We start from the raw sequence: 438,285 nt of genomic DNA, 5'->3' as shown, positions 1-438,285 counted from the left end.
GGCCCACCCTCCCAGACGGAGGACAATGCTCCGCCCTCTCTGGCCCCGCCCCCAGTCACCGCCTTTTCCGGAAGCTGCTGCAGCGAATCCTGGCACCCTAGCAACAGCGCCTTTCAGGCTGTCCAGTCCGCGTGCGCAGCTCCTAGGACGAGCCAATAGTGAGGGGCACCGGGAGCGAGGTGCAGGGGGCGGGGCTCGGCCTGGCCGCAGCCATTTTGGTGCGAGAGAAACAATAGGACGGAAACGCCGAGGAACCCGGCTGAGGCGGCAGGTAAAGCTCGCGTCCTATGGCCCTAGTGCCCGAGGAGCTTTGAGGGAGATTTTTTCAGGCTACTGGGAAACGGGATCTCTGATCATTGGAGTCTCCCAGGTTATTTGGGAAAGACTTCTTCCGTGGTCATTGTGGGGGAAATCTCCCGGGGTCCCTGTGGATTCGATTTCCCTGGGTCATTTGGGAGGAGGGTTTTTCTTCTGATCATTGGGGGAGGGATTTCCGTGGTTTTGGGGGTCCAGCATCCTCCCCGGTCATTGGAGGGGGTCTCCCGGGTTTGGGGGAGGGCAGGATCTTTCCTGGTCATTGAGATCTCCCCGGGTCTTGGGAAGCGCAAGATCTACGGTGTCATTGAGGGGTCTCCCCAGGTCATTGGCGGCCACGATCTCCCCAGATATTTGGCGGGTGGAGGGGTCTTCCCGGATCTTTGGATAGGGAGTCAGCTCAGCGCCTCAGGTACTGTTACCTGGGGTCGGCAGATGTGCAGCCATTTTGAGTGTTGAATGCCATTTGGGCCCGTCAGATGGTGTTCGATGAGGGAATCTACACACTTAACCTTATTATAGAAAAAATGCCTTTAAATGGATAAGAGGACACCTTTATAGTGATATTTCCACTCTTTACGTTTGATTACAGACCGCTTTTGTCTTTTGCATCCTAATGGCTTATTTCATTTTAGGATTGTATTCGTTCTCATATATCAACTAAGCTACACTAGCAGAAAAGTGAGTGAAAATAAAATGTAGAAACCAGTAAAATCCAGTGCTCTTAAATACCAGGGAAAACAGAACTAGTCACTGCTTGGAATTAAACATTTCCGTAGCAGAATGTACACAGAACAAAAAATCATCTTGAATAGTTTTAAGAAAAAGTACTGGCACTTTGGAACGTGGTAACAAAAATGTTGTAGATCATCGGTTCTATGATATTTTTAATAGAGGACCATGATTACAGTAATTTTGTTGAATTCTAGTGTTTAAAATGTTTGCTGTATTTGCAGTTGTAGCCAGGTAATATTTTAAGTGAACTAAGATGCTTATTTATATAGGTTGTTGCTGTGGGGTTTGTATAATTGCATCGTGTAACTTGGGTGTTAAGTATTTAAAGAGAAGCTTCAGGGTGTTGTTTTAACTTTAGCCACTATCAGAGTTAGAAAGGGCCAAATGAATACTTTATCACATTTGACATAATAGGCAAATTGATGGCCTAGTAACTTTTTTTTTTTTTGAGAAAAAGTTAAACTGTTAACTGTCATTTAAAATTTTTTTTCTATTTTCTGTGGTCTTGTCTGACATTGTCATTTCGATAGATTTACCTGCTTTGTGACTTTAGAATTCACAGGCATTGTTAGAAATCAAATGGAGAATCACTTGAGCCCAGCAGTTCAAGATCAACCTGGGCAACATAGCAACACCCTGTCTCTACAAAAAAAAAAAAAAAAAGAGAGAGAGAGAAAGAAATGAAATGGATAAGAACACTGACTAGAGTTAATACAATTGTAGAAACTAGCTTTTTGTTTGTTTGGTTTGTTTTTTATGCAGGGCCTGGGTAGGGAGGGAGCAAGGCAGGGACCTGGGAGATCTAGAAATCAGTGTAACAGATATAATAGATTTCTTTTGTGTTTCAAAGCTTCCTAGGTGACAGACAGGTACACTGTATGCTAGCCCTGTATCTGTCTGAGCAGTGGAATGTGCCAGGAAAGAAGGAGCAACCACTGACTGATGAACCTTTGCCAGTCTCCCTTCCAAGAGGGATGCCAGAGCCTTCTGTAAGCTCCTGAGATGTCACTGGTATCTAGGCAACAGGGATGAGCCTGAACCTCCCTGAGGCCAGCTTACTGAGGTGAAAATTTTCCATTGTTTGGCTCATAAAGAGGATGCACTGGGGAAGAATTTTCCCTTTAAGTGAAGTTATTTCACCTAGTGGGATAATCTTGGGTAACAAATTGAACACACTCTTATACATTAGAAAGTAAGCAGATGATTATTCTCATGTTATTACATTTTAAAGCATGTTTTTGTTTTTTTAAATTATGTTTTTGCCTATTTGTGTACCATATAATAAAAGTAATAAGAAGTAGTTGTGTTTTACAGTATATTCTGGTGGCAAGGAAATGTCCTTCTCTCCAAAAATTGAGTTTAGAGCCCACTTCAGGATTTGGAGAAGTCAATTTGCCGAGATGATGCACAGTTGATTTGGGTCTGTCATCCATAACCAGCTTCAGTAGTTACTAATTCCTGGCCAATCTTGTTTCATCTACACTGTGCCTATCCCCATCACTGCCCTACTTTTTTTTTTTTTTTTTTTTTGAGACGGAGTCTCTCTCTGTCGCCCAGGCTGAAGTGCAGTGGTGCGATCTCGGCTCACTGCAAGCTCCGCCTTCCGGGTTCACGCCATTCTCCTGCCTCAGCCTGCCTCAGCCTCCGCGCCTGGCCTGCCCTACCTTTTAAAGAAAGAAAGGGCCAGGGCCAGGCTTGGTGGCTCATGCATGTAATCCCAGCACTTTGGGAGGCCAAGGCGGTTGGATCATGAGGTCAGGAGTTCAAGACCAGCCTGGCCAACCTGGTGAAACCCCGTCTCTACTAAAAATACAAAAACTAGCCAGCCTCTGTGGCAGGTGCCTGGAATCCCAGCTACTCAGGAGGCTGAAGCAAGAGAATCGTTTGAACCCAGGGGGTGGAGATTGCAGTGAGCCAAAATCACACCACTGCACTCCCGCCTGGGCGACAGAGTGAGACTCCATCTCAAAAAAACACACACACACACACACAAAAAAAAGGAAAAAGAAAGGGCCGAGCGTGGTGGCTCACGCCAGTAACACCAACGCTTCGGGAGGCCGAGGTGGGCAGATCACTTGAGGTCAGGAGTTTGAGACCAGTCTGGCCAACATGGTGAAACCCTGTCTCTACTAAAAATACAAAAATTAGCTGGGTGTGGTGGCAGGATCCTCTGTCTCAAAAAAACAAAACTAAACAAATTTCTGGGATATGCTCCCTTTAAGATTCAGGGGTTTTTTGTTTTGTTTTGTTTTGTTTTTAATGAGACGGAGTCTCGCTCTGTCACCCAGGCTGGAGTGCAGTGGCCAGATCTCAGCTCACTACAACCTTCGCCTCTCAGGTTCAACCGATTCTCCTGCCTCAGCCTCCCTAGTAGCTGGGACTACAGGCATGTGCCACCGCACCTGGCTAATTTTTGTATTTTTAGTAGAGACGGGGTTTCACCATGTTGGCCAGGCTGGCCTCGAACTCCTGACCTTAGGTGATCCACCCACCTCGGCCTCCCAAAGTGTTGGGATTACAGGCGTGAGCCACTGCACCGCACCTGGCCTTTTTCTTTCTTTTTTGTATTACTATTTTTTTTTTTTTTTTGAAAAAATGTCACTCTGTCACCCAGGCTGGAGTGCAGTGGTGTGATCTCGGCTCACTGCAACCTCAGCCTCCCGAGTAGCTGGGATTACAGGCGCGTGGCACCACGCCCGGCTAATTAATGTTGTTTGCTTTCTCTATGTATCCACCTATCTTACTTGAGACACTCCTATGTGTTTTCGAAATTGAGTGTCTAATCCCAAACCTAAGGAAGAGTAAAACTTCTTTTAATGGAATAAAACATGTTAGTTACCAAGAAGCAGACATCTGGCTCTAGTGTTGCTTTTGCACTTAGTTTGTGAGAATGTGCCCAGTTGGAACCTGGGCTAGATCTCCTAAGTCTGGGTTTGTGGAAGGCTGCCACGTTGCCTGCTCTGGCCCTGGGGTGCTGTGGCCCAAGTTCCCCAGGCCATATTACTCTACCTTAAAACCCTACCTGTTAGAAGAGCCCACCTGTTATGGCTCCTTGCCTTGAACCTTGTCTTGCTCTTTTAGTTGGGGCTGCTTCGGGGCCAACAGGCCTTCGTAACTGAAGCTGCACACTCAAATGAGATGCCCCATGGGCCGTGTGAGCTTGTCTCAGCTTTCATGGGGATTGCAAAAATCTCGCATCCCCCTTCAGTATTTGTTTTATAAGAATAGTAGGTTATTTTTGCTTTGCAAGTATGAAACTAACATTGGATATGGCTTTTTGGTATAACTACTCACCTGCCCATTCAGATTTTTATGTGCCCTAGTGTCTTAGATTTATATATTTATTATTATTATTGTTGTTTTTGGAGACGGAGTCTCACTCTGTTGCCCAGGTTGGAGTGCAGTGGCGCGATCTCGGCTCATTGCAACCTCTGCCTCCTGGGTTTAAGCGATTGTCTTGCCTCAGCCTCCTAAGTAGCTGGGCCTACAGGCATCTGCCACCACGCCTGGGTAATTGTATTTTTGTAGTGATGGGTTTTCACCATGTTGTCCAGGCTGGTCTCGAACTCCTGACCTCAAGTGATCCGCCCACTCTGGCCTTCCAAAGTGCTGGGATTACAGGTGTGAGCCACTGCGCCCGGCCTGCACATACAAATTTTAAATAAAGACAGTCTCACTCAGTTGCCCAGGCTGGAAGGCAGTGCAGCGATCATAGCTCGCTATGGCCTCAACCTCTTGGGGCCATAAGTGATCCTCTTGCCTCAGGCTCCCAAGCAGTTGGGGCTACAGGCACATGTCACTGGGCGCAGCTCATTTTAAAAATTTTATTGTAGGCCGGGCATGGTGGCTCATGCCTGTAATCCCAGCACTTTGGGAGGTGAAGGCAGGCGGATCATGAGGTCAGGAGATTGAGACCATCCTGGCTAACACGGTGAAACCCTGTCTCTACTAAAAAAAAATACAAAAAATTAGCCGGGTGTGGTGGTGGGTGCCTGTAGTCCCAGCTACTCGGGAGGCTGAGGCAGGAGAATGGTGTGAACCTGGGAAGCGGAGCTTGCAGTGAGCCGAGATCGCGCCACTGCACTCTAGCCTGGGAGACAGAGCAAGACTCTGTCTCAAAAAAAAAAAAAAAAAATTTTTTTTTTGTAGAGACAGGGTCTCGCTTTTTTTTACCCAGGCTGGTCTTGAACTCCTGGCATTAAGCAATCCTCCTGCTTCAGCATCCACAAGCGCCAGGATTACAGGTGTGAGCCACTGCATTTGGCAAAGATCCCTTTTCTACATGGTATTGCTGAGGCTGCAGCCACATTTGTTTGGGGATTAACCTAACTCCAAGCCTGCCCACTTTCACTCTGATGCCCATTTGTTTAGATGTGCTTTAAACTTGGTGTCTGTGGACTGTGCCATGGTTCCTTCCTCCTCATCAGCAGGGGGTGGTGGTAAGTTCAGTTTGCGTGCTTTTATGGGGTGCCCTGTGGAGTTATATGCTTGGCTCTGGTGCTGAAGAGTCATCATATTTCTTGAGAACTTGCCTAGTTACTCAAGGAAGAAAGAGGAGGGCTGATTGTAGTATACTTGACCGAGGAATGTATGTTTTTATGAGCTTGAACAACCTGACAAGAAAAACAATAACAAATAACTTGTTAAACCATCTTTTTGCACGTTGCTGAGATTATGATCTTCCTAAATTAGTTAATTCTTATTAAACATTTTCAATTTTTCATCTATTATGAATGGAAGTTTTACCTGTAAGGCAGTAAAAGGTGTCATTCCTTGAACAGTATCTGTTCTTCCAGGCAAGTGCCTCTAAAGGAGAGAGAGCCCAGTTGATTACAAACCCACTACTGAAGGGCTTGGGTTTTTCTTGCTTTGTGTTTGTATCTGAGCATGAGGATAAAAGTGTCTGTCTCTTCCTCAGGTCTTTGGGCTGCCTCTGCCCTTCGTAGATTCTCTGCTGGGCCTTTGGAACTAACACAGCAACTTCCAGGGTCTCATGTTGAAGACTTTATGGGTTAGTCAGAATGCTGCATTTACACTGGGAAGGCCAGAGGAGGACTGTAAATCCAGGATACAAGGTCCTGGGGGATTTGGGAGGGTAGAATTTACAGGGGTGCCAGTTGGCAGCTGACAGGTTTAGATTCTGGGGCTTAAAAACTAATAGATGTGTGGCCTGGTTCAGTGGTTCATGCCCGTAATCCTGGCACTTCAGGAGGCTGAGGTAGGCGGATCATTTAATCCCAGGAGTTCGACACCAGCCTGGGCAACGTGGCGAAACCTTGTCTCTACTAAAAATAACAAAAAATTAGCTCGACATGGTGGCATGTGCCTGTAGTCCCAGCTACTTGGGAGGCTGAGATGGGAGAATTACTTGAACCCAGGAAGGCAAGGCTGCAGTGAGCTGTGATTACACCAACTGCGCTTCAGCCTGGGAGACGTGAGTGAGACCCTGTGTTAAAAAAACAAAAACAAGGCCAGATGCGGTGGCTCACGCCTGTAATCCCAGCACTTTGGGCGGCCGAGGCGGATGGATCACGAGGTCAGGAGATCGAGACCATCCTGGCTAACACGGTGAAACCCTGTCTCTACTAAAAATACAAAAAATTAGCCGGGCGTGGTGGTGGCCACCTGTAGTCCCAGCTGCTCGGAAGGCTGAGGCAAGAGAATGGCGTGAACCCGGGAGGCAGAGCTTGCAGTGAGCCGAGATCCCGCCACTGCACTCCAGCCTGGGCGACAGAGTGAGACTCCGTCTCAAAAAAAAAACTAAACTAATGAACATGAACAGCAGGACTGGGGCAGGTGAGGCCTGGGAAAGGTAAGGGACAGGACCCCTAGGATGATTTATCTCACGCTCAAAGACCGTTTTTACTTTGGAAAATAACTTAAGCTCCTTGTAATGAGCGAGAGAAGAGTAAGATGTTAAAACTGGAAGTACCTTGTTGACCTTCACTGCTGGTCCTGAAATGCAATCTTATTTTTACTTTTTTTAGAGACAGGGTCTCACTCTGTCACCCAGGCTAGAGTGCAGTGGCACAATCTCATAGCTCACAGTAACCTCAACCTTCTGGGCTAAAGTGATCCTCCTGCCTCAGCCTTCTGAGTAGCTAGGACTACAGGCGCATGCCACCAAGCCTGGCTAATTTTTAAAACATTTTTTGTGAAGACAGGGTCTCACTGTGTTGCCCAGGCTGGTCTCAAACTTCTGAGCTCTAGCAATCCTCCCGCCTCAGCTTCCCAAACTGCTGAGATTATAGGTGTGAGCCTCCGTGCCTGGCCTCAAATGCGTGCGATCTTGATTGACTGAATCCACTGCTTTCCTCACAAACTGGGTGATTCTGAAGAGATCAGTGTGACCTTTGCTTTGGAACTGTGAATGCAATTGAACTTGATTTCTGTAACAAAAATTTTAAAATATTTTTCTGGATCTTATTTTGGAGAGCTAACTCAGGACTTCTGAAGCATAATTGGCAGGTGTCTCTTTATTAGGACATAGTGCTGTGACTGGTGCAGTCTTTTTTTTTTAATTAATTAATTTTTTTTTTTTGAGATGGAGTCTCGCTCTCTTGCCCAGGCTGGAGTGCAGTGGTGCGATCTCGGCTCACTGCAAGCTCCGCCTCCTAGGTTCAAGTGATTCTCCTGCCTCAGCCTCCCCAGTAGCTGAGACTACAGGCACCTGCCACCACGCCCGGCTAATTTTTTTATTTTTAGTAGAGACGGGGTTTCACCATGTTAGCCAGGATGGTCTCGATCTCCTGACCTCGTGATCTGCCTGCCTTGGCCTCCCAAAGTGCTGGGATTACAGGCGTGAGCCACCGCGCCCAGCCTGACTGGTGTAGTCTTAAGACTTTTCTCAGAATCGTATCTCATTTTTTTCTGGGCTGGTCTGGAAGAACACTGACTGCACTCAGGCCAAGTGGGTTGGGTGATACAAGCTGCCAGATTGCTGCCACGAACCTGGAGTAGTTTGCAGACCCTTGCGAGGAGTATTTGTCTAAGCGAGATGTTGAAAGGACCCAGAGGAAATTGTCAGAGTTCCCTTGGTCGCAGGAACTAGTGCTGCATAGGGTACACTTTTGTTCCTGCTCCAGCAAATGCAGCACTCAGGTGCTTGCCTGGGCAGGTCCGGGATGCCCTGCCTCTGTGGCTGCCCATTGGGACTGAATCACTGTTGGCATCCCTTATTTCAGAGGATGAATTCATGTGTCATTTGGGTTTGGCAGTGAGCTAAGAGCTAAATGGGGTAAACATTGCCCACTGGCAGGAAACATATAATCTTGTCTGAAGCTAATGGACCGTTACTTTTTTGGTTGTTTGAGACAGTGTCTCGCTCTGTCACCGGGCTGGAGTATGGTGGTACAATCTCTGCTCACTATAACCTTGAGCTTTGCAGCCTCAAGTGATCCCTCCACCTCTGCCTCCCGAGTAGCTGGGACAACAGGCATGTACCACCACACCTGGCTGGTTATTTTTTGTAGAGACAAGGTCTCACTATTTTGCCAGGATTGTTCTCAAACTCCTGGGCTCAAACAGTCATCCTGCCTTGGCCTCCAAAGTGCTAGGATTACACGTGTGTGAGCCACCACACGGGCCCTATGGAACCATTACTTATTGGCATATGAAAGAACCATGACTCAAGGATTGCAAAAATCCCTCATAGATTGAGACCTGTAAGCAATTTTGGCTTTAGTCTGAGAGAGTTGCTTCTCTGTGTTCCTGTTGAGTTAGTTTCTTACAATGTGGTGGGAGACTGGAGACTGAGAATTGTTCTTGAAAAAGGGGTAACTGGCTTTTACAACAGAACTGAAAATTCCTGGTATGTGTATAGAATACATTCAGCTATTTGTAAGAAAATTTGGCCAGTTGACTCATGCCTTGTAATCCTAGCACTTGGAGAGACTAAGGCGGAAGGATCACTTGAGGCCAGGAGTTTGAGGCCAGCCTGGGCAACATAGTGAGCCCCCATCTCAAAATAAAGTTTGATATATTGATAAAGGGGACATATGAGACCTTAGAATCAATCATTGTTTTAGCGAGAAGCTTTTAAAATTGCTTAAATTCTTTATAATTCTAGCAGGTTATTCTGATAAACATATTTCTTTTTTATTATTTATTTATGTATTATTATTATTATTTTTTGAGACAGGGTCTCGCTCTGTCACCCAGGCTGGAGTACAGTCATGTGATCACGGCTCACTGCAGCCTTGACCTCCCAGGCTCCAGTGACCCTTCCATCTCAGCCTCCCAAGTAGCTGGGACCACAGGTATGCGCCATTGCACCTGGCTATTTTTTTTTAATTTTTATTTGGTAGAGACAGGGTGTCCCCATCTTGCCCAGGCTGGTGATACACATATTTCTCGGTAGACTGAAAGTTCCTTCTTCCTGTTCCCTTTACCTTGGAGCCCTCTAGTCTGTCATTCCAGAAACCTGGTCAGACGAGGCAGAGAGATAGGGCAGCTAGTTGTGCTGGTGGTTCTAGAAAGGAGAAGCAGCTGAGAGGCTACTGTGTCCCTTATGGAAAACCTGAGATTTGTCCAGATTTTTGGAACAATCTGCTGTTTTGGGGGAAGAAGCTACATTATTGTATGACTTTCATGTAATCACTCCAGTTAAAATCTGTGGTTTCTTCATTAAAACCAGAATGAGCCTGGGTGCAGTGGCTCACACCTGTAATCCCAGCACTTTGGGAGGCCAAGGGGGGCGGATCACCTGAGGCTGGGAGTTTGAGACCAGCCTGTCCAACATGGAAAAACGCTGTCTTTACTAAAAAATATATAAAAATTAGCCGGGCGTGGTGGCGCATGCCTGTAATCCCAGCTACTTGGAAGTCTGAGGCAGGAGAATCCCTTGAACCTGGGAGGCAGAGGTTGTGGTGAGCCGAGATCAGGCCATTGCACTCCAGCCTGGGCAACAAGAGCGAAACTCCATCTCAAAAGATAAAATAAAACCAGAATGAGATGCTATTGAGGGCTCTGACCTTCTAGCACCTTGTATACATCTTAAGGACAGTGCGTGTTGTGGTGTTGTGGTTGTTATTCTCACTTGGAGTGAAGCTCTGAGTACGAAGGGTGGGCCGGATCAGTGTTTGTTTCTAGGTGGATTTAAAACCATCAAGAGCCAGGCAGCCATCTGTGTTTTCCTGTTTCAATCTTGAATCCTCCTCTTCCCCCAGTATTTTCTCTCTCAGTTATAAAGGTAATGTGTGCTCAGAGTTGGAGGATATTATAAGTTTGAAACATTCAGAAAACTGAAAAGCGGGCAATCATGATCTTACCACCTAGTATAGGGCAGGTTTTGTGGTGTCTGAAGCTTATATAAAATAATATAAATATATGTAACATAAATACATAATTTGTAATTATACATGTAATTATAAATGCCATCTTTAAACAAAATAATGTACAATTATGATAACAAAATTAGGTAAGAAAGTGAATGTTTGTTTAGATTGAAAAAAATCACAAAAAGTTACACATTTAAAAATGCAGAAGAAAGTTCTATAGTACTTACCTCCCTACATTTTGGGGCAGCATTTTGACCACCGCTTTCTTTCTTTTTTATTTTTTTGGGGACAGGGTCTCATTTTGTCACCCAGGTTCACTGCAGCCTCAGCCTCCCAGGTTCAAGCTATTCTCCTGCTTCAGCCCCCCAAGTAGCTGGGACTATGGGCCCGTGCCACTACGCCCAGCTAGTTTTTGTATTTTTAGTGGAGATGGGGTTTTGCCATGTTGCTCAGGCTGGTCTTGAACTCTTGAGCTTAAGTGATCTGCCTCCCAAAGTGCTACTTTTACAAGCCTGAGCCACCGCACCTGGCCTGACCACCTCTTTCTATAATAGCAATATTACAACTGTCTGTAGAGAGAACAGAAGGGTCGCCATAGTCACTCCTCAAGGGTAATTGATCCTATCTTTTATTTCTTTATTTGGTTGTTTGACATAGGATCTCACTCAGTCATGCAGGCTGAAGCTCAGTGGTATGATTAGAGATCACTGCAGCCTCAGACTCCTGGGCTCAAGAGATCCTCCTGCCTCAGCCTCCTGAGTAGCTAGGGCTACAGATGTGCACTACCACAACTTGCTAATTTTTTTGTAGAGATAGGGTCTTGCTGTGTTGCCGAGGCTGGTCTTGAACTTTTGGCCTCAAGTGATCCTACTGTCTTGGCCTCTTTTTTTTTGAGATGGAGTTTCACTCTTGTAGCTCAGGCTGGAGTGCAATGGCGTAGTCTCGGCTCACTGCAACCTCCGCCTCCCGGGTTCAAGTGATTCTCCTGCCTCAGCCTCCAGAGTAGCTTGGAATATAGGCGCCCACCACCATGCACGGCTAATTTTTTGTATTTTTAGTAGAGACAGGGTTTCACCATGTTGGGCAGTGTGGTCTCAAACTCCTGACTTCAGGTGATCCACCTGCCTTGGCCTCCCAAAGTGCTGGGATTACAGGCGTGAGCCACTATGCCTGTCCTTCTGTTTTTTTTTATTTTATTTTATTTTATTATTTTTTATTTTTTTATTTTTTTTATTTTTTATTTTTTATTTTTATTTTTTGGTAGAGAGGGGTTTTTGCCATGTTGCCTAGGCTGGTCTCGAACTCCTGGGCTCAATCGATCCACCTACCTCAGCCTCTCAAAATGTTGGGATAACAGGCGTGAGCCACCACGCTTGGCCAAGCTGTAGTATATCCTTGAATAATTCTTTTAGAGAAGGCTTGTGAATAGCCTTTTTTTTTTTTTTAATAGACAGTGTCCTGCTCTGTCATCCAGGCTGGAGTGCAGTGGCATGATCATACCTCACAGAATTCTGGAACTCCTGCACTCCAGTGATCCTCCCACCTCAGTCTCCCCACCATGCCTGACTAATTAAAAAATTATTTAGAGACTGGCTGTCACTGTGCAGCTTGCCCAGTCTGGTCTCGATCTCTTGACCTCGTGATCCGCCCGCCTCGGCCTCCCAAAGTGCTGGGATTACAGATGTGAGCCACCGCGCCCGGCCCCATCTTCCTTCTTATAACTTAAAAGTTTATCAAAAGTGAGGCCTGGTGCAGTGGCTCATGCCTGTAATCCCAGCACTTTGGGAGGCTGACGCGGGCAGATCACTTGAGGCCAGTAGTTTGAGACCATCTTGACCAACACACTGAACCCAGTCTCTACTGGGTGGGGTGATTCACGCCTGTAATCCCAGCACTTTGGGAGGCTGAGGCAGCGGATCACGAGGTCAAGAGATTGAGACCATCCTGGCTAACACGGTGAAACCGCATCTCTACTAAAAAAATACAAAAAATTAGCCGGGTGTGGTGGCAGACGCCTGTAGACCCAGCTACTCGGGAGGCTGAGGCAGGAGAATGGCGTGAACCTGGGAGGCGGAGCTTGCAGTGAGCTGAGAATGCGCCACTGCACTCCAGCCTGGGCGACAGAGTGAGACTCCGTCTCAAAAAAAAAAATTAGAAAAATTAGCCGGGCACAGTGGCGCGTGCTTGTAATCTCAGCTACTCGGGAGGCTGAGGCATGAGAATCACTTGAACCTGGGAGGCAGAGGTTGCCGTGAGGTGAGATCATGCACTCTAGCCTGGGCAACAGAGCAAGACTCTCAGAGAAAAAAAAAAAGTGTATCATAAACGGCCCGGTGCGGTGGCACACGCCTCTAATCCCAGCACTTTGGGAGGCCAAGGCAGGAGGATCACTTGAACTCAAGAGTTCAAGACCAGCCTGAGCAACATAGCAAAACCCCGTCTCTACACAGAAATACAAAAATTAGCCAGATATGGTGGCGTGTGCCTATAGCTGTCCCAGCAACTTGGGAAGCTGAGGTGGGAGGATCACTTGAGCCTGGGTGGACAAGGCTGTGGTGAGCTGAGATTACGCCACTGCACTGCAGCCTTAACAATGGAGACCCTGTCTCAAAAAAAAAAAAAAGTGTATCATAAGCATTTTCTCCTGGTTAAAAAATATAAAATTGGTAAGAAAGCTCTTCATGCTATCCTAATAGTCCGTCATACAATTGAATGAAAAAAATATTTTTGTTTCATTCATCTCCTATTGCTGGATGTGGAGGCGAATGTGTTCATCATCAAGGATGATAGATGTCCTGATTTTATGGAGCAGTGGACTTGATTTTTATGGAGTTTTCCTGAGGTTGATGGTAGTTTGATGCCATGTACCCAGACAGGTCAATTTGGTGTTCCCCACAAGACATCCTTTCAGAGTCAGACATTGACTGTTTCCTTCCTGGCTTTATTTTACTAAAAATGCTTTTTAGTTTTTTATTGTTTGTTTTTTTCTTTTCTTTTCTTTTCTTTTTTGAGATAGAGTCTCACTCTGTTGCCAGGCTAGAGTGCAGTGGCGCAATCTCCGGTCACTGCAGCCTCTGCCTCCTGGGTTCAAGCAATTCTCCTACCTCAGCCTCCCAAGTAGCTGGGATCACAGGCATGTGCCACCATGCCTGGCTAATTTTTGTATTTTTTAGTAGAGACCGGGTTTCACCACGTTGGCTAGGCTGGTCTTGAACTCCTGGCCTCAAGTGATCTGCCCGCCTCTGCCTCCCAAAGTGCTGGGATTACAGGCATGAGCCACTGCTCCTGGCTGATAGTTTTTATTTTAAAAAATATTTTTATATTTATTTCCTCATCTCCATGGTTAGCAAGAGATATTTTTGTTTTGTTTTGTTTTGTTTTTTGAGACAGAGTCTAGCTCTGTGTCCCAGGCTGGAGTGCAGTGGTGCAATCTTGGCTCACTGCAAGCTCTGCTTCCCGGGTTCACGCCATTCTCCTGCCTCAGCCTCCTGAGTTGCTGGGACTATAGGCCCCTGCCACCATGCCTGGCTAATTTTTTTTTTTTTTTTTTTGTATTTTTAGTAGAGATGGGGTTTCACCGTGTTAGCCAGGTTGGTCTTGATCTCCTGACCTCGTGATCCACCCGCCTGGGCCTCCCAAAGTGCTGGGATTACAGGCGTGAGCCACCGTGCCTGGCCGAGATAATTATTTTTTAGTGACGATTTAGCAACCTGAAAACCTTGGGTCTTTGGGATATGACCTCAGTATCAACACAGAATATTTGAATGCTGGTTAATATATTTGTTTTAAACTGTGATAGAATTGAAATCTTGTAGCCACATTTTGAAAGTTTATTCTTCATTAACTAGTCTTTTCTCACCTGATTTTCTACAAGAGAGAATTTTCCAAAAGGTTAGTTGTCGTTACATTAAGAACTTGGGTTTTGTTTGACATGAAATGTTTCTACACCAGCAGGTCTCAGATGAATGTTCAGGCGTGGGTCCTTAATTTATACTCCCCAGTTAATGCAGACTTATAAGGTGGAAAATAATAAATGCAAAGTAAACTAATATTAGCCAGTGCTTGGAATGCATTTTGTAAAGTGTGCAGCAGGCCACATTTTAATAATTGTACTCACCATATGATTGGTGTGGATTTGGATGATGATTGCAGTGGGTGCCTTATGAGTTCTCTGCTGATCTGTATGCGTTAGGTATTCATGACACAGTAGTGATTTGAGGCACATTTTGTGGAGTGCCTACTTTATGCTGGTGCTCTTGTAGATCCTGGAGATTCAGCAGTGAATACTGCAGTCAAAAATCTGACCTTATGGAACTTGTTTTCAAGTGGAAATTGGGTGGGAGGAGACAATTAACAAGACAAGTAAGAAACGTAGAGTATGTCAGACGGTGATAAGTGCTGAGGAGAAAATAAAGCAGGGGTGCCCCAGGGAGTGGCACTCACTTTTAGATAGAGTGGCTGAAGATCCCATTAAAGAGATGACATTTGCTTAGCTAGCTGTGGTGGTGCACGCCTGTAGTCAGAGCTGCTCAGGAGGCTGAGGTGAGAGGATCACTTGAGCCCAGGAGTTTGAGGCTGCAGTGAGCCGTGATTACGCCACTGCACTTTTAGCCTGGGCAACAGAGCAAGACTCTATCTCAAAAAAAAAAAGGGGGGGTGACATTTGCACAAAGGGCTGAAGGAGGTTGAGAGAGTGAGCCAAGGGGGATATCTGGGGGAAGAACATATCAAGCAAAGGGAATAGCAAGTACAAAGGCCCTGAGGTACATGTGTATCAGGCATATTTGAGAAATAAGGAAGCCAGTATAATTGGGCCACATTTGATGTTGATATTTTTTCCTCTATGGATGCTTTATTTTATTTTTTTTTGACATGGAGTCTCGCTCTTTTGCCCAGGCTGGAGTACAGTGGTGCAGTCTTGGTTCACTGCAACCTCTGCCTCCTGGGTTCAAGCAATTCTCCTGCCTCAGCTTCCCAAGTAGCTGGGATTACAGGTGTCCACCACCATGTCCAGCTCATTTTTTAAAAATTTATTTATTTTAGTAGAGGTCAAGGCTGACCTTAGCATGAGTGATTCAAGATACTCAAAGTGAGGCAGATGAGTCCAAATAGAATGGATGCAAAAGGAAATTTCAGCCAATGAGTTTGTATGTAGAAACTATTGGACAATGAGTAGGATTTATTTTTATTTATTTATTTTTTTAGACGAAGTCTCGCTCTGTTGCCCAGGCTGGAGTACAGTAGTGCGATCTCAGCTCACTGCAACCTCCGCCTCCCGTGCTCAAGCGATTCTTGTGCCTCAGCCTCCCAAGCAGGTGGGACTACAGGCGCCTGCCACCACGCCTAGCTAATTTTTTGTATTATTAGTAGAGACGGGGTTTCATCATGTTGGCCAGGCTAGTCTCGAACTCCTGACCTCAAGTGATCACCTGCCTCGGCCTCCCAAAGTGCTGGAATTACAGGTATGAGTCAGCGCACCCAGCAGGATCTTTTTAAGTATAATCTTTTTTTTTTTTTTTTTTTTTTTTTTTTGAGACGGAGTCTTGCTCTTGTCGCCCAGGCTGGAGTGCACTGGCACGATCTCGGCTCACTGTAGCCTCCACCTCCTGGGTTCAAGTGATTCTCCTGCCTCAGCCTCCCGAGTAGCTGGGATTACAGGCGCCTGCCACCACGCCCAGCTACTTTTTGTATTTTTAGTAGAGACAGGGTTTCGCCATGTTGGTCAGGCTGGCCTCGAACTTCTGAGCTCAGGCAATCCGCCCGCCTCAGCCTCCCAGGGTGCTAGGACTATAGGCATGAGCCACCACTCCTGGCCAGCATAATCTTTTCTGATTATTAAAATAATACATACTTATGGGCCAGGCGCAGTGGCCTGTAATTTTTTGTATTGTTAGTAGAGATGGGGTTTCACCATGTTGACCAGGCTGGTTTCAAACTCCTGACCTCAAGTAATCCACCCGCCTCGGCCTCCCAAAGTGCCAGGACTACAGGCGTGAGCCACCGCGCCCAGCCACGTTGTCATTCCACTTAGTTAAACACCTAGGAGTGGGATTGCTATGTATATAATAAGTATATGTTTAACTTTATAAGAAACTGCCAGACTGTTTTCCAAAGTGGCTTTGCATTGCTACCAGCAATGTATGAGGCATTGCATAATTAACCCTGGCTTGTATATGAATGTGTACCAGGCAGATGCTGGGTGGTGGCTCTGGAACACACAGGAGGTATGGGTGGTAAGGGTTGTTTTTCCACCATCAGTATAGTGTGCCTTATGCCACCCCTCTGTGACTGCCTGACCCTGGGGCTTTTCTTAAGCCAGAGTAAGTAGCCCCAGTGGATCCCATTTTGTAGCCTCTTTAACTAAATTCTGGATGAGTGAACTAAGGACCCAGGGGCTTTCATGAGTCATAGCCATTTTATTTGCATTACTTTAAAAGTTAAGAATATTAAGGCATTGTTTCCAACAGATCCTTAAACCAATTTGATAGATTTGGGGGAGGGACTGAGTGGGAAAACTGTATGCTGTGCTAGGATGGATGTTCTGTGTTTCTTACCTGTTCATAGTTTCATGGACAAATGTGAGGCAATGTGGAAAGCTAAAATAGATGCTAAATCTGAAGCCAGTATTTTGCAGTTATTTCCTGTCTTTCTAGGTACTGGGCCCACACATTGCATGGGCTTTATCGTAACCATTAATTTTCCAGCCTTCCAGGGAAACAGCTTTAGACCTTAGAGATCACACTGCTCAAAAAGAGAGAGAGAGAAACAGGTGACATGGAGATTGGTGCTTTGGGGCTTTTCTTTCTTCTGGTGTAGTTGAGGCTCCTAGGGAGGAAGCTGATTTGCTTTGTAATCTTTGGAAAATTGATCCTTCATTTCCTTGCAGAGATAGGGGCTGTGAGGGACCCTAGAACAGAAGTGCCACTTCTTTGCAACTCCAAATGTGAGAAGTATGTTTTACAGTAAAACCATACTTATGTTCATATTGAGAGATTGAACATAATTAAAACAAAAGGATCAAAAAGCAAGACTTACTATGTGCAATGCATTGATATTTTGTTTATTATTATTTTATAGAGTTGAGGTCTCACTACATAGCCCAGGCTAGTCTCGAATTCCTGAACTCAAGCAATCTTCCCATCTTGGCCTCCCAAAGTGCTAGGATTACAAGGAGTGAGCCACTGTACCCAGCCATATTTTGTTGTATTCTGTTTAATTTTTTTAAAAAACTACTAGTTACCACTCACTAACTTGCTTACACAACCCACAGAGTAGAGATCTACTCTAAGCCTCTCTTTTCCCATTTTACAGACCGTAAAACGAACCCAAAGGGAGCCATGGACTTGGAGTCTTTCTCCACGCTATTGAGTAGCAGAACTGGTACTAAAATGTGGCTCCACCTCACTACAGGATGGTCAATTGTTTCCCTAATTCTGCCTCACATTTGGAAGTTTCTTATCAGACTTGGCTCAGGCAAGGATGAGCCTGATTTTTCCTATCTTTCTACCCAAAATGATGATGATTTTCCCAAGAGCAGCAACCTATGGACCGCCAGAGATGGATGCAAGAGGAAGGGTGATAAGGTGGCACATCATGCCCAGCAGCTAATTAACACTCTGGAGAAGAGAAGTTGGAGACCCTCACTGGGCCTTTTGGCCTCCAGCTACGTTTTTTTTGTTGTTGTTTTTTGTTTTTTTTTTGAGATGGAGTTTTGCTCTTGTTGCCCAGGCTGGAGTGCAGTGGCTCACTGTAACCTCTGCCCCCCAGATTCAAGCGATTCTCCTGCCTCAGCCTCCCGAGTAGCTGGGATTACAGGCATGCGCCACCACACCCAGCTGATTTTGTATTTTTAGTAGAGACAGCATTTCTCTATGTTGGTCAGGCTGGTCTCGAACTCCAGACCTCAGGTGATTCCACCCGCTTAGGCCTCCCAGAGTGCTGGAATTATAGGTGTGAGCCACCACGCCCGGCCCCAGCTATGCTCTTGAGCCACACTCTAGAGACGCCATGAAGGACTGTTTTTGTTTATTTTCGTTGGAGGTGGGGATGGGTAAGACATACCTACACAGAGTTATTTTTCTACGTAACTGAGTACATTTAAGGAATCCTGAGCAGAGTTGATAAGGGATTTGCATTGTTGTTAGCATTGCTGTGATAGCAAAAGACAGGGTCTTACTCTGTCACCCAGTCTGGAGTGCAGTGGCTCAGTCATGGCTCACTGCAGCCTCAATGTCCTGGGCTCAAGTGATCCTCTTGTTTCAGCCTCCTGAATAGCTGGGACTCCAGGCATGCACCACTACACCTAGCTGAGTTTTTTAAAAATTTTGGGCTGGGCACGGTGGCTCATGCCCATAATCCCAGCACTTTGGGAGGCCAAGGCGGGCAGATCAATTAAGGTCAGGATTTCGAGACCAGCCTGGCCAACATGGCGAAACCCCATCTCTACTAAAAATACAAAAAAATTAGCCAGGCGTGGTGGCGTGCGCCTATAGTCCTCAGCTTCTCGGGAGGCTGAGGCACGAGAATCGCTTGAACCTGAGCGGCAGAGGTTGCAGTGAGCCAAGGTCGCGCCACTGCACTCCAGCCTGGGCAACAGAGCAAGACTCCATCTCAATTAAAAAACAAAAAAATTGTAGAGATGGGGCTTACTATGTTGTCAACTCCTAGTCTCAAGTGATCTCCTACCTTGGTCTCCCAAAGTGCTGGGATTATAGGCATGAGCCACCATACCTGGCCTGGATTGTGTTTCTAAAGCCTGGCCCATGAGGAGCATCTTGTGCTTTAACAATTCATAATTATGGTACCTGACATGTGCTTTAGTACTGGTCGGCGGACCATGAATCAGTAGCTTCTTTTGGTATTACTCTTATTCAAAAGGTCTTTTCAGTAGACTAGTGTCAACCAGTCTGCATAGACCTAGAGAAAAGGCTTGTGTGGCCAGACTTCTCAGAGCTCCATCTTCTGGATAGAGCCTGGAATGGTTAGAATGTACTCATATTTACAGTTCCATTGCCTGTGTTGAGTTTCTGGACTCTTCTCAATACGTGCCTTCCTGGAGGCTTTTGTGGTGATGAGAAGGTAGTGCCAAGTAATCAGAACCTTAGGTTTAGATTCTCTGCTCTTTGCATATGGGAAAACTTACTGATTCCTAGCCATTGAGTTCAGTTGAGGCCCATAGTCGGGTACTCTCTAAAAGGAAGAGATTAACACCAGTTTAAACTCTTTAAAAGAGGCTGCTTTATAAATAGAAAATATTAGTTAGGCGTGGTGGCATGCACCTGTAGTCCTAGCTGCTTGGGAGGCTGAGACAGGCAGATCCCTTGAGCCCAGGAGTTTGAGGGTGTTTTGAGCTATGATCGTGTCATTGCACTCCAGCCTGGGCGACAGAGTGAGACCCTGTTGACTTTTTTTTAAGAAAACAGTAAAACGTTTAATTTTTTTAAGAAAAAATTAAAAATTGGCCAAGTGCAGTAGCTCACATCCATAGTCCCAGCACTTTGGGAGGCCAGGGTGAGCAGATCACCTGAGGTTAGGAGTTCAAGACCAGTCTGGCCAACATGGTGAAACCCTGTCTCTACTAAAAATACAAAAAAAAAAAAAAAAAAAAAAAATAGCCAGGCATGGTGGGTGCCTGTAGTCCCAGCTACTTGGGAGGTTGTGGCAGGAGAATCGCATGAGACTGGGAGGCAGAGGTTGCAGTGAACTGAGATCACACTTCAGCCTGGGCGACAGAGCAAGACTCCATCTAAAAAAAAAAACAAAACAAAATGAAAAAACAACTGGCCGGGCGCGGTGGCTCACGCCTGTAATCCAGCACTTTGGGATGCTGAGGTGGGCGGATCACGAGGTCAGGAGATCAAGACCATCCTGGCTAACATGGTGAAACCCCGTCTCTACTAAAAATACAAAAAATTAGCCGGGTGTGGTGGCGGGCGCCTGTAGTCCCAGCTACTCAGGAGGCTGAGGCAGGAGAATGACGTGAACCTGGGAGGCGGAGCTTGCAGTGAGCCGAGATCTCGCCACTGCACTCCAGTCTGGGTGACAGAGCGAGACTCCATCTCCAAAAAAAAAAAAAAAAGTAAAAATTCAGCTGGGCAGTGCCAGATATCATGTGCCCTAGAGGCAGCTGTATGGGGTTCACTTGGGAGAAGTGGCTTATTGTCTCTGGCCCTGGGTGAATTTCCTAACCATCTCTAATCACCTTCATTGTTTGCAACAGGGATAGTAGTGTCTACCTCAAAGAAAGTGTCAGGACCAAATGACATAAGAAATTCCTGTCATGAGCCTGATACATAATAGGTGCTTTCCCCACATTAGAGGACAGAGGGCACATCTCTTCCAGATCCATCCTCACTCCTCTCTCAGTTAGAGTCATGGGAACTGAAGGAGTTCCCAGTAAAATCCCTGTACAGATACTGAAATGTAACTCAAGCCCTGTAAGTAATGCTAGTAGAGACTGTCTAATTTGTAAATTAGACAAAACAGATAATGAGTGTGAGATGGCCTGAACTGGTTAACAGGGTGCATCCAAAAATGTGCTTCGTTGATGCGGCATCCAGTGCATGGCTGAGTGAGTGGATGCGAGCTCTGATTGCCCCAAGAGCATAACTTTGGTTTAAAGGTGTGTACCAGCTTTTGGTGATCAGGATAGAACTGATAAAAATAGTGACCTAGAACACTGTGTATCTTTTTAAATGGAGTTAACCAGCCTTGATCAGTTGTTTTTAGATACAGATGTTAATCATTAAAGCTAGACCCAAGCTCCATTGCTAACAAGGTTAATGGGGCTCGTCTTTGGCCTTGGGCAGGAGCAGTGTGGGTAGACAACCTGGACAAGTAAATAATGAGTCTTACTAGATAATGAGTAAGCAGGTTTTCCCTGTATTTAAATGCATTTTATAAAAATATAATTAATGGGGCTGGGTGCGGTCGCTCACACCTGTAATCCCAGCACTTTGGGAGACCGAATGGGCAGATCATGAGGTCAAGAGATCAAGACCATGCCAGCCAACGTGGTGAAACCCCGTCTCTACTAAAAATACAAAAATTAGCTGGGTGTGGTGGTGTGCACCTGTAATCCCAGCTACTCGGGAGGCTGAGGCAGGAAAATGGCTTGAACCCTGAGAGGCGGAGGTTGCAGTGAGTCGAGATTGTGCCACTGCACTCCCGCCTGGCGATAGAGTGAGACTCCATCTCAAAAAAAAATTATATATATTAAAAAATTATATATATATATTTATTTTATATATATAATATATATTATATATAATATATAAAATTAATGGGAGACCTGGGCATCATCCACTTAAAGCTTGACACTCTTATTAGAAAATGGTAAGATTTAATCCAAATATTAGGCTTGAAATTGTGATTTCACCTCACCATGGCATCAGTTTTGCCTGCGGCAGTGGCTTTCTAACACCGTAGTGGGACCTCTGCCTTTTTAGGGCCCCTGAACCCATTCCCTGCCTGTCTGCATCTAACCCCGCCCCATGAGCTCATAGTGTTTTTGTTTTTCTGCCGGAGAAGGCGGGGGCCAAGGTGGGTGGCATGGGCGGAGTCCCGCAAGAACTCAGACTGTTTGTCTTTGTCTTTCTGCTGAAGGAGCAGGGTGAGCAGCTCTAAGGCACTTCCCACGCTACTTCGAACCCCCATGTCATCATTTTGTTTGCTTCCAGCAGAGCATCCTGGCCAGAACAAGCCAAGGAGCCAAGACGAGAGGGACACACGGACAAACAACAGACAGAAGACGTACTGGCCGCTGGACTCCGCTGCCTCCCCCATCTCCCCGCCATCTGCGCCCGGAGGATGAGCCCAGCCTTCAGGGCCATGGATGTGGAGCCCCGCGCCAAAGGCGTCCTTCTGGAGCCCTTTGTCCACCAGGTCGGGGGGCACTCATGCGTGCTCCGCTTCAATGAGACAACCCTGTGCAAGCCCCTGGTCCCAAGGGAACATCAGTTCTACGAGACCCTCCCTGCTGAGATGCGCAAATTCACTCCCCAGTACAAAGGTAAGTCCCAGCTGCTGGAGGGGTTGCCACACTGGCGAGGAGATGTGAGAGATCGTGGCCATGGAAGGCCCTGGCAGCCATCCCTGGAGCCCTCACTCCCTCCCACTCTGTGCTTTCCCTCCCTCTCCTCCTTCTCCTCCTCCTGGCCCTCAGCCCAGCATCTCACACCCTCAGTTTTCAATCCCTGGTAAGATTGCTCAATTCTGTTTTGTTGTGTGGATTTGAGTTTGATTTTGGTAGAAGTGTAGTTGTGTTTTATGTTCAGGTGTCTCTTGATCACAGTAACCCATAGTCCCCCACTGGGGGGACGGTGGGGGAAGACTTTGGGAGGATTTTACCCAGAATACTTGCCGCCTGCTTTTTGTCCTCCAGGAAACCAGAAGCCCGGGTAATTAGGTAGGCCGGGGAGCAGCGTTGAGTCAGATGGAATGCAGGAGTGGGAGGCCTGTGCTGATTAGCCCAAGCCCTTTGCTGTTACAGAATGTCCCCAAAATTGCTATATGAAAGCAACCCTTCGATTCACATATGATAATTTTTTATTTCTTTTTATAATGTATTTTATAGGGGACATCAGCAGCCACCAGCATGGTGGGGTCTTTGTTGGGGAGTGGGGGAGTCTTTTGTAAATCAAGTAAGAATCCATTAAAGAAATTAATTTTAAATGTGCATTACCTGGTTACATAAAGGACTCTAGAACAACTTAGGTTCTTTTGGGACTGTTGAAACATTGTCTTTAAGGACAGAATGTACTGGGTGCCTTTCTCTGTACTCTGAATATGCATGTGTATTGCGGTGGGGATGGGGGAGTTGGGGGCCCTCACTTGGTCCTTCTCTGTTGTTTTTTTCCAGGACAAAGCCAAAGGCCCCTTGTTAGCTGGCCATCCCTGCCCCATTTTTTCCCCTGGTCCTTTCCCCTGTGGCCACAGGGAAGTGTGGCCTGAATACCCCACCCCGGCTCCTCTGCACCCAGAGCTGGGGGCCACCTCAGAAGTGTCATCTCTCTCTGAGCACGCATTCCCCTGCAGCAGTCGAGGACTGAGCAGATTGAGTGATGCTGGGGCAGAGAGGCCTGGGAGGAAAGGTGTTCAGCCAGTCGTTTGTAAGGCGCTCGTCGGCACCTGCTGAAACGCCCCCACCTGACAGCCCCATCCTCAAAGACTGTCTTAATTACTCATGGCAGGTTCTAGAGACTTAAGGGGAAAAGCTGCTTTCAAGGCCACCACATGTCTGTGCTCCCCAACCAGCTCTATCTGCCTTGTGTTCATTTTGTTATTTTGTGACGTGAGACTGCAAAGACCAATAAAAACATATTTTATAAGAACAAAAGGCCTGGGTGCCTACCCGTGTGGGGGCACTGTGGGAAGCCTTTGCTAGGGTGTCTTGTGCTGTGTGGTTTGTTTTGTTTGCCCCTTTATTTTGCTTTGCTTACCCAGTCTTCCCTTACTCTTGGATGCTTCTTAACCCTCAGGCAAACCTGTGTTCCCCCTGTATTCAGGCTCTGCTTTAAAGCAAGCCATGAGGCTGTTGGAGTTTCTGTTTAGGGCATTAAAAATTCCCGCAAACTATAAAGAGCAATGTTTTCAGTCTTTTAGGATTAGAAGAATTACATAAAAATTAATAAACATTTTCAATGATGGAAAAATGTGTCTTGTAATTCTTTGGCTCTTGCCTCGTTGAGTACATCAGAGAGGAAGACTCTCAGCCATGTTTGCTCCCTAATTGCTTGTCTTGTATGGTGTCATCTTTTCTAGCTGTTTTGATATTTGTTAAGTTTGCAGATGAGTTTGGGGCCTCTGGCAACATAGAGACTAAGGAACTGGGTAAGAAAAAAACAAATGTTACAATCATGTTACTTACAACGCTTCTTCCTGCTAAATTAAAAGTTCTTTCTGCTCCTCACCCCCTTCCAGGTGTGGTATCTGTGCGCTTTGAAGAAGATGAAGACAGGAACTTGTGTCTAATAGCATATCCATTGAAAGGGGACCATGGAATTGTGGACATTGTAGATAATTCAGACTGTGAACCAAAAAGTAAGCTCCTAAGGTGGACAACAAACAAAAAACATCATGTCTTAGAAACAGAAAAGACCCCTAAGGACTGGGTGCGTCAGCACCGTAAAGAGGAGAAAATGAAGAGGTGAGTGTAGACAGAGGGCAACTCTGGGCTATGTGGGAGGGGAAGTGTTGGGGGTTTTGGTTACAGCCCAGTTCCCTGGAGCTAAGGACTGAAGTGGATTTAGTAGGTACCTTGTCATTCAGTGGCTAATTCCCACATGGCATACTCAGCCTCTCTTTGTTTAATTGACTCTGGTTAGATCATGCCAGTTTGGGCAAACAGCTGCACTGGCAGCTGTAAGAGATTCACTCACTCTTCTATGACTGCTCTGTGCTAGGCTGTGTTCTGGAGATGTAGCAGTGACTAAGAGAGGAGCCATCCTTTTACCTCAGGTTGTTCACCAGTGGTGGGGGATGAAATGAGCAGTTGGGCATCCCTGAAACTCAGCAATCCCCCTAAGCAGGGCCATCCTACCCTTGCACCTTGGCAAAGCTTGTGAAAATATAAATAGTATATATAAAGTAAAGTACATGTAATGTAGCTAAGTAGGTTGACGTAGTCCCATGGAATTTCAGTTCCTATTTTCCCAGTTGCCAGCTTTTGGAGTCAGGGGAACCTGGTTGTACTGGAGGCTAGGTGGTACCACTGCCTAGAAGAGGGCAGTGAAGGCTCTCCACATACAGGGCTGGGGAGCAGGGGCTGATCTTGGATCTTAGGTTCTTTTTGCTGTAGAAAATAGTGGTTGACTGGTCCCTTAATTTTATTTTCTAAAATCAACTTTCTTGAGGTATACATGTGGTAAAATGCACCCATTTGGAGTGTTCAGAGAGTTTTGGCAGATGTTTACACGGTAAGCCACCACCACATCAAGAAGTCACTTTTCATTACTGTAGAAAGTTTCTGGCCGGGTGCGGTGGCTCATGCCTGTAATCCCAGCACTTCAGGACGCCAGGGCGGGCGGATCACCTGAGGTCAGGAGTTCGAGACCAGCCTGACCAATATGATGAAACCCTGTCTCTCCTAAAAATACAAAAATTAGCCCGGTGTGGTGGCATGCGCCTGTAGTCCCAGCTGAGACAGGAGAATCTCTAGAACCGGGAGGCGTAGGTTGCAGTGAGCTGAGATCGCACCATTGCACCTGGGCAATAAGAGCGAAACTCCATCTCAAAAAAAGAAAAAAAAGAAAGTTTCTGGATTTTATTTATTTATTTATTTATTTATTTATTTATTTTTTGAGTCTTTCTTGTTCTGTTGCCCAGGCTCTGGAGTGCAGTGGCACGATCTTCTAGGCTCACTGCAACCTCTGCCTCCCAGGTTCAAGTGATTCTCCTGCCTCAGCCTCCCGAGCACACCACCACGCCTGGCTAATTTTTGTATTTTTAGTAGAGACAGGGTTTCACCCTGTTGGCCAGGCTGGTCTCCAACTCCTGATCTCAAGTGATCTGCCCATCTCGGCCTCCCAAAGTGCTGGGATTACAGGCATGAGCCACCATGCCCGGCCTTCTGAATTCTGATAAGACATACTGATTTATTGGTCCTTATCTCTTTATAGCCATAAGTTAGAAGAAGAATTTGAGTGGCTAAAGAAATCTGAAGTCTTGTACTACACTGTAGAGAAGAAGGGGAATATAAGTTCCCAGCTTAAACACTATAACCCTTGGAGCATGAAATGTCACCAGCAACAGTTACAGAGAATGAAGGAGAATGCAAAGCATCGGAACCAGTACAGTATCCTTTGTTCACGGGCATCTCTGCATTTGAGGGTAAGAGGAGAGGAAATGAGGAAGTCCCTTGGAGCTTGGAGAGAGAAGTTAGGTTTTTATAGTCATGGTTGAGTTTCTCCTACCTGGGTTATTCCAGGACCTGTATGATAATTATGGGCAAATAATCACTTCCCTCAGGGCAGCTACTGGCCTAGGAGTGCAGATGATGAGGAGTGGGGTATAATGGGTTTCTGGGAGGTGAGGGGTGCCTCATGAAGGGGCCAGCTTGCATCAGGTGGGCTTTAGCCTAGGTAACCTAGAGGAAGAGGGCAAGGAGCTGCTCCCTGTTTTCAGACTTTTCAGAAGTCTGAAAACATTGCTCACCTGCCAAGGGCTGGGGTGTTTGGGTGAGGAGACTGACCTGATCAGTCCTGGTTCACCAGACCACCACTGGGACATGAGCTGTGCATAAGGAAATATTTGTTTTCTTTTCTCTTTTCTTTTTTTCCTCTCTCTCTCTTTTTTTTCTTTTTTTTTTTTTTTTGAGACAGAGTCTTGCTCGTCCCCCAGGCTAGAGTGCAGTGGTGTGATCTCAGCTCACTGCAACCTCCGTCTCCCAGGTTCAAGCGATTCTCATGCCTCAGCCACCCAAGTAGTTGGGATTACAGGCATCCGCTACCACGCCTGGCTCATTTTTGTATTTTTAGTGGAGACAGGGTTTCACCATGTTGGCCAGGCTGATCCAAACTCCTGACCTCAGGTGATCCACCTGCTTTGGCCTCCCAAAGTGCTGGGATAACTGGCATGAACCACCACGCCCAGCCCTCTTCCTCCCTGCCCCTCCCCTCCCCTCCCCTTTGTAGAGGTAAGGTCTCACTGTGTTGCCCAGGCTGGTCTCAAACTCCGGGGCTCAAGTGATCCTCCTGCCTCAGCCTCCCAAAATGTTGGGATAACAGGCGTGAGCCACCACGCCTAGCCTTTTATCTATTTTTTGGTCTCTTAAAAATGTAAAAACCATTCCTAGCTTATAGGCCATAAACAGCAAGCACTGGGCCATAGTTTACCAGTTTCTGCTGTTGGGAGCACTGATTCCTTGAATGGGAAATAATGAGTCAATGGTCTGTGCACCAGAGACACTCATTATTTCTGGTTATTGTTTCTAGACCTTTTTAGTGCACACAGCTGAGAAGCAGACGTTTAAAGAGCAAAGTATTTTCATGAGTTTATACTGATATTTCCAGTTCACATTTAAGGCTACAGGATTTACTGAACTTTCTTGATGTTCTACTTGTAATTGAGGACTTTGTTTTTGGACCCTAGTCCTACACTTAGCTAAGAGTTCAGAAGATGGCATGTGTGTCTCCCAGGCAGGAAGAGCCTAGGCCTCTGTTGAGTCCGGGTGCAGGCTGCTTCCACGTCAGTTCCCTGACAAGAAGTAAAGGTGTCTCTTAGCTTTATAGTCAGCTCTGGACTCCCTGTGTCGGGGATGGCAGGACTAATGGAGTCTCCTGTGGGTTCAGGCTTCTCTGGGTCACTGCATCAAGGCACTGTACCTTGAGAGTGCCAAGGACCCATGCAGTAGCACTTCCTTTTGGGGGTATTATTCTTAACTACTCAGAATTTATCTTACTGGAAAACCTGACTTCCCGCTACGAGGTGCCTTGTGTCCTTGACCTCAAGATGGGCACACGACAACATGGTGATGATGCTTCAGAGGAGAAGGCAGCCAACCAGATCCGAAAATGTCAGCAGAGCACATCTGCAGTCATTGGTGTGCGTGTGTGTGGCATGCAGGTGAGGGGGATGCTAGGGCTGGCTAGGGCATCCAGTGGCTGTCACTTCCCCACCCTGGTATAGTCCTGTTTGCTCAAAAGATTCCAGGCCAGGTGCAGTGGCTCACACCTGTAATCCCAGCACTTTGGGGGTCAAGGTGGGTGGATCACCTGAGGTCAGGAGTTAGAGACCAGCCCAGGCAACATGGCGAAACCCTGTCTCTGCTAAAAATACAAAAATTGGCTGGGCGTGGTGGTGCACGGCTGTAATACCAGCTACTTGGGAGGCTGAGGCATGAAAACAGCTTGAACCCAGGAGGCAGAGGTTGCAGTGAGCTGAGATCACGCCATTGCACTCCAGCCTGGGCGACGGCGAGACTGTCTCAAAATAAAAAGGTTCCAGATTTGACCCTACATGAGTCTGTTGCTTTTTGGTTAAAAAAGAAAGCATGCATGCCTGCATGATCCTCTCTCAGATTGGTCTGGTTGGCTGAGTCCAGAATCTGTGGATAGTAGTAGGGAGGAAGGCAAAAGGGTTTGGTCCTCTCCAGTGACCCAGATGTTGAGGTGGGGTGCTGGGGCACAATGACCAAACCCAGGTTGGATGGCTGCATCCCAGGTGGGGGCTGATCAGAGAGCATAGTGGACAGTGGCTCATGTGCAACTGGTGTACTTTATCTGATCTGGGCTGTCACATGCCGCCACCACCACACCACCCCACCCCCGCCCGGGGTCCAGGGTTTGAGATGGCCCTCAGCCCCTGACTTGCTGGTCTCTCTCCTACAGGTGTACCAAGCAGGCAGTGGGCAGCTCATGTTCATGAACAAGTACCATGGACGGAAGCTATCGGTGCAGGGCTTCAAGGAGGCACTTTTCCAGTTCTTCCACAATGGGCGGTACCTGCGCCGTGAACTCCTGGGCCCTGTGCTCAAGAAGCTGACTGAGCTCAAGGCAGTGTTGGAGCGACAGGAGTCCTACCGCTTCTACTCAAGCTCCCTGCTGGTCATTTATGATGGCAAGGAGCGGCCCGAAGTGGTCCTGGACTCAGATGCTGAGGATTTGGAGGACCTGTCAGAGGAATCAGCTGATGAGTCTGCTGGTGCCTATGCCTACAAACCCATCGGCGCCAGCTCTGTAGATGTGCGCATGATCGACTTTGCACACACCACCTGCAGGCTGTATGGCGAGGACACCGTGGTGCATGAGGGCCAGGATGCTGGCTATATCTTCGGGCTCCAGAGCCTGATAGACATTGTCACAGAGATAAGTGAGGAGAGTGGGGAGTGAGCTTGCTAGCTGCTCCAGTACTTGAGAGCGACTCTGTGTCCCAGGCACAGCTGTGCTGCGTCAGGGAGGAAGCCAGTATGGCCAGGTGGTGGCTCCTGCAGCCTGGAGCTGATGTGCAGTGGCCTCTGTGAGCCCCAGCCTGAGCCAGTCCCAGCTGTGCTTGGAGTCTTTATTTATTTTAACTATTTCTTCAACATTCCACATTTGATGATGATACCTCTTTCTTCCCTGAGTGTATATGTTCTAATACAAATCTTTTTGTTTATTGTATATAGTGCTCCTGTCATTCTTTCCAAGAGCAGGCAGTCCCCCTCCCAAGCCTCACCACATGCTGTGACCACCTCCCTGGCTCAGTATTCTCCTGGCTGCCACCCCCACTCCATGGATCCTAAAGTCAGCACAACCTCTTGGCATGGTGTACAGTCTCCAACCCAGCATCCTGAAGGTTACCCAGAAAGGATCCCCAAGTTACATACCTTCTGGCGTCTGTGCTGGCTAAGTGTCTCAGCACCTCTATCCAAAAACCACATGACGCTTGACACAGGTCTTCTCATGGGCCGTATGCAGCTTAAGCCAATTAGATAGCAGGTGATCCAAACCTTGGGTCCAGCTTTTAATCCCTCCTATGCCACTGGCAGCAGCTAATTGGCTGGCTATTGTGATAGATGTCCTGGAAGCAATACTAGGGTCTCTAGCCTCGGGTCTGGTCCATTGGCAGCCATGGACTGTGTTGTAAAGGGGCCCAGGTGATGGAGGGTACCATAAAAAGGCGTGTTTGGGCAGGTAGGGTGGTCCTCTTGGCCACACCACCTGTCACCACTCCTGCCCAGCCCTAGTCCCCATTGCAATTTCACCAGTCTTATTCTTCAGGCAGTCCCAGACAGCACAGACCCCGAGATTCTGCCCTGCCCCAGGAGGGCTTCTGGGAGGAGGAAGGGCCAAGAGAGGTCTTGAACTGAAGAGCCAGACCTGGTGCAGAGAAGGCAGGGTCTGGATGTCAGTTTCTAGCAGTTCTACCCCTCACCTGAACCTCACACTAGGCCTATGTACTTTAGGCCTAAAAATAGGCAACTGGGTCAGACAGACACCCATAATCCCAACACTGGGAGGACTGCTTGAGTCCGGGAATTTGAGACTAGCCAGAGCAACATAGCAAGACCTTGTCTCTACTAAAAAAAAAAAAAAAAAAAAAAAAAAAAAAAGCTGAGTGTGGTGGTGCATGCCTGTAGTCCCAGAGACAGTAGGCTTGAGCCTGGAAGATCAAGGCTGCAATGAGCTTGATCATCCCACTGCACTCCAGCCTGGACGACAGAGCAAGACCCTGTCTCAAAAAATAAATACAGATAAAAATAGAAAACTTGCACACACTGGCCTGTACACGCCTCCTGCTTCCTGGGCTCGGGCTTCCTGTGGAGCGTAGCTGGACCATTCTCAGCCACAGTCTCTCCAGGACCCTGAGGGCCTCTTCCCTGGGTCTTCCAGGCACTCTTATTACACGGATTTCATATATCTGGAGATCTGGGCTGACTGGAAAGCTGGGTGGATCAAATAGGCTCTTAAGGCCACCGTGGTACCCCACTCCCTCTTTCAGCCCTCCTCTATGCTCTCAGAAAGGGGCATCGCAAATCTTAAGTCCTATAAAGACAATAAAACACAGCAAGATGATAGCGATTGATGGGGGTGGGAGCTTGACGGACAAATACTATAGGAGAGGGAAGGGAAAATTGTCCCAGGTAGAGGGAACAGAATATGCAAAGGCCCAATATAGAGAAAACCAGCCATAGCTGAAGAGAGAGGAGGAGTAGGGGTGGGGAGCAAAGATGGGAGGGCTTTAGACAGGGAATAGCCCCGCCTGGTTTCTGCTTTTGTGGCCCCCTTCTCCCCACACTTGCTCCCCACTGGCCACCACCGGCACTCGGTGAAGACAGGTGGTGAGGCCTAGACACACCGAGAGCCGGGCCCCGCGGGGGCTTCCAAGTGTCGGATCAGCAAGATCATCCTTTCGAGGTCGCCGTCCTTGCAATTAGTAGATGGGACCCACTGCCCCAGGGCGGTAGGGGCGCACCCGCTACGAGCGGAGCGCGCTTTCACCGGGAGGTAGGACGGGACGCAGCGCTCGGACTTAAGCGGGGAAAGGGAGCAGAGGGCTGGACGGGTGAAACTGAGGCCGGGGTGAGGAGTGAGGGTGCGGTGTCCGGGGATGAGGGGCCTGGAGCCGGGAGGGACCAGAGGAGACAGCGAGCTGTCGACCCCAGCCCCGCCGCACCTCTTGGGGCCGCGCGGGGGCGCTGCTCTCCGATGCGTGGAACGATACAGCCCGGGGCGGGGCTTCGGCGGGCGGGCGCGCGCGCGCCTGCGTAGTGTGTCACGGGGCGGGACAACCGCGGCGCGGCTCGGCGCTCCCGGCCTGGCGTTGTGGCGCCGCAGCCCTTGCCACCTTCCCTGCACCTGCCCTGCCCGGCCTCATGTACCGCGCGCTGTACGCGTTCCGCTCGGCGGAGCCCAACGCGCTGGCGTTCGCCGCGGGCGAGACCTTCCTGGTGCTAGAGCGAAGCAGCGCGCACTGGTGGCTGGCCGCGCGGGCGCGCAGTGGTGAGACGGGCTACGTGCCGCCAGCCTACCTGCGCCGCCTGCAGGTGAGTGCGCCCCTTCCCGCCCGGCCTCCGCGCCCCTGGGGCAGGACCCCTTCACAGCCCCGCGGAACCGACCCAGGGACCCCACCCTCTCCGGGACCCGAGGCCAGGACCTCTATCAGACAGGGAGTTTGAGAACCTGACCCTGAGACCCCCGGACCCACGGGGACTGAGACCCCAAGTGTCAGCATCACCCACAAAAGACCAGGCCCTTGACAGACCAACTCCCGATCGACCAAAAGCCTAACTCTGGGACTGAGACTCCTCAGGACCCCAGACCCTTCAGTATCGAGTCCGCCATCTGAATGGCGACCCTGAGCCCCACCGAATCCTGGCCAATTATTCAAATCCCTGAGACCCCAGATCCTTAATATGCCCCTTCTCTGGATTCCTAGGACCCCACAACCAACCTCCCTCCCTCCCTCCCTCCCTCCCTCCCTCCCTCCCTTCCTTCTTCCCCCAACCCCGCGCCTTGCCCCCCGTTGGAGCCACCACTGAGACCTGGACCACCTTGGACACCACCTGTTTCCCTAGCCATTCTCCAGGTCCTCAACCCCCCAACTTGGACCCTAGAGCCATAGACACCTCCATCCCCTATGTAACACCCAAGCTTTGGTACTTCAGTGTCTTTCACTAGCCTGTGTTCAGCCACCCTCTAAGCTCTTCTTAAGTCTCTACCAACCTTATTTGAACCAAGGACCCATGCCCCTGCTGACACTGTCTGCTCCACTCCCCAACCCTGACTTCTCAAACTTTCTTGCTTTGAAAATGGGTTCCATCCCTACTTGTTCCCAGCCTGGAGTGGGGACTGCTCACATTGTGATGAAGTGAGTTCTTATAGCTTCTCCTGGTCTGATCGTGGCCCCATTTCCTTCCAGTGGAAGCTGCAGTCCCAGTTCCTGTTTCCCTAAGAGTAGCCCTGCTGCGGGGGTTGGGGTGCGTATCTCCAGCTGGTCTATTCTGACCACAGGGGGAAGAAGGGCCCAGAGCTGCCGGGCCTGTGCCAGACACCCCCGCCCCGTCCTAGTCCTTATCCTTTAGGAAACATCCTGTCCCAGCCCAGTTCAGGACAGAAATAACGGGATAAATTTGGAAGTGTCATCTGGTCTTACCAGGAAGGATGGGCCCTGGGGGCCTAGGGGCTTCCTCATAGACCCTTGGCGTGATCCCATCTAGGAGTGCCAGGGGTGGGAGTGGGGGCCGTGGACACCATGGCTGCTGTGTGTCAGACCCAACCTTTTTGGGAATGGGGTCTCATTGAAGGCCTCTGAGGAAAAGTCCTGTCTCTTCCCCTACTGGGCATAGGTCAAGGGCCTGTGAGTCCCCTGCCGCCAGCCAGGACCAGTGGGGCAAGGTGTTTGGGGAGGGCAGAGAGGCTACCATCTTCTCTGTCACTGTCTGTTTCTTTCTGCGTGTCTCTTTCTGTCTGGATTGCTGCGACTCTGTGCCTCTCTGCCTGTGTCGTTCCGACTCCACATGTGTGTGTTTTTGTTTCTTCCTCCGGCTCCCCCCACACTCTGGCTTTGGCTCTGTTTCTTTCTGCGTTGTTTCCCTCTGTCTGCCTCTCCGTTCCTCTCTGAGCTCCTCTCTTTCCCCATTCCTTTCTTTCTCTCTCTCTCTGTGTGTGTGTGTGTGTGTGTGTGTGTGTGTGTGTGTGTGTCTTCATGTCTTTCTATCCCCCTGTCTCCTCTCCCTGCACTCTGGCACACCTCATACCACCTGGAGGGCTTTGCTGACCTCTGTGCCCACCTGTCTGTGCCCATCAGGGAAGCTTCTCAAACCCATGGTGGAATGAGTTCATCTCAGCTCCGGGACTCCTATGTAGCCTGATGGACTACGTGTGCCAGGGCCAGGGGAGGGCTGGGGGTAGCTGGTTTGATAGCTGCTACCCTACACTCCCCATGTCAGATAGGCAGAGTAGACTGGATCCCTGGAATGTTGGGGATGGCAGTACAGAGCCTGGAACAGGGGCTAGGCCCCTCTCTCATGTTTATCCTTTGCCACAAACACAGAACTGCTTCCCAGGGTGGGTTTGGAAGCTTACTGAGACATCTTGTGGGGATGAGGGCCAGCAGCAGGGTTGGGGAGGGCAAGTCCCTTTGACCCATTCTCAGCTCCCAGGGCTTACAGAGGGCCCTTACAAGGACAGGGCTGTTCTGGGGTATGACCTTGGTTTTGTGAAAGATCAGCAAGATGCAGAGTGATGTATTAAGGATTCCAGATACTGGAGACTTCCTGTTTGGCATCTCAACCTGGGCTCTGAGCCAAGACCAGGGATAGACGAGGTATGCGCTCCTGGCTGCAAGCTGGGAGCCCCTGGGCTATGTTTTTGCTTTAGACCTCTGATTTTCAGAAACATCTTAGCCAAGAGCCTTGCTGTGGGGTAAAATCCTGATCAGGACCTAATATGTAATGTGGCAGCATGGGGGTCACCCTGTGCCTCAGCTCCCTGAGTGATACAGTTTGAGAACCCCATTCCATATTCTGGTTCAACTTTTTGTGCTATGTCTAGCATTCCAGGCTTTCGCTATATTGGTTCTCTGCCCTGGGTTCTATCTCGGGCTGGGCCTGGGCTGAGCACCTCCGTTTGGCCTTCAGGTCTAACTGCTGTCCCCTGCCCCCCCCAGGGCCTGGAGCAGGATGTCCTCCAGGCCATTGACCGGGCCATCGAGGCTGTACACAACACAGCCATGCGGGATGGTGGCAAGTACAGCCTGGAACAGCGTGGAGTCCTCCAGTGAGTGTTGAGGGGAGTGAAGTGGGACCTCCCGGTGAGCATGGTGGGGTGGGGTTCTTCAATGAGTGTCATGGGGCAGGTGGGCCTGGGAAATGCGAGGGTTGGCAAGGGTGGTGGGGGAATGGCACCTCCCAGTGAGCAAGGTGGGGTCGGGTCCTTCAGTGAGCACCAGGGGTGTGCAGAGCGCAGGACTGAGGATAGTATGGGGTACTGTAGGCTGGGGTGGAGCATGGAGGAGATGGGGATGTCTGAGGGGCCTGGGCTATGGGGTCCCAGCATCCCACAGGGGCATATGAGGACTTTGAGCTGTGAGATGCAACCCCCCAATAGTCTTCCTGTCCTTCCATCAGGAAGCTGATCCACCACCGGAAAGAGACCCTGTCACGCAGAGGCCCTTCAGCCTCCAGTGTTGCAGTTATGACCTCATCAACCAGTGACCACCACTTGGATGCTGCTGCAGCCAGGCAGCCCAATGGGGTGTGTCGAGCTGGGTTCGAGCGGCAGCACAGCCTACCCAGTTCTGAGCATCTTGGGGCAGATGGAGGCCTCTACCAGGTGTGTGGGGAGGACATCGTGGAGAAGGGAGGTGGGTGGAACTTGAGGCTTCATCCAGAGGCTCAAGGGGTCCACTCAGGAGTGATGCGGCCCAGAGCCATAGTCCTGCCCACAGCCAGGGCTCAGGGCCCGAGCCTCGCTGACGCTCTAGATGTCAGTCTGTCCTCCAAGATCCTACTTCCATCTTCCAGATCCCACTTCCATCTTCCCAGATCCCACCACAGCCTCGCCGAGCAGCACCCACCACACCGCCCCCACCAGTGAAGCGCCGAGACCGCGAGGCCCTGATGGCCTCTGGGAGTGGTAAGAAGGCAGGGTTAGGGGAATTCAGGTGGAGGCACCCTATGCTTGGAATGGTTGTGCTGCCTGTGTCAGGGAAATGGAGGCTCTAAGCTGGGGAAGAGGACAGGACTCCCATTTTGGGGCAATTAGGGGCTCTGGGCTTTGTGAGGAGGCAGTGCCTAGCAGAGAAACTAGGCCCTGTGTTAGGGGACAGGGGATCTGGGCTGTGAAGGGTATGGTTTTCCAGGGGGCTGCCCTGGCCCAGCTTCTACTCACTGCTCGCAGGTGGCCACAACACCATGCCCTCCGGGGGTAACTCTGTGTCCAGCGGCTCCTCAGTCAGCAGCACCTCCCTGGACACGCTCTATACCAGCTCCAGCCCATCTGAACCAGGCTCCAGCTGCTCACCCACACCCCCACCTGTGCCCCGCCGAGGCACCCACACCACCGTGTCCCAAGTCCAGCCCCCTCCCTCCAAGGCATCAGCACCTGAACCCCCTGCAGAAGAAGAAGTGGCAACTGGTACAACCTCAGCCTCTGATGACCTGGAAGCCCTGGGTACACTGAGCCTGGGGACCACAGAGGAGAAGGCAGCAGCTGAGGCGGCTGTGCCCAGGACCATTGGGGCCGAGCTGATGGAGCTGGTGCGGAGAAACACTGGCCTGAGCCACGAATTATGCCGGGTGGCCATCGGCATCATAGTGGGTCACATCCAGGCCTCGGTGCCGGCCAGCTCACCAGTCATGGAGCAGGTCCTCCTCTCACTCGTAGAGGGCAAGGTGAGGGTGGGCGGCACAGCAGGGCCACCCTGCTACCCACCCTGTTCCCACCGTCACACACTTGTCCAGCCTGTACATTACAGGTATTTCTCAAGCTCTGGCTCTGAGCTCTTACTGTGCTGGGCACTGGGGACGTTGAGCTGATTTCTGAAGCAGAAAGGAAGGACAAGCATTCCAGGCAGATGCGCAGCCTGGACAAGGGCCACAAGGCAGGACTGAGCCTGGCTTGTGGGAGGAAGTGGAACAAGGCCTGCAGGACTGGAACACAGGGAGTGAGGGAGTGGGTGCTGTAGGAGGAGGTGAGACCTGGGGCAGGTGACAGATAAGACGACATGCGGGTGGCCAAGAGTTCTGTCTGGCTGCAGGGAAGGAATGGACACGGCGTGGGTGAGGGTAGTGCCTTGCTGACCTTGGCAGTAAGAGACATGGGTGCTGGGAGAGCTGGGATGGAGTCCTAGGTGCTGACATGGATGAGAGGGAGTGAGGTGTGTGGGCATCATGGGATGGGTGGGATCCTTGGCACTCATGAGCAGGATGGGGGCAGTGAGCCCAGCATACATGATGGGGGTCAGACAGACCAAAGGTCCCTCTTTAGTGCTCCATGGTTCCTGTTACACTTCTGGTTTGGGTGTTGGGGAGTGGGCCAATGGGCTTGGCTGTGCTGGGCACAACAGCTAGTGCCTGGTCAGCAGGGTTCAAGGAAAATGTGGCAAGTTGGTAGATGACAGGCCTGTGCCATTTTGTGTGGAATGGGAGAGTGAGGTCTCAGAGTCACATTCTGGCAGTGACAGAGTTCATGGCCCTCCTAGTTGGGGGTGTTTATCCAGGTCTGGGATGAGAGGCGAGCTGTTGAAAACCCCCTACAGATGAGTCTCCCGTTGACTCCTGTCCTGGGAGGTCATCAAGACTGGAGTTGAGCCTCCTGTCCAGTGTGGGCCAGGAGGGACTTGAGTTCATGGAGTAAAAGTCCACAGATGGACTCTCCAGGCCTTGGAGGCTCCCTGGAGATGGTGAGGGCAGGGAGTGTGCTGAGTCATGCCTTGCCCTCTCCCTCTAGGACCTCAGCATGGCCCTGCCCTCAGGGCAGGTCTGCCACGACCAGCAGAGGCTGGAGGTGATCTTTGCAGACCTGGCTCGCCGGAAGGACGACGCCCAGCAGCGCAGTTGGGCACTATATGAGGATGAGGGTGTCATCCGCTGCTACCTAGAGGAGCTGCTGCATATTCTGGTAAGGGTGGGGTCCCACACACATACCCCACATGGGGAACAGTGGCCCCCACCCTGTAGCATCCCTCACAGTGCTAGGAGTCTCCCCTACACATATGTGCTCAGCCCTCTCTTGTGCGGCTGCACAGCTCCGCTCATGGTGGCTGATGCTCTCACTTCCTCATTTCTGTAGACTGATGCAGACCCTGAAGTTTGCAAGAAAATGTGCAAGAGAAACGAGTTCGAGTCTGTCCTGGCCTTGGTGGCCTATTACCAAATGGTATGTGCAGGATGGAGGGGAGGGGTAATGGAGAGACCTAGATAGTGGGGGAGTTCCAGGCACTGAGCACGCAGGGTTCCCTGCCAGGAACACCGAGCATCACTGCGGCTGCTGCTCCTCAAGTGCTTTGGCGCCATGTGCAGCCTGGATGCAGCCATCATCTCCACGCTTGTGTCATCCGTGCTGCCTGTAGAGCTGGCGAGGGACATGCAGACAGACACGCAGGGTGAGGCTGGAGGGCGGGGTAGGAGGGAACTTCCTGCTATCTGGAGGGTGTTCCTGCCATCTGCTGGGGTTTCCTGCCATCTTTGGGGACTCTGACTGCCTGCCTTGTCCCCCCCAGACCACCAGAAACTCTGTTACTCTGCCCTCATCCTGGCCATGGTCTTCTCCATGGGAGAGGCAGTGCCCTATGCACACTATGGTAAGAATGCAGTAACCGACCAGCTGATCACAGGTCCTAAGCCAGGGCCCATTGCCCGAGGGCCTGGGACCTGCTGACTACACAGCCTAGCAGGGAGAGGCTATCCCCAAGGCTCACAGAAAGCCAGGAAGGGTGGGTGGTGCGGGGGTCGGAGGGGAATGGGGCTGCAGACTTCTGTGCGCCCCTCTCCCAGAGCACCTGGGCACGCCTTTCGCCCAGTTCCTACTGAACATCGTCGAGGATGGGCTGCCCTTGGACACCACAGAGCAGCTGCCGGACCTCTGCGTGAACCTGCTTCTGGCTCTCAACCTGCACCTGCCAGGTGGGGTGGGGCCTGGCTGGGCGGTGGCTGAGCACATGGTGGCTCTCAGGCTCAGCACCCTGTCTATACCCATGTCCTTCCTTAGCTGCTGACCAGAATGTCATCATGGCTGCCCTGAGCAAACACGCCAATGTCAAGATCTTCTCCGAGAAGCTGTTGTTGCTCCTGAACAGAGGGGGTGAGGGCCCGGGAATCTGCGCGGGTACCACTTCCATGCCCTGTGACTCCATGACCCCTGCAATGACTCCCGTAACCCCCTGGGGTGACTCTGGGATCCCCACAAGGTCCACCCTGACCGCTATGACCCCTGCCTCCTAGATGACCCTGTGCGCATCTTCAAACATGAGCCACAGCCACCACACTCTGTCCTCAAGTTCCTGCAGGACGTGTTTGGCAGCCCGGCCACAGCTGCCATCTTCTACCACACAGACATGATGGCTCTCATTGACATCACTGTGCGGCACATCGCAGACCTGTCACCAGGAGACAAGGTGCCTGGAGGTGGCTGCAGCAGCGGGGGTCACTGTGTGGAAACTGAAACAAAATGGTGGGGGGCATGACATTGAGTGGAGATGAGGGGGCAAGGCCACTGCTGGAGCCAGGTAAGTGTAGGAGGCCATGATAGGTGCACCAAGACCCAAAGGAGCCAGCCATGAGGTGATCTGGAGGTGGTGGGGCTGGAGGAGGCTGGAGAGGAGGGAGTGGAGGGAGATGAGGCATGGAGGATGGAGTTTACACAAAGCCTCGGAGGCTGCTGCAAGAGGTTGTGATCTCAGGACCGGGGAATGTGATGTGATTAACATCCCACATGGAATCAACTGCATGCCAGCAGAGTGGAAGCCAGCCAGGGAGGAAGCAGCCTCAGTGGTCCAGGTGGCATGGATGGGGTGGGGATGGGATAGGTCGTGGCAGTGGCAGTGGCGAGAAGAGGCCAGCTGTGGAGTGTTTAGTAAGTGGATCTGGCAGGGCTTGCCACTTGATTTATCTTGAGCAGCTAGATGGATGAAGTGCTGATTTTTGAAGTTGGGGAGGCTGGGAGAACTTCTTGGGGGAAAATAGAGAGTCGTGTTTTGAATGTGTCAAGAATGAGGAGATATCTGCTAGACACCCAGGTACCGAGGGCATCAGGGAGGCAGTGGGGAATGAGTTGAGACTAGAGAGACATTTCGGAGTGGTCTATGCAGAGATACGATGGGAAGCCTGTGACAATGTGATTGCCTCAGAAATGAGATAGATAGGCAGGTCAGCGGGAAGTTCGGGCTGCAGCCCTGGGCACAGCTGAAACAACTAGGGAGAAACCCAGGAAGAGAACCAAGAAAGCAGGAGCCCAAAGCCACATGTTTAGAGGAAGACGATCAGCCATCTCTATACCGTTAGGAGCCTGAGCGAGACTGGGGTTGGCCATTGGATTCACCACACAGAGGTCAGTGGTGCCTGACAAGCAGTGTCAGTGGGGTGCAAGGAGGAGAGTCTGAATGAAAGTTTGAGAGAGCTTGAAGTTATTGGGGAGTAGAAATGAGGGGAGGGTTGGAAGCAGTAAATGGAGACAACTCTTGTGAATTTTCTATTAAGGGGAAGAGAAAAATGGAAGGGAGGTTGCTGGAGAGAGATGACATGGGGATAGGGAGAGTGTTTTTTTGGGGGTTTTTTGTTGTTGTTGTTTGTTTGTTTGTTTGTCTCCCACTGTTGCCAAGGCTGGAGTGTAGTGGCACGATCGTGGCTCACTGTAACCTCCGCCTCCTGGTTTCAAGTGATTCTCCTGCCTCAGCCTCCCAAGTTGCTGGGATTACAGTCACCCACTACCACACCCAGCTAATTTTTATATTTTAGCAGAGACAGGGTTTCGCCATGTTGGCCAGGCTGGTCTTGAACTCCTGACCTCATGCAATCCACCTGCCTCAGCCTCCCAAAGTGTTGGGATTACAGGTGTGAGCCACCGTGCCTGGCCAGGGAGAGTGTTTTGAAGATGGGGGATGTTGGCCAGGCGCGGTGGCTCATGCTTGTAATCCCAGCACTTTGGGAGGCTGAGGTGGGTGGATCACTTGAGGTCAGGAATTCGAGACCAGCCTGGTCAAAGTGGTCTCTACTAAAAATACAAAATACGAAAAATACAAAAATTAGCTGGGTATGGTGGTGGGAGCCTGTAATCCCACCTACTTGGGAGGCTGAGGCAGGAGAATTGCTTGAACCCGGGAGGTGGAGGTTGCTGTGAGCCAAGATCACACCACTGCACTCCAGCTTGGGTGACAGATGGGGGATGTTGGCCAGGTGCAGTGGCTCACGCCTATAATCCCAGCACTTTGGGAGGCCGAAGTGGGAGGATCACTTGAGTCCATGAGTTCAAGATCAGCCTGGGCAACATAGTGAGACCTCTGTATAACCTGATGGACCACAGTAGAAAATAAAATTAGCTGGGCATGGTGGTATGCACCTGTAATTCCAACTACTTTGGAGGCTGAAGTGGGAAGATTACTTGAGCCCAGGAGGTCAAGGCTGCATTGAGCCATGATTGTGTCATTGCACTCCAGCCTGGGCAACAAAGCCAGACCTTGTCTCTTTAAAAAACAAAAACAAAAATGGTACGGATGATGGTGCATGTTCTGAGCCGGAGGGAATGATCCAGCAAGCACAGAGAGATGGATGATGTGTTGGAGATGGTGAGCCACCACAGGAGTCAAGTGGATGGGGCAGGAGGGGAGAGTTCAGGTCCAGGCCCACATGGACAGGAGCTAGGGCTGCTCATTCTGGTAGGGACAGGTGAGATGTGGGTACTGAGGGGAAAGACGGGTTTCTGCAAGATTACTTCTGTATTCTCTATGAAGCACAAGGCCAGCTGACAAGGTAGGTAGGTTTCAAAGACAGAGAAGGTGGACATTATTACTACTCTAAGGGAGAGTGACACAGCAGAGAAAAGCAGTGGGAGGCTCAGGCAGTGCTGTGTGTCCGTTTGAGGTTTGCGGTGGTGAATGACATTCAGGCCTGCACATGGCTCTGCATTTGTCTATAGCTTAGACGCTGGTGTTTGATGTGCAGGCACCTCAGTATGACTCCCAGGGCTGGGACTTAGCAGGGTGTGCTGCCTAAAGGAGGTTTTGGTATTATTTCTCTAATTAAAGGTAAAAAGAGAAATGAGGGATGTTGAGGGAAGCAGACATCAGGTCAGTGGACTGGGGGTCTCTGTGAGAACAAGCTGTCAAGTCATAAGGGCTGGCCGGGCGTGGTGGTTCACGCCTGTAATCCCAGCACTTTGGGAGGCCGAGGTGGGTGGATCACTTGAAGTCTGGAGTTTGAAACCAGCCTGGCCAACATGGCGAAACCCCGTCTCTTCTTAAAAAAAATACAAAAATTAGCCAGGCATTTTGGCACATGCCTGTAATCCCAGCTATTTGGGAGGCTGAGGCAGGAGAATCACTTGAATCCAGGAGTCAGAGGTTGCAGTGAGCCAAGATCATGCCACTGCACTCCAGCCTGGGTGACAGCACGAGACCCTGTCTCAAAAAAAAAAATGATATATATATATATATATCATATATATATATATATATGATATATATATATAGATCATAAGGGCTGTTGGAACTGGTTCAGCCAGAGGTGTTGGGAGTATAGGTTGGAGGAGAGGCTGTTGGAGATGAATTTGGGGCATATGTAGGAGGTAGGATGGCCAGGTCTTAGACATGGCTTGGATATGAGGTATGTGGGAGACAAGAAGCAAAGAGGACACCATATTTCAGGCCTGTGCTTTTGAATCGGCAACAGTGCTCTTTCTAAAGGTAAGAACATGAGAAAACCTTCAACTCTGGGAGGATGGGAAAGATCATGAGTTTGGTGGTAGATATGTGGATTTGAGGTCTGTCACATGTGCAGGAGATGTCAAGTGGGCAGTTGAATATTCTTGTCTGGAGCTCACAGGGGAGTTCTAGGTAAGAGGTATGAGAGTGGTTCACTATTTGAAGCTGTGAATGTGCACGAGGTCTTCCAGGGTAAGAGAGGATAGGGTGAGAAGCAGAGGGCCTCTGACTGATAGACAGAGGCACCTTGAGAGACCCAGCTTCAAAGGATGGGCAGGACTTCCCTGGGCAGGCCACATACTTGGGGCTGTCTGTGGCTGGGATGATTCGTTTATTCGCTTACTCAAAAACTATTGAAGACCAATTCTGTGCCAGGTATATTGTGGGTGCTGGGGATGCAGCCCTGATGTTCAGGTCCACAGCCCTGGGGTCTGTGGGACAGTGGGGTCCTGTCCCTGTCCAGTGGTGGTTGCAGTACCTCCCTGGGGTCCCTGAGCTGGCCTGCTCTTCCCACAGCTGCGCATGGAGTACCTCTCCCTGATGCATGCTATAGTCCGCACCACACCCTACCTGCAGCACCGCCACCGGCTACCCGACCTGCAGGCCATACTGCGACGCATCCTGAATGAGGAGGAGACCTCACCCCAGTGCCAGATGGACCGCATGATTGTCCGAGAGATGTGCAAGGAATTCCTGGTGCTGGGGGAGGCTCCCAGCTAGCACCTTGCTGTCCTCCCTTCCCTGCAGCTCCAGTCAGTGTGCAGGGGACTCAGGGGCTTGGCCCTAAGAATGTTTTGCACTGACAGTGGGAGGGGATAAGGTGGCAGAAGGAACCTGAGCAGGACCCCCACCTGAAGTAGAACTTAAGAGAGGGGCCAAGTGTAGGATTGGGGACCATGGTCTGGGAGCTGTTCTGGGGCAGGGGGAATATGCAAGCTAAAGCCCCTCTATACCCTGGTAGGCTTCCTCTTCAGCATGCCCCCCTCTTCACCCCACACCCATGTGTACACTCAGAGTCCTGCTGCCGCTCCAGGCTGGACCAGACCCCCATCCCCACCCCTCCTGGTCTGTATCCTGGGCCTCAGCAAGCCATGCCCCTGGGGTGAGGGGAGGCATCTCCCACCAGCTCTATTCTTTGCCTTAGCTTTGCAGTGAGTGCTGCTCATGTCCTCCCCTCCACCCGCACATGGGGGTCGCTGCCCTTCACTCCTACCCCCAGAGGCCTTGGCCAAGCTGCTGCTTTGAAAGCGGGATCTTGGAGACAGGCCATCCATCCTGGAGCCTCATGGAACAGGATGATGGCACTGAGAAAGCCAATGACCGAATCTCTTTTCTCTGTAAAAATGTAGACTGAAAAGCCATGTGTATTTTCCTATGTGCTGTAGCTCTCCTTTGGAAATAAATCACAGGCATCTGGAAACAGGCTTCCCTGTATGATCTTGGGAGACAGTGGGAGAGGATGGGCAGAAGTACTGGGGCCTCAGGACCCCATCACTGCAGCTTGCACTGACTTCTCCAGCCTGAGGAGGTGATGGACCCTGACAGGCCTGGCCTTCAAGGCCCTTTGAGCCCTGTTCTAGCCTCTCTTCCCTGAGCTCCACTTTTCCTGAGCCCCAGCCATAGCCAAGTGCCCCTCAGCAGCCCATTCGCAGGTGTCTGCATCTCCAGGCTTCACTTACACACTTACATCTTTCTTTTTCTCCTTTTTTTTTTTTTTGAGACAGTCTCACTCTGTTACCCAGGCTCACTGTAGCCTTGACCTCCCAGGCTCAAGTGATCCTCCTGCCTCAGCCTCCTGAGTAGCTGAAACTACAGTAGCCACCATGCCCAGCTAATTTAATTTTTTTTTTTTTTTTTGGTAGAGACAGGGTCCTACTATGTTGCTCAAGCAGGTCTCAAACACCTCAGTTCCGGTGATCCTCCTGCCTTGGCCTCCCAAAGTACGGGGATTATAGGCGTGACCCATCGCACCGGCCCGCTTACATCTTTCACTTACATCTTTTGCTTTGCTTTGAATACCGCTACTCTCTCCCCTGTTGAAACCCTATTGTCCTTCATAGTTGTTCTCAAATGAAGCAGGCCCCTACCTACCCCCAGCCCTGGCCTCTGAATGCTTGGGCCTGTCCAGCCCTATTTTCTTCCCCCATTTGTCCTTGTTTCCAGCAAGATCACCTCATCTTGCAACCTCAGCAGAGATCTGGTAATCATGGTAGGGCAGAAGGAGGGTCTTAACAAGCATGGGGTTACGTTTCCATTAGTGTTTTAGAGGAACTAAGGGCCAAAATTTGGCAAAAACTTCACTCTTGCAGACTCTCAAGTTAGCAAAGAAGTTCTCACCATAAGTTTGGGAGCAGAGTCAGAAACCCACAGGCAGACACCAGTCAGAAGTGTTGTTTCTGTTTTCTAGATTGAGTCTCACTATCTTTTCAAGGCTGATGTCCAACTCCTGTGCTCAAGCAGTCCTCCCACTTCAGCTTCCCGAGTAGCTGGGACTACAGGCACACACCACTATATAGGCTTCACACACAAGTGGTTTTCATCAGTTCCCTTTATTTTTTACCCAAACTCTTCATTCATCAGATGTTTCCACACATCAGCAATCACTGACACTGACTTCTGGTCATGACTTTTTCTTTCTTATTGGGGTGCTGAAAACAGAGGGCAGTTATCCTCCCAAAAAGAAGGTAAAGCAGCACAGGGAGGCAAGGGCTAGGGATGGGGCCCCCCAGCAAGAGGCTCTCAGAAGTTGAAGCAGCAACATTCCATAGGAAACCCATGGGAGGAAAGTATGGGGTCCTGGTGGGGGATGCCCTGCTCACCGCTTACTGTCAGAAGGCCAGGTGCACAAACTCACTGGGACCTGAGGAGGGGTTGACAGTGTTTGGCCCCCAGTAAAGCTCTGTGGGACACAACCTGGTTACTAACTTTTTTTTTTTTTCTTTTTGAGACGGAGTTTTGCTCTTGTCACCCAGGCTGGAATGCAATGGTGTGATCTCGGCTCACTGCAACCTCTACCTCCCAGGTTCAAGCGATGATTCCTCTGCCTCAGCTTCCCGAATAGCTGGGATTACAGGTGCCCACCACCACATCCAGCTAATTTTTGTATTTTTAGTAGAGACGGGGTTTCACCATGTTGGTCAGGCTGGTCTCGAACTCCTGATCTCAGACGATCCACCTGTCTCAGGCTCCCAAAGTGCTGGGATTACAGGTGTGAGCCACCGCGCCCAGCCCCCGCTTTTTTTTTTTTTTTTTTTTTTCAGATGGAATCGTGTTCTGTCACCCAGGCTGGAGTGCAGTGGTGTGATCTTGGCTCACTGCAACCCTTAACCTCCTGGGTTCAAGCAATTCTTCCTGCCTCAGCCTCCCCAGTAGCTGGTATTACAGGCGCCTGCCACCACACCCGGCTAATTCCTGTATTTTCAGTACAGATGGGATTTCGCCATGTTGGCCCGGCTGGTCTTGAACTCCTGACCTCAGGTGACCCACTCACCTCCGCCTCCCAAAATGCTGGGATTACACGCATAAGCCACCACGCCTGGCCTGGTTACTACTTTTAACCCTGGAGACATTCTGCCTCCTTTTCATATCCAAAGTCAATGACACTGACTTCCAGTCACAACTCCTTTCTCACTGGGGTGCGGAAGGCAGGGAAGTATTCTTATGAGATAGTGTATTTCAGTAAAAAGCACAGGTCCTCAGGAAGCTGAGGCAGGGACATCGGACAGCCTTTGTGACTTGCTGTGTTTCCTGTCATGATGCACACACAAACCCTGTGGGAACGGCAGGACTGTGCTGTGCCATCTGTCCCAGTGCTGGCACCTAGGTCAAACAAGGTATGGCCCCATGGCAGAAGCCTCTGCTCACTTCTGCAGGAGTGCCCAAGGTGGGCCCTGGCACCTGTTTGTAAGAGAAGCAGAAGCCCCAGCTGATGAAGTTACATACATGCTGACTCCTGGTAGCAAGCGTGCTCTGAGGGGACTCCAGGACCTCTTCAGCAAACACCCTTGTGGTGGCCTCACAACACAAAATTACAACCAAAGGCAGATTATGATTAGTCAGAGAAGTCCTCTTGGGGAGGGAACTGTCTTTGATAGAACACGTCTATGGCTGCGTGGAAGGTTGGTAGATGTGATATGTGGGTAGGCAGTAGGAAGGGCAATGAGACAGAGCATTAAGCCACCCCAAGAAAGGGGAGTGTTTGGGTAGAGTTGAGAAGAACTCAAATTTTGGGGGACAGTGAGGGGGTTTGGGCTGACTTCCTGGGTCAGAAGTTTCTGAAGCTGCAGCTAGGAATGGGTGTGTAAGTGTGCAGGTGGCTCACACCTGTAATCCTAGCACTTTGGGAGGCCGTAGAGGGAAAATCGCTTGAGCCCAGGAGTTTGAGACCAACCTGGACAGCATAGGAAGACCCCATCCCTACAAAAAATACAAAAATTAGCTGGGCGTGGTGGCCCACACCTGTAGTCCTAGCTACTCGGGAGGCTGAGGTGGAAGAATCACTTATGCTCAGGAGCAATTGCACCACTGCACTCCAGCCTGGGTGAGAGTGAGACCCCAACTCAAAAAAAAAAAAAAAAGTGCTGGCACCGTGTCTTTGGCATATGTGCTGAGCCATAAGCTGCACATGCATAAGGCCAACCCCAGGATGAGGGGTCAAGTAATTCTGTCTCAGCCTCCTGAGTAGCTGGGATTACAGGCGTGCGCCACCACACCCAGCTAATTTTTGTATTTTTAGTAGAGACAAGGTTTCTCCTTGTTGGCCAGGCTGGTCTTAAACTCCTGACTTCGGGTGATCCACCCTCCTTGGCCTCCCAAAGTGCTGGGATTACAGGCATGAGCCACCACACCCAGCGTATCCATCCACTGTTGATGACCTTTCAGTTGTTTCCAATTTTTGTCTGTTGCAAATACTGCTGCCAGGAGCACTGTTGTACATGTCTTCATGTTGCTCATACGCATTATTTTAGGAGGGTATATTCCCAAATAAAGAGTGGAATTTCACGGTCACAGGCAGATACTGCCAAATAGGTTTCCAAAGTAGTTGTACCAATGTATGCTCCTTCAGTAGTGTCAGACAGTTCAAGCTTCTATCTTTCCCAAAACTTGGTATTGTCAAGTCATTTTTATTTTCGCTATCCTGGTAGAGTGCAGTAGTCCTCCCCTCTCCACCTTTTTTTTGGGAGGTAAAGTCTTGTTCTGTTGCCCAGGATGGAGTCCAGTGGTGCATTCTCAGCTCACTGCATCCTCCTCCTCCTGGGTTCAAGCGATTCTCATGCCTCAGCCTCCCAAGTAGCTGGGACCACAGGCGTGGGCCAACATGCCCGGCTAACTTTTGTGCTTTGAGTAAAGACAGGGTTTTGCCATGCTGGCCAGGCTGGTCTCAAACTCCTGGCCTCAAGTGATCTGTCCATCTCAGCCTCCCAAGGTGCTGGGATTACAGATGTGAGTCGCCTCACCTAGCCAGTATTTATTTTTTTCAATTTGCATTTCCCTGATGACTAAAGAGGTTGAGCACCTTTTCAATATTATTTGAATGTTCTCTTTTGTGAAGTAACTATTCGAATCTCTTGCCCCATTTATCTGTTTGTGTATATTTTATTGATTTGTAGTATGTATTCAGGATATGAGTCCATGGATGTTCTATCTTAGAGTATCTTCTCCCACTTTTAATGTCTTTTGATAAAAGAAGGTTCTCAATCATTATGTAATCCAATTTATCAATACTTTCCTTTATAGTTAGTGTATTTTATGTCCTATTAGACAATCCTGTTAGACAGTCCTGTCCTGTTAAAAAATCTTGACTGGCTGTGGTGGCTCATGCCTGTAATCCCAGCACTTTGGGAGGCCAAGGCAGGAGGATCACTTGAGCTCAAGAGTTCCAGACCAGCCTGGGCAAAATGATGAGACCCTGTCCCTACAAAAAAGTAAAGAAATTAGCCGGGTGTGGTGGAGCATACCTGTAGTCTCAGCTACTCAGAGGCCAAGACAGGAGGGTCCCTTGAGCCTAGGAAGTCGAGGCAGCAGGGAGCTATGATCGCGCCACTGCACTGCAGGCTGGGCCACAAAGTGAGACCCCCATCTCTAAAAACTTTTTTAATATAAAAACAAATTTTTTAATCTTTGCTTTCACGCTTGTGAACAGCCACTGCACTCCAGCTCCCGTCTCTGTAAAAAAAAAAAAAAAAAAGTTTGCTTAAAGTCACCTTTAAGATCTTCTCTTGGCCAGGTGCAGTGGCTCACGCCTGTAATCCCAGCACTTTGGGAGGCCGAGGTGGGCGGATTACAGGGTCAGGAGATCGAGACCATCCTGGCCAACATGGTGAAACCCCCATCTCTACTAAAAATACAAAAATTAGCTGGGCGTGGTGGCATGTGCCTGTAATCGCAGCTACTCGGGAGGCTGAGGCAGGAGAATTGCTTGAACTAGGGAGTCAGAGGTTGCAGTGAGCCAAGGTTGCACCACTGTATTCCAGCCTGGCGACAGAGCGAGACTCTGTCTCAAAAAACAAAAAACAAAACAAAAAACAACAACAACAAAAAACAAAACAAGGTCTTAATACTGTTTTCTAGAAACTGTATATTTTCAGATGTCAAATTTATATGGAATTGATTATGCAAGCAGTGTGAAATAGAGATCTCATTTAATTTTTTCTATATGGATATCCAACTGACCCAGCATCATTTATTGAAAAGCCTATTCTTTCAGTTAATAGAGTTGCTCCTGGGGAAACAAAAAAAAGAAAACAACCCTTTCTTCATGTTAGCTCTGAAGAACCACCCTTGTCAAAATTCAAGTTTCCACACATCTTCAGGCCTGTCTCTGGATTTCGTTCCTTTAGTCTTCCTATCCTCGTACCAGTACCACACAATCTTGGTTTCTTTTTATTTTTTAATTTTCATTCTTTTTTTAGATACAGGGTCTCTTGCTCTGTTGCCCAGGCTAGAGTGCAGCATGTGATCATAGCTCACTACAGCCTCGACCTCCCCAGAGCTCACATGATCCTCCCACTTCAGCCTCCCAAGTAGCTGGGACTATACAGGCATGTGCAAAATTTTTGTATTTTTTGTAGAGATGGGGTTTTGCTGTGTTGCTCAGGCTGCTAAATCTAGTTTGTCAGTTTACACACACACAAAATCTAGTGGGATTTTTTTTTTTTTTTTTTTGAGACAGAGTCTTGCTCTGTCGCCCAGGCTGGAGTGCAGTGGCGTCAACTTGGCTCACTGCAAGCTCCGCCTCCCCAGGTTCACGCCATTCTGTCTCAGCCTCCCAAGTAGCTGGGACTACAGGTGCCCGCCACCACACCCGGCTAACTTTTGTATTTTTAGTAGAGACGGTTTCACCATGTTAGCCAAGATGGTCTCGATCTCCTGACCTTGTGATCCGCCCGCCTCAGCCTCCCAAAGTGCTGGGATTACAGGTGTGAGCCACCGCACCCAGCCAAAATTTAGTGGGATTTTTAACTGAAGTTGCATCGAATCCATATATCAATTTGGGAAAATTGGCACCTTTATAATATTGACTTTTCCAATATTGGAACAATTTTTCACTTTATTTATGTCTTTATTTCTCATTTTTTTTACTTTTTTTTTTTTTTTTTTTTTCAGATAGCGTCTGGCTGTGTTGTCCAGGCTGGAGTGCAATGGCATGATCTTGGCTCACTGCAACCTCTGTGTCCCAGGTTCAGGCACTTCTGCCTCATCCTCCAGAGTAGCTGGGATTGCAGGTGCACAACAGCATGCCCAGCTAATTTTTTTTTTTTTTTTTGAAACGGAGTCTCGCTCTGTTACCCAGGCTGGAGTGCAGTGGCGCAATTTAGGCTCACTGCAAGCTGCACCTCCCAGGTTCACGCCATTCTGCTACCTCAGCCTCCCGAGTAGCTGGGACTACGGGCGCCCGCCATCAGGCCCGGCTAATTTTTTTTTGTATTTTTAGTAGAGACAGGGTTTCACCGTGTTAGCCAGGATGGTCTCGATCTCCTGACCTCATGATCCGCCCGCCTCAGCCTCCCAAAGTGCTGGGATTACAGGTGTGAGCCACTGCACCTGGCCAAGCTAATTTTTTTGTATTTTTAGTAGAGATGAGGTTTCACCATGTTGGCCGGACTGATCTCTAACTCCTGACCTCAAATGATCCACCCACCTTGGCCCTCCAAAGTGCTGAGATTTCAGGCATGAGCCACCAATGCCAGGCCTATGTCTTTATTTCCCTCAATAATGTTTTATAGTTTTTTTGTATGTGTGTATGTAGTCTTTGCACATCTTTCATTAGGTTTATTCCTCAGCATTTGATATTACTTGATGCTATTGTAAACATCATTGTTTTTAAGAAAAAAAATTTTTTTTTCTCGTTCACTGCAACCTCTGCCTCCCAGGTTCAAGTGATTCTCCTGCCTCAGCCTCCTCAGTAGCTGGGACTACAGGTGCCCACCACCACGCCCGGCTAATTTCTGTATTTTTAGTAGAGACGGGATTTCACCATGTTGGCCAAACTGGTCTCAAACTCCTGACCTCAGGTGATCTGCCCGCCTTGGCCACCCAAAGTGCTGGGATTACAGGCTTGAGCCAACATGCCCAGGCAAGAAATTTATTTTCTAACTGTTGGTGACATATAGAAATTGCAACTGATTTTTATATATTGATCTTGTGTCCAACAACTTTGCTGAACTCATTCTAACAACTTACCTATAGGTTCCTTTGAAATTTTTACATATACAATCCTACTGCTTGTGAATTAGTTTTTTTTCCCTTCCAATCTTCATAACTTATTATTTTTCTTGCCCTACTGCACTGGATAGGCCCTCCGATATAATACTGAGGCTTGTGGTCATGAATATAAAATGAGACCAATTAGCACGGTTGTTTGTTTTTCTCCAGCAATGTTCTGCTGCGCTAGAGGCAAACAATACGTAAATAGTCTATTTTAACGGGGTTAGATTTTAGCCCAGCAAGTTTGTCTAAGAAGAACAGGGCAGGCCGGGCACAATGGCTCATGCCTGTAATCCCAGCACTTTGGGAGGCCGAGGCGGGAGCATCACAAGGTCAGGAGATCGAGACCAGCCTGGCTAACACGGTGAAACGCCGTCTCTACTAAAAATACAAAAAAAAAAATTAGCTGGGCATGGTGGTGGACGCCTGTAGTCCCAGCTACTCGGGAGGCTGAGTCAGGAGAATGGTGTGAACCTGGGAGGCAGAGCTTGCAGTGAGCCGAGATCGCGCCACTGCACTCCAGCCTGGGCGACAGAGCAAGGCTCTGTCTCAAAAAAAAAAAAAAAAAGAAAAAGAAAAAGAACAGGGCAGGGAGTTTCCGTGGCACTGAACTCTATAAGGCTAATGACACAGGTCAATAGCTGAGGTGATGAACAATGGACTCGAGATCTCAGTGAGGTCAAAGAACTGCTGGATAATTGAGCTGGACAGGTTGGCCAGGTCTTCCCCTGGAAAGGTACACCTGGCTGGGAGTAGACAAACACAGGGTGGGGTGGAAAAGGCAGGAGAAGGAAAGGCTGAGAAGTGTTAGTGGCAGTATCTGCCACACCCTTACCCTGGTCTTCTGATCGCTCCATCTGCCGCCCAGCAGCCTCAAATCCAGGTCTCTGGGTCCTGGGTGGACCTCTAGTTGGGAGCTGATAAGAGAAGGAGGATAGGCTGGGCACGGTGCCTCATGCCGGTAATCCCAGCACTTTGGGAGGCTGAGGCGGGCAGATCACTAGAGGTCAGGAGTTTGATACCAGCCTGGCCAACATGGTGAAGCCCCATCACATGGTGAAGCCCCATCACACCACTTCACTCCAGCCTGGGTGACAGAGTGAAACTCCATCTCAAAAAAAAAAAAAAAAAAAAAAAATGAGGTTAAACCACATAGGGGTCTTATTAGGAGGCAAGGGCAAGATTTGGAGGTGGAGAGAAGAACTACCACCACTATCACTAACATCTGGTTTTTGTTTTTTTTTTTTTACCGGGAGTGCATTAGGAGCTGCCAATGGGGCTGGGGCATAGAGGTGAGTGCAGATTGAGGGAGAGGGGCTCCACAGAACAGCCACAAAGGGAGGATGACAGTGGGATGACACACAGCAGGCAGCAACATGGAGAGTGATCCGCAATCAATCTCACTACTCAGAAGTGAGGAGCTTTGCTCTCCAAAAGGAGTGTTAGCTGGGACCAGCGCCAGCCCTATTGGTGAGAGGGCAGGGCTTGATTTCCCTCAGCCATAGTCCCTTTATGTCTCTGCACATTTGCCCACACAGTCTCCAAGACCTAGGATGCCCACCCCCAATCCCTATCCCTCCCTGCCCTTCCTTTGCAGATGCGGATCTCCCCTTGGTCATTCAAGGCACTGCTCAGGCATCTTATGCAAGAAGGCGTCCCAGGTTGCGAAGGTGACTCAGACGCCTCCTTTGGGACTCCAACACCCTTCCCCGGCAGAGCCCCTGCCTGTCTGCCTCCGTGGTGTCAGGTTTTGTGCCCTCTACTCACTAGATTGTGGACACAGAAAGCGCTGGTGCTGTCAAAACCACTTCTGGGTTGCCGGGCGCGGTGGCTCACACCTATAATCCCAGCACTTTGGGAGGCCAAGATGGGCGGATTGCTTGAGCCCAGGAGTTCAAGACTAATCTGGCCTACATGGTGAGACCCTGTCTCTATAAAAAATGCAAAAATTAGCCAAGTGTGATGACATGTACCCGTAGTCCCAGCTACTCGGGAGGCTGAGGTGAGAGAATCGCCTGGGGAGTTCGAGGCTACGGTGAGCTGTGATCACCACTGCACTCCGAAAGAGTGAGACCTTGTCTCTAAATAGATAAATAAAACTACTTTGGGGGACTCGCTCCTCCAGCCCCTGCACCGATTGGCTCCCATTCAAAGGAGTTCAGCCCTAAGTGCCTCTGCAGATCTTCCACCCCCACTCACAAACCCGTAGGAACCCCGGCCGTGTATCAGGCCCAGAGCTCTGATCCTGGGGAGGTCCTCAGATTCGTAGACAGGAGAGGGAACAACTGGACACCTGTTGCCTGACCTTGGTAGCCACAAGGGGCGCTCGGGAGGTGGAACCCGCAGAAGCCCCGCCTCCCGGAAGCGGAGCAGTCAAGGGGCGAAAGGATGCGCCGACTGATTGGTTGATGGTGATGTCATAGGGACCGTTCGGGGCGGGCCAGAGGCCTTGGCCAGGAGTTCCTCGCCTGTTAGAACCAGGATCCACCCCATCGCGGGAGCCGCACCCTGTGGAGCGTTCTGGGGTCCCGGCCCTGACCTCTTCCTGGGCTTCGGGATGCCCGCGTCCTCTGCACCCGGCGCTGCAGCTCGTTATCGATTCCGCCTTTGGAGGCCGGTCCGTATAGTGTACCTCCCGGACTCTCTCACGGTTAGCCGGCAACCCGCGGAGCCCCCTCCCCCATGCGATGAGTCCGCCGTGAGGGGCGGGGCCTCCCATTGTGCCAATAGAAACAATGACTGACCGATTGGAGTGCTCCGCGTTCACCCCTCGCCTCCGCTCCTCTCGTGACGTCTGTTGCGCCAGGTCCACCCATTGGCCTGGCGAGACCGGCGCGTGCCAGGAGTTACGCAGGGAGAGCTGGAATGCACCGAGGGTGGGGGGAGGACTGAGTTTCTGTGTCAGTCCCTTCAAGGGGTTAAGGCATGCGGTCGTGACGGACGAGGGGCGGGGACCCGAAGAAGCGGGGCCCGCAGCCATGGGGCAACGCCGGGCTCCACGTGGCATCCCAGAGCACTCGGGACTCGCAGCCTGGGAGGGGGTGCAGCCTCCAGTGAAGGGGCCCCGAGCCCGGGAGACTGCTGGGGACCAGCAAGGCAGGGAAGAATTTGGCCTCTGCTCCCGCCTCGGGAGGGTCATCTCTGGTCCCTGCTCCGCAGGGGCGATCCAAACAAGCAGGTGGTCGCGACATGTTTCATAAAACTAGCTGATGGGATAGTTAAAGCTATTGTTCGGGGTGCTGGCACCCCAGACCCCTCTCCAGCCATCGTCCCCTCTACCCCAGGATTTCACACAGTACCCCCTCCCAGAGCTATGAGAACGCTCATGGGCACCAAAATTTCAGACCAAAATCCGGGACACGGTTCAGAACTAGTGGTCAGGAAGGGGGAACAAGAGATCTGGAAGGACAGAAAAAGGCTGGGAGACGGAGCTGGGACAGCGCCCTAGAAGGAGGGAGGTGGGTGAAGGCGGCGACCGAAAGTGGGGAGGGCGGACCCAACGACGGCGAACCTTCGCGCTCTGTTCAGCACCAGGAGCAACGCTCACGTCCTCAATAAAGATGGCGGCAACATCTTCGGTCCTCAGAGCTGCCATGCGCGATGGGTTGTACCACCGTGTTTCGGGCGCCGGGGCAGAGGTGGAGCGAACCATCGGGGCGGCCGGGAGCCATGTTGGAGCGGCGGGAGGCGGCAGCAGCGTCGGGGATGCTGTGGTGGGGGCGGAAAAAGCCAGGGCCGCACGCCGGAGGGGCTCCGGCCGCGGAGTAGATGGTGCCCAGAGGGCGGCGGGGGTGCGGAGAGACAGGCGGAGGGGCGGGGGCCCGGGGCGGCGGCAGGGGCCCGGGAGGGGGCCCGAGCGGCGGGGCCAGCCCAAGGCCCGGACCGGGGCGGGGGGCGGTGGAGGCCGTGCAGGGAGGCGGGGGATGATGGCGAGGCGGCCGCCGTGGCGGGGCCTCGGGGGACGGTCGACCCCCATACTCCTGCTCCTTCTCCTCTCTTTGTTCCCCCTCAGCCAGGAGGAGCTGGGGGGCGGTGGGCACCAGGGCTGGGACCCAGGCTTAGCTGCCACTACGGGGCCAAGGGCGCATATCGGTGGCGGAGCCTTAGCTCTTTGTCCGGAGTCTTCCGGGGTCCGGGAGGATGGGGGGCCTGGCCTGGGGGTCAGGGAGCCTATCTTCGTGGGGCTCCGAGGGAGAAGGCAAAGCGCCCGGAATAGTCGAGGGCCCCCTGAGCAGCCGAATGAGGAGCTGGGGATTGAACACGGCGTCCAGCCATTGGGCAGCCGCGAACGAGAGACAGGACAGGGACCAGGGTCTGTGTTATACTGGCGCCCAGAGGTCTCCTCTTGCGGGCGGACAGGACCTTTGCAAAGAGGTAGTCTGTCACCAGGGGCTCTGTCCTCAGGGGTCCCGGGCTCGGGGAACAGCTCGCCCCTCCCTTCAGACTTTTTGATTCGGCACCACGGTCCCAAGCCGGTGTCCTCCCAGCGGAACGCTGGGACAGGCTCCCGCAAAAGAGTGGGCACCGCGCGCTGCTGTGGGGAATTATGGGCAACAGGGAGCAAGGGTCAGGGCGAGAGAGCCACGACATCCGGAGCAGAAAGGACAGCCCCCCGGCGGAACTGTCTTCCAGGGGCCTCGGGATCTGGCCCCGAGCTGGATTCAGCACCACGCACGGCGAGGACAGCTCCTGCATCAGGTTCAGCACCCCGCGAGTCTCGGACAGCTCCCGAGCCGGCGCCCAAGCGCATGCGCTCCCGGGGTCTCTTCCGCTGCCGCTTCCTCCCGCAGCGCCCCGGGCCGCGTCCCCCGGGACTCCCGGCCCGTCCTGAAGCCAGGAAAGTAACCTCGGCGAACCGGGCACGCTTTCGTCGCGCCGCAAACCGCCACCCGCAGTTTCCGCAGTACAACTACCAGACGCTGGTGCCGGAGAATGAGGCAGCAGGCACCGCGGTGCTACGCGTGGTTGCTCAGGACCCGGACGCCGGCGAGGCCGGGCGCCTAGTCTACTCGCTGGCGGCACTCATGAACAGCCGCTCGCTGGAGCTGTTCAGCATCGACCCGCAGAGCGGCCTTATCCGTACGGCGGCAGCTCTGGACCGCGAGAGCATGGAGCGTCACTACCTGCGTGTGACCGCGCAGGACCACGGGTCGCCGCGCCTCTCGGCCACCACGATGGTGGCCGTGACAGTAGCCGACCGCAACGACCACTCGCCGGTTTTTGAGCAAGCGCAGTACCGGGAGACCCTTCGCGAGAATGTGGAGGAGGGCTACCCTATCCTGCAGCTGCGTGCCACTGACGGCGACGCGCCCCCCAACGCCAACCTGCGCTACCGCTTCGTGGGGCCGCCAGCTGCGCGCGCTGCAGCTGCCGCCGCCTTCGAGATTGATCCACGCTCCGGCCTCATCAGCACCAGCGGCCGAGTGGACCGCGAGCACATGGAAAGCTATGAGCTGGTGGTGGAAGCCAGCGACCAGGGCCAGGAACCCGGGCCGCGCTCGGCCACTGTGCGCGTACACATAACTGTGCTAGACGAGAACGACAATGCTCCTCAGTTCAGCGAGAAGCGCTACGTGGCGCAGGTGCGCGAGGATGTGCGCCCCCACACAGTCGTGCTGCGCGTCACGGCCACTGACCGGGACAAGGACGCCAACGGATTGGTGCACTACAACATCATCAGTGGCAATAGCCGTGGACACTTTGCCATCGACAGCCTCACTGGCGAGATCCAGGTGGTGGCACCTCTGGACTTCGAGGCAGAGAGAGAGTATGCCTTGCGCATCAGGGCGCAGGATGCTGGCCGGCCACCGCTGTCCAACAACACGGGCCTGGCCAGCATCCAGGTGGTGGACATCAATGACCACATTCCTATTTTTGTCAGCACGCCCTTCCAAGTTTCTGTCTTGGAAAATGCTCCCTTGGGTCACTCAGTCATCCACATTCAGGCAGTCGATGCAGACCATGGGGAGAATGCCAGATTGGAGTACTCCCTAACTGGTGTGGCACCTGATACTCCTTTTGTGATAAACAGCGCCACTGGCTGGGTCTCTGTGAGTGGTCCCCTGGACCGTGAGTCTGTGGAGCATTACTTCTTTGGTGTGGAGGCTCGAGACCATGGCTCACCCCCACTCTCTGCCTCAGCCAGTGTCACCGTGACTGTGCTGGACGTTAATGACAATCGGCCTGAGTTCACAATGAAGGAGTACCACCTACGACTGAATGAGGATGCAGCTGTGGGCACCAGTGTGGTCAGCGTGACCGCAGTAGACCGTGATGCCAACAGTGCCATCAGCTACCAGATCACAGGCGGCAACACCCGGAATCGCTTTGCCATCAGCACCCAGGGGGGTGTGGGTCTGGTGACTCTGGCTCTGCCACTGGACTACAAGCAGGAACGCTACTTCAAGCTGGTACTAACTGCATCTGACCGTGCCCTTCATGATCACTGCTATGTGCACATCAACATCACAGATGCCAACACTCATCGGCCGGTCTTTCAAAGTGCCCACTACTCAGTGAGTGTGAATGAAGATCGGCCAATGGGTAGCACCATAGTGGTCATCAGTGCCTCTGATGATGACGTGGGTGAGAATGCTCGTATCACCTATCTCCTGGAGGACAACCTGCCCCAGTTCCGCATTGATGCAGACTCAGGAGCCATTACATTACAGGCCCCATTAGACTATGAGGACCAGGTGACCTACACCCTGGCTATCACAGCTCGGGACAATGGCATCCCACAGAAGGCAGACACTACTTATGTGGAGGTGATGGTCAATGACGTGAATGACAATGCTCCACAATTTGTGGCCTCCCACTATACAGGGCTGGTCTCTGAGGATGCCCCACCTTTCACCAGTGTCCTGCAGATCTCAGCCACTGACCGGGATGCTCATGCCAATGGCCGGGTCCAGTACACTTTCCAGAATGGTGAAGATGGGGATGGAGATTTTACCATTGAGCCCACCTCTGGAATTGTCCGTACAGTAAGGCGGCTAGACCGGGAGGCAGTATCAGTGTATGAGTTGACTGCCTACGCAGTGGACAGAGGTGTGCCCCCACTCCGGACTCCAGTCAGTATCCAGGTGATGGTGCAGGATGTGAACGACAATGCACCTGTCTTCCCAGCTGAGGAGTTTGAGGTGCGGGTGAAAGAGAATAGCATTGTGGGCTCAGTGGTGGCCCAGATCACTGCAGTGGACCCTGACGAAGGCCCCAATGCCCATATAATGTACCAGATCGTGGAGGGGAACATCCCTGAGCTGTTCCAAATGGACATCTTCTCTGGAGAACTGACGGCACTCATTGACCTAGACTATGAGGCTCGCCAAGAATATGTGATTGTGGTGCAGGCCACATCTGCTCCTTTGGTCAGCCGGGCCACTGTGCACGTCCGCCTGGTTGACCAGAATGACAACAGCCCTGTGCTCAACAACTTCCAGATCCTCTTCAACAACTATGTATCCAACCGTTCAGACACCTTCCCGTCGGGCATTATTGGGCGCATCCCAGCTTATGACCCCGATGTCTCCGACCACCTCTTCTACTCCTTTGAGCGTGGCAATGAGCTGCAGCTGCTGGTAGTCAACCAGACCAGTGGGGAGCTGCGACTCAGCCGAAAGCTAGACAATAACCGCCCACTGGTGGCCTCCATGTTGGTGACTGTCACAGGTGAGGGGCAGGGGGCAGGCAAGTGACCCAGTGACACCAACCTGTTGGGCCTCAGGGACTCCACAGGGCACCTCAAACCAAAGAGGGATTTCTAAGCCTTCCAAGAACCCCTTAAGGGTAGGGTTCCTGCACCCTACAAGATCTGCCACAGACCTCACAAGGACTCTGCTTAGGTTCCTGGATAATCTCCACAGAATCCCAGTGATTCCAAGGCATCTAGCAGACCCCATAAAGCCTGTAAAGAACTGTCTGCTACCTAGGGATATCTCCCCTCCTGATAAAAGGTCAGAGGTCCTGGGGTAATCCTCTGGAGGTCCTAGGCAAAGCCAGTATGGGCCAGTCAGTCCACACTATGCCCATGTTCAGACGAAGGGTTACTTTGGGTCCAGTCTGACGCTTACCCTATCTGTGCAGGAAATGACCAATACTTGAGTGGTCAGGAACAGCAGCTTACTATGGAAGCTTCAGGTGGACAGTGGCTTCGTAGGGCCTGAGACCCTGACCTTTGGGAAAATGTCCAGAGGTCCACTTGCCTCTTTCCTGCCCCATCTGCTCCAGTCTTTCAGAAACCCCTCCATAATAGGAGAGTGCAGGTGGGAGAGGCTCTTGAAGTTCTGCCTACTGGAGGCTGCAGAGGTTGGGAAATAGGCTTCACTGGTGCTCATTCCTCAGTTCTGGAGCAGGGACTCCTGGCACTGCCTGAGAAGGCACAACCTTCATTTATCCCTCAACTCACTCAACAGTCTATCCTTATTGACCACCCAGTATGTGCTAGGGTGTGGGGACAAGACGAACAAGGCAGCTAAGCACCTCACCTTCATCTCTGGGGTGGTCACTGTGAAACCACAGGACCCAGGTCTGGAGTGGCGAGCAGGCTGCTAACTCAAGAATGCTGGTGTGTGTGTGTGTGTGTGTATGTCAGGGTTCAAGACCCCCCTGGAGCTTGATAACCCAGGATTCTGGAGGATGGCATTGAGTCTTCACTGGGCCAGGGCCCCTTCTAGTGTCATGGAAGAGCAATTTGCTGACCAAAAATAGGAGATAGGTGATCCCTGATCTGGAACCCTTCTTTTCTGGAGGGGGATGTTTTGCTGGTTCTGCTATGCTGGAGGAGGGGAGAAGGGAAAGGTGGCTGGGAATGAGTGGCCAGTGGCCCTAGCTCCTCTCTGTGTCCTGAGTTGGGGTGGCCTGCTGACCATGATAACTTGGGGAAGTGTGGGTTACTGAGTACTTAGGGTACTTGAGTGCTGTTGCGGGAGTGACTTGCTAACCCATGGGCACTGTGTGGGGTTGCTTGATCCTTGGCCCAGACCCCTCCGTGTATTGGGGATTGGGGGAGGAAGCAGCAGCTTTTTGACACCTTGATGCTGGGGGAGCTGGTGGTCACTAGCCCCAGACTCCCTTGTGTCCTGGTGGGGTCAGCCTGCTGACTTAGAGGTTCTGGGGGCCTAGGCTATCGCTGGCCCCAGCCCTCTTGTGTCCCAGGGAGGGGTGGCCACTGTCCCCAGGATGACCACTGCCCCTGCCCCCGCCTGCAGATGGCCTGCACAGCGTGACGGCGCAGTGTGTGCTGCGCGTGGTCATCATCACGGAGGAGTTGCTGGCCAACAGCCTGACCGTGCGCCTTGAGAACATGTGGCAGGAGCGCTTCCTGTCACCGCTGCTGGGCCGCTTCCTCGAGGGCGTGGCTGCGGTGCTCGCTACGCCCGCTGAGGACGTCTTCATCTTCAACATCCAGAACGACACAGACGTAGGGGGCACCGTGCTCAATGTGAGTTTCTCGGCGCTAGCTCCACGTGGGGCCGGGGCGGGCGCTGCAGGGCCCTGGTTCAGCTCCGAGGAGCTGCAGGAGCAGTTGTACGTGCGCCGGGCGGCGCTGGCGGCTCGCTCCCTGCTCGACGTACTGCCCTTCGACGACAACGTGTGCCTGCGAGAGCCCTGTGAGAACTACATGAAATGCGTGTCCGTGCTCCGCTTTGACTCGTCCGCGCCCTTCCTGGCCTCGGCCTCCACGCTGTTCCGACCCATCCAGCCCATCGCTGGCCTGCGCTGCCGCTGCCCGCCCGGATTCACGGGAGACTTTTGCGAGACCGAGCTCGACCTCTGCTACTCCAACCCATGTCGCAACGGCGGAGCCTGCGCGCGGCGCGAGGGAGGCTACACGTGCGTCTGCCGCCCGCGCTTCACCGGTGAGCAGGGCGCCGGGCCAGAGCTGGGGGAAGCACGGGCCAAGGCTGGGGGCGGGACCACAATGCGAGTGAGTACTGGGAGTCACTTCTGAGGCCACGGCCTGGTATGGACGCGCTTAGGCCAGAAGCCGTAGAGCGTGGCCGGAAGGGGCCGCCGCCGAGGCAGCGATGAGACTGGGGAGGGGGCGGGGCCAGACGGAAGGGGCGTGTCCACCGAAGAGGGCGACCTTTCGGGGGTCTTGGCACCCGGCCTCTGGGCGCGCGGTCTTTGAAGGGGCCGGAGCAGGGGCGGGCGTGGGCGTGACCGCCTCTGACCGCGGCTTGGCCCCCAGGAGAGGACTGCGAGCTGGACACCGAGGCCGGCCGCTGCGTGCCGGGCGTCTGCCGCAACGGGGGCACCTGCACCGACGCGCCCAACGGCGGCTTTCGCTGCCAGTGCCCGGCAGGCGGCGCCTTCGAGGGCCCGCGCTGCGAGGTGGCTGCGCGCTCCTTCCCGCCCAGTTCGTTCGTCATGTTTCGCGGCCTGCGGCAGCGATTCCACCTTACGCTGTCCCTCTCGTAGGTGCCCGCCCCGTGTCTGAGCGCCTCCCCGCCGCCCCCACCTACCCGCCCTGACTCAGATTCCTGACTGCCCCGTCCTGGCATCCCCATGAGACACCGCCCCTCCCCTGACGCCCCGCCCGGGGTCTCCTGACCTCGCTGCACCCGCGTCCCCCCGGTCGGTCCCGCCGTCCCTCGTCGCTTCCTCTCTCGCCCCAGCCCCTTCTCCTCGCAGGGATGGTGGGTGTGAAGTGGTACCCTGCTCCTGACGCTCCCACCCCCGCAACCCCCTCCCACCCCGCCCAGGTTCGCGACAGTGCAGCAGAGCGGGCTGCTCTTCTACAACGGGCGCCTGAACGAGAAGCACGACTTCCTGGCCCTGGAACTCGTGGCTGGCCAAGTGCGGCTCACATATTCCACGGGTGGGTGCCCCGGATGTGACGGCGAAAGGGTGCGTGTGTGCTGGAGGACGCAGGGCCCAAGTCCCCTCAGGTTTGCTTCACTGTGCACCTGAGCACACACTCCACGCCATGCAAGCCCTGAAGACCTAGCTCCTTGGCCATTCCCTGTGGGAAGGTCCCTCCCTCCAAGAAGTCTGTTTCTCCTGTCTGTTCAAAGGCACTCTGAGCCAGCCATTGTGGTCACCAGTGGGGGGACTGATCTGATGCATCCAGGGTGGCCCTGGGAATGGTTGTGCTTATATGACGGGTGGGATGGGGCGACTCCGCTGCTCCTGATGATTCCACATGCATCTCCCCTCCAGGTGAATCCAACACCGTGGTCAGCCCCACAGTTCCAGGGGGCTTGAGTGACGGGCAATGGCATACAGTGCATCTGAGATACTACAACAAGGTGGGGGCCATCCCTGGCATCGGGTATGAGGGGAGTTGGGATGCTGACTTCTGCTCCTCAGGGGTTACTGGGGGCACTGTTGACTGGTGTGCCTGCGTCTTCAGCCCCGGACAGATGCCCTAGGGGGTGCACAGGGCCCCTCCAAGGACAAGGTGGCTGTGCTAAGCGTGGATGATTGTGATGTGGCCGTGGCTCTGCAGTTTGGTGCTGAGATTGGCAACTACTCATGCGCGGCTGCTGGTGTGCAAACAAGCTCCAAGAAGTGAGGCCCCTGCCCCCTAGTCCCCTTGTCCCCTGCCTACCAAAGCCCACTCCAACCCTTCACATCCCATTCCTCATCCCATCCTGCCAAACTCTCCCATCTTTCCCCCAAACCACCAAGATTCCCCTCTCCTCTCAAAGACCCTGAAAGCCTACTCACCCTAGCCCCCAATCCTGTATTCCACCCCATACTCCCTCCTCCCACACACAGTCCCCAGGCAGTCCTCCAAAGCCTCCACCTCCCCACCCCAGTCTCACTAATGTCCCACATCCCCTCCGAGTCCCTTCATCTCATGTCCAGTCCCCCAGAGTCTTCACGTCTCCATCCCCTCCCCAGCCAGCCAGATGCCTCATTCTTTCATCATAGCTCTCAACCCCCATTCACCTACCTTTCCCCAGACCATCGGCCCATCACGGGTGCCCCTTTGCACCCCAACTGAAGTAAGATCCTAACTCCTTCCACAGCTCGGCCTTATTTTCCTCCCTCAATCACCCTACCCTCTGGGTCCTACCCCCCTGCTTCCTGTGGCCCCCCAGGAGCAACTCTACTCTGGCCCCAGTCCCACCAATGACCCAGACCCCTGATCCCCAGGTCCCTGGACCTGACGGGCCCTCTTCTTCTGGGAGGTGTCCCCAACCTCCCCGAGAACTTCCCCGTATCCCATAAGGACTTCATCGGCTGTATGCGGGACCTGCACATTGATGGCCGCCGAGTGGACATGGCGGCTTTTGTCGCAAATAATGGCACCATGGCAGGTAGGCCTGAAGCTTCCACCAGCCTAGCCCATGGCCCTGTCCCCATCATAGGGAGGAAGTGGAGGACTCCATACCTGACTTCAAGCCAGTCTCCTTTGGTGGCAAGCACCATGCTACAGCCCAGATTTTAGGGCCTGACTCTTACCAACCCCACTCATCGAAAGAAAATGGGAAATGGGGCTGAGATCTTGGTCTCTTTCAGCCCCTCTGGACACTAAAGTCCTGTCCAGCACTTGTGCCCCCCAACCCTTGTTCTCATGTCCGCCATGTGCTTTCCTCTCCCAGGCTGCCAAGCCAAGCTACACTTTTGTGACTCAGGCCCCTGCAAGAACAGTGGCTTCTGCTCGGAGCGCTGGGGCAGCTTCAGCTGCGACTGCCCTGTGGGCTTCGGCGGCAAAGACTGTCAGCTTAGTAAGTGGGCAGCATGGGGCAGAGGGGCCTGCAGGGTCAGATCTGTTCCTGGGGCAGGGGCTGTAACCCTGTTTCTCTTATCCACTCAGCTATGGCCCATCCCCACCATTTCCGTGGCAACGGCACACTGAGCTGGAACTTTGGAAGTGACATGGCTGTGTCTGTGCCATGGTACCTGGGGCTGGCATTTCGGACACGGGCAACGCAGGGGGTCCTGATGCAAGTGCAGGCTGGGCCACACAGCACGCTCCTTTGCCAGGTGTGTCCACCCTGCTCACCCCTATACCCTCAGTTCTCAGTCTCTTAGGCCGCCACTGACATTCTTGTGGGTTCAGGTTGGTCACACAGCATACTTTTCTGCCAGGTGTCCCAACCACACTTGACCCTGCTCTGGACCCTAGCCCTTGATTCTCTTTCCATCATTATATCCTCTGCAGGTGCAGGGCTCCAGCATAGCTCTCTCTTATGCAAGCTGCACCAACCCACCCACAACACCTGGTCCTATCCTCTGCCCCCTGACCCCATATCAGCAACATGATGTCCCCTGGCACAGTGCCCTTTGTGCCAGGTATAACCTTGACCCCACTGTTCTGACCTCTGATATTCCTGACCTCTGAGCCCTCTGATCTCACCTCCAAGTCCCAGCCCACATGGGGCTCTAACCCCAGGGCTATGCATCTCTGCCCACAGCTAGATCGGGGGTTACTGTCTGTGACAGTGACCAGGGGCTCGGGCCGTGCTTCCCATCTCCTTCTGGACCAGGTGACTGTCAGTGATGGCCGGTGGCACGATCTGCGGCTGGAGTTGCAGGAGGAACCAGGTGGCCGGCGGGGCCACCATGTCCTTATGGTCTCACTGGACTTTAGCCTCTTCCAGGTCTGGCCTCTGACCCCGGGGTAGTCTGTTCTCAGCCTTCCAACCAGATCCGCCTTATTTGACCCCACCTCTAGTCCAGCTCCTCTCAGTTCCCTCCACTGCACTGAGTCTGATGTTCTACCCCTAGTTCCCCACCATATATCCTTGCACTGAGCCCACCCACCAGCCAAGTTGGTCCACTCTCAAGCCCTCTTTGTGCCAGATTTGGGGCCTGGTCTTGGGGAACCTCTGTAGCCAGCACTTTGCCTGATTCCTAGAAGCCCCTTCTAGTCTCTGCCCCAGTCTCTACCCACCCCCGGTCAAAATCAAGCAATATTAAGGTCTACTGTGGGTCCAGGAGGGAGGGGGCAGCCTAGAAGGGCTAGAAGAAGGCCAAGACTGACTCTGGGCTATGACAGGGGTTCATCAGGCCCCTCTCCCTCAGTGCTGACTGCCCCACTTCCTCCAGGACACCATGGCGGTGGGGAGTGAGCTGCAGGGCCTGAAGGTAAAGCAGCTCCACGTGGGAGGCCTGCCCCCCGGCAGTGCAGAGGAGGCTCCTCAGGGTCTGGTTGGCTGCATCCAGGTGGGGGTCAGCATGGGAATGTGATATGGGGCATTAGGGTCAGGGGTCAGAAGTCAGGGGCTCCTTGGGACCTGAAAGGCAGTATTCAAGTGGGGGTTGGTGCGAGGGGGTGAATGACCCAGAGTTGAGAGCTAGGTCAAGCCTTTCTGTGGCATTGGAGGTGGGAGTCTAGCTTGGATTATCAAGGGCCTTTAGGAATCTGTGTCAGAAACAGCACAATTAGGGTCCCACAGGGGTACCAAATTGGGGATATTTTTGAGGCCTGGGTTTTTTGAGGGTATCAGAAGACTGCATGTCAAGGATCATCAGACCGGGTGGCTGGCTCTGCAGTACTTGAGGCTGAGGTGCCTTAACATGGTCTCACCCCTTGCTGGCTGTGTGTCCACAGGGGGTGTGGCTCGGCTCCACACCCTCTGGCTCCCCGGCCCTGCTACCCCCCAGCCACCGAGTGAATGCGGAGCCTGGCTGTGTTGTGACCAACGCCTGTGCCTCTGGGCCCTGCCCACCTCACGCAGACTGCCGGGACCTCTGGCAGACCTTTTCTTGCACCTGCCAGCCAGGTGAGCCTTGAGAGGGTTGGGGGAAGGGTGACCTGGGCAGGCGTTAGGGGCCCATGATGAAGACTGGGGAACCTGAAGGAGGCAGGGACTCGGGACGGGTGCCTGCTTCCTTCCATGCTCTGCGACCAGGATCCTGAGCTTTCTGACCCAATCTGCAGGTTACTACGGCCCAGGCTGTGTGGATGCCTGCCTCCTGAACCCCTGTCAGAACCAGGGATCATGCCGGCACCTGCCAGGAGCCCCCCATGGCTATACCTGTGACTGTGTGGGTGGCTATTTCGGGCACCACTGTGAGCACAGGTAAGAGGCTGGGGCTGAGGCGATGGGGAGACCTGGCAGGGACAGGGAGGGTCACTGGGATACCGTGGAGGCATCTTACCTGGCTCTGCACCCCCAGGATGGACCAGCAGTGCCCACGGGGCTGGTGGGGGAGCCCAACCTGTGGCCCCTGCAACTGTGATGTTCACAAAGGTTTTGATCCCAACTGCAACAAGACAAATGGGCAGTGTCACTGCAAGGTGCGCCTGGCCCCTGACCTTTTAACCCTTCCTTGGACGCAATCTGCAATTCCTGTCCAGCTTGCTGACCTCCGCCACCTGACTTGGGCCCTAACCTCTTGCCTGTGTCCTGTGACCAAGTTGCTGTCTCTCATCCTTTACCCGTGACCCCTCCCTTGGCTTCACGCATGACCCAGGTGTCCTCTGGCCCATGAGCACTGTTCTCTTGACCCTTTATCCTTGATTCCACTCATTCCCCAAGCCCTGACCTCTGACTTCAGGCCCCTGGCCCATCCTCAAACAGGAGTTCCACTACCGACCGCGGGGCAGTGACTCTTGCCTCCCATGTGACTGCTACCCTGTGGGCTCCACCTCGCGCTCATGTGCACCCCACAGCGGGCAGTGCCCCTGTCGCCCAGGAGCCCTTGGCCGCCAGTGCAACAGCTGTGACAGTCCCTTCGCAGAGGTGACAGCCAGCGGCTGCCGGGGTGAGCAGGCTCCACCCAGCTCCACCCATAGAGGGCTGGTTCCAGTGTGCCACCATCACGTGTCAGTGGCACACATGGCTCCTTGGGGACTCTGGAAGCTTCTCCTGAGGGAGACCACTTACACCCAGGGAACCCTACCTTTGCCCCAAGTACTTTGCTGACCTGTCACAGAATCTGACAGGTCAGCTCCTGAGAAGCCAGCAGGAGTGGCGGGCAGTGGGCCTTGTGGGGGGTGGTGGAGGGGCAGTGGGTGTGGCTGTCAACTGCCCTGTACCCTGACTGCCTGGCTCAGCACCTCTTCTCTCTCTAGTGCTCTATGATGCCTGCCCTAAGTCCCTGAGATCTGGTGTGTGGTGGCCCCAGACAAAGTTTGGCGTCCTGGCCACAGTGCCCTGTCCCCGGGGGGCCCTGGGTGAGTATGTGGGGGGAAAGGACATCACTGAGGGTGGGGGTGGGCCTGTACTCTGACTGCTAGAGCCATGTCTTTTCCTAAATTGGGTGGCTTTGTTCCTGCAAAGAGGTGGAAGTGGGGTGGGAGTCCATGTGGGCCCCTCCCTACACCCTCATTGAGCCTCCATCTGTTTCTCTTGGCTTCTGGGCAGGATTGCGGGGTGCAGGTAAGGGGTACGTGTTTGCTCAGGTGCACTGCCCCCTCCCACTACCAGAGCTTTTGCAGACCCCTCCTGCTGCCTGAGGTCCCTGCAGACCCCTCCCTGCTGCCTAAAGTCCCTGCAGGCCCCTTCTGGCTATCTGAGTACCCCAGGGGCCCTTCTCTGATGCCTGAGATCCTCAGAGACCCCTCCCCATTGCCTGAGGACCCTGCTGACCCCTTCTCAGTTCCTGGGGTCCCCATAGAACTTTCCCCACTGCCTGAGGTCACGAAAGATCCCTCCTCAGTCTGAGGACCCTATAGCTCCTTCCTGCTGCTTGGGGGCCCCTCCCCACTGCCTGAGGTCCCCTCAGAACACTCCCTGCTGCTTGAGGTCTCTGCAGTGGCTGGACAGAGATTGTTTGTGTACGCATGCTCACGTGTGTATCTCTGTGCCTGTGCACGTGTCTGTGAACCTGTTGCGGGGAGGGGATTCTGTGATTAAGTTAGGCTCTCTCTTGTTGGTAGCTACAAACTTTTTTAAGATCCAAGTCAATTCTCATTCAACCTCCATCCCAACCCCAGAGACAAGGGAGAGAAATGACAGCAAAGTAACCACTGGGGCAGTTAAAACTTGTGTGAGAATCCTCCCACCTGACTTTCACTGGATGTTCCTAGAAGCCCTCTTCTGTGTTGGCATGTCTGTGTGTGTGCGAGAGAGCATTGTGTGTCTGCGTACTGGTCTGGTCCATACATCTGTGTGTAATTGGTGAGCATTGGTGTGTGTCTGTGTGAACCAGCACATCTATGAGCCAGTCCTGGCCCACGTGGGTGAGTGTGTGCAGCCCCACCCTTGTGCTTTGTGTGGTTGCTGGTTGAGAATGGTCTACAGCCCTCTCAGGAATTGCCTGACAAGCAGCTGGGGCCTACCTGGGCTTGGGCCGCTACCTCCAGGGGTGCAGCTATAGATGCTCATGACTCTGACTTCTGCCTCAGGGATTCCCCCAGCATAGGAGAGGGTGCTGCGGTTATCTCCTCAGCAAAGGTATCCAGGCCCCAGGCCTGACCAGGGGTTGCCTGCCTCCAGGTGCTGCTGTGCGGCTGTGTGATGAGGCCCAGGGTTGGCTGGAGCCCGACCTCTTCAACTGTACCTCCCCTGCCTTTCGAGAGCTCAGTCTGCTGGTGAGACTGCCCAGACCTTTTCCTGCAACCTAAGACCTTCCTTGGCCTGTGGTGGGCCCCAGATACCACACCCTAGCCCTTGAACTCCTGAGCCTTTCCTGGTTGCCCTTTAATCTGGCAAGGCTTTCTCCCTGTGAAGCTTTAGAGGAAGGCCTAAGGGACCACAGAGCAACCATCTCCTTGTCTTGGCAGCTGGATGGCCTAGAGCTGAACAAGACGGCACTGGATACCATGGAGGCCAAGAAGCTGGCTCAGCGGCTACGGGAGGTGACTGGCCACACTGACCACTATTTTAGCCAAGATGTTCGAGTCACTGCCCGCCTGCTGGCCCACCTGCTGGCCTTCGAGAGCCATCAGCAGGGCTTCGGGCTGACAGCCACACAGGATGCCCACTTCAATGAGGTGGGGCTGTGCCCTATGTTCTCAGTGCCTTGGCCCCCCAGCTCCCAGCCTCCTGCCCCTGGATCCCCAGCTCAGGCTCCTGCTGTTCTCTTGGGAAGTGAAGGTCCTGGGCTCTCCCTCTGTCCTTGTCCTCTCCAGCCCCGCCCCCTTGCCTGTTGGAGCCCCTCTGAGCACCTGTCCAGACCTCTCATGCCTGCCCTATCCCCTCATACATCCTCACCACCTGGCTGAACCCAATTCTATCTCTGTCTTCCCAGAATCTGCTGTGGGCCGGCTCTGCACTGCTTGCCCCAGAGACAGGGGACTTGTGGGCGGCGCTGGGGCAGCGGGCCCCTGGGGGCTCCCCAGGCAGCGCGGGACTGGTGAGGCACCTGGAGGAGTATGCAGCCACACTCGCAAGGAATATGGAACTCACATACCTGAATCCCATGGGGCTGGTGACGCCTAATATCAGTGCGTTGTGGGTGGGGTAGGGCGGGGCACAGCAGGGGGGCCATGAAAGGGCAGGTACCTGAAGGTCTGAGGGGCTGTGGCTATCAATGCCAATGTTAATGGCAGGAGACTCAGCCACCGCCCTCAGCGTTTTGTAGGGACAGGCTCCGAGCTGGTAGCACAGAAAACAGATTGTGGGACTCAGGTGCGGGATGCGAGTAAGAGGGAGTAGAACCCTTGGCAGGGGGAAGAGGTCCATGATGGGCCTCCCCTTTCTTTCTCCTGGGTAGTGCTCAGCATTGACCGCATGGAGCACCCCAGTTCTCCCCGGGGGGCCCGTCGCTACCCTCGCTACCATAGCAACCTCTTTCGAGGCCAGGATGCCTGGGATCCTCACACCCATGTGCTGCTGCCTTCCCAGTCCCCACGGCCATCCCCATCTGAAGGTGAGAGCCCCTAGGGGACCCCTGGGCCAAGTCCTGTCTCTCTGTCCCCCCAACCAGATACTATGTTGCCCTCCTGCCAATTTTCCCCTTTCTAGACCTCCCCAGTGTCAGACCCTCCCACATCTCCCCTCCACCCTCCCTCCCATATTTCCCCTCCACCCTCCCTCCCACATCTCCCCTCCACCCTCCCACATCTCCCCTCCACCCTCCCTCCCACATCTCCCCTCCACCCTCCCTCCCACATCTCCCCTCCACCCTCCACCCTCCCACATCTCCCCTCCACCCTCCCTCCCACATCTCCCCTCCACCCTCCCTCCCACATCTCCCCTCCACCCTCCCTCCCACATCTCCCCTCCACCCTCCACCCTCCCACATCTCCCCTCCACCCTCCACCCTCCCACATCTCCCCTCCACCCTCCCTCCCACATCTCCCTTCCACCCTCCCTCCCACATCTCCCTTCCACCCTCCACCCTCCCACATCTCCCCTCCACCCACCACCCTGCCTCTCACATCTCCCCTCCACCCTCCACCCTCCCTCCCACATCTCCCCTCCACCCTCCACCCTCGACCCTCCCACATCTCCCCTCCACCCTCCACCCTCCCACATCTCCCCTCCACCCTCCACCCTCCCACATCTCCCCTCCACCCTCCCACATCTCCCCTCCACCCTCCCTCCCACATCTCCCCTCCACTGTCCACCTTGCCACACCTTCACTTTGTCAGAGCCTCTCCCTCATCACAAATGACCCCTCCCAGGCCTTGACTGTTACTTTCTGGGTTCATGCTCCCTGCACTCCCCAATTCTGCTCCTGCAGGGAAGAGACCCCCATGCTTGATCGGGTTCAGAGCTGGGTTGGTGGGTGCTTTGGGTCAAAGGTCACTGACAGAAGCTCCTCCTTCTCTCCTGGCAGTTCTGCCCACAAGCAGCAGCATAGAAAACTCCACCACCTCAAGTGTGGTCCCCCCACCAGCCCCGCCAGAGCCAGAGCCTGGGATCTCCATTATCATTCTCCTCGTTTACCGCACCTTAGGGGGACTGCTCCCTGCCCAGTTCCAGGCAGAACGCCGAGGTGCCAGGTACTCAGGCCCCTCACCCCTGAGCTTCCTACGAACTTCTCAGCCTGGCAGCCCCTTTTTTGGTGGGTAGATGCGTAGGTTCACAACACACAGAGAGGAGCACAGCTCCAGGGAGCCCCATCCTTGCCGGGTTCTGTGTGAATCTTATTCTCTGGAGTTGTGCAGAGTGACAGAGCCACAGGCTGACAGACACAGAGCCACACACAGGAGGGATCCATGAGCCAGGTACAGACAGACCAAAGGGCTGACAGAGACAGACAAGGACAGGCTGACTGATGGGGGTAGGAGGGAGGGCAATCAGAGGCAAACAGTTGCAGGTCCCCTGGAGCTGCTCAGCCCCTCAGCAGCCCAGCAGAAGCTGGAGGGATTCTTAGAAACAGCTTCCACTCTGGGGACATCCCAGACCCTGGGTCAGCCCTGGCGAGTGGCATGAAGACGGGGTGAGGCAAGCAGGCTGAGCATGGGGAGGTCAGCAGTGCGTAAGCCCAGATGGGTGTCTCCCCAGGCTTCCTCAGAACCCCGTCATGAACTCCCCGGTGGTCAGCGTGGCTGTGTTCCACGGACGCAACTTCCTAAGGGGAATCCTGGAGTCCCCCATCAGCCTAGAGTTTCGCCTGCTACAGACAGCGAATCGGAGCAAGGCGATCTGTGTGCAGTGGGACCCACCTGGCCTGTGAGGACCCCCATTCTGGAAACCCTTGGTCCCGTTAGCCCTTGGGAGGCCAACTAATAGTCCCAGCCTTCCCCTGGGGCCCCCACTAGTGCTGTTGTGCAACCCGGACCATGAGGAATGCTGTACCCCAACTCCAGGCACCCTCAGCCCTTCCCATGATCTCTCACAAACCCCTGCCTGACACTGGGTCACAGTTGTGTCTAACTGCCCTGTGGCTGCAGGGCGGAGCAGCATGGTGTGTGGACAGCACGGGACTGCGAGCTGGTGCACAGGAATGGGTCCCACGCACGGTGTCGCTGCAGCCGGACAGGGACCTTTGGGGTCCTCATGGATGCCTCTCCCCGTGAGGTGGGGCTGTGTTCAGTGTCCCAAGGAAGTGGGGGGTCAAAGGGACACGGGGATTCTGCCCAACAACCCATCAACCATCCCTGTCTCTGTAGAGGCTGGAGGGCGACCTGGAGCTGCTGGCTGTGTTCACCCACGTGGTCGTGGCTGTGTCTGTGGCTGCGCTGGTGCTGACTGCAGCCATCCTGCTGAGCCTGCGCAGCCTCAAGTCCAATGTGCGTGGGATCCATGCCAATGTGGCAGCCGCCCTGGGGGTGGCAGAGCTCCTCTTCCTGCTGGGGATTCACAGGACCCACAATCAGGTGCAGGATCAGGGCCAGGGAACTTGTGTCCTGATGACCCTACTGGCCCAGGAGGCCTGGGGCCAAAACTCAGGGTCAGAGGTCAGGGATGCTCAGGTTGGGGCCAGGGTTTTCAGCAGGATGCTGGGGTAAGATATTGTGGTTTAGGGGTGAGAGGTGGGAAGCAGATGCCTGGGGTAGGGGTCAGAGGTGGGTGAGGCAGGAGAGGTCCTGACACGCCCCCCTGCCCTCAGCTGGTGTGCACTGCAGTCGCCATCCTCCTGCACTACTTCTTCCTCAGCACCTTCGCGTGGCTCTTCGTGCAGGGGCTGCACCTCTACCGCATGCAGGTTGAGCCACGCAACGTGGACCGCGGCGCCATGCGCTTCTACCATGCCCTGGGCTGGGGCGTCCCTGCTGTGCTGCTGGGTGAGGGCTGTGACCCCCAACCTCCAACCATCACATGGCCTGACCCCTGACCCTGTCCCCACTCCTGCTCATGACCCCCAACCTCAAACCCCAAGCCATCTATTCATGGGGTTGCTGCTCTGCCCTCACCCATGCTTTCTCCCATACATGGGCTGGTCAGCAGCTCTGGAACACACACCCTCAGTCCTACCCTTTCTCTTCCCAAGGCCTTGCTGTGGGCCTGGACCCTGAGGGCTATGGGAACCCTGACTTCTGCTGGATCTCAGTCCACGAGCCCCTCATCTGGAGCTTTGCTGGCCCTGTTGTCCTGGTCATAGTGGTGAGTGCCCTGGACTTGGTGCCCCCTCTGTACTTCCCTCCCTCATTGGGGGAGGAGGTGCAGTGGACTCAGCTGAGGGCGGTCAGGTGGCATTCTGCAGGCTTCCTGGGCTCGGCCTTCATTTTTTCTGTCCTCTGGTCAGTAGCCACCCCCATTCAACTGGCATGGAGATGGGGGCGCGGGGTCAGAGATTCAGTTGCCTGTCCCTGCCTCTGTCTCTGCTTCTCTCTCTCAGTCCCTCTCTGGTTCCCAATTTCTTTTTCTGTGATGCTAAGCTCCTTTGGTGTGTGTGTATATGTGTGAATTTCTCACTGGTTCTGCCTCTCTCCGTGAATCTTAGTCTCTCTCTGTCTCTCATTGCCTCTCTCTCTCTCTCTCTCTCTGCCCTGCCCGGCCCCACATGTCTGGCCGTGGGTCCAGATGAACGGGACCATGTTTCTCCTCGCTGCCCGCACATCCTGCTCCACAGGGCAGAGGGAGGCCAAGAAGACCTCTGCACTGTGAGTTGGCTGGCTGGAGGAAGGGGGCTTCTCAGGATGGCAGGTCCCTCCTGGGTGGGGTCTGGGGCCCCCAGATCTTCCCTGGTGCAGGTTGGGCTCCAAGTTCTAGATGAAGGAATGAAGTCACACCTGCCCTGACCTGTGGTCCCTCTCTGGCGCCCTCGCTATACTGTAGCCCCACATGTGCTTCTGCCCTGCTGTCTCTCCTTGTCCTCTGGGTCCCCCCAGAGTCTCCCATGGCCTGGGTGGCTCACTTTGCCCCCTGCCCTGTGTGTTCCCACCTGTCTTCCGTGCCCTCCCTTGTGGCTCCCATACCCCTGTGTTTTCCCCACGTGTCCTCATGGCTCTTTGACTGCTCTCCTGTTTCTTTGTGGGACCTCCCATCTCCCCCAGTGTCCTCCAGAGACCTCCATGTTCCCGTGTGAGTTCCTTTTTTTCACGTTTCGTGTGTGGCCCCTGTGTGTCCTCCCGTGTTCCCTGCATGAGTCCTACATGAGCCTTGCATGTCCTCCTGTGTCTTCCCATGTCCCCACAGCAGGACCCTTCGCAGCTCCTTCCTGCTGCTTCTGCTGGTCAGTGCCTCCTGGCTCTTTGGGCTCCTGGCAGTCAACCACAGCATCCTAGCCTTCCACTACCTCCATGCTGGACTCTGCGGCCTCCAGGTGACTCTGGTGCCCCTCCCTTGCCCCAGAACCAGGTGGGCCTTCAGTAGGCTGGGGCCATCCCTAGGCAGACGTTGACCCTAGGCCTGGAGCTGACTCTTACTGGATAACTTTGCCAGGCTGGGTACTACCCCAGACCAGACACTGGCCCTAGCTGCTGCCCCCAGGCCTGGAGCTGACTCTAACTTAGGCACTGATCCCAGACTGAGTGCTGATCTTGGATCGACCTTCACCAACACCAAGGCTCCCGACCCCTTGCTGATCCACACCGACCTTACAGACTCCAGCCACTCCTGCTGCTCCATCCTCTCCCCTGCTGACCTTCCCCAACTCCCTTACTGAGTCCCGCATGGGCTCCTCACTGACCCACACTAGCCTACAGTGACTGACCCCATTGCTGACCCACAGTGACTTATACTGGTCCCTGATTGATCCCTGCCGACTCTGCTTTGACCCTCGCTGACCCACAGGGCCTGGCGGTGCTGCTGCTCTTCTGTGTCCTAAATGCAGATGCTCGGGCTGCCTGGATGCCAGCCTGTCTGGGCAGGAAGGCAGCGCCTGAGGAGGCAAGGCCAGCACCTGGGCTGGTGAGTCGGGATGGGGGCCCTGAGAAGCCAGAGTTTTAGGCTGCTTCAGGGTTAGCTCACACTCTGTCCCTACCACCCCCAGGGACCTGGGGCCTACAACAACACGGCTCTCTTTGAGGAGAGTGGCCTCATCCGCATCACTCTGGGCGCCTCCACCGTCTCCTCTGTGAGCAGTGCCCGCTCCGGCCGGACCCAGGACCAGGACAGCCAGCGGGGCCGCAGCTACCTCAGGTGAGAGGAAGAGCCTCCTTGTGAGGGAACACTCAGCTTAGTCCAGCCCCACCTTACCAGGGCTTGGCTGACCAGGTCCTAGGGCGGGTGGCTCCACCCATCTTGGCCATCTGGGGCCCTGCTTCTGCCTCTGCCCTAAATGCTTCCCACCACACACACCCAGGGATGCCATTCCACCCGCAGCTGGCTGTGCACTCAAAGACACTCCAGCCTCCAAGGCACCCCATCACATCCCTCTTTCATGGTGGGGGGGCTCCTGCTTTTCCAGGGACAATGTCCTGGTTCGACATGGCTCAGCCGCTGACCACACTGACCACAGCCTCCAGGCTCATGCTGGCCCCACTGACCTGGACGTGGCCATGTTCCATCGAGATGCTGGTGGAGTTGGGGCCTGGGGCAGGGAGGAGGGAGGCAGAGGATCTCTCCCCATCCCCTTTTCTTCTACCCCATACTGGGAGCAGTGGCTGACTGGGGTGGGACGATCTCCCCCAGGGTCCCTGCCTCAGGAGGCACCTACCTCTCCAGCCCTGGTTCTCCCAGTCCACTCCTGATTCGTCCTTCCCTCTGATAAGTCCCAGCCCTTCTGCTGCTACCTCCACTTCAAGCCCCGGTTCCTGTCCCCAACCCTAACCCCCTTGCCGTACCCACCTCTAGACCCTCAACTCCAAATTCCCTTATCTCCAAGTCCCTTACCTCTGAAAGTACTTCTGACTTTCCCAACTCCAGGCGCAGACTCCGACTCTGACAGTGACCTGTCCTTGGAGGAGGAGAGGAGTCTCTCCATTCCATCTTCAGAAAGCGAGGACAATGGCCGGACGCGGGGGCGCTTCCAACGGCCACTCTGCCGAGCAGCCCAGAGTGAGAGGCTCCTCACCCACCCCAAAGGTGCCAGGCGCCCTCTGACCCCTTGGGTGACCAAGGGATGCCCCATTTGTTATCCCTCCAGCTCCCCATCTTTCCTGCGGTTGGGGTTCATCCTGGTCTTTCTGACCCCTCAGTCATCAGGTTCCCCAACTTTTAGTCTCTGTCCACCTCCAGTTAAGGGGAGGGAGCTCACCAGTCACCCCCACCCATTGATCTCTGAGGAGATACCCTCCTGTTCCCACCTCTGCTCAATGAGAACAGCCAGGGTTTCAAGGGTCATTAGGGTCAGGGGTCATGAGTCACTGGGATCAACCCAGAAGCTCCTGTAACCTGACCTGGCTCCACAGATGTGGATGGCAATGACCTCCTGTCCTACTGGCCAGCCCTGGGGGAGTGCGAGGCAGCCCCCTGTGCTCTGCAGACTTGGGGCTCTGAAAGGCGCCTGGGGCTGGACACCAGCAAGGATGCAGCTAACAACAACCAGCCAGACCCGGCCCTGACCAGTGGGGATGAGACTTCTCTGGGCCGGGCCCAGCGCCAGAGGAAAGGTACAGTCCCTGAGCCCTGGCCCACACCGCAGACACGCTGGGGGCTGCTCATGCCCTGAGCCAAGGGATTGCAGCTTCCTCATCCCAAACTGAGAGCTCTTCTTACTCTGACCTAGGGCGCTTCTGCTTCTCTAGCCTGCTTCACGGTCCTCAGGGACTGCTCCTGTCCTGACCTGGGAATTCTCTGTCCCCCTCTACCCTGGCCAGCACCACAGGGGGACCACAGGCGACCACTCCTGCCCCAGCCCATCTGTTTTTCAGAGACCCTAGGAGCTGCTTCCCCCTGCCCCCCACCCAGATCCCAGAGCCCGTGCTCTGATCTGGAAGATTTCTGCCCCCTACTCTGCTTTTATGGGGACCCGGAGAAGAGGTTTCTGCCCTCACCCTTGCATCACAGGGACCTGGGGACTGCTCCTGTCCAACCCGGGGGGTTCCTGCATTTCAGCCAGGCCTGCATTGTCAGGACCTGAGGGCTGCCCCTCTTCTGACCTCAGGGAGTTTGCCCCATCCCCTGCACCATGAGACCTGCCCGCCCTCCCCCTGCCCCGGGACCACAACTGGAAGATGACTGCCCTTCCACTCTGACCCCTGTCCTGCTGCCTCTCTGGGACCACCAGGGTTGCCTCTGCTGCTCCCCAAGGGGTTCCTGCTCCCATCCCTGTGTTGGAAGGATCCCAAGGGCTGCCACACCCCTAGACTCAGCAATTCCTGCCTGCCCTCCCCCTCCCACACAAACCCTGCCCCCCATTTTCTTCCTCTCACAGGCATCCTGAAGAACCGGTTGCAATACCCACTGGTGCCACAGACCCGAGGTGCCCCTGAGCTGTCCTGGTGCCGTGCAGCCACCTTGGGCCACCGTGCTGTGCCAGCTGCCTCTTACGGTCGCATCTATGCTGGCGGGGGCACGGGCAGCCTTTCACAGCCAGCCAGCCGCTACTCTTCTAGAGAACAGCTGGACCTGCTCCTCCGGCGGCAACTGAGCCGTGAGCGACTAGAGGAAGCCCCTGCCCCTGTTCTACGTCCCCTGAGCCGGCCAGGGTCCCAGGAATGCATGGATGCTGCACCAGGCCGACTGGAGCCCAAAGATCGGGGCAGCACCCTGCCACGGAGGCAGCCACCTCGGGACTACCCTGGCGCCATGGCTGGCCGCTTCGGGTCACGGGATGCGCTCGACTTAGGGGCACCTCGAGAGTGGTTGAGCACGCTGCCTCCGCCCCGCCGCACCCGGGACCTTGACCCACAGCCCCCACCTCTGCCCCTGTCTCCCCAGCGGCAACTCTCAAGGGACCCCCTCTTGCCATCCCGGCCGCTGGACTCTCTGTCTAGGAGCTCGAACTCTCGGGAGCAGCTGGACCAGGTGCCTAGCCGGCACCCCTCACGAGAAGCCCTTGGGCCACTCCCGCAGCTGCTCAGAGCTAGGGAGGACTCGGTCAGTGGCCCCAGCCATGGCCCCTCCACAGAACAGTTGGACATTCTTTCCTCCATCCTTGCCTCTTTCAACTCCTCGGCCCTCTCCTCTGTGCAATCTTCAAGCACACCCTTGGGCCCTCACACCACTGCCACACCTTCTGCCACAGCCTCTGTGCTTGGGCCCTCCACGCCACGTTCTGCCACGTCTCACAGCATCTCGGAGCTGTCGCCAGACTCAGAGTAAGTATGGTCCAGCCACCTGCTTGCACCCTCATCAGCTTAGGGCAACCTCCTGTGTGCCCTGCCCTGTGTTCTGCCACAGAAGGGGATGAGGGCTGGCAGACAGGTGTGGGCTACCCCAGGCTCAGCACAGCCAGAGGGCCACAGGCTGGGGACAGGAATCTGGCAAGAAATGGGGGTGTGACTAGCAGGGACTTGCTGGCTGTGTGACTGGAGCCAGCCAGCCTTCCCAGCACCTCCCAGGCTAAGGAGAAATAGGTGCCATCCGATGGGCTGAGCTAGCGAATGGGAGGGCAGGAGCTGAGGCCTAGAAGTGGGAGATGACCTGGAATATGCAAGGGGCAGGGAGGAGAGCAGGAGGCCTTGCTTGGGAAGGTTCGCCTAGGGGGTCATATAGGACAAGGAGAGGCTGGAAGTGGTGCCAGGATATACCAGGCTGAAGGGCTTGCTTTGTTGAGGATAAATCATTCATTCATCGATGTATTCAGTCAACATTGAGTTCCTCCTGTCTGTGGACACTTTGGGGTGGGGCTCACAGGAACTGAGTTGGAACCTGGTTCATCTCGGGTATGTGTGAAGCATCTGTGGGGAAGGGGATGGCGGACAGACCCAGGAAATAGCTGGATACACAGGAGTCCGAGAGGGACTGGTGGGAGTGGGGAGGAACCAGGAGCTTCCAGGTCTCTTGTAAGCCAAGAGGAGAGTTGAGTTTCAAGGAGGAGAAACAGCTGGGTCAGGCTCTGGGGGTTTGTGGGGTAAGAGATGGCTTGGGGAGGAAGGGGGCCCTAGGGGTGGGGCAGGGGATCGACAGAACTGAGCAGGACCCAGGGCAGAGAGAGGACAAAGGAAGGAGGAAAGAGCAGGGGTTTGGGGATCCTGGGGCTTGGGCACTGAGGGCTGCTGGGGGTGGGGACCAGAGGGAGCTAACCCACGGCCTGGGTCCCCCTGCAGTCTAGCTTTGGGGTCTGGCTGTTTGGGAGGTAGACTAGGGACTGAGCAGGGGTCCAGGCTCTGGAGTCGCACAGGTTTGAGTTTGAGCTCTGTGTCTTACCTTACTAGCTGCGTGACCTTAGGCAGAGGCAAGCTTTTCTGGGCCTCAGTTTCCTCATCTGTAAAGAAGTCTGTAGTAACAAACTCTTTGAGATGTGGAAATCTATGAGATAATATCTGTCAAGTGCTCAATATAGCATCTGTAAACAGTAGGTGCTCTTGAAGCACTTAGAGAAAACACCTGGGCAGCCAAGGAGCCTGGCTGAGTCTAGGGGCGCGGAATGGAGGACTCTGAGAACCCTGGAGTGGGCATGAAGGGGCTGGGGGCTAAGAGGCGAGAGCAGTGGTGGAGGCAAGGGAAGCAGCCAGGCCAAATGTGGTGGGGGAGTCCAGAGCCGCCTGACTCGGAGTCCTCTGGGCATCAACCTCTGATTTCCTCATGTGCCTCCAGAGTTCCCAGAAGTGAGGGTCACTCCTGAGGGGATGACGGCGTGGACGAGGAACAGCTGAGGGCGACAGAGGATCTAGGCTAACAGGAGAGACTCCAGGAGTGGGGGCAGATCCCAAGGCAGCCTCCTGCTCCCCAGTGGTGGGTGCCCCAGCTCTACCTGGTGTGGCAGGGCTGAGGCTCCATGTGCATCTGTGAGCATGCGTGTGACAGGTGCAGAGACGGGGGACTGGAGGGAGACTTTTATACGTTTTGTACCTTTGTAACCAGAGAGATGCTTATGTTATTTTTCAGCTTTTCTGTCTCCTGGGGGGTTTGAGGCTGGGCTGGGAGGGGGAGGGAGATAGAGGGAGAGATGCAGTTTGACCCCATTTGGGTCCTGAGCAAACCCTATGCTCATCTCTCTCTCCTTCCTGGGGTGGACTCAGATGGGTGGGACACATGCCTTCCTCCCCCTATTCCACCCCCAAGTTGATCTGAGTATCGTCAGGGGCCCAAAGTACAGAATTGTTCTTTGCTTTTTATTGAATGCTCCAAAGGCCAAACTTCTGGGGCTGGGGGTTGGTCTTGGAAACAGGGGTCCTCTGACTTCCTCATGGGGGCTTGCTCATACCGCCCCTCCTGGTGGATGTGTGTGTTTATTATGTGGAGTCCCTGCCACTTACTGCCTTATGACCTAGGACTGATGCTGTGGGGTGCTGGTGGAGCAGCTGATGTCGTGTTTACAGAGCAAGGCTTCCCTGTCTCCCACGGGGAGGGGCTCGGGCCTCTAGTCAGACATTCCTGCAGAGGGTCGGTGGAGGGGTCATTCACCTGCCCCTGCAGCAAGCAAAAGTTGTCTGTGGTGCCATTTGATTCCCTGACACTGCCCCCTGCTTGAATTGATTCCGAAGGGTAGGGTGGGAAGGTGAGCAAAGGGAGCAGAAACAAGGGAATTCAAGACCCAGAATGTAGGTGCCACTGCCTCCTATGTTTACAGGATCCTCCGTGGCCCTAGGCACCTGGGCTGCAGGAAGTGACTCCGTTCCACTCCTCCTTTATTCCCTTAAAAAGGGAAAAATGACTGTTACGACCCTGTTCACAAAACTCTTACTTTTGCTATTTTGTCTGCTGTCCAGAACTGAAGACTTTAAAATTTTGTTACTGTTTACAAGTCCAGATTCAAAAAATGTTTTTACTTTGTTTACAACTCAAAACTTTGAGTTTTACACTTTGTTTACAGTAGATAATTTTTTTTCCTTTGTTTCCAAGTGAAAGGTAGGGAAAGTGGGAGAGGGACTTGGAGGACCCACCTGTGAGGACCCTGACCTGGCCATCTTGAGGGGTTTTCTAACCCCCAGGTCTCCCAGGCCGAAGGTCAGCCTTGAGTCCCGTTTAACAGCAGATCCAGAAGACCTTGAGAGTAGGCGTCCTCTAACCACGGGGGAGAGTGGCTGTGCAGGGCTGGGGGGTGGTCTGTGCAGACACCTCCTCACCCACCACCCCATGCATACTCTTGGGAAGCAGCTTCCTGGGAGATTAGAAATTCTACTTCCCTGACTGGAGCTAAATCCCACCAGCCAGGACCCAAACTCTCCTTACCGAGAAGGACCCCAGCTCTTGAAGGGCTGAGTGGCCTGCTGGGGGTGGGAGGGTGTCTTTACTATGTCCTAGGTTTCGTAGATGCCCCTCTCTGGGGTTCCCCTCCTCCAGCCCAGCGGCCCTCTTTCCTGTCTGTGTAAATTGTTCCGTGAAGCCGCGCTCTGTTTTGGGAATAAACTTCTATAGAAAACAGTTGTTGCCTTTTCCTGTTGGGGGCTGGGGAGGTAGGATGGAAGCTGTGAATGATTCAAGCCAGACTGACCTTTGGGAGGAATCTGAGCCCCTCCCAAGAATATCCAGCTATTTTTAGCCCATTTCATGGCAGATCTCTTTCACCTTGAAATCTGGCCCCTCACTTTGTAATTGGGGCCTGATGTTGGAGCACAGGTGCTGAAAATAAGGTGCTAAGGAAAACCTCCCCGCTGGTCAAGGCAACGGCAACAGGACTTCCTAATTCTTCAGGGTCTGCAGCCCTGACCCGGCATTTTTTGCCCTCACCTGCGGTGAAACCAACCTGAGGAACTGCTCTTGCAGTTCCTGCCTTGCCCACCCAACAGCACTGACGCCCACCCAACAGCACTGACCCCCACCATTCTCCTCGGCGGCCCGCGCAGTAACCTTCTGGGAGCTACGTCCGGGCTGTGCTTAGTGCAGCGGAGGGGATCCTCCAACCATTTCTGGCCTGGGTGGCCAGAGTTAAAGGGGAGGACTTGGGGACCGTTGGCTCCGGGTCTCAAAGAGATGCGTAGTCGCAGAAAGCCTGCGGGTGGCGCTCTCAGCTGAAGGCAAGAGAGGCCCCACAGACCTGGATCCCCTACGAGTTAAGGCTGGGGTCACCGGCCAGTGGAGTTTCCTTTTCCCACTCCGTGAGCACCTTCCGCCGAGCCAGGACCTGGGATCAGCTCCAACCTACTCAGGGCCTGGGGGCGCGACTGCGGCCAGCCCGGCGCGGGTGCTTAGTTCCAGTTCTGCAGTCCCATCCAGCTCCGGGCAGAGGGCCGGGCGAGCAGCGAGAGGCCTCATAGGCCAGGTCGCCGGGGAGGAAGCGGTTAAATCCTCCTTCTCCAGTCTCTCCCCGCCCGGCGCGCGCCACTTAGGCCCCGCCCCAGCGCGCTGATTGGCCCAAGCCTCCCCGTCCTGCCCCGGGATTAGCCCCCGGGAGAGCGCAGCTGGCCTCACCCGGTCCCGGCGCCGCCTTCCGGAGCGTAGCGGCCTCTAGCTCGAGCAGCAGGAGCAGCCCGCACCGGACAACTTGCGAGCCATGGGGCTGGCGGATGCGTCGGGGTGAGTTCAGCGCACATTCCCGGTGGCCCCGCGCGAGCGCCTCGCTGGAGCAGGCATTCTCCGCTTGCGACGCCTCGCTGGAGCAGGCATTCTCCGCTTGCGACGCCTCGGTTTACCTCTGCTGATTTTCTGCAGGCGGCTGCCCCTCTGCAGCAAGGGGTGGGGGCGGGAGCCGGCGCGACCCCAGTCCCTTGGGCTGTGCGGAAAGCCGCTGGTGTGACGCCCGAGGGCCATCCCGGGCCACAGGGAGGCAGCTGCGTGCGGAGGAGCCCGGCCAGGAGATGTGCCGGCGGGGGTGCGTGGGGCACGGGAGTCCCTGGCAGCGGCCCGTGGACTAGCTGCTTTCAGCTGAGTCCCGAGTCCACCCAGCTCCACTGATCCCGGAGTGAGCGCTCCGGCCTTTCTGGCCCCAGTTGCCTTCCTACAGGGAGGGGCCAATGATCAAGGCTCCGCCCTCCAAACGCGGGTCCCAAGTTGTCGGGGGAGGGAGCCCTTTAAGAAGACCTGAGTGACTCACGTAGGAAAGGAGAGGGGGCTCTACGATCTCCTTGAGATAGCGGTCCCAAGAGTCTCTGAGGATCTTCCTTGCACCCACTCCACACTCCTCCAACAGTACAGCCAGGTTAGAGGCGCTTCCCAGGTGAGTTCCTGTCCCTCAAATGGGATCCTCTCCCCAGGTCAGGGCTTTTCCTAGATCAGAACTTTCCTGACTGGTGAAAGCTTCCCCAACAGGCTAGAGTTTTCCCCCAGGTAAGATCCTTCTGTGAGATCTATTCCCAGGTGACAGCTTTTCCCCATTCCACGTGGGAGCCTCGCCCGAGGTCAGAGCTTTCTCTATGGGAGAGTACCCCCCAGGTGAGAACCCTCTCCCTCTAGGTCTTTTCTTCCCATGTGAGATCTTTCTCTGACTTCAAGTAGGTGCCTCTGGGCAGAGGGAAGATTCCCCCTGTATCAGAACTTGCCAGGCTGATAAAGATTCCCTGGTAGGTCAGAGATCCCTCTAGGTGAGATTCCCCTTGAAAGCTTCTATTCCCAGGTGAGCTCTTTCCCCCACTTCAAGTGGGTACTTCCCTTTCCATGTGGGAGCCTCTCCCTCTAGGTGAGAGATTGCCACTCCAAGAGCAAGCTCCTTCTCAGGTGAGAGCCAGTCCTTGGCTTCCCCATAACAGGCCTGAGCCGTCTACAACCTGGACCCTGGGGCTGGAGGCCCAGGGGCAAGCTTGGCTCCAACACTTTCCTTCCCTTAGAGGGGAGGGTCTCATCTGAGGCCTGAGGCTTGGGAAAGGAGTTGCTTGAGGAGCTGGACCCCTGGTTTGCTGGACCCCTTCCCTGAGTGTGCTCTCAGCCAGCAGTGGGCTCCCGGGGCAGCTGGAGGAGGACCTGGGGACTGGAGAGGGACTGGGTGGGGGAGGGAGCAGCCTGGGACCTGGACTGGTAGAACACTCAGCACTGGGCTGCCACATCTCGGCTGGAGGTATAGCTAGTGCTCATCCTGCAGTCCCTACTTGGGGGACTTTGTCCTAGAAAGAGGCTTTCTCACCAGCCAAAGTTCAGGTACTGCCCCTGTCTGAGTTTGGACATGTGGCCCACAGATGCCAGCTGGGGGCTGGAATACTGTACCTTGATCTTAGGGCCTGGAAAAATCAGGTAGGTAACTCTCTGGTCCTAGGTGGAGGTGTAGGGGAGGTTGGGCCAGGGATGCCTTCACTGTGTCTCTCTGGTCTTGCCACCCCAGACCGAGGGACACACAGGCACTGCTGTCTGCAACACAAGCAATGGACCTGCGGAGGCGAGACTACCACATGGAACGGCCGCTGCTGAACCAGGAGCATTTGGAGGAGCTGGGGCGCTGGGGCTCAGCACCTAGGACCCACCAGTGGCGGACCTGGTTGCAGTAAGGCCAAGATTGGGGCCTGGGGGCGCTGGCGGGGCCCAGGTAGCCCCTGTTCCTGACACCTACCCCTCATATCATGTCCCTAGGTGCTCCCGTGCTCGGGCCTATGCCCTTCTGCTCCAACACCTCCCGGTTTTGGTCTGGTTACCCCGGTATCCTGTGCGTGACTGGCTCCTGGGTGACCTGTTATCCGGCCTGAGTGTGGCCATCATGCAGCTTCCGCAGGGTGAGCCACCTTCAGTGCGTCGGCCTGGAAACCCTGTGGTCTGTGATGCCCAAAACTGGGGCCATGACCTCTACCTTGGAACTATGGCACCTAACCCAGGGCTGGGATTCCCTTATCGTTTCAAGATCTGCTCTCCAGGCCTGCACTGCTACCATTCTACCCCTAGGCTTGGCCTACGCCCTCCTGGCTGGATTGCCCCCCGTGTTTGGCCTCTATAGCTCCTTCTACCCTGTCTTCATCTACTTCCTGTTTGGCACTTCCCGGCACATCTCCGTGGGTAAGTGGAGGCAGGCCTAGCCTTCCAGGAGGATGCCCACATCCATCATGGAGGGCAGGGTGAGGGGGCACTGAGCAGGGCAGGAGCGGCTGGGGAAGAGGGCAGCATTGGTGCTGCATCCCTGGGCTAGCCCACGAGTCATCCCCAGGCAGGACTAGACCCCTGACTGTAGGACCACAGAGGCAGGTGACCTCAAAGCCCTGGCTCCAGGAAGATGAGAGTGGGTGAGGCAGCCCAAGGGGCCTGGAACTTGGCAGAGGCCTGAGCAGCCTAAGGCCAGCCCTGACCCCTTCCCTACTCCACAGAGAGCCTCTGTGTCCCGGGACCAGTAGACACAGGTGGGACAGGGTAGATGAGACAGGGCCAGCATTTCTAGCCATGCTTAAGGGCCTGTGAGCTCAGGGTTTACTCCTGGCCTGGCCAAACCTGAACCGCCAGCACTGTCCCTGTTCATGCAGCCATAATCTGAGTACATTTATCCAGAACTGGAAGTCTCCTGGCCTCTCTCTTAAGACCAGGGCTCCAGGGCAGGGCAGTGTCCTCTCCTCTTCAGACCTGCCCCGTGCCGTCCTTACAGGGACCTTTGCTGTCATGTCTGTGATGGTGGGCAGTGTGACAGAATCCCTGGCCCCGCAGGCCTTGAACGACTCCATGATCAATGAGACAGCCAGAGATGCTGCCCGGGTACAGGTGGCCTCCACACTCAGTGTCCTGGTTGGCCTCTTCCAGGTGTGGAACAGTCAGGAGTATGTGCCCCCCACCACCACTTCTGCTCCCGCCACTGTCCTGTCTGTACTCCCCTGAGTGTCTGACCATCGTCGTCCTCCTCTTGCCGTCTACTCATCCCCCTCCCATCCCACTTGCCCTGCGCTCCTCATTAGCAACCCCAGGACCCCTGCCTCTCCTGACTGCCCCTGGCCGCCCCACAGGTGGGGCTGGGCCTGATCCACTTCGGCTTCGTGGTCACCTACCTGTCAGAACCTCTTGTCCGAGGCTATACCACAGCTGCAGCTGTGCAGGTCTTCGTCTCACAGCTCAAGTATGTGTTTGGCCTCCATCTGAGCAGCCACTCTGGGCCACTGTCCCTCATCTATGTGAGTGAGGGTAGGGGGAGGGAGGGGTAGGTGTGCCCCATGGCCTTGAGTGCTAGCTGTGACCTGGCCTCTCCTCAGACAGTGCTGGAGGTCTGCTGGAAGCTGCCCCAGAGCAAGGTTGGCACCGTGGTCACTGCAGCTGTGGCTGGGGTGGTGCTCGTGGTGGTGAAGCTGTTGAATGACAAGCTGCAGCAGCAGCTGCCCATGCCGATACCCGGGGAGCTGCTCACGGTTCGAGGGCCAGGGAGTGGAGGGCAGGGGAGAAGGGCAGGTCAGGCTGGGTCCTTGCCACGTGGGCAGCCTCCTGTATTTGAGGGCCAGCTGGAGGGGGGCTGGGAGGGTTCTTGGGTATTGTGGGGGGCACAGCAGAAAGCCCCTATGTTGGTTTCTTCCTGCCCCTGACAGCATCTCCCCATAGCCGAAATGGTGTTGCCTGTCTCTCACCCTACGTGACTTTTTCCCACCCTCGAAGAAGGTTTTGCCCAGTATCTCCCTCCTCACCTCACAGTGGTTTATGTGTCCCCCTGACCATGGTGCCAGCACCTGCCTCCCTGACTCTGTCCTCTCCCACAGCTCATCGGGGCCACAGGCATCTCCTATGGCATGGGTCTAAAGCACAGATTTGAGGTAGATGTCGTGGGCAACATCCCTGCAGGGTGAGCTCTGGCCTCCATCAGGTCAGGGAGGGTTGGGCAGCCAGGACAGGACCTTGCTTTGGCCTCACAGATACCTCTCACAGGCTGGTGCCCCCAGTGGCCCCCAACACCCAGCTGTTCTCAAAGCTCGTGGGCAGCGCCTTCACCATCGCTGTGGTTGGGTTTGCCATTGCCATCTCACTGGGGAAGATCTTCGCCCTGAGGCACGGCTACCGGGTGGACAGCAACCAGGTCTGGGTGATGCGGGATGTGTAGGAGGCATCCAAGTGTATGGAGGCGCCAGCAACGGGTGGGGGAGGAACCGGTGGGACACAGGGAGACAGCAGATGTGCTGAGGCCACGTGGGGGACTGAGGGTGGGAGAGCAGGACGTGTGGGACAGCATCCAGTCTCTGGGGGCCACTTGGTGGGGATGGAGATTGGGGATGCACAGGCCTAGATACAGTGGAACAGTGACCAGCCACTTCTAGGAAGTCTTCTCACACCCGTACTGTCCCCCGTCAGGAGCTGGTGGCCCTGGGCCTCAGTAACCTTATCGGAGGCATCTTCCAGTGCTTCCCCGTGAGTTGCTCTATGTCTCGGAGCCTGGTACAGGAGAGCACCGGGGGCAACTCGCAGGTGGGCTTTGGGTGTGGGCATGGGTGTGGGCATGCACATTGCTTTGCCTGGGGAAGGAGGTCTCTCCCCTGCTCACTCCCTCCCCGAACAGGTTGCTGGAGCCATCTCTTCCCTTTTCATCCTCCTCATCATTGTCAAACTTGGGGAACTCTTCCATGACCTGCCCAAGGTGAGCCCCCACCCAGCCAGGTTTCAGGTCTTGGCCAGGCCAGGGCTCTCAAATCAGCCAGTCTAGGTTCAGGCGAGGGGTGGGGACACAAGGTTAGGTTCTGTTTTTCAAGGCTGAGATCTTCAAGGTGAGATTTGGAGACAAGGGTCAGGGGCTGGGTGGGGGTTTGTGTCTGGGGTACTGCCTGAGTGCTTGGGCTTAGTCTGGCTTTGCCTCGGTGAGGAGGGTTGTCAGCATCGGGTGCCCTCAATGGCCCCTGGTGGCACTGTCCCCACCCCAGGCGGTCCTGGCAGCCATCATCATTGTGAACCTGAAGGGCATGCTGAGGCAGCTCAGCGACATGCGCTCCCTCTGGAAGGCCAATCGGGCGGATCTGGTGAGTGCACTGGGAGCCCAGGGCAGGGACTGGGCAGCCCCATGGCTCCTCGCCGCCCTCCAACCGCTGCCCTCTGTTCTCAGCTTATCTGGCTGGTGACCTTCACGGCCACCATCTTGCTGAACCTGGACCTTGGCTTGGTGGTTGCGGTCATCTTCTCCCTGCTGCTCGTGGTGGTCCGGACACAGATGTGAGTCCGCCATGTTGGTCCCCTCATTCCAGCTAGTGAGAGAGTACCACAGGGCTCCCCGCAGCTTTCCCCACATCTCTGGGGACTTCAGGCTCCTTCGGACCCCTCTGTTATCCCCTTTTTCTGCCCCCTCTTCGTGCATTCTCTCTCTCCTTCACAGGCCCCACTACTCTGTCCTGGGGCAGGTGCCAGACACGGATATTTACAGAGATGTGGCAGAGTACTCAGAGGTGAGTGTCAGGGGCTGAGTGAGATGGTGTGGATGGGGAGACGGAGGAAGAATGAGCCTTTGTGGATTCGTTCCACACTTGGCCAGGGAACTGGGGGCTGAGGATACTTTGGCTTTGGTCTTTGGGATTTCAAGGGAGGAGTTTAGGTCTATGACCCCCTCTAGAGGTATGAAGGGACAGAGGGAGAGTGGACAGAGATGGGTCTGGGGCTGGGGAGGGGTCTGTCGTGGAGTCAACAGCACAAGCTCCACCTGCAGAGCAGCCGTGGGTCAGAGAGCCGGAATGGCAGCTCCCTGGGGCGCCAGGTTGGAAGGGAGGCATTTCCTGATCTGATCAGTGGGGTTACTAAGTCCTCAGTCATCCATTTATCTCCTGAGAGGTCTTGGGCCAAGTGCTAGGAACATAGGTGGGGGGCTCTGGAATAAAACAAGGCTGTTGCCTGCAACATGGGCACAGTGCAATTAGGCAGTGCGGGGAGGAATTAAGGGGTCTGAGACATGGGAGAGGATGAGGGGGCAGCCCAGCCCTTACCATGCATGCCTGGAGCCCAGCAGAGACCCGGGCTGTGACCCGAATGGGGTGGGAGCGGGGAAGGTCTGATTGATATGACAGCCTAGGAGGACCTCTGTCTGGGTGCAGAAAACAGAACACAAGGCAGGGGTTGGAAACCCAAGAGAAAGGTTAAGAGCCTGTGAAGCCTGCCTGGGTGGTGGCAGGAGAGGTGGGGAGGGAGAGGCACTGTGGGGGGATGGGGATGACACCGTCGGGCTTGTGGCCTAAGCCCCTGGGAGGGCCTGGACTGCAGCCTGGGGAGCAGAGGGCTGGGCGGTGGCAGGCACTGGGCACACTAGGGAAGGAAAGGCAGGAGAACAGGATGCAGCCAGGAGAGAGGAGATTCAGCCACCACCAGTTCTGCCTCATCCCCAGGCCAAGGAAGTCCGGGGGGTGAAGGTCTTCCGCTCCTCGGCCACCGTGTACTTTGCCAATGCTGAGTTCTACAGTGATGCGCTGAAGCAGAGGGTGAGACGGAGTCCCCAGGATGGGTGTCAGGCCCCAGCTCCCAGAGAGCTCACCAACCCTTCTCTGATGTTTGCCTCCAGTGTGGTGTGGATGTCGACTTCCTCATCTCCCAGAAGAAGAAACTGCTCAAGAAGCAGGAGCAGCTGAAGCTGAAGCAACTGCAGAAAGAGGAGAAGCTTCGGAAACAGGCAGGGCCCCTTTTGTCTGGTGACCCCCATCTCCTGCCCCCTGTTCCCTGCCCCAGCCTTTCTCCTGGCCCCCGACTCCTCCCTCGTCCTCACTCCTCATCCCTTCCCCTTTCTCCCTCATGCTCCCAGGGACCCTGCTTCACTCCCCTAGCAGGTCCGGGCTCTAGGCAGCATTTTCTCTCCCATCATCTGAACCAGTGACAGTGAGAACCGTCACAGTCCTCTTCCCTTTCACGGCTGTTCCAGGAGCTTCAGCCTGGCTGCTGCAGGTCCCACAGCTTCTGGTCCTGGCCCACCCACCTGCCCAGCACCAGGGGGCATCACCAGGCCTATGTGACATGGCTGTCATGGCAGCCGGGCTAGCTGTTTCCCATTCCCTGTCTTCCCTGGTGTAGGCTGCCTCCCCCAAGGGCGCCTCAGTTTCCATTAATGTCAACACCAGCCTTGAAGACATGAGGAGCAACAACGTTGAGGACTGCAAGATGATGGTGAGACTGGAGGTGGGAAAGGAGGTGACAGCTGTGAGCTGCAGAGATGCAGGATCCACATGTCTCATGAGGAATGCCATGGACCCAGCAGCTGTGGGCTCGAGGGTGTTGCGCCGATGGCAGGAGGAGTGGGGAGGCTGGGTCAGATATTCTTCAGGGAGCGTCGTGATATGCCACAGAATCTAGGCTTAGATTCTCAGGCCTAGATGAAGACCTTGAATTTGTAGATCCCACAAGACTTCCCCCAGAGTCTGCTCATGGGTAGAGGAAAGGGATGGGGTATATGGGAGAAAATCAAGGGGTCAAAGGCAGGCGTGGTGGTACGCGCCTGTAGTCCCAGCTCTTCGGGAGGCTAAGGCGGGAAAATCATTTGAGCCCAGGAGCTCGGGGCTGCAGTGCGCTCTAATGGTGCCTGTGAATAACCACTGCATTCAGCCTGGGCAATGAAGCGAGACCCCGTCTCTAAAAAAAAAATTGAGGGGTCAAAGAGGATGCCAAACTTAATTAGAGACTGAGACAGGGCAGGGTGCCGAGGTGTCTGCATGCGTTTCATGTGGATGCCCGTGTCTATTCTGGCCTGCTCCTGGGCCCCCTCCCCACTCAGCCCTGGCTGATGAGAATGGGACAGGGACTCCCTTCTCGTGTCCCTGTGCAGCGTCGGCCCAGGAGGTAGCAGAGCAGTATATGCACATCTGGGTGTGCCCTCCTGCATGTCCCCACACATCTGTCATTCCTGTCTTTGCACACCTATGTGACTCCCGCATGTTTGTGTCCTTATGTGTCCCATGCATGCTCCCCATCTGACCTTGCGTGTTCTCGCGTGTCTGTGTGCGGCCAGTCCTGCCTTCACTCTCTCATGGGTGGCCCTGGCAGCATGTCTGGCTCCCCAGCAGGTGAGCTCAGGAGATAAGATGGAAGATGCAACAGCCAATGGTCAAGAAGACTCCAAGGCCCCAGATGGGTCCACACTGAAGGCCCTGGGCCTGCCTCAGCCAGACTTCCACAGCCTCATCCTGGACCTGGGTGCCCTCTCCTTTGTGGACACTGTGTGCCTCAAGAGCCTGAAGAATGTAAGGACGGGGGCAGGCCAAGGCCCCTCGAGCTTCCACACTGACCCTGTAATTTGCCCTGAGAGCACTCCCAGCCTCTGACTCCCCAAACCCTCAAAGCTCCCCTTCTAAACTCCCTCCCCAAGCCTGCCCGAGCCCCCCTCTGAGTCCCTGAGCCTCCCTCTGAGGCTGGCCCCCTTTTCCGCTACAGATTTTCCATGACTTCCGGGAGATTGAGGTGGAGGTGTACATGGCGGCCTGCCACAGTGAGTAGGGTGGGAACAGCAGGAGGGACCTGGGAAGAGGGTAGGATACTTTTGGCCAAGGGGTTTTCCAAGTAGCACAAGGAAAAAGTCTTTCTCTGGAACTGGAGGTCAGAGGTGTCCTGGGAGACAGGAGTCCAGGGTTACAAGTGATGTGGATTCAGCTGTAGCCTCAGGGGTGGAGGTCAGGGGTGATGAGGTCAGGGCATTCTGTTGGCTCCCGGGAGTTGAGTTCCTAGAGGTTCTGAGAGTCAGGGGAGGCCTACTTCTTGCCCACAGGCCCTGTGGTCAGCCAGCTTGAGGCTGGGCACTTCTTCGATGCATCCATCACCAAGAAGCATCTCTTTGCCTCTGTCCATGATGCTGTCACCTTTGCCCTCCAACACCCGAGGCCTGTCCCCGACAGCCCTGTTTCGGTGAGCCTACCTCTGGCCTGCCAAGCTCTTTTTTGTTAATCTATTGCTTGTCCCCACCCTGGCCCCAGCTCCAGGGAGTCTTTCCTGGTGGCCATGGCTCTGTCCCCAGTGGGCCCAGTGCTTTCTCCGCTGTCTTTGGATAAAGCTGTTCTAGGGGCGGGGGTTGGTCTGTGTCCTTTGGAAACTGACTAGAGCCTCCCCTCCTCTGCCTGCTCAGGTCACCAGACTCTGAACATGCTACATCCTGCCCAAGACTGCACCTCTGGAGGTGCAGGGCACCCTTGAGAAGCCCCTCACCCCTAGGCCGCCTCCAGGTGCTACCCAGGAGTCCCCTCCATGTACACACACACAACTCAGGGAAGGAGGTCCTGGGACTCCAAGTTCAGCGCTCCAGGTCTGGGACAGGGCCTGCATGCAGTCAGGCTGGCAGTGGCGCGGTACAGGGAGGGAACTGGTGCATATTTTAGCCTCAGGAATAAAGATTTGTCTGCTCAACTCCAGTCTCTGCTGTGGCTTGGTGGGGCCCTGGTGGTGGGTGGTCCACAGCTGTGGCTGCTGACCCTTCCTGTGCCCTGAAGGTGAGACGGGGCAGAAGGTGTAGGAAGGACTCGGGAGGTTAGGGTACAGAGCAGGGGAGCTGTGGAGGCATCCCCTGTTAAGGTCTCTCCCCAGCCATGCATAGCCCTCACTCGCTGTCTCCTCAGATGTGAAACAGTTGGAACCAGAGCTGCTTCTCAGGAATAATTTGCTCTCAGGAATACCCGAGAAGGTACAGGGCAGCGTGGGTGCCAATGGGCAGTCCCTGGAGGATACAGAGTGAACACCTAGGAGCAGCTGTTCCCCCACACTGCTGCTCTATGCTTAAGAATAAGCATGACCGGGCCGGGCACGGTGGTTCACACCTGTAATCCCAGCACTTTGGGAAGCAGAGGCAGGTGGATCACTTGACATCAGGAGTTCAAGAACATCCTGGCCAACATGGTGAAATCCCACCTCTACTAAAAATACAAAAGTTAGTCGGGCGTGGTGATACATGCCTGTAATCCCAGCTACTCGGGAAGCTGAGGCATGAGAATCGCTTGAACTTGGGAGGCAGAGGTTGCAATGAGCCCAGATCATGCCCCGCATGGGTGACAGATCACCTGGGCATGGTAGAACACTGTCAGCCAAGGAGTGTGTGTTGATTTCTGCCATTAAATGCCGACATCTGGGCATGTGACCCAGCAGGCAGTGGGGCGTTGGGTCAGCTGACAGTGATGGCAGGGGAGGGACCGGGTCTTAGGATCTGTCTGGGCCTCAGTGTGCTGTTCATCGGTAGAGCGTGAGTGGCTACAATTCTTGCTTCAGGGGTTGCTCAGTGAATATTAAATGAGTAGATGCCGGGCCTATAATCCCAGCACTTTGGGAGGCCCGAGGCAGGTGAAACCCCATCTCTACTAAAAATACAAAAATGAGCTGGGCATGGTGCTGGACGCCTGTAATCCCAGCTACTGGGAAGGCTGAGGTGGGAGGATCAATTGAACCCAAGAGGCGGAGGTTGCAGTGAGCTGAAATCATGCTGGAGGGAGCTGCACTCCAGCTCGTGTGACAGAGCAAGACCCTGTCTCAAAAATAAATGAGGAAATGCCAGGAAATGCGAAAACAATGCTGGGCTCAGGTCCTCTCCTCCAAACATGCGAGCACTGCTGTTCATCAGGTGCTGAGCAGGTGCCAGGCTCTGTGCAGGGGTCTGGGCACCATCCTGAGCATGGACAGAGGCCACCCTGCCCTTCAAATCGCAGAGGTACCCTTGCCTGGCTCTGTTTTATCATGGTCTGTATTGGTGCCTGGCACCATCACCCCCCACCCCCCAACTCATGGCCTAGAAGTTCAGCCCCAGGAAATAAGAGCTTTTATTTACTCTGTCACACCACGTCCTAGCATCAGAAATGGTGCCTGGCAGCTGCTCAGTAAATATTGTTTGAATGAAGCTTATATGTTGGAGAGGGCAGTTTAGACCTCAAACAGGAAATTGCAGGTAGTTAGAAATGCTTTGAAGAAAATAAAGCAGGGTCACGTGATAGAAGAGGTCATATGTTACCCAAGATGCTCATGGGAGGGGGACTCAGCAGGTGACCCTGGAACTGAAATTCCAGCCATAAGAAAGAAGGTGACTTTCTAGGCCTGGGGAGCTGTGGTGCTGGCAGTGGGGGTATTGAGGCAGGCCTGTGGGAGGCAGGGGCAGCATGAGCTGAGGTGAGAGGGTGGGGGGACCTCACAGTCCAGGGGGAGACTTTGGGCTTTGTTCTGACAGCGGGGGAGCTGCCTGTGGATTTTGATCCCACATCTTTGAGCACTCACCCAACTGCGATGTGGACTGTGGGGCTGCGGTTGGGTGTGGGGGACCTGCGAGTTTGGTCAGCCTAGAGAGGTGATGCCCCTGGTGGAAAGCAAAAGGTTTTAGGGGCCGTGTGGATTTTTTTTTTTTTTCTTTTTAAATCGGCTCTTGCTCTGTTCCCCGGGCTGGAGTGCAGTGCTGTGATCACCACTCACTACAGCATTGACCTCCTGGGCTCAAGCGATCTTCCTGCCTCAGCCTCCTAAGTAGCTGGGACTACAGGTACATGCCACCACACCCAGCTAGTTCCCCCACCTCCCCCCACCCAAGACGGAGTCTCGCTCTGTCGCCCAGGCTGGAGTGCAATGGTACGATCTTGGCTCACTGCAACCTCCACCTCCTGGGTCCAAGTGATTCTCCCACCTCAGCCTCCTGAATAGCTGGGATTACAGGCACCCACCATCATGTCCAGCTAATTTTTGTATTTTTGTAGAGACGAAGTTTCACCATATTGGCCAGGCTGGTTTTGAACTCCTGACCTCAAGTGATCCTCCTGCCTTGGCCTCCCAAAGTGTTGGGATTACAGGGGTGAGCCACCGCACCCAGCCCCAGCTAGTTTTTGTTTGTTTGTATTTTGAGATGGAGTCTCGCTCTGTCGCCCAGGCCAGAGTGCAGTGACATGATCTCAACTCACTGCAAACTCTGCCTCCCGGGTTTAAGTGATTCTCCTGCCTCAGCTTCCCAAGTAGCTGGGACTACAGGGGTGTGCCAGCACGCCCAGCTAATTTTTTTTTTTTTTTGTATTTTTAGTAGAGACGGGGTTTCACCATGTTAGCCAGGATGGTCTCAATTTCCTGATGTCGTGATCCACCCACCTCAGCTTCCTGAAGTGCTGGGATTACAAGTGTGAGCCACCACAGCCGGCCTTTTTCTTTTTTTTGAGATGGAGTTTTGCTGTTGTTGCCCAGGCTGGAATGCAATGGCGCGATCTCGGCTCACCACAACCTCCACCTTCCAGGTTCAAGTGATTCCCCTGCCTCGGCCTGCTGAGTAGCTGGGATTACAGGCATGAACCACCACGCCTGGCTATTTTAGTAGAGGCAGGTCTCCATGTTGGTCAGGCTGGTCTCGAGCCCCCGACCTCGGGTGATCCATCTGCCTTGGCCTCCCAAAGTGCTGGGATTACAGGCCTGAGCCATGGTGCCCAGCCTAGTTAAAAAAAAAAAAAAAGTTTGTAAGGTCGGGTGCGGTGGCTCACGCCTGTAATCCCAGCACTTTGGGAGGCCGAGGCAGGTGGATCACGAGGTCAGAAGATTGAGACCATCCTGGCTAACACGGTGAAACCCCGTCTCTACTAAAAATACAAAAAATTAGCCGGGCGAGGTGGCGGGCGCCTGTAGTCCCAGCTACTCAGGAGGCTGAGGCAGGAGAATGGCGTGAACCCGGGAGGCAGAGCTTGCGGTGAGCGGAGATCGTGCCACTGCACTCCAGCCTGGGCGACAGAGCAAGACTCTGTCTCAAAAAAAAAAAAAGAATTTCTGTTAGTTACTGGTTTCTTTAACTGTTTGGGACTTAGTTTCTTTTTTTATCTTTTTTGAGAAAAAATCTCACTCTGTTGCCCAGGCTGGAGTGCAGTGGTGCAATCACAGCTCATTGCAGTCTTGACCTCCCAGGCTTAGGTGATCCTCCCACTTCAGCCTCCTGGGTAGCTGGGACAACAGGCATGTGCCACTATACCCAGCTAATTATTTGTATTTTTTATGGAGATGGGGTTTTGCCGTGATGCCCAGGCTGGTCTCAAACTTCTGGGCTCAAGCCATCCACCTGCCTCAACCTCCCAAAGTGCTGGGATTCCAGGTGTGTGCCACTACACCCAGCCTAGGGCCCAGCTTCAAAAGGAGGTGCTCCCTCAGTTTGGGGCCAGCTAGGCCCGCTGGGACAGCAGGACCCAGAACCCAGGTCTGCCGTTGTCCTCAAGCCCTGGACTCCAGCCCCCTGACCACAGCCAGTTTCTGGCCAGGCTGCTCATGAAAGGCCATGGGCCTGGCTGGAACCTGCTGCCTTAGAGCCAGGCCTCTTCCCGGGGGAGGGGCGTTTGCCCGTTGCCAGGTGCCCGGGTTCCGGCCCTGGCACTAGCGACGGCCATGCTGCATGTGCTGGCCTCGCTGCCTTTGCTGCTCCTGCTGGTGACGTCTGCCTCCACCCACGCCTGGTCGAGACCCCTCTGGTACCAGGTGGGGCTGGACTTGCAGCCCTGGGGGTGTCAGCCAAAGAGTGTGGAGGGCTGTAGGGGTGGCCTGAGCTGTCCTGGCTACTGGCTGGGCCCTGGAGCAAGCCGCATCTACCCCGTGGCTGCGGTCATGATCACCACCACGATGCTGATGATCTGCCGCAAGATACTGCAGGGGCGGCGGCGCTCACAGGCCACCAAGGGTGAGGTGAGCACAGCTCTTCTTTCTCCCCCACAGCCCCTGCCTCAATATACGTACGCTCAGTGAGCCCGTCTTCCACCCAACCCTGCCCCATGGGTCCACACTGGCCTGTGGACCTCCCACACCCCCACCCCCAGCTCACAGCCCATTGTCCCTGTGTCCACACACCTTCGTGGAACCCATGTCCACCACCCACAGCCAGCACCCTGCCCCCAACTCTCCCCTTTAGTACCCCTGCTCTCATCCAGCCCCTGTGGGCCCCATGACCACTGTAGCCCACAACAGACCCTCGGTGATCCTCTATCACCCTGAGTCTCCCTCCCATCCCATCTGGGCACTGCCCCACACCCTACTCCCTGCTCCCCAGCTCCATCACTGCCCCTTGTCACATCTCCCTCTCTGCCCACCATTCTCACTCCTGCCTCTTGGTCCTGGTCTCAGCATCCGCAGGTGACCACTGAGCCCTGCGGACCCTGGAAACGGCGGGCCCCAATCTCAGACCACACCCTGCTCCGTGGGGTCCTGCACATGCTGGATGCCCTCCTGGTCCACATCGAAGGCCACCTACGTCATCTAGCCACCCAGCGGCAAATCCAAATAAAGGGGACTTCCACCCAGAGTGGGTGACCGAACATGTGCCTCTCTTTGCCTGACAGCCTGAGGTCCTGGGCCAGGTCTGCTCTTTCCAGGCCTGTCTGGACCGTGTGTCCCTTTTCAGCTTTTAGAGTCAGCTGACTTGGTGTCCAGGACGGGCGGGCAGGTGGGGCATAGGCTGGCTCACACTGCTCCATTGCCCCCACCAACTGACCTTTCCTCCCTAAGGATCCCTCCTGGAGACACAACTGCTCCTCTGGGCTGGGCGTGGTGGCTCACACCCGTAATCCCAGCGCTTTGAGAGGCCGAGGTGGGAGGATCATTTGAGCTCAAGAGTTCGAGACCAGCCTGGGCAACATGGCAACCCCATCCCTACGAAAAATACAAACAAACAAACAAAAATTAGCTGAGCACACACATAGTGGTGTGTGCCTGTAGTACCAACTACTCAGGAAGCTGAGGTGGGAGGATGGCTTGAGCCTGGCAGGCAGTGGTTGCAGTGAGCCAAGATTGTGCCACTGTACTCCAGCCTGGGTGACAGAGCAAGAACTTGTCTCAAAACAAACAAAAACTGCTCCTCTGGCCTGACCAGTACCTGGGGACTCCCTGTGTGATGGGAGAGGACTTACCAACGGGACAGGCTTGGGTGGCTCAGGAAGGGTTGCCCAGAGGAGCCAACAACCTGGCTGAGCCCTGAGGGGAAATGGGTGTGAGGAAGGGAAATCCAGGTGGCGGTCTGGTTCTGAGCAAAAGCCACGTGCTGTGTTTGGTACTCTCTGCACATGGGCAAGGTGGGCAGTGCACATGATAAAGGGCCTCAAGTGCTGAGTGAGGGTACTGGGCCTCTCCAGTGCACAGGGTGAGCTGAGGAGGGACCTGGTCAGCTGAGAAGAGGGGTGGGGGCAGTGGTGAAGCTGGAACCAGATGCTGAGGATCTCTGATGGGGGACTGAGAGCCCCAAGCCCCCATCACTGTGGAGTCGCACACCCTTTGGCTTCACCCATCCTTGTCACCACCTCAGGGAGGTGACTTTAGTCCTGCCATCAAACAGCAGCTGGCTCTGGCTTCCTTCTTCCCAGGCCCTGCAAGGCCCTCCCTTGAGAGGCCACTGCTCTGTCTCCAATAACAGCCCCTCCCCAGATTCTTGGCTCCAGCAGCCCCAACCTGGGGTCAGGCAGGCCGCCCTAGCTGCCTTTGTTTCTATGGCAGTCTCAAACATGCTCTAGTGCCTCAGCCGCCCTTGCTCTAAGGACCCTGGAAAAGAAGGGACCCTCACTTTAATCCCTTTCTCTTTCTTTTTCCCCTTTTTAAAAATTGTTTCTTTTTGTTTTTTTGACGAACTCAAGCAATCCTCCTGCCTTGGCCTCCCAAGTAGCTGAGACTATAGGCATACATCACCATACCCAGCTAATTAAAAAATATATATATATTTGTAGAGATGGAGTCTATCTTGCCCAGGCTGGCTTCAACTGATCCTCTTGCCTCTGCCTCTCAAAGTGCTGGGATGACAGGTATGAGCCACAGTGCCTGTCCCAGGTTCCTGCTTTAGAAAAAGGCAACAACGTTATGAATTCAAAAATGGAAGTGAATTAAAATAATGAGAAAAGAAATGATGATACTTTTTTTTGAAAACTTTTTTTTTAAATTGACAAATACTACAATACTAAATCCAGAAAAATAACATAACTTGTGGCAACTTCCTGACATATTTCTAATACCTTGGTCCCCTACATGGTCTGGCTTCTTACTCTGAAGGCCTCTACAGAGGACAAGGATTTTGTGATTTTTGGGGGAGATATTTTCCATACAGAGAAAAGATACTTCAGTCTTCCTCCTAACATGGTTGAAATTTGTGTTTTAATTATTGGTAGTTTAGGAAAGTTAAACTTCCTAATCTGTTGTTGACGGTGCCATACAAATGTTCTGGATTGTTGTAAAATTTGAGAAACTGTCATCAGCCTTCTTTCATATAGGAACTATGAAATTTGGAAGAATTTTCCACAGACGAGGTTCTGGCTCCACGCATTTCAAACCTTGTTTTCCTTCCATGGCTCACAGTTTTCCCAGCACTGGGTGCCGTGGGGCATGTCCTTAAGGCAATAGGACTTTGCACTTCTGTCCTTACCCAGCAGGATTTTCCTACGAGCCACATTCCTAGTTTATTCTAGAACAAGACCAATAAACTAACTTTACACAAGGGTGGAGCAAACCACATAAATATGTCCCTCTTAACCTGGTGTAGAAAGTAAAAAAAAAAAAGTTCCTCTTCAAAGTTTCCCTTCTTGTTAAAGAATAAATTATAAGTGTTACAAATAATAGTTTCTTTTAAAGACTAACTTCCTTTAAGCCTCCTCACTTTGTGCTAATAACTCTTTGTTAAGCCCTATCTTATGTAGCTGTTAGATATAAAGAAATAAGTACATTCTGTGTCCTTGTACTTTAACCAAAATATTTGTGCTGGACATGCTCACAGGCACATTCCAGCTTGCAGCCTATGTGCCTTCCTTATTTCGAAATGTTATTACTTTTGGCTGGGTGCAGTGACTCACGCCTGTTATCCCAGCACTTTGGGAGGCTGAGGCGGGCAGATCATGAGGTCAGGAGATCAAGACCATCCTGGTTAACACAGTGAAACCCCGCCTCTACCAAAAATGCAAAAAAGATTAGCCAGGCATGGTGGTGGGTGCCTGTAGTCCCAGCTACTCCGGAAGCTGAGGCAGAAGAATGGCGTGAACCCATGGCAGAGCTTGCAGTGAGCCGAGATCATGCCATTGCACTCCAGCCTGGGCGACAGAGCAAGACTCCATCTCAAAAAAGAAAAAAAAGAAAAAAAGAAATGTTATTACTTTTCTAAGTCCTTCTAAGTCCTTTCGTAAGCAATTTCCTCTTTTCCTTTGTTCTCCCTTGCCTTTACCTATTTAAGAAAATTTTAAGTTATTAGCCGGTCAAGTTTAGCTTAGATTGTGCAGTCCGTCTCCAGCCAATGGAGGCAGGACACAGTAGCAAGGACAAGCTGCATAAAGAATAAAAATTGCTTCCCTCCTTTGTTCAAGTGTGCTCTCACCATTGTTTCATCTGCAAGGAGCACCCTTTCTGCAGAAAGTAAATTTGCCTTGCTGAGAAAACTTTTTGTCTCAATGCTAATTTTTCCTTGCGGTACTGAAGAACAGCATTCTGTTTCTGAATAAACATTTTACTTATAACACCCAGTGTGTCCCTGTGGTAGACTCAGAGATATGCCACACAAAGGCCAGCTGCTGCCAGCCACTCAGGGGACGGCCAGCAGACAGGTCCACTCTGGCTGTGGCAGAGCCCCTATAGCCAGACTTCTTCCTTGCCCAACCCTTTCCCTCCTTCCCTGAGGTGCTCATCTCAAGGGACTCTTGTAAATATCTTGTGCTCTGATCTTCCTCTTGGAGTTGGATTCCTAGAGAACCCAACCTGGGACCATCTTCAACCCACCTTCCCTTTGGCTGGACCCCGAAAATGCCACAGCCTCTCTGATGTCCTCCAAGTGAGGGGAAGTGGGCTGGAGTCAAAAGAGAGACAGGGTCTCACTATGTTGCCCTGGTCTCAAACTCCTGAACTCAAATGACTCTCCCACCTCAGCCTCCCAAAGTTCTGAGATCATAGGCATGAGCCACTGCACCTGGCTGAAAAAGAGATTGTGATGGGAAGTATCCCTCAGGAAGCCCAGGCATTGGAATTATTAATCAAAAACAATAAATCAACTGTCTTAGTATGTTCAATGAACTAAGGGAAGCCATGGACAAAGAACTAAAGGAAATTAGGAAAATTATGTCTGAACATAAAGAATACTAATAAAGAGGGCCGGGCGCGGTGGCTCATGCCTGTAATCCCAGCACTTTGGGAGGCCTAGGTGGGTGGATCACGAGGTCAGGAGATCAAGACCATCCTGGCTAACACAGTGAAACCCCATCTCTACTAAAAATACAAAAAATTAGCCGGGCACAGTGGTGGGCACCTGTAGTCCCAGCTACTCGGGAGGCTGAGGCAGGAGAATGGCATGAACTGGGGAGGCAGAGCTTGCAGCGAGCCAAGAGTGCCACTGCACTGTGGCCTGGGTGAAAGAGCAAGACTCTGTCTCAAAAAAAAAAAAAAAAAAAAAATTAATACAGAGAAAAATTTTAAAGGGACCAAACAAATTCTGAACCTGAAAGCAAATCATTTGTCAGTAATCTCATTAAATATAAATAGATTAAACTCTCCTATTAATAAATGAATTTTCAGATTGGTTTTTTAAAAAAGGTTAATCTATATGTTGTCTATCAGAGACTCACTTCAGATATAAGAACATAAAAACACCAGAAGTAAAAGGATGGAAGAAATATTTTATGGCCTGGCATGGTGGCTTACACCTGTAATCCCAGCACTTTGGGAGGCTGAGGCAGGTGGATTGCTTAAAGAGTTTGAGACCAGCCTGGGCAACAAGGCAAAACCCCATTTCTACAAAAAACACAAAAAATTAGCTGGGCATGGTGGTGTGCACCTTTAGTCCCAGCTACCCCGGAGGCTGAGGTGGGAGGATCACCTGATCTCAGGAAGGTCAAAGCTGCAGTGAGTCATGATCACACCACTGCACTCTAGCCTGGGGCAACAGAGTGAGACTCTGTTTCAAGAAAGAAAAAAAGAAAAAGAAAAAGAAAAAAAAATACTTCATGCAAATAGCAACCAGAAGAGAGTCAAGGTGGCTTTATTATTGTCAGGTATAGTAGCCTCTAAATCAAAAAGATTACAAGAGACAAAGAAGGACGTTATCTATTGATAAAAATTGCTTTTTTTTTTTGAGACGGAGTCTCACTTTGTCGCCTAGGCAGGAGTGCAGTGGCGCAATCTCGGCTCACTGCAACCTCTGCCTCCTGGGTTCATGCCATTCTCCAGCCTCGGCTTCCTGAGTAGCCGGGACTACAGGTGTCTGCCACCATACCCAGCTAATTTTTTTTGTACTTTTTTTTTTTTTTTTTTTTTTTTGAGACGGAGTCTCGCTCTGTCGCCCAGGCTGGAGTGCAGTGGCGGGATCTCGGCTCACTGCAAGCTCTGCCTCCCGGGTTCACGCCATTCTCCTGCCTCAGCCTCCCAAGTAGCTGGGACTACAGGCGCCCGCCACTACGCCCGGCTAATTTTTTGTATTTTTAGTAGAGACGGGGTTTCACCGTTTTAGCCGGGATGGTCTCGATCTCCTGACCTCGTGATCCGCCCGCCTCGGCCTCCCAAAGTGCTGGGATTACAGGCGTGAGCCACCGCGCCCGGCATTTTTTTTGTATTTTTAGTAGAGACGGGGTTTCACTGTGTTAGCCAGGATGGTCTCTGTCTCCTGACCTCGTGATCTTCCTGCCTTGGCCTCCCAAAGTGCTGGGATTACAGGCGTAAGCCACTGCGCCCAGCCTTTTTTTTTTTTTGAGACAGAGTTTCGCTCTTGTTGCCCAGGCTGGAGTGCAATGGCATGATCTTGGCTCACCACAGCCTCTGCCTCCCGGGTTCAAGCAATTCTCCTGCCTCAGCCTCCTGAGTAGCTGGGATTACAGGCATGCGCCACCATGCCCTACTAATTTTGTATTTTTAGTAGAGACGGGGTTTATCCATGTTGGTCAGGCTGGTCTTGAACTCCTGACCTGAGGTGATCCACCCACCTAATAAAAGTTTCAAAACAAGGCAATATGACAATTAGAAACATTTATGTGCCTAACGGAGCCCCAAAAATAATGAAACAAAAATTATCAGAATTGAAAGTAGTCAGCTCTACAATTATAGTTCATATTTCAACCCCCCACTTTCAATAATGAATAGAACAGGCAGGCGTGGTGGCTCACGCCTGTAATCCCAGGACTTTGGGAGGCTGAGGTGGGCGGATCACCTGAGGTCAGGAGTTCGAGACCAGCCTGGTCAAGATGGTGAAACCTTGTCTCTACTAAAAATACAAAAACTATCTGTGCATGGAGACAGGCCCCTGTAATCCCAGCTACTTGGGAGGCTGAGGCATGAGACTTGCTTGAACCAGGAGGTGGAGGTTGCAGTGAGCCTAGATCACACCACTGCACTCCATCCAACCTGAGCAACAAGAGCAAACTCCGTCTCAAAAAAAAAAAAAAAAAAAAAGCTGCGTGCAGTGGCTCATGCCTGTAATCCCAGCACTTTGTGAGACCAAGGCAGGAGAATCACTTGAGCCCAGGAGTTCGAGACCAAGCTGGGTAATGTGGCAAAATCCCATCTCTATTTAAAAAAATTAAAAGTAAATTTAAAAAATAAAAAGAAACATCTAGAAGAATAAATAGGTGAATGTATCAAACAGAGTAAGAAGGGTAAGTTGAGTGCCAGAGCCCTCCCTACAGAACACAGCCTGCATGGACCTGGTACAAGTTTGAGAATCTATGGGATGATAGAGGGAACAACAGAGATGGGTAGGGAAACAGGGCCTCATCAAGAAACGGTGTTACAAAATTTAGTTTGCCTTTTAGGGGGAGAGAGGATATTTTGACCTTACCTCACTCTATATACCAAGTAAATTCCAGAGAATCAATGAGTCACCAAACACTGTTGCAAAATTATTGCAATGATCACTGCTTGCACTTAACCTTTTAGTAATATTTCCTGTTTTGACCAACCCCTTGAAACGCATCGTTCCCAACCAGCATCAGACTTCCTAGTTGTCTCCTACTTCAATGGCCTTCCCTTCTTAGCCCAGGGTAGCAGTGGGTATAGGTAGGGAGGCTAGGTGACTGGGTTTAGGAATATTTCATTTGGGAGGCTGAGGTGGGAGGATCACTTGAGCCTAGGAGTTCAAGACCAGACTGGGGAATATAGTGAGACCCCATCTCTAGAAAAATGTTTTTAAAAATTAGCTGGGTGTGATGGTGCATGCCTATATAGTTCCAGCTACTCAGGAGGCTGGAGTGGGAAGATGGCTTGAGCTGGAAGGTTGAGGCTGCAGTGAGCCATGATCACACCACTGCATTCCAGCCTGAGTGACAGAAAGCCAGACCCTCTCAAAAAAAAAAAAGAAAGAGAGAGAAAGGAAGGGAGGAAGGAAGGAAGGAAAGGAAGGAGGGAGGGAAGGAAGGAAGGAAGGAAAGGAAGCAGGCAGGCCGGGTGCGGTGGCTCACACCTGTAATCCCAGCACTTTGGGAGGCCAAGGTGGGTGGATCACCTGAGGTTGGGAGTTTGAGACCAGCCTGACTAACATGGAGAAACCCCATCTCTACTAAAAATACAAAATTAGCTAGGCGTGATGGCACATGCCTGTAGTCCCAGCTACTCGGGAGACTGAGGCATGAGCATCGCTTGAACCCGGGAGGCAGAGGTTGCTGATAAGATTGCGCCATTGCACTCCAACCTGGGCAACAAGAGCGAAACTCGGTCTCAAAAATAAAAAAGGTCGGGCGTGGTAGCTCATGCCTGTAATCCCAGCACTTTGGCAGATCACGAGGTCAAGAGATCGAGACCATCCTGGCCAACATGGTGAAATCCCATCTCTACTAAAACTACAAAAATTAGCTGGGTGTGGTGGCACATGCCTTAGTCCCAGCTACTTGGGAGCCTGAGGCAGGAGAATCGCTTGAACCCAGGAGGCGGATGTTGCAGTGAGCCAAGATCATGCCACTGCACTCCAGCCTGGCAACAGAGCGAGACTCCATCTCAAAAAAAAAAAAAAAAGAGATCACGTCCAGGGGCGGTGGCTCACATCTGTAGTCCCAGCACTTTGGGAGGCCAAGGCAGGAGGCTCACTTGAGCCTGGAGTTTGAGACCAGCCTGGGCCACATAGTGAAATCCTGTCTCTACAAAAAATATAAAAGTTAGCTGGGTATGATGGTGTGCACCTGTGTTCCCAGCTACTCAGGAGCCTGAGGTAGAAGGATCACTTGAGCCAGGGCATGGTGGCGTGTGGCGTCCCAGCTACTTGGAAGGCTGAGGCAGGAGAATTGCTTGAATCCAGGAGGCTGAGGTTGCAGTGAGCCAAGATCACGCCACTGCACTTCAGCCTGGGTGACAGAATGAGACTCTGTCAAAAATTAGCGATGTTGGCATGTGCCTGCAGTTCCAGCTACTCGGGAGGCCGAGGCAGGAGAATTGCTTGAACCTGGGAGATGGAGGTTGCAGTGAGCAGAGATCCTGCCACTGCACTCCAGCCTGGGTGACAGAATGAGACTCTGTCTCAAAAAAGAAAGAAAAAAATAGAGATCATAAGACTGAGAGAATGAACCCTTTGTAGCAATAAGATACCAAAGTATAAACAAGACATTAAGGCCATGCCAGGCAAGAGTTAAGCCGTTCACCAAAGAATAAACTATGTTCTAACTGCTGCAAGGTTTTTCTTTTTCTCCAGCAGCTAAACAAGCACTGGCCTTGAGATAAGCAATATAGAAACAATTGCAGTTCATCCATCACCAGACACTGACCCCACAAGCCATAACTATAGCTTTGATTGCACAAGAGATGGATTTTGGTGACTTTTTCCTAATAAGAGACCACTGACCAGGGACTGGCTTCAGTTGGTTTATGGAACCTGTGCACTGAGTGCTTTTGTATCCTTCATTTTGACATATGGTGCTAATTGTATTTCTTTTCTTTTTTTTTTTTTTTTTTGAGATGGAGTCTCCCTCTGTAGCCCAGGCTGGAGTGCAGTGGTGCGATCTTGGCTCACTGCAACCTCCGCTTCCCGGTTTCAAGTGATTCTCCTTCCTCACCCTCCTGAGTAGCTGGGACTACAGGCATACGCCACCACGCCCAGCTAATTTTTGTATTTTTAGTAGAGACGGGGTTTTACTGTGTTGGCCAGGATGGTCTTGATCTTCTGACCTCGTGAGCCACCCACCTCGGCTTCCCAAAGTGCTGAGATTATAGGCGTGAGCCACCGCACCCGGCCTGTAATGTATTTCAATGTTAAGTCTCCACCCCAAAGTGAACATGGGTCATATACAACACACATGTTTATTCAGTATACTTGCATTAGGACCCCCTTCATGAGTATCTATAGCTCTTCCTGTAACCTGTTGAATATGGTATTTTTTGTTTTTGTTTTTTCTTTTTTGAGACAGAGTCTCGCTCTGTCACCCAGGCTGGAGTGCAGTGGCGCGATCTCGGCTCACTGCAACCTCCGCCTCCCAGGTTCAAGCGATTCTTCTGCCTCAGCTTCCCGAGTAGCTGGGATTATAGGCACATGCCATCATGCCTGGCAGATTTTTTGTATTTTTAGTAGAGACGGGGTTTCACCATGTTAGCCAGGATGGTCTCAATCTCCTGACCTTGTGATCCGCCCACCTCGGCCTCCCAAAGTTTGGGATTACAGGTGTGAGCCACCGTGCCCGGCCGAATATGTATGTTTAGCCAAGCCATTCGACATAAAGCTCCTGCCTCTTTTTAAGGGTCTGTCTCTGGTTTTGACCAGAAGCCCACCTCCCAGCCTGCAGGTTGTAACCCTTTATAAGAAATAAAGTCAGCCTGGCACGGTGGCTCATGACTGTAATCCCAGCACTTTGGGAGGCTGAGGTAGGAGGATCACTTGAGCTCAGGAGTTTAAGATCAGCCTGGGCAACATAATGAGACCCCCGTCTCCACAAAAAATAAAAAAAAATTAGCTGGGTGTGGTGTGAGAGCCTGTGGTCATGGCATCTGGCATGATTTTTATAAAGATAGTTTTATTTTAAGTATAAGAGTAGTTTTTGGGTAAGGTGTGGTGGCTCACCCCTGTAATCCTAGCACTTTGGGAGGCTGAGGTGGGTGGATTGCTTGAGGCCAGGAGTTTGATATCAGCCTGGCCAACATGGTAAAAAATGCAATGATCCTAGCCCTTGCCTCTTCCTGTACTTAAGATACTGTCTGACAGGATTAATGATTATGCTTCTGTGACCTATAAACAGATGTACTCTTGCACCCAAACCTTGATGAGATTTATGCTCTAATGTAACTTCTGAGCACATTTGATGTAATTTCTGAGCACATGGAGAGCCGCCACCACCAGTGTATAAACTGTCGGAAACACTGCTTTGGAGCAGTCTAGCAGAAACTCCCTGAAAGGCTCTCCCGGGTTGCAATTCTTGGTAAGACTTCTGAATAGAACTAACTTTAAATATTTAAAAGCTTGTTTTTTTTTTTCTTTAGTTGACATAACAAAGCATACCTTAGAAGTCTTTTTTTTTTTTTTTTTTTTTTTTTGAGACGGAGTTTCGCTCTTGTTGCCCAGGCTGGAAATGGCGCGATCTCGGCTCACCGCAACCTCCGCCTCCCGGGTTCAAGTGATTCTCCTGCCTCAGCCTCTGGAGTAGCTAGGATTACAGGCATGCGCCACCACGCCCGTCTACTTTTGTATTTTTAGTAGAGACGGGGTTTCTCCATGTCGGTCAGGCTGGTCTCAAATTCCCGACCTCAGGTGATCCGCCCACCTCGGCCTTCCAAAGTGCTGGGATTACAGGCATGAGCCACTGCACCCAGCCAGAATTCTTTTTCCTCTTACAGAAAAGGAAAGGTTTCACCATGTTGGCCAGGCTGGTCTTGGACTCCTCGCCTCAAGTGATCCACCTGCCTCGGCCTCCCAAAGTGTTGGGATTACAGGAGTGAGCCACCGCTCCCGGCCTGTACTTAGTTCTTTTAAAGAGAAAACTGGCAGGGCGCAAAACTGGCCAACATGGAGAAACCTTGTCTCTTCTAAAGAAACAAAAATTACCGGGCATAATCCCAGCTACTCGGGAGGCTGAGGCAGGAGAATCGCTTGAAGCCGGGAGGCGGAGGTTGCAGTGAGCCGAGATCGCGCCATTGCACTCCAGCCTGGGCGACAGAGCGAGACCCTGTCTCAGAAAATAAAAAATAAATAAAGAGAAAAAAATACTGACTTTCAGCACCAACTTGTGGTCCCAGGTAAGTTTCCACGCTGGTACTTTAGCCCTGGGCTCGAACCTGCGGACACGCTGTGGCTGCAACTCCCCGCCCGCCAGACCTCAGTACGCAGCGCGGCTGGTGAGAAACATAATGCACTCTGACTTCCACGCGTGGAATGGGGAGATGGACTGCACGGCGGGCGGACCTGCTCGGGCTGATGGACGGCAGGTGGACTGATGTGCGCAGGGACTGGCGGCAGCGCGGTCAGAGCCAGTCAGCCAAAGCCAGGCCAGCACAATAGACTGTCCCGGTTCCCGCCAGGAGGCGGCCGAGCACCAACTGTACGGTACTGCGCCTGCGCCGCGACCGCCAACGCGCCCAGTCTACGCTTGCGCGGCGCAACAGGGCCGACTGCAGCTGGAAGATGGCGGCGTCCGTGGTCTGTCGGGCCGCTACCGCCGGGGCACAAGTGCTATTGCGCGCCCGCCGCTCGGTGAGGTGGTGGCGAGAGCGCGGGGCTTCGGGACAGGGCTTCGGGAAGCGGACAGGTGTGGGCTGTTAGCAGTGGCAGGTCGAGGTGGGGAGGACGCGGGGTCAGGGCCGTGGGAAGGTCACGGCGGAGGGCGGGGAAAGGTATCTCGCCGCTTGCCTAGGGGCGGGGTTCGGGGGTCCTCCTGAGGACCTGGGAGGTGGGGAGCGATCCCCTGACCGAGTCCTCACTCGCGGCTGTTCCCTTCCACAGCCGGCCCTGCTGCGGACGCCAGCCTTGCGGAGTACGGCAACCTTCGCTCAGGCGCTCCAGTTCGTGCCGGAGACGCAGGTTAGCCTGCTGGACAACGGCCTGCGTGTGGCCTCCGAGCAGTCCTCTCAGCCCACTTGCACGGTGAGTTGGGGACGCTTTTGGGGAGAGGGCCTCCAGGTTGGGCCTGCCGTCTTTTCCCTGGTTGGGGTGTGACCTTGGGCTCGAGTCTTCCCGTTTGTGGTTTGGGTTCGGACCCAGGACCACTCACCCCGAGAATGGCCCCATTCCCTACCCTAGCCACGCCTTGGCTTCACGGGACAATCTTCACTATAAGCCAACATTATTTAGCATATAATGCCCGTTAAGTAGGCGGCCAAATTCTTTTCCAGCCTTTTGTTAAGGAGCCCATATAAGGGAAGTGATCATGTCTCCTCTTATAATGCGGAAAATGGGATTCAGACACCTTAGGTGACTTGCAGGGGTCCAGGTCTGTCAGCCTCACTGCCCAAGGTCATAATCTCCAGGCTAGACCAGAAATACATTTTAGGAAGCAAATGCATTTTAACAGTACAATGAAATGTGTGATTTTCCAAAAAATACAAATTCTCTAAATTGACACAAGAAATCTTGAGTCACAGATAGATATATGAATAGGTGAGAAGATTCCCAAGAAATAATTATCTCCTCCTCCTTTCAGCCCCCAGCCCCAGGGCCAGATGTTTTTATTGACACATCCTTTTAGTTTTCCAGAAACAATGTCCTGCGATTTAAATTGTTACTAAGCATAGGAAAAGGTGGCCTGCAACTTCCTTGTTATATGTCACTTGTTATAGTAAAGAATGCTATATTACATGAACTCTAAAATGTGCTAGATTGTAAGGAGCTGTCTGTGCTCCAGTGCCAGAGAAAGAATCTCAAGAATCTTGCCAATTTTAATCAAAGGATACTATAGATTGTAAAATGCCTCTTGCATTCCAAGATGTTAGATGTGAAATACATGTTCATCTAAGATTGTGTGATATATGGTATATGCATTGACATCTCTTAGGAAAGCAAATATCACATGTTCTCACTTATCAGTGGGAGCTAAAAAATACGTACATACAGATGTAGAGAGTGGAATGATGGACAGTGAAGACTTGGAAGGATGAAGGGGTGGATGATGAGAAACTACTTAATGGGTCCAGGCCTGGAGGCTCACACCTGTAATCTCAGCACTTTGGGAGACCAAGGCAGGCGGATCAGCTGAGGCCAGGAGTTCAAGACCAGCCTGGCAAACATAGTGAAGCCCCATCTCTACTAAAAATACAAAAATTAGCCATGCATGGCACACGCCTGTAATCCCAGCTCCTGGGGAGACTGAGGCAAGAGAATCGCTTGAACCCGGGAGGCAGAGATTGCAGTGAGCCGAGATGGAGCCACTGCACTCCAGCCTGGGTGAGAGAGCGAGAGTCCATCTCAAAAAAAAAAAAAGAAATTACTTAATGGGTACAAGGTTTGTTATTCTGGTGATGGATAATTCAGAATCCCTGATTTGACTACTTGTGCATTCTGTGCCTGTAATGACATCACACTTGTGGGCGGGGCACAGTGGCTTACACCAGTAATTCCAGGGCTTTGAGAGGCCAAAGCAGGAGGATCGATTGAGCCCAGGAATAAGAGGTTGCAGTGAGCCATGATTATGTCACTGTACTCTGGCCTGGGTGACAGAGCAAGGCCCTCTGTCTTAAAAAAAAAAAAAAAGAAAAAAATGGAGTTTCAGGTGTGGATAGAAATTTCTAAAAATTGTGCTTGTACCCCATAAATTTATACAATAAAAAAAAGTCTTGGCTGGGCGCAGTGGCTCATGCCTATAATCCCAGCACTTTGGGAGACCGAGGCAGGCGGATCACGAGGTCAAGAGATTGAGACCATCCTGGCCAACATGGTGAAACCCCGCCTCTACTAAAAATACAAAAATTAGGCTAGACGCGGTGGCTCACGCCTGTAATCCCAGCACTTTGGGAGGCCGAGGCGGGCGAATCACAAGGTCAGGAGATTGAGACCATCCTGGCTAACACGGTGAAACCCCGTCTCTACTAAAAATACAAAAAATTAGCCGGGCGTGGTGGCGGGCGCCTGTAGTTCCAGCTACTCGGGAGGCTGAGGCAGGAGAATGCCATGAACCTGGGAGGCAGAGCTTGCAGTGAGCCAAGATCGCACCACTGCACTCCAGCCTGGGTGACAGAGCGAGACTCCGTCTCAAAAAAAAAACACACACACACAAAAAAACAAAAATTAGCTGGGCGTGGTGGTGCACGCCTGTAGTTCCAGCTACTCGGGAGGCTGAGGCGGGAGAATCACTTGAACCCAGGAAGCAGAGGTTGAGTGAGCCGACATCACACCACTGCACTCGTCTCGTGACAGAGTGAGACTCCATGTCAAAAAAAAAAAAAAGTACTTAGGAAAGTAGATGTGAAAAACTTAAATCAGCTGTGAACAAATAGTAAATTAAAAGACTAGACCGTGTGACCAAGTGGGGTGAGTGGTACGTGTTTCTTTTACATTTTTTTTTTTTTTTTGAGATGGAGTCTCTCTGTCACCCAGGCTGGAGTGCAGTGGCACGATCTTGGCTCACTACATCCTCTGCCTCTTGGGTTCAAGCAATTCTGCCTCAGCCTCCCAAGTAGCTAGGACTACAGGCACGTGCCACCACACCTGGCTAATTTTTGTATTTTTAGTAGAGACAGGGTTTCACTATATTGGCCAGGCTGGTCTCGAACTGCTGACCTCGTAATCCACCTGCCTTGGCCTCCCAAAGTGCTGGGATTACAGGTATAAGCCACCGCGCCCAGCCTGTGGTGCGTGTTTCACAGCAACCAGGAGGCTGTCAAGAAAATTAATATTACCTTATTGGGTGCCAAGGCAACACTGTTTGGTGTTCAGAGCTGATTAAAAACAACAACAAAAAAGATATTATAGGAACAATATTTAGTGTGATAAAATATACAGTCTAAACCAATAGTCCCTTCCTTAATGATGAAAGGATAAAATCATTGCCAGAACAAAGGCAGCGTGTAATTTTTAGAAAGGAAAAAATAAGTTGTTATTTGCAAATGATATGTTGTATGCTTAGACAAAAACAAATAATTAACTGAAAATTGAGAGTGAATTTAAGGATTTGTATGCTGGTGAGACCAGGTAAATGTGCACAGTTAGAAGTGTCCCTGTGGGTCCTTGATAGCCAATCAGGAGAGCAATGATGTGGTGTGACGAGTCATTCGGCTGCCCCTGTTTTCCAAGCATGACTGTGTCCCCAAGCACAGGGGTCCTGCTGGGGCAGCTCTCCCTGACTCCAGGATTCATAAGTCCCTGCCTGGGGCTTGTACTGAGTCACTCAGGTGGGGTGTGAGTAGGGGGCTGGGGAGTGGTTTGTTTGTAACCTTTTCTGGTGGCTTCTTGACCAGGTGGGAGTGTGGATTGATGTTGGCAGCCGTTTTGAGACTGAGAAGAATAATGGGGCAGGCTACTTTTTGGAGCATCTGGCTTTCAAGGTGAGGCTCTTAAAGTCTGTCTCCTCTGGGCTTAGGGCTGCCTGTTGTCCCTCCTGAGGATGAAGGTCAGAAAAATTAGCCTGATTATGGGCCTCAGTTGCGGGGCTGATGTCTGGCTGGCTTTCCTAAAAGGAGCCACATGAGCTTAACCTCTCCTGAGTGGGCACGTATCTGATGAGCCCCTGCCTGAGGCCCTCAGAGCCAAGAGGACCCAAGGAACCATAGGAGCCCCACTTTTCACCAGAGAAGCCAGGCCTGTGGAACACACGTAGATATGCACATGCATTTTAACAAACCCACAGACATGGGCATGCATGCTTGCTTATGAAATGTTCTTCTCTGGTGGAATATCTAGGCATCCCTTGGTTGTAAAGACCCATGTTTTTTAAAGGAATGAAAAACATGGAGAAGGATTATGGGGTGGGCAGGGCCATGGAGCCATAGTAGGCAACCTAGCCAGCTGCAATGTCACAGGTATGTGTGCAGAATTAACGTGTGTGTGCACACCAAGAGATAGCACCACTGTTCTCCACACACAGGACTAGGATTGGGTCCCACAGAGGCCACTAGCATGTATTCACAAACATACAGTCATGGGAATGGCATGGGAGGAGTGGGTTCTATCACTTGAACACAGGTGTGGGCTTACCTGACCATGGCTGTCAATAAGGAGGGGGGAGGTGTACTGGTAATGATCCCCACAGCTTGTTGGTAAGCTGTTACAGGAGCTTTAGGCAACACTTGCTCTGGCCATGCCCTTCAGTCCTGGCCCTGGCTATCTCTGTTCTGTTGGCGCATGATGCCATGGTTTTGGTCACCTCAAGGCCTGCTTAGTGCTTGGTAAACAGACTCTGGGATCTGTGTCCCCAGAGTCTATGCTGAGGGAGGTACCTGTGGACCAGTGGTCCTGCTGGGTGTTTAGCCTCTGAGGACAGGGTTCTTGGGTTCCTGTGTAGCTCCTGATTGTTCTGGTTGATATCTGGTTCCAGGGAACAAAGAATCGGCCTGGCAGTGCCCTGGAGAAGGAGGTGGAGAGCATGGGGGCCCATCTTAATGCCTACAGCACCCGGGAGCACACAGCTTACTACATCAAGGCGCTGTCCAAGGATCTGCCGAAAGGTAACACCTGGAGGAAGAGGCGGGGACAGAGGGCAGGGAAGCAGAGGACAGCTACCTAGGAGCCCCTGGCTGACCACAGAATCATATTACCCTTAGCGTATGGCTTTGCAGCTGGGCAACTAGGGGTGGGCAGCAGGAGATGCCAGGCCTGGGGATTTTGTGCTGTCGTTGGTCTGCAGTGGTCCACCTGGCACCTAAACATGTCCTCCTTGCATCTAGCTGTGGAGCTCCTGGGTGACATTGTGCAGAACTGTAGTCTGGAAGACTCACAGATTGAGAAGGAACGTGATGTGATCCTGCGGGAGATGCAGGAGAATGATGCATCTATGCGAGATGTGGTCTTTAACTACCTGCATGCCACAGCATTCCAGGGCACACCTCTAGCCCAGGCTGTGGAGGGGCCCAGTGAGAATGTCAGGTGAGAGTTGGCTGGCCTTGTGGGGGGATGCTTGCTCCATTCTGGCCTGGCCAGACCCTTTCCAGGTCACATTTTTAGTTGGCTAGCTGTCGGGGTTATTTTCCTGAGTTATGCAACTGGAGACAGTTTCTGTATCCATGTGGTCCAGTGAGTCTTTTTTAATGGCTTTGTGGGCTTCACTTGAATTTTGGGCTTTGTTTTAAGGTATGTTTTGGTGCATGTCCTGACAGTCCAAGGGCGAAGTGTCTGGGTGTCCCCTCCATGTGGTCTCTTGTCTCCTTTGTGGATGGCTCCGGGAGCTTTGATGCTGCCCTTTTGAGAGTCCCACAGTGTTGGCTCACGCCTTCTCAGAGAAGACTATGAGCCTGTCCTGAAGTCAGGCATGAGGCAAGGGCAGACAAGGGTTGCCCTCTGGGCCCTGGAGGGGTGGGTGGCAGAGACAGGGGAAGGGGGTTGGGGAGTGTGCTAGGGCCCACTCTTCGGAGAAACCATGCCTCTCCTAGTCTGCCTCCTCAGTCCCATTCATGCATGTACCCCAACTCACTCCAGTGTGGTAGAGGTGTTGACACACTGACCATATGTCTTGTAGGAAGCTGTCTCGTGCAGACTTGACCGAGTACCTCAGCACACATTACAAGGCCCCTCGAATGGTGCTGGCAGCAGCTGGAGGTGAGTGATGGAATCACTGAAGTCCTGGGTAGTGGGGTCCCAGCCTTGGTTATCAAAGCCGAGGTCCTGGTTCCCACCATAGGGGACCTTTCACCCCAGGGGACTCTGCTCCCACCCTAACCTTGAGGGGAATGACCTTCCTCCTGTGCTCTCTGAGGTGGGATAGGATTCTACCCTGCCGCCACCACTGGGACTGGTTACACAGGATGCTGTCCCTCTGGTACAGGTCTGTCTTAGCCCCACCTGGTTCTAGGATACTGAGTTCATGGGCTGGTAGGGGATGTAAGCTCCTGGCCTTGTTCCTTGTGGCCTTGCCCTTGGGAGAGCCAGCCATTAGTTGTGTGTTGATGCATGCCTGATAACAAACCAAGAAGTGCCTTGAAAGGAAGGCACAGAAGGGTGGGGAAGATTTCACTGGGGACTCAGAGTTGGAGTTTGGGGGAGGGGCTTTTTAAAGCACCTGTAGTTTGAACAGAAGCCTGAAAGGTGGTGAGTGTTATTTAGGTGGGGTGTGGGGAGCTGAGCGCAGGGGAAGAGCAGTGTCATGGTCTAAGGTTTGCTCTGCTGCTGTGTGGGGTCACAGTGCAGGTAGGCTGGCTAGAGAGGGGCTGTGGCAGGGACTGGGCAGGAGATGGCAGGAGCAAGGGGGAGCAGTAGATGGACTCCAGGTGGTTTTATAGATGGAACCTGGTTGGGGTCTGGACATGGGTAAGGAACTGAGGTCAAGGTGCTTCCCATCTTGGCTGGTCGTGGTGGCTCACGCCTGTAATCCTAGCACTTTGGAAGGCCGAGGTGGGTGAATCACCTGAGGTAAGGAGTTCGAGACCAGCCCAGCCAACGTGACAAAACCCCGTCTCTGGTAAAAATACAAAAATTAGCCAGGCTTGGTGGCAGTTGCCTATAATCCCAGCTACTTGGAAGGCTGAGGCAGGAGAATCCCTTGAACCCGGGGGACGGAGGTTGCAGCGAGCTGAGATTGTACCACTGCACTCCGGCCTGCACAACAGAGTGAAACTCCATCTCAAAAAAAAAAAAAAAAACAAACATGCTTCCCAGCTTATGACCTTGGCGGCTGAGTGTGCAGAAAAGACCAATAGGAAGAGCATGACCAGGGGCTTTGGAGCTGGGGAACCTGGGGGCAAGAGCAATCTGACGTGTGTGTCAGACTAGCAGGGCTTGAGCTCATGGAAGGAAGGAATGAAAGGCCAACGCAGGCCGGGCGCGGTGGCTCACGCCTGTAATCCCAGCACTTTGGGAGGCCGAGGCGGGCGGATCACAAGATCAGGAGCTCGAGACCATCCTGGCTAACACAGTGAAACCCCGTCTCTACTGAAAATACAAAAAAATTAGCCAGGCGTGGTGGCGGGCGCCTATAGTCCCAGCTACTCGGGAGGCTGAGGCAGGAGAATGGCGTGGACCCGGGAGGTGGAGCTTGCAGTTAGCTGAGATTGCACCACTGTGCTCCAGCCTGGGCAACAGAGCGAGACTCCGTCTCAAAAAAAAAAAAAAAGGCCAATGCAACTGGTGGCACCACAGAGCCCTCCTCTTGTGGAGGTGAGGAGGCAAGATCCAAGGAGTCCTAGGGTATACGTTTGTAACATTATTTGCAAATGTCCCCAGCTCTCAGGGGACCCAAGAGCTAATCACAGCCCTGTAATAGCTCCTCTTTCTGCCCCCTCACTTGCCACCCCCTGCAGGGCCAGCAGCCAGAAATACTTGAGGGAGAGCTAGAGGGAAAAGGCAGGCCAGGTGGCTTTGTGCCCAGGAGTACCAGTCTTGTCCTTGATGTAGGTGGAATGCATCTTCTCAAGTGAGAACCCACACTTGGATCACATGGCAGCCCATTTTGAAACTCTGAACGCTTTTGCTCTCCTGGGACTGAGGCCATGGGAGCTATTTGGCCCTGAGGTGCCTGTCCTGTCCACAAGGCAGGGTCTGTCTGAGGAGGACCTTCTTTCCTCACCCTGTTCTAATGTCACATACTCCTGGTTTCTCCCACTAAGACAGGACATGGGGGTCCTCTGCCTGTCTGTGAATCGCCCCACCCTGTGCCTTGGGCCCTGGCTGGTCAGTAATGCCACTGTCTGTCTCAGCAGGAGTGGAGCACCAGCAACTGTTAGACCTCGCCCAGAAGCACCTCGGTGGCATCCCATGGACATATGCAGAGGACGCTGTGCCCACTCTTACTCCATGCCGCTTCACTGGCAGTGAGGTATGCTGCCTTTTGGGCAGGAGTAGTGCTCAGCTGGGGGCCTGTGGGAGGACCCCCATGTGCATGGTTATCCTGGTGACTCCAGAGATACCTCAGCAGTTGGGAAGGGGTTCTGTGGCTGCTGCATCACAGGCACACATGTTCACACACATACACCCTCTACCCACACCTGCCACCTTTTCTGTTCCCCTGGCAGTCTGGCTGTTCCTCAGCCTTGTCATGTACTGTTTCAGATCCGCCACCGTGATGATGCTCTACCTTTTGCCCACGTGGCCATTGCAGTAGAGGGTCCTGGCTGGGCCAGCCCGGACAATGTGGCCTTGCAAGTGGCCAATGCCATCATCGGCCACTATGACTGCACTTATGGTGGTGGCGTGGTGAGTGCCAGCGCGAGCATGGGACCTCGCCTTCAGGGAAGAGAGGGTGCTGGGGCTGTGTGCTCCTGTGCGTGGGGGTCACAGTGTGCGTTGAAGACAAGAGGGTGGGTGCTGACCACCTATCCCCCTGGCAGCACCTGTCCAGCCCACTGGCTTCAGGTGCTGTGGCCAACAAGCTATGCCAGAGTTTCCAGACCTTCAGCATCTGCTATGCAGAGACGGGCTTGCTGGGTGCACACTTTGTCTGTGACCGAATGAAAATCGATGACATGATGTTCGTCCTGCAAGGGCAGTGGTAAGTGGCAGCCTGGTATTCCTAGGTGGGATGGCGGCTTTAACCAGCACAGTGGGAGGCTGAGAGATGACACACTGGCTCAGAATGAATACCACCCACCCCCCCACTTTAGGATGCGCCTGTGTACCAGTGCCACGGAGAGTGAGGTGGCCCGGGGCAAAAACATCCTCAGAAATGCCCTGGTATCTCATCTAGATGGTGAGTCCTACAGCTCAGCGGGGAGGGGTAGAGTACATCTTGCCAGCGACAGCACCAAGGTGGCCACTGCTCCTAACTAACCAAGGTTAGAAAGGAAAACTTTGAAGACCACGCCATGCCCCATCACCCCACCCTTGGAGATGCAGGCAGGTGTGAGACAGGTCCACAGCCCATCACTGCCATAATAGGTGACCATAGAAGAGAGGGCTGTGATCTGAGTCAGCATGAGGTCAGGGAGGTCCTTGTCAACCTGAGGCTGGAGATTGTTTGTGTACCTGTGGGTCCAGGATTGGGCTGGGTGGACCTCTGAGCCTTCTCTCACCCTTAAAGGCACTACTCCTGTGTGTGAGGACATCGGACGCAGCCTCCTGACCTATGGCCGCCGCATCCCCCTGGCTGAATGGGAAAGCCGGATTGCGGTAACATGGACCCCTGGGAGAGGTTCTGGAGTCTTGGCCTGGCAGACACCTGGGAGGTGTAGGGTTGGGGCCTGGCATAGCGCAGCCTGCTCCTATAGGCATCCCTGGTGTCCTAGGCAGCTGTCACCTGCAGGGGTAGCATAGTGGGAGGGCAGGGCATAGGTGCTGATGGCTGTGGAGATGGGCGGGGCCCATGGAGGTCTATAGCAGGGATCCCTTCTGCCTTTCCTCTTTTGGGCTGGGGACAGCTGCATGCTGCCTGTGGGAGATCTCTGCTAGTTGGATGATGCTGACTGGCTGAGGTGGTGGCCAGGTGCCCGTTAGCCAGTATGCCCTCTGCCTCACCCTGCAGGAGGTGGATGCCAGTGTGGTACGTGAGATCTGCTCCAAGTACATCTATGACCAGTGCCCAGCAGTGGCTGGATATGGTAAGTGGCCTAGGGGGTCTGCTCTTTGTTTATTTCCTCAGGCCGTTCTCTTGGCCTCCCCTTCCACCTCTGCTCCCGCACTGCTGCTCAGCTTACAGAGCAGCCAGTTAAGGCCCCAAGCAGCTCTCCCCAGTCCCCTGGCTGCCAGGGAGTTCTTGCTCAGAAAACCTGTCCCAGCAGTTCCTTGACTGCCTGCCAAGGTGCCTTCATCAATACCCTGCACCCGTCAGGTAACGGGCACCTCCATGTGGGGTGGGGCTTCAAGGGCCAGAACATGAAGGGACAGGCTCAGCACCCCTGGGGGAATGTTCTCTCCTCTCTTTCCACTCAAAGCCTGTCTTGTGCTGCTCTGGGCAGCATCTCCGAGCTGGGTGCGGCACAGGGCCAGGTGTCCCTGTGCAGGCCAGGTACCCCACCCTGACGCTCCACCCTATCCCCACAGGCCCCATTGAGCAGCTCCCAGACTACAACCGGATCCGTAGCGGCATGTTCTGGCTGCGCTTCTAGGCGGGAAGCCTATGTAAGCAAGAGGGCAGGGCCGGGGTTTGTGGTCCCCCCCCCACCACAAACACAGCACTTCGGCTCCTCTAACCTGTGCCACAGGTGACCACCAATAAAATCCTCTGCTGAGAAGTGTGTCATCCCTCTTTTGGCATTGGCATGGAGTCCATGGGGCAGTAGATGGGGAGCAAGGACTTCCCTCTAGTTCTGTGGCTCCTGGATCCTCCTGCCTTCCCACAGGCTGATGTGTCCTCAGCCAGGGGCAAGCGTGGGGGTTGCAGCTGAGGCCGGAAGTCTTTGATGCCTACAGGGAGCTGAGCCCAGATGTTTCCACTCAGCCACTTAGGGGAGTTCCTCAGCCAGCTGGTCCCAAGATTGGGCTGTGGGAGTCCATAGGAAGTGTAAACCCAGCCTTTGCCCCTGTAGGAGTCCCAGCCTGGAATCCCTGCAGGCTCAGGTGGGAAACCCCTCACTGTGGACCTTGTGCCAAGTCACCCCCTGGTGGTCCCTGGTGGACCAGAAGGGGCCAAGGGGTGTCTCCAAGGATGCCTCTTGTGTGTGTTTACTCTGCATTCTGGGAGGAGGATAGCCTGGGGCATAGTGTTCTCATTTGGTTTCTAACTGCTGCCTGGACAAGCAGGGCAGGAATCCTTTGCCTCCGCTGACTCAGGCTCCAAGAATAGCCCTGAGCTCAGTGGGGCCCGAGCCCCCTCCCTCTACTACATTTGTCCCAGGCAAGTCCAGAGCTGCTGGCCTGACAATCCCCTCCCCATTTTCCTGAGGCAGCCAGGACCTGGTACAGCTCTTAGCTACCTAGTCCCTCTGTTATCTCTTTTGGCTCTGGTCCCCATGGTGGGTGCGCAGGTAGGCTGCTCCTCCTGCACCCCCCAGTGCTTCCACAGTCAGGTTCTCTGGGATCCCAGGGGGAAGTTGAAAGCGAGGGGCCCAATTTTCCTTTGAGGAAGTCGCTGCCTGGCAGTCACAAGCAGGGTGCTGGGACAAGGTCTTTTAGAAGATGGCTGTTCAGAAGTCCCCCCAGCATCGTAGCTTGGAAGTAGCCCAAGGAACCCTTGTATCACTATCACCCTGCCCCACTGCCTTTCCCTCACCATTGGTTGCCATACGTTGCCAATTCGGAGACATTTGTTAAGCACCTTCTACGGCCCGGGACTGGGGCATTGCGCAGATCATTCTACTTTGTGAACGGCTGGAGAGAAGATGCTGGGCAGCGCAGAACCCTGACAGGCCCAACCCTGGGTGCTCATGGAGGTGCAACACCCAGGCAGGGGAACAAGTGCCAAGTCTGTTGTCAAGTTTGAGCTCCTGGAGGATGGGGCTTCATTTCTAAGCCCAGCCTGGCCCTTAGAGGCTACAGGTGTGCTGGACACGAGAGCTTGAGTTGCTGGGAGTGGTCTGGTTCTAAGGGACCTTGCGTACCAAGCCAGGGACTCTGGTCTTTACCCTGGAGCCATGCTGGGGAGGTGTGTTGGAGGTTACTGTGAAGAGAAGTGACTTGGTCAGAGTTGAGATTCAGCATGGGGACTCTCAGGCCATATTTCTGTATCAGTCTTGGTGAGCTGTGCTGTGGCAGAACAGAGGTCATGGCCACACGAACTGGAGCCAGCTGTAGGGGACACAAAGAGGACTACATTCCCAGCAGGGCTGGGAGACGCGGAGGCACGAGTGGGTTGGAGGAGGGTAATCTTCCATAGTCCAGTGAGGAGTTTGGTGGTGTCCAGGGTACAGTGGGATGTGTGGGGCTGGGACCTGATAAAGAGGCCCTGGTTGGAAACAGATGGGGTGAGGTAGTGACTGAGGCCAGGGAAGGAAATGTTCAGGGAAAGCTTGGGAGGGAGAAGGATGTGCTCTGGGGGCTCCACCGCCCTGATGGGGTTGCAGGTAGGCACTGGCCTCGGGCTGTGCCCTAGGCTGTGTTCCTCCCAGGAGGCCAGAGCTGGGGCTTCAGAGGGCCACACTCCTGCTCGTGAGTCTCATAGAAGCTCCAGACGTGGAGTCATTCCAACCTTACTCCTACCTTCTCAACAGCCTCTCCCAGCACCCTTTGAGAGACCCTCTCACAGCAGCCTGTCCTTTCTTTTGGAGGCACCTCAATTCTGATGAGGTTTGCCTGAGCACCCACCCTCCCAGCTGGGCCTCCTGTCTCCCCTAAGACTGGCCCACGTGTGCACATATGTCTGTACCGTACTGTCCATGCCACTGGCCTGCTCTTGCCCGCCCTGGCTGCACGGGAGGAGGTGACAGTCTTAGGGGGAAGGGGCTGCCTGTGTGATAACATACCTGGTTCTCTGCAGCCCCCCACCTGGAGCACACCTTGCAGGGATGGGGGGTCCTGGGACATGGCTGAGGAGACCCTGACCTTGGAATAAGGTCATAGCACTATGCCCCAGGATAGTTTGGGGGGTCAGTAATAAGGGATAGAGCCCCAGCCTTCCTTGGGCAATAGGAAAGCAGGCAGCATGGATGGTCTTCACTGCCTCCAGCTCTGGCCACACCAGAGTCCTCGGGCTGTGGAGGAGTCCAGCCAGTGCTGTCCCCATATCTCCCTGTGGATCCCAGGGGAGGCTGTGGGGCCGGGCATATTAGAAGGGGCCCAGCAGCCTTGGTGAGTATAGATGTGCTTTCTGGGCTGCCCAGAGTTATTCAGGATTAGCAGGAAAAAAAGGGGGAGCAGGACCCAGATGGGGGCCTGCCCTTCTTAGCAGTGCCTCTCTGCCTTAGTGTCACCCATCTAATGGAGAGATATGCATATACAGAGCCCCACCTCCTTCGGACAGTGGCCCTGGCGTGGTGTGTGTTGGAGGACTGTCCACAGCCTCAGAAGCGAAGCTGGGGGAGGGTGTGAAGTCAGCCTGGGTAAGGGGACAGGAGTAAGGTAGGGGGCAGTTATGAAGCTGGAAGCTACAGGTACCATGAGGGCAGTGAGGAAAGGAGGAAGGGGCCCAAGGGGACCTCGGCCTGGTAGGGGAGATGGGTGGCAGGGACCTACAAGAAAAGTAGATGGAAGGAGAGGATGCCTGTGGGTGAGGACATGTAGGTAGGGGGACCTGGCCTGGGGCATGGAGGGCTCGATTCCTGAGAGATGAGCTGTCACTGTGGGTGGTCCCGCCCTCCACAGATGGGCGGCCCCCTCCCTGCAGGCACAGCTGGATTGCATCTGCCTGTGACATGGTAGGGGATGTGGGACACTGGGATGTATGCATAAGCATGACACAGGTTCTCTCCTCCTTCCGGCTTATCCCCTACAAAGAGGGGGTGAGTTACTTGGATCCAGGCCAAGGGGACCTTGGTTTCCCTAAGACCGGCCCAGAGTCACTCATTTGCCAGGGCTTCTTGCCTGTCAAGGAGATCCGGGTGGGGCCCAGGAGGCCCACCAGACAGATGGCTGAATCACAGGAGTGGCCGGCGGGACCCATGGCCTGAGGGCTTGTCTGGGCACCCCCACTGGATTGGGGGTGAGTCATCCCCAACTGCAGCCCCACCCCCCACGGCGCTGCTGCCTTGTGGCTCTGCAGGAACCTGTCCACTCCTCAGCCTGGTCACTGTGATTGACCTAAAGCAGCCAAGACCTGTGACCTTAGATGGAGTTAGGGGTACTCCCTCAGCATCTGCCCATGCAGAACCTTCTGGGAAATTCCCAGAAGCCACGGGGGGTCGGGGGGTTTATAGTTAAGTGCGTCATATCGTTTGTCTGGGGGAGGGGTGGGGGGGGCGGCGACCTCTCAGGGATATGGGTGAGGGCGGGTGCCTGGGTTCCCGCCTGCCGCTCCGCCCCCCGAGATCAGGGACTTTTCTCTGCTCTGCCCGAGAGACTGCAGCGGCGGCGGCGGGAGCGGGCGGACGCGCAGGCAAGACCAGGACTCGGGCTGGAGGGGCGCTGGGCTCGGACCTGCCAAGGCCACGGGGGAGCAAGGGACAGAGGCGGGGGTCCTAGCTGACGGCTTTTACTGCCTAGGATGACGCTGCGGCTTCTGGTGGCCGCGCTCTGCGCCGGGATCCTGGCAGAGGCGCCCCGAGTGCGAGCCCAGCACAGGGAGAGAGGTGGGCACCGCAAGGGAGGACCCGGCCCGGGGCACTGCACCGTGCCACCCTCCGCTCCACTCGGCCTTCATCCCCAACACCCCCCGCCCACAACCCAGCCAACTCCACGACGCCCCGCGGATTCCTCCTAATTCTGGGACTCCCCGAACCCTCCGCGATCGGTGCTGGGTTCCCTAAACCGCCTCCTATCCTGTTCCTACCCAAATTCTGGCTCCCTGGATGCGTGCGGGGTCCCCTGCCTTATGCCAATCCACGCCGGCCCCTAGAGGCTGACCTCAGTCCCAAGTCCACACCCGTGCTGGCGACTCTCCCTCCCCCGCACACCCCCAACCCTCCGCGGGAGTCTGCTCTGGGACCCACCGAGCTCAACTCCCTCCAAGGCCCTCAGGCTCAGGCCGATTCGGCCCTGGTTTGCATAAGATGAGGCCTACTCTCCCCACCATCCCAAGTCCCAGTGAGGCCACCGTGCGGGTAGGCGGGTGGTTGGCCTCCCAGAAGAGGCCCTGATCTCTCCTGCCCGCCCCAGTGACCTGCACGCGCCTTTACGCCGCTGACATTGTGTTCTTACTGGATGGCTCCTCATCCATTGGCCGCAGCAATTTCCGCGAGGTCCGCAGCTTTCTCGAAGGGCTGGTGCTGCCTTTCTCTGGAGCAGCCAGTGCACAGGGTGTGCGCTTTGCCACAGTGCAGTACAGCGATGACCCACGGTGAGTAGGGGCCCTGGGGGCTGGGGACCACGAGATCCCCACCAAGACTCCTTCCCCAGAGAGGGAGGAGACCCTGGAAACCCCAGGCCAGGTCTTTGCAGAAACAAGTTTTGGGGAACCTAGAGACCCCCTAGCCAGGACCTCCTTTGGAGACAGAGGTAAGGATTCCCTAGGTAGAACCTTCGTGCCCTGAGGCACCTCCAGGCTACTGCAAGACAGGAAGGTGCAAGACAGTGAGGCTGTGTTTTCTGATCTGGAGATGGGGAGCCCAGGAGGGGGCCCCCACGCCTGTTGGATTCTCCACGTTCTAGCCCTCTAACCCTTGCAGCCGTTCACCAGAGGTGCTCCATCTGGCCAGCATCCACTTTCCTACATCTGGACCCCTCCTCCTGCAATTATTTAATTAAGCAGCATCTTGTTCCCCACAGACTGTGAGCCCCTAAGGGCTCCTTCAGGTCTGCCCAGGCCCACCTGCAGATGGTGCACAAAGGAGCCCCTGGGGAGTTTGTTAACCTGGGGGTTCCAGAGGCAAGTGGGTGTGGAGAATGACAGAACGAAGGGACCCCTCAAGAGAGCCTGATACCCGTAACCCTCACCCTAGAGGCCTCCTCAAGGCCAGGGCCAGAAGAGATCCTGAGTCCTAGCCTGTTGCCACCCCTACCCTCCAACAGGACAGAGTTCGGCCTGGATGCACTTGGCTCTGGGGGTGATGTGATCCGCGCCATCCGTGAGCTTAGCTACAAGGGGGGCAACACTCGCACAGGGGCTGCAATTCTCCATGTGGCTGACCATGTCTTCCTGCCCCAGCTGGCCCGACCTGGTGTCCCCAAGGTGATCCCTACCCCTACCATGCCTCCCAAGATGACCCCAAATGAAGTGTCCAGGGGAACCGTGATTTGACCCCTGCACCTGTCCCAGGTCTGCATCCTGATCACAGACGGGAAGTCCCAGGACCTGGTGGACACAGCTGCCCAAAGGCTGAAGGGGCAGGGGGTCAAGCTATTTGCTGTGGGTAAGGACCGAGCAGGAGTGACAGGTCAGCTGGGGGGTGGGGGCAGTCAGAGAGCATGTGGGTGACTGAGTCCTGATGGGTCGTCACTTCAGGGATCAAGAATGCTGACCCTGAGGAGCTGAAGCGAGTTGCCTCACAGCCCACCAGTGACTTCTTCTTCTTCGTCAATGACTTCAGCATCTTGAGGACACTACTGCCCCTCGTTTCCCGGAGAGTGTGCACGACTGCTGGTGGCGTGCCTGTGACCCGACCTCGTGAGTTCCTGCCCACACGGTGTACCCTGACCTAGACCCCGGACCCCAATCCCCACTTGGCAGTGCTGATTCCATCCTATGTGCTCCTGACCCCGACCCCAACTCTGCATCATACATGCCCACCCCAATCCTCCTGCCTGATCCCCTGATCCCGCATTCCCAGCGGATGACTCGACCTCTGCTCCACGAGACCTGGTGCTGTCTGAGCCAAGCAGCCAATCCTTGAGAGTACAGTGGACAGCGGCCAGTGGCCCTGTGACTGGCTACAAGGTCCAGTACACTCCTCTGACGGGGCTGGGACAGCCACTGCCGAGTGAGCGGCAGGAGGTAGGATGTCAGGAGTGATAGGTGGTGGCTGGGGACTTGGCTGGGCAAGATAAAGTGACCTCTTGCCCTGGGCAGGTGAACGTCCCAGCTGGTGAGACCAGTGTGCGGCTGCGGGGTCTCCGGCCACTGACCGAGTACCAAGTGACTGTGATTGCCCTCTACGCCAACAGCATCGGGGAGGCTGTGAGCGGGACAGCTCGGACCAGTGAGCAATTCTGCCAGCCTCTGACCCCATTCACCTAACCCCCGACCCCAGTACCCCCTCCCACTTCTGACTCCATGAATCCCTGGTGGGACTCTCCCCCAGCTGCCCTAGAAGGGCCGGAACTGACCATCCAGAATACCACAGCCCACAGCCTCCTGGTGGCCTGGCGGAGTGTGCCAGGTGCCACTGGCTACCGTGTGACATGGCGGGTCCTCAGTGGTGAGTGAGAGATGTGGGCTGAGGGGAGTCCCCGCGCCTCAGACAAGGCTGTAGAGTCCTGAGTCTGCAAGGCCCACTGGCCCCTTGGTGTCCCCCATGCAGGTGGGCCCACACAGCAGCAGGAGCTGGGCCCTGGGCAGGGTTCAGTGTTGCTGCGTGACTTGGAGCCTGGCACGGACTATGAGGTGACCGTGAGCACCCTATTTGGCCGCAGTGTGGGGCCCGCCACTTCCCTGATGGCTCGCACTGGTGAGAAGGCTGGGCACTTTCTTCAGGCTGGGACGGGCAGGCAGGGCAAGGCCCGGAGGCCACTGACATCCCATGTGCCCTGGGCAGACGCTTCTGTTGAGCAGACCCTGCGCCCGGTCATCCTGGGCCCCACATCCATCCTCCTTTCCTGGAACTTGGTGCCTGAGGCCCGTGGCTACCGGTTGGAATGGCGGCGTGAGACTGGTCAGTGCGGGGGAAGGGATGGACAGGCAAGGGTCAGGGCATGGCCTCTGCTGGTCTGACCCTGTTATCTTGCAGGCTTGGAGCCACCGCAGAAGGTGGTACTGCCCTCTGATGTGACCCGCTACCAGTTGGATGGGCTGCAGCCGGGCACTGAGTACCGCCTCACACTCTACACTCTGCTGGAGGGCCACGAGGTGGCCACCCCTGCAACCGTGGTTCCCACTGGTGAGGGCTCTGTGGGCTGGGCCAGTGAGTGGGGGAGGTGTCGGAGCCCCAGGCTGCCTCTATGCTGTGCTCTCCAACAGGACCAGAGCTGCCTGTGAGCCCTGTAACAGACCTGCAAGCCACCGAGCTGCCCGGGCAGCGGGTGCGAGTGTCCTGGAGCCCAGTCCCTGGTGCCACCCAGTACCGCATCATTGTGCGCAGCACCCAGGGTGAGGTGGACGCAGCCAGCACCCCCACCACACACACTGAAGTTCCAGCCTGAGGGGTCTGAGTGTACCTCCAGCCCTCTCCTTCCACACCTGGGTCCCTATAGTCTCCTCCCTGTCTCGTTATCCATCTGCTTCCCAAGATGGCACTGAGCCCTGAACTGTCAACAGGGTGTGTCTGCCCCTACCCTACCCCAACCAATCTCCTCCCTGCCCCACACCCCATCCACGGCTTTCACCTCTGCACAGCCACAAGCTCAATCACCTGTCTTTCTGTTACCCTAGTGGTGACCACTGTACACCAACCTCTCATTGCATGTCCCCATCCAGCACTGACCTCTGCCATCCCACATCAGTGTCTGTCAATGGCTCATCAGTTCTCACTGCAGTCCACTGACTCCTGTCATCCTACATGCTAAGATCCCACAGACTCCTGTCCTCCAGTGTCCCTGACCATCACTGGCCCCTTTCATCCTATGTCCTTGTCTTGCACTCACTTTTTTCAGCCATATCCCAGCTCTCTGGTCCCCACCACCCCACATCCCCACCCCCATGGCCCTTCTCACTCTGCGTCCCTGTCCATCACTGCCATCGTCCCACATCCCTGTCTCTTTCTGACCCCTGCCCACCTACCCTGACTTCTCTCTTAGGGGTTGAGCGGACCCTGGTGCTTCCTGGGAGTCAGACAGCATTCGACTTGGATGACGTTCAGGCTGGGCTTAGCTACACTGTGCGGGTGTCTGCTCGAGTGGGTCCCCGTGAGGGCAGTGCCAGTGTCCTCACTGTCCGCCGGGGTGAGTACTGCAGGAGGCTTGTGGAGGACAGCTGCCTGCCTCACTCTGGTCCTGGTTCTGACTTCTGACTTCTGTCTGTAACTCCTAGAGCCGGAAACTCCACTTGCTGTTCCAGGGCTGCGGGTTGTGGTGTCAGATGCAACGCGAGTGAGGGTGGCCTGGGGACCCGTCCCTGGAGCCAGTGGATTTCGGATTAGCTGGAGCACAGGCAGTGGTCAGTGTGGGGTGTGTGGGGGGACTGCCAAAGGGACCAATGAGGGTATGGGTGCCAGAGGGGACAGGCAGGAGCCATGCCAGCATTTCCCTCTGACCTCAGGTCCGGAGTCCAGCCAGACACTGCCCCCAGACTCTACTGCCACAGACATCACAGGGCTGCAGCCTGGAACCACCTACCAGGTGGCTGTGTCGGTACTGCGAGGCAGAGAGGAGGGCCCTGCTGCAGTCATCGTGGCTCGAACGGGTCAGGCCCTGCCCCCGTCCCTTGGCTCTCTGCCTCCATTGCTCTTTCAGACCCCCATGCCTTCCCTTGCAGACCCTTGCTTCTCCCCAGAACTCCTGCCTCCCCCTTCAGAATCCCACTCCCTCCTCCCTCAGAGACGCTGCTTCCTCTTCAGTTTCAGCTGTCTCCCCTTAAGCCCTCCCCGTATTCAGATTCCTCCGCTTCTCTCCTAAGACTCCCACAGCCTTTGCCCTCAAATATCCACCACTTCAACCCTCAGACCCCCATCCCTTTTTTGCTGGACCCAAATCTCCTCTGAGATTTACACTTTCTCCTCCATCAGACCTGCTCACTGCTTCCTAAAACCTCCACCTCCCCACTCCTCCACTGGACCTATTCACCATCTCCTCTATCAAATTCCCGTCTCCTGTTAGACTCCCATCATCTTCCCCTATCAGATAGCCCCACTCCTTCCTGCCTGTTCCAGCAGACTCCCCATTGCCTCTCCCCACTAGACCCACTGGGCCCAGTGAGGACGGTCCATGTGACTCAGGCCAGCAGCTCATCTGTCACCATTACCTGGACCAGGGTTCCTGGCGCCACAGGATACAGGGTTTCCTGGCACTCAGCCCACGGTGGGGACTGGGGTTTGGGAGGGGGCAGGTCAGGGTGGAATGGGGGCTGGGGGTTTATTGGGGGTCCAGGTGGGGCTCTGGGGCACAGAGTTTGCTAGCCCTGGAGCTGCCTCCATCCCTGTTCCCAGGCCCAGAGAAATCCCAGTTGGTTTCTGGGGAGGCCACGGTGGCTGAGCTGGATGGACTGGAGCCAGATACTGAGTATACGGTGCATGTGAGGGCCCATGTGGCTGGCGTGGATGGGCCCCCTGCCTCTGTGGTTGTGAGGACTGGTGAGTGGACCCTGGCCAGCTACTAGCCACACCGCATTAGCTACCCTGCCCTGCTGTGTGTTCCTGATTGCCCAGCTGCCTCCACCCCCCTGCTCAGTGACTGTCCTGTCCACACTGACCCACCCCACACTGATTAAGTGTCCACCCACGGTGACCTCCTGGTGGCCCCACACTGCCCACCCCAAGGCACTGACCTCCTCCTCCTCAGGGCTGCCTAAAGTGACCTGTCCACACTAACCTCACACTGACTTTCAGATCACCCCTGCGTCAACCATTCCTGCACTGCCTCTCTGTTCTCTACCAGGACCCCTTACCTTGCCTCTGTCCCCAGCCCCTGAGCCTGTGGGTCGTGTGTCGAGGCTGCAGATCCTCAATGCTTCCAGCGACGTTCTACGGATCACCTGGGTAGGGGTCACTGGAGCCACAGCTTACAGACTGGCCTGGGGCCGGAGTGAAGGTATGGCTCCCTGACGCCACCCCTGTCCTTCCTGGCTGGGACTGCTCACCCCTAACCATTGCTGTATGCCCACCTGGCCAGGCGGCCCCATGAGGCACCAGATACTCCCAGGAAACACAGACTCTGCAGAGATCCGGGGTCTCGAAGGTGGAGTCAGCTACTCAGTGCGAGTGACTGCACTTGTCGGGGACCGCGAGGGCACACCTGTCTCCATTGTTGTCACTACGCGTAGGCAGAGCATGCGCTGGAGAGCTTCGGATGGGTGGTGTGGATGGTTTGGGGATCCGGGCTTGTGCTCTGGATTGGAGAAAGGACCAGGATTGGTAGTGAGCCTTTGGGGGCAGGGTCTGAGAGGAGGGAGAGGGGTCTGAGAGGCTGGGCGGGGTGCGTGTGCCAGGGTGGGCCTGGGATTGGTGCAGGGGCCATGGGGGCAGAGCCTCCCTGATTCCTGAGCTTTCTCTCCAGCGCCTGAGGCTCCGCCAGCCCTGGGGACGCTTCACGTGGTGCAGCGCGGGGAGCACTCGCTGAGGCTGCGCTGGGAGCCGGTGCCCAGAGCGCAGGGCTTCCTTCTGCACTGGCAACCTGAGGGTGAGAGGTGTCCCCAGGAGGAAGTTAGGGACCATTGGGGGCAGGGCTGTGGCAGACTCCGCAAGGTAGGCGAGGACAGTGATGGTGGGCGGGGTCTGTCACTGGGGGTCTGCGGGATCCGTGACAGTAGGTAAGATCAATCAATGAAGTGGGTGGGATCAATGAGTTCATGGAGGGTCAGTCTGGCAGGGTCCGTAAAGTGGGCAGGGTCAGTGAGGATGAGGAAGATCAGTCAGGAGGGTGAACCCAGTTAACAGAGCCAGTGAAGTGGGCAGGCCCTTTAATGCCCCCAGGTGTCACTATCCCACATGCTCTTGGCCCCCACCCTCACGCCTGCCCCAGGTGGCCAGGAACAGTCCCGGGTCCTGGGGCCCGAGCTCAGCAGCTATCACCTGGACGGGCTGGAGCCAGCGACACAGTACCGCGTGAGGCTGAGTGTCCTAGGGCCAGCTGGAGAAGGGCCCTCTGCAGAGGTGACTGCGCGCACTGGTAAGCCTGCCTCACCTTGGCGTGCTCCTCCCCTGCTGATGACCCACCCTGACTTCCTGCACCCCGACTCTGAGTGACTCCTCCTGTACCCCTACCCCTCACCCTCTGACCCTGGGTGACCCCAGCATGACCTCCCATGATGCTTCAATAAGACAAACCGGACCCAGGATCTCAGATCTCTCCCTTCTGGGTTCTCAGGACTCAGCCTCTGATCCTCGATCTTTCATTCCTCCTTCAGAGTCACCTCGTGTTCCAAGCATTGAACTACGTGTGGTGGACACCTCGATCGACTCGGTGACTTTGGCCTGGACTCCAGTGTCCAGGGCATCCAGCTACATCCTATCCTGGCGGCCACTCAGAGGCCCTGGCCAGGGTGAGGGGGAGGCCAGGATTTGGGTGGGCTGGCAGTTGGGGCTCTGTGGAGACAGCTTTTTAATCAAGTTCTGTCTCCTGCAGAAGTGCCTGGGTCCCCGCAGACACTTCCAGGGATCTCAAGCTCCCAGCGGGTGACAGGGCTAGAGCCTGGCGTCTCTTACATCTTCTCCCTGACGCCTGTCCTGGATGGTGTGCGGGGTCCTGAGGCATCTGTCACACAGACGCCAGGTATAGTGGGCGTAGTGGGAAGGGCAGAAAGGTGTGTCTGGGTGGGCTGCCCGCTTCAGTAACTTGTTCCCCTTCCTACAGTGTGCCCCCGTGGCCTGGCGGATGTGGTGTTCCTACCACATGCCACTCAAGACAATGCTCACCGTGCGGAGGCTACGAGGAGGGTCCTGGAGCGTCTGGTGTTGGCACTTGGGCCTCTTGGGCCACAGGCAGTTCAGGTTTGGCCCTGGGGCAGCCAGATTCTACCTCTCCCTGAGGCCCCCCACCCAGGCTCCATACCAGTTACCATCTCCTGACCACCCAATAGGTTCAGGCATTCTCCCAGCTCTCTCACAGGCTCCAGACCTCACCTACTGCCTGGCTCCCTATCCTGCCATCACTGCTGACTCCCTAATAGATAGGGTTTGGTCACACACACCCTGATGTGTTTCTCCAGGCTCTGTGCACCCCCATCCCTGCTCTGTCATCCTCCTCAGGCTCTGTGTTTCCTTCCACCCCAGGTTGGCCTGCTGTCTTACAGTCATCGGCCCTCCCCACTGTTCCCACTGAATGGCTCCCATGACCTTGGCATTATCTTGCAAAGGATCCGTGACATGCCCTACATGGACCCAAGTGGGAACAACCTGGGTGAGGACTGCAGCAGGCATGGACTCCTGGGGCTATCCACTGGGAGCTTGGTGCCCCAGGGTTCTGACATGTCCTTCCTTCCAGGCACAGCCGTGGTCACAGCTCACAGATACATGTTGGCACCAGATGCTCCTGGGCGCCGCCAGCACGTACCAGGGGTGATGGTTCTGCTAGTGGATGAACCCTTGAGAGGTGACATATTCAGCCCCATCCGTGAGGCCCAGGCTTCTGGTAAGGAGTAGGCTGATGGGGAAGGGGTCTGGGAATAGGGGTGGCCCTGAAAAGGCTATCATGCAGCCACTGGACCCCACCTTAGGGCTTAATGTGGTGATGTTGGGAATGGCTGGAGCGGACCCAGAGCAGCTGCGTCGCTTGGCGCCGGGTATGGACTCTGTCCAGACCTTCTTCGCCGTGGATGATGGGCCAAGCCTGGACCAGGCAGTCAGTGGTCTGGCCACAGCCCTGTGTCAGGCATCCTTCACTACTCAGGTTTGGAAGAGGCCTCTGGGGGACTGGGTGGTAGAATATAAGGGGTCTGGGGGTTCTTGGTAGAAATGTTCAACCTCAAAGAGACCCTATGTCCGCAGCCCCGGCCAGAGCCCTGCCCAGTGTATTGTCCAAAGGTAAGAGTCCCTCATCGAGAGGTGAACAGAGGCTGCACCTGGGGCTAGCCACTCTGACCCACATCTGACATGTCTTTCCCCAGGGCCAGAAGGGGGAACCTGGAGAGATGGTGAGTGCCCCTGCGGGCGGGGAATAGAGAATGGGTTGAGTGTCAGTGGGGCAGGAGAGGTTGGCAGCACAGGTCTCACTGATTACCCTTCCTAGGGCCTGAGAGGACAAGTTGGGCCTCCTGGCGACCCTGGCCTCCCGGTGAGTGTCCCCCACATCTGTCCCTGCACCCTGACTGGCTTATCCCCACCTAACTGCTATCTTCTTTCAGGGCAGGACCGGTGCTCCCGGCCCCCAGGGGCCCCCTGGAAGTGCCACTGCCAAGGGCGAGAGGGTGAGTGTGGAGACCATCGAGGTTTCTCTGAGGCACTCCTCAAAGCTGTCTCGGGGTTTTTACAAGAGAGAAGGAAGAAGCAGAGTTAGAATCATCGGGAATTCCTAGAAGCCCAGCTGGAGGTTATAAACCACCACAGAGACTTTGGGGGACACTCTGAAATAGAAGGGCCAGTGGGGCCTCTAGCCCCGCTGCAGAGCCTGAGCAGCAGCTCCAAGTCCCAGAGGCAGGGAAGCCCTCTGCCTTGTCGCTGCCCTTGTGCCTGGAATTGGGCTCTGTGAAGCTCTGAGGGGCCATTTCTCTGCCTCACTGTTCCACCCCCAATAACACTTGGGGGTCAGTGGGGTAGGCGACCCCTTGTTGATGGGGTGAGGCCCCTCCAGCAAACCAGGGGCCTTGGGGGAGGGTCCCTTCCTGTCCTGACCTCTTCACCTCCTCAGGGCTTCCCTGGAGCAGATGGGCGTCCAGGCAGCCCTGGCCGCGCCGGGAATCCTGGGACCCCTGGAGCCCCTGGCCTAAAGGTGAGCAAGCCTTGTCCTGCAGGTCAGGGTGGGCGCTGCCTGAGTGGGTGGGGTGGCTCCGACTGTTCTGCCTCTGGCCTCCATTTGCAGGGCTCTCCAGGGTTGCCTGGCCCTCGTGGGGACCCGGTAAGGTGCCTTCCCTTCTTTGCTCTCTAAGTGTCTTCCCAGGGTTCTTCCACAGGGTGGGAGCCTGGGGTGGTGGTGCAGTGCCCACGTTGACATTCGCCTGAGCCCAAGCACCACCCTCTGCTCTGTTTCGTCCTCAGGGAGAGCGAGGACCTCGAGGCCCAAAGGGGGAGCCGGTAGGTGAAGGGGGAAGGGAGGCGGCCGGGATGTCCCAGGGAGGAGCAGGACTGCCCCACACCAGACCCTGTGCAGGGCCTAAGGCGCGAATAGGAATAGCTGGACATGTCTAGGGGCTTCTTCCAGCTCAAGGCCCCCATAGCCTGAATCCTGCCCACTGCTCTCTGTCCTTACAGGGGGCTCCCGGACAAGTCATCGGAGGTGAAGGACCTGGGCTTCCTGGGCGGAAAGGGGACCCTGGACCATCGGTAAGTGCAGGGTATGTGGAGGCAAGTGATGTGTAGTGGGGGGACCAACACGAGGGGGGCGAGAGTGAGGTCTGTGGGGTTGCACCTTATACTTTGTCTCCTCCATCAGGGCCCCCCTGGACCTCGTGGACCACTGGGGGACCCAGGACCCCGTGGCCCCCCAGGGCTTCCTGGAACAGCCATGAAGGTGACAGCCTCATGAGTGCCATGTGATGCAGAGACCTGGTGACCCCATTTGAACCCACATAACCCCTGCCAGTTACTCTGGCCCTTGTGACCCTTTGATTACCCCCATCCTCACCATGACGCCTCAGTTCTCCCAAAATCCTTGAAATCCAATTGGACCCCATGACCCTCATCACTCCTGGTATCTTTGGGAGTGAGGTGTGGCCCAGGGTCATGGGGTCGTCATCTGTTTTCTAGGGTGACAAAGGCGATCGTGGGGAGCGGGTAAGTGAGGGACAGGTTGTGCTAGGGGTGGCTTGGAGTCTGATTCCCCTGTTCATTCCCTGACCTGCTGTTCTCTCCCAGGGTCCCCCTGGACCAGGTGAAGGTGGCATTGCTCCTGGGGAGCCTGGGCTGCCGGTGAGGGGCCTTGAGGCTCTGCTGGGGGCCCTGCTCAGGGGTGTGGGTCTCTCCTGGGGCAGTGGTTGGGTGCTGGGCTTCATAGTTCTTGGCTCATATTTTTACTCACTTCTTCCTAGGGTCTTCCCGGAAGCCCTGGACCCCAAGGCCCCGTTGGCCCCCCTGGAAAGAAAGGAGAAAAAGTAGGAAGGCTGACTTGATGATGTCCCAGTTCTGGGGTGGGAGGCTGCGTGCTGGGGGCAGGGCCTCCCTTCGGTCTTCCCACCCGTGTGTTTCTCCTTCAGGGTGACTCTGAGGATGGAGCTCCAGGCCTCCCAGGACAACCTGGGTCTCCGGGTGAGCAGGTGAGTGGAGGGGCCAGGGATTCTGAATATGGTGGGCACAGCTCCAGCCCCTACCTCAATCATCAACCACTGCTCCATCCTCATGCCCAAACCCAAATCTCTGAACCCCCAAATTCATCCCTTCCAGGGCCCACGGGGACCTCCTGGAGCTATTGGCCCCAAAGTGAGTACCAGTTGGGGGATTCAGGTGTGAGGGGTGCTACTCTGGGCTCCCCATGGTGTTAGGGGAGGCTGGAAGATAAGGAGATAAGAGTTCCCTCCAGGTCAGAGGTCGTGGTTTTGGAGGGGGTGGTTGGAGTTTGGGACCCCTTGTCTGGGGTTTGACGTTCAAGCCCCGCCACCAACCCTCTCTCTCTCTGTCTTTCTCTCACCCTCTCTCTTCAGGGTGACCGGGGCTTTCCAGGGCCCCTGGGTGAGGCTGGAGAGAAGGTAAGTGCAACCTGGGGGGTGCCAAGGGCCCTGGAGGATCTGGGCCCAACTCAGCTCTGACCTCTTCTTTTCCATCAGGGCGAACGTGGACCCCCAGGCCCAGCGGGATCCCGGGTAAACCCACTGGCTGCAATGCTCATACCAGCTGACCTGGCTGTGCCCTTTCTGGTTCTGACTTCTTGCCCTTGACCCCTGCTACCCCTGCTCCTCACCCCTCCTCAATGACCACTTATCCCTGCTGATACAGGCTCTAACCCTCAGCCCCAGGGACCTGGCTTTGAACCTCTGACCCTGCTGAACTGACCTTGATTTTCACTGACCTGGTCTCTGTTCTCCTGCCAAGTCTTACCCCTGCCAACCTAAATCCCAATCTTCCCTGACCCCTCTCCAGCCCCCACCCCAGCCTCTAGCCCTGTCTGTCCATATCCCCCGTCCCCACCCACCTGCACAGCTCTTCCCTTCCTCTCCTCCAGGGGCTGCCAGGGGTTGCTGGACGTCCTGGAGCCAAGGGTCCTGAAGTGAGTCTGTGACTGTGGTGGGACCAGGAGTGGGACTTTTGTGTGTCCCTCCCCTTTCCCTTCCCCTCCTGGGCTCACACTTTCTCTACATTCAGGGGCCACCAGGACCCACTGGCCGCCAAGGAGAGAAGGTGGGTCCTCGGCTGGGGGTGGCACTGTCTGGTACTAGGGATGTGGCAGATGGGACACTGGGATTTTGGGCTCCTAGGTGACTCCCTGACCTGTCCCTGCTCCTATCCTCTCTCCACAGGGGGAGCCTGGTCGCCCTGGGGACCCTGCAGTGGTGGTGAGTGACGGGAGGATGGCGCTCTGAGCACAGCACAGCCCTTGAGCAGTGACCCTCCTATAGAACACTATCTGGGCTGTGATTCCACAGTGCTGGGCCCGTGAGCAGGCTGGGAGCTCTGCGGCTCTCCTTCTGCTAGAACCTGCCCCCAGACTCTTGGCTATGATCCTGTGACCCCAAGACCGCCATGCAGGTCATGAGCTCTTTGTGTCAGTCCATTTTGTATAACCCCTTCCCTGCTGTCAGCGGTGACTCTGTGACTTCTGGGCGGGGACTGAGCTGTATGACTTCCAATTCCATGTGACCTCCATTCCAATGAAGACTTTGATCATACAACCCCAAGGCAGGGCCAAGCTGTATCTGTCCTGTTTGTTTTCAGGGACCTGCTGTTGCTGGACCCAAAGGAGAAAAGGTAAGCCTGGTATGGGGCAAGGGGAGGTTTCTACAGGGTTGAGGTCTAGGTCATAGGGCCTATCTATGGGACTTGGGGGGTCACAGGACTTGCTGGGTCAGGGGGTTAACTGGAGCCTGGGACTAGCACTGATGGTCTTTGTCACCTCCAGGGAGATGTGGGGCCCGCTGGGCCCAGAGGAGCTACCGGAGTCCAAGGGGAACGGGTAAGTGAAGCGAAGTGTTTAGGGGGCAGTTGGTGAAGGTTGTCTTCCTGACTTCTTATCCTTCCATCCACAGGGCCCACCCGGCTTGGTTCTTCCTGGAGACCCTGGCCCCAAGGGAGACCCTGGAGACCGGGTGAATCAATGTGGGAATGGGGAGTGTGACAGAGGGAGATGAGGTGGTGGGACCCTGACTAAGTCCTGCCCCCCTTCTGTCCCCTTCAGGGTCCCATTGGCCTTACTGGCAGAGCAGGACCCCCAGTGAGTACCCGTTACCCTGGGCAACCTCAAGGCTTCTGGGGTCCCCTCCCCTTGAGAACTGCTTGCTTCGAGCGTCCTGCATCACCTCCCTCTTGCCTCCTCCACAGGGTGACTCAGGGCCTCCTGGAGAGAAGGGAGACCCTGGGCGGCCTGGCCCCCCAGGACCTGTTGGCCCCCGAGGACGAGATGTAAGAGGCTGGAGTCGGGGGAGTCATGGCGGGTAAGGGAGTAGGGCTGTTGCCAGCATCATGGGGGTTCTTGGAACCAGGGCTGACTCTCATGTTTCACAGGGTGAAGTTGGAGAGAAAGGTGACGAGGGTCCTCCGGTGAGACTCCTTCCCACTGTGGTTTCTGATCCTTTACCCTTGAACTAGGATCCCAGTAGGCTGGTGCTCCACCAGTTCATCCATCCACTCCCTGCCTCCTGTCCAGCTGCTGCTCAGACCCTTCTCTGTCCCCTCTCCCTGAGTGAGTTAGATCCTGACTGCCCTGTGCAGTATGACTTTTCTCTCTATCACCAGGGTGACCCGGGTTTGCCTGGAAAAGCAGGCGAGCGTGGCCTTCGGGTGAGTCTTGGCAGAGAGAAGTAACAGGGGTGATGGGAGGTGGGCATGAAGGTGATAGGAAAGGCTGAGGGGGGTAAGGGGTGATGGGAGTCCCTGCAGGGAGGCATGGGGTGATGGGAACCTCTGATGTGGATTTTGGAGTAATGGGGAACCTGGGGCAGTGTAGCGGGTCATAGGGGCACCTGCAAAATATTGGGAGGGTCTGTCTCAGGCCAGCTGCTCTTCTTAGGGGGCACCTGGAGTTCGGGGGCCTGTGGGTGAAAAGGGAGACCAGGGAGATCCTGGAGAGGATGGACGAAATGTGAGTCCCAGCCTATGACTCCTCACCCCAACCTTAACCCTCCAACCAGCCAATTCCCAATACCTGATCCTACCCCCCAACCCTGTAATGCTAAACCCTCCCAATCTTCACTTCCTTTGACCCCTGCACACACGCATCTGAAGGCTACCAACATTCCCATGAGTCCTCATGGTGCTTCCAAAGCTCTCCCAAACTGCTGCCTACCTTGAGTGGCCCTGACCCCTGCCTTTCTGCAGGGCAGCCCTGGATCATCTGGACCCAAGGGTGACCGTGGGGAGCCGGTGAGTAGGGCTGGTGTCCTGGGCTCAGAAGGGATGGAGGGTCCCCTGGCGCTGCTGCCAGTGTGCCTTCACACAAGGGGTCTGGAGGTCCAGGTGGGAAGCATGGATGGCCACCCATGCCTGCTGGGGGCTGGCATTGGGGTGCTTCGGGGAACTTGGGGGCAGAGTTGAGCCTGGGGCAAACCAGAGCCATGGCCTGGGACCTGAGGGCTCCTATTGACTATAATCATTTCCTTTCCCAGGGTCCCCCAGGACCCCCGGGACGGCTGGTAAGGGCTGCGCTGGGTCTGGTCCTCTGTCATTGTTCTCACTTGCCCCTTTGGCTCCACATCATGTCCCCTCATTCCTTCCACTAACTCCCACTTCCCCCACTGTCCCTCTGAAACCTCCGCGGATCCCTGGAGCCCCTCACAGACCCTGTATCCCCTCGCCAACTCCTCTTCCCCTTGTTGAGCCATTCTTCTCACTGGTCATTCCCCCCACAGGTAGACACAGGACCTGGAGCCAGAGAGAAGGTATTAGGGTCTGTGGGTGGAGGGTAAGAAAGACCCCAGTGCCCCTCCCAGCAGGTTCTACCTTGGGCATGGCTTGGCTTCAAGGCTGTTCCTCAGCAAGCTTATCTCTGCCACAGGGAGAGCCTGGGGACCGCGGACAAGAGGGTCCTCGAGGGCCCAAGGGTGATCCTGGCCTCCCTGGAGCCCCTGGGGAAAGGGTGAGTGTGATTGGTCCTCGGGGGTGCAGGCATGGGAGGGCCTGCTCTGATTTCTTCCTCCCCTATCCTCAGGGCATTGAAGGGTTTCGGGGACCCCCAGGCCCACAGGTGAGTGATGCACTTTGCCCCGTCTGCCAAGTCCCCATCTTACCCTCACCTCTTATCTGACCCTGTTCCCTCCAGGGGGACCCAGGTGTCCGAGGCCCAGCAGGAGAAAAGGTGAGAGGGTGTGGGGGTTTCTCAGGACATGAGCCTGGGTTATCAGATCCACCTCAGCCTTGGTGGCCTCTTACCACTCTATTTTCCACAGGGTGACCGGGGTCCCCCTGGGCTGGATGGCCGGAGCGGACTGGATGGGAAACCAGGAGCCGCTGGGCCCTCTGGGCCGAATGTGAGTCTTGGTAGTCCTGCCTGGTTGTCCCCTTCCCCTACCCCTTCACATGAGGACCCTAGACCCCAGCCTCATTGGTTGGTCTTGGCCTTGACGAGCTCTGGGGCGAGACCTGTTGTCTGTGTCTTCTCCCAGAGCCCTGCCTGGGTGGGGCATGTTCTTGCCATGCAGGCCTTAGGCTCACAGGGACTAGAGCCCCTGACCCCATGACCATGATGAACTGACTTTGAGTCTCTCCTCAGGGTGCTGCAGGCAAAGCTGGGGACCCAGGGAGAGACGTAAGTGAGGGGAGATGCTGGGACAGAGGGGGCTCGGGGCTGCGTAAGCTCCAACCAGATCATCATAGTCACAGCATCCGAGAGAGTTGGTGGGGGGTCGGTTCAGCCTTGCCTTTGGGAGGGTCTCAGTCCCTGGCACACAGGTTTTAGTAGAATCCCCCTTTCTGACCTTCTTTGCCTTGGGGGTCTTCATAGGCCCTCCAAGTCCTGGGGGTTCTTCCCTTGGGAGTCTCAGCAGGGGCCCCCATCCATGGGGTCTGTGCCTGAGGGATCTCAATGGGACCTCTCAGTCCTGGGGGTCTCTACCCTGGAGGGAGATCTTTTTGGGGTCCTCTTAGTCCATGGGGTGTGCCCCAAGGGATATCTCAGAGGCCCTATAAATCTTAACAAAGACTTTTTCCAGGGGCTTCCAGGCCTCCGTGGAGAACAGGGCCTCCCTGGCCCCTCTGGTCCCCCTGGATTACCGGTGAGACCAGACTTTCATGTTACCCCCTTTTCCCCCTTACTACCCTCACCCGATCCCCGACATCCAACCAGTGATCTGTTCCCACAGGGAAAGCCAGGCGAGGATGGCAAACCTGGCCTGAATGGAAAAAACGTGAGTGTGTCCAGGGCAGCTGCGGCGAAACCTGCCAAGAAACGCCAGCACACCTACACAGCCAAGATCTGTAGCAACACATGAGGCACACGTGTAGACACATGCATCCTGGCCCAGACATACAGATGCATCCAGAAACATAGTTTTTTTTTTTTTGAGATGGAGTTTCGCTCTTGTTGCCCAGGTTGGAGTGCAGTGGCACAATCTCAGCTCACTGCAACCTTCGACTCTCGGGTTCAAGTGATTCTCCTGCCTCAACCTCCCGAGTAACTGGGATTACAGGCATGCGCCACCATGCCTGGCTAATTTTGTATTTTTAGTAGAGATGGGGTTTCTCCATGTTAGTCAGGCTGATCACAAACTGACCTCAGGTGATCCGCCCGCCTCGGCCTCCTAAAGTGCTGGGATTACAGGCGTGAGCCATTGCGCCAGGCCTGGAAACATAGTTCTATATGCACACACAGGCAGCCTCACAGACACATAGGGAGTTAGGTGAATGGGCCAATTTATGCCAGGATGGGCTGACACATGCCCAGATAACCCACAGCCATAGGCACAGGTGAAGAGCCACAGACAGGTCGACAGGCACAAACACACTGGTGTGTAGCCACATTTGGGGCACTTAGAGACATGTTGATACCCAGACACTTCCACCCAGACTCATGTGCTAAGACATGGACCCAAGACCGCATGTGGACCTGTGTTGAGACATGGTGAGACACACATGGATGGCTCTGACCTGTGACATGTGCTAGGACATGCTGGCCCATGACTTTATATGGTCACCCACACGCTTATGGTCATACACATTGAGCTACACACAAGAGTTGCAGACAGATGCCAAGACACATGGCTCTCAAGGCATGTATAAGCCCATGCTCTTTGGAGACATGTATAAGCCCATGCCCATATGCAGACATGGGCCAAGATGTGCAAACAGACCAGGACACACAGACCCATGGGTACATGTACTAAGACACACATGGATATGCACACACCCAGGACATGTGGACGATCACCAACCCAGAGATGCATAAATGTGGAGCTACCTCTAGAGAGCCAGAGTCAAAGGACATGTGTGCAGTTGCCTGTTGGGGTGAGCAGGCCTATGCAGGCACACCCTTAGACATGTAGCAGCTCACTCAGACGGCCACAGGCCATGCTCCAAGACACACACAACCATGGAGCTACAGGCACAGAAATACAGTCACAGTCATCTGAAATCTAGCAAGGTAGTGTCTTGCAGCCAGACACCAGTGAATGTTTGGGCTGATGTGAGTCCTCTGCCCACAGGGAGAACCTGGGGACCCTGGAGAAGACGGGAGGAAGGTAAAGTCCCCCACCTGGGGTCTCTCTGGTCTCTGCTTGGAGCCATGCCTGAAGCATCCTTGTCTTCCTTAGGGAGAGAAAGGAGATTCAGGCGCCTCTGGGAGAGAAGTGAGTATTGGAGTTTTCTGCAACCTCTGACCCCTGACCCTGACCCTGGGGGAATATGACTCCACTCTTTTCTGAGGTCTCAGGGTGCTGATGCTGGCTGCATCCTTCACAGGGTCGTGATGGCCCCAAGGGTGAGCGTGGAGCTCCTGGTATCCTTGGACCCCAGGGGCCTCCAGGCCTCCCAGGGCCAGTGGGCCCTCCTGGCCAGGTGAGTGTCCTGGGTCATTCTGGGACTTCAGAGCATTAGAAGCCATGATGTTTCAATGGGCAACCCTCCTGGGAAGCCATGGGCCTTTGTGACCCCTTTGTGTTCTGCCGTATCTCAGGGTTTTCCTGGTGTCCCAGGAGGCACGGGCCCCAAGGTGAGTGCGGATGTTGGGTAGGGGGCGTGGTGAGGGGGCTGACCAGGCTGGGGGCCATTTCCCCACCTGGTCATTCTTGTTTTCAGGGTGACCGTGGGGAGACTGGATCCAAAGGGGAGCAGGTGAGGCCCCCACCTTTTCCACATGCCCAGGTAGCCACAGCACCCACATGTGCACATGCACACCCATAGGCTGGTTCCTAGCAGTTTGTCTTCATCTCTCCAGGGCCTCCCTGGAGAGCGTGGCCTGCGAGGAGAGCCTGGAAGTGTGCCGGTGAGCCAGGCTTGGGATGTCCCCTTGACTCTGTTTTGCATGCCCATTGGGGCCACCTTGCCATCCCCTTCCCCTTGCCATGAGGCTCCATAGGTTCTGTGCTGTGTGTTCAGTGCCCTGCCCCATTGGGGTTCTTGTAGCCCACACTCAAGGGAACTTGGGCAGTGGGGACACACCAGAAAGGGGCTCCCAGGAGTCTCCAGCCATGCCTCAACCAAGTGCTAAAGGGTGCTCTGGGCAAGAGGCCTAGGGAAAAGGGTGTGAAGGTGCTTTCCTGAGGCCGTGCGGGGCAGAAGGCAGGAGCTTCTCTGTCATGGGCAGCCCTTCACCCAGACTTTGTCCCCAGAATGTGGATCGGTTGCTGGAAACTGCTGGCATCAAGGTGGGTTGTTTAGGGGCTGGGGGTAGGGACAAGTGGGGGCCCTTGGGGCTAGTGGTGCCCACAGGCATAGGGGCTGCGGCGACGCACCCCGCTCCTCTGACCTCTTGCTGTCCCTCAGGCATCTGCCCTGCGGGAGATCGTGGAGACCTGGGATGAGAGCTCTGGTAGCTTCCTGCCTGTGCCCGAACGGCGTCGAGGCCCCAAGGGGGACTCAGGCGAACAGGGCCCCCCAGGCAAGGAGGTGAGCAGAAGTGGCTCAGTGGGTTGTGCCCCGTGGAGTGGGGTGTAGCTGTACAGCCACCAGCATTCTCTCTTCCACTCCTGCAGGGCCCCATCGGCTTTCCTGGAGAACGCGGGCTGAAGGGCGACCGTGGAGACCCTGGCCCTCAGGGGCCACCTGGTCTGGCCCTTGGGGAGAGGGGCCCCCCCGGGCCTTCCGGCCTTGCCGGGGAGCCTGGAAAGCCTGGTATTCCCGGGCTCCCAGGCAGGGCTGGGGGTGTGGGAGAGGCAGGAAGGCCAGGAGAGAGGGTGAGGCTGGGGGCTGGCCAGGAGAGTGAGGGAAGAGGGGTTGGGAGGGGTGGGACCCCCCATGGGCTTGGCCCTCACCCGCTATTTGCATTTCAGGGAGAACGGGGAGAGAAAGGAGAACGTGGAGAACAGGTGGGCTGCGATGGGCTTCGTGGGGCAGGCTGTCTGGAGGCTGTGCTGGGGCTGCCACCCCATTTTCTTGTTTCCTGCAGGGCAGAGATGGCCCTCCTGGACTCCCTGGAACCCCTGGGCCCCCCGGACCCCCTGGCCCCAAGGTGATCACCCCATCCCTGCCTTAGTCCTGTGACTAGTGACCAGGAAGCCACCCTTAGCTTGGTCCCCAGAAATATGGTAGTGTGTGCCATAACCCTGGAATTTCTGACCCTATAACCCTCTGTGATCCTGAGATCTGTGATGACTCCCCCATGCCTCTATGACAGAGACATCTCTCCCCTGTGACCTTGTGTTTGTAGGTGTCTGTGGATGAGCCAGGTCCTGGACTCTCTGGAGAACAGGGACCCCCTGGACTCAAGGGTGCTAAGGTCAGTGTGTGGAATCAGCTCGGGGCCACCCTCTGCCATGGCACTAGGGACTGACTTGACATCTCATCCCCACAGGGGGAGCCGGGCAGCAATGGTGACCAAGGTCCCAAAGGAGACAGGGTGAGGCCTCTCTCCACCCTTCCATAGAGTCCCCCTCCTTTCTGGGGGCACACTAGAGGTGGTGTGCATATGCACCTGGGCACGTGGCAGGGACTGGGGGCTCAGGGCACGACACTCTGCCTTCAGGGTGTGCCAGGCATCAAAGGAGACCGGGGAGAGCCTGGACCGAGGGGTCAGGACGGCAACCCGGTAAGTCCTTGCCCAACAGCCACACATGTGCAAGAAGGTGGCTCTCACATGTATTGTCCTGTGTGCAGGGCTGGGGTCTGTACTGCCTGGGACTGTCTGGGTCCTGACTCTGTCTAGGGGGATGGTGGGTGGAGGGGAAGTTGGAACTGGGAAACTAAGGCCTTAAACCTATTCTCTGCAGGGTCTACCAGGAGAGCGTGGTATGGCTGGGCCTGAAGGGAAGCCGGTGAGTGGTGGCTGAAGCACCTGGCCCCAGGCTCCGGACCCTCCGCTAGGTGCTGCTGCTGCTGTGTGTGTGCATGTCTGTGTGTGTGTGTTTGTGTGTACCTGTGTCTGTGTGCCTCTCTGTGTGTGCCTGCTTGTGTGTGCCTGTGTCTGTGTGTGCCTGTGTGTGCCTGTGTCTGTGTGTGGTTGTATGTGGATGTGTGTGTGCAGGCCCGTGTGTGCTATCTATGAGAGGCAGTCCATGGGTAGGTATTATCTGTGACTGGAAAGGGTGAGGTATGGAAATTGACCCCCAAGGAAAAAGCCCCCAGAGGTTGGGAACAGGCCCAAGTGAGGCCCAGATTGAGGCTCATCAGTGCCCTCTCTATGTAGGGTCTGCAGGGTCCAAGAGGCCCCCCTGGCCCAGTGGTGAGTACCCAAGAACCTTCACCTGTCTTGCCCCCATCCTGTGCCCTGCCCCAGTGACCAGTACTGCCTCAGTTTCCTTGGTGGGGTGCGGCTAACTCCCCCTCATCAGACTCTTTTTCGCCACAACAGGGTGGTCATGGAGACCCTGGACCACCTGGTGCCCCGGTGAGTGACCAGGGAACACTGCCTGGTGAGGGTCTGGAAGGGCTGGGATAGGCATTGGCCACAGCTGATGAGCCAGGCCTTCTCTGTGTTAATCCCTGAGCCCTGTTCCCTGCCCTTGACCCTTTTCTCTAGGGTCTTGCTGGCCCTGCAGGACCCCAAGGACCTTCTGGCCTGAAGGTGAGTCTAGGTGTGTGGATAGGAGGAGGAGGCTCCTTCAAGCTGTGTCCATGCCTGGGGTAGTGTGCGCCAACCTCCTGGGCTGTCATCTCCTGCAATGAGGATGAGCTCCAGGAGCCCTGGCCACGTGGGCTCTGCTCATGCAGTCTCTGGGTTGTTTGCAGGGGGAGCCTGGAGAGACAGGACCTCCAGGACGGGTGAGTGGCCTAGCTCACAGGTTAGGGTCATAGGGAGATGGGTGGGGTTGGCACTGCCCTGAACTTTCTCTTCCTCCAGGGCCTGACTGGACCTACTGGAGCTGTGGGACTTCCTGGACCCCCCGGCCCTTCAGGCCTTGTGGTGAGTGAGTCCCTGTGGCCCCTGTAGGGACACCGTGTTTTCACTCCTTGGGGCCCATGTTCTCTCATGTCGTCCTGTGTCCATTGTCACCCTGACATCCGACTTGTTCTCCGTCAGGGTCCACAGGGGTCTCCAGGTTTGCCTGGACAAGTGGTGAGTTCTGGGGGTCAAGGGTTGGGCTCCAGGGGTCAAGGGTCGACAGGCAGCCCTGACAGAGCTCTTCCCTCTCAGGGGGAGACAGGGAAGCCGGGAGCCCCAGGTCGAGATGGTGCCAGTGGAAAAGATGGAGACAGAGGGAGCCCTGGTGTGCCAGTATGTGTTCTGGGGGCAGCTCGCTAGGGTGTGGTGCCCAGCTGTGGGCCTGAAATATGAGGAGTGGGGCAGCAGGGGTGGTGGTGGAGAGGCACTGAGTTCCTCACGCTGCTCTGCCATAGGGGTCACCAGGTCTGCCTGGCCCTGTCGGACCTAAAGGAGAACCTGGCCCCACGGGGGCCCCTGGACAGGTGATCTTTGACCCTGACTTCCACCCCCTGCAGCAACTCCTCTGCCTCACCCACAAGCCTGTTTCCAAATGCCATGGGGGTGGCAGGGTGGGGGCGGGGGAGGAGGAGGAAACTCACTAGCATTCCCCACAGGCTGTGGTCGGGCTCCCTGGAGCAAAGGGAGAGAAGGTGAGTGTGTGTGGGGCTGCCAGTGAGGGGGGGTCAACTGGTGGGGGCCAAGGAATCCCACTGACCTCTCCCCCTTACCAGGGAGCCCCTGGAGGCCTTGCTGGAGACCTGGTGGGTGAGCCGGTAAGTAGGGAACTTCTGACAGCAGATGTTCTGGGGGTCCTGTCTCTCCAGTGGCCTAACTTCTGACCTTCGACCCATAGTTTACCCACCCTCATGACCCTCAGCTTTCATAGTAGACCGCATATTTAAGCTCTGGCCCCATGCCTCCCTCCGGAGTCTCATCTTTCTGTGACTGATGCCTGTGTTGCCTCCTGACCTCTGTCAACAGGGAGCCAAAGGTGACCGAGGACTGCCAGGGCCGCGAGGCGAGAAGGTGAGGTGGGTTGGCCCTGGGGCCTGACTACTGAGCAGAGAAGGCTCAGTCCAGACACCCCTCACCTGCCATTCTGTGCAGGGTGAAGCTGGCCGTGCAGGGGAGCCCGGAGACCCTGGGGAAGATGTGAGTCCGGGGCCTAGGCAAGGGCGAGCCTGGCCTGAGGAGTGTGATGGCGGGCATAAGGGGCCACTCTTGGGCCGGGGCACATGTCTGAGCCCCTGAGTCGGGCTGCATGTCCCAACATCCAGGAGCCTGCTCTCTGGATCACAGGGAGCCACACACTGTCGGCTTCCACACTCTGAGCTCTGGGGGCCCTGTCTTGGCTTCTGTGTGCCCATCCTTGGTCTGTTTCTCACCACATCTGGGCACACGTGTGCTCTGGTCTGATCTCCCAGATCCCAGGACACACCTGAGTTCTTGTGAACCTCTCCTTGGTCCTGTGTTTACAATCCTCCTTTCCCCTGCCCCTGGCTGCCAGCGTTCAGCCTGTGGCCATGCCTGCTCTACCCGGGAGTGGACGTGTTGGGGTTCCCCTCTGAGCGCCCGTGTGTCCGCACTCACGTCTGTGGAGCCAGATGTCTGCACTCGCGTGTGGGCTCCCTGTGCCTGTGCCATGCCTGAACTCCCACCTGTCTATGGTAGTATCTGAGCGTCCCTCTGTCTGTGCTGTCCTGAGATAGGCCATGGTCATGTCTGAGCTCCTGTGAGCCAATTCTTGGTCGCATGTCTGAGTTCCCATGTGTTCATGGTCACATCAGAACTCCCCTGGGAATATTTTCAGCCCGTGTCTGAACTCTGTGCTCATGTTCCTACCCTCTCAAATGCTGTTTGCTGGGTTTTCTTAGGGTCAGAAAGGGGCTCCAGGACCCAAAGGTTTCAAGGTATGTGTACCCAGAAGGGTCCCTGCTGGGGTCCTGGTCGTGAGACTCCCTGAGCTTGATCCGATGCCTCTTTTCCTCAAAGGGTGACCCAGGAGTCGGGGTCCCGGGCTCCCCTGGGCCTCCTGGCCCTCCAGGTGTGAAGGTAAGTCAATGCCCCATCACCAGTTGTAGGGGCAGCAGGCCGGGCCCCCACAGGAGGAAGAGGGAGTTCTGATGAGAGTCCTGGGAGGGGTCCTGCATTGACCATTCCCTCCCTTTGCTGTTTTTATTTCAGGGAGATCTGGGCCTCCCTGGCCTGCCCGGTGCTCCTGGTGTTGTTGGGTTCCCGGGTCAGACAGGCCCTCGAGGAGAGATGGGTCAGCCAGGCCCTAGTGGAGAGCGGGTGAGGGGCTGGGAACAGCATGTAGGGGCATGGTGAATCCATGGTGGGTGAGGAGGGGGCCCTGCCTTGGGGGTTCCCAGTCTTGAGGGGGCAGAGGGTAGGAGGGTTCCCAAGTCACTCTCTGCCTCTCTTGCCCCATTTTTCTGGTAGGGTCTGGCAGGCCCCCCAGGGAGAGAAGGAATCCCAGGACCCCTGGGGCCACCTGGACCACCGGGGTCAGTGGTGAGTAGAGGTGCCCTAAAGCCCCACGTATTTGATTTCCTGTCCTCGTGAGGACTTAGGATGGGGCGGGCCACACTGTGGGGTGTTGGGGGAGGCGCTTTGAGAGCCACAGGACCCTCACCTCACTCTGACCTACAGGGACCACCTGGGGCCTCTGGACTCAAAGGAGACAAGGTAGGTGGGACAAGTGCTGCTGACTCTCTCTTGTGCCCTGGTCACCCCCTTCAGCCTCCACTGACCTCCCATGACCCTGCGTCCCCCACTGATTCCCCTCACTGATCCCCGGTGTCCTGTTGGTCTCCAGGGAGACCCTGGAGTAGGGCTGCCTGGGCCCCGAGGCGAGCGTGGGGAGCCAGGCATCCGGGTACGTATGTCTTACTCCACAGCCGAACTCCCTTCATCCCAGCTCTTGCCTCTGATTTCCAACCTCTGAGTCAATGAACCTAATGTCACCATCCAGGGTGAAGATGGCCGCCCCGGCCAGGAGGGACCCCGAGGACTCACGGTGGGTCCCGCTGGGGAAAGTGACAGTGCTGTGACTTCAGTCCCCTGCCTGTGCCCTTTGTACCCCAGGACTCTCTGCCATCCTCCCTAGCCCTCTGGCCCTCCTCGTCTACCCCTGTCCCCTTTGTCTGGTCCCCACTGTTTCCCTCCTCCCCCTGATCCTCCTCCGTCCTCCACTGCCCTGGTTCCTGTAGCTCACGGTCACCTTCTCTCACACAGGGGCCCCCTGGCAGCAGGGGAGAGCGTGGGGAGAAGGTAGGAACGTGGGGAAGGTCCTGGCATGAGTGGGGGGGTGAGTGGATCTTGTATGATATTAGAATTCAGGTGCGGGGCCTCCCCAGTTTGGGCGGGACTCACACTCTTTTGCCCAATAGGGTGATGTTGGGAGTGCAGGACTAAAGGGTGACAAGGTGAGTGTGGGCATGGGGAGGGCAGGGCAGGGGCCAGGGTGCTCCCGACTCCTCTGATTCCTGCCTGCCCCCTCAGGGAGACTCAGCTGTGATCCTGGGGCCTCCAGGCCCACGGGGTGCCAAGGGGGACATGGTGAGTGGGCCCACGTGTGGACTGGGTCTCCCCTGGGTGCGAGAGGGACCCCGTGGGGCTGGCCCAGGGCATCTGAGAGCTCAAACTCCCAGAGGGTGAGGGACCTTCAGCCCCTTACCGTGACTTCTTACCCAAACCAACCCAGGGTGAACGAGGGCCTCGGGGCTTGGATGGTGACAAAGGACCTCGGGGAGACAATGGGGACCCTGGTGACAAGGTACAGGGAAGAGGGTGGTGTACTCTCTGTGGGGTCCTGTGGCTGTGGTGGTTCCACAGCATCTGTGAGGGCAGGAGGGGAGGACAGGAGGAGGCTTTCTGGGGTTTAGGGGGAAGGGGTTCTGTGGCTGACTATGGAGTGGCCGAGAGGAGGGGCTCTAGGGAGGGCTCAAGGCCTTGGTGTGAGGTTAGGAGAGCTCTGTGGACTGGCCCTATGAAGGGGCCCTATAGGGACAGGAAAGGGGCTCCTTGGGTGTCCCCATCTGAAGGTGCTTCAGATGGGATGAGGAACCCAGTGATAAGAGGGCGGGGCAAGGGTCTGGAGTCCTTGGGGTGAGAAATGAGCCAGTCTGTGGACTACAGCCCCCAGTTCCACCCGCTATGGCACAGGCTGGGAGGACGTGCTGCTAGGGCCGTTCGGGAGTGACTTGAGCTCTGCCCCAGCTGGCGGGCTCGTTGTATTCTAAGCCCCCAGCCTGATCTGGTCCTGACTGAATCCCTCTCCTGGTCACTCCCACAGGGCAGCAAGGGAGAGCCTGGTGACAAGGGCTCAGCCGGGTTGCCAGGACTGCGTGGACTCCTGGGACCCCAGGCAAGTTCTGCCCCAGGCCCAGGCCCAGGCCCAGGTCCAGAGCCAGCATCACACACACACATATCCTGGGGGTCCTCTTAAGTGCTGGGGGTTCTGGCTCCCTTGCTGCCGGCCCCATGTGTGTTCACCCGGGATCTGTGTGTGGCCTGGGCCCTGGCCGCTGAGCATCTGAGTGGCCACACATGCAGCGGATGGGCCAGTGTTGGGGACAGTCCCACTGAAGGGCTCCCCCATCTGTGTTTCTCACAGGGTCAACCTGGTGCAGCAGGGATCCCTGGTGACCCGGTAAGATGCCCCTGCTCCCACAGGGGCCCCCTGTCCCCAGAGGGCCCCCGTCACCATGGTGGTCCCACCAGTGTGGTAGCTTTTGACCTTATAGTGACCCAGTGCTCTCATGGTGTCCTCATGTCACCCAGGGTCCCCCACCTCCACAGTAGCCGCCTATGATGGTGTCCCCTGCCTATGGTGACCCTTGTCCCCATGGCAAGCCCCAGTGGCTCTGGCCTCCAGAGGTGACTCCCACCCCATGGTGTTCCCTACCCACTATCCAGGGCGATTCTCTTTGGTCCCTCACTGACCTCCTCTGACCTCACATGGACCCTCTCCCTGCTAGGGATCCCCAGGAAAGGATGGAGTGCCTGGTATCCGAGGAGAAAAAGGAGATGTTGGCTTCATGGGTCCCCGGGGCCTCAAGGTAGGAAAGAAACAAGATTGGTTTTTTTCTGGTCAGGAAGGCCTAATGTTGAAGGGCGAGGGACCTGGGGTCAGATATTAGGGCACTGGGTCAGAGGTTGGAGTAGCTGAGGCCTGTTTGGAGAGTTAGTTTCAGGGTGAAGGGGGTCACAGAGTGAGGTGTCTGGGAATCACTTCTTCATCTGCTTTTCTCCCTCAGGGTGAACGGGGAGTGAAGGGAGCCTGTGGCCTTGATGGAGAGAAGGGAGACAAGGTACAGAGGGGATGGGGGCTGGGGGGCTACGTGGCCTGGGGCCTAAGGCTCACCCCACTGCCTGATGCCTGCAGGGAGAAGCTGGTCCCCCAGGCCGCCCCGGGCTGGCAGGACACAAAGGAGAGATGGTGAGTGTGGGCACGCTCAGAATGAGGGGGCCACGGGTGGACGGGGGCCAAGTTCATGTCTTTTTTTCTCCAGGGGGAGCCTGGTGTGCCGGGCCAGTCGGGGGCCCCTGGCAAGGAGGGCCTGATCGGTCCCAAGGTACAGGGTCTGTGGACAGTGGACATGACAGGGAGTCAGGATGGGGCAGGGAAGCTCATGGTCGGGTCATGGGGGTGTAGGGACAAGGAAGGCTGTAGAGGGTTGGGACTTTGGGGGCTGAAGTGGGGCTGGTCTCGAGGTGTCAAGGTGGGTTGGGGTCACAGTGGAGTTAGGATGAAAGCATGGGAGGTGGAGGGGGCATGTGCATCAGGGCAGGGGGCTATAGTGGAGTTGGAGTCATGGGGATCACATCTGGTTGGCTCACAGGTGCTTGGGTTACAGAAGGTTTGGGCATTAGGCCAGGGAGCTCATGGGAGTTCAGGGAGGTTCCAGAGCTGAGGGAGGTCAGGGCAGAAGGTCTCTCATGCTTCTTCTGTTCCCAGGGTGACCGAGGCTTTGACGGGCAGCCAGGCCCCAAGGGTGACCAGGGCGAGAAAGGGGAGCGGGTGAGTTGAAGCCATGGTCATGGTGAATTGAGGGGAGCGTGCACTTTGGGAGAGGGTCCATCTCTGGGGCCTCTGATTACTGACTCTGTCCTATATCTCCCCAGGGAACCCCAGGAATTGGGGGCTTCCCAGGCCCCAGTGGAAATGATGGCTCTGCTGGTCCCCCAGGGCCACCTGGCAGTGTTGGTCCCAGAGGCCCCGAAGGACTTCAGGGCCAGAAGGTAAGGGGCCCCAGCTCTGACTCCTGATCCCTGAACCTTCCCTACCCTTCCAACCTCATAACCATCTTCCAGCCTGCCTGCCCCAACCTCTGAAGCTGTGGCCCCCAACCTGCCTGACTCTGATCCCCACTGCCTCTGACCCTGCTCACTTGGTCCCTGTGTCTGACAGGGTGAGCGAGGTCCCCCCGGAGAGAGAGTGGTGGGGGCTCCTGGGGTCCCTGGAGCTCCTGGCGAGAGAGGGGAGCAGGTGAGTAGGGATTCCAAGGCTTGGGTCAGAGATCGGGGTGACTTCTGTTGTCCCTGAGGTCAGAGGTCACAGCCTGGTCCCATCTGTTGCACATAGGGGCGGCCAGGGCCTGCCGGTCCTCGAGGCGAGAAGGGAGAAGCTGCACTGACGGTGAGTGTGGGCCTGGATGGGCCTGGGAGGGCCTGGGTGGGCCTGGGTGGGCTGGGGCCCTACCTCCCTCACCCAGCACCCTGACCCCTGGGCCCTGGCTCCATGCAGTCTCACCATAGTCCCTGTATTATGTGCCCTATGTCCTTCCTGTGGGCCATGGGTTCTTTATGGTCCCTGTGGTCTTCTGCTCCCAGGAGGATGACATCCGGGGCTTTGTGCGCCAAGAGATGAGTCAGCACTGTGGTGAGTGGTGCCCAGCCCGCAGTCTCCCACTCCACCCCAGCACCCTAGGCAAGGGCAGGCAGGCCCCTAGAACTTACAGGGCAAGCAGTCAAGAAGATGGGGGGATGGATGGATACACAGAAGGACACATGTGCTGCAGGACTGACACATGACATGTGTCCCCAGTGGAGGGAGACACACAGGCAGATGAGGATTGCCATGCAGTGCTCTCAGATGTCCAGCTTGGCTGTGTGGGGAGTGGGATGATGGTGGGAGCAGAGCTGGTCCCCTTGGGCCTGACCTGGACCCGGTGGGAGGGGCATCAGAGTGAAGCTGTCTCTTCCCGTCTCTGTCTGCACCACCTGCCTGTTTCTGTGTCTGGCCTGCTTCTGTCTCTTGCCTTTTGTTGGCCTGTTCCCAACTTCCCTCTCCTCTGCCTTCTTCTCTTTTTCCATCTCTCTATCTACCTCCCACCCTCTCTCTTCCTCTCTCTCCTGTTACCCTCTCCTGCTATCTCTTTGTGTATCTCTACCCCTCTGCCTGTGTGTCTCTGTCTGTCTCTCCATCTTCCCATCCTTCTCTCTGTCATTGTCTCTCTATCCCTCTCTGCCCCCTCTAGCCTGCCAGGGCCAGTTCATCGCATCTGGATCACGTGAGTAGTTTTCTACTCCCAGAACTTTCTTCACCCCAGGCCCTGCCCTGCCTATCAACTGGGGTCCTCTCAGGGGGGTTGGCTGGGATGGCTGCCCATGGTGACTTCAGGGCCCTGAGGCCCCTGCTCTTGGCTCCAGGACCCCTCCCTAGTTATGCTGCAGACACTGCCGGCTCCCAGCTCCATGCTGTGCCTGTGCTCCGCGTCTCTCATGCAGAGGAGGAAGGTGAGGACAGCTGAACCCGTGGGGCAGCTATGGGTGGGGCCGAGACACGCACATGGGTGTCCATGAATGCAGGGCACACGCCAAGCACGTAGGGTCTGCATGCAGGGCACACGCATGGGCACTGTGTGCACACAGTGGAAATCAGTGCTGCCCACCTTGCCCCGGGGCCAGCAGCCACTGCTCCCAGCACACCCTGCCCTACCTGCAGAGCGGGTACCCCCTGAGGATGATGAGTACTCTGAATACTCCGAGTATTCTGTGGAGGAGTACCAGGACCCTGAAGCTCCTTGGGATAGTGATGGTGAGAATGGGGGGCTGCCAGCGGGGTCTGGGGAGGGGCAGGCAGGGCTGAGCCCTGCTGACCTCCCCCTGACCTTTCAACCCTCTCTGATTCCCACAAACCCTGCTGACTTGACCCCATTGGCCCAGACCCCTGTTCCCTGCCACTGGATGAGGGCTCCTGCACTGCCTACACCCTGCGCTGGTACCATCGGGCTGTGACAGGCAGCACAGAGGCCTGTCACCCTTTTGTCTATGGTGGCTGTGGAGGGAATGCCAACCGTTTTGGGACCCGTGAGGCCTGCGAGCGCCGCTGCCCACCCCGGGTGGTCCAGAGCCAGGGGACAGGTATGGGCTGAGCCCCCACCGTGGGGAACTGGGCACTGAGCCTGCCTGGATCGGGTTCTGGGGGAGGAGTCCTTGGGCCAGGGTTCCAGGTCAGGGTCCTGGAGGAGACGCTCCCTCGCAGTAGGGGACCTGGGGCAGACGCCCAGACCAAAGAGCTGAATATAGAGCCCCAGCCGTGGAGCCCCCAGTAGGGTCCCCTTCCATGTTCCCTCCTTTAAAGACCTAAGTATGGACCCCTCTGAGGTCAGAGCCCCCACTTCCTGTTGTAGCCTCCGCTCCCTCCCCTTGGCGGTGCCTCTGCCTGAGCGTCTCCGGGGAAGGTCAGATGGCTGACGACCGTTTCCAACCTGTCCTCACCAGGTACTGCCCAGGACTGAGGCCCAGATAATGAGCTGAGATTCAGCATCCCCTGGAGGAGTCGGGGTCTCAGCAGAACCCCACTGTCCCTCCCCTTGGTGCTAGAGGCTTGTGTGCACGTGAGCGTGCGTGTGCACGTCCGTTATTTCAGTGACTTGGTCCCGTGGGTCTAGCCTTCCCCCCTGTGGACAAACCCCCATTGTGGCTCCTGCCACCCTGGCAGATGACTCACTGTGGGGGGGTGGCTGTGGGCAGTGAGCGGATGTGACTGGCGTCTGACCCGCCCCTTGACCCAAGCCTGTGATGACATGGTGCTGATTCTGGGGGGCATTAAAGCTGCTGTTTTAAAAGGCTCCTGTTGTGACTGTTTGGGAAGATGGGGGGTTTCAAGGGGGAAGGTTTTCCTTGGGGGGTTGGTATTATTCTGCATGGGTACAGAGTCCCTCTGCCCAGTCCTGGTCACTGTCTTGTGATTCTCAGTCCCCAACTTGTCCCCGGAAAAGAGTAGATAGGGTGGGGGCTAAGGACACCCCCGGGAGGGATGAGTCATAGGTGGGGGGCTGCCTCATGCCAGGAAGCATGTACCAGCTCCCACCCCAGGGGGCTGAGGGAGATAAATGGGCCCTGAAGCGGGGTAGAGGGTCAGACCACAGGACAGTAGTGCCTGGCCCCAGCCCCAGGCAGCCACAGCAGGCTGCCTTACCCCAGAAGCAGCTGGTGGCGGTAGGACTGGGTTGGGTCGGGATGGGAAGGGTCTTGGAGGTTGAGTGGATGTGGGGTTTGGCTTTATGGAGGGCTTGGACCCAGGGGACTCTGGGATCTCTGGCTGCTTTTCTGCCTCTGAGATCCGATTCCTGCCCTTCTGTTTCCTGGATCAGCTGCAAGCTCTCCTGCTGAGAACCGCCTGCCCTCCTGTGGACTCTGTGTTTCTGTCTGAATCTTTCTTTCCATCATGCTGTCTGTCTCTGGGATGGTTTCTGTCTGTCTTTTTCTTCTAGTCTCCATTTTGCTCTGCCTCCATCTCCTTCATCTCCCTCTCTTGCTGTCCCTCTGTCTCTGGATTTCTTTGTTTCTTTTTTTCTGTCTTGCTTTCTGCCTCTTTGTCTCATTCTGGCTCTCCTCTTGTCTCCCCTTCTCTGTCTCTGGCCTGGCCTGGCCTCTCTAACCCCTTTCTCGGTGTCTTCCTCTCTCTCCATCCCCCGCTCTGTCACTCTGCCCTTGCCATCTGTCTCTGTCCATGGACCCCAGTTGACCAGAGCCCCTGCCCTGAGCCCATTTTCTCCTTGCAGCCTGACCTCACGATGACCAGGTGTGCTCTGCTGTTGCTGATGGTCCTGATGTTGGGCAGAGTCCTGGTTGTCCCAGTGACCCCTATCCCAACCTTCCAGCTCCGCCCTCAGAATTCTCCCCAGACCACTCCCCGACCTGCGGCCTCAGAGAGCCCCTCAGCTGCTCCCACATGGCCGTGGGCTGCCCAGAGCCACTGCAGCCCCACCCGCCACCCTGGCTCGCGCATTGTCCTATCGCTGGATGTCCCCATCGGCCTCTTGCAGATCTTACTGGAGCAAGCCCGGGCCAGGGCTGCCAGGGAGCAGGCCACCACCAACGCCCGCATCCTGGCCCGTGTCGGCCACTGCTGAGCCTGAGAGAGGGGGTCACAGTGATAGGGCCACCCTGGATGGGAAGACCTGGAGGGCAGCCACACAGCTGGACGGATGCTGCCACATCTGGGCATACAGTGTCTGGACGCTGCCACATCTGGGCATACAGTGTCTGGACACTGCCACATGGAGCCACTGTCATGCAGGTCATATCAGATCTGAGTGCCCCACAGAGTCACAGTGTGTCTGGACAGCCTGGACATTGGACATTGCTAAGTTGGGTCACTGCCACATGGAGTCTTGCCATGCCTGTGTGCCCCACAGACCTAATATATGTCCGGACAGCTTGGATGCTGCCACGTAAGGTCACTGCTGTGGCGAGTCTTGCTATGTCTGGGTGCCCCATAGTCACAGAACACCTGGACACCGCCACATGCAGTCATCATCATGTTACTTTCAGGAGCCTCAACACGAGAGCTCAACACTGCCTCCGACCAGTCCCTCTGAGGCCCACAGGTCTGTCATCCCATAGGCCACCACACAGAGAAATGCTGGCTGAGGGTCACTTGCTTGCTCTGTGCCCCATGAGGCAGCACCTGCCCCAGATGGACGGGGCTGTGAGGGGTGTCTCCAGGCACAAAGGCCCGAACACAGGAAGCCTGTGACCATGGCAGCCTTGTCTTATGGGCGCATATGTGCGTGTGTGGCTGAGTCTCTGACAGCTGTGAGTGTGTGTGAGCAGGGTAAGGGTACGTGAGGGGTCTGAGAGGAGTGGGTGCTTGTCCCCCAAACCTGCATGAAGCAAGAACAACTCCTGGCCAGGCCCTGTCCTCCCCACGTACCCCTGCATCCCCAGCCTCGACCCAGGGACATGCAGGGCTCACAGGAGACAGGGCTCAGGCTGCCGGAGCTCCAACCAAACTCTGTCCCACTTCACGCACGGACTGTCCTGGGCAAAGGTGTTCACCTTTCCGAGCCTCGGTTTCCTTATCTGTAAAGCAAAGCGACACCAGCAAGCCTGTGAGCATTGTGTATATAGCAGACATGGAGGTCCTGCAGCAGGAGGTGCTCAATAAACACAAAGCGACTGAAGGATGGGACCAGCAAGCCTGTGAGCATTGTGTATGTAGCAGACATGGAGGTCCTGCAGCAGGAGGTGCTCAATAAACACAAAGCGACTGAAGGATGGGATGTGCGAGAATCCCAGTGGTGTGCACCCAGGCCGCGACACATGGTGGGTGAGTCATACCTGGCTTCTCTGCCTTCCTCCCTAGCTCCCCGGTTAACTGACCTGGTCCCTTGGTTTGGAAGGACTAGGTTTTGCCTGATTTCACAGCCCAACTCCATTGCTGGGCCAGAGACAGAACTGACTTTCCAGGCAGTGTGGACGGGCTTGCCCGCAGAGGGGGCAGGCACTCTGGGCTGTGCAGACAACTCTAGGTGGACATGAAGGCAGACGCTGGGTGGCATGGGCAGCTCTGGCGGGAGAGGGAGACTGTACTGGCCACAGCGTGGCCGGCTGACTGGAGTGGGGGCACTGGCGCTGCCCTCACAGTTGTAAGCAGCCCTGTGGGGGCGGGCCTACAGTGGGCTGGGGAGGCGGGGCTGCAGGAGCCGCAGGAGTCGCTTCTCTCTCTTCAGAGTGCTAGGCGGGGTTACCCCACTCTGGAGCTGCAGGGGGCAGTGGCCCTGGCCAGTTTGGTTGCAGGATGGACAGAGGCTCGTTAGGAGGCAGCTCCCTGACCGACCTGGGGCCGGGGAGCAGCAGGCGGGGTAGGCACGGGACAGCGTGGGGAGGGTGGAGGGTTAGGGAAAGACCTGGATGAAGTCAGGGTGGTGCTGGAGGGGTGCGAGAGTGTTGGGGGGTCTCTCCTGGTTTAGGGGTGCTCTGAGGGCCATTCATCTGTCAGTGGCCCGAAGGAGGGGGAAAACTGTCGCCCTGCAAGGGAGAGGGGGCTGGGCCAAGGGGGAACTATAAATAGTGTCTTCCTCCAGCCCAGGGGGAGGGACCGCCAGCTGGCGCTGCCCAGGCCCTCCTGCTCTGCTCTTTGCTGGCCTCCAAGGGATCATGTTTGTCCAGGTTTCCTCTTGGGGTCACACCAGTTTGGGGAAGTCTAGAGGCTCATTTAGGATGGGTTTCACATGATGTGGCTTTAGCCCTTAAACCAGCACTTCTAGGGTGTCTGCTGTGTGCCCTGTGCCAGTCCTGAGCTTCTCTGAACACCTGCTGTGTACTCAGTTTGGTCATGAACCTCTCTGAACCCTTTCTGTGTGCCCTTGCTGGTCCTGAATCCCTAAGCACCTACTGTACGCCCTGTGGCAGGCTGGAAGGAGGAAGTGCAGATCAGGGTTCCCAGGCTGCTTGGTGACATGGTTCTATAACCTGAAGTCAGAACTTCACACTCCTTGTGAGCCCTGGGCCCAGGGAGACACAGGGGACAATCCTTTGCTGGAAATGGCCAGAGGAAGCTGGAATTCCTGGAAACTCCTGAACCTCCCAGTGGACAGCAGGGCTGGGGGTGGAGAGATATATGTGGGAAGGGAGGCAGCAGAGAGCAGCAGGCCCCACTGCAGCCTGCCTGTCTCTGCACATGCTGGGGTGCAGGACTTGTGAGTGTGTGTGCGTCTGTGTGTGCATGTGCAGCTGTGCCAGTGTCTCTGTGTGCATCAGTGTGTGGGCCTGTGTGGCATGCACTGAAACCCCTGGGTCTTTATGCTGCAAAGGGTGGTTTGTGGGCCAGATGTGGTGGCTAATGGCTATAAACCCAGGGCTTTGGGAGGTTGAGGCGGGAGGATCGCTTGAGGCCAGGAGTTCAAGGCTGCAGTGAGCCATGATTGCACTATGTGCTCCAGGCTGGGTAACAGGAGCGAGACTGTGTGTGTGTGTGTGTGTGTGTGTGTGTGTGTGTGTGTGTGTGTGTGTGTGGTGGGATGGTTTGGCAGTTCTGTCAGGACTGGCCAGTAGATACAGGGACTGGGAAGAGTTTGAGCTTTGAGAACTGGCCACCACATGGCTTCTAGGCTGGGACACTGGGAGGAAGTCCAGTGGTCAGTGCAGAGGGCACCCTGGGAGCCAACCAGGGTCAGGCCAGCCAGGTTCATGGTGGGCAGAGGCTGAGCAGAACATGTTCACACGTGTGTACAGACATCCCAGCATACTTCCCACGCCTGGGACAGAACAGCTGGCTCACTTTCGGATATACTGAGGAGGAAAAAGCCATGAGGGCCAGAGATTCTACCGGGCATCCGCTGATGCTGAGAGAGCAGACGCTGGGACAGCATCTCCATGGAGAGGACACAGGGGAGTGGGAGCACACATGTGAAGGTGGACTGTGCGATTCCACTGTAGTGTGGCAGGCAAGGTCTGGAAGGCTGGGAGTTGAGCTGAGTCCATGCTGCACTGTGGACTCGCTTTGTGATCTTGGACCCTTCTCCCTCTTCCTGACCCTCAGTTTCCCACCTGACAAACAGGGCCATGGGAGGGGAGATGGAGAATATCCTCAGAGCAGATGTGGACGGTGGCCTTGGGGAGGAACCCCAGGCATCTCCTGATGTTGACCTGTGGCCTTCCAGCTGGACATAGGGCCTTGAAGGAGGGTGCCTGGGTCAGCCACGGGTAGACTTTCTGGGGAAGAGAGGAAGGTGCAGAGCTGTTGCATTTCCTGGGAACCAGGCTCATCCTGTCTGGGTGTGAGGATGCCTTCCCAGAGATAGCCCTGGCCCCCTGCCCAGGCCAGCTGTCCTCTACCCCCAGCCCTTGATTAGCATCCCAGGAGGTCTGGGAAGAGAATGGACAGGCCAGAGGAGGTGCTGGGTGTCTGTAGATATCAGAGGAGATAGCTTTTGCAATGAGTGCTGCGGGTTAGACAGGGTGTGGGCATGTGGTAATGAGGTCTCAGAGGCCACGGTGGCCCCAAGATGGCCTTGGCAGTGGCCAGAAGACAAGAGGGCTGGCTGTGTCACGAACAGAATGAGTGGCTTTGGAGAAGTAGGGAGCAGGTCACGAGGGGCACCCAGCTCATCAGGAGCCGCCCATGGATGTGCTCAGATCTGCTGGGACTGGGGTGGAGGAATAAGCGGGTAGATACTGCAAAAGGAGGATGAGGAAGGAGGAAGTTGTTGACTCTGCCTGGGGCAGGGTGTTCCCAGGGCAAGCAGCTAGAGCTGGTTTGGGGGAGGGTCCAGATGGGCTTCCAGCATGTGGACCTTTGGAATCTTCAGTTCCTATGAAGTGGGCAAGACATCTGTGTCAGTCATCTTAAGGGTCCTTGCCAAGCTTTAAAGAGCTGGGTGGACTTGGACTGATCCAAGGCAGGGCTGTGGCAGGGAGGGCATGGGAGGGGGTGCTACACCTATAGCCCACGAGGCCAGTCTTGTTGCCAGTCCCATGCCCTCAACACCTGGCTCCTGGCTGGGTACACACTGGGCAGAGAGAACCTGAGGATGCAGGGCACCTGCCAGGGGTGTTGTGGATGACATCGCTAGAGGGCAGTGTGGCTCAGGTTGAAGCCGTGTTGGTGGGGGCTGGGGCAGAGAGTGTACAAAGCTTGGAGAGGCGGGGCTGGGGATCCCGAGGAGGCGGGAAACTGCAGGAGTCCGGTGGGGGCCAAACAAGAAAGTGAGCCAGGGGTTTAGGAACTTCTGGATCTCTCCCTTGTTCCTTGTCCCCAGTGCATTTTCAAAGACAAGAGGGAGATACAAATATAGTAAAAGGCAACCATAACGTATTTTAAAATGAATTTCTTAGAGATTGACATACTTAATTTATACTGTAATACTGTAAGATAGACAATGTGCACATCCCATTTTCCTGAAGAGAAAATGTTATTAACATATTATTTTCAAAAAATATGTAAAACTTTAGTTAAAAAAACCAAAATACTAAAAATCAAAAAAAAATTGTAAAAAATGAAATTCTGGAAAGACGATTAAGATACTCCCAGGGCTTAGTGAGTACCCAAAGTACTTGGTTACTAAGTGCCACGCACGGCCGGGCGCGGTGGCTCACGCCTGTAATCCCAGCACTTTGGAAGGCTGAGGAGGGCGTATCACCTGAGGTCAGGAGTTCGAGACCAGCCCGGCCAACGTGGTGAAATCCCGCCTCTACTAAAAATACAAAAATTAGCAGGGCGTGGTGGTGGGCGCCTGTAATCCCAGCTACTTGGGAACCCGAGGCAGGAGCATCCCTTGAACCCGGGAGGCGGAGGTTGCAGTGAGCCAAGATAGCGCCATTGCACTCCAGCCTGGGCAACAGGAGCGAAACTCCGTCTCAAAAAAAAAAAGTCCCACGCATTTGCTCCCAGCAGCCAAAGCAAAGAAAGAGGAACAATATTGAAATGTGTTTTGAGTCTCTATCCATGAGGTAAAAGAGCTTTTCCAGCGTGGTTGAGCATGCTCCTATGGACGGCGGAAGAGTCCCGGGGCTCGGAGCAGTCAAGGGGGACCCCGAGGAGGGGCAGGAGGGCGCAGCGGAGTTGACGGCTGGGACTGCAGGCCTACTGGCCCCTGTCGGCTCTGACCAACCTGGCCGTGCGGGTCACGTAGGCCTCGTCCCACTGCATGAAAACCCCTCCCTCCTGGGGGCCCTGGGCTCCCTAGCAAGGAGGTAGCAGAATTCACGCGTGCCGCTGCTCAGGGATGCAGCGCCAGGGCGGAGCCCGTAGGTGGGGCCTATGCAAATCAGCGCGGGCAGGTTGGGAGAGCTGAGTTTGCGCATCCGGGGCGGGCCTGCACAATCCGGGCCTTGAACTGGGGCGGGACCAGTACAATCCGGAGTTGAGCATGCGCATTCTCGATCCTGGCCTGAAGAACTGGGCCCACTTGTTCCAAAACGGGCGGGTAGGTGAGTTGGGCATGCGTGGTCGGAGGCCGGGCCCCTTTCAGCTGGGGCGGAGCCTACTCACTCTGGGGCGGGACCTGCGGGAAGATAGACATGGGCTGTCGCGGCTTGAGGAGGGGCGGGGCCCAAGGGGCGGGACCTCGGGTGGCCCGAGGTGGCCCGGCTGCTGGGTTGGAAGCGGCGCAGTCCGACTCATCCCGGCCCCGGGATGGCGTCCCCACGGGAATTGACACAGAACCCCCTGAAGAAGATCTGGATGCCATACAGCAATGGGCGGCCCGCTCTGCACGCTTGCCAGCGCGGTGGTGAGGCGGGGTCCTCTGGGAGGAGGTGGGAGGTGCACCGGGATGGGTGGGTAGGGCGGCCTGGGCGGGGGTCTCGCATGGAGAAGGGGCGGGAGACAGATGGGGAACCGGGGACAGGTGAGGTTGCCGTGACTGGGGAGGCTGCTGGGGACAGGTGAGGCGGTCGTGACAGTGGTGGGCCAGAGACAGGTGTGGCAGAGCAGGGGGCGGGGACAGGTGTGTGGGGGCATATCGGCTTGGCGGTGGCTAGGTCTGGCCACCATCACCTCGGGGAGGGCTCTGGCCCCCTCGCTTCCCTCTCCAATCCCCATCGCCCCCAGTCTGGGGAGGACCCTGTGGGCACCCCAGGCCCTTCCCTCTCTCCTGGCCAAGGAGTGTGGGCCGGGTTGTTGGACTGGAACTGAGCTGTGTGGCCCTAGGTGAATTACTTGGCCTCTCTGAGCCCAGAACTTTCAAAGGTGGGCTAGTTTTCCAACAGGAGGAAGGGTGCCTCTTGGCCTTAAAGCTGAGCTTGGGCAGGAACTTCAGCAGAGATGTGCTCAGGATAGAGACAGAAAAGTATGCCGTGTGGGCCTGTGTCTGTGTCCCGGGACATGTAAGTATCCACCTGGGGTCATGGGTGTACAGTAAAACTGGAGAGTGAAACAGCTAGGAGAATGCTGAAATTCATGGAATTGTTAAGGGGCTCACCTCTCCTAGGGTCCCAGGTGTTTAAACCGCTTCCTTGAGTTTCTGCCTGTCCTTAAATGAGCTGGCAGTTTTTTTTTTTTTTAAGAGATGAGTCTCGCTCAGTGGCCCAAGCTGGAGCAAGTGCAGTGGCGCGATCATAGTTCACTGCAGCCACGACCTTCTGGGCTCAAGCAATCCTCCCACCTCAACCTCCCGATTAGCTGGGATTATAGGTGCGCCACCACACCCAGCTTTTTTTTTTCTTTTTTCTTTTTTTTTGTAGAGACAGGGTCTTGCTATGTTGTCTGGGCTGGTCTCCAACTCATGGCTTCAAGTGGATCCTCTGGCCTCGGCCTTCCGAAGTGTTGAGATTACAGGCGTGGGTCCTGGCCTGCAACTTTTTTATTACCAGGAAAAGAAAGATTTGTTTTAGGAGTAACTGAAACATTGTAATGAATTTGCAGCTTGTCCAGCACCTCAGAGAACATCTAGTTTAACAGACAGTGAAATGGAGATCAGGAGATTGAGTGACATGCCTGGGTCTCCCTGTGATCCTGCCTCTGCTTATGTATGATAAGCAAGGGGAGAGTTCTTTGTGCTCATCCTGCTGCAGCAGCCTGGAGCCATGGCTTTGATCATGATATGAGTCCTGGGGGAAGGGTGTGTGTATTTCTGGCCACACTGTGAGTCCTGGCAGGGGAAGGCCATGTTTCTGACCAGACCAAGTCGTGGTAACTCATGGCTTTGATTGTGATGTAGGTCCTGGTGGGGCTGTGCTGTCTATAATGCACACTCAGTCCTGAGGGCTATGGCCACCCCTCCTTTGAGACTCTTCTGGAGGCGGGGAGGCTGAGCCAGTCTGTGTTATTAGGGCTGTGTGGTCCTGACTTAGGGGGGTGGCTGCTATTACTACATAGGGGAAAGGAGTGAGGACCTGGACTTTTTTTTTTTTTTTTTTTTTGAGACGGAGTTTCACTCTTGTTGCCCAGGTTGTAGTGCAGTGGTCCTATCTCAGCTCACTGCAACCTCTACCTCCTGGGTTCAAGCAATTCTCCTGCCTCAGCCTTCCAAGTTGCTGGGATTACAGGTATGCGCCACCATGGCCGGCTAATTTTGTATTTTTAGTAGGATGGAGTTTCACCATGTTGGCCAGGCTCGTCTTGAATTCGTTATCTCTAATGATCTGCCCCCCTTGGCCTCCCAAAGTGTTGGGATTACAGGCATGAGCTGCCATGCCTAGCCAAGTCTGTGAGCCTTTAAGGAGTAGGTCCTCAATAAGCGGAGGCAGGGTATTCTGTCATCACTACCATTCTTTCTTTGCTTCTCACTACGTCTGAGTCAGGGATTGATGCATCAGCTCCAAGCCAACCCCCGTTACAGGTGAGAGGAAGCTGAGGCCCAATGGGAAGGTCTCATAGCTCCTGAGGCAGGGCTTGTGTTTCTCCAGGCTCTAAGTGTGGAACTGAAATGTGGCTCTGGCCTGAGCTGAGGGGCTCGTGCCATCACGGTGTCTCAGGGTGTTGGGGTAGGCTGGGTTCTAGGTCCGCACTTTTTCCTGGAGGAGGAGGTAGCACCTGAGAGGCCAAAGATGAGACCTGCAGGTTGTTTGGGGATTTGGGCCTCAGGGTTCACAGCAGGGAGTGGGTAAGCAGTGAATGAACATGGAACCCGCCCATGCAGCACCTCCAGCTCCCAGTGCCTGCATTTGGGCAACACTTTACCCTTTGCATAGTAGACTTGTAGGTTGAGTGACTGCAAGGACAGTCTGGACCCGGAGGGTGTGGGTGGGGATGGAAGCGGATTTGGTCCCAGGGCTTTGTGGGGAGGAAGAAGCAGGACCCACTGCTGGTCTGTGCTTTGTACTGGGTTTTCTCTGGAGTCTAGTCCCCAGCTCCTCAGGGCACTAGGGGCTGGTGGACTGAGGGATGTACTGCACCTCCTCCACTCCCACAGGCACGCCCCCGCTTGATAAAATTTAAAGCCACACCTGAGGGCTTGGGAGGCTTTTACCTTTCCCATCATTGGCCTCCGAGCTCAGACCTGGAGGAACTCTGAGGGCAGGTGGGGCAAGAGCTGACTCAAGAAGGACTGCAGAAAGGACGGTGTTTGATGGCTTTTCTCAGCTGAAAGGTGGCAAGACTCTTCCTGGGTAAGGACATGACTGGTGTGTGCACAGGGCAACAGGAGAGATGACTTTCAGTCCCCTCTGAAAAGGGCCTCCATGGCACGTTACTTTATTTTAAAGAGCTCTTCCTTCCCTAGCCTGGCCTAAGGAGGTGAGAGCAGTTGCAGTTCAGGAGTCAATTCTGGCACCCCCTCCAGGGACTTGTGGCTGCTCCTTGGGTAGAAGTAATGGAACATAGACACTGCCCATTGCCAGGCACGTCTCAGGCCCCTTGGGCCCCTTCGCTCCTAGAGCTCATGGGGCCTGCAGCGAATTTACAGGAAAGGAACCCATGAGGGAAGTTGGGCTGACATGTCTTCACATTTCCTTCCGCACATGCTCAATGTTATAAACAGTGTGTTCTTTTTTTTTTTTGGAGACAGTCTTGCTTTGTCCCCCAGGCTGGAGTGCAGTGGCACAATCTTGGCTCACTGCAACCTCTGCCTCCTGTGTTAAAGCAATTCTCCTGTCTCAGCTTCCCGAGTAGCTGGGATTACAGGTGTGCACCACCACACCCGGCTAATTTTTGTATTTTTAGTAGAGACAGGGTTTCACCATGTTGGCCAAGCTGGTCTCGAACTCCTGACCTCAGGTGATCTGCCTGCCTCGGCCTCCCAAAGTGCTGGGATTACAGGCATGTGCCATCACGCCCAGCTATAAACAGTGTATTCTACCATCCTGTTTGCTCAGTGTCAGGGTCCTGTGGGCTCAGAGCCACAGGTGCAGCCGTGCACCCAGCCCGCTTAGTCCACGTGCTCTGTTTTGAGAGCTGCAATGTGTTCCCTCCTTGTTGTGCCTCAGTTGGCAATTTCTTATGGCTGGAATTTCCCAGTGTTTTGCTATGGTAAGCAGAGCTGTTGTGATACACTTGAACTTTGGTTTTCTTTTGGGTCATTTCCTTGGGAGCTTATCTTGGGGAGCAGAGGAGATAGGTAATTTATTGCCTTGTTTTGCACCCAGGCCTGATTTGCTGCCCTGCCTGCCCACCTTGTGCTGCGCATGTGGGTGGAAGGCGGGAAGGGAAATGCCACCAAATGCCATGGGAGGAGGCTGGAGCTGTCTCTGGGAAAATAGGAGATGTGGAGAGGGGGTGCAGATCCCCAGTCCTGAGGTTTTGGGAGTCCCTGAAGGAGCAGTTGGGGGGTGGCCCCATCAGCGGGAGCAGGGTAGATGCAGGATTTCCTCCTGCTTAGCAGCTGTCGCACTGCCCTTGGTTGCTTGAGAGCCCGGCCACCTGGCCGGGAACTATGCAAACAATGCACAATGCGGGCCTCAGCTGTCCACCGGCCCTGAGGAGGCAAGGCCTTGCCTAACTTGTTTTCCTCTCACCTTAGCTAATACTGAGAGTTCTCTGCAAGTTTCTCCACTCTCACTCAGTCAGCCTGTTTCATGGGGTCTCCTCCTTCCCGCCCCTGAGGCTCACCATTTGGGTCACCTTTAAACAAGGGGAATGCACAGGAGTGATGGAGCCCCCACTGGCAAGCAAGGCCCTTTGTTTCTCTGCAGGGCCTGCCTGGGGCCAGGCCACCGCCTCCATGCCCTGAGTCCCAAGGGCAGTCGGTGCCGAGGTACACCTATGGCTTTAGCTCAGTATCCGCCAGGGTAGGACAGAGGGCACAGCTTCCCAGAAGTGCCCAGGCTCTTGGATAGCACTAGGCTTCTCTGAGGGATGACTGCCCCATTTTACAGCTGGGGACACCGAGGCTCAGAGTTCCCAATGAGTGTCAGACTCAAGATGGCAACCCAGGCCTGACTCCTGATCCCCTGCGGAAGTGCTTCTGGGGCCTCTGTGCTCTGAGGGAAACAACTTGTTGGTGGGGACAGTCTGTCTAGGCAACCAGGTGAAGGCACTTGCAGAACCAAGAAGAGGGGCAGTGACAGGTCCCCACATCTGTTCATCTGCCTGTCTGCTATGGTTTTACCTGACCCAGGTCCTAAGGATGAGGAAAAGGAAGCTTCCTGAGGCTTCTGACGTGAGACCGCGTTTGATGGCACTGGAAACTGAGCTGAGGGCTGGGCTCACGCCTGTAATCCCAGCACTTTGGGAGGACGAGGCAGGCAGATCACCTGAGGTCAGGAATTCGAGACCAGCCTGACTAACATAATGAAATCCTGTCTCTACTGAAAATACAAAAATTAGCCAGGTGTGGTGGCATGTGCTTGTAATCCCAGCTACTTGAGAGGCTGAGGCACGAGAATTGCTTGAGCCCGGGAGGCAGAGGTTGCAGTGAGCTGGGTACCAGTGTCCTCCAGCACTCCAGCCTGGGCAAGGGCGACAGAGCGAGACTCCCTCTCAAAAAAAAAAAAAAAAAAAAAAAAAAAAAAAAAGAAGGCTGGAGGTGATGGCTCACACCTGTAATCCCAGCACTTTGGGAGGCCCAGGCAGTCGGATCACCTGAGGTCAGGAGTTTTGAGACCAGCCTGACCAACATGCCGAAACCCCGTCTCTACTGAAAATACAAAAATTAGCCAGGTGTGGTGGCAGGTGTCTGTAATCCTAGATACTTGGGAGGCTGAGGCAGGAGAATCGCTTGAACCTGGGAGGCAGAGGTTGCAGTGAGCCAAGATCGCACCACTGCCCTCCAGCCTGGGCAACAGAGTGAGACTCCGTCTCAAAAAAAAAAAAAAAAAAAGAAAAGTGAGCTAGGTCCCATAAGATGAAGCTGGCAGTTCTGCTGCCTTGGTATCTGTTCTAGCCAGCTGGGAATATAGGGGGCTGTATTCAGATCCTTCCGTGCCTCTAGCCTGGCATCTTCTCTGGCTGGCACACTGACCTGTGGCACATGGATGGTGGTGGGTGGGCTATCAGAGGGACTGTCCTTGTGGGCATCAGTCTGGGTCTCTGGTCTCAACCCCTTGTGGTCCTTACCCTGAGAGACTTCTAGATGCCTCCCTCCCTGATCCTGCCCACAGTTCCTGAGCACCAGCGCTGTGCCAGGCCCCAGGGCCCTAAAGGGCTCAGATACCACAGGGCTTCTTCTGCTGTAAGTGATCAGTCTAGAGAGAAGAGTGTCATTAGTGAGGTGACCAGGATTGAGGGTGAGGGGTGTTCCCGGTGGCCATGGAGATGCCTTGGGGAAAGGACTCATTGAGGAAGTGACTTTTTAGCTGGGCTTTGTATGATGAAAAGAAGTTCACCACAGGGAGGGCATGCAGTGGGGCTATGTGTTCTGGGAGCACTGAGTGATGGATGGGGTGGGAGAGATGTAAAAAGGTTAGGGTATGGATTCCTGGATGACAGAGGCAGGGTGTTGATTACCCTGCTGGGTTTTGGTCCTGTCCTTCATGCGGTGGGGACCCCCCTAGCCATGTTTAGCCAGTGGCAAGTTCGGTTGACTTTATGCCTGGTGGTGCACATCAGGATGAAAAGGGCTGGAGAGATCCCACTGTGTCTGCCAGAGCCCAGGCGGGCCTGGGGAAGGGGGACATGCCAACGGTGGCTTGAAACCAGCATCTGGGGCCACTCCAGGAGCTGTGTGGGGATGCTAGGAAGCCAAGAAGATACGTCTGATGCCAGTCCCATGCCCTGAGGCTGAGAGACCACAGGCTGAGAGGGAGGGGTGCGCTGGGAGGGTCCCAGCCCTCATCTGACACTGTGCTGCTTGCCTTTTAGTGTGCATGACCAACTGCCCAACTCTCATTGTCATGGTGGGCCTGCCCGCCAGGGGCAAGACCTACATCTCCAAGAAGCTGACTCGATACCTGAACTGGATTGGTGTGCCCACTCGGGGTGAGGCTTGGCCCCAGCTGTCTAAGGGGAGCTTTGTGGGGCATGACGAAGAGAATAGAGAAGGCCTATTCTCTATTATTTGGCCTGGGGTTGGGTCAAGGTCAGGGTTGGTAGGGGTTGCTGTTGCTGTGAAAGCTGAGCCTCTCCTTCCCTCCAGAGTTCAATGTTGGCCAGTATCGCCGGGACGTGGTCAAGACCTACAAATCTTTTGAATTTTTTCTCCCCGACAATGAAGAGGGCCTGAAAATCAGGAAGTAAGTATATGTGTTGGGTGTGGGGGGAGAGGTTGCTGGGGGACCCAGTGTGGAGAAAGCTAACACATTACTGACCATTTACTGAGAAGCCCCTGGAGTGGAGCTGCTGGTGAATGACTGAGCTACTCCTGAGCCCTGGCCTTGCCCAGCCCTGATGGCTGTGTGACAGGGCTGTGTGACAAGGCTGGTCTCTGGATCTCTCAGGATGTGGTGGGGGTGGGAGGTGATGGGTTTGGGGATGAGAGGAGAGGGTGTGTTGTGTGGCCTCCTGGTGGCTGGGCCATTCCTGCCCTGGGGTTAAGGAACCCTTGGGAAGGACAGAGCTTCAGGGAGGTAAGAGGGGCTCAGCCCATGCAGGTCGTTGGAGCTGCTGCCTGGAGGTCACGCTCGCTCACCCCAGCGCCCCGTGGGGATGGCTGCTGCTGGGGAAGGGAACCTGAGTGAGTGCAGGCATACAGGCCTTAGGGATGGAGCTGGGGGTGGGGGGCTTCCTCCCTTGCCCCAGGATAAGCTCTCTCCTGTGTATTTGGAGCATGTTCTTGGTGTGTGATTGCTGGTGCGATTGGCTTTGCATTGACATCTCCTAGATGCTGCTGGGTGAGTCGTTCACACTTCTGCTGTTACTCTGGAGATAGAAATATGTATATGCTACCGCCCCACCCTCAACAACTTTCAGACTTGAACTGAGTCCTTTCTTCAAGGAACTGAGCACCAGCTGGTGGTCTGAGCAGCCATGCTGTGCTTTTCTCAGGAGGTGTTAGCTGTGGTCTTGAGAAGCCCCTTATCAACCTAGGGTGGCAGAGACTTGCTCTTGGCCCAGCCATCAGGATAGGGCAGTGAGCAGAGGTTGACCCAGCTCTAGTGACTTCCCCAAATCAAGCCCAGTGGCTACCAGGCTGCCACTGGGGTCCACACTAGGCTACCCGTTCCTTCTCTGGCCACCAGGGGGCAGGAACTCCCTGCTGTGGGGCTTGGACCTTCAGACTGGAGACTGCCTTTGTTCTTGCATCGGTGTGGCTGGGCCAGGCTGTGGCACCAAGAAGGGAAGGGGAGCCTGATATTCAGGTTTCTATGGCCAAATTGTGGGTAAAAATCAAGGCTGGACCCTCTGGTTATATTGAGCCAGATAAAAAGTAGAGGACTAATGTCTGAACCTACCGTGTGCTGGGTTCTTGATGCCCATTGTCACCCCCTACTTTTACAGATGAGGAAACTGAGGCTCAGACAGGCCAGGAGTCTCGCACAAAATAGCAAGTTTACATCAGCGCCCAGACTTGAATCTAAGCCCATCCACCGCTAAAAAGTGTCCATCATTCCAATATTCCTCAATAGGTAGGTCAAGGAACATCAAATGCAAATTTTATTTATTTATTTTAAAAATTATTATTATTTGTGTGTGTGTGTGATGGAGTCTCACTCTGTCGCCCAGGCTGGAATGTAGTAGTGCAATCTCAGCTGACTGCAACCTCCGCCTCCCAGGTTCAAGCAATTCTTCTGCCTCAGCCAACAACCCCAAGCTGTGGACGCTGATAGCCTACTGTCTGATCTTCCCAGCAGCTTCTGTGGTGGGCGGTGCCTCACTTTTCCAGATGCTGGGACCAAGGCCAGAAAGTGATGGGGGTGCCTTGGGTCACTCAGGGTTTGAATTTGAAGTCCGTCCTGCCTGAATCCATAGTGTTTGTGGGGAGAGTCTGCCAGCTGTTCCACTCTGGCTGTCCCCCTAAGGTAGGGATATTTGGGATTAATTCAAATGAAGAGACCTAGACTCAGAGAGGTTGGGAAGCTAGTCCAAGGTCACCCTGCAACAGAAGCTGGGGACAGGCTCATTGCTGCCTTTCTGCAGGCATACCCTCTGGCTGCCCTAGAAACCCTCTCTGCTGTATCCGAATCCTGGCTCTGGCTGGGCCACAGGGCCATCTCCTATTAATCAGCCCAAAATTTCCCAATTAGCAAAATAAAAGGACCAGAGTTTTTAAAATGGAAAACCTGGGAAGAGACAGCTGCATTTCCCAGAGGCCCAGTTACTCACACAGTGTTGAGGTCCATCTCTGACACTGGACACAGCAGAAGATCTAGAAAAGTGCGTGCAAGGCCGGGTGCAGTGATTCACGCCTGTAATCCCAGCACTTTGGGAGGCCGAGGTGGGTGGATCACTTGAGGCCAGGAGTTTGAGACCAGCCTGGCCAACATGGCAAAACCCCATCTCTACTAAAATTACAAAAATTAGCCACATGTGGTGGGGCGCCTGTCATCCCAGCTACATCAGGAGGCTGAGGCATGAGAATTGCTTGAATCTGGGAGGTGGAGGTTGCAATGAGCCAAGATTGCGTCTCTGTGCTCCAGCCTGGGTGACAGAGTAAGACTCTGTCTCAAAAACAAAGTGTATGCAAGGGCATAAGTACACATATTCTAAACAGGCACACTCATACTCCTGCACACAGTCCTATACCACACACAAGCCCCCTATGCACACACACACGTGGGCACATGCATGCATGTGCATACCTCATAGGCACACATCCGGACATGCGTATACCATATGCACAGGGTACATACACATGCACACCCCCTGTGTACACAGTCACGTTATACATAAGGGTATATGTACATGTGTGGGCACCTACACATATAAATACTTGGGCTCACTTAAGCCACACGTAATTCAAGGGCCATTACACACACGAAGGCGCACATGTTCTCACCCTGTATATACACACACACCTGAGCACGCTCATACATGGTGTGTAGGGGGTCCCCAAGACTGCCCTCAGGTTCAGTGATTTGCTAGGGTGACTCCCAGGACTTGGCATATAGCTGGACTCATGGCTAAGACTTAGTACGGCAAAATGACACAAAGCAAAATCAGAAAAAGGGGCCTGGGGTGAAGTCCAGAGGAAACCAGGAGCGAGCATCAAGATTTTCTCCTCATGGAGTCACACAGGACGCACTTAATTCCTCCTGCATTGAACATTGACAACATGTGTAAAATGTTGTCTGCCAGGGAAATTCATCAGAGACTCAACGACCAAGGTTTTTACTGGGGGCTGGTCATATAGGCACCCTGTGCCTAGCATGTACCAAAATTCCAGACTCCCAGAAGGAAAGCAGATAATCAACATAAACCATGTTGTTTGTATAAACAGTCTATGCACAGTGAGCTCCTCTTATAATTCAGGGAAAGTTTCATATCACTAGAGGGAACTGTTTACCATCAAGTTCCCCAACCCTGGCCAAGGGCCAACCTCACAAGCAGGCCTTTCGAAGGGGACCATTCTCATACCTGCTGTGTTAACTCTTCCACACACATGCAGTCACCCACTACACATGAAGGTGGGTGCACACACATATGCATACCTCAGAGTCATGTGTGTGGGCACATATACGCTTGTGTTCACCTGTATGCACATGTGGATCTGTGCACATGTACACACCAAGCATGATCGCATATGTTCTCACACAGTCACATGGCACATGAAGACATGTATACACACACACCATGTGTACACACATGGTCACCCCCACATGCATACTCTGTATATGCTTGGACACACACACACAAACTTATACACATGGGTGCATGCACACACATCCTGTGTGCACACATGTGGGCACACTCACTCATACCTGTGCCCATTTAGTCACATACCGCACACAGGGGTTGTGCACGCTCGTGTGTGTGCACCTGTGCTCATACATGGGCCCAGGGAATACTCACACAGGTACACTCACAGATTTACATGTACACACTTGGGCACAACACACACATAACCACCCACACGTGTGGATTCATGCACATATGCATCTCTTCACCCCATTTGCACTCTCTTATACACACACACACACACGCACACACACAGGCTCCCAGGCTCTTCCCTCAGCATCTCCACCGGGGCCCTGAGGTCTCTCCTGCATGGTGGTGTCATGGCCAGAGCAGCCCACAAAAGAGATCTTAGCCCAGAACGTGGGGCTCTAAGGAGAAATGTCCCTACCAATGCCAGTTACCTGGACTCTCAGAATTCAGATGTTTTTGGCATGAGGAAGAAAGCACTTTGAGGCTTTAACTGGAAGACCCATTGGGGCACAGAAATGGTTACAAGGGCTGGACATAGTAGCTCACATGTGTAATCCCAATATTTTGGGAGGCTGTGGCGGGAGGATCACTGGAAGCTAGGAGTTAAAGACCAGCCTGGGGAACATAGTGAGACCCTGTCTCTTAAAAAAAAAAAACAAAAGAAAGAAAAGAAATGTCACAAGGAGCCGTAAGAGTAGAGCTCTTTTCAGTGCCCTGGACTCAGCTCTACCACTGATTTCTTTGTGGTTCTCAGATCAGCTTCTGCCGCTGTATTTCAGGCATATCGTCCTGATGAGAGCCCTTTGACTTTGACATGCTGGGAGTTTAAACACAAAATCCAAAGATCAACAAAGCCAGGAGGGCTGGGCACTGTGGCTCAAGCTTGCAATCCCAGCACTTGGGAGGCTGAGGAGGGTGGATCACCTGAGGTCAGGAGTTCAAGACCCACATGGCCAACATGGTGAAATCCCATCTCTACTAAAAATACAAAAAATTAGCTGGGTGTGGTGGCACATGCCTGTAATCCCAGCTACTCGAGAGGCTGAGGCAGGATAATTGCTTGAACCCAGAAGGTGGAGGTTGTAGTGAGCTGAGATCATGCCACTGCACTCCAGCCTGGGCAACAAAGTGAGACTCTGTCTCAAAAAACAAAAAACACAAAGCTAGGAGATCTAGCTTTACCCTTACATAGAAAAAGGGAAGATAATAGATAAAAAGGTAATTTATCTATCTCCAGACCTCATAGGATAAATTGATGAGAATAATCCTGGCTGGGTGCAGTGGCTCGCGCCTGTAATCCCAGCACTTTGGGAGGCCAAAGTGGGCAGATCACTTGAAGTCAGGAGTTCGAGACCAGCCTGGCTAACATGGCGAAACCCCATCTCTACTGAAAATACAAAAATTAGCCAGATGTGGTGGCACGTGCCCATAATCCCTGGTACTTGGGTGGCTGAGGCACAAGAATTGCTTGAACCTGGGAGGCAGAGGTTACAGTGAGCTGAGATTGCACCACTGCACTCCAGCCTGGGCAACAGAGAGTAAGACTCTTGTCTAAAAAAAAAAACAAACCTTCTGTGTCAATCCACTTTGCAGCAATAAATGAAAAAGCTGAGAACTTAAAAAGATTGTGTAAGCCTGGGCAACATAGCAAGACCCCATCTCTAAAAGAAATTTAAAGATTAGCCAGGTGTGGTGGCATATCCCTGTAGTTTCAGCTACTCTGGAGGCTGAGGCAGGAAGATTGCTTGAGCCCAGGAGTTTGGGCTGCAGTGAGGCATGATCCCACTGCTGCACTCCAGCCTAGGTGGCAGAGCGAGACCTTATCTCAAAAAAAAAAAAAAAAAAAAAAAAGATCTGAAAACTGTATAGTCAGTGTTTGGTCATAGGTGGGGGATTCCCATTCTGGAGGGTATGGATATGATAGAAGAAGAGATGCAGAACCCTCCCTCAGAAGGGGTGGTTTGGGGAACTCTCTTTCAGGAAAGAAAGTTGAGCACTAAGCCTAACACTGCCCGAGGGCCAGCCCTAGTGTTCCTCCCATCCCCACCACCAACTCCTGACATGCACACAAGAAAACGGCTGCTTTTAAAAATGCTTATTTTGAAATATAAAAATTAGCTGGGCGTGGTGGTGCACGCCTGTAATCCCAGCTACTCAGTAGGCTGAGGCACGAAAATTGCTTGAAACTGGGTAGAAGTTGCAGTGAGCCGAGATCGCACCACTGCACTCCAGCCTGGGTGACAGAGCGAGACTCAGTCTCAAAAAAAATAAATAAATAAATAAAAGGCGGGCGGGGGGGGGCTTATTTTGATAATCAGGGAAAATATATGACAATTAGAAATCATGAATGTGGCACAATGACAGCATGGATTTGTGCACAATGAGAGGATGAGGGAAAATACAGAAACGTAGTGCTTAAAAAATGTTCCTAATAGCCAAGAGTGTATAGCCTTCCACCTCACAGGAGCAGAGTTAGCCAAACACTGAACATTATCCTAAGGAAAGAGAAGGGAAACTTTGAAAAGAGAGCAAGAGACCTCGGGGCTGTTCCTTCTCCTGTCATGTCTCCTCCTGTTGTGTGTCCCTGGCCACCCTCCTGGAGCCAGGGTCGGGTGCTGGGCTGACCCTGTGTTTTCTCTCCTGAAGGCAGTGTGCCCTGGCAGCCCTCCGTGACGTCCGGCGGTTCCTTAGTGAGGAGGGGGGACATGTGGCGGTGAGTGTGACACCCTGGTGACAGCTGGGAGTGACACATGGGAGCCCATCCACATCTGTGCCTTTGCTCGTCAGGCATCTGGAGGGGAAGGCAGGGTGTGTGTGCCCCAGCTGCTCTGGGTGCCAGCCCTTGGGAGGAAGTCTGCAACAGCTATGCAGGAGGAAGCCAGAGACTGGATATGGGCCAGGAGTTTCCCTCTGGGCATGTGGTGGCCGCATTTGACCCTGCAGGACTTCCCTCTGGATGCTTGTATTCTTGGCCACCCCAGAAGTTACAGGTATCAGGTTGCCTAAGTCTTTAGTAAATGTGATTTCTCCTGGTGTGGGGAGAATCCTGCCCAGCATTACTGGTTGTTGTAGGAACCCACTGAATCCTGGATTAAGGGGATTCCACCTGTGTGTTGGCCCTTCTAGTCAGACGGAAGAGCAGAACAGGGCTAAACTGGGGTGTCTGTGGGAAACGGCTCTACCCCAGCCTTATATAGTCAAACACAGGGGCTGTTCTTTCCCTTCCTTCTTCTTCCTGGAGTCATGCCTTCTGGAGTTCTCTGTCCCCAGCTACAATCTGTGCCTGTAGCACAGCCATTGCCCTTCTCTCTCCTGGGTTGAATGTTCTGCCTGTGGATCCCACATCATCCTCTCTTTGACTTACTGATTTGTTTCATTGAAGCACATCCTCCAGTAACTTCCTGAGAAAGGTGCTTGGGGAGGTAAATTGTGTGAGACCTTGCACATCTGAAATGTCTTTTTTTAATCCTCACATTTGATGGTTGGGTATAGAATTTCTAGGTGGAAAGTGCTTTTCCCTTAGAACTTCTACAACATCACTCTGATGTCTTATGGCTTCTAGTGTGGCTGTGGAGAAGTCTCATGTCATTCTGATTTGCTGATCTTCCTAAAAGCTTCATCTCTTAGAGGGAGCTGAGAGTTTCTCATGCCCCTTCCGCTTGGGAGGCCTTTAGGGTCTTCAAGGTGATGTGGTTTGTGGTGGGTCTTCTCTCCACCATACATGGTCCTAGGGGGCCCCTTTTCATCATAACACTCTTGTTCTCCAGGTCAGGGAAATTGTCATGTATTATTTCTTTGACAAATCACCTCTGCCCCTTTCTGGCAACTCACTCCATCCCTACTCCCATTTTCTGAGCTGCTTTTTCTAGAACTTCTGGTGGCTACATGCTAGCTTGATTCTGAGATTCTGATTTTATCTTTTTTCTCTTAATTTTCTTTCTTTCTTTTTTTTTTTTTTTGAGATGGAGTCTCGCTCTGTCACCCAGGCTGGAGTGCAGTGGCGTGATCTCGGCTCACTACAAGCTCCTCCTCCTGGGTTCACGCCACTCTCCTGCCTCAGCGTCCTGAGTAGCTGGGACTACAAGCCCCCGCCACTGTGCCCGGCTAATTTTTTGTATTTTTAGTAGAGATGGGGTTTCACCATGGTCTCGATCTCCTGACCTCGTGATCCGCCTGCCTCTGCCTCCCACAGTGCTGGGATTACAGGCGTGAGCCACCACGCCCAGCCTTTCTCTTTATTTTCTCTGTTTTTTTTGGTTGTTTGTTTTGAGAAAGACTTCTTCAACATTATCTTACAAGTATATGAGTGTTGTTGTTTTTTATTTCCTTGAGACATGGTCCTGCTCTGTTGCCCAGGCTGGAGTGTAGTGTCTCAATCATAGCTCACTGCAGCCTGTCTCCTAGGCTTAAGTGATCCTCACACCTCAGCCTCCTGAGTAGCTGGGACTACAGGCACGTGCCACCATGCTTGGCTAATTCTTGTATTTTTCACAGAGACAGGGTTTCACCTTGTTGAGCAGGCTTGTCTCAAGCTCCTGGCCTCAAGCAATTTGCCTGCCCCAGCCTCCGAAAGTGTTAGGATTACAGGCATAAGCCACTGCACCCGGCCCAAATTTCTTTTTTTGTTTGTTTGTTTGATTTAGTTTCTGTTTTTCTTGTTAAAGGTTTTGCTGGAGTGTCCAGTGAGCCCTGGCTGGATGCCCTTTTTAAAAAAGTGATGCTGGGCTGACATGGTGGCTCATGCCTGTAATCCCAGCACTTTGGGAGTCTGAGGCAGGAGGACTGCTTGAGCCCAAGAGTTTGAGACCAGCTTACATAGCGAGACTCTGTGTCTACAGAAAAATTTTTAAATTAGCCAGGTGTGGGCCAGGTGCGGTGGCTCACACCTGTAATCCCAGCACTTTGGGAGGCTGAGGCGGGTGGATCACGAGGTCAGGAGATCAAGACCATCCTGGCTAATATAGTGAAACTCCATCTCTACTAAAAAAATACAAAAAATTAGCTGGGCGTTGTGGCAGGCGCTTGTAGTCCCAGCTACTCGGGAGGCTGAGGCAGGGGAATGGCCTGAACCCAGGAGGCAGATGGGAGACTGAGGCAGGAGAATGGCGTGAACCTGGGAGACAGAGCTTGCAGCGAGCTGAGATCGCGCCACTGCACTCCAGCCTGGGTGACAGAGCAAGACTCCGTCTCAAAAAAAAAAAAAAAATTAGCCAGATGTGGTTGGGCACAGTGGCTCACCCCTGTAATCCCAGCACTTTGGGAGGCCAAGGCTGGCAGATCATGAGGTCAGGAGTTCGAGACCAGCCTGCCCAACATGGTGAAACCTCGTCTCTACTAAAAATACAAAAATTAGCCAGGCGTGGTGGCACAAGTAGCTGTAATCCCAGCTACTCAGGAGGCTGAGGCAGGAGAATCGCTTGAACCCAGTAGGCGGAGGTTGCAGTGAGCCGAGATCACGCCACTGCACTGCAGCCTGGGCGACAGAGCAAGACTCTGTCTCAAAAAAAAAAAAAAAATTAGCCAGGTATGGTGGTACATGCCTGTAATCCCAGCTACTTGGGAGGCTGAGGCGAAAGAATAACTTAAGCCCAGGAGGTTGAGGCTGCAGTGAGCTATGATTGCTCCACTACGCTCCAGCCTGGGCGACAGAGTGAGACCCTGTCTCAAAAAAATTTTTTTTAAATAAAAACAAAAAAATGATGCTGTAACCGAGGTGTGGTGCACACTTGTAGTCCCAGCTACTCAGGAGGCTACTCAGAGGATGCTTGTGCAGGCCCCAGGTACTTCTCAAAGAGCTCCAGATGGGTCAGTGCCTGGCTGGATGGGGTTGGGAAGGGGGCCTGGGCCTCCAGCTCTTCTTTATCAGCCAGCTAGTCCTCCCATTTCGTCCCCACCTTTGTCCCTTTTCTTAGCAATGCCACTGCACCCTCTGGAGTGCTCTGGTCCTGCACAGGTGGTGTGCTCTGGTTGGCCAGCACCTGTGTTTGGTTTCCTACATGACTCTGAGTCCGTCACCGTGGATCTCTCTGACAGAATTGTGTTGATGTCTCCATCTCCTGTTGTCTCCTTTTTCTCCTGTCATCTCTTTTTCTCTTTATCCTTCTGTTCCCATTTTACTGGGGTGTCAGGATGGAGTAGAAATAAACATAGGTTCAGTTTACTAGGTTTAACTGGTTTCACTGCAATTCCTGTTGGTCAAACACAAACTGAGTGCCCACTGTGTGCAGAGCAGCACTGAGTAGGTTCTTCTGTGCCACGGGTCTGCTCCCCTGCTGGGAGCACAGGCATCCTCTCCTTCTAACTTCCTTGGGGCATTCTCTCCAAGGAAGGGGAGGGCCAGCCCAGCCGTTGCAAGTCTGGAGGAGACTGGCCAGGCAGGTGGACCTGGCAGCAGCTGGTCCTTATGAGAAATCCAGTCCCCAGAGAGCCTGTGCTGCGGCCCTCACTGCCCACTTCAGGGCCCACTCTGGCCCCTTCCTTCCCCAGGGCCAGAGGCTGAGTTAACCCTAGTTTGGTCCTAGGTTTTTGATGCCACAAACACCACCCGAGAACGGAGAGCGACCATCTTTAATTTTGGAGAACAGAATGGCTACAAGGTGAGGCCTCCTTGGCTCCTCTCCTTGGCGGAACTGTGGCATGTCCCCTGCCCTCCAGGGCTCCTTTCACCGCCTGCTTATGCATGAGGGGCATGGGGCTGGCATGGCTCCTGAGTGTAATTTGGGATGAGAGGGGCTGTCTCCACTTGGGGTTTGCTTTCCAGAGGGAAGGGGGTTTTCGTGGGAGAGTCTAGGAGAGGGCAGCACCTGCTTTAGCTCTGGACTCCTTGACCCCGCCTCCAGCCCTCTGAAGCAGGGTTTCAGGGCCTGGCTGCTTGTCAGCATGGGCCTCAGGGGATGGAGAGCTCCGAGGAGCAAGGCGGGAGGCCCTGAACATGTCCGTGTTCCTCCCTCCCACCACCCCGGCGCTTCTGGTCCTGCCGCAGACCTTTTTTGTCGAGTCCATCTGTGTGGATCCTGAGGTCATAGCTGCCAACATCGTGGTGAGTAGTGCATCTGACCTTGTCAGAAGGTCGTGTGTGACAGGGACATCCCTTTTCAGGTTTTGGCTAACCTTAATTTGATCTTGAACCTTGTGGGGGTAGGGAGGAAGTGTAACTTCAAATGCTGGGTCAGGTATGCCTCGCCCTCTGTGGATCACTGTGGAAGGCTGGGTGGCTGGTGGACATTCACTCACCCCACCTCCGCCTCGTAACCACCTGGACACTAGGAGAGCACCTTCAGCAGGGGTGGAAGGGTGGGTGAGGGGCATGTTTTATATTTCAGAGAAAGAAAGACTCATTCTTTCCTTCCCCTCCCCCAGTTTATCTGAGGAATGGGCATCTGGGTCTGGGAAAATGAGAGTTCAGGGTGGGGAACGGCCTCCAGGCCTCCCCCTGTACCACAAGGATGAGGGACTTCAATCCCTGGACCCTCAGTGATACCCTCTTGGCACTGGTGTGAGAACTCAGACCAGGGAGCTGCTGGACCAGCCCCCACCTCAGCTTCCAGCCTCAGGTTCCCGCACTGGTCTCCGGTGCAACCTCCTCCAGCCCCCTGCCCAGCAGTCTCCTTGGTCTCTGGCCCCGCCTGGCTCCTGACCCTGATATGTCCTTTCTCTGTGCCTGGCTCCGGCAGCAAGTGAAACTGGGCAGCCCTGACTATGTCAACCGCGACAGTGATGAGGCTACGGAGGACTTCATGAGGCGCATTGAGTGCTATGAGAACTCCTACGAGTCGCTAGATGAGGACCTGGATAGGTGAGTCAGGGCAGCGCCAGGCCCTGCAGCTGTGATGGTGGGCGGCAGGGGTCATACTTGGCTGCCTCCTATGGCTCCCCATGGTGGTGGCTGGAGGACCAAAAAGCAGAGATGGTCTGACCTTTCTTGTTTATTTCCTTGGGGCAGAAATGTTTGGTCAGAGGTGACTTGCAGAACACCGGTTACCTCATCCAAAACTCTGCGAGTCAGGATTTTATACTATTCCATCATGAAATCAAGCCGAATTTCTATGCAAGGGGTCTTAAAGCAGGGGTTGGCAAATATTTTCTGTCAAAGATCAGAGAGTAAATATTTTATTTAGACCTTGGAGGATGTACAGTCTCTGTTGCAGGCACTCACTCTGCTGTCACAGTACAAATGAAACATAGATGATATGTAAATCAATGGGCATAGCTGTGTTCCAGTAAAACTTGATAAAAACAGCCCACGGCTGAGTTCGACTGGCTGGCCACAGTTTACCAAATCCTGTCTTACAGAACACATGGGGCAGTGGCTGGGTAAATAATAATGTAGCCCTTGGTGAAGTATTACAGTCATCATTACAACTCGTCATTGTGGAGAGACATGGGAAAATATAATATTGCATTCAGTGAAAAGGCTGGAATACAAACTTGTGCTTAGGTTCTGTAATTCTATAAGATTGTGTAATACGGGCCGGGCAGAGTGGCTTATGCCTGTAATCCTAGCACTTTGGGAGGCTGAGGCGGGAGGATTGCATGAGCCTAGGATTTTGAGACCAGCCTGGGCAACATGGTGAAACCCCGTCTCTACAAAAAATACAAAAATTAGCCTGGTGTGGTGGCGCATGGCTGTAGTCCCAGCTACTCGGGAGGCTGAGGTGGGAGAATCACCTAAGCCCAGGGAGGTCAAGGCTGTAGTGAGTTGCAGTTGCACCACTGCATTCCAGCCTGGGTGACAGAGTGAGACCCTGTCTCAAAAAAAAAAAAAAAAAAAAAAAAAGGATGCACATGAACCAAGAAACACAAGCAACTCTGAGATGAATGCTTTTGGGGTGTGCATAGAGCAGGGTCCTCAGCTGGGTTCTAGAGCCAGCCCAGGCCGGGCCTGAGCTGAATGGCACCTGCCACCTGGGCCTCTCTATGGCTTTCATGGTCCCCCAGCACAGCATTTCTCTTCATGGTTCTGTGATGTGATCCATTTGTCTGGAGCGGCTTCTGTTGGATTTGTCAGTAAGCGTTGCTCTTGCTTTTATTGGTGGTGTCATCGTGACACCCCCAAACCAAGGTCCCAAGGTCCAGACAGTGAGAGCTCAACTGAGAATATCCAGAGGACTCTCAGCCTGAACCAGAGCCCACCCTGCACCCCCACACCCAGAGACTGATCAATGTGCTGTCCAAGCTGCAGTGCCACATAGGTCCAGAGTAGGGAAAGTGGCTGAGCTGGACTTATCGGCTGCCACCACCAGCACCATCCTCCTGTGCTTCCTGTCTCATCCACCAGCTGCCCAGGATGGGGTGTGGCAGCTGCTCAGCACACTTGGATGACCAGGACTGGGCTCTAGTGGGAGGAGGTCACTGGGGAAGGAAAGGCCAGGTCCTTGTACAGCTGACCAGGAAGAGTGAGGGCGTGGAGCGTTTGCCAGCTACTCCCAAGTCAACAACCCTCGGGAAAACTGTCTCTTGGTTCAACTTACAGACAGTGTATTGAGAGTGCGGAGATAGGCCAACAGGGGCCCCAGGGACACATGAGCAGCGGAGAAAGTCATGATGTGGTATGGCGGACCCCCCACTTTGGATGTCACCTTTGGGAAGCATGATGAGTGACGAGCACCTCCCATCTCCCGTCTCCCACAGGGTTTGCCTGTGCGTCACACGCACTGTGTTGCTCCCGCCTCACCCCCATCACTCGCACACCAGCTGACGGTCCTGAGGGTTGTAATCTCTGGTGGTTGGAAGTGCAAGGCCTCGCAGCTAGATTCCGTGGCTAGCCAGATGTGCTCTGTGAGAACCCTGGCCACGCTCACAGGCCTCTTTCTACTTTCTCTCTGGACAGGGACCTGTCCTATATCAAGATCATGGATGTGGGCCAGAGCTACGTGGTGAACCGTGTGGCTGACCACATCCAGAGCCGCATCGTATATTACCTCATGAACATCCACGTGACCCCCCGCTCCATCTACCTCTGCCGGCACGGGGAGAGCGAGCTCAACCTCAAGGGCCGGATTGGCGGGGACCCAGGACTGTCCCCTCGGGGCAGGGAGGTCAGTGCATGTGTCCCTGCGTGCGCACACGGGCCTGCATTTGTACCCTGCGTGGCTGGGTATATGCATGTGTGAGTGCGCTGGGGCTAGGCTCCCATTCTTTTAATGTGCAGTCGAGGTGAATGACCTTCATTCAACCTAGAATCTTCCCATCATGTAGGGAAGGTCATCAAGCAACAGGCAAATGCCTGGATCTCTGGTTTCCATGTGAGCTGTCACTCACTGAGCCCCTTTTGTCAGAGGCATGCCACCCTTAGAGCGACCTGAGTCCATACAGTGTAGCAGATAGCTGTGCCACAGTCCAGGGGAGACCTCAGTGGTCACGTAGCACAGGGCACCTGGTTGTGGGGAGGCAGTGGCCCTGATGAGTCTCAGCTGTAACTGTGCTGCTGTGCTCAGGGTCTGGGAGGGTGCACAGGAACAGCACTTGTGTTCTTGTGTGTCAGCATGTGTGTCATCGACAAGTTAGTTCATGCTTTTTACCAAACCTGTAGTGAGTGTTCAAGGCGAGGGTGATCTCATGGACCCTGCGGCTATGGGATGCTTTAAGGGCAGCCCAAGACCTGTGGGTCTGAGTTTGCTTATGATGTATTTCAGTTTGCCAAGAGTCTAGCCCAGTTCATCAGTGACCAAAATATCAAGGATCTGAAGGTCTGGACAAGCCAGATGAAGAGGACAATCCAGACGGCTGAGGCACTGGGTGTGCCCTATGAACAGTGGAAGGTCCTCAACGAGATCGATGCGGTAGTTACCGTCCCTCCCTCCCTGTCTACCTCCCAGATACCGCAGGGCTGCTGCATCATATTGTAACAACAGTGACCATTGCTCCCCTTGGGCAAAGGAGAGGAGAGAGAAAGGATACAGGAACCTAGGGGCTGGGAGCAGAGAGGAAAAGGCAGCCTAACAGGATGGGACCTTGGGTGAGCCCTAGACCATTCTCAGGAGTGAGCCTGGGAGTTGACACCTCAACCTCACTCTCCTCCCTCCCTGTGGCCTCCTGCTAGGGTTCCTCATGGTCTAGCTCAACAAGAAATCAGCGGCCACGGGAGCTTGGTAGCTGCAGTCAGCCATAGCCAACCTCCCAGGGATCTGGAGACACAAATGAGGTGAACCAGCACGGCCTTTGTCTCTTTAAAGATGCTGTTCTCGCCAGGTGCGGTGGCTCACCCTTGTAATCCCAGCACTTTGGGAGGCTGAGGCGGGCGGATCACCTCAAGTCAGGAGTTTGAGTCCAGCCTGGCCAACATGGTGAAACCCCATCTCTACTGAAAATACAAAAATTAGCCAGGCATGGTGGTGGGTACCTGTAATCCCACGTACTCGGGAGGCTGAGGCAGGAGAATTGCTTGAACCCAGGAGACAGAGGTTGCAGTGGGCTGAGATTGTGCCACTGCACTCCAGCCTGGGCAACAGAGTGATGTTCTGTCTCAAAAAAAAAAAAATGCTCTTCTGCTGACTTCTGGGTTGCATTGTTTCTAAGAGAAGTCTGTTGTCATTCTCATCTTTGCTCTTCTGGATATAATGTTACCTCCTTTTTCTCTGACTGCCTTTAATATTTTCTTTTCTTCTTTTTTTTTTTTTTTTCAAGACAAGATCTTACTCTGTCACCCAAGCTGGAGTGCTGTGGTGCAATCATAGCTCACTGTAGCCTCAACTTCCTGGGCTCAAGCCATCCTCCCATCTCAACCTCCTGACTAGCTGGGACTACAGGCACTTGCCACCATGCCAGGCTAATCTTTTCTAATTTTTGTAGAGACGGAGTCTCATGATGTTGCCTAGGCTGGAATATTTTCTCTTTATTGCTGATTTTTAGCAATTTGATTATGATGTATCTCAGTATGGTTTTCTTTATGTTTATCATCCTTGGGGTTTATTGAGATTCTCGGATTTCTGGGTTTCTAAATATAAAATGTGAAGAATTGTTGGCCATCATTTCTTCAAAGGTATTTTCTGCCACCCCTTCTCCCATCCTGGACTCCCACTCTGTGTGTGTTAGACTGTTTGGTATCATCCCACAGGTCACTGAACTTCTGGTTTTTTAATTTCTTCTGTTCATTTCTTCTCTGTCTTTTTTTCCTTCCGAGCTTTAATTTAGATAGTTTCTACTGCTATGTCTTCAAATTCACTTATCTTTACTTCTGCATTTTTATTAAACCCATCCAGTGAACTTTTCATATCAGATGTGGTGTTTTGAAGCTCCAGGAATTTCATTTTGTTCCTTTTTTGAATCTTCCATTATTTCTTCATTATGCTTGGCTCTGCAGTCCAGGAAGTGCCTCTGGGCAGTAAGCTGCTGCCTCCTCCCCTCAGCTTGCTTCCCTTCTCTCAAGGATCACAGTCCTGCCTAGTCTCGTGTCTAAAAACAGTTGTTTGATTTGTCCCTTTATTTATTTATTTTTTTGAGACGGAGGTTTGCTCCTGTTGTCCAGGCTGGAGTGCAATGGCACGATCTCGGCTCACTGCCACCTTCGTCTCCCGGGTTCAAGCGATTCTTGTGCCTCAGCCTCCAGAGTAGCTGGGATTATAGGCACCCGCCACCACACCAACTAATTTTTGTATTTTTAGTAGAGACAGGGTTTCACCACGTTGGCCAGGCTGGTCTTGAATTCCTGACCTCAGGCAATCCACCCACCTCAACCTCCCAAAGTTCTAGGATTACAGGTGTCAGCCACAGCGCCCTGCCAATTTGTCCTTTTTTAATAATAGTTGTTTTTGTTGGGGCCAGAGCAAATCTGGTACCAGTTGCTCCATCATGGCTTGGTCTTTATTATGGGTGGTTCCCATTTCAATATGAAAAGCTTTTTCTGTGGATATATACTTTGACTAATTTGAATATTACCACCCCTGCTTTTGTTTTTCCATTTTTTTTTACTGTGGTAAAATATGCATAACATAAAATTTACCATCATAGCTGTTTTGAAGTGTACGTTTCAGGAGTATGAAGTACATTTACATTGTTATGCAACTCTCACCACCATGCATCTCCAGAACTCTTTTAATCTTGTAAAACAGAAACTCTGTACCCACTGAACAATAACTCAAGCCAGATGTGCTGGCTCACACCTATAGTCCCAGGTACTTGGGAGGCTGAGGTGGGAGGATTGCTTGAGCCCATGAGTTTGAGGCTGTGGTGTGCTATGATTTCATTCACGATTGGCCCTTGCACTCCAGCCTGGACAACATAGTGAGACCCCATCTCTAAAAAAATTTTAAAAAGAAAAACAATAACTCTATTTGCTACTCCCAGCCCCTGGCAACCACTTTCTGTCTTTATGACTTTGACTACTTTATATACCTCATATAAGTGAAATCATATAGTATTTGTCTTTTTGTAACTGGTTACTTTAGTTAGCATAATATCCTCAAGGTTCATCCATGTTGTAGCTTGTGCAAGAGTTTCCTTCCTGTTTATTTTTTAAGACAGCATCTCACTCTGTCACCCAGGCTACAGTGCAATGTGGAAATCACTGCAGCCTCAAACTCCTAGACTCAACGATTCTCTTGCCTCCCTAGTAGCTGGGACTAACAAGTGCACACCACCATGCCTAGATAATTTTTTTATTTTTTGTAGAGAAGGGAGGCTCACTATATTGCCCAGGTTGGTCTCAAACTCCTAGCCTCAAGCGATTCTACCACTTTGGCCTCTCAAAGTGCTAGGATTACAAATGTGAACCATCACACCCAGCCTTAAGAATTTTCTTCCTTTCTAAGGCAGAATAAGATTCTATTGTATACCACATTTCGTGTATCCATTCATCTGCCAATGGACACTTGGACAGCTTCCACTTTTTAGCTATTGTGGATAATGCAGCTGTGAACATGGATACAAATGTCTCTTTGAGACCCTGCTCTCAATTCAATTCTTTTTGGTATAGACCTAGAAGTGGAATTGCCAGATCCTATGGTAATTCTGTTTTTATTATTTATTTATTTATTTATTTATTTTGAAACGGAATCTCGCTCTGTCGCCCAGGCTGGAGGGCAGTGGCATGATCTCAGCTCACTGCAACCTCCACCTCCCTGGTTCAAGCAATTCCCCTGCCTCAGCCTCCTGAGTAGCTGGGATTACAGGCCCACACCACGATGCCTAGCTAATTTTTTTTGTATTTTTAGTAGAGACAGGGTTTCACCATGTTGGCCAGACTGGTCTCAAACTCCCAACCTCAGGCAATCCACCCGCCTCGGCCTCCCAGAGTGCTGGGATTACAGGCGTGAGCCACCGCACCCGGCCTCTGTTTTTATTTTTTTGAGGAACTGCTGTACTGTTTCCCATAGCAGCTGCATCATTTTACATTTCTACCAGAAGTACACACAGGTTCCAATTTCTCCACATCCTTGTCAACACTTGTTGTTTTCTTTTCTTTTCTTTTTTTAATAGTAGCCATCCTAATGGGTGTGGTATTGCATCTTGGTTTTGATTTGTTATTCCTGCTTTCTGTCCATATATTTTTTCTTTTTTTTAAGTGACAGGGTCTTGCTCTGTTGTCCTGGCTGGAGTGCAATGGCACCATCATGGCTCACTGCAGCCTTGACCTCCCAGGTTCAAGTAATCCTCCCATCTTAGCCTCCCGAGTAGCTAGGACTACAGGCACACATCACCATACCCAGCTAAATTTAAAAAAAAAATTTTTTTTTGGCCGGGTGCGGTGGCTCATGCCTGTAATCCAAGCACTTTGGGAGGCCAAGGTGGGCAGATCACCTGAGGTCAGGAGTTGGAGACCTGGGAGGCGGAGGTTGTGGTGAGCTGAGATCACGCCACTGCACTCCAGCCTGGGTAACAAGAGCAAAACTCCCTCTCAAAATTAAAAAAAAAAAAAAAAAATTTCTGCTTCCCGGGTTCAAGTGATTCTCTTGCCTCAGCCTCCCGAGTAGCTGGGATTACAGGAATGAGCCACCAAGCCCAGCTAATTTTGTATTTTTAGTAGAGACGGAGTTTCTCCATGTTGGTCAGGCTGGTCTTGAACTCCTGACCTCAGGTGATCCCACCTCGGCCTCCCAAATTGCTGGTATTACAGTCATGAGCCACTGCCCCTGTCCTAAATTTAAAAAATTTTTAGAGATGTGGTCTTGCTGTGTTGCCCAGGGTGGTCTTGAACTCCTGGGTTCGAGTGATCTCCTTCCTTGGCCTCCCAAAGTGCTGGGATTACAGGCATGAACCACCATGCCCAACCTGTCCATATTTTTTTATTATATTTTTTCCCTTTTATTTTTAACATTTTTGTATCATTTTCTTTAGAATAAAGAGCATAGGCCAGGCGCAGTGGCTCATGCCTGCAATCCCAGCACTTTGGGAGACTGAGGTGGGTGGATCACTTGACATCAGGAGTTTGAGACCAGCCTGTCCAAGATGGTGAAACCCTGTCTGTACTAAAAATGTAAAAAGTAGCTGAGCGTGGTGGCGCATGCCTGTAATCCCAGCTACGTGGGAGGCTGAAGCAGGAGAATTGCTTGAACCCAGGAGGAGGAGGTTGCAGTGAGCCAAGATATGTCACTACACTCCAGCCTGGGTGACAGAGCAAGACTCTGTCTCAAAAACAAAAGAAAAGAAAACAAAACAAAACAAAACAAAAGCATATACTTGCTTTGAGTTTTAGCCTAGCCCAAGAGCTTTTTTCATCAAGGCATCTGCAACCACTTAGGTTTATTATTATCATTACTGGTATGTTTGATCTTGTTTTCAATACCTTGGAATTTTCTCTTTATTCCAATTTTTCTGTGTAGATATGATCTTTTTTGTTATTTGAAAGGTAGGCAATGTTTTTATTCCAATAGTCTTTACCTTAAAGCTTTTCAAAGACATTCTCAGGCTGGATGCACATAATTGAAATATACTTAACAAAGCTCATACTGTCACAGGAAAATAATTTTTGACCTTCTGTTGGGAAAGATGATGTTGTATTATTGCCATTCATTTCCTTTTTGCTCTGTTTTTTCGATGTAATTGGGCAGAGTACAGCATCATGGTTTTATTTTATTTTATTTTTATTTATTTATTTATTTTTTGAGACCAAATCTCACTCTGTTTCCCAGGCTGGAGTGTAGTGGTGCAATCTCAGCTCACTGTAACCTCTACCTCCCGGGTTTAAGTGATTCTCGTGCCTCAGCCTCCCGAGTAGCTGGGACTACAGTTGTGAGACACCATGCCTGGCTAATTTTTGTATTTTTAGTAGAGACAGGGTTTCACCATGTTGGCCAGGCTGGTCTTGAACTCTTGACCTCAGGTGATCCACCCGCCTTGGCCTCCCAAAGTGCTGGGATTACAGGTATGAGCCACTATGCCTGGCCTATTTTATTTTATTTTTGAAACAGGGTCTGGCTCTGTCACCCAGGCTGGAGCGCAGTAGCACCATCTCAGCTCACTGCAACCTCCGCCTCCTGGACTCAAGCCATCTTCCCACCTCAGCCTCCTGAGTAGCTGGGACCACAGGTGTGCAACACTACGCCTGGCTAATTTTTGTATTTTCTGTAAAGATGGGGCTTCACCATATTGCCCAGGCTGGTTTCAAACTCCTGAACTCAAGTTGTGGTTTTATTTTTTATCTATTCTTTCTCTTCAGAATTGATAATCTCTTTCAAAAAAGTAAGCAATTTTTATAACTCATTTTGTAGCTCATTTAACCCATTTTGTGCTTGGTGGGGGTTATCCAGCCACTGATTTCTTTCTCACACAAACAGCAGCTACCTGAGGCAGGTTATAGGACAGTGTCTTCCCTCCAAATATATAGATTTGATGCTAACATTCAGTTTTGCAGAGAAGCCTGCAGCCACCCCAGTTTTTTTCCTTTGAAGTTAATCTGATTATTTTCCAAGATGCTTGTGGATTTCCTTCATCTTTCAAGTTTTGAAACTATTACAGTTTTTATGATCCATTAATCATCTTTCCATGTTTATCTTCTGATAAACAGCCTTGGGCTTGTCTTCTATTCCAACATTATGACTTTTTCTTAGTTTAATCCACAATTTATTGCCTTATAGTTCCTTTAAAAAAATGATAGCTTTATTGAGATATAATTCATATACCATAGAATTCACCCATTTAAAATATACAGTTCAGGCCATTTGTGGTGGCGCACACCTGTAATCCCAGCTACTCGGGGGGCTGAGGCAGGAGAATCACTTGAACCCAGGAGGTGGAGGTTGCAGTGAGCTGAGATCGTGCCATTACACTCCAGCCTTGGAGACAAGGCGAGACTCAGTCTCTAAAAAAATAAATAAATAAATAAATAAATAAATAAGTATACAGTTCAGTGGTTTTTAGTGTGTTCAGAGTTGTGCAACCATCACCACAATCAGTTTTAGAACATTTCATCACCCCAGATAGAAATCCTGTGCCCATCAACAGTCACTTCCCATTTCCCTCTAACCCTTCCTTCTGCCTTAAGCTACCACTAATGTTTTCAAGGTTTATTCGTGTAGCATGTAGCAGTATTTCATTCCTTTACATTGCCAAATAACATCCTATTATATAAATATACCACACATTATGTATCCATTCATCAGTTGATGGGCATTTGAGTTGTTGCCACTTTTGGGCTATGTGGATAATGCTGCTGTGAACATTCATGTCCAAGGTGTTTTCTATGTTTGTTTGTTTGAGACAGGGTCTTGCTTTGTTGCCCAGGCTGAGTGCAGTAGCACGATCTTAGCTCACTGCAGCCTCCATCTCCTGGGCTCAAGCAATCCTCCCACCTCTGTCTCCCAAGTAGCTGGGACTACAGGAACTCGCCACCACACCCAGCTAATTTTTGTATTTGTTTGTAGAGATGGGGTTTCATCATGTTGCCCAGGCTGGTCTCAAACTCCTGGGCTCAAGAGATCTACCTGCCTTGGCCTCCCAAAGTGCTGGGATTACAGACATGAGCCACCGCATCCGGCATAAGTTTTTGTGCGGACTTATATTTTTATTTCTCCTCACTGTACGCTAGGAGTAGAATTGCTGGGTCATATGGTAATTATACATTCAACCTTTTCAGAAACTGCCACACTGTTTCGCCATCTCACATTCCCTCCCGCAGTGTGTGAGGGCTCTGATTTCTCCACATACCCGCCTGCGCTTGTTACCATCAGTCTTGGTTGTAGCCGTCCAACATGGGAACTCAGTTTAGCCACATTCTCTGCCACTTTATAACATGGATTACCTTTTCTCTAGGGTCCAGGAAAAGGTACCTCATTTCCCCTTGTGGGCTCACAGAGGCACCTTTAATGTTCATATTTCTATCAACGTTCTTTTCATGATGATATATGTGCTCTTTACGATGGTGGAAGCTGGCCGGGCGTAGTGGCTCATGACTGTAATCCCAGCACTTTGGGAGGCCGAGATGGGCAGATCACATGAGGCCAGGAGTTCGAGACCAGCCTGGTCAACATGGCGAAACCCCGTCTCTACTAAAAATACAAAAAATTAGCCAGCCATGGTGGCCTGTGCCTGTAATCCCAGCTACTCAGGAGGCTGAGGCAGGAGAATTGTTTAAACATGGGAGGCAGAGGTTGCAGTGAGCTGAGATTGCACCACTGCACTCCAGCCTGGGCAACAGAGTGAGACCCTGTCTCAAAAAAAAAAAAAAAAAAAAAGATGATGGACGCTTTCTCTGTCATCCTCTTCACTTCCTTCTGTGCCTTCACCAGAATAATCTTTAATGTCTAAATTTCTACTAACAGTCTCTTCAAGACAGTCTAAGCTTTTTATCATGCACCACAAAATTCTTCCAGCCTCTACCCACTATCCCATTTCATAACCACTTCCACATTTTTAGTTCTTTATTACAGCAGCCAGCAGCACTTCACCTCCTGGTACCAAAATATGTGTTAGTATTCAAGTGTGGTGGCGCACACCTGTAGTCCCAGCTACTTGGGAGGCTGAGGTGGGAGGATCACCTGAGCCTGGGAAGTTTGAGGCTGCAGTGAGCCAAGATCACACCACTGGACTCCAGCCTGTGTGACAGAGTAAGACTGTCTCAAAAAAAAAAAAAAAACCACTAAATGTTAAAAAAAAAAAAAGTATTAGTTTACTAGGGCTGCCGTAACAAAGCACTACAGGTGAGTGGCTTAAAACAACATGAATTGATTCTCTCACAGTTCTGGAGGCTAGAAGTCTGAAATCAAGGCGTCAGCGGGGCCATGCTCCCTCTGAAGGTGCTAATAAAGAACGCTTCCTCACCTCTTCCTAGTTTCCAGTTGTTGCTGGTAATCCTTGGTATTTCTTGGCTCATAGCCTCATCACTCCAATCCCACCTCTGTCCACGGTCATCACATGGCTTTCTTCCCTATGTATGTCTGTCTGTGCCTTCACATGACATTCTTTTTTTTTTTTTTTTTGAGATGGAGTCTCGCTCTGTCACCCAGGCTGGAGTGCAGTGGCATGATCTCAGCTCCCTGCAATCTCTGCCTCCCGGGTTCAAGAGATTCTTCTGCCTCAGCCTCCCAAGTAGCTGGGACTACAGGCGTGAGCCACCACGCCTGGCTAATTTTTGTATTTTTTTAGTAGAGACGGGGTTTCACCATATTGGCCAGGCTGGTCTCAAACTCCTGACCTCATGATCCACCTGCCTCAGCCTCCCAAAGTGCTGGGATTACAGGCATGAGCCACTGTGCCCGGCCTACATGGCGTTCTTAAAAGGACACCAATGACTGGATTTAGGACCCACTCTAATCCAATATGTCCCCATCTTTTTTTTTTTTTTTTTGAGACAGAGTCTCATTCTCTTCCCCAGGCTGGAGTGCAGTGGCGTAATCTTGGCTCACTGCAATCTCCACCTCTTGGGTACATGCGATTCTCCTGCTTCAGCCTCCTGAGTAGCTGGGACTACAGGCGTGCGCCACCACGCCCAACTAATTTTTGTATTTTTAGTAGAGACGGGGATTCATCATGTTGACCATGCTGGCCTTGAACTCCTGATCTCAGGTGATCCACCTGCCTCAGCCTCCCAAAGTGCTGGGATTACAGGCTGTGAGCTGTGAGCCACCACGCCCAGCCAACTTTTCTTTTTTTTTCTTTTCTTTTGAGAGGGAGTCTCTCTCTGTTGCCCAGGCTGGAGTGCAGTGGCACAATCTCAGCCCACTGCAACCACTGCCTCCTCCACCATGTTGGCCAGGCTGGTCTTGAACTCCTGACCTCAAGTGATCCGCCTGCCTCAGCCTCCCAAAGTGCTGGGATTACAGGCGTGAGCCATCGCGCCCAGCCAGCTTTTTTTTTTTAATGGCATTTGTAGAAGATGATCTATGCTCTGTGTGTGTGTGTGTATCCCAAATAACACAAGTGAAGTTTTCCTTCATAGTTTGCATAACAACCTACACTCACAAGTACTATTTCCACAGCACAGAAAAGAAAAAACACATAGCATCTCTGTGTGTATTGGATGGGTGATGGATAGGTGGACAAGACCATCCTGGTAGCTTTTTACAAGCAAGGAACCACCAATGATCAGTGTTCCTAGAGGTCCTCCCCTCCTTAGACAGGTTTCTGTTCCCTTCACCCAGGAAATGCCCGTGAACTTGGTCTCTTCTGCTTGATGCTGCCTCACCCCACATGTCCCCAAGGCTCATCTTCTGGGCCTGTAGGAGGTGTGATGACTGTGGTATCTCCCTAGGGCGTCTGTGAGGAAATGACCTACGAGGAAATTCAGGATAATTATCCACTGGAGTTCGCCCTGCGGGACCAGGACAAGTACCGGTACCGGTACCCTAAAGGGGAGGTAGGTGGGATTTGGGGCTTAGTCCCAGCCACCTACTGCCCGCCTGGGAGTACCACCTGTGGCTGAGGGCCTGTGGGGCTCTGCAGGGGCTGCGTGGGTAGCAGAAGGGGCCTGGTCTCAGAGGCCTGCCAGCCTGGGTGTGTGGTTCATCTCCACCCCTTCCCAGCTATGCAGCCCAGGCCTTAGTCCCTTCCTCAGGTGTGGAGTGGGCAGTGCCATGTAGGGCAGGCCTTCAACCTGGAGACCTTTGGCTCCCTGCTCTCCATTCTTGTCTTTCCCCTTCCCAGGGGTGGAGAATTCGGAAGGGCAGGGCCTGAGGTGGGGGATCTGCGGAGTTAGGCTTTCCTGGGACCCCTGTAGACAGTGTGCGGTCCCCTGGCATTCCCAGGCCAGCTCCTTTCCCAGCGAGTTGTCAGCCCTTTCCGGGGCGCTCAAATGGCTGGGGAGTTGGGGAGACCATGGCAGGCCTGGGACTCGGGTCTCAGCTCACTCGAGTCCCTGTCTCGGGCCTCATCCTTCCTTTGGATGCTTCCTCTTGTCACAGGCTGAGCCCATCCTGTCCTTCCTGTGGCTCCAGGCACCACCCCCAGCCCTGGCACCAGACCCAGGGAGACCTTCCACACATGAGTTGGCTACCACAAGCCACTGCACTTGTCACCTTCTCTGACACAGTTCAGCCCAGGCCCCAGGTCAGAAACTGAGGGTCACCTTTGACTGAGGCATCTCCTTCCACTTCCAGGAGGTGGCCTGGGGCAGGGGCCAAATAAAAATACACCCCGTCAACACACATATGTACACATATATATACACATGTAGAAGCACCTCCACCCAGAAGCCAGGCTGACAGGTCTCTACACTGTACCATCCTCAGGATAGTATAGCTCTTGGGAACATTAATTATTCCCCACATTATGTTAGGCCAAGTTCAGATTTAGAACCAACCCAGATAACGGTCAGGAGAAACAAAGCAGCTGGCTGCTCAAACATGAGAATACAGTGAGGAGAATTGGTTGAGAAATTCATGTTACCAAAAGAACCGGTCTAGGATTTTCTCAGAACTACCAGGAACTGGCACAAATCAGCGTGTCATTTTTGCTTCCTAATCAAAGCTTGGGGCACGTTCAGTTCTGACTGCTGGAGGCCATTTTTGAAGGACCACTCATTGTGTGCAGAAGGATGAAACTGATGAAAATCTCTAAACCTGCCAGGTTGAGAGGCCCAGCAGGGGCCTAAACCGTACATCACGGCAGGCATAGGGGGAAGATACTGGGCAGGTAGACTGAGGATAGTTCCTGGGGACCCCAGCTGTTTCTGATGAGTCACACTCCAGAAAGTTCCAGGTCTTTGCTCTCTTCCCCTTCGCTCTTGTCAGTGCACTCTGTTTGCTGTGGGCTGGAAGCAGGCGAGGTCTTCTCCACCAGTCACATGAATTCTATAGCTGAGGATTCAGTGCAGAGCCCCATGGGTGGGCACTGAGGTGGACCCTGGGATGGAGCCTGAGGCCTAGCTCTGCGCTCTCAATCCTACCAGGACCTAGCCCTGAGGTGGGAAAGGTGGCCCCTTTCCTCAGCTGCCCACCCCCATGGCCTCAGAAGGCTAGGCTGGAGGAGGCCCAGCCACAGCTTCCCAGAATGGTGAGTAGCTGCAGGAGTGGAAGGTGGCCCAGTGTCCAGGATGTGTCTGTCCCTCCCCCGGAGCCAGGCCTGAGGGACCCCTCTCTGCTTGCCCTTGCAGTCCTACGAGGACCTGGTCCAGAGACTGGAGCCTGTCATCATGGAGCTGGAGAGGCAAGAGAATGTGCTGGTCATCTGCCACCAGGCTGTGATGCGCTGCCTGCTGGCCTACTTCCTCGACAAGGCAGCAGGTGTGGGCTGTGCCCCGGGGGAGGTGGGAAGGTTGTGTGAGAAGGTAGGCACTGTCACCAGGCATTTCTGGTGTGCTAGCCATCCCCCTCTGTGTCTACAGAACAGCTGCCCTACCTCAAGTGTCCGCTGCACACAGTCCTGAAGCTGACTCCTGTGGCATATGGTAAGGAAGCTTCCTGCACATTGACCATGGGTAGCCATGACCTTGGATCTCTGCACAGTTCCATGATTTTCTCCGAATTCCTTGAAAATTGTGTTAGGAGCCCATTCCTCCACCTACTACCCCACCACCTTTCCCAATTTGCTTTTTTTCTTTGAGACGGAGTCTCGCTTTGTCACCCAGGCTGGAGTGCAATGGCGTGATCTAGGCTCACTACAACCTCCACCTCCCGGGTTCAGATGATTCTCTTGCCTCTGCCTCCCGAGTAGCTAGGATTACAGGCGCCTGCCACCATGCCCAGCTAATTTTTGTATTTTTAGTAGAGACAGAGTGTCACCATGTTGTCAGGCTGGTCTCGAACTCCTGACCTTAGGTGATCTACCTGCCTCGGCCTCCCAAAGTGCTGGGATTACAGGCGTGAGCTACCATCATGAGCTACCATCTGCGGCCCTAATTTGCTTTTAAAAAGTTTGTTCTGGGGCTGGGTGCGGTGGCTCATGCCTGTAATCCCAGCACTTTGGGAGGCCGAGGTGGGTGGATCACGAGGTCAAGAGATAGAGACCCTCCTGGCTAACATGGTGAAACCCCATCTCTACTAAAAATACAAAAAAATTAGCTGGGCGTAGTGGCGGGCACCTGTAGTCCCAGCTACTTGGGAGGCTGAGGCAGGAGAATGGCATGAACCCGGGAGGCGGAACTTGCAGTGAGCCGAGATCGCACCACTGCACTCCAGCCTGGGCGACAGAGCGAGACCCTGTCTCAAAAAAAAAAAAAAAGTTTGTTGTGAAAAAGTTTATGTGGCCACAGAAGACCTCCCCAGTGACTTTGCTTAACCATTGCCTACCTGCATGAGGGGCTTTTCTACTGATTTTTCTGAACCCCCACAAGGCCCCTTGGTCCTCAGGGCCTGGACTTTATTCTGGGTGCAGGGCAGTGTGAGTCCCCACCCTGCCTCTTGCTATACCAGCAGAGACTTCAGGCAACTTCTTCATCTCTCAGGTCTTAGCTCTTCACCTTTAACACAGGTGCTCTTGGGGGAATGGCTGTGAAGCCCAGTGGCAGCTGATGTCACTCCAGTGTGTGACAATGGCCTCATCCCCCATTGCACTGTGCACCTGGCACACGGTTGACTGGGCCTTATATGGTAGAGTTGGAATGTGGGTGGTTTGGGGGCCCTGAAGACTTTGAGAGTCAGTAACCTCAACTTAGGCCTGCTGTTCCCCCGATCCCTCTCGGTCCTGGGGTTGGGGAGCCTGGGGCCTCTGTGTGGCCCTGTCTGGGCCGTCACATAGATATGCGTGGGTCTGACAGCGTGTCTCATCCTTCCTCCCGGGGCTCCCCAGAGCTGCCTAAAGTGGAAGAACTAGAGTGAGGCTGAGATGGCTGCTCCATTCCACACGCCCAGACCCCCCTCCAAGAGAAGTTTCTAGCATCTGCAGCTCAGCTGCCTTTCAGGAGTGGGGATGGATTTGCATCTTCCCTTTGGCAGGTTGTAAAGTGGAGTCCATATTCCTGAACGTGGCTGCTGTGAACACGCACCGGGACAGGCCTCAGGTAGCAATGGGGTCACTGCTGGGGTAGCGGGGTGTTCCTGATGTGGGGGTGTCCAGACTGCACATCCTCCAGGGCCAGGCCCAGCTGCGGCACCTGCCAGAGGGAGCTTGAGTCTTCTGCCAAGACTGTTGTCCCATCAGCAGGGCGGGGCCCTGGCTCTGGGTGGGGCCTGCATCAGGCCTTCCCAAGGCACCTGCCCTGGGGATGGGGAAATCCCTGACTCTGGGCCACCAGGCTCAGGAGTGCCTGAACTTGGGTGTGGTTGGAGCCCCAGGACTTGAGGAGCCACAGGGCTCCCAAGCAGCAACTTGGAGGTCTAAGTCAAGGGGGCCCTTGGGCTCAGTGAGAATGAGGCTGGAGGCTAAGAATGAGGCTTCTGGCCTTCTGAGGGCAGGTGGGCACTCTTCCCACTCCCCATCCCTGCAGCCGAGGCCTCATGAGCCCCTTTCCTAACCCCAGCACCTTTAAAAATTAAAATGGGATCATGTACTTTTGGGGAAAGGGCCATGCAGATACTGAAGGGGCCTCAGCATGGGGTGGAGACCTTGGTCCAGAAAAGCAGTCACCACCTGTGCTCCCCAAGTGCCTTGTGGAAGGTAGAAGCTCCTCAGAGTGTAGCTCAGAACCACTCTTAGTCCCATGTGGGGTCCCTCCACAATGTTGGCTCCCTCTCCCACTGGGGCCAAGGATAGGACCTACACTTCTGGGAGCCCCGGTCCCAGTTCCTGGAGGCCACTGCACGGAGAAGGCTCTTGGGCCTCAGTCATGCCTCTTGCCATCCATGATGGGGCCTGCTTGGGCTCTGGGTCCCTGCTGAGGATGCACGTCTTGGGCTGGACCAGGACATCTGGCCTTGGACCTCACAGCACAGGTGTGTAGATGTGTCCTGTCCCTTCCCAACACCACTGCCCCCAAGCAGGACCAGTTACCCTGCAGGCCTCTCTTCCCATTGCTCTGATAGTTCGTGCATGTCTTGGCCAAGTTCAGCCCAGGCCCAATTTGGTACCCACAAGTCACAGGGGAACGTACCTCCCAACGGGCATCCTTTGGGCCAAGGAAGGCCCAGATGGCACTGGGCCCCCAGCGCTGACAGAGTGATGGTAAGAGAGGCCCCTGGGTTGGCAGGGTGATGGTAAGAGAGGTCCCTGGGCCTGGCAGCCCTTGGGAGCTGACCCTACCAGTCCATCACCATAGTGTGGCTGGCGGTCATTCTGCCCACTATGGGTGGGTGCTTCTGAGAGGCAAACCGCTACTAACCCCAGGTTCCTGGATGGCTCCCTTCTGGCCCATCCATTGGGGCAGGCTGTGGTGGAAAAGGGGCGCCTCAGGAAGCCTGCCCAGCAGTAAGAATTATACCTGCCCCTACAATTCCAGGGGCCGGTCCTATGAGCCCAGGCTGTGGGCCATGGGGGCCATGTCTCTCTCCCTGAAGATCTGGGCATGTCATGTTGCATGGGGCAGCAGCTCAGGTCATCAGTGACCTGCTCCTGCAGGTGATGGTTCCGGGGCCCACAGCTGGGAGGAGGGGCCACCAGGCTCTGGGGCACATAAGACAGCCTCAGAGAGCTAAGGGAAGTTTCAGATTCCCTATTCCTCAGGCCTGAGACTCCCTGAGCCCGACAGGCCAAGGATGGGACTGAGCTCTGCAGTTTGGTGGGGTCCTTCTATAGCTGAGGGCTTCAGGAGGCCCTGTACCCCAGTTCTGAGGGGACAGACCAGGCTGCAGACCAGGAAATGCCCATAGGCTTCTGGGGCACCTCTGACACCTGCGTGCCAACACTTTAAACTAGGAAGGAGGCACCCCCAGGAGTTGAACCCCTTCCCTGCCCCACAGATGAGGATAAAATCCCCAAGCCAGGGGTTCCTCCTCAATTGACTCAGCCCTGAGATAGGAGGTGGGAGTGGCCTTGCTTTGGGTATTGCCTGACCTGGCTGCAGTGGAGCAGGAAACGAGGTGGCATCCTCCACCGCACCTTTGTTCTATTGTCCATCCACCCGCTATGTGGCACGAAGCTCTTGGCCATGTATTCTTAGGGAAGCTTGTGGTCTAGAGTCTTGCGGCTGTGGCTGCTACAGTGAGAATGTGAAGCCTGATGAACCACAGTGATGAGGACGGCAGACAGCAGGCATCTCATCTATTCCTGCCATGGAGTGAACGCTCTGTGTTTTTATTGTACAGAACGTGGACATCTCAAGACCTCCAGAGGAAGCCCTTGTCACGGTGCCTGCTCACCAGTGACCATGTTCATCCACTGTGACCACTAGGCAGGCACTGCTCTCTGCAGAGGGGGTCATTCCAGGCCCTCCAGTGTGTGTGATAGTCACCATGCCATGCAGGGATATTCTTGAAGCCACACATGGCTGGCGGAACCCAGAGCCCCCACCCCAGCCCACCTGGCTCTTTGTTGACAGTCGGCGACAAGGTTGTGCGTGGCTCCTGACCTGCTGCTAAGAGTCACTTGACCAGACTGCATCTGCATGGGCTGCGCGGAGGTTGCCCAGCCCCAGTTTCTTCCGGCGCAGCTCTTAGGTGTTCACTCTCGCCAGCTCAGTTGGCTTTGTGAAGTGTGAAACCCTACAATGTGAAAGGAAAGTGCTTGCTGTGATGTTCCTACTGTGGCCCAGCTGCCCAGCATGGACCTGGTGACTCTCCACAGGGCCTCTACCATCCTCTCTGTGGCCACTTCCTGAGCCAGAGGCCAGGTCTTCATGGGGCCCTGAGCTTCTGCTGCCTCTGGTGAGAGGGAGAGCCCTTCCCATCCTTACCCACCAGGAACTAGAGCCCCAACCACAGCAGATGCTTCCTGGGCAGCCACTGGCCAGGCCGTTGTATCCATGTCACCCTTAGTTGTGGGCATTCATGAAAGCAATGCGCTTGCTTCAGCACATTGGGATGCACAGAAACGTGAGGGCAGGGGGGCAGTTGTGGTCGCCCCTCCCCAGTTGTGCATGTACCCGGCTACTTAGGTATGCTTAGGGGAGCTGGTGGCCAGGGGTGCCCCTTCAGGCCTGCTCTCACAGTGAAACCACTTCAAGACAGGGCAGGAAGTTACCTTCCTGGTGCACACACCGAAGTGCTCGAGGGAGAGGCTGCCGCCCCCTCTCCCCTTCCCTGGCTGTGGACACTGGCAGCCAATGGGGAGGCGGCCTCTCCCCTGTTGCTGCCCGTGTCCACACAGGAATGTACACTGGTGGCAGAAACATGCATTTGCCATAAATAATTCAGAAACACTTGTATGGTCCTGTAAAACTTCTCTGGTGTTTGTTGACTTCTGCCTGTGGGTCTGAGGAAGGGAGAAGGCAGAACCCATAGGCAGTCCCTGGGCAAGGGAGGATTTTCCCGGCCGCAGCACAGCCTTCCATTCATGTGCACGTGAGTCTGGTGAAAATGGCCTTGTGAAGTCCAGTGTCTGTCATGCCCCTGAGTTCTTTTGGTCCCAGAGAGGCAGCCTGGGCAGTCTGTTTACAGCTGGCAAACAGACTGGCTGGCAAGTTGTGGGGCTGGGTCAGAAAGTGTCTGGACTTGTAATCGGGTGCCCTGCTGTCCACAGGTGGACTCTGGGGAAGCCAGGCCCCTGGATCCCAAGTCCTTTGTGTCCGGAGCCTTTCCTGGCCTGTGCCTGGAGGGTAGCACATCTTTCCAGCCTCCCAGGGCTTTGCAGCCTGCAGATGCCACCTGTCCCTGAGAGAAGTTAGCGTCCCTGGCCCTGGCCGGTGGTCTCTCATCCTTGTGTGCTGCTCTGCTAAGAGATGTCCAAGGCGGAGCCGGGGCAAGATCCTTCCAGACTCATCTGTCAGAGCCCCAAGCCCTTTAGACCCAGAGCCCAAGGACCATGCCTTTGGGACATTAGGACTGCAGCCTTTGCTTCTGTGTATTTTGGAGTTTTGGTGACTTTTGTCACCTGGACACACTCATTTGTTAGCCATAGTGGGTTCCCTTGGTCAGCAACAGTGCATGTACCTCTGGATGTCATCTGAGGTGAGACCACCGAGGCCTTTTCTCTCTGTGTACAGAGGGGAGTTAGGAGTTGCTGGACTGGATGCATTACGAGGACTGGGGACAGGGTAGAGGGACATCCAGGGATCAGGGCATGAGTGGGGGCAACCCCCCGGCCTCTGCCCTGGCATGGTCTCCGCATGGGCTGAGGTGTAGCTGATTGGCTGCCACATTTCGGCCATGCTGGCTGGCGTGCCCATGTTGCAGATATTTTCCCGAGTTCCCCAGAATGGATGGTATTGAATCTCAGCCACATGCAACACTGTGTCCAGCATTCTTTGCAATAAATACTTTTTAAAAAATAATCTCAGGTTGTATTTGGTAGCCAGTTCTCCATTTCTGAAGTGTTTTTTTTCTGGCCTGCTCTGTCGACACCTGGTGCTGTGGTCTTCCTCGCAGGTCTGTGTTGGGATCCTTCGTTCAGCTTCCACCCCCATGTTCACTCTCACTGAAGAGGAATTATGCTGCCCTGGAGTGAGTCCTGGCCTGGCATACATGGGCAGGCGGCCTGGGTCTTCCCTGGGCTGACCTGGGGTATGGGGCCCTTGGCCCTGAACATGAGGCAGATGTGGAGGGGGCAGTGCAGCTGGAGTGGAGCACTGTTAAGGGAAGGATTCTGGGGTCCCTGGGAATGTGGGCTCCAAATGCGGCATTCTTGGGGAGGAGGCCCCGGGAGCTGGGTCAAGGATGTAGTGGCTGCGTGAGGCTGTGGTGACAGTATGCTGACCAGTGTTTTGGTATTTTCTTTTTCTTTTTTTATTTTTATTTTTTGGAGACGGAGTTTCACTCTTGTTGGCCAGGCTGGAGTGCAATGGCACGATCTTGGCTCACCACGACCTCCGCCTCGGGTTCAAGCAATTCTCCTGCCTCAGCCTCCCCGAGCAGCTGGGATTACAGGCATGCACCATCATACCCAGCTAGTTTTTATATTTTTAGTGGAGACAGGGTTTTTCCATGTTGGTCAGGCTTGTCTTGAACTCCCAACCTTAGGTGATGCACCCGCCTTGGCCTCCCAAAGTGCTGGGATTACAGGCGTGAACCACTGCACCCGGCCTATTCTGGTATTGTCTTTGTCACCTGCATCTGGGGTCGGGAAGGTGGAGACAAGGGGCTGGGTGTTCTCTTTCCCATGCCTCAGAACATCATGGGCTGTCCATACTTCCTGCCCTGGAGCTGGCTTTCCGGGAAGTGGGTTGTAGGCGGGGCTCCTCTGTGGGCAAGATGGGGCAGGGCATTGCCGGGTGTTCGCCTGTGCTCCTCCCAGTGTGTCAGGGCAGAGGATGGCTGTCGCTGGGCTGCTTCTGGGTGGTTTGGGGTGGCCAGCAGCTATGTTTCTGCCTTCTCCAACTATGCCAAGGTGTCTGAGGGAGAGGCAACTTTGCAGGATTCAGGTGGTGACTAACCTCTGCCTGGTGAGAGCCTGGGGGACAGCTTCGGGGGTCCTCACCTGTCTCTTGGCTCTGAGTTCCTAGGGTGGACACCTGACTCCCTTTGAGGCTTCTCAGCACTTTTGGAAGAAGGTTTTGAAGATTTTAGTAGAAAACAATAAAAGGAATGAAATATAACAATATCAGAGTTTTTCTTCAGGTCCAGTGTTGTACCATAACCTAGAAAGGGCAATTATATTATTATGTTGAGTAGCATTTTGGGTTACTGGGAAATAATAGCCATCATATAGGGTCACAGGATATTTGTTTTTTATTTTATTTTATTTTTTTGAGACGGAGTTTCACTCTTGTTGCCCAGGCTGGAGTGCAATGGCGTGATCTCCGCTCACTGCAACCTGCCCCTCCTGAGTTCAAGCAATTCTCCTACCTCAGCCTCCCAAGTAGCTGGGATTACAGGCATGCGCCACCATGCCCAGCTAATTTTGTATTTTTAGTAGAGATGGGGTTTCTTCATGTTGTTCAGGCTTGTCTAGAACTCCTGACCTCAGGTGATCTGCCCGCCTTGGCCGCCCAAAGTGCTGTGATTACAGGCGTGAGCCACTGCACCTGGCTATTTTCATTTTTTCTTACACCAATAAGAATGAGCTTGAAAGGATCAGATAATATTTGGATAGAATCAAATATTGTTGCAAAGACATAGGTAGGTTTCAGCAATATTGGATTTATATCTAAAAATATATATATAATACTTCTTACTTGCAGAGAAGAGTGTTGCCATATTTGGTTTAGACTGATCATTACTGGGTACATTATTGTTTAAACGAAACTATTTTATCTTATTTTTGTAAAAACGGGGTCTTGCACCGAACACAGTAGTTCACACCTGTAATCCCAGTGCTTTAAGAGGCCGAGGTGGGAGAGTTGTGTGAGCCCAGGAGTTTGAGACCAGCCTGGGGAGCATAATGAGACCCTATCTCTACAAAAAAAATTTTCAAATGACTAAGTGTGGTGGCACGTGTCTACAGTCCTAGCTACTTGGGAGGCTGAGACAAGAGAATACTTGAGCCCAGAAGTTGGAGGTTGCAGTGAGCCGGGGTCAGGCCACTGCAACCTGGGCGACAAAATAAGACCCTCTCTCAAAGGCAAAAACAAAAACAGGATCTTGCTCTGTAGCTCTGGCTGGTTATGAACTCATGACCAAGCGATCCTCCTGCCTCAGCCTCCTGAGTAGCTGGGATTACAAGCACGTACCACTGTATTGGCAAAACTATTTTATTAAAAGTGAAAAATGAGGTGGGGTACAGCGGCTCATGGCTGTAATCATTTGAGATTAGCCTGGGCAGCATAATGAGACCTTGTCTCTACAAAAAGATCAAAAACTTAGCTGGGCATGGTGGTGCGTGCCTGTAATCCCAGCTACTCAGGAGTCTGAGGGGGGGAGGACCGCTTGAGCCCAGTAAGTTGAGGCTGCAGTGAGCTATGATTTTGCCACTGCACTCCAGCATGAGTGACAGAGCGAGACTCTGTCTCAAAAAACAGAAAAGTGAAAAATGGCTTTGTGGTAGACCACAAGTATATCTGCCACACCTGGCTTGTGGCCACAGGTCTCTTTGGGGAGATTGTGAGGAAAATGCCAGGATGAATCTGTGCTGTTTTTACAGGGCCCTCCTTAAGGGTGCATGCCCCACCTCGTTCAGGGGCCCCTGAGTTTGCAAACTGATTTTTATCTAGAAAATTGGTGAGGGTTTCCTCTCTGTTGCAGTAGAGTCTCTGTCAGTTGGACCTCACACTCTCTTGTTATATAGGTGGGACTCTACTGGCCTCTCCATCTATTTTGGTACTAGGGGTCTGGTGATCGGGTCCCTATTGCTAAAGATTCCTGCAGGTTGCTAAAGATCCCTCCAGGTCTGACCATTCAGATAACCTGTAAATCCTGCATTCCCAGTCTGTGCTCCTCTCTCTCCTCTGGCAGCTCAACACTGCTGCTTGACCCTTGTCACCCCAGACTCCTTGTATCTGCATTGAAATCAAGGAGCTGGCTTGGTGCGGTGGCTCACGCCTGTAATCTCAGCACTTTGGGAGGCTGAGGTGGGTGGATCATTTGAGGTCAGGAGTTTGAGACCAGCCTAGCCAACACGGTGAAACCCTGTCTCTACTAAAAATACAAAAAAATTATCTGGGCCTGGTGGTGCATGCCTATAATCCTAGCTACTGGTGGAGGCTGAGGCAGGAGAATTGCTTGAACCCGGGAGGTGGAGGTTGCGGTGAGCCAAGATCGCGCCATTGCACTCCAGCCTGGGTGACAGAGTGAGACTCCGCCTCAAAAAAAAAAAAGCAATCAAGGAGCCATTTCAACTCTAGTGTCTCCCACTAGAATCCCTAACCTATGGAGAAGAGTCTAGAACCCCTAACCTATGGAGAAGAGTCTAGAACCCCTAACCTATGGAGAAGAGTGACCATGGTGCTTACTATGCACCCCCCACCAATTTATATGTTGAAGTTCTAACCCCTAGTACTTCAGAATGTGACCTTATGTGGAAATAAGGTCATTGCAGATGTAATAAGTTAAGACAAAGTTAGACTGCAGTAGGATGGCCCCTAATCTAATATAACCTAGTGTCTTCAGAGAGAACATTGGCCTGCGAACACCCTGATCTCAGACTTCTAACCCCTGGAACTGTGAAACAATACATTTTCTGTTGTTTTAGACACTCAATTTGTGGGACTTTGTCATGGTAGCCATAGCAAACTAAAACTAAAACTTTTTAAAGATGCACCCCTCAGCAATGAATTTCCCAAGGCTTTGGGGAAAGGAGTATCTTCTGAATCTTCAATCCCTTCAATCCAGGAGATTGGTTAGGGAAAAGATGAGTTGTCCATGACAAATTCAGTCCAACATTTATTCATTTATATATTTATGTATGTATTTATTATTATTATTATTATTATTATTATTATTATTTTTTTTTTTTTTGAGATGGAGTTTCACTCTTGTTTCCCCTTGGCTCACCACAACCTCCGCCTCCCAGGTTCAAGTGATTCTCCTGTCTCAGCCTCCTGAGTAGCTGGGATTACAGGTGCGTGCCACCACACCTGGCTAATTTTTGTATTTTTAGTAGAGACAGGGTTTCATCATATTGGTCAGGCTGGTCTCGAACTCCTAACATCAGGTGATCCACCCACCTCAGCCTCCCAAAGTGCTGGGATTACAGGCATGAGCCACTGCACCCAGCCTGTGTGTATTTATTTTTTGAGATGGAGTCTTGCTCTCCTGAGTAGCTGGGATTACAGGCACCCGCCATCATGCCCAGCTACTTTTTGTATTTTTGTAGGGATGGGGTTTCACCATGTTGGCCAGTCTGATCTTGAACTCCTGACCTCAGGTGATCCACCTGCTTCGGCCTCCCAAAATGCTGGGATTACAGGCGCGGGCCACCGCGCCCGGCCTCAACATTTATTTTGAATGAATAAAAATAAATACATCTTCTTAAGGCTTTGGATTCTTTCCTCTGTGTTATATCAGGGAACTTTTGGCACCTTAACTGCATTGAGTGGGATCCAGTTTTGTTGTGGAGTCTCGCTCTGTCGCCTAGGCTGGAGTGCAGTGGAGCAATCTCGGCTCACTGCAAGCTCCGCCTCCCGGGTTCACGCCATGCTCTTGCCTCAGCCTCTGGAGTAGCTGGGACTACAGTCGCCCGCCACCACACCTGGCTAATTTTTTTGTGTTTTTAGTAGAGACGGGATTTCACTGTGTTAGCCAGGATGGTCTCGATCTCCTGACCTCGTGATCCGCCCGCCTCGGCCTCCCAAAGTGCTGGGATTACAGGAGTGAGCCACCGCGCCCGGCTGGGATCCAGTTTTTATTCAGCCAACCAAATAGACGTGTGGAACAACCCCCAACAGCTTGAGCTGGTGCATGGAATCCAAATCCTTGCTAAGTGCACCCATATTGATAAATTCAGCCCAATATAAACTTATGTTCTTATCTCCTTGGTCTAGGACTTCAGTCTGTTCCCACACATATTCTCTATATTTTGGCCAACATAAAATAACAGTCTTGCAACTCTTTTGATATGTGAGCCTCCTGCTCTGGGCTTGACTTTGTGAAAGGGTCTCCAGACATGCTGAAATATCTCTCTAGTTAAAAGCTCTGGAAATCATAAGGAATTGGGAGGAGGGGCCATGAGAAGAGTTAGCTTCCTCTTACAGGGTAACTCCTTCATGATGTCCATGGTGTCTTTCAGGGGAGGACACATTGCTTCAGCAGGCAAAGGAGGTGCAGAAGAGGCTAGGGGTTGGTGGGGATCTAATTCCTCTGAATTCTTTCATGTATCTTCATTCCACTTCAGTCATTAATTTCATACTTGTGGGGGTTCTTTGCATTTTTTGTGTTTGTTTTTGAGAGAGTTACATTCTGTTCCCCAGGCCAGAGTGCAGTGATGTGATCTCAGCTTACTGCAGCCTCAACCTCCTGGGTTCAGGTGATCCTCCCACCTCAGCCTCCCTGGTAGCTGGACTACAGGTGCACACCACCACAACCAGCTAATTTTTTTTTCTTTTTGTAGAGGTGGGGTTTTGCCATGTTGCCCAGGCTGGTCACGAACTCCTCGGTGGAAACAATCTGCCCACCTCAGCCTCCCAAAGTGTTGGGATTACAGTTGTGAGCCACTGCACCCCGCCTGTTTTTTTTTTTTTTTTTTTTTTTTTATTTAAAATATTGTTTTTGTAGCGATGGGGGTCTCACTTTGTTGCCCAGGCTGGCCTCAAACCCACGGCCTCAAGTGATCCTCCCACCTTGGCCTCACAAAGTACTCAGAATACAGGCATAAGCCACAATGCCTAGCTGATTCAGCACATTTATTAAGTGCCCACCATGTGCCAAGCAGTGGGGATACAGGAGTAAGCACTACCCTGCTGTCAGAGAGAGAATGTTCTAGTGGTAGGAGATACAGTAAGCAAATAAGTAAAACACAGAGTATATAGGGTGCTGGGATGGAGGGAACGGGCATGGGAGGGGGTTGCAAGCAGGCCTCACTGAGAAGGTGACCAAAGGCTGAAGGAGGCCATGGAGCATCCCATAGCCAATGCAAAGGCTCTGAGTGTGGCTATGCCCAGTCAAAAAACACAGAAGAGGCTGGTGGGGCTGGAGAAGAGAGACGAGGAGGAGGAAGACCAGGTCAGAGAGGTCATGGGATACAGAATATGTGGGGCCTTGGAAATGGGGGGCCCGGGAAAGGGTTTTGAGCAGAGTGACTTGATCTGATAAACGTTTAAAAAGAACTCCTCTGGCTGCTGCAGAATCAAGACTCGATCTGAAATGGGGCTGAGTGGAAGCCAGGTCACTTATCTGGAGGCTGCTGCAATGTGAGAGACAATGAGCTCCTGATGGAGCTGCCGAGAAGTGGTTGGATTCTGCATATACTTTTCAGGTAGAGCCAAGTTTGGCTGACGATTTGGATGAAGGCATGTGAGAGAGAGATAATCCCAAGGTCTGGAGTTGCCACTTATGGACATGTGGAAGCCCGTGGGGGAAGCAAGCTGTGGATTGGGGTTGGCAGTTGAAGGTGGGTTCAAAATGTAATGCCCGGTCCAGCACAGTAGTCAGGTCTGTAATCCCAGCATTTTGGGAGGCTGAGGCGGGTGGATCACCTGAGGTCAGGAGTTCGAGACCAGCCTGACCAATATGGTGAAACCCCATCTCTACTAAAAATACAAAAATTAGTTGGGCATGATGGCGTGTGCCTGTAGTCCCAGCTATTTGGGAGGCTGAGGCAGGAGAATCACTTGAACCCCAGGAGGCGGAGGTTGCAGTGAGCCAAGATCACACCACTGCACTCCAGCCTGGGCAGCAGAGTGAGACTCCATCTCAAAAAAAAAAAAAAAAAAAAAAAAAAAAGTGCAGCTTGAGAAGCAGCAGTGTGAGGAGTGTGTGATGGAAGCGGGAGTGTCCCACCCTGTCACTGAAGCTGGAGGGTCAGGGAAGGTAGACAGAGAACTGACCACTGGATGTAGACATGCGTGTGGGCTCCAGTTTCCCAGGGGCATGCTTTGTCCTGATCAGTGCCTAACTTTCACAGGAAAAACTGAGTGAGCCTGGTCAACAATGAAAGGAAAATAACGACTGGGCGCGGTGGCTCACGCCTGTAATCCCAGCACTTTGAGAGGCTGAGGTGGGCGGATCGCAAGGTCAGGAGTTTGAGACCAGCCTGACCAACATGGTGAAACCCTGTCTCTACTAAAAATACAAAAATTAGCTGGGCGTGGTGGTTCGTGCCTGTAATCCCAGCTACTCAGAAGGCTGAGGCAGAAGAATAGCTTGAACCCAGGAGGCGGAGGTTGCAGTTAGCCGAGATCGTGCCACTGCACTCCAGCCTGGCGACAGAGTGAGACTCCGTCTCAAAAAACAAAAAACAAAAAACAAAAAACAAAAAAAAAGAAAAAGACTGAGTGAGGCTGTGATTCAACCAGTATTTTAATCTGGAACACACAGAATCAGCCCTTGGGTTAGATATTGAGCCATCTCAGCCCCATGGCTGCAAGAGGCTCATTTTAGCAGAGTTGAAAAAGTTTTCAGTTTGTGCCTTGTTGCAAGCAGCTAACAACTTGACCTCATCATGCCATTCTCTTTCTTTAAGCTGTTTGGTGCCATTAGAAGCAACCACCACTCATTGTAATTTTCTCTTTTAACAAGCCAAATGAAGCTATGCACAGGGCAAGGTATGAGGGGAGGGGGCACAGAGCTTCCATGTCGTCTCCGAGCACACCAATCTTCCCTGCACCTCAATGTGTTCTCCAACCCAGAAGCTCCCAAACCCCACTATTTAATGATTTTTATGGAGGTTTCATTACAAAGGCATGGTTGATTAAATCATTGGCTATTGGTGATTGAACTCAATCTCTAGCCTCCCTCCGTTCCCCAGAGTTTGGGAGATGTGACTCAAAGTTCCAAAACTCTTATCCTTATTTGGTCTTTCTCTTTCTTTTCTTTTCTTTTCTTTTCTTTTTTTTTTTTTTTTTGGAGACAGAGTTTCACTCTTGTTGCCCAGGCTGGAGTGCAATGGTGCGATCTTGCCTCACCGCAACCTCCGCCTCCCGGGTTCAGGTGATTCTCCTGCCTCAGCCTCCGGAGTAGCTGGGATTACAGGCATGCACCTCCACGCCTGGCTAATTTTTTGCATTTTTAGTAGAGATAGGATTTCTCCATGGCTTGTCTTGAACTGCCAACCTCAGGTGACCCGCCTGCCTCTGCCTCCCAAAGTGCTGGGATTACAGGCGTGAGCCACTGGGCCTGGCAACTTATTTGGTCTTTCAGGCCAATATCGTGAAGCTATCTAGTGGCCCTCTGCTAGGAGTCATCTCATTTGCATCAGAAGGATGGTAAATTCTAAGGGGTTAAGGAGTTCTGTGTGAGGAATGGAGAACTAAAACTAAATATTTAGTTTTTTATCATGCAACACCACCAGCAGTGACTTTACCAGCTCGGTCTCCTCTGCCTGCCACAAGTTGCCAGAGCCCTTTCCTTCCTCAGGCCTGGACTTCCACTGCTTTTAGCTCCAACCAGGCAGATGACAAGTCGGACACCCCCATTTCCCTGGGCATCTGCTACCATTCCTGATGGGGACTAATTTTTTAAAAAAAATTATTTATTTTTTATTTCTCTCTTTCTCTCTGTCTCCCCTTTTTTTATTTTTTTATTTTTTGACAGAGTCTTACTCTGTTACCCAGGCTGGAGTGCAGTGGCACGATCTTGGCTCACTGCAACCTCCACCTCCCAGATTCAGGTGATTCTCATGCCTCAGCCTCCCCAGTAGCTGGGATTACAGGCATGCACCACCACACCCAGCTAATTTTTGTATTTTTAGTAGAGACGGGGTTTCGCCATGTTGGCTAGACTGGTCTGGAACTCCTGACCTCAAGTGATCTGTCCGTTTCAGCCCCCCAAAGTGCTGGGATTACAGGCGTGAGTCACAACGCCCAGCCTAGTTTTCTCTTTTTTTTTTTTTTTTTTTGAAGCAGTCTCGCTCTGTTACCCAGGCTGGAGTGCAGTGGTGCGATCTCGGCTCACTGCAACCTCCGCCTCCTTGGTTCAAGTGATTCTCCCACCTCAGCCTCCTGAGCAGCTGGGATTATAGGTGCACGCCACCACGCCTGGCTAATTTTTTTTGTATGTTTAGTAGAGATGGAGTTTCGCCATGTTGGCCAGGCTAGTCTTGAACTCCTGACCTCAGGTTATCCACCCGCCTCGGCCTCCCAAAGTGCTGGGATTACAGGCTTGAGCCACCTTGTCCAGATGTTTTCTTTTTTTTTTTAGGTTTTTTTTTTTTGAGACAGAGTCTTGCTCTGTTGCCCAGTCTGGAGTGCAGTAGTGCAATCTTAGCTCACTGTAACCTCTGCCTCCTGGGCTCAAGCAATCCTCCCTTGTAGCTGGGAATACAGGCACGCATCACCATGCCCAGCTAATTTTTGTATTTTTTGTAGAGACGGGGTTTTGTCATGTTGCCCAGGCTAGTCTCAAACTCCGCGCTCAAGAGGTATCTGCCTACCTCTGCCTCCCAAAGTGCTGGTATTACAGGCATGAGTCACCACGGTGCCCGGCCCTGGTGAGAACTTCTCTGTCAGTTGGAGGAAACTGACTCTGCCCAACTTAATCAGAAACCCAATTTATGAAAAGCAACTGTGGAGCCCTCAGAGCCAACAAGGCGGCTGGAAAGAAAGGTTCCAAGTCGAAGCAGTATCGTCTCCAGCCCAAACCACAGTGCTACTTTGGCCTGGTGAGCATGCCACTGCTCCTGCCACGAGGGGGAAGCAGGGGCCTTTGTGACTCACACAGCCCTCCCCACAGGTGCAGACTCATGTTTCTGCCAGGACTGCTGCAGCCCTCCATCAAAGCTGGTGGCCAGTACCCCTGACTGACTCCAGGGAGGCTACATCTGATTGGTTGGGGCTGGGCAAAAGCTCTTGCCCTGGGGCAAAGGAATCTGAAAAAGATAATATCTAGCGTGTTCCTCCTCTGATGTGGAGGAAAGGGGACCAGGTGCTGAATGAAGAAGAATGGCAAGGATCCTTGAGCAAGCGTTCCACTGTAGAACTCACCGATCTGGTCCTGCAGTCAGTCCTGGGGCTGGGCTGATGGCCTCATTCTCACCTGGTTACTCTCACCCTGGGCTTTACAAGCATCAGTGGGTGTTGCTTTGCTCCACCAGCCTGATGCAGAGTTCTCACCTACAAACTGTAACCAAGGTCCCAGCAGAACACAGTCATTCTTAACAAACTGGGTATTTGAGGAGAGTTTGATAAAAGTGCTGTTGCACTTTGGGAGGCTGAGGCGGGCAGATTGCTTGAGCCCAGGAGTTCGAGACCAGCCTGGGAAACATGGCAAAAACCCTACTTCTACAAAAAATACAAAAATTAGCTGGGCGTGGTGGTGTGCATCTGTGGTCCCAGTTACTCCAAAGGTTGAGGTGGGAGGATCACCCCAGTTTCCTGGGGAAATTGGGGCCGCAGTGAGCCGTGACTGCACTCCAGCCTGGGTGACAGTGAGACCTTGTCTCAAAAAAAAAAAAAAAAATTGCTGTTTACAGAGCTGTAGGAAGGTTTGGGGAGCCACCTAGCTTTGGTACAGCATCTGGGCCAAGTCCTAGCCTTGGTACAGCATCTGGGCCAAGTTTGGTTTCTGCCTTGGAGGGGTCACTTTCCCCAGGCAACTTGTATTTCCAGGCTTTGCAAGCCTGAGCTGCAGAGACAAAACTCCTCAGACACCGAGTTAAAGAAGGAAGGGGTTTATTTGGCCGGGGGCATCGGCAAGACTCCTGTCTCAAGAGCAGAGTCCCCCGAGTGAGCAATTCCTGTCCCTTTTAAGAGGGTGCTCGTGAGAGGGTCGTGATCGATTGAGCAAGCAGGGGGTACGTGACTGGGGGCTGCATGCACCAGTAATTAGGTCAGAACAAAACAGGATAGGGATTTTCACAGTGCTTTTCTATACAATGTCTGTAATCTATAGATAACATAACTGATTAGGTCAGGGGTCGATCTTTAACTACCAGACCCAGGGTGTGGCGCCGGGCTGTCTGCTTGTGGATTTCATTTCTGCCTTTTAGTTTTTACTTTTTCTTTCTTTGGAGGCAGAAATGGGGCATAAGACAATATGAGGGGTGGTCTCCTCCCTTAGACCCACAGAAAATGCCTGCACACATGGGCACATGCCTGTGAGATGCATGGTTGCGATTTCCAAGCCACTGGGGTGATCCTAGCCTCCACTCACTCCTGCCCATGCACAGCCCTGGGTGGAGCCCAAAACACCCACCAAGCTCAACCATGAGCTGTGGGCAGATAAGAGGGTATGGGAGAGCCAAAGACCAAAAAAGTAGGGAGGAAGAGGCCAGGTGAGAGGCCCCTAAAGGATCTGGGGTTGGGGGCAGCAGAGTAGAGAAGCCAAAGGCAAGCATAGGAGGTGGGAAAGGACAATTCTTTTTTTTTTCATTTTTTTTTTTCGAGATGGAGTCTTGCTCTGTCACCCAGGTTGGAGTGCAATGGCGCGATCTTGGCTCACCACAACCTCTGCCTCCCGAGTTCAAGCGATTCTCCTGCCTCAGCCTCCTGAGTGGCTGGTATTACAGGCATGCACCACCACACCTGGCTAATTTTGTATTTTTAGTAGAGACGGGGCTCTACTGAACATGGAGATGTTGGTCCATGTCTATCCAACATGGAGATGTTGGTCAGGCTGGTCTCAAACTCCCAACCTCAGGTGATCTGCCTGCCTCTGCCTCCCAAAGTGCTGGGATTACAGGTGTGAGCCACTGCACCAGGCCTTGTTTTTCTATTTTTGAGACAGGGTCTTGCTCTGTTGCCCAGACTGGAGTGCAGTGGCACAATCATAACTGCAACCTTCATCTCCTGGGCTCAAATGATCCTCCCACCTCAGCCTCCCAAGTAGCTGAGACCACAGGTGCTTGCTACCATACCCAGCTAATTTTAAAATTTTCTGTAGATATGGGGTCTCCTTATGTTGCCCAGGCTTAGAACAACTCTTAGGAGCTTGGCTGGGGGGCAGGGACTGGAAAACCAAGGAACAAGAAACCAAGCTTGTGGATGGTGCAGAGTGGAATGAGCAACCTTTAGGGAGGCAGAGGGCTGGGCACCCAGGGTGTGGAACACAGGATGGCTCTAGAGCTGGACATGAGGAGCATACACTGGCCATTCTGCAGAAGGGGGACCTAGGCTGCACCCAGCTTTGGAGAGTGGCGCTCAGGAGGCAGAGGTGGGATAACCAGGCTGGGCTGTCAGGGAGGATGTGACTCCAGTCCCTCACTAAGACCCTCCCAGAGGGCATCCTGCCTGGGAACTGTCATATCCCTGCCCCCCACATGTGTATTGAGCACGGTGAGTCTTAAGCCCTTCTTGGCCAGGAGGTGATGGGGGCTTATTGGAGACCCAGGCCTTCCTCTCCCTGTTCTAACACCCTAGCCTGGGAAACTACTGGGAACATCCCAGATTGTCCCCTTGGGTTTCTCTTTGTCCACAGCGATGCCCCCACCTTTAGGTGAGAAATATATGGTGGCACACAGGGTGCACAACCCAGCCTGGGTGCCCCACTAGTGTGACATTTCACGTTTTCTGTCTTGAGTGAAATGTTCTGATTGTGCTAGGTGCAGAGTGGGGGTGGGTCAGGAACTCTGGGCATAAAAGGAAGAATGACTCAACATCCCTGATTCTGCCTGGACCCCTGCCCCGAAGTGAGGGGGCGGAGCCCTGTGTGGGAAGTTGGCCTGGCTGTGTGCCCTGGGAGCTGCCAGTTTCTAGCTCAGTCCTGGCCCACTGCGCCAGCGCTGAGCCTGCCAGGGCTGGGGCTGGGGATCACCTTGGGATGATGGTGTCAGTCCCAGGGGGCAGGAGATCGAGTGTCCTCTGAGCTGGCGACTGGGCCTGTAGAAGGGAACCGGCATTTGTGGAGTGTCTACTGAGTGCCAAGGTCTGCGCTGGGCACTGTCCTCGCACCGCCTCACCTAGTCCTCACGTAGCCCTCGGGCAAGTGAGGATCCGCCGGGACTGCGGCTGGGAGGGATGGCTGTGGCTGTCCCCCAGCCCACACAGTAGGCGCTCAGTGTCAGGGTGCATATTCCCGGGGACGCCCTCCAGGCCTGAGAGCTGGGGGCCGCCGCCGCCCCCCATGCATCCGGTGAGCAGAAGGAAACTCCGTGCGTCGCCCGGCGCCTGTCCGAGTCTGGGAACCGGTACCAAGTTTTCGCGCAGACCCCGGGCGCGAAGCTGGCCCCGAGGCTGGGAAGTCGTCCGCTTCCTTCCTTCCTCCTCCTTCCACCTTCCTCCCTCCTCCCTCCTCCCTCCTCCTCCCTCCTCCTCCTCCTGCTCCCCCGGACAGAGGTTCCGGGAACCAGCCGGGCCGGGGCGGGGCGGGGCGAGGGAGAGGGGCGGCCGCGCGGATCACTGAGGCTGTGGCGGCACTGCGCCCGGCGCTCGCGTCCGTCCGCCCGTCCGCCCGCCCAGCCATGACTGCGCCGGTCCCCGCGCCGCGGATCCTGTTGCCGTTGCTGTTGCTGCTGCTGCTAACGCCGCCTCCGGGTGGTGAGCCGGGGGTGGGGGCGGCCCGTCCTGCCCTGGGACCGGGCAGACACTTCCCCGCGCTGCCTCTCCAACGAGCCGGGCAGCACCAGCCCCACTATGCCCCCCACTGACCCCTGATTGCCCCGAGGCCGTCAGCGAACCCCCACGACTGCGGACCCCTCCTCCACCCCAGCACCCTCCTTGCCTGAACAACCCTGCCTAGACACCAGGCAGCTGCCACCTTTGTCTGTCCTGGAACGGTGGGGAGGGGTCTGCCCTCCCGCCCATGTTCCAGGGGATGGAGTCCCCAGAGGCTAGGGTAGGGTTCCCTGCCTGGCTTTAGTCTGGCGGGTGGCTGCAGGGCGAGCTGGCCCCTCCATCAGAGGCCTTCCCTCTTTGCCTCTGTTTAATGTCTGGGAGCCCCCACCGCTGCCTCCGTTGGCCCTTGTGTTCCTGTAGAGCCCGGCGCTGAGGCTGGCCTCTGGGGTGGAGACACCACTGTGTGTGTTGGTTGCAGATAGGTGATTCACAGAGTCTGGAAGGCTGGCTGGGGGCGGGTCCTTTAAAGGGTTAGGAATTGGAACAATCCCCTGCCCACCCATGGGAAGCCAAAGACCCTTTTGGGGTGGGTGGCTTCGTGGAGGGGAAGGCTGTATTTCCTGGGGGCTGGGATGAATCCAGAGGACCTGGGCTAGAGAAATGAGAAAGGGGAGACTTGTGCCCAGAATCCGCCCACTCCTGGAGTGAGCCTGTAGGAGGGTCGGTCACTGATTCAGTGAGGTCTGGGGGTCAGAGAGCATTTGTGCCATGGACTCAGCCTAAACAGCCTCACCGGTGTGTCTTCAGCCCTAGCTCAGAGGCTCAGATTGGGCTGTGAAGACCTTGCTGCATATGGGTTCACCTGAGCCACCAGGCACGGGCCATGCTGATGATACCAGCTTTCAGGTGGGCAGCTGGCCAAACTGGGCTTGTCAATGGTCCAATCCTCTGCTCCATGGCTTTGCCCAGAGCAGGGTTCTGCCTGGAGCTGCCAAGAAGTGCAGTTCCCCCCAACTCCCCACTAAAGTTCCCTCTTCCCAAGGAGGTCACTTGGTGTCTCTGTCTCTGGGCTTCACTCTACTGACAGCCTCGGGGTGTGTGGTGTCCTGATCAGGCCCGGGCACCAGATGCTGCACATGGCCAGGTGCCTGGCCTGGCTGGGTCTCCAGAGGCCACGTGCTATGGCAGACTGTTTCCAGGCCGATGTAGTTATGCCTCAGGGCTATCATCAGACCTGTCCCCTGCCTACTGCGGACTTGTGGGCCTTGCTGGACTAGGTATTCTCTTTGGAGTCTGCCCTGGCAGAATCCGGTACTGTTCCTTCCTGTTAGTGGGCACAGGTCTCTGCTAATGTAGCCTGAGGATACATGGGAACATTTGACTGTAGCATCTTCCTGGAGGTTTGTAAACCTTGTGGTCATCCAAAAACCTGGGTTATTTTCCACATTTGTTGTCAGCCAGATCCCCTCAGCATGACCTCGTTTATTGAGACTTGTAAGGATGTCAGTAGATCCCAACTCTGTGCTGAGAGTCTTGTGATGGCTCCAGGGCTACAGATGGTGCCACTGCCTTGGAGCCCTGTTGCCCAGGCTGGTCTCAAACTCCTGGAAGGCACAGACATTTCCTGGACACCTGCTGCAGGCCCAGCGCGGGGCTAAGTGCTTTATGAACGCTGGTATGGTGGGTGTGACAATTTCTGACCAGGATCTAGCCTGCCATCATGGTTATGGGGTGGTCTGTGAGAGCCAGGCCCCTGCAGTTGTGGTGCCCAGCAGGGGCTGAGGTTGCTGTGGTTGAGTGAGGGAGAGAGTGAACGAGGATTAAGAACTAGACAGTCTGGCTGGGGTGCGGTGGCTCATGCCTGTAATTTCAGCACTTTGGAGGCCAAGATGGGTGGATCACCTGAGGTCAGGAGTTCAAGACCAGCCTGGCCAACATGGCGAAACTCTGTCTGTACTAAAAAATACAAAAAATTAGCTGGGCCTGGTGGCAGGCACCTGTAATCCCAGCTACTCGGGAAGCTGAGGCAGGAAAATTGCTTGGATCTGGGAGGCAGAGATTGCAGTGAGCTGAGATCGCACCACTGCACTCCAGCCTGGGCAACAGAGTGAGACTCTGTCTCAAAAAAAAAAAAAAAAAAGAAAGAAAGGGACAGTCCAGTGTCTGGTCCCCTGCAGGTGTTGAGCTGTGTGACTTCTCGCCTGGGCAGCTTCTGGAGGAGGCCACCTGGAGTAGGGCCTTGAAGGATGAGTAGAGTTGAAAGGCAGGAGATAGGAACCAGGCAAGAATGTGAGCGGAGTGTGGACAGGTTGGAGAGCTGGAGTGATCTTCAGGACTCTGCAGTTTAGACCCTGCTTGGAAACTCGGGCCTTGATCCTGAAGCAGTGGGAATTAGGGGAGGTTTGAGAGCAGGGTGTGGCCCCATCAGACTCACATTGAGAAAGTTCACCCTCCTATCAGGAGGCCAGTGCACTGGTGAGGGAGAGAGGGAGCCCAGTTAGGGCAGCTCTGTTGTGGCCCGTGGGATAGGGCAAGGCTGAGGGGGAGCAGTGGCCAGGGGTCAGAAGGTGGCCTGTGGCTAGGGTGGCTCAGAGACGGTGCAGCATGTGTGTGTGTGTGTGGTCTGGTGGCTGTGCCAGGGAGGGCGCTGTGTCTGCTGGGGCCTGGCCCGTGGGCACAGGTGAACAGATGTGTTTCTCCTCTCCAGCACGTGGTGAGGTGTGTATGGCTTCCCGTGGACTCAGCCTCTTCCCCGAGTCCTGTCCAGATTTCTGCTGTGGTACCTGTGATGACCAATACTGCTGCTCTGACGTGCTGAAGAAATTTGTGTGGAGCGAGGAAAGGTGTGCTGTGCCTGAGGCCAGGTGGGTGCACCAGTGGGTCACAGGGTGGGTGGCTTGAGCCTGTGCCCCACAGGAGAGTATGTGGAAGAGAGATAGCTCTGCCCCTCTGGCCTCTCAGCCCTCTCAAGATGGTGGCCAGAGCATTGGAGCAGAGGGTTTAGGGATCCCCTGTTCTGGGCTGGACCCCCTAGACCTGCTCAGTTAGTCCCCTGTCCATCTCCTCCCTACCCTGAGGGCTCCAGCTTGCTGAGCCTTGGGCTGAGCAGGTTTCTTAGAGGTCCTTGGCCTCAGCTGGTCCTGTGACTCACCCCGGGTGTGTACCTGTGCCAAGATGTCCTCAGGGTGGGTACTTGGGCTTGACTATACCCCACAGTATGCGCATGCCCCTGAGGGGTATCCTTTGTTCAGAACCCGCTTGTGGAGCCTGTAGGGTGCAGTGCGTAAGCATGTGCCCCAGTGTGAGCTCTATCTGTGTCCTCCCAGCGCAGCCTATGAATTTACCTGCATGTTGGGTGTAGACTGTTTCATGGCTGGGACCAAGGTTCCAGGCCCCTGTGTGTGGCTCTTTGCCGTATTCTGTATTTCCTTTGTGTTTGGCCTCGGTGTAGAGGGTTGAGATGGTCATACTCCTCTGCTCATGGCAGGTGATCATCCTGGGTCTGGGCAAGACCAACCCCCGCTATCTTACATATTTATTTTTGTGAGATGGAGTCTCACCATGTTGCCCAGGCTGGTCTCATACTCCTGGGCTCAAGCCATCCTCCTCCCTCAGCCTCCTGAGTAGCTGGAACTATAGGTGTGCACCACCATGCCTGGCCTATATATTTACTTTAATATGTCAGGACCATTTCATTCCTTTCCCACCCCACAGGCAACCGTCTGCTATGGTCTGCTATGTATAAGGTACATCCTTTTCATTATTTGAGTTCTTGCAAAGTCGGTGTAGTGTAAGACCTAGCCACATTGCTGTGGCACATCTGGCCCTTGCCCACTACTGCTGTGTCCCTCTGAATGGTGTGAATCCACAATGGTTGTCATGATAGATAGCTTCAGTGGGCATCTGGTATACCTCCTTTTATGGAGCTGTGTAAGAATTCTCTTGGAAACACATCTGGTTGTGGAGTTGCCATGTCATAGATGCACACAGTTATCCACTAAGGACTTCCAGGTGCTCTTGGGAGTGGTGCACAGGGCTGCACACCTGTCAGTCCTGCCTGAGGGTTCCTGACAGGTCTTCTTCTACCCTTTCACCCTTTCACTTCACCTTTTGGCTTTTTTTTTTTTTTTTTTTTTGAGACGGAGTCTCACTTCTGTTGCCCAGGTTGGAGTGCAATAATGTGATCTCGGCTCACCGCAACCTCCGCCTCCCGGGTTCAAGCAATTCTCCTGCCTCAGCCTCCCGAGTAGCTGGGATTATAGGCGTGCACCACCACACCTGGCTAATTTTTGTATTTTTGTATTTTTTTTTTTTTAGACAGAGTCTCGCTCTGTCACCCAGGCTGCAGGCTGGAATGTGGTGGTGCGATCTTGGCTCACTGCAAGCTCCGCCTCCCAGGTTCACGCCATTCTCCTACCTCAGCCTCCCAAGTAGCTGGAACTACAGGCGCCCGCCACCACGCCCGGCCTAATTTTTGTATTTTTACTAGAGATGGGGTTTCACCATGTTCACCAAGCTGGTCTTGAACTCCTGACCTCAGGTGATCTGCCCATCTTGGCCTGCCAAAGTGCTGGGATAACAGGCATGAGCCACCGCGCCTGATGGTATTTCTTTTTTTAAAAGCAGGAGCATTTATTCCATTTAAATTTAATGTAGAGGGCCGGGGGTTGCTGTGGCTCATGCCTGTAAGCCCAGTACTTTGGGAAGCTGAGGTAGGAGGATCACTTGAACCTAGCAGGTTGAGACTGCAGTAAGTCGTGATTGGTGCCACTGCACTCCAGCCTGGGCAACAGAGTGAGACCTCGACTCAAAAATAAATTAATTAATTAATTTAATGTAGTTATTGATATTCTGGGGTTATATTTGCATCTTTTGTGCTATTTGTCTCTCCTGCATTATCTTTTTTTTTTTTTTTTTTGAGATGGAGTTTCGTTCTTGTTGCCCAGGCTGGAGTGCAATGGTGTGTTCTTGGCTCACCACAACCTCCACCTCCTGAGTTCAAACAATTCTCCTGCCTCAGCCTCCTGAGTAGCTGGGATTACAGGCATGTGCCACCACGCCCGGCTAATTTTGTATTTTTTAGTAGAGACAGGGTTTCACCGTGTTGGCCAGGCTGGTCTTGAACTCCCGACCTCAGGTGATCCTCCTGCCTCGGCCTCCCAAAGTGCTGGGATTACAGGCGTGAGCCACCGCGCCCGTATGCATTATCCTTTTTTTACTTCCTGTATTGTTTCGATTTGTTTTTACGCCATATTTTTCTTCGACTGTTACTTCTTCTTTTCCATTCTGTCTTTTTTTTTTTTTTTTTTTTCTTTCTGGAGACAGTCTGTGTCTCCCAGGCTGGAGTGCAGTGGCGCGTGATCTCATCTCACGGCAACCTCCACCTGCCAGGTTCAAGCAATTATCCTGCCTCAGCTTCCCATGTAGCTGGGACCACAAGTGCATGCTGCCACGCCTGGCTAATTTTTTGTATTTTAGTAGAGACAGGGTTTCACTGTGTTGCCCAGGTTGGTCTCGAACTACTGAGCTCAGGCAATCTGTCTGCCTCGGACTCCCAAAGTGCTAGAATTACAGGCATGAGCCACTGCCCCCAGCCTTCTTTCCTATTCTGAATGTCTTATTTCTTTTTCTTGCCTTATTGTGTTGGCTAGGCCCTCAGTTACAATGTTGAGTAGAAGTGGAGAAAGCAGACATCTGTGTCTTGTTTCCGAGTTTAGGGGGAAGACATTCAGTTTTTCACTAGTAGGAAGGATGTCAGCTGTGGCTTTTTCATAGGTGTCCTTTATCAGGTTGAGGAAGTTCTCTGCATTTCTAGTACACCTAGAGTTTTAATTATGGATGGATGTTGAATTATGTCAAATGCTTTTTGTGCATTTGTAGAGATGACTGTATGATTTTAAAATTTTTATTCTGTTAATATGGTAAATTATATTACTCTCTAAAACACTATTTTATGTGAGTATAGAGCTTAGGTTGATGGTTATTTTTTCTTAGCATATTGAAGCTTCCATTCTACTGTCTCCCGGCTTCCATTGTTTCTGTTGAGACATCAACTCAACAGCCAGTGTCTCTCATTGAAAGAAATCTCTCTCTCTCTCTTCTTTTTTTTTTTTGAGACAGTCTCACTCTGTTGCCCAGGCTGGAGTGCAGTGGTGCAGTCACTGGCTCATGTCACTCTCAGCCTCCTGGGCTGAAGCATATCCTCCTACCTCAGCTTTCCAAGTAGCTGGGATTACAGGTGCCTGCCACCATGCCTGGCTAATTTTGTTTACTTTTTGTAGAGACAGGGTCTCCCTATGTTGCCCAGGCTTGTCTTAAACTCCTGGGCTCAAGTGATCCTCCCACCTCGACCTCCCAAAGTGCTGAGATTACAGGTGCACCTAGCTGAAATCCCTCTTTTTTTTTAACCCTCCGATTGCTTTTTAAGATTGTTTTTTTCTGGCCGGGTGCGGTGGCTCACACCTGTAATCCCAGCACTTTGGGAGGCTGAGGCGGGTGGGTCACGAGGTCAGGAGATCAAGACCTGCCTGGCCAAGATGGGGAAACCCCATCTCTACTAAAAATACAAAAATTAGCTGGGCATGGTGGTGGGTGCCTGTAATCCCAGCTACTCAGGAGCCTGAGGCAGAGAATTGCTTGAACCCAGGAGGCGGAGGTTGCAGTGAGCCAAGATCATGCCACTGCACTCCAGCCTGGGTGACAGAGCGAGACTCCGTCAAAAAAAAAAAAAAAAAAAAACTTGTTCTGGAAGCCTTAAGACCGTTAACCCCACAAGAAGTAGCAAGACAGACAGCAGACTGGAGAACAATGGCATGATCTCGGCTCACTGCAACCTCTGCCTCCTGGGTTCAAGTGATTCCCCTGCCTCAGCCTCCAGAGTAGCTGGAATTACAGGTGCCTGCCACCACACCCAGCTAAGTTTTTTGTATTTTTAATAGAGATGGGGTTTCACCAGATTACCCAGGCTGGTCTCAAACTCTTGGCCTCAGGTGATCCACCCGCCTCAGCCTCCCAAAGTGCTGGGATCACAGGTGTGAGCCACCACACCTGGCCATTTCTGTGGAATTGACATTTTACTATATTGAGTTTTCCAATGCATTAACATGGTATTTCTGCTCTTGTATTTAGTTTTCTTTCCTTCTCTCTCAATTTTCTATTATATAATATTTTTTCTATTTCAAAGTCTTATATATGTTTCATTTTTTCCTTTGTTTTTTTTTATGGTATTATAAATAGTGTAGTTTAAATTTCTTTTCTTTTTTTTTTTGAGACGAAGTCTAGCTCTTGTCCCCAGATTGGAGTGTGATGGCGTGATCACGGCTTACTGCAACCTCTGCCTCCCGGGTTCAAGCGATTCTACTGCCTCAGCCTCCCAAGTAGCTGGGATTACAGGGGCCTGCCACCTCGCCCAGCTAAATTTTTTTGTATTTTTAGTAGAGACGGGGTTTCATCATGTTGGCCAGGCTGGTCTCGAGCTCCCGACCTCAGGTGATCCATCCGCCTCAGCCTCCCATGTAGCCGGGACTACAGGCACCTGCCACCACGCCTGGCTAATTTTTTGTATTATTTTTAGTAGAGACGGGGTTTCACCATGTTAGCCAGGATGGTCTCGATCTCCTGACCTTGTGAACCACCTGCCTCGGCCTCCCAAAGTGCTGGGATTACAGGCATGAGCCACTGCACCCGGCCTAATTTTTGTATTTTTTTTTTTGACGGAGTCGCACTCTGTTGCCCAGGCTGGAGTACAGTGGCACAATCTCGGCTCACTGCAACCTCCGCTTCCCGGGTTCAAGTGATTCTCCTGCCTCAGCCTCTTGAGTAGCTGGGATTACAGGGGAACGCCTCCATGCCCAGCTAATCTTTGCATTTTTTTTTTTTAGCAGAGATGGGGTTTCACCATGTTGGCCAGGCTGGTCTCGAACGCCTGACCTTGTGATCCGCCTGCCTCGGCCTCCCAAAGTGCTGGGATTACAGGCTTGAGCCACTGCGCCCGGCCTAATTTTTGTATTTTTAGTTGAGATGGGGTTTTACCATGTTGGTTAGTCTGCTCTTGAACTCCTGACCTCAAGTGATCTGCCCTCCTTGGCCTCCCAAAGTTCTGGGATTACAGGTGTGAGCCACTGCACCCGGCCACAATTTTTATTTTCTAATTGTTTATTGATACATAAATGTGGAAAACTGTTTGGGTGTGGTGGCTCACGCCTGTAATCCCAACACTTTGGAAGGCTGAGGTGGGCAGATCACGAGGTCTGGAGTTCGAGATCAGGCTGGCCAACACAGTGAAACCCTGTCTCTACTAAAAAATACAAAAATTAGCCAGGCGTGGTGGCATGCACCTGTAGTCTTAGCCACTTGGGAGGGTGAGGCATGAGAATGGCTTGAACCCAGGAGGCGGAGGTTGCAGTGAGCTGATATTGTGTCACTGTACTCTAGCCTGGGCAACAGAGAGAGAGACTCCATCCCTGCCCCCGAAAAAAGTGGAAAAAAAAACTCAGAGTGCTTCTTCTATTCTCTCACACCAGAACAATCAACACAAGATTTCTGTGACCAAATGTATGGGAGTTTCTCCCCACCCACTGAACAAGCAATCAATTTTTTTTTTTTTTTGAGCCACTTCACTCCAGCCTGGGTGACAGAGCGAGACTCCCTCTCTATTAAAAAAAAAAAAAAAGCGTCGTAAAAGGAACATATTTTTTCTGGGTATGTATCTAGGAGTGGAATTACTAAGTTATTATGTGAATGTGTTCAGTTTAGGCAGATAACTTCCAAACAGCTTTCCAACATGTTATAAATGTGCCATTTGTACTCCCACCAGCCATATGTGAGGGTTCCAGTTTGCTCTACATCCTCTTCAAAACTTGGATTATAAATCTTTTTCAAAATATTGAGATATAGGCTAGGTGGAGTGGCTCACACCTGTAATCCCAGCACTTTGGGAGGCTGAGGTAGGAGGATCGCTTGAGCCCAGGAGTTGGAGGCTAGCCTGGGCAACATAGCAAGACTCAGTCTCTAAAAAGAAAAAAAAATAGATATATAATTACATACAGTAAAATGCACAGATCTTTCATGTTTCAGTTTGATGAGTTTTAACAGATGTATACATTTCATGTATACAACATGCTAGACCAGATATAAATCATTGTCATGGAAAAAAGTAGGAGGGTCCCCCAAAAATTAAAAATAGAGCTACCATGTGCATATGATCCAGCCATCCCATCACTGCGTATATATCCAAAGGATATGAAATCCATACCCCAAAGAGATACCTGCTCTCCCTTGTTCATTGCAGCATTATCACAATAGCCAAAGTATGCAATCAATCTACCTGTCCATCAGGATAAATGGATAAAGAAAATGTGGTATATGTACACAGCGAAATACTATTCAGCCTTAAAAAGAAGGAAATTGGCTGGGTGCAGTGGCTCACGCCTGTAATCCCAGCACTTTGGGAGGCCAAGGGGGGGTGGATCACGAGGTCAGGAGATCGAGACCATCCTGGCCAACATGGTGAAACCACGTTTCTACTAAAAATACAAAAATTAGCTGGTGGTGGTGCACGCCTGTAATCCCAGCTACTCTGGAGGCTGAGGCAGGAGAATCCCTTGAACTCGGGAGGCGGAGGTTGCAGTGAGCTGAGATCATGCCACTGCACTCTAGCCTGGCAACAGAGTGAAACTCCATCTCAAAAAAAAAAAAAAAAAGGAAATCCAGAAATCCTGTCATTTATGATGACATGGATGTACCTGGAGAACATTATGTTAAGTGAAATAAGCTAGGCGCAGAAAGACAAATACAGCACCATCTCACTTATATGTGGAGTGTCAAAGTCAAACTCATAGAAACAGAATAAAATGGTGGTAACCGGAGACTAGGAGGTGGCAGGATTAGGGAGATGTTGGTCAAAGGACACAAAATTTCACTTAGGAGGAGTAAGTTCAAGAGATCTATTGTACATCATAATGGTGACTATAGTTTATAATAATATGTTGTATACTTGAAAATTGCTAAGGAAGTAGATTTTGAGTGTTCTCACCACAAAAAAAGGTAAGTACGTGAAGTAATGCATATGCTAATTACCTCAATTTAGCCATTCAATATATACATATTTCAAAACATCATTTTTGTACGCTATAAATATATACAATTTTTGTCAGTTAAAAAAGAAATCGGATGGGTGCAGTGGCTGATGCCTGTAATCCCAGCACTTTGGGAGGCTGAGGCGGGTGGATCACATGAGGTCAGGAGTTCAAGACCAGTCTGGGCAACATGGTGAAACCCCATCTCTACTAAAAAATAGAAAAATTAGCCGGGTGTGGTGGCACACACCTGTAATCCCAGCTACTCAGGAGGCTGAGGCAGGGAGAATCGCTTGAACCCGGTGGGCAGAGGTTGCAGTGAGCCGAGATTGTGCCACTGCACTTCAGCCGGGATGACAGAGCCGCCTCTGTCTCAAAAAAAAAAAAAAAAAAAAAAAAAAGAATAGATCATGGCCATTTCTAAGGAATTTATTTATTTATTTAATTTATTAATTTATTCATTTATTTTCCAAGATAGGGTCTCACTCTGTCACCCAGGCTGTAGTGCAGTGGCACAGTCTCAGCTCACTGCAGCGGCACAGTCTCAGCTCACTGCAGCCTCTACCTCCTGGGCTCAAGCCATCCTCTGACCTCAGCCTACCGAGCAGCTGGGATTACAGGCATGCGCCATGGTGCATGGCTAATTTTTGTTTATTTTTGTAGAGAAGGGGTCTTACTATGTTGCCCAGGCTGGTCCTGACCTCCTGGGCTCAAGTGATCAGCCCACCTTGGCCTCCCAAAGTGCTAGGATTACAGGTGTAAGCCACTGCACCCAGCCGAAAGTTTAATTTTAGCAATTTTGGTGGTTGTGTTGTAATACCCCATTGTGCCGTTTTCAAGATTTCAGTACATTTTATGGCCCAGCATATCCTTAGTGAAACATGAGGAAAGTTTCATGTGTTTTAGTCCATTCAGACTGCTTTTAGGAAATACTGTAGATTGTGTGGCTTAAACAACAAACATTTCTCACAGTCCTAGAGGCAGGAGGTTTAAGATCAGGGTGCTGGCATGATCCTGGTGAGGGCCTTCTTCCTGGTTATGTCCTCACGTGGCCTTTCCCTGTTTGTGGAGGCTGAAAACAACTCCATCTTGGATGCTAATCTGCCCATGTTGACTTCTGATTAACCCCAGTTCTGGGAATGCCTCTAATGCCTTTCACATACTTACCATAAATCCTGCCCTTAGACCAATTCCCTGTGGTTTATAAGCCCAGGATCTGAGGTTAAGAAGTCCCTATTAAATGTTTCTGAGAAACTGGATTTGTCAGCCTCTTTCTTCAGCTTCTCAGCTTCCTTGGGCGAAGGCTTGTACAGACCTGCTCACCTCCGAACATTGGTGCATGCATGCAGAGAGAAATCGAATTTCTCTTCCTCTTTTTATAAGGACACTAATCCCATCCTGGCAGCTTCACCCTCATGATCTCATCTAAACCTAATTACCTCTTTTTTTTCTTATGAGACGGAGTCTCGCTCTTTCACCCAGGCGGGACTGCAGTGGCCCGATCTCGGCTCACTGCAAGCTCCGCCTCCCGGGTTCACGCCATTCTCCTGCCTCAGCCTCTTGAGTAGCTGGGACTACAGGCGCCCGCCACCGCGCCCGGCTAATTTTTTGTATTTTTAGTAGAGACAGGGTTTCACCGTGTTTGCCAGGATGGTCTTGATCTCCTGACCTCGTGATCCGCCCGCCTCGGCCTCCCAAAGTGCTGGGATTACAGGCGTGAGCCACCGCGCCTGGCCTTTTTTTTTTTTTTTTTTTTTTTTTTTTTTTTTTTTTTGAGATGGAGTCTTGCTCTGTTCCCGGCTGGAGTGGAGTGGCACAATCTCAGCTCACTGCAACCTCCACACCCTGAGCAGTCTTAACTCATTCCAGCATCAACTACTCTTAACTCTAAAGTGCAAAGCCTTGTTCACATATTATCAAAATCAGATATGAATGAGACCATAGGTACATTTCATCCTGAGGCAAAATTTATCTCCAGTTGTGAAACCTGTGAAGCCAGAAATGCATTTGTGGGACAGGCAAAGGATAGCCACCCCTATTACAAAAGGGAGAGAAATCAGTAGGAAGTGTAGCCAGGGCAACATGGTGAGACCCCATCTCTACTAAAAAAATCCCCAGGCATGATGGTGCGCGTCTGTGGTCCCAACTATTAGGAGGCTGAGGTGGGAGAATTGCTTGAGCTTGGTGGGGGCAGAGGTTGCAGTGAGCTGAGATCGTGCCACTCTACTCCAGCCTGGGACAGAGTGAGACCCTTGTTTCAAACAAAACAAAACAAAAACAAACAAACGAAAACAGCAGGAAGTGATAGGTGCTGTCAACGAAAAGCCAAACTCTAAAATATTTGAAGAGATTTATTCTGAGCCGAATATGAGTGACCATCGCCCGTGAAACAGCCCTCAGGAGGTCTTGAGAACATGTGCCCAAGGTGGTCCGGGCACCGCTTGGTTTCATACATTTTAGAGAGGCATGAGACATCAATCAAATACATTAAAGAAATACATTGGTTAGGCCGGGCGCGGTGCCTCACACCTGTAATCCCAGCACTTTGGGAGGCCGAGGCGGGCGGATCACGAGGTCAGGAGATCGAGACCATCCTGGCTAACACGGTGAAACCCCGTCTCTACTAAAAATACAAAAAATTAGCTGGGCATGGTGACGGGCGCTTGTAGCCCCAGCTACTCGGGAGGCTGAGGCAGGAGAATGGCGTGAACCTGGGAGGCAGAGCTTGCAGTGAGCAGAGATCACGCCACTGCACTCCAGCCTGGGCGACAGAGCGAGACTCCATCTCAAAAAAAAAGAAGAAATACATTGGTTTGGTCCAGAAAGGTGGGACGACTCAAAGGGCGGGGGGTTGGGAGGGTGGGGAGCTTCTAGCCTATAAGTGAATTTAAACGTTTTCTGTTTGACAATTGGTTGAGTTTGTCTAAAGACAAAATTGATTGATAGAAAAGGAATGTTCAGATTAAGATAAAGATTGTGGAGCCCAAAGTTCTTCTGAAGTCTTCTAGTGGCTGCCCTTAGAGACAATAGATGACAAATGTTTCCTATTCAGATTTTAGTTACTCTCTTTAGGATTGGGAGGGTCTGGAAGGAAAAGATCTAGCTATGTTAATAGAGATTCTTTACAGATGCACATTTTCTCCCATAGAGAACAGCTTTGCAAGGTCATTTCAAAATATGGCAAAGAAACATGTTTTGGGGTAAAATGTTTTGATTTTTTTTCCTTGTCTCTTAATGTTATGCCAGAGTCAGGTTGGAAAGTAAATCATGATATATAGGGTTAAATAAAACCCATTTGATGAGAATTTATGATTTGTAGGGCATGACTCCCCAGGCCCCTTAGATAGGAATTTGGGCGAGATAAAAAAAATCAGAGTTTAGTTCTCAGTGCCAGGCAATTCTAAATTCTAGCAAGACAAACTCCAGTAGACTTTAAGCCTTGGGAATAATCCTCTTTGGCTGGACACTCTGCCCTCTGGACCCACTGTGATGGGGGCTGCACCCCCATGGCTCTGCTGGGTGGTGGTCCTGGCCTTCAAAACTGAGGTGGCCGGCCAGGTGCAGTGGCTCATACCTGTAATCCTACCACTTCGGGAAGCCGAGGTGGGCGGATCACCTGAGGTCAGGAGTTTGAGACCAGCCTGACCAACATAGAGAAACCCCATCTGTATTAATAATGCAAAAATAGCTGGGTATGGTGGCGCATGCCTGTAATCCCAGCTACTTGGGAGGCTGAGGCAGGAGAATCGCTTGAACCCAGGAGGTGGAGGTTGTAGTGAACCGAGATTGCGCCATTGCACTCCAGCCAGCCTGGGTGGCAAGAGCAAAACTCCGTCTCAGAAAAAAAGCAACAACAACAAAAAAAACGGAGGTGGCGGCAACCTGGTTCCGGCCTGTGCACTCTGGGCCTGTGGTGGGAGTGGCAGCCTTGATGATTGAATTGTCTTTGAGGTCCTTTTCTTGTCTTTAAGAACACTGCACCTTGAAAATAGCGCTGCCAAGCATGATGGCTGACGCCTTTAATCCCAGTACTTTGAGAGGCTGAGATGGGAGGATTGCTTGAGCCCAGGAGTTCAAGACCAGCCTGGGCAATATAGTGAGACCTCGTCTCCATGATTTTTTTTTTTTAGTTAGCTGGGCATGGTAGCATGCACTTGTAGCCCCAGCTACTCAGGAGGCTGAGGTGGGAGGATTGCTTGAGCCTAGGAGATCAAGGTTGCAGTGAGCTGTGATCACACTACTGCACTCCAGCTTGGGTGGCAGAGTGAGACCCTGTCTCAAAAAAAAAAAAAAAAAAAAAAAAGGCCAGGCGCAGTGGCTCAAGCCTGTAATCCCAGCACTTTGGGAGGCCGAGGCGGGCGGATCACAAGGTCAGGAGATCGAGACCATCCTGGCTAACATGGTGAAACCCCGTCTCTGCTGAACAAAATAGAAAAAGTTAGCCAGGCATGGTGGCGGGCGCCTGTAGTGCCAGCTACTCAGGAGACTGAGGCAGGAATGGCGTGAACCCGGGAGGCAGAGCTTGCAGTGAGCTGAGATCATGCCACTGCACTCCAGCTTGGGTGACAGAGTGAGACTCTGGCTAAAAAATAAAAAAATAAAAAAATAGCTGTAGCAGGGGTGTCCAATCTTTTGCCTTCTCTGGGCCACTTTGGAAGAAGAAAATTGTCTTGGGCCACACATAAAACACACTAATGATAGCTGATGAGCAAAAAAAAAAAAAAAAAAATCTCATAATGTTTTAAGAAAGTTTAAGAATTTGTGTTGGGCCACATTCAAAGCCATCCTGGCCTGAATGTGGGCCGCTGGTCACAGGTTGGACAAGCTTGCTCTATGGCCCAGTCCTGTAGGATCTTAGATGTCCGACAGCCTTCCTTCACTTCATCCCCTTTCTCCCCTCTGGCAGGTGCTAGGGTGACTGATTAGGTCTGTGATTCATACCCATTCTAATCTCCTTACCTCGCAGTTTTTGGACTACTCTCTTAGTATTTACAGTATGGATAGGCTGAGAATTGTCCAGATTTTTAAATTCTAGTTCTTTTTTTGCTTAACAATTCATTTCTCTTTTTTCACTTTTTTTTTTTTTTTTTTGAGACGGAGTTTCGCTCTTGTTGCTCAGGCTGGAGTGCAATGGCATGAGCTCAGCTCACCGCAACCTCCACCTCCCGGGTTCAAGTGATTCTGCTGCCTCAGCCTCCCTAGTAGCTGGGATTACAGGCATGTGCCACCACGCACGGCTAATTTTGTGTTTTTAGTAGAGACGGGGTTTCTCCATGTTGGCCAGGCTGGTCTCGAACTCCCGACATCAGGTGATCTGCCCGCCTTGGCCTCCCAAAGTGCTGGGATTACAGGCGTGAGCCACCGCGCCCGGCCTTTTCACATTTTACTATAAGCAGTTGGCTGGGTGCGGTGGCTCACGCCTGTAATCCCAGCACTTTGGGAGGCCAAGGTAGGCGGATCATGAGGTCAGGAGATCAAGACCATCCTGGCTAACATGGTGAAACCCCATCTCTACTAAAAATACAAAAAGTTAGCCGGGCATGGTGGTGGGCACCTGTAGTCCCAGCTACTCGGGAGGCTAAGGGAGGAGAATGGCGTGAACCAGGGAGGCGGAGCTTGCATTGAGTCGAGATTGGGCTACAAGCAAGACTCTGTCTCACAAAAAAAAAAAAAAAAAAAAAAAGCAGTCAAGAGGATCCAAGCTGCTCCTTCAACACTAAGTATCCCATATATTTCAAGTTTTCCTCTGAATTGCTCAATCTTTTGTTTAATCTCTTTAAGCTCTTTTTTCCTTTAATCTCACTGTGTAATCTTTAAACAGTGTATGTGTTGTTATTCTAATGTCAGTGTCTGATAATTTCAGTATTTTAAGGCAAATTTTTCTCCTTAGCTTCACTGGTTTTCCTTCAAATGTATTAGGGTATAATTGTTTATAATGCTTTTAAATTTTGTTTTGTTTAACATCTAAAGAAATATCCCCCATGGGTACTTCTTTTGTTTTGTTTTGTTTTGGTTTGGTTTGGTTTTTTGAGACGGAGTCTCACTCTGTTGCCCAGGCTGGAGTGCAGTGGCATGATCTTGGCTCACTGCAACCTCTGCCTCCCAGGTTCAAGCGATTCTCCTACCTCAGCCTCCCAAGCAACTTGGGTTACAGGCATGTGCCACCATGCCCAGATAATTTTTTTGGTATTTTTAGTAGACAGGGTTTTGCTATGTTGGCCAGGCTGGCCTTGAACTCCTTACCTCAGGTGATTCACCCACCTTGGCCTCCCAAAGTGCTGGGATTACAGATGTGAGCCACTGCGCCCAGCTGGTATTTCTTTTTTTGTGTGTGTGAGACATACAAGGTCAGTATAGTAAAAAAATCTATTAAACTTCTAATTAAAAATATAATTTCAAAAGACGTTTCCAATAGCATCAAAAACATCAAATACCTAGGAAAGACAAAATTTCTACACAGAAAACTATGAACCATAAACTGTAAAACATACAAACTGTGTATTTATAAAACATATAAACATACAAACTATAAACATTAAAACGTATAAACTGTATGTTCATAAAGCATATAAACTATGTAACTATATAAACTATAAAATACATAAAACATTATTACAAAAAATCATAGCCCTAAATAAATGGAGGCATAGACAGGGCTCATGAATTGGAAGACCATATTTTAAAGATATTGATTCCCCTCAAATTGGTATATGGAATTTGTTAAATTTCAGTTTTAGAAAACTCTTGGCAGGCGCATCTGTGTGGGAGTGTGTGGGAGTGTGTGTGTGTGTGTGCGTGTGCGTGTGTGTGTGTGCGCCTATGGACATTATTATATTTTTTTAATACTGATGGGATCTCCCTATGTTGCCCAGGCTGGTCTTGAACTGCTGGGCTTAAGCAATCCTTCCAACTTGGCCTCCCAGAGTGCTAGGATTATAGGCATGAGCCGCCACACCTGGCCACCTGTGGGTTTTTCTTTTCTTTTCTTTCTTTTTTTTTTTTTTGAGATGGAGTCTTGTCTCTGTCACCCAGGCTGGCGTGCAGTGGCTCAGTCTCGGCTCACTGTAACCTCCACCTCCCGGGTTCAAGTGATTCTCCTGTCTCAGCCTCCCGAGTACAGGCATTGCAGGGATTACAGGCATGCGCCACCATGCCTGGCAAATTTTTATTTTATTTTATTTTATTTTTATTTTTAGTAGAGACAGGGTTTCACCATGTTGATCAAGCTGGTCTCAAACTCCTGACCTCAGGTGATCCACCCGCCTCCGCCTCCCAAAGTGCTGGGATTATAGGCGTGAGCTTATAATCTATTATAATATATATATAATCTATATATATAATATATAATATATAAAATCTATAATCTATATAATATATAATATATATTTATAATTATATTATATATATTGTATATTATATAATTATAAATATATATAATATGTAATATATATAATATAATTATAAATATATAATATATAATATTATAAATATATAAAATATATAATATATAATATATATTATATATTATACATTATATAACATATTATATATTATATAATATATAATATATAATACATTATCATTATATATTATATAACATAATGTATTATATATTATATAATATATAATATATAATACATTATATGTTATATAACATAATGTATTATATATAATATATAATATATGTAATCTATAATCTATTTTCTATTGTCAGTTTTTTCTGCTGTTTTCTATTCATACTGTCTGGTCTCCTAGTGTTTCTGAAAATTTTTGATTGTGTGCCTAACATCACATTTGCAAAATTGATTATAGAAATTTGGAGCCAGGACTTTCTCCAGGGAGGATTTAGGTTGCTTCTGGCAGTAACTCTAGCGTTCTCAGATCACCTGGTCTAGTTGTAGAGACTGAAATTATTAGAGGCTGAGCCGTCTACTCAGTCTCTCCCTTCCTCTTAAGGTACAGCTTTTCGGGTCCCAGCCTAAGTGAATGGGGGTCATCAGGGCCACCTCACCTGGTAGGCTCTGGATCTAAGCCCTGTCACCTTGGTCTCCTGAAGCTTCCAGAAGTGCTGCTCAGCCTCTCAGCTGCCCTTCTGAAAGTGGCTAATGCTCCAAGGAGAAAAAGGACCTCAGCTGTCAGGCTCATCTCTGGATCTTTGTCCCCAGCCTCACCACCACTCATATCAGCTTCACATTCTTTCCATTGCTCTCTGAAGCTTTCACACTGATTTCTTTTAAATGTATATAATATTATATGTAGATTTTATATATAAATATAATATATACTTATATATAATATCTATATATTATATATAAATACATATTCTTATATTATCTTATATTAAATATAGAATATATATTATATATAATATATTATATATATAATATATATATTTAATATATATATAAAAATATATATTTTTTGAGATGGAGTTTTGCTCTTGTTGCCCATGGTGGGCAACAAGTGCAATGGCACGATCTTGGCTCACTGCAACCTCCACCTCCCAGGTTCAAGCGATTCTCCTGCCTCAGCCTCCCTAGTAGCTGGGATTACAGGCATGCACCACCACGCTTGGCTAATTTTGTATTTTTAGTAGAGACGGGGTTTCTCCATGTTGGTCAGGCTGGTCTTGAACTCCTGACCTCAGGTGATCCGCCCGCCTTGGCCTCCCAAAGTGCTGGGATTACAGGCGTGAGCCACCGTGCCCGGTCTCACACTGGTTTCTTTTCTTTATTTCTTTTCGTTTTTTTGAGACTGAGTCTTGCTCTGTCCCCCAGGCTGAAGTGTAGTGGCATGATCACGGCTCACTGCAGCCTCTACCTCCCTCAAGTGATCCTCCTGCCTCAGCCTGTTGAGTAGCTGGGACCACATGCCCAGCCAACTTTTGTATTTTTTGTAGAGAAGGGGTCTCACCATGTTGCTCAGTCTGGTTTTGACTCCTGTGCTCAAGCGATTCTCTAGCCTCGGCCTCCCAAAGTACTACATGCCTGTAGGCACGAGCCATTGCACCTGGCCTCAGATTTCTTTTTTTGAGATGGAGTTTTGCTCTCATTGCCCAGGCTGGAGTGCAGTGGCGCCATCTCGGCTCACTGCAACCTCTGCCTTCTGGGTTCAAGCGATTCTCCTGCCTCAGCCTCCTGAGTAGCTGGGGCTACAGGCACCTGCCACCACGCCTGGCTAATTTTTTGTATTTTTAGTAGGGATGGGGTTTCACCATTTTGGCCAGGCCAGTCTCAAACTCCTGACCTCAGGTGATCTGCCTGCCTTGGCCTCCCAAAGTGCTGGGATTACAGGCATGAGCCACTGTGCCTGGCCTTCTTTATTTTTTGGTTTTGAGACAGTGTCTCGCTCTGTCGCCCAGGCTGGAGTAGCACAATCTCAGCTCACTGCAACCTCCGCCTCCTGGGTTCAAGCAATTCTCCTGTCTCCGCCTCCTGAGTAGCTGGAATTACAGGCAGGTGCCACCACGCCCCGCTAATTTTTGTATTTTTAGTAGAGACAGGGTTTCACCATGTTGGCCAGGCTGGTCTCAAACTCCTGATCTTAGGTGATCCGCCTGCCTCGGCTTCCCAAAGTGTAGGGATTACAGGCATGAGCCACCGCACCCAGCCCACATATTTCTTAAAAAATATTTTCTCCTCAGCTTTACTGGTTTTCCTCCAAGTGTATTAGGGTATAATTGTTTATAACGCTTTTACATTTTATTTTGTTTTACATCTAATTTTGGAAAGTTTCAAATAAGTACAAAAGCAGAGAGAACAATATAACTCAATGCATCCATCACCCACTTCCCGTTACCAATACTCTGACACCATTGTGCTATATATGTCCCACCACTTTTCTTTTTCTGAATTATTTTAAAGCAAATCCCAGACATCATAAAAAGTTCTTCTTAAATATTAGTATTTGGCTGGGTGCAGTGGCTCACACCTGTAATCCCAGCACTTTGGGAGGCTGAGGCAGGAGGATCACTTGAGTCCAGGAGTTTCAGACCAACCTGGGCAATATAGTGAGACCTTATGTCTACAAAAAATTCAAAAAATTAGCTAGGTGGGGTCAGCCCCCCGCCCGGCCAGCCGCCCTGTCCGGGAGGGAGGTGGGGGGGTCAGCCCCCCGCCCGGCCAGCCGCCCCGTCCGGGAGGGAGGTGGTGGGGTCAGCCCCCCGCCCGGCCAGCCGCCCCGTCCGGGAGGGAGGTGGGGGGGTCAGCCCCCCACCCGGCCAGCCGCCCCGTCCGGGAGGTGAGGGGCGCCTCTGCCCGGCCACCCCTACTGGGAAGTGAGGAGCCCCTCTGCCCGGCCACCACCCCGTCTGGGAGGTGTACCGAACAGCTCATTGAGAACGGGCCAAGGTGACAATGGCGGTTTTGTGGGATAGAAAAGGGGGAAAGGTGGGGAAAAGATTGAGAAATCAGATGGTTGCTGTGTCTGTGTAGAAAGAAGTAGACATGGGAGACCTTTCATTTTGTTCTATACTGAGAAAAATTCTTCTGCCTTGGGATCCTGTTGATCTATGACCTTACCCCCAACCCTGTGCTCTCTGAAACATGTGCTGTGTCCACTCAGGGTTAAATGGATTAAGGGCGGTGCAAGATGTGCTTTGTTAAACAGATGCTTGAAGGCAGCATGCTCCTTAAGAGTCATCACCACTCCCTAATCTCAAGTACCCAGGGACACAAACACTGCTGAAGGCCGCAGGGTCCTCTGCCTAGGAAAACTAGAGACCTTTGTTCACTTGTTTATCTGCTGACCTTCCCTCCACTATTGTCCTATGACTCTGCCAAATCCCCCTCTGCGAGAAACACCCAAGAATGATCAATAAAAAAAAAAAAAAAATTAGCTAGGTGGGATGGCATGTGCCTGTAGTCCCAGCTACTTGGGAGGCCGAGGTGGGAGGATCACTTGAGCCCGGGAGGTCATAGCTGCAGTGAGCTGTGATCACACCACTGCATTCCAGCCTGGGTGACAGATGAGACCCTGTGTCAAAGAGAAAAAGGCCGGGCACGGTGGCTCACACCTGTAATCCTAGAATTTTGGGAGGCCAAGATGGGTGGATCACAAGGTCAGGAGTTCGAGTCCAGCCTGACTAACATGGTGAAACCCCATCTCTACTAAAAATACAAAAATTAGCCGGGTGTGTGGCACATGCCTGTAATCCCAGCTACTCAGGAGGCTGAGGCAGGAGAATCGCTTGAACCTGGGAGGCAGAGGTTGCAGTGAGCCGAGATTGCACCACTGCACTCCAGCCTGGGCGACAAGAGACGAGACTCTGTCTCAAAAAAAAAAAAGTGAGTTTTCATTGCTAAAAATGAGGTCCTTGAAGGCAAATATAACTATTTCCCTTCCAATATAAGGGCAATATAACCACTATCATATTTGGCACAATTAACAGTAATTCACTGATAGCTTTAAATACTGTGTTCAGTTGCCTCCACTAGTTTCCAAAATGCCTTTTCACAGATGGTTTGTCCAAATCGGAATCCAAATAATGTTATTATGTTATTTTATTTATTTATTGTTTTCGAGACAGGGTCTCAGTCTGTCGCCCAGGCTGGAGTGCAGTGGCGTGATCACAGCTCACTGCAGCCTGGAACTCCTGGGCTCAAGTGATCCTCCCACCTAAGCCTCCTGAGTAGCTGGGACCACAGGTGTGTGCTATTGCACTTGGCTGCCCTCCTTTTTCGTGGTTAGTCTTGTCAGAAGTCTATTAGCTTTGGTTTGCTAATCTTCTCTATTATTCTCTATGGCTATTCTGGTTTATTTTTGCACTTACCTTTATTAATTTCTTCCTTGTTTTTTGGGTTTTCCATTACTTTTTTTTTTTTTTTTGAGACAGAGTCTTTTTTTTTTCTTTTTTGTGAGACAGAGTCTCACTCTGTCCCCCAGGCTGGAGTGCAGTGGCATGATCTCGGCTCACTGCAACCTCTGCCTCCCGGGTTCACACCATTCTCCTGCCTCAGCCTCCCGAGTAGCTGTGACTACAGGTGCCCGCCACCACGCCTGGCTAATTTTTTTTGTATTTTTAGTAGAGACAGGGTTTCACTGTGTTAGCCAGGATGGTCTCGATCTCCTGACCTTGTGATCCACCCGCCTCGGCCTCCCAAAGTGCTGGGATTATAGGCGTGAGCCACTGCACCCGGCCGAGACAGTCTTGCTCTTTTCACCCAGGCTGGAGTGCAATGGCATGATCTTGGCTCACAGCAACCTCCACCTCCCAGGTTCAAACAATTCTCCTGCCTCAGCCTCCCGAGTAGCGGATTACAGGCGGCCACCACCACACCAGGCTAATTTTTGTAGTTTTAGTAGAGATGGGGTTTCGCCACGTTGGCCAGGCTGGTCTCGAACTCCTGATCTCATGATCCGCCCTCCTCAGCCTCCCAAAGTGCTGTTATTACAGGCGTGAGCCACCAACCTGGCCACATTTTCCATTACTTTTAAAGAAATCATCTTGAGTTTATTTTATTTTATTTTATTTTATTTTATTTTTTTGAGACAGAGTCTCGGTCCATTGCCAAGGCTGGAGTGCAGTGGCACGATCTTGGCTCACTGCAACCTCCACCTCCCGGGTTCAAGCAGTTCTCTGCCTCAGCCTCCCGAGTAGCTGGGATTACAGGCGCCTGCCACCACACCCAGCTAATTTTTTGTATTTTTAGTAGAGACAGGGTTTCACCATCTTGGCCAGGCTGGTCTTGTACTCCTGACCTCATGATCCACCCACCTTGGCCTCCCAAAATGCTGGGATTACAGGCGTGAGCCACCACGCCCAGCTCATCTTGAGTTTAATATCATCTTATTTATTTATTTATTTATTTATTTATTCTTATTATTTTTCAAGATGGAGTCTCGCTCTTGTCGCCCAGGCTGGATTGCAATGGTGTGATCTCGGCTCACTGCCGCCTGCACCACCTGGGTCGAAGCAATTCTCCTCCCTCAGACTCCAGAGTAGCTGGGATTACAGGTGCCCGCCACCACGCCTGGCTAATTTTTGTATTTTTAATAGAGACGGGGTTTTACCATATTGGCCAGGCTGGTCTCGAACTCCTGACCTCAGTTGATCTGCCTGCCTCGATCTCTCAAAGCACTGGGATTACAGGCATGAGTCACTTCCCCTGGCCCATATCATTTATTTTTAACCATTCCTGTTTTCTGATAAATTATTATTATTTTTGACATTTGAGTCTTGCTCTGTCACTTAGGCTTGAGTGCAGTGACGTGATCTGAGCTTACTGCAACCTCCGCCTCCTGGGTTCAAGCGATTCTCCTGCCTCAGCCTCCCGAGTAACTGGGATTACAGGTGCATGCCACTGAGCCCGGCTAATTTTTGTATTTTTAGTAGAGATGGGGTTTCACCATCCTGGACAGGCTAGTCTCAAACTCCTGACCTTGAGATCCACCCTCCTCGGCCCCCCCATTTCTTGATAAATTCTATTAAAGATACAAATCTCCCTCTAAGAACTATTTTATCTGTGTTTCACGAATTTTGATGTATTTTCATCATTTAGTTCTACATACTTGTTAGTTTCCTTTATTACTTCTTCGTGATCATGATATCTTCTCCCCTGCCAGGTAAGTATCCTTTATGAGTTCTTATTTAACACAATACAAATCAAGAGTTTTGGTTTTATTTTGCTTTTTTTTTTTTGTACCTTCTTAGTTTCCCAAGGTAGGAGTTTTTTGTTGTTGTTGTTGTTGTTGTTTTAGTACTTTTTAAAAAAACTCTGTGGAGGCCAGGCGTGGTGGCTCACGCCTGTAATCCCAGCACTTTGGGAGGCCAAGGCAGGTGGATCACGAGGTCAGGAGATCGAGACCATCCTGGCTAACACGGTGAAACCTTGTCTCTACTAAAAATACAAAAAATTAGCCGGGCGTAGTTGTGGGCGCCTGTAGACCCAGCTACTCGGGAGGCTGAGGCAGGAGAACGGTGTGAAGCCGGGAGGCGGAGCTTGCAGTGAGCCGAGATCGCGCCACCGCACTCCAGCCTGGGCGAGAGAGCAAGACTCTGTCTCAAAAAAAAAAAAAAAACTTTGTGGAAATGTAGGCCAGGTGTGGTGGCTAACGCCTGTAATCCCAGCACTTTGGGAGGCCAAGGCGGGCAGATCACGAGGTCAGGAGTTCGAGACCAGCCTGGCCAATATGGTGAAACACTGTCTCTACTAAAAATACAAAAATTAGCTGCGCATGGTGGCGGGTGCCTGTAATCCCAGCTACCCAGGAGGGTGAGGCAGGAGAATCGCTTGAACCTGGGAGGCGGAGGTTGCAGTGAGCCAAGATCGTGCCTCTGCACTCCAGCCTAGGTGACAGAGGAAGACTCCATCTCAAAAACAAAAAAAAATTATAATAAACTTTGTGGCAATGTGGTTACTGATTTGTAACTTCATCCTGTTGTGGTCAGAGAAGATCCTTTGTATGGTATCTGTCTTCTAAAATCTGCTGAGACTTGTTTTGTGGCCTAACATATGTTCTCTCCTGGAGACAGTCTGGTGGACACCTGAGAGGATGTGTGGCTTTGTGCTATGAGATCCCGGTGTGGGCAGAGTCCACCTCTGGAAGGCCATTGAAGCCACCGGTTCATAGTAGCTTCTGTGCACGTTTTGTGGTGCCCTAAGGTAGTGTTTGTGCTGGCGCTCGGTGGGGCTTCATTGTGCTAATCACAAGGTTTCCTGTTTGCAGCGTGCCTGCCAGTGTAGAGCCGGTGGAGCAGCTGGGCTCGGCGCTGAGGTTTCGCCCTGGCTACAACGACCCCATGTCAGGGTAAGTAAAGCCTGCTGGCTGGGTGCATCTTCCTGGCAAAGGTGACAAGAGGGCTCAGGGGGGCCAGTGTGCATCTGGGGGACTGGGATGATTCGGTCATTGGGGTGGAGCCCAAGAAACTGTCACCATATCTGACCACTAGGACACTTGCTCCTTATGCTGTGAAGGTGTCTTCATTAGTGTGCTGGGGTGGTGGGGACGTGGGTGACTGTGGTCGGGGGTTGACAATTGAAGGGCCAGGGGTCCGGGGTACATTGACCTAGATGCTGGGTTGAGTCAGCAGATGACTGATGGGTCCCGATGGGGGCAGGAGTGACAGAGAAGGGGCTGTAGTGGGCATGCGATGATGGTAGATGGGGGCGGGTATATTGTGATTGGGCATTGGTGACAATGGTGATGGTGATGGGGTGATGGTGGTGCTGGCAAGCACATGGTATTGGGGTGATAACGGTGGGGAGAGGTCCTGGGACAACCAATGATGCCACAGTTCCTGTGTGAAGCTTTGTGGGTCATGGTTACTGTGTCAGGACTCTCCTCTCAGGGAACCAAGGAGCAACCCCAGCCCCCAAACCCCAGTCCCCTTGGCTGGGCTCCGGCCTGTGTTATTGCCACCGTAACAGGAGTTGTGACATCTTCCTGGAGGTGGAATGGGTGTGCAGCCACTAGGGCGGGCTTTCCTGCCTGGGTCTGTTCCACTTGCTGTCTCCCCTCTTCCCTGGTGGATCTAGAAGCCGCTTAAAGAAAAGGTCTGCCCAGGAGGGCAGGGTTTCCCCTTTGGAGGAAGAGACCTTGGGCTCTGGGCCTGAGTGGGGGGCTTGGGTTCTTGTTTTGCCCCATCCCATCCTGTAGGCCCAGGCAGGTGTGGGGCCTCACTGGCTACAGCAGAATCAGGGCAGGGCTCCTGTGCGTGGAGGAGGGGAAGAAGTGCAGCTGTGCCCCTCCTCAACACCTCAGGGCTGGTTGGAGCCTGAGATCTCTACAGGCCTTCCCCTCCACGTCCAGGAGCCCAGGAGCGGCTGTCCTGCCCTGAGGCCCAGGATTGTGGGCTTTCAGATGGCCCCGTGGGAGATGCCTATGCCCAGCCTGTGTGGGCCTGGAGGCAGTCAAGGAGTGGGCCTCGTCCTGAGGACAGTGGGCATCACAGAGGGTTCTGGGAGCGCTGGGGACCGAATGGAGTTTTAGGAAGACCACACTGGCTGCTCTGTGGAAGATGGAAAGAGCAGATGGGGTGGGTGTGGGAGGTGGGAAGTCGTTTCTGTAGGAGGTGGCCTCAGGCGGCTTCCTGGCCAGAGGCGCTGGAGGCCAGAGAGAGCCAGAGAGAGCCAGAGCTTGGTGGCAAGAGGTGAGGATGGAGACTTACATTCAGCAGCTCCCACAAGGCAGGGTGTGGAGGGAGTGGGAAGGAGCAGGGGCTGGACACTGGAGGAGGGCAGGCTTGTGGTGAAGTGCGCTGTGGAATGGAGATTTCACACCACGGAGTCCATGGCACCCTGGGCAAGAGCGAGGCAGTGGAGCAGATTGAAGAGCAGTTGGAAATTGTATGCTGGTCGCAGGCAACTCCTTGGAGAGTTTTAGCCGTGAATGGATGAGGAGTAAGACAGGCATTGAAGCTGGGCACAGTGCCACACTTCTGTAGTCCCAGCTACTTGGGAGGCTGAGGCAGGAGGATCGCTGTAGGCCGGGAGTTCAGGGCTACAGTGAGGTATGATCCTGCCTGGGAATAATCCCTGCACTCCAGCCTGGGCGACCCCGTGTTTTTTGTTTTTTGTTTTTAAAAGGGAGGCCGGGCGTGGTGGCTAATGCTTATAATCCCAGCACTTTGGGAGGCTGAGGTGGACAGATCACCTGAGGCCAGGAGTTCAAGACCAGCCTGGCCAACATGGTGAAACCCTGTCTCTACTAAAAATAACAAAAATTAGCTGGGCGTGTTGGCGGGTGCCTGTAATTCCAGCTACTCTGTAGGCTGAGGCAGGAGAATCACTTGAACCCAGGAGGCAGAGGTTGCAACAACAAAAAAAAGGAGTTGGAGAATCCATGTGAAGGGTTGTTCTGTTTCTTTTTTTTTTTTTTTTCTCAATGTTATAGATTTGAGCTGGGACAACAAGGAGGAGACAGTGCGGAACAAGCTCCCAGAGGGGCATAGGAGGAGGAGTGGCTTCCTGGGGTTGTGGCAGCAGGGAGGTGACTGGGGCCAGCTCAGAGGCACCTCTGACTCCCCAAGGTGTGCATGTGGGACCTGTTCTGTTAGCCCAGCTGCCGCCGTGGTGTGCATAGCACTGGGCCTCGTGTGCCGTGTGCTTGGCGTGCCCTGCTGCCTCCTGCCCCAGGCTATTTTGCCCATGCATCGAGAAGAGCAGGTGACTGGAGTGATGCTCCCCCTCCCGCGCCTCATGTCATCTCTTGTCCTCTGCTTTGTTCTGAGCCCCAGCTCATGCCTAGGACCTGCTTTATAAAGGTGCAGGAGCCAAAGAAGTGGGTGCTGGGAGGAGGGGAGGGGGACAGGGTCATCAATGACTCCTCTCTTTTGAACTCTCTCAGGTGGCTGCCTGTCTGGGTCCCAAGGAGACATCCTCTGCTGGGCATCCATGTGCTGCCTACTTGGCCAAGGGCACTGTTTGTCCACTGGAGAGTTGGCTCCATGTTGAGGGCCTGGCCCCTGCTGTCGAGGCCATGGCCAGGAGCTCAGGAGAAGCCAGGCAGGGGAAAGACCCCAGGCCAGGAGCCCCACCCCAGCTCTGCCCCACTCTCTGCCACTGACCCCTCCTCCTCTCCTTATTTTGGGACCCTTGCCTCTGGCTATCTCCCTCTGGGCTACTTTTTTTTTTTTTTTTTTTTGAGATGGAGTTTCTCTCCTGTTGCCCAGGCTGGAGTGCAGTGGCACAATCTCTGCTCACTGCAACCTCCGCCTCCTGGGTTCAAGCAATTCTCCTGCCTCAGCTTCCTGAGTAGCTGGGATTACAGGTGCCGGCCACCATGCCCGGCTAATTTTTGTATTTTTAGTAGAGATGGGGTTTCACCATGTTGGCCAGACTGGTCTCGAGCTCCTGACCTTGTGATCTGCCCGCCTCAGCCTCCCAAAATGCTGGGATTACAGGCTGAGCCACTGTGCCCGACCTGGGCTACTTTTTGAGTTCCCTAGGCATGAGGCAGCAGGCTGGAGCCTGGATCCAGATGGGCCCACATCTGCCTGGCCCAGAACCCCTGCCGCAGGAGGATGCCACCCATGGCAGGGGTTATAGTGTGGCCCTATTTGTGGGCTCAGGGTTGGCCCAGGTCTTCTGCCCCCTAGACTTTGGCAAGTGAATCTCTGTTTAATGGTGAGTGGCTCCAGCCATTCTTGCCTTATTCACTCCCCAGATAGTCTCCTGGTTGTTTTGGATCCTACTGTCATGTCCTCTTCCCAGCTCCTTGCACTCACAGGACTGTCGGGCAAGACTGTTGGGTTTCTAAGTACCGAATGGCAGAAGCTCTGGCTGCAGACCCCAAGGAGGCCACCACTGACCCTCTGCTGTGACTCCACTGCCACAGTGCAGGGGAAAGGGAGAGAGGCCCATTAGGCGAGGTGTGGCCACAGCCCCGGTGCTACCTCCCAGCCCTCAAAGCGTCCTTTCTGTGGTTCTCAGGCCCTCAAGCCTGTCTGGGGCCTTGCTGACACCAGGGTGGGGGTGCGGGTATCCCAGGTCCAGAGCCAGCCTGTTCACTGTCTAAGGTTTGGAGTCTTCCATTTCTTGGAGGCCGCCGAGTTCTCCCCAGACCCTACAATCCTGCCCAAACTCCCTGCCGGGGTGGCTGCCCCTCTGCCTTCTGCTCCCTCCTGCTTGGGCCGACTCTGCCTTTTGAGCTTGGCCCCAGCCTTGGGAGACCCCATTCCTTCCTCTCGGAGGCGTAGTTCCATTGGTACTGTAGCCACGTGTGGCCTTGTACCCTAGCCCCGCTCTGCAACCACCCCTTGAATGTTGCTTGGTTTTCTAAGGTCACCGTGCCTGGGTGGGGTCTCTGAGTGAATTTATTCATTTACCTGTCCAATATTTATTGATTAATTCACAACATTATGCAAAAATTTTTTTTTTATTGAGCACTCACTATATGCTAGGCACTGGAAATATAGTGGTGGCCGAAAGCTGTATTGGATGATAATGGTACAAAGCAGGGGCAAGACGTAGTTGATCAAATGCTCACACACAACAGAGTGTGTGTTTATGAACTGAAGTAGAAAGGAATTTAATTCCGTGCGGGCATGTGCTGAGGGGCCTGGCCTCTTCTGCATGGTGGGGAGGGTGCTCCTGGGGAAGTGACCTGAGGCCTGAGGGGTGAGCAGGAATGAGTTAGGTGTGGCTGAGATGAAAGGAGGAAAGGGCTGAGCTGGCAGGAGTATCTGCATGTGCAAAGGCCTTGAGCAGGACACAGCATGGTGCTTTCAAAGCTGAAAGGAGGGGGATGGGACTCAGCACAGAGGTTGAAGGAGAGGGGGCAGTTCCAGACCACACATGGCTTTGTGGGCCTAATAGGGAGTTTTATTTTATTTAAAATTTTAATTAAAGGCCAGGCACGGTGGCTCAGGCCTGTAATCCCAGCACTTTGGGAGGCCAAGGTGGGCAGATCACCTGAGGTCGGGAGTTCGAGACCAGCCTGGCCAACGTGGTGAAACCCCATCTCTACTAAAAATACACAAATTAGCCAGGTGTGGTGGCACGCACCTGTAGTCCCAGCTTCTCGGGAGGCTGAGGCACGAGAATCACTTGAACCCGGGGAGGCGGAGGCTGCAGTGGGCTGAGATTGCACCATTGCACTCCAGCCTGGGTGACAGAGAAAGACTCTGTCTCAAAAAAAAAAAAATTAAATTAAAAAATAAAATTTTAATTAAAGATTAAAAATTAGCCTGGGCAACACAGTGAGACCCTGTCTCTACAAAAAATAAAAAAATAGCCGAGTGTGGTGGTGCATGCCTGTGGTTCCAGCTACTTGGGGGACTGAGGTGGGAGGATCACTTGAGCCTGGGAGTTTGAGGCTGCAGTGAGCTGTGATCGTGCCACTGCACTCCAGCCTGGGCAACAGAGTGAGACCCTGCCTCAAAAAAATAATAATAATAAAATTTCCTTTATTGTAAATTTCACTGTCTGGTGAGACAAATCCCAGATTTTTCTTTTCTTCCTCTTCTTTTTTTTTTTTTTTTTGAGACAGATTCTCACTCAGTCTCCCAGGCTGGAGAAAGCCTCCTGAGTAGCTGGGATTACAGGTGCGTGCCACCAAGCCTGGCTAATTTTTGTATTTTTTGGTAGGTAAAGAAGGAGTTTTGCCATGTTGCCCAGGCTGGTCTCGAACTCCTGGGCTCAAGCTTCCCAAAAGCCTCGGCCTCCCAAAGTGCTGGGATTGCAGGTGTGAGCCACTGCACATGGCCTCTTTTCTTCTTTTATTGTCAACTATAATACATACACAGGAAAGCACAGACACACTCAGTTTAACATGTAATTATAAAGCAAATTCCTTTGTAATCGCAAGAGCTACAGGAGCCATAGCTGGCGTTTGAGCAGGTGGTGACATGATGGACCTTGCATGGTGGCCCCAGTAGGGTGGCCGGGAGAACATGGGGAGACAGATTGGAGAGAGTGCTGGTGGGAGAGGAGGAGCTAAAGGGACAGGCTGGACTTTGCTCCTTGCATGTGTGTCAGCCAGGGCCCCAGGGTCGCCCTCTGGGCCTAGATGGATGCAGAAGCTCCTCCTGGAGGCTGGTGGAACAGGGCCGGTGGGTTAGGTGGAAGTGGGGGTGGGGGTGCTGCTGAGCTAGAGTGTGGTTGGGGCCCACTGAGGCTGGGGTGGCTCTTAGACCCCCTAGTGGCCAGGCTGCATTCTGAGGTCAGGCCCTGTAGGCTTGGCTCAGGGAGGCAGCTCTGGGAGGCAAATGGGGCACCTCTGCTTCCCCTCCTCCCCGGCCCCCGCCCCTTGGCTCCTTGGCTGCTAGCCGGCTGCTGGGCGGGGCCATCCTGTGTCTTTAAGAGGGTGGAACGGGGCTTCGCGTCTGTGCTTCCTGTGGCTGACGTCATCTGGAGGAGATTTGCTTTCTTTTTCTCCAAAAGGGGAGGAAATTGAAACTGAGTGGCCCACGATGGGAAGAGGGGAAAGCCCAGGGGTACAGGAGGCCTCTGGGTGAAGGCAGAGGCTAACATGGGGTGAGCTTGGGCGCCATGCTGCGTGTGTGTTTGAGAGACAAACACTGAGAGATCTCTGGAGGGATGATAACGGCCTTGCGGTCGCATGTCATTGATGGCGTGTGAATGTGTGTGCGTTTCTCCATTCCTGCCTCTGGTTGGGCCGGAAGACACCTGTAGTCTGCTGGTCCTGTTTTAGGGCCTTGTCCTGGACGGCCTGGGGCTGATGGCTCCTGCTTTGAGAGTCCTGAGGGGTGCTTTTGAGCCTGGAGTCTTTAGCTCTGTCCCTGGGCTGTGCTGTGGGGCCCTGCTGAAGTTGTGCAGTCCCAGGGCGGGGTAGGGTGGGACCCACACCCTCCTTGGGCCTCTGTTGGGCAGAGGCTGCTGGGGGATGCCCTACAGCTAACAAAGCTCCTAGAGTTTTTGGATGTGTTTGATGCAGTTACCAAGCATTTGCCTTTTGTTGGAATAAAGCTTGGGTTGGGCATGGTGGCTGACACCTTTTAAAAAAAACTTATTATTTTTTATTTTTTTGGAGACAGAGTCTCGCTCTGTCACCCAGGCAGGAGTGCAGTGGCGCGATCTCTGCTCACTGCAACCTCCGCCTCATGGGTTCACGTGATTCTTCTGCCTCAGCCTCCCCAGTAGCTGGGACCACAGGCACGTGCCACCACGCCCGGCTAATTCTTTTTTTTTTTGTATTTTAGTAGAGATGGGGTTTCACTATGTTGCCCAGGCTGGTCTCAAATTCCTGACCTCAGGCGATCCGCCTGCCTCGGCCTCCCAAAGTGTTAGGATTACAGGCATGAACCACTGCGCCTGGCCTATTTATTTTATTTTTTAATTTTTTGAGACGGAGTCTCCCACTGTTGCTCAGGCTGGAGTGCAGTGGCACAATCTTAGCTCACTGCAACCTCCCTCCTTGGTTCAAGCGATTCTCCTGCCTCAGCCTCCTGAGTAGCTGGGACTACAGTTTTGCGCCACTACGCCCTGCTAATTTTTGTATTTTTAGTAGAGACAGGGTTTTACCATGTTAGCCAGGGTAGTCTAGAACTCCTGACCTCAAGCGATCCGCCCACTTCGGCCTCTAGAAGTGTTGCCACCGCGCCTGGCCAGTTTTTTATTTTTATTTTTTATTTATTTACTTTTTTGAGATGGAGTTTCGCTTTTGTTGCCTAGGCTGGAGTGCAATGGTGTGATCTTGGCTCACTGCAATCTCTGCCTCCTTGGGTTCAAGAGATTCTCCTGCCTTAGCCTCCCAAGTAGCTGGGATTGCAAGCACCCACCATCATGTCCGGCTAATTTTTTTTATACTTTCTCGAATTCCAGACCTCAGGTGATCCACCTGCCTCGGCCTCCCAAAGTACTGGGATTACAGGTGTGAGCCACCGCACCCAACCGTTTTTTATTTTTTAAAATCTTTTATCATCCAGTACAAAATGTAAGGCTGACTTTTTTTTTTTTTTTTTTTTTTTTGAGACAGAGTCTCACTCTGTCCCCCAGGCTGGAGTGCAGTGGTGCGATCTTGGCTCACTACAACCTCCACCTCCTGGGTTCAAGCGATTCTCCTGCCTCAGCCTCCTGAGTAGTTGGGACTACCGGCTAATTTTTAGTAGAGACGGGGTTTCACCATGTTGACCAAGCTGGTCTCAAACTGCTAACCTTGTGATCCGCCCATCTCGGCCTCCCAAAGTGCTGGGATTACAGGCATGAGCCACCGCACCCTGGCCACGAGACAGTTTTAATCTCAGCACTTTGAGAGGCCGAGGAGGGAAGATTGCTTGAGGCCAGGAGTTGGAAACCAGTTAGGTAACATAGTGAGACCCCTGTCTCTGCAAAAATAAATGTGGTAGTGCATGCCTGTGGTTCCAGCTACTGGGGAGGCTGAGGTGGGAGAATCACTTGAGCCTGGGAGGTGGAGGCTGCAGTGAACTGTGATCATATCACTGCACTCCAGCCTGGGCAACAGAGTGAGACCCTGTCTCAAAAAATAAATTAAAAAAGAAAAAGAATGAAGCTTGGCCTCTGCAAACACGGCAGGGTGGCTAGTAAGGGGCTCTGTCTGCATTTGGAAGTCAGGTTTTTTTTTTTTTCTTTCATTTTTGAGACAGAGTTTTGCTCCTGTCCCCAGGCTGGAGTGCAATGGCGTGATCTTGGCTGAATGCAACCTCTGCCTCTCGGGTTCAAGCGATTCTCCTGCCTCAGCCTCCCAAGTAGCTGGGATTACAGGCACCCGCCACCGTGCCCGACTAATTTTTGTATTTTTAGTAGAGACAGGGTTTCACCATGTTGGCCAGGCTGGTCTCGAACACCTCACCTCAGGTGATCCGCCCTCCTCGGCCTCCCAAAGTGCTGAGATTGCAGGCATGAGCCACTGCCCCCTCCTAGAAGTCAATTTTGGTGAGCTTCCCAGCCCAGGGCCTGCTTTCTCAAAGGGCAGGCCCTCTGGCCTCCTGCCTCCAGGCCTCTGTGTCCTCCCCTTGGCTCTTGGCCCTCTCACCTGTGGAAGTGGCCATGCAGGTCAGAGGTGGGGGACCCAGGGGTGTGTGTGACCCCTGGCACGGTGCTTGGCATACAGCAAGCTTGCAGGCAGAGGCAACTGTCCTTATCACTCAGGGGCCAGCCTCCCTGCCCTGGGGCTGTTGTGGAGTGCAGGGGAACAATGGGGGCCTCCTGTTCTGGCCACACTGGCCTCTGCCCTCCTGGGGCTTCTCTCAGTCTTCACCCTGTGCTTTGTGAGCCATGTTATCTTCACTGTCTGCCTCCTACACTGGACTGTGGGCTCCCAGAGGCCAGGGCTGGCTGTCTTGCCCACTGTTAAGTTTTTTGACTCAAATCACAGTGCCTGGCTTGTGGCATGTGCCCTATACCCATCTGCTGATCAGTTGGTTGTGAGGTGGACAAGATAGATGTATGTGTGTGGCATGGGACTTGAAGAGCTTCCTCCCATGCCTCTGAGGGTGGGACAAGCGGGGGAGACCCAGGGAGAGACAGTTACAGGGACTCACATATACCCCAGTTTACACAAGAGGAAACAGATTGAAACAGGTGCAGGCCACCCGACAAGGAAGTAGCTATAACTGTATTGCCCAGACCCCTTCTGGCAAGAGGGGCATGCCTTGGGAAGGTGTGGATGCTGGTCTGGGGAGGGGCGAGGTGCCCCGGGTCACGTCTAGCTCTTTGGCAGGTTCGGAGCGACCTTGGCCGTTGGCCTGACCATCTTTGTGCTGTCTGTCGTCACTATCATCATCTGCTTCACCTGCTCCTGCTGCTGCCTTTACAAGACGTGCCGCCGACCACGTCGTAAGCGTGCCCACCCTGCCCCACTGTGACCCCCTGGGGTGGTAAGGGAAGCTGACCAGGCCCTGCTTTGGCTAAGCTGGAGGGATGGGTGGCAAGCCTGGCTCTCAAGACCTGGGGAGATGGAGGAGGGTCCTGACTGGAATTCTCTTTGCAGCGGTTGTCACCACCACCACATCCACCACTGTGGTGCATGCCCCTTATCCTCAGCCTCCAAGTGTGCCGCCCAGCTACCCTGGACCAAGCTACCAGGGCTACCACACCATGCCGCCTCAGCCAGGGATGCCAGCAGCACCCTACCCAATGCAGTACCCACCACCTTACCCAGCCCAGCCCATGGGCCCACCGGCCTACCACGAGACCCTGGCTGGTGAGTGCCCCTGCCAACTCTAGCCCTGCCCGACTTCCCGAGTCTCTGCCAGCATCCCTCGGGCACCCATCCCAAACTACATCACTCAACAGGCCTCTGCCCCTTTCTGCTTGCCTGCCACTCACACGGCAGCCCACCATGCTCACAGCCAACCAGGGTCCTCTCTGCTTTCAGGAGGAGCAGCCGCGCCCTACCCCGCCAGCCAGCCTCCTTACAACCCGGCCTACATGGATGCCCCGAAGGCGGCCCTCTGAGCATTCCCTGGCCTCTCTGGCTGCCACTTGGTTATGTTGTGTGTGTGCGTGAGTGGTGTGCAGGCGCGGTTCCTTACGCCCCATGTGTGCTGTGTGTGTCCAGGCACGGTTCCTTACGCCCCATGTGTGCTGTGTGTGTCCTGCCTGTATATGTGGCTTCCTCTGATGCTGACAAGGTGGGGAACAATCCTTGCCAGAGTGGGCTGGGACCAGACTTTGTTCTCTTCCTCACCTGAAATTATGCTTCCTAAAATCTCAAGCCAAACTCAAAGAATGGGGTGGTGGGGGGCACCCTGTGAGGTGGCCCCTGAGAGGTGGGGGCCTCTCCAGGGCACATCTGGAGTTCTTCTCCAGCTTACCCTAGGGTGACCAAGTAGGGCCTGTCACACCAGGGTGGCGCAGCTTTCTGTGTGATGCAGATGTGTCCTGGTTTCGGCAGCGTAGCCAGCTGCTGCTTGAGGCCATGGCTCGTCCCCGGAGTTGGGGGTACCCGTTGCAGAGCCAGGGACATGATGCAGGCGAAGCTTGGGATCTGGCCAAGTTGGACTTTGATCCTTTGGGCAGATGTCCCATTGCTCCCTGGAGCCTGTCATGCCTGTTGGGGATCAGGCAGCCTCCTGATGCCAGAACACCTCAGGCAGAGCCCTACTCAGCTGTACCTGTCTGCCTGGACTGTCCCCTGTCCCCGCATCTCCCCTGGGACCAGCTGGAGGGCCACATGCACACACAGCCTAGCTGCCCCCAGGGAGCTCTGCTGCCCTTGCTGGCCCTGCCCTTCCCACAGGTGAGCAGGGCTCCTGTCCACCAGCACACTCAGTTCTCTTCCCTGCAGTGTTTTCATTTTATTTTAGCCAAACATTTTGCCTGTTTTCTGTTTCAAACATGATAGTTGATATGAGACTGAAACCCCTGGGTTGTGGAGGGAAATTGGCTCAGAGATGGACAACCTGGCAACTGTGAGTCCCTGCTTCCCGACACCAGCCTCATGGAATATGCAACAACTCCTGTACCCCAGTCCACGGTGTTCTGGCAGCAGGGACACCTGGGCCAATGGGCCATCTGGACCAAAGGTGGGGTGTGGGGCCCTGGATGGCAGCTCTGGCCCAGACATGAATACCTCGTGTTCCTCCTCCCTCTATTACTGTTTCACCAGAGCTGTCTTAGCTCAAATCTGTTGTGTTTCTGAGTCTAGGGTCTGTACACTTGTTTATAATAAATGCAATCGTTTGGAGCTGCTGCCCCCTTTCTTCCTGGCCTCGGCTGCTGGAATTGGAATCAGGCTGTACTCTTTCCATCCATTTGGGCTTCTCTGTGTTTTCCCTACTTTTACTGGGCTCAGATAGTTGACCATCCTGCTAGGGAAAGTGAGGGACAAACACTGTGCCCTCCTCCCCAGGTCCCTGGGTGTGGGCAGAGGTCTGTGCTGCCAAGAAGGGTAGGAGCCAATTGACCACTCAGTGCTATGGGGCAGCGGGGGTCTTTATTCGTCAGATTTTCCTTCTTGGCCTACTCCCCAGGTGTGGCCAGGGATAGTCCATACAGTGTGGCTACTGCCAAGGTCAGGATGGCCAGCAGACCCAGTGGGGCCAGCAGCCCCTCCCTGGATAGGGCTCCAGGGTCCTTCACTGGAGGAAGATCCTTGGTACCCCTGCTCTCTCCAAGGCTGGGACTAGTGTTCCTGGTTGTGGCCAGGTGTGCAGTGGTTGTGACAGCAGATGGTCTTGGCTTGGTCCTAGCAGAGGCTGTGACCCCATACATGGGCCTGATGGTGCCGAAAGGCCTGGCGTGAGCATCCACCCACCGCAGCAGGGCCTGTGGTCTCCACTGACAGATGCTGAGCAGGGCCAGGACATCACCCTCAGCCGTGTGCGAGTCTGGAGGGGACTGCCCATACAGGCGAGTGTAGATGCTGCCTAGGCTATAGCTCTTCCTTGGGCCGTGTTCTGAGGGGCTGCTTGCTCGCTCCAGGGCCTTCAGCGCAGTGATGCTATCCACACAGAAGGCACCATCCAGAGCACTGGTGAGGCCCAGCATAGCCAGCTCTGCTTGGAGCAGGGGGAAGTCGTAGCGGTCACCATTGTGTGCCACCAGGCACCAGGGCTGTGGCTGGCGCCGCAGGAAGGCTAGGAGCAGGTTGGCCAGGTTGTCATCAAAACATTGACGCCCATGCGCTGCCAGCACAGCTGTGCTCAGACCTGTGATCTCGCTGGCTGCAGGGCTGCAGGCCTTCCCCGGAGCCACACACAGGGAGAGCTTGTCTACCACACGCGGTGGTGGAGGAACTGTGGGAGGTGGCCCCTGAGAGGTGGGGGGGCTCTCCAGGGCACATCTGTGGACAGCCAGCAGGCACAGCTCCGTGACCTTGGGCTGGGAGAAGGGCAAGCCAGTGGCCTCCATGTCGAAAAAGATGAGGGTCTGCATGGGCCCCGGGGGCAGGGCCTGCGAGCCCATGGTTGGGTACGTACCTGCTGCTGAGCCTGGAGAGGAGCATGGGGTGGGTGTGTGAGTGCCCAGTGTTAAGATCCGAAGGGGAGGGAGTGGGGTAGGGGGTGGGCAGAAGCACATCTCAGGCCTTCCCTGCACAATCCTGCCCTGTCTGCGAGCTCCAGGGCCCATTTTCAGGCAGGAAGTTGGAGAGGGTGAGGTGGTTTCCTTAGTGGGACCAGCACATTCGACTGTCTGAGAGGGTCTCCCTCTTCACATGACTCGGCCCCTCCCCTAGTGCCCCCTTAGTCTGGGGTGGGGGAACCCATGGCCCTCCTGCCCTGCGCCATCCCATTGTGGGGGCCACACTCACCGTAGCAGGCAGGCAGGCAGGCAGTAGTGACTCGGCTGCACACTCTCCCGCGGCTCTCGCTGGCAGCAGTGGCGGGAAGTGAAACTTGGCGTGGGCCCGCCTACAGGCCCACGTGAGCCAGGCCCGCCCTGCTCGTCAGCCTGCCTGGTCTGTCCCTCTCACCACCATCCGTTCCCCCCCACACCCACTCCCCTGCTCCCGGGGGACCCCAGAGGCCTTCCAAGATCCACAGCTGTGGCCTGCTGGTGGCACAATGCACCGGGGCCATCATACCAGTGACAGGCAGCTGGAAGGACCAGGGCAGTGGTGCCAGACCAGCTCCCGGTCTTACACACTGCTGGGAGCCCCTGCTGCGGCCCTTTCATGCCCACCTGTGGGTCCCAGTTTCCCAGGCTTTCCTGGTTTAGGCCTGGGCCAAGAGCCACCTCCTTCCCTGCCACACAATGGTTTCTTCCCATGGCCCCAGCCCAAAGCAATGACTCAGGACAATTCCACAGGCAGGGCAGGGCTCCTTCCTCAAGGCAGATCAGTTACCATGGGGACGGGCTCAGCAACAGCCAGGGACAGGAAGAAGGATCCCAGCCACTCAGGGTCCGGGTCCTGCTCCACCCCTCCCACTCCGCCAAACAGATCAGACTCAGGAAACAAGGCCAGCCAGTTCTCTGGGCAGTTCCTGCTGGTCACTGCTTTAATCAGTTGATGTGGTAAGGAAAGGAGTGGTGCTGGTGCCACCATGTGGCTGGACACTCAGGGCCTCAGCCACACTCCACCTCGGGGTCTTCCACATCGGTTTCCGCGGCACAGAGGTCATCCAGGGCTGCCTCTGAGACAAAAAGGAGAGGTTCCTGGTGAGGGCCCAAAGGTGCCAGGGCCTAGGGCAGGTCCCACCTCTCCTCCCCCAACGTCCGCAGGAACTAACCAGTCCCTTCCACACCCAGGCCCTGCTCCCTCAGCTACTGCAAACAAAGTGATACAAAGGCAATTCAGACACGGCTATTTCTGGAAAAACCGTGGCTCTGCCAGGCACACTCAACAGATAGATGCAAAAGGCATCCCAATATGCTTGGAGAAGAACTGAGGCAGGAAGATAAAAGAAAATGGCCCCAGTGCTGGAACAGGCTGCAGTGGGCGGGGGCCTGCTGAGGGGACACCCAGGAATCTGACTTGTTGGGGAACCTCTGGAAGAAGCCATGGGGGCTGGGCAGGATGGCCTCTGGCAGGCTTACCTTCACAGTCCGTCACATCAGGAAGCCCTCGGATGAGCATGCTGACCCCCGGCATCACCTGGTCAAACTGATGCAGGACCTCCACGCAGTGCATCATGAAGAGCTTGTCCTTCTGCGATAGGCCGTGCAGCAGCAGCACCGTGTCCCGCAGACAGCGCACTGTCCGCCTCTGCTGGTCGGTCCTTGGGGGTCCCCCTGCCCTCCGCACTGTCAGCCACTGTCTGTGCAACATCACCGTGAGCGCTCTGACCACCTGAGAGAGGGGGGGTGCAGACTGAGGCCTGGTGCCACCATGGCCTGCACCCTAACAATCCGCTCAGCCTAGCCACCTCACGTGAGGGGGTTTGCAGTGGGGCCTACAGTCCTTGCACGGGGCCCCCTTACCACCAGAGCTGCCAGCTGTTGGCCCCTACCCACTCACCTCCACATTACACTGGCAGTTGGAGCCAGTGACTGGGGGCAAGGGGCTCTGCACACCAAGCTTAGCCAGGAGCCACACCACCTAGAACAAGAACAGATTGGTTCCATCCTGGGCAGAAGGAGACCAGTCCCTGCGAGGGTTTTCTTAAGCTTCTATAAGAGTTCACTTGCTTCAGCAACTGTTTGTCTGCACAAATGGGGTCCAAGAAGTGGTGTGGGACCTTCCCAGGGAAGACCCAGGACAAGCACTCATGTGTCACCAGCAACCCACCTGCCTCCAGCCCCCTATTCTGCCCCCACGTCCCAAAGCCAAGACAGGATCAGTCATCAGGCAACTCTGCCAAGTCCTGTCTGCATTGCATCTGTGTGGTGCACAGCCCCCAAACTGAGTTTACCTCTTTAGTTGCTTTATCAACTCTTGTTACTAAAATGAATTAAAGCTCCGTTTCTCCTCAGCGGAAAGAAAGGAGATTCTGTTGGTTCTTAGGATGGGGTGGGGACAGTGTCCAGAAGGGGCTCTGGAGTTTTTACCTCTTGTTCCAGCTGGAGCCATTGTGTCTCCAAGGCCACTCTGTCAGGCCGTGATGTGATGTACATGTACAGCAGCAGCAGGAGGCAGCCTTCTGAAAAGGACAGCGCACCTCTCACTCAGGGTGCCCTTTCTCATAAAGAGCGTGGGCTACATACTGCAGAAGCCCTCTGAGGCCCTTGACCCTGTTCCCACCCCAACCCTTCCCTTGATCTGCAGGAGCAGTCTAGACGCCCGCCCCACCCTGCTTTACCTGAGTGGGAACAGAGCTGAGGTGCCAGCTGGTCGTGGTCCGCCAGCAGGGAGAGGAGCTCAACAGCCAGCAGCACGCTAGGCAGGGGTGTCTCTGGGCTGAGGCACTTTGGCAGCACTTGGAACACACACTGGAACCTAAAAGACAGGGACCCAGAGAGACGTGACACTCCCCAACCCCAGCTCCATAACCTACCTTCACACTCCACTAGAGGTAACAGAAAATTGAGCAAGTCAGTATGAACAGGTGAGTTGGTTCAGCCAGACTTGGGTTTCAGTGCTGGCCTGACCCCTACTTACTTGCTATGAAACTTGTTTCATGTGAACAAGTGGGCACTTCCACTGCAAGACTGCTGCAGCTGAGAGGACAGGCCCTTATCTGGTGTAGCATCGCCCAGGAAGTGGGATGACCTCCTGGATCTGGGATGCCTGGCTTCCACATGCTCCCAAACAGGGATGCAGGTCCTAACTTAGGTGGGAGAGAAATGTTCTGTGCCCACAGAAGGACTGACCAGGCCTCCAGAGGTGACAAACATGGCCTTGGCTATGGCTGGATCTTATGAGACCTCTCACAGGGCAAGGAAAGCCATTTTCTCTACTTGCCAGAAAACACATCTGCTGCCAGTGGGAGAATGTGCCTACTGTGGGGTGTGCAGGAGGGAGGGGTTCTGGGCATACTGCCCCAGGTCTCAGGGGCAAAAGGAAAGCTATTACCCCAATAAACCAAGCCCCAAGGCAACTGCTGCTGTTTGCTCAACCCACATAGCCTGGGGGAGCACGATGGACTGGCCTGGTGGGTGGGGAGGAGGGCAATTCTGAAACACTCTATGGGGTCTGGCCAGGTGTGTACCCCTTCAGACATCTGCAGTTTCTAAGCACAGAAGGTCAAGATATCCCTCAGTGTGTCCTTAGGAAGCAAGGTCTCACTATGTGGGGTGAACTCACTTTAGGGCAAATCCTGCACAGCAGACAAAAAGTTCAATGCTTTTTAGTTGCCAGGGTGTGCAGCCCTTTGTGGGAAGCTGGAATTTTAACATGGTTATTACCTGGTTTCATTATTGGGCTGTAAGATGTCCAATATCTGCCACTTGCAGAAGGTACTGCAAGGAAAATCCACTTTTATGTACACCACAGTGGTTTCCAAGTTATTTTTTGATAGCGTTAAGAACTTTTTTTTTTTGAAACTGAGTCTCGCTCTGTCACCCAGGCTGGAGTGCAGTGGCGCAAACTCAGCTCACTGCAACCTCCGCCTCCAGGGTTCAAGCGATTCTCCTGCCTCAGCCTCCCGAGTAGCTGGGACTACAGGTGCCTGCCACCACGCCCAGCTACTTTTTTGTATTTTTAGTAGAGACGGGGTTTCACCATGTTAGCCAGGATGGTCTCGATCTCCTGACCTCGTGATCCACCCACCTCGGCTTCCTAAAGTGCTGGGATTACAGGCGTGAGCCACCATGCCCAGCCCCTAAGAACCTCTTTAAATGAAATTTTATGAAGAGCCCCAGTACATGAAATAGATAAATGCCCAGCTGTGGCTGTGTTTTGAATGTCCCTGTGGACAAGCTCAACAGGAGTGGAATAATGGTGTGTCTACCACCAGTAAAAACATGGTTTCTGGGATTCTTTGAGATAGGGTCTCACTCTGTCACCTAGGCTGGAGTGCAGTGGCATGGTCATAGCTCACTGCCACCATGCCTGGCTAATTAAAAAAAAAAAAATTGTAGAGCTGGGAGTCTTGCTTTGTTGCCCACGCTGGTCTCAAACTCCTGGGCTCAAGTGATCCTCCCACCTTGGCCTCCCAAAGTGCTGAGATTACAGGCAGGAGCCACTGTGCCCAGCCTGGGATTCATTCATTTAACAATTATTAAACAAATAACCAAGGCTGGGCCCGGTGGCTCACGCCTGTAATCCTTGCACTTTGGCAGGCCAAGGCAGGTGGATCACCTGAGGTCCGGCATTTGAGACAAGCCTGGCCAACATGGTGAAACCCTGTCTCTACTAAAAATATAAAAAATTAGCCAGGTGTGGTGGCAGGTGCCTGTAATCTCAGCGTCTCAGGAGGCTGAGGCAGGAGAACTGCTTGAACCTGGGAAGTGGAGGTTGCAGTGAGCCGAGATCGCACCACTGCACTCCAGCTTGGACAACAAGAGCAAAACTTCGTCTCAAAACAAAAACAAAAACAAACAAATAAACAACAACAAAAAAAAACAGCCACTATGAGCTGGGCCCCTGCTGGGCACTTGAGTCCTGAGTCTGCCTGATCCCACTGCCCACACTACACTGCAGTGCTGTGTCCAGCTGAGTACCACCTTTAGCATGGGCCAGACCAACCAAAAATATTCAGATGGAAACAGATCTAGGAAACAGCAGTGCTGAGCTCAGAGATGAGATGATTTAAGATATATTCAGCCAGTGGAATCATTCCAACATAGAAACTGACCCTTTGGTAGAGTGCTGAGGGAGACTGGATTACTGGATGAGGGGGTGGGCTGGTTGTGTTCACAGTTCTCCCCAATCTTGCGGCTCTGGAATCCCAAGGGAGGAATTTATGATCACAGTGTTCATTCGCTAGGTTCACTATAATATACTACCCACAAACCTTAAGAAGAACAGGCCACCCCAGATGCATGCTAAAGATGGGCACAATGACAGGCAGAGACTCCCAGCAAGGTCAGCCCGTGGGCTGCAGACCCTCTCCACATCCTCTGCTTCCTTAGGGAAACCACTAAACTTCAACGTGCTTGTGATGTGTGGTCTTCACCTTACCCACATCTCAGGTTCAGAGGCCCCTTGTCTTAACCCTTGTCCTGGGGCAGGGCCCTCCTCCACAGAGGTTAGCAGCCTCCTTTAATCATGTGTGCCTTTTGCTTACCTGTTGTTCAGAGGCAGAATTAAATCAAATAAACCACTTCCTTGGTTCTCCCATTTGGCCCCACTTCCCATCACTTCAGAACTCCCTGAACCAAGCCTTAGAACTAACTAGTGTAGATAAGTCAAGATGTGAGCAAAGTACAAGTGCCATGGGTTAGACCTTAAGAGGTCAGGTGAGACCCACAAAGAATCATGACTCCTATGCAGCTTAATACCTGGGCAAGAAATCACAGGAAGTGTTTTCGGCTAATTTCACCAAAACCTTAAGGCACTGGGTCAGGACACTGGCTTGAAGGTGACCTGTTGCTGCAGAAGAGAAAGCCAACAGGTGAAGAAGCATCTTCAACAGTGGGTGCTGTCCTTGGTCATCAGCAACCCCCCTTAGGGCTGAGGTCATATCTCCATCACTAAGCCTGTGAACCAGGCTCCTGTTTCCTTCCCCAGCAGCAGAATCTGCCCCCACTCCTGACAGTAATAGGGAGACGACTGCTCCGCTGTGGCACACCAGGTGCTGAAGAATGCTAAGTGCAGTCACAGAGAAGCCTTCCAGGATGCACACTGAGTCCTCAGGGTTGGTCTCTACCCCAGAGCTCACGCAGGAGGAATGTGTCGGTGAGTCCCCAGGTGCTCCGCTTCTCTTAGCAGCTGCCAAGTCCTGCAGGGCCTGGCAGTGTAAGCCGATGAAGAACTGTACAAGGGGGAGGAAATGCACGGCTCCAGGAAGCTGGCAGAGTGGGAAGGCCCTTCTGCCTCCCTCTGCTGGGTCTCCATCACGTGAGCACTCATTCCGGGCAACCAGATTCAGTCCAGTGAATGCCAGGTTCTGTGCTTCTCTCAGGGCTGAGAGGGAAAATGACCCATCATAAGAACCTGTGGTCCTGAGGCCTGACATTCCAGCCAAGGTACTGGCAACAAACACAAAGAAAAATAGATTAAGTGTGGGATGGAGATAAGGTCAAGAGCCCCAAACAGCCTGCCTGCCAAATTCTCCAGGCTGCCTGCCCTTCCCACAGACTTCTCAGGCTGGCCAGGGCCAGAAAGGAATTTGCTTCCAGGAAGCTCCTTCCCAAACAAGCTTTCCAGGAGTCTTATGCTTACCTGCCAAACCCTGGTGGCTGCAGGGGGGTGCCAGCAGGAGACTCAGAACTACTACTCAGGAGGTGGCAAAGGCTTAGGGATGACCCTGGGATCAAAGGCTGCTTCAGGAGCAGGTTTATCAAAATGGAACCTGCAGAAGACAAGATGACTCTAGAAGGTTCTGACATGGGAGATCTTTTCGGTGGCTTTCAGAAGGAAACAGTAAGGATTCTTTGGATGCCAACTGTCCTCTAGGCTGCCACTAAGCCCCAGGAAGATGCCTGTGGGTGCGGAAGGCTCTGGGACATACCTGCCCTTGGCCCTTTCCACTTTATAAAGTCTTCTGCTTAAGCCACATACTTTGACTTCCCTGGACTCTCTGAAGGACTGCCCGGGGCACCGGTTCTCAGAGGCCTGGGCAATTCTTCTGCATATTACTCAGAGCCATGCAGGCCCCTGCAGGAGAAGCAGGGATTCTGGTACCTTGAGTGTTTGATCTCTGTCTCCAGCTGTCAACAAAGCTTTTCTGGGCCTCTTCTTGTTTTATGGAGTCACCTCTCAGACTGTGGGGCTTACTATCTGAAATGTGATAAAATGTAAATCAAAACTTGAGCCCAGAAGCATGGGCATATTAGAAACTTTTACATGCAATGAGTTTAAAACACACGCTGTTCTACTTCTTCGAACTTGGAACAAACAAGAGCCAAAGCGGCTCAAGAGCCCTGCATCTTTTACCTTCCTTATGTAAAACAGGAACTCATACAAGGAAAGGAAAAGAAAATCAAGCTGTTTGCCTCACTCAAAATGAGGCAATTAGATAAAACAGTGACCACTAACATTGACATGGTGCTTGTTACGTGCTAGACAGTGTTTTAAGAGCTCTATACGCATCAGCCCATTTGTTCCTCAGTGACCCTACAAGGATTTATCATTAGGTCTGTTTTACATATAGGGAAACTGAGGCACAGAGACTAAAGGACTTGCCCAAATCATATAAGCCAGTTAACAGCATTACTGGGACTCACATCCAGGCTACTGGGCTCTACTGCCTGCTTGTAACACTACTGTACACTGCCCCTTTAGCTGCTAGATGCCAAAAATGTAAGTGGGCTACAGTTTCTCAGAAGTGTTATGATGGCCAAGGATTTGAAAGGTTGATGGTAAGAAGAGGGTCAATGTATCCGATTTATAAGATACACTGACATAGCAGTCTGAAAACCTACTGATGTTAGATTGTCTCTCTCTAAAAAACAGCAGATCCCCTCAATCTGGACTGAGTTATAAAAACTCAAAAGCTGGACTACAAAAGGAAAACAGAGGCTGGGCACGGTGGCTCATGCCTGTAATCCCAGCATTTTGGGAGGCTGAAGTGGGTGGATCACGAGGTCATGAGATTGAGACCATCCAGGCCAACATGGTGAAACCTGTCTCTACTAAAAATACAAAAATTAGCTGGGTGTGGTGGCGCATGCCTGTAGTCCCAGCTACTCGGGAGGCTGAGGCAGGAGAATCGCTTGAACATGGGAGGCAGAGGTTACAGTGAGCCGAGATCACGCCACTGCACTCCAGCCTGGTGACAGAGTGAGACTCCGCCTCAAAGAAAAAAAAAAAAAACAAGAAAAGAAAAACAGATTCCTGCATACTAGCTAGGTTTTTGGCATGGTCAATTGATGCTGTGATGGTTTAAAAATATGCCCACAAGCATGATGGCAGGTGCCTGTAATCCCAGCTATTCGGGAGTCTGAGGCAGGAGAATCACTTGAACCCGGGAGGCGGAAGTTGCAGTGAGCTGAGATCGTGCCATTGCACTCCAGCCTGGGTGACAGGGTGAGACTCCGCCTCAAAAAAAAAAAAAAAAAGGCCCACAAATGCTTTGACACAACTCCCCTTCAAAAGGTATAAGCTTGGGAGGAGGGGGGAGGGATAGCATTAGGAGATATACCTAATGCTAAATGACGAGTTAATGGGTGCAACACACCAACATGGCACATGTATACATACGTAACACACCTGCACGTTGTGCACATGTACCCTAAAATTTAAAGTATAATAATAAAATAAAAATAAAAAATAAAAATTAAAAAAAAGGTATAAGCTTGGTTTCTCCCCTTGAATGACGCCCAGACTCAGTGATTTGCTTCTAACAAATACAATGTGGCAGAGGGGATGCTGTGTGACTTCTGAGGCTAGGCCATAAATGGATAGCTTCTGCCTGGCTCGCTCTCTCTGGATTTGCTAGCTTTAGAGGAAGCCACCCACCAGGTTAAGAGGATACCCCATATCCATGTGCAGAGGCCCATGTGGCAAGAAATTACACTGCCAGCCATGTGAGTGAGCCACCTTGAAATAGATCCTCCAGCTTAAGACAAGCTTTCAGTGATTCCAGTCCCTGCAGAGATTGTCCCCTCTGTGCCTTGTCAGAATTGCTGATCACAGAAATTGGGAGAAAATAAATAATAATTGTTTTAAGCCACATATTTGGGTAGCTTGTTATACATCAATAGATGACTAATGGACTTACCCTCTCTGCCCACCAGAGGCTTGTATCCTGACTCCGTCTGGCAGGGGTGGGGAAGGGACATGTTAGCACTAAAAGACTCCTTTGTAGGAAAAGATGTTTTTCCAAATTGTGGAGAACATGCTTCTGGCTTTATAACCACAGAAGGGTTTTTCCTAGGACTGGAAAAAGTTAACTATGAAAGCAAAGTAATGATTCTACTAAAACCATTCAAAATATCTGGTTACAAAATTTCTAACAAACTTTAAACTTTTCATGTCTAGGTGTTTTAACCAAAGGTTTTATCTATTATATGTCTACCATTCTTTGTCAGAGGAGCAGTGCAAAATTCCAGGCATTTGTTTTTCTTTTTAAAAATATTTTAAAATTTTAATTTCTCTATAGAGATGGGGATTCACTAAGTTACCCAGGCTGGTCTGGAACTGCTGAGCTCAAGTGATCCACCCACTCTGGCCTCCCAAAATGCTGGGATTACAGGCATGATCCACTGTTACTGGCTAATTCCAGGGATTTTGATCCAAATTATTGAAAATTCTTTTACTCATTTTTATATTTTTCTAATCATCCAAAAATATAATATTAGCCATAATTCCTTTACTATTCTTTATTATCACTATTTACAATTCCACCAAAACATTTTTTTTTGAGACAGAGTCTTGTTCCATTGCCCAGGCTGGAGTACAGTAGCATGATCATAGCTCACTGCAGCCTTGACCTCCTGGGCTCAAGCAATCCACCCATCTGTAATCCCAGCCTCCTGAGTAGCTGGGATTACAGGCACACATCAACATGGCCAGCTAATTTTTTTTTTTTTTTTTTGGTGAGACAGGGTCTCACTCTGTTGCCCATGCTGGAGCCCAGTGGCACAATTACGGCTCACTGCAGCCTCCACCTCTTGGGCTTAGTGATCTTCCCACCTCATCCTTCTGAGTAGCACAGGGACTACAGATGTGCAACCACCACATCTGGCTAACTTTTTATTCTTTCTAGAGATAGAGTTATTTCTAGAGATAGAGTTTCACCATGTTGCCTAGGCTAGTCCTGAACTCGTGGGCTCAAATGATCTGCCCACCTCAGCTTCCCAAAATGCTGGGATTACAGGCGTGAGCCACTGGGGCCAGTAATTTTATTTTTTTTTTAAGTAGCAATGGGGTTTTGCTATGTTGCCCAGGCTGGTCTCGAACTGCTAGCCTTAAGCAATCTTCCTGCCTTAGCCTCCTGTGTAGCTGGGATTGCCTCTGTAGCTACCATGCCTGGTGCAAAACATCTTTTCAATGTGGAACAAACTATTTTTTTTTCTGGAATGGAGTCTTGTTCTGTTGCCCAGGCTGGAGTGCAGTGGTGTGATCCTGGCTCACTGCAACCTCTGCCTCCAGGTTTGAGTGATTCTCCTGCCTCAGCCTCCCAAATAGCTGGGATTACAGGCGCATGCCACCATGCCCAGCTAATTTTTATATTTTCAGTAGAGACAGGGTTTCATCATGTTGGCCAGGTTGGTCTTGAACTACTGACCTCAAGTGATCTGCCCGCCTCATCCTCCCAAAGTGTTGGGATTACAGGTGTGAGCCACTGCACCCAGCCAATGTGGAACAAACGATTTTTTAATAGTCACAAGACTTCCAGGCTGGGCACAGTGGCTCACCCTTGTAATCCCAACAATTTGGGAGGCTGAGGTGGGTGGATCACCTGAAGTCAGGAGTTCGAGAGCAGCTTGGCCAACATGGTGAAATCCCATCTCTACTTAAAAAAAAAATACAAAAAAACTAGCCTGGTGTGGTGGTATGTGCCTGTAATCCCAGCTACTTGGGAGGCTGAGACAGGAGAATCACTTGAACCCGGGAGGTGGAGGTTGCAGTGAGCTGAGATCATGTGACTACACTCCAGCCTGGACAACAGAGTGAGACTCTGTCTCAAAAAAAAAAGACTTCCAATAGAATGCAAAGACTTTAAATAGAAAAAGGGCTATCAAAATAAATATCATAATTTTGATAAACCTACTAGGTATGTTGAAAACTGAGCAACTTAGTGCCAATGTCTTTATGGTAGAGAAGCAGTATTAACTCTCTGATCTGATCATATAATGCTGAGGTCTTTCTGTTACTGATGTGTGAAGAGGATCCCCTCAGTTCTCTTGTCTTATGTGGACAATGCAAGGCATGGAGAGTTCAGTTTCACACACTGCCCATTATGAACAAAGGCGGTAGAAAGTTCAAAACCAGAAGATGCCCTGACTGACACTGTTCAAATTTCCAGGCTGCGCCAGGCACAGTGGCTCATGCTTGTAATCCCAGTAGTTTGGGAGGCCCAGGCTGGCAAATCATTTGAGTCCAGGAGTTTGAGACGAGCCTGGCCAACATGGTGAAACTCCGTCTCTACTAAAAATACAAAAATTAGCTGGGCGTGGTGGTGTGTGCCTGTAGTCCCAGCTACTCAGGAGGCTGAAGGAGGAGAATTGCTTGAACCCAGGAGGCGGAGGTTGCAGTGAGCCGAGATTGTACCACTGTACTCCAGCCTGGGTGACAGAGCGAGACTCTGTCTCAAAAAAAAAAGAAAAAAAAAACAAGTTGAGCACATCTGACCACAAAGGATGGGGCTGTTGGACAAGGGTCCCCAGAAAGCAAATGAGAAAAAAATATTCCAAGTAGCTGGAACTAAAATACACCCATGCTTGCAACAAAATCAGTTAAACAAATTACATAAAAGTAGAGACTAGCCCACCCCCAAAATTTGGAGATCATTTTTCCAGGTCTTTCTAGTCCTGAAGAATTATGTTTATAAAGTGCCATACAGAGGCAGCATTTCTAGAGTATAGGCCTTTATGCTGTGATGTCTCAAACCATGCAAGCTTCATCTAAACCACCTCTGAATCCTTCAGGAAAAGAGGATCTCTGCCCAGGTGGAGGGGTCTAAATGGCCTTCATTTAGGACCAGCCTGACACTGTTATGCAGATTTTTTACTAAATAATGCAAAACTGAACTATCCCTCCAGCACCATCATTACCTGACATGGGAAACAGAGGGAGCAGCCAGTTTATTTGCTCGTTCACTGGTCTGGAGCTTTGTCCTTAATTCATTCATCTCTGCATCTTTAAACTGGAGTTCAGACTGCAATGATTGGAGCTGGAAGGCAAAAGAAACATGCTTGTAGTGGTCCCATCATATACACAAAAATATCTCTGGGCTTCAAAATCACAAGCCAGTAAAAGACAAACAATGAAAAATACATATGAAAGTCTGCTGTGACATAAATGTCCTAAAATATTAAACATTAGCTTTCTTTCTGAAAGACAATATGGTACTCTAAAAAGATACTGGACTCTATTGTAAGGGTAGTTTGTGAGGGTTTAAATACCAGCCCTGGCCGGGTGTGGTGGTTCAGGCCTGTAATCCTAAGCACTTTGGGAGGTTGAGGCGGGAGGATCATTTGAGCCCAGGAGTTCGAGACCAGCCTGGGCAAAATAGCAAGATCTTGCCTCTACAAAAAATTTAAAAAATAAAAAAAAGAATTAAATACCAGCCCACCATTTATTTAATGTCTTTGAATCCTAACTTATTTGTAACATAAAACACCTGTCTTCATGATAGTTGGGAGGATTAAGTAGAATGATGAGTGTAAAATACCCAGCATAGAGCTTGGTAAGGTGCCCTATGTCAGCAGTAACATATTGACCTTTATTAACGAACGCACTGGTGCACAATTCCAGGTCTTCCTCAAAGTTTGGGCAGAGTAGTTGGAATAGTTTACCAAGACACTGTGCAGTATAGAGAGACCTGCTGCTCTGGCCTGCAGTTGCTACAGCCAACAGTAACTGCCATCATTCCCCAAGCACACTCTGCGCCAGGCCCAGCACCAGACACAGTAAGTGCAAGAATGTGTGAGTCTCCCAACAACCTTTCTGGTTATGTCTTGGAACAGATAAGGGAAATGAGCCAGGGAGCTTAAGTTATTACCTTGAGGTCACTGCTTATGTGTGATGAAGCCTGGATTCAAATTCAGGTTTGTCTGACCGCAAATTCCTTGCTCTTCATCACTTATACAGAAAGTTAACTATTGCGGTTAATGATGGGCACAGGTAAGTGCTTAAAGTTTGCTAAGTTTGCTGAATGAAACAATGAGAATAAGATCCCATGTCCTTGAGATTGAAGCATGAGGAGGTGCTGAGGGAAAGTTGTAGTAGGTACTGGATACCTACTGTTTTTCCTTCCAGAATAGCATTTTCCTTTCCCTGAGAAACAGGCTGGGCATTGTGGCTCACGCCTGTAATCTCAGCACTTTGGAAGGCCAAGGTGGGAGGACTGCATGAGCCCAGGAGCTTGAGAACGGCTTGGAGAATACAGCAAAACCCTGTCTGTACCAAAATTTAAAAATTAGCTTTGCCTGGTGGTGTGTGCCTATAGTTCCAGCTACCTGGGAGGCTGAGATGGGAGGATTGCTTGAGCCTGGGAGGTCAAGGCTGCAGTGAGCTGTGATTGCACCACTGCACTCCAGCCTGGGCAAGAGAGTGAAACCCTGGACCCTGTCTCAAAAAAAAAAAAAAAAAAAAAAAAATTCAATAATTTCCCTACCTCTGACTATTTTATTAGAATGGGAGCTGTCATTTTTTTGCTTTTGGTTGCTTTTGGTTATAGCAATTGGCCAGGGACAGACAACTGACTCAAGTTAAACCAATCAGAGCCTTTCTCAGAATTTTAAAACTTGAGATGAGGGAGCCTAAGTCTTTTTTTGAAACAGGGTCTCGCTCTATTGCCCAGGCTGGAGTACAATGGCATGATCATGGCTTACTGCAGCCTCAACCTCCTGGGCTCAAGCAATTCTCCCACCTCAGCCTCCTGAGTAGCTGGGACTACAGGTGCACACCACCATGCCTGGATAATTTTGTTCATTTTTTCTTTTTCTTTTTTGTGGAGATGAGGTCTCACTAGTTGCCCAGGCTGGTCTCGAACTCCTGGCTCAAGTAATCCTCTCACCTCAGCCTCCCAAAGTGCTGGATTATAGGTGTGAGCCACTGCATGTGGCCCTAAGTCTTAATTCTGCTCTGTATTTATAAAATATGAGCCCAGGAGCTTCTGGAGAACACACCCTCTACCATAAGTATAGAGCCTGTTTATAGCATAGAGAATAAAAATGTCCTGGCAAGATTTAAGTCATTTAAGGTCCCAGCATACCCCGGTTCTTCCCAGACTTGGATATGGAAGCCAATACGTTTCCTTTTAGCCTAAGCCAGGTCAGTTGAGTTTCTGATCTAGCAAAAGAGCCTTAATGTAAACCTGTTTCTAGAAATGCTAAGCTAGTTATTTACTCCTGCCAAGACCAACTACCACAGCAAAATAGAGTTTCATCTAAATCCCTTTCCAAAATATATCCAGACCCTGGAAGAAGAGTGGATGGCAATGAGATGATAGCAGAAAGTATTTAAGACAAACAAGTGTTGAAATCTCCCTGGAAGATTTACAGGCAACCCTGGTCAAAGGAACTCAGTGGGCAGGCAAAGCTGGTGCAAAACAAATGCTCTGGGTCACCTTTTTGGAGAATTCCTTTTCCTTGTCACTGAGTGCTTGGGTTTTCTCTTGCTCAAGAAGAAAATGTGATCTTCTCTGTTCCTCTAGAACGGATTCCGTCTGATGTAGTGAGTCTCGCAAAATTTTAATTTCTCCATTCTTAATGAGAACTTCTTCTTCCATTACTTTCATCTGTAAATCCCAAATTAATCTCGTGAAAACTTTGTAAGAGAAAACTACTTAGGTACTTTGTTTTAACATGTAGTTGGGGAGATGGAGAAAGCACAGGAAAAACAGACAAATGAGTACTCAAAATATATCCACAGCAACCAGATGTCACCATGGTCTGCTAGGCCTGTTCATGGGACAGCTGATATTCATCAAGATAGCTTAAGCATACACTTGCCACTCATGCATGCAGATTCTTTTTGCCAGGGAGGGGGATGGGGTTGCTTAGGCTGGAATGCTGTGGCACAATCATAGCTCAATGTAACCTTGAACTCCTGGGCTCAAGTGATCCTCTCGCCTCAACCTCTTGAGTAGCTAGGACTACAAAGCATGTGCCACTAGCCTGGCCAATTTTCACTTTTATCTGTAGAGACAGGGTCTCATTGTATTGCCCAGGCTGGTCTTGAACTCTTGGGTTCAAGCGATTCTCTCACCTTGGCCTCCCAAAGTGCTGGGATTACAGGCATGAGCCACCTTGCCTGACCAGATTCCTTTTTTTTTTTGAGACGGAGTCTTGCTATTGTCGCCTAGGCTGGAGTGCAATGGCACGATCTCGGCTCACTGCAACCTTCACCTCCCAGGTTCCAGCAATTCTCCTGCCTCAGCCTCCCGAGTAGCTGAGATTACAGGTGCCCGCCACCATGCCTAGCTAATTTTTGTATTTTTAGTAGAGACGGGTTTTCACCATGTTGGCCAGGCTGGTCTTGAACTCCTGACCTCAGGTGATCCACTGGCCTCGGCCTACCAAAGTGCTGGGATTACAGGTGTGAGCCACCGCGCCTGGCCGGATTCTTTAGGCTCTAAGAGGCATTAACGATCTGGGTCGCTGGGTGTGGTAGCTCATGCCTGTAATCCCAACACTTTGGGAGGCTGAGGCCAGGAGTTTGAGACCAGCCTGGCCAACATGGTGAAACTCCGTCTCTACTAAAAATACAAGAATTAGCTGGGCGTCGTGGTGCACACCTGTAGTCCCAGCTACTCTGGAAGCTAAGGCATGTGAATCGCTTAAAACCAGGAGGCAGAGGTTGAAGTGAGCCAAGATTGTGTCACTGTACTCCAGCCTGGATGACAGACTCCATCTCCAAAAAAAAAAAAAAAAAAAATCTGGGTCACATACCTTGCACAACTAAAATTCCACATATTCCTGGTTTTCTTAGGGACCTACAGATGGTGATATGAAGTGTCTGCTTTCTTGCAAAGCTGCTAATGAAAATAGCAACCATTATGAAGTTGTATTATTCACATGAAGATACATGCTATAAATTCATCTTAGTACCCTAACAGTTTGTATCTCTTTTTGGATCTGGTATACAGTGTTTTTCTTCTTGCCTTTGGCATTAGGAATCTCACAATTTAGTTTCTTTCAGCCTAAACTTTCTGGTTTTCTTTCCCTAGTCTTTTCCCATGTCATAGGGATGAATCTAGACACTTGTTTTACAACTTTTGTATATTTTACTGTACAATGCTTTTAAACACGTAAGTGAATGAATTAGCTACAAAAACCACAAGTTAAGTCACTTACCTTTTCTTTAAGTTCTTTGTATTGTGCCTGAAGTACCTCTAATTCGAAATTATCTTTAATTGGAACAGTTTCTCTGTTTTTCCCTGAAGGATTTTTTGACATGCCATCTAATAATCTGTGGACCTTATGATCACCTGTAAAAAATAGTTCCATATACATTTCAGGACCCAATATTTTCCCACTTTTGCCAGAAAATGCTGAAAATACCCACTTTTTTTTTTTTTTTCTTTTTTGAGATAGGGTCTTGCTCTGTTACCCAGGTTGGAGTGCAGTGGTGTGATCACTGCTTACTGCCACCTTGACCTCCTGGGTTCAAGTGATCCTCCTGCCTTAGCCTCCTGTGTAGCTGGGACTACAGGTGTGTGCCACCATGCCTGGCTTTTTTTTTTTTTTTTTTTTTGGATTTTAGTAGAGATGGCGTTTCACCATGTTAGCCAGGCTGGTCTTGATTTCCTGTCCTCGCGATCCACCCGCCTCAGCCTCCCAAAGTGTTGGGATTACAGGCGTCAGCCACTGTGCCTGGATGCCTGGCTAATTTTAAAATTCTTTGTAGAGATTGGGTCTCCTTATGTTGCCCAGGTTGGTCTTGAACTCCTGGGCTTAAGCAATCCTCCTGCCTTTGCCTCCCAAAGTGCTGGGAAGAATTACTCTTGAGAGCAAAGCAGGGAAAGATCTAGTAAGCAATATAGATGTTTTTCAACCTAAGAACATGGTTCAAACTCATAAATGATCCTTCTTTTTTTTTTTTTTTTTTTTTGAGACAGAGTCTCGCTCTGTTGCCCAGGCTGGAGAGCAGTGGCGTGATCTCGGCTCACTGCAACCTCCACCTCCCAGGTTCAAGCGATTCTTGTGCCTCACCCTCCTAGGTAGCTGGAATTACAGGCGTGTGCTACCACGCCCGGCTAATTTTTATATTTTTAGTAGAGACGGGGTTTCACCATATTGGCCAGCCTGGTCTCAAACTCCTCGCCTCAAGTGATCAGCCCACCTTGGCCTCCCAAAGTGCTGGGATTACAGGCGTGAGCCACCACACCCGGCTGAAACTCATAAATGATCCTTCTAAAACAACAGATCCTATTATTCTTTCCCTATCCTTCATCCAATTCCAAGAGTCTCATCTAAAGCCTGAGGAGATCTCATTGGCCAGAACTCAATGATCTACTTATTATTCAGTAATAGTTACTGACCACATGCAATATGCCAGGCATGTTAGGCTCTACAGGTACAATAGTGAGCAAAATTGATACTTCCTTACACTCACAGAGCTTAAAAGACATTCAACAAATAATCACACAGATAAATGTAAAATTACAACTGTGATTAAGAACTGCAGAAGAGAACAAATATAGGAAAGCCTATAATATGACAGCAATCTGACTTAAGTGGGATGATTGGAACATTTCCCTAGGGAAGACTTGAAGGAGCTGAGAGCTGAAGGACAAGTAGGAATTAACCAGATGAGTGGAAATGAATGAATGAAAAGTATACTCAATGTACAAAGAAAGAACAATGTATAAAGTTCCTGTATTGTAAAGAAGCAGAGAGAATTCAAAGAATGTTAGTGCAGCCAGGACCCAGAGAGTGAGAAAGGGCCAAACCAGGCTGGGCCTTTCAGGCCATGTTAAGGATTCTGGTCTTCACACTAGAAGAAATAAGAAATTATTAAAGGGCTTTCATTAGGGGTGTTCATGGCTGGGTGCGGATGGCTCATACCTGTAATCTCAGCACTTTGGGAGACCAAGGCGGGTGGATCACCTGAGGTCAGCAGTTTGAGACCAGCCTGGCCAACATGGCGAAACCCCGTCTCTACTAAAAATACAAAAATTAGCCAGGCATGGTGGCGGGCACAAGTAATCCCAGCTACTTGGGAGGCTGAGGCTACTCGGGAGGTTGAGGCAAGAGAATCTCTTGAACCTGGGAGGTAGAGGCTGTGGTGAGCCAAGATGGCATCACTGCACTTCAGCCTGGGTGACAGAGTGAGACTCCGTCAAAAAAAAAAAAAAAAAAAAGGGTGTTCACGTATATCTGTGTAAGACACAGCCAGATTTGAGTTTTGAAAAGATCACTCAGAATGTGATGTGAAGCCTCACTTGTAGGGAGTCAAGACTGGAAATGGGAAACCAATTTAGCAGACCATTGTTCAAGAGAGGACTCATGGTAACACAGATCAGGCAGCTGGTAGAAGCAATGTGAATAGGATAGACTCCAGAGAAGGATTAAGAAGGTAAGCTTGACATGCTTTCCAAATAAATTAGATGTAGAGTCAAGGAAAGGGGAAGAGTCGCTTTGTGCCACTGGATGGAGAGTCGTGCTAGTTACTTCCTTGTGGAACATCTGGTCATCATTCTCTGAATGTCTGCTTTGCCGGCACCATGCTAGAAGTGCTGGAGGAGGACTGGGTTTCCAGGAAATGATCGTGTTGAGTTTAAGGTGCCTTGAGACACCCAAGTACAGATGCAAGGTGCACTCAAAACATTTCTCTTTCTGGGAGTCCTCAAGACTTCACTCACTCCTCAACTAGAATGTAAGCTCCATGAAGGACAGTTTTTGTATTTTGTTCATTGTAAGGTCAGCTGCAGTTCCTCACGTTTGGGCACCTAGCACAGTTTACTGGTTGTATAAAAGAATAAATTTATTTCATCTCTTGCCTGTGTCTGGCTCCTCCCATGCTCACACTGCCCAAGGGAGACAGTGGGCTTCATAAGATCTAAAGCCGCTCAAACTTGTCACAAGAATGGGTCCCCATGCATGGGTAGTGATGGTTCTGATGGTGGTGGTAGGTGTGTTCCAAGGATCTCTGCTTAGAACCAAGAACCAAGTGGCCTAAACTTTAGAAAATAACGTAAAATGTCAACTTAGCCTTCTGTGTTTCAAATCGGCTGTTTGACCTGGCTAATGCATTTCCCCCTAAAATCAAAGGACCTTCTGGAAGACAACCGCTGCTTAAATCAGGGTGTTCCCATATTTTAAAAAGGCGAAAAGGCAGTGCTGGCCGCGAGGTTCCGAAGCCACAGCCATCAAGGGGATCTGGCGCGGTTGACAACTCCCTCCGAGCAAAAGGCCGCGAGGAGCACTCACTGGACACGTCCCGAGCCGCGGCCGGACATTGGCTCAGGGCCTGTGACGCGAGGGTGTCAAGCTCCTCCAGGTCGTCGGCAGTGAAGTCCCCATGCGCGCCGAACGGGTCGTCAGGGTCCGGGGCAGCGGCTGCGGAGAAGCCCCGGGCCCGCTTGCTCGGGGGGTGCCCGGTGCCCGGCGGCGGGCCGGGGCGAGGCGCCGGGGGCTCGCTCCGCCTCTTGCTGCCTGGCGCGGAGGTCCCCGCCATGCTTTCCGCTCACCCCAAGTATCCGACAGCGCCGAGCTAGACTTGCCTGCCGCCAGGCCGGAGAACTGGACCAACCGTCCGCGCGCCGCCGCTTGCCTCCGCCGCGAGTGCCCCGCCCCTGGCCCAGGGGCCAATCAGCTGGCAGGCGGAGGGCGCGGAGGAATGACGAACGTCCGAGCGCGCCGCCACACCCGGCCCCGCCCGGTGTTTAGAGGTCCACGGGCGGGATTCGGCAGGTTTGCTGCAAGGACTCAGTGCGGCGCGACCCGTTACCGGAGAGGCGGGCCGGAGGCGCACCAGCTCCGCCGCGCTGGTGGCTTTGCGCTCCCTCCCTGGCATTCCGTGGAGGAGGGCCGCGCAGGAGCAGCCTGCCCTAGCATTCACGCGTGTTGCGTTTGAGTCGAGCCAGGCATCATTCAGGGATGTGGTCTCCGTGACCTCGCTTTCCTTCTGCCGCCAGACCCACCTCCCACAAACCCCTAGGCTTTCTTGAGGAGAGTGGAATTTGTTGGGTGAGGAGTATGAATAGAGCTGTCGTGTGCAGACATCTTCGGGTTTAGTGAATGTTTCACATGTGTACATTTGAGGTAGGCCCAGGGAGGAGGAAAGTCCAAGGAGGAATGATGTTTGGAGCTGTTCTTGTGTGGGAGGGGGTGGGAGCTGCTCAGGCTGTTAACATCCATTCCTCTGAGTGCTGGACTGTTTTTTTTTCCTAAGCTCTGGTTGTATAGAATAGGGCTCAGGAGGTCAAGGAAGTCCCCCTGTAAATGGCACCTGCGCTGTCCTACAAGTTGAGTCAAGTTAGCAGGATAGAGGGGTAGGAGGCTGGCACATAAGACTAACACGAGAATTCTACATTGAAAGGGAGGCCACACAAAGGCCAGGTAAGAGTTACCGGTGGCGAACAGAGGTAAAGCTTCACAAAGGAGCAGCAATTTGAGGTGGGCTTGCGTGCCTGACAGATTTTATTGGGCAGCTGTGGTGTGCAGAAGTTAGCCGCAATAGAGAATTTGGCAATGGAGAGTAACAGGAGCAAGACTCTTTCAGCCTTACCTGCTCAGTGCCAAACTTCACCTGTGAGTGTCCTAGGAATATTTGTGAAAGCATTAAATGAAAAGAGTAAATGAAAAAGAGAGTGCTATCAGGGCCTATAATGTCTAAGGAGTTTAAAATTTTTTGGAGCAACTGGTAGTCTCCGTCAGATAGCTTCCCAAGTGTTGCATGCTTAATTGCTGCAGGACTCTGGTCCTGGAAAGAGACAGGACTGTTCATTTGTTAAAGAGGGATAGGTTCCACCAAGTAACTTGCTTTCAGGAACAGTGTGAATCACTGGTGCTCAGGTTTGTTTTAGCAGCATACGGCTGGGTGCCAGCTAGCAAGGCCCCACAGGGAATGCCTGAAGCCTACTGAAGGGTGCTACTGGCTGTGCAACTTTCTGGAGAGGACCAACACAGGCTTCCCCCTGCCCCCTCTCCCGCGTTAATATCTAGTACATTAATCATGAAAGTTTTCAATATTCTAAAACCTAGTTTTGATTTAGCAGTCTCATAATGGTTCCAGAGCGCTCTTCGACAATATTCTCAGAGAAAGCTGAGCATTATTAACATAATTGTATTAAGGGCCTGGGAGGGAAATCCAAATACTTGTGCTTCTGAATTAATTTTTTTTTTTTAAATACAGGGTCTTGTTCTGTCTCCCAGGCTGGAGTGCAGTGGTGTGATCTTGGCTCACTGCAGCCTCGAACTCCTGGGCTCAAGTGATCCTCCCACCTCAGCCTCCCAAATGGCTGGGACTACAGAAGTGCACCACCACACCCAGCTAAGCATTTTAAAACATATTCAGCACACATTATGGATGGTCTCTGTCTTTGCATTTATTGAGGGGCAAGCGGTAGGTATGCCTGGGACTCCAGTCCTGGGCAGCAGGAGGTAGAGTGAGCCCCCATTTTGCCTCACCCCCAACCCCTTGCCTGGCACTGGCACCCCCTCCATCCACCAGCAAGTGGGCTGGGGCTTCCCGCAGCTGCTGCCCTGGACCTGTTTGGTGCGCATGGGGACTTCACTGCTAGCAACTTGAAGGATCATGTAATTTGCCCTGCCCTGCCTCTTCCACAGTAGAGAAGTTCCTTGACAACAGGAACTGTTCCGTTACATACCCCAGTGCCTGCATATAGCAGACGCCTTACATGAACAGATGAACAAGTCTCATCAAAATATACGGCAATTTGGATGTGACAACATAAAGATGGGTTTTCTTTTAAAAGCACAAATTCTGGTCAGGCACAGTGGCTCATGCCTGTAATCCCAGCACTTTGGGAGGCTGAAGCAGGCAGATCACTTGAGGTCAGGAGTTTGAGACCAGCCTGGCCAACATGGTGAAACCCCTCTCTACTAAAAATACAAAAAATTAGCTAGGCATGGTGGCGGGTGCCTGTAACCACAGCTACTTGGGAGGCCAAAGCAGGAGAATAGTTTGAACCCGGGAGGTGGAGGTTGCATTGAGCAGAGATCATGCCACTGCACTCCAGCCTGGGTGAGAGTGAGACTCCACCCCCTCCCCCACCAAAAAAAAGTGCAAATTCTTCCACTAAACTCATGTAAGGTATTCTGTCAGGTATACAACCACACAAGAACGCCATCCTTTCAAATGAGTTGGTTTAATTTCAGGTGATACAAAGTTTAGGGTAGAACAAGGACCAAAGAACAGACTCTGGCAAGATTCTGAGCTGGTTTTACTTTAAATTCACAGTTATGGTAGGAACGACTTAGTGAAAACAACTAAAGAGATGATGAGCCACTGTAAGATTTTTCTTTTTTTACAAAAGTTTATTCTTAAATGTACAACAGCTCCAAGACAACACTTAATTCCAGCTATACGTGGCAAAAGATGTTATGGCAGGGAATAGAGAGGTTTAAATACAGATGAAATAAAGGGTCACCATCTCCTCAGGCACAAGGAACAGCTTACTTTTTGCCAGATTTCTTAATTCCACCTGTGGCTGCAAAAGAAAAATAGTCACAATTAGGGAAAAATATAGTTCTTACGGTAGAAGCCCCACGGGCCTGCTGTGGACCTTAGTAAAGCCTGGCTTTTGTATTGGGCATTCACTTTAACACAAGCATGGATAGCAGCTTCACTGATACTGTCTGTTCTAGGTAAAGGTAAAATGAGGATGAGATGGAGTACAAGCAGTGGCTGGCTGTGCACTGGTCTAGATCTACACTTCTGTATACTTCACAGATTGGCTTATTTAATCCTCATGCCATATCAACCCATTTTACAGAAAAAGAAGTCCTTTTTTTTTTTTTTTCTGAGATGGAATCTTGCTCTGTCGCCCAGGCTGCAGTGCAGTGGCACGATCTCAGCTCACTGCAACCTCTGCCTCCCAGGTTGAAGCAATTCTCCTGTCTCAGCCTTCCGAGCAGCTGGGACCACAAGCCCTGGCTAATTTTTGTATTTTTAGTGGAGACGGGGCTCACCATATTGGTCAGGCTGGTCTCGAACTCCTGACCTCAGGTGATCTGCCTGCCTCAGATTCCCAAAATGATGGGATTACAGGTGTGAGCCACCGACCCCAGCATTTTTTTTTTTTTTTTTTTTTTTTGGAGATGGAGTCTTGCTTTGTCACCTAGGCTGGACTGCGGTGGTGCAATTTTGGCTCACTGCAGCCTCCGCCTCCCAGGTTCAAGTGATTCTTCATGCATGAGCCTTCCGAGTAGCTGGGACTAAAGGCGCATGCCACCATACCCGGCTAATTTTTGTATTTTTAGTAGAGATGGGGTTTGACCATGTTGGCCAGGCAGGTCTCGAACTCCAGACCTCAAGTGGTCCACCCACCTCAGCCTCCCAAAGTGCTGGGATTACAGTCTTGAGCCACCATGCCCAGCCAAAAAAGAAGTCTTATTGTTAGGTGTTGTTCAAGTATGTGACAAGCCAGGATCCCAACCTGAGTCATCTGACTTCAAAGTCCACATTCTTAACTGCCATGTTACACTACCTTCCATATTATGATCCTGGCACCTGGTATACTCTGTCAATTTACAAATGACCATATATGTGGAACGCAGTAGGCGATTTAAGAAACAGCATAGGATTGGGCCAGGCGCGGTGGCTCACGCCTGTAATCCCAGCACTTTGGGAGGTGGAGGCGGGTGGATCACGAGGTCAGGAGATCGAGACCATCCTGGCCAACATGGTGAAACCCCGTCTCTACTAAAAATACAAAAATTAGCCGGGCATGGTGGTGTGCGCCTGTAATCCCAGCTACTCAGGAGGCTGAGGCAGGAGAATCACTTGAACCTGGGAGGCGGAGGCTGCAGTGAGCTGAGATCATGCCACTGCACTCCAGCCTGGGCGACAGAGTGAGACTATTTAAAAAAAAAAAAAAAAAAAAGTGTAGGGTTACATATGCCTAATACAGGAAAGAAGATCCAAAGGGGCCTGACAAAATAAACCTTAAAATAAAAATCAGATGATGCTCAATGAGAAACAACTAGCATAGAGTTACACTAAAGACTGTTCTTTCCCCTATACACAATCACAGATTAAAAGAGGGTGCAAGATACCTTTTTTTTTTTTTTTTTTTGAGATAGGGTCTCATTCTATCTCCCAGGCTGGAATACAGTGGCGCAATCCCAGCTCACTACAGCCTGAACTCCCGTGCTCAAATAATCCTCTTACCTTGAACTCCTGGGCTTAAGCGAGGCTGCCTCAGCCTTTTAAATAGCTGGGATTACAGGAAACGGGCCGCCACCACCACCACGCCCAGCTAATTTTAAATTTTTTCTGTAGACAGGGTCTCCCTTTGATGCTGTGAACTCCTAGCCTTAAATAATCCTCCTGCTTAGGCCTCCCAAAGCACTTGGATTATGGTCAGCCCATTCTGTGCCTGGCCCCTTACACCATTCTGAAAAGGAATCTCAAGAGCTAGAAATCTCAGTGCTGGGTAGGTAAACAATAATGGATCAAACCCACTGGGAGAGAGGTCTTGGGAAGCCCTAGATGACACTCCCACCATCCTTGTCTCCATCATGCCTAGCATGGCTCACAGTGCTCAAATGGGGGCATAAACAACTGTGGAGGAAATAATCACTAGTTGGATCAATGTAAAATAATGCTTATGATGCACATAAAGTACTAGAACTGCTGGGCCTGAAAAATATTTTGAAATGTAATGAATTTCTCCTACATAAAAGATGTAAAAAAGGTGGAGGATTCAGTTAGAAAAGCATATGGAGCAACAGCACACTGAAGAGCCTGGACTTTATCTTTTAGTCTAGGCATACCCAGAAGTAAAAAGACTCAGAAAGCAAAAAAGCATATATTAGAGATAATATAAGCAGTACGAAAAAAAAAAAAAAGTTGGCCAGGTGCTGTGGCTCACGCTTGTAATCCGAGCACTCTGGGAGGCAGAGGCGGGTGAATCACTTGAAGTCAGGAGTTCGAGACCAGCTTGGCCAACATGGTGAAACTCCGTCTCTACTATAAATACAAAAAAAAACTGGCCAGGTGCGGTGGCTCACGCCTGCAATCCCAGCACTTTGGGAGGCTGAGGCGGGTGGATCACGAGGTCAGGAGTTCAAGACCAGCCTGGCTAAGATGGTGAAACCCCATCTCTACTAAAAATACAAAAATTAGCCGCACTCCGTCTCAAAAAAAAAAAATTAGCCAGGCGTGGTGCCAGGCGCCTGTAATCCCAGCTACTTGGGAGGCTGAGGCAGGAGAATTGCTTGAACCCGGAAGGTGGAGGTTGCAGTGAGCCGGGATCACGCCACTGCACTCCAGCCTGGGAGACAGAGTGAGACTCTGTCTCAAACAAAACAAAACAAAACAAAAAAACTTCTAAGTCAAGTAAGGTTCAAACACTAGAAGGCAGTGAAATACGAATTTGGGGCAAAAGATTGCGGACGACGTCAGACTTTGAGAAACTTAACTGTGAATCTGCGTCTGAGGTAAATACATTTCACTGTTTCCGTTTCTGCAGCTCTTCCTAAGGAATGGAAGCCCAGACTGCCTGGGAGGCAGGAGACCTCGTTTCCAGCTCCCGGCCCTTACTGCCGCTGCAAATCCTAGACTGGCTAGAGACCATTCGCTGCAGCGGACGTCGGAAAACGAGACCTCGCAGTTCAGGAGGCAGGAAAAAGACATGCCCGCGCCCTCATCCCAATAGGTGCTCATAGCGTTTGGCCAGCTTGAGCTCCATTCGGCCCCCACTTACCCAAGGGCCCCTTCCCCGCGGCCTTCGCTTTTAGCTCCTCGAGTTTCTTCTGCTCCTCTTTTTGTTTCTGCTTGAAAGCCTTATCTTCCTGGGGAGAGGCAGAGCGTGTTCAACTCAGGCCTGTCTCCCAGCGCCCCCGCACCCGCCAGTGCCTCCGCGCCCGCCCTCACCTCGTCCATCTCCTTGGCCTGCTTCTTGGGCTGTTTCAGTGGCTTCTTCTTGCCACCTGTGGGCGACACGAGCACGTTCGGCCTGCCCCTGCCGCCCGGTCCCCACCCCGCCGTCCCCGCAGTCCTCACGGTTCCGGAACACTTACCTTCGCGGCCGGACATGGCGCCTGCCGCCGCTTCCCCAGACCCTGCCACCGGAAACGGAGCGTCTGCCCCACCCTTTGTCGTAGACAGCGAGGCGGCCCCGCTGATTGGCTCCTAGTCAGGAAGTTGAACTCTCGCTACCGGATGCGGCGCTCCAGGGGCGGGTACTAACAGGTCAGAGGTCAACTGAGTGGCAGACGATTGGTCGGGCCACGCCAGGTACGAGGAGCTAGGGTTGTCCTGCCAGGGTAGAATCGGAACCGTAGGAGGGGTACTTAACCGGACGGCCTACCAGGCCTGTGGCCGTGCGCGGGAAGAGCACTGCAGGTAGACAGCAGGGCATGTGCATGTGCAAAGAGCTTCAAGCTCGTCGCTTTCCTGGAACCAAGGAAAGCACAGCTTGGGTGGAGGGAGATTAGGCGGGGAGATGGCAGAAGTGGACGGGAGTTATATCACGTGGTCCTATAGCTTTGGAAAACCCTGTAAGGAGTTTTATAATATAGTCAGGGGTGCAGCAGTTTGCGAATTCTGTTTGTTCATCTATGAAAATGGTCAAAAAAATTTATTTTGGTGATGGCCATACAACTCTGTTAATATAGTAAAACTACTGAATTGTACACATTGGGTGAATTATATGGTATGCAAGTTATATATCAATAAAGCTTTTTTTTCTTTTCCCCCCGAGATGGAGTCTTGCTCTTGTCTCTCAGGCTGGAGTGCAATGGCACGATCTTGGCTCACTGCAACCTCTGCTTCCTGGGTTCAAGCGATTCTCATGCCTCAGCCTCCCCAGTAGCTGGGATTACAAGTGCCCGCCACCATGTCCGGAAAATTTTTGTATTTTTAGTAGAGACGGGGTTTCGCCATGTTGGCCAGGCTGGTCTCGAACTCCTGACCTCGTGATCCCCCCGCCTCAGCCTCCCAAAGTGTTGGGATTACAGGCGTGAGCCACCGCACCCAGCCAAAGTTGTTATTTTTTTAAATAACAGTGCTGAGCGCTGGGATGCTACAGTGTCCAGAGATTAGGCAGATGAGTACATTTTTTGCTGGGTACGTACTATATGTAGGTACCAAGCTGAAATTCTAGTGAGTGAGACAGACTATAACCAAAGCAAATAAATGGGATACATGTTGCAGGTCATGTGATATATGCATGGAAAAAATAAAGCAGAGAAAGTGGGTCAGGAGTGCTAGGGTGGGAGTGGGATGGCCATATCTGATAGGGTGCATGGGGAAGACCTCCCAAGGGGCTACTATTTGAGCAGGACTTGAAGAAGGTGAGGGAGCGAGCAGCACAGATAGCAGCTGTCGTGAAGGCCCTGAGCTGGGGACAACTTGGTGCGTTCCAGCAACTTCAAGAAGGTCCATGTGCTTGGAGTGGAGTGAGGAAAGGGAGACTAGTGGGAGATGAGGTCAGAGAGGAATGAGAGCCAGTGGGTAGGTTCCCTGTAGGCCATGGAAAAGACAGGCTTTTACCTTGAGAGAAGTGGGGAACCATTGTAGAGGTTGAGCAGAGAGACAATGGTTCCACCTGTGTTTGGAAAGGAACACTGACTGCTCGACTGACAATAAATTGTAGGGGCTGGAATAGAAGCAGGGTGACATCTGTCAGGAGGCTCTTGGGATAATCCAGGCTAGAGATGTGATGTGGGTCACTGGGACCATTTGGTAGCAGTGGCAGAGGTGAGAGGAGGAGGGATCCTGGATTTGGAAAGCCAGGGGCATTTGCTGATAGATGGATGTGAGGTGGGAGAGAAATGAGGAATCAGGGGTGATGCGAGGTTGTTGATCTGAATATTTGAACTTGGTATTGCTGTCATCCATGATGGAGAAGGCTATGGGAAAAAAAGGTTTGGGAGGGGAAGATGAGATCCCCATTAGATTTTCAGGCAGAGATATAGGTTGGGAAGTTTGATAAATGAGCCTAGAACCCTGGGGAGAGAGGTCTGCGCTGGAGGAGTCAAGAGTATAGTTCTGTTTTTTTTTTAAAAAAACAACTTTATTGATATATAACTTGCATACCATGTAATTCATGCAATGTGTACAATTCAGTGGTTTTATTATATTCACAAAGTTGTATGGCCATCACCAAAATAAATTTTTTTGACCATTTTCATAGATGATTTTTAAAACCACAGGACTGGATAAGAGAGGAGTCTGAGTGCCGAGTGCCGGGGTGCTACAGTTTCCAGAGGTTAGGCAGATGAGTGGGGACTGGAAACCGAGTGAAAAATGGCATGTGAAGGAGGAGCAGGTGAAGGCCAGATCAGAGGGAGCTGGACGGAATCAGAGAAGAGGAACAGAAACAGTGAATTCAGGCAGTCTGTCAAGGAGTTTGGTTATAAAGGAAACCAAAGAAATGGGGCAGTTGCTGGTGGGGGGGTGTCAGATCAATTACTGAGTAATGTCTCAGGAGGAGAGAGGATTTGGGACCTGGGGCACAGGTTGGTTTTCCCTAGAAGCATGGGTTTTTTATCCTGAGGATCAAGAGAGGAGGTGGAAATGGGGCAGTTACTGATGGTTGGGAAGGTATGGTGGGAGTTTGTGGAAGTTCTCTTCCAACTTTTTATTATTTTCTTGATGGAAAATGAAGCAAGCAGACCATCAGCTGGAAGTGAAGATGAGGAACAGATGATAGAGGCTTGAGGAAGGGGCAGTTGGTAGGAGACAGCCATCTACATAGAGCGGGAGAATGGATCTGAAGGGGCAGGATTCCGAACTTGACCCTCAGGGCCCTGCTTCACCTATCCAGCCTCTCCATCCACTCTTCTCTGCTTTTGCTTTCCAGTTGCACTGACTGCCTTTCAGGTTTTGGGCGACCTCAAGCACTTTCCACCTTTTCTCTTTGCCAGGAACATTCTTCTCCTTGCTGGTTGGGGGGCCTGTGAAACATCTAAGTGGTGACATCCTGGGGGCTGAGAAACAGGGCCCAGGGTTGGGGGCTGGTGGGATGGTGGAGAGGCTGAGGGGAGGGACTGGAGTGGAGAAACAACTCCAGTTGCCACATGGGAATTATTGCCACATTCCCTTATGAAGTCTGTTGTCACCCAGCTTATGTTCTAGTGAGAGAATAGGCAACACATAAGGAAATATATCCATCAGGAGAAAAATAAAGCAGAGAAGGTAGCTGGGGAGGGAGTGGTCAAGGAAGCCTTACTGAGAGGTGATATTTGGGCAAAGATGAAGATGTCGGGGTGAGCCGAGTAGACTCGTGGAGGAAGAGTCATCCAGCTGGACAAGGTGGCAGGGCACAGACCAGCACGGTGGCTGGAGCAGAGTATGGCAGTAGAAGGAAGAGGATGAGGGCTGAGAGGTCTCAGGATTTCTTGGCCACCGCCAGGTGAAATGGGAGCTGTTGGGGGATTTTGATCAGAGGGATGTAATCTGATTTTTGTGTTACAGGGCCTTGGGCTGCCATGTGCAGAACATGGGGGTGGGGGACGGCAGGGGAGAAAGCCGAGATTGCATAGGAGACAGTAGCTGTCATCTCTGCCAGGAATGGGTGACTTTGCTGGGGTCTAAAAATGGGCAGCTAGTAGAGGAGGTGCTGGGAAAGGAGGCTGAGAAGGTTGGAGGAAGCCAAGAGGGGCAGTGATGTTGGGAAGAGAGGGTGTTGAAAGTGGTGCCAGCCATGGCGGACACTGCATGCTTTGTCTGATGAAGGATACACCTGCAGGGGTGTTATAGGATCTCAGCCTGTGTGTCATGGGTGCTGGCCTTGAGGCCTGGGAGTCTGACTGGGCTGCTGGGGCCTGGATGGTATGCACCCTCATGGGCATGGAACCCAGCCTTATGAAGGGGGCCCAGGGGTTTGGGTGTGGCACCAGCTTGGGATCACTGTCACAGTGAAGTTCCCTTCTGCGGCTCTCAGCTCAGGCCCACTTTGCCCAGAAGACATGTTTCTACCCAACCAGCTGTGTTTTCAAAGCCGCTGAGCTTCTCCAAAGACAGTTCTTAGCACAGCATGATGGAGAGGAGGCTAGGGTGCTGTGGGGAGCCTCTGTCTCATATCACCTTCCATCAGGAAGCCCCTTTCTATTCTGTATCTGGAGCTCCTTCAGTTCCTTCCTGTCTGCAGCTCCCTCTGCTTTTCTCTCTGTGGCGTGGTCTGTTGGCCACCAGGTGTCGCTCTCACAGCCAGGATCAGTGCTTAGGGACTTTGAGGTGTGGTTTGGCCAGAGGAGGGTGCTGTTGGCTCAGCTTTTTCTGGGAAAATGGGTCACCTGGCCACCTCTTTGGGGTCCTCAGAGTCACTGGCACTCTTGGGCTCAGGTGAGGCCTGATTCTGGATAACAGGAGACTCCCTGCTGTCCAGGTAATGAGAAGCAGGCCCAAACATCAAAGCAAGATGGAAAAGGGAAAGATGAGAGAAACCTAACCTGTTGAGCAATGGCAGGTTGGAGAGGAAAGAGAAAGCTTATGGAAGTCGTGAAGTGTGAGACTGAGAGTTGGTAGCCTGGAAAGTCTGGGGGCGGAGTTGTATGGCGTGAACCTAAGAAAAGTCCTCTGTGGCAAAAACAGTTTTGTTTTGTTTTTTTTTGCCCCTGGAATTATCTTAGAGGAGAGCTGAGAGTTTTCTGTCTTGGGTCACAAATGGCCTGTGTCCTTAGGTCCTTGCACAGAATTGAAACTCTGCTTCCCTTGTGCTGAGGCAGTCCTTGGAGAGTCTGGGGAGTTGGTTTTGAGGCTGTTTTACAGAAATGATCCTGGATCTTAGTCTTCCTGAATTCCCCTGAGTTCCACAACATTGCAGGGAGTATTTATGCGTCTTTGTGGGGCTTTGTCAGCATGTGTACAAGTCTGGTTTAAAAACTGTCTTTGACATCAGAAACCTGGGCACCAGGATTCTCATTCAAGTCACAGCAGAGAGACCTGGAGGATGTAGGGAAGTGGGTAGCAGGGAAGGGTCCGCTTTGTGTGGCATGGTGGCGGGCACTGGAAGGTATGGCATCCTAGAGGCTCGTCCCCAACTGTGTTCCATTGTCCAAGAGCACCCAGAGGAGAGCCTGACCATCCTCTTGCCACAGGGGCCACAGTCTCTGGGCCCAACAGGGTGGTGCTCAGTTTAGATGATTTGAGTGGGGATTAGTCTGTTCAGAACTGTCCCTAGGCCTCAAAACTGACTTATGTCCAGCCTTTCTCAGCTGTGAGCTGACCTGTCTGGCGTCCCCCTCACAGATCTCAGGATGATGGGGCGCAGCCCTGGGTTTGCCATGCAGCACATCGTGGGTGTGCCCCACGTACTGGTTCGGAGGGGCCTCCTTGGAAGGGACCTCTTCATGACCAGGACTCTCTGCAGCCCAGGCCCAAGCCAGCCCGGAGAGAAAAGACCTGAGGAGGTGGCCCTGGGGCTGCACCACCGCCTCCCAGCACTGGGAAGAGCCCTGGGGCACAGCATTCAGCAACGAGCGACCTCCACAGCCAAGACTTGGTGGGACAGATATGAAGAGTTTGTTGGACTCAACGAGGTTCGAGAGGCCCAGGGAAAGGTGACAGAGGTGAGGAGGGGAGCTGGGGTGGCTGGCCCCGCCCTCTGACTTGGGAAATGTGCCAAACCAGTCACGTGGTGCTGGGTAGCCACATCCAGACTTGTGTTTAGCCTCATTTCTCACGTGGAAACCTGGGCTTGATGCTTCTGGGGTGAAGGTCTCCATGTAACTGTGCCACCTACTTTCCCCGAAAACAGTTACTGTGTACCAGTAAGTCCCTGGCCACTAACATCCACTCTGTGAGGCCAGCAAATACTTCCTTTGTGGACCATTTGGGGATTGATGGTGAGAGTTACGTGGGGCTTGCTGCGGTACTGTTACTGTGTGTAATTACAACATCTTTTGTGAAGATAGAGGGCACTAGGAAATGTCACAGTGTGAGGTGGAAAGAGCTGGTGGTGGTTGTCAAGTCCTTTGTGGTGGCAGAAATGCATTCTGTCATCTCTGTTCCCACTCCTGCTTAGGCATGTAGTAGTGTAGCGTGGTGGGAAGAACCTGGGGTTCAGCTGGGACTTTGAGACAAACAGTGCCATCTCTTTCCTTGGAGATTGTGAGCTTGGCTGAGCTGGTGTTTCTGGGTTTATAAACTGGAGGCCACAGCAGTGCCTTTCATGGCATTGTTATAAGGCATAAATAAGGCAACACACGGGAAACAGCCTACCAACACAGGTTTGATGGACACAAATTGTGTGCATTGTTAGCTGTTTTCAAGTTTTTTCAGGGGCATGTTATTTCTGCTTGAATGGCTAAATCTCGTGATTCTGATGGGTGTGGCCCAAGGCTGCACTTTGAGCACCACTGGGTGAGCCAGGATTAGTGTCTAAGGAATTCCGTTTCCACCCTTTGCAGCTCACACCCCAGTGACCTCTTCTGGGAATGCCTTGCTGGGAATGCAGCTGAGCCTGTGTGGGTGTGGAGAGAAGGTGCAGATGGCCTCCGGTTTTCTCTTTGCAGGCTGAGAAAGTGTTCATGGTGGCTCGAGGGCTTGTCCGAGAGGCTCGGGAGGACTTGGAAGTTCACCAGGCCAAGCTGAAGGAGGTGAGGGACCGCTTGGACCGTGTCTCCAGGGAGGACAGTCAGTACTTGGAACTGGCTACTCTCGAGCACAGGATGCTGCAGGTAGGCACCTCAGGAGGCAGCCCTTTCGCACCTGGACAGTGACCCTAGCCTGGCAGATCATGGAGGGGCCGGGTGGGAACCCTGACTGGTCTGTAGTCAGAGGCCTGGTACAGAGGTGAGCCAGAAGCTCCTATGGATGGACAGAACCCCAAGCTTCCAGAGTCTATCCATATACTTTCTTCTGGAGTACTGGGGCCAACTCTTCAGGGCAGCGTAGCCTGGGACTCAGAATGCTGAGGAAGGAGAACTATGGAGGGGCTGGCCTAGGGAGTGCTGGACACTTCCCTTTGTGTAGACATAAGTGCACCTCTGGTCAAACCCAGAACTGCTCAGGTGGGACGATCATGCAACTCACTTTGATCACTCCCAATTCCTTTGCCCTTCTGACCCAGCCAGGTTGGTGCTACCTTCATTCATTCAGCATGGGTCTATGGAACATGTACTCTGCCAGGCACAAGGTAGTGAGCCATCTGCTGGTGGCTATAGCTGCAGGGCCACCTTGTGCCCATGTAATCCAATAACATGGCTTTGCTTCTGCAGGAGGAGAAGAGGCTTCGCACAGCCTATCTGCGTGCAGAAGACTCTGAGCGAGAGAAGTTCTCCCTCTTCTCTGCAGCTGTGCGGGAAAGTCATGAGAAGGAGCGCACAAGGGCTGAGAGGACCAAGAACTGGTCCCTCATTGGCTCAGTCCTGGGGGCCCTGATTGGTGTGGCTGGCTCCACCTATGTGAACCGTGTGCGACTACAGGAGCTGAAGGCTTTACTCCTGGAGGCGCAGAAGGGGCCTGTGAGTCTCCAAGAGGCCATTCGAGAACAGGCGTCTAGCTACTCCCGCCAGCAGAGGGACCTCCACAATCTCATGGTGGACCTGAGGGGCCTGGTACATGCTGCTGGGCCAGGGCAGGACTCTGGGTCACAGGCAGGTAGTCCCCCGACCAGAGACAGAGATGTAGATGTCCTTTCAGCTGCCTTGAAAGAGCAGCTTAGTCATTCCAGGCAAGTCCATTCATGTCTAGAAGGCTTACGAGAGCAGCTTGATGGCCTAGAAAAGACTTGTAGCCAAATGGCTGGGGTGGTTCAGCTTGTAAAGTCTGCAGCACACCCAGGCCTGGTGGAACCAGCAGACGGGGCTATGCCCAGCTTCTTGCTGGAGCAGGGGAGCATGATCTTGGCACTGTCAGACACGGAGCAGAGACTAGAAGCCCAAGTCAACAGGAACACCATCTATAGCACCCTGGTCACCTGTGTGACATTTGTGGCCACACTGCCTGTGCTCTACATGCTATTCAAAGCCAGCTAACCCCTGGCCCCTCCTCCAGAGGGTCTGAGGCAATAGCTGTGAATGTGGATTTAAGTAGAGAATCGTAGCAATGAAGCGAGCCTTTGGGGGCATGTACAACCTCAATCTGAAGGAGCAGTATCTGTGTGGCTCACCAGCAGGCATGCTTCGCTTTGTAGACAAGGTTCATTTACATTAATTATCAAAACTTTGTGCTAATGTCCAATTAAAATATCCTGAGTTTTATTATTTAAAACAATCAGACTGAGTTTTTTTCATTAAGAATCAAGATCCAAGACTTGAAGGTTGGGCCTGGAGTTGGGGTAGTCACCCCCTTTAGTTCCTCTCTCATCTCCTCTCTGTCCTCTTTTCTGAACTGTTATGGATGCACTCCTGAGGCCTAGATTTTCATTTTGGATTTCCTCCAGTTACCTGACTGTCCGGTGTCAGATGGCCTGGGAGTTCCAGTGAGTGGAACCTAGCCTGCTGCCTACTCATTTCGTGACCATGGTTGCTTCCCATCTCCTGGATCACTTTCTCTACCATGTGGGGGAGAACTTCCTGGTTCTAGTACTGGAGGAGTGATCAGAGGAGAGCAGGGAAGGGAGATTGGGAGAATGGTTGATAAATGTTGCTGGGGACATAAGTATAGGGATTGGTGGCCAGTCTGGATCCCTGGTACAGAGATTGCTTTGGGCAGCAGTGGTGTGCCACGGGGGCTGGGTGCACACCCCCACACAGCCCGGGGATATCTTCCACAGGCATAGGCAGAGCTCAGGACACCGGGAGTGTGCATGGAGAGGCAGTGATAGGGAGGGGGGGGTCTCCCACAGGTGGGAGGTGCAGTGGGGCATATGTATGATCTCTTTTCAGAGGGGAACAGTGACCCTTGACCTTGACTAAATGGCCATGGGTGGCCTTGTGTGCCCTGAGTAAACAGGAGCTTTGGGCTGGTATTCAGTCCTGGTGTTGGAGTATTGGAAGTCAGGCACATTCCAGAGAACCCACTCCCCTTTGAGAGCGCAGGGTAGCTATATGCAGGGGGGCCGCAGGTGGGGACTCGTTCACTGGTGCCTGTGCAGAGCTCTCAGAGCCTGTGGAGTCAGGAGTGTTTCCCATAAGGCATACTTTCTTCTTGGAGCCTGTGTTCAGTCTTGGGCAGTGAGCATGGCCCAAATGCCCCCCACCCCAGGTTCTCAGCACCTGGTCCCTCAGTCAATCTATCCTTGGCGAGTAATGGCTCCCCAGAATGGCATGGGATGGAAAGACCCCTGTGCTTAGAGTGTTCACATTCCTTGTAGGGCAGGAGGTAGCGTATCTGTGTACAGATGAAAGGGGTTGTGGGGTTTGGAAGTCCCAGTTTCCTCTGGGGTGAGATAGGTCCTGAAGTGTGTGCTTGGATGAATGGATTTGGGGAGGGAGGGATTCTGTGCATGTGGAGGGGGCTGCTACAAGCTACATAGGCAGGAAAGCCAAAGTGGGTGAGGGACTGGGGCAGACTGTCCTGGCTGGGGTGGTGATGGGTGTGGGGGAGTTGTGCAGAATGATGTCACAGGCCCGGGGTGCCAGGTTGGCAGTCTGAGGTCAGAGGCTAAGGGTGAGGGATCCAGGGAGGGATTGCTATGCTGGTGCAGACAAGGTGCTAAGCACCTGGACTCAGGTGCTGGAAGTGGGAGTGGAGGAAAAGGGGTGACCTGACAGGAGACCCTTGATAGCTGGTGGGAGGTGGGAAGAGGGTGTCTCTAGCTCTAGGGCAGTAGCCAGTGTGGATGACCTGAACCTCCTGATTGAGGCTCCCCTAGCCTGTGGAGGCCTTGGAGGCTTTCAGATGATGCCTGTGACGTTTTTGCCTCCCAGGAAGCTGTGCCAATGGCTTTGAGCCAAAGTCCTCCAAAAGTCCTAATAGGATGGGCCAGGTTCTGGTCCTGAGTTAGCCGTGGGCATGCCAGGGTGTGAAGGGCCCTGCACAGGGTACAAATGGTCCCCAGGAGAGAACCTTTCTGCCAGCGTTTCCTCCCGCAGAAGGCCCAGGTGTTTGCCAGTGAGGGAGCCCAGACTTGCCCAACGCTTCTCAGCTTGGGGTGGGTCCAGGTCTGGGTCCTGGGCTGGGAAGAAAGGAAGGAAGTGAGCCCTTGCTTGTGCGCCTCTGCAGCCCAGGTTCCCTGCCTTCACAGCCCCGCTAGAGGTGGGATCACCCCCACTTACTGGTGAGCAAATAGGCTGGGGGGGGTTGGTGTCAGGTTACATGGTTTAGTTGATGGCGCAAGCCCAGGTCCAAAGCCCATGCTCTTCTCAAACAGCCAGAGGTGGGGGCCGGAAGGAGGGATTGGCTGTTGGGGAGTAGTGGGAGCAGGGGCGGTGAGCAGGGGCGGTGGGCAGGGCCAGGTGCGCAGGGGAGAAACAAGGCGCCTTGGAGTTCAGGTAAAGAAAGTTGGGGAGGATGACCACCGGAGCCGGGTAAGGAAGGGAAAGGGAGCTCCGGGCGCGGGGCGAGGCCGGGCGCTGGCAGAAGAACGGGTCGGGCTGGTGAGGGACTCGGGTGCTACCCGGCTCTGGACGGGCGGGAAGAGGCCGGGACGCTGTTCCACCAGCACCTGCGGGTGCGGAGCGCGACCCCCCGCCTCGGCTCCTGGCAACCAGGAAAGTTCCCAGTTCCGGTTCCAAGGAGGCGAGCAGGTGAGGCCGACGGGGCGGGGCGGCTCTGGCTCCCGGGGTTCACTCCTCACCCCTCCGGGCGACCCGCGTTGCCATGGCGACCGCCGCGGTGCAGCCCGCCCCCGCCCTCCCCCGTGCGGGAGGGGTCGGGTCCCCAGCCCTCGGCCGATGCGGAGCCCGCGGGGCTGGAATGCGGGGTCCCGGGCGGTTCGGGGCCGCGCGCCCGGCTCTCCGGGCTGCTTCCGGCCTGGCCCGGGCGGCGGGCGGGGGGAGGGCAGCCCGGCAGGCGAGGGGGAAGGAGCGGAGACGAGCCCGGCCGACGCGGCTTTGTCTCCTTTGTTCCCGGCGGTGGCAGCGCCGCGCGGGAGGGGCGGGCAGCGGGCGCAGTTTTCCGCCCCTCGGTCTCCGGGTAACAGCTGCGGCTCCGCCAGACCCGGGGAGAGGCCGCTGCGCGCGGAGCCCGAGCCCGGAGCGGCCGACGCCCGCCTCGGCGCGCACATCCCGCGGGGCCCGGCCGGGTGGTGAGTGCGGGGCTCGGGGCCAGGGCGGCGAGGAACGGGGCTCCCGAGGTGGAACGGGCCGGGGCCCCGATCCCGCCGGGCAGGGGCGGCCTGGGTGAGTGGTGGGCGGCTTTGGTTTTGAGAGTTGGGACCACACTTCTCCGCGCGAAGGGAAACTCTGGCGACTCCGCCTGGAACGCGATTGGGAGACTGAGGAGGTGGAGCTGCTCCTCCGCGCCCCCTCCTCGCCGTCGCCGCCGGGGACCGGCCGGCCCCTTCCCCGCCCTCCCAGGGCCAGTGATGGGGTCCTCGCCTCGGGGTCTGGGGGTTGGGGAGGGTCAAGGACGAGCCGAGTGGGGAGGTCGGGGCTTCCCCTCAGTAGTAACAGCCCTTTCTGGCTGCTCCCGGTGGGACTGACAAAGGCGGACCTCGAGCCTCCTGACCCCCGGGCGGGTGGGGGGGACCCTCCTCTCCACACACAGACATATTAAGTGGGTGATCGATGAGCGCCTTGGGTCATCGCAGGTGCCTGGTAAATGGTGGATCTCCCCACCCCTCCTCAACACACAGAAAACAGGGCGGGCAGCGGGCACCACTGCACTGTCAATGAATAACTCACCTCTGTAGTGAACCCTGGGAGCTGAGCAGGAGGGTGAAACGGGAAGGCCGGTTTCCCACTAACTGGCAGGCAAGGCAAATGTGGGCTGTCCTATGGCCCCTCTGCAGGTGCGGAATGGCGGGGTTTGTGAGCCCCTTTTGTTGTCGAGGACAGCTCCACGGGGGTCCGGGAGGTGCTTGCTCTACAGACAGAAGTTGGGCAGTCTTGCGCCCCCTGAAAAGGTTCAGAGTAGGGTGGCCCCAGAAGAGACTCCAGGGCATGTGTGGGGGAGCACTGGGCACAGGCAGAGTTAGGCTTTGGCTGTGAGTCTGAGCAGGGCCTCAGATATTGGGAATGGGCAGGAGATCCTGGCTGTGTAAGTTGGGGATGTGAGGTCTGGTTCTAGATCAGCCTTTTCAGTCTGCCCTGGCCTGGTCATTAATAAAAGTGGGGCCAATGTGTTCCCTTTGAGAGACCAAGTGGCTTGGAGGGATTGTGGGCCCCCTATCTCCCCTACTTGTTGGGTTTTCTTGGGTGTGAAATGGGGGTTCGTTCACCATACAGGGAGCATCTGGTCTGTGCTGAAGTCTGTGTAAGTTGCTGGGGCCTCTGAATCAGAAGCCATACTCCCTGCCTTCAAGGAGCTTCAAGTCCAGAGTAGGAGGGTGGAACAGGGAGAAAGGTGACCCTGGTTGGCATCACTAATGCCAGGCACACACTGTTTCATGTTTACTGGTCAGAGCAATCCTGCCTCCCATTGTACAACTAGGAAATCTGAGGCTCGGAAAGCCTGAGGCAGAGCGGCCGTGCCTGTCAGGGTGGTGGCTAGGTGTGTCCATTCTGTCCACCGCATGCAGCGGCCTCCTCAGGAGCCTGGGAGGACAGGGGAGGCTCCCCAGGGAGAGGATGGTTGGTGTAGGAGTTAATGGGATAGCGAGGGAGTGGGCATTCCAGGCAGCGGCAAGAGCCTGTGCAGCGGTTGGAGGAGCCAAGCAGCCTGCAGTTCAGGCTGGCAGGAACGAAGGGCATGTGTGGGGGAGCACTGGCATGGATCGGGTGGGAGAGGTGTGGACTGGAGGGGTAGGCCTTTATCCCTCCCGCTCTGGGGTGCCCCAGAGGCTCTTGGGGGAGGGGTGTACTCAATTCTGCTCAAGGAAAGTCCTGAGAAGTTGGGAGTTGGGAGGCTAGATTGGAGGGGCTGGGAGCTGCTCAGTGGCCTGTGGCAGAGATTAAGTGAAATCCATGTGCCTGAAATGGAGGAGAAAAAGTCACTGCTCTTCTTTCTGTCCTCCTTCCGACACCCATGGTATGTGTGGAGGGGCAAGGGGTGCTAGGTCCTGATTCACAGGGAGACTGCTGGCAGAAGCCTGACCACTTTCCCTGGAGTGGGTCAGCGGCCGACCTCCTCAGTGGCCTGGCCAGGAGCTGTTCTGATCCCGCCCATTTCTTCCTGTTGTCTCCTCATCCAGTGTTTTTTTTTTGTTTTTGTTTTTAACCATTTTTTCATCTCCCAAGGCTCTGTCATGCATCAATGCAGTTTTGATTTCACATATGGGGAGTGGTTTTGTTACTGCCCCTTGAGGGCTGGAGAACTTTGGCACGCAGTAGGCTCTGAGCAAATATTTGTAAGCATGTAGGAGTGAGTATTGGTCTAACTATGGGACCCTGTGCCCAAGGCCCATCCCTGGCATGCGGTGGCAGGAGAATTGAACAGTAGCCCCTTGCAAGAGGTGGCCTCTGCCCATCCTCAGGTGGACTCTGTCTTCCCATGGGAAGAAACTTTCTTTCCTCATCCCTTGGAAACTAGGTGGGGGGCTCTTGGGCAGCCTGGTCTTGCCACAGTCCTGGGATCCTGGCCGGGTTCGAGACTTTCCCTGCTGCCCCCTTCCCCCCGCCCCCTTGGGTGGCTAACAGAGGCAGCCTTGTTCCTGCTCCCATAGAGCTGCCCTGTTTTCTGCACACTAAAAATGGAAACCCCCAAGCTATTTCGGGAGCAGTGCCCAGCCAGGCTGTGACCACGGCCCCCCTGCTCCCACCGGGCTGTGGCCACAGTGTCCCGGCTTCCACCAGGCTGCTGGACCCTCCCCTGAGCCTTGTGCCCGGCCCTGTTCACTTCAGGGCAGCCTCAGGAGTACCCTGCTCAGGCCTCATCTGCTAGGATGAGCCGACCTGGGAGAAGCAAACGCTTGGGATATTTTGCACAGACAGCTTGGCAGCTGGGTGATGGGAGGGGCTGGGCAACGTGGCCTGGGCACAGGCAAGTAGGGGAAGTGTCTCCCAGTCTGAGATGCATTGTCTGTCCCAGCACTTCACCAACCTTGGTGCTCCTGGCTAGAGACCACTGGGGAAGGTGGTATTGCCATAGTTTCTTGGTTCAGGGACTCAGGAGCCTCAGCTGGGGCCCAAGAAGGGGTCTGTGTGGAAAGCAGGCACCCAAAGTCTGGGGAGGTCCTGGGGATGGGCCTGGGAACAGCCAGGCATGGCACCTTCCTCCAGGACACACTCCACTTACCCCACATCTTGGGCCCTGGCACTATTCTGAACTGCAGGAGAGGAAATAGCAAGAGATGGCCTAGCTTCTACAGCTCTCTAGTACGTAGGGCTCCAACTAAGTACTCTCAAACGAGGGGAGTGTGCCTGAGTGTGCGTGTGTATGTCTAAATGTGAGTGGTGGTCTGAATGTCTCGGGTGAGTGTGACATATGTGCCTGCAGTGTGTTTCTGTGTGGGGGAGTTGTCTCTATATGGATGTGTCTTCATGTGGTGTTTGAACATGGGTGGCTGTGTCTGTGTGTGTCACTGTGCTGTGTGTATAGATGGCATCTGCATCTCTCTCTCTCTGTGTGTGTGTGTGTGTGTGTGTGTGTGTGTTGTAGGCATATACATACAGGGTGGGTGGTGTGTATGTATCTTGCTGTGCGACTGCCTGTCTGCTGAAGCGCTGGTGGCCCTTTGGGCTGGGACAGCCCCTGGCTGTGTAGAGGGTGTGTACCTGGGTGCCTTTACAGGGTGGAGTTTGAGCAGAGAGAGGGACCTCACAGGGAGAAGGCCATGCTGGGGGCCTGGCTGGGCCCTGCCAGCCACGGGGCTCCTTCCTAGCTGACCTTTCCCAGGCCCCTCGGGTGCCTGGCTCTGCTGCCCTCCCCCTCCTCATGTGGGCTCTGAGGAGGCGTCCTCTGTGGAATGTGTTTGGTGGCCAGGGGCCAGGCTGGGCCCAGCTCCACCAGCAGGCTGGGCGGTGGGGAGGGGGTGCTTCTGTGCTGCCTCCCCGGTGGGGAGCCCAGGGCTTCCACGTGCCTGCAGCCCAGGCCCCGGCTTCACACTCGGCTTTCCCGCCTGCTAGGTGACTCCCACACGGGTCATGCTGTTGTCTCCTGATCCAGCCGGCCCTGCCAGGTGAGCCTGACCTCACACTAGATATCTAGGAGCAGCATGACTCCTACCTATTCTGAGGGCTCTCGGAGGTGGGGGGCAGCCCTTCAGGCCCCACCCCTCCGAGCTGGAACCTCTTCCCATCTCTCAGGCCTGTTGGTTCTGTGGTTATTACCCTTCTGGATTCCTGGCCTGAAAGGCCCTGCACCCAACTCTTGTCTTGATTCTAACATTCTGCTGGTTCAGGAGACCTCCCTCTCCTTCCTTCTTCTGCCCGGGAAACCCTCATCCATGTAGAGCCTCTCCTTTCTTGGGGTCTGGGCCCCTCCTTCCCATCACCTGCTCTTCTGCCCCATCCAGACCCTGCTTCCTGGGCATGGCCTCTCAGCCCCTCACCCTCTGATCTGGGGGGATGGTGAGTGGGGTGCAGGTCTCCTGAGAGAATCGTGCCTGCAGAGAATGGGCAGTGTTGTCTAGGAAGTGTCTCCTATTTCTGACCTTGTTCTAGTGTGTGGTCCTGGGGTCATCCTGGACATAGTGCCTATCTAAGAAGCCTGGTCCTCCTCTGCTCACCCCCTAGGTTAGGAGGAGCATCTTGGCAATGCCACAGTCCTATCCCTTACCAGTGGCCCCAGGGTGCTCTGGCGGCCACGTGAGCCCCACTCTCTCGACCTCTCTTCCTGCCAGGTGACCATGCCTGCTCTGGGCCCAGCTCTTCTCCAGGCTCTCTGGGCCGGGTGGGTCCTCACCCTCCAGCCCCTTCCACCAACTGCATTCACTCCCAATGGCACGTATCTGCAGCACCTGGCAAGGGACCCCACCTCAGGCACCCTCTACCTGGGGGCTACCAACTTCCTGTTCCAGCTGAGCCCTGGGCTGCAGCTGGAGGCCACAGTGTCCACCGGCCCTGTGCTAGACAGCAGGGACTGCCTGCCACCTGTGATGCCTGATGAGTGCCCCCAGGCCCAGCCTACCAACAACCCGAATCAGCTGCTCCTGGTGAGCCCAGGGGCCCTGGTGGTATGCGGGAGCGTGCACCAGGGGGTCTGTGAACAGCGGCGCCTGGGGCAGCTCGAGCAGCTGCTGCTGCGGCCAGAGCGGCCTGGGGACACACAATATGTGGCTGCCAATGATCCTGCGGTCAGCACGGTGGGGCTGGTAGCCCAGGGCTTGGCAGGGGAGCCCCTCCTGTTTGTGGGGCGAGGATACACCAGCAGGGGTGTGGGGGGTGGCATTCCACCCATCACAACCCGGGCCCTGTGGCCGCCCGACCCCCAAGCTGCCTTCTCCTATGAGGAGACAGCCAAGCTGGCAGTGGGCCGCCTCTCCGAGTACAGCCACCACTTCGTGAGTGCCTTTGCACGTGGGGCCAGCGCCTACTTCCTGTTCCTGCGGCGGGACCTGCAGGCTCAGTCTAGAGCTTTTCGTGCCTATGTATCTCGAGTGTGTCTCCGGGACCAGCACTACTACTCCTATGTGGAGTTGCCTCTGGCCTGCGAAGGTGGCCGCTACGGGCTGATCCAGGCTGCAGCTGTGGCCACGTCCAGGGAGGTGGCGCATGGGGAGGTGCTCTTTGCAGCTTTCTCCTCGGCTGCACCCCCCACTGTGGGCCGGCCCCCATCGGCGGCTGCTGGGGCATCTGGAGCCTCTGCCCTCTGTGCCTTCCCCCTGGATGAGGTGGACCGGCTTGCTAATCGCACGCGAGATGCCTGCTACACCCGGGAGGGTCGTGCTGAGGATGGGACCGAGGTGGCCTACATCGAGTATGATGTCAATTCTGACTGTGCACAGCTGCCAGTGGTGAGTTCCAGTATTGCCCCACTTTTCCGCCTCTCTGAGGCCACTGGCCAAGCATTTGCAGCCAAGGAGCTGCCCAGAGAGTCCGAGGGCAGCTGGTGGTAGCACGAGGATGATCAGATCAGCAAATATTAAGTGCTTCCTATGTTGCCTGGGCAGTGGAAGGGTACCTTACCACAAATCTGGCATGCGGGTGGCAGCAGTGTCTGGATGGGCTTGGACCAGGATGCTGGAGGGGTGGCACTTGTGTCGGTGGATTGGGAGGGTGTTTGGGGGTTCTTGGGTAGGGACAGGGACCTAGAATGGAATGAGACCTTTGGTTCTTGAGCAGGAGAGGAAGGTGAGGTCGGGATTGATGAGCTGTAGCCTCAGGATGGATAAAAAAGGGAAGAGAGACTGGGGGCGGGGATGAGATTGTCCCAGGAGGGCCAGCAGAGAAAACACAGTTGTACAGGGAGAGCTACCAGAGCGGCTGGGGGAGGGAATGAGGTTGTCCAGGGACGATGCGGCCGAGGAGGTTATCCAGGGAGGGCCTTCCTGATGCTTCTTGCTGCCTATAGGACACCCTGGATGCTTATCCCTGTGGCTCAGACCACACGCCCAGCCCCATGGCCAGCCGGGTCCCGCTGGAAGCCACACCAATTCTGGAGTGGCCAGGGATTCAGCTAACAGCTGTGGCAGTCACCATGGAAGATGGACACACCATCGCTTTCCTGGGTGATAGTCAAGGGCAGCTGCACAGGGTGAGCCCACAGGAAGTACTGGCCCCTGCCCCAGAGTCTGGAGGGAACAGATTGCTAGGGACCCAGCCTGGTTTAAGCTATCCCTGTGACCCCTGGGCCAGGAGAGATGACCTGAGCTCCTCTCCCCAGGACTGGGTGGTGTTTACCTGTGACTTTCCTCCATCCCCGCTAGGCCAGTTGGTATGACCTGTGACTGCCTAGGAGGAAATTCTATTTGTAAATTACTTCGATTGGGTGGAGGAGGGGAGGGCTTTGGGCCTCTGGCCATGGACTTGGGTCCCAGACCCTGTGGTCTCTGATCCCAGGTCTACTTGGGCCCAGGGAGCGATGGCCACCCATACTCCACACAGAGCATCCAGCAGGGGTCTGCAGTGAGCAGAGACCTCACCTTTGATGGGACCTTTGAGCACCTGTATGTCATGACCCAGAGCACAGTGAGTGCCAGGCACAAGCCAGGGCATGGCTGCTGGGAGGGGCCTCTGGGTGGGGCCAGGGACCCACTTGTGGGTGAGCCACTGGTGTTTGGATTGCTGGCCTCAGGTCCTCTTTGCTGTCTCAGCTTCTGAAGGTTCCTGTGGCTTCCTGTGCTCAGCACCTGGACTGTGCATCTTGCCTTGCTCACAGGGACCCATACTGTGGGTGGTGCGTGCTCCTTGGCAGGTCAGATTTCTGACCCCATCCCAGCCCCAGCCTCAAGCCCACAATGCTCCTGCATAATTGTCCTGTCCAGAATTCCTGACCCTTAGACCATGACTCTCAACCCCTGATCCCCAGACACCCCAATTCCTCACCCCCATCCTCTGCACTGGGCATCAGTGCCCTGCCAGGGCAGACACAGGAGCCTCTATCATGCCCACTCTAGGGCCCTGCCCAGGTCCTCCAGATTGTAGGAGTCCCTACCCTATGAACTCCCAGTGGCCCATGAGGGTCACAGATAGACACTGGTCATCTCGCCCAGGTGCAGTCGCCGTTCTGAGTGCTCGAGGGGCCAGGGCCCAGAGCAGTGGCTATGGAGCTTCCAGCCTGAGCTGGGCTGTCTGCAAGTGGCAGCCATGAGTCCTGCCAACATCAGCCGAGAGGAGACGAGGGAGGTGAATGATCAGATAGGCAGGGCCCTGGTGGGGAGGGCTCTGGGCATCAAGGTCTGGGTAGAGATCTTGGATCCTGATGTCGGACATGCCAGATACCACATGGCCTCACACAAGTCACTTCTTTTAGGAGCTCAGTTTCCCCATCTATTTCTAACTCAGGCCAGAGGGTGTTTGGGGAGGCCTGAGGGCTGTTGATTGCTGGTGCCTGCCCACATTGGGTGTCCCATAAATGTGAGCCCTGGTCTGCTGCCCACTAGCCCCAACAGTGTGTCCCTGGCTCTCTTGGCAGGTTTTCCTATCAGTGCCAGACCTGCCACCCCTGTGGCCAGGGGAGTCATATTCCTGCCACTTTGGGGAACATCAGAGTCCTGCCCTGCTGACTGGTTCTGGTGTGATGTGCCCCTCCCCAGACCCTAGTGAGGCCCCAGTGCTGCCGAGAGGAGCCGGTGGGTGAGAGAATGGGCCAGCCTGGTGGGGGCCAGCCCCTGCTTCAGGGGATGCGGTGGGGTTAAAGTGTGAATCCAGGCAAAGAGCCATGAATGGATGCCTTTCTCTGGGTCCTCCCACTCCCCAACCACCTGAAGCCTCCATTCTGTGCCCTTGGACTGTATTCCCTCATCCCGGGTCCTCTTCCCCATTCAAGGGCTCAGGATATCGGCTCTGGGTCTGAGTGCACCTCCTTGCTGCTTAACCCTGGCCCTCTCTCCCCCTCTGCAGACTACGTATCCGTGAGCGTGGAGCTCAGATTTGGCGCTGTTGTGATCGCCAAAACTTCCCTCTCTTTCTATGACTGTGTGGCGGTCACTGAACTCCGCCCATCTGCGCAGTGAGTTCCTCGCCCTGTCCCCAGGCCTGGGCTTCCCTGTGGCGACCCTTGCCCCATGGCTGTGCTCTGTGCAGGTGCCAGGCCTGTGTGAGCAGCCGCTGGGGGTGTAACTGGTGTGTCTGGCAGCACCTGTGCACCCACAAGGCCTCGTGTGATGCTGGGCCCATGGTTGCAAGCCATCAGGTGAGTGTGACTTTGGGCTGGGCCATACCGGGGGGGTTGGGGGTCCCAGTGTGAGAGTTTTTCTCATGGCCCGGGGTCTGTCTGCCTATGTGAGGCTCTGTCCTGAGCACCAGAGCCGCTGTATGTGACGGACTCCCTGGAGAACAGCCGCCGATACATCCCGCCTGTTTTGGGAGAGGGCATTTGTAGCTGAGAGGCAGGGGATGTCTGGCCTTCATGCCCCACCTCGGCACAGACACCCCTGGAGCCTTCCCCCGCAGTTTTCTCCAGTGGAGAATTAATGGGCTGTTTTTATTTCTCTTTTCCTTGGTCTCCTTTCCTCTTAACATACACTGTGCCTGCCTGCCTCCTGTCCCGCGCCTGCCTGCTGAGTGGCCCTTCCTGTCTTCCTCTGCCTCCCCCTTCAGAGCCCGCTTGTCTCCCCAGACCCTCCTGCAAGAGGTGGACCCAGCCCCTCCCCACCCACAGCCCCCAAAGCCCTGGCCACCCCTGCTCCTGACACCCTTCCCGTGGAGCCTGGGGCTCCCTCCACAGCCACAGCTTCGGACATCTCACCTGGGGCTAGTCCTTCCCTGCTCAGCCCCTGGGGGCCATGGGCAGGTTCTGGCTCCATATCTTCCCCTGGCTCCACAGGGTCGCCTCTCCATGAGGAGCCCTCCCCTCCCAGCCCCCAAAATGGACCTGGAACCGCTGTCCCTGCCCCCACTGACTTCAGACCCTCAGCCACACCTGAGGACCTCTTGGCCTCCCCGCTGTCACCCTCAGAGGTAGCAGCAGTGCCCCCTGCAGACCCTGGCCCCGAGGCTCTTCATCCCACAGTGCCCCTGGACCTGCCCCCTGCCACTGTTCCTGCCACCACTTTCCCAGGGGCCATGGGCTCCGTGAAGCCCGCCCTGGACTGGCTCACGAGAGAAGGCGGCGAGCTGCCCGAGGCGGACGAGTGGACGGGGGGTGACGCACCCGCCTTCTCCACTTCCACCCTCCTCTCAGGTGATGGAGACTCAGCAGAGCTTGAGGGCCCTCCCGCCCCCCTCATCCTCCCGTCCAGCCTCGACTACCAGTATGACACCCCCGGGCTCTGGGAGCTGGTGAGGCCCAGCCCAGGAAGGAGGCCTCAGGGGAGGGGATGTGGGGAAGATGCTACCCCTAGCTTGCCTTGTGATTCTGCACTGGGAGGAGGTGAGGGGCAGGGTGGAGTCTGCAGCCCCACACCGGCCTTGCCTCTGGAATCTGGCAAGGCAGAGGGCTGAGCTGGGCAGGGTGGGCTCCATAGACTGCCTTGCCCTTGGTGCCTGCAGGAAGAGGCGACCTTGGGGGCAAGCTCCTGCCCCTGTGTGGAGAGCGTTCAGGGCTCCACGTTGATGCCGGTCCATGTGGAGCGGGAAATCCGGCTGCTAGGCAGGAACCTGCACCTTTTCCAGGTCAGTGTGTCCTGCCTGCCGCTGTCCTTGCAGCCTCCTTAGCTGTTGAGAAACTCTGCACAAGCCCTGGGGAGCAGGAGGAGGGCAGAGTCCGAGGGCTCAACTCCAACCCAGAAGCTGTGCTGGGGGATCTGTTGGGTGACCTGCAGGACTCCCTGGGCCCAGCTCCTGAAGCTGCCCAACAGCTGTGTTCTCTGCCCTCAGGATGGCCCAGGAGACAATGAGTGTGTGATGGAGCTGGAGGGCCTCGAGGTGGTGGTTGAGGCCCGGGTCGAGTGTGAGCCACCTCCAGATACCCAGTGCCATGTCACCTGCCAGCAGCACCAGGTGCACACCATGAGCGCCTGGGTGGGCACGGGTGCACTGCACTGGCCACAGGCTGGCTGCCAACTGTAGCTGGCTGCACCACACTTTCCAGAGCCACGCTCTGACCGTGTCGCCCTGAGGGAGTCTCCACACCCATTTCTGACCTCTGACCATGTGCCCCGTGGAGTCCTTGCATCCCAGCTCTGAACTCTAACTTGAGACCCCATGGGGTCCCCATACTCCATTTCTGGCTCTGCCCTCCAACTTGTGGCCCCATGGGGTCCCTCTGACCCTATGCTCCTAACTGGTCGTTTTAGTCCTTTCTCTGACTAACCCCTCCCCAGGCCTGACACTTCCCCCAGTGCTTGACTCTGAACCCACTCCCATTTCTCCAGCTCAGCTATGAGGCTCTGCAGCCGGAGCTCCGTGTGGGGCTGTTTCTGCGTCGGGCCGGCCGTCTGCGTGTGGACAGTGCTGAGGGGCTGCATGGTGAGCCACCTGCGGGCTGCTGGGCTGGCGGTGGTAGCAGGGCTCTCCCAGGCCTGCCTCTCACGTGTGTCTCTGCCACCCCCAGTGGTACTGTATGACTGTTCCGTGGGACATGGAGACTGCAGCCGCTGCCAAACTGCCATGCCCCAGTATGGCTGTGTGTGGTGTGAGGGGGAGCGTCCACGTTGTGTGACCCGGGAGGCCTGTGGTGAGGCTGAGGCTGTGGCCACCCAGTGCCCAGCGCCCCTCATCCACTCGGTTTGTTGAAAGGCTGGCCATCCCTTCCTCAGTGCTGCCCTTAGAGGGAGGGTGTGGGGGCCCAAAGGTGGGAGGTTGGGGCTGCCTTTCCAGTTGAGTAGAGGTGAGCAGTCCTTGTCCTGGAACAGGTGGAGCCACTGACTGGGCCTGTAGACGGAGGCACCCGTGTCACCATCAGGGGCTCCAACCTGGGCCAGCATGTGCAGGATGTGCTGGGCATGGTCACGGTGGCTGGAGTGCCCTGTGCTGTGGATGCCCAGGAGTACGAGGTCTCCAGCAGGTAAGCTGGCTGCACCCAGCAGGAGCACGGCGCAGCCTGGGGCCTCCGCGGTTGGCGTTGCTGCTTGGGGCCTCCCACCCACCGCTCATCTGCCCCCCTCTCTCCCTGTTCCTTGATCCTGGCCACAATGCCCGAGTGCCAGCGTTGCCACTGAAGACCCTGAGCACCCACCACACCTGTAGGTTCCTGGCCTGGGCTGCTGGGGAATCCTTCCTGGGCCCGTCACTGCCCAGAACTGACTCGTGGCTCTGCTTCCTGCTCTGCTCACCTGGTCTTCTGAGGGACTGTGGATATATTAATAGCTGTGGCAGCAGGACCCTCAGATCAGACAGATAAGCTCAGGGGCTGGCCTTCTCACCAGCTCACTCTTCCCCAGGCATTGTCCTGGGCTGCCAGGCTCTTCAGGAAGGTAGACTTGGAAGGCACACCTCAGAAAGGCACACTGGCCGAGGGCCAGGCTCCACTGTCGTCTCTAGGGACCCCTGCTGCCTTCCTGGGGCTCCTGGGTTATGGTAACCTGGCCAGCGGTTGCAGGCCCCAAAGGTACACACGCAGGACATTCCTAAGGAGATGTCCATAAGCAGCAGGGCCCAAACGTGGCTGAATATCAGGGTAACCTGCAGATCCTGTCCCAAACCAACACAAACATCTGGATTCAGGAGGCCCACGGTGGGGCCCCCAAATCTGTATTTGAAACAAGGAACCACTCTCCTGGAGCACGGAGTGTCCCCTGAATGTGTTATGACCGAGAACTTACGGTGACTATCTAGACTGTTAGTGTTCCAGACCATAAGACTGCTGTGATTTATGAAGCAATTAGCATATATTCTGTCTGGAGCCTCCCCTGGGTGGCTCACACGTCACTTGTGTCTTCCTAGTGTTTGCAACAACTGTGACAATGTCACTGAGTTGAGCCACTGCAGGCTTAACACTCTGGAAGTTTAATTTGCCCAAGCTTCTATTTTCTGGCTAAGAACCAGCATTTTCTTAGATGGTTCACTTTCCCTTCACCTGTATTTCCCTGTCTGACTAGAGGCTTTCAGGGACTCTTTTTCCTGAATAAATCAAGTTTCTACCATGCTTTGAGTGGGTACTGTGCATGTGACGTGGCGGAGGACATGGGCGGCTAGCTGTGCCCACTCACTTGCTCAGCAGCTCGCCCCACAACCAGGCTGACAGGGCCCCTTTGTAAATTTATGCCACAGATAAATTCTTCCTTATTGGGGGCCCCTGGGGTTGAACTTAAATGATTGAAGCCACAAATATTAATTCTCAGATACCAAGGCCTTCTGATGTGTCATAAAGAATTCCCTCCAAAGTGAGAGAGGGTCTCTGTCAATCTTATGGAGCATGGGAAGGGGAAGACCACCTGACAGTAGGGCAGGGAGAGGGGCTGCCAGGTAAGCTTGAGGGGCCCTTGATGCAGCCTGGCACCCCCTAGCCTGCCCTGTGCCTACAGCCTCGTGTGCATCACCGGGGCCAGTGGGGAGGAGGTGGCCGGCGCCACAGCGGTGGAGGTGCCGGGAAGAGGACGTGGTGTCTCAGAACACGACTTTGCCTACCAGGTACCTGACTGCTGAGCCACCCCCAGCTGCCAGCGGGCCAACCTCTCTGGTGGCTCCTCTCAACCCATCTGGTTATTCCTTGGTGGGGCTCCCAGTCCTGGGCCAGCCTGTCTCTCAGGCTGTCCCTGCCTCCATGTGTCTGGTCTGATGCTCATCTCTCTCCCTGTCTGTCCCACAGGATCCGAAGGTCCATTCCATCTTCCCGGCCCGCGGCCCCAGAGCTGGGGGCACCCGTCTCACCCTGAATGGCTCCAAGCTCCTGACTGGGCGGCTGGAGGACATCCGAGTGGTGGTTGGAGACCAGCCTTGTCACTTGTGAGGGCCACTTCCTCATCCTGCAAAAATCCATCTGCTCCAGGGGAAAGATGGAGGGGTCTGAGATCCTGGGGAGAGCAGAAAGGGGAAGAGGGCCAGTCTGCTCCTTCAGAGAGTGGCCAGACCCTCCCTAGCCAGCTGTGGTGGGAGTGCACCTCCAGGGACACCTGGTGGAGACTGCAGTCAGCGCTTGAGGGAAGCCAGTTGGGGCCTGAGTGGTCCAAGTTTTCCCTGCCTGCGCCCCTGCATTCATTCCCACCTCCCCTCCCAGGCTGCCGGAGCAGCAGTCAGAACAACTGCGGTGTGAGACCAGCCCACGCCCCACGCCTGCCACGCTCCCTGTGGCTGTGTGGTTTGGGGCCACGGAGCGGAGGCTTCAACGCGGACAGTTCAAGTATACCTTGGACCCCAACATCACCTCTGCTGGCCCCACCAAGAGCTTCCTCAGGTGTTGGGCCAGGGGTGTGGCTGCATGGCAGGTGGCAGGGAGGTCTTTGCAGCTCCACTATGTGGGGGTTTGTAGGGCTTTATGTTGAGGCACTGAGAATCCCATGCTGCTAGTAGGGGCAAGGGGTCGTGTGGTTTGGGGCTGGGGCTGAGCTGACCTAGCCGGGACTGGGCTGTGCTTTAGGTCCAGGTAACATAAGCCATCTTACGTTACGTAAGCTCACGGTCTGTTTCAGTGGAGGACGTGAGATATGCGTCCGTGGCCAGAATCTGGACGTGGTACAGACGCCAAGAATCCGGGTGACCGTGGTCTCGAGAATGCTGCAGCCCAGCCAGGGGCTTGGACGGAGGCGTCGCGTGGTCCCGGAGACGGCATGTTCCCTTGGACCCTCCTGCAGTAGCCAGCAAGTAGGACACCCTTGGGTACCCCCACACTCTCCCCTTGCCCCATACCACACCCTGGGGACAGCCAGAGCAGGTGCCAGAGGAGGCTCTTCCCATCTTTGCTTGGCCCCTCGTCAACCTGCCTGTCTTCCTTCCAGTTTGAGGAGCCGTGCCATGTCAACTCCTCCCAGCTCATCACGTGCCGCACACCTGCCCTCCCAGGCCTGCCTGAGGACCCCTGGGTCCGGGTGGAATTTATCCTTGACAACCTGGTCTTTGACTTTGCAACACTGAACCCCACACCTTTCTCCTATGAGGCCGACCCCACCCTGCAGCCACTCAACCCTGAGGACCCCACCATGCCATTCCGGCACAAGCCTGGGAGTGTGTTCTCCGTGGAGGTACAGCTCCTACTTGGACCTGGCAGGGCCCCGAGACCCTTCCCTTGGCTGGACAGCACTGCTGTGTGTGGCGGAGAGGCCGAGACAGTAGAGCAAGGGCCGGTGGATGGACATGGCTCCTCATCCTTGCTGTGGTGGGGGCAGAGGGGGCTGGTGGGGGGTGCCTAGCCTAGCATCTGGCACGAGCTGGACTGCTTGGCTGGTGGCCCGGGTCCTGATGCACTCCATGGCAGGCTCTGGAATGACTGCATTTGTATGTTCGGCCTGTGCAGTAGCTGGGTGGTGTGGTCCACATAGGCCATCGGGCTGACCCCCGTTGGCAGCCTGGCTCACATGGACATGCGCTAGGCATGTGTCTTGGACATACACAGTGGGCAGCAGATGGGCATGCGGGCAGACCACAGGTTGATACAGCATCATCACCCCCCTGGTGAGTCATCAGACACAGATTGGGGGCTCCAGCTTTGTTAGGTAGCTGGGCAGGATTTGGGAGGCAGCTTTATGTTCTCCAGATTTTTCGTTCTGGAGAAGAAAGATAGGAAAGGGCAACAAAGGGTGATGAGGAGCAGCTTGGAGGACACCGTGTGACTGGCCTGCACTCGGGAAGGGTGCTGAGAGGCTGTCAGCTTTGCTGCTGCGGCTGGGTCTCAGGGTCCTTCCCACATTTGGGGAGGACAGGATCTGAGGGAAGGGTCCTGAGTGACTGATCGGTGACCCTCTGTTCCAGGGGGAGAACCTGGACCTTGCAATGTCCAAGGAGGAGGTGGTGGCTATGATAGGGGATGGCCCCTGTGTGGTGAAGACGCTGACGCGGCACCACCTGTACTGCGAGCCCCCCGTGGAGCAGCCCCTGCCACGGCACCATGCCCTCCGAGAGGCACCTGACTCTTTGCCTGAGTTCACGGTCAGTGGGCAGGTCCCTGGCCGGGCTGGGCATTGACCTGGGCCAAACCCTTGCTCACAGGTGGCTCCTGACACAGGTGCAGATGGGGAACTTGCGCTTCTCCCTGGGTCACGTGCAGTATGACGGCGAGAGCCCTGGGGCTTTTCCTGTGGCAGCCCAGGTGGGCTTGGGGGTGGGCACCTCTCTTCTGGCTCTGGGTGTCATCATCATTGTCCTCATGTACAGGTGGGTGCAGCCAGATGTGGCTGGGCTGGGGCAGGTCGTGGGATCTGGCTGGACTGGGAAGGGACAGACCGGGCCAGGAGTCAGGAAACATTCTCTGTAAATGGCCAGAGAGTAAATATTTTCGCTTTGCAGGCCAAGTGGTCTCTGTTCAACAACTCAGCTTTGCCACTGTGGCACAAAGGCAGCCAGGGACGACATGGAAACACATGAAAGTGGCTGTGTTCTAACAAATCTTTATAAAAATAGGTTGTGGGATGGATTTGGCCTGGTTGTGGTTGGCTGATCTCTAGGCTAAACTGTGCTGGGCTAGACGGGGCATGGGTGTGTGTGACTTGCTTGGGACGGGACAGGCTGAATCGTACTGGGCTAGGCTTGAGCTTGGCTGGCATGGCTGCATTGGACTGTGCTGGATGAGGCCGGGGTGTGCCTGGGGATTGTCAGGCAGGCCTGGGCGAGTAGGACTCATCTGGCCATCCTCTCCTGACCCTGGGGCTGAGCAGGAGGAAGAGCAAGCAGGCCCTGAGGGACTATAAGAAGGTTCAGATCCAGCTGGAGAATCTGGAGAGCAGTGTGCGGGACCGCTGCAAGAAGGAATTCACAGGTGTGGCTGAGAGAATGGGCCCCGCCCTCCAGAACTCTGCCCAAACCCACTCCCATCACACGGGATTGGTGCTTAACAGGTGCTTAACCTGGCCTCTTCTGCTTAACAGACCTCATGACTGAGATGACCGATCTCACCAGTGACCTCCTGGGCAGCGGCATCCCCTTCCTCGACTACAAGGTGTATGCGGAGAGGATCTTCTTCCCTGGGCACCGCGAGTCGCCCTTGCACCGGGACCTGGGTGTGCCTGAGAGCAGACGGCCCACTGTGGAGCAAGGGCTGGGGCAGCTCTCTAACCTGCTCAACAGCAAGCTCTTCCTCACCAAGGTACCCCCAGCTGCATCTTCCTGGCCTGCCCCTGGCCCTGCCCCTTCTCCAGGGCATGGTTTCTGAGCCCGCCCCTCTGTCCCCCTAAACCCCTTTTCCCATCCCTTCTCTTTGGCTGCAGTTCATCCACACGCTGGAGAGCCAGCGCACCTTTTCAGCTCGGGACCGTGCCTACGTGGCATCTCTGCTCACCGTGGCACTGCATGGGAAGCTTGAGTATTTCACTGACATCCTCCGCACTCTGCTCAGTGACCTGGTTGCCCAGTATGTGGCCAAGAACCCCAAGCTGATGCTGCGCAGGTCTGTGTGGCTGTTGGGGCTGGGTGGGCCCTGGACAGCTGGAGCTGGGGTGGGGCCTCGGGCTGGGGGGTCTGCAGGATAGAGAGGCCCGCAGCCCCACCTGCTGACCCTGGCACTCCCCTTTCCCATCATCTCAGGACAGAGACTGTGGTGGAGAAGCTGCTCACCAACTGGATGTCCATCTGTCTGTATACCTTCGTGAGGGTGAGGGGGCAGAGGTGGACAGGGCTCCTGTCCAGGGAGGGTCAGGCCCTCCAAACTTCTAAGCCCTCAGCCACCATGCAGCTCGGACACTTGTGCCAGAGCAGAGACTCCTGCTCAGCCTGTCCTCAGTCCCCTTAAGCCCATGTCCTGTCCCCTTCCCCAGTGTGCGTCATGTCCCATACACCTCTGCCACCTGCTGGGGGGCCCTAACTGCCTGTGCTCTCCTAGGACTCCGTAGGGGAGCCTCTGTACATGCTCTTTCGAGGGATTAAGCACCAAGTGGATAAGGGGCCAGTGGACAGTGTGACAGGCAAGGCCAAATACACCTTGAACGACAACCGCCTGCTCAGAGAGGATGTGGAGTACCGTCCCCTGGTGAGGGTGTGCAAGTGTGTGGCCTGCAGTCTGAGTGCGGTGAGGGCGAGGGTGGAGAGTGTGTGGGTGTGTGGGGTCTGGACACCAGCTTCTGATGTGGTACCTGGATGTAGAGCTGGGTTGACCTCTGGCTGGCTCCTGGAGAGAGCCCATCAGACTAGCTTAGCAGGATAGCAGTTTAGGGCAGACTTTGATGATAAGGCCTCTATGTGCCCCAGGCTAGGGATGGAACTAGGGTAGCCACAACCAGGGTTTGGGAGAAGCCAGCCCTACCTTAGACCATGGGCTTGAGCTGTGTCAGGGCCTGACCCTGTCTGCCTGGCCCTCCTACCAGGAATGCGGCCTTGCCCACCAAGCCAGCCTCACTCTGGCAGGCACTTCTCTCTGGGTTTGCTTTCCCCTTAGTTACGCACAAGGGTTCCTGTGGGAAACCCCCATTCAGGCCTGCTGAACCCCTCCCCTGTCGGATAGGTGGGAATATTTGCTCCCGATGGTGGGAATGCAGGCTTCCCGAAACTCCGTCAGCCTGACCCATTCAGCCAGGAACCTGGGGATCTGAGTGATGAGGGACTTGTGCTCACTCATTTTTTTCTGCCATTTACCCCATAGTGGTTTACAAGTGCACTGCGCTAGGTGCTGGGGTCACAATGGGGAGGAAGCTGCTGTCCCTGGGGAAGGCAGGCAGGTGAAGAGACGAGAATTAGGGATTGTGTGGTGCGTGGGGATTGGAGGCAGCAGTTTCTCATGAGTTGTCTCTGCCCTTGGCCTGTGTCTTGGTCATCCTGAGTGCACATGAACCCTGATGGCTCCTGTGTGTCCTGCACAGACCTTGAATGCACTATTGGCTGTGGGGCCTGGGGCAGGAGAGGCCCAGGGCGTGCCCGTGAAGGTCCTAGACTGTGACACCATCTCCCAGGCAAAGGAGAAGATGCTGGACCAGCTTTATAAAGGAGTGCCTCTCACCCAGCGGCCAGACCCTCGCACCCTTGATGTTGGTGAGGGCGTGGAGAGCCCCTGGGGACCTGAGCCACTGTTGGGCCTGGGCTGGCCCCGGACCAACTCTGCAGGGACAACTCATCACTCAGGGTGGGGAGGATGCTGGGAGGCAGGCAGAAGCTGGCTTTGGAACATCTTTCTTGGACAGCCTCTCATCTGGGGAGGGGGTCCCTGCTCTTGGTCTTTGGAGAGGTTGAGTAAGGCTGCCCCATGATGGAGGGGCTGGTGTCCCTGTGGAGGAGGAGATGGGCTCCACTATGGGAAGGGTATCTTCCAGCCCTGCACCCAGTTCTGCCTTGCCCTTGCAGAGTGGCGGTCTGGGGTGGCCGGGCACCTCATTCTTTCTGACGAGGATGTCACTTCTGAGGTCCAGGGTCTGTGGAGGCGCCTGAACACACTGCAGCATTACAAGGTAGGAGGAGTGGGAGCTGGAGGAGGGCATGGTGGGGTGGGACTGGTGGAGGGATCACCAGCTGTGCTCAGCAGGTCCCAGATGGAGCAACTGTGGCCCTCGTCCCCTGCCTCACCAAGCATGTGCTCCGGGAAAACCAGGATTATGTCCCTGGAGAGCGTGAGTACCGCTCCCATCACGGTCCTCTGCCCCTGCTGTGCCCAGCCCGGAGTCATGGGGAAGGTCCTCTGGGCCTCAGGGCAGGCTTGTGCCTATTTCCATTCGGCCCAGGAAATCCCTCAACCAGGTGCCCCCACCCCTGGGAGAGCTGGCAAGAAACAGGGGGCCTGGGGAGGTGGCACCTGGGGAGGGGTGACAGCTGTGGGCTCTTGGCACAGGGACCCCAATGCTGGAGGATGTAGATGAGGGGGGCATCCGGCCCTGGCACCTGGTGAAGCCAAGTGATGAGCCGGAGCCGCCCAGGCCTCGGAGGGGCAGCCTTCGGGGCGGGGAGCGTGAGCGCGCCAAGGCCATCCCTGAGATCTACCTGACCCGCCTGCTGTCCATGAAGGTGGGGTGGGGCTGCCAAGGTAGTGGGGCCTGGGCTGAGAGGGAGCATGGCCACTCGTGGGATTTGGGGGTGGTGTGGGGCTCGTGCAGGCACAGTGCCGGGGGGTGTCTGAGGCTGGGCTGCTGCTGAGGGCCCTTTGCTGACCACACCTCTCTGCTTCTTCCTTCCCACAGGGCACCCTGCAGAAGTTCGTGGATGACCTGTTCCAGGTGATTCTCAGCACCAGCCGCCCCGTGCCGCTCGCTGTGAAGTACTTCTTTGACCTGCTGGATGAGCAGGCCCAGCAGCATGGCATCTCCGACCAGGACACCATCCACATCTGGAAGACCAACAGGTGGGGTGGAGCTGGGTGGGCTCTAGGTGTGTGTGGGGGGTCTTCTCTTCTGCCTCCCCAGCACATTCATCGGCCATGCCTGCCCCACCCGCAGCTTGCCTCTGAGGTTCTGGATCAATATAATAAAAAACCCGCAGTTTGTGTTCGACGTGCAAACATCTGATAACATGGATGCGGTGCTCCTTGTCATTGCACAGACCTTCATGGACGCCTGCACCCTGGCCGACCACAAGCTGGGCCGGGTGAGCGAGTCTGGGATGGACACGGGGGGATGGGTGAGGGTGGACAGTGCTGTGTGTGCACTCAGATTCCAGGCTTTTCTGAGAACTTCAAGGAGGGCTTAGGGGAGACCTCTGACCTCCCAAGCCAAGGCTTCATCCCGGGGCCACCTCAGTTTTAAGGGATGAGCAAGAGGAGGGGACACTGTGTGCCAATTCACAGGTGAAGTTGTGTGCAGCAAGTACAGCCTGGTGTGGCTGGGGCATAGAATGCTGGCCAGGCGTGGCAGTAGGCCAGGGCCAGTTGGTCAGGACTCACTCCTGGGGCAGTGGGAGCCACAGAAGGTCTGGGAACAGGGAAGTTATGTGACCAGACCTGAGAGTTTGGTGGAACATTGTGGCTGCTGTGCATGGATGAGCTGAGTGAGGGAGTCCCAAGAGGGCGCTGTGCTGTCCTGACAAGCAGTGGCTGGGTTCAAGCCGGGTGGGAGGGTGCAGGGCAGGCAAAAGCTGAAGGTTGGATGTGGGGGATGAGGAAGAAGGAGGGGAGTCACACATGATCCCTGGGCCTCTGGCTGTGGTAAGCTTAGACTTGGAGAAGGTGAGTCTGGTGTTTGTGGGGTTTCCAGATAGAGACATGGATTGTTCAATCCCAGAGCAGCTCTGGGCTGCTGATTGGGTTTAATTCCTTAGGGTGGTGGAGGTGTCTGCCTGCCAGTAGGGAAGTAGGGAAGAGAGTTCATGGAGTGTCACAGTTTGAGGGATGTGTGAGGAGGGGAGCTGGGAAGCACAGGAGACTGAGTAGTTGGAGCCGTCCGGGAGCACAGAGGTTGGGAGTCTATTGTCATAGCAGTCAAAGCCGAGAGTCCCCTGACATATGAGGTCCCCAAGGTGTCTGCTCAAGCACCCAGTGGGCAGGGCCCTCGTGTGACTCTGCAGGTCCATGAGTGGGGCTCTGCTTAGCCTAGACCCCCAGGTCTCAGTTGGCTTGGGACTTCTTGAGAGATACATCCCTACACCTCTGGGAAAAATCAAAATTAGCTTGGCACGGTGGCTCACACCTAGAATCCCAGCACTTTGGGAGGCTGAGGTGGGCAGATCGCCTGAGGAGCTCAGGAGTTTGAGACCAGCCTGGGCAACATGGCAAAACCCTGTCTCTACAAAAAATACAAAAATTAGCCAGGAGTGGTGGTGTGTGCCTGTGGTCCCAGCTACTAGGGAGGCTGAGGTGGGAGGATGGCTTGAGCCTGGGAGGTTGAAGCTGCAGTGAGCCATGACTACTCTGTTCACTGCACTTCAGCCTGGGTAACAGAGCGAGACCCTGTCTGAAAACAAAAACAAAAACGGAAAGTTCTGTCCAAAATTGTAGCACTGTCTTTTGGGAGCCATTTTTGTTCCACATGCTGTCATCATGCCTATAATGAGCTAAGAATCAAAGGGCCACACCAGGACCCGCAGGGCCACCTCCAGGGTAGACCCTATGTGGTGGCTGGGATTTTTGCCAGATCCTTCCAGTACCTCCCCTTCCCAGCAGAACAGCAAATGGTTCCTGGGTAGCTCAGGAGTAGTCCGAACAAAGAATGCCAAGGGTTCCCCCATGGGGAGTTGTCAAGAAGGCGCGAATCCTGACTCAGGTTGACAGAGGAGCTGGCCTTGGATCCCTGCTCATGGGGGACAGTGCCACCTCGAGATATTCTCACCTTCCCAGCAGCTCTAGGATGAGGAGAGGTCCTGAGAATAGAAGTATGCTGCCCAGAGCCCATGGCTGCTGGGACTTGAACCCAGTTCAGTTGTAGACGCTGTGTCTAGGTGTGTTAAAGTGGTGGAAACTGGACAGACCTGCTTCAAATCCTAGCTCAGCCACTGGGGAGAGAGGTGGTCTGTGGCCGCTTAGGTAATGTTCTGGGTCTGTTTGCTCATTTTTAAAATGATGACCCTGGGAGTGAACAGCATGCGTCCTGCCCTACGTACCGGGCTCTTGCTGGATCTAGATGGTGGCATGTGGAGCTGAGAAATGATTTCCGATGACATCAGAGACTGGACATTGGTGGAAGGGAGGGAGCAGCAGAGGCTCCTGCGGAAGGAAGTAGGCGAGGGTGACCACCTGTCCTGGTTTTCCGGGACTCAGGGGCTTCCTGGGATGTGAGACTTTTCCTTTTCAAAACTGAAGCAGTACTGGGAAACCCAGGACACTTGATCACTCGAACAGGGACCCTCATCCTTCCTTCCTTCCTCTTTTGCTGTCCTCCTGCTATGTCCAGGACTCCCCGATCAACAAACTTCTGTATGCACGGGACATTCCCCGGTACAAGCGGATGGTGGAAAGGTACTGGAGGGCACGGTGGGTAGAGGTTGGAGGGCGTGTGCAGCTGAGGCTTGGGGGGTGGGCTCTGGTTGGGAGCAGGGGAGTGGGCTTGTTTACCCAGCAGCTGCTGTGCCCTGGCTCTCTGGCAGGTACTATGCAGACATCAGACAGACTGTCCCAGCCAGCGACCAAGAGATGAACTCTGTCCTGGCTGAACTGTCCTGGGTAAGGCCTCCCTCTGCTTCTTGGGTTGGGCATAGGCCTCCTGCCACAACGGTCCTTCCCCCTTCACACTGCCCCTTTGCAGGGAAGCCCTTGGGAACCTCAGCAGCCCTGTGAGCTGGTTGGGGCAGGAAACATAAATGCAGAATGTTCCAACTGCCACTGAAAGACCAGGGCTCCCACCATCTCATCACAGAGCAAGCAGGGGTCTTGTCCTGGCAGCTGCCATGTACCCTGATTCAGCCAGGCTCTTGCAAGGTAGCTGGGATTCAGCCCCAGGCCTGCCTGGGTCTGCCTGCATGCGTCTTCCCACTGCTGTGCTTCCCTTGGTGGCACAGGTGTCCCCTTCACCTCTCCCATTCCTGAAACCGCCCTAAAATGTAACTCCAGGGAGTTTATGAACAATGTTTCTGAAATGTTGATGATGACAACCACAACACTAATAGCAGATATAATTTTGGGGTGTTGTGTGTGAAGCCCTTCATGGGGTGCTTTGATTGTCTTATTTGATCCTCACAAGAACTCCACAAGCTAGGTGACACCAATTCCATCGTCCAGGTGAGGAAGTTGAGGCTCAGAGATGTCCCCATGGAGGGGCCTGAGAGTGACCTCAGGAAATACTTGAGTTAGGCCAGAGCAGAATCATGCTGGGCTGTCAGCCTGCAAGTGGCATCTGTGCCACTTGGCTCTGGAGTCATCTGGGTGGCAGAGGGTCTGGGCTAGAACCTCAAGGGGGTGAGAGAGGCAGGGCTTCAGTGGAAACCCCAGACCTTGCTGAAGCAGGTAGACCTGGGCTGTCTTCCTACCAAGGAGGCCCCCTTGCTCTACCCTGTTCTGTCCCCATCTGGCACACCTGGCCTGGGGTCCCTGGGCCATGGAGGGGACTCTGCTTCCCACTGTAGTGCCCATCCCATTCTCTACCTCTCAGGTCCCCTTCTCCCCCAGCCCTTCCCTGGGGTCCTGGGCTGCCTCCTGTGGCTCTCTGCACCCCTCGTCTCTCTCACCTTTCATTTGGCCTCTTCCCTAGAACTACTCCGGAGACCTCGGGGCGCGAGTGGCCCTGCATGAACTCTACAAGTACATCAACAAGTACTATGACCAGGTGGGCAGGCCCTGGACCCCGACTGGGAGGCTGACCCAAGGCCTCCCAGGAGACTTAAGGGGCTCTGACCCTGTGACTCACGTTGGGGGCTTTGGTCTTCCCCAGGGACAGAGTAGTGGGGGGCCGGGCCCCTTGGTGGCTTGAGAAGTGTTTTCCAGGCGGGCTTCCTGGCATTGGCTGTGCTCTCACCTGTCCCACTGCTCCCCATTCCAGCTCCCCAGCAGGACGGCGAGGCACAGTGCTGGTGGTTGTGGGGGCCAAGGGGTCTACCAGGGCCTGGAGATGGTGTGCATTTGCTGAGTTGGCAGCATGTTGGGCACGGCCAACATGCAAGTGCAGGCCTGGCTTGGCTGCATGAGCTGCGAAGAGGAGAGTCCAGGCACAGGGCCAGGGGTGTGAGGGTACACTGGAGCTGGTGAAGCTTTTTGGAGGATCCCTGGGCTGTGCCTGAAGAGCTGAGCACCTGCCAGTCAACCTGCTGGATGCCTGGTGGAATAGTCCACTTAGATGTTTGTGTGGCACCAGTGACATGGCTATTGCTGCTCAGAGATGAGGAACCTGTCTCATGGCCCACAGCCTTCCTCGGCATGGTGTGGGCCATGGCACGGGGCTTGGGGGAGGCAGGGTGTGATGCAGGCATGTCCCCTTGTGGAGACATAGTGGGCAGTAGCTGTTTTCCCAAGTGCTGCTGCCCTCCGGTTCCTACCGGTTCCCTTGGTGGCAGCCCCAAATTCGTGGTTCGTGTTTGATCAGTGTCTGTTTTCCCACCACGTGTCTGGTCATTCTTGGGTCTCTGCCCCTTGTCTGGCACCGGGCAGACAGGAACTTGGGAAATACTGTTGGCTGGCGGGTGGGTTAGCCAGGATGGCTGCAGCAGGGCTTCTGAGGAGCTCGCTACTGAGTCAGGTCCTTCATTTCCTACCTTATTCATCCTGGAACCCCGCGGTGACTTTGATGTTATTACCCCTCCCGCCAGCGAGGCCCTGAGGTCCCAGAAAGTACGTGAAGTGACCGGCTGGGTTTCTTGGCCTCCTACCCCACTCATGCCACAGCGTCTTAGGAGGGCTGTTGAATTTTGCAGCAAACACGTTGGCCAAAGAAGTCTCCCCTGATGGCATTGGTCTCTGTTTCAGATCATCACTGCCCTGGAGGAGGATGGCACGGCCCAGAAGATGCAGCTGGGCTATCGGCTCCAGCAGATTGCAGCTGCTGTGGAAAACAAGGTCACAGATCTATAGGAACCCAGGAGCCACGGCCTGCTGTTGCTTCAGCCTGGCCTGGGCAGCCCTGGAAGCTCGGAGGAGAGGCCACCTTCTTAGGTGCCTGTAGTGACTGACAAGCAGAGTTAGTGGAAGGTGACTCCCAGTCTCCTGGTGGCTCTGGCCTCGGCCCTGCTGGATCCACCTCCTAGACCCGGGGCCTCAAGGCTCATGGGGTAGTACCCAGCCTGCTCCCCGAGTCCAGCGACCCTGTGACACCGGTCTGCAGGGAGTTGGGGACTAAGGGCTTCCAGAGAGTGGCTGGAAGAGACTCCAGGCCCCTGGGGAGACTGTACTGTTCCTGAACACTGGCCTTGGCCACACTGGGATTCGGAGAGGAAGGAGGAGAGCCCCATGCTTCCTGTCTGCCTCCTCCACCATCCCTGACCTCAGTTGAGCTGCCTCTGGCCTTGTTGCTGCTGCCACATCCTAGGTCTAAGAGTTGAACGCCTCTCCTAGGCCACTACAAACTGACCCCTCAGCAGGGCTGGCTGCCACAGGGCTGCCCTGCCTCATAGGTAGCCATGGTGAGGGCTATCTGCTGCAGGGGGGTCTTGGGGAGAGTGGTGACTCCATTGACCCAGCTTTTCATTAAAGGATAACACACTGCACTGAGTCTGATGTGTGAGCCCGGCCTAGCCCCTGGCTACTAGGAGGACGGCAGCTATGCCCAGCAGGTACCAGGGGGAGGTGGTATCTATACTCTTGGGGAGTCTCATGGTTCCCCATCATATCCCAGACTGCAGGGCTGGCTGAGGCTCTCCTTGACGCCTGGGCAGGGTCTGGTGGGGTCAAAGCTTCCGTGAAGGAAGAACCCCATCTGGGGCAGGGCGGGTGACCGAGATAGAGGGGTCTACAGTCTCTTCAAGGGGGCCTGCTTTATCTGCAGTTTGCGTATTCTCACTTCTCCACTCATGTTCTATTTATCTTGAAAGGGACTAGGAAAGGATGACATAATTACAGGCAACTCTAGGCAGAGGGGGTCTCGAGGGCCATTTTCCATGGTCCTGTTCCTGGACTTAGGGTTTCTGTGTTGCCTTCCAAATCAGGGCATCCTAGGGCCGGCTCCTAAACTGTCTGCCTCCATGAAGGCCGCCTTATATGGTTCTTCCTGATTTGTACCTGGAGGTGAGCTTGGAGACTGTCTTATCTGGTCTCATGTTGCTAGTTGGGTCTGTAGGGCAGGGGGTTGATACTCCTCTTGACTTGAGACCACCCTCGGCCTTAGCAGAAGGCCAGCCCCCCATGGAACAGAAGAGATAGGGTGGCAGCTCTGCCTGGCAGATGAGAGGAAGGCCCTTCAGCCTTGAGGCCTTCAGAGGGATCATCCCTTTGGCCCTCTGCTTATCCTCCATAACCCAGTGACCCTTAGCATTTCCTCTCGTCTGGCACAGAGACCACAACCTCCCCTCGAGGTCTTCATTGAGTGTTTAGAGAGAGACAGACTGATAGAATTCCAGGAGGACTCCTATCCCCTGCCTTTTTTTGGCCCTAAATAAAGCCATCCACTGTAGGGTTGCCCCTACAATCCACAAAGTCCTTGTCCCTAAGGAGCCATGTTGGTCTTGTCTGTGCCGGGGGTAGTCATAGCTGCTATTCTTCGCTGTGGCTCCATTGTCCCTTCTTTCCCATTTCTGCCGGATGTGGGGACCACAGTCAGGTCAGCAGCCAGGTGCCATCATTTGGGAGCATGTGAGCTTGGATGCTCTGGCCAGGTTTTCATAGCCACCCAGAATGGTCCTGACTTTTCCCGTTGGAGACCATGGAATGGGTCTCCATCTTGACCATCTCTGGGAGCAGGGTGGATGGGAAATCCACTTGAGGGTGGACTTCAAGCAGACACAGAGGGAAGCAGCCTTGGTCAGCACCACAGACCTCGACAGAGCCATGCCTCTGTTCCAGAGGCCTCTCTGTTCCAGGTTCAGGCCCCTGCAGGTTTTAGGGGTAGGTGAAGGCTCCCGGGAGAGGGGGGCCATGTGCCTGCAAGCCTGGGCACGTGCCCGCGGGAGGGGTGAGTACTGAACGTGCTTTGAGTCACTCACTGAGTCATGGCTCAGCCGCCACAGAACATTGTTATAATAACAGACATAGAGAAGAAAAACCTGGCACAAGAAGATAGGAAATTCTGTCTTCACTCCAAACCATGACCAAGAATGGAGATTCCAACACCAGCAAGAATTTGTGATCGCTTAACTTGGGTCATGACCACAATTTCAGCATAGAACATTTGTAATTCAGTTTGATCAATCTTTTCCTAATTTTTATTAAGACTGCAACGAAAGTGTGCCCTCATTATTACATTTTTCACAAACCTGTTAGCATACAAAGGGCCTTTGTTTCTCATTACCACCCGGGGCTCCTTAAGGCGTTTTATGGAGTGATGTGCTTTATTAAAAAGCGTTTTCACCAACTTAAAAGTTGGAATAATTGTCCAAATGGTTACATGACCCAGGAGTTCTATATTTTTATTAATTTTCTGATACTGAAATAATCGTGCTAATTAAGATAACAGCTGAATTTATGCTGATGAATGTTGGAATTCTTAGAAGCCACCTGAAACCTTCCAAATGGTCAGGACCTGGATCCCACTGGCCAGTGCCAACAGGTGACTCTGGGTGGTGCTGGGGGATACAGGGAACCTAGCTGTGTTCTGCTTGGCACCAATGGCTGCTGATGCATGTGTTTCCTCCACCAGGTTCCCTAAGGATGCCACATTGAAGAACAAATACACCCCAAACTACCTAGGTCAGCTGACTGGCGATGTTTTATGGATCTCTCTTTAAAAGTGTTCTGTCGGCCAGGCGCAGTGGCTCACCCCTGTAATCCCAACACTTTGGGAGGCCGAGGCAGGCGGATCATCTGAGGTCAGGAGTTTGAGACCAGCCTGCCCAACATGGCAAAACCCCGTCTCTTCTAAAAATACAAAAAATTAGCCAGGTGTGGTGGCGGGCGCCTCTCATCCCAGCTACTCAGGAGGCTGAGACAGGAGAATCGCTTGAACCCGGGAGGCGGAGGTTGCACTGAGTCGAGATCGCGCCACTGCACTCCAGCCTGGGTGACGAGCAAAACTCCATCTCAAAAAAAAAAAAAAAAAAGTGTTCTCTGTCTTAATTAAGGATGATGGTTTATCCAATTCCAAATGTTTACCAAAAATCTAAGATAAGGATATCACCATGATGTTTGAAAGAGAATTTATGCCCTGGTTGTGATGTTGGGGTTTTATTGATAAGAGTTTCAGTTATCTGGATGATATGTGCACGTGTAAGGAAACAGAATGGTTTGCCAGTTGTCCAGGTGGCCATGAAGAGAACCTCTGGAGGTCTAGGAATGTGAAGCTCAGATTTTGGAAACCTGGTCCGGTGTCCTGGGCCACAGGTAAGTGGCTGAAGCTGGTGGTTTGCTGCCATCTTCTGGCCATAGTGTGGAATTTATCAGAAGCAGCTACCAATGAGGGTGTCTGGAGCTCTATAAATTGCAAGCCTGGGCAAGATAGCCAGACCCCATCTTTACGAAAACTGTTTAAAAATTAGCTGGGCATGGTAGCACACATCTGTAGTCTCAGCTATTTAAGAGGTTGAGGTGGGAGGATTGCTGGACTCCAGGAGTTTGAGGCTGCAGTGAAAGATTATGCCACTCCACTCCAGACTGGGTGACAGTGAGACCCTGTCTCTTCAAAAAAAGAGAGAGAGAAATCACAACAGTGGAATTCAGTAGTGCTGGAGCTTAGTGAGTAATCTTACCCTGTCTTTAACGTGAATTCTGGTTTTAGGGTGAGCTATGTCTTAGGACATAGTTGAGATAACAGTGAGTGACTAGTCAAGAAAACAGCCGGGCACAGTGGCTCACACCTGTAATCCCAGCACTTTGGGAGGCCAAGGTGGGTGGATCACTTGAGGTCAGGAGTTCGAGACCACCCTGATCAACATGGTGAAACCCCATCTCTACTGAAAATACAGAAATTAGCCGGGTGTGATTGTGTGCACCTGTGATCCCAGCTACTGGGGAGGCTGAGGAAGGAAAATCACTTGAACCTGGGAGGCAGAGGTTTCAGTGAGCTGAGATTATGCCACCACACTCCAGCCTGAGCTGAGATTATGCCACCACACTCCAGCCTGAGCTGAGATTATGCCACCACACTCCAGCCTGAGCAGCAGAATGAGACTCTGTCTCAAAAAGAAAACAACAACAACAACAACAAAAAACCAGAAACCACTCTAGGTGTTTCCAATGGAAGGAATTTAAATATAAGGGATTGATTATGAAAGTGTGTGAAGGACAAAAAGGGGAGTAGTTATCCAGCGGTGAGTGACTATAGAAGCCTCTGTCACCTATAAGCTGGCAAAGGGGGCAGCAGTGTTACCCACAGCCTCTGACTGCTGAGTCAGTGGCGCCCGTGGGAAGCCAGGAGCTGCATGCTGGCTGACGCTGCAGGTGCCTGGGAACCTGCTAACCTGGCCCCTCCACCCATGCTGGTGAGTTGGTGCTGCTGGGGCACCTGCTGCCCTAGTGAATGGGTGCCACCAGGAAGAGAGGATTCAAGCCTGTCTTGCTCAAGACCTCCTCCACCACCAGACTTGCCTCAAGATCTCAGGCCCAAGAAGCCCCAGGGAGTGGAGTGACAGGAGCCTTGCTCTGGGAGGCAGGAGACCTGGATTCTAGTTCCTCCTCCTCTCACTGACTGGGCCTCTGGAGAGAAGGGCAGGGACATTCTGGCATGTGGCAGGAGCCACTCTGTGTCATGGGGTTGGATCCCAAGCTGGCACCTGGCAGGATTTAATGAAGAAACATTTATCAAGTGCTGGATCAGTCCAGCTCCTGGCAGGAAACTGACAGCATGTACCAGGAAAGATGCAGCTGGAAGAGAGTTTAATGAGGGGACTACTTACAGAGCTGCAGGCTCTGGGAAGCCAATAAGGGATGGTGAAGCACAGCTGTTACCAGTCCTGGGCTCTAGGGGTAGGGACAGAGTAGTCATCAGGACCAGTGGGGCTGTGGCTAAAGGTGGAAGCTTCAGAGGGAGGATGCTGGGGGAATAATTACCCTGGCCTCTTGTTCCTCCCCACTGCCCAGACTCCTGCCAGCCCGTCCCGTTGGCCAAGCCACCTGAAAGCCAGAGGGCAGGGGAGCCTGAATGGCAGGGCAGCCTCTGGACTGCTGAGTGGTGAAGAAGTGGGCAGAAAACTGCCTCTGGCCTGAGGACCTGCTGTCCTGGGAGGCACCTAGCAGGTGCTTTGTCATTCAAGGCCACAAGGTCACGGCCATAGCAGTACTTGGTTTCCAGCCCCCTGGCTTGCAGAATTTTCCACCGCACTCCATGCCCTAGTGCTCCTTGGGCGGTGCTGCACTGTCCACCTGAAGGACCTTGGAAACACCAAATTTTGGGGGCTGACTGGGCCTCTTCACCTTATCTCCAGGTTGGGTGGGATGCTGGGTGTGCAAATAGGGACCCAAGGAAGACTCCACACTACAGGCTGTGTCTACAGCTTCATCTCAGGGCAGAAGTCAGCAGGGCCAGGCACAGACCCATCCGGAGCTGGGGGAGGGGCAGGACGCCTGGTTCTCTACACCCAAAGAAATGTGTGTGGGGCACTCCCAAGCCCCCACGCAGAGACAAACCCTCGCGCCTGCGCCCAGCCCAGGTTGCTGACTGGAGTGGAGGCAGCAGAACTCTGTGTGTGTGTGTGTCTGTGTGTTTGATGTATATGTTTGAAGTGTGTGTGTAGCATTGGGGACAGGCAGAGGCTCTGCTCAATGGGGAATGATGTTCTGGTGGAACACCCCATGGACTTGGAGCTTGAGAAGTGGGCTTTGGCCAGGCCCTGGCACTGACCACCTAGGAACAGTCATCTTTTCCAAGCTTCTGGTTCCTCTTCTGTAAGGTGTGAGTCCCTAACCACCTTTCCAAAGACAGCATCCTGTGCAAGCTGTCACGGGAGGGGGAAGGGCCCTGGTGACCCTCAGGGCCTCTAGAGCCTGTGGGCAAGAGCTGGCCCTCCATGCCAAGGTGCCAGGCCTAACCCTGGTGAAGAGTGACCCAACTGGGCGACTGCCTGAGGCCTCAGAGGAGGACAAGGAGAAGGTGCACAGCAGCAGGGTGCACACCTTGCCCTGGCCTCTCCTAGGGTAGAGGACGGTGTGAGCCCCCAGAGGCTGTCATCCAGCCTGAGAGGTTTCTTGGCTCTTCCTCCCATGCCCAGGGTTCTCCCAGACTGCAGAGCAAGATCCAGGCTCCACACAATGCCAGAGGCCCTGCCTCTATCTTCTCTCTGGCCAGCGGCCCTATCGCTAACCCCACACATGAAGGATACTGCTTTGGCATCATCGTTTGTGAGGGCCAGGCTGGGGAAGGGTGGAGAGAGTGTCCTTCCCTGGGGAGGCTGAACCCAGGGAGATGGAGTGACATGCCCCAAAAACACAGCAAGTGGGACTAGAACCCATGTCTCCAGATGGAACCCCAGGCTCCCACTGCTCCATGCTGTGCAGGTTACACCTCCCACCCTGCCGCTCTCTCCGGGGGCCTCAGTCCACCTCCTGAGCCCATGTCCTCAGTCCATGATTGGACCGGGTCCCTGGGTCCCTTGGAGGACCAGCCAAGCCCAGGTCCTTCTTTGCTTCTTACTCCCCACCCCAGTCTCCTTGTTCTTCAGTCTTTTGCTTTCCCACTGGCTCCCTTCTCACACCTCCCATGGCTGTGCCCATTTCTCCTTTTAACTCTGTCAACTTTTGGATCCTATATTTGAAGCAAGGCATGCATATATATTTTAAATTTTATTATCTCTGTTTTGATCTTTTTGTCATAAAAAATTCGTTTTTATTTCTAATAATACTTCCTGCCTTAAAGTCTACATTTCCTGTTTGAATGATGTTCAGTGTCCATTGTGTAAATTCTCATGTGGTAATTTCCTTTAAGAAATTATTGAGGGGCCAGGCACAGTGGCACATGCCTGTAATCCCAGCACTTTGAGAGGCTGTGGTGGGATAATTTCTTGAGCCCAGGAGTTCGAGACCAGCCTGGGAAGCATGGCAAAACCCTGTCTCTACAAAAAAAAAAACAAAAATTAGCCAGGGGTGTTGGTGCATACCTGTAATCCCAGTTACTCAGGAGGCTGAGGTGGGAGGATCACATGAGCCTGGGAGGTTGAGGCTGCAGTGAGTCAAGATTGCACCACTGCACTCCAGCTTGGGTGACAGAGTGAGACCCTGTCTCGAAGAAAAAGAAATTATTGAGGGCAGGGTGGTGGCACACGCCTGTAATCCCAGCACTTTGGGAGGCTGAGGCAGGAGGATTGCTTGAGCTCAGGAGGTTGAAGCTACAATGAGATGTGTTTGCACCACTGCACTCCAGCTTGGGTGACAGAGTGAGACCCTGTCTCAAGAAAAAAAGGAGAAGCTACTGAATTGCAGTAAAACCGTGTGCTTCTATGAGGGGATAAAGTATTTACTTGTGGCTGGGCACGGTGGCTCACGCCTGTAATCCCAACACTTCGGGAGGCCGAGGCGGGAGGATCACCTGAGGTCAGGAGTTCGAGACCAGCCTCAACATGGAGAAACCCCGTCTCTACTAAAAATACAATTAGCCAGGCGTGGTGGTGCATGCCTGTAATCCCAGCTACTCGGGAGGCTGAGGCAGGAGAATTGCTTGAACCCAGGAGGCGGAGGTTGCGGTGAGCCAAGATCGTGCCATTGCACTCCAGCCTGGGCAACAAGAGCGAAACTCCATCTCAAAAAAAAAAAAAAAAGCACTTACTCGTAACCCAGGAAAATATATTAGTTTCCAGATTAACATATTTTGCTGCTTTTCAAATTATGGTTTCTAAATATTTCATTTTTTTCTCCTTTTTAAGTTTATGCCAAAATAATCTGAGGTATTGCTAATCTTTCAAATGTGAGATTTCCAACAATCACAAAGGAAAATATTAATTCTCCTGAAAGCAGCATTTTGGTAATGGTATTATATAAACTTATTTGAATTATTTTATCTCCCTTTTTTTCTGATACAGAGTTTCGCTCTTGTGGCCCAGGCTGGAGTGCGATGGCGCAATCTCAGGTCACTGCAGTCTCCGCCTTCTGGGTTCAAGCGATTCTCCTGCCTCAACCTCCCGAGTAGCTGGGATTACAGGCGCCTGCCACCATGCCCGGCTAATTTTGGTATTTTTAGTAGATACTGGGTTTCACCATGTTGGCCAGGCTGGCCTTGAACTCCTGATTTCAGGTGATACGCCAACCTCGGTCTCTCAAAGTGCTGGGATTACAGGCATGAGCCACCACACCTGGCCTCTTATTGAGTTTTGAGAGCTCTTTATATATTTGGGATACAGATCTGTAGGGGTTTGAGGGATCTGGGAGCTGATCAAAGAAAAAGATGCGACCATGGGAGGCAGCAAACTTTACTGAGTGGGGCTTGAGTAGGGTTGTGTGAGAGGGAAGTTCCTCATAGCATGAGACTGTCTAGAGGCTTGAGGTGCAGGAGCCACCATCCAGAAGGGGAGGAGAGCAAGGGAACACTTGGAGAGGAGATGGGAGTGGGGACCTTTGTGTCTAGGTGATGTTGCTCAGCAGCAGGGGCGTGGGAGCAGATGGGAATCTTTGGGTCAGAGAGCTCTGAATGGCTGTAGCAGCCTAGGCTGTTATAACCAGAAGGCACTATCTTACCAAAGGGCAATAGCCGTCAGATGAGGTCTGTGGGGAGGGATGGGATGGGAGAGCCACAGACTGGAGAGCCAATTCATCTACTTAAAAAGAAAAAAACTGTGCCCCAAATTATAATAGTTCCTTTATTAAACCTTCCTCAAATTACCTTAATTTGTATGTGTCATCTTTATCATCCTGGGACCTTGACTGATATAAACCCCAAATGTGACTTTGGTTATGGTTAGGAATTCTCTGAAGATAATTGTTTCTCTGTCTTGATTTCACCCATCTCTGAAGCTGAGGGAGGTAGCTGTTCATCCTTCTCTAACGAATAGATTTTCCCTCAGTTTACCTACAAGGAGTATTACTTTTCTGAGGGTCCCGGATCTTGTAGATTTCTGATCTCACCACCAATTTGGTGGAGGCCTGTATTTCATCATGTAGCCTTTGGAATTCTATGAAATAAGACATTAACTTCAGCATTTGTTGAATTTTCTGGATTTTTTTCATTCTCCAATTTTGGAAGTTTCTATTCTATTCCAGCCATCTAACCATGGATTTTTTTAGTTTTGCTTTGTGTTTGCAGTTTTGAACAATGCTGAGGTGCTATGCATTTCCACCATGTTTCTGGAAAATGAAAACCCAACAGCAATTCAATTTTACCCCCTTTTTAACCTAAGTTATCTGGGAATTGCAGATCCTTGTGGGATCCTCTACTTATTCCTGTTCCCTTTGGCAAGTGACATTCTTTGTACATGATTCTACACATTTCTCTCCCTCTGTCTTATCTTCTACTTTGGTCTCCACTGCCCATGTATTACCTTATAGACTCTGTTCTCTTATAATCAAGAAAATGGCTTAACCAGATCTCTTCAGCCATGTCATATGTCCACTTTCATTGTTCTTTAATTTTCCTTTTCTTCTGAGACAGGGTCTCACTCTGTTGCCCAGGCTGGAGTGCTATGGCACAATCACAGCTCACTGCAGGCTCAAACTCCTGAGCTCAAAGGATCCTCCCACCTCAGCCTCCCAAATAGCAGGGACTATAGCCATGTGCCACCACTTCAGGCCACAGCATCTAAATTTCACTAAAATAATCATTCTGGGCTTGCAAATAGAATTTCTTTACTACATTGCAGAAGATGATGCAAGGTCAATTTTGTTAGTTTCCATATTACGTATTCAAAGAATACATCACCAGAATGCTGGAGTCACTTACTTTCCTCACCCTAAGTACTATGCTTGCATTATCACACATCACACTGGAGATGCAGCTGTCAATGGAAAAATAAGATCATCAGTGAACAAAAGAGAAAGTAGGTACATCCATTGTTAATACTGACTTAGAACTTGACTAAGATATCAATACTTTCCAAATTAATTGGTCCTTCGTGCTCTTAGATTTGGTTTTGAATAACTACATAAAATCAGGGAAAGTTACACTGATTATTATTTGCAGGAATAGCAATCACAACCTGCTCTCAAATATTATTGCCAGAATTGTCAGTATCTGATTTGACAGATTATCTGGTTTAATGATGATTAGAGAGGTTGTTTTTTTGTTTGTTTTTGTTTTTGTTTTTCCTGAGACAGGGCCTCGCTGTGCTGCCCAGGCTGGAGTGCAGTGGCACCATGTCAGTTCACTGCAACCTCCATCTCCTGGGTTCAAATGATCCTTCCAACTTAGCCTCCCAAGTAGTTGGAACTACAGGCACGCACCACCACGCCCAGCTAATTTTTAAAAATATTATCTTGTAGGCCAGGCACGGTGGCTCACGCCTGTAATCCCAGCACTTTGGGAGGCCGAGGTGGGTGGATCACAAGGTCAGGAGATCAAGACCATCCTGGTTAACACAGTGAAACCTCGTCTCTACTAAAAATACAAAAAATTAGTCGGCGTGGTGGTGCACGCCTGTAGTCCCAGCTACTCGGGAGGCTGAGGCAGGAGAATTGCTTGAACCCGGGAGGCGGAGGTTGTAGTGAGCCGAGATCGCGCTACTGCACTCCAGGCTGGGTGACACAGCAATATTCCATCTCAAAAAAAAAAAAAAGAAAGAAAAAAAATATTTTCTCATAGAGATGGGGTCTCAGCATGTTGCCCAGGCTGGTCTCAAAGTCCTGCACTCAAGCGATCTGCCTGCCTTAGCCTTCCAAAGTGCTGGGATTACAGGCGTGAGCCATTGTGCCCAGCCCTGGATTTTTATTTTAAAATAGAATTCTGCTCCCTTTTGAGTATACCTGCTCTACTCCAATTGAATATCATAAGAGATGCCACGCTTCCCTCCCCACTGTATGATGAGGAAATGGTGGGAGCATAGCTCTGTTGTTGATTCTTGTTCTGTATTAATGAAGTGACACTTTTACCCCTCTCCACCAGAAGCCCAGGTAGGGTTAGTACCCTGTTGACCATCCCTGCCTTGCACTAACTCAAGTAAAGGTGACACTTCTCCCCCTCCCCACCAGGCCCTGAAGACACTGAGATGGAGTCCTGTCGACTATCTCCCCCGGTGCACTGACGTGAGTAGAAATGGTACCCCAGGCCAGGTGTGATGGCTCACTTCTGTAATCCCAGCACTTTGGGAGGCCAAGGCGGGTGGATTACCTGAGGTCAGGAGTTTGAGACCAGCCTGACCAACGTGGCAAAACCCAGTCTCTACTAAAAATACAAAAATTAGCTGAGCATAGTGGTGCATGCCTGTAGTCCCAGCTACTTGGGAGGCTGAGGCAGAAGAATTGCTTGAAACCGGGAGGTGGAGGTTGCAGTGAGCTGAGATCATGCCACTAGCACTCCAGCCTGGACAAGAGAGTGAGACTTTGTCTCAAAAAAAAAAAAAAAAAAAAAAAAAAGGGTACCCCTTCCTCTGCCCACAAAGCACTGCAGAGATAATAGCTGAAAACATCCCCAAATTCGTAGACCTATAGATTCAAAAAGTTAATCAAACCCAAACAGGTTAAACTCGAAGAATTTCATACCAGACATATCCTAATCAAATTTCTGAGAATTAAAAACAAAGGAAATAACTTGTACTCAACCAGAGCAAAATGACACATTATCTAGAGAGATATAGAGATTTGAACGACAATGGATTTCTCAGACATCATGGAAGTCAGAAGGAAGAGGCACAACATTTTTCAAATGCTGAAAGAAGTTAATATACCAATTAAAACAGAGTATCCCTGGTCAGCAGCATAATGTTATAAACAAACAACAAATAAAGCACACAGTGTAGAAGGACCCCAAATAGTCAAAGCCATCTTGAGCAAACCTCATTAGCACATTTGCTGGAGGCATCACATTACCAGATTTAAAAATACATCACAAAACTATAGTAATCAAAACATCATGGTTCTTGTGGGCTTTTTTTTTTTTTTTTTTTTTTTTTGAGACTGAGTGTTGCTCTGTCACCCAGGCTGGAGTGCAGTGGCACAATCTCAGCTCACTGCAAGCTCCATCTCCTGGGTTCATGCCATTCTCCTGCCTCAGCCTCCTGAGTAACTGGGACTACAGATGCCCGCCACCATGCCCAGCTAATTTTTTGTATTTTAGTAGAGATGGGGTTTCACCGTGTTAGCCAGGATGGTTTCGATCTCCTGACCTCGTGATCCGCCTGCCTTGGCCTCCCAAAGTGCTGGGATTATAGGCATGAGCCACCATGCCTGGCCGGTTCTTGTGTTTGTATCCCCAGAGACAAACCGTAAACAAACAAAAAATCCAGCATGGTACTGACATACATACAGATACATTGTCCAGTGGAATGGGATAGAAGGCCCAGAAATAAACCCTCACATTTAAGGTCAATTGATTTTTTTTTAAAACAAAAGTACCAAGAACAGTCAATGGAGAAAGGACAGTCTCTTCAATAAATGGTACTGGCAATGAAAAAGGAAAACTACAGGCTAATATCCCTGATGAACATAGACGCAAAAATCCTCAAGAAAATAGTAGCAAACTGAATCCAACAGCAAATCAAAAAGCTAATTCACCATGATCAAGTAGGCTTCATTCCTGGGAGCAAGGTTGGTTCAACACATGCAAGTCAATAAATATGATTCCCCACATAAACAGAATTAAAAACAAAAAACCATATGATCATCTCAATAGACACAGAAAAAGCTTTCAATAAAATCCAGTATCCCTTTGTGACAAAAACCCTCAAGAAACTAGGCACTGAAGGAGCATACCTCAAAATAAGAGCCATCAATGACAAATCCACAGGCAACGTCATAATGAATGGGTAAAAACTGGAAGCATTCCCTTTGAGAACTGGAACAAGACAAGGATGCCTACTCTCACCACTCCTAGTAAACATAGTAGTGACTAGTAGTGATTAGTAGTGATAGTAGTGATTGCTCTAGCTAGGAAGTCCTAGCTAGAGCAGCCAGCCAAGAGAAAGAAATAAAGGGCATCCAAATAGGAAAAGAAGTAAAACTATCTATTTGTGGACAATATGACAATATGATTGATTTTATATATATATGTGTGTGTGTGTGTGTGTGTGTGTGTGTGTGTGTGTGTATAGATAGATATAATATGTATTTTTTAAATCCCCCCAGAGAGGGTCTTGTTGTGTCACTCAGTCTGGAGTGCAGTGGCACAATCATGGCCCATTGCAGCCTCAACCTCTGGGCTCAAGTGATCTTCACATCTCAGCTTCTTGTGTAGCTGGGACCACCAGTGCACACCACCATGCCTGGCTATTTTTTTTTTTTTTTTTTTTTTTTTTTTTGTAGAGACAGGGTCTCTGTATGTTGCCCAGGCTTGTCTCGAACTCCTGGGCTCAAGTGATCATCTTGCCTCAGCCTCCCAAAGTGCTGGGAATACAGGCATGAGCCACTATGCTCCAAGACAATATGATTCTATACAAAGAAAACCCTAAAGACTCTGCCAAAATGCTCCGGGAACTGAAACCAACTTCAATAAGTTTTCAGGATACAAAAATCCATGTATAAAAATCAGTGGCATTTCCATATACTGATAATGTTTAAACTGAGGGCCAATCAAGAATGAAACCTCATTTACAACAGCACCCCACAAAATAAGTTACCTAGGAATACATCTACCCAAGGAGGTGAAAGATCTCTACAAGGAGAACTACAAAACACTGCTAGAAGCAATCATAGGCCAGATGTGGTGGCTCACGCCTGTAATCCCAGCACTTTGGGAGGCTGAGGCAGGCGGATCACTTGAGGTCAGGAGTTTGAGACCAGCCTGGCCAACATGCAAAACCCCATCTCTACTAAAAATACAAAAATTGGCCAGGTGTGGTGGCACGTGCCTGTGGTCCCAGCTACTTGGGAGGCTGACGCAGGGGGATCTTTTGAACCTGGGAGGTGGAGGTTGTAACGAGCCAAGATTGTACCACTGCACTCCAGCCTGGGCAACAGAGTAAGACTCTGCCTCAAAAAAAAAAAAAAAAAAAAAAAAAAGAGGAAATCCTAGGTGACATTAAAAAACAAATGCAAAAACATTTCATGCTCATAGAGTAGAAGAAGCAATTATCATTAAAATGGCCACACTGCCCAAAGCAATCAACAGATTCAGTGTTATTCCTATCAAACTGCCAATGTCATTTTTCACAGAACTAGAAAAAAACTATTCTAAAATTTATATGGTATCAGGAAAGATCCTGATTCCATATTAAATAGCCAAAGCAATCTGGAGGAAAAAGAAGAAAGCCAGAGACATCAATTATCTGACTTCAAACTATACTATAGGCTATAGGCTAAACAAGGCTATAATAACCAAATTAACATGGTATTGGTACAAAAACAGAATAAAGATTCAAGGAACAGAATAGAGAACCCAGAAATGAAGCCACACACCCACAGCCAACTGATCTTCAACAAAAGTTGACAAAAATAAACAATGGCGTAAAGACTCCCTATTCAATAAATGGTGCTGGGATAGCTGACTAGCCATATGTAGAAGAGTGAAAGTGGACCCCTACTTTTCACCATACACCAAAATTAACTCAAGACAGATTAAAGGTTTAGATGTAAGACCCCAAACTATAGGAGTCCTAGAAGAAAACCTAAGAAAACACTATTCTAGACATCAGTGTTGGCTTTGGGAAAGAATTTATGACTCAGTCCTCAAAAGCAATTGCAATGAAAACAAAAATCGGTAAGTGGGACCTAATTAAAAGAACTTCTGCACAGGCTGGACACGGTGGCTCACACCTGTAATCCCAACACTTCGGGAGGCTGAGGCGGACAGATCACTTGAGGTCAGGAGCTCAAGACCAGCCTGGCCAACATGGTGAAACCCTGTCTCTACTAAAAATACAATTAGCTAGGTGTGGTGACACATGCCTGTAATTCCAGCTACTTAGGAGGCTGAGGCAGGAGAATCACTTGAACCTAGGAGACAGAGGTTGCAGTGAGCCCAGATTGTGCCACTGTACTCCAGCCTACGTGACAGAGTGAGACTCCATCTCAAAAACCAAACAAAACAAAAAAAGGTTTTGCACAGCAAAAGAAACTATCAACAGAGTAAACAGACAACCTATAGAATGGTAGAAAATATTCACAAATCAAGCATCTGACAAAGGCCTAATATTCAGAACCTCTAAGGAACTTAAACAACTCAAGTAAAAAACAAACCCATTAAAAAATGGGCAAACATGGACAGCTCAATGCAGCCTTGAACTCCTGGGCTCAAGCAATCGCCTAACCTTGGCCTCTCAGAGTGGTGGGATTACAGGGATGAGCCACCATGCCTGATGATCTCACTTATACATGGAATCTAAATAAATTAGACTCGTAGATGTAGAAGATAGAATGGTGTTTACCAGAGGCCAAGCAGGGTCAGAGCAGGGGGTTAGACAGGGAACAGGGAGGTGTTGGTCAAAGGGTACAAAGTTTCAGTTCTTCAGGAGGAATAAATTCTGGTGAGCATGGTGGCTATAGTTAATAATAGCATATTGTATATTTCAGAATAGCTCAAAGAAATTTTAAATGTTTTCACCACAAATAAATGATAAATATTTGAAGTGATGGATAAGTTAATTAGCCCGATTTGATCATTTCAGCGTATACATGCAAGAAAACATCATATTGTACCCCATAAATATATACAAATATTCTTTGTCCATTAAACTTTTATACTTAAACTTAAAAGACAGATTAGCATAATGGATAAAAAGCATGACCCAACCAGATTCTATCTACAAGAAACTCACTTCAAATATAATGATATAAGTAGATTGGAAGTAAAAGAATGAAAAACAATATAACATGCAAATATTAACCAAAATAAAGCAGGAGTGGCTAAATTAGTATTAGATAAAGTAGACCTCAGGGCAAAGAAGATTACCAGGGACAAGGAGAGACATTACACAAAAACAAAAGGGCCAATTAACCTAGAAGATATATTAATCCTAAATGTGTATGCAGCAAGTTACAGAGCTGCAAAATACATGAAAACTAATAGAACAAAGAGGATAAATAATCCGTAATAGGAAATTCAACAGTCTCTCAATTGATAGAATCACTAGACTGAAAATCAGAAAGGATAGAAAAGAACTGAAGAAGATCAACCAAGGTGATCTAATTGTTACTTATAAAACATTGTGCCCAACAAGAGAAGAACACACATTCTTTTCAAGCTCACATGGAACATTCACCAAGATAGAGCATATCTTGGGTGACAAAACAGATTTTAACAACTATAAAAGAATGAAGAAAATATGGAATATGCTCTCTGGCCCTAACTGCTTTAAATTAGAAATTGATGACCAAAAAGACCACAATAAAATCTCCAATCTTGGAAATTAAACATACTTTAGAATAGTCCATGGCTCAAAGAGGAAAAGGGAAATAAGTATATGGAACTGAATGAATGAAAATCAAAATCTGAGGATTGCAGCTAAAGCAGTGTTTAATGGAGAATTTAGAACACCAAATGCTTATATTTTAAAAAGAGGTCAGAAATCAATGATCTAAACATCCACCTTAAGAGACTAATAAATGTCAGGCACAGTGACTCATGCCTGTAATCCCAGAACTTTGGGAGGCCTAGATAGGCAGATTGCTTGAGCCTGGGAATTCAAGACCAGTCTGGACAAACTGGCAAAACCCAATCTCCACAAATAAATAAATAAATTAATTAATTAAAAAATAGTCTGGCATGGTGGTACACCCCTGTAATCCAAGCTACTCTGGGAGGCTGAGGTGGGAGGATCACTTGAGCCCAGAAGGCAGAGGTTGTAGTGAGCTGACATAACACCCCATTGCACTCCAGCCTGACAGGTTGAGATTGTGTCTAAAAACAAACAAACAAACAAACTAGAAAAAATAGCAAAATAAAAGTAACCAGAAGCAAGAAAATAAAATTTAAGAGCTGACATAGACAAATTCAGAATAGCAAAATAGAGGTTGTTAAAAAAAAAAATAGAGACCAAAAGCTGTTTCTCTGAAAAAATAATTAAAATTAATAAGCCTCTAGTAAGGCTGACCAAAAAATACAAAACCAAAACCAAAACAAAAAAACACAGAAATGACACAAATTACCAGTATTACAAATTAAGGAGTTCATATTACAAATTTTACAGGCATTAAGAAGATTAAAAAACAAATCTACACACATTTGACAAGTTAGATAAAATGACTGATTGCTGGAAATTCAAACTGTAAAAACTCACCCATCATAAAATAGATAATCTGAGTTGTACTATAACTATTAAGGAATTTATAGTTAAAAGCTTTTCAAAAAAGTCATCTCCAGGCCCAGATTGTTCTACTGAAGTTTACTAAACATTTAAGGAAGAAATAACACCCTGAGGCAGGAGAATCGCTTGAACCCAGGAGGTGGAGGTTGCAGTGAGCCAAGATCATGCCATTGCACTCCAGCCTGGAGGACAAGAGCGAGACTTCGCCTAAAAAAAAAAAAAAGAAGAAGAAGAAGAAAACTACAAAATGATATCCTTCATGAACACAGAACCCAACAATCATCAAGTATTAAACTCAATTCACAATATGTAAAAAAAGTAATATAAAATGAGTAAGTGGGATTTAGTCTAGGAATGCAAGGCTGATTTAATGTTCAGAAATTCCATATATCCAATAAAATAAATGAAGAAAATCCACTTACAACAGCATCCAAAACTGAAATACTTGAGTAAATTGAACCAAGGCGGTAAAAGATGTATATACTGAAAACTATAAAACACTGATAAAAGAAAAAGAAGACATAAATAAATGGAAAGCTATCCCATATTCATGGATTGGAAGAATATTGTTAAAATGTCCATACTCCCCAAAATGATCTACAGATTCAATGCAATCCCTATCAAAATTTCAATGACCTTTTCCACAGAAATAGAAAAAGCAATCCTAAAATGACTATGGAACCACAAAAGACCCCAAATACTCAAAGCAATCTTGAGAAAGAATAAAGCTGGAGGTGGCATATTATCTGATTTCAAAACATATTATAAAGCTACAGTTATCAAAACAGCATGATATTGGCATAAAATCAGGCACAGTGACCAACAGCTCAGAATAAATGATCCCAGAAATAAACCTGCACATTTATAGTCAATTGTTTTTCAACAAAGGTGCCAGGAACACATGGAGAAAGGACATGCTCTTCAACAAATGGCACTGGGAAAACTGGATAGTCACATGAAAAGAAAAAAAGTTGGGACTTTTTCTCACATCACATACAAAACTCAAAATGGATTAAAGACTTAAATATAAAACCTGAACTACAAGAAGAAAGTGCAGGGGAAAAGCTCTGTGACATTGATCTGGGCAATGAGTTTTCGGATATGACCCCAAATGCACAGGCAACAAAAGCAAAAATAGGTAAACGGGATTGCATCAACCTAAAAAGTTTCTGCACAGGAAAGAAAGCAGATCAAAGAGACAATCTATGGAATGGGAGAAAATATTTGCAAATTATACATATAAGGGTTAATATCCAAAATATATAAGAACTCTAACTCAACAGCAAGAAAACCACCATATTAAAATGGGCAAAGGTTCTTCATTGCCAATTTTCCACAGAAAACATAAAATGGCCAACAAATATGTGAAAAAATGCTCAGCATTATGAATTATCAGGGAAATGCAAAATAAAAATGCAATGAGATACCACCTCATTAGAGGTGTTAGAATGGTCATGCTCAAAAACATGAAAGATAAACAATTGTTGGTGAGGATGTGAAGAAAAGGGAACCCATGTATGTTGTAGGTGGGAATGTAAATTAGTACAGCCATTATGGAAAACAACATGAAAGTTCCTCAAAACACTAAAAATAGGATTATCATATGATACAGCAATCCCACTCCTGGGTATACATCCAAAGGAATTGAAATTGGTGTGTTGAAGAGATGTCTGCACGCTCATTACTCCCATGTTCACTTCAGCACTATTCACAATAACTAAGATATGGAATCAACCTAAGTGTATATCAATGGATGAATGGATAAAGAAAATGTGGTATATGTGTAGATACATACACACACACACACACACACACACACACACACAATGGAATACCATTTAGCCTTAGAAAAGAAGGGAATCTTGTCACGTGCAACAGCATGGATGAATCTGGAGGTCATTATGTTCAGTGAACTAAGCCAAGCACAGAAAGACAAATACTGCATCATCTCACTTATGTGTGACATCTTAAAGAAAAAACAAAAAATCGAACTCACAGAAGCACAGAGCAGAATGGTGGTTAACAGAGGCTGGGAGAGAGGGGGAATGAAGAGATGTTGGTCAAAGGGCCCAGCATTTCCATTAGGCAGGAGGAATAAGTTTCAGAGATCTGTGGCACAGCATGGTGACTGTAGTTCATAATAGTGTATCATATTTACAAATTTGCTGAGAGTAGATTTTAAGTATTTTTTACCACAAAAGTAAGTGTATGAAGTGATTGATATATTAGCTTGATTTAATCATTCTACAATATATACATCTATGAAATCACATTGTACCCCATAAATATATAATTATTTGTTAATTAAAAACTAATAAGATACTCTGTCCTGACCACTAACAAAAAAGAAAATCAATATAATTCACCTTACTAAGAACCTAAAAAAGAAAAACTATATGCTTATATCAATTTATACAGAAAATGTCTTTGAGAAAATTCAACATCTATTCATGACAACAAAAACCTCTCAGCCATCTAGGACTAGAAGAGAACATTTTCAACCCAGTAAGGGGCATCTACAAAAACATACAGTGAATATAATAATAATGGTGAAAGACCAAACACTTTTCATCCAATGGAAGGATGTCGGCTCTCCACTCCAGTGCCACACAGGAGGTTATAGCCAATGCAAAAAGGGAAGAACAACAAGGCATACATTTGAAAAGAAAGAAAACTGTTTGACAGACGACATGATTGTCTACATAGAGAAAGCACAAAGTATCTACCAATCTATGAATAAAAGCTATTAGAATGAATGAGTTTAGCAAGGTTGCGGGATACAAGGTCAATATACAAAAGTCAGTCGTATTTCTATATACTAGTAATGAAAAATGGAAATTGAAATAAGACAGTACTCTTTATAATAGCACCAAAACCACGAAATATTTAGGTATAAATTTTACAAATATGTGCAAAATATTTATCCTAAAAACTACAAAAACACTGATAAAATAAAGATGGCCTAAAACAGTAAGAGACATTCAGGTTCATGTACTGAAAGAGCCAAAATAGTAAAGATGCCAATTCCCCTAATTAATCTCTACATCTAAACAAATTCCAATATAAATCTCAGAATTTTTGTAAAAATTTACAAACCAATTCTAAAATTCACTTGGAAAACAAGGGAACCAGAATAGTCTGAATAATTTTGTAAAAGAACAAGTTAGAGGACTCACATTATCTGATTTCAAAGTCTCTATAAAGTTACATTTTCAATGTAGTGTGTTATTTGATAAGAGATACATATATAGATGATTGGAACAAAAGAGAAAGTCTCAAAACTAACCCATGTAAATATGGTTGATTTTGGACAAAGGTACACAGGCAATTCAACGGAGTAAGGAGTTTTTTCAACAAATGGTGCTGAATCACTGAATATTCATATACAAAAAAATACATCTTGATCTTTATCTTTCCCTTACAAAATTTAACTCAAAATACATCAGAGACCTAAATGTAAAACCCTAAACTGTAAAACTTTTAGAGGAAATCTTAGAACATCTCTGTGATCTTGGGTTAGGCAAAGATTTCATAGATACAATCCCCCAAGCCCAGTCATTTTAGAAGAAAAATTGTACTTCAAAGTTAACCCTTGCTCTTTGAAAGACACTGTGAAGAGAATAGAAAGACAAACCAGAGTGGGAGAAAATATTTGCAAACCCTTATCTGATAAAAGACGTGTATTCCAAATATATAAAGGACTATCAAAACTCGATATTAAGAAACTCAATATTAACAACCCAATTAAAAAATGGTCAAAAGATTTGAAAAAATGTGTTAAAGAAGATAATGTGGATGGCAAATAAATTGCTCAATGTTATTGGGAAAAGGCACAATAAATATCACAATGAGGTATCACTATACATCCATTCAAATGTAAGAAAGAAAAAAAATCCAGGGGAAGTATTTGAAATTATTGAAAGGAAATAAGTATTTATGATTGGTGTAGGCTAAAATTTATTAGATATGATATACAGAGCAAAAACCATGAAAGTCTGCTAAGCATGCTTATAGATATTTAAAGTATTTTTGCCTCAAAACACTGGAAATCATTATCTGAACATAGACATTTTCCTATTCTTGTAAAAAAGTTAATAACAGCTGCCTGATACTTCCTTGTGTGGATATACGATGGTAATTTAAACAATCTCTTATGTTTGGACACTTAGGGAGCTTCCAGCTCTTGACTATCACAAATGCTGTAATGAACAGCCAATGTACTTGAATGATTGGAGGTATAGCTTCACAGTAAATTCTTTTTAGTGGTGTTGGCAGTGCAAAGGATATATGTATTTTCTTAGATGTTGCCAAAAAAGCACTATAAGCAGTATAATGACTAGCAATAATCTGGAAGAAAATGTGTGCAAAGCCTTAAGAGACAAGACTTCTACGTGTACTACGTAAAATCTCAAGAAAAACAATTTAAAGGCAAGCAAACCAGGGGCAAAAATCAGCAAAATGGAGGGAAAGGCAGCTCACTGAAGCAGCAAGCAAGTGGCTAATGAACTCACAAAAGGTACAACTCAGCAAGAAAACACAGGGTATTGGGACATAATCTATCCACTGCTCATGGGAATATAAATTGAGAGCCACTTTGGGAAGACTTAACATCTATTGCAAGTCCCATGACTTCAAGAACTAGCGATTCTCTTTTCAGGCATGAGTTTATTGATATCTATCCTCAGAGAACCTTAAAAAAAAAAACCCCTGTTTTCCCTTCATTCATCTTGATGTAGAAATTAGAAGTTTTCGGCAGGGTGCGGTGGCTCACGCCTGTAATCCAGCACTTTGGGAGGCCAAGGCGGGCGGATCACGAGACCAGGAGATCGAGACCATCCTGGCCAACATGGGGAAACCCAGTCTCTACTAAAAATACAAAAATTAGCCAGGTGTGGTGGCACATGCCTGTAATCCCAGCTACTTGGGAGGCTGAAGCAGGAGAATTGCTAGAACCCGGGAGTCGGAGGTTGCAGTGAGTTGAGATCACGCCACTGCACTACAGCCTGGTGACATAGGGAGACTCCGTCTCAAAAAAAAAAAGTTGTTTAGGGGATGTTTACATCACAAAACAGAGCTTACCTGTCTGTTGTGTGATCATGCCACGTGTTTTCCAGGTGACAGCAGCTCCTGAGGTATGGATGGCGGCCTCCTTCTTCCCACATGTACACGTGCACAGAGTTCTCGGATGTGGTGAGCACATAGCAAGGATCCTTCCAAGGATAGCCAGAGTGAGTGGCCAAGGAGTCAAAGTCAGATCAAAAAGCAGTGGAGGAGAATCATACATACCACCCAGAAGTTGTTGATGGCTGCCTGATGGTCCTCAAATCGTTGCAGCAGGAAGCCAGTGATGCTGAAGAGTAACAAGTATGGTCCACTGGTAAAGACAATCATATATCCATCACTGGCTCCCATCCAGATAGGGCACTTCAGATGAGCTGCCACCTGGAAACTTGCGATCTCATATGCTGTTTTCATGTAAAACGCACATATATATACACACACACATAAGGAAGTAAAGATCAGGTCATTGAATAATAATATCCTCACACTGAATAAAAAAGCATAGTCCCCACTTCCACAGACTTCATTCCGGGGAAGAAAATGAAGGGTAGTCCAGTGGCCTGACAAATACATATCACTGACTGTGGTAACAGGTGCTAGGACACAGGAACAGAGGTTTGTGGACAATAAACAATCCCCTGGGCATTGGAACCCAGGCCCTAAAATATGATGGAAATCTATATGTGTTCGCCCAAGAGAGCAGGGTGGGGGTAGAGATCAGCATGGGTATTAGAGTCGAACTGGGATGGGTTCACCCCCAGCTAAAGAAATCCCCTGCTCCTGGCCGGGTGCGATGGCTCACTCCTGTAATCCCAGCACTTTGGGAGGCCGAGGCAGGCGGATCATGAGGTCAGGAGATTGAGACCATCCTGGCTAACAGGGTGAAACCCTGTCTCTACTAAAAATACAAAAAATTAGCCGGGTATGGTGGCGGGCACCTGTAGTCCCAGCTACTCGGGAGGCTGAGGCGGGAGAATGTCGTGAACCCAGGAGGTGGAGCTTGCAGTGAGCCGAGATTGTGCCGCTGCACTCCAGCCTGGGCAACAGAGCAAGACTCCGTCTCAAAAAAAAAAAAAAAAAACTAGAAATCCCCTGCTCACTTTATACAGGCTGACCCATTTATTAGAGCTAAACACGAATGACTGTGTGATGAGGAAGAGAAACAAGCGTTTCTAATGTGGCACAGCCTACCTTGGATGACTGTTTGGCCTCCAGTCTTCTTGGTTGTTAGATCAAAGGTGATAAATTCTGTCTTTTTTCCAGTGCTACTTTGGGACATCAGTGTTATCCTGTTTTTCACCTTTGGGGTCCAGCAGGCGCTGGCACATAATTTATGTGGGAGAAAGGTAGACAGAGGAACACTGCCTTCTGATGGTCTCAGTAAGGACTCTGTGAGGAATACCTAAAGAGAGCATCGCATGCATGGTCAGGGGCAGGGAACTTATAGCCTCTCAGTACAGGAGTGACTCCAGAAGAGCCTTCTTAGAAATTCTCATCTTGTGGCCAAAGCTTTGTTCAATATCTCAGGAGTGATGAGTGGTCACTGCTTATCACTCCAGCATAAAAGGAACTCACTGTCTTCCTATTCTTCCTGTCCCATTCACAGAACAATGTCCCTGAAGCATGCTAAGGTGTTATGAAACCATCTTGCCATGTTGAACCCTTGGTCAAGTTGAGGTTGGCTAAGCAGATTTTCCCTTCTTGGGGAACAAGTCAAGGGCTGTGTGGCTTTTACTACCTGCCTTCTGAACTCCTCCCTCTTTGGTGCCCAGTCCACCAGTGCCCCACTACAAATGGCCTGCTCAAAGGCCAAAGCCTTCCTCAGAGTGATATTCAGAGGCTGTTGCATATTCAGTTACTTTTGGACTTCTCTACACTTTGCAGCCAACATAGATAAAAGTAAAGAAGGCAAAAGAGAACAAGGACAAAGATATTTTTGTAAAAAAAAAAAAAAATTTTTTTTTTTTTTTAAGAGGTAGGGTCTCGCCATGTTGCCCAGGCTGGAGTGCAGTGACTATTCACAGGTGCATTCCCACTACTGATCAGTATGGGAGTTTTGACCTTTTCTGTTTCTGACCTGGGCCAGTTGGCCCCTCCTTAGGCAACCTGGTGGTCCCCTGCTCCCAGGAGGTGAACGTATTGATGCCAGACTTGGTGTGGACACCCTATCAGCATAGCACACTATGGCCTGGAACTCCTGGGCTCACGTGATCCTCCCGCCTCAGCCTTCTGAGTAAGTGGGACTATAGGTGCATGCCACCATGCCCAGCAATCCCTATTTCTTGATACCTGTCTCACCCTCTTCCATCTCTTTGGCAAATTCGGGCTTCATGAACGAGTTTTTGTTAAACATTTGCCACAGCAACTGGATGTTGTTACTTCAAAGAGCATTGTTTCCTGACCATCACAATGGATTCCCCTTGTGATGTGGTCTTAGAGAGGAAGGAGCAGTGTGCCTGGTCCTCACTGAGCTCTGCAGTTTCTCTGCATGCTTCCTAACTTGACATTCCTATCCTGAAATTGAAATACACAGAACAGCACCTACCTGTGGCAAGGTACGACTGTATGTCCCACATGCAAATACCCATTTCTTGTCAGGAGAGCAGTGTAGAAGTACAATACCATATTGAAATGCAGTAACTTTAGAAACATCTCTTAACCCAGGCAGTGTAAATGTGTAGATGTCACCTGCAGCATCGCCAACCTGAAACCAAAGCATCCCCACCATATCAATAGGAAGATATGTGAAATCCTGAAGTACAGAGGAGGCAGCACTATGAGCTGCAAGATATGCCACTGTTTCTTCAATCACATAATGGAGATCAAAACCTCTGACCAGTCTAGCTTGAGACACTGTTGGGATAATCCCATGGAATAAAACTTTCCAAGCCCCAAAGCATTCTTCTCAAGGACAGTTATTCATTAGCACATCAACACTATGCTTTTTCTCAATGTCACCCCAAAGCCATCTCTTCTCCCTCAACTGTCCCCAACCAAGTTCATGGACTGGACAATAACACCACTTGAAAGAAAAGGCACATATAAAGTAATTCAGGAAGTTTTTGGCTTTTTGTCTTTAGAAGAATTGCTGGGGAAATGTACTTGAGGCAAGTCAAGGGGCAAGATAGTGTGGAGGTTTGTATAACATTCATTGATATACTGTGATTGACTCGCAGGGTATGTGGAAGGGATGACAAGAGAAATAGGCCAGGCGCTGTGGCTTATGCCTGTAATCCCAGCACTTTGGGGGGCTGAGGTGGGCAGATCACGAGGTCAGGAGTTCAAGACCAGCCTGGTCAGTTTCTACTAAAAATACAAAAAATTAGCCAGGCATGGTGGTGTGTGCCTGTAGTCTCAGCGACTCAGGAGGCTGAGGCAGGAGAATTGCTTGAACCCAGCAGGCAGAGGTTGCAGTGAGCCAAGATTGCACCACTGCACTCCAGCCTGAGCAACAGAGTGAGACTCTGTCTCCAAAAAAAAAAAAAAAAAAGGGATAGGACAGTAATGTGACACGGATGCCTGACAAGACAACAGGCATTTGATTTTTTGGTCCCCTCTAAATTCAGGGCTCACTTACCATCAGGAATGGGCCATCCTTTGTAAGATAGGCTTCCATGCAATAACAGGGCTGTGGCATGGGGAGAACAGCCAGAGCGTCCCTGTCCTGACAGTTCCACACTTTGATAGTTTTTTTCCGATCCATAGTGATGGCGAGATGCATCTGAGGGAGGGTTACCAGATTTGAGAAATGGAACTCCTGGACTGGGCTTGACCAGATCATGGTACCCTAGAAAACGAGAGTAACACGACCTGTGTTCAAGGAACCCTTACACCTACTGTGCTTTCATTCTGCCCATGTTTATTTGGAAGCCTCTTCCAAATCAGATCTTCTTGCTTCTGGGCAGAGGATATGAAAGTTCTCCACATCTCAATATTTTGGAGGAGTGAACATGAAAACAGGAACTACACATTATGCTCCGAGACAAGAACTTGGTACATAACAGGCGCAAAGAATGATCAGACTTCATAGGTTCAAATCACCTCTGCCTCCTACTCACAGTGCAGCCTTCAGCAAGTCACTTTCTATCATGCCTTCTAATGAGGCTGTCATTACCTTTCACATCTCATGAAACATACTTAGAATTCTGCCTAGGACACAGTAGGAACCCAAAATGTATTAACTATCATTAAAATTGTTATTCAACCTTGTACATTACATACAAGATAGAATAGTTGTCTTTCTAGATGATTCTTTAGCCTTTAAAAAAATTGTAAAGTATATCATATAAGAAAAGAGCACGAAGTTTAATAAATTATCACAAGTGATTACCAATGTACCACTTCTAAGCCCTCCTGAAGTCCCCTTTGCATGTGCTCTATTTAACAACTCCCCCATGGCTCTCCGCACCCAAATGTAATCATTATTTTGATTTTTCACACTATAACAAGTTGCCTATGCAGTAATATCTAAGGCCATGTAACCAAGCATCCCAAAATTTAGTGGCTTAAAACAGGCTTTTGCTAACTCTGTTTCTTTTGATCAGAAATTCAGGGGTAGCTTGACTGGGTAGTTCTGGCTGTAGGTCTCTCATGAGGGTGAAGTCAAGTTTCACTTCCAAGATGGCCTCTCATATAGCTGTGTAAGTTGGTGTTGGCTACTGGCAGGGGTCCTCAGTCCCTCACCACACAGATCTTTCTGGAGGGCTGCTTGAGAGCTCTCATAACACTGTGGCTGGATCTCCAAGAGCTGATGACCCATGAGTGAAGAATTGTCTTCTGTGACATAGCTTCAGAAATTATACACCATAATTTCCACAATATCCTATTGGTTGCACAGGTCAGCCCTATTGACTGTGGCAGTGGACTACACAAGATTGATCGTGATTATCATGGGGCAAAAATATTTGGGCCATCTCAGAGATTGGCAGCTGTAGTCTGCCCCACAGCCTCCAGTGATTCAGTTTCCCCCTACATGAAAATATATCCACCATCTCCCAATGCTCTCAAATGTCTCATACCATTGTAGTATCATTGCAGAATCTAGGCTCTCATTGTTTCTAGGTCCAGGTATAGATGAAGCTCTTTAGATTCAATTTATCTTGACGTGAAAATCTTCAAACTAAATATACAAGTTATCTGTCCCTCACTATCCCCAAAGTACAAGTGTGGGGTAAGCGCAGGATAACATAGTCACTGTTATTCAGAAAAGGTGAAAATGGAAAAATAGGAATCACTGCTACAAGAAATTTTGAAATCCAATAGAAAACATGCTGGCAATTTGTCAATTAGGACTCAAGGCCCAAGAAAGATCTTTAATGACTCTTGGTTCTACTCTCTAGGCTCTTGATTCTGTCTGGGTCATCCTTCGCTTTCTCTATGCGGTGGCCCAATTTTTTAGCTAAATTGTTTTTGGTAGTCTGCTTCCTGCCTGTAAAAGTTTTGAAATCCAAAAGGCCTCTTTTCCTTTTGTGTGTTTTGGCCCCTTTAAATCCAAGCTGACAGTGTTTCTCTCAGTGTAATTCTCTTCAACAAAAACTTTATGGGTCTCCTAAGAACCTCACTGCAGTTTATACCATTAGACAAAAGCCACACTCAGTTTTGAGATAAATCCTTTGCACGCCTTGGAGATCATCTGAGCTAGAGACCACTTTCTGAAAAAGCCAATATAACAAATGCCAATCATTGACAAAGAGGCAATAGAACAGGTAATAAAGATGCAGAAAGCCCAAAAATTATTTCATAAATGCATTCCATGTTATTGGTAGAAAATAAGACCTTATACAAATTTATATATAGAAACACATATTAAAAAGTAAATTCTCAGCCAAGTGCAGTGGCTCATGCTTGTAATCCCAGCACTTTGGGAGGCTGAGGCTGGCAGATCACTTGAGGCCAGAAGTTCAAGAACAGCCTGGCCAACATGGCGAAACCCCGTCTCTACTAAAAATACAAAAATTAGCTGGGCATCGTGGCGCGCGCCTGTAATCTCAGCTACTCAGGAGGCTGAGGCACGAGAATCGCTTGAACTCGGGAGGCGGAGGTTGCAGTGAGCTGAGATCGCGCCACTACACTCCAGCCTGGGCAACACAGTGAGACTGTCTCAAAAAAAAAAAAAAAAAAAAAAAAAAAGGCCGGGCGCAGTGGCTCACGCCTGTAATCTCAGCACTTTGGAAGCCCAAGGTAGGCGGATCACAAGGTCAGGAGATCGAGACCATCCTGGCTAACATGGTGAAACCCTGTCTGTACTAAAAATACAAAAAAATTAGCCAGGCGTGGTGGCGGGCGCCTGTAGTCCCAGCTACTTGGGAAGCTGAAGCAGGAGAATGGCGTGAACCCTGGAGGCGGAGCTTGCAGTGAGCCGAGATCCTGCCACTGCACTCCAGCCTGGGGAACAGAGCGAGACTCAGTCTCAAAAAACAAACAAACAAAAATAACAACAACAACAAAAGTGAATTCTATGTGTGTCTATGGTCCAAATGAAAAGGTCACAAATTACATGATAGAAAACCTGATTTGACACTTTGTTTTTGTTACCACTTCCGAATATTTTCCTCTCAGCACTTCCGTTTCATATATAGAACAGGATGGATGCAAATATGCAGTACTTTTGCCACATATTGGCCAGACTCACCTCTTGCACATCCCAGGCACAAAGCTCTTGCTTTGGAGATACACTACAAATGATTGATTTCTCCTGTTCATCCACTGTAAGTCTATTTCCTGAGAGATAAGCCAACTCCGTCTCAAATGCTAGAAGGAAACATAGAAGACTTGGCCACCAGATAGTTAAGGGATGATCCAAACCAAAAGAAGATAATTTAAAATATTTCTGTACCCTCTTAGGAAGGTTTGGGTAACAATATGGAGAAGATAGAAATTGGGCTCCAGAGTCATCCAAACACAGGTTCCCACGGCAGACTGGCCATTTGGGAGATGTTGGCCAACTTGCTTTTCCTTTTTATCCTCAGTTTCCATAGATATAAAAGGCATATTAAAATCTCTCCATCAGAGAACTTTTCTGAGTTTTAAAAGAGTTATCAAGTCCAGGCACAGTGGTTCACGCCTGTAATCCCAGCACTTTGGGAAGCTGAGGTAGGTGGATCACTTGAGGCCAGGAGTTCTAGACCGGCCTGGCCAACATGCTAAACCTGTCTCTACTAAAAATACAAAAATTAGCATGTTGGCAGGTGCCTGTAATCCCAACTACTTGGGAGGCTGAGGCATGAGAATTGCTTGAACCCAGGAGGCGGAGGTTGCAGTAAGCCAAGATCATGCTGCTGCACTCCAGCCTCGGAGACAAAATGAGACTCTGTTTTTAAAAAAAAAAAAAAAAAAAAAAGTGTTATCAGGATTAGGCCAGGTACAGTGGCTCACGCCTGTGAGGCCGAGGTGGGAGGATCGCTTGAGTTCAGGAGTTCAAGACCAGCCTGGGTAACAAAGTGAGACCTAATCTCTACAAAAAAATTTAAAAAATATGGTCGGGTATGGTGGCTTATGCCCGGAATCCCAGCAATTTGGGAGGCCAAGGCAGGTGGATCACTTGAGGTCAGGAGTTCAAGACCAGCCTGGCTAATATGGTGAAACCCCATCTGTACTAAAAACACAAAAATTAGTTGGGCATGGTGGTAAATGCCTGTAATCCCAGCTACTCAGGGGGCTAAGGCAGGAGAATCACTCGAACCCAGGAGACAGAGGCTGCAGTGAGCCGAGATCGTGCCATTGCACTCCAGCCTAGATGACAGAGCAAGACTCAACCTCAAAAAAAAAAAAAAAATCAACTGGTTGTGGTGGTGTACCCCTGTAGTCCCAGTTACACAGGAGGCTGAGGCAGGAAGATCTCTTGAGCCCAGGAGGTTGAGGCTGCAGCTGTAGAGCCTATGTATGCATTTATTTAGAGACAGGGTCTGGCCCTGTCACCCAGGCTAATTTTTTAAATTTTTTCATAGAGATGGAGGGGGGGTCTCACTTTGTTGGCCAGGCTGGTCTTGAACTCGTGGGCTCAAGTGATCTGCCCACCTCGGCCTTTCAAAGTTCTGGGATTACAGGCATGAGCCACTGTGCCCAGCCAAGCCTCTGTTTTTTAGAGTTTCCCATTAATTTTTTTTTTCTGATTTTTATTCTGGGAGGGATGAGAAGCCTTAGGAAAAAGGGAGTAACAGGACCTGATTTTATGTTGTGAAAAAAAATCACTCTAGTTTCTTCATTCAGCACAGATGGTGGGGACAAGAGAGGAAGCAGGGAGATATCACATGGCTATCACGGCAACCCAGTCTGGTTCAATTTTAATTCCTTTTCCCTTTACTGAATGAGAATACACAACTGCACACAGCAAAAATCAAATAGAGTGGACCTCTGAAAACAAGCTGCTCATGTTCCTCTAGGGCACCTATACCCATACCGATGTTCTTAGTTACTTTGTAGATAAAGTTATGCGGCTGTGCCAATGCCAACCGAAGCTCCTTCCTTCTTTGATGCAGGAAAAATTGCTTCCATGTGTGTGTGCCCAGGTGTTGATTGGTGAAGTTGCTGCAGTCCCATCTCTGCAGAGATAGTGACCTGGAAACAGAGTCACAGTCCCATCAGGCTGTTCTCAGTCAGTTCACCTCCTCAGAGCCCCGGTTATATCACAACCCCCTACTCACACTAACTTTCCTGTGTATATCTCACAACACAGCCACACAGGCCTTGGGACACAGCATGGGTGCGCAGTCAGATGATCTCCTCTCCCCTTCCCTCCTTGCCCTTTCCCTTCCCTTACCTCCACAGGTAATCACTGTCTGCAATCCTATTCCAATGCTATGGGAGAGAAAGGAAGAGACAAGCAGGCAATCAGTTACATCAGAGAGCAAGGGTAATCCTCTGCTATTATTTGTTCTGGGAGCTGGGCCCGCACAGGTTAATCAGATGGGATTCCAGCTCTCAAAGCACTCTCAGTGTGGGGAGATAAGGAAATGGTAACAACAGAGACCTATCACTGCTAATACAGGCACTGGGTATTCCCATGAATTCACAGGAAGAAGTGTTGATTTCCTAGGGCTTGAAATGGGAGCCTCAAGGACTGTTTAGTCAGCACAACTCCTGGATATCAGCTTGTCCTTTTCGTTTAACAGAATATGAGGCCCTCAGTATGAAGAATGCTAACCCCCAAAGCCTCAGTGTAACCCTCTGCTATTCTGCAAAGTGGTGCTCAAACTGGTCGAGAGAAGCAGCGGGCTTGGGGGGCAGTGGGAGGTGGAAGGCCTTTACCTTGTTCACCTGGGAAACCTGCAGCAAGCCGAACAGGTCCAGGAAAGAGAAGATTCGCTTCAAAGCTAAGTCAGGCAATCGGATCTCCATTTCATGCGGCCTGAACCCACATCCACTTTCCTTTCTCCTCTCCGGGCTGCTCTGAATTTATAGGCTTTGCCAAAGTCTGCAGCACTTGTAAAGATTTTCACCCATGCCCATCTGTGTGCGGTAGAAACAAGCTGCAGGTGTGCAGACTCCCGGGCTGACCTCCACCCCGGCCTCTCCCCTGGGGCCTGATCCACACAGCTGGCAGGCATCCCTACCTAAACCCACTTGTTAGTGCTGTTCATTGTTTAGAGGAGCTCAGCAACACCTGTGCGCTGTGAGCTGGAGGTGCAGAACCTGGGGCAGCCCCAGTTGCAGATGAAGTTGTCAGAACCCTTTAGGAAATGTCACCGAGTGCACTCACTTTGATCAGATCTGAGTGTCTCTATGACTCTATTTAAGTTCCAAACTCCTGGAATTGGAGTCTGCTTGCCCTGTGTCTGTGCCTACCTTGGGATCTTGAATCTGGTGAGTGGGGCTCATCTCTCAGCGCCAGCATGGCCTCTGGGTTTCTACCTTCTCGCATTTAACTTTGCAGTGGAGGAGAAAGAACGTGCCAAGCTGGCTTCTCCACAGAGGTCCGCCCAAAGGGAGCAGGCCTTGTCTGGGATGGCTCTCCCAGCTGGTGGCTTTCCCTGGGATGTGACGCTTTCCCACAGTTACAGATCTCCCAAGAACCTGACAACTCATTCTGGGATTTTCTAAAGACCGTGTCATAGCCTGGGTGTTTGTGTCCTCTCAAAATTCCTACGTTGAAATTCTAACCCTTGGTGTGATTGGAGGTGGGGGGCCTTTGGGAGGTAAGTGGGTCACAGGCAGAGTCCTTATGATGGGACCAGTGACCTTATAAAAGAGACCCCAGAACGCTCTCTAGCCCTGTTCATATCATGCGAGGACATGAGAAGGTGTCAGCTGCAACCTGGAAGAAGGCCCACACCAGAACCTGACCGTGCTGACAGGTGACTCTTGGACTTCTCTCCTCCAAAATTGTGAGAAATAAATTTGTTTGTAAGCCACCCAGTCTATGGTACTTTGCTGCAGCATAAGACAGGGGTCCCTCTGTGAGGCTCAGTGGCCAACCCTTCTTAAAACTGCTGCCTCCAGGCAGACACACGGGAGTGGTTGTCGGGAGTCCCATTTATGATACAGTAGTAAGAGAGAGGAAAAATACAAATTGACATGGTGAGGAAATAAAAAGGAAAAGCAAAGACCAAGAAGCACCTAGAGGGGCGTGGGGAAAGGCGAGTCAAGGGGTGTGTGGAGAGGAGTGAGAAAAATACAAGGGTAAAAGATTTGTATTCCATAAATAGGAAATAATGCAGAGAGAGCCAGAGCCGTGGAAGGACACAGGAAGACAGAAAGCTTGGAACGGACTCTATTGTAGAGGAACAGAATTAATGCAAAGATATAGAAGGCTGAGAAATAAAACACTTTAAAATATGACAAGGGAAGAGAAGAAACAGTAAAATAAAGGATATTTTAAAAGTATTAAAGCACAAATATTATAAAATACACAGATAGGAAATATAACTGTAAGTGGACTGAGACAGAGTAGGAATAAAATGGAAAAGAGGACAGATGAGAAAGAGGCAAACATAAGGAAACTGAAGCAAATTGCCGAATGAGTGAATGAATGAATTTGAAATAGAGGAACAGAGGCCAGGCACAGTGGCTCATGCCCGTAATCCCAGCACTTGGGGAGGCCGAGGCGGGTGGATCACCAGGTCAGGAGTTTGAGACCAGCTTGGCCAACATAGTGAAACCCTGTCTCTACTAAAAATACAACAAATTAGCTGGGCGTGGTGGCGGGTGCCTGTAATCCCAGCTACTTGGGAGGCTGAGGCAGGAGAATTGCTTGAAGCTGGGAGGTGGAGGTTGCAGTGAGCTGAGATTGCGCTACTGCACTCCAGCCTGGGCGACAGTGCGAGACTCCATCTCAACAACAACAACAAAAAAAATAGAGGAACAGGAAGGTGTGTTGGGGGGTGGTGGTGGCGGGGTGCTACCAGAAAAGCGGCAGAGAAAGACACATTGCAACAATAGATGAAGACAAATCTAAATGTCACAAGAGTTAAGAGATGTAAAATTTGAGAGATGTGAAATGGTAACTGCGTAATAGTCTAAGCAAAAGATAAGATGCAGGTGAGAGAATGGTCCGGACATTGTCTAGGAGAAAGTAGATTAAAGCAGGCAGCTGGGGAAACCTGAGAAGAGGGATCCATAAGGAGTTGGGCAGCCTGAGAGTAGGACAGAGAGGGAGGGACGACACAGCATGGGAAGTAAAGGGGGCGTAGCAAGGGGAGAAGTAACAGCACACCTTTCATGGCGCCTTCTGCAGGCAAGGCACCCGTCTAAACAATTTACAGGGGCTCATCTATTTAATCCTCACAACGGCTAGATGAGGTAAGTCCTATTACTGGCCACCTTGCCAGGGTGCTCCGTGTTCTCTTAGATTCTGAATTTGTCTGGCATCCATCACAGGGCCAGTTGTATTCTCTGTATATTTTTAATTTTCTGTATTCTTGATGCTCTGGCATTTGTGATCTTGCTGACTGGGGAGAGACTCTCCTTCCCAGGCCTAGCCAGATAGCAAAGGAGAGTGCCTTTTATGCAAACGAACCAAGCTACAGCCCACACCCACAATCATCTCCTTTACCAAACTCTCACACAGCAAGTTAATATTCCTCCTGCCCTAAATCAACCCAGGGCCAGGTACCAGACAACTGGAGACGGCCCCTATGCCTCAAAGCCAGCCAGAACCATTTAAACTAGCCCATTCTAAAAGGCTTACCCTGTTCTGCCCTCTTCGTTTCTTACAGAAAACACAATAAAGGCTCAGGCCTATGCTGCCCCGCCCCTTCTGCCTCCTGACTGCCCTTGGTGCTCTCCATGTGGCCCTGCGTGGGGAGCCAGGCCTCTTGTTTATAGGGATCTGTGAGTATAAACTTCTTCCTTCATGACAATCATTGCTGTGTCTGCACGCTTTGCCACACCTGATTAAAACCAATCCCAGGCACCAGTTTTAGAACACATAGGTGGGAGCCAACACATACAGAGGTTAGGTGACTTGCCCACAGTGACACCCCTGGGAAATGGCACCGGGTTTGAACCCCAGCAGTCAGCCCCAGAGCCAGTGCTCTTAGCTGTTATGCTCTAATGGCTCAAAGAGAAGAGGGAATTGGGAAAACTTGGAATGATTAGGAGAAGAATGAAAGTGGATATATTTTTAGCCTTGAGTTTAAAATGCTAAACAACTGAATAAAACATGGTCCTGTAGTCCCAGCCACTCAGGAGGCTGAAGCATGAGAATTGCTTGAGCCCAGGAGGTGGAGGCTGCACTCCAGCCTGGCAACAGAATAAGACCCTGTCTCAAAAAAAAAAAAAAAAAATACAAAATGTGTTCAAAGAAATGAAGTAAAGAGAATGCTGACTAAATAGGAAAGAACACAGAAGATACATTTTTTTAAAATGGTGACAGAGGGAAACACCAAAGAGAGGAAACATGAAAGAGAGATTTTTAAGAGAAATAAGGAAGGACCACAGAAGTCAGCCTGTTGTCCCTGGCTCAGGCTGGGGGACTCAACTGTCCCCAGTGCAAGCAGGGCATGACTGACTTCTGTCTGGCTCCAGAGATATGGGGCTCAGGTGGGCAATCTGAACCCGCATTGGGGTACAATTATTGTGTCACACCCACTGGCCCTGATACATTCCCTGGAGGGAGTCACTGCAGAGAGTGCAAAAGGGTAACAAATTATGCTTCCACTACAAAGTAGCTTTGGGACACATTTATGGTTCCATTTATACAGAGAAGCAAAATGATAGACTTGGTACCCTGACTCTTCCAGAGGCACGTTTTGTGTTCATGGGAACCTCAAGGATGTAAGCCCGGGATAGGGACTGAGCACTGTAAGCTGTATAGTGACTTTGCAGAGCCAATCAGTTAATTTGTAAATGTGAGATGTTGAACTTTGTGAAATATGAGAAAACTTAAAAATCATGATTGGGAACCCATGTGAAATTTAAAATGTAACATTTATAGGTAAATGATATCAAGTAGATTCTAAATTGGTATTTTAAATTTGCTCACAATTATTTAAGTAAATATTCATGCAAGTGGATAATGATGGAGGAGAATATATTAAAATGAATATATTCCTGTTATGGGTTCATGATTCCGTTTATCTAAAACTTCCTTTTAATATTTTATTTTTGAATTGGAAGATATAACAGAAAAAACTTGATACAAATAAACATATATAATTCTGTCTCCAGAATGCTAGGCTAAGAGGATTTTTTCTTTCCTTCTGTTGTTGCTGGGCCTAATTTAAAGAATTAGAGGCACCTTTGATTAAGATTCATGCAACTGATAACTTGGTATAATGGAAATAAAAATCATAATTTTAAAAGGTTGTGAAAACAGTCTCACAGGAGACTAACATGTTTACAGGGATGACACTGGCTTCCAGTTCAAAGGAGTCCATGGGTAAGCCACCCACAGTCCCCGAGAGAAGGAAGCACAGCCATTCACGTGGAAGAACAATTTTTCCTGGTTCTCAATTCTTAAAGCAGGTTTTTTTTTGTATGTGAAATATTAAAAATCACTCCTACCATGGCTACCACTGTAGCTTTACTGAGAGTGGTGCTTGATACACACCCCAGCCTCTCCCAAAACTGAGCTCACTTCCTCCAAGGGGGGCAAGGAAGGTTTCCTTTCAAATGTGGGTGTTGTAGTTGAGGTGCATGATTCAGGTGTCAGTTTTGTTCACTGCCACTTATGCAGGTTTGCTCAGTGATGGTGAGGAGGCCCTGCTCTAAGGGGTCCCTGCAGGGGGAAGGAGCTGGGCTCGCCCATCAGAGGGAGATGGGAGTTCAGCCCAGCTGTGCCTCTCTTTGGGTGGGAGTCTCTGAGAAGGTCATGTAATTTCAGTGCATCTTGGCTCTTTATCTGAAGAATGGAACTCAAGTGGGTTTGCCAAAAGGAGTACCTTGAAAAAGAAATGTCTAGCATGGTGCTGGCCTTATGGTAGATGCTAAAGTCTGTGAAATCCGTATCTCTGAGCCAGGTGGAATCTGGGGAACACTTTCCCAGAAAGTCTGGTCACCAGTCCTTCAGGTCCACCAATGTACTCCCTACAACAACTCTGAGGGGGCAGTGACACAGGGCAGTTATCACCTGGCCAAAGGCACACAGCTGTTGGTGGCAGTGTCAGGAATCACACCAGGCCATTTGACTCCACAGCCATGCTCCTAACCTCTAGGCAATCCTGCCTCTGCAATCCCCTCAGTTACCAAGAAACAACAGTTTCCCTGTGAAGCAGGGGTGTGTGTGCAGCCCTCCCAGTGCCTGTGCTACTGGGAACACAGCCAGGCCTCCTGGCCTTTTGCTGCTGTGGGTGGGGCCTATCATGGTCACCTGGCCCTGAGCTCTGTCACTGAAGAAGAGATGGCTGAGCTAAAGAGAGCAGCACAGCATGAGCAGAACAGATGGTGGGACCATTCTGTGGGCCCCACTCTGTGACCACTTAGCTCAGATATCTGTGTGTATAATTCCATGTCCTCAGGGAAACATTCCTTTCCATTGGTTCTGAATGGGAAAGAGAGCTTAGGAAATTTTTCATCTCAAATGTATACAGTTAATTTTTTAACTTTTTTATTTTGAGATAATTATATAGTCATAGGAAGTTATAAAAATAGTACTGTCTGGGTGTGGTGGCTCACACCTGTAATCCCAGCACTTTGGGAGGCCGAGGCGGGTGGATCACAAGGTCAGGAATTCAAGACCAGCCTGGCCATGATAGTGAAACCTGGTCTCTACTAAAAAAATACAAAAATTAGCCGGGCGTGGTGGCGGGCGCCTGTAATCCCAGCTACTCAGGAGGCTGAGGCAGGGAATTGTTTGAACCCGGGAGATGGAGGTTGCTGTGAGCTGAGATTGCACTACTGTGCCCCAGCCTGGGCAACAGAGTGAGACTCTGTCTCAAAAAAAAAAAAAAAATAGTACTGAGAAGTCCCATATACCCATTACCCAATTTCCCTCAATGGTTACATCATAGGTAACGACAGCATATGATTGGTGCACTGTGTGTGTATAGTTCTATGCCAGTTCATCAGACACATGAATATCTGTAACAACCTTCGTAATCAAGACACAAAACTATTCCATTACCGCATCCAACACATAGCTGTTCACTGTCACATGAACTCCCTTCTCCCCACCACCCCTAACCCCTGGCAACCACTAATCTGTGCTCTATAATTTTGTCATTTGGAGAATGCTATATAAATGGAACTCTCCAGTATTTGACAGTATTTTGTTTCACTGAGTGTAATGTCCTTGAGGTCCATCCTAATTGTAATGTGTATCAGCAGTTAGTTCATTTTTATTGCTGTGTAGTATTCTATGGTATGGCTGTACCACAGTGGATTTAACTATTCACCTATTGAAGGACATTTTAGTTGTCTCTACTTTTTGGTTATTGCAAATGAAGTTGCTCTGAATAGTTGTATACATGTTTTTGTGTGGACACAGTTTTCATTTTTCTGGGATAGATGTCAAGGAGTTCAGTAAGTTCTATGACAAGTTATGTTTAGTTTGTGAAGAAATGGACAAACTATTTTCCAGCCTGATTTTACCATTTTACATTCCCACCAGCACAGTTTCTCCACATCTTTGGTACCTAGTACTGTCAGCATTTGGTATTGTCATTAAAAATTCAAAACATAAAATTTACAATTTCAGCCATTTCTGAGCATACAGGTCAGTGGCATTATTTTCACTCTTGTGCAACCGTCACCACTGCCCATTCTTCAGAATGTTTTCATCATCCCAACTGAAACTTGTACCCATTAAACAATAACTCCCTGTTACCCCTTCCCCCAGGCCCTGTTAACCACTATTGTTTTTTAATTTAGCAGTCCAATAGGAGTGCAGTGATATCTCACCATGGTCTGGATTTATACTTTTATAATGATTAGGGATGATGAATATCTTTTCTTCCCCTTCTCCCTTCCCCCTCCTCTTCTTCTTTTTGCTTATGCCAATTTTTAGAGAACCATTTGTTGAGAAAGCTACCCTTCCTTTGTTGAATTGTTCTTATACCTTTCTAAGGATCCAGCTGGCATATTTGTGGGAGTTTATTTCTGGATTTTGTATTTTCTTCCAGGTGATCCACCCACCTCAGCCTCCCAAAGTGCTAGGATTACAGGCATGAGCCACCGCACCCAGCCGTAAATTTTAGAATAAAGTTGTCTATGTTTACAAAAAGAATCCTGGAGTTTTGATAAAAATTGCATTAAATCTATACAGTGTATCAGTTTGGGGGAGAATTGACATCTTTATGATGTTGAGTTTCTAATTAATTAACATGGTCTGTCCATTATATAGGTCTTTGATTTCTTTCACTTCAGCATGCTGGTCCTGTCATGTTTTTTTAGACCTATTCCTAAATATTTCAATTTTGGAAGCAATTATAATAGTCTGTTTCAATTTCCATGTGTTCTTGTTACTATATAGAAATATGATTTATTTTAATATGTTGATCTTGCATCCCATTACTTTACTGATCTTACTTATTAATTCTGGGAGTTAATTTTGAATATTCCTTGAAATTTCTATATAGAACATTTTTATCATGTCACTGGTAAATGACAATTTTATTTTTCTTTTCTGATCTATATGCCTTTCTTTTCCTTTTCTTGCCTTATCATGCTGGGTAAGACTTCTAGTACTGTGATGAGTCAGAGTGGTAAGAGCCAACATCTTTATCTTCGTCCTGATTTTAGGGAGATATTGACTGTGGGTTTTTTACAGATGTTGAAGAAGTTCTTCTATTCCTAGTTTGCTCAGGGTTTTTTTTCTTGTTTATCATAAGTGGGTGTTGGATTTTGTCAAATGCTTTCTCTGTATCAATTGATATAATCATGTCACTTTCTTTAGCCTGCTAATATAGTGGGTTACATTGATTTTTTTCAAATATTGAACATGGTTTGCATTCCTGGTATTCCACTTGATGATGATGTGTAATTATTTTAACACTTTGTTGGATTCAATTTGCTATTAACTTGTTGACGGTTTTTGTGTCTAAATTCATGAAAGATATTAGTCTGTAGTTTTCTTTCTTTTTTGTACTGTGTTTGGTTTTGGTATTAGGGTAATACTAGTTTATTAGTCTCTTTGCACACTGCTTTAAAGAAATACTCGAGACTAGGTAATTTATAAAGAATACAGGTTTAATTGGCTCACATTTCTGCAGGCTGTGCAGGAAGCATCATGTTGCATCTGCTCAGCTTCTGGGAAGACCTCAGGAAACTTACAATCATGGTGGAAGGCGAAGTGGGAGCAGGCCTGTCACGTGGCCAAAGTAGGAGCAAGAGGGTGGGGGGGGGGGTGCTACACACTTTTAAACAACCAGATCTCATGAGAACTCACTCACTGTCACAAGGACAGACCAAGTGGATGGTACTAAACCATTCATTCATGAGAAATCTGCCTCCATGATCAAATCACCTCCCACCAGGCCCCACCTCCAATTTTGGAGATTACAATGGGACATGAGATTTGGGCAGGGAAACAGGTCAAACCATATCAACTGGCCTCATAAAATGAGTTGGGAAATGTTGTCTCCTATTTTCTGTAAGAGATAGTGTATAATTGGTGTTAATTATTCTTTAAATGCTTGGTAGAATTCTACAGTGATACTATTTGGACCTGAAGATTTCTTTTTTAGAATTTTAAAGTTACACATTCAGTATCTTTAATAGTAATAAGACTACTCAGATTATTTCATATTGAGGAAATGGTAGTAAGTTTGTGATCGTCAATAAATCTGTTCATTTAATCTGAGTTATCAAATTTGTGTGTGAAGAGTTGATCATAATATTCCTTTTATTATTATTTTGATGTCTGCAAGGTCTATGGTGATATTCCGTTTTATTATTGATATTGAGTTTGTGTCTTGTCTTTTTTTTTCTTCGTCAGTCTTGGTAGAGGTTTGTCAATTTTATTGATCTTTCTTAAAAAGCAGCTTTTTGTTTCATTTATATTTTGTTTTTCTGTTTTTAATTTTTGTTGTTTCTAAATTTTCTTAAGACTAAAGCTTAGATTATTGATTTGAGACTTTCCCTCTTTTCTAAAGTAAAATATTTGCTATTTATTTTCCTCTCAGCACTGATTAGGCTGCATCCCACAAATTTTTGTTATGTTGGATTTTGTTCTTCTTCTTCCTTCTTCCTTCTTCCTTATTCCTTCTTTCTTCTTCTTTTTTTTTTGACATGCAGTCTTGCTCTGTAACCCAGGCTGGAGTGCGGTGGCACAATCTCGATTCACTGCAACCTCCGCCTCCTGGGTTCAAGCAATTCTTGTGCCTCAGCCTCCCAAGAAGCCAGGATTACAAGCATGAGCCACGACGCCTGGCTAATTTTTGTATTTTTAGTAGAGACAGGATTTTGCCATGTTGGCCAGGCTGGTCTCGAGCTCCTGGCCTCAAGCAATCTGACCACCTTGGCCTCCCAAAGTGCTGGGATTACAGGCGTGAACCACTGTGCCTGGCCTAAATTTAGTTTTAAAAATTTCTCTTGAGACTTCTTTTTGGCTCATGAGATATTTAAAAGTATGTTGTTTAGTTTTTATGTAGTTTTTAGTTTTTAAGTAGTTAATGTAGTTTGTAGATGTTATTGGTATCTTTTTGTTATTGATTTCTAGTTTGACTTCATTGTGGTCAGAGAGTACATACTCTTGATAATTTCAATGCTTTTTTTTTTTTTTTCGAGATAGGGTCTCAGTCTGTCACCCAGGCTGGAGTACAGTGGTGCAATCGCAGCTCACTGCTGCCTTGACCACGGGGCTCAGGTGATTCTTCCACCTCAGCCTCATGAGTAGCTGGGACTACAGGTGCGTGCCACAATGCCCAGCTATTTTTTGTATTTTTTTTTTTTTTTTTTGTAGAGATGGGGTTTTGCCCTGTTGCCCACACTAGTCTCAAACTCCTGAGCTCAAGTGATTCACCCACCTCAGCCTCCTAAAGTGCTGGGATTACAGGGATGAGCCACCATGCCCAGCCTATAATTTCAATTCCTTTTAATTTGTTGAAGTTTGTTATGTGGCCCAGGATATGGTCCATCTTGGTAAATGTTCCATGGGTGCTTGAAAAGAATCTATATTCTACTGTTGCTGGATAGAGTGTTCTATAAATGTTGATTAGATTATATTGGTTGATAATGTTGTTGAATTCTTCTGTATACTTGTTGATTTTCTGTCTAGTTATTCTGTCAATTGTTGAGAAAGCAGTGTTGAAATTTCAACTGTAATTGTAGATTTGTCTATTTTTCCTTGCAGCTCTATCCATTTTTGCTTCATGTGTTTTCTAGCCCTGTTATTTGATATATACGTTTAGAATTATGTCTTGGTTAATTGACCTTTTTACTATTAGGCAATGTTTCTCTTTGTCCCTGGTAATTTTCTTGCTCTGAAATCTAATTTACCTGATGTTACTATAACTACTACTGTTTTCTTTTGATTATTGTTTGCATAGTATATTGTTTTCCATCCTTTTACTTCCAATTTACCTATACAATTATATTTGAGGTGAGTTTCATGTATACAGCACATAGTTGGGTCATTTTAAAAATACACTGTGCCAGGTCTTTTAATTGATATATTTGTACCATTTACATTTAGTGGAATTATTGATATTTTAGGTCTTAACACTGTCATTTTATTTATTTTAAAATTTTCTATGTGTCCTTTTTCATTTCTTTGTCCTCTTTTCCTTGCCTTCCTGTGGGTTACATGAATATTTTTTAGAATTCTAAATTTTTGATTTTTCTATAATGTTTTTGAGTGTATTTCTTTATATAGATTTTTAAATGATAGCCCTATGTATTACATTATATGTATATAATGTATCACAGTCTACTGAAGCCCACATTTTATAAGTTTGAATGATGTTTAGAGACTGTATGTCCCTTTAAGTCTATTTACTCTCTCCTATTTATAATTGTCTTAAATATTTCCTGTGTACCCATCTAGAACAATATCAATGTTATAATTTTTGCTTCATCTGTTCAAAGAGAAGAAAAATATATTTACCCATAATTTTGCTCTTTCTGCTATTATTTCTTCCTTCCTGATGTTCCAAGATTCCTTCTTTTTGTATTTTCTATCTCAAGAACTTCCTTTAGCCATTCTTTTAGCGTAGGTCAATTGATGAAAAAAAAACCTTAGTTTTCCTTTATCTGAGAATGTCTTGATTTCTCTTTCATTCTTGAAGGATATTTTAACTGGATATAGGATTCTGGGTTAACAGTTCTTTTCTTTCAGCACTTAAAATGTTGTGACACTTCATTCTGGTCTCCATGGTTTCTGATGATAAGTCTGTTGTATATTAAAATTGTTGCAGGTTGTCTCTTCTCTCTCTGCTTTTAAGATTTCTTTCATTGTCTTTAGTTTTTAGAAGTTTGATTATAATGTGTCTTGGCATGAGTTTCTTTGCGTTTATCCTGTTTGGGGTTTTCTCAGCTTCTTTAATGTGTAGGTTTACATCTTTTGCTAAATTTGGGAAAATTTCAGCCATGATTTTTTTGAATACATTTTCAGCCTCATCTTCTTTCTCCTCTCCTTCTTGGAATCCAGTGATACAAATATTAGATATTTTGTTATAGTCCCAGAAGTCCTTGAAACTCTGATTTTTTTTCCAGTCTATTGTCTATCATTGACTGGATTATTTCTATTGTTTTCTATGTAAGGTCACTGGGTTCTTTTTTTTTTTTTTTTTTTTTTTAAAGAAAACAAGGTTTAATGGACTCACAGTTCTACATGGCTGGGGAGGCCTCACAATCATGGCAGAAGACGAATGAGAGCAAAGGGACATCTTAGATTGCGGCAGGCAAAAGAGAGCTTGTGTAGGGGACCTCCCCTTTATAAAACCATCAGATCACATGAGACTCATTCACTATGCCAAGAACAGCATGGGAAAGACCCGGCCTCAGGATTCAATTACCTAAGGTCACTGGTTCTTTCCTGTGTCTTTCCCATTTTGTTGTAAGCCCACAGAGTTTTAAAAATTGGTTGTTTTATTTTTCACTTCTAAAATTTCCATTTTGTTCTTTATAGCTTCTTTTATGTTGCTGGAACTTTCTATTTTTCATTTGCTTCAAATGTGCTTGCAGTTGCTTGTTGAAGTATCTTCATGATGGCTGCTTTAAGATCCGTGTCAGATAATTTTAACATCTCTGTTATCCCAGTGTCGAAGTATTTTGATTGTCTTTTATAATTCAAGTTGAGAGTTTTTTGGATCTTTGTGTGATTTTTGATGGAAACCTGAATATTTGGGGTATTATGTGATTAGACTCAGGATTTTATTTAAATCTTCTGTTTTAGCTAGCCTCCTCTGACACTAGCTTGGCAGGAACGAGGGCAGGAGAGCATTGCTGATGCATTCCTGCCTCTTTTCTTCCTTGTTACTCCCAAGTGGGTGTAAAAATCCAGGTTTCCCACTTGTTCCTCCTTTAAATTAATTAATTAATTTTTAATGTTGGCAAATAAAAATTATATATTGTGTATATTTATGGGGTACAACATGATATTTTGATATATGTATACATTGCAGAATGGCTAAATTAAGCTAATTAACATACATATTACCTCACATAATCAATTTTTTTGTGGTGAGAGCACCTGCAATCTACTCTTTTAGCAATTTTCAAGTATATAAAACATTGTTATTAACTATGGTCACCTCATTGTACAATATGTTTTTTGAACTTATTCCTCCTAAGTATAATTTTGTACTCTTTGACCAACATCTCCCCAGACCCCTCAATGCCCACCCTCTGGTAACCAACATTCTACTCTTTGCTTTTCAACTTTTATAGATTCCATATGAAGTAGGATCATGCTGTATTTGTCTTTGTGCCTGGCTTATTTCCTTTACATACTGTTCTCTAGGTGGATCCATATTGTTGCAAATGACAGGATTTCCTTCTTTTTAAAGGCTGAATAGCATTCCCTTTTCCTTATCCATTCAGCTGCTGATGGACCCTGTGGTTGTTTCCATATCTCGGCTATTGTGAATAATGCTGCAGTGAATATAGGAGTGCAGATATCTCTTGGACATAATTGAATTCAATTCCTTTGGATATATACTCAGAAATGAGACTGCTGCATCTATGGTAGTCTTGTTTTCAATTTATTGAGGAACTTCTATACTGTTTTCCATAATAGCTGTACCAATTTACACTCCCACCAGCAGTGTACAAGGGTTCATTTTTCTCCATATCCTCATCAATACTTTCTATTTTTTGTCTTTTTAATAATCAAATAGCCATCCTCACAGGTGTGGATTTAATTTAATCTCATTGTGGCTTTAATTTGCATTTCCCTGATGGTTATTGATGTTGAGCATTTTTTCCATATACCTCATGGCCGTTTGTATGTCTTCTTTGGAAAAATATCTATTCAGGTCTTGTGCCCATACTTAAATCAGGTTATTTGTTTTCTCACTAGTGAGTTGTTTGAGTACCTTGTATATTTTTGATATTAACCATTTAGATGTGTCATTTGCAAATACTTTCTCCTATTCCATAGGTTGTCTCTTCACTCTATTGATTGATTTCTTTGCTCTGCAGAAGGTTTTTAGTTTGAGGCAATCCCATTGGTCTATTTTTGCTTCGTTGCCTGTGCTTTTGGGGTCATAGTCAAAAAAAATCATTGCCCAGACCAATGTCATGGAGGGTCCCCCAATTCTCTTCTCTTATAGTTTTACAGTTTTAAATCTTACATTTAAATCTTTAATCCATTTTGAGTTGATTTTTGTATATTGTATGAGATGAGGGTATGATTTTGTTCTTCTGTCTGTACGTATCCAGTTTTCCCAACACTCCACTCAACCTCATATGACACACACATGTCAGGATGGGGGTGCAGTTACTTGTTACTGCTCCCCATTGACAATGTGGAGCAGAATACATGTTTGTTACTGTTTGGCAGTGATCAAAGTTCTGCTTTCCGTTAGGTGTCTTCTGACACCACCCCAATAGGGATGAGGAGGGGTGTCTTACTACCACCAGATAGGGGTGAAAATCCAGAACCCCCATGTGGTTTCCAGTAATACCATGGGAGGGGAGGTCTTGTTACTGCTGGGCAGGGATAAAAATTTCTGGTTCTTCACTCACCCTTCTGTGACATCCTCTTTGGAAGAGCACCTTTTTTCACCTTGGTGAAGGTGGAAGTCTAGGTTCCCCATTAAATTTTTGCTGGTATGGGTAGGGATGGGGCCACAGCTTTTTTTCTATAGTGCTTGGCTGGAGTAGAGCTGTTATTGTGTAAATGTTTACTGTCTTGGTAGAGATGGTAGCAGTGGTCCATCTAGAGTGGCTACTGCCAAGACACTGGCTGCAGCAGGGAGGTGGGCTCGGGCCTCTAATTCCACAGAGCAGGCAGGAGCTCTGTCCCCCCATCCCCTACAGGGCTTCCAGCTCCACGGAGCAGGCAGTAGCTCTGCCCTTCCAGGCACAGGTGCAGCAGCCCAAACCGCACTGCAGACCTAGGCCTCCCACTCCATGGAGCAGGCAGGAGCCCCATCCTCCCAGATGGGGCTTCAGCTGTCTAAGTCATGGCTGCTGCTGCCCAAGTCGTGGCTGCTGATCAAGCCTCCCTGTGGTCTTGCAGGTCTGGAAGCAGGCAGGAGGCCTGCTCTCCTGGGTGCAGCTGTAGCCGCTCAAACCCTGGCTGCAGACTCAGGCATTCTTGCACTCTTGGGGGCCCAGGAAGGCCCCCCTGCCCTCACAGGCTCAGAAATGCCTGCTCCCACTGCCTGGTCTCTTCCTGCTCCCAGCACCAGCTCTGATCTTAGAGCAAAGTCAGGGCCAAGCCTAGGTGCCATGAATGGTAGCAAGAGGCAGATAGATTCCTGGGTGGAAGGGGGCAGGTTCCTAGGGAGGGCCTGAAGGGTGGAGGCTGAGCTGCCAGTCCCACCAACCGGAGTGGGAAACTGGTGCCTTTTCTGGGCCTGCCCATGGCCACCCATGGACCAACTGGTGTGCACTTCTTCCCCTCTGAGGCCCATAAAAGCCCTGGGCTCAGCCAGAGCTGAGGAGATGACAGGATGACCAGCTGCAGAGAGGAGCTACCCTCTTTGCTGAGAATTTCAGAGACCTGTAGAGACATCAGGATTACCAGCTGCAGAGAGGAGCAACCCACTCCAGTGCCTCCTCTTGGCTAGGAGCTGGGCAGGCATCAGGATGACTAGCTGCAGATTGGAGCTACCCTCTTCAAGACCTCCTCTCTGCTGAGAGCTGCAGATGACAGGACAAACTGCCAGCAGAGAGGAGCCACCCATACCAGGGCCTCCTTTCTGCAGACAGCTGAACACTTGATGGGACAATCTGCCTGCAGAGAGGAGGTACCCACTGTGGGTCTCCTCTGAGCTGTTCTAACACTCAATAAAGCTCCTCTTTGTCTTGGTCACCCTCCACTTGTCTGCATAACTCATTCTTCCTGGATGCAGGACAGGAACCCAGGCAAAGGCATCACTGGCTGCAGAAGTTTCCAGCCAGAAAAGCAACACCCCAAAGATCCTGTAACACTAGGCTGCCCCTTTCTTAGTTACTTGGTTGAGGGAGGCTTTTCCAGGAGCTTTTTTTCTGTGTGCCTGTTGGTGTTTTGGGGTTGCCAGCTTCTCCAGCACATGATCCAGAAAATATGAAGCAAAAAGAAAATCCAGGGAACTCACAGCTGTGTTTTTCCTCAGGTCCTGAGGTCACGAGCTGGCCTTACTTCTTCTTCCCACCTTTCAGAGTTGTCTTTTATTTGTTTTATAAACAATGTTCAGAGTTACAGCAGGAGTATAGGGCTAAGTGTCTCTTCTCCATCTTGTCCCTACAGTTAATTTTAATAGTTGATGTTTAGAGAGGTGAACATTCAGTTCCCTGAGTGCTATAGACATTGAGATTTACAAATTCACTTTCTATGCACCTGAGAAACAAAAGCAGAAGCAAGTCCCCTATTCTCTCAAAACTTCAGTTTCCTCAGAGTCTCCTGTGCCTCCAAACTGCATCCCTCTGGTCACAAGTTCAGCTCTGTAATTCATCATCTATTCAGCAAATATTTAATGTGTACCTACTCTTTGTAGTTCCTTATATAAGCCCTGGGGCTCACCAGAGAAAGAATTCAGGCTTCACTTTTCCTGTTCTGTCTGACTAGCTCAGAAGATTCCAAGGCAGCAAAAGAGCACAGGTAAGGCTAGGTTGGCAAGCTCTAGGAAGGCGAGGTGGTTTCTCTACCCATCCCTATTGAGTTCCCAGCCTCTTGCAGTTTCCTCTGACCAGTCCACAGACCTGGCCCAGTGCCTGGCACATAGTAGGTATTTAGTTAATATTTGCTGAATGTGTAACTCATTGAGTGGATGAATGAATATCTATATGAGAAAGAAAAGTTTGGAAAGATGAAGAAGAAATAAAAGGACAAACAGAGACTATGAAAGACAAAAAGAATGGCAGAGACAGAAACTTGGAAGCAAGACAGCAAGACAAAGTGATCCAGGAGCCTGACCCAGGCTCCTCTGCTCTCTGTTCTCAGTTGTAGGGATCTAGGCAGAGTGGGAAGAAAATTCTGTTCCACCAAAGTGCAGTTGGTTGGTTTTGAAGCCACCAGAGAATCCTGAGCATCTCTGCCCCAAGATTCTTGGAGGAGACCTATCCATCCTGAGTGTCAGGAAGAAGGACCACACAAGTACTTGCCTGGGCCTGGCTGAGGGTCCCACCCCTGTTCATTGTACCACAGTGGCACCTATGAACTACCACCCTTAGTATTCATGGAAGGCCAATGAAGGGGACAATGACAGTAGAATGGAAATTTGCATGGGTGGGCAGTGGCAGGCCACCTACAACTCAGGCCAGCCTGTAGGGCCATCTGTGGGTATCAGGAAGGCATGGAGACCCAGGGCTAACAAGGAGCCCTGCCTCTACCCTGTCATGTCCTGGGGAGGCCACACAACCTGAGAGTCTCCTCCTCATCCATGTGAGGAATCTGGGGCTGTTTCATGCCAGAAGGGGTCTTAGCAGGTCCACAGCCAGCAAACTTAGGCCATGAGTGTCACTACTTCCCTCCTTCTCTCTCTCCAAACCCCACCCCAAGGACCATGACTTGGTCCTTGTACTCTGTCTTAATGAGCCCTGAGCCACCCCCACGGTCTTCCTCCACCCTGCTCTCTGCCTGGGCATGGGATGAAAGTGTTCTCCCATAATGAACTTCAATTCACAGGATGGGCATGGATCTCCCAAGACCACACAGGAGCCAGAGGAGACAATGTAAAGGGCAGGCCCAATGGGCAGAAATGAGAGCATCTGGAAATGTGGAATGGGAGAGAAGTATGGACAGGAGGTCTTGAAAGCTGCACTGCCAAGTGGAGTCATGAGGGTCCTGAGCAGTAAATAAAATCACGTGGCCAGAGGGTTTGGGAGGGCCCTGAAATGATCCTGTGGGACACAGGGTTGCTGTGGACCAAGGCAAGAGCATTGGGAATGGAGAGTGGGGTTGGGACCAAGAGTCTCAGCAGAGAGGGAAAGGGATCTATAGGTTCCAGTGCTTTCATGCAGGATATGGGGGCCACAGAGAGTTCCATGGACAGAGGTGTCTAGGCTGGGCAGATAGAAGGCAAGGTGATGAGACATTCTTGAAGACCAGGAACCCAGCAGAAAACATGAGTCTGTTGGGAGAGGAGGACATCGCTTTGCGTGCATTGAATTTAGAAGCTGCATGAAGGGCTGTGAAAATGGAACTTCATGTGCTCATTGAATAATCTTGTGTTTGGCGGCCTCAGGTGCACTCAGAAGGTATATGGCTAGAACAGATCTTCACAGATTCAGAGCCATTGTCTTGGGTGAGGTGATAGGCACATGGGAAGGAGATGACTCGCATGGCATCTGCCATGCACACTGGGGCACTTGATACAAACCCAGGCAGTAAGGGAAGCACTAGAGCCATGGTGGGCTGACAGCAGAACTGGGGGCCAGGCACAGTGGCTCATGCCTGTAAGCCTGTAATCCCAGCACTTTGGGAGGCGAGGCGGGCGGATCATGAGGTTAGGAGTTCGAGACCAGCCTGGCCAATATGGTGAAACCCCATCTCTACTAAAAATACAAAGAGTAGCTGGGTGTGGTGGCGCACGCCTGTAGTCCCAGCTACTTGGGAGGCTGAGGCAGGAGAATCGCTTGAACCCAGGAGGCGGAGGTTGCAGGGAGCTGAGATTGAGCCACTGCACTACAGCCTGGGCAACAGAGCGAGACTCCGTCTCAAAAAAAAAAAAAAAAAAAAAAGTAGAACTGTGGGCCCATGGTGGGGCCAGAGTTTTCCCTGGACCTGCACAAAGAAAGATAACTCATCACTCATGACTTGTTCCTTTCTTCACCCACCAGATGCCCAGAAACTTTAACATACTTTGGACACTTCCTACCTTACTGCCATTGTTCCAAGTATTAAATCCTCAAAGTTACCAATGAAGTCATTTCTATTCTGTTTCCCTCCTAAAAGAAAACACTAAGGCCCAGAGAACTGCGACACACTGAATATTCAACTTCCCATCTTGCTGGCACATGTTGAACAGGCCCTGTAGCTCCTTTGCGGTATAATTCCCCTCCTCCCTGAATATGGCCAGTATTTCTCTGGTGGAGAATATTGTGAATTAACCTAGTTAAACCTATGGTTGTGTAATGACACCGTATTTGACGTATAGAACAGTTCCATTTCCCACCTCTCCTCCCAATTCCCCTGAACTCTTCTGTGGTGGCTTTTGATAAATTGAAGTTCTTTAATGAAATCCAATATATCAATTTTGTTCTTTAATGGACTGTGTTTCCTTTTGCAGATATATTTGCCCACCACAAAATCACTTATTGCTTGAATCTTTATTCTTTTCACATTTCACATGTAAACATGTGATTACTGTGAATTACTTTTTCCATAGGGATAGCCAATGGACATGCACCATGTGTTGAAAAGGCCATTCTTTTTTTTTTTCTTTTCTCATCCTGTGACTCTCAAGACCATTCTTTATTATATTTCTCTGACCTCTTTGCTTAAAATCAAGTGATTGTATATATGTTGATCTGTTTCTGGATTCTCCATTATGCTCCACTGATCTATGTAAGTGATTAATTTATTCACTTCTTTATCAAGACTGGGGTAAAATCATGTTAATCAGACAAGGCACTGAGATGACAGGAGATCAATTTGCAGCATTTTAAGATTGCACTTTTTTTTTTTTTTTTGAGACAGAGTCTCGCTATGTCACCCAGACTGGACTGCAGTAGTGCGATCTCGCTCACTGCAACCTCCGCCTCCTGGGTTCAAGCAATTCTCCTGCCTCAGCCTCCTGAGTAGCTGGGATTACAGGTGCCTGCCACCATGCCCAGCTAATTTTTAGCAGAGATGAGGTTTCACCATATTGGTCAGGCTGGTCTCGAACTCCTGACCTCAAGGGATCCACACGCCTCGGCTTCCCAAAGTGCTGAGATTACAGGCGTGAACCGCCATGCCCAGCCAAGATTGAGCTACATTTAAGATCTACTTCTGGATCGCCTTGATGTTACCTTAGGTGTGGACCTTGAGGTCACCCAGCCCAAAGTGTAGTGTATTTACTAAGGGGGCCCTTGACTTGGTTGGGCCTTGAAATTCAGTGTTTTCCTCTTTAGCCCTGAGAAACCAGGACATATGTTAGGGGATTTCTGCCCAACTTCTTATTCCCCTACTCAATGCAGTCCAAGAATCTGACAAATGCCTGAAGTGGAAGGAGAAACCAGGTGTTAGGGTCTCATCCTTCTACCTCCTTTCCCTGGGATATTGGCCATCCAAATCCTGACTGCTTGCCATCACACATTCCAATTTTGTCACTTCGTTTTGTTCACCTCTTGGTCTCTTAGCAGCAGCTCTACCTAGACCTCCCTGTGCCCGGGTTTTCAGGCTCCTTCGTGCTATTAACAGCCAAATGCCCACAGGCAAAAATCAGATAACGAATTCTGGCTCACCATGCCAGTTCACTTCCTTTTGCCATCTGCGCACTCAAATCCATGTTGCCTGGGCAGCTCTCTGAAGGTTTCATACAGATTAATTTTTTTAAATCTTATTTCCTTCTTAATCTGTTTTTCATGGGAGCACGAGTTTTCCACAAATCACTCCAACAGCCAGAAAAGGAAGTCTGGATCCCTGGTTTCAATGAGGTCTATATACTGATGACTCCCATATCTGTATACCCTTCCCTCCCTCACACTATATGTGAGTTAAAAACTGTATAACTGTTTGTCTTCTTAGCATCCGTACTTTTGTGTTTAAAAGGCAGCTGAGATTTTGCATGTTTGAAACAGAATTATCTCCGCTCCCACAAACACACATTCTCCCTGTGTTCCCACTCACAGTAAAGGCCACTAACATTTATTCCCTTGTTCAGGCCAGAAATCTCAGTGTTTTTCTGGATTTCTCTTTGCTAATGAGACTAACTGCCCTCATCTTCTCTGTAGTCCTTCATCACCCCCTTCACGGCTCAGCTAAAACACCATCGCCACATAAAGCTCTTCCTAAAATAACACTTCTCATCCAGCTTTGTCCTTCATGCTACTTTATTTGTCATTACCCTCAACAGCCCCTGTAATTAGATTTTAAATAAATTATTAAGTAAATTTATTTATTTATTTGCTTATTGTCTGTTTCCTTCTATGGAATAAAATTTCTTTGATGAAAGGAATATGCCCCTCTGATTCACTTCTGAATAAGCATAGTCCAGGCTTGTTTCTGGTGCATGTGATTTAATTATAACCTGATGAATGACGGGATGGATGAATAAATTCTAAGCTGATGAGAATTACGAGTTCTCTAAACATGGTTACTAGCAACTATGGCTAACACAGAAGAGCTCTTGCTTGATGTAAAGGCAAACACAAATTTAAAATGAGGCTTACTTCTGGTTGAAAATAAGGGAAGAGATTTCCCTCCCTTCCCTTTTCTTAGAGCATTTACTTTAGAAAATTTGTCACTGTAAGTTCTTTTTCTATCTTGAAATGCGTGTCAGCTGAGTACAGTGGCTCATGCCTATAATCCCAGCACTTTGAGAGACTGAGGCAGGTGGATCACTTGAGCCCAGAAGTTTGAGACCAGCCTGGGCAACAGGGAGACTCCATCTCTACAAAAAATACAAAAATTAGCTGGGTGTGGTGGTGCACACCTGTAGTCTCAGCTACTCAGGAGGCTCAGGCAGAAGGATCAATTGAGCTTGGGAGGTCAAGGATGCAGTAAGCCATGCTTACGCCACTGCACTCCAGCCTAGGTGACACAGTGAGACCCTGTCTCAAGAAAAAGAAAAAAAAAGCTTTTAAGAAGTTAAATAAGCTTCTTGCCAACTTTATGACCCAGGGATGTCTTTCTCAAAGACCTAGGAGCTGTAGGGGCACTACCTCCCTTGATGTTTACGTTTCAGTGAAATATAAGAGCATCCCTATCTCCCGGTTTCCATCAGGGGTAGGAGTCTAACTTCACTGGGTGCCTTGCTCCCGGTTGCAAAACTATCTCCTGTCATAAAGATCAAAGTTTATTTTGCTTTTGTATAAAACCACTACTAACACAGGTGGACACCCCAATTACCAGGTGAATTTAGGCTGAACTATGTGCAATAAATGGTGCTATCAAGTTCTCTTACTTGAAGACTAATTAAGGACTAATTACTGTTTATTTTTGAGAACATGTATGTAACAGATCGTATCTGCTTGGCTATATGAAAGGGTGAGATTTCTTTCTGTCTCTGCAATCTCTTAGTGGATCACCTGTGATGCACATCACATTCTGGTTGGGTGCTTATTAAAACTATTTTATTTCTCAGCTGGAAGTTGGGGCTCATGCTGGTAATCCCAGCACTTTGGGAGGCTGGGGTAGGAGGATCGCTTGAGGCCAGGAGTTTGAAACTAGCCTGGCCAATATGGCAAAACCCTCTCTGTACTAAAGAATACAAAACTTAGCCGGGTCTGGTGGTGCATGCCTGTAATCCCAGCTACTTGGGAGGCTGAGGCATGAGAATTGCCTGAATCCAGGAGGCGAACATTGCAGTGAGCCAAGATCGTGCCATTGTACTCCAGCTTGGGTGACAGAGTGAAACCCTGTCTCAAAAAATTAAATTAAAAATAAAAATGAAACTATTTTATTTCTTTTACCTTTGTGAAGAGGTTTTCTGAGTTGGGAGAATATTTTGTTTTTAATTATATATTTCCACAACACTGGCAAAGATAGAAAAAAAAATTTCTCTTGATATTACATGAATTTCAGACATATTCTAAACATGCTCATTTGTCCCCAAAGCAATATTCCAAAGGGCTAGATAAACATGAGTCACATCCAACATAAATGAAGATGAAGTCACAATCAAAGATCCAGCTACATGAGTTGGAAGAGGTTTAGTTGTGTTTCATATTTTCCCACCCTTTCATGAGGAAAAATATAGTAGAATTATAGAATTAGTTTTCTCAATAGAAAGAAATACAATATCAAAAAATACATAATATGTATTGCTGGACAATCCCAAACTACCACCTGCCTTTTTCTGAACAAAGTTATGTTTTTCAGATAAATGTTTGATAAACCCATAGAGTTACAGATGAGGCCTCCAAGGAGCTTTCTCAAGTGACAATTGACACTGAATATCTTAATAAAGAGAATAGATTTTTCTTGTTCTGGGGGAAGATATGCAAATTAGGAGAGGGCCTAATTATAGACAATTGATACAAATTTGAATGCTCACGGGTAGTTGTTTCTAGGGAGAGAAAGAGAAAAATCTAGACTTGGAGTAGATTGCAAAAATGGGTACAATTTCCCATGCCTCCTGGTGTGTGTGGTCCTTTACAATGAGACTTTGTAGCTCCTCCCAAGATGAGTCCTACTTCTCTACCTCTTGAATCAGGTCTGGCTTTGTGACTTCCTTTGGCCAATACAGAACCCCCAAGATGTCACTGTGCCATCTCAGAGCCTATGCCTCAAGAGGACAGGCATGCTTCCCCTCTCTCTCTGGGAACCATGCCCATTCCAAGCAATCCTGGGCTAGCCTGTTGGATGGCAGAGATGCACAGCCTCATTACTCCTGTCATACAAGTGGACCATCGTCATCCTCCAGCCACGTAAGTGATGCCACTCGAGACAAGCAGCACCCAAGTGACCTGCCGCTTGGCTGCAGATGCGTGCATGAGCCCAGCTGAGATGCAGCTAAGTCAGAAACGGATTAGAAGAACAGCCTGACTGAGCCAGGCCCAAATTGCCAACCCACAAAAACATGAGCTAAATAAATGGTTTATTTATAGCTGTAAAGTTTTGGGGGTGGTTTGTATGTAGCAATATAACTAATAAAACAATGCACAGTCAAATGCCTTTGACATCAGGATGCCTCTTGAATAAACTTCATATTCAAATTTACTTTCTAGCTAAGTCTTCACCATGATTTTGAAAGAGCCATATTTCTTTTTTTTTTCTGAAAGAACTGTATTTCAAAAACCCATTCTGTTTACATGAAAAATTTAAACATTGCTGAAGTTTTGCAGATCCGTAATTTAAGAAAAGAGAAAATATCTTCTGCTGACTAGATCATGGCAATAAATATAAACCTGCGAAATAACAGAAAAATCACATCATAGCTCAGGCACCATCATTCCACTCTAATATGAAGAAATCTGATGTTTCCCTTGCTCTCTTCTACACATGGGGATCACAAGGACCTTACTGAATCTCTGCCAAAGTCATATCCCAAGAGCCATTATTTAGGTTGAAGGTTGATATTTTCCATATCAATGAAGGTTATTCCAGTTTCTGGAACAGCAAGCACCACAATTTTTCAGTGAGATAAATTGCCTGAATCCAGAGATAACACATGAAGTTTATCTGCCACTGGCACAGGAGTCTGATGTGGCTCCACCATTCCTTGTGGCCTCAGAGCCTACTATATGCAAGTGGGATGAAAAACAGTGGAGACACAACCACGCCTTAACCACCCCGGCCCAGCAGTCACCCACAGGACTTGGTGTCTGGCAAGTGTGTCAGCTCACGGGTAGTGGGTCCTCAAAAGATCCTATCCAGATGCGAAGAGGATTGACACCTCTACGTGAAGGATAAACATGTTTTTGCCACATTCCACCAAATAGCATCTATTCATCTAAGTTTAATTTCACTATTTTTCTGGTGGAAAATTCTTCCCATTCATTGTAAATTGGTATTTAAATTGTTCTTCGTAAGTACCCATGATTATAAAAAAAATCAGCATTTGAAAAAGTGTATTTCAGGCCAGGCATGGTGGCTCACGCCTGTAATCCCAGCACTTTGGGAGGCCGAGGTGGGCGGATCAGTTGAGGTCAGGAGTTCGAGACCAGCCTGGCCAACATGGTGAAACCCCATCTCTACTAAAAATACAAAAATTAGCTGGGCGTGGTGGCGGGCCCCTGTAATTCCAGCTACTCAGTAGGCTGAGGCAGGAGAATTGCTTGAACCCAGGAGGCGGAGGTTGCAGTGAGCCGCGATGGTGCCACTGCACTCCAGCCTGGGTGACAGAGTGAGATTCTGTCTCAAAAAAAAAAAAAAAAAAAAAAAAAAGAGTGTATTTCTACTTCATGACTATTTTCTTTCATTTAGGAAAATCCATAATTTCTCCCCACAATTAGGTGTCTCAGTGGCTCTCAATTTGGTTAGCCACATTCTCCTAGTGAGAGTAAATCAGCAACTCTCAAACCACATGAGTGTAGGATGCCCATGGCTGATATTTATGATCTTGAAATCTTAAAGACCCCTGTTAAATGTCTTCTAATGAGAAAATGTCTTTTCCTGAAATGAATAAGGATTTAGAGAAAATATGATTCTCTGAACTTGCTCTGTGCTTTGAACACATTTATAAGCAACTTGGCAAGTTTCTCAGGTCCTCAATGAAGAGGAATAGAGTGGTTCCACTGATTGTCCTGGGGATGGAAGCTCTGATTCATTCACTAGATTGCACTGAGATGTGTGTCAGACACTGCTGGTGACCCCTTGGTGCTCCCTTGGCCCATCTGAGTTCTCCTGCAGCCGTAGGGCAGGACGGCTTCCTGTGTGTTATCATCTCCATAATATCTCACATCTGGGCATCTCTTCTCCGCCTGAGGCTTTCTGTGGTATCACATGAGCTTACTTGTTTGAACACAGGCAGGGACCAGGGCTGTGGGGGTAAAAGTCAAACACTGGGGCATGGGAGTTGATGGACAAATGTTGCAGCTTTACATTCTCAACTGGGAGGATTCCGAGTTTGTTTCACAGCATTTCTCAGCGATTCACCAAGTGGGAGTGAGCTCATTAATGCCACCTTGGATGGCTTTTCTACCTTCCTTGTCTCATTTCCCCATTTCCTCACTTTTGTTTTTCAGGACCATCTTCCAAGTAAAGGCTGGCTTTGCAAACTGGGGGGACTTGATCCACAAAGATTTGTGGCAAAAGGCAAATAGGTCTTGTTGTTCCTAGGGATGAGATGGGATGGGCAGCCAGTGATGATATTGCTCAGCTTCTATGACCAGAAATGACATAGATCAGGCATACAGAAGATTCATGTCAGCCACCAAACAGAAAGTTATGACCCCTCCCACAATTTTGATATCTGAACTAGTTCTTGCACATAGGGCCCATTGTTTGAATGGGGACCTGGGTGTCATTGAGAATGAAAGCAACAGAACCTCTGTAAGTATAGAAAACTTATATCTACCTAGTGTTTGCAGTAGGACCTCTGGCCATGGACCTGAGTAATAAACACTAGGGAAGGGAATATGCCTAGATTTATTGAGGACTATTGGATATAGATAATGAGCTCACCCTGATACTAGGATGATAAAAATGTTAAACTGGGGCATGTGGGGACCAGAGGATAGATGGCCCAAGTCAATTCTTTTTTTTTTTTTCCTTGAGACAGGGTCTTGCTCTGTCACCCAGGCTGGAGTGCAGTGGCGCGATCTCGGCTCACTGCAACCTCCGCCTCCCGGGTTCAAGCCATTTTCCTGCCTCAGCCTCCCAGGTAGCTTGGGACTACAGGCATGTGCCACCATGCCTGGATAATTTTTTCGTATTTTTAATAGAGATGGGTTTCACCATGCTGGCCAGGCTGGCCTCGAGCTCCTAAACCTCAAGTGATCTGCCTGCCTCAGCCTCCCAAAGTGCTGGGATTACAGGCATGAGCTACCACGCCTGGCCCCAAGTCCATCTTCTGTTGGATCCAGTGGTTCTGCAAACTTACCCTATTGTCAGCTCCCTGGTCTATAATTATAAAATTATGATGGATGTACCTGGCAGCTGGCAGAGCACACATACTTGTTGTATGACCCATAAAGTAAAATCCATTACAGTAAGTAGAAGTAAGTGATTATTCCCAAAACTGCCTTGACTGATTAAAATAGTGTAAAGCAGAGTCATACTTCACTCAGGTAAAATTGCAGCCATGAAGATAAAGGGGATATAGGACCCATCATAGCCCAAGAATGGCTACTGCAAAAACAAGATGGATCAGGGCAGATGAGAGTCAACTACCCTAACCCTAACCCTGTGGTTGTTTCATAAGCAGCTGCTGTGCATATTGTGTTAACCTTACAGGACTAGATCAACAGGCTCTGGCAAGTGGTATGTGCCCATTTATCTGAAGAATGTGTTCTTTTTCATCTTTATCAGCAAAGATGATCAAAAGCGATTTTCATTTACCTAGATAAGAAAGCAATTCATGTTTCTCTCCAGAGATGATGGCAAATTTTCTGTACTATGTCACAATGTATCTGAAGGGATCCTGATCATTTTGACATTTTACTATACTGAGAACATCATGCTAATTGAATCTCATGGATAGGAAGTAGAAAGTTCTCTGGGTGACATGGTATGATGTATGTGTACCAGAGGATATGATAAATGCTACAAATCCTCTTTCCACTTTTAAAAGATTTAATAGAGTTTCTTATATAACAATGTTTGCCTCCACTTCCTAGACTTCTTCAAAACCACAGTTTCAATGAGGCTACTATAGCCATCAATCCCTCAAAAACTTCCTTCATGCTTAATTCAGGAGTTACTCCTATAGTGTTATATTAAAGTCTCTCTTAATAGTTTTGGACAAAATCAGCATTTCCTCTTTGTTAAGATGGCATTGGTGGGAGAAAAAAATGGTCCTTATGTATTTATATCTCCTTGGCAGTTCTACTCTTTTTAAAATACATATCTAATTTTCTTTTGTTAGTAAGAATCTTCACCGGGAAGTTCCACTCTTTCTTTTGTTTCTATTTCACTGTTTCTATCATAAATGTCTGGGTATTTAAGATTTGTGAGGAAGTATGTAGAATCACACATTCAGGGAAATTTATCCCTCAAAGGAACCATAATTCCATCTGGAAAGTAGAATTCAATTCTCTACACTCATTTATTGCATCTGAGGATATCTGCTTCCCATCCCTCTGGAAATTGCTGGAAAGTTTCTCCTCTAATTACTTTTGACAGTCTCTTTGGATATTTTCATTAACCACTAGTAGTTGTTTACAATAATTAATACCTTGGATGAAATGTTTTTAGAGAATTAGCATGATGTCCCTTTAGCCACTGTCATTACTGCTGCAGATGACATAATAATCACAGCTCTGGAAAGAGATGAGGTCAGAGGTTCCCAAAGTTATAACCCAGAGTTCAGCTGCTCCTGACCACACACAGATAGACTCTGACTCCTGAGCCACAGTCCTAGCAGCAGAGGTCGGTTAGATGAGTATTCATATATTTCAGGCAAGAGGAAATGTTGGAAAAGATGCCAACTGGGCTCTCCAATGAAGAAGACAAAGAGTTGTTCCTGGAATTGCAGATCTGATCAAGGTGCTTCCTCTTGATCAGCCTTAGCTATATAGCTTCCTATGTCTTCCAGCCAAAGTGCTGTGTGAATTTATCTACCTATTCTTGCTGATAAAAGTACTTTTATCATTGTAATCTGCAAAATAAACATTATAGCACACACATCTCAAGATATTTTAATACTGTCATGCACGGCATAACGTTTCAGTCCACAATGAATCACATATATGACAGTGGTCCCATAATATTATAATGGAGCTGAAAACTCTTTTTGCTAAGTGACATCTTAATGATGCTGACCCCATATAGGCCTAAGCTAATGTGCTTGTGTCTCAGTTTTTTTGTTGTTGTTTTTGGTTTTGTTTTTGTTTTTTGAGATGGAGTTTAACTCTGTTGCCCAGACTGGAGTGCAGTGGTGCAATCTCAGTTCACTGCAACCTCTGCCTCCCGGGTTCAAACAATTTTCCTGCCTCAGCCTCCCGAGTAGCTGGGATTACAGGTGCCTGCTACCATGCCTGGCTAATTTTTGTATTTTTAGTAGAGATGGGGTTTCACCATGTTGGTCAGGCTGGTCTCGAACTCCTGACCTCAGGTGATCCGCCCACCTTGGGCCTCCCAAAGTGCTGGGACTACAGGCATGGGCCACCGCGCCTGCCCTTGTGTCTTAGATTTTAACAAAAGTTTAAAAAGTGAAAAAAAATTAAAAAAAAATAAAAAAGCTTATATATAAGGATATCAAGAAAATATTTTTGTACAGTCATACAATGTGTTTATGTTTTAAGCTTACTGTTATTACAAAGTAGACAAAACATTTTTAAAAGTTTATAAAGTAAAAAGTTAAAGTAAAGGTTACTTTATCATTGAAGAAAAAAGTTTTAAATTAGTGTAGCCTCAGTGTTCAGTGTTAAATTTACAAGAGTGTACAGTAATGTCCTAGGCCTTCACATTCACCCACCACTCACTCACTGACTCACCCAGAGCAACTTCCAGTCCTGCAAGCTCTATTCATGATAAGTGCCCTATATAAATGGTACCATTTTTATCTTTTATACCATATTTATGCTGTACCCTTTTTATGTTTGGATATGTTTAGGTACAGAAATACTTACCTCATGTCACAATTGCCTACAGTACTCAGTACAGTAACATACTATACAGGTTTGTAGTCTAAGAGCCATACACTGTACCATAGTAGGCTATACCACTTAGGATTGTGTAAGTACACTCTATGATGTTCACACAACGATGAAATCGCCTAATGACGCATTTCTCAGAACGTATCCCCATCATTAAGTGATGCATGACTATAGTTAGATGAGATCATCAAAGCAATTATCAGATGAATTATGTTTAATATATGTTCGTCTACCACCTTCCCTCTGGGCCCTGGCTGGATGAGCCTGATGTATTTTTTTTCGTTGAGAAAATAATTCGCTTGAATGCTCATGAACAGGCTTACAGTCCCATTTGTATCGTCTTCAGTTAAGGATTAGTGGGCCTGAGAAAGTGTCCATCACTGCTGAGTCTGAGCCTATCACTGTATGTTGAACACCATGAAATCACTGGCTATGAAGTTCTTAAGAGAAGAAAGCAAACCTAACACTTGACAGTAACATCGGAGTTACTGGCCTTATTTTCATATAGCATATAAAGCTGAGACATTTCCACTCATACTTGACTTTTATGATCACCTTTATCCCATCACACATCCAAAATGTGACCTTGTCATCTTCTCTAAGCTCTAACAGACTCTAAAATATTGCAACATGAAAAGTGCCATGTCAGAGTAATGCCAAAGTGGCAGTGCTGCGTTGCTCGTGCAAAAAAAAAACTGTCAAAGTTTAGAGAGTGAGAGTGTACATGGATTTTAGGGAGACTGTTTCCTCAATTTTTAATCAAGTTCAGAGGCCAATGGATGATAATAAATCCATCCAGGCTTCTTCTGAGCTGTATTTACACTGCATTGTGCTTTTCCTCTTAAGCAATCTACTCTTTCTAATCATCTCAGCTCATATCTGTGTTCAAAGACCTGCTGTTTTAGAGAAGTACATGTTTTATGTAACATATGTATGCATTGTATATAATTGACATATATGTATATTATGACACATATATTATATATATATATATCATTTTTTTGAAGCACCTAATACCAAATCAATCCCTTTGGAAATTAAGCTTATATAGTGAGTCGTTATCTTTCACTAAATGATTATTGCCTATTTTGTTAGTCTTCAGTTTTTCTGTTTCAGATTCCTGCCCACTTTTATTGTTTGTTTATTTTTCTTAACTCCTTTTCTCTTACTTATTTGAGTGCTGTTATCCTGGCTTCTCTCTTTATCACAGATCCTTCTGTAGATTTTAAAAATCCGTTTTAGAAACTATTTTCATTTGTCATTTTTCATTATTTAGTCTTTAATGTTAGTCCAGCATTGATTCACTGAGGGAAAAAATCCTTCAATAGAAACATATAATCAAACATCACTCTTACCTTTATAAAAAAACAAAACTTCAAGGCCAGGCACAGTGGCTCACGCCTGTAATCCCAGGACTTTGGAAGGCCGAGGCAGGCGGATCATGAGGTCAGGACTTCGAGACCAGCCTGACCAACTGGTGAAACCCCGTCTCTACTAAAAATACAAAAATTAGCTGGGCATGGTGGCACACGCCTGTAATCTGAGCTACTCGGGAGGCTGAAGCAGAAGAATCACTTGAATCTGGGAGGCAGAGTTTCCAGTGAGCCGAGATGGTGCCACTGCACTCCAGCTTGGGCAACAGAGCGAGACTCCATAGCAAAACAAAACAAAACAAAAAGAAAAACAAAACAAAACTTCTTAATATTTCATCTCTACTATTACTATTCTGTGGAGCTCTAACTATCCATTCGCTCACTTCTTTTCTCTCTCTCTCTCTCTCTCCTTCTTTCTCCACCTGCTCAGCTGCTTATGTTTCTTTTTCTTTTTTTTCTTTTTTTTTGAGATGGAGTCTTTGTCACCCAGGCTGGAGTGCAGTGGCACATCTCGGCTCACTGAAACCCCTGCCTCCCTTGTTCAAGCGATTCTCCTGCCCCAGACTCTGGAGTAGCTGGGATTACAGGCACGTGCCACCATGCCTGGCTAATTTTTGTATTTTTGGTAGAGACGAGGTTTCACCACATTGGTCAGGGTGGTCTCGAACTCCTGACCTCAGATGATCCACCCTCCTCAGCCTCCCAAAGTGCTGAGATTATAGGCATCAGCCACCATGCCCAGCATGCTTGTCTTTAAATATCTTAAAAATATGCTGGCTTTCTATAATATGGCAAAATCTAAGTTGTTTGATTCCATGCCTTTGCGTTCTATGTCTCAAACTTAAATGATTTTCTAATCCAGACTCTCTTGTCACATTAAATATTCCATTAAATATGTACTTTGAAACTGGGATAATTTTCTTTTAATAAACACGCACATTTAGCATTCTATATCTTACCACTTTCTGAGAACTTGGAATGGAATATTCTGCAGTGTGGGTTAGATCTGGAAAGGGTTCAGATATTCTGAACCTTTCTGTCCCTGACTACTTAGATTTCATTTAGGATAATCTTCTAAGAATACCCATTTGCTGTTTAACACTGACTCTAATTAAAGTTGATTTTTAAAGTGTTTTATTTTATTTTATTTTGAGATGGAGTCTTGCTCTGTCACCCATGCTGGAGTGCAGTGGCACGATCTTGGCTCACTGCAAACTGCCTCCCATGCTCAAGCAATTCTCATGCCTCAGCCTCCTGAGCAGCTGGATTACAGACACATACCACCATGCCCGGCTAATTTTTGTATTTTTAGTAGAGACAGGGTTTCACCATGTCGGCCAGACTGGTCTTGAACTCCTGGCCTCAAGTGATCCGCCTGCCTTGTCCTCCCAAAGTGCTGGGATTACAGGCATGAGCCACCACGCCCAGCCAAAGTGTTTTAGAATTCTAAATTTTCCTCTGCCATCTTCCATAAAATGTTATTTCACATACAAATACTAGGAACAATATTAAAATTTTTCTATTTATGTGTGACCATATAGTCCTCTACCAACATCCTATTTCTTTTGAGAGAGTCTCACACTGTTGCCCAGGCTGGAGTACAGTGGCACCATCTCAGCTCACCGCAACCTCCGCCTCCTGGGATTGAGCGATTCTCCAACCTCAGCCTCCCAAGTAGCTGAGATTACAGGCATGTGCCACCACGCCTGGCTAATTTTTGTAATTTTAGTAGAGATGGGGTTTCACCATGTTAGCTAAGCTGGTATTGAACTCCTGGCCTCAAGTGACGTCCCTGACTCAGCCTCCCAAAGTGCTAGGATTATAGGCATGAGCCACTGCGCTCGGCCTAAAGTCTGATTTCTAAGAGATGAATTCAGAGTTTTTCCTGGGGATTCTAAGTATTAGCACAAAAAGATGATTCTTAACCATGTCTATTTATGTGAGATTCTGAAGTGTGGCCCGCACTATCTTAAGTCCTAACCTGGAGGTGCCTACCATGCCAAATGAAGGTAAATTAAGATTTTTCTGTGATTCATTGAAACCTGGCCACGTGTAAGGGAAAATTAGTCTTAATATTTTCTTTCCAGTGCCCCATCAGGAGAGCCTCACTTTCTTTTCATGTGTCAAATGACTGGTTTGGATTAGATTTCAGCAACCTTCAGGGTCTGACATTCTCGATTCTCAGTGATTAGTACTTGGGGAATTTAAAGTGATTGTTTAAAATATTAAATTTTAGTAATAATTTCATGTGTCATGTTAAATTTTATTAAAATATATGCATACAAAATATATGCATGCAAAGTACCTATATTTTGTATGCATACATATATTTTAATAAAATTTAACATGAATATATATATATTTTTTTGAGACAAGGTCATTCTCTGTCACCCAGGCTGGAGTACAGTGGTGTGAGCTCAGCTCACTGTAGCCTCAAACTTGTGGGCTCAAGCAATCCTCCAACCTCAGCCTCCCTGAGTAGCTGGGACTACAAGCACACACCACCACACCTGGCTAATTTTTTAATTTTTTTGTACAGACAGGGGTATTGTTATGTTGCCGAGGCTGATCTTGAACTCCTGGCCTCAAGTGATCTTCCTGTCTTGGCCTCCCAAAGCCTTGAATTACAAGCATGAGCCACTGTGCCCGGCTTAAAAAATATTTAAATATATATGATACATATAAACATTTACGATACCATGCCCATTCCAGAGTAGGCACTGAATAAATGTTTTCTTCAACTCTCTATATACTGCCTTTGTAATTATTATTATTATTTTTGTCATTTAATAAGCTAAGTAAGCTCTTGACTGTATCATTCATTTGAAAAACCAGTCAGGCAGCACTGACTAAATTGCCTGTAAACTGAGGCAAACGTTGTCTTTCTGAGCTTCTACCTGCTTGCCTCTTTCATTGGATAGGCAGATAAAAGGGAAACTATGCTAAGAACTTTTCTTAAAAGGACTTTGCCTGGTGTTGAGGAATCCACAAGCATTCAACCTAGCACAAGTAAAATATGCGGTGAGTTGGGTAAGGATGCACAAAAATTTGGACATGTTTCAGAAGGGTAAGAATTAGGGCATGAATCCTCTACCATTGCCACGGTTCACCTATAGGTCACCAAACTTTTGGTGTCCTAATTTCAAACCTCAAGAGAAGATGCCTAGAACAGGAGTAACCACAGAGTTTACTCCTTTCCAGAGCTTACCATTCATCTAAAGGTGGAAATAATCACTCAACGAATGAATGCATTCCCAATAACATTTCTGGTGGAGATCATTGAAATGGAGATCTATAAAGCAAGATAAGGGAATCAAATAATGGAATAAAATATGTATTAAGTCAGGGAGAGTTTCACTGAAGAGATTAGCTCAGCAGAGAACACTTCTTACTTCCTAATGTGATGATCTGTCCTGGAGAATGGTCCATGTGTGGTTAGGAACGTGTATTCTGCAGCTGTTGAATGAAATATTCTATAAATGTCTGTTAGGTCCTTTTTGTATACGGTGTAGTTTCAGCCCAATATTTCTTTGTTGACTTTCTGTCTGGATATTTCAACTGTTGTGACTGAGGAAGTGGGCTGGCTAGCTGCCACGGGCAAGGAGACTAGGTGAGTGCCTGTGACAGATGCTCTCTGGTGGTTCAGGGCCAACTCCAGGCCAGCTGTCAATCCTAGAGTGGGTGCTTGGGGCCCAGTGGCTGCAGGGGCCTCCCTGCGGTGTAGGTCAGCCAGTGTCCCTGGGTGATAGTGTGCCTTGTGGGTTTGGGCTTAGGATCCCAGTCATTCCTTTGGACCTACACTCTGGGCATCCAGGGTTTTGGTGCTGCAGGTACCCATGTAAATTTAGTGGAATTACGGCAGGACCTCAGGGATGGAGGGTTTTGCGGCTACTGGCCCCCAGGTATGCCGCACTACAGATAGGGGTCCCGTTTCAAGATGGCCCCATGCTAGCCGTTAAGGTCACGGGGATTGGGGATGTCAAGGGGGTTCCTGCTTTGGGATAATGTAGCCATGCAGACTCCTGGCAACTGTTCACATTGAACTCTGCCCCGTGAGGACAGGGGCAGTTGGGGGACACTCCTGTAGCAATGACTTCTGGCATCTGTGGTGGTGATGGGGACAGCCAAGGGTCTTCAGCTTACCTTTTCCCTGGAAGAAGTCCTCCCTGGCTCCCATCTGATCCTGGCAGGGGAGACAGTGTGCAGAGGCAGATGCCTCACTCCCCACCCTATGGCCCTATCCTGGGCTCCCATGCTCTGCAAGAGTTTCGCTCTTCTCCTGGTGCTCTCACATGCGCTTCCTCAACCACTCTAGACAAAATATAGTTGGTTATTTATTGTTTTGCTTCCTTTTTGGGGGCGGGAAGTAGGGGAGGAACAAGAGCCAGGCAACTCTAGTGTAAGCCATCTTGCTGACCTCACTCGCCTATCACAATGTTATTTCTGGTATAAAATTTGGAAGAACTTCCAAGACTTAAGTGACACTGCTATATAAAACTCTTTCAATTCCCGTCTACTTACTTATTGTAAACATGATTTTTCAGTGTGTGGAAAACAAAGAATAAATATAGAACTGATGTTGAGTCCTGAGTCATTCTAGCAACAAGTAATATTCAAGGGTAGATATTTAAACTAACTGAAAAGCATCAGCAAGCGTCAACCATGTATTACTCTGTTCTGGCACTGCTTTAAAGAAATATGTGTGGCCGGGCACAGTGACTCACGCCTGTAATCCCAGCACTTTGGGAGGCCAAGGTGGGTGGATCACTTGAGGTCAGGAGTTCAAGACCAGCTTGGCCAACATGGTGGCCAAGTGTCTCTACTAAAAATACAAAAATTTGCCAGGTGTAGTGGTGCATGCCTGTAATCCCAGCTACTCGGGAGGCTGAGGCAAGAGAATCGCTTGAACCCAGGAGGTGGCAGTTGCAGTGAGCCGAGATTGCGCCACTGCACTCCAGCCTGGGCGACAGGGTGAGACTCCGTCTCAAGAAAAAAAAAGAAAGAAAGAAATACGTGAAACCAGGTAATTTATAAAGAGAAGAGGTTTAATTGGCTCATGGTTCCACAGGCTGTATAGACTTCTACTTTTGGGGAGGCCTCAGTAAACTTACAATCATGGCAGAAGGCAAAGCAGGAAGGAGGCATCTCACATGGCTGGAGCAGGAGGAAGAGAACGAATGGGGAGGTGCTATACACCTTTAAACAACCAGTTATTGCAAGAACTTGCTACCAGGAGAACAGCACCAAGGGGGATGGTGTTAAACTATGAGAAACCACCGCTGTGATCTAGTCACCTCCCACCAGGCCCCACCTCCAACATTGGGGATTACAATGTCACATGATATTTGGTGGGGACACAGATCCAAACCAAATCAATCCATCACAGTAAGAAATGTATACTTACGCTGGACGCGGTGGCTCATGCCTGTAATCCCAGCACTGTGGGAGGCTGAGGCACATGGATCACGAAGTCAGGAGTTCGAGACCAACCTGGCCAACATGGTGAAACCCCATCTCTACTAAAAATACAAAAATTAGCTGGGCATGGTGGCGTGTGCCTGTAATCCAGCTACTCAGGAGGCTAAGGCAGGAGAATCACTTGAATCCGGGAGGTGGAGGTTGCAGTGAGCTGAGATTGCACCACTGCACTCCAGCCTGGGGGACAGAGTGAGACTCCATCTCAAAAAAAAAAAAAAAAAGAAAAGAAATAAATCTACCTCTACATCAAATAACTATCAAATTTTATAGTATACCTATGTTTTGATTGACATGTACTACTAACTGTGATAATAACTCAGTTCAAGAGAAACAGATTAAAACTTTATATCCTATGATCCCAGGAACTTTGAAAAATCCATTTATTTGCATATTTCTGATGATGAAAAGTAGAAAAGCATGATCAGTAACTCACCATCAAGCATAACATTGAAATAAAAGTTACATGGAGAAAGCAGAATGAAACGTTCATTCAAGGAGAAAAAGAAATGACATACAATTTCTAACTGAGTTCATCCATGTGGCTTTCAAATATACAATGTAAAATCAAATTGCCATAGAATGTAAATTCCATGGGTTATGTCTAAGATAATGATTTTTATTTTAAAATAGTAATATTTAAACTAGGCCAGTAATTGAGTTATTTGTAACTATTTAAACTTTTTTTTTAAGACAGTTTTGCAGGCAACCCCCTTTGGGTCCCCTCCTTTGTATGGGAGCTCTGTTTTCACTCTATTAAATCTTGCAACTGCACACTCTTCTGTTCCATGTTTGTTCCGGCTCGAGCTGAGCTTTCACTCACTCTCCACCACTGCTGAAAGCCAACGTCGCTGACCCACCATTGGCTTCCACACCTCCGGATTGGGCAGGGTGGCTGCTATGCTTCTGATCCAGCGAGGTGCCCATTGCCACTCCCAATCAGGCTAGAGGCTCGCCATTGTCCCTGCATGGCTAAGTGCCTGGGTTCATCCTAATCGAGCTAAACACTAGTCGCTGGGTTCCAGGGTTCTCTTCCGTGACCGACGGCTTCTAATAGAGCTATAACACTCACTGCATGTCCCAAGTTTCCATTCCTTGGAATCCGTGAGGCCAAGAACCCCAGGTCAGAGAACAAAAGGCTTGCCGCCATCTTGGGAGCGGCCTGCCACCATCTCAGGAGCTCTAAGAACAAAGACCTGCCTGGTAACAGCTGTTGGCCCGTACAGGTATTCTCCAAAGTGGTGAGTAATATTGAACCACTTTAGCTTGCTATCCTGTCCTATCCTTCCTTAGAATCAGAGGAAATACCGGGCACCTGTCAGCCAGTTAAAAATGATTAGCATGGCCACTGGACTTAAGACTCAGCTGTGAGGCTTTCTGGGAAAAGGCTTTCTAACAACCCCCAACCCTTTGGGGTTAGGAGCGTTGGTCTGCCTGGAACCAGCTTCCGCTTTCACAATTTCCTGGGGGGAAGCCGAGGGCCGACTAGAGGCAGAAAGCTGTCGTCCTGAACTCCCGGCATTGGCTGGTTGAGATCATGGTGCAGCCAGAAGTCTCTACTCAACAGTTGCCCACGTGTGCACCCCTACCTTTCCTTCTGACCCATACCTCCTGGGTCCCGACCATGACTTTCTTGAAAGTGTAGCCCCAAAAATTCTCCTTACCTCTGAATCTACTTCCTCCAATCCCTGCCTCCTAGGTACTAATGCTTCAGACTTTCATTTCCTCTCCCAAGTATTAGAGCAAGTTGTATCTCCAAAGAGATCTAAGGAAGCTCTATGCTGTGGCCTTAGATATCTAGGCTATGAACCCAGGGAGTCTTGCCCCTGGTGTCCCTCCCAATTTAGGTATATAGCTGTCAACATGGGCTGTTATGTGGGACCCATTCCCCACCACCCTTGCCAGGGCCCCAAGTTTGTAAATAGCTAGGAAGATCGCTCTCCCATTGTGTAAGATGCTCTCCTCCCCTAATTTCTACCCAGTTTACTACCCCCTGCAATACAATCTCCAAGCCTTGGCTCCTTGGCCAGGCCCTTAGAACTGATAACCCAGTATTTTAACAACTGGAACTGAGTCTACAACAACATAATAGATCAGGATGAAAACGAATTTGAGTAAATTAAAGGGAGGCACATGTTCCTATAGTGGCAAACTGGGGCAACAAGTGAACGTCCTTCCACTGCGTTTCCAAAATCCATCTAAAAAAAGACAGACAGAGAGAGGAAGAGGCAGAAAGTCAAAGAGAGAAAGAAAGAAAAAAGGGAAAGAGAGAGGTAGTAAAGAAAAAACAGTGTACCCTATTCCTTTAAAAGCCAAGGTAAATTTAGAACCTATAATTGATAATTAAAGGTCTTCTCCACGACCCTATAATACTCCAATACTACCTTGTTGTCAGTGTAAACAAGGGCGTAGCCCGAAAACACTGAGACCACTGACAACCCATAGCCTTCCTATCAAAAATCCTGAACCCAGTAACCCGTGGATGGCCCAAATGCATTCAATCTGTAGTGGCAACTGCTTTGCTAACAGAATAAAGTAGAAAAATAACCTTTAGAGGAAACCTCATTGTGAGCACACCTCACCAGTTCAGAACAATCCTAAGACCAAAAAAAAAAAAAAAAAAAGGTAGCTTACTAGCTCAAAATTCTTAAAGTATGGGGCTATTCTGTTAGAAAAAGGTGATTTAACACCAACCACTGATAATTCCCTTAACCCAGCAGATTTCCTAACAGGGGATTTAAATCTTAATTGCCATGCAAAGGTCCAACCAGACCTAGGAGGAACTTCCTTTAGGATAGGACGATAGATGGTTCCTCCCAGGCGATTGAGGAAAAAACCACAATGGGTATTCAGTAATTGATAAGGAAACTCTTGTGGAAGCAGAGTTAGGAGAATTGCCTCATAATTGGTCTGCACAAACTGCGAGCTGTTTGCACTCAGCCAAGCCTTAAAGTACTTACAAAAAGAGCAAGCCCATCTTTTTCTCCTCGCTCTCCTTCTCGTAGGAAAAAGGCACATAGGATAAACAGGAGCCATCTCTCATATTTCGTACCCAAAAGGACTTAATCCAGGGCAACAAAATCTTAAGTTCGATAATTAAGGCATATTCCTACAAAGGAAAAGGACAAAGGCCCTAGTGGGCAAAAACTCTATCTCAATCCTGACTCAAAAGGTTACCTACACCCTCTCTGAAACGAATTTGCATAAGAACTGTTGTTTATGAAAATGCATCTTGATGGGGCAACTGGGTTGTTATGAAATACTCAGAAACCCAGCCCAGCTCTAGAACTCACTCCTGAGTGCAAAGGCAATGTCAGGCACGCTGGTAAAGGACCACTAGAATCCAGCAGCCCAGACCCCTTTCTTTGTGGTCAAGAAGGGCAGGAAAACAGGTGCAGGACTGCTACATCGGTGAGTGTAACTAATCTGATAAGCAGAGGTCCGTGGGTGGTTACGCACCCTGAAAAGGAATAAGCATTAGGACCACAGAGGACGCTCTAGGACTAATGCTCATCAGAAAATGACTAGGGGTGCTGGCATCCCTATGTTCTTTTTAAACGTTCCCCCCTCCCAGGCAAAAACGCCCCTAAGATGTATTCTAGAGAATTAGGACCAATTTGACCCTCAGATGCTAAGAAAGAAACGACTTATATTCTTCTGCAGTACCCCTGGCCACAATATCCTCTTCAAGAGGGAGAAACATGCCCTCCAAGGGAAGTATAAATTATAACACCATCTTACAGCTAGACTTCTTTTGTAGAAAATAGGGCAAATGGAGCGAAGTGCCATATGTGCAAACTTTCTTTTCATTAAGAGACAACTCACAATTATGTTAAAAGTGTGATTTATGCCCTACAGGAAGCCCTCAGAATCTACCCCCCTGCCCCGGCGTTCCCCCGGCTCCTTCCCCAACTAATAATGACCCCCCTTCAACACAAACGGTGCCAAAGGAGATAGAGAAAGGGGTAAACAATGAACCAAAGAGTGCCAATATTCCCAGATTATGCCCCCTTGAAGTGGTGGGAGGAGGAGAATTCAGCCCAGAGTGTGTGTACCTTTTTCCCTCTCAGACTTGAAGCAAATTAAAATAGACCTAGGTAAATTCTCAAATAACCCTGATGGCTATATTGATGTTTTACAAGGGTTAGGACAATCCTTTGATCTGACATGGAGAGACATAATGTTACTGCTAGATCAGATACTAACCCCAAATGAGAGAAGTGCCGCTATAACTGCAGCCCAAGAGTTTGGCAATCTCTGGTATCTCAGTCAGGTCAATGATAGGATGACAACAGAGGAAAGAGAACGATTCCCCACAGGCCAGCAGGCAGTTCCCAGTGTAGACCCTCAATGGGACGCAGAATCAGAATGTGGAGATTGGTGCCGCAGACATTTGCTAACTTGCATGCTAGAAGGACTAAGAAAAACTAGGAAGAAGCCTATGAATTATTCAATGATGCCCACTATAACACAGGGAAAGGAAGAAAATCCTACTGCCTTTCTGGAGAGACTAAGGGAGGCATTGAGGAAGCATACCTCTCTGTCATCTGGATCTATTGAAGGCCAACTAATCTTAAAGGGTAAGTTTATCACTCAGCTGCAGACATTAGAAAAAAACTTCAAAATCCGCCTTAGGCCTGGAACAAAACTTAAACTAAGAACTTGGCCTCAGTTTTTATAATAGAGATCAGAAGGAGCAGGCAGAACTGGACAAACGGGATAAAAAGAAGGCCACCGCTTTAGTCATGGCCTTCAGGCAAGTGGACTTTGGAGGCTCTGGAAAAGTGAAAGGCTGGGCAAATCGAATGCCTAATAGGGATTTGATTCCAGTGCGGTCTACAAGGACACTTTAAAAAAGATTGTCCGAATAGAAATAAGCCACCCCCTCATCCATGCCCCTTATTTCAAGGGTATCACTGGAAGGCCCACTGCCCCAGGGGATGAAGGTCCTCTGAGTCAGAAGCCACTAACCAGATGATCCAGCAGCAGGACTGAGGGTGCCTGGGGCAAGCGCCAGCCCCTGGCATCACCCTCCCCAGGTATGCTTGACCACTGAGGGCCAGGAGGTTAACTGTCTGCTGGACACTAGCGCGGCCTTCTCAGTCTTACTCTCCTGTCCCAGACAACTGTCCTCCAGATCTGTCACTATCCGAGGGGTCCTAGGACAGGCAGTCACTAGATACTTCTCCCAGACACTAAGTTGTGACTAGGGAACTTTACCATTTTCACATACCTTTCTAATTATGCCTGAAAGCCCCATTCCCTTGTTAGGGAGAGACATTCTAGCAAAAACAGGGGCCATTATACACTAGAATTAGGAGAAGAAAAAAAGGTAAATATCTATACAGACTCTAAGTATGCTTACCTAGTCCTCCATGCCCACGCAGCAATATGGAGAGAAAGAGAATTCCTAACTTCTGAGGGAACACCTATCAAATATCAGGAAGCCATTAGAAGATTATCATTGGCTGTACAGAAACCTAAAGAGGTGGCAGTCTTACACTGCAGGAGTCATCAGAAAGGAAAGGAAAGGGAAATAGAAAGGGAACCGCCAAGCAGATATTGAAGCCAAAGAGCCACAAGGCAGGACCCTCCATTAGAAAGGCTTATAGAAGGACCCCCTAGTATAGGGTAATCCCCTCCGTGCCGCTATACTACCAGTAGCTCCCCTTACCAAGAGCTTCTATGGAGAATGCGGCTTCCCGGAAATATTGAAGCCCCATCTTATAGGAGTTTTTCTAAAGGAAACCCCACTTTCAGCCCCACACCCATATGCCCCTGAACTTCAGGCCATACATTTCAATCCCTGTATCTTTAACCTCCTTGTTAAGTTTGTCTCTTCCAGAATCAAAGCTGTAAAACTACAAATGTTCTTCAAATGGAGCCCCAGATGCAGTCCCTGACTAAGATCTACCAGGGATCCTTGGACCGGCCTGCTAGCCCATGCTGTGATATTGATGACATCAAAGGCACCCCTCCCTAGGAAATCTCAACTGCACGACCCCTACTATGCCCCAGTTGAGCAGGAAGCAGTTAGAGCAGTTGTCAGCCAATCCCCCCAACAGCACTTGGGTTTTCCTGTTGAGAGCGGGGACTGAGAGACAGGACTAGCTGGATTTCTTAGGCTGACTAAGAATTTGTAAGCCTAGCTAGAGAAGGTGAACGCACCCACGTTTAAACAGGGGCTTGTAACTCAGCTCAAGCCCGACCAATCAGGTAGTAAAGAGGGCTCACTAAAATACAAAATAGGCTAAAAGCAGGAGGTAAAGAAATAGTCAAATCATATATCGCCTGAGAACACAGGGGAGGGACAATGATCGGGATATAAACCCAGGCATTCAAGCAGGGAGTGGCAACCCCCTTTGGGTCTCTTCCCATCATATGGGAGCTCTGTTTCCACTCTATTAAATCTTGCAACTGAAAAACAAAAAGACAGTTTTGCTCTGTCTCCCAAGCTAGAGTGCAGTGGCGCGATCTCGGCTTACTGCAACCTCTGCCTCTTGGGTTCAAGCGATTCTCATGCCTCAGCCTCATGAGTAGCTGGGATTACAGGCACGCACCACCACGCCCAGCTAATTTTTGCATTTTTAGTAGAGACAGGGTCTCACCATGTTGGCCAAGCCGGTCTCGAACTCCTAGCCTCAAGCGATCCGCCTGCCTCAGCTTCCCAAAGTGCTGAGATTACAGGCTTGAGCCACAGTACCCAGCCTATTAAAATTTCTGATGGAAAATTTTACATGTAACTTAAAAATATATATAAGCAGGCACCAAATTTAGAGGGATTAAAAGCAAAAATTCTGAAGACCACCATGGTAGACACTGTGGTTGATCAGAGCAGTGCTGAGAAAATACACTTGACCTCCCAGAACTATGTGGCATGTCCCCAGTTAAGGCCATTCATTTAGGACTTAGACCTGAGGAATTTATGATAACCAATAACTTCTGAACTTCTGCTTTAAAAAATGTTAGCGTTTTGAGAAATTTTTGTTCAAATGGTAGAACAAGCTATCATTTAAGGGAAATGAGCACTCTATCTCCAGATTTCTCAGCTCTGCTAAATAAGACTGAACTTGGAGGATTCCATATAAGGTAATTTTCTACTTTAAAACCCTGTGAGTCAGGCCAAATCAGTGGCTTACACCTGTAATCCCAATGCTTTGGGAGGCCAAGCAAGAGGGTCACTTGAGGCTAGGCGTTCAAGGCTGCAGTGAGCTGTGATTATGCCACTGTACTTCAGCCTGGGCAACAGAGAAAGACCTTGTCTCTAAAGAAATAAAAATAAATAGAACCTCTATAAGTCAATATAGAAATAATCTAAAGCAGATGCTTCAATAAAGTGAACACTTTTGACTTGATAAAATAACTGCACATGCAGATGTGGTACTTTATAATATTGTGTCAATATCTGAAGCCGTCTTGAATGTAATAATTATAATGCAAATTAAAATGTAGGAATTCAAAAATTGTCTATGACATATGTCTAAAATGGTAGGTTCAGCTTTGGCAAGAACAGCTAGATTTGGGAGTAGTACTGGACAGTACATATCACCCTCAGAAATTTGAAATATGAACTCACAAGATTTAGGCATTACAGAATTTAGAGTTGAAAGAAATAGATTTGAGTCATATCTACACTTCCTAATTTCAAAGCTCACTCTCTTCTACTTCCAGGCATTGGAACCTTGAAAAGACAAATAAGCTTTGCCTTCCTTCCTAGTTCATTATGAACAAACTATCAACAAAAACCATCCTGTTCAGCCAGTTTCTCAGAGCAACCATGGGAGTCACAGCAGGTAAAGTGGACTTCTTAATTTGCAAACTTTTAAGGGTTGTATTATTTATTACTTGGTTTTTTCCTCAGGGGAGGCCTTGGGTAGAAATTACCTCGATATAGAATGAAAAATGTTTGCCTGGAAAATGTGTAGGATGAAGAGAATAGAAACCAGTAATTAAAATATCAATTGGTATGTACTATAATAATTTCAATAATGCAAGTAAGCTGTTGGTAAATATACTATGGTTTTCCTTTCAGTAATTTTACTGGATACTAAGTATTAACACCAAGTAACAACATTAGGGAAGATTACAAGTAAAGGAGTGAGGTTTTGGTGTTTTGTCCCTTCTTGTTTCTTATTGCCTGTTGACTTACACATGTTGTTGAGTGACTGCTCTTCAGAAATGGGGTCCTGCTATGTTGCCCAGGCTGGTCTCGAACTCCTGGGCTCAAGTGATCCTCCTGCCTTGGCCTCCCAAAATGCTGGGATTACAGGCATGAGCCACCATGCCTGGCTACTTTTAAATATTTTATTGGAAAACTCTTAGTATTTATTCTTTCCCTTGGCAAGCATTCTTTACTAACTCTTTTTCTGGCATCTTCTAAAATTCTGTTTTTAAGATTTTTTTTTCAAATGTCCAAAGATTTTAGGGAAATGAATTAAACAATTGAGTTGCATCAGACACAATTCATTCCAAATGACCTGAGGAAAGAACAAAGTATTTAGACTTCATTTCCTGGTCAGTGAGGGATCTCTGTGAGAACTTGTACTTCGCATAGATGTTTGTCCTACATCAAAAGTTGCATATTTCCACAGTTCTTCTGTCACCATGAAGGGGATCTGCTCAGACGCCATCCTTGTTCTAGCTACCTCCATGTGGATGGCCTTTGCAATTGGTGAGTTATGTGTCCTTGCTCTGCCCACATTTTCTGCAGTAAATCTAGAATCATGGGAAGATTAGAGATGGAAGTGGAAGTGCTGTTCAGTTTTATTTAATCCTAATTTCTCATGTTACAAATGTAGAAATTAAAACCCAGAGAAAGGATTCATACAATGTTGCTACTATCAAAGCTGGGATTTGAATCCAAACCATCCAAGTCCAGGAACATTGAACTTCCCAAAATGCCAGGTTACTACCTAAGATATTTAAACCTCAGAAATGTACATTTCTAGAGTTTGTATATTTACATATCTCAAATCAAAAAAAGAAACTCATTAGACTATGTGGAAGTAGACTCAGATATTATTCTGGTTAATGGCGGGTTTTAGCAAAAGTCATGCTTATAGTTAACAGTAGGGAATCTCTGAAGGCCTCAACATGTTGTTTTTCTATTCGATTTCTGCAACTCTTTCCTACTTGTCTTCAATCTCTTACTTTCCATTGGTACGGCGTCTCACTTAAAACATTTTTTTCAAGGCTCTCACATCTTAGGAGAGTTCTGTAACAAGCTGAAAACTATTTTTCATGACTCTCATATCTTACGTAAAAAACAAATAAGCCTGGTCCCTCTCCTCCCCTTCCCTCTCCAATTTAATCATCTGTTGACAAATCTAGGTATATTTCTACACTTCCTCACCTTTCATTCAATCCTCACCCCCACTGCTACTGAGCATATCAGCCATTGGCATCAGCCTCCCTGCAAGCCTGCTGTGTTCCCTTCTGGCTGAGTCTCATCCTCTGTCGGGAACACACCATAACTCAACCAAAGTGGACCACTCCATCTTTCTTGCAAATCACCCTTTCCTTGTTCTTGTAGTTGTATGGCCTTATATTTTTGCCTCAAACCTATTTCTCCCCTGTATGCCCATAACCAGTGACTAAGTTCGGTTGATAGAACACTTCATATATCATGTAAATTCATGCTTTTCCACATTTCCACAACAGTGACTTCCTCAGTGAAGGTTCTCATCATTTCATGAAAATATTTTTATATTCTCCTTAACCGTTCCCTTTGCCTCTAACTTGACTTACTCTAACCCATGTACCACTGCTACAATAGTTGTCATTTTTAGTGCAAATCTTATCTTAGTTCTGCTGTAATAAACACAAAGCCTTTGTGATGTGGCCCTTACTACTATGCTGGGTTTCCCAGCACCCATTTATTTACATATCCAATAAATATATACTGTGTGTTGACCTTATGCCAGTAACTGGGCTAGACATGGGTTATGTGTCAGGAGTGGTACCTGAACACACCAGTGGTGGAAGATATATAGATATCATAGTTCATACCTAATATTAACACACTTTTTTTTTTTTTTGAGACAGAGTCTTGCTGTTACCCAGGCTGGAGTGCAGTGGTGTGATCTCAGCTCACTGCAACCTCCACCTCCTGGGTTCAAGCGAGTTTCCCACCTCAGCCCCCAAAGTGGCTGGAACTATATGCATGTGCCACCATGCCTGGCTAAATTTTTTTTATTTTTAGTAGAGACATGGTTTGACTATGTTGGCCAGGGTGGTCTCGAACACCTGACCTCGAATGATCCATCCGGCTTGGCCTCCTAAAGTGCTGAGATTACAGGCATGAGCCACCTCACCCGGCCACACCTTTTTTTTTTTTCTTGAGACAGAGTCTCCCTCAGCCACCCAGGATGGAGTGCAGTGGCACCATCTCAGATCACTGCAACCACTGCCTCCCAAGTTCAAGCGATTCTCCCATCTCAGCCTTCCAAGTAGCTAGGATTACAGGCATCTGCCATCATGCCCAGCTAATTTTTGTATTTTAGTAGAGACAGGGTTTCACCATGTTGGTCAGGCTGGTCTTGAACTCCTGACCTCAGGTGACCTGCCAGCCTTGGCCTCACAAAGTGCTGGGATTACAGGCGTGAGCCACCGCGCCCGGCCAGACCACACATTTTGATAAATGTTTCAAAAGGTAGGAACAGCAAGAATGTGTAGAACTTAAGCCACTGCCTATCTTTCCCCTTCCCTTCCCAGCGCAGTGTGAGGGAAGATCTACTCTGGACAGATATGGCCAAGATGAGTTTTTCTTCTCTCCCTAAGCTTACAGGGGGCAATGGTATATCTCCCTCAGAAGGACACGTCGTCAACATTTTTCATTCCCCCCATACCTTTGTGTTGCTGAGGCTAAATTCCAGGAAAGTGAGTCCCAGAGGCAGGGTTCTCTTTTTTCCCACCCATCTCCTACTTGTGAGACTGAGGCTCCATCCCAGGTGAGGCAGACTGAGAGTAGTGGGGCCCTGATGGCCCTCACCCTAGCTTAGGTCAGCCCAGTGTCTCAAAAAAAAAAAAAAGAAAAGAAAAGAAAGGACGGTTGGGCATGGTGGCTCATGCCTGTAATCCCAGCACTTTGGGAGGCCAAGGCGGGCAGATCACCTGAGGTCGGGAGTTTGAGACCAGCCTGACCAACTTGGAGAAACCCCATCTCTACTAAACATACAAAAGTTAGCCAGCCATGGTGGTGCATGCCTGTAATCCCAGCCTCCCATCTCAGGAGGCTGAAGCAGGAGAATCACTTGAACCTGGGAGGCAGAGGTTGCAGTGAGCTGAGTTCGCACCATTGCACTCCAGCTTGGGTGACAAGAGTGAAACTCACTCTCAAAAAAAAAAAAAAAAAATTAGCCAGGCATGGTGGTGCAGACCTATAGTCCCAGCTACTGGGGAGGCTGAGGCAGGAGAAGCACTTGAACTAGGGAGGTGGAGGTTGCAGTGAGCCAAGAATGTACCAGTGCACTACAGCCTGGGCAACAGAGTGAGCCGCTGTCTCAAAAAAAAAAAAAAATTACAACGTTACATTAAAAAAATACTTACTTACTTAGTGCAACACAAACCAGTGAAGGAGGACTTGAGAAAAAAGGAGACATACACAAAACAAAAAGTAAAATGGCAGGTGTAAGTCAATCCAACTATATCAATAAAAAAATTAAATGCGAATGAATTACACAATCCAATCAAAAGGCATAAACTGTCAGACTGAACAAAAAAAAACCAACATCCAACTATATGCTTTATATGGAGATACTCCTTAGATTCAAAAACACAAATAAGCTGAAAGTAAAATGATGAGAAAAATATATCATGCAAACTGCAACCATAAAAAGTTGGAATGGCTATACTAATATCAGACAAAATATACTTCAAAACAAAAATGTTACTACAAATGAAGAGAGACATGTTATGATAAAGGGTCAGTCTATCAGGAAGATAAAACAATTATGAACATATATGCACCTAAAAATAAAGCCCCAAATATATGAAGCAAAACTAACAGAATTGAAGGGAGAAATTGATAATACAACAATAATGGTTGGAGACATCACCTCAAACTTTCAATAATGGCTAAAACAACTAGACAGAAGACCAATAAGGAAATAGAAGACTAGAACAACACTATTAACCAACTAGACCCAACAGACATCTACAGACTACACCATCCAACAACATCAGAATACACATACTGCTCAGGTGCACATGCAGTGTTCTCCAGGATAGGCCATATCCTAGATCATAAAACAAGCCTCAATAAATCTAAAAGGATTGAAATCATGTAAAGTAATTTTTCTACTATATAGAAATGTTTATTTGAATGTATTCTATATGTTCTTTATGTTAGAGAACATATAGAAATGTAATATATTTGATAATAGCACAAAGGGGGTGAGTGGGAGCAACGTTGCTCTCACCACTACTATTTAACATTGTACTGGAGGTTCAAGCCAGGGTAATTAGGCAAGAGAAAATGAATAAAAGTTATCCAGATAGGATTGGAAGAAGTAAAATGATCTCTGTTTGTAGATGACATAATTTTGTGAATAGAAAGTCCTAAGGAATACTCTAAAAACTGTTAGTGTTAATAGCAAGTTTGCAGAATACAAGAGCAATATACAAAAATCATTTGTATATCTATACACTACTAATGAACATCCTGAAAATGAAATTAAGAAAACAATTTCACTTACAATAGCATCAAAAATAATAAAATACCTAAGGATAATTTACCAAAGGAGGTGAAAGACTTGCACACTGAAAACTACAAAACATTGATGAAAGAAATTAAAGAAGACCTAAACCAACATAAAGATATCCCATCTTCATGGATTGGAAGACTTAACATTGTTAAGATGGCAATATTCTAGAAATCAATCTACAGATTCCATGCAAATCCTATCAAAACCACAGCTGGCTTTTTTGCAGAAATGGAAAAGCTGATTCTAAAATTCATATGGAAAAGCAAAAGACTGACAATAGACAAAATAGACCTCAAAAAAAAAAAAAAAAGTTGAAGTACTCACACTTTTCAATTTCAAAGCTTACTACAAAGTTACAGACATCAAGACAGTTTGGTACTAGCATGAGAATAGAAATACAGGTCAATGTTTCAGTCATACGTTTTATGAAAAAGAAAAAGAAATACAGATCAATAAAATATAAGAGTCCAGGGGAAAAACACCTTACATTTGGAGTGAATTGATTTTAACAAGCTCTGAAGACAATTCAGTGGACAATAATCTTTTTAAACAAATGCTGCTAGGACAACTGGATATCTATATACAAAAGAATAAATGTGGACCTTTTCCTCACACCATGGACACAAATTATAATGCCTCAACATGGATCACAGAACTAAATGTAAGAGCTAAAATTATAAAACTATTAGAAGAAAACAATATGAGTGAATTTCGTGACCTTGAATTAGGCAAAGCCTTCTTAACGATGGCACCAAAGGCAGAAAGGAACAACAAAAACAAAAAGATCAATTGGACTTTTAAAAACTTTTGTGATTCAAATGATACCAATAAAGATACCAATATGGCCAGGAGTGGTGGCTCATGCCTGTAATCCCAGAACTTTAGGAGGCTGAGGCGGGCAGATCACCTGAGGTACTGAAAATACAAAAATTAGCTGGGTGTGGTGGTGCACACCTGTAATCCCAGCTACTCGGGTGGCTGAGTCACGAAAATTGCTTGAACCTGGGAGGTGGAGGTTGTAGTAAGCAGAGATCACGCCACTGCACTCCAGCCTGTGTGACAGAGCGAAACTCTGTCTCAAAAAACAAAACAAAACAAACAAAAACAACAGAGATACCACTTCACACCTACTAGGATGGCTATAAGAAAAAAGAAAGATAGTAACAAATGTTAGCAAAGATGTGAAGAAATTGAAGCCATCGTGCCTTGCTGATGGGAATGTAAAATGCAGCTGCTTTGGAAAATAGCCTGGCAAGTCCTTAAAAGGTTGGAATATGACTGGCAATTCCACACTTTGTATATACTTAAGGGAAATAAAAACACATGCCCACACAAAAATGTGTGCATAAATATTCATAGCAGCTTTATTCATAATAGCAAAAAAGTGAAAGCAACTCAAATGTCCATTAACTGATTAATGGATAAATAAAATGTGGAATATACATACATTGAATATTATTTAGTTATAAAAAAGAATGAAGTACTGATACAAGCTACAATATAGTTAGAACATTAAAACACAGACACAAAAAACCATATACTTCGTTGCATGACTCCATTTATATGAAATGTCCAGAAAAGCAAATCTACAGAAACAGAAAGTAGAGGCTGGGCTTGATGGCTCATGCCTGTAATCCCAGAAATTTAAGAGGCTGAGGTGGGCATATCACCTAAGGTCAGGAGTTCGAGACCAGCCTGGACAACACGGTGAAACCCCGTCTCTACTAAAAATACAAAAATTAGCTGGGCATGGTGGCATGCACCTGTAATCCCAGCTATTTGGAAGGCTGAGACAGGAGAATCACTTGAACCCAGGAGGCCGAGGTTGCAGTGAGCTGAGATCGCGCCACTGCACTCCAGCTTAGGCGACAGACCAAGATTCTGTCTAAAAAAAAAAAACAAAAAGAAACAGAAAGTGGATTATTGTTTTTCAGGGGCGAGGGTGGGGCAGGAGGGGAAATAGTTGGAAGAGGGGCATGATAAATGACTGCTAATGGTTACAGGGTTTCTTTTTGAGGTGATGATGGCATAACTGTGAATATACTAAAAACCATCAAACTGTAAACTTTAGGTGAATTATTTAAAAAGAAAAAAATCCTCTATATGATGGTAAAAATTGGTAAATTCAGCTGGGCATGGTGGCTTACATCTGTAATCCCAGCACTTTAGGAGGCTGAGTGGGAGAATTGCTTAAGCCCAGGAATTCCAGACCAGCCTGTACAACGTAGTGAGACCTCAGCTCCACCAAAAAAATCAAGAAAATAAGTTGGTCATAGTGGTGCATGCCTGTAGTCCCAGCCACTTGGGAGGCTGAGGTAGGAGGATTACTTGAGCCCAGGTAGTTGAGGCTTCAGTGAGCTGATATCGTGTCAATGCACTCCAGCCTGGGTGACAGAGCAAGACTCTGTCTGAAAACTTTTTTTTTTTTTAGACGGAGTCTTGCTCTTTCACCCACGCTGAAGTGTAATGGTGCGATCTTGGCTCACTGCAACCTCCACCTCCTGGGTTCAAGTCATTCTCCTCCCTCAACATCCCAAGTAGCTGGGACTACAGGCATGCACCACCATGCCTGGCTAATTTTTGTATTTTTAGTAGAGACAGGGTTTCACCATGTTGGCCAGGCAGGTCAAAGCATTTTTTAAAAATCTGGTAAAATTCTATGATATGTGAATTATACCCAAGAAAGCTGATATATATGAGAGTTGATAACATATTATACATATTATATACTATAAAATTATATCATGTGATTATAATATATACTTATATAAAATTTTATATACATATGTAATTGCAAAGACTGCTTTGAATTGAATATGTAAGCCTTAATGAAACTCAGCATCTTTTAGGGCATCTCAATATAATGAATTCATGGTAATTTGTAACTTAGAGCATGTTTACTAAAAAAAACTGACAAGGATTACAGAAGTTGTTACTTATGAAATGGAAGGGCTAGAATTAAGAACTCCATTTTACAAGAAGGTAAAGGCACGTATTTCCTGATTCTTTGCTCCTTTAGAGGGCAGCTTGCATCAAAGAGGAGCCCAGCCTCTTCTGATGGGGTTTGATGCTTCCTGTGTGCCAACTAGGGTTCCCCTCATCTTACCTTTTTCGCTGAGGGCAGAAGACAGAGAAGCAACTTTTCTGTATGTGCTTTTGTCTTCCAGACTTCCCCCTTCCTATGGCCTCTGAAAGAGGTCAGCTAGACAAAACAATAGTGAGTACTGCTTCCTTGGTTCCTAATAACAGGAATGGGGAGAGAGCCAGTTTGCCCAAAAGCCCCAGCTCTTTCTTCTGGGAGGTGGGCAGTGGAGGGGGCTTGCATGGGAATAACAGAACAATAAAAGCTGAGTCACCAAGTATGTGTAGCACATTTTATATGTTCCTGAGCCCTCTTCTCAAGGGTTCTCCCAATCAGTTTACATAACTCACCTGTGGGGTAGAAAGCAAGTATTTTGCACCAATAAATGGATGAGGATGTCGTGGCACAAATTCAGGTAGGTCCTATGCCACAGTGGATACTGTTTCCACCATGATATGCCAGGCATACCCCCTGCCTCCCTCACACCAAGGCCCTATGAGGTATTTCCTCCATCTCCTTCCTTTGGTGCCTTCAACCTGCTGTGACAAGTTTCAGCCCCTGCCATCTGAGGCACCACATATGATAATGTTCATCAGAATTTTTTTTTTTTTTGAGACGGAGTCTTGCTCTGTTGCCCAGGCTGGAGTGCAGTGGCGCGATCTCAGCTCACTGCAACCTCTGCCTCCTGGGTTCAAGTGATTCTTCTGCCTCAGCCTCCCGAGTAGCTTGGACTACAGGTACGTGCCACCACACCCAGCTAATTTTTGTATTTTTAGTAGAGATGGGGTTTCACCATGTTGGCCAGGCTGGTCTCAAACTCCTGACCTTATGGTCTGCCCACCTCGGCCTCCCAAAGTGCTGGGAGTGCAGGCGTGAGCCGCCATGCCTGGCCCTTCATCAGAAATTTTAACCTGGAAAGACATTTCCCTACTTCTGCTCTCTGTAACCTACCAATCACATTTTGGGGTTGGTACAAAAATATGATTGTTAGGTTACAGAGGGCAGGGATTTTTATCTTTTTTTTTTTTTGGAGACGGAGTCTTGCTCTGTCGCCCAGGCTGGAGTGCAGTGGCGCGATCTCGGCTCACTGCAAGCTCCGCCTCCCAGGTTCACATCATTCTCCTGCCTCAGCCTCCCCAGCAGCTGGGACTACAGGCGCCCACCACCACGCCCGGCTAATTTTTTGTATTTTTAGTAGAGATGGGGTTTACCGTGGTCTCGATCTCCTGACCTCGTGATCCACCCACCTCGGACTCCCAAAGTGCTGGGATTACAGGCATGAGCCACCGCGCCCGGCCGGTATTTTTATCTTAATAAAGAATTTATGGGAGTCTGGAGAGTGCACAGATTATATATTATTTTGCAATTATATACATATTGTGGGTGGTAACTGTTGGGGTCAAACACTGAGGCTTCTGAATCCTTTTCTCTGAACTCCTGATCTGGTGCTCGTATTCCATCCACCTCCCAAGCTATACATAATAACGGCCAAAGGACCTGGATGAAAGTGTCTGAAGCAGTTGTGTGTGTCTCACCTTCAGGTTGAATGCCTCAAGAATGTAAATAAGTGCTGGTTTTTATCCTACATCAAGCCCAGTGAACCTATTTGTGGCAGTGACCAGGTTACCTACAGTAGTGACTGCCATCTGTGCTCCAAAATTCTGTAAGTCCTAATTTTGTTCTCCCTTTCTTTCAAGTCAAGAGGTTAAGAGTGGTCAAAAGAGGGTGATGACCTCAGCCCACTTCCTACATCATCCAATGAGACCTTCTCTCCAGACATTCCTCCAGTATTTGTTCCTCCCTTTCTTCCATTCCTTTCTGTGACCTCAAAAGGTACATGTGATCCTATTCAGACAATGCAGAAACAGAAATCCACTAAGGTGAGGGCACTGTGTGTGACCTGGACAAGCCTCAAGTGGAGGCACTCAGAAACAAGCAGCCATAGCATGTAGATCATGTGACCCTACATGAAGGTCATCCTCATGCCCCCTCAGGCCAAAGAACAGAAACAAAGAACAAAAAGAAGAGGAAGAGGAAGCTGGGTGAAGAATCTTCCCAGCTAATAGTTTATTGGTCCTAAAATGGATATTATTTTCCAAAACAACTTTCTTTTGCTTTCAACTTAGTATGTGGTTTAGTCTCTGCACCCATCACATGTTAGAAGCTTTGAGTAACACACAAGTGAAACGCCCAATTGTTTAGCCCAAGGGGAATAGTGAGGAGCAGGGGTTTGTATGAAGGAAACTCCGTATACAGTTAGGAGGATTCTCTGACATCTGCCTTCTCCTTTAAGGAGAAAAGCCACACCCTTGTCTAACTAAGGCTTACAAGTTGAGTGCTATCTTAAGAGAGAAAAGCAAAAACACAAGAGTAGATCAGAATTAAGTCTCTCTCCCCTTCCTCTTCTTAGCTTCTCCTCCAGAGAAGGAATAAGAATCTTCTTGATCAGGATGAGAGATATTTGGCTGGGCAGGATCGGACTTTCTTGTATTCTTGGCTGAATAAACACTAAAGCTTACACTAGAACCCATACGAGAGTTGTAAGGTAAACAACTTTGGTGTCAGCCTCAATCACTGGCACAGACGCTGACACCTGACAATCAGAAAGCATCATCTGGGGAATGCGCAGCATGACAGAGTCAAACGATGCTGGAACCAGGAGACATCTGAGAGATGGCCTCTAAAGAGCTCCCTTTCAGTGTATCTTAGAAATTATTCTAGCTGGGCGCAGTGGCTCACGCCTGTAATCCCAGCACTTTGGGAGGCCGAGGTGGGCGGATCACCTGAGGTCAGGAGTTCGAGACCAGCCTGGCCAATATGATGAAATCCCGTCTCTACTAAAAATACAAAAATTAGCCGGGTGTGGTGGTGCATGCCTGTAATCCCAGCTACTCAGGAGGATGAGGCAGAAGAATCCCTCGAACCCAGGAGGCGGAGGTTGCAGTGAGCTGAGATTGCATCACTGCACTCCAGCCTGGGAGATAAAGCAAGACTCCGTCTCAAAAAAAAAGAAATTATTCTCTTAGCAGTTGCACTGGATATTACAAGTTAAATTCTAATTTATACCAATCTAATTTGGATTAATACCAACTTAATTACAAAAATTTTAAAAAATATTTTTGCCTGGAGGGGTGGCTCAAGCCTGTAATCCCAACACTTTGGGAAGCTGAGGCAGAAGGATTGCTTGAGCCTAGGGATTTGAGACATGAGCAACATAGCGAGACCCTGACTCTACAAAAAAAAATTAAAAAATTAGCCAGGCATGGTGGCACCTGCCTGTAGTCCTAGCTACTTGGAAGTCAGGATGATTGCTTGAGCCCAGGAGTTCAAGGCTGCAGTGAGCCATGATCGTGCCACTGCACTCTAGCCTGGGCAACAGAGCAAAGTTCTTTTGAGACGGGCAGATCAGGAGGTCAGGAGATAGAGACCATCCTGGCTAACATGGTGAAACCCCATCTCTACTAAAAATACAAAAAATTAGCCAGACGTGGTGGCGGGTGCCTGTAGTCCCAGCTACTCAGGAGGCTCAGGCAGGAGAATGGCATGAACCTGAGAGGTGGAGCTTGCAGTGAGCCAAGATCGCGCCACTGCACTCCAGCCTGGGTGACAAAGTGAGACTCCGTCTCAAATAAATAAATAAATAAATAAATGCTCCTTTTTTTTTATTTTTTGAGATGTAGTTTCACTTTTGTTGCGCATGCTGGAGTGCAATACTGTGGTCTCGGCTCACTGCAACCTCTGCCTCCTGGGTTCAAGTGATTCTCCTGCCTCAGCTTCCCGAGTAGCTGGGATTACAGGCGCACACCAACACACCTAGCTAATTTTTGTATTTTTGTAGAGATGGGGTTTCACCATGTTGGCCAGGCTGGTCTCAAACTCCTAACCTCAGGTGATCAGCCTGCCTCGGCCTCCCAAAGTGCTGGGATTACAGGCATGAGCCACTACACCCAGCCAAAAAATGCTGTTCTTAAATAGCTCCATTCTCCCCATCCTTCTTTGAACTGTTTTTGTTATACAAATTACAGCTTTATTCATTGTACACCCATTCACACAGATTTATAATTGTTTTATGCAGTTGCCTCTTAGGAGAGAAAGATTTACAAACAAAAATATGTTTATACTGTCTATTATTTTCCTATATAGTTACTTTAACTGGCTCTTTATTTCTTCACATGAATTCAAGTTTCTGCTTATGATCCTTTCATTTTAGCCTGAAGGACTATTTAGTATTTTGTAGGTCTGCTAGCAACAAATTGCCTCAATTCTTCTTTATCTAGACATATCTTAATTTCACCTTTCTTTCTGAAGAATAGTTTGGTGGGCATAGAATTCTTGGTTGACTGTCATTTTCTTTTTTTATTTTTCTTTTATTTATTCATTTATTTATGAGACCAGGTCTCACTCTGTCACCCAGGTTGGAGTGCAGTGGCATGATTGTGGCTCACTGCAGCCTCGACCTCCTGGGCTCAAGTGATCCTCCCACCTCAGCCTTCTGAGTAGCTAGGACTACAGGCACACCCCACCATGTTCAGCTAAATTTGTTTTTGTATTTTTGGTAGAGACAGGTTTTCACCATGTTGCCCAGGCTGGTCTTGAACTCCTGAGCTCAAGCAGTCCACCCTCCTCCACCTCCCAAAGTGCTGGGATTATAGGTGTGAGCCACCGTGCCTGGCCACCTCTCATTTTCTTTCAGCATTTTGACTGTCATCCCACTGCTTCCAGCTTCCATGACTCCTGATGGAGGAATCACATGAATTCATCAGAATTCATGGAGGCTAGAAGCAGTATGAGGATCATTTACATGTGATATTCACTTCTCCCTTTCTGCTTTTTGGATTCTCTCTTTGCCTTTGTCTTTTGGCAATTTTATAATGATTTGTCTATGTGTGGCTCTATTAGAATGCATCCTATTGTAAGTTTTTTGAACTTACTGGATGAAGTTTTTCATCAAACTTGGGGAATTTCAGCCATTATTTTTCCAAGTATTCTCCTCTCCTTGAGGGATTCCCTTTATGTATATGTTGATGCCCTTGACAGTGTCCCACACTTCTCTGTGGCTATATTCATTTTTTTCCCAATTTGAATTGAGTTTTATCTTATTGGTTATGTGAGGCATTTTAACCCATTTTGTTCTTTTTTCTTCATAATTATTTTTCTTTCTTTTCCTCAAACTGGTTACTATTCATTGGTCTATCTTCAAGCACATTTGACTCTTTCTTCTGTCTGCTCAAATCTTATATGAGCCCCTCCAGGGAATTTTTCATTCTAGGTCATTGTAATTTTCAACTTTAGAATTTTTATTCAGGTTCTTGGAAAATTTTTTCTGTCTCTTTATTGATATTCGCTATTTGGTGAGACATCATTCTCATACTTGCCTTTAGTTCTTTGTTCTTTACATACAGTTTCCTTCAGTTCTTTTTTTTTTTTTTTTTTTTTTTTGAGATGGAGTCTTACTCTGTTACCCAGGCTGGAGTGCAGTGGCATGATCTCGGCTCACTGCAACCTCTGCCTCCTGGATTCAAGCAACTATCCTATCTCAGCCTCCCAAGTAGCTGGGATTACAGGCTTGTGCCATCAAGCCCCACTAATTTTTGTAGTTTTAGTAAAGACAGGATTTCACCATGTTGGTCAGGCTGGTCTTGAACTCCTGACCACAAGTGATCCACCTGCCTCAGCCTCCCAAAGTGTTAGGATTACAGGAGTGAGCCACCACACCCGGCCCAGTTCTTTAAACATAAGTAAAATAGCTGATTTAAAATGTCTTGTAAGTCCAACATCTGGGCTTCCTCAGTGACAGATTCCATTGACTGACTTTTATCCTATATGCGAGCCATACTTTCTTTTCCTTTGTACGTGCCATGACTATTTTGTTGAAAATTGAATATTTTGAATAATATAATGTGGCAACTCTGGAAATCAGATTCTCACCTCTATCCAAGGTTTGTTGCTGTTATTTGTTGTTGTTGCCATGTGTTAGTTTAGTGACTTCTGAAATAATCCTGTAAAGTATGCATTTTTTGTCATGTATGGCCATTGATCTGGTCCTACTCATTATCTTATTATCAGCTAATGATTGGAAAAAAATTTCCTTAAATGGCTGGAACCAATAAATCTCCCAGTCTTTGACAACAAAAACTTTGTGTGTGCACTGAGGCATGTCTCTACTCAACCAGGCAGTTTAAAGCTACACTTTAGTGGTCACTGGATGTTTGCACAGACCCACAAGATTAGTTAGAGATGAGATGTTGGGACTTTCTCTGGTCTTTTCTGAGCATGCAGAAAGCCTTACACTGGCTGCAAGGCCTTCTGTATTTCCAGTAACATGTTAGAGCTTTTCAAAACCTCCTATGGACATCTCATTGCCTAACTTACTTTTAAGCTCTTGGTTAACCTATTGTTTTTCACAACTGTTACACACTGTGCAGCAGCCATGATGTTAAACAGTTGCCTCTGATTGTTTTCAACAAATTTTCCCAGGGAAAAGGCTGTTTGCACCAAGAGAGGTTTGAGTATGGTCAAATAAAAGCTTTGCAAATGGGTCTTTCAGAGAACCACCCAGACAGGTCAAATAATGACAATTCTCTGGTAATGGTGCATTGAAGGCATTCCAACACCAGTCTTCTCCCTCCAGATGCTGCCAGGCTGCTGGTTTTCACTATGATTGTGGGTGGTTGTTTTTCATTACTACCATGGAACTGGGAATGCTGCAGATGGGTCCAGAGCAAGATAAAATGCCATGAAACTCACTATTCTTACTGAGAAGCAGCAATTTTTCTTCAATAGATGTTCCTTGGATTGCTGCATGGTTTGATTTTTTTTTTTTTAATTCCCAGAATTCTGGAAAACTTGATTCTGACCATTTTTGCCAGTGTTCTTGTTGCTTTCGTGGAGGAAATTTTAAAGATTCTTACTTCTCCATTTTCACTGTCCAAGCAAAAGGGCTCACTTTTGAATGAAGACACTGAGACCTGAGGGGAGCAACTTATCAAAGTTCTTATAACTATAAATGGGTGCAAATGCATATTTTTAAAGATTGAGGTAAAATTCATATGACATAAAATGAACCATTTTAAAGTGAACAAATTGGTAGCATTTAGTACATTTACAATGTTATAAAACTGCCACCTTTATTACTTTCAAAACATTTTTGTCACTCCAGAATAAAACCTCATGTCCATTAAGCAGTTAACTTCCCATTCCCTCCTCCCCACAGTTCCTGGCAACTAGCAATAGACTTTCTGTTTTTACAGATTTACTATTCTGTATATTTCACATAACTGGAATTATACAACCTATGATCTTTTGTGTCTGGCTTCTTTCACTTACATAATCATTTTGAGGTTCATCCACAGTGTGGCATATATCTTCATTTCTTTTTGTATTACTGAATAGTTTTCCATTATGTGTATATACCACAATTTTTTTATTTATTCATTGAAGGAAATTTGGGTTGTTTCCATGTCTAACTATTGTGAAGAGTGCTCTTATAGACATTTGTGTACAAGTATTTATTTGAGTACCTGTTTTCAGCCTTCTGGTTATATACCTAGGGGTGGAATTTGCTGAGTTATATGGTAATTCTGTGTTTAACTTTTTGAGGAACCATCAAACTTTTCTATAGGGGCTGAACCATTTTACATTCTTCCAGAAATATGAGAGTTCCAATTTCTTCACATCCTTGCTAGTACTTTTTAAAAATATTATTATATCCATCCTTGTGGGTGTGAAAATGGTATCTCATCAAGTTTTCATTTACATTTCTCTAATGACTAATGAGGTTGGACATCTTCTTATGTACTTTTTGGCTATCCATATACTTTTTTGGAGAAATATCTACTCAAGTCCTTTGCCCATTTTTAAAAATTGTGTTGTCTTTATGTTTTAGTTGTAAGAATTCTTTATATATTTTGAATACTAAATACTATGATTTTCAAATATTTCTCCCCCGATTCTATAGGTTGCCTTTTACTTTCATGATAATGTCCTTTGATGCACAAAGTTTTTAATTTTGATGACATCAATTTATCTATTTTTTCTTTTGTTGTTCTTACGTTTGCTATTACACCCAAAAAACCACTGTAAAATCCAAAGGCATAAAGATTTACCTCTAATTTTTCTTCTAAGAGTTTAGTAGTTTTAGCCCATTGATCTTTTTTTTTTTTTGAGACAGAGTCTGACTCTGTTCCCAGGCTGGAGTGCAGTGGCATGATTTCAGCTCACTGCAACCTCTGCCTCCCAGGTTCAAGCAATTCTCCTGCCTCAGCCTCCGGAGTAGCTGGGACTACAGGTGTGCACCACCACGCCCAGCTAATTTTTTGTATTTTTAGTGGAGACGGGGTTTCACCATGCTGGCCAGGCTGGTCTCGAACTTCTGACCTTGTGATCCCCCTACCTCGGCCTCCCAAAGTGCTGGGATTACAGGCGTGAGCCACCACGCCCGGCCCCATTGATCCATTTTTGAATTAAATTTTATATATGGTGTGAGATAGAGGTCTAACTTTTTTCTTTTTTCTTTTTGAGACAGGGTCTCACTTTGTCACCCAAGCTGGAGTGAAGTGGCACGATCTTGGTTCACTGCAACCTCCACCTCCTGGGTTCAAGCAATTCTCCTGCCTCAGCATCCCCAGTGGCTGGGATTACAGGTGCCCACCACCAAGCCTGGGTAATTTTTGTATTTTTAATAGAGATTGGGTTTCACCATGTTGGCCAGGCTGGTCTCAAATTCTTGACCTCAGGTCATCTGCCTGACTCAGCCTCCCAAAGTGCTGGGATTATAGGTATCAGCCACCATGCCCACCCTGTCTAATGTTATTCTTTTGCATGTGGTTATCCAGTTGTCCCAGCTTTATTTGTTGAAGAAACTATCCTCTTCCCCCATTGAATGGCCTTGGTACCCTTGTTGAAAATCAATTGGCCATAGATATATGAGTTTATTTTTGGATCCTTGATTCTTTTCTTTTGTTCTGTATTTATATCCTAATACCAGTACCAGTACCACTGATTATTATACTTTTTTTTTTTTTTTGGAGACAGGGTCTTACTGCATCTCCCAGGTTGGAGAGCAGTGGTGTGGTCATAGCTCACTGCAGTCTTGAACTCCCAGGCCCACACAATCCTCCTGCCTCAGCCTCCCAAGTAGCTGACACTGCAAGATTATTGTAGTGTTATAGTAAGTTTTTGAAATTGGACATTTGGAGTTTTCCAATTTTGTTTCTTTTTCAAGATGATTTTGGCAACTCAGGGCCCTTTGCAATTCTATATGAATTTCAAGATTGGCTTTTCTATTTCCACAAAATATAAAGGCCACTGGAATTTTGATAAGGATTTCATTGAATCTGTAGATTGCTTTGGGAAGTATTGTCATCTTAAATTAATTCTTCCAGTCAGTGAGCATGGGATGTCATTCATTTATTTAGGCCTTCTTTATTTATTTTCAGCAGTTTCAATTTTGTAGTTTTGAGTGTACAAGTCTTTCACCTCCAGGATTCTTACTAAGTATTTTCTTTTTTGGATGCTGTTGTAAACTGAATTGTTTTCTTAATTTTATTTTGAAATTGTTCATTGCTGATTTATAGTTATAGAAACACAACTGATTTTTGTTTGTTAATCTTGTACTCTGCAACTTGCTGAATTTATTAGCTTTAGTCATTTTTATATTAATTATTTGGGATTTTCTACATATAGAATCATATCATCTTTGAATAGAGATCATTTTACTTCTTCCTTTCCAATTTGGATGCCTTTTATTTCTTTTTCTTGCCTAATTGCTCGCCTAGAATTTCCAGTCCAATGTTGAATCTCAGTGGTGAAAGCAGGTATTCATGTCTTGTTCCTGATCTTATACAGGTCTTTCAGTCTTTCACCATTGAGTACGATATTAGCTATGGGTTTTTCATAAGTGTTCTTTATCGTGTTGAAGAAGTTCTCTTCTATTCCTAGTTTTCTGGGTGTTTTATTATGAAATGGTGTTGGATTTTGTTGAATATTATGTGTGTATGTTTTGAATCAATTAGTATTATCATGCAGTGTTTTTCTGTCATTCTATTAATGTGATATTATTAAATTGGCTGATTTTTTTTTTGAAACGCTCTGAATTCTTGGGATAAAGGCCATTTTGTCATGGTGTATAATCCTTTTAATATGTGGTTGTATTCAATTTGTTGGTATTTTTCTGAGAATCTTTGCATCTGTATTCACAAGGGATATTGGTCTATAGTTTTCCTTTATGTGATGTCTTTGTCTGTCTTTGATAACATGGTAATGCTGTCCTCATAGAATGAAGTAGCAAGTGTTCCCTCCTCTTGTATTGTTTGGAAGAGTTTAAGAAAGATTGGTACTAAATCTTTTAAAAATATTTGGTAGGCCAGGTGCAGTGGCTCATGCCTGTAATCCCTGCACTTTGGGAGGCCGAAGCGGGTGGATCACCTGAGGTCAGGAGTTCAAGACCAGCCTGGCCTACATGATGAAACCCAGTCTCTACTAAAAATACAAAAAATTAGCTGGGCCTGGTGGCGCATGCCTGTAATCCCAGCTACTTGGAAGGCTGAGGCAGGAGAATTGCTTGAACCCAGGAGGCAGAGGTTGCAGTGAGCTGAGATCGTGCCACTGCACTCCAGCCTGGGCAACAAGAGCAAAACTCTGTCTCAAAAAAAAAAAAAAAAAATTTTTTTTTTGGTAGAATTCAGTACTAAAGCCATCTGGTGTTTGTCGGGACATTTTTTATTACTGATTCAGTATCTTTACTTGTCATAGGTCTGTTGAGACTTTTTATTTCTTATTAAGTTTTGATAATTTGTGTGTTTCTAGGAATTTGTTCATTTCATCCAGAATATCTAATCTATTGACATACAATTGTTCATAGTATTCTCTTTTAATCCTTTGTTTCTGTAAGGTCAGTAGCGATGTTTCAGCTTTCATTAAATGCATATTTTAACTTTAAGACACATTCTTTTTCTAATCCTCTGTATTTCTACTTGAATTTTCAAAGGCTATTTTGAATTTCTGTATTTTATTGTAGACTGAGTATGTTTTCTATACTCAATGTCTTTGACAAATAAAAATTCATATAGTAGAATTTTTAAATATTTGCCAAGAATTCATTATTAGCAGAATGTTTATTTCCCAAACTTAGCCAAAGATTATCAAGTAAAATTTAGTCAGAATTTATGATATACCATACAGCAAAAATAATTTTAAAATATAATTTCTTTCAGATTTGAAGGGCTTAACATAACTAAACTGTATGATGGACAATGTGTAAGTAAAGACACTTTTATTTTTTATTTTTAGAAGTAAACTAGATAAGTTAAGAGCTCACTGTTTTAGAGGGTTTTAAATGTTTTGTTATGAACATTTTCAAACATACATAAAAGTAGAGCCAATAATAGATCCCATAAGCCTATCATGTGTATTCAATAAATTGTAATGTTTTGCCACATTTCCTCCCTCTATTCTTTTATTTCTCTGTTTTCTTTGATGAAGTATATTAAAACAGGTCTCAGACATCATGTTATTCACTCCTACATACTTCAGAGTTCCTCTCTAATAAGTTTGGACATTTCCTTACATACTCAGAAGGTCTTATTACAACTAATTATTTCATTGTCATCTTCTAATACATACTTCATATTCAAATCTCCCCAACCAAAAATAACACCTTCTGGAGGAAGAAACATAATTTGGCCTGATAATTCAGCTTAAAGAACATCTATTTCACCCTTGCTCTTCCCTGTCATTTCCAATATCTAGGATATTAATGAAAGACACTAATTGAAATGTGAACAGTTATTCTGAGAGTGAATGGGCCAGGACTTGCCGGAGCCCTAGGTCTAGAGATTGTGTCCCTGACTTCCAGGTTATAGTCCAAAGCAAGAACTCAGCTGAAGCCATAGAGATCATTATTGCATTATGAGGCGTGGCAACAAGACTGGGAGAAATCAATGTAGAAGAGAAAATAAAGACAGTAGGAGGTAAAGCAGGTAAAACAGGACAATTGTATAATTTAGTAATAATTTTATGACAATGTCTTCTGACACCATCTCCATGACAAACTCACAGGGCTCATCTGATTTACAGACCAGCACACATATTACTCACTTAGGGACGGTCAATTACCTGAATGTTCTCTAGTTCCACTAAAGAGAAATCACAAGAACTTTTAGACACTTTCATGATTTGGGGTAACTATGAAAAGATCTCACATAATTTCTACTTCTGTCAGATTCTTGCTGAGCTGGGCTTACTCATTAAAAATCCTGCTAAATCCCTCCTTTTATATCTGGACCGTACCTCAGTCTATGACTCTTGTCAAATAAATCTCTGGTCTTATATCCATTTTAAACTTTTAACTTCAAAGGGGTGGTTTTAAATTTAAGGATATCTATAGAATGGTGTTCAAAGTGTTCTAAGAATCACTTATGTGCCAAAGTAAAGACTAATATTTAACAGGGGAGAAGAGTTTTAGGGACATGCAGAAAGAGGGATTGGTAAGGAAGATATCACATCAGTATAAAATGATAGAATTTTCCCTAAATCAGAGCGATCCAGAAAAGAATTGTGCGGCATCCAAATACAGTGAGCTTCCTTTCATCACATTTGGACTAGAAAATCCCAAATCTTCTAGGGGAGATCCCTGTATCATGTTGGGACCTCAACAGTCTATTTAAGACAAAAATGCATTTTATTCATTTATTTCAAATGTAAACATTAATTGTGCCATGGATGAAAAGTTAACTATAGGAGACCACCTGAAAATTTTACTGCAGAGCACAATTCTGTCTCTCTACCAAGGCTCTGATGAAATTGTTGATATAATTAATATTGCTTTTATAAAGTAATTCAGAAAGCTTGGATGCCAAGGATTTGCAGAGATTAAGAATGCAGACTGGGCCAGGCACGGTGGCTCATGCCTGTAATCCCAGCACTTTGGGAGGCCAAGGCAGGCGGATCACAAGGTCAGGAGATCGAGACCATCCTGGCTAACACGGTGAAACCCATCTCTACTAAAAATACAAAAAAAATTAGCCAGTCTTGGTGGCGGGCGCCTGTAGTCCCAGCTACTTGGGAGGCTGAGGCAGGTGAATGGCATGAACCCGGGAGGTGGAGCTTGCAGTAAGCCAAGATCACGCCACTGCACTCCAGCCTGGGCGCCAGAGTGAGACTCCGTCTCAAAAAAAAAAAAAAAAAAAAAAAAAAAAAAGAATGCAGACTGAAGTCAGAATTCATTGCACAAACTCAGTGATCTAGAGCTAGTACCACTGACAGCTTTAGTTATTCTTATGTATAGGTAGTAAGCCCAGGTATCCCAAGTACAGAATGTGATGTCTGGGGAAGAGCGTTGAAGAAAAAGTCACAAATCTTTCAGTTAATACCTCTGTGACTCAGCTAGAACTCATCTGTCTGGGTTATCATGAAACTCAAATGAGATGTACACTTGAATGAACTCAAATGAGATATAGGCTTAATAAAGATATGTACTCATATATATGAGTATATAATTGCATTAAGAGCCAACCATAATGATGAACTACAATGAGCTATTGGCACCTTCCCCTAAATCAGTCCTTAGAGAATCAATTGGAGTTTGAGGAAACTAATAATTCCAGAAGAGGTGGGGGGGTGGGGGGCAGATAGGGAGGGAGAGAGAGAGAGTAGGAAGAGAAAGAAGAAAAGAAGACATGAAAATGGAGAAAGAAGAGGGATAGGGAGGAAGAGGAAGTGGAAGAAGGAAGGGAGGAAAGGAAGGAAGGAAAGAAGGAAGGAAGGAAGGGGAAAGAGAAGGGAAAGGAAAGGGAAAAGAGGGGAAGGGGAAACCTGAGACACTCTTAGGGAGATGGAAAGCTCCATATCCTCCAACAGGCCTCTGCCAGGACCCTGCTTCATGTCAACTCCACTGCCTCTATCCCCTCAGGAGTTCCCAGAGGCTCTCCTGGAGTCCAAAGTCTCACCCAGACATCCCCATCCTTTGCCTCTTTTCCACCGACTTTCACTCTGCTTTTTCCTTCTCCAGTGAAATTAGAATGTCTCTAACCTGCCTTAATTCAGAGAATAATTGTTTAGCATTTCCCCTGCTGAACTATGGTTGTGTTTACCAGTGTGGTGGCTTTTCTCTTAACTTCCTCAAATTTGATTTCTCTAAGCAGATACTTCTCTTGCAGGAAAACTCTTGAACGTACGACAAAGAATTATAAAACCTACTGAATCTCCAGATTGCCAAGTGAAACACAATGGTTGCCTCTTCAAATATATCCCCTTTAATTACTAATGGTTGGATCAAACTCGTTGATTTATGTCTTCAATAAATGATTCTTAGCAGAAAACCTGGCTGGCAAACATTTCTCTTGATTAATAAGAATCTTTAAAAAATATCAGATATTCTATTTTCTCATCCCCAAACTACTTGACTCATGCCATGGGTTCCCTCTGTTCTTACACAGATTGTAAGCAAATGACCACAAAAATCTAAAATCTTAGTAAGAAAAGCAAGCTTTCTGGTGTTTTTAACTTGCCCTGTACCCATTCTCCCTACCCCAACTCTGCTGTAGGCTTAAATTAAACCAGCCTTGAAATCATGGTGGAAACCAGCCTGCGAAAAGACATTCAAAGGGGAAGAACAGGTTTGGAGGTCCCCAAAAACACCATTTCCAGAAAATGATCGTTATTTGATTTGCCTGGCAGTTCCCTAGAGACCTCCTCCAGCTGGGTTGCTTTTTGGCTTTTTGTTTTGTTTTTTGTTTTGTTTTAACCTGACTGAGAGTTCTCTCACTGAGAACTTTTTCCCTGGGGCATCTGTCAAAAACAAACAGCCTCAATTTTTAAAATTTGCAACAACCTTAAGCAGTGATAACATTTGGGACAAACAAATAACAACAACAAAAAAAAAGTAAAAGAAAAAGCTGAGAATAGAATGTCCATGGAGCTTTTGAAAAGCTCTGGCATATTTCTAGGAATCTAGAAGACCAAGAGCATGAGCAGGTCTGTAATATGTCCAGGAGAATCTTTAGAAGGCCCTATGTGCTCACCTTGGCTGACTTTAATGCTCTAAATAGCAAGAAATGAAGTCTAAAGCAGAGTTGTAAACTGCCTGCCTGACCATTGAAGGCATGGCTCAATACATACAGAATACCTCGGCAAAGGCAGAAAGACTTATTGGTTCCAAGTATTTAAAAACACTATGTCCAATCATTAGATGACCACTAAACTAATGGAACAGAGTCTTCAATGGTTACACACTACCAAGAATACATACTTTAAAAAATTAATTGATAAAAATCACTACACAAATGAATAGCAACAACAAACCTGGGGGAAGGGGAGAATCTGATTTCCAAAGTTGCCACATTATGTTGTTTAAAACATCCAATTTTCAATGAAATATTGTGACACATACAAAGAAACAAGAAAGTCTGGCCCATACACAAGAAAAAAAGATCAGTCAATAGGAATTGTTGCCAAGAAAGCTCCAATGTTGGACTTACTAGACAAAGACTTTAAATCAGCCCAGGCAGGTGACTCATGGCTATAATCCCAACACTTTGGGGGCCTGAGGTGAAAGGATCACTTGAGGCCAGGAATTCAAGACCAGCCTGGACAACATAGTTGTCCTATCTCTACAAAAAAATTAAAAATTATCAGGCATGCTGGCACGTGCCTGTAGTCCTAGCTACTTGGGAAGCTGAGGTGGGAGGATTGATTGCTTGAGCCCAGGAGGTTTAGGCTACAATGAGCTATGATTGTGCCACTGCATTCTAGCCTGGGTAACAGCGAGGCCTTATTAAAAAAAAATACACATACATACATGTATACATATTTTTTCAAAGAGATAAACTATGTCTAAAGAAATAAAGTATAAGAATGATGTGTGAACAAGTAGAGAACATCATAAAGAAATTATTTTTTTAAATATAACTTTCTTGAGGTGATAAGTACAATAACTAAAGTGACAAATTCACTAGAGAGGCTCAATAGCAAAGTTGAACAGGTAGAAGAAAGAACAAGTGAACTTGAAGAAAGATTGACATTAACCAGTGCGAGGAGCAGAAAGAAAAAGGAACAGAGCCCTGGAAGCCTTTGGGATATAATTAAGCATAACAACATAAAGATAATGGTAGTCCAGGAAGGAGAAGGAAGAAAGAAAAGGGCAGAAAGATATTTGAAGAAATAATGACTGAAAATATCTCAAATTTTTCAAAGAATGTTAACATATGCATCCAAGCAACTCAGCAAACTCCAAGTAGGACAAACTCAAAGAAATCCACACCTATACACATCATAATCTCTGTCAAAAGCCAAAGACCAAGAGAGAATTTTGAAAGCAGCAAAAGAGAAGCAAATCATTAAGTACAGATGACCCTCAGTAAGATTAACATCTAGTTTCTCGTCAGAAATCATGGAGGCCAGAAAGCAGTAGGATAACATATTCAAAGTGCTAACAGAAAAAAAACATCAGCCAAGAATTCTATATCCATAAAGAAAATCCTTCAGAAATGAAGAAGAGTGGTGACTCACTCCTGTAATCCCAGCACTTAGGGAGGCTGAGGCGGGTGGATCATCTGAGGTCAGAAGTTCAAGACCAGCCTGGCCAACACAGTGAAACCCTCTCTACTAAATATAATTACAAAATTAGCTGAGTGTGGTGTTGCATGCCTGTAATCCCAGCTGCTTGGGAGGCTGAGGCAGGAGAATTGCTTGAACCTAGGACGCAGAGGTTGCAGTGAGCCAAGATTGCACCATTGCACTCCAGTGTGGGCAACAAGAGCAAAACTCCATCTCAAAAAAAAAAAAAAAGAAAAAAAGAAAAGAAAAGAAAAAAAAAGAAATGAAGGAGAAAGTAAGATGACCAACAAAACTAATAAAAACCGAAATAATTTGTCTCCAGCAGATCCACCCTGCAGGAAATACTAAAGGGAATACTTTAGGCTGAAGCGAAAGGACACTTAAATCCACAAGGGGAAATAAAGAGAACTGGTAGAGGTAACTACACAGTTAAAGACAGTATAAATATATGGTTTTGTTTGTAAATCTTTTATTCTCCTATATGATTTAAAAGACAATTGCATAAAGCAATAGTTAATAATAAATAATAACAGCCAGGCGCAGTGGCTCATGCCTGTAATTCCAGCACTTTGGGAGGCCGAGGCGGGCGATCCATCGCCTGAGGTCAGGAGTTCAAGACCAGCCTGGCCAGCATGGTGAAACCCCATCTCTACTGAAAATACAAAAATCAGCCAGGCGTGGTGGCAGGTGCCTGTAATCCCAGCTACTTAGGAGGCTGAAGCAGGAGAATCGCTTGAACCCGGGAGGCAGAGGTTGCAGTGAGCCAAGATCACGCCATTGCACTCCAGCCTGGGCAACAGAGCGAGACTCTGTCTCAAAATAATAATAATAAATAATAATAACAAATTATACGCTTGATGATGTGTCACAGGTTTCTGAGGCTCTGTTCCTCTTTTTCTAACTTGTTGAGATGGAGGCTTACTGAATTTCCAGTCTTTCTTCTTTTCTAATATATGTATTTTAGGCTACAAATTTCCATCTAAGCAAGGCTTTAGCAGTATCAATTTTTAAAAAATTGTATCTAAGTACAGTATACATACAGAATTCACATAAGCGTAGCATTGAATGAGGCACCTGGTCAGTACTGTTTCTAAGTGTTTAGTAAATGTTTTTTATTACTACTGTGAATTGTCCTTTGCCTCTTATGCCATAGCATCCTGGCAATGGGGAGGGGTTTGAGGGTGGGATGGTGAAGAGATTCTGGGATTCCATTTTATTGGAGCATTTTTTTCCCCTTGCTTCTCATAAGGTGTCTGTCGGGGAGAGATCTGTGTCACTTATTGCAGTTTGTTGCATGCTGGAATGCTGCAGATTCTGGAATGCCATCTGTATCAGTTGTCTGGAATTTGGTTTCACATAAGGTTCTTGTCTTCTGTTTAACTGGTTTGCTGGGACTTCTGAAGTCCTGATGATCATACTGGGAAGGCAGACTCAGGGGTGGCGATGCTGGCTGTGGCCCTCATCTGCTGGGCCATGGTGGTTATTGTGTTGCTTCTTTTGCTGTGTCCTAGAACAGGGGCTTTACTGAGCCACCCATGTCCTCTGAGAGCTTTGCAACTTACAAGGACTGTTCTCTTCCTTCAGGGGCTGGGATGACTTGCTGATTTAAGCCCCTTTGTTGAGATACAGAGGTATTGTCATAATGACTGGGACTTGTGTTGCTCATCTTTGAGGAAGATTTGTTTAGGCTTGCTGTTATCCACCATATCTTTTATTTAGAGTAGTTTGCTGGCTAACTCACTGGGTCCTTTGGCCTACTGCAGATTCAGTTGCTACAACTCCGTCAGTGATTCCGTGTAGGGAGAAGTAATGGGTTGTCATTTTTGGAGTCAGGGTTGGGGGCCTGGGGTTTGAGAATCAGGTCAGAATTCATGGGTTGAGGTTTAGGGATTTGAGGTTGGGATTAGGAGGTTAGAAGATAAGCATCAAGGGCTCAGGATCTAGAGACCAGGTCTAGGATTAAAGGATTATAAATTTAGGGACTAGGGCTTGGGTTAGGATTGGAACTGAGTAGCAGAGGAGTTAAGATTAGAATAGGGGGTGGTGGTCAAGGGTCTAAACAAAAAGAGAAGAGATGCAAGGGTCTGCGGAGAGACTGGAAAAACTTTCCTCGTAAGTTCCCAAAGGTGACTGGGTATCAGGAAACTATTGGGAAGTGGCTTCTTATTGCTGCAGGGACAGAAGCCATGAGTTGGGGATAAACCTTCCAAGAGGGCAACACCTGTGTAGGCAGACACCGAAGTCAGTTAAATGTGCAAGTAAGTCTTTACATTGATGACAGTTATCGTTTATTTTCATTCTTCTCATTCTCAGTGATTTCCCTCAAAAAAAAAAAAAAAAACCCAAGAAACCAAAACACTTTTTTTTTTTTTAACCATCTTTATTCAACCTGTCACCAAGTTTCTGGTCACCTGCCACAGCTGACCCCCGATCCATTCTCCCTGTCCCCATCCTCTCCATACATCACAGTACACACCAGGAATACCCCCAGTTCTCATCTCCTCACCCTGGGCTGCGTCAATAGACTCCAGAGTAACCCAAACCACACCCTGCTGCCCAGATTCCTAATGACACGTGAAAGGCCGTTATGACTTGCTTTCCTCATGCCCTATGCACACCTGGGCTCCAGCCAAGGATCCTCCTTCATCAACCCCCATATTAGCTACGATCCTTCATGCTAATGTATCGCTCAGAGCTCAAAAGACTTTGAAGGGCCTGTGCCTTCGCTATCGAGCGCTTAAGTTCTTTGCCCTCCGCGTACTTTTGACAAATACTGGGCATCAACCATGTTCCAGGAACTACCCTGGGCAAAGAAAATAACTGGGCAAGGTTTCCATCGGTGTCTCTGCTGGCGGGCATCGCCCCCGCCGGGCCGCCACCCTGAACGAGCCCGTCCGGTCCTCTGGGTTCCGCCACCCTGCGTAGCGCTGCGCCAGCACCCGGCCCAGCACTCCCTCCCGCCGAGGGCGCCCAGGCCGGCTTCCGAGGGCGCCCAGGCCGGCTTCCGAGGGGCGGTTCCCACAAGCGAGTTCCGGCGCCCAGAACGGCTTCATCCTCTCGTCCCGTCCGCGGCAAATGCATGCGCCTGGAAAACCCGCCACCCTCCAGGGCAACTCACACCTCACCTCACGCCGCGGCGCAACCGGACTAGGACCCCGAGCAGGGCTGCCCAGGGAGCGCCTGAAGGACCCTGCGAGGGCCGCAGGCTATCCAGCGTGGCGCCTGGTGGCCGGGCCCTGTGCCGGAGGACAAGGTGAACCCGCAGCCGGACTTCTGCTGCACTGGGGCTCCGAATGACCCAGAATCTGGGGTGGGCTTAGGCCCCGGGTACGAGGGGTGAGGGCTGCGCGGTTGCAGGCCTAGAGAAGTAGGGGGCTGGGTCGAGAGTTGAGGCCGTGAGCCCGGGGGGCTGGAGGGCGTGGCCACGGGGGTAGGGGCGCAGGTCCCGGCCGCGCGTGGGTGGACCAGGGCTGGGCCGCCGCCCTCCAGGAAGCGAGTGGTGGCCCCCTCGAGTGCTGGGGTGGCAGTGTACCGACAGCTTTACTTTTTTTTTGTTTTGGAGACGGAGTCTGGTTCTGTCGCCAGGCTGGAGTGCAGTGGCGCGATCTCGGCTCACTGCAGCCTCCGCCTCCAGAGTTCAAGTAATGCTCCTGCCTCAGCCTCCCTAGTAGCTGTGACTGTAGGCGCGCGCCGTTATGCCTGGCTAATTTTTTTGTATTTTTAGTAGAGACGGGCTTTCACCATGTTGGCCAGGATGGTCTTGATCTCCTGACTTCGTGATCCGCCCGCCTCGGTCTTTCAAAGTGCTGGGATTACAGGCGTGAGACACCGCGCCCTGCCTAAAATTTTTAATTCTCATGGAGTCACCTTTAAGTCTAACAGGATTCTCGACTTGTCAGTTTGTTGTAAACCAAGAGTCAAGACAGCCACAACTTAGCTGCGTTAGTAAAGGAACCATGTCCTCCCTACAGGCCGCGTGTTCTTGCCACGAGAACCCCTAGCAGCCTGGCCTTGGAATGGCTGGATGAGGTGCATTCGTTGGTTCATTCAGATACTGTTAAGAGCCAGCTGTGTGCTAGGTACTGCTTACACCTTCTGGTGGTGAAGACGGAACTGAAGGGAACTTGCAAGGAGCTGTGAGAAAGTGTAACGGGAAGTGAGCTAAGATCACTAAGGTGGGCAGGAGGCAACCAGAGAAAGCACATTCAGGACTGCGAAAACTACTCACACAAAGGCTGTCAAGCCAGAAATTCTTTCAAAACTGAAAGGCCCATGAGGTTGGAGCTAGAGAAACTTAAGGAGTGTGGGGTTCCAGATGAGGCTAGAGAGGTACGTGGGGAACCACAAGATCATGCAGAGCCTGGGAGGCCGTGATAAGGATTTTGGTTTTTATTCTAAGAACAGGGTGCCCTTTAAAGGGTTAAGGAGGGGAACCATATGATTAGATTTTCATGTGTGGTTCACTTTGGCTGCTGTGTGGAGATTGTAGAGGTTGGCAGGACAGAAACTGGGAGACCAAAGAGGAGGCTGTCAAGATGTCCAGAGGGGAATGATGATGTCTTAGAGTTATGGTGGTAGCAGTTGAGGATGGGAGAATGGTATGGGTTTTGAGATATATTAGGTAGGGAAAATTGCCAGAAGTTGGTGATCGTGTGGATATGAAGAGTGAGGGAGGGGAGGTGTCATGGATGTCTCTGTAGACAGTTGCTGAAAATGACGTGTTACCACCTGTGGCATTAGGGAGAGTGGGTTAGCTGATCTTGTACTGGTTAGATTGGGTGTGGCTTTATGGTTTGAGTGGAAAATCAGGTTGAAAGCTGTAGAAAGGACATGAATAGGAGCGACCATGGCAGTTTCTTTGCTTGGGCCAGATTCTAATACCACCTTTAACATGATTGACAGTTTTTAGGATAAGATAAATGAGAATGTTGTCTAGACTCTGTCCCTGCCTATGTTAATGGAAGCCTTCTCTGTATTTGTCGACAAATGATTTTATATATATACACACATATATATTATATATATATACACACACACACATACACACATATGTAGTAGAGTCAGGGTCTTGCTTTGTTGCCCAGGTCAAACTCCTGGCCTCAAGTACTGATATTACAGGTGTGAGCCACTACACATGGCCAAATGAGAGATAATATTGAGATAAGATTTTGAGACAAAGTCTTTACTCCTGCAGAGGTGATAAATTTCTCACGTATAACTCGGATTTCACAATTGGAAAAGACCTCAAAATTCCCTTAGTCCAGTTTATAAAATGCTTTTATGTCCATTATATCATTTCTACAATATTGAGCTCTTACACCATGCTAGACATTAGGAATACAAAGATGAATAGAAATAAGACTATATAGGTTTATTTAGTAAATAAAATTGATCAAGCACCTTTGTGTCAGGCACTGTTTCAGATGCAAAATGGTTATGACTTGTTCCTGATGTTGGAGTTGTGTGTTGACCTCAGTGTTACCACTGAGGACAGCTGAGTGTATTAACAGGTTTGATTTGGGCACAGGAGATCCTGATCTCTCCATAATATTAGAATAGAGATGGTGTTTATCCAGCAGACTTTTTGGTATCCTGGTAGCACCTCAGTTGCTGTCCATCAATCTTCCAATTCTAGATTTGATAGGAGAGCACTATGGGATGGAAGATTTTAAGAGATGAATTCATCATTATGAATAGGCCTTGTGGATAGGCTGTTTAGGAGTATAAATTGTAAATCCTCTGTAAAATACAAAAGGAAGTTAGGAAGGGATATTGGCAGAGACAGGTAGTATTTAAACTTGAGTTTCTTTTAATGGGTAATTCCCTCATAGGCTTACAGTTGCACTAGATTGTATACTCCACGGGGGAACTTGAATGCTCCCTCTACAACTCCCCTCCCTTGATCCCATGAGCCCAAATGGGCAATTAAAATAATGTATATGGCCTTAAGATGAAACTGTCAGGTTCTTTATGAGTGTCAGGAGTGAGAGCACTCGTTGGCTTGCAAGGCTGCGTGGCTCCAATGTAGGGAAGGCTGGGAGTGCCGTCCTGAAGGGTTCCTAATACAGCTCTCTAATGGCAGGAGTGAGATGGCCTCAATCTTGCGAAGCCCTCAGGCTCTCCAGCTCACTCTAGCCCTGATCAAGCCTGACGCAGTCGCCCATCCACTGATTCTGGAGGTAAGAATGAATCCTAAGTCTCTACCGCATGCCCTGGGAATTGCTACTGCTTCAGGTGCCATTGGGCCATTTATGGTGACTGACAACACAGACTTGTGCTGGATGCTGTGGAGGCAAAGCTAGAAGCCATGAACTCTGACCTAAGGAGACTAAGAATCCATTGGAGACTTGAGGCAGACCTAAAATGTAAGAAAGGACCCAAAGCAATAATAGAACCGAATATCAAGACAATGTGTATTTGTTAGTTTCTATTGCTACATAACACATTACTCCAGACTTGAGAGCTTAAAACAACACTTATTTGTTATTTCACAGTTCAGTAGTTTAGAGGTCCAGTAGGCTTGGCTGAGTTGTTTGCTTAAGGTCTCACAAGGCCAAAGTCAAGGTATTGGCTGACCAGGTCCTTATCTGGAGGGTCTGGGGGAAGAATTCACTTCCAGACTCATTCAGGTTGTTGGCAGAGTTGATTTCTTATGATGGTAGGACTGAGGCTGCCATTTCCCTGTTGGCCTTCAGGCAGGAACTCCTTTCAGTTTCTAGATACCACTCACATCCCTCATCACATGGCCCAGTCTGTCTTCAAGACAGCTGCAGTGCATTGAATCCTTCTCATGCTTTGAATCTCTCTGACTTCTTCAGCCTCTAGCCAGAGAAAATGCCTGGCATTGAGAAGCCTTCACAATTCTAATCCCACAGGGCTCATGTGATTAATTAGGCCCACCTGGATAATCTCCCTTTTGATTACAGCAGAATCAACTGATTAGTAACCTTAATTTCCCTCAAAATCCCTGTTGTTATGTAATGTAACATAATCATATTGCATCATATTCACAGTCCTGGAGATTAGGGTGGGAAATCTTGGTGGGGCTCGGGGTCATTTTCACATTCTGTGTACCATAGTTTGATAAATACTAACTGAGTAGCACTGCTAAGTAAGCCCACTATGGTGCAGAGGAAGATCTAAGCAGTCAGGAGTGGGGGCCTGGAAGTGGCAGGACTCAGCTGGGCCTCAAAGGAATGGTAAACTTTGGTTAGTGCCAGGAGAAGGACAGGTGTTGCACAGAAGGGAGACGCTGAGGCAGGAATGCATGTGATGGGTCTGAGGGCCGCAGGCAGCCTGCGATGGTGAGACTAGAGAATTGGTACAGAGTAAGGAAAGTATAACCTTGAGCACTGGGCTAAAGTGGTTGTACTTCATTCCTTGAATAACAGGAACTACTTAACACCTTCTGACCAGAGTGTGACGTGTCAATTATAGAGTTTCTCATCTATCAAGTGTGATGGTTTGGAGGGAGTGAGAGAAACCCAAGGCAGGACCACTAACAAGACTTTTATGGTGGTCTGAGTGGTGGGTCCTGTGGTCTTGAGCTCAAGGGGTTATAGGTATGGAAGAGCAGAGACAGCGCATCCTATCCCCTTTCACCCAAGGTGCACACTCTGGCTGTGTGACTGAAGGTCTTCACCTCACCCCACCTCGTCTTCTCACCCTTCAATGGGACAAACCCTCAGGTCCTGAGCAACAAGTGGTCCTCATGGTTTCTTTTGGTCAGTTTCAGTCTCCTGATTGATTTTTATTTTGGGGATGGTCTTTATTCAGGCTGTTCATCAGCAGATTCTAAGCAACAAGTTCCTGATTGTACGAATGAGAGAACTACTGTGGAGAAAGGAAGATTGCCAGAGGTTTTACCGAGAGCATGAAGGTAGGATCAGTAGTCCTCTGAATGGAAGGTGCCTCAATCCCAAGAGGCCATAAGAGAGATTTTACCTGGAACACAATGGCAGGCTCTCTGACCTACCAACCGTGTACAGTTGCAGCCAGTTTTCTAAAATCTTGGTTTAAAACACACACTTTTCATGATTATCCATCTTTTCCCAAGGAGGGTTCTACCTTGTAGTCCCAACCAGAAACTTAGTTTTATGTCTTGATAATATCAGTAGTTAACATATAGTGAATGAATGTTTACCATCAGACATTGTCCTAATGCTCATTTTTTCATTCAATTTTCCCAACAACCCTAAAAAGTAGGTGTTGTTATATCCCTCGTACGCAGATTAGGAAGCCAAGTTTAGGAGGTTAATGATTTACCCAAAACTACGCAGGTTGTAAGTGGCAGACCCTGGATTCAGACCCAGGTTTGTCAGACTCCAAGGTCCTTGTTCTTTTCTCTGAAACAATTTTTATTATTCTAGGTAAGGAGGTAGAAGTACAGAAAGTTGCCTTGGGCACCAGGATGAAGGTATCTTGATGAAGGTCCTCTCTCTTTGCAGGGCGTTTTTTCTATCAGAGGCTGGTGGAGTTCATGGCCAGGTACTTCAAATTTGGTTCCAGCATCTTTATCCACTGAGGCTAATCTCCCCTGCCCCTAAATGGATTTGTTCATTTCACTGCCATTCTTTAAAGTTGTAATCAGGCCAGGCACGGTGGCTCATGCCTGTAATCCCAGCACTTTGGGAGGCTGAGGCGGGTGGATCACTTGAGGTCAGGAGTTTGAGACCAGCCTGGCCAATGTGGTGAAACACCGTCTCTACTAAAAATACAAAAAATTAGCCCGGCATGGTGGCAGGTGCCTGTAATCCCAGCTACTCGGGAGGCTGAGGCAGGAGAATCGCTTGAACCTGGGAGGTGGAGGTTGAAGTGAGCCAAGATCGTGGCACTGCACTCTAGCCTGGGCAACAAGAGTGAAACTTCGTCTCAAAAACAACAACAACAGCAAAAAATTAGCCAGGCATGGTGGCGGGTGCCTGTAATCCCAACTACTCGGGAAGCTGAGGCAGGAGAATCACTTGAATTCAGGAAGCAGAGGTTGCAGTGAGCCGAGATTGAACCATTGTACTCTAGCCTGGGCAACAGAGTGAGACTCCATCTCAAAAAATAAAGTTGTAAACAATGTCAAATCTGAAGAAACACGGGTTTGGGGCTGTCACTGAGCCGATGCTGACCTGTTAGGCACCTGTCCTCTGGTGGTTAGAAGAGTCCCCTTGAATGCTGCATAGCCACCCTGCTGATCTCTGCAGGCTTGATGTACACCAGCAGGGGCCCTGCATCACCTATTTGAAGCAGCATTGGTACTCAGCTGGAAAGGCAGGAAAACTCTCAGAACGTAGAGTGTGTTTTTATTCAGGCCCTGCTCACAGCACACCCTCCTAGTCTAGATGGCCAGGTTCTTTACATGTGCTTGTTTTGTTCACAGCGGGCCAATCCGAGCCTACATCCTTGCCCACAAGGATGCCATCCAGCTCTGGAGGACGCTCATGGGACCCACCAGAGTGTTCCGAGCACGCCATGTGGCCCCAGATTCTATCCGTGGGAGTTTCGGCCTCACTGACACCCGCAACACCACCCATGGTTCGGGTGAGTCCCCTGTCCATAGCCATAGGATATTTTGGGGTTAGCGGGCAGGCTGTGTGGTAGAGTTGACAGCCAGGTCCCTCCAGTGAGCTTTCTTCCATTTGTGTTTCTGGTCTTTGTAGCCATGTTGGCAGATGTGGCCTGTGGACTTTCTTTACATGCCCCAGGACTGAAGGGGCAGGCAGAGTAGAGGCTCAGGATTCTGAACCTGATTATGACTGCCTCTTGCTTCTACCATGTGAGAACCCCTTCTCTGTCTTATCTCCCCTTACAGACTCTGTGGTTTCAGCCAGCAGAGAGATTGCAGCCTTCTTCCCTGACTTCAGTGAACAGCGCTGGTATGAGGAGGAAGAGCCCCAGTTGCGCTGTGGCCCTGTGTGCTATAGCCCAGAGGGAGGTGTCCACTATGTAGCTGGAACAGGAGGCCTAGGACCAGCCTGATGCAGGTCTATGAAGACCAGTGGTAGTGCCCAGACTTCTCCTAGACATCTAGTCTAAAACATTCTCCTAGGACCAGGGAAGCCTGGCTTACAGTGCCATTTCTGCTGGGCACCACCACCTGCCTGAGGGCCTAGCTCACCACAGCACATCCTCCAGGATCTAGCCTTCTATCTACCTCTTCTCTGGAATGTTTATGGTGGTTCAGAAGAATGATGACTCCTCTTTGCTGAGAACTGTTCATCCTTCTTCAAGAAGAAGCTTGCCAGGCCGGGCACGGTGGCTCACGCCTATAATCCCAGCACTTTGGGAGGCCGAGGCAGGCGGATCACAAGGTCAGGAATTCGAGACCAGCCTGACCAACATGGTGAAACCCCATCTCTACTAAAAATACAACAATTAGCCAGGCATGGTGGTGCATGCCTGTAATCCCAGCTACTCAGAGGCTGAGGCAGGAGAATTGCTTGAACCTGGGAGGCAGAGGGTGCAGTGAGCCGAGATCGTGCCATTGCACTCCAGCCTGGGCGACATTCTGTCTCAAAAAAAAAAAAAAAGAAGCTTGTCTAATTGACTTGCCTAAAAAATGCAGTGACTCCAAACAACATTTGACCTGTCTTCCTCAATAAAAGTCAGTGTTCTCCTGAATCCTTTATGCTGCCACATTTAGGGGAAACTTTTCAGGCTTCATCATTCTGACTTCTCAGCAGCATTCAGTTATTGCTTCATTCTCCAGAAACACTCTCTTCTCTTGGATTTTCTGATCCCACACCCTTGGTTTTCTCCTTCTGTGTGTTTTTCTTCATCTCCTTTATCAGCTTATGCAAACATTTATTTTCATAAATTCTCTATTCAAGACATACTGAAAAATGCAAAGATGGTTAAGACATGATTGGGTCCTCAAGTTGCTAATTATGAATTTGGGTGGTCAGCCAGCTATAACGTGGCAGAGATGGAGAAGTGCCCTAACAGAGGTATAAAGTCCTGTGGGAGAACAGAGGAAAGAAGGTTTCCTTTGGCTGGGTGAGGAGGTGAAGGAGATAGGGTGGAAAGTCTTTTATAAAAGATATAGCTGGCTTTGGAACTAAGCCTGAAGGTCAAATAGGGTATCCATAGCAGGGGTCTGGGGCACTAGACAGTCTGTTCATTTTCAGGAATATATGGGTCAGTTTTGTATGTGTGACCTAAGAAACCTGTGACACTTCTTACAGGTCTTGACTTTTCTTTCTCAGTACATGTGTATTTCTCTTTTTGGTGGCCTTGAAACCTTTGAGTTGAAAATTGCCTTCACCATCTGCCACTTTCACTAATGGTAGACCAGGAAATTTGGACCCACTGAACATAGAGAACAACTAGAAAAGCTGTGCAAAATATAAACAGCATCTATCTGAAAGCATCAGCTGGCAATATAGAACCAAAATTCAGGACACGAAGGAAACTCAAGAGAAGTGAGCCTGGGACTTAGAGCTACTTTTCCCATAAGGGCACCTGCTGATTCTGGAAGAGGCAGCTAAGAAGCTGAGTAGAACTTTCAACAACTTCTTGTGTTAGGGAGCCAGCTTCATGAATGCTGGCAGAAAACACAGGATTACTTGGGCAGAGACTACTGCTCAGGGCACAGCAGGCAGTGTGTTAGCCTTGGTCTCCCTTGCCCTCCAAGTCCCACAGGGCAATACTGGCAGGCCCAGGAAAGTGTTACACACTGCAGGTTTGCATGACGGCTAAGGAACCACAATCTTAGGGAGATACTATCTCTGTCTTCTAAGGCCATTTGCTGTACAAAAATCCTTGAAATACCTGGGCACAGTGGCACACCTATAATCCTAGCACTTTGGGAGGCTGAGGCAGGCGGATCACCTGAGGTTGGGAGTTCCAGACCAGCCTGACCAACATGGAGAAATCCCGTCTCTACTAAAAATACAAAAATTAGCCAAGCGTGGTGGCGCGAGCCTGTAATCCAGCTACTCGGGAGGCTGAGGCAGGAGAATCGCTTGAACCCAGGAGGCGGAGGTTGTGGTGAGCCAAGATCACGCCGTTGCACTCCAGCCTGGGCAACAAGAGTGAAACTCCATCTCAAGAAAAAAAAAATCCTTGAAATAGTCTGGAACAAAATCTGTCAACATCTCAGCCCACAAAGTATCAACAAAATTGATATTTTGTTGCATTTAAAAAATTTAAATGGTGGTCAAAGCGTACAAAATCTGACAATTAAGACACCCACAAGAGACACAGAATTATCTCCCAATAAAATTGTCTCATAAAAACCTGGCTCCCACAAATATGGAAAGGGAGAAAACTAGAATAAACCCTGTGGTGTCGAATTGGAGATATCAGTGTGAACTCGTGTATTTCAGTCTATAGAGATAGATGTAAATATGTTTTTGTATGTATAGTCCTTTGCACTGATGTGAGAGCAATGACACTCCAATAGTAATGACCACACCCAGCACCCAGGTCCACCAAAAGACAAAGTGCTATGGACTGAATTATATCCCCCTAAAATTCATATGTTGAAGCCCTAACCCCCAATGTGATGATATTTGGAAATGGGACATTTGGGAGATAATTAAGTTTAGATGGCCAGGTATGGTGGCTCACGCCTGTAATCCCAGCACTTTGGGAGGCCAAGGCGGGCGGATCACAAGGTCAGGAGATCGAGACCATCCTGGCTAACACGGTGAAACCCCGTCTCTTCTAAAAATACAAAAATTAGCTGGGTGTGGTGGCACGCACCTGTAGTCCCAGCTACTTGGGAGGCTGAGGCAGAAGAATTGCTTGAACCCAGGAGGTAGAGTTTGCAGTGAGCCAAGGTAGTGCTACTGCACTCCAGCCTGGGTGAAAGAGCGAGACTCCGTCTCAAAACAAAATGAAACAAAACAAAACAAACTATTGCCTATAGCAAACCAATTGTAGCCTGGGCAACATAGTGAGACCCTGTCTCTATAAAAACTAAAAATAGGCTGGGCGCAGTGGCTCATTCCTGTAATTCCAACACTTTGGGAGGCTGAGGGGGGAGGATCACTTAAGTCCAGGAGTTTGAGACCAGCCTGGGCAACATGGTGAGACCCCTGTGTCTACAAAAATAAAAATAAAAAACTTAGCTGGGTGTGGTGGTGCATGCTTGTGTCCCAGCTACTTGGGAGGCAAAGTGGGAGGATTGCTTGAGCCTGAGAGATTGAGGCTTCAGTGCAGTTTGAGCCACTGCACACACTCCAGCCTGGGTGACAGTGAGACCCTGTCTTAAAAAAATAAGAGTATGACATGAGCATGTGAGAGCAAAAGAAAACAAGGAAGTCTGCGACCATGAAGCGAATGCTTAGTCTCTGATATCACAGGCTTAAAGAAAATGATAAAGACCTAAAAAGAAAAGAAATATCCCAGCATGCTGAAGGAAAGAAAAGTTCCCCAATACCCTTCCTGCTTATTTTTCCAATATATTACACAGCTGGGTCCACCTTACCACGTCCTGTTTGATTCCAGCGTTACCAACTTTTCTATTGGAGCCAAATAAGACATACTGCAATCAGTGATGAACTGTCTATATGCCAAGTGTATCCCTTGTGTAACTGTGTAATGGCTGAAACTGAGAAATTGGGGCGAAGTATCAAGTGGCTTAAAGGATTGCCAAGGATCCAAAATTTGAACGATTACCAAATTACCACGCACAGGAAGGAATCTATGCAGATGACTGCTTAGCACAGAGAGTTACTCAGCATAAGTGTTGTAGCCACGAACCTGGGACCTTAAAAGAAGAATCCTAAGATTCTTGGAGTTCCTATCATGTACATTTCTAACCATAGATACAACATGGGAACTGATGTCAGATGATTATGGAGCCCCTTGGTTCTAATTCTTGCCCAAGTTCCTCTGCCTTTCTTCCACCAACTTTCTCTTGTTGCCAGTTCATTAAACATGGAATAGAATGTTATTCTGTTCAATTCATTTGCCCTGTTATCAGCTGAATATGGTTAAACACACTCAATTTTTCATGCTGTTTTGAAATTGATATTTTGTTGCATTTAAAAAATTTAAATGATGGTCAAAGGGTACAAAATCTCCGACAGGAAGAATCCATTTTATAATTTTTTTGAGGTCTGTTGCACAGTGTGGTGAATATAGTTAGTAGAGTATTATACATTTCAAAATTGCTAAGAGTAAATTTCAAATGTTCTCACTACAAAATGCTAAGTATTTGAAGTGATGGATATGTTAACTAGCTCGATTTAATTATTCTACATTGTATCCACAGATTATGACATCATTTTGTAACCCATAAATTTATACAATTATAAATTGTCATTTACAGTAAGAAATAATTTGTTGCATCTTTTTAGAAAAATAAAATAATTTTTTACATCTGTGTAGTTCAGGTAAAAAAAAATTTTTTTTTAATTTTAATAAAATAAAATTTAAAATAAAATAAAAATGGTGGCACATGCCTGTAGTCCCAGCTACTTGGGAGGCTGAGGCAGGAGGATCACTTGAGCCTGGAAGGTGGAGGCTGCAGTGAGCCGTGATTGTGCCACTGCTCTCCAGCCTGGGTGACAGCGAGATCCCGTCTCAAAAAAAAAAACAAAAAACCATTGTATTTGTTTCTGGTTTACTCTTCTTACATTTCTTTTTGAAAAAATGTGTTTCCCCTTCCTCCTCACACAAAAGATAACATACTTCATGATACTCCTTTGCATTTTGTCTTTTCTTTAACCCTGAAATATAATCTAGAAGTCACTTCATATAAGCTCATAACAGTCTTCTTTATTCTGTGTTTTACAGCTGTGTAATATTCCATGTGTGGGCATACCATAATCTGTTCAATAACAGGCATTTAAATGGTCTCCAAAATTTTCCTATTACAATTAATTTCACATTGAACAATCGTGAACATGTGTTGGTTTTCCCCCATCTTTAGCTGTGCACACTAGTTACCTATTGCTACAGTATTGCTGTGTAGCCACTCCAAAATTTAGACTTAATCATCTTTTCTCACAGGTTTTCAGATGAAGACTAGGTGTGGGGCATCTGTGAGCTCAGGCGGGAGCTGTAAGGGAGGAGCAGCCAGGAGAAAAGAGGGAAGGAAACACCGAGTCTTGCACCCATGTCTGAAATCATTCTCCGGTGTGTCTGCGGCTCTCCACATCCACTGCTCCATCCTGGCCCAAGCGACCTTCATCTCTTACTGGATCTCAAGCCTCCCAACTTGTCTCTTCCACTCTCACCATCCACCCCCTCCCTCAATCCACCTTTCCACACACATTAAAAAAGTGTTATTTTTTAGGCGGGGTGTGGTGGCTCACGCCTGTAATCCTGGCACTTTGGGAGGCCGAGGTGGGCAGGGCAGATCACCTGAGGTCGGGAGTTCGAGACCAGCCTGACCAACATGGTGAAACCCTGTCTCTACTAAAAATACAAAATTAACTGGGCATGGTGGTGCCTGCCTATAATCCCAGCTACTCGGGAGGCTGAGGCAGAAGAATTGCTTGAACCCAGGAGACGGAGGTTGCGGTGAGCTGAGATCACGCCATTGCACTCCAGCCTGGGCAACAAGAGCGAAACTCCGTCTCAAAAAAAAAAAATTATTTTTAAATGTCCATCTCTTCAGGTCACCCCCATTTAAAACTCTCCACTGCACACTGAATACTAAGACCGGCACTCCCCCACAGCACTCTTCAGTGTCCTCTCTCACCACTCACCCACTCCTAGTGCTGGAGCTTGATGGACGTTCTCTACCTGCTAGGGTCTTTACCCATGAGGTCCCCCTACTTCCTGCCTGGCTCATTCCTGTTTCTCCTTTAGGTCCCAACTTAAATGTACTTTCCATAGGAAGGCCTTCCTACATCCTGCAGTCCAACTAGGTTCTCCTAGTAATTTACTCTGTCATGCAGTGTATCATGCTCTTCATAACATGTACCACCATTGTAATTAAGTCATGATTCCTATCTTTTTTTTTTTAAAGACTGGTCAAGTGCAGCAGTGAGAAAGGGGAAAGAGTAGAACAAGGCATTCAACCTGTAACTAACTGTGAACAATTGAGATAACTCACTACCTTCAGACCAGCCTCATAGCTTATTTGTTTAAAATCTGGCTTTCTGAAGGGAAAACAAATTTCATTAGTGCAAAGGCTGTTTTCTTCATGCCTGTATCCCTGTCACCCAGCACAGTACCAGGCATATTGCTCCTTTATTAATGGTAATGAATAGTATCCATACTCTAATCTTTGACATTATTAGAATTCTTCCATCTCTAAATTTTTTTTTTCTTTTTTTTTTTTGAGACAGGGTCTCACTCTGTCACCTAGGCTGGAATGCAGTGGCGTGATCTCTGCTCACTGCCACCTCCCCGACTCAGGTGATCTTCCCACCTGAGCCTCCCAAGTAGCTGGGACTACGGGCATGCTCCATTATGCTGGACGAATTTTTGTATTTTTTGTAGAGATGGAGTTTTGCCATGTTGCCCAGGCTAGTCTTGAACTCCTGGGCTCAAGCGATTCACCCATCTCGGCCTCTCAAAGTGCTAGGATTACAGGCATGAGCCACCACGCTCTTACTTTTAAGCTAAAAAAGAAAATCTTAAATCAGTAAATCTTACTCTGAAGTCATAGTCCCTTCTACATCCCTGTCTTATGTCTCCCACGTCTTCCTAGACCGTCCACTCCTCCACTTTCCTAGATATATTCATGTATTCTCCTTTCTCTTCAAACCTCCAACACCTCCTCCCCCTTCCTCACTCTCCAGCTGTTAACCTTACTTCCTATTTCAGGAAAGTAACAAAAACAGCCAGAAGAGAAACTTTTCAGACTCCCAAGACCACATTGAGCCACCTATCTCCATCTGTGCTTATGTACTCTGCTTCCTTCTTGTTAGGATGAACAATGGGCGAACCTTCCAAGTTCCTATTTAAAGTTACCCCAATCTGTGCAGAAGATCCTGTCTCCTCCCACCTACTCAAGGCATTACTCTGGCAATTATTTCCTGTCTTTCTTGGATCATCAAGAGACAGATCTTACAAACATGCTGTATTTTCTCTTATTTATTTATTTATTTTTTATTTTTTTTTCTTGAGACAGAGTCTCACTCTGTCCTCCAGGCTGGAGTGCAGCTGTACAAGCTCAGCTCACTGCAACCTCTGCCTCCTGGGCCCAAGTGAACCTCCTGCCTCAGCCTCCTGAGTACCTGGAACTACAGGTGTGTGCCACCAAGCCTGGCTAATTTTTTTATTTTTTGTAGAGCCAGGTTTTCACCATGTTCCCCAGGCTGGTCTTGAATTCCTGAGCTCAAGTGATCCACCTGCCTCAGCTTTCCACCCAAAGTGCTGGGATTACAGATGTGAGCCACTGTGCCTGGCCCACAGTCTACATTTGAGGCTCATATTCAAGGTTGAGTTACAAGGCCCAAAGTCCACTTCCAAAGTCCAGGCTCAGGCACATAAGTCCAAGGTCTAATTCTAGGTCCACTTCTAGATCTTAAATCATCCCAAGGCCCAGATTAAATCCATGTCTGAAGTCCAAGGTTAAATATCCAGTACCAGGTCAAGTATCAGCTCTAAGATCCAGATCTAAGTTCTAAGTCCAAGGTTATGCATAATCATTCTGAGTTATAGGACTGGGGACCAGGAATTTAGGTTCAACTCTAAGGTCTGATGGTCACGTCTAAGGTCTAAATCCATGACTGAAGCCTAGGTCCAAGGACTACAGGAGCAAAGGAAAATTTCATTACCAAAATTTGCAAGTGAGGTCCAAATCTTATCCCTGGGTCCAGATCCAGGTCCAAGTCAAAGGTCCAAATCCAGGTACAATTTCCATGTTTAAGGTATAAGATCCATGGCCCAATAAAAAGCAAGGTCTGAGATCCAGGTCCAAGATCCAGGTAGAGATTGAATTTCCAGTTATAAAGTCAAATACAAGAAATGAAGGTCACCTCCCTGTTTAAATTTCAGATCCAAGGTCCAAGATGCAGTTCCAAAGACGCGGGTGTTGGGCCATGTGCAAGGACCAAGTCCATGTTCCAAATCAAATCAAGGCCTGCATCTAGGTCCAACATCCAAGACCAGGTCCAGATCCAGATCCAAAGACGAGGTCCACAGCCAGGGACAAATTCTAGTCCAAGGTCCAAGTCCAAAGTCCAAGTCAATTTACAAGGTCCAGATCATGGTCCTAAGTCCAAGATACACATGGAGGTCCAAGTCCCATGTCCAAGACCCAAGAATGATTCAGATCCATTTCATGACCAAGGTTCAGGTCTAAGGTGAGTTCCAAAATGCAGAACAAATCCAAGTCAGAGGTTTAGTTCCAAGGTGCAGGTTCAAAGTTCATATCCACACACAAGGTCCAACATCAAAGCCAAAGATCCAGGTTCAGGTCCAGGGGCAGGAGCCCTGATCTTGGACTTCCCAGTTCCAGAACTGTGAAAAAAGAAATTTCTGCTTGGTACAGTGGCACATGCCTGGAGTCCCAGCTGCTCAGGAGGCTGAGACAAGATGATTGCTTGAGCCCTGCCTGGAGTTTAAGGCCAGCCTGAGTAACATAGCAAGACCCTGTCTTTAAAAAAAAAAAAAAAAAAGGGGAAAAAAAAAACCCAGAAAAGAAAGAAACTTCTGTTGTTCTTTGTAAATTATCCAGTTTCAAGTATTTTGTTACAGCAGCACCCCAGTAGAGTATTTTGTTACTCTTACCCCCGACCCCAGGGAGTGTAGACCACAGCCACAGCACCATAGCCAAAGCATACCATTGCTGTTTTATAAGATTGACTGTAATATTAGACTAGCAGAAAGGGAGACTTTGAGTCATCAAATCCCCTAATAAAATAGGTTCTTTAGGCTGGGTGCCATGGCTCACACCTGTAAACCCAGTGCTTTGGGAGGCTGAAGCAAAAGGACACTCAAGGCCAGCAGTTTGAGATCAACCTGGGCAACATAGTGAGACCCTGTCTCTACCAAAAAAAAAAAAAAAAAAAAAAAAAAAAAATTAGCCAGGTGTAGTGGTGTATACCTGTAGTCCTAGCTACTCAGGAGGCTGAAGTAGGAGGATTGCTTGAGCCCAGGAGTTTTAGGCTATAGTGAGCTATGATCATGCCTCTGAACTCTGGGTGACAGAGCGAAACCCTATTTCTAAAAAATTAAAATACAATAGGCCCTTGACTGCTAAGATGGAAAGCCCAGCTCAATAGCGTGCACAGCTACAATATGGGATTAGAGGCCCAGGATTGCCTGAGTCTCTCAGAGTGAGAAGCCAGGGACTAAGGAGAATTTCCAAAGGGGCAGAGGGCAGGGTAAGGCAGGGAGGGTGTGCAGCTCAAGAGAGCTGGGGCTGGAGGCTTGAGTCAAACCAAGAATGATTAAAATTGAGAAATTCCAACAGTTCCCCCACCCCCAAAAGTAGAGGCCAGAATTCTCATGCAATTGAGTCAGAGAATTCTGGCATTGGGAGTGAGAAGGGTAAGATATAATCTCTCTGAAAAGCATTTCAGTCATTTATAAACCTCTGTGATTCAAAGTTTTCTCATTATAAATGGGGATGTCAGTGTCTTCCTAAGGCTTCACACTTCTCATTTTAGGTCCTGGGAGAGAAGATAGCTCCTCCCATCCCTCTTAGAGCATTTTACAGAAGCAGGTAGTTTGTGTTGGTTTGTCTTCTGGTTAGCCATTGAAGATTTGTAACTCATGGGACTGGGAACTGTGAGCCAAGACTGGTATTTTAGGTTTCCTATAGGTTTGCCTGTCCCTACAAAGGTAATACAGATGCTCCTCAGCTTAACAATGAGGTTACATCCGGATAAACCCATCTTAAATTGAAAATACTATAAGACAAAAATGCATTTAATACACCTAAACTACTGGACATCATAGCTTAGCCTCGCCTACCTAAACGTGCTTAGAACACTTACATTAGGCCAGGCACGGTGGCTCATGCCTATAATCCCAGCACTTTGGGAGGCTGAGATGGGCAGATCACTTGAGGCCAGGAGTTCGAGACCAGCCTGGGCAACATGGTGAAACCCTGTCTCTACCAAAAATATATATATAAGCTGGGTGTGGTGGCACGTTCCTGTAGTCCCAGCTACTTGGGAGGCTGAGGTGGGAGGATTGCTTCAGCCCTGGAGAAGGTTGCAGTGAGCCAAGATTGCACCACTGCACTCCAGCCTGAGTGACAGAGTGAGACACTGCCACAAAAGCAAACAAACAAACAAAATACTAGTCTATGGTTGGGCAAAATTATCGGGCAGCACAGTGAACTGTAGCGTCCATCGTTTACCCTTGTAACGTGTGGCTGCCTGGGAGCTATGGCTCACTGCCACTGCCCAGCATCATGAGAGTATCACATTGCATATTGCTAGCCTGGGAAAAGATCAAAATTCAAAATTCTAAGTACAGTTTCTACTGAGTACTATAATTTTCATACCATCATAAAGTTGAAAAATGGAAGTCAAACCACTGTAAGTGGGGGACTTTCTGTGCTATGGATGACTGGGTGGTAACCGGGTCTCTGGCAGTGCAACCACAGTTGAGTGGCTTTTTTCTCTCTCAAAATAACATCTCTTCCCAGATACTAGACATGTTTTTCCTAAATAGTCTCAATCTGGGACGTTCGTATCTTATCCATGGCTCTGACCCCCAACTCTTTCCCATCTTTGGATGTTCCAGGTGGGGTTTCCCTACAAATTTCCAATGTAAAGAAACCTCACCCACAAATTTTAGATGATCCTGTAAGTGAAAAATGGCAAGAAAATGGAGAACTTGGATTTAAGGAAACAAAGACAATGAGTATAGACTGTTAAGTTTAATTATGACTTAAGGAGAAATATGTCAAGTTTAGGGAAATTTGGCAACTTATGGACATTTTGAAGGACTGGTAAAATACAAATTGATTTATAGGCTCTAGTTCTTTGCCAAAAGAGAGGAACAGAGGATACAGGAGAGTAAGAAGACAACTGAGATTATGAGTTCCCACAGAATATAAATTTGAAAGGGAACCCTCCCAACACAAATTATAATTCAGGTGAGAGCTCTTCCTCTGGTTTAGTGGTCCCAGGAGTCACAGGCTTACACTTGTCTCAATAGCTCTTGTGTCTATGTGATATGGTTTGGCTGTGTCCCCACCCAAATCTCATCTTGAATTGTAGCTCCCATAATTCCTACATGTTGTGGGAGGGACCTGGTGGGAGGTAATTGAATCTTGGGTTGGGTCTTTCCTGTGCTATTCTTGTGACAGTAAGTAAGTCTCATAAGACCTGATGGTTTTATAAACGGAATTTCCCCTATGCAAGCTCTCTTGCCTGCCACCATGTAAGACATGACTTTGCTCCTCATTTGCCTTCAGCCATGATTGTGAGGCCTCCCCAGCCATGTGAACTGTGAGTCAATTCAACTTCTTTTCTTTATAAATTGCCCAGTCTCAGGTATGCTTTACTAGCAGCATGAGAACAGACTAATACACTACGCTTCAAGGCCTCCCAAAAGCAGAGCATGAGATGGCGACTTGTGTGCAAGTAGTTTATTTTAGGAAGGGGTCTCAGAAAACAGGCATCAGGACACTAAGAGAGTAAAAGAAAGGAGAAGGGAAGGCCATCCCAAGCATAGGGTATTGAGCTGGTTACCACTGTGGACAATGGGCTTCAATCTAGTTGGTGGTCCTCTGTCTCCCACCAAAGCCTAGGAGGCTGGTTGTTTGTCCAATGGTTTCATCATCCGTTGTCAGTGATTTGCCAGGGAGACCTAACCCATTTGCAGTCCCAGACTTGCATATGCCAGAAAGGCTGAGGGGCTCTTGCAGGCTTCCCACACTGCATCAGCAGAGAAGCTCCTAGAAGGAGCATGAGAGAAACGGTGAGGAGGTCTTTGATTTCACCTGAGTGCAGCTACGGTCAGGGTAGGAATGTGGGCCAAGAGGACGTGAGATGGGGCATAAAAGTTGTTCAGTGCCATCCTCCCCTGCCTGTGTTTGGGTCTGCCCATGCGCCAGCTCTGCATGTAGCTCAGCATATCAGAGAGTCAGGCAAGAACCTAGTGAGCCGCGATCTCTACTTAAGACTCAATATAAGTGGATTAGTGGAAAAGATAACATTTCCCACCATTACAACTGGGCCTGAAGCCATAATTGATTCTTATTACCTCCCTCCTTTATCAACCATATTATAGTTCCTGCCCCCAGAGCCAACCTTTACAGGTCGAAGATGCTTACCTACTGGGAAAACAGACTTTCACTTCCAAGAGGTCAGATCCCTTAGCTGACTTACCCTGATAGAGAGCTGCGATTGCTGCAAGTGCCCACTGATGGTTATGCCTGGGTATGGAAGCATTCACAGAACCTCCTGGGTTCAGATATACTTGAGTAGCAACATCACCAATGCATGATAATCAGGGTCAATGACCTACGTAAGTATAATGGCTCCTCCCTTTTCCTGCCAGCCTACCATCGTGGGAAAGCCAGAATGACCAAGTTAGTAACAACATTAGTTTAGCAGACACTGCCTGTGCTCTTTGGTAGAAACATCTCCCCACTCTGCCCCCACTAACAAGGAATTCTAAGCTGGAAGGATCCAATGTTCCAGGGATAAGAAGTACAAATGTTTACCAGGTACTATTTCTGCAGTGCCTTATCATAGAGGTTTCCAGCTTGGAAAATGTCAATAGGCCACGTTGTAATCCTCACCTGAGAGGTCTCTGGAGATGGGTCTGGTGTAGCAGACACCTAAATCTTGCTTGTATCAGAATTCGAATTTTTTTTTTTTTTTGAGACAGAGTCTTGCTCTGTCGCCAAGGCTGGAGTGCAGTGGCATGATCTCGGCTCACTGCAACCTCTGCCTCCTGAGTAGTGATTCTCCTGCCTCAGCCTCCTGAGTAGCTGGGATTACAGGTGCCAGCCACCTCGCCTGGCTAATTTTTGTATTTTTAGTAGAGATAGGGTTTCACCATGTTGGCCAGGCTGGTCTCGAACTCCTGATCTCAGGTGATCGACCCACATCAGCCTTCCAAAGTGCTGGGATTACAGGCATGAGCCACCACACCAGGCCAGAATTAGTCAGATTTTAGGAGACCAGAGGAATTTGAAGAACCAGGCTGCCTGGGGGCAAGGAATTGAACAGAACAGCCTCTCAGACCCAGACTCCAGATGTTTCCAGAATCCCAGGCTATAGCCAAGTACCATTACTTATTAGCTGTGTGAACATGGCCAAGTTATCTACATTTGTTTTTATTTGCTCATCTATAAGATAGGCATGCTATTGTTACCAGCATCATATATTTGGTAGTCTCTCTTCTTTGCTTGGGAACAGATCAGCTGGCAGAGATGGGGTTTCACTATGTTGGCCAGGCTGGTCTCGAACTCCTGACCTCAAGTGATCCGCCCACCTTGGCCTCCCAAAGTGCTGGGATTACAGATGTGAGCCACTGTGCCCAGCCAAGTGGGGCTTTTGAGCCAATCCAGAGTCCTGTTATGGCTCCCACTGCAGACTGTATAACGGTTCACGGATGTTTTACATGCTTGTACTGAGAATGCTCATGTATGTCACAGGATTCTCCCTTTCAGGGTTTTTCACATAAAGAGATCTCAGTTCCCTTCTGGCCGGCTCAACAGAAACAATATAGACTCCCAGGAGAAGGAGAAATCACAGCTTTAATGACTTAATGACTGTCAAAGACCTGATTGGACAAGGTTAATGAGGCAGAAAGGAAAAAGCCTGGATTGGGAGCTGGGCTTCAAGGACTGGTTCATCTTCCAAAGGTAGGTTTGGTAGTGAAAAAAAAAAAAAAAATACAAGCCGTTATGCAACTACTATCTGCCAGACACAAAACTAGCTTCCATATGATCATTATTTCCTATAAGAGAATAACTTCCAACATTTAAAAATGTTATTTATACCCATATGAAATGACATAAGATGGTTAGATGTATTTGTTTTAACAAATTTGTGATTTACTACTAAATAGTAAATTCATTTTCTATTTCTTCATTTGTGTACATTTTACTTAAAATTACATAAAACACTTATTAAGATTAAAGAAACAAAAATTTTTTTTTGAGACAGAGTCTTGCTTTGTCACCCAGGCTGGAGTGCAGTGGTGCAATCTTGGCTCACTGCAACCTCTGCCTCTTAAGTTCAAGCTATTCTCATGCCTCAGCCTCCAAGTATCTGGGATTACAGGCGTGTGTACCACGCCCAGCTAATTTTTAGTAGAGACGGGGTTTCACCATGTTGGCCAGGCTGGTCTCAAATTCCTGACCTCAAGTAATCCGCCAGCCTCAGCCTCTCAAAGTGCTGGGATTACAGATGTGAGCCACTGTACCTGGCCCAGATATACCAGATTTTTTAAATCTTCAGTATAGATTCAGCTTGAGAACAAGAGGTAATATAGAAATCCATAAAAGCTTGGATATTTCAAAAGACAGATACCTCTTCCCAGTATCTATTAGAACATTTCACAGTTCTCACTTGTCAGCCTCCCACCACACAAAATTCTCCCCCATGGAATTGGAATCTCCAAGTTCAAACCCTCATCTAACCATCTCCCTCCCACGCATTCATCATTCCACAGCCTCTCCTTTGGGCTTACTCCCTTCTTAATCAAACATGGCCCTGGGGAATCAGGGCCCTTGAATCACCCGAATCAGGGTGAACAGTGGGATTCATTTCCCCCAGTGGCGAGCAGCCCCAGATTCCTAATCTGAGCCCAGCATTATCTCAGTTCCCCAGGAGCTATGCAGGATTCACAAGTCCTGAGTTTTACAGTTCTGAGAGCCCATGATCCCTTGAAGACTCATTATAAATGCCCAAGTCTCACTCCACCCTTGCCTGTTCCTTTCCTGGAGAGGTTTACCATAGGGCCCAGCATCTGAATCACAGGAGCCAGTTGTGGAGATCTTGATTCTCACCTCACTCCAAGGCCTAAAAAGAGGAATTCCTGAGGCCAGGACATGAAGGGACCCCTCAAGATGGGAAAGGAGGGTTAACAAGGCAGGGGAGAGAAGAGAGTGATGTTGGAAAGGACCAGCTGCGGAAAACCAAGACCCCTGGGATTGCACTGAGCGAGCACTCCTGCAAAGGCTTATGGGAAAGTGGCCCCTAAATGCAGACCACTAAGATGCTAAAACTGGTAAAGTGAGGTGGAGCCATTCCTCAGAGAGGGAGAAGGTAGGGGATCAGTGACAGCTGGAACCGATCTTGGGAAGTCCTATCCTCATTCCCCAAATGTTGGGCAAGCAGCAGAGGTCACAAGTAGCCCCTCCAGAGCCCTCTGTGGCTCCTCCCAAAGCACTCTTCCCCACCATCCTACCCTGCAGGCACCACTTCAATAAAATTTGGGAAACAAAGGGAGAATTCAGTGCTGAAGAACAAGTCCACAGGGAGGGATAAAGAGCAGTCCCTAGGTGTGTGCTGAGAGAGAAACTGCACTGAGGGACAAAGCTCAAGGAAAGGGGATGAAGGATTTGGAGGGCCAAATACAATAACCGAAAAATGGGCAGAGCCAGGGAACCTTAGGGGTAGGGTTGAAGGATGAGGTTGACAGGG

The 438,285-nt window shown here is 50.5% G+C and overlaps 18 protein-coding genes, 2 long non-coding RNA genes, 6 other non-coding genes and 2 pseudogenes across 152 annotated transcripts, besides 73 other annotated features; 21 read left to right on the top strand and 7 right to left on the bottom strand.

Annotated features, from left to right (window-relative positions):
- The first annotated feature begins 206 nt into the window (after positions 1 to 206).
- IP6K2 (inositol hexakisphosphate kinase 2) lies at positions 207 to 29,425 on the top strand. 26 transcript variants are annotated; one of them, XM_024453571.2, is made up of 8 exons: positions 207 to 271; positions 1,901 to 2,039; positions 5,969 to 6,061; positions 22,010 to 22,338; positions 24,249 to 24,474; positions 25,946 to 26,121; positions 27,715 to 27,890; positions 28,655 to 29,425. In XM_024453571.2, the coding sequence occupies exons 4-8, from the start codon at positions 22,137 to 22,139 to the stop codon at positions 29,153 to 29,155; spliced, it is 1,281 nt and encodes a 426-aa protein (XP_024309339.1). In that variant the 5' UTR covers positions 207 to 271; positions 1,901 to 2,039; positions 5,969 to 6,061; positions 22,010 to 22,136; the 3' UTR covers positions 29,156 to 29,425. The 26 variants fall into 26 exon arrangements, 24 of the variants coding, with proteins under 24 accessions (XP_024309339.1, XP_024309336.1, XP_006713263.1 ...); XM_024453568.2 differs by having other exon boundaries at positions 22,007 to 22,338; XM_006713200.2 differs by lacking the exon at positions 5,969 to 6,061.
- Positions 4,229 to 4,728: an enhancer, noted in NCBI's record as "H3K4me1 hESC enhancer chr3:48750133-48750632 (GRCh37/hg19 assembly coordinates)". NCBI's record gives its function as "activates a minimal SCP1, AML or CMV promoter by ChIP-STARR-seq in primed H9 embryonic stem cells {active_cell/tissue: H9 hESC(primed)}" and the evidence as "EXISTENCE:reporter gene assay evidence [ECO:0000049][PMID:30033119]".
- Positions 21,575 to 22,164: an enhancer, noted in NCBI's record as "H3K27ac-H3K4me1 hESC enhancer chr3:48732697-48733286 (GRCh37/hg19 assembly coordinates)". NCBI's record gives its function as "activates a minimal SCP1, AML or CMV promoter by ChIP-STARR-seq in naive H9 embryonic stem cells {active_cell/tissue: H9 hESC(naive)}" and the evidence as "EXISTENCE:reporter gene assay evidence [ECO:0000049][PMID:30033119]".
- Positions 28,622 to 29,122: an enhancer, noted in NCBI's record as "H3K4me1 hESC enhancer chr3:48725739-48726239 (GRCh37/hg19 assembly coordinates)". NCBI's record gives its function as "activates a minimal SCP1, AML or CMV promoter by ChIP-STARR-seq in naive and primed H9 embryonic stem cells {active_cell/tissue: H9 hESC(naive and primed)}" and the evidence as "EXISTENCE:reporter gene assay evidence [ECO:0000049][PMID:30033119]".
- Positions 29,123 to 29,623: an enhancer, noted in NCBI's record as "H3K4me1 hESC enhancer chr3:48725238-48725738 (GRCh37/hg19 assembly coordinates)". NCBI's record gives its function as "activates a minimal SCP1, AML or CMV promoter by ChIP-STARR-seq in naive and primed H9 embryonic stem cells {active_cell/tissue: H9 hESC(naive and primed)}" and the evidence as "EXISTENCE:reporter gene assay evidence [ECO:0000049][PMID:30033119]".
- Positions 30,670 to 31,401: an enhancer, noted in NCBI's record as "H3K27ac-H3K4me1 hESC enhancer chr3:48723460-48724191 (GRCh37/hg19 assembly coordinates)". NCBI's record gives its function as "activates a minimal SCP1, AML or CMV promoter by ChIP-STARR-seq in primed H9 embryonic stem cells {active_cell/tissue: H9 hESC(primed)}" and the evidence as "EXISTENCE:reporter gene assay evidence [ECO:0000049][PMID:30033119]".
- Positions 30,670 to 32,005: a biological region, named in NCBI's record as "Sharpr-MPRA regulatory region 90".
- Positions 31,006 to 31,075: an enhancer, noted in NCBI's record as "active region_19843". NCBI's record gives its function as "activates an Ori minimal core promoter by ATAC-STARR-seq in GM12878 lymphoblastoid cells {active_cell/tissue: GM12878}" and the evidence as "EXISTENCE:reporter gene assay evidence [ECO:0000049][PMID:35858748]".
- Positions 31,286 to 32,005: a silencer, noted in NCBI's record as "silent region_14338". NCBI's record gives its function as "represses an Ori minimal core promoter by ATAC-STARR-seq in GM12878 lymphoblastoid cells {active_cell/tissue: GM12878}" and the evidence as "EXISTENCE:reporter gene assay evidence [ECO:0000049][PMID:35858748]".
- Positions 31,513 to 43,584, top strand: NCKIPSD (NCK interacting protein with SH3 domain). 2 transcript variants are annotated; one of them, NM_184231.3, is made up of 13 exons: positions 31,513 to 31,791; positions 34,416 to 34,525; positions 34,876 to 35,080; positions 35,293 to 35,383; positions 35,648 to 36,141; positions 37,199 to 37,369; positions 37,541 to 37,627; positions 37,715 to 37,853; positions 37,971 to 38,051; positions 38,245 to 38,373; positions 38,459 to 38,551; positions 38,692 to 38,864; positions 42,681 to 43,584. In NM_184231.3, exons 1-13 carry the CDS (start codon positions 31,621 to 31,623, stop codon positions 42,882 to 42,884), a joined length of 2,148 nt encoding a protein of 715 aa, NP_909119.1. In that variant the 5' UTR covers positions 31,513 to 31,620; the 3' UTR covers positions 42,885 to 43,584. The 2 variants fall into 2 exon arrangements, with proteins under 2 accessions (NP_909119.1, NP_057537.1); NM_016453.4 differs by having other exon boundaries at positions 35,272 to 35,383.
- Positions 31,598 to 31,892: a silencer, noted in NCBI's record as "tiled region #90; HepG2 Repressive DNase unmatched - State 1:Tss, and K562 Repressive non-DNase unmatched - State 1:Tss". NCBI's record gives its function as "represses a minimal TATA promoter and a strong SV40 promoter by Sharpr-MPRA in HepG2 and K562 cells {active_cell/tissue: HepG2 | K562}" and the evidence as "EXISTENCE:reporter gene assay evidence [ECO:0000049][PMID:27701403]".
- A 4,669-nt stretch (positions 43,585 to 48,253) lies between the features above and the next one.
- LINC02585 (long intergenic non-protein coding RNA 2585) lies at positions 48,254 to 53,660 on the bottom strand. The gene is made up of 3 exons (NR_111921.1): positions 53,615 to 53,660; positions 51,706 to 51,787; positions 48,254 to 48,329 (listed from the first exon to the last, which is right to left on the bottom strand). It is a non-coding gene; the product is annotated as a long intergenic non-protein coding RNA 2585 (long non-coding RNA).
- Positions 52,136 to 52,720: an enhancer, noted in NCBI's record as "H3K4me1 hESC enhancer chr3:48702141-48702725 (GRCh37/hg19 assembly coordinates)". NCBI's record gives its function as "activates a minimal SCP1, AML or CMV promoter by ChIP-STARR-seq in primed H9 embryonic stem cells {active_cell/tissue: H9 hESC(primed)}" and the evidence as "EXISTENCE:reporter gene assay evidence [ECO:0000049][PMID:30033119]".
- Positions 53,087 to 53,156: an enhancer, noted in NCBI's record as "active region_19842". NCBI's record gives its function as "activates an Ori minimal core promoter by ATAC-STARR-seq in GM12878 lymphoblastoid cells {active_cell/tissue: GM12878}" and the evidence as "EXISTENCE:reporter gene assay evidence [ECO:0000049][PMID:35858748]".
- Positions 53,217 to 53,576: an enhancer, noted in NCBI's record as "active region_19841". NCBI's record gives its function as "activates an Ori minimal core promoter by ATAC-STARR-seq in GM12878 lymphoblastoid cells {active_cell/tissue: GM12878}" and the evidence as "EXISTENCE:reporter gene assay evidence [ECO:0000049][PMID:35858748]".
- Positions 53,891 to 54,476: an enhancer, noted in NCBI's record as "NANOG-H3K27ac-H3K4me1 hESC enhancer chr3:48700385-48700970 (GRCh37/hg19 assembly coordinates)". NCBI's record gives its function as "activates a minimal SCP1, AML or CMV promoter by ChIP-STARR-seq in naive H9 embryonic stem cells {active_cell/tissue: H9 hESC(naive)}" and the evidence as "EXISTENCE:reporter gene assay evidence [ECO:0000049][PMID:30033119]".
- Positions 53,891 to 54,536: a biological region, named in NCBI's record as "NANOG-H3K27ac-H3K4me1 hESC enhancer GRCh37_chr3:48700385-48700970".
- Positions 54,347 to 54,536: an enhancer, noted in NCBI's record as "active region_19840". NCBI's record gives its function as "activates an Ori minimal core promoter by ATAC-STARR-seq in GM12878 lymphoblastoid cells {active_cell/tissue: GM12878}" and the evidence as "EXISTENCE:reporter gene assay evidence [ECO:0000049][PMID:35858748]".
- Positions 54,542 to 80,965, top strand: CELSR3 (cadherin EGF LAG seven-pass G-type receptor 3). Its single transcript, NM_001407.3, has 35 exons — positions 54,542 to 58,541; positions 60,080 to 60,730; positions 61,063 to 61,288; positions 61,577 to 61,692; positions 62,034 to 62,122; positions 62,227 to 62,384; positions 62,976 to 63,139; positions 63,425 to 63,550; positions 63,640 to 63,809; positions 64,241 to 64,426; positions 64,875 to 64,991; positions 65,380 to 65,551; positions 65,710 to 65,851; positions 65,949 to 66,069; positions 66,353 to 66,536; positions 66,847 to 66,948; positions 68,213 to 68,307; positions 68,500 to 68,709; positions 68,967 to 69,162; positions 69,432 to 69,587; positions 70,500 to 70,665; positions 71,171 to 71,338; positions 71,560 to 71,686; positions 71,779 to 71,985; positions 72,219 to 72,393; positions 72,600 to 72,712; positions 73,133 to 73,212; positions 73,751 to 73,874; positions 74,345 to 74,461; positions 74,544 to 74,692; positions 74,961 to 75,070; positions 75,419 to 75,577; positions 75,904 to 76,104; positions 76,869 to 77,754; positions 79,196 to 80,965. Exons 1-35 carry the CDS (start codon positions 54,794 to 54,796, stop codon positions 79,221 to 79,223), a joined length of 9,939 nt encoding a protein of 3,312 aa, NP_001398.2. The 5' UTR covers positions 54,542 to 54,793; the 3' UTR covers positions 79,224 to 80,965.
- Positions 55,648 to 56,232: an enhancer, noted in NCBI's record as "H3K27ac-H3K4me1 hESC enhancer chr3:48698629-48699213 (GRCh37/hg19 assembly coordinates)". NCBI's record gives its function as "activates a minimal SCP1, AML or CMV promoter by ChIP-STARR-seq in primed H9 embryonic stem cells {active_cell/tissue: H9 hESC(primed)}" and the evidence as "EXISTENCE:reporter gene assay evidence [ECO:0000049][PMID:30033119]".
- Positions 56,233 to 56,819: an enhancer, noted in NCBI's record as "H3K27ac-H3K4me1 hESC enhancer chr3:48698042-48698628 (GRCh37/hg19 assembly coordinates)". NCBI's record gives its function as "activates a minimal SCP1, AML or CMV promoter by ChIP-STARR-seq in naive H9 embryonic stem cells {active_cell/tissue: H9 hESC(naive)}" and the evidence as "EXISTENCE:reporter gene assay evidence [ECO:0000049][PMID:30033119]".
- Positions 59,821 to 60,516: an enhancer, noted in NCBI's record as "H3K27ac-H3K4me1 hESC enhancer chr3:48694345-48695040 (GRCh37/hg19 assembly coordinates)". NCBI's record gives its function as "activates a minimal SCP1, AML or CMV promoter by ChIP-STARR-seq in naive H9 embryonic stem cells {active_cell/tissue: H9 hESC(naive)}" and the evidence as "EXISTENCE:reporter gene assay evidence [ECO:0000049][PMID:30033119]".
- Positions 60,517 to 61,214: an enhancer, noted in NCBI's record as "H3K27ac-H3K4me1 hESC enhancer chr3:48693647-48694344 (GRCh37/hg19 assembly coordinates)". NCBI's record gives its function as "activates a minimal SCP1, AML or CMV promoter by ChIP-STARR-seq in naive and primed H9 embryonic stem cells {active_cell/tissue: H9 hESC(naive and primed)}" and the evidence as "EXISTENCE:reporter gene assay evidence [ECO:0000049][PMID:30033119]".
- Positions 60,900 to 61,129: a silencer, noted in NCBI's record as "silent region_14337". NCBI's record gives its function as "represses an Ori minimal core promoter by ATAC-STARR-seq in GM12878 lymphoblastoid cells {active_cell/tissue: GM12878}" and the evidence as "EXISTENCE:reporter gene assay evidence [ECO:0000049][PMID:35858748]".
- On the top strand, positions 73,148 to 73,234 carry MIR4793 (microRNA 4793). Its single transcript, NR_039956.1, has one exon. It is a non-coding gene; the product is annotated as a microRNA 4793 (primary transcript).
- Positions 81,759 to 82,038: a silencer, noted in NCBI's record as "silent region_14336". NCBI's record gives its function as "represses an Ori minimal core promoter by ATAC-STARR-seq in GM12878 lymphoblastoid cells {active_cell/tissue: GM12878}" and the evidence as "EXISTENCE:reporter gene assay evidence [ECO:0000049][PMID:35858748]".
- Positions 81,967 to 91,705, top strand: SLC26A6 (solute carrier family 26 member 6). 6 transcript variants are annotated; one of them, NM_134263.3, is made up of 21 exons: positions 81,967 to 82,057; positions 83,793 to 83,951; positions 84,038 to 84,177; positions 84,344 to 84,454; positions 85,032 to 85,183; positions 85,384 to 85,548; positions 85,627 to 85,779; positions 86,122 to 86,204; positions 86,288 to 86,435; positions 86,708 to 86,821; positions 86,913 to 86,990; positions 87,271 to 87,366; positions 87,450 to 87,556; positions 87,717 to 87,786; positions 88,714 to 88,806; positions 88,887 to 88,994; positions 89,390 to 89,482; positions 90,376 to 90,552; positions 90,743 to 90,797; positions 91,074 to 91,210; positions 91,428 to 91,705. In NM_134263.3, the coding sequence occupies exons 1-21, from the start codon at positions 82,035 to 82,037 to the stop codon at positions 91,440 to 91,442; spliced, it is 2,277 nt and encodes a 758-aa protein (NP_599025.2). In that variant the 5' UTR covers positions 81,967 to 82,034; the 3' UTR covers positions 91,443 to 91,705. The 6 variants fall into 6 exon arrangements, with proteins under 6 accessions (NP_599025.2, NP_075062.2, NP_001268661.1 ...); NM_022911.3 differs by having other exon boundaries at positions 90,373 to 90,552; NM_001281732.2 differs by lacking the exon at positions 85,032 to 85,183 and having other exon boundaries at positions 85,336 to 85,548; positions 85,631 to 85,779; positions 90,373 to 90,552.
- Positions 82,429 to 82,528: a silencer, noted in NCBI's record as "silent region_14335". NCBI's record gives its function as "represses an Ori minimal core promoter by ATAC-STARR-seq in GM12878 lymphoblastoid cells {active_cell/tissue: GM12878}" and the evidence as "EXISTENCE:reporter gene assay evidence [ECO:0000049][PMID:35858748]".
- Positions 83,730 to 83,792, top strand: MIR6824 (microRNA 6824). Its single transcript, NR_106882.1, has one exon. It is a non-coding gene; the product is annotated as a microRNA 6824 (primary transcript).
- Positions 86,950 to 87,450: an enhancer, noted in NCBI's record as "H3K4me1 hESC enhancer chr3:48667411-48667911 (GRCh37/hg19 assembly coordinates)". NCBI's record gives its function as "activates a minimal SCP1, AML or CMV promoter by ChIP-STARR-seq in naive H9 embryonic stem cells {active_cell/tissue: H9 hESC(naive)}" and the evidence as "EXISTENCE:reporter gene assay evidence [ECO:0000049][PMID:30033119]".
- Positions 87,451 to 87,951: an enhancer, noted in NCBI's record as "H3K4me1 hESC enhancer chr3:48666910-48667410 (GRCh37/hg19 assembly coordinates)". NCBI's record gives its function as "activates a minimal SCP1, AML or CMV promoter by ChIP-STARR-seq in naive H9 embryonic stem cells {active_cell/tissue: H9 hESC(naive)}" and the evidence as "EXISTENCE:reporter gene assay evidence [ECO:0000049][PMID:30033119]".
- Positions 95,659 to 96,669, top strand: TMEM89 (transmembrane protein 89). Its single transcript, NM_001008269.3, has 2 exons — positions 95,659 to 95,965; positions 96,401 to 96,669. Exons 1-2 carry the CDS (start codon positions 95,672 to 95,674, stop codon positions 96,584 to 96,586), a joined length of 480 nt encoding a protein of 159 aa, NP_001008270.1. The 5' UTR covers positions 95,659 to 95,671; the 3' UTR covers positions 96,587 to 96,669.
- Positions 103,183 to 103,682: an enhancer, noted in NCBI's record as "H3K4me1 hESC enhancer chr3:48651179-48651678 (GRCh37/hg19 assembly coordinates)". NCBI's record gives its function as "activates a minimal SCP1, AML or CMV promoter by ChIP-STARR-seq in primed H9 embryonic stem cells {active_cell/tissue: H9 hESC(primed)}" and the evidence as "EXISTENCE:reporter gene assay evidence [ECO:0000049][PMID:30033119]".
- Positions 107,198 to 107,712: an enhancer, noted in NCBI's record as "H3K27ac hESC enhancer chr3:48647149-48647663 (GRCh37/hg19 assembly coordinates)". NCBI's record gives its function as "activates a minimal SCP1, AML or CMV promoter by ChIP-STARR-seq in naive and primed H9 embryonic stem cells {active_cell/tissue: H9 hESC(naive and primed)}" and the evidence as "EXISTENCE:reporter gene assay evidence [ECO:0000049][PMID:30033119]".
- Positions 107,392 to 107,501: an enhancer, noted in NCBI's record as "active region_19839". NCBI's record gives its function as "activates an Ori minimal core promoter by ATAC-STARR-seq in GM12878 lymphoblastoid cells {active_cell/tissue: GM12878}" and the evidence as "EXISTENCE:reporter gene assay evidence [ECO:0000049][PMID:35858748]".
- On the top strand, positions 107,782 to 118,426 carry UQCRC1 (ubiquinol-cytochrome c reductase core protein 1). The gene is made up of 13 exons (NM_003365.3): positions 107,782 to 107,876; positions 108,126 to 108,266; positions 111,572 to 111,658; positions 112,648 to 112,777; positions 112,997 to 113,195; positions 113,785 to 113,864; positions 115,961 to 116,076; positions 116,310 to 116,453; positions 116,588 to 116,748; positions 116,861 to 116,946; positions 117,277 to 117,365; positions 117,718 to 117,793; positions 118,236 to 118,426. The coding sequence occupies exons 1-13, from the start codon at positions 107,808 to 107,810 to the stop codon at positions 118,298 to 118,300; spliced, it is 1,443 nt and encodes a 480-aa protein (NP_003356.2). The 5' UTR covers positions 107,782 to 107,807; the 3' UTR covers positions 118,301 to 118,426.
- Positions 107,792 to 107,891: an enhancer, noted in NCBI's record as "active region_19838". NCBI's record gives its function as "activates an Ori minimal core promoter by ATAC-STARR-seq in GM12878 lymphoblastoid cells {active_cell/tissue: GM12878}" and the evidence as "EXISTENCE:reporter gene assay evidence [ECO:0000049][PMID:35858748]".
- Positions 108,062 to 108,161: a silencer, noted in NCBI's record as "silent region_14334". NCBI's record gives its function as "represses an Ori minimal core promoter by ATAC-STARR-seq in GM12878 lymphoblastoid cells {active_cell/tissue: GM12878}" and the evidence as "EXISTENCE:reporter gene assay evidence [ECO:0000049][PMID:35858748]".
- Positions 112,278 to 112,508, top strand: SNORA94 (small nucleolar RNA, H/ACA box 94). The gene has a single exon (NR_132776.1). It is a non-coding gene; the product is annotated as a small nucleolar RNA, H/ACA box 94 (small nucleolar RNA).
- Positions 115,896 to 116,396: an enhancer, noted in NCBI's record as "H3K4me1 hESC enhancer chr3:48638465-48638965 (GRCh37/hg19 assembly coordinates)". NCBI's record gives its function as "activates a minimal SCP1, AML or CMV promoter by ChIP-STARR-seq in primed H9 embryonic stem cells {active_cell/tissue: H9 hESC(primed)}" and the evidence as "EXISTENCE:reporter gene assay evidence [ECO:0000049][PMID:30033119]".
- COL7A1 (collagen type VII alpha 1 chain) lies at positions 122,099 to 153,355 on the top strand. 13 transcript variants are annotated; one of them, NM_000094.4, is made up of 119 exons: positions 122,099 to 122,160; positions 122,268 to 122,353; positions 122,880 to 123,060; positions 123,732 to 123,891; positions 123,979 to 124,072; positions 124,165 to 124,326; positions 124,490 to 124,653; positions 124,729 to 124,858; positions 124,961 to 125,077; positions 125,180 to 125,326; positions 125,414 to 125,530; positions 125,606 to 125,755; positions 125,836 to 125,964; positions 126,612 to 126,755; positions 126,844 to 126,969; positions 127,072 to 127,215; positions 127,710 to 127,829; positions 127,958 to 128,101; positions 128,433 to 128,558; positions 128,640 to 128,786; positions 129,024 to 129,146; positions 129,489 to 129,635; positions 129,874 to 130,008; positions 130,092 to 130,238; positions 130,320 to 130,456; positions 130,739 to 130,865; positions 130,950 to 131,096; positions 131,182 to 131,354; positions 131,453 to 131,488; positions 131,572 to 131,598; positions 131,694 to 131,738; positions 131,809 to 131,871; positions 132,312 to 132,392; positions 132,483 to 132,518; positions 132,659 to 132,694; positions 132,872 to 132,943; positions 133,053 to 133,130; positions 133,367 to 133,393; positions 133,475 to 133,528; positions 133,648 to 133,710; positions 133,813 to 133,872; positions 134,000 to 134,035; positions 134,257 to 134,301; positions 134,380 to 134,415; positions 134,775 to 134,819; positions 134,915 to 134,950; positions 135,070 to 135,105; positions 135,485 to 135,517; positions 135,669 to 135,722; positions 135,796 to 135,855; positions 135,945 to 135,980; positions 136,088 to 136,168; positions 136,271 to 136,306; positions 136,502 to 136,546; positions 136,776 to 136,847; positions 137,084 to 137,128; positions 137,371 to 137,397; positions 137,614 to 137,643; positions 137,760 to 137,840; positions 137,913 to 137,948; positions 138,024 to 138,059; positions 138,151 to 138,231; positions 138,474 to 138,509; positions 138,913 to 138,975; positions 139,063 to 139,107; positions 140,401 to 140,436; positions 140,509 to 140,544; positions 140,657 to 140,752; positions 140,871 to 140,906; positions 140,993 to 141,028; positions 141,132 to 141,179; positions 141,526 to 141,561; positions 141,680 to 141,802; positions 141,889 to 142,089; positions 142,186 to 142,221; positions 142,302 to 142,364; positions 142,563 to 142,631; positions 142,707 to 142,751; positions 142,878 to 142,940; positions 143,122 to 143,166; positions 143,538 to 143,573; positions 143,703 to 143,738; positions 143,871 to 143,915; positions 144,080 to 144,112; positions 144,192 to 144,254; positions 144,372 to 144,407; positions 144,486 to 144,566; positions 144,689 to 144,757; positions 144,890 to 144,925; positions 145,007 to 145,048; positions 145,257 to 145,301; positions 145,383 to 145,427; positions 146,150 to 146,185; positions 146,268 to 146,327; positions 146,460 to 146,567; positions 146,718 to 146,789; positions 146,928 to 146,963; positions 147,094 to 147,153; positions 147,250 to 147,294; positions 147,513 to 147,548; positions 147,668 to 147,703; positions 147,780 to 147,836; positions 147,982 to 148,053; positions 148,573 to 148,644; positions 148,894 to 148,929; positions 149,258 to 149,338; positions 149,537 to 149,590; positions 149,665 to 149,718; positions 149,792 to 149,854; positions 150,238 to 150,300; positions 150,405 to 150,521; positions 150,691 to 150,768; positions 150,865 to 150,918; positions 151,113 to 151,161; positions 151,760 to 151,792; positions 151,932 to 152,018; positions 152,227 to 152,319; positions 152,448 to 152,645; positions 153,006 to 153,355. In NM_000094.4, the coding sequence occupies exons 2-119, from the start codon at positions 122,269 to 122,271 to the stop codon at positions 153,020 to 153,022; spliced, it is 8,835 nt and encodes a 2,944-aa protein (NP_000085.1). In that variant the 5' UTR covers positions 122,099 to 122,160; position 122,268; the 3' UTR covers positions 153,023 to 153,355. The 13 variants fall into 13 exon arrangements, 6 of the variants coding, with proteins under 6 accessions (NP_000085.1, XP_016861177.1, XP_016861178.1 ...); XR_001740005.2 differs by lacking the exon at positions 153,006 to 153,355 and having other exon boundaries at positions 152,193 to 152,319; positions 152,448 to 152,540; XR_001740004.2 differs by lacking the exon at positions 153,006 to 153,355 and having other exon boundaries at positions 152,190 to 152,319; positions 152,448 to 152,540.
- Positions 127,693 to 128,394: an enhancer, noted in NCBI's record as "H3K4me1 hESC enhancer chr3:48626467-48627168 (GRCh37/hg19 assembly coordinates)". NCBI's record gives its function as "activates a minimal SCP1, AML or CMV promoter by ChIP-STARR-seq in naive H9 embryonic stem cells {active_cell/tissue: H9 hESC(naive)}" and the evidence as "EXISTENCE:reporter gene assay evidence [ECO:0000049][PMID:30033119]".
- Positions 128,395 to 129,098: an enhancer, noted in NCBI's record as "H3K4me1 hESC enhancer chr3:48625763-48626466 (GRCh37/hg19 assembly coordinates)". NCBI's record gives its function as "activates a minimal SCP1, AML or CMV promoter by ChIP-STARR-seq in naive H9 embryonic stem cells {active_cell/tissue: H9 hESC(naive)}" and the evidence as "EXISTENCE:reporter gene assay evidence [ECO:0000049][PMID:30033119]".
- Positions 138,451 to 138,526, top strand: MIR711 (microRNA 711). Its single transcript, NR_031756.1, has one exon. It is a non-coding gene; the product is annotated as a microRNA 711 (primary transcript).
- Positions 147,233 to 147,782: an enhancer, noted in NCBI's record as "H3K27ac-H3K4me1 hESC enhancer chr3:48607079-48607628 (GRCh37/hg19 assembly coordinates)". NCBI's record gives its function as "activates a minimal SCP1, AML or CMV promoter by ChIP-STARR-seq in primed H9 embryonic stem cells {active_cell/tissue: H9 hESC(primed)}" and the evidence as "EXISTENCE:reporter gene assay evidence [ECO:0000049][PMID:30033119]".
- Positions 148,379 to 149,326: an enhancer, noted in NCBI's record as "H3K4me1 hESC enhancer chr3:48605535-48606482 (GRCh37/hg19 assembly coordinates)". NCBI's record gives its function as "activates a minimal SCP1, AML or CMV promoter by ChIP-STARR-seq in primed H9 embryonic stem cells {active_cell/tissue: H9 hESC(primed)}" and the evidence as "EXISTENCE:reporter gene assay evidence [ECO:0000049][PMID:30033119]".
- UCN2 (urocortin 2) lies at positions 153,647 to 155,710 on the top strand. The gene is made up of 2 exons (NM_033199.4): positions 153,647 to 153,725; positions 154,292 to 155,710. Exon 2 carries the CDS (start codon positions 154,304 to 154,306, stop codon positions 154,640 to 154,642), a length of 339 nt encoding a protein of 112 aa, NP_149976.1. The 5' UTR covers positions 153,647 to 153,725; positions 154,292 to 154,303; the 3' UTR covers positions 154,643 to 155,710.
- Positions 154,292 to 199,744, top strand: PFKFB4 (6-phosphofructo-2-kinase/fructose-2,6-biphosphatase 4). Of its 17 annotated transcripts, none has more exons than NM_001317138.2 (15): positions 160,625 to 160,747; positions 167,194 to 167,310; positions 167,468 to 167,564; positions 168,769 to 168,896; positions 173,782 to 173,848; positions 177,657 to 177,731; positions 178,118 to 178,174; positions 178,809 to 178,930; positions 180,965 to 181,172; positions 181,770 to 181,916; positions 191,759 to 191,863; positions 193,598 to 193,727; positions 193,829 to 193,891; positions 195,378 to 195,442; positions 197,622 to 199,744. In NM_001317138.2, exons 8-15 carry the CDS (start codon positions 178,872 to 178,874, stop codon positions 197,679 to 197,681), a joined length of 837 nt encoding a protein of 278 aa, NP_001304067.1. In that variant the 5' UTR covers positions 160,625 to 160,747; positions 167,194 to 167,310; positions 167,468 to 167,564; positions 168,769 to 168,896; positions 173,782 to 173,848; positions 177,657 to 177,731; positions 178,118 to 178,174; positions 178,809 to 178,871; the 3' UTR covers positions 197,682 to 199,744. The 17 variants fall into 17 exon arrangements, with proteins under 17 accessions (XP_011532131.1, NP_001304065.1, XP_016862106.1 ...); NM_001317134.2 differs by lacking the exon at positions 168,769 to 168,896 and adding an exon at positions 161,195 to 161,342; XM_017006614.2 differs by lacking the exon at positions 168,769 to 168,896 and adding an exon at positions 161,195 to 161,342 and having other exon boundaries at positions 197,477 to 199,744.
- Positions 157,026 to 157,165: an enhancer, noted in NCBI's record as "active region_19837". NCBI's record gives its function as "activates an Ori minimal core promoter by ATAC-STARR-seq in GM12878 lymphoblastoid cells {active_cell/tissue: GM12878}" and the evidence as "EXISTENCE:reporter gene assay evidence [ECO:0000049][PMID:35858748]".
- Positions 157,221 to 158,162: an enhancer, noted in NCBI's record as "H3K27ac-H3K4me1 hESC enhancer chr3:48596699-48597640 (GRCh37/hg19 assembly coordinates)". NCBI's record gives its function as "activates a minimal SCP1, AML or CMV promoter by ChIP-STARR-seq in primed H9 embryonic stem cells {active_cell/tissue: H9 hESC(primed)}" and the evidence as "EXISTENCE:reporter gene assay evidence [ECO:0000049][PMID:30033119]".
- Positions 159,913 to 160,002: an enhancer, noted in NCBI's record as "active region_19836". NCBI's record gives its function as "activates an Ori minimal core promoter by ATAC-STARR-seq in GM12878 lymphoblastoid cells {active_cell/tissue: GM12878}" and the evidence as "EXISTENCE:reporter gene assay evidence [ECO:0000049][PMID:35858748]".
- Positions 160,133 to 160,222: an enhancer, noted in NCBI's record as "active region_19835". NCBI's record gives its function as "activates an Ori minimal core promoter by ATAC-STARR-seq in GM12878 lymphoblastoid cells {active_cell/tissue: GM12878}" and the evidence as "EXISTENCE:reporter gene assay evidence [ECO:0000049][PMID:35858748]".
- Positions 164,345 to 165,006: an enhancer, noted in NCBI's record as "H3K27ac-H3K4me1 hESC enhancer chr3:48589855-48590516 (GRCh37/hg19 assembly coordinates)". NCBI's record gives its function as "activates a minimal SCP1, AML or CMV promoter by ChIP-STARR-seq in naive and primed H9 embryonic stem cells {active_cell/tissue: H9 hESC(naive and primed)}" and the evidence as "EXISTENCE:reporter gene assay evidence [ECO:0000049][PMID:30033119]".
- Positions 165,007 to 165,670: an enhancer, noted in NCBI's record as "H3K27ac-H3K4me1 hESC enhancer chr3:48589191-48589854 (GRCh37/hg19 assembly coordinates)". NCBI's record gives its function as "activates a minimal SCP1, AML or CMV promoter by ChIP-STARR-seq in primed H9 embryonic stem cells {active_cell/tissue: H9 hESC(primed)}" and the evidence as "EXISTENCE:reporter gene assay evidence [ECO:0000049][PMID:30033119]".
- Positions 165,671 to 166,332: an enhancer, noted in NCBI's record as "H3K27ac hESC enhancer chr3:48588529-48589190 (GRCh37/hg19 assembly coordinates)". NCBI's record gives its function as "activates a minimal SCP1, AML or CMV promoter by ChIP-STARR-seq in naive H9 embryonic stem cells {active_cell/tissue: H9 hESC(naive)}" and the evidence as "EXISTENCE:reporter gene assay evidence [ECO:0000049][PMID:30033119]".
- Positions 166,333 to 166,996: an enhancer, noted in NCBI's record as "H3K27ac hESC enhancer chr3:48587865-48588528 (GRCh37/hg19 assembly coordinates)". NCBI's record gives its function as "activates a minimal SCP1, AML or CMV promoter by ChIP-STARR-seq in naive H9 embryonic stem cells {active_cell/tissue: H9 hESC(naive)}" and the evidence as "EXISTENCE:reporter gene assay evidence [ECO:0000049][PMID:30033119]".
- MIR6823 (microRNA 6823) lies at positions 167,407 to 167,467 on the top strand. Its single transcript, NR_106881.1, has one exon. It is a non-coding gene; the product is annotated as a microRNA 6823 (primary transcript).
- Positions 206,085 to 206,285: a silencer, noted in NCBI's record as "peak4641 fragment used in MPRA reporter construct". NCBI's record gives its function as "represses an SCP1 promoter by STARR-seq MPRAs in K562 erythroleukemia cells {active_cell/tissue: K562}" and the evidence as "EXISTENCE:reporter gene assay evidence [ECO:0000049][PMID:32103011]".
- Positions 212,169 to 212,722: an enhancer, noted in NCBI's record as "H3K27ac-H3K4me1 hESC enhancer chr3:48542139-48542692 (GRCh37/hg19 assembly coordinates)". NCBI's record gives its function as "activates a minimal SCP1, AML or CMV promoter by ChIP-STARR-seq in naive H9 embryonic stem cells {active_cell/tissue: H9 hESC(naive)}" and the evidence as "EXISTENCE:reporter gene assay evidence [ECO:0000049][PMID:30033119]".
- SHISA5 (shisa family member 5) lies at positions 212,618 to 249,552 on the top strand. 7 transcript variants are annotated; one of them, NM_001272068.2, is made up of 7 exons: positions 213,254 to 213,707; positions 214,235 to 214,333; positions 216,135 to 216,291; positions 238,171 to 238,251; positions 247,585 to 247,700; positions 247,855 to 248,067; positions 248,242 to 249,552. In NM_001272068.2, exons 3-7 carry the CDS (start codon positions 216,152 to 216,154, stop codon positions 248,319 to 248,321), a joined length of 630 nt encoding a protein of 209 aa, NP_001258997.1. In that variant the 5' UTR covers positions 213,254 to 213,707; positions 214,235 to 214,333; positions 216,135 to 216,151; the 3' UTR covers positions 248,322 to 249,552. The 7 variants fall into 7 exon arrangements, with proteins under 7 accessions (NP_001258995.1, NP_001258996.1, NP_001258997.1 ...); NM_001272066.2 differs by lacking the exons at positions 213,254 to 213,707; positions 214,235 to 214,333 and adding an exon at positions 212,618 to 212,798; NM_001272067.2 differs by lacking the exons at positions 213,254 to 213,707; positions 214,235 to 214,333 and adding an exon at positions 212,618 to 213,005.
- Positions 213,060 to 213,539: a silencer, noted in NCBI's record as "silent region_14333". NCBI's record gives its function as "represses an Ori minimal core promoter by ATAC-STARR-seq in GM12878 lymphoblastoid cells {active_cell/tissue: GM12878}" and the evidence as "EXISTENCE:reporter gene assay evidence [ECO:0000049][PMID:35858748]".
- Positions 213,550 to 213,599: a silencer, noted in NCBI's record as "silent region_14332". NCBI's record gives its function as "represses an Ori minimal core promoter by ATAC-STARR-seq in GM12878 lymphoblastoid cells {active_cell/tissue: GM12878}" and the evidence as "EXISTENCE:reporter gene assay evidence [ECO:0000049][PMID:35858748]".
- Positions 237,907 to 237,956: an enhancer, noted in NCBI's record as "active region_19834". NCBI's record gives its function as "activates an Ori minimal core promoter by ATAC-STARR-seq in GM12878 lymphoblastoid cells {active_cell/tissue: GM12878}" and the evidence as "EXISTENCE:reporter gene assay evidence [ECO:0000049][PMID:35858748]".
- Positions 242,298 to 243,157: an enhancer, noted in NCBI's record as "OCT4-NANOG-H3K27ac-H3K4me1 hESC enhancer chr3:48515680-48516539 (GRCh37/hg19 assembly coordinates)". NCBI's record gives its function as "activates a minimal SCP1, AML or CMV promoter by ChIP-STARR-seq in naive H9 embryonic stem cells {active_cell/tissue: H9 hESC(naive)}" and the evidence as "EXISTENCE:reporter gene assay evidence [ECO:0000049][PMID:30033119]".
- Positions 243,877 to 243,986: an enhancer, noted in NCBI's record as "active region_19833". NCBI's record gives its function as "activates an Ori minimal core promoter by ATAC-STARR-seq in GM12878 lymphoblastoid cells {active_cell/tissue: GM12878}" and the evidence as "EXISTENCE:reporter gene assay evidence [ECO:0000049][PMID:35858748]".
- Positions 244,019 to 244,878: an enhancer, noted in NCBI's record as "NANOG-H3K27ac-H3K4me1 hESC enhancer chr3:48513959-48514818 (GRCh37/hg19 assembly coordinates)". NCBI's record gives its function as "activates a minimal SCP1, AML or CMV promoter by ChIP-STARR-seq in naive H9 embryonic stem cells {active_cell/tissue: H9 hESC(naive)}" and the evidence as "EXISTENCE:reporter gene assay evidence [ECO:0000049][PMID:30033119]".
- Positions 244,127 to 244,746: an enhancer, noted in NCBI's record as "active region_19832". NCBI's record gives its function as "activates an Ori minimal core promoter by ATAC-STARR-seq in GM12878 lymphoblastoid cells {active_cell/tissue: GM12878}" and the evidence as "EXISTENCE:reporter gene assay evidence [ECO:0000049][PMID:35858748]".
- Positions 247,358 to 247,507: an enhancer, noted in NCBI's record as "active region_19831". NCBI's record gives its function as "activates an Ori minimal core promoter by ATAC-STARR-seq in GM12878 lymphoblastoid cells {active_cell/tissue: GM12878}" and the evidence as "EXISTENCE:reporter gene assay evidence [ECO:0000049][PMID:35858748]".
- Positions 248,601 to 249,367: an enhancer, noted in NCBI's record as "H3K27ac-H3K4me1 hESC enhancer chr3:48509460-48510226 (GRCh37/hg19 assembly coordinates)". NCBI's record gives its function as "activates a minimal SCP1, AML or CMV promoter by ChIP-STARR-seq in primed H9 embryonic stem cells {active_cell/tissue: H9 hESC(primed)}" and the evidence as "EXISTENCE:reporter gene assay evidence [ECO:0000049][PMID:30033119]".
- Positions 249,509 to 250,388: an enhancer, noted in NCBI's record as "H3K27ac-H3K4me1 hESC enhancer chr3:48508439-48509318 (GRCh37/hg19 assembly coordinates)". NCBI's record gives its function as "activates a minimal SCP1, AML or CMV promoter by ChIP-STARR-seq in primed H9 embryonic stem cells {active_cell/tissue: H9 hESC(primed)}" and the evidence as "EXISTENCE:reporter gene assay evidence [ECO:0000049][PMID:30033119]".
- TREX1 (three prime repair exonuclease 1) lies at positions 249,783 to 251,598 on the bottom strand. 2 transcript variants are annotated; one of them, NM_007248.5, is made up of 2 exons: positions 251,259 to 251,598; positions 249,783 to 250,760 (listed from the first exon to the last, which is right to left on the bottom strand). In NM_007248.5, the coding sequence occupies exon 2, from the start codon at positions 250,740 to 250,742 to the stop codon at positions 249,828 to 249,830; it is 915 nt and encodes a 304-aa protein (NP_009179.2). In that variant the 5' UTR covers positions 250,743 to 250,760; positions 251,259 to 251,598; the 3' UTR covers positions 249,783 to 249,827. The 2 variants fall into 2 exon arrangements, with proteins under 2 accessions (NP_009179.2, NP_338599.1); NM_033629.6 differs by lacking the exon at positions 251,259 to 251,598 and adding an exon at positions 251,119 to 251,198 and having other exon boundaries at positions 249,783 to 250,798.
- ATRIP-TREX1 (ATRIP-TREX1 readthrough) lies at positions 249,783 to 270,649 on the bottom strand. Its single transcript, NR_153405.1, has 15 exons — positions 270,336 to 270,649; positions 267,258 to 267,391; positions 265,529 to 265,699; positions 263,010 to 263,128; positions 260,012 to 260,169; positions 257,974 to 258,069; positions 257,512 to 257,641; positions 256,629 to 257,318; positions 255,983 to 256,067; positions 253,547 to 253,683; positions 253,296 to 253,387; positions 252,766 to 252,846; positions 252,345 to 252,597; positions 251,119 to 251,941; positions 249,783 to 250,798 (listed from the first exon to the last, which is right to left on the bottom strand). It is a non-coding gene; the product is annotated as an ATRIP-TREX1 readthrough (long non-coding RNA).
- ATRIP (ATR interacting protein) lies at positions 249,783 to 270,691 on the bottom strand. Of its 4 annotated transcripts, NM_001271022.2 has the most exons (14): positions 270,629 to 270,691; positions 267,258 to 267,391; positions 266,853 to 266,935; positions 265,529 to 265,699; positions 263,010 to 263,128; positions 260,012 to 260,169; positions 257,974 to 258,069; positions 257,512 to 257,641; positions 256,629 to 257,318; positions 253,547 to 253,683; positions 253,296 to 253,387; positions 252,766 to 252,846; positions 252,345 to 252,597; positions 249,783 to 251,941 (listed from the first exon to the last, which is right to left on the bottom strand). In NM_001271022.2, the coding sequence occupies exons 4-14, from the start codon at positions 265,697 to 265,699 to the stop codon at positions 251,874 to 251,876; spliced, it is 1,995 nt and encodes a 664-aa protein (NP_001257951.1). In that variant the 5' UTR covers positions 266,853 to 266,935; positions 267,258 to 267,391; positions 270,629 to 270,691; the 3' UTR covers positions 249,783 to 251,873. The 4 variants fall into 4 exon arrangements, with proteins under 4 accessions (NP_001257951.1, NP_569055.1, NP_001257952.1 ...); NM_130384.3 differs by lacking the exon at positions 266,853 to 266,935 and having other exon boundaries at positions 270,336 to 270,691; NM_001271023.2 differs by lacking the exons at positions 266,853 to 266,935; positions 270,629 to 270,691 and adding an exon at positions 269,906 to 270,302.
- Positions 250,389 to 251,270: an enhancer, noted in NCBI's record as "NANOG-H3K27ac-H3K4me1 hESC enhancer chr3:48507557-48508438 (GRCh37/hg19 assembly coordinates)". NCBI's record gives its function as "activates a minimal SCP1, AML or CMV promoter by ChIP-STARR-seq in naive H9 embryonic stem cells {active_cell/tissue: H9 hESC(naive)}" and the evidence as "EXISTENCE:reporter gene assay evidence [ECO:0000049][PMID:30033119]".
- Positions 250,603 to 250,802: an enhancer, noted in NCBI's record as "active region_19830". NCBI's record gives its function as "activates an Ori minimal core promoter by ATAC-STARR-seq in GM12878 lymphoblastoid cells {active_cell/tissue: GM12878}" and the evidence as "EXISTENCE:reporter gene assay evidence [ECO:0000049][PMID:35858748]".
- Positions 251,883 to 251,972: an enhancer, noted in NCBI's record as "active region_19829". NCBI's record gives its function as "activates an Ori minimal core promoter by ATAC-STARR-seq in GM12878 lymphoblastoid cells {active_cell/tissue: GM12878}" and the evidence as "EXISTENCE:reporter gene assay evidence [ECO:0000049][PMID:35858748]".
- Positions 270,387 to 270,746: a silencer, noted in NCBI's record as "silent region_14331". NCBI's record gives its function as "represses an Ori minimal core promoter by ATAC-STARR-seq in GM12878 lymphoblastoid cells {active_cell/tissue: GM12878}" and the evidence as "EXISTENCE:reporter gene assay evidence [ECO:0000049][PMID:35858748]".
- On the top strand, positions 270,776 to 285,255 carry CCDC51 (coiled-coil domain containing 51). 9 transcript variants are annotated; one of them, XM_011534113.3, is made up of 5 exons: positions 270,776 to 271,169; positions 276,566 to 276,751; positions 282,413 to 282,611; positions 283,557 to 283,721; positions 284,262 to 285,255. In XM_011534113.3, the coding sequence occupies exons 2-5, from the start codon at positions 276,579 to 276,581 to the stop codon at positions 285,018 to 285,020; spliced, it is 1,296 nt and encodes a 431-aa protein (XP_011532415.1). In that variant the 5' UTR covers positions 270,776 to 271,169; positions 276,566 to 276,578; the 3' UTR covers positions 285,021 to 285,255. The 9 variants fall into 9 exon arrangements, with proteins under 9 accessions (XP_011532415.1, XP_047304894.1, NP_001243898.1 ...); XM_047448938.1 differs by lacking the exon at positions 270,776 to 271,169 and having other exon boundaries at positions 274,441 to 276,751; NM_001256969.3 differs by lacking the exons at positions 270,776 to 271,169; positions 276,566 to 276,751 and adding an exon at positions 277,309 to 277,332 and having other exon boundaries at positions 282,418 to 282,611.
- Positions 273,220 to 277,171, bottom strand: TMA7 (translation machinery associated 7 homolog). 3 transcript variants are annotated; one of them, NR_137639.2, is made up of 4 exons: positions 277,116 to 277,171; positions 276,970 to 277,025; positions 276,800 to 276,883; positions 273,220 to 273,580 (listed from the first exon to the last, which is right to left on the bottom strand). NR_137639.2 is itself a non-coding variant. In NM_015933.6 (4 exons), exons 1-4 carry the CDS (start codon positions 277,129 to 277,131, stop codon positions 273,546 to 273,548), a joined length of 195 nt encoding a protein of 64 aa, NP_057017.1. In that variant the 5' UTR covers positions 277,132 to 277,171; the 3' UTR covers positions 273,220 to 273,545. The 3 variants fall into 3 exon arrangements, 2 of the variants coding, with proteins under 2 accessions (NP_057017.1, NP_001316346.1); NM_015933.6 differs by having other exon boundaries at positions 276,800 to 276,887; NM_001329417.2 differs by having other exon boundaries at positions 273,220 to 273,574; positions 276,800 to 276,887.
- Positions 276,874 to 276,933: a silencer, noted in NCBI's record as "silent region_14330". NCBI's record gives its function as "represses an Ori minimal core promoter by ATAC-STARR-seq in GM12878 lymphoblastoid cells {active_cell/tissue: GM12878}" and the evidence as "EXISTENCE:reporter gene assay evidence [ECO:0000049][PMID:35858748]".
- Positions 277,364 to 277,503: an enhancer, noted in NCBI's record as "active region_19828". NCBI's record gives its function as "activates an Ori minimal core promoter by ATAC-STARR-seq in GM12878 lymphoblastoid cells {active_cell/tissue: GM12878}" and the evidence as "EXISTENCE:reporter gene assay evidence [ECO:0000049][PMID:35858748]".
- Positions 279,439 to 279,488: a silencer, noted in NCBI's record as "silent region_14329". NCBI's record gives its function as "represses an Ori minimal core promoter by ATAC-STARR-seq in GM12878 lymphoblastoid cells {active_cell/tissue: GM12878}" and the evidence as "EXISTENCE:reporter gene assay evidence [ECO:0000049][PMID:35858748]".
- Positions 281,217 to 281,316: a silencer, noted in NCBI's record as "silent region_14328". NCBI's record gives its function as "represses an Ori minimal core promoter by ATAC-STARR-seq in GM12878 lymphoblastoid cells {active_cell/tissue: GM12878}" and the evidence as "EXISTENCE:reporter gene assay evidence [ECO:0000049][PMID:35858748]".
- Positions 281,803 to 282,645: an enhancer, noted in NCBI's record as "H3K27ac-H3K4me1 hESC enhancer chr3:48476193-48477035 (GRCh37/hg19 assembly coordinates)". NCBI's record gives its function as "activates a minimal SCP1, AML or CMV promoter by ChIP-STARR-seq in naive H9 embryonic stem cells {active_cell/tissue: H9 hESC(naive)}" and the evidence as "EXISTENCE:reporter gene assay evidence [ECO:0000049][PMID:30033119]".
- Positions 283,842 to 285,041: an enhancer, noted in NCBI's record as "MED14-independent group 3 enhancer chr3:48473797-48474996 (GRCh37/hg19 assembly coordinates)". NCBI's record gives its function as "activates an origin of replication core promoter dependent on BRD2, BRD4, P300/CBP and CDK7 cofactors, and independent of MED14, by STARR-seq in HCT116 cells {active_cell/tissue: HCT116}" and the evidence as "EXISTENCE:reporter gene assay evidence [ECO:0000049][PMID:35650434]".
- Positions 284,676 to 284,725: an enhancer, noted in NCBI's record as "active region_19827". NCBI's record gives its function as "activates an Ori minimal core promoter by ATAC-STARR-seq in GM12878 lymphoblastoid cells {active_cell/tissue: GM12878}" and the evidence as "EXISTENCE:reporter gene assay evidence [ECO:0000049][PMID:35858748]".
- Positions 286,395 to 287,388: an enhancer, noted in NCBI's record as "H3K27ac-H3K4me1 hESC enhancer chr3:48471449-48472442 (GRCh37/hg19 assembly coordinates)". NCBI's record gives its function as "activates a minimal SCP1, AML or CMV promoter by ChIP-STARR-seq in primed H9 embryonic stem cells {active_cell/tissue: H9 hESC(primed)}" and the evidence as "EXISTENCE:reporter gene assay evidence [ECO:0000049][PMID:30033119]".
- Positions 287,118 to 313,574, top strand: PLXNB1 (plexin B1). Of its 18 annotated transcripts, none has more exons than XM_047448333.1 (38): positions 287,118 to 287,206; positions 292,095 to 292,147; positions 292,811 to 293,923; positions 294,481 to 294,663; positions 294,969 to 295,097; positions 295,223 to 295,323; positions 295,622 to 295,754; positions 296,044 to 296,200; positions 296,472 to 296,580; positions 296,655 to 296,763; positions 297,171 to 297,851; positions 298,062 to 298,184; positions 298,389 to 298,511; positions 298,886 to 298,979; positions 299,065 to 299,237; positions 299,366 to 299,517; positions 300,977 to 301,082; positions 301,261 to 301,397; positions 301,669 to 301,845; positions 302,081 to 302,252; positions 302,387 to 302,629; positions 303,357 to 303,533; positions 303,610 to 303,758; positions 304,259 to 304,359; positions 304,469 to 304,686; positions 304,808 to 304,986; positions 305,124 to 305,190; positions 305,419 to 305,565; positions 306,392 to 306,560; positions 306,870 to 306,973; positions 307,048 to 307,132; positions 307,351 to 307,523; positions 307,697 to 307,857; positions 307,952 to 308,099; positions 310,337 to 310,401; positions 310,530 to 310,605; positions 311,630 to 311,704; positions 312,838 to 313,574. In XM_047448333.1, the coding sequence occupies exons 3-38, from the start codon at positions 292,817 to 292,819 to the stop codon at positions 312,940 to 312,942; spliced, it is 6,408 nt and encodes a 2,135-aa protein (XP_047304289.1). In that variant the 5' UTR covers positions 287,118 to 287,206; positions 292,095 to 292,147; positions 292,811 to 292,816; the 3' UTR covers positions 312,943 to 313,574. The 18 variants fall into 18 exon arrangements, 17 of the variants coding, with proteins under 17 accessions (XP_047304289.1, XP_011532137.1, XP_047304291.1 ...); XM_011533835.2 differs by having other exon boundaries at positions 307,045 to 307,132; XM_047448335.1 differs by lacking the exon at positions 287,118 to 287,206 and adding an exon at positions 287,227 to 287,305.
- Positions 287,629 to 288,228: a silencer, noted in NCBI's record as "silent region_14327". NCBI's record gives its function as "represses an Ori minimal core promoter by ATAC-STARR-seq in GM12878 lymphoblastoid cells {active_cell/tissue: GM12878}" and the evidence as "EXISTENCE:reporter gene assay evidence [ECO:0000049][PMID:35858748]".
- Positions 288,309 to 288,388: a silencer, noted in NCBI's record as "silent region_14326". NCBI's record gives its function as "represses an Ori minimal core promoter by ATAC-STARR-seq in GM12878 lymphoblastoid cells {active_cell/tissue: GM12878}" and the evidence as "EXISTENCE:reporter gene assay evidence [ECO:0000049][PMID:35858748]".
- Positions 313,575 to 322,702: 9,128 nt separating the features above from the next.
- On the bottom strand, positions 322,703 to 345,209 carry FBXW12 (F-box and WD repeat domain containing 12). Of its 3 annotated transcripts, NM_207102.2 has the most exons (11): positions 345,108 to 345,209; positions 344,571 to 344,744; positions 344,083 to 344,120; positions 343,723 to 343,880; positions 341,956 to 342,074; positions 338,902 to 339,111; positions 337,870 to 338,028; positions 336,516 to 336,726; positions 335,550 to 335,728; positions 335,343 to 335,473; positions 322,703 to 322,868 (listed from the first exon to the last, which is right to left on the bottom strand). In NM_207102.2, exons 2-11 carry the CDS (start codon positions 344,658 to 344,660, stop codon positions 322,769 to 322,771), a joined length of 1,395 nt encoding a protein of 464 aa, NP_996985.2. In that variant the 5' UTR covers positions 344,661 to 344,744; positions 345,108 to 345,209; the 3' UTR covers positions 322,703 to 322,768. The 3 variants fall into 3 exon arrangements, with proteins under 3 accessions (NP_996985.2, NP_001153399.1, NP_001153401.1); NM_001159927.1 differs by lacking the exon at positions 338,902 to 339,111 and having other exon boundaries at positions 344,571 to 344,771; NM_001159929.1 differs by lacking the exon at positions 344,571 to 344,744.
- On the bottom strand, positions 337,296 to 337,594 carry RN7SL321P (RNA, 7SL, cytoplasmic 321, pseudogene; annotated as a pseudogene).
- Positions 358,813 to 359,313: an enhancer, noted in NCBI's record as "H3K4me1 hESC enhancer chr3:48399605-48400105 (GRCh37/hg19 assembly coordinates)". NCBI's record gives its function as "activates a minimal SCP1, AML or CMV promoter by ChIP-STARR-seq in primed H9 embryonic stem cells {active_cell/tissue: H9 hESC(primed)}" and the evidence as "EXISTENCE:reporter gene assay evidence [ECO:0000049][PMID:30033119]".
- Positions 383,222 to 383,422: a silencer, noted in NCBI's record as "peak4639 fragment used in MPRA reporter construct". NCBI's record gives its function as "represses an SCP1 promoter by STARR-seq MPRAs in K562 erythroleukemia cells {active_cell/tissue: K562}" and the evidence as "EXISTENCE:reporter gene assay evidence [ECO:0000049][PMID:32103011]".
- SPINK8 (serine peptidase inhibitor Kazal type 8 (putative)) lies at positions 383,767 to 410,586 on the top strand. 3 transcript variants are annotated; one of them, XR_002959568.2, is made up of 9 exons: positions 383,767 to 383,893; positions 384,957 to 385,062; positions 388,154 to 388,275; positions 389,074 to 389,153; positions 396,354 to 396,403; positions 397,810 to 397,931; positions 407,482 to 407,524; positions 408,123 to 408,246; positions 410,425 to 410,586. XR_002959568.2 is itself a non-coding variant. In NM_001080525.3 (8 exons), exons 4-8 carry the CDS (start codon positions 389,087 to 389,089, stop codon positions 410,434 to 410,436), a joined length of 294 nt encoding a protein of 97 aa, NP_001073994.1. In that variant the 5' UTR covers positions 383,767 to 383,893; positions 384,957 to 385,062; positions 388,154 to 388,275; positions 389,074 to 389,086; the 3' UTR covers positions 410,437 to 410,586. The 3 variants fall into 3 exon arrangements, 2 of the variants coding, with proteins under 2 accessions (NP_001073994.1, XP_024309480.1); NM_001080525.3 differs by lacking the exon at positions 408,123 to 408,246; XM_024453712.2 differs by lacking the exon at positions 410,425 to 410,586 and having other exon boundaries at positions 408,123 to 408,287.
- On the top strand, positions 400,969 to 401,068 carry MIR2115 (microRNA 2115). Its single transcript, NR_031749.1, has one exon. It is a non-coding gene; the product is annotated as a microRNA 2115 (primary transcript).
- Positions 415,639 to 415,858: a silencer, noted in NCBI's record as "silent region_14325". NCBI's record gives its function as "represses an Ori minimal core promoter by ATAC-STARR-seq in GM12878 lymphoblastoid cells {active_cell/tissue: GM12878}" and the evidence as "EXISTENCE:reporter gene assay evidence [ECO:0000049][PMID:35858748]".
- Positions 415,949 to 416,078: an enhancer, noted in NCBI's record as "active region_19826". NCBI's record gives its function as "activates an Ori minimal core promoter by ATAC-STARR-seq in GM12878 lymphoblastoid cells {active_cell/tissue: GM12878}" and the evidence as "EXISTENCE:reporter gene assay evidence [ECO:0000049][PMID:35858748]".
- NME6 (NME/NM23 nucleoside diphosphate kinase 6) lies at positions 416,061 to 429,788 on the top strand. Of its 26 annotated transcripts, none has more exons than XM_047447174.1 (7): positions 416,061 to 416,075; positions 416,794 to 416,851; positions 418,905 to 419,001; positions 420,599 to 420,701; positions 421,270 to 421,309; positions 422,193 to 422,353; positions 427,775 to 429,026. In XM_047447174.1, the coding sequence occupies exons 2-7, from the start codon at positions 416,847 to 416,849 to the stop codon at positions 428,155 to 428,157; spliced, it is 789 nt and encodes a 262-aa protein (XP_047303130.1). In that variant the 5' UTR covers positions 416,061 to 416,075; positions 416,794 to 416,846; the 3' UTR covers positions 428,158 to 429,026. The 26 variants fall into 26 exon arrangements, with proteins under 26 accessions (XP_047303130.1, XP_024309067.1, XP_024309069.1 ...); XM_024453299.2 differs by having other exon boundaries at positions 416,061 to 416,132; positions 416,794 to 416,901; XM_024453301.2 differs by having other exon boundaries at positions 416,061 to 416,149.
- Positions 416,159 to 416,358: a silencer, noted in NCBI's record as "silent region_14324". NCBI's record gives its function as "represses an Ori minimal core promoter by ATAC-STARR-seq in GM12878 lymphoblastoid cells {active_cell/tissue: GM12878}" and the evidence as "EXISTENCE:reporter gene assay evidence [ECO:0000049][PMID:35858748]".
- On the top strand, positions 425,750 to 427,149 carry FCF1P2 (FCF1 pseudogene 2; annotated as a pseudogene). The gene has a single exon (NR_134638.1). The product of NR_134638.1 is annotated as an FCF1 pseudogene 2 (transcript).
- Positions 429,789 to 438,285: the final 8,497 nt, after the last annotated feature.

Source organism: Homo sapiens, chromosome 3 (assembly GCF_000001405.40).
Source record: "Homo sapiens chromosome 3, GRCh38.p14 Primary Assembly".
NCBI classification, from domain to species: domain Eukaryota; kingdom Metazoa; phylum Chordata; class Mammalia; order Primates; family Hominidae; genus Homo; species Homo sapiens.
Note: the sequence above shows the minus strand (reverse complement) of the source record. Positions and strands in the feature narration are given on the sequence as shown.

Excerpts from the sequence above, each read along its gene's own strand:
- IP6K2 (XM_006713199.5), top strand. The coding sequence starts at position 1,993 with ATGAACCTTTGCCAGTCTCCCTTCCAAGAGGGATGCCAGAGCCTTCT. Across the intron at positions 2,040-22,006 it reads GAGGGATGCCAGAGCCTTCT|CAGAGCATCCTGGCCAGAAC; the intron begins GTAAGCTCCTGA and ends GTTTGCTTCCAG. Across the intron at positions 22,339-24,248 it reads ATTCACTCCCCAGTACAAAG|GTGTGGTATCTGTGCGCTTT; the intron begins GTAAGTCCCAGC and ends ACCCCCTTCCAG.
- NCKIPSD (NM_016453.4), top strand. The coding sequence starts at position 31,621 with ATGTACCGCGCGCTGTACGCGTTCCGCTCGGCGGAGCCCAACGCGCTG. Across the intron at positions 31,792-34,415 it reads CCTACCTGCGCCGCCTGCAG|GGCCTGGAGCAGGATGTCCT; the intron begins GTGAGTGCGCCC and ends TGCCCCCCCCAG. Across the intron at positions 38,865-42,680 it reads ACCTGTCACCAGGAGACAAG|CTGCGCATGGAGTACCTCTC; the intron begins GTGCCTGGAGGT and ends CTCTTCCCACAG.
- CELSR3 (NM_001407.3), top strand. The coding sequence starts at position 54,794 with ATGATGGCGAGGCGGCCGCCGTGGCGGGGCCTCGGGGGACGGTCGACC. Across the intron at positions 61,693-62,033 it reads GCGGCTCACATATTCCACGG|GTGAATCCAACACCGTGGTC; the intron begins GTGGGTGCCCCG and ends TCTCCCCTCCAG. Across the intron at positions 62,385-62,975 it reads GTGCAAACAAGCTCCAAGAA|GTCCCTGGACCTGACGGGCC; the intron begins GTGAGGCCCCTG and ends CCTGATCCCCAG.
- SLC26A6 (NM_022911.3), top strand. The coding sequence starts at position 82,035 with ATGGGGCTGGCGGATGCGTCGGG. Across the intron at positions 82,058-83,792 it reads GGGCTGGCGGATGCGTCGGG|ACCGAGGGACACACAGGCAC; the intron begins GTGAGTTCAGCG and ends TTGCCACCCCAG. Across the intron at positions 84,455-85,031 it reads TTCCCGGCACATCTCCGTGG|GGACCTTTGCTGTCATGTCT; the intron begins GTAAGTGGAGGC and ends CCGTCCTTACAG.
- TMEM89 (NM_001008269.3), top strand. The coding sequence starts at position 95,672 with ATGCTGCATGTGCTGGCCTCGCTGCCTTTGCTGCTCCTGCTGGTGACG. Across the intron at positions 95,966-96,400 it reads CACAGGCCACCAAGGGTGAG|CATCCGCAGGTGACCACTGA; the intron begins GTGAGCACAGCT and ends TCCTGGTCTCAG.
- UQCRC1 (NM_003365.3), top strand. The coding sequence starts at position 107,808 with ATGGCGGCGTCCGTGGTCTGTCGGGCCGCTACCGCCGGGGCACAAGTG. Across the intron at positions 107,877-108,125 it reads TATTGCGCGCCCGCCGCTCG|CCGGCCCTGCTGCGGACGCC; the intron begins GTGAGGTGGTGG and ends TCCCTTCCACAG. Across the intron at positions 117,794-118,235 it reads CCCAGCAGTGGCTGGATATG|GCCCCATTGAGCAGCTCCCA; the intron begins GTAAGTGGCCTA and ends CTATCCCCACAG.
- COL7A1 (NM_000094.4), top strand. The coding sequence starts at position 122,269 with ATGACGCTGCGGCTTCTGGTGGCCGCGCTCTGCGCCGGGATCCTGGCA. Across the intron at positions 141,803-141,888 it reads AGGGCCCCCCAGGCAAGGAG|GGCCCCATCGGCTTTCCTGG; the intron begins GTGAGCAGAAGT and ends CCACTCCTGCAG. Across the intron at positions 146,964-147,093 it reads CTGGACTCAAAGGAGACAAG|GGAGACCCTGGAGTAGGGCT; the intron begins GTAGGTGGGACA and ends GTTGGTCTCCAG.
- UCN2 (NM_033199.4), top strand. The coding sequence starts at position 154,304 with ATGACCAGGTGTGCTCTGCTGTTGCTGATGGTCCTGATGTTGGGCAGA.
- PFKFB4 (NM_001317134.2), top strand. The coding sequence starts at position 160,712 with ATGGGCGGCCCGCTCTGCACGCTTGCCAGCGCGGTG. Across the intron at positions 167,565-173,781 it reads GAGGGCCTGAAAATCAGGAA|GCAGTGTGCCCTGGCAGCCC; the intron begins GTAAGTATATGT and ends TCTCTCCTGAAG. Across the intron at positions 181,917-191,758 it reads TCCTCAACGAGATCGATGCG|GGCGTCTGTGAGGAAATGAC; the intron begins GTAGTTACCGTC and ends GTATCTCCCTAG.
- SHISA5 (NM_016479.6), top strand. The coding sequence starts at position 213,334 with ATGACTGCGCCGGTCCCCGCGCCGCGGATCCTGTTGCCGTTGCTGTTG. Across the intron at positions 213,410-216,134 it reads GCTAACGCCGCCTCCGGGTG|CACGTGGTGAGGTGTGTATG; the intron begins GTGAGCCGGGGG and ends TCTCCTCTCCAG. Across the intron at positions 238,252-247,584 it reads TACAACGACCCCATGTCAGG|GTTCGGAGCGACCTTGGCCG; the intron begins GTAAGTAAAGCC and ends GCTCTTTGGCAG.
- TREX1 (NM_033629.6), bottom strand. The coding sequence starts at position 250,772 with ATGGGCTCGCAGGCCCTGCCCCCGGGGCCCATGCAGACCCTCATCTTT.
- ATRIP (NM_130384.3), bottom strand. The coding sequence starts at position 270,582 with ATGGCGGGGACCTCCGCGCCAGGCAGCAAGAGGCGGAGCGAGCCCCCG. Across the intron at positions 267,392-270,335 it reads CGCGGCTCGGGACGTGTCCA|GTGATCATAAGGTCCACAGA; the intron begins GTGAGTGCTCCT and ends TATTTTTTACAG. Across the intron at positions 263,129-265,528 it reads AAAAGGAATTCTCCAAAAAG|CTCCAATCATTGCAGTCTGA; the intron begins GTGACCCAGAGC and ends TTTGCCTTCCAG.
- CCDC51 (XM_011534113.3), top strand. The coding sequence starts at position 276,579 with ATGGAAGCCCAGACTGCCTGGGAGGCAGGAGACCTCGTTTCCAGCTCC. Across the intron at positions 276,752-282,412 it reads CCGCGCCCTCATCCCAATAG|CCCAGGCCCAAGCCAGCCCG; the intron begins GTGCTCATAGCG and ends GACTCTCTGCAG. Across the intron at positions 283,722-284,261 it reads TCGAGCACAGGATGCTGCAG|GAGGAGAAGAGGCTTCGCAC; the intron begins GTAGGCACCTCA and ends TTGCTTCTGCAG.
- TMA7 (NM_015933.6), bottom strand. Across the intron at positions 276,888-276,969 it reads AGGCCAAGGAGATGGACGAG|GAAGATAAGGCTTTCAAGCA; the intron begins GTGAGGGCGGGC and ends GCCTCTCCCCAG. Across the intron at positions 273,581-276,799 it reads CGCGGGGAAGGGGCCCTTGG|CCACAGGTGGAATTAAGAAA; the intron begins GTAAGTGGGGGC and ends TTTCTTTTGCAG.
- PLXNB1 (XM_011533835.2), top strand. The coding sequence starts at position 292,817 with ATGCCTGCTCTGGGCCCAGCTCTTCTCCAGGCTCTCTGGGCCGGGTGG. Across the intron at positions 304,987-305,123 it reads CCCAAGCTGATGCTGCGCAG|GACAGAGACTGTGGTGGAGA; the intron begins GTCTGTGTGGCT and ends CCATCATCTCAG. Across the intron at positions 306,974-307,044 it reads ACACACTGCAGCATTACAAG|CAGGTCCCAGATGGAGCAAC; the intron begins GTAGGAGGAGTG and ends AGCTGTGCTCAG.
- FBXW12 (NM_207102.2), bottom strand. The coding sequence starts at position 344,660 with ATGGAGATCCGATTGCCTGACTTAGCTTTGAAGCGAATCTTCTCTTTC. Across the intron at positions 339,112-341,955 it reads GTGCCTGGGATGTGCAAGAG|GGTACCATGATCTGGTCAAG; the intron begins GTGAGTCTGGCC and ends CTCGTTTTCTAG. Across the intron at positions 335,729-336,515 it reads AGGCCAAACAGTCATCCAAG|CATATGAGATCGCAAGTTTC; the intron begins GTAGGCTGTGCC and ends ACATGAAAACAG.
- SPINK8 (XM_024453712.2), top strand. The coding sequence starts at position 389,087 with ATGAAGGGGATCTGCTCAGACGCCATCCTTGTTCTAGCTACCTCCATG. Across the intron at positions 396,404-397,809 it reads GTCAGCTAGACAAAACAATA|GTTGAATGCCTCAAGAATGT; the intron begins GTGAGTACTGCT and ends TCTCACCTTCAG. Across the intron at positions 407,525-408,122 it reads AACTGTATGATGGACAATGT|GTTATAGTCCAAAGCAAGAA; the intron begins GTAAGTAAAGAC and ends CCTGACTTCCAG.
- NME6 (XM_024453299.2), top strand. Across the intron at positions 419,002-420,598 it reads CCCATCCACTGATTCTGGAG|GCTGTTCATCAGCAGATTCT; the intron begins GTAAGAATGAAT and ends GTCTTTATTCAG. Across the intron at positions 420,702-421,269 it reads GTTTTACCGAGAGCATGAAG|GGCGTTTTTTCTATCAGAGG; the intron begins GTAGGATCAGTA and ends CTCTCTTTGCAG.